The 576,716-nt window shown below is 35.7% G+C and overlaps 18 protein-coding genes and 5 long non-coding RNA genes across 44 annotated transcripts in view; 16 read left to right on the forward strand and 7 right to left on the reverse strand.

The window, feature by feature from the left end:
• Positions 1 to 6,098: 6,098 nt before the first annotated feature.
• LOC148625357 (mitochondrial fission 1 protein-like) lies at positions 6,099 to 18,769 on the reverse strand. The gene is made up of 5 exons (XM_088568832.1): positions 18,636 to 18,769; positions 16,037 to 16,169; positions 15,126 to 15,205; positions 12,991 to 13,096; positions 6,099 to 8,918 (listed from the first exon to the last, which is right to left on the reverse strand). Exons 1-5 carry the CDS (start codon positions 18,678 to 18,680, stop codon positions 8,827 to 8,829), a joined length of 456 nt encoding a protein of 151 aa, XP_088424958.1. The 5' UTR covers positions 18,681 to 18,769; the 3' UTR covers positions 6,099 to 8,826.
• Positions 18,770 to 18,789: 20 nt separating this feature from the next.
• On the forward strand, positions 18,790 to 24,269 carry LOC148625358 (SPRY domain-containing protein 7-like). The gene is made up of 5 exons (XM_088568839.1): positions 18,790 to 19,164; positions 19,902 to 20,018; positions 20,640 to 20,800; positions 21,117 to 21,219; positions 22,114 to 24,269. The coding sequence occupies exons 1-5, from the start codon at positions 19,059 to 19,061 to the stop codon at positions 22,209 to 22,211; spliced, it is 585 nt and encodes a 194-aa protein (XP_088424965.1). The 5' UTR covers positions 18,790 to 19,058; the 3' UTR covers positions 22,212 to 24,269.
• A 2,091-nt stretch (positions 24,270 to 26,360) lies between these two features.
• LOC148625359 (PCI domain-containing protein 2-like) lies at positions 26,361 to 39,567 on the reverse strand. Its single transcript, XM_088568838.1, has 15 exons — positions 39,431 to 39,567; positions 37,507 to 37,548; positions 36,476 to 36,597; positions 34,057 to 34,122; positions 33,650 to 33,746; positions 32,910 to 33,013; positions 32,348 to 32,423; positions 31,773 to 31,867; positions 30,907 to 30,953; positions 30,575 to 30,675; positions 29,384 to 29,457; positions 28,554 to 28,679; positions 27,735 to 27,801; positions 27,231 to 27,287; positions 26,361 to 26,735 (listed from the first exon to the last, which is right to left on the reverse strand). Exons 1-15 carry the CDS (start codon positions 39,464 to 39,466, stop codon positions 26,652 to 26,654), a joined length of 1,194 nt encoding a protein of 397 aa, XP_088424964.1. The 5' UTR covers positions 39,467 to 39,567; the 3' UTR covers positions 26,361 to 26,651.
• A 141-nt stretch (positions 39,568 to 39,708) lies between these two features.
• LOC148625360 (trafficking protein particle complex subunit 14-like) lies at positions 39,709 to 72,266 on the forward strand. Of its 4 annotated transcripts, none has more exons than XM_088568835.1 (13): positions 39,709 to 40,151; positions 40,893 to 41,118; positions 41,658 to 41,744; positions 42,925 to 43,036; positions 45,171 to 45,309; positions 45,708 to 45,778; positions 46,465 to 46,545; positions 47,890 to 47,981; positions 50,312 to 50,387; positions 51,839 to 51,908; positions 63,031 to 63,272; positions 66,733 to 66,863; positions 68,146 to 72,266. In XM_088568835.1, the coding sequence occupies exons 1-12, from the start codon at positions 39,816 to 39,818 to the stop codon at positions 66,824 to 66,826; spliced, it is 1,626 nt and encodes a 541-aa protein (XP_088424961.1). In that variant the 5' UTR covers positions 39,709 to 39,815; the 3' UTR covers positions 66,827 to 66,863; positions 68,146 to 72,266. The 4 variants fall into 4 exon arrangements, with proteins under 4 accessions (XP_088424961.1, XP_088424962.1, XP_088424960.1 ...); XM_088568836.1 differs by having other exon boundaries at positions 71,678 to 72,266; XM_088568834.1 differs by having other exon boundaries at positions 39,710 to 40,151; positions 67,514 to 72,266.
• A 3,214-nt stretch (positions 72,267 to 75,480) lies between these two features.
• On the forward strand, positions 75,481 to 80,161 carry LOC148625361 (toll-like receptor 6). Its single transcript, XM_088568833.1, has one exon. The coding sequence runs from the start codon at positions 75,581 to 75,583 to the stop codon at positions 77,651 to 77,653; it is 2,073 nt and encodes a 690-aa protein (XP_088424959.1). The 5' UTR covers positions 75,481 to 75,580; the 3' UTR covers positions 77,654 to 80,161.
• Positions 80,162 to 90,960: 10,799 nt separating this feature from the next.
• Positions 90,961 to 113,281, forward strand: LOC148625362 (fas apoptotic inhibitory molecule 1-like). 2 transcript variants are annotated; one of them, XM_088568841.1, is made up of 4 exons: positions 90,961 to 91,162; positions 102,433 to 102,611; positions 109,035 to 109,084; positions 111,059 to 113,281. In XM_088568841.1, the coding sequence occupies exons 1-4, from the start codon at positions 91,083 to 91,085 to the stop codon at positions 111,203 to 111,205; spliced, it is 456 nt and encodes a 151-aa protein (XP_088424967.1). In that variant the 5' UTR covers positions 90,961 to 91,082; the 3' UTR covers positions 111,206 to 113,281. The 2 variants fall into 2 exon arrangements, with proteins under 2 accessions (XP_088424967.1, XP_088424966.1); XM_088568840.1 differs by lacking the exon at positions 90,961 to 91,162 and adding an exon at positions 91,331 to 91,565.
• Positions 113,282 to 143,761: 30,480 nt separating this feature from the next.
• LOC148625363 (glutamate receptor ionotropic, kainate 2-like) lies at positions 143,762 to 199,239 on the forward strand. 2 transcript variants are annotated; one of them, XM_088568843.1, is made up of 14 exons: positions 143,763 to 144,128; positions 176,460 to 176,609; positions 182,135 to 182,467; positions 183,049 to 183,239; positions 183,729 to 183,911; positions 184,904 to 185,005; positions 188,060 to 188,077; positions 190,869 to 191,060; positions 191,897 to 191,991; positions 193,065 to 193,155; positions 193,947 to 194,274; positions 194,750 to 194,967; positions 195,242 to 195,507; positions 197,382 to 199,239. In XM_088568843.1, the coding sequence occupies exons 1-14, from the start codon at positions 144,035 to 144,037 to the stop codon at positions 197,680 to 197,682; spliced, it is 2,562 nt and encodes an 853-aa protein (XP_088424969.1). In that variant the 5' UTR covers positions 143,763 to 144,034; the 3' UTR covers positions 197,683 to 199,239. The 2 variants fall into 2 exon arrangements, with proteins under 2 accessions (XP_088424970.1, XP_088424969.1); XM_088568844.1 differs by lacking the exon at positions 188,060 to 188,077 and having other exon boundaries at positions 143,762 to 144,128.
• Positions 199,240 to 203,496: 4,257 nt separating this feature from the next.
• On the reverse strand, positions 203,497 to 218,489 carry LOC148625364 (sodium- and chloride-dependent glycine transporter 2-like). Of its 2 annotated transcripts, XM_088568845.1 has the most exons (14): positions 218,256 to 218,489; positions 216,438 to 216,622; positions 215,692 to 215,823; positions 211,955 to 212,216; positions 211,546 to 211,678; positions 210,985 to 211,119; positions 210,112 to 210,215; positions 209,405 to 209,529; positions 208,794 to 208,906; positions 208,046 to 208,177; positions 207,532 to 207,631; positions 206,875 to 206,975; positions 204,187 to 204,354; positions 203,497 to 203,672 (listed from the first exon to the last, which is right to left on the reverse strand). In XM_088568845.1, the coding sequence occupies exons 2-14, from the start codon at positions 216,559 to 216,561 to the stop codon at positions 203,586 to 203,588; spliced, it is 1,716 nt and encodes a 571-aa protein (XP_088424971.1). In that variant the 5' UTR covers positions 216,562 to 216,622; positions 218,256 to 218,489; the 3' UTR covers positions 203,497 to 203,585. The 2 variants fall into 2 exon arrangements, 1 of the variants encoding a protein (XP_088424971.1); XR_015919901.1 differs by lacking the exon at positions 203,497 to 203,672 and having other exon boundaries at positions 204,217 to 204,354; positions 206,709 to 206,975.
• A 5,448-nt stretch (positions 218,490 to 223,937) lies between these two features.
• Positions 223,938 to 239,952, forward strand: LOC148625365 (uncharacterized). The gene is made up of 4 exons (XR_015919902.1): positions 223,938 to 224,023; positions 225,707 to 225,748; positions 237,853 to 237,938; positions 239,818 to 239,952. It is a non-coding gene; the product is annotated as an uncharacterized LOC148625365 (long non-coding RNA).
• Positions 224,320 to 261,258, reverse strand: LOC148625366 (CD109 antigen-like). The gene is made up of 37 exons (XM_088568846.1): positions 261,186 to 261,258; positions 259,833 to 259,901; positions 259,207 to 259,376; positions 258,698 to 258,723; positions 257,942 to 258,101; positions 257,036 to 257,106; positions 256,607 to 256,732; positions 256,347 to 256,386; positions 255,617 to 255,701; positions 253,256 to 253,349; positions 252,164 to 252,373; positions 250,492 to 250,698; positions 249,832 to 249,936; positions 248,969 to 249,031; positions 247,818 to 248,009; positions 247,542 to 247,691; positions 246,721 to 246,831; positions 246,414 to 246,465; positions 244,521 to 244,731; positions 242,186 to 242,303; positions 241,876 to 241,989; positions 240,834 to 240,923; positions 239,792 to 239,929; positions 239,142 to 239,280; positions 238,579 to 238,755; positions 238,115 to 238,196; positions 237,630 to 237,783; positions 237,139 to 237,228; positions 236,671 to 236,857; positions 236,177 to 236,397; positions 233,337 to 233,489; positions 232,583 to 232,645; positions 227,363 to 227,472; positions 226,669 to 226,825; positions 226,335 to 226,437; positions 224,701 to 224,790; positions 224,320 to 224,416 (listed from the first exon to the last, which is right to left on the reverse strand). The coding sequence occupies exons 2-36, from the start codon at positions 259,898 to 259,900 to the stop codon at positions 224,705 to 224,707; spliced, it is 4,323 nt and encodes a 1,440-aa protein (XP_088424972.1). The 5' UTR covers position 259,901; positions 261,186 to 261,258; the 3' UTR covers positions 224,320 to 224,416; positions 224,701 to 224,704.
• Positions 261,259 to 268,041: 6,783 nt separating this feature from the next.
• On the forward strand, positions 268,042 to 275,370 carry LOC148625367 (uncharacterized). 8 transcript variants are annotated; one of them, XM_088568848.1, is made up of 4 exons: positions 268,042 to 268,100; positions 274,167 to 274,256; positions 274,564 to 274,654; positions 274,938 to 275,370. In XM_088568848.1, the coding sequence occupies exons 1-4, from the start codon at positions 268,057 to 268,059 to the stop codon at positions 275,010 to 275,012; spliced, it is 300 nt and encodes a 99-aa protein (XP_088424974.1). In that variant the 5' UTR covers positions 268,042 to 268,056; the 3' UTR covers positions 275,013 to 275,370. The 8 variants fall into 8 exon arrangements, with proteins under 8 accessions (XP_088424974.1, XP_088424978.1, XP_088424980.1 ...); XM_088568852.1 differs by lacking the exon at positions 268,042 to 268,100 and adding an exon at positions 268,117 to 268,223; XM_088568854.1 differs by lacking the exon at positions 268,042 to 268,100 and adding an exon at positions 268,379 to 268,495.
• A 4,176-nt stretch (positions 275,371 to 279,546) lies between these two features.
• Positions 279,547 to 285,528, forward strand: LOC148625368 (uncharacterized). 2 transcript variants are annotated; one of them, XR_015919904.1, is made up of 4 exons: positions 279,547 to 279,704; positions 284,419 to 284,508; positions 284,797 to 284,887; positions 285,169 to 285,528. It is a non-coding gene; the product is annotated as an uncharacterized LOC148625368 (long non-coding RNA). The 2 variants fall into 2 exon arrangements; XR_015919903.1 differs by lacking the exon at positions 279,547 to 279,704 and adding an exon at positions 279,811 to 279,931.
• Positions 285,529 to 291,008: 5,480 nt separating this feature from the next.
• LOC148625369 (uncharacterized) lies at positions 291,009 to 296,345 on the forward strand. Its single transcript, XR_015919905.1, has 3 exons — positions 291,009 to 291,227; positions 295,618 to 295,708; positions 295,989 to 296,345. It is a non-coding gene; the product is annotated as an uncharacterized LOC148625369 (long non-coding RNA).
• A 3,575-nt stretch (positions 296,346 to 299,920) lies between these two features.
• Positions 299,921 to 302,706, forward strand: LOC148625370 (uncharacterized). The gene is made up of 3 exons (XR_015919906.1): positions 299,921 to 300,103; positions 301,921 to 301,964; positions 302,275 to 302,706. It is a non-coding gene; the product is annotated as an uncharacterized LOC148625370 (long non-coding RNA).
• A 144-nt stretch (positions 302,707 to 302,850) lies between these two features.
• Positions 302,851 to 320,491, reverse strand: LOC148625371 (putative glutamate receptor). The gene is made up of 10 exons (XM_088571051.1): positions 320,277 to 320,491; positions 314,769 to 314,959; positions 313,758 to 313,940; positions 312,838 to 313,029; positions 312,249 to 312,343; positions 311,719 to 311,809; positions 309,845 to 310,172; positions 307,655 to 307,872; positions 303,802 to 304,067; positions 302,851 to 303,091 (listed from the first exon to the last, which is right to left on the reverse strand). The coding sequence occupies exons 1-10, from the start codon at positions 320,476 to 320,478 to the stop codon at positions 302,851 to 302,853; spliced, it is 2,007 nt and encodes a 668-aa protein (XP_088427177.1). The 5' UTR covers positions 320,479 to 320,491.
• Positions 320,492 to 379,245: 58,754 nt separating this feature from the next.
• On the reverse strand, positions 379,246 to 397,126 carry LOC148625372 (putative glutamate receptor). The gene is made up of 10 exons (XM_088571052.1): positions 396,925 to 397,126; positions 391,423 to 391,613; positions 390,413 to 390,595; positions 389,489 to 389,680; positions 388,901 to 388,995; positions 388,371 to 388,461; positions 386,498 to 386,825; positions 384,307 to 384,524; positions 380,474 to 380,739; positions 379,246 to 379,697 (listed from the first exon to the last, which is right to left on the reverse strand). Exons 1-10 carry the CDS (start codon positions 397,124 to 397,126, stop codon positions 379,457 to 379,459), a joined length of 2,007 nt encoding a protein of 668 aa, XP_088427178.1. The 3' UTR covers positions 379,246 to 379,456.
• Positions 397,127 to 448,745: 51,619 nt separating this feature from the next.
• Positions 448,746 to 464,851, reverse strand: LOC148625373 (putative glutamate receptor). 2 transcript variants are annotated; one of them, XM_088568856.1, is made up of 11 exons: positions 464,749 to 464,851; positions 462,857 to 463,156; positions 460,669 to 460,859; positions 458,725 to 458,907; positions 455,451 to 455,642; positions 454,542 to 454,636; positions 453,375 to 453,465; positions 452,364 to 452,691; positions 451,960 to 452,177; positions 451,511 to 451,782; positions 448,746 to 449,345 (listed from the first exon to the last, which is right to left on the reverse strand). In XM_088568856.1, exons 2-11 carry the CDS (start codon positions 463,011 to 463,013, stop codon positions 448,991 to 448,993), a joined length of 2,082 nt encoding a protein of 693 aa, XP_088424982.1. In that variant the 5' UTR covers positions 463,014 to 463,156; positions 464,749 to 464,851; the 3' UTR covers positions 448,746 to 448,990. The 2 variants fall into 2 exon arrangements, with proteins under 2 accessions (XP_088424982.1, XP_088424983.1); XM_088568857.1 differs by lacking the exon at positions 458,725 to 458,907.
• An 11,961-nt stretch (positions 464,852 to 476,812) lies between these two features.
• Positions 476,813 to 576,716, forward strand: part of LOC148625374 (uncharacterized) — a 342,046-nt gene continuing 242,142 nt past the window's right edge. For 2 of the 4 annotated variants that reach the window (XR_015919909.1, XR_015919908.1), the window contains exons 1-4: positions 478,614 to 478,734; positions 480,276 to 480,471; positions 482,745 to 482,835; positions 483,125 to 483,519. Coding sequence is in view for 2 of the 4 variants with exons in the window: in XM_088568878.1 (XP_088425004.1) it covers positions 480,302 to 480,471; positions 482,745 to 482,835; positions 483,125 to 483,202 (339 nt within the window). In the remaining 2 variants the exon portion in view is untranslated. Of the gene's footprint in view, positions 476,972 to 478,613; positions 478,735 to 480,275; positions 480,472 to 482,744; positions 482,836 to 483,124; positions 484,786 to 576,716 lie in introns of those variants that run through there. The other 2 variants (XM_088568878.1, XM_088568877.1) reach the window with 2 other exon arrangements.
• LOC148625375 (uncharacterized) lies at positions 484,816 to 497,989 on the forward strand. Of its 4 annotated transcripts, XM_088568873.1 has the most exons (6): positions 484,816 to 485,142; positions 486,323 to 486,413; positions 493,877 to 493,891; positions 494,784 to 495,049; positions 496,900 to 496,993; positions 497,839 to 497,989. In XM_088568873.1, exons 3-6 carry the CDS (start codon positions 493,883 to 493,885, stop codon positions 497,881 to 497,883), a joined length of 414 nt encoding a protein of 137 aa, XP_088424999.1. In that variant the 5' UTR covers positions 484,816 to 485,142; positions 486,323 to 486,413; positions 493,877 to 493,882; the 3' UTR covers positions 497,884 to 497,989. The 4 variants fall into 4 exon arrangements, with proteins under 4 accessions (XP_088424999.1, XP_088425000.1, XP_088425001.1 ...); XM_088568874.1 differs by lacking the exon at positions 486,323 to 486,413; XM_088568875.1 differs by lacking the exons at positions 484,816 to 485,142; positions 486,323 to 486,413 and adding an exon at positions 492,645 to 492,744.
• On the forward strand, positions 506,817 to 524,603 carry LOC148625376 (uncharacterized). The gene is made up of 4 exons (XM_088568858.1): positions 506,817 to 507,019; positions 515,528 to 515,667; positions 515,827 to 515,968; positions 521,261 to 524,603. Exons 1-4 carry the CDS (start codon positions 506,953 to 506,955, stop codon positions 521,845 to 521,847), a joined length of 936 nt encoding a protein of 311 aa, XP_088424984.1. The 5' UTR covers positions 506,817 to 506,952; the 3' UTR covers positions 521,848 to 524,603.
• Positions 535,693 to 536,818, forward strand: LOC148625377 (cyclic GMP-AMP synthase-like receptor 2). The gene is made up of 2 exons (XM_088571053.1): positions 535,693 to 535,825; positions 536,019 to 536,818. Exons 1-2 carry the CDS (start codon positions 535,693 to 535,695, stop codon positions 536,816 to 536,818), a joined length of 933 nt encoding a protein of 310 aa, XP_088427179.1.
• LOC148625378 (uncharacterized) lies at positions 546,080 to 548,049 on the forward strand. Its single transcript, XR_015920192.1, has 3 exons — positions 546,080 to 546,103; positions 547,301 to 547,445; positions 547,902 to 548,049. It is a non-coding gene; the product is annotated as an uncharacterized LOC148625378 (long non-coding RNA).
• On the forward strand, positions 551,007 to 574,763 carry LOC148625379 (uncharacterized). Its single transcript, XM_088568859.1, has 7 exons — positions 551,007 to 559,471; positions 561,815 to 562,115; positions 562,362 to 562,490; positions 570,778 to 570,984; positions 572,295 to 572,443; positions 572,774 to 572,918; positions 573,637 to 574,763. Exons 4-7 carry the CDS (start codon positions 570,924 to 570,926, stop codon positions 574,506 to 574,508), a joined length of 1,227 nt encoding a protein of 408 aa, XP_088424985.1. The 5' UTR covers positions 551,007 to 559,471; positions 561,815 to 562,115; positions 562,362 to 562,490; positions 570,778 to 570,923; the 3' UTR covers positions 574,509 to 574,763.

Consider the following 576,716-nt stretch of genomic DNA (forward strand, 5'->3'; position numbering starts at 1 on the left):
GCCAAATTTGGTTAGGCTAAAAATGATACATGTACTATACCCTTCCAGACTGACCCAAATACGATTCTATACAGGGTAAATGCTTAAAGTATTTACTGTTACTTAGCGTGATGTGTACTTACTTTTCTGTTGAAATTTGTGATGTAACCAGAATTAATATCCTGGTATGTCATTTTCTGACATGATTTCGCTCATTGTAAAAAGAAGTTAGAAATTGAGGAAAAAAATAGGCGGTTTGGCATAGAAATACGCTGTTCTCTACCTGTTCCTGAGAAAATAAATTTCTTATTTAAAAACCACTCTGTGTAAGAATCAGGCAACCGGTAGCGCATCATTTTTTCTCAATTCGATCTTTTGTGCTTCAAATGTATTCAGTACGTCTAAAATACGTCTAAAACAACCTAAAAGCCATTTAAATTCATTCTGAAGCATCCGTGAAGTAGATATTTTTGACTGCTTATATATAGAGGAAAAGTGCTGGAGAATTTCCCTGCTATTTTTTTTTTTTACAATTTTCAACTGAATTTGGCCTTGAAATATTTTAAAAGGCAAACTTTACAAACAGTTTGATGGTTATTTCTGGATGTTATCGGGTATAGATACTTAGATAATGCAATAAAATCTCTGCGTGTGCCACCATTTTTACACATCTTGTTTGATTCTTAGACAGAGTAGTACTCAAATATCAAGATTTTGAGCATCTTTTTATTAGGTCTCCGTTTGATTTAAAGCGACTAATATGGGAAAAACGCTTAAACTCCGGATATAACTTTTTTTCTGATTCGGCCAAGAAATAAATAAGGAAGATGGATCCGTGTAGGAAGAAAACACTTCATGGAAAATAACATTAAATTAATTTTCTGGAACAACGAGTAGACATTAAAAATATTTATTTCATTTTGTCGACTTTTAAGCTAAAACATGGGAAAGCAAACGCAAAATGAATTCATTCTACTAAAATATTTGTTGCATGCAAATTTAATGATATTTCTACTTGACCATTACTTTCATACTGAGATATATACATGTATAATTAATTTTAAGTCTGTAATTCCAGTAAACATATTCACTCAACTGAATTACTGACTTTTTGACGTTTTAAGAAGGCAACACTGGTAAAAAGATAAGCAGAGGATGTTAATAAGAAATAGAAATTCTTTTCAACACGAACGAGATACTTTTGCAAATGTGCATTTACTTTTTAAGTGTTTAGTTTGAGCACATACAGCATCTATGCATTCATACACTAATGCAATTAATATTGAAGTGATCAGAAGTGTAATGTTCATCTATAATTTCGAAGTCATTATTTGTTTCATCATAGCAGAAACATATAAAATTCATGTATGATAATGTAAAACCAAAACGACTTAGAAAAAACAATAATATGCACCGATAATTCATCTGTAACTATGCAAATCATATATTGAAAAAAGAGTTCGGTTCATATGTCTCGCTAGTTTTTAAGCATAACCATAACTTTTTTTTAATTGTTATTCATGTCGTAAATTGATAAAAAAAATGCTTTGATAAAATCATCGTTTATCTCTAAATTTTGATAATGTTTCGAATAAGATACAAATGAAAGTTATTTTTGTGTTTAAACTTGCCCGTTTACGATAAAAATTTAAAAAAAAAAAAACAATATTTGTAAAAAGTTCAGAAAATAAAAAGGAAAATTTGTTTATTTGAACAAGGAATTCTCTCAACCTACAAGAATTATTTCAATATTCGAATCATTTGCTAATGAGAAAACCTCTAAACGAGGGAGTGGTGTTAGGCTTACTTGATAACAATCACTACTTTTCCTAGGATTCATTTTTGTACACCAAGTGTCTTTTTTGTGAACTTGTTTATCAACCGCATTTGCGTTAAGGAACGGGCCTCACTTTCTATATCCTTATTTGTTGTATTTGTTGTATTTGTATATTTTTTTGTATTAAGTTCCCTTTCATCTCTTAAATGTGGCTGTTGTTCGCTTATCTATAATTCTCATTTACAATACAAGTTGGTTTTCGACTATCGCCATTTTTATCTCCGTCTTTTCTATCTAATATGATAAACGAGATCCTGAGATATCTTTCGTCGGCAAACAGCATGTAGAACTCGTTCTCTAAATTCCTTGAATCTGAAGATATACAGAAACGGATTGACAATATGATTAAACGCAGTAATGTTTCTGGTAACATTCAACAGCCCCTTCAGTTTTTCGTATGTGTAAGGATTTGTGGCTCTCAGCATAATGATTAAAGACATAGGAAGTGATAATATAATGAATGTGATGCACAGCGTTAAAAGGATAATCGTTGGTTTGTAATTCTTCAGAAAAAATGTTTTTGACTTTGAAAATCCGTTAATGTTTAACGATTTCATTATGCGATGACCATGTTGATAAAGAATGGATGTAGAGGATAAGACGCAAAACAGCACAATGAAATACAATATTACAGTAAATATATCCATAGCTGTATCAATGAAGGTCGATTTAATAGATATAAGGACTACCAAGAGCAGTGCTACACACAAATATGTTATCCATATAATCCGACTTATCCTTCTTGTTCTTTCTTCCGTAGCATGGTATAGGTAGAAATTAGGGCGAGCGACTGATACCATCCTGTCCACTGAAATAGTCATTGTGAAGAACTGTGACAATAAAGAAAATAGTTTTGCGAAGTTTGGAATCCATTTACTTTCGATATATCCGGACGTGAATGGTATAACTGTCAAGATAAACCCAATCTGAAGATCCGCTAACGATAGATTTAACACAAGAGTTTTTATTTGAGCAGCAAGAGTCTTTGATGTTATCAATAAGTATATTGATGCACAGTTTAACACAATTAACACGATCCCCATACTAAGTGTAAATATAATGCCTAAATTTCTGGTTCCATACGCAATATTCGATGTTTCGTTGCTGTTATTCATTTTTTAATCCCTCACAATAGTCAAGTGATTCTATTATCGGCAGAAATATGAAGGACCAGTCAGAGAAAGACCAACCACTTTTAAATAGAAGAGGCGTTGTGTCTGATGTCTCATTTCCAATTATTGTTGGACGTTTCTTATTTCCAGAAAGACTAATCTTCAGTCTCCCGCACCGGATTTTTAGAATTAAATAGTAATTACCTGGTGATGAACATCAACTCCCTGGTAAATACCCAGAGGTATTTTTCATTACAATGTATTTGAACAAGCCATAAAACTGCTGAACACCACGAAAAAAAGTTGACATTTTTATAAATGTAGAGAGCAGTGATTTTCAGGATATTTTTTGTTTATTATCCTGAAACACAAAGTGCTCAATTTCAAGATCTTATACAATGTGAGTTAAAAAAAAAACTATAGAAAATAAAATAAATGCAGAATGGGACAGGGTGTCGTCAGAAAAAAAACCTTGTTGAGAATTAAAAAAATAAAAAAAAGAAAAGAAAATAAATGCTGAATGAAACAGGGTATCGTTAGAGAAAAAAAAAACATTCAAAAACATTCTTTACTTATGACATTCACCATATCCATTCTCCTTATATAATAAGCTATTCAATCGGTTGTTCGGTCGAGTATTTTTATATTTCTCACATTATTAGCCGGTGATTAAAAATGCACGCGACTTCTTAACCACCGCGGGCGGTGATTAAATTTCTGCGTTAGTTTTCCCGCAATTTTACATATCCGAGTTTTCTATAGATTTCATGAAAGAAAAATATTTCCTACTTATGGCCTTGGGGATTACAAAATTTCTCCACTCTCGATAGTTAAATCTCTAAAATTTAACTATCGAGATTGCATGGAGAAATTTTGAAATACCCTCGATACTGAAGTAGAATCTATATTTACACTTACTACACGAATCCTTCTCTTCTCGATGGGTAAAATTTTGTAATCTAAATTCTAACATAGAGAATGGAAAAATTGTTAAAATTAAGAATAGGCCGGAGAATCGGTTTCTTACATGAAATCTGTAGAAACTTTGGAAATGTAAAATGGCAGGAAATTTCTCACAGGAAAGCACATGCTTTGTTATCACTGGCTTGTAATGGGAGAGAGAGACAGACTAAGACACAAAATCAGACTAGAATTAACATAGTGTGGAATTTAAAATAAAGTAAATAATCTACTTTATTCAATGATTAGGTACTACATGTACAAGATTTTTTTTTGCGGTAGGAAGCCTCATTTGTAAAGGGTTCAATAACTGCCTGCTTCAAAAGTACATTCTGGGGCGGGTCCAGACACTTAGAAAACCAGGGGTGCCAGCCTGGATCCCTCAGAAAAAGGGGATGCTAGGACATGTTACCAATTTTTGCCAATTATAGACATGAAAATGACAAATTTTCCAATAAAAAGGAAGGGTGCGAAGCCCCTGTACCCACCTGGATGCGCCACTGGTACATTGATAGAAAATTGAGTATTATTGGTCCACAATGGACACCAAGGGACGGTACTCTAGGATATGCACGATTCGTTAGAATCCTTGCATTCCTCTTTGTGTCCAATGTAGACCAAATCTATGTCTACCGATTGGTTGGTTGTATTGTCAGTCCGCATGGGACATCAAGTATAGGACTTAAAAGTGTTTTGAAAAGTATTATTATGAGTATCAAAATCGCAACAAAATGGGTGGTTTACTCTCTTTTTGCACTCTATAAATATCTGTATTTATCTCTGTATTTATTATTACTAATTTCTGTGTGGTTTAATTTAAATAATACTGATTAGCCTCATGTAACACATGTATGTGTGTGTCAGCAGGGGCGGATCCAGAAACTGAAAAGGAGGGGTGCCAGCCAGGGTACCTCAAAATAAGGGGGTGGTAGGACATTATTTCCCCTTTTTTTTGTCAATTTCACATATGAAAATAACAAAGTTTCCAATAAAAAGGGGTGTCAACCCATTGCCACCTCCTGGATCCCCAATGGCCTGAGCATTTATAATAAAATCAGAAGTTAGCCCATAGCTATATCAGTCTATATAATATAAGATAATATAAAACTGCTTGGTGATACCACTTTGAAACCAAGTGTGAACATAAAAGTAGACTGTCACTATTTCCTCCAGCTAATGATGCCTCTTGTGAAGGATGCTAATCGCGGGATTAATACAAATTGTCACAATTGTCACAAAAAAAGCCAGACAAAAAGAAATTTAATTGAAATATTTGCCAGATATGTTGCAGGGGGTAATCTTTTTGATATTCAACATAAATGTTATGGACACCAAACTCAGACACCCAAGGTTGTGTTAACAAGTGTCTCTTGTTGTGGCGGGTAACAAAGAAGGGTCTGAAAAAAAAAGGTAAAAAATATCTATGGATAAAGTTGAGCATAACTTAAATGGGAATCATAATATTAAAAAAATGCATTTATTTGGCACAAATGAAAACACAATGACATACTGAAGAAATAACATAATTCAACATGAACAGATTAGTTGACAAAACTTTAAGGAGGCAGACCTAGGGTAAGGGACATAACTCTTGAAATCTATATGTTTGTATCTTATTCAATTTCATCAAGGCCTATCAAGCTTTTGTTTGAAACAATGAAATGAATCCAAGTTACTTTGATGCTTACATGAGATTGATGTCAAATGCTGAATGCAAATGTTCAAATAATTTGTAAGAGTTGTGTCCCTTACCCTAGGTCTATCTCCGTAAATCTGGAGGGAGAATAGTTCCAAGAAATCAAATAAGTATAATTGATTCAATGTGTACCTGGTATAGTTATAAATCAACTAATTAAACAAAAACAAGAATGCTACACATAGCCATATGTTCCCCGCTGCTAATGAGATTTGATATTGTCTAAGTTCCATAACTCCTACAAAATTTATTGACTCAAATAATAGCATCCATCATTACAACAAAGCAGCTTCAGATGAAATGTATTCATAATGTTGAAAATAGTATACATAACACGAAATTTATTGAATCAAAATGGTGGATAAGTATGCATATATTGAAAGATATAGAAACCCTTTAGAATTTCTTTAAGACATTGTATATAAGTTGTCCATTTATTTCATGAATAGTACATAAGTCTTGCATAAACACACGTAATAACAAAATAATTCAATGAAAGTAACAAATCCATACATGAAAACAAAATATATTGATTTTAACCATTTCTCTATCAATGCAGTAACAACACAATATCTATTTATGAGTACATAAAAAATGCACCTGTAGTAACTAAATACTGTAAAAGAGTCATTTTGATGATGTTAAATTTTCCAAGGTCCATCACAAAATGCAGCTAAAAGTCTTTAACAGTCTTAGTTATACAATTTATAATAAAAATATAATAGTATCCTACTTCACTGACAATCATTATGGCTCTTTAACTCAATTTCTGGTCATGATACTGGGCCCTTTTCTAAAACCAAATACATATTTTTTGAAAAATGAATTTGATCAGTTTCATTAAGGCATTGATATGATATGTATATGAAAATTTCTTTGTGGCTGAACTGTTGTTATATTTTTACTCTCTTCACCTTCTTTCTTACACATGAAGCAGCTTAAGACAGATATGCTTCCAATGCAAATTAAGTTAAAAAATTGACTGTGTAACCACATCAATCTATCAGTTGAGTACAATATAAAAAATATTGCTATGTGTTAAGTATGGCATAAAATTTAACAGATTCCTGTTTTAACATAAGAAACTACTCAGGCCTTTCTCATTTATATAGAACATATCTTATATATATCTTATTTGCACAAGATGAAGGAATTCATCAGCAATTTTCTTTGGTCCCGTTTTACATTCAAATATTTTTTTTATCAGGACTGGTTCCCTTTTTGTTGAATTTCATTTTTTCTTTAATTTTTCCCTTGCACTAAAATCTTTTACACATTTAAGAGAAAAGTTCTACTAAATCTCAAGGATCAACCAATATGAGAATAACATTGCCTTTAATAGAAATGAGGACGGAGGTCTTGGGCGATACAGCGCACTCAAACAGACCACGACATCATGCATAAACAGCCAAAATGACTGCCTTTAATCACGAGGCTACTTCTTTAGTGTAGTAAAAATGCCAAAGAATTTGAGATTTACAGTTGTAGAAGGAATAGCTACATGTAGGTATAACTTCCTCTTGTTAACTTTCAAATTTCAAAGAAAAATGCATGCAATACAATCAAAATTTACCTAAAATCAAAACTTACCTAAATCACTATCGTCTGAATATAGCTGAAATATTGCTGCTCAGACGTTAAACCCCAACAAACAAACAAAAACTAAAACACTGCAAATCATTAAAGTTGGTTTTGTAAGCCTCTAATATCATATAAAGCAGTGATAATTCACATTTGAAAAAAACATGTCTACAATTATTCTGGTTGATGTGATATTTGATATCAGGCCAGAAGGTCTTCTTTGAAATATATTTTATATGGTACAAATAAATATTATAAAAATTATATCAATAAATGAAGTATACTTCCAGTTAAAAAAAAAACTTATTAGTTCAGCTTTGTTTTAAAGTCATGCACTGGATGTTAAATCAACTTCTTTTATGAAGTAAATACATCTACTATTAAAGGTTCATTTATGGTAGGAGAACCATGAAACTTAGTAGCAGTCTTTGTAAGAATCATGCAAATTCTGTAATATGTGATGCACCCCAAAAAAGGCTACAAATTTTTATTTTTGCTATTAAGTTGCTTTATAGGTCTATATGATGAAATGTATAACTATTCATTCCAATCTGTTTGCTCTCAGGAGATAATCCACAATGAAAATCCAAAAGTTTCTATTGTATTTTAGTGTCATTTACAGAGATATCTCCCTTAATTTTGAATTCTACAGTGCATTCTATACAATTTTTATCTCCTAAGACCAATGGTTATATGAGTAACCAAATGCTAATTTTTGTTTACTAAAGCATTTTAAACAAAATATCAAAAATAAAAATATGTAGGCATTCCAATCATGTATCACATTTTGCATGATTCTTAGCTGGAGCACTACTTAATGAAATGCATGTTAGGCCAAAGAAAAAAAACCTTGTATTTTTAAGGTTACCCTACCTAACGACTTTTTCTGCCTACACTAGCACATTTATTGGTATTTTTTTTTCATGAAATGCCAATAAACTATCAGTTTTAGTTGATCACTATTAAAGTCAAGAAATCCTCACTTAAGTGTCAATATAAAACGATTTTATCTAACTACTTACCCTTTTTTTTCATCCATTGTAACCTTAACAGAAATACACTTTTTTCTTGGCCTAATGTAATTTTCTATTGTTGAGAAAAATAAAACTGATGGGAAGTATTTTTCATTGTTTTCGTTTTTTTTATTAACCAATTTTATTCCTTTGTAACTTAAGATACAACTCCAATTGATATTTTTTTTAACGAAAATGTGATTTTCTGAAAGTTTTTCTGTTGTAAAGAAAGTTGACATTTTTTTTTCTTAATGGACTTATCACTGTTCTCTTTATCTGCATAGCTCTTAGATTAACTAGTACTTAAATATTTCAATAAAAAATTGGAGAAAATCAATATAAACAAACTCTTAAAAAAAAAAACAAACAAAGATAAACAATGGCAAACAATGAAAACAAAAGTAAGACTTAAAATGACAGTCCAAGGATTGATACTGAAGATCGTTTTATCATATGGAAATAATTTTATGCAGAAAATTTATGTAATTATTTCAATTTCCACTTTTCAGTATAAAAAATTCAAAGTTTCAGTAAATGTAGTACATGTATAACCTAGTCATATATTTGTCAATACACGTAGTATAAATAAAACATCCCAGTTTGAATGTACAGTACATATTTATAACAGTAACAATAACTAGTACAATTTTAATGTTTTTTTGTTAGAGCTACACCTAACCCTACAAGTCCTCCTAATGCCAGAGCTGCTCCACCTACTATTGCCATACCCATTAGTCCCTCTGAAAAGACATTAAAGACAAGCCAGTAATAAAATAGTGACTACCTTACTTGTCAGTATTTGTGTGAGTTTTAATTAAGTCAGTTGTTGTGCCCAGATTGAACTGGGCTAAGTTATCCTGTTTTGATCATCTGAACAATAAAAATTCTAGAGATTTCAAGCCGTACATTAGGTCATGTTACATACAGAATTTATTCAACATTATTAGATATACCTTTGACATATTAAAGTGGTTGATTTTTACAGACCTGTAGGGATCAAATTAATAATAACAATATGGTCTAGACTGCATCTAATGAACAACAATATAGTCTAGACTGCATCTAGTGAACAACAATATAGTCTAGACTGCATCTAATGAATAACTAAATAGTCTAGACTGCATCTAGTGAATAACAATATAGCCTAGACTGCATCTAGTGAATAACAATATAGCCTAGACTGCATCTAGTGAATAACTATATAGTCTAGACTGCATCTAATGAATAACAATATAGCCTAGACTGCATCAAATGAATAACAATATAGCCTAGACTGCATCTAATGAATAATTATATAGCCTAGACTGCATCTAATGAATAACTATATAGTCTAGACTTAATGATGGAAAGATTAATGATCATTTATTCACTCAGACATTTAAAAAAAAATAACTATGAACCTTCTTTGCAATATACAATAGAAGAAAATGAATTAAATGAGAAACTTCATATTGTTAAGCCTTACAGTCATAAAGCTTTTTCATCTATAAGTACACACATTTTCTCTGCATCATTTTAATAAAATATTTATATGTGAGAAATAAACTTAATGTATATGTTAGGCCATAAAAATGTTATGTCTGTTTCATGCTACCTAATTTATCCCATTTTTGAGCCTACTCTGAACATTATAGGGCAACTTTGGCTCAAATACCATAAATGTCTGGATATTTTCCTCATTAAATCAATGCAAAGTGTTCATGAAAAATAACATAATTTCCCTATCTACCCCTTTTTTCTTGCCCATAGCAGGAAACAAGACCACTGTGAAAGTACTATTGTTTGTTGGGTACTTATTTTTGTGGTTTTCATGGGTAAACCAAACCACGAAATTTTGTTCCCAACGAATAAGAGATTGTCATTGATGTGTATACATTAAACTTCAAGAACCCACAAACTTGTGTTTTTTTCCTGATCCACGAAAATTGGAATCCATGAATTGCCTCATAAGAGTGAAGGCTAATATCTAACTTGATATCATGCAAGTTTAACCATTTCTGACCTTTTTGTGACTCCATATTCTTACTTGGCTCAAATCACAACCCCAAATATACATTCAAGTCTTCCTCCTGCGGTACGGCACCTTGTAGTAAAATCAATATGGAATCCATTCACTTTAACTCAAGTTATTGTCTGGACATGAGGAAAATACTTGTTTCTTGCCCACTTTTGGCCCCTAATTCAAACAAGAGGTTCTAAAGAGCCAGAGTTGCAAATCTGGTTTGATAAGCAACATTCTATTTTTGTAAAAGTGTTTTTTCTTTGATAAAAATTCCTAACTCTCAAACCAAGAAAACATTCATATAAGTTTTCACTGAATTCTGTCCAGTAGTTTCTGAGGAAAAAATATATTTTTTTAATAGCATTAAAAATAGCAAAAAAGATCTTGAAGAAAAGAAAATAATTCCAACACAGCTTAACACAAAAATTTGACCACAGGTAGATCTAATAATAATAAATTTGGTTAAACCTAACAGTTTTGGAGATACATGTATATGCGAAAAACTGCAGACTGACCCCTATGTTCTATTTTTAGTAAAAGCCACCATGTTTTCTGACGATTCATTAATGCTCACATCAGTTCTATGTAGAATACCCTAAGAAACATTCAAACCATGCTTGGCTCTAATTGGGCAAGTTATATCAGAGAAAAAGATTTTTGAAAGAAATAACATTAAAAATAGTGAAAAAATGGCTTAACAGATTAACACAAAAATTTGACCACAGATAGATCTTATTATGCTGAAAATTTGTACATTGTCATAATTGAGTTTAACCTAAAAATTTTGGAGATATGTGTGAAAAACTTCTGTTTGACCTATATGTTCTATTTTAAGTAATGGCAGCCATGTTTTTCTTTAGATAAAAATCTAAGCAGAATACCCTAAGGAACATTCATACTAAGTTGATTCTGATTGGACAAGTAGTTTTAGAAGAGAAGATTGTTTTGAAAAAATTGTTAATGAAGACAATGGACGACAACGACAATGACAACAGATGTCAAGAAATAGTGATAGCTCACATGGAACAATATCATAGACATTCTTATTCTTTTACTGGAGTTACATAGTTAAATTCTATGAAATGCTTGTTTTTTGCCTCTTTTTGGACCCCAACTGCCAAAGTCAATACCAATCTTTATTTTGTGTATTAGGACCGTGTTATAAAATATCACAATGATCAACCAACTAAAAATTCAAGTTATCGCACCAAATCCTAGTGTCTTTGGACAATAACAACAGAATTATACCATTTTATGACGGCAAACTTTTTGCAGTCATATGAAAACCAACATGGATAAAAAATTAATTTTATAAAGTACAAACAAAATGCTTTGTAAAGTACAGCTTGATTTGACAGCAGAGGCCAAACCCCCAACATTTTGGGCAATTCATACTTGATATAGCCTTGAATTTTTAATTGGATTAGATATATGACACAGGATAAGAATTCGCCCAGAATCGAAGTGGTAACTTTTTGGCCCTATATTCCTAAATGGTTCCAGTTGAAACCTGTGACACCAATTCCAACCTTCCTTTGGGGGTATGGCACCTTGTAGTGCAATTTCAAAGTGATCCATCCCCTTTTACAGAAGTATTAACCAGAAATCAGGAAAAAATACTTGTTTCTGACCCCTATATAGCCCCTCATTCTTACATGGTTCAAGTCACAAACCATAAAATTAACCCCAGTCTTCCTTTTGTGATATGTCACCTTGTAATACAATTTCAAAGAGATCCTTTAACTTTTACTCAAGTTATTTGTCCAGACTTATGCACAACCTATGTTTTAGGCCCATTTTTGGCCCCTAGTTCTAGTTTTAACCTAAAAAATTAATAAATTAATCCCAGCCATTTTTTGATAGTAATAAACCTTGTATTACAATTTCAAAGAGACATATTCACTAATAGTCAAGATATTGTCTGGAAAAATGCTCATTTCTGTCCCCCTTAACCCCTTATTCCTAAAATGTTCAAGTCTTGATCACCAAAATCAGTATGCTTGACCATTGTGGTATAGAATATCCCGGAACAATATCACAGACATTCCTATGCTTTTACTGGAGTTATTTAGTTAAATTTTATAAAATGCTCCGTTATTCTTTTTTGGTCCCTAATACTATAACAGTTGGGGCTATAACCCCCAAAATCAATACCAACCTTTCTATTGTGGTTTGGAAACCTTGTCATAAAATTTTATAAAAATTGATTACTGGTAACTAGTATGTAAGTTATCCCACAAAAACCAAGTGTCTCTAGATAAAAACAGACAAACAGTACCATACATTATATCACTCCAAATTTTTTTGCAGTTGAATTAAAAGGCCAAAATGGGTACAATGCATTCATCAAACAAGTTCCTCACATTTGTATAAGTTTACCATTAATCTTTCACAGCAATAAACTGAGTAGTTAAGTAGAATTCTATAAACAACCAGGGAGGAGGGGATAGATGCATTCCAAAACAGTCAAAATTTATTTTAATTTCTTATTCAGAAACATAACCAGTCTTAGTTTGCAGTTCGAAAAAAAATTACATATATTGTTCGTGAAAAATGCACTTTGCAAGAGTTACTATCCATGATATTGATTATGAGGAAACTCAACGTATATGGACAGAAAAAAAGCATCATTTCTTCAGTAGGTTTTTCTGCACCGTGTATCACCTCAATCCTTGGCAATGTTTGAATTTTAAATGAATTGATACTTTTAAAAACACAGCATAAAAAAAAAAATATGCATACTTTGCCTAGATATAATCATAAAAAAAAATAAAATATTGACTTATAGTCCAATAAATATGGTATCTCACCTTTTTTCATTTTATCTTGTATATACTGTTTTAAGCTTTGTGCCTGCCTATTTTCAGGTTCAACTTTTAACAATGCATTAGCATACTTTAATGCGTCTTCATATTCCTGATAAGACAAAATGATAATTATTCATTAAATAAATGATAGCGATTTATCAACTTTTAACCTTCCCACATCAGCGGGGAGCCTCCAACAAAATCAATAAAAATAACTAGAATCCCCCACATAGAAATGAAAGATTTATGGGAGGTTTTTGCTTAAAATTTCTATATTTTCTGTGAAAAATACTAAATAGTTGAAGTTTGCTTTTATGTAAAAATCCTCAAAATGTGACAGTGACAATAATACACAAGTCATCCAACGGTTAAGTGTCAGTCTCTGTAAGAGTCAGGCAGTGGGTAAAACATGGTATAAAAAAGTAACCATTATGAAAGTTTAATTGGACTATTTTCACCATCATAATGAAGAGTCAAGATTTTCCATATCATTTTGGTAAACTGAGTAATAATTTCATTGAAATGCACTGAAAATGAATATTTCAAGGGCAGATAACCCTTAAAAAAACCTAATTTTTCTGACATTCTATTGAAATATTTTTGAGCAAATCCAGTGATGCATTGATTAAATAATGGTCTTGTCAAATACAGATAGCATCCTTGAGTGGAATTATATTGCCTATTAATTATATTGGAATCAGTGGGGTTTTGACATGCATGTTCTTGATTTTTCCCATTTTGCCTGATTCTTAAAAAAAATTACACTTTTAATAGGTATGACTTTTCCAAATGAAAAGAAGATGATATTACACTGGTTATAATACTTATTTTGAAGATGCTTGATTCCCAACCACCTATGATAATGTAAGGCATATAGGGAATGACTGCTACATTTCTCATATTTTTTGCATAGGTTATTCTCAAATGTACACCATGGGCATTGAGGTTATTTCAAAAAATTATAACAGTTATTCCTTATAATTTAACTTTAGTATCAGAATTTAAGGAATAAATCAGCAAAGAAAGTTGATGATGTCACAGTCACATTACAAAATTTGGTCTCTGAGATGATGGACAAAATTTTACATCCAATCAGAAAGTGTTACATCGGAAATTAAATTATTTTCAAATACAGAAAAAAATCAGGTTTCTTTTTAAAGCATATAAAATATGTTAAGTTAATATTCAGAATATCAATAATAAGAGATAAACAGTATCTAACATAAGATGACTTGTGATGACAGGACCTAAGGCATTGTGATTCAATGAGTGCTCACCTTGTACTGAATCCTCAGTGATTCACTACCCTGTTTGTTCACCTTGTACTGAACACTCAGTGATTCACTACTCTAAGTGCTCAGCTCGTACTGAACACTCAGTGAATCACTACCCTGAATGCACACCTTGTACTGAGCTCTCAGTGAATCACTACCCTGAGTGTACACCTTGTACTGAATAATCAGTGAATCACTACCCTGAGTGCTCACCTTGTACTGAACACTCAGTGAATCACTACCCTGCTACACTCAAAAGTAATATTTACATTGTACCACTTATCTATTAATAAATGTTCCATGGCTTTGAATCTAATCCACTTTCTGATAATGAAAGAATACAATGAGTGTAAATTATTTGTAATGGTGAAAAAAGGGGGATGGCAAAATGTTCAAAATAGCCTAACTTGAAAACTGCATTTTGGATTTTGCTGAAAATTGAACGTAACTTGAATTTTAAAGTACTAAACGAACATGAAAAAAATGTATTCATCGATCTGTTCTCAAAGTTATCATCTAGGAACAGTTAGTGGATGGATAGTTAGAAACCCAACTTTTCTGAGGGTATCATAAAATAACTCACCCCTTTGGGTTGCAGGGTATAAAAAAAAAAAAATAAATATTTCCCTAAGTCCTTTGCTATTTTATTTTGTTTATATACAGATAGTTGTATTCTTTACAAATTCAGAAAGAACTAATAATTCATGTAGTATGATGGTGTAAATAAAAAAGTACATTTTGTACTACGGAAATATTTACAACAAAATTTTACTTATCTTCAAACTACATTTTGTACTAACAATATCATTACCTGTAAATTGTACATTTGTACTTATATTTACCACACTATAGAATTTTACTTACCTTCAAACGTGTATAACCAATAGATAAGCAAAATAAATAATCTCTTTTTCCTTCATCTTCTTTTATTCTCCTAAATAAATCTGCAATAGATAATATAGAAGTAAACAACATGCCACAAAGAAGAAGATTGGAATAACAAGACAGATTAAAATAAGATGAGAAAGCATAAATTACTAGAATTCTTACTATACCAATGATTCCTAGTTCTAACCTGGAATAGTTGATTGATGAAATAGTATTTCTACCCAAGTATTGTTGTTGTCTTTTATGAGCTTGATTGGTAAATTTTTACTATAGCAACTAGTATGTGCAATTTAGTGGGGTGCAGAATGATGAAATCGAAGACTCTTTGTTCAAAAGTGATCTGTCACCAAGAGAATGTAAAATAACAGTAAGTGCCCCGAATAATAATTTCATAAACTAGAACGATTTCTTGAACCTCAAAACATTAAACTTAAATAGCAAATGAGGATTGGAAGTACGTACAATGTTTACATTATGAGAACGTCACATTGCAATACATGTATTAGTGGTCCTTTTTACTATCGTCCCAAACTCAGTTTCCAAAACAAACAATTAAATGTCAAAAATGTAAGTAAATGAACAAATGCATTTGTGGCTCCAAGCACAAATACATATTTATTTTTAAAAATATGAATAGTCAACGTTCTCTACACTATTTTGTACTTGTTTCTTAAAAAAAAATTGTAATCAGGTGCCTCTTTCATCAGATTCTTACAACATGTAATTTTGTACAAATAAATACATATCAAAATTTGTTGTTCTTACAGAAAACTCATGGAATATTTATAAAACTGGTACACAGCTATTCAAGCGTCTTCACATTAGAAAACAAAAATTCTTGGTAAGAAAGAATACATTTACATAAATTAGCAAACTGAGTGCTTTACCTTCTAACAGTGAGATCCCCCTCTTAGTGTCAATTGGGTATTTGCTTCTAACTAAACACCAGGCATACTCAAACTGAGCCTTTTCATCTACAACTCCTCTTATCACTTGTTCTTGGTATAATGTTTGAAATTTCTGAAAAGAAAATTGAGGACTGATTTTGCACCACTACTTTTTTATGTTGCTGTAACTTTTATAATTAAGATTAATTTATCACAGTTCTCAGCATTAATGCAGAGCATAATGTGATATAGACTTTGGTAAGACTTGACCTGGTCCAATACTCGTATTTTGCTCTAAACATTACATGTACTACAGAAAAAAATCATATTAATCTTGGTCTTACATATTGTGGTGATACTGCTTTTTCATAATTTAATACTAATACTGGCAGAAAATTTATAAAGGCGTTCCGCAGGGTTCTATCTTAAACCCTATTCTATACTTTTAAATGATATTTTTAACTTTGTTAAGGAAAGTACTCTGTATGATTATTTGGACAATAATACTTTGTCGCACTCAGGAAATGACAATGATGGATTGGTTAACACTTCGGGAAATGAAAGCTCAATTTTGATTAACTGGTTTTACTGAAAATAGAATAAAAGCTAATCTGTAATAATTCATGCTGTTGCCATTGGGAAGAAATAAAAAAGTGGGAATTTAAAATTAACTTTAGATGACATATGTTTTAAAGATGAGGTCAAACTTCTGGGCATGACAGATTATATATATTACTAACTTAAATTTAAAAGCCATATATCAATTATTTGTAAAAAAAAAATCGACAAGGCAGCTAAATGTAATGAAACATATAGGTAAACATTTATCAAAACTTGTGGAGTTAACCATCTATTAATCATTTATCATGTATAATTTTAATTATTGTCCTGCTGTTTGGCATCTTTGTGGGGAAAAGAACACCAAAATAAGAAAAATTCAAGAGGAAGCCCTACGTTTTATTCATGAAAATTACTCTGCATCATATGAAAATTTACTATCAATATCTGGTTTATCAACTCTTTAAATTCAAAGATTACAGACAATGGCAATTGAAGTTTTCAAAATTCTTCACAACAGTCTCTTGTATATTTAAATGAATTAATTAAATTTAAACAATCTAACTATTGTTTTAGAAAAGAAAATGTAACAGAAATTCCTCAAGTGAGACAACAAATTTTGGTTTGCACTCCCTTAGATGTGATTGGGCCACACACTGTAATGAGTTGCTAGACCCAATTTGTGCATGTGGCTCATGCAGAACTTAAGCTGCTTTTCAATATTAATACAGAGCGGTGCGAAGCGGTGTGAGCTCTATGGTTATTTCCCTCAAGGTTCCAAAATATACTGACGAAAAAAAGTGATGTCCCAGAAGTAACAAAAAGTGACTGTCCTTATGGAGAAAATTCATCATTTCCTTCTATCAAACAAATAAAAAAATATAGGTTAAGATTACATTTCATTAAAAATAAATTCATCTTATCTGATAGTTTTCAAGTCTTTTTCTAATTTGTTTTACTTATTTAAAGAAGTGAATGTTATGTATTTAAAAACTTCGGGAAACACGTGGATGTACATACATGTACCTACGCAGTTACACTGTTGCTGTTGTAAAGAACCTAACCCACCTTGGAAAAAAATATAACTCCGATTATATTATCAAAATCGAAGCATAGCTTTTCTAAGATAGGAAAGGCAATCATTTTCTTGTTTGGAATTTGCAGCTTTTGTCTGAATTTTGTTTATGTCACATGATATGTGTAAAATATTCCCACCATCCGTGGAGAACTGTAATATTTCCGGTATCTGTGCATGCCAAAACTGAAATGGATGTTGCTAGAGATGCCCTTAAAGGATAGAAAATGTAAAGTATTGCCAGGCGCTATAAATTTATTGATCATTTTGAGAGCAAGGGGAAAGGGGGTATGGGGTTGGAATTTTTTGGGGAAAAATTGTTTAAGTTATTCATTTATTGAAAAAAAAAACTCCCCCATTAATTAATAAGACAAATAGTAATATTAATTTTGCTTGCTGCTTAAATATAAAAGAAAATATTGCACTTGCGAAGCAAACATTTTCAACCAGGTCACCCCCTCTTTGTAATGTCCATTATTATTTTTTACGAGTCTCAGTACATGTATGGTAAAGCTCATGGTGCTCGCTGATTTAGGCAATGCCTATCCCATATTATTTTTACAGTTTCTTGCTTAATTGTGCTATTTTTTTTATTTTCATGTTTGCTTATGCTAAGTGTCTTTGTGCTTTTTTAATCCAAATGATAATAATTTTATTTTGATTTGCTTTGTGTCTGCAATGGCTGCATGCTTCACGCACATGTACTTTTAGTAGCTTTTATGTTTATCTTCCTTTTCTATCAATTCTATGTATGTATTGTATGTTTGTAATGTGTTATTGATATTTATGTCGGTTTAAAGCTCTACAGAGTTCATATTTATATACCAGACCTTAATTGGGTTAAAGTTTTTGTATGGAATGCCTATACTATAATATAGGTTATTGGGATTTGTCGCCAATTTTAAACGCCTGAAAAAGAAAATATACTGACTATCTTGTGTCTTCGAAATTGATTTTTACTCTTACTTTTAAATCATTATCATCACATATCTCATTTACAATTCTATCCATTTTCAGGCTAGTTTCTGTTTCATTCAATACTTTTACATCTTGTACACATAACTACCAGTTTCTCTACTTCAAGCGCTAAAGTGACCATGCCTACGTGGAATTAGAATTTAGACACGAGTTCGGAGAAGGCAAGAAGATGACATGAGCTTAGATAATCAATAGTTTTTTTGAATTTAGAAATGACTTCCGAACTTAGCATAGATATATCACGCCCATCTATTAATGTCGATATAATTATCCGCGTAAAATTGTGACTAATCTGAATTCTTTTCCACAAATCTTCAGAAATCACAAAATATCTGCTGCATGAATTCCGGATTCTCAGCATCAATACTGAACATTACAGTCAGAATATAAACCTTTCTACTTTTGCCAACGATGTCTATGGCTAAATTTATTTGCTGTTTTAGACTATGGGATTCAAATACTGGTCACATCCCATTAAAGGAGATTCCAACAGTTCAACTTGACACTAATCAAATGGGTAATGCATTAATATAGACCCAGCTAGATCGAGCTATATGTACATGTAGTTAGGATATAGACTTGCCTGACAAGTGCTCAATAATTTTTATTATATTTTTGCAAATTGTGATGCTATTAATCTTGCCAATAACCTTTTGTTTATAATTCCATCAATCTCAATGAAAAAAAAGTTTCTAAAAGGGTGTTGCATATGTGTTTTTTTTACAACCATTGAAAGTTTCAAAACTGTAGTGTGATGCACTTTACCACTTGCTTTATAATAAAAATAAACCTTGTGATGTTAAACTCTCAAGGCAGTTCAAACTCTTATGAAATTCAGGGTCATATTACCACTAATCCATCTACTTGCACCAATCAAAGACAGCTGACGTACATCACTACTGATAGTTTGGTTACTAATTGGTGTATAAAGTATTGCATTGTGCTATAACTTTCACAGTGAACAAATTTTGCTACTTTAGTAGTGAACATGTAAGCACATATCTTCACTTGACAGATTCTGCAACAATAATCAGTTGTGAAAATAAATCCCATTACAGTCATTAAAATCATGTGTTGTATATTTATTATTTAGCTAAGTGATAAATGAAAATGTGCACCTTTAATTTACTGACTATACTGTTGACATGGAATTTTAATATTTTGAATTTTTATTTGAATTATCAAGTTATGCTTTAGCCAGATTTTTAAAAGCATTTTTTCAGTATAATTGAATAACTTGCCAATGTATTTCAGGAAATGATGTTGTTATAGTCAAGAATGGAAAAAGAATATGTGGAACAGGAGCTGCCTTATCTAATGCACCAATTGCACAAGACAAAGCCTACTTTGAAATTAAATTACAGAGCACAGGTATTTACCTTTTGAGTTTTAGATTTTTAATGTGTTTAAGTTTTGAAAAAGAAAAGTTTTCCCCTTTTTATCATCTACTGTTTTCTTAAGGAAATACCATGCATATGTGGTCATCTGGTTGCAATCCACGTAGCTTGTAAGCCTAGTCCATTTTTACCATATTAAGATTCAACTTGCAAGCTAGTTTTCGCGAGATTTTTTTCCCTACCAAAATGCTTATAGAGGAAGATGATAAGAATTAAAGTCTGTCTGTTTTTAACACAAGTATGTTCTAGGATAACTTACAAAATAATAGATATTCAGAAAAATGCATTCATACCACAGGTAAGTAATCAGGGAAGATAATTTCCTTTTTTTTTGGGTGGGAAGGGTCAGGGAAAGCTAATTCTTTGGCACTGCAAGCTAATTACTATTTAGGAACTTCATTTTTTGGGCTACCATTTTTCATGTTTTTTTTTATGATTCAGACAAACTGTAAAATAAAATTCTCAAGAAAAAAAAACCAATTTCAATTAAAAAATCAGATCACCTTACAAAACCTACAACTTACACACTTTTCAAAAACTGTGAAACTTAATACCACAAATAAAAGTGTTTTCACAGAGAAGTTGATCATTATAGGTGTATGGGGAGTTGGTCTTGCCACAAAAAGATGTAGTGTCAACACAGTACCTCTGGGTCAAGATACTGAGTCATGGGTAATCAATAATGATGGTGTGATGACCCATAACAAAGAGCAGAAAGGAACACTGAGTCATACCATCAGTGAAGGTGATGTCTTGGTAAGATAAACATTCAAACCTCATAATTTTTTAAATTACTGAACTGAAAGTTGAATTTTCAAATTTTTTATTTACAAATTACATTTTTTTAAAGTGTCATACAAACCTCTTGCAAACAAAATGAGTTTTTTATCTATCTAAAATACAATTGAATTTACTGGAAGTTGAAGCCTTATGAATAATCCTTTTGCTATGAGAAAAAAATAAAACATCAAGAAGTTAGTCTTATAACTTGTAGATAACATAGTGTCTCTATGTTAAATTTTCTTATGGTATTCATGAAAAATGTAGTTCACAATTTGTCCATCATTTTCAGGGAATAACTTATGATCATGTTAACTTAAATTTCTATCTAAATGGTGAGCCTATGAACTGTCCATTTTCTGGAATGAAGGGAACAGTATTTCCTGTATTTTATGGTAAGTTATTTATTATAATGGGTTAATGCAAAATTTGTGGGTTACGTAGGAGCCACCCTGAATGTTGGTCCATTGTCCTTATGTCTTTTAAGTGCAACTCCACCTCAAGGGATATTGATAATATTTTATAGGGAGGTTGGACATCTTATGTAGACATAAAGGAAAGAATATGATTATTGTTAGTGGACTCCAATAGGATAACCTGATTAAACCTCACCCTTCTTAACCACTATAGGGATTTGATTATATAGGGAGGTTAGGCACTGTATGAAGATGTGCATGAAGGAATTTGGTTATTAATAGAGGACTCAGAATGCAGATAATCCTACTTCAGAGTTTTTTTCATTTTTGATCCTTATAAGGGCAATAGCTGAGAATTGCCTTCTTTTTGGTAAACAACTGATTGCTGGCATTTTATGTCAGTTTTATTTAAAAAAAAAAATAATGTTAAATATAGATGTTCCTTCAGTCTTAAGGGGATTACAAGATTTCTTCAGTCAAGAAAGTTAAACTTTAGATTTCAACCCACAAGCTTCAGATTGGAGAAATCTTGTAATCCCCAAGAGTATTAGAGGAGAATCTATGAGTATTTCTCCCATGAAATCTGTAGAAAACTTGGTCATGTAAAATGGTGGGAAAACTCCAGCTGAAATTTAATCACGACTGGTGGTTAAAAAGCCATGTGCATTATTAATCACCGGCTTAGAATGGGAGAAATATAGGTACATGTAAGAGTTTAAAATTGACAAAGAAAAAAATGGCTCTGAGTTTTCCTTCTTTTATGGTACTGGCAAATATTTGATTACTAGCATTTAATCTCTATATTTTTTTTTCTCTGACCACTTAACACCTTGAAAATTTTAAAAATAGATTTAAATCTTTCTTTAATTACAGTTGATGAAGGTGCAGTTATAGATGTTCAGTTTGACAAATTCTACCACCAACCACCTGATGGGTTTGACAGTATCATGATAGAACAGTCATTATTGTAAAAATACTCCCTCATGGTCGTCAATACAGGTTGACCATTGTTCAAAATAAGTTGTAATTTTTTTAATTTGAGTCAATACATTTAGTTTCATTGTCAGATTTTTATGTTCACAAAAAAGCTAACTTGAAAACCTTCATCTCAACTGAGAAACTACCATAGCTTAATTGAAGTTTGTGATGTTAATTTGTTTTCAAATTTTAATGAAAATTGTGTCATTTTTGCTTTTGTATGTAGGAAAACAACATGAGAAAATGATTAAGATATTTAACAGTACCATAGTTTTTCCTTAAAAAAAATTGTTATGGATCTCATTATAAGTCAAATTAGATCACATTTTTCACAAGATTTGCTTTAAATACCAATATCAAAACAAACGATGTATGCAACAATAATGTTATTGCCTCAGTATAATACAGTAATCTTTATGCTATGATATCAATATCTTTAAAAGTAAGTACAATGTTCTGTAAACTGTGAATTTTTGTGCAGCAGTTTCATTTTCTCTATTTAATGTGGAAAACAAAAAATAAAATTGCTGTTAATATTTTTGGAAGAACATTAAACTATAGTTCAGGGAAAGATTGTGAATGTGAAGCTGGGCCAAAGAAGATTGATCACAGAAACTACAAAAAAAGAGGGAAGTAAAATTTCCTGCTTTACAGTATAGGTAGTAGTAATAAAAATTGATATGAATTAAGTAGCACTCCAGCTAAGAATCATGAAAAATGTGATTCATGGTTGGAAAGCCTACATATTTTTATTTTGGATATTTTGTTTAAATTTAAAGGGTGATAACTCTGTAAATGACACTAAATAGCAACTGTTGGATTTTCAATGTGGATTATCTCCTAAGAGCAGACAGGTTCAGATGAATAATGATACTTGTGATCATATAGACATATAAAGCAATTAAATAACAAAAATAAAAATATGTTTAATCCTTTCTTGAGGTATATCACATTTTATGGAGTATGCATGATTCTTACAAAGACTGCTCCTTAAGTATAACTTTGATGTGTTCTCTTACACATAGCAGTTAACATATCATAAGAATATAGGATTAAGGTTGTATATGCTTTACCCAGAATGATATTAGCTTTTTTGTATTATCTTAATTAGTTAAACATTTTTGGCTGAAAAATAGCTGACCAAAGATAGTTTTTTATATAACTGATATGAGGATGATATATTTTAAGTATCAAGACAATATGATTTCACACGTAATATGATATTAAGACAAATAGTATTTTAGTATTGGATTATTTGTTACCAAATGAAGTTTAAGCAAATACACAACATTTATCTACTGGTACATGCACATTCAAAATGTCCAATATGGCTGATGATTATGAGAGTTCCATTAGTTTTTATTATTTTTTTTTAATTTATGAAGAATCTCTAACAGCAATTCAATTTTAAAGAGTTCTTATTTGTTTCTGGTGTTTATCATATATGAATATTCTTAATGTTTGACCAGAAATTTCTTCGGGACATTACCATAATCTCAATGAAGTTTCACTGGGGTCATTATGTGAATCAGACAACTTATTTAATACCAGTATATTATTTGTGAAGTTCGGGAGAGACAATTTGTGGACATTGGTTTTTGCTTTCTTTACCATCCATTTTAGGATGTTGTGATAAGAAATAGCAGTTTTTTTTTTGTAAAGCTTCATGCTATTGCTTTGCAAAAATTACTTTTAAATAAATCGTAACTAAGACTACAGCCATTTTATGATATTCATCAGTCAACTTGGGTATGATATTTTATACTCATTCGTCATGTTTTGCAAATTGTAGATGAATACTCTTCCAGAAAAAAAAACCAACTTTCCTTTGCTAAATTAGTAGGCAAAAAGGAGAATGCTCAGATAGAATTCTCCTATTTAGATAATTGTCCACTTGAAATTTATCTCATGTTCTAAGGTTGTATTTAAGAAATTTGTATTGCTTAAAAATGCTTATTTATATGACAGTTGATTGATCATATTTTGATGTAAAGAGATCATATGATGTTATATGTTAAAATTATGAATAAAACTAAGAAAGTATAGCTTGATTTTGCTAGTACTTATTGATATGCCTCAAATACTCAAGTGGGGTATATTGGAATTGTTTCGTCCATCTGTCATTTCTTCCCTTTATTTTTTATTCTCAATCATTTGAACTACAATTTATTGTCTTGTTTTCAAAGTTATAGGGACATTAGGCTTTGATTATAGCATAAAAATATCAACTCTTTTGTAATAACTTAAAAATTGTTCATAACATAGTTAAATATATGATTATTAAGGAAAATAATGTTTTGTGGCATTAGGTCATTGTAATGACATCATAATGGTACCTCAATTATATGCCATTTAAAAAAAAACTGCTGAGAATTGTAAATTTTGTTGTTTTTTATGACAAAACTATGTCCACACCCAAGAAACAACTTCATACGTTCACATATGATAAACTATGTAAAAATGAATGTTTTCACTTAATATAAGGATGTTCTTGGGTGTGGATTCCATTGCCTTGCCCAAAATATGACCAGATAATGACCAAAAAAAATACAAAATTGACAGAATATGTGAATATTGGTAAACTTCAAGCAATATTTCTGTCAATTTAATGCAAGAATTATCAGAAATCTTTATGTTTTCTCATTTATAATGGATTCATTTCTTCAAATTTACAATTAAGTCCTTCATTGCTTTATTATGAATTTTCAGTTGTATTTTAGGCCATTCTCCTGTCTTATCTTCAGAGTGAAATGGCATGTATTAAAAGCAATTTTAATTAATGTCTTAAAAAAAATTTAAAATTTCAGTGCATGTAAACATTTCTGTCACAAAAAATCCCAGCTCCCCATGATGGGAATACCGGTATTTGGTTTGCAGCTTATCTTAAACAATGCTGGTTGCTACTAAGATAGTGTGGACGTATCGTATAGTGGGTGGCTAATACTGGCATAACTCACCATACATTACATATAGCACACCTTTACAACTTGATGTTTATTTTGGATTTATGTGTGCCAAAATAATGATATTACGATAGCAGGGATGAGATAGGATAAACAATATGGAAGTGGAAATTGGTTAAATCAGAAGTAAATAATCAGTCAAATAAAAAATCATAACAGTAAAATACAGATATTTAAGGATGAATCTGCCAAAAATAATCATATCCCAGTGGTAGCATAAGTAGCCAACAGAAAGTGAGAAACATTGATAGATACATTACAATGTATTAAATAGTAATCTCTGCTTTCTTAATTTCTATATCAGTGCTTTTTGGTATGTAGATTTTTTTATCAAACACAAATATCGAAAATAACTTTGCAAGTCTTATATATAGAAAGCAACAAACTTTTGAGGACTTTGTTCAAGTATTTACTCCTGAATTTTTAATTGTAAATTCTGTGCTGTTTTTTTTTTTTCATTCTAAGTGACATTAACCTTTTGTAAAAGGATCAAATGTTTATTTTTAATTTGTTTTTCCCATCAACTTAGGTTCTTCGTTTTCCAAATTTGAAACTACCTGTATCCTAATTTGAACTGCACCCATTTAAAAGTATGAGGCCAAATCCAATCTGCCAACATTATGCAGGTCTCCAAAAAGCAGTAGGCAAATTTAAACAAGCCATCAATGGTAAATAAAAGAAATATATCCTCAATATACCCAATTCAATAAAGTTAAAAGGGTATGTAGTTTTAGATGTGTCTTTCAGTCCTCTTTTTGTCATCACAACTCCTCTTATACTATTGAATAGAATTTCATGTAGCTAGATATGTTGTTAAGACACAATATGTAGTTATGCATACTACTTCCTAAAACCCTTTGAACACAAGTTTCCAAATGAATATCTTGTCTTAACAATTTCTCTAAAGCTATTGCACAGATTTTCGTGAAACTTGGTATGTAGTGAAGGCATGCTCTGAACTAGAGGGAAAAAACATGGAAAACAGTAAATATATTCCGATGACTACAGATAGATACAAAATTGTGGCTTGATTTATAATGCGTGTAGAATCCAAATCCTAAATAGGAAACAATTCAGAATTGTCAAACCAGGGTCAGGAATCACCCTTGTTGGTATTAGTGTAATCTTTTAAAAGATATTTTTTTTTACAAAATAGGTATATTACTTAAAGACAAGAAATTCCATATCATTTCATTTATTACAAAAATATACATATTACATCTAAACCAGCTCTTGGTCTTCCTTTGAACCATTACTTTAATGCTTGCTATAAATACAGCAACTCAACACACCTTGCATCACAATAGGTGATCTTTTTTTTTATAGGATTGAACATCTTCTGACATACTATTCAAAAGTCTACATACTGGGAGATATCCTCATGTAAACAAGGCAAATTTATGACATGATCTCATATCAGCCCCAGCTGCCTTTAGATAAAGTTCAAGATGAAAACAAAATCCTACATCATCACGTTGACAATACAGGGAATGCATTCTGTTTACTGACAACTAACTTCTGATGTTGATGAGATATGTATCCTTTGATTTTGTTCTGAAAAAAAAAAGAAGAAAAAAAACATGAAGTAAAGTATGCTATTCATCCTTCATAATATGATGTCAAGAGCAGGTTTTAAGGAGGTAGACCTAGGGTAAGGGACACAACTCCTACAAATCATTGGAAAGCTTGTATTCAGGATTTGACATAAATCTCATGTTAGCATCAAAGTAACTTTGGTTGATTTCATTCTGTTTCAAATGAAAGCTTGATAGGCTTTGGTGAAATTGAATATAATACAAACATATCACTGATTCCAAGAGTTATGTCCCTTACCCTAGGTCTACCTCCTTAAATGTTCTGAAAAGTTTTATTATTTTAATTGTCATTTAGTTGTTTTGTGGGAAGTAAACTTGAGATTTTATTATTCTGAAAAGTATATTTTTTGCAAGTTCATATCTTTACATGCATCTTTTTATGAATTATATGAAAAATAATGCAATTTAAAATATTATAATAAACAGAAGTTTATTCCACTAGAAAAGTTACTACCTCATAAATCAAGTTAGCAATTATACAGGCTGTTTCATCATTGTCTATATCATCAACCTGAAATTAAGAACCAATGTTTAATATGTTACAATCTAAACAATATATTTTCAAAGATAAACAGAAAATTTTCATATTTAGTATCTGCATCTGCATTTTGTATCTGTGTAAAAAAAAAGCATAAATATATATGATTCGAAATTGTTTGTAGCCCCTAAAATTATTAAACAGCCTTATAAGTATTGAGATTCTTGAATTACATATCATTCTTTGCATTGCCAAAACCATGAACTCTGATTAGCAGAAGTGGCTTAAAGAAAATTAATTGCCAACAGGAGAAAAGTATGAATTTAGGGAGTATAATTTCCATGCCAGCCAATCAATTTGGAATATTTCCTATATGCATCGTCTGTAAATTTTGCATACATCTTCATTGCTCAATTTTCCGCTTATCACATGTAGTTCAATGAATTTATTTAATTTGCAGTCAGTTAGAAAACACCTTACCTGCATCATTCTTAGTGCTGCTGTAAATGATTCAATAGGTAACTGATGTGTCTTTAATATCAAATATCTGTAATAGATAAACAATTCATTCAGATACTTGAAGTTTCTTGAAATTCTATTCAGTAGGTAAGGATGAGTTGCAATGACAGGATGCTTCAGTCATGAACTTCCGGAAATTAAGTTAAAAGGGACACAACACAAACAAAATTTTGAGGGATAAAAATATTTCCTTGTACATATATGTGATATGCATAACTACACACTGGGTCCTTACTCTGTACGAAGTTTTGTGAAATGCTGTTCAGTAGTTGGAGAGAAGTTGCCATACAAAAAAGAAGACTCACGAATGGACACATCAAAAATTTGTTTTAACCCTCTGCAACTTACTCTCAATCAAAATGAAAGGCCTCATCAATAAAGCAAAAGACTAAATTAACAAGAATCATGTATTCACTACTTCAGAGCTTTTATAACTCAGGCAATTGCCAATTATGACCAAACCTTGTTGTGCAATCAGATTTATAATAACATTAGCTCTCAAAATATTCATAAAATATTAAAATTCTTAGAGTGAATTACTGTAATATGAAAGCAAGAAGTAAGAACCTCTTAATAAAACTATTTTGAGAGAGAAACTAATTTTTTACCTACCAAATAATTTCTGTCTGCTGTAATTTATAAAAAACAAGAATTCTATGTATCAAATATCATGCAAATATCATTTTTAAAATTTCTGATACACAAGATTGCATAATTTGATTATAGCCAAAGATTTCTCAGCAAGTTAATATAAACAGACAGTATTTGAAAAGTACTTACACTTTTTTGAAAAGATTTCTATATGTAATAATTTTAAGCTTTTCCAAGATAAGGTAGATGCCACACTTGATGAAAAAAGTTTCATTTCTTTGTAAAGCTTCATTTAGTCTCAACAAATTACCAGTACTGAAACATAAAATTACAATTTAAAAACATGAAACATCTTAACAATACTAGGGTTCAACACTAACAGTAGTCTGGTAGTCCTGTGCCTACCTAATTTGTAAGAGGACTACCTTGAAATATCAATGGGTAGTCCTTCGGGCTACCTCAATTAGTTCTTAAAATTTCATTAGTCCTTAGGACATGACCACAAAATAGTTTTGCGGACTACCTAATTATCTATCACATGGTCCTGTGGACTACCTATCACGAAATGTTAGTGTCAAACCCTGAATACTGCAAAGACACAGATAACTGTTAAAAATGCAAATGTTTTCAGATTTGCAACATCAAAATTGCTTATTAAAGAGAAATCAAGGCAACCAAGATTCGAATGGTAATCAAAAGAATATAATTAAAGGATAAAGACTAGACTGGAAAACTAGACACATACGACAAAGAACATCTAATAAAACAAAATAACGTGTGAAGATATGAAAGTAAAGAGAAACCCATACTCCACCAAAAACTGGGAGAAAGAAACAGGTGCACAAATAGGGTAAGCTAATAGAGAAAAAAGTACATGTATGTTAAGCAGCAATATGAAACATATCAAATCTAATAAAGAAGTAAAAACTTATTAAATTCTAATTAATAAAACCCTTTTGAAGTTTAGTAACCACTGGATTAAAAATGTTTAAAAAAATAACTTTTAGAACTTATAATACCTAACACTTCTAGCAACTTCAGCAAACTGTAGTAAGTCATATTTTTGCAACAGTTCAGGTTTTGGCATTTTCCCCTGAAAACATGGAAGGTAAAATAAGAAAAAGTAACTGCTATATTGCAATTCCATCACATTATCAATTATTCAACTATCTTGTATAAAGATGACATAGCAAAAAAATGTCTGAGATAACTAAATGATAAGACACCACAATAAATTTTACATTGAACATATCCACTGTTTTTATCTGTTAGCCTTTCAATTCTACTATATCTGCTTTCATTTTCTACCAGAGAGAGGCAAAACAGACCATAGTTCTAAGTTATGTCCTTCTATCTGATGTCCACACTTTTTTAAGTGGGTTGGAGTATTGACTTCTCATCATTACCTTTTGACAAATACAGGTTCGATTTCATCCCTAATCTCCATCTGACTACAGATAAACTGGTGTATCTTGAAAAATTTTATGGCATAGCATACCCTAGATATGAGAAATTTACATTAATTTAAAGATAAATAAAAAACTGGCCTTCCTTTTGCTGTGCTGTTTTTATCTATTCTGCTGAAGATGACAAAATAAACAAACACAGTTTCACTCCTTATGGTCCACACATTTACACAGTTTACATCACCATTTATGAATAGGTGACTATTGTCCTTCTATTGACAAGCATGCCAATTCAAATAGAATTCATCTTAAATACATGGGGAACATCTCAAAACACTTTTCATTTTGGCATATTTGACAGAATTGATAAAAACAGCGCAGCAAAATCAAGCAAAGACTTAAAATATCTAAAAACATATAAAAAATAAAATTTTAGGTAATTTAGAACCAGCCACTTTTGAAAATTATTCCCAAACACACAAGTCTGTCTGTATTCAGAGGGAAAGTTTATGTGAAATAAAGCACATGTCTACCAAAAGGTGATGATGAACCTTAAGATTGTAGATACATCTAGATGAGGACCAGATTAATTCAGAATTTCAGTTTGATTGGATAATTTTGGACATAGTTATAATTTTTTTTTAGCTTGGTATTAGGGGAAAATGAATTGTTTTTATGCAATATTAAATCTCAGAATTGTTTTTCACAGTCTTTAAGTGTAGGCCCTAAAAATTTCTTATCTAGTTTTTTTTTACATTTTTTACCTTTCTTTTAAGACTATTTCAAACCCCACTCAATTCTTACCAATAACATTTTAACAGGTAACAGATATATCAATATCATTCTCTTGTTCCTTTTACTGCTTCTATGACATCTTTCAAAGGCAAATGTGAGGTAATCTTCAGCTGAAATGGACATACCATATGTCATTTTACTAGACAGTTAACATAAACTTCAAATTCTAGATTTTGTAGTAGAAAAAACAAAAAAATATAATTGGATTTTTATTTGTAGCTTTATCTGCACACTTTCACCAGTTTTTATTTTGAGTATTGCCCTCATCTTTCCATATAATTGTAGGACAAAGCATTTTATACTTTATACTGTGATATTCGCTTAGACTAATATTTACATACCTGCTTTGTAATCACTATCAAACATGGCTTTTCTCCCTACATAGTACCTGAAAAAAGGGTAGTACTATTAAGACGTAGTTCATGCCCTGAAATTTAATTCATATATACGTATAGAAGTCTACCTACAGATATAACAAATTTAGTATCCAAACGAGCTAATTTGATGATTTTCTTGTAGTTTGTAAAATTCAGTCTACACATTAAGAAAAATAACTGCAGTATTTGAGGATTTCAGACCTGGATTTGATGACAATAAATCTTGTAAACATGTAAAATCGTTTCTTGATGACATGATTTATTTAGAAGATGAAAATGAAACAATAGTTACATTTTCAAACTGATAATGCTCAGTTAAGTACATGTAGCAGTCTTTGTAAGAATCATGAGAATTCTGTAACGTGATACACCCCAAAAAAGGTTACACATTTTCATTTTTGTTATTAAGTTGCTTTACAGGTCTATTTGATGAAATGTATAAATAATCATTCAAATGTGTCTGCTCTTTGGAGATAATCCACACTGAAAATTCAAAAGTTTCTATTGTATTTCAGTGTCATTTACAGATTTATCTCCCTTAATTTTGAATTCTACAGTCCATTATATATTTTTTTATCTCCTAAGAATAAGGGTTATATGAAAAGACACATGTAAATTCCTGTTTACTTCAACATTTTTAAGAAAATATGTAGGCTTTCCAACCATAAATCACATTTTATATGATTCTCATCTAGAGTACTACTTAAGATGTGAAAGGTTATACTAAGAGTGTAAAAATTATAGTTAACTTTAACTCAGTTCAGGTGGCAATATTTTTAGGGTTAACTTCTCAGATTCATTTTTCACTAATAGACTTCCATATAACTTACTTATGTGTAACTTGCTGCGACAAAGAGAATCTGTTTTTCATCGGTAAACTGTCTATGGCTCTGATCAGTGGTTTACATAGATGTAGCTTATTTATCTAAAATTGATATCCAATATAATCATTTCTAACTAGAATCATTAGAGAAATTTGACATGAAAAATAGATATCCAATATAATCATTTCTTATTAGAATCATTAGAGAAATTCAGATATCCAATATAATCATTTCTAATTAGAATCATCTACATTAATCTGAAAGAATACTTCTTCAAGAACACAATCTATTTGACAATCAATCCAATCTTGCTAATGTGAAAGTTTTCCTAAAATTCTGATGCATAAATGCAATAAAAAACATCATTTTAACTAGTTAATAACAAAATAAACCATAATTTCAATCTGAACAATATGGTGTCCATGACATGAAGAGCTGTATATTTAAGGCATTGAAAAATTGTTTAGGCCGGTTAATTGGAAAAATAAGTACTGAAATCTATTCATTTTTTAATTAACCATCTCATAAACTTTGATTATGAATTACAAATATAAATTTAAATATGAATAATTTAAAAATACCTTAAAATAAATCTTAAATAGTTGATTAACAAGATTTAACATTCCCCATTTCTTAGAGTCTTCTACTGAGGCACGACTGTAAAATAAGAAGATAATACATTTGTATAAAACCCTGTAACATGTACAATACTTAAGTATTTTTTTAGGGGATTTGACAGAGATTCTTAGTTCTTGTAAATGCATCATTTTATTTTTCTTATTCTATGGTAATTATGTGTAATTTTTTGTATATTTGAAGAATGACTGTTATATTTTTTCAGTCTATGAGGAAATAATCTTAATCACATGGAGCACACTAAATAACCTGTGTAACAAATTATCTTCAAGTGTGCACCACGGCCATTGTGATTATTTCAAATCTCCAGTTGCCTAACAGTATACCAGAATTAGCACAACTGACACTACTGTCTTCCCAATGTTTGAAATAGCACAGCACTGACAGGCATGACAAGATAAAATTTGTTTTTACTAAATAATCATAATGCAGTGCATTCTAATCTTATCAATGCACATAACATTGCTAAAAATATGAGGATTAAAACATCTATGAAAAAACACTAACTTATCACTAGCACAAACTCTAAAACATCCCATAATTAAATCAGCAGCCTTCTCCAGTCTATCTCCCATTTTCCCTTTTCCTTTATGTACAGCCTGAATATCTCCCTGAATATATAAACATAAAAAAATGTAACAAGTACAAGTTGCACAATATACATGTAATGCTAAATGATTAAATTAAACCAAACCATTACAAAACATGTACTTTGCTACTACTACACAGCAATTCCATTCCTTCATACTCCAACTCCTGATGGCACAAATTCAGAAAATATCTTGCTAGCCAGCCTCCTGCATTGATGGAGTAAATACTTATGTATTTGTACCAGATCTAATTAAAAATTGTATAGTACCATTGGATGTTTACGGATATCAAAGCTCCATTCATTAAATGAGTTTTAATTTATCCAAATATATCTCATTTAGTACTGAGAGATACCAAATTAGTAGTGATGAGTCAGATTACTAAAATATGATCATTCGTAAAAATAATACTGTACAACATTGATATTTACTCCTTCTTACTGACCTGTATATAGGGTAACTATCAGCAATGTAAAAGAAATGATATGACAGCAATTGGTCCAATTTATGCAATCTACCAATTAACAGTTACAATAAATGTTACAAATACATATGTAAATAGCAACTACCAAATCCAATAAGTTAAAAATTCATAATTCTTTCATGTACATGCACTTCCAAAGCATTACTCTTCTCATAAATTCTTAGGCAACTTACACTATTAGCAAACAGTCTGAGGTCAATAAATATGTTGAACATCATTGGCAGGGACCAGTTCTCATCTTTCTGGCTTTGAAATATTTTGGTGAAGGCTCTTCATCTTGTTAAGGTTCATAAACAAAGAGTGAGAAGCTAACTATTTACTGCCAATACATGTTTTAAAAAAAATGTAAGCTAGGTTTTCTACACAGTAATGTAATACAATTCTACCAATTAGAAGTTTTACTAAGGATTTGTGAAACTTTTGTACATTTGAACCTTAACATTACTTTGAATAACTGCTAGAATTATATGTAAGCAATCTGGCAGTATTTTGAATTTTAAAAGTAATCTAGAATATTAATAAAGCACGAAATTCCAAGGCATTCATCTAACTATGATTTCATATGACTAAGCAAGGATTCTGTGCAACAACTGACTGGCACCCATAGGCTTCAATAAAATCATGGTTGGAAACAGCCCAGCAGCATCTAAAATTATATGAATTTATAATTCTATCACATCTCATATACTTGACTGATAAAATCATAAGCATAACATACATGTAATATGAAGCTATTATGTGATCATACTTTTATATCTGTCAAGAGCACATTCAATAGTATATATATGGTAAGTCAGAGAATAAATCATAAAAACAAATTCAGCAATTGATTGATATACACTGTACACAAATTGACTTACAAAATAAAGAAGACATTTTGGTAGACTTCTTGACTGACTGATTGAATTTTTACACACTGAGGCAGATATTTCATACATTTCGGGACAAAAATGGTTAATCAACCAAACATACTCTGCTTTGTGCTAGTGTGACATGCAGAGCTGGATTTTTATAATGCTACATGTATCTCACAGAAGCTACAACCCACAAGTACAAATGTACACTGTAGGCCTGTCATTCCACTGGGACTTATTATTTCATTCTGTGTGTTGGTGATGAAGTAGTGACTACCAATTTTAAATTCTAAGGTATGCCTGGACCATAGATTGAACCAAAGACCAAGGATAGAGTTGCTGTAAGTGTTAACACTATAAATTGATTAACCTAACAAAAACTACCGGTATAAGAATCAAAACAATCCCTACATTCTAATAAAAAGAAAATAAAAAAAAAATAAAATTGTTTCACCTACTGTGACCCTTTTTGGACATATGTAATGGCAGATTATACCACACATGTTTACATAAGTGGCAAAACCTGGCATGAACAATTACACCAGATTTCAATTTGTTTAGAAGAAATTTTGTCATGAATCAACTACAATACAACATGTCTTCAATTCAACAAGAATAATACACTTAGTGATGTAACAACATGTTCTGCCAACTTACAGTACAGAAAGGACACAGTGACTGATCACCAACATAGTGGTACAACTTACAGTACAGAAAGGGCACTGTGACTGATCACCAACATAGTGGCCAACTTACAGTACAGAAAGGGCACTGTGACTGATCAACAACATAGTGGTAGCCAATAACATTATTACTTCTTAAGATTTCTTACAAATTCTTTTTGGAAGCTACCATGCAAAATATCAAAAAAAAATGAAATATCTTGGTGATTTTTTAGGGCTCGTCATTTTCATTGTTGACGAAGATTTTGCAGGATGACAAAAATAATCTAGTCTCATTTCTTCACCTGAAATCTTTAAAAGTACATAAAAAACAGTAAGAGCTGTAAGCCCAACATTAGTTCAATTGGTGAAAGTGATAATTTTTTTACTCCTAGCTAATTACAACTCTCAACAGGTGTCAACATTTTGTGTATACAATCACTTAATTTGCCAATTACACTTAGACATGTGGAGTAAATGACGGTATCTTGATCACTCAAGCGTGACTTAAATTCACACAGGTAAAGGTCTATAAAAATGCTGGTAAAAATTTTTGCTGGGAAAATTCCTTTACTCCTCTTTAACTTTGTATCAAAATGTCACAAAAAAATTATTTATCATTTATTTGTGTACGTCAAACTTGAATGTAAACCAAATGTGGGTATTTTGGTCACAACCCCGGTGTCACAATATTTTGTAGTTGCATGTCAGCAATATCAACGATCTTGAAAATATCATTTATGCTATCAATGAACTCCTCAGAGACCAATGCTAAATATAACTGTGAAATAATGACTAACTCGGTCTGGAGTTGAAATTGTGCTAAAAATAGAATCTCATGAGGCAACACAGGGGAAATACTTAATTGAAAATATTAATATCTATACTGTGCTAGATGTTTTTTGTGTTTCTACAAAGGGTGGCCATTCAGAAAACAGCACTTTTTTTAATATTAAAGACAATTAAAATTATGTCAGGGATGTATAGAATATATCGTTCCTGATTAAGTATAAGAGCTAGTGTTAAAGGAATTTTATTTTTGATGATTCTTAAAGGCTAGGGAGTTTCTTTTATAATTTAATCTCAAATACGCTTTCTGGATTGTCTAGAAAACATGCTTGCATGATAGTGGAAAAAAATAATGTGCTTTATTCATGTGCAATGTACATTTAAGTTTTATTTAATGTCTTTACACAGTGCTGTAAATAATAGACAATATTATACTGAAATATCTTCTTTATGTCAGATGAAAAAACTACTTTAAAAAAATATACCATTAAAATGGTCCTCATTTCCTCACACACAAATGACTAAAACTTTCAAAATCCTGGAAAAAAACCTGCTTTCTATCTGGATAAATAAAATTGTGGGTTACCACTAACAGAGTGGTATACCACCATGTCAGTGATCAGTCATGGTATGTCTCTTTCTGTACTGTATCACACGATGCTTTAAAGTACTTATTGATGTAACACACATGTACCTTAAATGTGCTGCCACCAATTCATCATAGGGTGAAGCAAATACCCTTTGTACCTGTGATTCTGGGCGTTCTATTTGTAACCTTGGATTCTGTATATGTGGGTGTTGGAAAGATATCAATTCCTTAAAATACATGTAGATTAATAAAAAAATTACAGAATTATAGTAAAAGTATAAAACAGTGTTAAAATGTTTTCCTGCATGCCAAATACATGTCTATCAAAAAATTCTTTAAATACTTAGTAATTGCACTAAAGTATAAAGGTCACAAAGCTAAATATTCCAAGTTAATGCAATAAAAATAGATAAATCAGGAGAAGAATTCAGAGGACTGAATGCTATCATTATTATGATTAATTCAGGTTTAGGTATACATTTTTAGCCACATCAACATAAAGGCTCTCAGGTATTAGAAGAATCAAAACAAACATATAAAATAACTGCAGATCTTAAAATATAGATGACAGTAGACAAAGCCCTCATAAAGTAATCTATAACAATTTACTCACAGACAATTGAATCACTGAGGGTCTGATTACAATCTGACAGGCATTATTACTATCCCCTGACCAGTCAATTTATCATGATAATGCTGTCTTTTGTGAAACTATTGTGCTTATTTCATTGAAGAATCTGAAGAAGGCAGTACCATGTGATATATAGCCCTCTTGACATTTTTTTCACATTTATTAATACCACATGACTGTGTTTTAACCAATAATAATAGCTTATTCTTCTCTGATATGAAATAAATAATAAAAAACAAATTAACTATTTTGTTATGGTAAAAGAAATACCAGTCTAGCTTATGACTTTACTCTCTTATAAGTTACTTATTCTATAATTGCTTATGTTGAGTGGGGTTATCATGATAAATTGACATTAACACATGATTACGCCCTCCAGACATTTTAACACACATTAATGAATACCACATGACCAATAAGATTAGCTTGTTCTCCTCTAATATGAAATAAATCTAAACAATGTTATTGTAAATGTAGAGGAACACAACAGGTCACTTTTACTTACTGCAGCCTTAAGTCCATCTCTTTCTTGTAGGGCATCATCTAACTATAAAACAATACAATATTTTAATCAATGGAATTCTTGTTGGTCATTGTAAAATTTAAAGTAGCAGACAATTTGGTACAGCATGATCTCTACCTATAGTTCAACATTTCCTATACATCAGAAGAGAATTCTACTCAGTACATGTATACTCCTTTTTACATACAGACTGTTCCTTGACCCCTTCTCTTCAGAATTATTTTCAAATAGTCAAATATGGCAAATTCTTCAATGGCATGGATAAGTACATTTGTATAATAGGTCAATTCCATGTGGATTCACAATGAGAAGCTTAAAATGTTGTATAAAGCTTCATATATACATGTAATAATAAAGCAAGCAAAGCTTAATTAATTAAAATGTATAGACGTATATCTAAAAATTCATCATACTGACCATTTGAGAAACTATCTTCAAAGCAAAACACTTAATACTACATGCATCTACTGAAGCTTTGAAATATTGTCAAACACATCGCCTAGACAAAATGTCAAAGACACACATGTATATATGTGTACAGTCAAACTTCACTTGCCCAAACTTGGATGGCTCAAACACCCAGGATTTCTGGAACACAATTTAAAGTACCAAAATTTTCTCATACATCATATAATCAGTATAAATAACTTTGTAAGAAGATAGCAATTTTCTAACAATAAAGTCAAACTAAGACCAGCAACAGAAAAAAAAAAAAAGAAATCTTCGAGAATCAATTTCTCAAACTCTCTATATTATAATTTGAAGATATTTGAATGGTTTCTTAAAGTCAGAGCTAGCGAGTTTCGACTAGATGTTATTCAGGGACTGCTCTAGCTTCTAAAATTATGTCACCAGAAAAATTATCAGCTGCCAATTTATGTCTGCAATTTTCACAAATTGGAGCCAACATGGGTGCCAAAAAAATTATCCCTTTTCTTTAAATATGACATTAAGTCTACTGATGAGACATGTCATATCCACTCCATACATGTATTTCTATGATCACTTGGACCGAAAAAGGACCTACTGCCACTTTTGATATCCCTAGTGCCATTGAAGCAAACCTGGTTTGTCTAGCGATGTCAAAGATTGCGGTAGTTTCACTTTTTGGTCCAAGCGCTTGTAGATACATGGAGTTTGGATGTACAAGTCCTTGTGTTTATTTGATTGGAAGTATTTGATGGTGATACTTGTGTTTATTTGTTAGATTCATCATTCTGAGCAGTAACTAGTAATATTCGATTTAATTTGAAAAACAATGAGTTGAAGCTGAAAATCTGGGATCACCCTTTTCGTGATAATATAACAGTTGGTCTGCATATTTGATAGTGGGAGCAAGCCTCTGTCTTTAAGTTTGTAACGTGAGAGCATGATTTGACTCCCAAAATTATACTCCGCCACCGAGGATTGAACCCTAGCCTGTTCGGTGACAAGCCAGTGACAAACTGATTCGGCTAAAGAATTAATCCTTTAGCCAAGTCAATTAACTGGCTATTTAAATCTCACTACCTACTACAACGCAGATAGGCTGTCCTGCCACATTTCCCCCACCTTAAGAGTCTTCGTACCACAAACGACTCTAATAGTAATACTAGCTCAATAGCTAACCAAACCCCGTGGGTTTTTAGTTGGGTGCCAAATGTAACGGGAGAGCATGATTTGACTCCCAAAATTATACTCCGCCACCTAGGATCAAACTCTAGCCTGCTCGGTGACAAGCCAGTGACAAACCGATTCGGCTAAAGAATTAATCCTGGCTTTAGCCAAGTCAATTAACTGGCTATTTAAATCTCACTACCTACTACAACGCAGGTAGGCCGTCCTGCCACAAGTAAGAGATGACCGAATGAAGTAAATTGTTGAAACAACTAGTTCTACGAATATGATGCTAAATCAAGTAACTTACAGTTTGGAAGTACTGATTTATTGACCAAGTTGCCATTTCATGGATCTGTGCAGAAAAGATTTTCAAAACGTGAAAATACACAACCGGAAGTTTATATTTATTGCACTAGAATTCTTCAAACCGTATCAACGATTATCCTTTGTCTCGTTGGATAAAACAATTTGAACAAAACAAAGGCTAAAAATTGTAAAGGTGCAATTTCTTTCACAGATTTAAATATTGAAATAATTAAAATGCTAAATAATGATTGAATATTTTTTCGTGTATGTGATTTATTTATCTATAAAATGTTCAAAAGAATTGCCTTGAATTTTTAAAGCTTCCGGTTCTATTGTAAAGTTCATCATAGCTGCTGAAGAGTACTATCATAGCAGACAGCTGGGCCATGGATGATGATGTTGACTTGTCTAACATAATTTTGCATATATTTGAGAAGCAGAGACAAAATGGATCAGATTCATGTGTATACACAGATAAGTTCAAATCTGTTAACATTGGAAAAACATATTTGATCAAAGTGTTAGTAAAATATCCTTCGTGTTTGAATGGCAATGTGAATGCATGGAAAGAAAGGATTGGAAATCTAAATGGACATGTTAATATCTGCACTAAAAAATCTTTAACTTGTGATGAACAGCATGAACTAGTTAATGACAGTGGTTATTTTCAATGCAACTTTTTTCATAGTGTAGCTGACAAAACACCAAGACTTTCTGCAGATGTGAGTTTTATCTTGGAAATCAATATTGAAAGGCACACAAAATATGTTATTCAGTAATAACTTAATTGAATGTAACAGCTGTGCATTTGTTTAATGTTAAGGTTAAGTGTTTCAACACTTGCAAATTGTTATAGATATGTTGACAAGATTATTATTTCCTGTTTCTAAAAATATTTTTGCCCAAATTTATAGTCATTAAAAATACAATATTCATATCTAGTGGGGTAGATACATGTTTATATATTATATTTATAGTTTATTTACAACAGATCAAATACTTGTGACATGGGACTTGAATACATCTGACATTTTGTGGTATTGTCTTTTTTTTTGTATGCACAGAGTGCATATTTTCTGCTAAGTACATTTTGTTAATTCTATTTGTGTACAGTGTACTAACAAAAAATGTTAATTTTACAATGTTTAAGGTTAGAGAAAACAGCTTTACAGTATTTTATAATTACTACTGGAGAACTTGTCTAATCAACATTTCCCTGTTTGCTTTAACAGTTAAAATTCTTTTTCATTTTGTCATTAAAGCATGATTTCTTTTATGGATATTTTTTGTTAAAAAATATAAGATAACAATGATATTATAATAATACTTTGTTTCCACAAAGGGCCTATAAGGGATTGACAGAAAATGCATGTTTAAAATAAAAAAAAACATGTACATGTATTGTGAGTTTGTAAGTTGTAGTGTACCAGTTTTAACCTTCAAATTTAAATCGTATTTTGTAGGACCAATTGCAGCAGCCTTACTTTGTAAACAACACAACCTTTGTTGTCCCTTTAGCTGCTACAGTGAATAATATAAGATCATTGGATAAGAAGGTCTATTTAACTGTCACAATTGTAAAATCAGTAAAGTGTCCAAAGAAAATGTTTGGCGAGTATGACTTTCTTTTGAATCAGGATGATGTAAAGCCAGTTCCTGAAAAGGAAAAATATCATACACAAAAGTCAGGTAATCTAAAATTTAAACAAGAATTTCATTTGGTGGTACTTACATCTAGCCTTAATTTATAAACTGAATTTTGATTTTTTCAAAGCAGAATTCTGTATGTTGTAATTCTGTTTTACGATTAAAATTCTTGATTATGCTGAATAATGAAAATAGGCATTGTGTATATGTCAACAACTCCATCGTGATGAAAATGTCAGTCCAATGTACATAATTACATTGACATATTGTACACTTATGCCAACAATTGCTTTTGCTACTGACAATCATGATTGTTTAATTTTTGTTTTAAATATTTCATGCATTTCAGGAAGAGAACAAATAATCAGTTGAACATAATCTTTGCTGAGTCAGATTTTTAATGTGCTGTAAAAAAAATGCAGTCGCAAGCAAATACCCACTGGCACATTTAGGCATGTTGGCCCATTTGCTCATATATGGAAAAATAATAATTTGGAGGTGATCAACAGTAATTAAGATAGATAGAAAAAAAATGTATTTTTTTCCTTTTTATTACTCTCACAAAATTTTTTTATTTTCAGTGTCAAGAACCTTGAGGGTTCACCAACCTCCTAAACTGAAGGTGAAATACAAAGATGTTTCTGGACAGTTTATGGTCTTCCTTGATTGTAAGCGATTTAATATGTGGTTGGGAGTAGAAATTTTGCTGGAATTAAATTTTTTAGTATAGGTGACATCAAAGTTGTGTAGTTAATTGTACTTATTTATTAAAAAAAATACACCCATCTCAAGCAGTAACTAATGATTGTTTCATCAAAAATTGAGTCATAGTGATACCAACGATGCAAAAATTTACATGGATCATCTGCACAAATGAAGCAAGTATAAAAGAGTAATCAAGGGAACCAAGATTCAAGCAGAAATCAAAAGAATATATACTAAGGATAAAGACAAGGCAGGGAATACAGACATGAAATAACCAAAGTAGCATGTACAAAGAAACAAAAGTAAATGAGCAAATCTGACTCCACTCAAAACTGTAGTATGGACCGGGTGCACCGATAGGGTAAGCCTCATCTCCTTTTCTATAAACATAATATAATTCACTATTTTAAAAAAAAATATTGCTAGCAGTACATATAATAAAACAGTTGTGCAAAAAAATTTATATGTCTGGTAAAGGTTACTGGACTATTAATAGCCAAAATCCTAGTTCATTTTATCAAGTAACAGTGTCGGTAAAGGCAAAATCTTCTGGACCTTAAACTTTGTAGGGTTGTTAGTCACCATATGTAGTTGATCATAATCAATGCAATGCAGTTAATTTTAGGGGATTTATGGGACTTCATATATTTTTATTCACATCCAAATGTGGTTAAATCACCATAAACAAAACAGATACCCTCTAAAATGCATTTCCACTATTTTGTCAGAAACAAGATCAGTACTGACATTTTATAATGAATAGTTTTTGTTGCTGTAAAATTATTACCACACCAACGATTTCATGGTAATTATTCAGGTATCTTGAATTGTTTTTCTTAAGGGAACTATTAGAAAGGTGAGCTTTGGTTTACTTGGATAAAAAGAACTTATTATTATGAGTTTTCACAAAAAAACATAATTTTTTTAATGTTAAATAATTTGAATGAATTATTTCCCCTTAAAGTTAAAAGGCAAGAATAATTGCTTAAAGAATAATGTCCTTCCTTTTTCTTGTCAGCTGTCTGGTTCAATTGATTTTATGTAGATTATAATGAAAGATGGAATGAAGGGATCAGAATGGTTAGCTTAGTATTTAAAAAAAAAATTAATTTATGTGGTAACTAACTTTTATTTCCTTTTTAGTGAGTAATTCTAGTATGCAGGATATAGTAATAACTGATGTTACACTGCTGAAAGGTAGTTGTCCTGCTTGTGATAAAGCTGCCAGTCAACACAGAGATGTCTATACTGATATGTAAGAAATAGGTTATTGTACAATGACAAAATGAGAAATGGTACTACTACTTTACACAAACCTTAAACTGGTACTATTGAAGTACTGAAAGTCAATAACTGGTACTATTGATATGCATTATTTTTTTATATCCCAGTTCAACGAGTAATCAGTTTTTTGGAATTACCTTTTCTCTCTTTCTATCCATTCGTCCATCCAAATTTTGTTCCAGATATGTGAACTCTAAATGGTTGAATTGATTTAATATTTGGTATGTTGCTTAATATATATTGGGTGTACATTGTAAGTGATTTTTGTGACTGTTCAATATCAACTTCCAGTCTTGTGGGACTTTCCTATTTTCATTATATTGAACTTTAGGTTTTACATAGATAGGACATACATTATAACAGATTTTGGTTATTTTATGTATCAATTTTCTGTATAAGTGGGACTTTCCTATTTTCCCTATGTGGAATGATAGAGAAAAATCTCAGTTCCCACTGGATGGATTGATTTCAAATGTGCTGTGTGGCTTTATAAAGATATATACATTGTAAGCGATTTTGGTTGCAGTAGTTTTAACTTTCTGTATGGGTGGAGGGTATAAATAGCACAACAAAGCATGCAACTTCATGTAAAAAGTGATAGCCTTTGACAGTCCTTACTTCTGAAGAATTGGTTGTATTTAGTTACAGATCTTATAAGTTGGTTACATAAGCATGTGCTGTCAAGTTTAAATCAAGCTTTCATTTTGTTTAATTAGGTATTAGAATATTTTATGAATAAGTCTTTTTCCGTCTTCTTAATTTATTTTTGGGTGAACAATTATAATATGAGAACAGTTCCTTTTAATGTCTTTATCAACATTAACATATGTAAATAAGTTTTTGATAAAACATTGTGTATGGATGCATGTTTTTTACTGTGTGTAATATTTTTTTATGTGAAGGATTTTTTCATGATTATCATTTGTAATATTTAGAAAGTTTGATATTTACTTTTCTTTTCTTTTCAGATTATACTTTAATTTCAAAGTAAATAGCAAATGCACATATTTAGAAAGTACTGAACACTGTATATCATTTGTTATTTGTATATGTCCATGTATATTTTCTTTATGTGTATCACCAACTCATACATTCTCTGATCACCATACTCTCTAAGCTCTGAACAGCATTGAAGTTCACTCTAGACCCTGCAGATGGCCCTCTAGAGGTGCAAAGATCTTGTGAAGTGGGAAAAAATGAATGATTTAATGTGACTTTATCAAATTATCAAACAAGTGTGATTTGAAAAATGTAAGAGAATTTCAAAAGGCCTGTCTGCAACAGTAAGTTTGAGATGGAACTAATGTTTGCCGCTGTGTGGAGCTTGCATAATCTCCTGATTCCTACTGCAAAAGTAGCCAGTACATGTATTCACACATTTGCCTGTAGTAATCATAGAAAAGTCGACAATCTCCTACTTTCAGTTTTATCAAATACTAGTTATACATACATACATACCTGCATACATACATACATAATAGCACAATTACAATAACAATACATTTTTCTTAACAAGATTTTTAAAATCATAACAAGAACAATACTTTAAATGTACATATTTATTAACACCATATTTCTTTTAATTAAATCATGAACAACTTAATTCAAAGTGTAGGATCAATTTAACACTGAGTCTTAGTTGCTTCAATACATTTATGCAAGATAACTCAACAAAATCATATTACATTCAGCTTTGAGCATATTGCTAGCATTTAACTTATTAGCCTTGTGTACATGTATCTATGAGAGGGGAGATTGTACAACTTGATAATGAACATTTTAGGCTATTTTCCAGCCTGTGATAACTTGAAATAAAAATCCTTTAAAGATTCATTGATAATTGTACTGGTATGTTTTGAAATATGAAATGAATGACATTTTAATTAAGTTCTAACTATGTTTTGGTGTGAAATAGATCCAAATAGCAAAGAGAATAAATTGTAAAAATATGAAATTGGTATTAATAACTATTCATTCAGTCTCCAACACTTTGTTTTAAAGAAAGGTGAATGCATACTAGCTGAAAAATGAAATAAGTAAAACAAGTAGCTGTTCACAATTTCTATAAAAGAACTAGAAAGAATAAGGTTGTTATTTTTTTTCAGAAGTGCTTGTAAAGGCTGTGATCATGCAATACAGATGATGTCGGGATCCAACTTCAAATTCCCAGTGATGTTGTACAGAGGAGAGTCATTGTCTTTGATATTTACTCTGTATAAACATAACATAGAAACAGACTTCTCTGTAAGTATTTTGGATTATTGTTTGTGTTTTTGTGTAAGAATGAGATGGCAGGAAGCAGAAATACTTCATTATTTGTACTTAGGTGATTTTATTCATGCCACATCAGAAAAGTTTGATTTATGTAGAACCATAGGCAGAGATCTAAAAGCAAGGTAATTGAAAGCTTTATATGTTAAACCTTGCAAAATAGCCAGAAAGCAGTACAGTTAAAAAATTAATCGAGCTAGTCTGTTTTTAAGCATTGTGATATCAACTCAACTGAACATAGTGCATATTTTAAACATATTTCTTGAAAAAATGGGCCTCGGGTAAGAGCCCCTCCTGTTTTGTAAATGTCTGGTAAAGTGATAAATCAGTCTTTCTGATTATTAATGAGATCTGATTTTGTATATTTTAAGGAGCTGGTATTAAATACCCATGTGAAGTGGGGAACAGAATTGAATGAACCCCAAGCTGTTACTGTATACAGGTATTTAGAAGATGCATGTACATGCAGTATTCATATGGTTCATGAACTTCCACTTAAACAAATCTACCTAGGATACAAATCTACCTAAGATATGAATACTTTACATGGTGTAGACTAGTCACTGTACAATGTCTTGTTAAAATGTATGTCATATTTTAATGTTTAGTCTTTCCAAGCATTTCTGAATTGTTTCAGGCATAGAGGGAGTATTTATAAATTGCATTTTATACTGGTAATTTAATGATCCTGTCTGAAATGTTTGGGAAAACAATATGTGAAATGAAGAAGAGAACATCAGATCCTGGGATATAACATTGGCAATGTCATTTGGCTATATCTACTGTTTTTTTTATTGTTACTTTACTATTATGATTACTGCCAATTTCCTATTCCATGTTGTCCTTGTTAAGCAATGTCTGATCTACTTATCATGGTACTCTTCTTAGAGTAGTTATGCATATATTTTTTTCCTTTATTTTCTTTAGACTTTGCGCTATCATTTAGTATTTCTTTTTGCATATTCAACATTTGTTTTAAAATAGATGATTCCAGATGACATAAATTGATGTATATAAATTCTTACATTTTTAAATAATTTTCATGAACATTTGATTTTTGGAAGTCAATATTGTTTTCTTGTGCCTGATTTGATTATACTGATCATCTATATCAAATACATGTTTCAGAATGCCAAAACTTAAGTTTAGAAAAGTGCCATTTGTCCTAGATGTAGACTGTGATAGGAAGAGTATAGCTATAGGTGAAAGGTCAGTAATGTTTGTAATTCCTGATTTTATTTTTTATTTTTTGCATTGTTGAAGTGTTTAAATCAAACCTTTGGGCCAAATAAAATCAATTAGTAGATTCTCATTCCCTCCCACCCCTAAAAAATTGACAAATACAAAAAATTAGGACAGGAATTTCAAAATCTGGATTGTTTTCATGTCAGTTTCTTGTATTGAGATACTACAGCACACAAATCTTTCATTACTTGGTGACTAAAACAATGTTTCTTCTCTGAAACTGATGTGGATATGGAATTAGAACATATCTATACTTTAAGTAGCTAAAATTAAGCTACCAAATATCTGGTTAGAAATGAAAATATAAAAATTAAGTTTTCCCACCTGCCCCATATTTTTGGTGAAGGTTGGATGAGAACCTACCTTTTATGTTTACTTGGCCTAACTGTGAATTCATGTATTTTTTTTTAAATTGTTGTAAAATTGTTACTTGATCAATATCGGGTTCATGCAATTTTAAGTATGTCTAAAATTGGACTTTCTGCTCTAAAGTTAGGCCAAGGTTAAATATAATTTTGTATGCCCTTCCATGATCTTCAGTTTGTTATTTGCCCAGTCTTTACTGACATATTTTGGTACAGTGATGTCTGTCCTTCTGTCCACCAACTGCTTTTTTTCAAACTTCACATAATGTACATGAAACTCAAAAATGCTACTAGTAGTTTTCTTACAAATTTGGGGAAGTGCGTTGTTTGCTTGATGAAAGCTTACTTTTGGTTTTTATAAATTTCCTTTTTTTTTTTCAACTTTTGGGACTTTATTTATAAAAGTAGGTGGAGAATTACCCAATTTTTTTTGGACATTTTTAGTAATTTTCCTGAAACTAACAAGCTTTTTTTCAGTTTTTATAAAATTCAGGAGTTAATGGACTTTGTTTTTTATCTTAAAGTTAATGGTCATTTAACACCAAAATGGATTGAGGAGTACATAATGTGCTCAGCTATTTATTTTACCTTGTAGGTAGGTCATTATAATATATAATTTCATTATATCTTAACCTTTTTTTGCTGATTTACTCCTTAAATTTTTATACTAAAGTTAAATTGTAAGGAATGACTGTTATATTTTTTTGGTCTATTTGAAATAACCTCAATGCCCATGGTGCATACTCGAAAATAACCTGTTATGCAGCTTATTGAGTGTGCATACATGATTGAGGTTAGTTCCTCATAGACCGAAAATATAAAAATATAATTGCATTCCTTAAATATAATTTTATATATATACATTATGCCTAGAAAGTGGTAGATTTTTATTGTTTTTTAGGTTTTCATACTTGCTTGAACTTACTCTCCTTTTATTTTCTAGTTTTAAAGTAACCTACACAGTGACCAATATATTACAAGATTTCCAGGAATGGAAGCTTTATTGGAATCCAATGGTGCCAAAAGATTGTAAAGGTATATTTTTTTTTCTAAGTACAGTGAAACCTTGTTAAAATCAAATATATTGCTAATTTAGCTATGCTGTATACATTTTTCAAAGAATCTCTCAATCAAATATATAGGAAAGTCTAAATCCAAAAATGAATAGTATACAAGTAGTATTCAAAACCAAAATTGTCAAAATAGAAAGCCAAATCCATCACTGAGAGGTTCTATCATGTGCTGCACTTGAGTAAAGTATATACTGTTTAGACCAAACCCCAACTACATGATATAATTTTGCACTTATTTTTTACCCCCACTCTGTAACTGGGGGGTATATTGGAATCATGTTGTCTGTCTGTCCCAAATCAGTCACAATTATCTTTGCAATGGATGGATTAATTCAAATTAAGTATGTGACTATATATAGATGGGGCATACATAGCCATTCTAGGTGCTGTCAATATCAACTTTCTTTTTTTTGTTGGACTTTGCCATTTTGCACTACAAGGAATGAAGAGAAAACTTTCCGCCACAAAAATCTTGGCTCCCAATGGATGGATTTGTTGCTATCGGTGCACCTGGTCCATGCTCCCAGTTTTTAGTGGAGTCCGAGTTGCTCATTTACTTTTGTTACTTTGTATGTATGATTTTAGTTACTTTATGTTCTTTGTTATGAATGTCTGTTTTCCATGTCTGGTCTTTGTCCCTGGATTACATTCTTTTGATTACCGCTATAACCTTGGTTCCCTTGATTACTCTTCCAATTTTTGTGTGTTGCTTTATATAGATGACACATATGTTGTTAACAATTTTTGGTGTTGTTCCATATCAATGTACCAGTGGGGAATATCTAGCACGACAACATGTGCAACTTGATGTTGAATCTCTTTTACCAAACACCTGCCTCAAGCAAGTAAATATTTCAACAGAATAGTCCCTATTTCAGTTTAATTAGTAAATTAGTCCACACAAAAATGTTATTTGATATTATGAATTCACTTAATGTATTATTAGCCTGATCTAATAAAAACAAGCAAATTATTTATATTCAATATAAAAAAATGAAAAATAGTTCAGTTAAATCAAGATTGTTTACAATTTCTCTGCAGAGTTGTCAAAATCCCTCTGACCAATCAGACCACAGGACAAATTGGCACTAGGTCCCATAGAAATTTCTACTCTGTCTGACCACATGTCCATTTGTTGTTTTCAGAGTAGTTTGGTCCGATATTAACCATACTGTTGCATGGAAAGAAGTTAAAAACATATATTTGTTTACCTAGACAGTGATTTTTACTATTATGCCTAATCTAAATATAGACTGAAAACCAGAAGTTAATATTGTGCATGTTGATGATATGCTACTTTATCAGAAAAGCATTTCATCCCATAAAATTTCAGTCATGAATTTTTGGGATAAAATAACAAATGTGGCAGTCATTAAGGATTGAAATATTGAAATAAAAGTGTATTTTGTATTATAATCGACAGAGTAACAATTATCTTATGATATAGTATATTGTAAAAATCATAGAAAAGAAGTGGGACCCATTGTCTGGCCAACATGAACAAAATTTTAACATATCTGTCTCTGTATTTTTCATATTATTCTTAAACATTTCAGTAATGTTTGATGACTGGAAATCAAATAGTCAAGCAAATCCAAACCAAGTTTTGCGACATTTTAATGTTTCTGCCTCTTTTTCATAATTTAAAAAAAATTTAATAATAAAATTAATATTCCAATCGGCGGGTGTTTCTAGAAAAGCAGAGGATGCTTACCCTACCGGTGCACCTGGTCCATGCTCCCAGTTTTTAGAGGGGTCCCAGTTGCTCATAAGCTTTGTTACTCTGTATGTATGATTTTAGTTACTTTATGTTCTTTGTTGTGTATGTCTGTTTTCCATGTCTGGTCTTTGTCCCTAAATTACATTCTTTTGATTACTGCTATAACCTTGGTTCCCTTGATTACTCTTTGATTACTGCTATAACCTTGGTTCCCTTGATTACTTTTGAAATTGTTTTGATTAGGAATGAGTGTACTTATTATTTCAATTGGAAATGATGGTTCTGTGCTACCTGATTTAATGGAACAGCACCTTATTTGCCATTAAATTCTTTGTCCTATTTGAATAAATTACTTCAAAATGATGAGTTAAGATCATACAAGTCATGAGAAAGAAATTTTGACTTTTTGTTAGTACATGTTTAAAACCATTAGGTATGTCTGGAGCAAACAATTACTTTTCTTCTTTTTTTTTTTTGAACTTGAAATTGCTATGTCAAACTAAGTGATTATGACTAAATTGACAAATTTCACATTCAAGTCAATTAAATTTATTAGTATTATTCTTTTGCAGAAAATGAAAAATTTAACAAAGAAATGGGAGTCCTTAGTTCAGGACTGTTGTGCCATCACCCAGTTATTCAGTTTGGGTAAGTGTGATTTCTAGCTACAAATTTTTGCATTTTTTGGGTAACTTTTTTTAAAAGTATCACAGTTAGCTTTAAGAGGTTTATTCTCCATCATAAAGAGGACAAGACCTTTAATCAGTCAGAAAATGGTGTTGTATGGAGTTTTGGCCCAGAAAAAGCAATTTTTAATGTTTTTGCTCTTTTCTTGATATTATTTCTAAAAAATCTTCTCCTCAGAAACTACCAGACCAATTGGAACCAAGCTTGGTATTATCCTTAGGGTATCTTGCATACAACTGTTGTGGAAATTTTATATCCTTTGACAAACATGGTCACTGTTACTAAAAATAGACTGTAGGGGTGGGAAGAAGTTTTTTTGCAAATACATGTATCTCTAAACCCATTAGGTTTGCACAAAAACTTACTCAATTACAGTTCTCGGGAAGATGAAATCTGTCCATAGTGAAACTTTCGTGAAACTCTGTTGACCTAGGTTGTAGTTAATGCCCTTTTTTAACATTTTTTTGCTATTTTTGAGTTACTGGTATTATTTCTGAAATCTACTTCTCTTAAACAATAAAACAGATTCTTACCAAACTTTGTAAACATGTTTCTTAGCATATTGTGCACATAACTGTTGTAATTTTTGCCATTTCTTGAAGTAGGCAGTAGGGGTCTAACAGCTTTTTTTGCAAATTTTTCAAAAAAAGGTTGGTTTAGACAAATTTTAATTTGAGTTAAAATATTCAGTATAATGTGATTTAACCATGGAGATACTTTTGGAAAAAATTATGGACCCTTGTTGGAGTAATTTTAGGCTTCCTTTTGCTTTTTTGATGTTTTCATTTTTCAAGATCAGCTTCTCTGAAACCTCAAGTGCCAACATTTTAAACTTTATAGGAAATTTGACCTCAATGCTCTTTAAAAATGATTCAGATTTTGTGTTCCTTTAATTGCTCAGTGGGTAGCAGGAATGATGAACTTTTTGTTCTGAATGATAGGACTACATGATTTCAATTCTCCAGGTGAATAATTCAAGCTCTTTAGGGCCTCTAGTTTTCTGTGATGAAAATTTTTCATATGTGTTTGTAATTCAGAATAAAATACAATTTAATATAAGGAACAATGCATTATCAATTGCAAAGTTAAGTTACTCATGTAGAAAATAAACCTTCTTAGCCACATATGTGTTACTTTCTCATCCTTTAGTCATGGATCAGTTTTAAAACTATAATCCAAGTGATACAGATTGAGAAAGTTATTTGTTTTTATATACATTCACATCAACATACATGAACCAGTACACAAGATCAACATTGATACAGTGAAACCTTTCTAAACCAGATGCTTTTATATCAATGTAAATGTATTTAGATCCATGCTAAATCAAACACCTGTTTAAACTGAACCAGTTTTAAAGTCCAAAAGGAATACAGTTTATACAGATTACACTTTATGTAATTTTATTGTAGAAAATTGTCTTTTGGAAGTACAGTTACAGCAAAAGTGGAATTTACCATTTTAAATCCTGGGCTTTATGAGGTATGCCAGCTTTTTTAAGATTTATTTTTGCTCATTCACATGGAAATTTGAATGGCTCAAAACGATTCTTTTGAAAATGATGTACATGATATGGTAGTGATTGTTTGAACTTTTAATGAAGAGCCGGTGTCCAAGGAAGTCCTGCATAACCTGTTGGTCAAGGCATGATGATGAACTGTAACTACAATTGTCCCCATGATGATGGTGCATCATCAACAATACTCAAATAACTCAATCCTTCATAGGTCAAGCCTTAAATCATGTTAACCTAACAAGTTGTTGAGTAAAGATAGTCAGTCTAGTGGAGAAATCCCTACACTTAAGCAAACAATGCTTCCACCTGTCCCAAGTCAGGAATTTCTGGCCTCTGTATGTCTTGTTTCATGTTCACTTTCAGTTTACTTTATGTTGCTGGAGTATAAGGTATAGAGCCAAGTATTTCACTGTACATGTGTACCTGTGTATAATGTTGTTTTGGAGCCAGCTGCAGCCTGCCTTGGGGTGTGAGAGTTTCCTTGTCATTCATTGAAGACCCATGGGTGGCCTTGAGCTAACATTTTTAAAATTTCATCCTGTTGGGGTTATTGTCTTTTTTGTAATATACACCATATCCATTCTTCTAATATTTAGAGTATGTACATTGTATGGATAGTATTTCATTATACTTGCAAACATCAACATTTCACATCATTCAAAAATCAAATATTTTTGGAAATAATTGTAGTGAAAAATAACTATGGTAATAGTTTTTATGCTCCTGTGAAAATTATGGAACTGGGTGATAGTTGAACTTCGTAATTTTTGTCAGAAAAATACCCCAAGCAACAAAGTTAGGGATTTGTTATTGGAGGTATTAACACTTTTTGCGTGTCCATCAGTCCATCAATCAGTCCTCTGTTTCTCATCCCAAGTATTTTTGCAGTGCTTAGCCTGACATACCAAATGTTTACTGCAGCAACCAACAGTACATAACCTTTCTGAATCTGCAAACCATGTCTTCATACAAAAATAAACATGTTCTTAATTATGGCAAATCTAGTGAGTGGGGGCATCATTAGTGTCTTACAGACACATTTGATTTACTAAAAAAAAAATCACTACTAACAAATGACATGGAGGCTCCTTCGACAAACAGGGCTTCTAGTTTTTAATTTGTCATGTACATGTATATTTTAGATTTATTTTTGAAACGAAAGTTAAAAATTCAGATAAATTATTTATCTATCACGGCACAATCCATGCTTCCATTACAAATTAATCCTTCTGCCTGGTTAAAACTAAAACGTGAAAATTGAGACCAGCGAATATTTTCACTTGACATAATCTGCGAAAATTAATACCTTTACAATATTTAATTTGGTTGTTATATTTTACTTTTACTTTGGAAAGTTTGCAGGAGTTTGAAATGATAATATTACTGATTTTACATTTGTTCCTTTGACATAACAATACAATTTCCTAATTTGCTCATAAGCAATATGCCTCTTGTATTCAGATTTGTTCAACAGAACAAAAGACTACTTGATTGCTCACATGCAATGGCCAAATTTGTCATTAATCAATAAATGTTTTATAGATCCATCATATAATTTAGAAATTATATGCTTTCTGCAAATGTCACAAGGACATTTGGTCAGAATTCATCTTATTTATCAAATACTTTAAATGCTGAGATTTCATTCCTTGTATTGCACATGGTAGAACCTCTCAGTGCTGGATTTAGCTTCCTATTGTAATAGTCTTATTTTTGAGTACTTCAATACTTTTAATATTATGATTTAAATTTATTCAAATGTTGCTTAGAAAGGTTACTCCATACTGAAATTTTCAGTATTAATATGATGGGTATTTTGGTATTTATCAGAAGGGGAAATTTTAGAAAAGTCCATCAAATTTCCATTAAACAAATTTAGATAATTATTTTTGCATTGTTACTCACCATTTGATTATATTACACTGCCTTTATTTGACTGTTAAATCACCTGAAATTTCATACTATAAAAACTTAATTTTTTGCTGTGGCAGTGAACTTTTGGTTCCAGAAGCTTTCAAGTTGAGATTTGCACTTGATGTGATATATTGATTTGCTATGTACCATTGTTTGAATGGTTTCAAATAGTGGTATTCTTGATCATCCATCCAACTGTTAGTCTTTGGATCATATCGGCTCGGTAGAATATTTTTATTGATGTGAGGATTATTAATGGACAATAAATTTTTCACTGTTTTGAAATAAAAACAATATACAAATGAGGCATAGAATCAGGGTAAAATGCAAGCCTTTGTTGATTGTTCTTATACCCTCCAATTTGAACGGAATATATTATAGTGATAAGGGTGTCTGTCTATCTATATTTACTTCCATTACTTAGAGGGGTAGCTATCTCTTATCTGTTAATCCTGGATCGATTTAAATGAAATGAGTATCAATTTAGTGAGCATCGTTCAGAGTTGTTTTAGTTCCTATTTGGGCCAATTGAGTACACTGTATCTTTTTTGTTTCTAGTCACTACACTGTTATTGTCTATATAATGCTGTCCTAATAATTTATTTATCAAGTTTAATTTGCTTTGACATGTTTATTTTTATTCTAACCTACCGGTGACCCCTGATACTGATGTTAAGTGAAACAGGTAGTTCATGCAAAGTTCGGAAATTAGGCGGAGCTTACATTTTTTATACTGTCATTCACTGCATACCATCGACATATATATACTGTCAATGCATTTTAGTTGTTCATCACTATACACATTGAAGTGCTCCCAAATAGTAAGAGTAGGGAAACAGTCTTGGACCCACATGGGGTCTGGGAGTTGACCAGAGCCTCAAGACAGCAGCCCAGAGGCTAGTAGGGACCTACTCTGATTAAGTTCTTCGGTCAGTTATCCTGAAGACTGGGCTCTGCCACCATAACCAGTTGATTCTACTAACCACTAACATTGACCATGAGAGGCCTGCATATATACATACATCATGTGTCACTATGATAAATACATTGTGTAAAATAATCAAGAAGGATACTATTACAATTTAAACTATAACTTCCACCTACATAAATGTACCTATAAGCTTTTAGAGTACTAAGTATATATCTGTACTCATTGAAGAAAAACAAAGAACCATATAATTAAACATTAATGATAATTGGATTGAAAATAAACAAAACTAATAAACGAATAGTTATCTTGTCATCAATTACTGTTTAAGTATAGCATTTGAAATATGAACCTTGCTCAAGTGCCTGTAGGTTAATTTATAGTTCAAATACATTTGTATAAACTAATTGATTTATCTTTTTAAAAATCTAAAATTGGAAAGTAATTTATTTTTCATAGAAGACTTTGTCCATAGATATTATCAAAAAATACATTGGTGATTATTCTTAAAAACAGTTGTGGTTCCATATAGGATGTGATATTTTATTGTGGGACAAATGATTTTAGTGGGTGTTATTGTCAGTCCTTCATGAAAATTTCAGTGATTAGTGTGCTGTGAAAAGGATATATTAACAGTACTTAATAGTGGTTCATAAAACACCACAAAAGCTTAAATTTTAGTCTGGATTATCTCCCTTTCCTTGGAAAGAATGAGCATGAAGTCTACTCCTTATACCTCTTTTATAATCAATACTGGGTATAAAAAATCTAACAAGCTCTTGTTCATTGCAATTAAGTTATAAATGTATTAATCATCATTTGCAATATCTGTCTTTATTTAGTATTCTGATATAATTTGTCAGCATACAAATTTGATGATATTTGCAAAGTTAATGTGTATTCATGATCATATAAGTAAGTGAAATATACCTATTACATGTAAGTGCTGTAGTCTTTAATATCAAAGATTTTCAGTCCCAGTGTTGGCAATTTTGTATGCTGATATGTTATAGGTACACACACTCTATATTTCCTACATAACAAGTTTCAGAAAATAAGCTGTTTCAACAATGTGGTTCAAGGAGGCAAACCTGGGGTAAGGGCCACAACTCTTATAATCATTAGAACATTTGTAAATGTATTCAGCATATTATCTCAATCTTATGTAAGCATCAAAGTAACTTGGGCTGATTTCATTCTGTTTCAATGAAAGCTTGATATGCTTTGGTGAAATTGAATATGATACAAGATTTTTAGCAAGATTTTATTGATACACTCAGACACAATTAAGGTAACATGAGGTCAATAATAAATATATAAATACACAATGACAGGAAGAATAAGTTGACAGAAAGTAATACAATAATCATAGAAAATATTTGTTAAGTTTGCTTACAAAAGTTGCAATATAAGATAACAATTTTACATGACAAAAAGTTAACATTCCTTTCATCTTATAAACACTGGGATTCACATAATAATACCTTGGTATGTATGTTTGCCTAAGCTGAACAATAGATTCATTATCACAGATAAATAGATAGTGGTACTCATCTCCTATACCATTCCTACACAGAGGACATATCCTCTCATGTCGAGGGGTCTTATTCCATCTACCCGTTTCAATTGGTAGTTTTAGATTACATGTTCTTAATTTCGTAATATATTTTCTTTTTGACTCCGGCAGCCGTAAGAGGTAATTCTCGATGCCAAAATCTGTTTTAAAAGTTTCATAAAAATCCCCTTTAGATGAATTCACTATATTCGAAAACCAACTCTGAATAAACTGATCCCTAAAGCAGTTATACAAAACAGGCTTTAGAGTATTCCATTCAATGTGTAGTTGATTTGCAGATATGTATCCAAGGCCAGTATTGTCAAATAAGGATCTGATGTGGGCAATCCATCTAAAGTTCATGCCTTCGTTAATGTTTAAACTAGCATCAACTTGTAAAGAATGCTACTAAGTTTTGTCTCATTCTTTAAAAGTCTACACCAGAACGAGACCATTCTCATATTTGCTCGAACATGTAATGGGTGACGTCCAAGTTCTCCATACACCATGAAGTTTGGGGTCGAAGGTCTGAGATTGAGTATCCTTTTACAAAACTGTAGGTGCACTCTTTCAATTATCTCAAGATTCTCGTAACCCCAGACGTTAGATCCATAGAGTAAAATAGGTTCAACCAAGGAGTCAAATAGCTTAAGTTGCACATCTACAGGTATACTATGGTTTCTAAATTTTTTGAAAATAGAAAACAAAGATTTTTGTGATTGCTCGACAAGTTTTTTTCTTGCATCGCTAAAATTGCCATTAAATTTAAAAACAATACCAAGGTATGTCAGCGAATCAACAATATCTAACTCTATACCATTTAGTTTAAATACAGGATTATTTCTGGATTTACGTTTGCTAAAAATAATAACTTTAGTTTTTGATACATTTACCGAAAGCTTCCATTTAGTACAAAATTCTTGAAAAATATCAAGTGCTTTCTGCATTCCTTCTTCAGATTCAGAAAAAATAACTGTATCATCAGCATATAACAATACAAAAATTTTAATTAAATGGTGAAGTGTGTTTTCAATTTTCTCTTTAAAGACTGTCAATGGTAGAACATTAAGATCTTCAAAGTACTTTTCTAAGTCATTTAGAAATATTGAAAAAAGAAAAGGTGAAAGGTTTTCACCTTGTCTAACACCATTCAGACACAGAAAAAAATCAAAGTCTGGTTGTTAAATGACACACAAGATTTAATATTATCATACATGTTATAGATTATTCGGAAACACTTTCCCTTGATACCATAATTTTGTAACTTTTTCCAAAGACCAACTCGCCATACAGTGTCGAAAGCTTTGCGAAAATCGACAAATGTGCAATATAATTTTTTACCATAAGTCAAATATAATGAAATCAGGGCATGCATAATAAAAATATTATCTGTGGTTGAGTAACCCTTCCTGAAGCCGGATTGACATTTAGAAATAATATCAAACTCACTAGAAAGAAAGTTTAATCTACTGTTGATAATTGATGAAAATAATTTACCTAAGCAGCTAATTAGTGTAATAGCTCGGTAATTATCTGGATCATTTGGATCACCTTTATTCTTGTATATCGGACGAATAATTCCATTTAACCAGGTATCTGGCACAATACCAGAATCAAACATAATATTAAAAAGTTTACAAAAAATAGAGACGAGATGCGGCGAGGAACATTTAAAATATTCATTTACAAATTCGTCGATACCTGAAGCTTTACCATTCTTTAACCCTTTAATTGCTTCATTTACTTCATCTTCAGTTATCTCCCCATTAATAATTACATCATAAAGATCATTGTCGCATATGTTATCAAGGAAAGTGTCCGAATCATCTTCATCAACAACATCTTCACTGGTATCATTTAATTTCTTAAAGTATTCATATAATTTATCAATATCAATATTAGCATCTTTCTTATTTGAAAAGTTCATATTATTAAGTATTTTCCACATTTCTTTGGGATCACATTTAGAGGTTTGTCTAAGTTTTGTTGCATTCTGCTCTTGAAAAAGTTCAAAACTTTTGTTCATAGCATTTCGAAACTCTTTTGCTTTTAGATTTAATTCATTTTTGACTTGATCTGATTTATCATGTTTATATTTATCTCTGAGTTTATTAAATTCTTTGCGTTTTTCATCAAAAGTTTTATTAAACCATGGTTTTGACTTATTATGATCATTTAATCTCTTTTTAGGAGTGTGTGTCCCAAATGTATTTTTTGCGTTATCAACAAAAATATTTTGAAGATCTAAAAACAAATCATCTATAACACCTTTGGTAATGGTTTCTATACAAACGGAGTTGACCTTTTCATCTAATTCTTTAATGCAATCATTTTCATCTGAATTAAGATTATTCTAAAACTCTTGACTCTTCACCTGATTCCATTTAATAATTTTTTCCCCTTCACTAACTTTAGCACGATTATCATGCTTGTCATTTTTGGACAAGATAGTAAAGTGTATTCTATTGTGTATGTCAGAGAACATGGGATTAAAATCACATATTTCAAACTCTATAATATATTGGATTAACAATGGGAACATAATTAGATAATCAACAGTGCTAATGTTTTTGCTAGTTGTTTTACCACAAAGTTTATCAGCATGTAATCTACCATTAACTATAAATAAAGAACACCGTTTACAAAGATCTAATAATTTGTGTCCATATGGATTAATTCTACCTTCATCCTTGTTAAATCTTTCAAGAGGAATACTTATATTTTCTAAAATTTTGTGAGTATACATGTTTTCAGTTAAATCATCATCTACAATATGGAGTATTTCTTCTAACAAATTTTCATCAGGTGTAACATAATCTGGAAGTCGGGCGGTTCTTGCATTAAAGTCGCCAACTAGTGACACATACTTCGATTTTTATGAAAAATTAATGATGTCATTTTCTAGTTCAATAAAAGAATTTTCAGACGAATAGACCAAAATTTCTGGTGGTATATAAACACAACCAAGATAAACTTTACTCTCAAGGTTTAGATTTAATTCTACCCATTGAACAACATCTGATTCTGAATCAATAAACTTAATAAAGTTAGATAAACACTTTTTGTAAATAATAATAATACCCCCAAATCTAGCTATGATGTTTCTTGGTTTGTCATCGTTTCGCTGACCCAATCTATGAACATTTTGGAATTGTATGCCTTCCACGTTTTCAATATGAAGTTGTCTTTCTAGAAACTCACGAATTACCACCTCAGTATTTTCATCTTCATTGGTTTGTCTAATTCCACCAAATATCAGGTTATACTTCATAGAGTGACTTTGAAGTTTCAAAAAGTCTTCTCTCAGGTTATAGTTTTCAGCCTCAAGATATTGGTTTTGTCGTTCCAGCTCTTGAGTTCTGTCTTCTATTTCATGATGATGCTTTTCCTGTCTTGTAGTAATTTCACCTTGATTTTTCTGAGCCTGCTTTATATTGTCAATCTCACCTCTCATGTTGATGATATTTTCTTCCAGTGCATCAAATCTCCTGGAGATTGAGTCTAGAACATCAAGCTTCTGTAATTTTTCATGTAGGATAGATTCAAGATGTTGCATCTTTTGTGAGATTATATGAATATCTTTAACAATGTTTACAGATTGCATATTATCTAAAGTTGGTGGTGCACATACAGAGTATGTTTTGTTTGGATTCAATGATGTCATTTGAGGGATCTGCATGTATTCTTTGTTCACAGTGTTTAGAGGAGGAGGTGGCACTGGCTGTTGAGTATAATTATACTGTGGTGGTTGTATAATGTTTTGATTTGGTACAAGTGTACTATGTTGAATATGTGGTTGGACTGGTGTAGATTGAAACACAAGTTGCTGTGGCTGGACAGGGGATCCTGTTATGTTCAAATTAGGAACTTTATATAAGGTCTCATGAGCTTGGGCTATAACATTTGAGGTCTCATTTTGTTGTTGTTGTTGTTGTATGGAGGCCGCCATATTTGACTTGAATGGTGGTGTCTCCCCTGAGTGGCTAAGATCGTTTTTCTTTCGCTTTTGGTTAGTTTTCGTACTCATTTAAATGTTCAGTTGATGTTCAAATGTTTAAAATACATCAATATCACTCTAAGCACTTATAACTCTTCATAAAACACACAAGAATAGTGTACAGCGTATACTTCTGTCAACTCACTCATCCGCCATTTTTTCCATCCCCAAATATACAAACATATCACTGATTTCAACAGTTAAGTTCTTTACCCTAGGTCTACTGTCTTAATTTTCTATTTTTATTTCATTTTTTGTGTTCAGTTCCAGTGCAACACCAAACACAAAACATTGATGTCATTGAAGGTACAAAGTCCATTAATGAATTATGCGATTTTCAAATTTATGCAATTTTTAGGAATGTTTTGTTTGTTTATTTTGGTTATTAAGAAATATAGCAAGCCACTTAGGTCACTTTTCTTAGAGGTCAAAATATCACATGTGGCAAGCATCAAGTTACTTGAAAAAATATGATGTTACATTGCTTTATGACATAATATGACTACAATGAGAATGGATATGGTGAATATGTGCAAGAGACAACAACCCCACTGGGATGAAAAATGTCAGCTCAAGGCCATCCATGGGTCTTCCATGATTGACATGGAAACCCTCACACCACAAGGCAGGCTGAAGCTGGCCCCAAAAACAACATTATATATAGGTACAGCAAAACGGTTGCCCCAAAACACCCCAGCAACATATAAGTAGACTGAAAGTGAAGACAAAACAATACACACAGAGGCCAGAAATTCCAGACTTGGGACAGGTGCAAAAAATGTGGAAGGGTTAGAGTACTTTGGGGTGATCACAACCCTCCCCCTTTTTTTTACTGTATGACACTCAACATTAAAGAGTTCAAAGTTATACACTGTCTTAACGTTCAAAGTTATACACTGTTAGTTGCAGAATTAATTACTGAACAACTGTGCAAATTGAAATGACAGATTTTTTGTAGTTTTCTAGGAAACTTAATTCCTCATTTTTGGATAAATTTTATTGACAAATTTTATTACAAGTATCTTTTAATCAATGGTCATTTAAGAACAGTTTTACTTTAATTTTATACATGTTTCAATTTCAATTTAAAACACTGTTACAGAACTTATTTCTTATTCATGACACGTAAATGTAACCAGCTTATGCCTAGTCACAAGGTGTCATATTATAAATCATTTTCATGATATATTGTTATTGATCTTTATTTATTTGAATGTGTCAAAAGCATACACATGTTTGTACTTTAACATTGTCCCCTTGCTGATGAAGTAGTGACAGCATTACACTGCTGTCTATCTTTCTATTTTTAAGTAGCAGTCTTTCTAAAAATCAGACAGAAGGTGATTCATACTTGTCAAAAACCAACCGAATTCAGTTTTATTTCTTGTTCAGAAACAGTAACTGATCACATAACCAGTTTTAGTTTTTCATTTGGTTGTTGCGCTTTTGAGATAAAAATTAGATAGATTGTACATAAAATTGGCAGTTTGCAAGAGTTATCCTTCTTGATATGGTTTCATTAAATTGATTTTAGTGGTAGATAAATGTATGATTTTCTAAAAAGTGCAGTTCTGAAAGCAGAAATGATTACTGTTATATGAAAGTATAGCATATGTAGACTGAAAAGTCATCGTTTGTTTGAGGGGTTTTTCTACACCATGAATCACTTTACCATTGACAGTGTCTGAATTTTACATGGACTGGTACTTAGAACATCTTTGTGAACACTCTAGAATAAAAATCCTTCAAGGATTTTAATCAGTCTTCATATATACCCCAATCTATATGTAGATTTATTGATTTTCAAGATTATTGTTCAAAGTTTGAGTTCCATGGTCAATTTTTAAACAAAATCTCTTCAAACTAGACCAAAAGCATAACAAAACAAAAATAAACAACAACAACAAAAAACAGGAAGTTAGATGGATCATAGTTTTATTATACCTTTGTTAAAGTTCTCACTTATAAGAACTTATTTAGAACACTGTTAAATGTCTTGTTTTCATTAGTTAAATGTTTTAAGATTTCACTAGTTAAATGTTTTAAGATTTCACTAGTTAAATGTCTTGTTTTCACTAGTTAAATGTTTTAAGATTATCCTCACTATATAGTAGAAAAAAAGTTTTTGTTGATGTGGTTATGGCATTGTCAAGTTATGAGATTTTTGATTTCCTTTGTTGCTTGAATAAATTTAGTTTGCCTCTGGTCTAGTTCAAAGAAATAACACCTAGTCACATGGGTCTAGTTTGAAAAGATTTTGTTTTGACTTTGTTCAAGTTAGAAGTGTATTTATTTTGCTTTTGGTCCAGTTTGATGAGATTTTATTTTGCCTTTGGTCCAGATTGAAGAGATTTTATTTGGCCCTTGGTCCATTTTGAAGAAACTTTCTTTTGCCTTTGGTCCAGTTGGAAGAGATTTATTTTACATTTGACCCTATTTGAAGATATTTTATTTTGCCTGTAATGGTCTAGTTTGAAGAGATGTGGTTGTCTCTAGATGATTACAAAAAAAACCATGATAATAGATTGGATATTGATTTTTTTATAGTTATCTTGAATCTAAAAAAGTAAATAAGTTTGAATCATTTGAAACGGGTATAATTTTTGATTAAAAATACACGAAGAGTAGTATAAGTATACACAAAGAGTAGTACATGTATACATATAAAAATCCTTTTCTTTATTTAAATTACAGCTTGGAAAACACATGAAACTGAACTTAACATATGATGTACCAGAATCTCCAGTAAAAGAGGTGAAAAAGCAGTTACTAGGTTCTCCTGAAGGACTGTGGCGAGATCGTATAAGTAGTGCTTCATCTTATGCTGGTGATAGAGAGCTAGAGGAGAAAAGGCTCTCATTTGGAAAATCTTACTCTTTTGGAGATTTGGGACCAGATGGAGGCTCACAAGAGTCAGACCATTATGAGAGTATCAAGTAAGATTGATTGAAACATGGCTGTTGGAATTGTTCATAGAATAAAACTATCTAATTGATTAATGAACTGTTAAGTGAATTGATACGAAATTTCATAGAATTTTAAACTGTATCTGGCCCAAGTGATTTTGAATTGAAATGCCTGGATGTGAATAGACTCTTTAACAAAAACTACCATTCTTTAGTTTGAAAAAAATATGTGTAAGCATATTTTGTAAAGAATTATTGTAGTCTGTCATTTATTCTATATTATTCTTCGATTTTCTTACCATAAGCACAATGAAACTTTAAGTCAGCGTGCTCCTCCTCGACAAACTATGGTCTTTTAAAAAAACTTCGATATTTGCAAATACATTTCAATTCAGTTAAACAAATTAAAGCATAGCCTTGAAATATAAATAAGAAATGAATTCATTTGCTTATGAAAAGAAACTTTCCAAATCAATACTGCTAAAGTTATTGTTTATTGATGTATTCAAATAATACTGAGTTTAAGTGTTACAGTAATAATTTATTGCTGAACAAGGTAATTATCATTTGGAAAATGATATGATCTTATCACTAACTTCAGTATCCTTGACTTGTGCAGAACAGTTAGAATTAAATACTGGTTAGAACTAAATACTGGATATACGTGTCAATTGTGATTATTAAATGTAACTTATATTTTGGTGATATCAACAATACTGGTTTATCTGCTTCATTTTTTTTTCATTCAATATTACGTATTTATTTCATGATCCTTTTGCATTACAATAAAAACAGCTTTAATCTTTTATGAATTTATGACAGAATATTCAGTTTTCATGCACTTTAAGAGATTATTCATGTAGAAACCAAACATATCCTATTTCTGTGGACAGCACAGAGTAACTTTTATCCCACCAATGTTTGTTCCACTGTAACATTAAGAATCAGGCAATGGGTGACACATCATAATTCAATACATCTAGAAAACATCTGAAAAGCTACTTAAATTTGTTCTGAAGCATCTGTGACATAGATATTTTTTGACTGCTTATAAAGTGCAGGAAAAATTTTGTGCCATTTTTTTCCAAAGTGCATTTCAGCTAAATTTGACCTGTTATTATCTTAAAAAGGCAAATTTTACAAACACTCTGATGGTTATTGCTGAAGGTTATCAGGTATGAATACTTGGTGAATGCAATAAAATCTGTGTTATTTTTCCCTTCATGTGCCACACACACATTTTGCCCGATTCATATAAGTAGAAGTATTTAAAAGCTTTATAAAGCTAAATACCATCAAAAATAATAATGTGTGACCTATTTTTTGAATGAATCATTCAGTTCTAATATTGCATGATGTGAAGCTTTTTTTTTTCATTATGCTTATTGAGAAAGAAAATATCAGGAAAAAATACTAAAGCATTTAAAATAGAGGGACAATTCAGAGGCATCAAAGTCAAAGCACATAAAACATGAAAACAGGAAACATAGATAATTTACATACAAAATGTAGCAAACAGAATTAAATACAATTACATTTAGTGGACTGAATATATGAAAAACAATACCATACACATTACAAAAGTAAAAAACAATACCGTACACATTACAAAAGTAAAACACAATACCGTACACATTACAAAAGTACAAAACAATACCGTACACATTACAAAAGTAAAACACAATACATGTACCATACACATTACAAAAGTAAAAAACAATACCGTACACATTACAAATGTAAAAAACAATACTGTACACATTACAAAAGTAAAACACTTGAAATATGAATTCCCAGAAAAAAAGCAGGAGTAAAAACTGTTTCTATGTGGCAACATCAAGTAAATTCTTGGGTTCATTATTTGCAAACAAATAGAAAAAGTAACAGAATGAATCTTGGAAATCAAAGAGAATTGATACTCCATTAATTGTTATAGTTTGCAGTTTTTTAACGTAATGGTTGCATTTCTCTCATCTTTAATTAATCAATATGGAAAACATAGTTTTGTCATTATGATTGGCAAGTTCTGTCAGATTTTTTCATATTTTCAAATCATTCATTTCAGAACATCAATGTATTTTTTTTTAAACTAAGGACCAAGTTCTTTTTTATCACAAAGAAACTCTTTTATTCCTATTTCCATTATTTACACTTTGTACCAGAATAATTTAATGAAAATTTTGTTTCAGTCACAAACCATGCTAACATGACGTCACTATTGTTCCATACATGTGCGGAAAAAAGTTGGTTTTTTTTTGTTTTTTTTTTTGGGGGGGGGGGGTTGATCCTGCAGGATCTTATGTTGCAGGTCCATCACTGGAACTTCTCTACTATTTCTGAACACTACACGAAAAATATAGTCCAAATGTAATTCCTTTTTTTATCATTCAGTACCTCTTTCATAACCAGTTAATACGTTTCTTGCATTTATTCAGCACAATAATATTGTTTTATTTCTGCAAATAAAATTAAGATTTAGTCTTCATATCAACTGAAGCTTTGAGGGGCTCCTTCTTGGCCGTGAAATATATTTAGTAATAAATTTGCATTTTAGGGAATTTAGTTCTTGCAGTATTAAATGTGTCAAGAAGTGTAAAATATATTAAACATGTTCCATTTAACACAATTATCAGTCAAATTCTTCATCCTATCCTTAATATTTTACCATTAATAAACAGGAAGTGAAGAGCAGTGATTTTAACCAAGTAAAATTAGCAGGAAAATTCAAATTGATGAAAGTGTCTAGTTTTTGAAAGTCTTCTGTTCCTCAAAAAAAAATTTTAAGCTTGAAATTCTTTTTATTTGAGTATAATTACAGTGTAGGATAAATACTCTTTTGATATAATTTTTGAATGTAAATGCACATTAACTTTTGGACAGGTTTAAACTTTGGTAAAAAAGGTGAATGGAACAAAATTTGTAAATGTGGTTTGATGTATGTATGCATTGACATTCCGTTTATACATATTAGGAAAAGAAAAACAATTCTTAATTATATGTAAAATGAAAATGTATTTACATAATGTAATCTTTGAACTTTAGTTTATGCTACAATTTTACAAGAATCAAAAACCCTCAGTACTGACGACACTGTGATTTTTTTTTACAAATTTGACTGCACAATTGACTGAACTTTTAAATGTACAATCTTGAACAGTTTACTAACAATGTAGTATTGTTCTCCGTCATGCTTATCGAGTTATTTCTTCTGTATTTTATTCTATATTAAGGAGGTAGACCTATGATAAGGCACATAACTCTTGAAATCACTGATATGCTTGTACATGTATCATATTCAATTTTACCAAAGCCTTTGAAGCTTTCCTTTGAAACAGAATAAAATCAGTCCAAGTTACTTTGATGCTTACATGAGATTGATGTAAAATGATGAATACAAACGTTTCTATGATTTTTAAGAGTTGTGTCCCTTACCCTAGGTCTACCTCCTTAAAGTGTATATTTTAACACATTGTCATTTTCATTTTTACAGGTTGAATACTGATGAAGTTGTCAAAAGAATGGTGGTGTCATCAGATTTTAAGAAAAATTCATTCCAAATTTATGTTCCAGTTCCAGATTATTGATGACCATACATGTCAAAATGTTCTATTTTGTTGACAGGTAAATTAACAACTCATAATCTAAAATTTCAATGTTACATGAAAATATGGACCATTTCCTGTAATCTGTGGAGTATTGAATGAGCATGCAAGGAGCATGCTCAATATACACTTCCATGCGAAAATTCTTTGGTTTTACACGACCCTTATCTCACAAAAGTATATATTACACATGCTTGTTGCAGGCGTGAAAGGGTATATTTACATGTAAATAATTATTTTATTGCAAAAACAAAAATCAAAAACTCAATTCCATTAGCTAAAGCTGATTCACCACAATGACCAGTTATTTTCAGTTAATTATCAATGATGATGTACATACTCAAAATGTTCTTAAAAATTAGCCTTGAATTGAAGTTCTTGTTACAAGCTAAATGACTCTAATTCAGTTGGATGGGTTCACTTAGCAATACTTGTATTTACTTTGGACTACTTCAGTTCAACATGGTTAGAAGTTTTATGAATGGTCATTCTATATGGCAGAAGGTTTAACTGGTTATTGTACATTATATTGGAAATTCTTATACCCCCACTGTGAAGGAGAAGCGGTATACTGTTTTACCCTTGTCCGTGTGTCCATAAAATTTTTCTGTCACATTTTTTTAGCAACTGCTTATCACAGTGGCTTTAATTCTTAATGAACTTCTGTAGGAATGCCATGTGGTGGGATCCATTTTTGGAAAAGTTTGACAACAATTACCTGTTTACCAAACACTGTTTATCTTCCTTATATTGCGTTTGAGACCAGGGGTATCACTAATGTACCATGGATCATAGATTTCTTGTTTTATCATCTATGTGATACTACCAGGTACCTTGTTTACAAGAAATTTGATAGAATGTCACCCTAGAAAGAAAAAAAAAGACATTACAAAATGCTAGAAATTCATTGCTCAGCATTAGAATAGATTTTTGATAAATATTACCTGGTACAAGTCGACTCTTTAAATCTACTTTGTGTTTGCCTGGTATTTCATTGTTAATTAAACCCCTGTAATGGAGCATGGATCTATGGTTGGACTAGAAGCACTGCATAATGGGAAACACCTTGTATGTCGAGTTAATTCAGTGGTGCAGTTTCCATTTAATTTATAAAGTATTATTATTAATAAGATATATATATTTTTTTATTTTTTCAAAAGAAATCCCAGGTGATCTGCAATGTCATTTTATCATGAAGTGTTTTATTCTAGTTTTATGGGTTGTTTTTGGTTTTTTAAACAATTGTTTTTTTGTTTGTTTTTTTTTACATGGTCTTCACCTTCATGCTGTTTAAACTTAAGGAGTATAAAACATTTAATGTACTTTTCAAAAAAACTATTGTGATGATGTTTGGTACAGCCTAAAAGAGCAGTATTTAATGACCCACATTTTTAGACTAAAACTGCACGACATTAACATATAACATACCAGATACAAACAGATGTACTTTTACTGTGCTTTTCTATATGTGATGGTATCATGCTGTCATTGTCCCTTGGTATTTGATATCTGGAGGATAGCTTGAGTAAACTTAATGGATCTCTTTTCTACAATTTTTACACTAGGTTATTTGTCATAAGAGGAAGGCTGGGGTAAACATTCATTTTGCTGATGCCCAAACAATGACTTTAGTAAAAGTGTATGAATCTCTTTAAAATTGTACCACAAGGTGCCATACAAAAACAGGAAACCTAGGAGCCAAAAACAAACACTTTTCTAGTTTCTTAGCATAACCTTAGTAAAAGTATGTTGATGAAATTGATATTATGTAATTTTACCACAAGAGGAAGGGTTTTGTATGGTCCTAGTTGTATAAGGTGCCAAAAAGTGATAATAAATTAACATTTTCTTCAACTTAATAAATTTTTTTGTCAAATTGCAATTTTAAAGCTCTAGGACTACTTTGAATTTTGTACAGTGTCAGACATTTCATAACAATCCAAGTTTAGAGTTATAACAAGTTTGAATGTTATGTCCACACTTGTCCCAGCTGTTCAGGGGTTTACTTTTGCAGTCATATCAAGATGTGCCATTTGAAACATTTTATATCTTAATTATTTACTTTAATGCATTACTTCTGTTTTGTTAATATTTTGTTTTAAGTTTAAATCAATATATTTTTTCTTTATTTAAATTTCTATTGTCTCAGTTTTTGTTAATACTTATTTTATGAATGCATAATTTTTGTGTCACTATACTGTGTATCTTACACGAATACAATTACAGGTTGTTTAACTTTCTATTGTACTCACCATGTACATTCAGAGCTGTTGTACTCACCATGTACATTCAGAGCTGTTGTACTCACCATGTACATTCAGAGGCTTGTTGTAATTAATTGTCAGTCCTTTTAAGAACCATGCTTTTCTTTCTACCATTTCTTTATGCCCCCGCAACAAACAGTTGGGGGCATATTAATTTACCCCTGTCCATCCATTCTTCCATCGTCTGTCTGTCCGTCCGTCCGGAATACACATGATCATGGCTTGTCCAGCTATCTCCTTGTACAATTTTTGAACTACATCTAAAACATCTTACAGGGTATTTCTACACGTGATGAAGGTGTGCATGGCCAAAGGATTTTGATTTTCATGAAATATTATGGAAATTGGTGATAGTTACACTTAGACATTTTACTCAGAAATATATAGATCATGGCTTGTCCGGCTATCTCCTTGTACAGTTTGACTTAGTCATTTTCATCAGAAATAGGGCTATATGGCTTTATTGTCTATCTGCTCCTGTAGTTTTTGAACTACATTTAAAATATTTTTGCAGGATGTTTCTACACATAACAGTGGTGTGCAAGGTCATAGGATCTTGATTTTTGTTGAATATTACGGAACTGGGTGATAGTTGGGCTTTATAATTTTTGTCAGAAATATACCCCAAACAACAAAGTTAGGAATTTGTTATTGGGGAGTATTAACATTTTTTATATTGTCCGTCAGTCTGTCCATCCATCAGTCCTCGTTTTCTCATCTCAAGTATTTTTGCAGTGCTTTTCCTAACATACCAAATATTTACTGCATCAACCAACAGTACATAACCTTTCTGAATCTACAAATCATGTTTTCATACAAAAATAAACATGTTCATAATTTGTCAAATCTAGTGAGCGGGGGCATCATTAGTGTCTTACAGACACATTTGATTTATTAAAAAATCACTACTAACAAATGACGCGGGGCTCTTGTGACAAACAGGGCTTCTAGTTTATTCAAGGAACTTTCATTGAGTATAATTATACTAGCTTCTTTGGGAAAATTCTCCCCATTTGGAAAACTTCAAAATCAATCAATAAATAAAAAAAAAATTGTAAAAAAAAGTTAAAGATTTCTACCAAAAAAACTCTGACTTCAGATGAGTGATTCCAGATGATGTCCAGTAAGAATCCATACATTGTCAAGATTGTTTATTGTGACTTTTGACCAAACAACTATAACATTACTTAATCCATTTGGTTGTTTGTAATGTATATATTTGTGTGTGTGTGGCCTGACAAATTTTTTTTTTTTATAATCTTACACTATTTAAAAAAAAGAACATGGAAATTGTTGATTTTCAAAATGGTACAATTTTGTCAATATCTGGTAAAACCTGTGAACTGCATTACTACTACTGTTAAAACAATGTTTTGGGAATATTGAATGCATTTAAGTTGACTAAGGCACAGATCATTTTTATACTTGGAGGGGTGGGGGACTGGGATTAAATAACAATCAAGTAATTAAATATTTGAACAAAAATACATTTTTTTTACTCTTTCATGGACAGAAAATAAAAATTATGATTCAATATTTTCCCCATTTGATACTTAACAATGTAGATTTTTAAATAAAAATTTTTAAATGCCAATGATGCTGAAAAAAATTAATTTTGTGCTTCCATGAACAAAATTTTGTAGCTCAACATAGAATTGCAGCCCCCCACCCCCCACTTGAAAAAGAAAGTGGTCACAGCCTAAAGGCTGATTTAAAAAAAGATAATATGATATTAGGCTTTCCCTATACAGAGCTTTCCTTACTCAAATTATATTAAGCTTTATTGATAATGCACAGTCATGTTCATATGCAGGTCTTTTAGCACATAAAAGGTTCAAACAATCACATCCTAACAGTATGCATCACTTCCTACACCAAGATTTAGAGTCATTCATGTTTAGATACAGGATCTACATATTTAGGACGTCAATGACACTGTTTAAATTACTGTTGATTTCAGGGTAAATTTTTTATGAGAAAGATTGTATTGTTTCTCAAACTTTATGTCTCTGCATAACTCTTAGATGTAATAGTACTTTAAAGAATGGCTAGTAATAGTAAGGAAACATAGAACTAGCTTGGTCTTTATTGAACATATTGCTTGGAATATTTACCTATTGGATGAATTCTTTTATAGAACAATGCTGAAAGTGTGCCAAAATGTCAAGCTATTTATTTATGAACCTCCATTAATTAAAGAAAATATATGTTTTTACCTGTTGTAGGTATATTCATGAGTACAATTGTGTTAAAGTGGAGTTAAAATATGTACTGTAACAAAAATTTAAAAATAATTATCACAATTTTGTTACTTTAATAAAAAAGAGCTATTTAATTTTTTTCAATTTTGAGGAAAAAAATCACACATCAGTACTGTTAAAAGTTACAATGCAAGTTTTAATTAATTTGAATTTTAATTAAGTCACTTTTTTAGCAAAAATGAAAAGTTAAAAAATTTCTAATTTTCAGTATACGGTTATAATTATATAAGAAATCAACATCTTTTAGAATTTCTAGAAATAAAGTTATGACTTGTTTTAAGCAGGACAACATCAAATTTATATTCCAGGTGGATACAGACACAGAAATACATAAATTCTAAATAAACCTTTAACAATATTTGTTTTAATAGTGATTCATTTTAAATATTTAGTTATAAAAAGTGCATTTTTTTCCTCATCCAATTAAGATATGCATACCAGTAAGTGTAATTAATTCTGACATTAATGTTATGAAAGTATTACATTCTTTTTAGATGACTAACAAGCTATATTTTGATTTTGTGCCGTTATGTTAAAGTATTATAAGCAAAAGAAAATCCAAGCCTCTTGTAAAGTGAACAATATAATGATGTCTGTAATGTAATGTTTTAAGTAGCTTGGTGATTCCGTGGTCAATGTAACACTACCATGCTATCTGAGGGGAAGCTTCCCGTCTTAGGCCGACGAGGCTATCGTGCTATCACAGCGCTAGCCTTCCCTGCCCGAGTAATATTCTGATATCCTTGACCTTTATATTACTATATTAAGGCGAATATTAACTGCTCAATAATTCTATTTTTAATGATGTTTATTAAAAACATTATGGTGCAATACTGTCAAACAAACAATGTTGTGTTTTTGTTTTTGTTTGTTTTAATAAAGTTTTTTTTCTTTAAAGTGTGTTTTACATTTATGAATCTGAAGAAAAGTAAAGTGAAAATATACATTTTTAGTCTCTTAAAAATATTTTGTAGGAAACATTTATATGAATATCTTTTTTTTGAAAGAAACCTATCATCGTTGTCGAGAGTTTATTTTATTCAATGTCAAAGGGATTTGTCATTTTATATCATAATACGCTTCCCGTGGAAATTGTACCAGCTACAAAAATATGAAGGATATCGTGTTGTTCATAAAGACACTCTTGAAAATGAAGCATTTACCGTCAATCTAGTTTTTCAAAGAAATATGACTTCCTACTTCCAGGGGTTGATTTCGTCTTGATAAATGCAATATCATATGCTGGCGCCATGTTTATATTCACATCAGTTCTGTTCTTAATTCGGTGTAGCGATTCATTTTTTAAGCTTACCGGACCAAAGGCCAAGTTAGCTATTGTCATCATTTGTCGTGGTGGTCGTGTTCGTGGTTGTCTGTTTTAAAACAATTCTTCAAAAATTTCTTACTCTTAAACTGCTAAGCAGAATTCAATGAAAATTAGTATGATTGTTCTTTGGGATATTCTGCACATTATGACTGATGGGAATTTTGATCCGTGATCCGTATCATGGTCGTCGTTACTAAAAATAGAGCATAGGGGTCGAGCAGATTTGCGAATATATCTTTGATTAAGCCAAATTCTGACAGAAGTAATAGTGTTCAACATGATGAGGTCCGTGTTAAAATTTTCGTGAACATCCATTAAATGATGTTGCGGTTTTTTCCCTTTTGTGGTATTTGTCTTCCTTTTTTTTTTTTTGCTATTTTTGGTTTCAAAAATCTTCACTGAAACTATCCGACAGAATTCAATGAAAGTTGGTATGATTGCTCCATAGGGTATATTGCAAAATATGACCCTTGATTCTTTTGTAATCCGTGACTGAAACATGGCTGTCGTTACTGAAATATTATATAGGGGTTGGACATCAGGTTTTCGCCAACATTTCAAAAACCGTAAAAGATAGAAAGAGTAATCAATGAAACCAAGATTCTAGCGGAAATCAAAATGAAATAAATGGACAAAAACCTGACATGGAAAATAGAAACACACAACAAAGAACATAACATAACAGAAAGACGTGTATCAGTTACTATGACAATGGTTTCTAACTCTTTAGTAACAAGGACTATCAACTTTTCATATTTAGTTTTATGTCCATAATTTAATCGTCTCCATATCTAATATACAACTCTAGGGATTTTAATATAAAATTTGCGCATACTTGGAGTGACTGCTTTTTGTAAATTAACAAAATGTAATTTTTTTATAAGCAAAAAGGGGCGCCGGTACATTTGCTCAACAATCTAGGTAAGTTTATAGATATCTCAATCGCACGACTGTTGTGCAGCATTTTGGGGGTACAGACATATTTGCAGGATTTTTTTATATAATGTGTGGTAAGTAATTGAATATCTACCACTCACGCAGTGAAAAGAAGAATATAAAACTTAGGGAACATTTATGTAATTAGCGTGGGTAGTGAAATTGGATTTTTTTGTTAAAAATATTCTAAAAATTCGCATTTTTTTTCACAGAAAAATATTCTCAATATTTCTCAAGTAACTTAACAAATTAGATTTTCAAAATAAATTGTAATTCCGGCTGCTGTTGAAAGTTACCATAAAAATTCCTAGTCCTCCAATGAAGAAGAAAATTGCCTGTGCCTCATTCTTTGCCGCTGGCGTGCTTTGCCGGATGAATATACAGTGAAATAAAAAAAACAAAAAACAAAAACAAAACAAAATAACACATACAACATAGAAATGACAAATCAACCAAACCGAAAAGGAATTTAAAAAAGAAACTGAGTTTCACAACCAAAAGGTTCAAAGGTTCGTGTAATTCGAGTTGGTATTCTTGCATTAGTAAACTGTAACCATTAAACATGTAGACTTTGGTGGAAAATATTTCGAGGTATTTATACTGGAAGACAAATAAAACAGAAAATTAGTCAAAAGTAATCATGGAATCACAATGGTCCTTGGAGGTACCATTTCAAACTACTAGACTAATTCCGTGTTTAGACAAATTGATTAGATGTACGTCGAACCAATTGGTAAATTTAATTTCAATTATTGAAAGTCAGCATTTGTGTCACGGATGGTATTTTTTTTGCAAGTGCAGTGTTCATATACAGAAGAGTATATTAACATGGGATTGCACAATGTGTATATGAATATGGGAATGCCCACGCAATATTTCCGATGTTCAAGTTTTAATTTGTTTAAACGTTTTTCTTGATCAAAAATATAGGTTACTAGCAATAGCATTGCCAATACTAAAATCTTATTTTCAACATAAAATCATATCAATACAAAATTACTAAGTGCTATCATGTAAAATACAACGGATTTTTTTTTTAAGAATGTGTTTGAATATAAAGATATGTATGATATAATATTACTTGACCTTTTAAAATGTTACCGCCATGGTGCATTACATAAGTACTATTTGACCATGCTTACTAAACCAAATAAATTTTAAAAATATAATTCCTAGCCCTCCAACGAAGAAGAAAATTGCCTGTACCTCATTCTTTGCCGCTGTCGTGCTTTGCCGGATGAATATACAGTGAAATAAAAAAAGAAGCAGAGATACTACATCCTATCAAATCACGCGTCTCCCAAAATGCTAGTGATTTCTTATGACTGAAACTCAATATTTGTCTCGAGATTCAGTGTTACGGTGTGGGCCTGTATACGTAAAAGTACAACGTCCAGTTTAAATATCATCTACGACATTTACGTCTTGAAATTGCCACACATTTGTTTTGCCATCTACTACAATATTACAGGGTTTCCATATTGGCCAAACGCAGTTTTTTGGGTGGAGGATAGCTGCATTAGGCTGAAACAATGGCGAGACCCCAATGCGGCCATCGAGGCCCAGTGGGATTATTTTAATAATAAATTTAATTGCAAGTTTTATTATCATAATTTGTAACAATATCAATTTATGCAAAGGTCCGGAAGTTCTTTCAGGAATATAGTTGAGAATTTTCCGTATATTCAGGACGGATTTCAATATCACTTAGATTTATTTTTGTAAAACTCATATTAGAACGAATTTCTTCCGTAAGAAATTGTTTAATCAAACAGTTGTGGAGTAATAATTTCCTCGACCAAAGGAAACTCTTAAATATACGATAAGATATGTAATATGTAGAATAGATACAACAATATTCACTGAGTATGGAAATCTTAATTTTAAAAAGTATAAGTACAATGTATGACATCCTTATATCATTTCATAAAATTAATGGTAGAGGAATATGTCACTTTTCGGGAGACAATACGCCTTTTTCGTAATTATTGCCGTTACAGGGAGATCGATTGGAGATTGCAAATTCTCCAAGGAACGTGCCATATGTTCTAATCTGCATTACATACCCAAGATTCCTGTTGATATCACATCACTGGAACTCAAAGATAACAATCTGAGTACTATAACCGCAGGAAGTTTTCAAAATATATCTTCAAATCCAGTGCAACAATTAATTCTAGAAAATAACAGCGTGAGAAAACTTTCCATTGATGCATTCAACATGCTTAAACATATTAAGGTCTTGGAAATAACGAACGAAATACACTTGATTGCAAATGTTATAAGAGATTCACTTCAAAGCCTTGATAGAACTAAAATTAAGAAAATGGTTTTAAGCAGGAACGATTGGAAGAGCATTCCAAAGGATATGTTCAAACACTTAACAGGAGCTCACTTAAAGACATTAGATTTGAGTAAAAACCTTATGTACAAGTTAAATGCGTTTCCATTTGGGGTGTTCGAAAACTTGGAGTTATTAGAATGTTTAAACTGCTCATTAGTATTCTTAGATCCCGATGGACTTAGAAAAGTGAAGAATTTGTCTTTGAGAATCAATAATCTCTTTGAAGTTCCTGGATTTTGTGGGCAGAACAACGAAAGTTTTGCCCCCAAACTAGAAGTTCTCGAGTTATCAGACAATGCAATTCGAAGCATTACAAGAAAATCTTTACTATGTTTACCGAAGCTGAGAACACTGAAATTAAACAGAAATCGAATTAGACAGATAGATAACAATGTCTTCGTGCATTTGAAGTATTTAAAAGAAATATGTCTTGGTGAAAATCAGGCACTCAGAATGGTTTCAAGGTTTGCGTTCAACAGCTGTACTCTCGAAACTTTGAATATTAATCGAAATGGCTTTATCTTGAGGTCGCTTCAATTTTACTTGCCAACTACTCTGATAAAACTTGACATGGAGCGAAACTACATTGAAAGTAATACACTGCTAAAAATGATTTTTAATCTCGAAAACCTCGAAATGCTTAACTTGTCTCATACGTCCTTAGAGATTATTCCAGAAAAACTACTAGACAGGTTGCCATCATTAAAATATTTATTCATGATGGGAAACAAAATAGTGAGCTGGAGTTCGAAGACATTCTCAAATCATAGCGCCTTGATAGGAATTTTTATGAAAGATAATCAAATTAATTCCATAAACAAAACATCTTTCCAATTTGCTAAATTAGGCTCTCTAAAAATGTTAAATCTGGCTAAAAACCCATTTTGGTGTGATTGTCAAAATAAATGGTTTGTGGACACAATTAGAAACTCGAACATAACGAAAAAAATTAAATTTGTAGGTTGGCCAAACCAGTATAAATGCTCTTATCCGGAGAATATGAAAAATACAACACTAAACAACTTTAGACCAACTGTGGCAGACTGTTCGACATGGAACCCATTCTTTGCTATAGTAATTATAATTGGCGCGTCTGTTTTTGTCATCATTATTTCTGTATCTGTTTTAATTAGGTGTCAAACAAACATAAGGAATGTCATATATTTATTGCGATGTTATAAGAAGATAAAATCTGGATACATTAGAATAGAGAACTCTGAAAATTTTGAATTTGATGCATTTGTTATTTATTGTGATGCAGATCGGCAGTGGGTACATCATCATCTTGTAAAACGCTTAGAAGACGAAGAATTACGAATATGCTTCCATCACCGTGATTTTGACGTAGGTGAACCAATTACTACAAATATTGAAAAGTTTTTCGAGAAATCTTGGAAGACAATTGTTATAATGTCCAATGACTTCACCAAAAGTGAATGGTGCCAATGGGAAATAAATCTAGCACAAGAGAAACGACGAAGTAAAGGACACCAGTCACTTGTCCTAATCATGTATCGCCAAATAGACTCCAATCACATGACAAGTGAAATACGAACGCTATTGCAGACCACACCATACCTGAAATTCCAGGTTGGATTTGGAGAAAAACTATTTTGGAGATCAGTGATACAAGATGTTAAAAGACCCTATTCGAATTATCCTGTCGCAATGCTGTAGATGAATATGTAACCGTATGCTACATTGAATCCCTATAATATCAAGCACACACATATAAACTTTGTGATGGTGTTTTAAAATATCTTTCCTGTTATGATATAAAGAAACGGGAACAAATATACACTGTGACATATACAATCAGTTTGCTTAAATTTTTGAATCCGGTCTACATTTTGAACCTGCCCCGATGGTGGATGGGAGATCAGCAATAATGCTTGTTTGAAAGATCAAAATCCTATTGAATAGTTTCAAAGGTATTCAAGAAAAGCCTATATGTAAGAAGTTTAAGTAGCTGTCTTTATAAGAGTCATGCAAAATCTGAAAAATGATTGATTGATTGATTGATTGTTGGGGTTTAACGTCCGAGCAGCAATATTTCAGCTATATTCAGACGATGAACATGAAACGGATGATAAAATGAACATGAAATGATGATGAAATGAAAAACGGGATGGGACACAAGGACAGTAGGGTCGACAAATTTTGATTGCCACTAGAAAAAGGGAGGGATGGGTAAGGTCGGGCAATTTAGCCTCCTGTGGCGGAGCGCAAAGGTTCCTACTCCTATCGAATACCACAGCAGGGTTCTTTAACGTGCGAGGAACGTGGCATCTTTCCCAACACGGTGCATCACTATGGTTTGCGGTCAGGTTTTCCGTATTATAGCCTGACAACCCCAGCATGTAACATGCAGGGGGTACCCCATTCCACCACCTGGGGCACACATCCCAGTTGCTCTGTGGGCAGAGCGCCTAGCCCCCGGCTAGGTTTCTGAGCACTATTTAGTCGCCTTTTACGACAAGCTTAGCGCTGCTGCAGGCCTATTCTTTTGACACCCGGACCTGCACGGGGCATCTGAAAAATGTGATACACCCCAAAAAAGGCTACATATTTTTATTTTTGTAATGAAATTGTTTTATGGGTCTAAACTATGAAATGGGTAATTATTCTTTCAAATCTGTCCGCTCTTAAGAGATAATCTACATTGAAAATCCAATAGATTCTATTGTATTTGAGTGTCATTTACAGAGTTATCTCCCTTAATTGTGAAATCTACAGTGCATTCTATATAATTTTTATCTCATAAGAACACTGGTTATATGAAAAAATGAATGTTAGTTTCTGTTTACTATGGCAATTCAAACAAAATATCAAAAATAAAGATATGTAGGCTTTTTACCCATGAATCACATTTTGCATGATTCTTAGCTGGAGTGCTACTTAACAAGGAAATAACAAGAATTTCCTTGTATAAGCAGATTGAATGTTGAAGAACGATACGATACGACATGGTGTTTATCCTATATTCATACGTGTCTTCACTTAATACCTCGAATTTAAATAAAAGAAAGTAAAGATACGAGACAGACTCTATAGGATTCTGGTGTATTCATTATCTAGAGTTCGAAAAAAACCCCCAAAAAACTGTGAGTTATTCTTTTGATGACAATATTCCATTGATAAAGCAGAATTAGAGATTATAAGACATTGTCAAGTGTCGTTCTGTCTTTCCAACGGTTACAATAAACTCGATATCATAAGAGTTCAGAAACTGATCAAGAATCAGAATACGAAAAGCAGTTTGTTCCCATAGGAATGCCGTCACACACGACATAAGATATTAAAAATATAAAATATATGGCGACAGTATTGGATTGTTTAGTGAAGAGGTATTTTCAATAAAGAGGAAATTAAACATTTCTTCAATTCGGATTAACACAAATGCCGCCCAAACTAAGATGCCAATTTCCCTAGAGTACAACAAAACAATACCATAGCTAGAAACCCCCCCCCCAAAAAAAAAAAAAAAAAAAAAAAAACAATTAAAACACTATCCACAAGCAAGATGGCGAGAATTTTTTAAATCGCATATGACATGCTTTGCTATCTAACTATGCAACTTTATTTATTCATAAAACTTGTTCATTTAACAATGGCGGTAAACTGTAAATGTTTTTATCATTAATTATTAATAAAAGATTCAATAAAATGTGAAATGTTGTGTTGGCAAAACGGCTGCAGAAAGCGGAAAGACGAGATCTGGCAAGCCGGTACAAACCGCCGAGAAGTAAATTGGCTAAGGTAGGCGTTTCGCTGGTAACAGCGATAATGGAAGTTCCTCCGTGCATTACTGAGTGAACAGGGAGCCCCATCCTTACATACGTTAGGCCACATGTAAATAAGTCACCCTGGTTACTGAAGACGAGAAATTCCGACTGGTACCAGTCGTGAACCGGCCGCTCAGGTAACAGATAAAGCCTTATTTAAACCCACCTTCACGTGGTACCACAGAAAGGTATAAAATAATATGATCCAACGCAGAATTATAGGATCCTCACCCCCTCTCATCTTGCCAGATTCCGCCCGCCCATCACTGCAACAATTTCATTTTATTCACTTACATAGCAATAAAAACAAGATACAAAATTGTCTTACTAAGTATAAACCGCATTCTGAATATGCGAACATATTCGAAAACAGATATGCTGCTTTTCAAATTCGGTCTTCTGAGAAAATGTTACTGGTCATATTGTATTTTATACATATCGTTAAGAACAAACATATACAGTTTTCCATTCAAAGGCCATGTCGGGTATTAAATGAACATCATAATGGCAAATACTACTGCAATAGTGGTTACACTGTAAGAGTCAAATCTGTACTATAATAAACAATAACGTTTGGCTTTATAAGTTAGTAACTTTGGCGTTCTGAATGACAAATCCAACCTCACCAAAAAAAACAAAAAAACAAAAAAAAACCGGAAAGTTGCACTTTGCGATTCTATGTATCAGGGTTTTAAAAGATAGAAACGATAATACGGCATCTTGCTAGTCTGTAAATATTGAATATCGTACCATGCATCATTAAGATAATATTCCACCTTGTAATTCTGAAAATATCGGCGTTTTGGTGACAAGTTCCTTCATCGTTCGCCATTCATGAATGCTGACAATGACGTAACAGGTTACTGACATAAGCATTATAAAGGCTTCTCGAAAACCGGACACAACTCCGGAATCAGCGTTACATTAATCGAAATTTCATTAAAACTCGCTTTATCGTTTACCCGATAACCAGTACTTAATTGTAATTTTATTGCAAAATTCAATTACTTGATACATCCATGTTAACAAATTGAAACAAAATCATTATAATTCGCATGAGATTACGCAGTTATATATTTATGAACTTTAGCACATTAAAAGACACGTGAACATTAGAAATATAAGGGGATGTGAATGTTTCATTGTTCTGACTTCCTTGACTAAAAGATCGGTAATGTCTCAACAGACCGAACGTGATAATTTAACTATATGAACGCACTTTCGTCAAATGAAACATGAAAATTATTATTTCTTAATAGAAGCATATGAAAAGTAATCAAGGAAACCAAGATTCGAGCAGAAATCAAATGAATATAATCCAAGAATAAAGACCAGGCAGGGAAAAGAGACACCAACAACAAATAAAATGAAATAACCGAAAATACGCGTACAAAGAATCTAAAGCAAATGAGCAACTCGGGCTCCACCAAAAACTTGGAGCATGCACCACGTGGACCTCTGCTTTTCTAGATACGACCGCCGGATTGTTTATAAAAAATTCAAGTCATGGATAGACGAAGGAAGAAAAGAAAAAAAAAAACTATGACAGAGTGAACAAATAAGTTCTCCTGGTCAGTTTGATACTACGTAACGATTTGTGAGTTCATGACGACAAATTCTGTAGTGATGACTTTAATCTTGTAAGAACATAACCATATTCCAGAGGCCTAATTGTAAGAAGTCGAGCACGGTACATAAAGTTGTACAAATGGCAAAAAATTTGTTTTTGAAAATGAACAACTTTAAAGTGGATATGACAGTGGCCTGGAAGGATCGTTACATGTTTGCATTTCATATTTTCTTTCATCTTTCGCCTATCCTAAACTTGACGTTTTACGAGCAACTCGGTGAAATGTCTGTACCAAGTCAGGACCATTGCAGTACTAGCTACTCCGGTGGTGTTATATCATTTTTGTGAGATTTAATTTGAACTTGACTTGATCATGAATCTGATTAGTTTTCGGTAAATAAATTCTTTTATTTACTATTGAAATATTACAGAACAGCGTCCCTCTCACATTGTCTTGACAAAACAAAAGACCTGAAACAGGCCTTCAAAACTTACGAGCTGTTGGGTCATGACATCATATACAATTATATATTCAGTTTGCAACTAATTCATTTGATAATGAATATACATGTGTATATGTATTTTTATTAGTTCTATGAATATTGCAACGACTTATATGCCATACAGGGGTGCCTTTAACTCCCAAAATATATACTAGTACATGTAGCGCTAATATTGAACATATTAATTCATCATTAATTCATATTAAGTTGTCATGATGCAAGATGGTTTTGTAGTATAAATATTAAAGATTTCGTGTCTTGACTTGGTATCGAAAGGAAGCATAAGATAACGTATGCTGGAAATGAGTGCTAAATATCTGTCAGTTTGTCTAAAAATGAAATCCGAAAATACAAAAAATAAAAACAAACCACAAGAAACTACATCCCTTTTCGACAATATCCAGCAGACACGAGCGCATTAGCTCAGTGTACACCATTGAAACCATTATCATTTGAACTGGAATCTTTGCTTGTGAAACTTGGGTTCCATTCTTTTGATTACCTCTATAACCTTGGTTCCATTAATTGATTTACTCTCCCAATACCTTACAATGTTTATTTGATATTTGTCAATATTCATATTTAGATTCTATAAACGAAATCCTGATGAACAATGACCGATAATGAAAACGAATTCTATTTGTAAACATAAAATTTTTATGGATACAACCAGCGCCGAGTAAACTGCTGACGGTTGAATGTTGCAATTTTTTAAAAATGTTTGCAACAATCAACCGTCAGCAGAAATTAAAATTACAAATGAATTATTTGAACTGTTGGTAAAATACAAATTGACGGTATTCCTTAAGGAATAAATTTCAGCAATTAACTATTATAGAAAATCTTCAAATGTTGGATTTTCTTATGTTTTACATTTGTCTGTGACAGTTAAGGAAATGAGAATCAACCCGTGAATTGTAACAAAAAAAGTAAATTTGAAAAAAATTCAGTTTGTTTTGGCTAATTTTGGGATCTACTTAACATATCTATTTACTTAACTATAGTGGCTATAAGTTGTTGCTGTAATAAACGATCAACAGCAACCGTAAGGACGACGGGATACAATGAACTAATGATTGAAAAAAAAGTAGTTCGAAAGTAATTATGATAGGTATTCCACCACTTCCAGTACTTGTGGATATTTTTTTTCAAAACCATGTCCCTAATATTCACAGAAATAGGTTAGACAAACCCTTAAGCCTACTTCTCAGTAGTGAGTCAAAAATAATTTTATGCCCTACTCATTCAGATGAAAAATTTGAAATCGTACTTACAAGAAACTAACGAACAAATTATGTTCGTAAAAAAGCTATTTCCTGTTACTATTTATACAAGAAAACAACATGCATTATATCGGTTCGACAATATCGATTGAAGAAATAAGGAAAACCGTCTCAAATGAGATGAAACTAATTGGCAATTAAACTCATTGGCTGGTTACTAGAACATAGTAAGTGGTTTAAAGGGCAAATCCCATTCTAGTCTGCAAACTATGGTCTAATTAATCGCTACGGAAAAGCTGTCAAAGAAGAAAAAACTTGAAAATGCCATTTAAAAGTGCTGAATGTAAGTTTTTAACATGTTAACCTGCAGTGCAGTTTGAATTTATTGAATCTTTCACTTTCCATTTCAAATACCAGTGAATAGTAAAAACGTTTGGTTATGATTGGAATACTTTTTGCTTGTATTCGGTACTGGCATGCTATCCTGCTGTCTCCATGGATGCATATTTTGATATATCTTTACACCTTTTTTTGTTCATCTTGAAATCGTTAAACAGTGACTAAGAAATGAAAAAACTTAAGAGCTTCTAGTCTTCCTATACGAATATTCCAGAACATTCTGCACTACAGGAAATGATTGCATCCCTGGTCGTGAATAGGTATTGAAATGGTCTATACAGTTTTTTTTTGTCACAGTACAGATCCCGAATTCTATTTAACGCAGAAAGATTACATTAATTGTAGAAACACTAGATTTCAAAATCATAACCTCATTAAAATAACCAAACTGGATATACTTTCGGTCTTTTTCCTAATGTTTTCCCTATTTCCAATGACAATGCATTTCTTTAATTTTGTGTACAAAACAAAGCTGACCTTTGTTTTTTCTCCAACTAGTGTAATTTTTAAAGTGTTCAATTGGTCCGGCAAACATGCAGCATATCAATTGGTTGATTGTTGGTTGGTTGATTGATTGTTGGGGTTTAACGCCCGAGCAGCAATATTTCAGCTATATTCAGGCGATGAACATGAAATGGATGATTAAATGAACATGAAATGATGATGATGAAATGAAAGAAGGAATGGAACACAAGGATAATAGGGTTGACAAATTTTGATTGCCACTAGAAAAAAGGGGGTATGGGTAGGGTCGGGTCTTTCCCGACACTGTGCACCACTATGGTTTGCGGTCAGGTTTTTCGTATTATAGCCTGACAACCCCAGCATTTAATACGCCAGGGGTACCCGATTCCACCACCTGGGGCACACACCCCAGTTACTCTTCGGGCAGAGCGCCTAGCCCCCGGCTATGTTTCTGAGCACTATTTAGTCGCCTTTTACGACAAGCTTAGCGCTGCTGCAGGCCTATTCTTTTGACACCCGGACCTGCACGGGGCAGGTTGATTGTTGGGGTTTAACCCCCGAGCTATATTCAGGCGATGAACATGAAATGGATGATAAAATTAACATGAAATGATGATGATATGAAAAAAAGGGGTGGGAAACAAGGACAATATGGTCGACAAATTTTGAAACTAGAAAAAGGGAGGGATGGGCAGTTGCTCTGTGGGCAGAATGCCCTAGCCCTCGGCTAGCGTTTTGGGCACTATTTAGTCGTCTTTTACGACAAGCTTAGCGCTGCTGCAGGCCTATCTTTTGACACCCGGACCTGCATGGGGCCTGCATATCGAGAGGAACGGAATGATCAAACATGCTGTTTGCTTCATGTCAATTACAATGTTACAAACTACATATTTTTCAAGGCATCGGGACCGATATTTCAAGAATGGGGAAACTGCGTTTATTGTAGAATCAAATCTGAAATATGTCCAGTCTAATAAGCATATGCTTTTTTCGTGCATTACGATTGGTTAACTTTTTGCAACCTCAGCGATGACAGTTTTTACAATAGTGTAAATTCCATGTCAATAACATGGCTACCAATGTTTTGACAAATGATAGAGCCGTTTAGAGGCTTAAATTAGTATTATCCGCTTTATTCCATTCATTTTCGGCATTATATATTCTAAACAACAGTTTTTGAAAGAATAAATTTATCAGTAGCCCGTACATTCTTTGAATATTGAAACAATCATGTAACGTTGTCGGTTGAAAGCCGGTATTTGCAATGTCAATTTCGGGTGTCAATTTCACTGAATGAGAACCTACGAGAAAAAAACTGTTATCATATTTCAGAAAGTAAGAAATTGGAGGACTTTTATTTGTTTTGTGAGTGAATAGTCCGGTTTTGCATATCGAAAAAAAATCTTGAAAAAAAACCAGTATTAATCCTATAATAAAGAAGAGGACGCAAAATTTACGATGAAGAATGAGTTATAAAGACGGAACACTTTTTTGAAATCTTCAAAGTTGGTTAAAACATTCAGAGCAAAAAAGAGTGAAAATATGATACTCAAATTAAACAAAAAATATAAATTGATATTAAAAAAAAATAACAACGGAAAAATCAAGATAAGAAATTAGTTAAATAAATATTGAATTGTTGCTTATTTTGGAAGATAGATGAGGCTGTTACCTTACCCCATTTAATTTATTGATATAGGTAAAACACACACAGAGTATTTCAATGTGGTTTGAAACATCTATTTAAACAAACAAAAACAAAAAGAAACAAAAAAAATAATAAGAAGAAAAAATAAATAAATAAATAAAATAAATAATAAAAAAAAAAACAAAAAAAAAAAAAAACCCCCCCCCCCAAAAAAAAAAAAAAAAAAAAAACCAAAACCAAACAAAACAAAACAAAAAACAATAAAAACAAACAAACCAACCAAACTATAGTTATAAAGTCGATACTTTTGGTACAAGTTTAAACGAGGTTACTGTTCTGTTAATTTCACTTTGATTAATCCATTATTTTACCTGTTTATTTACGGAACTTGGGAGGAAGCACGTCCACCATTCTCTCACTGAATTAATCGTTTACTGTTCAAAGTATACAACATTTTTATTTTTTATATCAATTCAATGACTGATTACTTGGCGTTCTAGTATAGTGAAGCAATCGTATATTGATTAAAGCATTCTTTTATTTTTTGGGTATAATATGTTTTCTTTTTTTACAAAGAAGCGGGATGTCGTCGATTCGACCGTCGGATAGAACACGTTAAAGTCATGTTGTCTTTGTCTCGAAAGGTTTGCCATTTTAAAAAATAATGTCAAGTTTTAATGATAAATCTTCCTTTAGACTGCTGCTGTCATGTTCCAGCACGCCAGAAATCATCGGTCTAGTAAGAGTAAATTCATTAACGAGATTGAACTAGAGCAACTTACGAATACTAAAATGACTTCAAATCTCCAAATAACATTTCGTATAGGTTACAGACCACCAATTCAACCAATGAGCATCTGGAACGTACGCAAAAAGTCCTACGCAGAAATTACCCCTGTTCCTCATAGTGCTGTGAAAAAAGGTCTCATCTGATTTAAAAAAAAATTAAACAGTTTCTGAAAGGAAAAAACTTTTTGTAGAATTTATAGGTGCATTTTGCTTCTTGTGATGTGAAGCCTTATCTCCATAATGATTTCTATATATACCCCTATCTTGTGAAAACACTGGGATTTCCCATGCTATTTATAGACCCTTCACTTCCGGTGACCAGTACTGCACTGCAAGTCTGCTAACCCCACATGCCATTCTGAGGATTGTGAGCTGACATATAGCTTGGGAAGTAAATTTCAAAGAAATAAATAAAATTTGATTAAAATGATTATTACTTGTGTTAGATGTTTGTGTTCTGCGCAATGGTTAATTAATTACATTATAAGAATTCAAAAGGTCTAAAAATACTACTATAATTATGTTCTACCTAAAGTTTTACCAGAACCAAAATTTCGCCACTGACTATCGTTACGTTCGTTGCTTGAGATATTTTTTTTCTCGTTTTCCTTAAAAAATATCAATATTGGGTTTTGTAAGTACATAGTTACTTTGGTATCTAATACACAGATTTCTGAATGATAAACATTTCAACACACTTCCTCATAAGAAAGTGCTGAAAATCTAATCTGCGTAGAATTGTTGAGTGCAAGTGCCAGTTTATATTGCCTTAAAATCGTCCCTCACCCGTAAACATAGGGATTTAGTAATTAATATGCCATCAGGTGAGAGATTACTATAAGAATAAAATTTCAAGCACAGTGTACGTCTACATCTTTAATATTCACAGATTGTTCATGCAGCTTATGATAACCTAAATCAAATATAAATTAAGAAAAAAAAAAAAAAAAAAAAACGATTTCTAGAAAACTGATTCATTCAAGTTCTAACCTCTGACTACCCTCGTTTCAGACACCCTTCATTCTATGGTGACATTAGTGGGTATAATAACGTAAAATAATCTTAACTTCGAAAATTTGTTGATATCTACCCAAAAGAACTTAAGCTGACCAAGTCCAACAATAACAGTACTCATACACATAACCTCTTGTGTAAGTTATATTTCACAACTGGCCCTTTTTGCTCGTATTTGAAATTAAGTGTCAGATTTTAATGAACGCAATAAATTCCTTACAGAAAAGCTTTTGCATCAGGGGTTTCAATATCACTTTTGTTTCAACTTCTAAATATTTAATAATTTTTTCACCGTTACAAAACTTTGATACAAAATAAGCTGATTTTAAGCCATGCTTATGATGGACGGGGCTCAATGTGTGCCCCCAAAACATTCGTTAAAACGCACGTGGACGACCGTTAAATCTTTGTTTATGGTGTATCGCCATGTTGCTATGGGCGAAGTATCATTCGGTGAGGCGAATGTGTTAGACTTTCTTCTGGGAAAGTTTAATACATTTCTACACAGCCAATTAATTGTAAATTGTCATTAAATAAATAAATAAATAATATAAAATAGCATCTATCGACGTATTAGATTGTAAAAGACTTAATTCCGTTAGGAATTGTTTTAGCTATTCATAATTCTGGTCTTACATTTTGTCTGTATATAAAGGACGTCGTAAACGCACCATCTATATAACAGCACTTTCAGGTATGGTATTTTTTTCACAGAAATATAGTCTATAAAGCACATTCTTTTAAACAAAATCCGACAGGTTTATTGACTGCCTTTAACAGATTTATTGGTAATGTTTTTCAAATAATTGTCTTTAATAATACACTTTGATCCTTGTTTTCACGAATAGAGATATTCAACCCTAATTACATTCCTACGTAAAACCTGAGCCATAGTTTAGTGTCGCTCTTTATGGAATCTTGCCTGTTTAGTGCTTGACGTTACTACTCGAAGCCCACTAGAATTAAAGTGACCGTACGTTGTTTGGTGTTATTGTTATACTTTATAATGTTCTGAACTAGCTTTCAGAGTGTTTTTAAAGTAGATATATCATTTGTCTATATGGTTTGCGTTGAGGTATTTCTAGGAGAAAATAAGATGAATTATTGAATGAATTTTATGGTGTGTTTGTTGTTTCAGTTCATTCTTAACCTTACATTAAAGGTGGGTAGTTAAGGCCTTATAAAACTAGTTGAGCCCACCGCAGATTTTATGCGCCTGTCCAGAGTCAGGGGATATTTGTCATTAATGTCTTTTTGTCGTTATATTACATTTTGATTTGATTTTGAAGAATTGTCATCGTTCAGTATCGTGGATTTTATTACTTGAAGGTGTGTTTACATTACTGAAGACATTTGATGATCTCTGCAAGTATGTACTAATTGGTTTTTAGGTTATACGCTGGCGCATGTGTTACGTATTACCATATCCGTTCTTTTTTCTTTTGTTTTTACTATTCAAGCACATACCTTCCTATGATTGTTTTTTTTTATCGAAACATTGCAATATTATAAGAAGCGGAATGTGTACAAGTCGTTCTCCCTTTGTTTATCAAACTGGTAAACGTATCTTAAACAAAGCAAGGAGTGAATATAAAATTCAATGTCACTGGAAATGAACGGAACATCAGCTGTTCAACTGTCAAAGTACTTTACCCTATTTTCATTGTTTACACACCCGAACACCATTACTGAATTCATAGATTTTAGATATGATTTGAATTAATTAGTATTTGCCGAAGGTTAATTGTTGTATTGTGTTCCCATTTGTTTGTCTTTCTGATCTAAACAATGATTGGCTATTTTCCCTATTACTCGGCGTATTCACAATTATATATTAAAAAAAACTTCCCTAAATTGTTTCCAATTTTTATAGTCTTTAAGTTTCCTACACAAAGCTAAATCAATCATACTTAATTGTGTTTTTAATCGAATAAAATCAGAATATTTCTAAGCTTTTGGTGATCATTTAACAACCATTTTAATTGCACATTTTTTGCTTTATATTGACGTCGTGTAGCTTTAATCTTTAAAAATATCAATGATTGTATATCAATAACAAACAATGTCACCAAACCGTAAATTTCGCCAGCCATATCAAATAATGTTGTCCGGTAGTAGATGTCAATATCCAAAGATTTCATTGGTATCAAACCAGTCACTTTCATTTTTCATAGCTATAAACGGAAACTGGTAACTAACGATAAGGAAAACAGTATAGTTACTGCTGTGACCAATATTACTTCCGGCTTAAGCTTTGGTTTTGAACAAGGTTAATACTAATGGAGGTCTGCCATAACTTTCCCGAAACATGATCACAGTGATTTTAGTGATGTCACGTAGATGAAAAACGGCGATGGAAAATACGGGTGTCCACGGTTGTCATATGCGAAATAACAACATATTAGAATTATTTATTAGTAACATAAAAACCGACATAGAAACTGGATTTTTTTGTAATATTGGTCAGTTATATCAAACACTTTCGTTGCTTTGACAAAAGCTGCCTTTTTGAACTCCGAGTACAGCTGTATGTGACCCGGTCTGTTTGTGTCAGTAGGCATATTTTATTAGATTCCAAACAATTTTGTTAAACCAAACTAGTTATCGTGGTACATTCTTTTTTTATGCGAGGAGGGCTTTGTAAACAAGTTTCAGGCAATCGAACTGAATGGAATTGGAGGGAAGCAGATACGCGAGGTCAGAAGGTTTTTAGTAATAAATCAATGACAAGTTTATCATGACATACTAGTACATAGCTTGGGTATGATAAAGGTGAAGCCTTGCGTTTTTCTTGCTTTTGTAAATTTCAACAAAGTCACCGATGATGCATGATGTTGTTACGCAAAAAGTGGGTGCGCTTACTAACTTTTAACCTTGGTAACTTCGGCATACATGAGTAAGTTAAACCATTAGATTATAATTATTGTTGTCTGGATTATAACCCCAATATTTCGTCAACTGGTAGACAGTTGTGTCTAGCAAAATTTCTTGCACTAAGCACAATTTATAGTGACATATGAATATTTCAATATAACCATTAACGACTCAGCAATCAGTCCTTTCAGCTTCAATAATTATAGAGTTGGCGGGTTATTAAGGTTCAGAAAACAGTCACGTGAATATGCAAGGTAATGCACCCGTTAGAAATACGATCAAAATCAATAATTCATGTTTTACCTTTTCTTGACTCTTAATTTATTGTTACCTTAGTTTTACCAAGATCCATAGACGGTCGATATTTTTTTTTAATTCAACACTGAGTTTATATTTTTCCATAGGATACTTAAATTATCAATAATAACAAAATTAGTTTCATTTGATTTTTTTTTCAAAATCTGATTACAGATAATTTTACACCTTTTAAAACCAGCTTTTCGAAAGAACACGATTTTTACACTCCTGAAAAATCAAACAATATTCCTAAAGGTTTTTCTCTTCGATCTGACATCGGTAAAAGAACTAGGTATTAATTTAAGTCTATGAAATATCATTTGTTTCATTCAAGTCACATGTTGAAGTCCTGTTCATACACCGGTATATCAAAACCAATGTAAAATTTTAACTCATTGTTCATAAAATTTACTTTAAGAGGAAAATCGATCCACCTGTAATGGCTGATTCTAGCGTTGCTTAGTGACACGTTTACCAGAGCAGGATAGATCTATATATCAGGAATTGCCTTCAAGTTAAACGACGTATTAAATTTCATCATGTCCGTCATCTTAACTGCATGTCGGAATGCTAAGCAGAGAAGTATAGAAAAAGCTTTGAAAGCAAGAGCGAAGAAACAGTAAGTTTTAACACATTAATATTTTATGAAATATCATAACGTTGGCTTATCGGGTTTTAGATGGTATTGTTTCAATTCCTCGAATCGAAATAAAAATTCAATTGATTTTCCTACAAGCCTTTTAAATTGTTGCGGTTTTAATGATGATTGCTGATTTTTTCCCATCTCGCTGCGGGATTCATCATTATCTTGATCACTTATTTCCAAACTGAGAATCAATAGCTTTGAAATATTAACTATTTCCCGTTCTACCTGGATTGTTTTCTACTTTGGCTTGCAATTTCGAAAATAAGGAATTTAGTGCAATAAAGATGTCTAGCCTATTAACAGCCTTCCGTATCTCTCAAATGAGAAAGGCAGAAATGCGAAAAAAGGAGGAAAATAAAAGGAAGAAACTAATACGGTAAGGCATTTCCTGTATTTAAAACAAAAACAAAAAACGGGTCGTCAGAAACTGCTTGACCATTTAAAGTCAGGATGTGCGATTATAAAAAACTCACCTTTATGTCAACTTCAAATATTTCAGTTTTCTAAAAATATAATTTACACGTCGATGGTACCGAGATCAAGCCTTTATTTACTTACTGTCCGATACCGCTATTGATTAGAAGCATTTTAATAACAGGACATTATGTCATGTATAATAACAAGGGAAAAGTCAATAAAGCAAATATATGAATTCACCATCTGATATTGTTTATCTAAGATACCACTATTCCAGGGCCCATTCAATTTACAATTTGTTACAACTTCGTTGATGTAAGAGGGACAAAAGGTCAACAGTTGAAGGGGAATATTTTTACCATTATGTTTCATAACTTCATGATTATAGTTTGTTTTTAAATCTAAGTTTCATGACCTTTCTTTACGTTAAAAGTCCTCCAGACACAAAATCTAACAAGCAAGCAAACAATTGAATTTAAAAAAAAAATATGATAAAAATAAAGAAATACAAAATAAGAAAAATGCCACGAAAAAGGTAGCGAGATAATGTTTTAAATTATCAAACAGCATGTCCAGATGTAATGCTAAAAAAGTGTAAATCGTAATGATGTGTACTAACTATCATTTTTATACCTAACATATTTTGTTTATTGTGTGAGCACAAAACAAATTTTTTGTTCCATACTTCTTAGAACAAAGATCCACTAGTTCATTAGAATATGATGTTTGTTAAAAATACACTTCAATTGTCTTTTCTTAAAACAACATTCCAGTACCTTGATAACGGTTTGGTAAATAAGAAAGTAAAGGACGATTTTGCTTATTTGATATTATCAAAGAAAATAAATGGTGTATATTATTGATTCCAACACCCCTGTTTTATGAATTAAAACAAAATAAAATAGATTCATATTTGTAATATTGCTGCCATAGTCTGATTTAAAAAAATGTACAAAACAATGCTTCTCAAGTGTAATCCTACAGCAGCAAATTAAGTCCTGGAATGTTCCTTTCAGAATAATAGTTATAAAAGGTTGCCTAATTCTTCCATGTCAAACCCCTTTCTTTATATATAATTCAGGTGAAACTGGTATAGCCACATGGAAATAATGTCTTTTAAAATTACTTACTTTATAATTATCACAAAAATAGTGTACAGAGGTTATATTTAAGAAACAGTCTTCATAAAATATCAGAGAGGAAGTGATTCATGTATATAACAAAAACCCACCACATTCACTTTTATTTCTTGCTCAGAAACGTCTATAGACCACATTACAAGCCTTAGTTTTTTATTTGCGCTTTCGAGATAAAAATTATATCATTTGTACATGAAATAAGTACTTTGCAAGAGTTATCGTTCTTGATTTGGTTTGATTTGGTTGATTTTAGTGGCAGGTTTAGCAGTATTTTTCTTAAAAGTACAGATTTCAATACAGAAAATACTGTTGTCTCATAAAATATAGCGTGTGTAGACCAAAACATCATTTGTTTGGTGTTTTTTTCTACCCCATGAATAACCCTACCATTAGTAGTGTCTGCATTTTATATGGACTGGAACTTTAAATGATAAACCCCTTATTATTTAATTTTATTATCCATATACTTCATTTTCTTCCTTTTCAAATAAAATGATAACGCTGTGCTCATATTAAGTATTAAAAACTAAATTAAAATTAAAAGAAAATAAACATTTTCTTCAGAGATAAGTTAAGTGTATACAAAAATAATCATTCGTAATCACAACAATGATTTTATTGTATAAAATCTGTTGATTGCAAGAAAATTCCATTTAAGTCCTCATGACTCCATTAAATTGAATTCATAAGATAATGAAATAATTGCTCTGAAAGAAATTACCAATAAATAAATGCAAAATGAATACAAATAATAATGCTTCCTTTCAGAAGCAATACTGCCTATATGAGTACATAATTATACAACAGATTTAAATGCATACTCTAGAAAACTATGTTGCAAACATGTATAATACAGATCAGATCAGTATAATTAACTATTGCTAATACATTATCTACGCAATTGACAATATCGGCATGGGAGAAAAAAAAGAATTTTCAGCAAATTTAACTAAATGTTTACTGCCGTGCATCACAAAGATACAAAGTTGAATTGAAATGAAGACTGGTTAGTATTAATAATATTTTGACTGTGTAACGCTTGTAAAAATAAACATTTCATCTACACCTCGATATAATAAAAGAGTAATCAAGGAAACCAAGGTTATAGCGGTAATCAAAAGAATGTAATCCAGGGACAAAGACCAGACACGGAAAACAGACATACGCAACAAAGAACATAAAGTAACAAAAATCATACTTACAAAGTAACAAAAGCAAATGAGCAACTCGGACCTCACTAAAAACTGGGAGCATGGACCAGGTGCACCGGTAGGGTATTAATTAATTTCTATCTAAAAACAGAGTAAAGAAACTGTTATAGTGAATGAATTTAGAAGTAGGTGTGTCTTACTAATATCATTTTTAAATTTTGCATTCAAACAAAAGGTTTTTGTTATTATTTTTTATTAGAACTACATAAAGTCTCTTACTATGTGACCGTTTTCCATGTTTTAAGCAATATTTATCATGCATACTACTTTATGTAAGACAGGGTATTTTGTTCAGTCTCTATCTCCTTTTTGGAATCTGTATAATTACAACGATTCCGTGTAGATATTGTGACAATGGGAAGTGTAATTTGAACCATTTAAAACACAATTTGAGAAAAAAAAGAATTAAAAAAAAATAAATAAAAACTACAGAAGGTTATTTCATTACGTTTTTTATTGTTGTGTTAAAGTAGATGTGAAAGACTAGGTATCAGCTTTGTAACAACTTGATATTACTCATAATGTGACATTGTTTTATTCCATATCGTATTACCTTTGCCGCCTCTCTGTCAACAGAATTTCATTATTACATCTATAAAAATAATAGTCTTTTTGAATTATCATAAAATGTTAATGAATCTTCCTGGAAATTCTATAGCATATATTAAAGTCATCACTAGAGAATATGCACTCTATATAAGAAAATTTTTATAACACTCAATTTAATCAATATTCGGGCAAATGACTCCCACTTCACAATGCATCGATCACAATGGCAGGATTATATTGAATTGAGACTGTGATAATCAGACTGCATGAAACAACTAAAATTATTGATTCCTTGCTTTCAATTCCTTTGGAATCTTTCAATAAAATTCTTCGAAATAGAAAAGAGTAAACACCGGCCTCAAAAGATGTTTACATTTACATTCAACTGTGACTGCAGTGAAGCTTTCTTCAAGTAATGATTTTAGGGATGTCAAATATTTTATTGTTACTAGTTGCAAAATAGATAAGAATATCTTATCAATATTTCCCTATGCAAAGCTTAAAAAACAAAAATGTTGAAACATTGTATCTATTAAGTTAAAAACACGAGATTTGCTGTCGTTGAAAAATCTATCAAGACGAAAGAGATGAACTGAATCATGTGTGTTTTATCCTACATTTTCTGTAATAATGATATTGTTTAGCGATGCGAAAATAATAAATTAATAATTTCAGTGCAATCCAGAAAATATTACTCTGATTTTAAAATCACGCCGTTTAGAAATATTTTGAGTTGTTTTATTTTTTCTTTGGGCTAAAAAGTCATATGACTTTAAACATTGCAAGATCTCTGAAATCATATTAACTCATGTTGTGTTCTGTCTATTGTTGGTTATATAAAATGGACACATCAATTGTTGTTTATTTCACTTCAGACATTATGTATATAATTGTCGATTTAATGGGCATAGGAAGAAAAATAATCTTTCAGTTAAAAATAAAACATTTAGCAAAATTTTGATATTCTTTATTTGCGGTGCAATGATTTACTATCCATTTACCAAACTTTTAAAGTTTTGATCAAACTATAGCACTGTTTTGTTACTTGAATATCAACTTATAGTGAAATGTTAGAATTTTTGAAAAAAAAAAATGCGACATATCAAAGCGTAAACTGCGACAACAACAACAACAACACAAAAAGAAAATGATTTACATTAAATACCAGTTGCAAAACGTGTAAATCCAAATTAATAAAAAACAATTGCCCTTGACAAAGGTATCTAAAATGATAAAATTTTGATATATAGTATTTTACTGATATTGCATATCAAGTGGAAAAAAATCCAAAACGTACTCTGAATTTAGGAAGCAAATTTCGAAACTATAATTATTACATACAGGCTTTGATGTGCATCTGCATAAAAGACAATTTAAACGACAATTTTCTAGGCCAGAAGTTAATGTCTTCCCGATCTCCGGTAAAGTTACATTATTTAAGCAAATCACGTAGCGATTTGTTATTTTATTGAACTTTGCATCAGATCGTGTTCTTAATTCCGGAAATATCTTTTCAGGACAGGCTATTCACCTTGGATAGCTATTTATCACTTGATACTTGATAAGAGAATGAAGCGACAATAAGTTCAATCATATTATGTTTTCTGCAAACCATAAACTAACATTACTCTTAACACAAAACTGAGCTTTGGGAATACAACGATATTACATACCGACAGAACAAAGTTTCGTTTAAACTCTTATACGAACACAAATGTACTGACTGACAGTCTGAAATTAAAGTTAATTAATGAACGCAGACAGCATCTTGTGGGAATACTCCAATATCGAATTAGATATTCAGTAAAACCAAAAAGGCAATTTCCTGATAACAAATACTTCTTAATATCACCATAGCTGAAAATGGTATATATTTACAAAAACAATCTAATTCATATTTCATAGGGAGAAGCCAACATCGAATTTAATTTAAGACCAAACTTTTATCATGTATATCTGAGGACGATATTAAGATAAACTTATGATCGTCTAAGAACACCTTTAATGGAGTTTTTCAAAGACGGCATGAAATTTTGTTGAAGCAATCAAAATAATTTGTAGCTACAACTACATGTGCATTAAAATAGTGTAACAACTGGTTAGTGGTATGACCAACTGTTCATTATCAAATATATTTCATTTCATAAATTTATTATTAAATACGGAAATATCTTGAAGTTTCAAGTTTCTTATACATGCCAGTATATAATCTTGATAAAATTTAGTTTGATTTGTAATAAGCCTCCTGATTTGTTGTTTCTTTGGTTAACATACTAACATATTTTGTATACCTATTTTGGAAAATGTGATGTCATTAACGTTGGTTAGTCCTGATTCAAACAAATAATAAAAAAAAAAAACTAAAAAAAAAAAAAAAAAACCAATCAACTTCCTTAACTGCTTCGCGCAAATTGCTCAAAAGTTGGTTATATCGTATAAGTTGGTAAAAAGTTAAAACAGTCGAATTTGCAACTTATCCTTACTTTGAAAAAAATATATCTTAAGTTAAGATCTTAGGACACGTCGTAGTCATAATCTTATCACTAGATCATACCTTATGTTTTTAGTATATAGATTTCCCTAGTTTTTTTCTCGAAGATGACCTTAAATGAAAATACATTATAATTTCAATTTATAAACATAGGTTACCAAACTTGATTTCGGAAAAAAATTAGCCTTAATTAAGGCATTCCTTTCAAATTTTATATCGATTATGTAGGAATTTTTCACTATTTCGCAAATTATTAACAAAAAAAACTTGAATATAAAATTTCTTACAAGTTGGTATAAATAAGCTATTCTCAAGACTCAATGTTCGAAATCGACTTTCTAAAAACACTACTATTGTAAATACTTTCTATAACTAAACTCATGGGTACCGTTCTGTCGATAAATGTCATGCAAACAATTGTTTGTTTTTGTTTGTTGGGGTTTCACGTCCGAGCAGCAATATTTCAGCTATATTCAGACAATGAACGTGAAATGAAAAAAAAAGGATGGGACACAAGCACAATAGGGTCGACAAACTTTGATTGCCACTAGAAAAAGGGGGGGTTGGCAAGGTCGGGCAATTTAGCCTCCTGTGGCGGAGCGCAAAGGTTCCTACTTCTATCGAATACCACAACAGGGTGCACCACTATGGTTTGCGGTCAGGTTTTCCGTATTATAGCCTGACACCTCCAGCATGTAACATGCCAGGGGTACCCAATTCCACCATCTGGGGCACACATCGCAGTTGCTCTGTGGGCAGAGCGCCTAGCTCCCGGCTAGGTTTCTGAGCACTATTTAGTTGCCTTTTTACGACAAGCTAAGCGCTGCCGCAGGCCTATTCTTTCAACATCCGGACCTGCACGGGGCTTTAGGTTGTGCACTTATTGTATGACTTACGATATACCGTGATTCAATCCCGCATGGGAAGAATTGGGATTCATTTTACATACGATGGGGCATAACTATTTGTAGGTTTAAACTGGTCTGGAGCTGGTATGTCAGTTAACTGCTACTAGTCCTTAGTTTAAACATTTGCGTAATTTATATTCAGTTTCTTTTATTTCCGTTGTAAAATTGGACTCAGACCTTTTTGAACTGATTTTTAGGTGTGTTTAATTATATATTGTTAAAGGGGGAGGGTTGTGATCACGTCCAAGTTCATTAACCCCATTGCAAGGAGTTTCTGGTCTCTGTATGTCTTGTTTCTTTTTCACCTTTAGTTTATTTTTTTGTTGCGTGAGTATATAGGGGAAATGTTTTGCTGTACCTGTGCATAATGATGTTGTGTAGCCAGCTGCAGCCTGCTCTATGGTATGAGGATTTCCTCCTTGTTCATTGTTTTTGTTTGTAATTATACCATTCAATTTTTCATGTCAAGTTAATAAAAAATTAAACGTTAGTTTTACATAATTTAAAACAATTGAAAATACATCTGTATGATTTTGAAATATGACAGAAATTCTTCTTGTATATGATCTACGCCATATTTACTAACGGAAGAACCACCTTTTTCAAGACACTATCTTAATCATGGTCACATAAAAAGTTACCAAGAAATAATATCATTAAAGTTTACGACCCCAAAAATTTAGGCTCATGTTAAAGATACTTTTATTCCCTAAAACATCTCATAATTGTTTTATCAAAAAAAAAAGTTCAAACCTACGTGAACAGAAAATTTCTCTCTTAAAAGTTGTCAAACTGAGAAAAAGGCAAAGTCAGCATGAAATAATAACATTTAGTAAATGGCTATTAATTAGTTTAGAAGATTAATTCAAATTATATTTCACGTTAACCGTAAAATGTGTAGGACAAAGAAAGTATATCAGATGTCCTACAAGCGTAAAAATAGAATTTGTTTCCAATAATCCGTATATCTTATCAGTAAATCCTCCCCCATACCCGCAAACTCATCAACTCCCTGAGAGGCCCTGCAATGAATATAAGTGAAAATTCTTAGTAGGGGTGTGATAAAGCGTAGTCATGTAAATTTCGATATGCTGTACACGTGTTTCAAGGAGTAACCTCTCGAATTAAGTTTATAATTGCATATCTTTACATAAAAGCCACCCATTGTAGCATATATATATTATTGATATATGTGTGTAAAATGTGGCAAAGACTCTAACGGTTAACCTGTAACGAGTGACCTGTGCCATCGAGTCATATTAAAACAATTATTGCTTTACAGATTACATGCATAATATAACAGCATCTGTTAAAATTTATAATTTGAAATCCATACAGTTCTATTGAGAATGATGATAGTTCAACGTTTGACATTTAAAAGATTGAGTGGGAGTAGTGATAGATGAATGCTTTACAGGAAACCTTTTCTAATCTAAACATGATTGTTTATGAAGTATTAAATGAAATGATGGAAATTCTCAATGATAAGAGAGCATTATTTTAAATGAAAGCCACACTCAATGAATAGATAATGCATTATTTTTTAATGAAAAAGGTACAATGTTTATCTGTGTAATTGTCCCAAAATCAGTACAAGTGTTAGATCAGCAGTAGAACAATTTTCATAATATTTTGAATCAATTTACTCTAAAAAGAACAAAAGTTTGTCCACTTATCTAATTCAGATATATGTGACACGAACGGACGAACGGTCAAAATAAAGCAATAACCAAAAACCTCACCAAACTGGGTAACAGAAAAAAAAATCGACTAATGTAGATTATTTAAATCTTTTTCATTTGATGCTGCATGTACATTATGATTAATTAAGTTAAAGCTTTTGTATGAATCAGGCAAAATGGGAATCATGTCAAAAACCCACCGATCTAACAATATAATTCCACTCAAGGATGCTTTCTCAATTTGTAAAGACCATTATTTGATCCTTTCATCACTGGATTTGATCAGACATTTTTCAATAGATTGATTCAAAAATGAGGTTTTGGACAGAGTTTTTTGCCCTTGAAATGTTCATTTTCAGTGCATTTTAAGGAAATTATAACTAAATTTACCAAAATGAAATGAACAATTTTTCCTTGAATCTGTTGACGAGAAGGGTTGCAAGCTTCAAATGAGTACCGCCAATCAAAACATTTAGCTTAATAAATGTTGTTTACAGAAAGTGGTTACAATAATTATGTTTATTGCCACATTCTTACCTATTCAAATAAATAACCAAGACACTCAGCTTTGTACAAAGGGTTTTATAATACCATTTCAACATCATGGCATCAGTTACAACATTTGCAGCAAGTCTGTTTTGTATATAGGAAATTCCGTATGACAGCGTTTTTTAATCACTTTATAAATGCCACAGTGATTGTAAAATTTATCCAATGTTTCTGCTTTACATCATTGTATAAGGACCCATCTTTGATTTAGAAACCACTGAATCGATGCCACCATGACCAACCATGTAGTCAGACTTGTCTGACCATGAATTGAAGATCATATATTATTAGATAAAATTTGCCGTAGCAGAAAATTCGAAAACCTCACAATACTGAGGCTTCATTCCTGGTTTTAAACATAAAGTTACAATAATGTGGCTTTTTTACCTATACCAATTGAACTTATCGGCGCTTGATGTGGGTTCCTATTTCAATATTTTTGGTCTAATGGCTTCCTAATCATAATTTGTTTTGATATTCAACTTCCTAATCATTTAGTTCTAATACTGCTGTTAAGAATTTACTTCGTGTAACACATTTAAAGCATACTGATATTTGCAATATTTTATTGATATGATAGACATTTTTGCACCTGGTTTCTTGCGTCTTACAAAACAGCTAAAGAGAATTAAGTATGGCTCTGTCCAAAAACCAGACAAGGAGTAATTCTGCATATCTCAAGATAATCTGTTCAAACACATTTGTTACATATTAAAACAACCCTAACTCTTTCTGTTTTCATTTCCTCGGATCTGTTGTATATCGTGAAATAATTCTTGATTTGTCATACTGTAAAAAAATTTTTGCGGGAAATTTTCCTTTACTTTTCTATAATAGAATTCGCCCCAGAACCTTAGCCGGGGGTTAGGGCGCTCTGCCCACAGAGCAACTGGGAAGTGTGCCCCAGTTGGTGAAATGGGGTACCCCTGGCGTGCTACATGCTGGGGTTGTCAGGCTATAATACGGAAAACCTGACCGCAAACCATAGTGGTGCACCGTGTTGGGACAGATGCCACGTTTCTCGCACGTTAAAGAATCCTACTGTGGTATTCTTCCGGAGTAGGAACCATAGGGCTCCGCCACAGGAGTCTAAATTGCCCGACCCTACCCACCACTCCCTATTTCCAGTGGCAATCAAAATTTGTCGACCCTATTGTCCTTGTGTCCCATCCCTTTTTCATTTCATCATCATTTCATGTTCATTTTATCATCAATTTCATGTTCATCGTCTGAATATAGCTGAAATATTGCTGCTCGGACGTTAAACCCCAACAAACAAACATATAATAGAATTCAACCATACTTGAAGTGATAATATCTCAAGTGACCAACTTCTATTTGCACTTTTATTGTCGAGACCAGTTTCTATGAGGCTTACTGAAGGATCACCAATCAAAAGATTTTTGGGATTAAGAAATGCCTGAATTAATAACCGTAAGCTTCTGCCTGATTTTAAGACAGTGCTATACTTAAAAGCTTACTGTCTATAAATGAATAGCTTCAATGTACAGTATTCAACTTTTCGTTCCAACACAAGAAAAAAAAATTATGATTGTCTTTTAAACTTGACAATTATTTTTTTTGTCATGCACGTTCACCTATTATCATATTTTTCATAATATTTTATGATTCATGTGTGACTGATTAAGATGTTTGTCTTTAAAGTATTTCAGTATATCACATGAAAGATCAATAGATTTCTTTAATTTTTTTTCTTCTTACATGTTTTCCTTACATGACTTTTTTTGCTGGAAATACCCAGACGAACACATACAACATGCATACAAAATTACCTTATACAATTAGTGGAAATGTGTCAGCATATTCTAAAGAATAATTAATAACTTTCATTGAATTCCCATATGTTGTTTTTCCTATAGTTTCATGTAACTTTCAAGAGAAATCATTAGACTTTAACAAGGTAGTAGTTTGTAATTCACTTTATTGTTCCCATCTAAGCTTCATGTTTTAAGTAATAGTCCAAGTTGCTCGTCTAGTTTTGCGTTGTGTGATGTTTTTGGTTATTTCATGTTCTTTGTTGTGTGTGTCCGATTTCATTGTAAAGTCGTTATCCTTGAATTATATTCGTTTGAGAATGTTCGAACCCTGGTTCCATTGTCCGTATATATAATTACCCAAATACAGGTAGTGTATTTAGTTATTGTCACTGCATACAAACCAAATGTATCATAAGTTAATTGAATACATAAATGTTTTGAAACTTTGTAATTTTGCACATTAAACTCAAATATCTAAGTCTGAACTGTTCTAATCTATATATCGATTTCTTTCTACAGACGACAAAGACGAGAGGAACAAGCGCGACAGAATGGGTTGACAGAAATTGAAGAAATGAATCCAATGGCAAATCCAGTTGATATTCCAGAAGCCCCTGGATACATGGAACCGGAATACGAGCCTGCAACAAAGATATGGACCTTCTTGCTGGACGAGGAACCATATAGCATTGTATTCTGTAAGGAAAAAGTCTTCAGAACATTTGAAATGGTTAACTTCAAATTAGAATCCCCCATACGAATAAAAATGATGTTTTTGATCAAAACAATCCCATAGCCTACTCTAATTGATGTTTTATTTACCAATTTTTTAAATACTATATATTTACTCAATCGAGTAAAACAGTTTACACTAACTCCCCTCCTCCAATAAAATGGTGGAGCTGACCCCTCGGTATTTTTTGCCGAAATTTTAAAAATGTTTGGTTATTTCCTATCCTCAGATTTAAAAAAAAACAGCTTAAAATAGTTAAGTTAGGACTGAAGAACTCACATTTAGCTCAATTGAAGGCGCCTCAGATTATATGAAGTTAAGATCGGTTTCGCTTAAATTCAGCCCTGAAAATGAATTCACATCAGTATGGATATTGCATAATATCTAGCATGATGTGTACAACTTTCCAAACAAGACATTTTTTTGCAATTCATCTACACAAAATATTGAAACATCTGTGCAAAAAATGGAGCCAAATGTGCGAGTTCTTCCGAATTTGGGGAAAACACTCGATTCATTCGTTTTTCTCTACACGAAATTTTGTCAATATACTTCGACAACTTAAGTACCAGTCCGTATAAAATTCACACACAGTCCATATTAAAGTGATTCATGGTGAAAAAAAAACCCACCGAACAAACAATGCTATATCATTACGTTACAATTATTTCTTTCCATATTCAGACCGGTACTTACGAGAAGATCATTCATTTAGCTCACACTAAAATCAACAAAATCGAACAAAATCAAGAACGATAACGCTTGCAAAGAGCTAATCTCATGTACAATCTATATAGATTTCATTTCAAAGGCGCAACACCAAAATCAAATACTATGACTGGTTATGAGTTCTGTCACTGATTCTGAACAAGAACCAAAAGTGAATTTGATGGGTTTTTAACATGCATGAATCACCTCCTGTCTGATTTTTTATATACAGTAGACTGTTACTTTAATATTCCAACCATAAATGCCTATTGTATTTTTTTATCAGGGTTAATTAATCATTTTATCAGTTCGTTATTATAATACCCTTCATTTAACACAAAATTATTTCAATATATCTTTAGTGTGGTTGCCAAAATTTTCTGCAAATAACATTGCCGGAATCCGGTCTAAACGAATATATCCCTCTAATAAAGTAAACAACAGTAGTGCAAGTATCAAGTATAGATGTTTTTTACATCGTTTTAATTTGATAAACATACAGACAGATACACAATTTTACAATCTTGTTGAACTGAGCCTTTTCGCCATATCAAGGATATCTTCTTAGAAACAAGAGGACATCATAATGAAAACCGAAAGCATGGAAGACGAAAGATTCGAGGTTCTAGGTTTAGAGAAAAAAAAACGTGTAATACACGTAATTAACAACAAGTGAGATTGATCACAAATGAACATTGACATCAAAACCCAAACTTTGTGACTTTAAGAACATATCCAACCTCTTTTCTTAAAACTTTGGAAAAATAGTAAGGGAACAAACAAGGTTATTCAAAATTCAATTTAATTGCAGGTTATATTTTCATCTAGACTTAATATTCTGTCTTTATAAAAGAAATCAATGACTAAAACCACATTTCTGAAAGGTAATCACTAATGTCCAATAAGCTAGAATTCCGATGTGATATTGAATTGATAAAAAACACGTTTCTTGTATTCATAGCATTATTGAACCATAGAAAACAGTATTGATATATTAATGGAACACGGTGAAAAAAAGCATTGATGTATTTCAGATAAATATTGCTGACGACATTACAAGTTTTAAAGAAAACAATAAAAGCAAAAGAAGCTATTTTCAGAAACAAATGAAACGGATTTTAGTTACAAATCATCTGATACGGATACCAAATAAAGTGATTTTCGTCTGAATTACTCTATTTTAGTGCAGTTTTCCTAATTAAAGCATTCATGATTATTTCGGTTTTTGCATGAAAGGATATCTAAATGGTTCATTCACACGATATATTTTACAGGTTTCCTTGTGCGTTCAAGTTTCATTCAATTAAATCTGTATGAGTGCGCTTAAGTAGTTGACATGCTGAGAATTTAACAAATTCGTTACTTCGTTATTGCATAGAAATAACTTAATCACACGCAGAAGTTTATGCTTCCGGATATTATACGGACATTACTAAAAAGCAGGGAACACATCATGTTTTGAACAGGTCAGCCGTTCGAAATTCACTCTAGACGCTGCAGCAAGACCTCTCAGAAATTGCAAGAATCTTGCAAAGTCGGGAAAAAGTCAATGATATTACACGACGTCATCCGATTGTCAAACGACGTTGATTTAAATAATGTCCGAGAATTTCAAGAGGCTTGATTTCACATTATTGTTTTGGTTGTCAATGTTGAAACTGGGTAGCCTGAAATGAATAATATTTCAAACCAATACAAAAATACCAATTACAAATATTGCAAATTTCGATATGCTATGCATTTATTTCACGGCAGAATTTTTCATCCTTAGTGAACATTTAAACTGAGTACATCTAATGCTTTTCCTTGTAAAATGTTTTTTGTATGTTTGTTTGTTGGGGTTTAACGTCTGAGCAGCAGTATTTCAGCTATATTAAGACGATGAACATGAAATTGGTGATAAAATGAACATGAAATGATGATGAAATGTAAAAGGGATGGGACACAAGGACAATGGGGTCGAGAATTTTGATTGCCACTGGAAATAGGGAGAGGTGGGTTTGTTTGTTTGTTTGTTTGTTGGGGTTTAACGTCCGAGCAGCAATATTTCAGCTCTATTCAGACGATGAACATGAAATTGATGATAAAATGAACATGAAATGATGATGAAATGAAAAAGGGATGGCACACAAGGACAATATGGTCGACAAATTTTGATTGCCACTGGAAATTGGGAGATACGGTTAGGGTCGGGCAATTTAGCCTCCTGTGGCGGAGCCCTATGGTTCCTACTCCGGGAGAATACCACAGTAGGGTTCTTTAACGTGCGAAGAACGTGGCATCTTTCCCAACACGGTGTACCACTATGGTTTGCGGTCAGGTTTTCCGTATTATTGCCTGACAACCCCAGCATGTAACACACCAGGGGTACCCCATTCCACCACCTGGGGCACACAACCCAGTTGCTCTGTGGGCAGAGCGCCCTAGCCCCCGGCTAAGGTTCTGAGCACTATTTAGTCGCCTTTTACGACAAGCTTAGCGCTGCTGCAGGCCTATTCTAGGTGAGACTTCAAGTACGGTGTGACAACAAAGTTCAATGCATCATGCGTGTTTAATTCTGTGGATTAATATTAATTTTTCTTTTCTATCTATTAGGGCTTTGTAAAAAATACTTTTAATTCCATCGGTTTAGTAGAATTCACGCTTACGAGATATTCAGGCATAGTATAATAATTTTCCTCCATACACACACATATATATATATATGATATTAATCCTACTTAATATATATATATATATATATATAATTTCCTTGAGCGTTTCAGAAGGAGATCTACATTTAAGATGTTTGGACAACATGGTGATTCTTGGGGGTATAAAACATAGCTCACCATAACAGTCTATATTGTGGTTATTGAGGCTAGCTGTACATAAAATCAGAAAAAGAACGAATATCTATTTAAATAAATAAATTGTAAACGAAGATCTATTTAATAACATAAATTGCAATCAGTAAAAAATAAATTTATATACGTGTTTACAGCAAAAAAAAAAAAAAAAAAAAAAACAATACCCAAAAACAAAAACAAAAACAAAACATAAAAAAGTTTTATATTATAGACTTCTTGGAAGATATGCACATTTTGATATAAGTAGTTTTTGGTTGCGCTGCTCATTAACTCTGGGTACAGAGTTAAAATATTTCTTGTTTAATATTTAAATTGATCAGGTCTTCAATAGGTAAACCTAATATGACGTCAAAACTATACATTTCGCTTATTCGGAATCTGTCAACTATTTGTGTTGTTTAAAAACGTGGCTAAAATATACAATTAAAGAGCTAAATCAAGGAATGTTTTTGTAGTTAAAAATGATCAATTTACAATACTAACCAATGAAAACAGGTGTTAGTAACAGAACGATATCTATTTCTGGTCTAGAAGAACACGTGTGTGATAATACATCAAGTCCACATTCATATGGTTACATATTACATTGTATAAAATCAATTTTCAAGAGCCTTTATCAACCAGGGCATAATTCCGATGTAGAATCAATGTAGAAACGAAACAAGTGAATACATTTAACCTTTAGAAATGCGTTTATTGTTTATAAGGCAAATTATGCAGTAGAACTTAACTATATACATTTATAAACCTACAGTTTGCTTTAGGTATACGTTTTCGTAAGAATCGCGTAATTGAAAAAAAAAAACAGGAGCATGCATATAAGTTGAACTGTCTCCAGATTATCACGTTCGGGTTTCTCTTACCCTTTGTTTACGGTAATACTCTACACAAAGCACGGAAAGCACGAAACTCAACCAATAAATTAACTAAACCTTTGAATAGGCTCATTCGTAAGGAATATAATTATGATTTTACTGTTAAATCGTTATGTTTGCTTGTTTGTTTGTTGGGGTTTAACGTCCGAGCAGCAATATTTTAGCTCTATTCAGACGATGAACATGAAATGGATGATAAAATGAACATGAAATGATAAATGGGATAGGACACAAGGATGATAGGGTCAACAAATTTTGATTGCCACAAGATAAAAGGAAAGGATGGGTAGGGTCGTGCAATTTAGCCTCTTGTGGTGGAGAGCAAAGGTTCCTACTCCTATCGAATACCACAGCAGGGTTCTTTAACGTGCGAAGAACGTGGCATCTTTCCCAACACGGTGCACCACTATGGTTTGCGGTCAGGTTTTCCGTATTATAGCCTCACAACCCCACATGTAGCACGCCAGGGGTACCCCATTCCATCACCTGGGGCACACAACCCAGTTGCTCTGTGGGCAGAGCGCCTTGCCCCCCGACTAGTGTTGTGAGCACTATTTAGTCGCCTTTTACGACAAGCTTAGCGCTGCTGCAGGCCCATTCTTTCGACTCCCGGACCTGAACGGGGCCAAATCGTTATGAATAGCAATTTTTGGTATTAAAAATGATTCGCTTACAGGGTCTTTACATAGAAATTAAAATACTATATTTAAAAGAAGTTTTTAGCATGACATGGGTTGAGTTCTTATTATATGACTTTTGATGCTCAGTGTTTCTCAACCCCGCAAGGGATGAATTCGAATTGATTTTCCATATGATGGGGAAATAACTTTTTGTAGGTTTAAACTTGTCTGGAGCTGGCATGTCAGTTAACTGCTAGTAGTCCTTTTTTTAACATTTGTGTAATTTTATATTCAGTTTATTTATTTCCGTTATAACAAGGGACTCCCTTTTTGAACGGATTTTTAGCCGTGCTTAAATATATTTTTTTCCTCACAATGGCCAGATTTTAAAGGGGGACAGTTGTAAACACGTCAAAGTACTATTTTTCACTCACTGCTTGATTCTTACAGAAACTGACATTTCACGTGCGATCGACATGCGTTAGGTCTCTTTCAGAAATGACAAACTTTATCAGTGCACAATAAAGATATGTACTAGTATCTGAGCTATCATCCTTTCTTAGATTTTCACAGCACAAGTGCCAACCACATTCCTTTGAATATTTTGTCATTGTAATGAATAAGTATTATTTTCAATATATTTTTAACATCAGAAAATCAGCTGTATTTCCTTCTCCGATGAAATCATTTTAGCATTGGAACCTAATTAGATTTTGTCAATGGTTACAAACTCTAATTGAAATGTTTTTTTTTAATTCCAAATCCTACATGTGGAAATTTTTATACATGTAATTAAGTCAACACAAATCCTTCTAAAAAGTAACTGTATCTTATAACATTATACATACCATTAAAGACATTCATGTTATTTATGTATTTTTTACAGAAGAGGTATGGTAATTCGTTAACTTAGGAGACTGTTCTGCTCCCATTCTTTCACCCCGACATTACACATTATTATTATTTTTATTATTATCATTATTATATATAGCAGTGATTTATTGAATGTTCCCTGTGTAATTAAAGTTTGATAATTCAAACCGAAATAAAACTTAGTAATTTCACTCTTGGACTACGTCACAACGCGAATACGCCGATCACAATTTTAAATTTATGTTGCAATAGCCATAAATTTAAGGGAAAATCTATAAGATGAGTAGGAATAAATAATTGGTTATCGTGAATGACCGAAATATAATAACTCGTGCCATTAACACCAGAACAAGCTCGTTAAATCTAGGTTTTCTTCGGCTTTCATAAAATAGCTTTAATTGATTACACTATTAATATCAAGTTTCATCCAATGCATAGTTTACATTTTTGCATTATCTTTCAGATAAAGACACATTTGATGTATTTATCAACGGAGAAGAAACTGACTGCATGGTATGTTCATAACTAAACTTGATGATATACGACTTGAAACTATTTTATCTGATAATCTTCCTTTAAGGCAGTTTCAGGGGTCTATTCATTTGATATCATCTCTTTACCAAATATGATACCATTTTTATTATACGCATAAATCTTACTTTGACAGGCAAATGTCTTTCCATGAATAAAAATAAATAATTAAATAAAAAATAACAACATCATCAACAGAAAAGGAAAATAATAATATTCTTTACAGTAAAAACAACCAAAAATATTCCATACACTTTATTTAAAAAAGCGAATACTCGTTATTGTAAAAAAATCTCCCCATTATTTTTTTTGTCTGAAAGTTGATGTAGTTTTCCATATATGCACCCGTACAATACTCCTTTTTTTACCAATGATATTAATTTTATACTTTGCATCTATTTAAAGTTTAAATTTATCGAAGCCAGAAGCCATCTTGAAAGGTTACATTGACTCAAAGTCATTTCATACTTGGGAATTTCCATGACGCCATGTATAGGTTTCATATTACACTAGACAAGAAGTATATATACAATAAATCTATCGATTCCGAATTAAAAGTGTATTTGAATTTTCCTGTTTTTGTTCTATACCTATGCATTAAAAGTTTTAACGATTTTTTCTTACTACCTTTAAAAATGCTTCTATTGACAAACTCTTTTAAATGAATATCGTCTGCATTACAAAAGTTCCACTGAATAGAACCTGTTACTAAGAAAAATCCATATGTCATGACTGAAAAAAAAATACAAGAGATGAGAAGTCTGAAACAATATCAAGGTTTTACTGGCGACATCATAAATAATTCATAACCTCATAAAGATTTACAACGGAGTCGTTATATATCGTAATACTTTTATTCAGAAGCAGGAAATCATAATATTCAGCACAACAGTTTTCTCCAAATGTTTATATGTATCATAGATTCTTAACGTTAATGCATTTAATTTTAATGGATAATTGTTTAGCTCTATTAATATGTTTTAATATGCTTTCTTAACATATGAATAACACGTCTTTCCTGTGTAGTAGGAAGTTTATACCAAATGGAGTCCTTCACCATACTTACACCTTAGCTGCATACCAAAGTTAAAATTCAACTTTGACGGAATATTTTGACAACACAAGCACACAAAAAATCAGATTGAAACATCATAATGAGTAATACATTATTCTTATAAAAAAATTAGATAAAAATATAAGAAAAACGAAAGAAAGCTTTCGTAAAGTAATCCTAACTTTTGATAAAATCAACCAAAAAGTTCTCGAGCTACAGGTATTATAAGTCTCTAGTTTCATTTTCCTTACCAGAATTTCCGAAGACCGACCTGCATTTTATTGTTTACTTCCGGGATCTCGAAATACTGCAATACAATGCAAATCTTCTATTTTATTCCTCACTTCACACGTTTATGTAGAAATAGATATTTGTATTTTTTTCGGTATTTTTCCACGAAAAAAAGTTTAATACTGAACTCACCGCACTGTACATGATTGGAAGAGTGGGTTCGTGAAACGTCGGGGTCACATGACAAAACTTACCCTATGTGGACGGACTGTCATTTTTTTTCATAGAACATCGAATATAGACGGGTAAATCAAATCTAAGAGCATATAAGTGTATAAAGTTAGTTTTTTTCGAAGGCGCATAGCGAAGCAAAAACACAACTGTCGAACATTAAGTAGAATATTTGCACAAGCTAATGAGTTTGATTTTCGTACCAAATTAAAGCAGTTCAATTTTATAAAAGATACCAAAAACCGCTCAAAAAGAAATATATTTTTCTTGGTTAAATTGGTTCCATCCAAAAGATTAAATATCAAATAGCTGAGGTATGTTTTAAATTTGAAAAGTACAATAGACAAACTGGGAAAAACATACCTTGTTTAAACCAAAGTATTAACTATTTTGTGTTTAGGTATACAATGATGCATTTTTTCCGTTCCTTTTCCTTTCAGAATAATTTTCCTGATGATGACACCAGCGATATCACTGTTGATTTCTGTGTAGGAGCACACAAAGCTAGGATATCCTTACAAAATGGCGGAAACACTGCTACAGTGAGCCAGTTGCTTACTATTGATGGGATTCCAGTTCCAGAGTAGAGAATACTGGGAGATAATGGCCAACTGTGATAGTTTATCAACAGAGACTTGTTAATATAACCCATTTTCATCATAAAATTGTAGATGGGAATTTATTTTTTTTTATTCAAAGCAATGTAAATATGGTATTTCTATTGCATAATTTAAAAGTGAGCTGAGATTCTCAACGTCTTTTAACCAAAGTCATACTTAAATAAGCAACATGACGTTGGCTGAATCAAAGGCGACCATCTATTTTTGCCCCTTAAAGTCATTAAATTGTTAAATGACATGGATTTAAGCAGTTTTTTTTGTTATATCTTTTGGAATCTCAGAGAATACTCAGGAAACATTGTATTGTTTTGAGACCTGTGTATTTAAGTGTAAGTGTTTTTATGAATCAGGCAAAATGGGAAAAATCAGAAACATGCATGTCAAATCCTCACTGATCTGACAATATAATATAACTCAAGGATACTTTCTAAATTTTAAAAGATAATTATTTGTTCTCTGCGTCACTGGCTTTGTGCAGAAACTTTTCGATATAATCTAAGAACATAGAGGTTTTTGATAAGAGTTATCTGCCCTTGAAATGTTCATTTTCAGTGCATTTCAATAAAATTATAAATCAAGGTCCAGCATGATATGGACAATCTTGTCTATTTTTCTTGATTTCTGATGGTGTAAATAGTCAAATTACACTATCAAAATGATAGGTTTTTCATACATTGTTTCACCGACTGCCTGATTCTTACAGAGACTGACACTTAATATTGTTTTATGTTTTAGATTCCGTCGTCATATACGCGAGATTATCATCAGAAAAAACAATTTGTGATCGTATTTTTAAGGCACTTGCAAAATTTTAGGCTTAACCAGACATTTACCATGTTATTCAATGAAAAAAATACGCAAAACCAATCTCGACTAACCAAAAACGAATAGAAAAGTATGTAAATTCATGTTTCGCCTTTATAATTAAATTGTTGTATTTAGTACTTGTTAAGTTGATATTTAATGTTAGAGAGATGCTACATGTAATTGTAAACTGTCGTTTGTCCTGTATTGTTGATTAGATGTAGGCTGATTAGCATATCTACTGTCTTTATCTGTGTAGCTCTCAATAATTTTTGTATGCCAAGAATTTTTATATCTCCCTTTCCGCGTTTAACATTGAGTTGTGAAGTTTTGATAGCCATTTTTGAATACGTTTAAGTGCTCTTTAATTTGTTTTTGTTTGATGTTGATTCTTTTTATTCGATTTAAACGTGTATGTGTATTTTAATATTTTCAATTAGTAGAGTAACGTTGTAATGTTCATTTGTATTGCATTTGTTTTCAGTGATATAATGTAAGGATAAGTTGCTATTATTTAATTGTTAATGCCAAGTATTACGAAAAATGTTATGTGAAATCACTAAATACAAAAATATCAAATCATATTTATTGCAAATTTCAATATGCTGTAAACTTGTTTCAAGGAGTAACTTCTCATAACTGATAACTTGGGAAGAGAATCTAGCAAAATGTATAAAAAGTGACGCATCAAAAACAATACTACATTAAAATTGTTTATGTTCAAATTATTAGTAAACGAAATGCTAGCAATTTAAATTTAAAGGTCATCACTTTTGCAACAAGTGACACCAATCAAAAAAGCATCACACAGAAAACACGATTCTATCGTGAGAACAACGAGTCTTTAGAATTTATAAAAGCAAGAACTTCAATTTATGTGTTTTCTGTTAATGTAATGTCAAATTATGTATAAAATGCATGCACAAGTTTGAACTAACTAATGGAACCAACTATTACAAAGACTTTGATTTTGTGGTTTACTACATGTAAACAAAGCATTTTAATTCATTATAAAATGTTTGGAAAGTTGAAATCTTGGGAATGAAATTTAGTCTGTTAATGGTTTTCTACGGTGTCTTTGTTGTTTATGACTAATTTAAGTACTACAATGAATTGTATTTTTATGTTTCGACAGACGAAGTAAATAAGGCTATGATACTGAATATAAATGTATTGTTAGTGACTTTATGTAACAAAAAGTATTTAATATTTAGAAAAATAAAATGCTCTTTGTTATAAGTGTTTTGTGTAAATATATATAAAAAACCAGATATATTTTAAGGCCCGATACAATCTTTCCCTTTTTCTCGATTGTTTGTTGGGGTTTAACGTCCGAGCAACAATATTTCAGCTATATTCAGACGATGAACATGAAATTGATGATAAAATGAACATGAAATGATGATGAAATGAAGAAGGGATGGGACACAAGGATAATAGGGTCGACAAATTTTGATTGCCACTGGGAATAGGGAGAGGTGGGTAGGGTCGGGCAATTTGGCCTCCTGTGGCGGAGCCCTATGGTTCCTACTCCGGGAGAATACCACAGTAGGGTTCTTTAACGTGCGAGGAACGTGGCATCTTTCCCAACACGGTGCACCACTATGGTTTGCAGTCAGGTTTTCCGTATTATAGCCTGACAACCCCAGCATTTAACACATCAGGGGTACCCCATTCCACCACCTGGGGCACACATCCCAGTTGCTCTGTAGGCAGAGTGCCTTAGCCCCCGGCTAGGGTTCTGAGCACTTTTTAGTCGCCTTTTACGACAAGCTTAGCGCTGCTGCAGGCCTATTCTTATATCACCCGGACCTGCACGGGTACCTTTTCTCGATTCTAAAGTCTCATACTCTAGGAATGTAAAATAAAAGTTAAACCAAAATAATAATAAAAAAAACAAATAAACACGATCGCGAACCCCCCCCCCCAAAAAAAAAAAAATAATAATAATAAAAACCAAAATAAAACAAAACAACAAAAAAAACAAACAAAAAAAAAAAACAAACAAACAAACAAATTAAAAAAAAAAAAACCAAAAAACAAAAAACAAACAAACAAACAAACCCTCCCCCCAAAAAAAACAAAGTTAGAAACAAAAACAACAAACGAAACTTCGCTTCACTTTAATGAAAACAGAAACAGTGTTAATGTGCGCAAGTTACCAAAATATATGAATGTACCGTGTTAAAGAGTTCACAACTCTCATCCCATTAATTTGTATCAGAACTTTAAATGATCGTTAAATATATATATATTTTGTGAAGTCGACAAAATAAACGGGAAGATATTGTTTAATAAAGCAGTTCGTGAAATTAGCAGTGGATCAATAAATAGTCATTGTCTATGTATACATCAACTTTCATCACAAAAATTTTACTTCATTCTGTAAATATGTTTCGGAAGTTTAGGAAGAGGTAACTTTTAAATTTCTGAAGTAAAGCGTAACACAATGATAGTGTTTGATTATACTCAACTGTTTTTGATGATGTTATGAATGTTTTAGGTCCTCGAAAATGATTATTATTTGTCAAAAGTCTGAAAATGCCTCTATTTGTTCTTTTCTATGCCAGAGCTAACCCTACCGGGGCACGTAGTCCATGCTCCCAGTTTTTAGTGGAGACCGAAATGCTCTTTCACGTTTGTTACTTTGTATGTATTAGTTTAGTTACTTTATGTTCTTTGTTGTGATTGTCTGTTTTCCGAATCTGGTCTTTGTCCCTGGATTACATTCTTTTGATTTCCGCTAGAATCTTGGTTTTTCTGATTACTCTTTTCTATCAACATTCTAAATAAAAAGTATCCGCGTGCACATTGCACAAGAAAACAAGAGGCTCCCAGGAGCCTGAATTGCTCGCCTGGTTGAATTTTGCCTTTCAAGGGCAAGAATTTAACAAGAAGTTGTCCAACTATTTAGACTCAAGAAGACTTTGGGAGGACTTATCATAAGGATCATTTCAGTAATTGAGTTTCCCTCTATCTATCATATTTTTCAAGTTTTTGGCTGAAAAATTGAAAAAAAAGAAAGTCATTTTTCCCCTTTCAAGGGCAATAATTCTTACAAGGAGTTGTCTGACAACTTTCATCCCTGACGACATTTGTAGCCCAATTTCATCTAGGATCATTTCATCTATTGAAAGAATTTGGCTAAACCTGATGGTTTTAGAGATATATGCGACAAACTACTGTCTGACCCCTACGTTCTATTTTTAGTAACAGCGGCCATGTTTTTCGACGGATCAAAAATCCCCACATTAGTTCTATGCAGGATACCCCAAGAAACATTCATACAAGATTTTTGAAAGAAATAATATTAAAAATAGCAGAAAATGTTGAAAAAGGGCAATAACTCCAACATGGCTTAAGGAGGTAGACCTATGGTAAGGGATATAACTCTTGAAATCAGTGATATATTTGATCATATTCAATTTCACAAAAGCTTAAGCAGAATAAAATCAATCCAAAGAAAACTAAATAGTGCTCAGGAACCTAGTCGGGGGCTAAGCGCTCTCCCCAGAGAGAAATTGGGATGTGTGCTCCAGGTGGTAAAATGGGGTACCCCTGGCGTGTTACATGATGGGGTTGTCAGAAAACGGAAAACCTGCCCGCAAACCATAGTGTTGCACAGTGTTGGGAAAGATGCCAAGTTCCTCGCACATTAAAGAACCCTGCTGTAATTTTCGTTAGGAATAGGAACCTTTGCGCTCCGCCACAGGAGGCTAAATTGCCCGAACCTACCCAACCCCCATTTTTCTAGTGGCAATAAAAATTTGTTGACTCTTTTATCCTTGTTTCATTTCATCATCATTCATGTTCATCGCCTGAATATAGCTGAAAGAATTGCTGTTCGGGTGTTAAACCCCAACAATCAATCAATCGGTCAGTCATCGATCCGTCAAACCGATCCATTTAACTGGTAATCGCATCACGTGACCCCAGAGTGGTCAGTGTATTTAACGAATTTTGTTGTTTTCTTTGTCAATTTTATACATATGTACATAATGTAATATATTTAAACATCAATTTGCACTTTTCTTTTATACATTTTTTATTAATTTAAAACAGATCTTACGTCATTTTACATAGCAAAACTGTGATCCGTATAACTCCAACATGGCTTAACGGACTAAAATGAAAATTTAACCGCTGATAGATCTAATCATGCTTGACACTTTTATCCCATGTCAGAATTCAGCTTATTTTAATAGTTTTGGAGATATATGCGAAAAACTACTGTCTCACCCCTATGTTCTATTTTTAGTAACGGCGGTCATGTTTTTCGACGGATCAAAAATCCCCACAGTTCAATGCAAGATACCCCAAGGAACATTCATATTAAATTTGGTTCCAATCGGTCAAGTAGTTTCAGAGGAGAAGAGCTTTGAAAAAAAATGTTAACGTTAACGACGACGGACGCCAAGTGATGGCAAAAGCTCACCTGGCCGAAGGGAGGGATGGGTAAGGTCGGATAATTTAGCCTCCTGTGGCAGAGCGCAAAGTTTCAAGCAATATTTCAGCTATATTCAGGAGATGAACATGAAGTGGATGATAAAACGAACATGAAATGATGATGAAATGAAAAATGAGATGGAACACAAGGATACGGTGGTCGAGAAATTTTGATTGCCACTGGAAATGGGGAGAGGTGGGTAGGGTCGGACAATTTAACCTCCTGTGGCGGAGCCCTATGGTTCCTACTCCGGGAAAATACTACAGGAGGGTTTTTTAACGTGCGAGGAGCGTGGCATTCTTCCCATCACGGTGGAACACTATAGTTTGCGGTCATGTTTTTCGTATTATAGCCTGACAACCCCAACACGACAGGGGTATCCGATTCCACTACCTGGGGCACACTACTCAGTTGCTCTGTGCACTATTTAGTCGCCTTTTACAAGCTTAGCGCTGCTACAGGCCTATTCTTTTGACTCCAGGACCTGCACGGGCTTATGATAAAACATATTTGAGTTTTGAAACTTGCCGTATGTTTAAAAAAATTGCCTGCATCTTCCATTTGGTAGATATAAGTTAAACGTATTAATAATCGTAGTCGTTTACTCGAACTTATTGGGAAAGAGTCGTAACTCAGATTGTCAAGTTAACCTCAGTTAATTCACTGACACATGGAATAAATGGAACTGCATTAAAGCTCTACAAAATTAAATTGAAAATGCCAAAACAAGAGTGAGATACCTCACAGGGAAGAAGAAGAAAAAAAAAAAGAAAACAAGCACAAAATCTCATGTTATTCCATATAAAAATATTTACTTTTGAAACATTCATGTCGGCATAAAGACTACTTACTAGCGTTCGTAAACCACCAATTGAAATTGAAATGATAAAGACTCTATGAAAGTATTATTTTAAACTGATTCAGTGTTGAAGGAGTAACTGATAATAGATCGATCCCCTCTGTGTAACGGAAGGAAGTACTCACGAACATACCTTTCACTATATCGACAATAATTAGGATACTTGCTGCAATAAGTATTTAATTGTTTTATATTTCAAATGTAAATCGTGCCTTCTTTAAATTACATAAAGGGTGAAAACTGCCCTTTGGTTATTTTTAAATGCCCATTCAGATGGCCAACTAAGGGGCCTTAGTTACATCGTCAACAATTATTTTCCGATCCCTGCGCTGGCCATTTCATCTCGGTTTTGGACACAAAAATGGTCGAACGTACTGTAGCGGTCAGGGTATGGCGCACTTGTTTCTAGTATCGGTAATATCGCCAGGCAACAGTTACAACTGTGATCACACAGTGAAAACAAGATTATTTACTAAAATAATCTAGAATGTGTTATTTATTTAGTTTTATATATATGGGTCATTACAGGCCAGTTTATCTCTTATAGAACGGTAATTCTAAATATTAACGGGAAATCATTTCTAAATATCGGGTCTGTGGATTTCTTGGTCTGGTTGACTGGTCAACAACCAATGGAGGATGAACTCTCCATTAAAAGGTAGAATTGGACCTCATACCAAGCCCAAGATGTAATTGGAAGGATGCCAACAGACCGTCTATTTCAACTGCACTGTCTAGCAATCTACTAGTCTCTTGTGTGGACTGCACAAGAGGGTCTAGAATCTAACGAGACAGCTATGGACTTGTGTAGTGTAATGTAGTGTAGTGTGATTTTAATAACTTTACAGAACTGCTAATGAGAAAAAACAGACAATGGTGTGGTGAGCAAATATTGAAACAATTTGGTTAGGCAAACAAAATCTTTATTTTAAAATCTCTGGGGTCCTGCACAGAAATAAAATAAAAGATCTAATAAGTAGAAAACTACTCAACAATTCAGACAAGTAAAGAAATAAAAAAAAAGTTCAATTTTGACAAGTAACCAGAGATCCATGGTTAAAATTGTCAGACATTATGCCAAAACCCCTAGAATTTAGCTACAAGCTACAAGCCTTGGAAAATCACAAGACTGTGTAGAAATAAATTCAAAATATGCACTATAAGTGCATTTCAAGAATAAAATTTCTTTAAATTATAATTACTTTAGGCAAACTCCAAAATCAGCTCTGGACAAATAAATCCATCTTGTTTACTCAAGAATCAAAACTAGCAACCTCGGGAAATCATCGGAAAAAGGTTTTTATGCCTCTAAGAACTATCGGGGTAACGTCTAACAACCATCGGGACGCTGGATTCACATTGGAAAATAATCCCCGATTAAAAAAATGATATACGACAGAATGTCTCATTTCAAAGAAAAAGAAGTGGTTGAACACCTATTTAATAATAAGACAGTTTAAGTGAGGATCACGGACACGTGCCAAAGCCACAAGAACGACTGCCATGCTATAAATTGCCCCCAAAAAACCGGCGAACACTCGCTGGCCCCCATAACAGTAAAATTTCAGGAGAAATGCAAATACATGTTAATCGGGCAACCTTTACAGTACTATTGATGATTCCCCTGAACAGTGATTCTCACTTAGGTTGTTCATTTGCACTTTGCGTAACCTTTGTATCATTAGAAAAAAAATATTAAAAACACAAAAATGGAAATGTCCCCTCATATTCCATATTGCATACATACTCAATGAAAAAGTAAGCTTTTTAAAAAATTGTTTAATTTTATAAATATGTACACAATCTCAAAAGACTGTAACGGGGAGTTCATTAGTGCCCAACTCTCCGAATTCAATTCAGTAGAGAGCTGATTGATTGATTGATTGTTGGGGTTTAACCCCGAGCAGCAATATTTCAGCTATATTCAGGCGATGAACATGAAATGATGAAATGAAAAAAGGGATGGGACACAAGGAAAATGGGTCGACAAATTTTGATTGCCACTGGAAATAGGGAGACGTTATATGGTCGGGCAATTTAGCCTCCTGTGGCGGAGCCCTATGGTTCCTACTCCGGGAGAATACCACAGTAGGGTTTTTTAACGTGCGAGGAACGTGGCATCTTTCCCAACACGGTGCACCACTGTGGTTTGCGCTCAGGTTTTCCGTATTAGGGCCTGACAACCCCAGCATGTAACACACCAGGGGTACACAACCCAATTGTTCTGTGGGCAGAGCGCCTAGCCCCCGGTTAGGTTTCTGAGCACTTTTAGTCGCCTTTTACAAGCTTAGCGCTGCTGCAGGCCTATTCTTTTGACACCCGGATCTGCACGGGGTACTAGAGAGAGAGATAACCTCCCTATCGACTTGATATTAGGTAACCAGAAACTAATACTAGGAAAATTAAAGATCTTGCAGAGGATTTGGCAACCTCAGCAGATGAGTTATCTATCCATGATCCAGATTTGTTTGTTTGTTGGGGTTTAACGTCCGAGCAGCAATATTTCAGCTATATTCAGACGATGAACATGAAATTGATGATAAAATGAACATGAAATAATTATGAGATGAAAAAGGAATGGGACACAAGGACAATGGGGTCGACAAATTTTGATTGCCACTGGAAAATAGGGAGAGGTGGGTAGGGTCGAGCAATTTAGCCTCCTGTGGCGGAGCGCAAAGGTTCCTACTCCTATCGAATACCACAGTAGGGTTCTTTAACGTGCGAGGAACGTGGCATCTTTCCCAACACGGTGCACCACTATGGTTTGCGGTCAGGTTTTCCGTATTATAGCCTGACAACCCCAGTATGTAACACGCCAGGGGTACCCCATTCCACCATCTGGGGTACACATCCCAGTTGCTCTGTGGGCAGAGCTCCATAGACCCCGGATAGGGTTCTGAGTTCTATTTAGTCGCCTTTTACGACAAGCTTAGCGCTGCTGCAGGCCTATTCTTTTAACACCCGAACCTGCACGGGGCCATGATCCAGAGGAAATACTGTTCGTTAGTGATGATGAAGCAATCGCTGCTGATGTCAGGAAAAGGGTTGAGGAACTTATTACTCCAATGAAAGATTAATAGTGTTGAGATGGAATCCGCATGCACTCCCAAGAAGGAGGAGGTCTGATGATCAATTCCCCAGTCAAGCTACCATCAACTCAGCTTGAAGATGAGTCATCATCAGCTCAACCAGAGCATTCACACTCAGCTCAGGCAGAAACCACACCAACAAGTTGTTTGGCCATGACAAATACAGAGAAAGAGAAACAACCAGACAGTCCCAGCATCCACCAACAAGAGTATACTGCAACTCCTTTAAGAAGGTTAAACACTATTAAAGAAAGCCAACAGTCACGTTTTATTTTGAATGTTGGAGGCACAAAATTTGAACCCCGTGCAGGTCCGGGTGTTAAAAGAATAGGCCTGCAGCAGCGCTAAGCTTGTCGTAAAAGGCGACTAAATAGTGCTCAGAAACCTAGCCGGGGGCTAGGCGCTCTGCCCACAGAGCAAATGGGATGTGTGCCCCGGTGGTGGAATGGGGTATCCCTGGCGTGTTACATGCTGGGTTTGTCAGGCTATAATACGGAAAACCTGACCGCAAACCATAGTGGTGCACCATGTTGGGAAAGATGCCACGTTCCTCGCACGTTAAAGAACCCTGCTGTGGTATTCGATAGGAGTAGGAACCTTTGCGCTCCACCACAGGAGGCTAAATTGCCCGACCTTGCCCATCCCCCTTTTTCCAGTGACAATCAAAATTTGTCGACCCTATTATCCTTGTGACCCATCCTTTTTTTTCATTTCATGTTCATTGTCTGAATATAGCTGAAATATTGCTGCTCGGACGTTAAACCCCCAACAAACAAACAAACAACACAAAATTTGAAACTTCCGCTAGAGTTATCAGTATATTGTGCCTAACTCAGTACTTGCAGAAATGATTGTTTGTTTGTTTGTTGGGGTTTAACATCCGAGCAGCAATATTTCAGCTATATTCAGACGATGAACATGAAATTGATGATAAAATGAACATGAAATGATAATGAAACGAAAAAAGGATGAGACACAAGGACAATGGGGTCGACAAACTTTGATTGACACTGGAAATAGGGAGAGGTGGGTAGGATCGGACAATTTAGCCTCCTGTGGCGGAGCCCTATGGTTCCTACTCCGGGAGAATACCACAGTAGGGTTTTTTAACGTGCAAGGAACGTGGCATCTGTCCCAACACGGTGCACCACTATGGTTTGCAATCAGGTTTTCCGTATTATAGCCTGACAACCCCAACATGTAACACGCCAGGGGTACCCCATTCAACCACCTGGGGCACACATCCCAGTTGCTCTGTGGGCAGAGCGGCCTAGCCCCCGGTTAGGGTTCTGAGCACTATTTAGTCGCCTTTTACGACAAGCTTAGCGCTGCTGCAGGCCTATTCTTTTGACACCCAGACCTTCACGGGGCCATTAAAGTCGGGTAAAAAAAAATAATTGAAAAACATATCAAATTTTAACATAGCAAGGCTTCTTTCCGTCGTACGAATCGGTTTTGTTTGTTTGTTTGTTGGGGTTTAACGTCCGAGCAGCAATATTTCAGCTATATTCAGACGATGAACATGAAATGGATGATAAAATGAACATGAAATGAAAAAAAAAAGATGGTACACTAGGACAATAGGGTCGACAAATTTTGATTGCCACTGGAAAAGGGGGGATGGGTAAGGTCGGGCAATTTAGCCTCCTGTGGCGGAGCGCAAAGGTTCCTACTCCTATCGAATACCACAGCAGGGTTCTTTAACGTGCGAGGAACGTGGCATCTTTCCCAACACGGTGCACCACTATGGTTTGCGGTCAGGTTTTCCGTATTATAGCCTGACAACCCCAGCATGTAACACGCCAGGGGTACCCCATTCAACCACCTGGGGCACACATCCCAGTTGCTCCGTGGGCAGAGCGCCTAGCCCCCGGCTAGGTTTCTGAGCACTGTTTAGTCGTCTTATACGACAAGCTTAGCGCTGCTGCAGGCCTATTCTTTTCGTACGAATCGGGATTCGGGTGCTACGCCTTTTTTCGGAATCACGTATATGTACCGTATGTAGTTCAGTCAGAGAAGTATTCTCGTACACTTTGAAAGAATATGACATTTTTAAAGAAATTTGACTGATGTATATATACGTTTTTGAAGAATTTTTACTGACATATATAAGTCGCAGTCACCCACATGGTAAGTTATATTACAAAAAGAGTAATCAAGGGAACCAAGGTTATAGCGGTAATCAAAAGAATGCAATCCAGGGACAAAGACGAGACATGGAAAACAGACATACACAACAAAGAGCATAAAGTAACTAAAATCATACATACAAAGTAACAAAAGCAAATGAGCAACTCTGACTCCACTATATCAAAATAGCGTTTAAGTCAATAATTTTAGACTCTCAAGGAAATCAAAAGTGCTCGCACTCATACATTTTTCAAGAATATCACATTTTTAAAGAATTTTGACTCAAATATGTCACAGTAGCCACCCACATGATAAGTTATATTGAAAAATTTAGCATTTTAGTCAATAACTTTAGACTCTCATGGAAATCAAAAGTGCTCGCAGACATACATTTTGCAAGAATATGACATTTTTCAAGAATTTAATTCAAATTAATACGTCACAGCCACTATATGATAGTTATATTGATAAATTTTAGACCCTCATGGAAATTTAAAGTGCTCGCACTCATACATTTTCCAAAAATATGACATTTTTTAAGAATTTTGACTCAAATTAATATGTCACAGCCACTATATGATAGTTATATTGAAGAATTTAGCATTTTAATCATTAATTTTAGACCTTCAAGCAAATTAAAAGTGTGCGCACTCATACATCTTGCAAGAATTTGGCATTTTTAAAGAAGTTTGACTCAAATAAATGTGTCACAGCAGCCACCTACATGATAAGTTGTATTGAAAAATTTAGCATTTTAGTCATTACTTTTAGACCCTCTTGGAAATTAAGTGCTCGCACTCATACATTTTGCAAGAATATGACGTTGAAGAATTTTGACTCAAATTAATATGACACAACAACTATATGATAGTTATAATGAAAAAATTGGCATTTTAGTCATTATTTTTAGACCCTCATGGAAATTTAAAGTGTGTGCAATCATACATTTTGTCAGACTATGACATTTTAAAGAATTTTGACTCAAGTTAATGTGTCAAATAAAGTATATGATAGCTATATTGAAAAAAAATAGCATTTTAGTCATTAATTTTAGACCCTCACAGAAATTGAAAGTGTGGGTACTCATACATTTTGCAAGAATATGACATCTTTGAACAATTTTGACAGAAATATTTGTCACAGTCACCCACATGATGGTTATATTGAAAAAAAAATAAGCATTTAAGTCAACAGTTTTAGACCATTATGAAAAATAAATTGCTTGCACGCATACATTTTGCAGAATTTTTAGAATTTTAACTTAAATACAGGTGTCACAGTCACTATAATCGACGTCACATACAGCACATTTTAAAATTAAAGCTCTAATTTTTAAACCGTCGGGACTTACCGCTAGAGTTGTCTCTCTTTTATTTAATCTGAAGATAGTTCGCATATATGCATGACGTGTTAGTACCAACGAGTCGCTTATTGGCTTAAATCGTGCGTAACAAATCCTTACCGGAAAATCCCATACTAATATCCGCCATGTTGGTTTCTACGGGAGGATTTGTTTACAAACGAAGTTCGTAAGTTCCCGTCGAACTCCGGTGACAATCGTATGCTTGATCAACTTCTCAGTATTGTACGGCCCCGTGCAGATCCGGGTGTTAAAAGAATAGGCCTGCAGCAGCACTAAGCTTGTCGTAAAAGGCGACTAAATAGTGTTCAGAAACCTAGCCGGGGGCTAGGCGCTCTGCCCACAGAGCAACTGGGATGTGTGCCCCAGGTGGTGGATTGGGGTACCCCTGGCGTGTTACATGCTGGGGTTGTCAGGCTATAATACGGAAAACCTGACCGCAAACCATAGTGGTGCACCGTGTTGGGAAAGATGCCACGTTCCTCGCACGTTAAAGAACCCTGCTGTGGTATTCAATAGGAGTAGGAACCTTTGCGCTCCGCCACAGGAGGCTAAATTGCCCTACCTTAACCATCCCCCTTTTTCCAGTGGCAATCAAAATTTGTCGACCCTATTATCCTTGTGACCCATCCTTTCTTTTTTTCATTTCATGTTCATTTTATTATTAAATATTGCTGCTCGGACGTTAAATCCCAACAAACAAACAAAGAAACAAACAAACAAACAACCAAAATATGGAGTTATAATTATATCCTGCTATCTCTGCATTTAACAATTTACGCTGTATATTGAATTGCATGATATTATGCCCTATTCCAACCAATGAATGGAACATTTCTGGCTGGTAATAATTCATAATTCATTGTAATTCAGCCCTTCAATGTTAGAATATTTAACGAGATCATTTTAAAAGCTTCACCATAGAAGGATCCAAAAGGGGGCTAGACCCAGACCCCTTATGAATTTGAAAATCAGTTTATTTGAGTGTGTTTATTAACACGTTTTAAGTGTTTGTAAAGCCTAAAGGATTTTTTGTGGGCCCCCTTAGGACCGGTCTCTACAGATTGGTACTTATGATTTGTACTCTTTCACAATGCCAATAAAAAAGCACAATAAATTGAATAATGCGTTGAAAATTAACCTATTGAGCAAGATTTTGGCAGTTGGGCCTTGAGCCGGGGTCTGGACTACACAGCAGTACACAAGGCTGGTAAGGTGAAAATGAGTTTACTATGTGTTTTAAGTGTTTGCATGCCTTTGAAAGCTGCATTCACTCCGTGTATATCTTTCAGCTTTGCAACTTGATCTTCAAAGATAGACTTTAAAGGCCCACACACAAGTATTTTGCCTTCCATGTTTGTATCTATACCAAGTTCCTTCATTTTACGCGCCAAAGGTAGCATAATTTGATATGTTAAACTCTTTCCATATCCCGTCGGTAGGACTGCCATGCAATCATTCTTCCTTAAAATAGTTCCTATGACTTCTTTCTGCTTCTCTTTTACCTCACTAACTTCAAACAGAGGCAGAGTTTCTAGAAGGGCTTTTTCGAAATCTTTTTTCCACTTTTTCTCAATACCTAAATATGTTTTGATACAACGATTCTCATTGGCTAATAAAAATAGTACATCTTTTCCGCATTACGTCATTCAAAGGTCGTGAAAGTGAAATGGGTTGGTGTCAGATCTTGACTTGGCACATGTCAGATCGTGTATTTTAATCAAATTGATTTTGGACGTAAAAGTCAAGACTGGAATCGGAAAGAAAGTCAAAACATTGGGATGTTTGCGTAACATTTGTTTCTAATTTGAATCCAATACAGTTTTGTCTTGATCTATGCGTATCTTTTTTTTTTAATAAATTACACATATTCTAAATTTCGGGTTGAAAAGAATACTGTATGTTCAAATAACATAAGGGTAATATATATGTATGTATATTTGATCTAATCAAAAGAAGAATATTGTAGACCTTGGGGCATGGTCAGTATAATAAAATCTCTTTTTAACGATAAGAACTGTTAAAGCCAACTGCTTGCTGGAAAAAAATCTTCTGTCTCGTGATTTATTCTTCAACGATCGTCTGTAGAATGGACTTACAGTTGGAATGTGCGATACTTTAAAAACAAGCAACTGCATTTCCAACTTAATCTGTAGAATTTTCGTTTAATGTCTTCATCTTTGTTGTAAAATCTGTTTTAGAATGATTGATATTTGCAATATTGGCATATTGACATTTAAGTAACTTCTGATTTGCCGTTTCTTCTCGTGATTTTCTATATAGTGTCTGAATGCCTTTTTAACCCTAAATTATAAATTATCAAACGTTTTTTTTTAAAACTACATTTAAAATACTGTAGCCTATTTTAATATTAAGTTAGGTTTTTTTTTTAGAAACGCCAATAAAAGGAGCACGAGCTTTTGTACTTGTCAGTAATGTTTTGATTTGCCTCATTAGAATACACTCACTTAGTCTGATTTGTATATGATTTCTATAATGCTGATGTCATTGCAAGAGTTTACCTAACAAAAGAACATTATCAGGAAACATTTTAAATTACAATATTAAATATTCGCTTCAGGTGTTTGGTTCAATATTTCATGAATCCTTTATGCACCCTGGTGGTTGTTAAAATATATGTATAGAATTTTAACTCAATGCATGCATTTACTATTGGAATAAAAGGGAGATATTTTAATCAAATTAACATGATTGATTGATTGATTGTTGGGGTTTAACGCCCGAGCAACAATATTTCAGCTATATTCAGGCGATGAACATGAAATTGATGATAAAATGAACATGAAATAAGGATGGGACACAGGCGTAACAGGGTCGACAAATTTTGATGGCCACTAGAATTAGGGAGGGATTGGTAGGGTCGGACAATTTAGCCTCCTGTGGCGGAGCACAATGGTTCCTACTCCTATCGAGCCCAGTGCAGGCCCCTGGCGTGTTACATGCTGGGGTTGTCGGACTTTAATACGGAAAACCTGATCGCAAACCATAGTGTGCATCGTGTTGGGAAAGTTGCCACGTTCTTGCACGTTAAAAAACCCTACCGGGGTATTCTCCCGGAGTAGGAACTATAGGGCTCCGCCACAGGAGGCTAAGATGCCCGACCCTACCCACCTTTCCCTATTTCCAGTGGCAATCAACATTTCTCGACCCCATTATCCTTGTGTCCCATCCCATTTATCATTTCATGTTCATTGCCTGAACTTCCTAGGATTCCAAGATATCGCAATGTCCTATTTTATGACCTATCCCCCTTTTCCGCTGATACGCCCCTCCTTTGAAAAAAAATTGTATGGCCTGCACATCTGTTTGTTAAGGTCCAACTTGGGAGAATCCCTCCATTAGTTTCCGAGAAAACGCCCGAACAAGTTCACCGTTAAAAAAAATAATTATAATACAGAAGAAACCCTGCAAAGGACTTAATAAAATAGTGACCTGTAAAATAAAGATTCCTTGAAGATTAATGGAAATGTCTAAGGCTTGTTGGAATATAATTACATTTTCAGAAGTACGTATGCATTAGAGAAAAGCCAAATTAGGTTGAATAATGTATTGAGAAAATTATTTCAAAAGATCTTTTTGTAGCTGAACAATAACGTTTTCAGAATAATGAGTCTAACCATACTCAGAGTAACCATTCCTCTTTTCCTACATCTGCTAATCAATATTTACAAAACACGTAATATTGAGTTGTACGTTATAGCTTAGGTGTGTCGTCGAAATTCTCCTCAGCGTCTTCTCGACGGCTTTGATCAAATAAGAACAAAGATAGATAAATTAATCAGAAAAAAAATTATCCGGAGGCTCTACGTAAATAAGATCAGATATCAAAGCCGCCATGAAATGATGAGATTTTAATAGTCATTATTTCAGATTACCGCATAAAAATTGGGCTGGAGGAATCATATCAATGATAACTGAACAATTTAGGTACATTAATGGTTCGTCTGTGTACTTCGTTAATGATACGTTTATGAAATATTTAGAAAATAAATGTGGCTTTCATTACAGTGGAGTTATCTTACATTTACGAATCTAGTCAGAGTAGATACAAGTCAAAATAATATTTGAATAAAATCTTCTTTTTTTTTTATCAATCGAAGTCGCAATAATAAACCTCGGGCGTCAAACCCTAACAGTTAATCAATCAATCAAGTCGAAAAATTGCCTTTCATCAGTTAAAACTATTTAAATTATATCTAAGAAAAAAAACCAAACAAAACCATAAATAAACATTGTGCGAATTATATTCAACGGTGCCGAAGTCGCATGATAAATACAGTATAGAAACTACTGTTTCTTTTCATTATTATCAATATTTGGAAGTCTTAAAAACTGATTTTTCAACATGTCATAGTTTTCTTTTCCTCTCCCGTCTACCATGATCACGACATTTTATGAGCAATTCGGTGGGTGTTTCTAGAAAAGCAGAGGACGCTTATCCTACCGATGCACCTGGTCCATGCTCCCAGTTTTTGAGTCCGAGTTGCTCATTTACTTTTGTTATTTTGTATGTATTATTTTGGTTGTTATATTTTTGTTGTATGTGTCTGTTTCCATGTCGGGTCTTTTTCCCTGGATTACATTCTTTTAATTTCCGCTAGAATCTTGGTTCCCTTGATGACTCTTTAACTTGTATCTAAGAAAGTGTTGACAGATTAAGTGCAATGTATTAAACATTGACTGAAGACTCTATCTAAGATAGTCTTCCTTTGATTAAAATGATTGATTCTGCACTCTTAAGTTGATGACGAAAAACTGTAATCATGTGAAGTACTGTAAACGCATTAATTTTCGCTGATTCTGTCAACTGAACATATCGGGTACCAATTTTTGCGGTTTCAAGAAAATGCATTCTGTAGTGTTAAAATCAGTTTCGCGGTTTTCTATCTACTGCATAAAAAAGCGAAAATTAGAACATTTACTGTATGTACAAATATTAGGGCTTCAACTAATTCAACAATATAAAAAGTTGTATGATGCTACTTGAAGGAGACAATGTCCTTTGAAAGTGAAACTTTTAAAAGACGATGAGAAACGGAGAAACAGTCCAGAGTTTTAGGGTCGCTCCCTCGAGCCTTTTGTTAAGAATTTTTTATCTGAATTTCACTTCTTTTTTTAGGAGTGTCGTCTGAAATAATGCGAATATTAAAATTTAGTGCAATAAAATATATTTTACTTGAAATGAATTTGTTACTTTACTGAGAAAATGGTGGTAATATAACAAAAACAAGTTAAATCTAACTTATTGCGGTAAGTTATCAAGCCATTTTTGAAAACTTGTGTTCTTTTATCATTGCCTTGTAATGAATATTATATGAAATTTTCCTACAGATTTTAGTTTTGAAATTATGTAACAAACATTATGTAATGTTCATCTTAGCATGTTGTTGTCATTAATGGTTTTACTAAAAGCATTTTCCGGCTTCGTATGTCATCCCATAATTATATTTATTTAAACTAGATTTAATGAACCACCTCTAATTTGTTCAAGACTGACTTGGTATTAAAATGTTAAGAGACAAGAAAAGTGAACACTGTGCGCTTGCAATTAAAGTTAAAAAAAACACTACCTTACTGCATACGTCATTCATGTTTCAGAGAATATACATATAAAAGAGACCCGTGTAGGTCCGGGTGTTAAAAGAATAGGCCTGCAGCAGCGCTAAGCTTGTCGTAAAAGGCGACTTAATAGTGCTCAGAACCCTAGCCCGGGGCTACGGCGCTCTGCCCACAGAGTAACTGGGATGTGTGCCCCATGACGTTGAATGGGGTACCCCTGGCGTGTTACATGCTGGGATTTTCAGGCTATAATACGGAAAACCTGACCGCAAACCATAGTGGTGCACCATGTTGGGAAAGATGCCACGTTCCGTGCACGTTAAAGAACCCTACTATGGTATTCTCCCGGAGTAGGAACCATAGGGCTCCGCCACAGGAGGCTAAATTGCCCGACTCTGCCCACCTCTCCCTATTTCCAGTGGCAATAAAAATTTGTCGACCCCATTGTCCTTGTGTCCCACCCCTTTTTCATTTTTTCATAATTTCATGTTCATTTTATCATCAGTTTCATGTTCATCGTCTGAATATAGCTGAAATATTGCTGCTCGGACGTTAAACCCCAACAAACAAAACAAACATATAAAAGACGTCGCTGATGCTCCGTCCCTTTAAATTTACATTAATACGTAAATGAAATACCTTTTTATTATCTAGCTCGTTCATAAAGAAATAGCTGTTGGATTTCAATACGTCTCCTGTCGGTAATAATGTTCACTAATCCAATAGGCGCTCTGTCCACAGAGCTACTGGTATGTGTGTGCCCCAGTTGGTGGAATGAGGGTACCCCTGCCGTGTTACATACGGGGGTTGTCAGGCTATAATAGGGAAAACCTGACCGCAAACCATAGTGATGCACCGTGTTGGGAAAGATGCTACGTTCCTCGCACGTTAAAGAATCCTACTGTGGTATTCGATAGTAGAAACCTTTGCACTCCGCCACAGGAGGCTAAATTGCCCGACCCTACCCTTCTCCTTTTTCCTAAAAAAAGTGGCAATCAAAGTTTGTTGGCCCTATTATCCTTGTGTCCCATCCCTTGTTTCATGTCATCATCATTCTATCATCCATTTCATGTTAATTGCCTGGATATAGCTGAAATATTGCTGCTCGGGCGTTTCCGTACTATAGCCTGACAACCCCAGCATGTAAGACGCCAGGGTAACTCCCATTCCACCACCTGGGGCACACAACCCAGTTGGTCTGTGGGCAGAGCGACTAGCCCCTGCCTAGGTTTCTGAGCGCTGCTGCAGGCCTATTCTTTTGACACCCGGACCTACACGGGACATCAAATTAACAAAAACAGAATTCCGTTGTTAATTTTTAACTATGACTTTGTTGCAACTAAAACGAATATCACGATTGTACATATAAAATTGTTTATTCGTATGTAGACTAGTTCTTGTAATTGACTGAAAGCCTATTTCAAGCCTCTTAAATAATGTTTGTTTGTTGGGGTTTAACGTCCGAGCAGCAATATTTCAGCTATATTCAGACAATGAACATGAAATGATGATAAAATGAAAAAAAAAAAAAAAAGAATGTGTCACAAGGACAATAGGGTCGACAAATCTTGACTGCCACTGGAAAAAGGGAGTATGGGTAAGGTAGGGCAATTTAGCCTCCTGTGGCGGAGCGCAAAGGTTCCTACTCCTATCGAATACCACAGCAGGGTTCTTTAACGTGCGAAGAACGTGGCATCTTTCCCAACACGGTGCACCACTATGGTTTGCGGTCAGGTTTCCCGTATTATAGCCTGGCAACCCCAGCATGTAACACGCCAGGGGTACCCCATTCCACCACCTGGGGAACAAAACCCAGTTGCTCTGTGGGCAGAGCTCCCTAGCCCCTGGCTAAGGTTCTGAGCACTATTTAATCGCCTTTTACGACAAGCTTAGAGCTGTTGCAGGCCTATTCTTTTTGATACCCGGACCTGGGGTCCGATGAAATAGAGCAAACAATATTTTTTGATAAATCAGGAATGATTTACCAACCAATTACCTCTATTAATGGTTTAGCAGTGCTCCGGAGATACTTTATGACACCCGGTTGCCACATATCTTTGAAGATTTTTTAAGCTGCAGTAAAATTAAGACTTTTACTTTAAGACTTCAAAACGTTATGTTTTCTATTGTCGTTAAATTCCAAGTACCTGTGCAGAATATCGAAATTAACAATATATATGGTTGGTATTTTTTTGTATTGCACCATACCCTTTCATGTTTCCCATCAACAACCATAAAACTAGCCCGATAAATTAAAAACAAAACAAAACAAAACAAAACAAAACTTTTCTAAAAAACGGTAACTAAGAATTGCGTCGCTTAGATTTTTTTAATATCAAAATGATTTGACAATTAAACAGACATGCTCTGTGAACGTGTACATAAAAATTGATTCAAGAATTGTTTGATTTGAAATGTAACTTACTTTTAGGAGGTAAGACGTAACGTTTTTAGTTAATTTTTTGCACTACCGAGATGGTATGTGAATTAGGAAACAAATAAAATAAATTTAAAAAAAAAGGAAAACAAGATAAGGTCCCCTGCCTCGCAACAGAAGTGAAAATCCTGGAACACAGTAATGAAAAGAAAAAATATACCCCGGAAACAAATTTCAGACGAAATGCAAAATTCTATACTCCCCCAATCACCTCTGAAGTTTTAAAGTGTAAGTTTAATGAAAGTCCATGTTTGTTTTGTTTGTTTGTTGGGGTTTAACGTCAGAGCAGCAATATTTCAGCTATATTCAGACAATGCACATGAAATGGATGATATAATGAATATGAAATGAAAAAAAAAGGATGGGTCACAAGGATAATAGGATCGACAAATTTTGATTGCCACTGGAAAAAGGGGGGATGGGTAAGATCGGGCAATTTAGCCTCCTGTGGTGGAACGCAAAGGTTCCTACTCCTATCGAATACCACAGCAGGTTTCTTTCACGTGGGAGGAACGTGGCATCTTTACCAACACGGTGCACCACTATGGTTTACGGTCAGGTTTTCCGTATTATAGTCTGATAACCCCAGTATGTAACACGCCAGGGGTACCCCATTCCACCACCTGGGGCACACAACACAGTTGCTCTGTGGGCAGAGCGCCTAGCCTCCGTCTAGGTTTCTGAGCACTATTTAGTCGCCTTATACGACAAGCTTAGCGCTGCTGCAGGTGTATTCTTTTATCACCCGGACCTGCACGGGGGTGAAAGTCTATGAAGGTGTTCAAAAGTTATTTACCGGAAACAAATTTTTGGCCCACAATTGTATTTCATTAAGTACTTATGACTTTGACCTCCTGACCAAAAAAAAAAATCAACTGTGTAAGATGAAAGTCCATGGGGGCGTTCTGAAGTTAAGCACTAGAAACCAGTTTCTGGCGGACGGACGAAAAGCATAATTCTATACTCCCCCAATTCCGCAAAAGGCGGGGGACAAAAATGAAAGCTGGCATTATAAGCATAAATTCTATGATTAAGAAAAATGAAGTTCTGAAACAAATCTTTCTATAGGCATAAAACATAACTTGAAAAATATTTAAAATAAAAGAATTCGTCATTTGCATTTCAGATCTTTTTCACAGCATTTTAATAGTGGTTTTAGGGGTGGGTGGGATATAACACATTTACCACATTTTGGCATTATACATAAACAGGCAATGGAAGTACGCAGGATATTATGTTTTGAAAGTTGAGCCCCGTGTAGGTCCGACTCAGTGCTAGGGCGCTCTGCCCACAGAGCAACTGGGATGTGTGCCCTAGGTGGTGGAATGGGGTACCCCTGGTGTGTTACATGCTGGGGTTGTCAGGCTATAATACGGAAAACCTGACCGCAAACCATAGTGGTGCACCGTGTTGGGAAAGATGCCACGTTCTTCGCACGTTAAAGAACCCTACTGTGGTATTCGATAGGAGTAGGAACCTTTGCGCTTCGCCACAGGAAGCTAAATTGCCCGATCTTACCCATCCCCCCTTTTTCCAGTGGCAATCAAAATTTGTCGACCGCATTGCCCTTGTGTCCCATCCCTTTTTCATTTCATCATCTCATGTTCATTTTATGATCAATTTCATGTTCATCGTCTGAATATAGCTGAAATATTACTGCTCGGACCTTGAACCCCAACAAACAAACAAACTGAATTACGTTCTTTCGATTTCTGCTAGAATTTTGGTTCCCTAGATGACACGCTCCCAAATACATGAAAGCGATTCGTAATCATTAATTATAGATTAATAGGTGTCGTCTAGTTGTCATTCAAACAGACCCGTGCAGGTCCGGGGGTCAAAAGTATAGGCCTACAGCAGCGCTAAGCTTGTCTTAAACGGCGACTAAATAGTGCTCAGAAACCTAGCCGGGGGGGGGGGCTAAGCGCTCTGCCCACAGAGCAACTGGGATGTGTGCCCTAGGTGGTGGAATAGGGTACCCCTGGCGTGTTACATGCTGGGGTTGTCAGACTACAATACGGAAAACCCGGCTGCAAACCATAGTGGTGCACCGTGTTGTGAAAGATGCCACGTTCCTCGCACGTTAAAAAACCCTACTGTGGTATTCTTCCGGAGTAGGAACCATAGGGCTCCGCCACAGGAGGCTAAATTGTCCGATCCTACCCAACTCTCCCTATTTCCAGAGGCAATCAAAATTAGTGGAGCCCATTGTCCTTGTGTCCCGTCCCATTTTTCATTTTATCATCATTTCATGTTAATCGCCTTAATATAGCTGAAATATTGGTGTTTGGGCGTTAAACCCCAACAAACAAAGTCATTGAAACATCATACTAGTTAATTGTCATTTTTAGTATGCGTTGACAAACAGCCTGAATAGATTTGTTTACAATTATACTCAACACATATTGTGATCAACAGTTTATCAATATGGATAAGTTAACATTAAAAACATTGTTGGCAATGAGTGAGGTGTTTTATAACAGAATAATACAATCAAATCCCCGAAGAATCTTTTTTTTGTATCTGATAGAAAAATGTTTAGCTCTTTACAAATAATATTCCGTATTCCCAATGCCTTCTTACACTTCTTATCTTTTTGTCGTATTCGTTTGAAATGGAATTATACAGGACAAGCTACAAAAAAATATTACTGAACCATACAATATTCTTGTTACAGTTAGATTGGAAACGTGTAATGCGGTGTACTTATAATTGATTTTTTTATATAAGATGTTTTGGTGGTGTTACTTAATTATTCATGTGAATTTTTCTTATTTATATGTTTGTTTGTTTGTTGGGGTTTAACGTCCGAGCAGCAATATTTCAGCTATATTCAGACAATGAACATGAAATGGATGATACGGGCAATTTAGCCAACTGTGGCGGAGCGCAAAGGTTCCTACTCCTATCGAATACCACAGCAGGGTTCTTTAACGTGCGAGGAACGTGGCATCTTTCCCAACACGGTGCACCACTATGATTTGCGGTCAGGTTTTCCGTATTATAGCCTGACAACCCCAGCATGTAACACGCCAGGGGTACCCCATTCCACCACCTGGGGCACACATCCCAGTTGCTCTGTGGGCAGAGGGCCTAGCCCCTGGCTAGGTTTCTGAGCACTATTTAGTCGCCTTTTACGACAAGCTTAGCGCAGCTGCAGGCCTATTCTTTTAACACCCGGACCTGCACAGGGTTCAAATTTTGTGCTACACTTCTTATTTCATGTTCATTTTATCATCCACTTCATGTACATCGCCTGAATATAGCTGAAATATTGCTGCTCGGGCGTTAACCCCCAACAAACAAACAAAAGACAATACTTCTGGAACAAGGTTATGTTGTTACAAGATCAAAGCCATCACTTATCACTACAAAAGTTTTTTGGTCGTTACTATAAACCTCAAGAACCGATTTGTTCACCATGTCATAATTTTCCTTTTCTCGTCCGTTTACCCCGTGACATTTTATGATCAACTTGGCTTGTGATTCTAGAGAAGCCGAGGGCAATTACCCTGCACATAGTTCATATTCCATGTTTCAGTGGAGTCTGGGTTTCATATAGATTTAAGTTCTACTTGATCAATTATATGTCTCTGTTGCTTACAGTATCGACAGAAATATTTTCCCATATAACAGTGTCGTGCAGGACCGGGTGTTAAACGAATAGGCCTGCAGAATCACTAAGCTTGTCGTAAAAGGCGAATAAATAGTGCTCAGAAACCTAGACGGGGGCTGGCGCTCCTCCCACAGAGTAACTGGGATGTGTGCCCCAGGTGGTGGAATGAGGTACCCCTGACGGGGGTTTTAACAATTGCTTAGTTATAAGTATCAACACAGGACAGATAACAATCTTTCATAAAAAATCAAACATATCAATAGTTCCAAAAACAGCGTCACCATTAAGTTCTTCAAACTATATATCTAATGTCTACTCTGTCTTGTTGGAACGTGTTATTATTGTTTTTTTATGTTCTTTGTTGTGTATGTCTATTTTATCTGCCTAGTCGTTATCCCTTCATTTTTGTTCTGTCGAATCCTTGTTCCTTTGATTTTCCTATATCAAATTTCTTACCAAACTAGTTTGATTGTCATTACCACGTTTTATTTGTAAAAAACTCAAACTTCAATGCATTACAGAATTATATAAGTGCACGAAACGTCGTTTAGTTTAAACATATTTTATTTCAAAGAATACATCATTATATATTACCTCGTTTGAGTATACATTATAATGTACCAACACACACAGATCATTTTCTAATGTGGGAATAAACTCGCGTGCTATATAACTGTGAAAAGAAGGGGAGGTCTGTAAAGATTGTTCAATTCATTTTCGAATAATGTTCAAACCACAAAAATACATACTAACATCAATTCGAATTTAATTTTGACTAAAGTACCTGAAATTGTTTCTTCTATTGGCTTTATCATTTACACTTTTAACATTGTAAATATGCCCATTAAAAATAGGCCTGCAGCAGCGCTAAGCTTGTATCAGGCGACTAAATAGTGCTCAGAACCCCAGCCGAGGGCAACTGGGTTGTGTACCCCTGGCGTTGTCAGGCTATAATTCGGAAAACCTGACCGCAAACCATAATAGTGCACCGTGTTGGGAAAGATGTCACGTTCCTCACACGATAAAGAACCCTACTGTGGTATTTTCCCGTGGCATATTTACATAGCTGAAAGAATAATCAAGGGAACCAGTGTTATAACGGTAATGAAAAGAATGTAATCCAGGGACAAAGACAAGACATGGAAAACAGACATACACAACAAAGAACATAAAGTAACTAAAATCATACATACAAAGTAACAAAAGCAACTCAATTTCATGTTCATTGTCTGAATATAGCTGAAATATTTCTGCTCGGACGTTAAATCCCAACAAACAAACAAAGTAACAAAGGCAAATGAGCAACTCGGACTCCACAAAAAACTGGGAGCATGGACCAGATCCACCGGTAGGGTAAGCGTCCTCTGCTTTTCTAGAAACACTCGCCGAGTTGCTCATAAAAAGTCAAGTCCGGGGAAGATAAACAAGGAAAGGAAAACTAGGACCCGTTGAATAAATCAGTTTTCATGGTGCTGATGAATACACCATAACAATCCACGGGTTCATGGTGACGATTATAAAACTTCTGTAGTGATGAGTTCAATCTTGTCGCAATATAACTCTGTTCCAGAAGCCTATTTGTTAGAGTTCTAGCGCGATACAAAAAGTCTGCGTAGTTTCGGCAAGACCTGGCATAACGTATGAGTTGTGATATGAACACTCCATACGCAGGTGCCGAAGGGATTTTGCCACAGATGAAATGTTTGTTTGTTGTTTGTTGGGGTTTAACGTCCGAGCAGCAATGTTTCAGCTATATTCAGACGATGAACATGAAATGGATGATAAAATGAACATGAAACGAAAAAAAAAAATGGGTCACAAGGATAATAGAGTCGACAAATTTTGATTGCCATTGGGAAAAAGGGGGGATGGGTAAGGTCGGACAATTTAGCCTCCTGTGGCGGATGTAACATGCCAGGGGTACCCCATTCCACCACCTGGGGCACACATCCCAGTTGCTCTGTGGGCAGAGCGCCTAGCCCCTGGCTAGGGTTCTGAGCACTATTTAGTCGCCTTTTACGACAAGCTTAGCGCTGCTGCAGGCCTATTCTTTTAACACCCGGACCTGCACGGGGCTCCACAGATGAAAGGAAAGTTGACAATTCTGAATGAAAAGTCATCACGTTTGTCGTAAAGTTTGGTCAATAGTTTTCCTTTACCATCGATTTTTAAGTGTAGGTCAAGATATGAGGCGGACTTCACAGTGTCTGTAGTATCCTTTATCTCAAGTTCTTTTGGGTAGATGCGACGTATCAAATCCCCGAAATTAGGATTGTTTAAAAAATATACGGCATCTATATAGCGGAAACTGAGATTGAAGGATCTAGCCAAACGATATTCTTTCTTTCTGATCAGATCAGCTATAAAGTCAGCATCATAAGAGTGAAGGAATAGGTCAGCAAGTAAAGGAGCACAATTTGTTCCCATTATTGGAATGCCGACCATTTGTTGAAAACACGTCCACCACACTGGACAAATATGTTGTCGATTAAAAATGCCAGCATTTTGTAAACATCTTCCTCTGTATTTTTGGAAGAGGATTGGGAATTATTTCTTACAAAGTATGAGGAATCTCTACCAAGAACTATACATTTGTATCTAGGTGTACCATCTTTTTTGGAAAAACAACGATGTATAATGTTTTTAAGTCGGGATTTTAACTGAGTATGAGGAATAGAAGTATAAAGTGTTGAAAAATCATACGTTTTAATGCCATTATATTCAGATAATAGTCTTGAACTGTCTCCAAGAGATCTTTCGAATTTTTCAGGATCCACATTGAATTGATACCACTACCGGAGTAACATGTGTTGTGGTAGGACTGCAGACCCTCTTTGACAGTTGTGTGTATAGAAATTAAAAGTTTTGAAAGAGGTTTGGTGGTACATTTTGCAGATCCAGGTATGAAACGTTGTTTGTATGGATTCTTGTGGAGTTTAGGAATCCAGTACATAGACCGTAAATCACAATCATCGTCATTGGTAGAGAGACCAAAAGAGAATAGAACAGATTTTTGGTTTTCCACAATCTCTTCTTTGTAGAGAGTGGTAGCAGTATAGGTCTTATCACTGCTATTTTTTTCTACGTCTACCTCTGATAATAAACATTGGATGTAAAACGTTTTGCAGACAAAACCAATGTGGTTCCTACTCCGGGAGAATACCCCAGTAGGGTTCTTTAACGTGCAGGTCCGGGTGTTAAAAGAATAGGCCTGCAGCAGCGCTAAGCTTTTCGTAAAAGGCGACTACATAGTGCTCAGAACCCTAGTCAGGGGCTAGGGCGCTTTGCCCACAGAGCAACTGGGATGTGTGCCCCAGGGGTACTTCTGGCGTGTTACATGCTGGGGTTGTCAGGCTATAATACAGAAACCTGACCGCAAACCATAGTGGTGCACCGTGTTGGGAAAGATGCCACGTTCCTCGCACGTTAAAGAAACCTACTGTGGTATTCTTCCGGAGTAGGAACCGTAGGGCTCCGCCACCGGAGACTAAATTGCCCGACCCTACCCACCTCTCTCTATTTCTAGTGGGAAATAGAAAAAAAATAGTCGACCCCATTTTCCTTGTGTCCCATCCCATTTTTCATTCCATCATCATTTCATGTTCATCGCCTGAATATAGCTGAAATATTGCTGCTCGGGCGTTAAACCCCAACAATCAATCACTCAATATTGAATCAGTCTTTTAATGTCTTCTTAAATGCACCTACATATATTTATTTTGGGGTATTCTTTCAAGTTTTTTGTTTAAACGTTATGCTCATTGTATACGATAATGATGAAAATTATATCTTCTCAAAAAATCACGATATTTAGATGCCTTTTACCGAAAGGCGAGAAAGAATATAATTTAACCCTTACCATGTTAGGTTGTTCAAGTGCTCAATATTGCAATGTTTTACGAAAAAAAAAGCGCGAGTCAGCTCCAAGTGATGAAATTTTCTTAAAAAATCAGTTATTTACTTAACATTAACAAGTATTTGTTTGATTTTGACAAAGAATGGAAAAAATGGTAAAACACAACGATCAAGAAAAAATAGAAGAATTTTAACAATAATTTGATGCCTATAACATATGAAGTAAGGATCAGCAAACATCTGTCTCTAATCGTGTAAAGCCCCGTGCAGGTCCGGGTGTTAAAAGAATAGATCTGCAGCAGCGCTAAGCTTGTCGTAAAAGGCGACTAAGTAGTGCTCAGAACCCTAGCCGGGGGCAACTGGGATGTGTGCCCCAGGTGGTCGAATGGGGTACCCCTGGCGTGTAACATGCTGGGGTTGTCAGGCTATAATACGGAAAACCTGAGCGCAAACCACAGCGGTGCACCGTGTTGGGAAAGATGCCACGTTCCTCGCACGTTAAAAAACCCTACTGTGGTATTCTCCCGGAGTAGGAACCATAGGGCTCCGCCACAAGAGGCTAAATTGCTCGACCCTACCCACCTCTCCCTATTTCCAGTTTACAATCACAATTTGTCGACCCCATTGTCCTTGTGTCCCATCCCTTTTTCATTTCATCATTTCATGTGCATTTTATCATCACTTTCATGTTCATCGTCTGAATATAGCTGAAATATTGATGCTCGGACGTTGAACCCCAAAAGTCCCGTGCAGGTCCGGGTGTTAAAAGAATAGGCCTGCAGCAGCGCTAAGCTTGTCGTATAAGGCGACTAAATAGTGCCCAGAAACCTAGCCGGGGGCTAGGCGCTCTGCCCACAGAGCAACTGGGATGTGTGCCCCAGGTGGTGGAATGGGGTACCCCTGGCGTGTTAAATGCTGGGGTTGTCAGGCTATAATACGGAAAACCTGACCGCAAACCATAGTGGTGCACCGTGTTGGGAAAGATGCCACGTTCTTCGCACGTTAAAGAACCCTGCTGTGGTATTCGATAGGAGTAGAAACCTTTGCGCTCCGCCACAGGAGGCTAAATAGCTTGGCCTTTTTCTATAGGTGACCATTTTATCCTTGTGTCCCATCCTTTTTTTCATTTCATCATCATTTCATGTTCATAGTGTGAATATAGCTGAAATATTGCTGCTCGGACGTTAAACCCCGACAAAAACAAAAAAATCTACTGAAGAATAAAGTTTCTATGAATGATTACCTTCCATAAAGTTCAAAATCAGATCGTATTTACAAAAAGCTTATAACAATTCCCCAAGTCCGGTTGTTGCAAAAAGCATAAAACATTTTATAAAAAAAACCCAAAAAATATATCTAATACAGGGTTCATACACATTTTTTACCACACAAAATTCAAGGACTTTTAAGGACAATTTTAAAGATTTTCAAGGACCCTGATTATCACATCGTCAAGGCTTGTAGGTGTATTGCTTGAGTTGGCCCTTTCAATCCAGTCACTGTATGCAGGCATTCCAAGCCATCTATTTGAGAACTAGCACCTGCCAGGCATGATGAAACATTTTCCTCGAAGTTTGAACTACTTTATTCTCAGACTGGCGAAAACAAATAATCAACATCGTCAATTTATTTTATTGATAAAACGAACAATGAATCAAAAGTGATATCGTTCCCTATAAGTAAAATGAAAATTTCACGATTGGATTGCTTTTATTTACGAAATTCTCATTCAAACCGCGAATTATTTCTCGAGAATGACCACATAACCAAAACCGCATCACGTTTATAAAAAAAATAGAACTAAGTTACTACGCGCCTGTTTCACGGAAACAGTACTATTTTTATAATAGGGAAAATACGCGGATTGCCGATATCATAATCTTTGTACGTAATCAACAAGTCCGATGGTCAGAACATGTTCCTTTCTGCAATTAAACAACACTTTCATATTCAATTGAAAGGATGTCAGATTCTCAAGGACTTTTAATGACTTCTTTTGAAATTAAAGTACTTTCAAGTCCTTAATTTTCGACTTTTTGTTTTCAATTACTTTCAAGGATTTTAAGCACCTGCGCGAACCCTGCTAATATGATGCACTCCAAAGACCCACCCCACCCATAAAAAAGCTTGTCTAGCGCATCATGATACGACTGCAAAATGCTTTTCACTTGTGTGGACACGATATCATTTTTGACACACTTAAAAATACACTTACAGTACACTGTGGACACAACAACTTGTTTCGACACAACATTACACAAACTTTGGAACTCAATTAATTTTAATATAAATTCTTCCTCAAGTTTGTTAATTAAATCTCTTTGCCATTTAAGCCTGCATCTAAATAAAAACTCAATTTAGTACCATAATATATATCATTTGTAATTAGAATACCTTGTTCCCATTTATTTCCAATTAGTCGAGAAAACTTTTTCAAAAAGTTTAAGGCCCTCTGAAAGTCCGACAATAATTCTTAAAAAGATAACTAACACCAAAATTATCGTAATCAAACACAAGTTAGAAGACGTCAACAGCATGATACCATTATACGGTTGGTAAAAAATGCGGTCGTATTTAAAAATTGTCCATTACTTGGTGAATTATTAAGATGCCTAACCGACAAGAACGACTGCGAATTGTTTGCATTATTTGATACAATTGATATTCAGTTGTAATAAATATATGAGCACAGCTTACTTGTTATTCGTAAGTAGATATTTGTCATATGACGCCCCAATATACTGAATAGTGTCAAAAAGAGTCAATCGGTCAGTCGAAAAAAAACAATATTAAAAAAATCACTGAAAAAAATGCAATAACGTTAAAACCTGCTCAAACTTATCTTATCGCGTTTTGTTAAGAAGTGAGAAAAGTTCAACGGCGTAAAAGGTGTCACTATGCTATTTTCATTTCGAAACGTAGACAATTCTTTAAAAACGAGTTTAATGTAATGTTTTTTACAGAAATACCCACAAATCATTCCATAATAACAGCGAAAAACAACCTACAGCTAATAAAATCTCTAAAAAAAGCAAGTAGGATCCATAGGGCTCCGCCACAGGAGGCTAAATTGCCCGACCCTACCCACATCTCCCTATGTCCAGTGGCAATCAAAATTTGTCGACCCCATTGTCCTTGTGTCCCATCCCATTTTTCATTTCATCATCATTTTATGTTTCATTTTATCATCCACTTCATGTTCATCGCCTGAATATAGCTGAAATATTGCAGCTCAGGCGTTAAACCCCAACAAACAAACAATACCATAGCTCTAAAAGGTAGTAACTGTATGCTTTGCCTTATTGTGATACAACTCGTGGCAGTATTCAGCGTTGGGTTTTGAACTAATTATTTAATCTTTAATTATGATGACTCGTCTATACTTTATACACACAATAAAATTACTTTTTAAAAAATCGATTGACGTTTTCCAATAAGCGTAACGTATCAGACCGTGGAATTCAATTCAATTTACTAATGAGAAAAATATCATAATTGTTGTGGTGATTGTTTAAACAACAAAAAAATAACTAATCTCTAGGGCATCATTTAGTTGAAATTAGAGGGTTATTTTTTTCCGACTCCGAAGGTTGGACATTTAGAAAATATTAATTTCTGAAAACAAGTTAATCAATACAAAATAAGTGAGAAATTGTGAAATCGCAAATTAAAGTCTTTATTTAATTTTGGAATTATAACTACAGCAAATCGCTTTTAACATCTTTTTTCAATTTGCATTACAAACTTTCTGTCTAAAATTTTGTCCATCAATAATTTACATACAGAACTGAAAAGAACTCATATCTTTGAATAATTATAGTTTCATTTTTACATTTTATGAAAGTGCATTCCAACGTCTTTCCTCGATTTCCAATGTACTTGCCACTTCATAATCATTTTTGATTGAAGGTAAAGACAATGACAAGACAGTTATTTTTCTCAGCAGTATTATAATTAAAAGAAAAATGATAAAAAAAGTTAAAAATAAAAAAAAGCAAAAAACAAAAAAAACTTTATACAGCTTTGCCTTTTTTGGAATAATTAAAGACCCATTTTAGGCTAAACAAAAAAATAAAGTAAAGAGAGTTTTGGCTTAATGATGTCCGTTTATAAGATTTCATCGTTCTTTTAACTCTCAAATTAATTTCTGTGATATAAAAAACTTTATTGACTTGTATTCCCTTAATAGACATAAAAAGCTGTATTTTATGCCTCTTGTGGATAAATTTGCATGCAGTTAATTATTGGACAAGTCGTTGCATTTGTTACAATTTTTAGAATTTAATTGCTTTTAAACATCGAAATATTGATCTTTTCTATAAGGTTTTACCTTTAAATGTCTCGTATGCTGTCGTCATTGCCATTGAAAAGTATAAAGATTTTTCATCAATAACCAATAATAGGACTTATGAGATAACTACTGGTATTAAGATATGGAATTGTGAGATTATATACTCAACAAAATAATTTTAACATGGATATCACCTTAACGGTTGAACACTGAGACATATTTGATTCTGATTAGAATTATATTTACTGCACTGCAGCAGATCCTTTTAGAATATGATGTGCCTAGCATTGCATCACTTTAAAGAAATTTCTTATAATTGCGTGAAATGACGGAATCAAAGGTCATGTTAACGTCAAGTGTTTTAGTGTTTATGATGGGATTACCAATTCTGTCACACCAACCAGTTGTTCTGAAAATTGGTGAGTGATATTAGACCAATAAGCAATGATTTTCAAAGTGAAAATTAATTTAAGCCTGCCGAAGTAATGCTTTTCTTTCATTTTTTAACAACACTTGAGAAATGCGTAGTTTGTCCAAATCAAGAAGAATCTTTGAAGGAAAGTGCCAAGAGACATAGTCGTAATACATAGTAGTTCATGTTTTTCAACTTTTGCTTGAAAATGAGTCGTCATAGTTAAAGTAATATGTGGCACTTTGCATGTTATTCCATTTTTCAAATAGATAACATGCAAAGTGTTTGGCTTTGAGATCTTTTATTCAAGTCATTTTTACATTTAGATCTTTCTATATATTTTTTCCTAATATTGCTGATAATTGGATACTCTTATAAATATGTCGACAGCATATGGAATTGTGCATTGTAAATGTGATTGGTATTTAAGCTTCTAATTTCTTCAACTGGTATCGTTAGAACTTTATAATTTTTTTAGAGATGTGTATGAGTTGGTAAGAATAATATATGAACAATTCTGTTCAAGTTAACTGTTTGTTTGTAACGTCCGAGCAGCAATATTTCAGCCATATTCAGACAACGAACATGAAACGGATGATATAATGAACATGAAATGAAAAAAAAAAGGATGGGCCACAAGAATAATAGGGTCGACAAATTTTGATTGCCACTAGAAAAAGGGAGGGATGGGTAAGATCGGGCAATTTAGCCTCCTGTGGCGGAGCGCAAAGGTTCCTACTCCTATCGAATACCACAGCAGGGTTCTTTAACGTGCGAGGAACGTGGCATCTTTCCAAACACGGTGCACCACTATGGTTTGCGGTCAGGTTTTCCGTATTATAGCCTGACAACCCCAGCATGTAACACGCCAGGGGTACCCCATTTCACCACCTGGGGCACACATCCCAGTTGCTCTGAGCACTATTTAGTCGCCTTATACGACAAGCTTAGCGCTGCTGTAGGCCTATTCTTTTACCACCCGGACCTGCACGGGGGGTTCAAGTTAACTCCTGTGTATGATAAATTGTGTCAGTAATGTAAAGCAGCGTATCAGCAAAGTCGTTTTTGCTAATAAAATCCAGTTAAATCATTGCATTTATGTAATGTGCTTAAATGCCGAATAATGTATACTTTTATTTAATTGAATGAACCAAAAAATAGTGAAGTATTAAGTAGCACTCCAGCTAAGGATCATGTAAAATGTGAATCATGGGTAAAAAAACCTACATATTTTTATTTTTTGATATTTTGTTTGAAATGTCATAGTAAACAGAAATTAACATGTGGTTTTTGATATAACCCGTGCTCTTAGGAGATAAAAATTATATAGAATGCACTGTAGATTTCAAAATTAAGGGAGATAACTCTGTAAATGACGCTCAAATACAATAGAAACTACTAGATTTTCAATGTTGATTATCTCCTAAGAGCAGACAGATTTGAATGAATAATTAAACATTTCACAATATAGACCCATAAAACAACTTAATTACAAAAATAAAAATATGTAGCCTTTTTTTTTTTTAGGGTGTATCACATTTTTCAGATTTTGCATGATTCTTACATAGACAGCTACTTAATAACTAAAATAAACAAAATCAATTGAATTCACTTGCATAAGTCGGTAGCTAAGAATATCGAAAACTTTGAAATTATGTTTAAAATGTACTGAAATTTATACCAAACGTCAGAAAAATCATTTTATAAGTTTCTATGTGATTATTTTTTAAAGTAAAATAAAGTAAGAACGAAAATAAACTTTATTGTTTCTTAAATGGGTTTATTATTGACAGAAGTGTCAAAACGGAAATTTACCTTATTTGTAAATGTAAATAGAACATAAAATCAATTTTGCAGCTAATTGCCAGATACTACATTATAAAATTCTATTTTACGTGTTAGGTAGATAAGATTGATTATGTTTCTAACTTTCAAACATTATTGTGTAGTCTGATCTACTGGTATGGCTTCACTAAAATATGCACAATTTTAAGATGTGCCTTTTCAAATAACCACGTTTTTTTCTGATGTAATGTACTGTCTTCCGTTTAGTGTAAATAAAACTTAATGAACATATCAAAAAGCAGGTACATGTATAGGGAAGTGACCATTCACTTGACAGAATCTTAAATACCAGTGTACATTGGTTATTATTGCTGTCTAACTTCTATGTGCTATGATTATAAGAATTCATATCGAGTATCGGTATTATGCAAATCTGTTTATAATGAATCTCTTTTCAGTGATTTTCTCTATGTCGTAAAATGGAAGATTTTAACTGCCTGTATATGAAATGAAATAACCTGATTACATTAGGATAAGTATATGATCGGGTTCAGTCGAAATTCCAATTTCAAGATTCGGTCATAATGCAAATGATTGATAAACTTACCTTTCTTGCTGAATGTAGTAATAGAATAAGACCAAAAATAGAAAATATTTGATTGTTACAAACGTTATCGATGCTAATTCGATGAATAATTATTATTGACATATGTTGTGTTACCACAAATAGGGAAATTTATAAGTAATGAAAATAACTCAGATGCAAGCTGTGTCTCCTAATAACCAAGGAATAGCATACAAATAATTTTTTAGCATCCTCAGTCTGTGTGTGAAAGGAAAATGCTATTAAATTTTAAAAGGTTGGGAAAAGTATTATCTTTTGATAAAGTATGTTTAGGATGACATTGTCCATAGCTGGTAATGTCATTCTTTAGAATAATTTTACTGCATCATTATATCTGTATCATTATATGTATCAGTATACACATGCCGTCTTATTCTAAATTACTACATATCAATTTTGGAGTCATGGCTTTTTCAAGAAAATTCATACCTTTGACATCGTGTTCCCGCAATATAAAAGATTGATTTCATAGAGGCGTTCCAAAAGCAAAAAAACAAAATGTGTTTCTTTTTAAAAGGGTTTTGTCATTATGTTTTATGTAGAAGCCATTGAGGACAAATAAATAAATAAATAAATAAAACCTAATTTCAGACGGACTAACGAGAAAGTATTCTAGGCCCGTAAAATTTCACATATGCATTGAGAAAAAACCCTACAATTATCAATATTCATTTTGAGTTAACTTGGATGAAATCTCGAAAAACGCCACTTTAGACCATTCGTTGTGTTCTAACTAAGTTAAAAGACGTCAGTATCTAGTAAAACACGAGTTTAACTCAATCAGTTCATTTTGAAGTAGATGTTTATTATCTTGTGTCGACAACTACATTGTACGTTATTGCTGTGTCTTAGTCCGGATTACGTACGGTACATGTAATTGGTTGATTGATTGATTGTTGGGGTTTATTGTCCGACGATGAACATGAAACGGATGATAAAATGAACATGAAATGATGAAATGAAAAACGGGATGGGACACAAGGACAGTAGGGTCGACAAATTTTGATTGCCTCTAGAAAAAGGGAGGGATGGGTAAGGTCGGGCAATTTAGCCTCCTGTGGCGGAGCGCAAAGGTTCCTACTCCTATCGAATACCACAGCAGGGTTCTTTAACGTGCGAGGAACTTGGCATCTTTCCCAACACGGTGCACCACTATGGTTTGCGGTCAGGTTTTCCGTATTATAGCCTGACAACCCCAGCATGTAACATGCCAGGGGTACCCCATTTCACCACCTGGGGCACACATCCCAGTTGCTCTGTGGGCAGAGCGCCTAGCTCCCGGCTAGGTTTCTGAGCACTGTTTAGTCGCCTTATACGACAAGCTTAGCGCTGCTGCAGGCCTATTCATTTGACACCCGGACCTGCACGGGGCACATGTAATTGGTGAAACGTTTCACGGATTTTACTAAAGTTTTACAAATATCATCAAAGAAGAAAATCCCTCTTGTTTATGTTGTAACATGTTGTTTCTGTCCCAGTTTATTTTTCTAATTTAGTAGCAGACATTAAAAAAGTTCCTTTTTTTACCTTTTTTTCTTAAGATTATAATATAGATAACGAAAGTTGATGTAGAAATTTAGTGCGAATATGACGTAAACAAGGTTGCATCCGTAATTGAGTCTAGACAACCAAAAAAAAAAACACAAGTATTGATTTTCAAAAAAAAAAAAAAAAAAAAATTTGAAATGAAGTAGAAAAAAATAATATTAAGTTCGGCCTAACCATAACAACACATGTGAAATATTGAGAAGTTTGAAATAGTAATAGCAATCTAATCAAACTTGCCTGATTCATACCCATCAACACAATTGGGTTTTGTATAAATGTTTGGAGGATTAATATCAAATTGTTTCATTTGCTTCACTAGTTGGTTCAATATTAAAAGAATACCATAGGATATTCATCTCTGATTGAATTACAGACACTATAAATCAATGAGTATGCACTCACTGTCAGTATTAACATCTATGTTATATAGAAATACAAATTAAGTATGTTCAAATATTAAAAAAAAATAATAATAAAATTACATTGACCGCATCAGTAAGCATTTTGTAAAAAGTTGTAAAATTACCATATGTTTTTTTGCGTTTTCTTGATAGTTTGAAATAAAAGAATCTGTTAATCATAGATTTTTATACCACGATGAAATAACAACGTGCATAACAGTTCTTATTTCTTCAGATTTTGTTCGAATGATAGTTTGTGTCATGCATATAATCAAATCACCCTGAAATGTATTTCGAGTAATGTTAAGGAGGTAGACCTAGGGTAAGGGACATAACTCTTATGTTTTAGCAATTTCATCGTTAATTTTATCTTGTATTTTTTTTGTATTTCTACCAGTTGTAGTCTGTAATGTTTAATGTTTACGTGTGAGATTGATTCTTCTTACCTGTTGAGAGGCCATAATGATTTAATTGATATGTTATAATAACGAAGAAATATTCATTCAGCAGAAAAGAAAATATAAGATGAAAATGACACCAATATCATTGTAACTTGCTTTTTTCTTAAATATTTTATATCATTTGCACAAGGAGGGTGCTTCAAGTAAATATTTTACTCTGCTAAAAACAGTCACGTAACTAATGATAATTTGCCACCTGGTAACAGCTAAATTTAGCCAGTTTGATAGAAGTGGAAAAATCAAGAAGTATTATAAAAATAAAATTAAAAGTAAACATGTACTCCCTATGTTTGTTTGTTTGTTTGTTGGGGTTTAACGTCCGAGCAGCGTGTGGTGGAATGGGGTACCTCTGGCATGTTACATGCTGGGGTTGTCAGGCTATAATACGGAAAACCTGACCGCAAACCATAGTGGTGCACCGTGTTGGGAAAGATGCCACGTTCCTCGCACGTTAAAGAACCCTGCTGTGGTATTCGATAGGAGTAAGAACCTTTGCGTTCCGCCACAGGAGGCTAAATTGCCCGACCTTACCCATCCCCCCTTTTCCCAGTGGCAATCAAAATTTGTCGACCCTATTATCCTTGTGACCCATCCTTTCTGTTTTTTCATTTCATGTTCATTTTATCATCCATTTCATGTTCATTGTCTGAATATAGCTGAAATATTGCTGCTTGGGCGTTAAACCCCAACAAACAAACAAAACAAGACAACAGAATTGATTTACAGTGTTTTTTTCACCTTGAATCTATAGGAAAGTTATGTTTCGAATCAGTTCCACCATCGCGACCCCTTATATTAACCACTGCCGGTTTTAGGCCATTCTGCAACATTGCCAAATAATCCTCTTTTTTTCACATGAATATTCATTCTGGGGACTCCTTAGTCCGAGATTGCTCTAGCGTCGAACGGCTGATTTACCAGACAAGCTGGGGCTGTTGGCCACAGCTTGTTTGTCAAGTTAGCCGTTGGACGTTAGACCAATCTCAGACTAGGCACTCCTGACCTTCCAGTTACGACTGTATTGAATATTCCTTGGCTAAAATGGTTTTTAAAGAGTGCATATTTTGGGATTTGGATCATGTCTTTTCCATGGTGCGCCCTACGTCTGGCGAAAATGTAAACAAAACTAAAAAAAAAAGACCATTTTTGGATGACAGACCCCATTTTCTGATCCAGGCAAGCCACTCTCCAACCACCGTGCCACCCCCGCCCTCGTAATTACCTTTCTTCAACCCTAACGGTGCACCTGGTCAATGCTCCTAGTTTTTAATGGAGTCTGAGTTGATCATTTCTTTTTGCATGTAATATTTTAGTTCTTTCATGTTCTTTGTTGTGTCTATCTGTTTTCATTGTAGTGTATTCATCTGCACCATGAAAACTGTTCATTGTGTCATAGTTATTCTTTTATCTTTCGTCTACCCCGTACTTGAGCAACTCGGTGGGTGTTTCTAGAAAAAGAAGAGAACGCTTACCTTACCGATGCATCTGGTCCATGCTCCCAGTTTTTAGTGGAGTTGTTCATTTGCTTTTGTTACATTTTGAGTCCGTTTATGTTCTTTGTTGTGTGTCTGTTTTCCGTGTTTGGTCTTCGTCCCTGGATTACTTTCTTTTGATTTCCGCTAGAACCTTGGTTCCATTGATTACTTTTTAATTTATATATAACAATCAGCATTAGTACCATGATGCAATTCATTTGCATATAGTTTGCAAATAATCCAAATCTAGACATTTTACCCAAACAATACAGTATGATTAGGGTTAATAATATAATCCTGATACGAGAGTAATGAGTAAGTTACAGTCCTGGCTCTGTCCTAAGGAAGAGTGCATTACCGGTTAACTAGTCAATTCATACTTTTGGTAATAGTCCATGTTATTTAATTACTCCAGCTTACTCTGTACGTTTTTATCAGTCATATTTTGCTATTTATTGTATCAATTTCTCTATATTTTTGTTTTCCATCATATCACTTCTTTTCATAACTCGTGGATCGTTATGGTGTATCCATCTGCACCATGAAAACTGATTTATTCAACGGGTCTAGTTTTTCTTTCCTCGTTTGTCTACCCAGGACTTGACTTTTTATGAGCAACTCGTTTGGTGTTTCTAGAAAAACAGAGGACGCTTACCCTCCCGGTGCACCTGGTCCATGCTCCCAGTTTTTAGTGGAGTCCGAGTTTCTCATTTGCTTTTGTTACTTTGTATGTATGATTTTAGTTACTTTATGTTTTTTGTTGTGTTTGTTTTCCATGTCTGATCTTTGTCCCTGGATTACATTCGTTTGATTATTCTCTCTTTTCTGAAACACATCATTAACATTTCAAAAAATAGTAATGAAATGTCATAAAAAAGTTTTTTGTTTGTTGTTTGTTGGGGTTTAACGTCCGAGCAGCAATATTTCAGCTATATTCAGACGATGAACATGAAATGGATGATACAATGAACATGAAATGCAAAAAAAAAAAGGATGGGACACAAGGACAATAGGGTCGACAAATTTTGATTGCCACTGGAAAAAGGGGGGGATGGGTAAGGTCGGGCAATTTAGCCTCCTGTGGCGGAGCGCAAAGGTTCCTACTCCTATCGAATACCACAGCAGGGTTCTTTAACGTGCGAGGAACGTGGCATCTTTCCCAACACGGTGCACCACTATGGTTTGCGGTCAGGTTTTCCGTATTATAGCCTGACAACCCCAGCATGTAACACGCCAGGGGTACCCCATTCCACCACCTGGGGCACACATCCCAGTTGCTCTGTGGGCAGAGCGCCTAGCCCCCGGCTAGGTTTCTGAGCACTATTTAGTCGCCTTATACGACAAGCTTAGCGCTGCTGCAGGCCTATTCTTTTAACACCCGGACCTGCACGGGGCTCATAAAAAAGACTTTGGCGAACATTATTTTGATGTGAACAATTTACATTTGCATACAGCGCTTTACCTTCAGGAAATAAATTATTTTGTACACATTTACACAAGGTGTCATTATTATGAATGATGTTCACTGAATTGTTTCAAGACCACAGAAATCCAAGCCGAGTTTTAATAAGTGCGCTTTTGTAAAATTTTATGTTATGTCACATGGTTGAAAACCATCTCATCTAGCCTGAATAAACGATCAATGTTAAGGAGGTAGACCTAGGGTAAGGGACATAACTCTTAAAAATCATTGGAATGTTTGTATTCAGCATTTTACATCAATCTTAAGTAAGCATCTAATTAACCTGGATTCATTTTATTTTCTTCAAACGTAAGCTTGAGAGGCTTTGGTGAAATTGAAGGTGATACAAACATATCACTGATTTCATGAGTTATGTCCCTTAAACTAGGTCTACCTCCTTAAGCTTGCACAGAAAATACGCTTTAACAACAAAACAAATGTAGGACAAAATCAATATTTCGAACATTAGCACTATAGTATTTTAAGGTATTTCAAACCATATTAAATAATACAAAGTGGAAAAGGGCATCAAAACCTCGTAATATAATATTGACTACAGTATAAATATTAAACAAATGATCTTTAATGATGGGTGCTTAACTTTCAAATGTTGCGTCAATATTCCAAAATGCGTTTGACAACAAATCCATATGTTTATATTTCACATTTCTAAAAAAATTAATTACAAATGCAAAAATATTAGTATCGAAATAAAAACTTGTTCTGTGTTAAATCATATACTTCATTGTTTTGACATAAGAATAGAAGGGCTTTTTTTCCAAAGCAAGAAGGAAACATTGTAAAGAATTTCGTTACTTGTTTATGCCAATGCAAATTATTCAACATTAACATTTCGAATTGAGTTTTTTTTCAATTCAAAGATAATTTCTTTTAATTAAAGAACTTTGGTGATTACGTTCATTATACCCTCAGCACCCATATATGAACCGTTTCAGAAAAGTGTAGCCCCTTTTCGTATATTTGCTTGTTTGTTGGGGTTTAACGTCCGAGCAGCAATATTTCAGCTATATTCAGACGATGAACATGAAATTGATGATGAAATGAAAAAGGGATGGGACACAAGGACAATTGGGTCGACAAATTTTGATTGCCACTGGAAATAGGGAGAGGTGGGTAGGGTCGAGCAATTTAGCCTCCTGTGGCGGAGCCATATGGTTCCTACTCCTATTGAATACCACAGTTGGGTTCTTTAAGGTGCGAGGAACGTGGCATCTTTCCCAACACGGTACACCACTATGGTTTGCGGTCAGGTTTTCCGTATTATAGCCTGACAACCCCAGCATGTAACACGCCAGGGTTACCCCCATTCCATCACCTGGGGCACACATCCCAGTTGCTCTGTGAGCAGAGAGCCTAGCCCCCGACTAGGTTTCTGAGCAGTATTTAGTCGCCTTTTACGACAAGTTACCGCTGCTGCAGGCCTATTCTTTTAACACCCGGACCTGCACGGGGCTCGTATATTTGCTCACCCTTCGCTAGTTTAATGACATATTCTTGTTTTACGGCACTTGCACAGTAATTTTATTGACGACACCGTTTTTATAGTTCGACCACGTATTTTCTAAGGAGTCAGTTTTAAGCCCGACGCAGTCGATGCAAGAGCTAAAATGAACATCGCGATTACAAGTCGCAATTACACATGACATCAACATACATTGTTTTAAAGGTCAAAAGGATTTACTCTGGGAATTCTTACTTTCTTAGATTATGGAACTATCGGCATTGTTATATGTTGTACTTTGGTACATGTAACTTTTCACGTATGGATATACCAGAAAAGACCAACTCTTTAACAGGTTTCTCTCTCAAACTGTAGGTGATTGATTAATTAGACGATAAACCTAACTAACTGTCAAAATAATTCCCACTTCAGCCTTTACTACCAAACTGCGTCATAAAATTGATATGCTATCGAGACAACAACATGCTTATGGCACATTGACGGGCGCATAGATGGACTGACAGGGTATAGGAAAATACAACTCATTTGGTTGGGATTTAAAAAAAATGTATATCTATGTATAAATATATCCGTATCAAAAGAAACTTTCAACATATTTGCTAACACTTCGCCTACAGATATTGTTTGATTAAATAGTAGATAAATATTTATTTAATTGTTTCAGTAATCAACGATCTATCGACAGAAATACAAACCGGAAACACATCGCATTTAAGTAGAGAATATAAAATAAAATAAAAATCGATCTTGTGTATTGATTAACACATTACTTTTTGAAGTAAACGACATTCATTTTTATTCGAAAACATTGATTTTCATTTGATGCAAACACAAATTTGAGAAAGAAAATAGACATTTTGGATGCAATGTTTTGCCCGATTACCTATTGAAAAAAAAAAACTGAAACACGGAAACTTTTCGTGAAAGGTGGGTGGACGACTCACAAGTCGTAAATGTTCAAATGGATTTTTTAACACATTTTTGTAATGTGAAATCAGTAAAATATGATAAAAGTAAATATTTCTTAACTTCATAGTGTAAAAGAAATTAATATATTGCAGAAAACTTTAAAAAAAACAAAAAAACAAAACAAAACAAAACAAACATATAAAAAAAAAATAAAAAAAAAATTGTCGTTTGAAGTTGTTACATGAAATGAGAAGGTATATAGCGATACCTCAATGAAACAATCAGGAATCACCTTAGTATTAGGCTTTGCCTTTATATGGTGACAGAGGAGGCGTGATTTTCTTTTGGTTGCAAGTACTATATCATCAAAAAACGGTATGGTTGAAACATATGAATAAGCATTGATTGATTGTAGTTGTACATCTTTTTGTCAGAAATTTCATGTATTTAAAGACGAGAATAGTTTATCAATCGAACAGACCTTGCTTCGTATTAATCGAACATGCTAAGCCCGATCTTTTATTGTGTTAACTGATTATTATTGTTTATTCATGCGTGCACTTATTATAACATCAATACAAATAATGAAGTGATATGAATACCGTAACCTTGTTTCACATTACGTTATTTTGTCTTATATTGAAGTAAATGTACCTCACGGCCATATCGAAGGACAGAAAACTCTTATATGTTATATCCTAAATGATATTCATAAATGGAAAATATTGATTTTTATTTTATGTTTTTTTATTAACAAAAACACTTAAAACCTAAAATCATCTTAAAGAATATCCCATAATCTTTTTTTAATGTCAAATGGTTACAGGGAGAATAGATTTTTGTATATATTTCTTAGATATCATGTTTGAATGTTGCAACATTTTCATTATTTGATTTCGATAAAGTTTATCTAATTTTTTTATCTGATTTTGTTATTGCTGTTTGGGGATATGTCATTAAATATTGCTCATTCACCAGTTCACTTCAATACAAACTCAGAATGTAATCTTTAATATTAATTCATTATGGGGTCATAAAAATCATAGAACATTAAGAAAAAAAAGAAGCAATTAAATTTCAATGTTTTGTTTATATCAGACCGCTGTTCGGTCAATTTTCTCTGTCGCCAGCGAAATTACTGTATTTAAAGGATTTGAAGCATAGATCACTTTATTTTATCAATACAAAACCAGACATAATGTTTCTCTTCTTTGTTAACAATGAAAAGTAAACAATCAAGTTATACCACTAGGTCATTTCGTTTAATTCCATACTAAGTACTAGTCTTTCTAAAAATCAGACTGGAGGGGATTCATGCATGTTGAAAACCCACCGAATTCAGTTTTATTTCTTGTTCAGAGACAGTTCGTGATCACATAACCAGTCTTAGTCTTTTATTAGCTTGTTGCGCTTTTGAGATAAATATAGATTGTACATGCTCCTTGGAAGAGTTATCGTTCTTTATTTGGCTTCATTTGGTTGATAATAATGTATGATTTTCTTATAAGCGCAAATCTGAATGCAGAAAAAGACTGTTGTTATGTGAAAGTAAATCATATGTAGACTGAAAAAGCATCGTTTGGTTAGTTTTTCTTCACCATGAACCACTTTACCATTTGTACTGTCTGAATTGTATGTGGACTGGTACTTAAGAAGAATAGGATACAAGTTCTAATCGTATATTATAATAAATTAATTTTCTAATCATAATTTTTTTCTTATGTTCTTCCTTGTGAAGAAACAGTATCTTTTTTGAAAATCTACCTCATTCATTAGATTTCAATCGAGTACTGTGTGCGTGTCTTGTTATATCTTTGTTTCGTACTGATTTATGGTGCTCTTTTAAGAAACTGTTGTAAAAGTACGTTTTACGACAAAAGTGGTAAAAATCGAACGCAAATAGTTTTGTAAAGTATATAGTTGACAACCCCCCCCCCCAAAAAAAAAAAAAAAAACAAACAAACAAAAACAAACCAAAACAAAACAGACACTACCAATCCGTGATTTAAAGTTTGTGTTTTCATTACCTTTTGTTAAAAAAATCTTTTAGATGTCAAGGTCAGATCAAAACCAAGTTCCATATGTTCATATATATATAATATATACATGTATTTAGTTCCTCTTTCATATAATGTGTTTGCACGTTCTCTATAGAAGTACATTACCAGGATATTTGATCCTTTTAAAAAAAAATGTATTGCAGAAATTGGATTGATTTTCACATTAGTATTGCTTGTCTGGTATATCCGGTAATAAAGGACAGTTTAAACTCAATTAACAATCCTAAAACGTGTGATTTAAATCAAGGTTTTGGAATCATAGATAGAATTATGTTTACATATTAATGTAACAAGTGAAAAATGCTATTAGTTTGTTTGTACAAATGAAGTGAAAATTAACGACACGCACTGTTCTGGAAAATAACAATACCTTAAAACAATCTCGTGGTACATTTACCATAAGTTGCCTCGCATGATCTTAGAATATTGATTGAAAATCCAAGTCGAGGGAATTACATAATTGAAGCTTAAAGAACATACTTGAAACATGTTTAAAATCTTACGATCAAATGTTCATTCTATTAACAGAAAGGAGAATTCTTGAAACAAAACTTTCTACCAACAATAAATTATATAAAAAAAAAATATTTGATATTGACCATATTAGTAAAAAAGGAAGAGGTCGGAAGGATCCATTGGACTTCTTCTCGGATTATTACCATTTCAAAAATTTTGGCTTTTATAATTTTAAACATACACAAAACTTCCACTTTTCCATAAATGAGCAGAGTTGCGATAACTGTTGCTGATGCTTTGGTGTTAATCTAAAGCATTACTAACCACACTATGTAAAGGAAGTCTGTTAAAGGCACTTTTTCTGCGCTTTTATTTATTTTTGTTTTTTGTTGTTTTTGTATGTTTGTTTTTTAAACCTTTATCACAATCAATGGATTAAAAAAAATCGGCCCAATGTAAGAAAGTCTTGTCCTCGAATACATGTACACAAATTGTGAGTCTGAATCGTTCACCTGTTCAGTATTGAAGGTATTGTCCTATTTAACTCTTAAAATCATCATGTATTTATTTGATTTTGTTATTTTAGAAGTCATACAGCTGGAATTGGTGAGCTAGTTACTATATTCTTCAAGAAAATAACAAAAACCTTAAAAAAATGGTTAAATCGACACTCCAAAACTAGTAATAAGACAAACTTCAAATATGAAGGTTGATAGATCTCGTCGAAACAAAGAGCCTAAGAAATCTTATATTTCATCTACTTATTACGGTTTTTAAGATTTAAACCCAAAACGTACGGCGAGACCTCTGATATGTTCAATAAGGACAACGTTGTTCGGCAAGGAACCATAACGGATATAATTTTAGAAGACATACTAAGGATGATTGGACGAAGTTTCATGAAATTCTACTTAGGGACTTCAGAGAGAGGAGAAGACATTTTAACATATTAAAAACGAAGTCCAACGACGACGACGACGATGGACGCCAAAATATTAACAAAAGCTCACCTCGAGGTGAGGTAAAAACTTCAAAATTTAAGTTTTTGCTTCAAAGGGCAAAAACTCTAACATGGAGTCGTCCTACAACTTTGGCGCAAAAGAGACTTTTGTAGCCCTTATTCATCAGTGAAATATCTCTTATAGTTTACAAGATATTGACCTAAAATTACAAGAAACGTCATCTTTTGCCTTTAATGGGTAATAACCCTTAACTAGGAGTCTTCCGACAATTTTTACCAAATAAAAACTTTTATTAGCCTTATCATAAGCTCATTTATCAATGAAAGTTTTTATTTTTGCATCTATTGTAGTAGTTACAATATTTGCTGAAAACGGCAAAAACGTCATTTTTCGCCTTTTGAGGCAAATACCTTTAACAAGGAGTCGCCCGTTTACTGTGACAAGTACAGGCTTTTGTAGACCTCTCCAACCTGACGAAAGAAAATAACATTTATTTACATAGATTTTATGTTTGATTTTTAAGAATCTAGAATTCGTGGAAATCAATGATGTTCAGTGCGTGTTATACTTTTAAATTCTTAAAATCGGTCCCGGCCTTGACTTTTCATGGCGGGTGTTTCTTGAAAAGCAGAGGAGGCTAACCCTACCGGTGCATTTGGTTCATGCTCCCAGTTTTTAGTCGAGTCTGAGTTTTGTTACTTAGTTTGTATTATTTTAGTTACTTTCTGTTCTTTGTTGTGTTTGTCTGTTTAACATGTGTGGTCTTTGTCGTCGGATTACATTCTTTTGAATTCCGCTAGAATTTTGGTTCCGTTGATAACTCTTTCAATAATAATTCTCTAATTTGTTGAATTTTATGTAATAGAGTTTCAATTACCTCACTTCGGAGTGAGTAAGCTTTTGTTTGTTTGTTGGGGTTTAGCGTCCGAGCAGCAATATTTCAGCTATATTCAGACGATGAACATGAAAGTGATGATCAAATGAAAAAGGGATGTGACACAAGGACAATTGGGTCGACAAACTTTGATTGCCACTGAAAAAAGGGAGAGGTGGGTAGGGTCGGGCAATTTAGCCTCCTGTGGCGGAGCCCTATGGTTCCTACCACAGTAGGGTTCTTTAACGTGCGAGGAACGTGGCATCTTTCCCAACACGGTGCACCACTATGGTTTGCGGTCAGGTTTTCCGTATTATAGCCTGACAACCCCAGCATGTAACACGCCAGGGGTACCGCAATCCACCACCTGGGGCACACATCCCAGTCATCCATTTCATGTTCATGGTCTCAATATAGCTGAAATATTGCTGCTCGGACGTTAAACCCCAACAAACAAACATTATTGTTTGTTTGCTTCTATTGAAGTTTGAAGGAAATCGTTTTAGAAATGGAGGCGATATCATAATTAAGGTTTGTCGCATGAGAAGCTCCTTCTTTTAACTTTGGTGAATGGTCAATAGCAACAAAAACTAAGATGAGATTGATTTTCAGAATTTCACAAATATTGGAGGATTTAGAAAAAAAATCAATGATTTAGGCTTGTACAACGATAAGTTTTTTTTCAGTTGTGTATGCTTTTTGCTGGCATGACATTTTCTCATTGAGAGGATTCAGGTACACTATTTTCTAATAGACTTTTTATTAAAGAATAATATAAAAGTATTGATTTCTTTAAACCAATAATTGATTTTTGTTTGTTTGTTTGTTTGGGGTTTAACGTCCGAGCAGCAATATCTCAGCTATATTCAGACGATGAACATGAAATTGATGATCAAATGAAAAAGGGATGGGACACAAGGACAATGGGGTCAACAAATTTTGATTGCCACTGGAAATAGGGAGAGGTGAGTAGGGTCAGGCAAATTAGCCTCCTCCTAGGGTTCTGAGCACTATAAAGCCGCCTTTTACGACCAACTTAGCGCTGCTGCAGGCCTATTCTTTTAACACCCGGACCTGCACGGGGCTCCTTATAAGGCCAGCACAGGTTTAGAATTGTGGATTGGTAAGGGGGCAAAGCAGTATAATCTAATAAATTAACTGAACCAATATCTAAAAGCGCATCTTTTTTTTATTAGTTTTTAAACAGAAAAGTAAGTACGCGAGTAAGGATTTTATTTTTTTGAAGAAGTTAAAGGGTTAAAAACTTTACATTTAGTTTAGTAACACGGAAAAAGTAACATATGTGATTTTGTATCTAAAATATTAAATAAAAACTCTTCCCAGTAACGTCAAAATACGCCAACTTTATTTTAAGATATCATTATACACGGGGGTAAAGCTGATAACTGAAACGGTTGTAACGGTCATCCAAAGATGGCGGGGAAATTTCGGGTACATATATACTTCTTCCACAAAGTCGTTTATTCTAGATATTGAACAGAATAAATACGATAATTATTTGGCAATACTTTTGCGCTTGGAATTTGAAGCAGTAAGCATACATTTTGTATGTGTACAATGTATGAATAATGAGAAATTCTAAAGTAAAAACATCGACGATATGACAATAACAATAAATGTGGGATGAATGTAACTGACCGAGTGACTTACGAACAGAACGTAACGCGTTTTTGAAATGTGAATATTTGATACAAAATACCAAATAATGTACTCATGTCTCATATTTGTAGGTCTAATCTGTGCTCTTAAATTTATGATTTTTGAAGAAAAAAAAAACACAAATCAATGATAGGAAATCCTTGGTCTGTCGTTGAAAGACAACATGCTAGTTTATTTTTTTACTCCATTAACACATTTTCAAACCGAATGCTAACCCTACGACGAACGGAATACACTATTGGAAAATTATATATCCATTTATATGGTGAAAAGAGCGCGTTATTCACACCTTCATTTCTAACGTAATAAATATGGTAGAATCAAGGGCAATTTACTAATTTGCATAGCTTCCATGTATTTGTTTTATCGAGCTCAATTCCAAAAGATTAAAAAAAATAAGAACATAAATACGTTCAATCCGGTAACATTATGTCTGCACATTATTCTCGTTTAGTTTTGCTTTGCCTTTTAAATAAAAAAATGAAGCTTGGAGTCCTATATTTAGCATTCTAATATGACGTGCTTCAAAGCTCTTTTTAACACAGCCATTGTAAAAATGTGATATTCAGATTACCAATATTTCGTGCAACACATAGTCTCCGTTTATTCAAAAATATGAAGAAACTTGTCATATTAGAATTGAAATAAATAACGGAAACTCCATTTTGCCGTTGTTATCGGCTATCGGGCTATCGCTCGGGGTTACACAATACGACATAAATGAAGTAATTAAAGATTGTTTGTTGGGGTTTAACGTCCGAGCAGCAATATTTCAGCTATATTCAGACAATGAACATTAAATGGATGATAAAATGAACATGAAATGAAAAAAAAAGGATGGGTCACAAGGATAATAGGGTCGACAAATTTTTATTGCCACTGGAAAAAGGGGGATGGGTAAGGTCGGGCAATTTAGCCTCCTGTGGCGGAGCGCAAAGGTTCCTACTCCTATCGAATACCATAGCAGGGTTCTTTAACGTGCGAGGAACGTGACATCTTTGCCAACACGGTGCACCACTGCGGTCAGGTTTTCCGTATTATAACCTGACAACCCCAGCATATAATACACCAGGGGTACCCCATTCCACCACCTGGGGCACACATCCCAGTTGCTCTGTGGGCAAAGCGCCTAGCCCCCGGCTAGGTTCCTGAGCACTATTTAGTCGCCTAAGTAACAATAAAATTTTAGTTAGGATTGATTTTCACAGATATCGGTTAAGAAGGAATACTTTTCTGAAAGGGGCTGAGTGAAAAAATCAATGACTTAGGCTGGTTGCCTGGAAAGTATCTTAATATTTTAATCGGTTTCATTCTAACTTTGGTGAATTGTTAGTAGCAATGAAATCTTGAATGAGATAGATTTTCACAAAGATCAGCGAATGGGAACCATTTTATGGGTGGTAGCCTTTGTAAAATTAATAATTTAAGCTTATCTCCAGGATAAAGCCTTTATTTATTTTATGGGATGCATTCAATTTTGGTGAATGGTTAGAAATTATAAATGCTTGGATGCGATTGATCTTCACAGAAATCTGTAAAGGGGAACAAATCACTTTTTATTCGGTTATAGGAGCTGAAGAGTGGAAATGTATGAACATGCTCACCAACTGTATTTAATTTGTATATCGTATAATTATCAAGTTGGAGATCATTAGTTCAGCAAGCAAAGTTTAATTTAGTGGAATGTTAATTTTGTCCACAAAATAGTTTTGAACTTGATTTCTGATCTCCGCTATGTCTTTTTTGAATGATATTCGACCATTTAAAAATTTTCATTAAGAATAATCTGAAATCGTCATGGTTTGAATTACAACCGGGATTTTGCAGTTGCATTGAATTGGGTAAACTTTGCAGGTCTATCAGAACATAGTGTGAACAAGGAACTACCATAATGAGTCTTCTTTTACAATTAATAATACTATAGTTAGGTTGAGGTTAGGTGGAGCTACAAAGAATTCCCATTAAACATAAAACGCTGCAAACCCTGGTAAGATTCACATTTTTGTAAACACCAATTATTTTCAAAATTTGTGCACATCACAAAATGAGGGATTTTTTAAAATCAGAAAATTATATTTGAATGGTCTCGGACGAGTGTAATGACTTAAGTGTTGTAGCATCCCAGTCCATTATGAATAGGGCATGTTACAGGGCCAACATAGAGCTTGGCATACTTTGATACCATAATTAAAGACGCCAAAGGATATTTGAGTGAGAATCGAAATCGAATGCATTCTGTACAAATAGGTTTGAAGTGCAGAGACTTAAAATAATACGAAACCAATTGGATCTAAACCTGTGAAAGGTTCAATGCAAACAAGTGGCCAGGGCGAAGTCTTGGTTTATCAAAAAAAAAAAAAAAGGGTTTAATGAAGGTGAATTTGCATTTCTGACATTTTTGAAGGATAAAAGCATCATACTATACAGCTTGTTGGCAATATATGGGTGGAATAGGGAACGAGCTTGAAGAAATGTCAATTGACATTGGTGAAAGCGACATTGATGATAGGGTAGACCTATTTAGTGCTTGTTTGTTTGTTTGTTGGGGTTTAACGTCCGAGCAGCAATATTTCAGCTATATTCAGACAATGATAATGAAATGGATGATAAAATGAACATGAAATGATGATGAAATGAAAAACATGATGGGACACAAGGACAGTAGGGTCGACAAATTTTGATTGCCACTAGCAAAAGGGAGGGATGGGTAAGGTCGGGCAATTTAGCCTCCTGTGGCGGAGCGCAAAGGTTCCTACTCCTATCGAATACCACAGCAGGGTTCTTTAACGTGCGAGGAACGTGGCATCTTTCCCAACACGGTGCACCACTTTGGTTTGCGGTCAGGTTTTCCGTATTATAGCCCGACAACCCCAGCATGTAACACGCCAGGGGTACCCCATTCCACCACCTGGGGCACACATCCCAGTTGCTCTGTGGGCAGAGCGCCTAGTCCCCGGCTAGGTTTCTGAGCACTATTTAGTCGCCTTTTACGACAAGCTTAGCGCTGCTGCAGGCCTATTCTTTTAACACCCGGACCTGCACGGGGCCTATTTAGTGCACTGGAAAGATAGTTAAAGACGTTAACCAGTAATGATTCTTTAATGGCATCAAGAGTCGAACATTTAGATATCAATGATCCAAATTTTTCAAACAACCGACAATGTCAGACTTTATTTTTTTTTGATTTACAGTGAACATATCTGTAAAAATACCAAAAGGTTGCCATAGGGATAGAGAAAGTTATTTCGTTTCTAGCAGACACCTTTAGAATATTTCTGTTGTAATTATGATTTCTCCATCACGTTTGGAAATATTTATAAAACAATAACAAATGATATTTATTTTTTAAATGTTTACTATTTACTGTTGATAGTAAAATGTATCCAGTAGTTTTGCGGTCGCCACCATTACCTGATATGGACTGTCCGTTTCCAATGTAAATTTAAAAAAAAAAGTTTATCTGTCCTAGATTTCCTCTTTCAATGGGTTCAACAAACAAGCAGCATTACAGAAATCTGAGGCTAACCCTGTTTTCCCGCTTTGTAGTCGTTCTGTTTTTTTTTCTATATGAACTTTACTTCTTAACATATCATATTCAGGAGAAAAAAAATCGTTACTGGGATATCTGGATATATATTGCCTGATTTTTTTCTCTTTGCCTTCCTTGAAGGTGAGTTGGCTCTGTTCTTTTTTTTATTTATTCTGTCTACTAAAAAAACGAATATGATTTCATGCATGTTACTGGTTCAAATCTAAAGCTTTTAATGTTAAGAAACGCCAATAAGACGCTAGATTTATACTGTAGCATTTATCAAAATAGTCCTATTGGATGTAAAATTGTCTCTAACACAGCTTACGCGAGGTCAAGATGGCGTTTAGTTGATTCAACCTGCTCTAAACCTTTGAGAAAATACAGATGACTACGGTATGTTTTTATAACCCTAAGCTTGACCACGGCAACAAAAAAATATGAAATAACTGTGCAGGCTGTGCTACACAACATATTAGGTTATATTAGACAAAATAATTATTCACGTCGTAATGGGAAGTTAAGGGCGATGTAAACCTGGATTTAACAAATCATTTCGTTTAAAATGCCTGTACCAAATCAGGCCATTGCGGTAGCAGCTACTCCGGCGGTATAATATCTGTTTTGCCAGATTTATTTTGGACTTGCCTTGATTATGAATCGGATAAGTAATTTTGTTGTTATTATAGACTGATGGATTGTTTTTCAAGAGATGTGAATGGTCATATCAGTCATTATTTTGTCTAGTAGTATATGTTGCACTACAAGCAACATCCGTCACATTGCGAAGGATTTAAAATCTGGTGTCTTGGTGCTTGGTCAAAACGGTATGACGTGAACATGTTTTATCTTTGAGATAGATATTTCATATCGGTCAACCAAATAGTGATGACGACCATACTATTGAGGTAGTGTGAATAAGAGAATACTGAACACTGGATTGTTTTCCACATCTTGTGATAAAGTATTGGTATACCTGCTGGATTTTTACAATAATCTAAATTAAAAGAACAATATTCTGTAATGACTAACCAATTCTGTTGGGGTTGCTATTTGCATGGTGAATGATTTCGATGAAACTATTTTAGACATGTAACTTATCAAACTAACAAAAATAATGAAAGCCTACCATTTTCTGCAACCTGGTCCATGCTCACATTTTTAGTGGAGTTCGAGTTGCTCATTTGCTTTTGTTACTTTGTATGTATGATTTTAGTTACTTTATGTCCTTTTTTGTGTATGTCTGTTTTCCATGTCTGGTCTTTGTCCCTGGACTACATTCTTTTGATTACCGCTATAACATTGGTAGCATCAGCTGTGGGATGAATCAATTACGTCAAATTCCCAAGACATTAACACACGAAACAAAGACGGTCTACATATTTATTTATCAATGCAATGATTGGGAAAGAAATTTTGAGAAGGAGCCATTTTCAGAATTTTTCAAAGATATTAACAATCAGGTCATTTGTTAAAAAAAATCATAGTTTTCATTTTGATTAAGCCAGAATGGCCAGTTGCTTTACCAACCAATGTAGCGTACTGAATAAAAAGGATTACATGAAAAAATCAGCAGATAACTGAAACAAGACGTTACACAATATTAACTAAACCATTAGTAAACTTAACTCCCACAAAAAAAAAAAAAAAAAAAAAAAATATGTGAGTGACACGGTGCTCTGGGAGGTTAAGCATGACCTGTTCAATAAGCGGCACCCGTCGTAGGTTAGTACAATCCGGTAATCATTTAGCAACTATAATGCAGCTTCCAACATGGAACAAACGTTTTTACACTGGGCTGAATTACTCATTTCAAAATACAAAATTGGTATTTTTGTATTTAACTGAATATCATGATGTAAACGTAAACTTATGTAAACTTAGTGTTGAATTGTGAAAAAAAAAAATATCCGAAATTGACAAAATTAGATAACTGTTTTTTTTTAGATTGTTTCGTCGACTTTGAATTTTTAGAAGATAAGAGATCGTTTATATCGACAAACACTCCTGCTTTTTTAATTACTGTATTCCAGTTATTTAAATGGACATGCTCATATACGTTCCATCAAACGTAAAGGTGAATGAAATTTGACTGGTACTTAGGTTACTACCACTTGCTGAAGTTACCAGATGGGAATTATTGATTGCTCGAAAATGACTAATTCGAATGGCCGTGTCTAATTTGCAAGTCTACATCGCTGTATTTCTGTGTTGATATCGGTCAAGTAATTTACAATAGACAATGAACTATCGTCTGCCTTTAATATTTTGTTGACTTGCCCTTTTTAATTGTAACCTTTTGACAATTTGGTATTGACAACAACTTTTACAGTCGATTGACTTTTGCTTTTGACCTTGTTGAACTAGAGTATCTCGAGGTGAATTGCCACATGAATTCATCTATTGAATTAGTTACAATGGAGCTTAAATTCTGTGGTAATTTAAGTAGCAGTCTTTACAAATATCGAACTGGATATAACTCATGCATGTCAAAAACCCACCGAAAAATAACTAGTGTTAGTTTTTTCTTTTGGGTGTTGCGCTTGTAAGTTAAAATTCATATAGATTGTTCATGAAATTAGCACTTTGCAAGAGTTATCGTTCTTGATTTACTTTTATTTGGTTGGTTTTAGTGGGAGGTGGATGCATGATTTTCTCAAAAGTACAGATATGAATACAAAAGGACTAATATTCTCTAATAATATAGCGTCTGAAGATCGAAAAAAAAACACGGTTTGTGCCGTGGGTATAATCACCTGTACCCGTGTTCAAATTTTATATAGACTGGTACTTAAAAAGGTACTTTCCTTCAAGCAGATAAACAGCTGAATGGAAAATTTTTATCTTCAGGGAAATGACTTTGTGGTTTTCAACTTCAAAGGAAAAAAAGTTTAGATCCTTATAACTTTGGGATGAAAGTGGACTTAATGGTGAATGATTAAAGCTGTATCTAGTGAACATGTCCATACTAAACCTATACAAAGACTTCAACTAAATTTCCATCAAATTGATTGATATTACAGTGACAAAACAGATTTTATGTATGTGCATTAGCTAATGTGAAAAAAAGACACTAAGCACTTCTGTTATTACACAAAAATAAAAATTACAAAATTTTCATCTGAATGGTCACATTATCCAGAGTGTGTCATGACTTTTTTCCTCGAAAAACTACATGTAACATAAACTTCCAGAGAACTACAACAAATAGAAAAACAGAATATTGTTATTTGAACACTGATTTCACCAGAACAAGATTTCTTTTTTTTTGACTCTACAACACTCCAGTGGTCACCTACTGAAACTCCTGATAGGTAAATTTTCCAATGGGAAATTAACTCCTACATCAATTTAACTGCATTAAATGAAGGTGTCTACTTAAATGATGACATGGTTAAGATTCTTTGTTACTGTTAGTTAGTCAATAGAGGATTTCATTTATAAAATACTGGCATTTACTTTGGGCTATTCCAGTTCATCAAGGTCAGAGGTTGTGCTCAACTCCCTGTAAGTTAGAGTATTGTTAGCACACACATGCATCAAATTGTCATTCTGTCTGTCAGGTCGAAATATTTATCTCAGCAATGGATTTTGAGAGATTAAATTTAGCCATTCTGTGTAAAGAAATCTCAAAAGTATGCATCTAAGTGGACATTATTAAAAGACAAGACTAACGAATCAAATCAATATTTTATCGACACATATATAGACAAAATATACATTTGATCAGGGTGTTCCACCAAAATTCGTCAAGCGAAACAGTACGTTGTTTCAGCAATTAAGGCTTGACATAAATGAGAGTCATTGAAATGTGAAGCAGCAACCATGACGAAAAATACTTAAATAAATTATGAGAACTTTCCATTGACGTCTATAATTACTTTTTATTTACGATTGATAATAGATAACTCTAAAATATACAATTGTGTACAGCGTGTTAAAATGATAATTAGTAGATTTTTTCCCGGGAGGAAAGAAGTCATGTGTATCGAATTCCATTGTGACTGATAAACCTTTGATTAGAGCCTTAGAAACAATAATAGTTTAAGAATGTAAGCGGGATTACAATTCAATCAGAGCAACTGGGATGTGTGCCCCAAGTGGTGGAATGGGGTACCCCTGGCGTGTTACATGCTGGGGTTGTCAGGCTTTAATACGGAAAACCTGACCGCAAACCATAGTGGTGTACCGTGTTGGGAAAGTTCTTCGCACGTTAAAGAACTCTACTGTGGTATTCTTCCGGTGTAGGAACCATAAGGCTCCGCCACAGGAGGCTAAATTGCCCGACCCTACCCACCTCTCCCTATTTCCAGTGGCAATCAAAATTTGTCGACCCCATTGTCCTTGTGTCCCATCCCTTTTTCATTCCATCATCATTTTATCATCAATTTCATGTTCATCGTCTGAATATAACTGAAATATTGCTGCTCGGACGTTAAACCCCAACAAACAAACCTTTTTATATCAATATGCCTACAACTTAAGCTATTAATTTTACAACTGATATTTGACAAAGTTTTCTGCCCTTGAAATGTTTATTTTTAGTGCATTTCAATGAAATTATAACTCAATTTACCAAATTGACATGGAAAATCTTGCTTTCTTTCCCTGATTCTGATGGTGCAAATAACCAATTTAAAATTTCGAAATGGTGGTTTTTTAACCATGTTTCACCCACTGCCTGATTCTTACAGCGACTGTCACTTAATGCTAGTCTTTTCTATTTCTTTATTTCTCATCTTTTGCGGGACCTGGTTGTTAAACTGAATTGGTCCGAAACAAAGTTTGTCATAGAATAGATACAAAAATAACGAATATGGTGAAACGCAACAAATGCACCAGCGCATAACCTAAATACAAAGTAGTAAATACCTTCAGAGATCGCCAAAATGTATTCAACAAGTGTAAACTCACCTTTCAGAAATCATTGAAAGGCCCCAAAAACAAAAGTTAAAAAGGCGAGTAACAATACCTAGAAATCGTAATAGTGGTCGAATGCTGAGCTCCCGTACCTTTAAAGAGCTTATAACTCTGATGGTCGAATGTATTTGGCCTCGCTACGGGTGTTGTTAGACTAAAAGAGGACAGCCTGACTGCGGACATTAGTGGACAAACGTGTGCACTCCATGCACGCAAAAGAACTCATATGTAAATTTCTTTCATTGTAAGCTCCTATGAGCCGATGCAGATGTCAACATTTTCCACATTTCCCAATTTGTTCCATTTATTAGTGGCAATCATACTTTTTTCTTGTAGTGATAGATAATTGTTTGGTGATTTTATTCAACGAATTAACAGTTGTAAGATATTAATATTTCATGAATGACGTACGTTTGTAAAGCTATTGATTTTTACAATTTAGTCATAGATTATCATTTGCATTATTACATACCATTACTACTGAAATTTTTCATTGTACCAGATAAAACGTTTCACCAAACAGGATAAGATATGACTGAAAACTTTAGAAAATAGTTAAATCAAATTTAGTGCAAAAAGGATAAGCATGTTGATTCTTTAAAGTTAAATAAAATAGAAACGAAAGCTAAGTTAAGCGACATTCTTATGCGACTATACTCCTTAAATGCGTCGCGCTTGATGTATTATGTTAAGCCCGACTCATAAAAAAAACCGCAAGTTCTAGATTGTTTGATTTGAATTTAAAATTTTATATACTCCCAAACGATTTCATTAGTTGTCATAGACGACGCTTGATATTTAAAACGTTTCAGAAATAAATCTTACACAGCGAACAGCGGGTCTTAAAAAAAAAAACAAAAACAAAAAACAAATACTAACGTCGTAACTCAGTATTGAAAGCGCTCAAATCATAACAGAAACGAACATTGCAGTATTGTTTTTTGAAAATATTACATTGTTTTTGCCAGAGTATTTATGCACTTGCAGTTTAATACGTTCCCGAAAGATCATGTAAATATACAGCAAATTAGGCTGTCATATCCCTGAGTGGATAAAATCCGTAAAATGTCTATTATTAACCCTTTGTTATTTTGTACGATTAACTCAATGGAAAACGAGTCATGAAGAAGTAAAATGATTTAAATCATTTTCAGTTATATATCAATGCTCCTCAATGACATTGCAATTGCAGTTTAATATTGACAGACTTTTCACTGATTTAGCTGAAAACAAAGCTCCTATTGTAAAAAGCTTTTTTGTATGTAAGATACTGCCGAATCATGACAATAATATACCTTAATTACCCATATTCGTACTTATTTAGTACTTACAACAGGCAACGAATGTGCATATAAATACTTTATCAATATTTACACTGATGTCCAACTACTAACAAGAGCTTGCAATAAAAGCGCTTTTCATGCAATCAGGGAATATAGAACAAAAACATGAAAAATGGGAAATGATCTCAAATCCATTACATTTTTGTTAGCATTTTTTGTTCTTTTTTTCGGATACTTTGTTAGCATCGGAGTTGTCCTTCGTTGTATGTTAGTGAAAAAACGAGTAATATAGATACCCTTGCATATTTCATGGAAAAATAAAAGAAAATAAAATGAAAAATTAATAACGCAACTCATTGCGTAAACTAATTGATCAACCGTGTTCGCAGACATAAAAAAACCTTTCTTACAAGAGTTTTCACGCATGAAGTCAACTGAACTGACAAAAATACATAATTTAATCAGTTCGTTTGTTGGGGTTTAACGCCCGAGCAGCAATATTTCAGCTATATTCAGGCGATTGCCACAAGATAAACGGGAGGGATTGGTAGGGTCGGGCAATTTTTTACGAGCGCAAAGGTTCCTACTCCTATCGAATACCACAGCAGGGTTCTTCTATGTGCAAGGAACGTGACATCTTTTCCAACACGGTGCATCACTATGGTTTGCGGTCAGGTTTTCCGTATTATAGCCTGACAACCCCAGCATGTTACATGCCAGGGGTACCCCATTCCACCACCTGGGGCACACATCCCAGTTGCTCTGTGGGCAGAGCGCCTAGCCTCCGGATAGGTTTCTGAGCACTATTTAGTCGCCTTTTACAAGCTTAGCGCTGCTGCTGGCCCATTCTTTTGACACCCGGACCTGCACGGGGCTAATTTAATCAGTTCCACAAAACTTTAAAAAAAAAACTTACCATAGGTCTGAGAATATTCTTATTTTCATGGTAAATTCAGTCAAAGTCATTAGATTTTATGAGGTCACAGCAAGTTTAGGACTTAAATAAATAAGTTTAAATGTTTCACCATTTGAGTCTTTTCAATTATATTCACCTGCTTTAATAGATACATAATTTTCATAATACTATACAGAAAAGTATTTTTCATGATTAGACTGGAGTAATAATACATGTAAATGCTGGGTTTTGTGTAAATGATCACCATTGGTGACTGGAAATGACTGTAGTCCCCTGAACTGCAATGTACATGATTTTTGGTAACTTTACTTGAGCGAGGGTTTTTTACATGTTAATAGTTCCATTCTAATAAGCTTATGATTGGCTGTTCACCCTTTCCGACCTCAGCTATGACAGTTTTTACAACAGTGTAAATTCCATGTAGATATCGTAAACAACGTGGCTACTATCGCTTCGACAAAAGATAGAGCCGTTTAGAGGCTTAAAACGGTATTATCTGCTCTATTCCATTCATTTTCCGCATTGTACATTAATAACAACATTTTATGAAAGAATAAAGTTATCAGTAGCCATTAAATACTTCGACTATTGAAATTGACAATCATGTGAAGTTGTCAGGTGAATACCGCAATTTGCAATGTCAATTTCAGGTGTCGTTTTCACTGAATGAGGGTATACAAGAAAACAAAATATTTATATATTTCAGATAGTTAGAGATTGGAATTATAAGGATTTAACACTGTTTTTTTTTAGACTTCATGGGTGTGTAAAATCGGACCATTCACTTACGAGTCTGGACTTTTTTTTGTTTTGAGAGTGAATGGTCCGATTTTACACATCTATGAAAAACACTGTTTAATACTATAGTAATTTGATAAAAAAAAAATGTTTCTGAAAAAACAGTTGCAGTATTTGTGTTTCATCTGAAATATATATACAATCATATTGGTGTGTCCTTCACGTGATGAAATATGTACGCTCTATTCAGTTCTTTCATAATGGAAAGGTTTGAGTAAACATGGGACTATTGAAGTTACCGATATAGTTAATTGAAACAGAAAATGAATGATAGGGATTTGTTCGTCCATTTTTTATTTTAATAGTGAGTAGATTCAAATTGTACTAGTCGTATCAGTTAATATAGAAGAAGACCGGTGTATTTATTTTGTTTGATGTTCATCCAAGAAAAAAATCAATAGGAAAGTAATTAAGGAAAAAATTATACAAGTGAAAGAGTAATCAAGGGAACCAAGGTTATAGCGGTAATCAAAGAGTAATCAAGGGAACCAAGATTATAGCGGTAATCAAAAGAATGTAATCCAGGGACAAAGACCAGACATGGAAAACAGACATACACAACAAAGAACATAAAGTTACTAAAATCATACAGAAATTTTCTAATGAGTTCTTAAAGATAAAGCTTAGTAAAACAAGAGGAAAAAGTTTTCACCTGCTCGTCAAATATAATTATTTTAAAAAAAAAAATATGTAACTAAAACATATAAATATAGGGGTTATTATACGAGCACTACCTGGGCTGGAAAGGTTTACCGTGAACCCCAGTAAAAAGCATTATGATGATTTAAGTACCTTTGTGCTCCAATTTTACAATTTTGTCGCCAATCTTTCAGTATAAGCCTACATTTGTTTCTAACTGGGTCAGAAAGCTTAATAAAATTTTGTGACTCAATTGTTCGAAAGTCTTTAATCCGTTCAAAGTTAAGATTTCTCATCCTTTTACACAGCATCCTGACATAATCTCATAAAACAAAATATCGCGTGTCTTATCAAATAGTCCATTGACAATGAGGATATGAATATATTTGTTCGAATTCTTTTAGATCAATACTAAAATTATATTTTCATTCCCTATTATCAACTATTCGGTTTAAGATTATGACGTCCCCCTGTCATCATCATATGGTATTTACATATCACAACTGGTTCGATTTGCTCGTAATTGTAACAATGTTTCGAATTTCAACTGAAAACATTTTTTTAAAATTTAATTTAATTTAATACATCAAGGTTTTCAATATCACAAGCTTGTCAAAGCATTCACAAATTTATTCAACCAATACAAAAACAGATGTACTTTTCATAGATTAATACGTGCGGGTATCGCTCACCATATATTTACGGTAATATTCTACATAAAGCACGAAAACCTCATAATAATAAGATAAGTTAACTAAACCGTTGAATAGGCTCATTCGTAATGAATATAGGTATGATTTTGTTGTCAAATCATTAAAAATAGCCTTTTTTGTATTAACTTATATTCGCTCAAAGTGTCTATACATAGATATAAATAAACTCTATATTTAAAAGCAATTTAGGTATGTTTAATTGTGTAATATTTTTTCCACAGTGCCAAGATTTTAATGGAAGGTTAAATACTTTAAGTACTTTAACCCCGCCGCGTTTTTTGTGCCTTCCCCAAAGTCAGGAATTTTGGCCTCTGCATGTCCTGTTTCGTTTGCACTTTCAGTTTACTTTTATGGTTTTGGAGTCTATAGGTTCAACTATTATGCTGATTCTGTGTATAATGTTGTTTTGGACAGCTGTAGCCTGCCCGGTGGTATGTGGGGTTCCTAGTCGTTGGTTCCGAGCTGACAATTTTGATCCCGTAGGGTCTGTACTCTTTTTGACGTACTCACTATATTCATTCTCTTTATATTAATCTCCCGGGGATATATTAAATAATAATAATAATAATAATAATAATAATAATCATAAAAAAAAACAAAAACAAAAATAATATAGGTGTCAGTATGTAGCCCAACGATTCAGTTTCTAATGGTTTGAACAAATTTGCTTGTCACAAGTTTAATTTAAAGTATGTATTATTAATCCAATCCATTGAAGAATTATACTGTACTAATTTTCACAATTTTTGCGTTGGATAGAAAACCACGAAAAATAGTACCCGCCATATTTATTTTAACACTATCTAACTTTTTTTGAAACCGCAAAAATTAATACACGCGAGTTTGTTTACTCTAGAAATCTGTTTATACGTTTACAGTAACATACAGTTTTAATTTATTGTAAAATATGTACCCCAAACCAATCGAAAAATCGCTTAAATCGACATATTTTCAATGTCGGGGCTTATTTTGTATTTTCTTTTAAGTAGTATCACGGTAATTTTAGTTTTCTTCTAATGACTTATGACAATTTTTCATAGCTTGAATTTATCAAGATTGCTAAAGGCGGGAATTTATTTTATTTTCCATAAAAATCACACGCATTCAACTATGCAAGTTATTGCATGATTGATTGATTGTTGGGGTTTAACGTCCGAGCAGCAAAATTTCAGCTATATTCAGACGATGGACATGAAATGGATGATAAAATTAACATGAATCACGTGAGAAAAGTTGATGGTAAACATGCAGTAATGCAATAATGACGTATTCAGTTATCTTATTGACTTGATTGATAGATCATCACTTATACGTGTACGGGTAAACAATGTACTTATAAAGTTGTATAGTAGAACTCTCGACTTGATAAAGAGGAGCACATAGATATAAAGCAAGAGTTACTTCTTCATTCAACAAAAATCCCATAGAAAATTGAAAGTTTGTTTAAAAAAAAATCACTGTTCAATTCTTAATGATTTTCCTCTGCATATATTATTGAAATATTATAGCAAATAAGTGAATATTTTCTGTTGCTGGTCAAACTATATTAAACTACAAATAGTTTTGATTATGCTGATATGTTGGCCGCCACCATTTTGGGATGACGTACAAAGTTTAACTTAACCAACATGTTAAGTAAATGCGACTTCCCGCCATCAACTCGGGGCTTCAAAAACTCATAAAAAAATCTCGAAGTATCAAATATGATAGACAAAATCCGATATATTTTGTGGTCAGACTACTGGGTTGGTGAATACCATCGGAGACCTATTGTCCATTAGCAGTGATGGTGTGGTTATAAGATACAAAATTAAAGAGGAAAACCTTCAACACATAAGAAATATACATGTACATATATCGACTTTGAAGTCTCAATTCTAAACAACTTCTTTATGGAGACATTTTCCTTGAGTGATAAATATCCTGTTGTTTTGTTTCTTTTGAAACGTTAAAAAATAATGGGAAATCTTAAACACCGACGAGGTCCACGAATTTTGTGAAAAGTGTATGACAACTTATTTTAAGAGTATTTGTAAGGGAGAAAAATAAATGTTGACGTTCTTGGTGTTTATCATTAATTCCATTTATTGACGGTCAGCGTAAATCTTAATTTGGGTCGATACAATACGCCATGAGACAAAGTTACCCAAAACAAATCATAGGACCAACATTAATATAAATTCATAGCAGCTCTATTGGTAAAATAACTAGAAAAGAAAATGAATAATCAATTAAATATTTTCAGAACAAAAGCTGTTGATGTAACATAATGTAGATAAATTGGACAATACAAACATCAGTTGTCTTAAAATATTTATACCATCATCACCATATGAAATCCCTTAGAGGAAATATTTAATATGAATTTTTAAACTGAATTTTCCAATGCTTATGTAAATTTCCCATTGTAGCTTTAAAGTCAGAGTCTGTTATATTTCATATCGCTACTCAAATCGATTTATTTTAGAATAGGCTTGATAATCGCTTAAATTGGTTTCCGAAACTGTGAAGGGGCTTTTATTTCATTTGTTGAGGTTATAATTCTTAAGAAAAGTCATTATTTCTTGCTGCATAAAAACAAGTTTGTAATATATCGAAAAAGACGTTAATTACTACTTTGAGAAGTAAACCATAATAAAGATGAATTGTAATTACGATTTCCAATACAATTTTCCAGTAATATTTACAGAAAAATGATTAAGTTTGTGAGGAAAGAAAATAAATAATTCTAGCTCTTGATCTGGTACCTTATGTTTTTGTCACACATATTAACTTTTTAATGGCTTATACCTTTGTAAAATATGTGGTTTTCTTTATGCCAATAATTCTACGAAAAGGACCGAATGTCCGGTTATAAGACCTGATTACTGACTGAATAAAGACATCTTAAAAAAGTTACATTGCTCAAAAGCCCCTACGTGGTCTATGTGACACTGGTTTAATAATATCAATAAACGATAAAGGAAATACATCGATAGAATTAAACTTTAATGAAACTGTTTTGTCAATGTATTGTTAAATTTGCCTCTAGAATATTGTTAATGTCACATTACATTACAAAATCGATTTATCATCTAAAGTTTACGACTGAGTGAGAAAAAGCTTTGGAATGGTTTTCATCAGTTAATTGAACGGTAGATTAAGATAAATTATGGATGAATTGAAATGAAAAAAGTTAAAAAGTTTCGAAATGGTTTACCTTTCATTTTTGAAAAAAAAAGACAAATCTAAATACATCAGTTTATCGAAACGAATCAACATGATTTTTACATGTGTATGAAACATACAGACCTAAACATTCAACTATAAGCAAATGCACTTACAAGACTTGAATAACTGATTTCTGTTTGTCATTTTAGGAGTAATATCCGGTCTTTGCAGAAGAGATAATACATCTGCGTCTAGGAATACTACACTTTCTTACCATAATAGAAGTCTTAATGATTTATCAGCAGAAATTTATTGGAGGTTTGTGAATATAAGTGAGGATTACCAGGTTTTTAGAGCAGGTAAGTTGACGACATTTTGTTTCAATTTACTATTAAACATTTTTTTCGATTATTGTTGTGTAAAAAAAACTTAATACACTGTAATGAACATTTTCAGTGACCATTTATCGTTTCAAAAGTGAAACTGCTTGTTTTTATGGACAATGTTAAAATTTAACTACAAACGCATTTTGTACACAAAATATTGTAATTTGTGATAACTTAAAGTAAAAAGTGGGTTCTTTTAATGAAAAGAGCGCTACTTTTAAACCTTATGAATAAAATGAAAATAAGTTAAACATTCTTCCAAAGGTCAAGTTTCGAAAAATGAAACATATATCTCCAGAATTATTTTGACGGCAAATGTAAGGTGGAAATTGCATTAAGGCTATTCTTGAGAAAATTTCGTTTAAGACAAATATTTAGAATTTTCCCTTCTTTCGTTCTTACAGTTTAAGTTTTATTAATTGGCGTCCAATATCAACTGCACGTATGATTGGGGGACAGCGCGTGAAATTTCACTTTGAACGTGTCTTTATATTTGTGTATAGAAAACATTACATTTAAAGCGACAAATTGAATATTACTATATGGTTGAATCTTAAGCATACATCTAAAGATTATCTTTAAGCGGTTTCACAAAAAGTAATTTATTGGGGATCATTAATACATCTTGTTTTTACCAGTAATAATTTATGCGTATTTTTAGCTACTTCACAATATTGTACATATCAAAATTATGCTTATAAGTAGCCATATATCAATGAGTTAAGGCAATTATCAGAAATAGTAAATGCATAGTTTCTTTGTTTTAATACATTTTATTGTAGATATACATATTTGTTATTTTTGTCCATGAGATAGTACGATTAAATAATGTTTAAGGTCTCAGTCTAAAGATTTTTTGAATAGGAAGAAAGAACGAACCAGAATTAATAATTCCAAACATTTAATTCTTTAACTATACATGTGTTTAGAATTTAAAACTCAGTTAGACGTTATTGAGCATTTTCGATTCCGTCTTTTATGAATTGCTACAAGTACTTTCTTTAAAAAATTAAAATAGAAATTTCCAGAACTGGTACAAATCGTTAAGTTTATTCTACAGAATTTTCAACGTTTTAAAGTTGCACTTTTTATATTTGAAGATATTTGAAAGTTGTACTTTTAATTTTCAATGCCTTGTTTGTTTGTTTGTTGGGGTTTAACGATAAACATGAAATTGATGATAAAAAGAACAAGAAATGATGATGAAATTGAAAAGGGATGTCGTTTATTCTCGCTAATGATATGAATGTCAGATGTTTGAACCTTCCGAAAAAAGGTGCTTCGTTCCTCTACGGTGTGTATGATTTAAGTATAAGAGACGAGGACATCGAAGGTTTCTCTGCATTTACTTTTAAGTCATGAAATTAAAAATGAATAATGTTATAAAATGTACGACAGATATGCCTTGCAAAGATCTAAAGGCATATTAAAAACTAAACCACGCAATGGCAGAGTTCTTAAAATATATTTGCATTGAAAATTTCCCTGTGCAGGTCCGGCTGTTAAAAGAATAGGCTTGCAGCAGCGCTAAGCTTGTCGCAAAACGCGACTAAATAGAGCTTAGAACCTTAGCCGCGGACTAGGGCGCTCTGCCCACAGAGCAACTGGGATGTGTGCCCCAGGTGGTGGAATGGGGTACCCATGGCGTGCTACATGTTGGGGTTGTCAGGCTATAATACGGAAAACCTGACCGCAAACCATAGTGGTGCACCGTTTAGGGAAAGATGCCACGTTCCTCGCACGTTAAAGAACCCTACTGTGGTATTCTCCCGGAGTAGAAACCATAGGGCTCCGTCACAGGAGGCTAAATTGCCCGACCCTACCCACCTCTCCCTATTTCCAATGGCAATCAAAATTTGTCGACCCCATTGTCCTTGTGTCCCATCCCTTTTTCATTTCATCATCATTTCATGTTCATTTTATCACCAATTTCATGTTCATCGTCTGAATATAGCTGAAATATTGCTGCTCGGACGTTAAACCCCAACAAACAAACACACAAATTTCCCCATTGTAACACAATGAATTAAATAAAACGTGATAAGTTTTGCCTGAATCTTACAGACAGCTTTCCTTACCAAAACATTATTACCCATTCTCTCATTGTAATACAAATCATTGCACAAATATAAAAGCAAAAGAACTGCATAACTGGAGAGAATGCTTAAGTACCATTCTGTGTAAGAATCACATCATATTTCTAAATTTGGTCTTTTTTGCCTGAAATAATTTTCAATACATCTAGAAGAAAACTGAAAAGCTATTTAAATTTATCCTGAAGCATCCATGAAGTAGATATTTTTTGACTGCTTATATAAGGAAAAAGTGCAATTTTTCCATTGTGCATTTCAACTAAATTTGACCTATCAATTTCTTCAAAAAGCAAATTTTACAAACACTTTGATGGTCATTTCTGGAGATTATAGGGTATAAATACTTGGTTTATGCAATAAAATCTCTGTGTTTTTTTTTCCTTCATGTGCCACACCTTATATACATTTTGCCTGATTCTTAGATGGAGAAGTACTTAAAACATTTATGAAGTGCACATATCATAATTCGATCTGAAAAAGATTTTTAGGGTATACTCTAATTAGTTCAGCATCTAGTTAATGGGCGTTTTCATCTGGGCTATACGAGAGTGTTGATTTGAGATCAATAACTACACAGGTGTTCTAATTAGTTTTTAGATCATAAACATCCGAAAAATGGCATCAATAAACATTTAGTTGTATAGGCAGTTCCAAAAGATCTTGAGTTCTAAGAGTTTCTAATTGCCTTACATTAGCTTTATCCTTTTAATGATTTGATGCCTTTTACATATTAATAAAAACTTACAGGGACATATAGAAAAAAAAGGACTAATCTCGGTGAGTTTCTGAAGAAACATTTTACTATGTAATTTTGAATTTGATCAAGATTTTTAAAAAGTGTCCTATGTTTTATGGTGGTTTCTGATTATCTTAATTTAATCTTTCTGTTTTAGATAATATATCACTATTTCCGTATTATTTGCTTTTTTACATGATTCTTTGTTAACTTATTGTGATCACCCAAATATGAATTGTTTTTGATGGAACCCTTTTGTGACTCGTGTCCAAGAGCTTCATAATTGATGTTAGACTATTACTGGATTACACTCAAATATGACGGATGTTACTAGCGGAGCACGATATTTTAAGCCCCTGTAGCATCAGATGTCACTCCCGGTTTTTGCAGGAATTCATATTGTTAGTGCTTTAGTTTTTGTGTTACGTCTTGTTTATCTTATTTTCAGTTTTGATATGCAATTTATTTTATTCGGTTCGCTACATTGTAAGTGTACACAGGCAAATGTTTCACACATGAAAATCTTAAATCGAATACCATATGATAATCATATGATTCGCTTTACATATGGTAATCGCATGATTATCATATGATAATCACGTTTTTCAAGCCAAAATTAACATATGAGAATAATATGATAATCATATGACTATCATATGTTAGATATTACATGATTTGCATATGATTATCATATGAATCGAGCACCATATGATTATCATATGTGGCACATTTGGCTGTGTAGATCACGTTCTGGCCATGTATTTAGATTTTAAGCTTCCTACTGTTAACGCTTCGGTGTTTTTTAAATATTTTGTAATGGTGTTAGACGAAAATATCGAAGTGCCGATAGAAAATTGGGGATATTAGGGAGGGGGTTATTACGAAAAATACATTTGCTAAATATGTGATCGTCTTACTTTATTGCAGCATAAGCTTTTCCACTCATATAATTTACCATATGTTAAAACATTTTTTGAACAAAGAACAAAGGATGTTCTACTTAATATAAATAATTAACTTAAGGAGGTAGACCTAGAGTAAGGGACATAACTCTTAAAAATCATTCAAACGTTTGTATTCAGCATTTTACAGCAATCCTATGTAAGCATCTAATTAACTTGGATTCATTTTATTCTGCTTCAAACAAAAGCTTTAGTGAATTTGTGTATGATACAAAATATCACTGATTTCATGAGTTATGTCCCTTATCCTAGGTCTACCTCCTTAAAATGAATAAACGAGGTTTATTTATATGGTTCATTGTGGAATCATTTGAAATAAATATGTACTTTGAAAAGAATCATAAAAAATACATTATTTTATGCAAGGACATGCTTTGGCTTAAATTGTTATATATATATATATATATATATATATATATATATATATTTTACCAGATCGTGTCTCGTGATTCAATCTCAAGAGTATTGCACTTTTGTATATGAGATGATATAGACAGATTCTTTGAAACCAAAACGAAACCGTATTTTGATAATGATTATTTCAAATATCATAAAACATGATATCCGGAGAGGAAATTAAGTCTTTTAGAAGTTTCAGAGGTCTCACGAAATAAATTCAACGTTTAATACAGCCTACATATTTTCCTTAATGTAATAGTTTTATCAATTATTGATTTATTTGTTTTTTTGTTGGGGTTTAACGTCCGAGCAGCAATATTTCAGCTATATTCAGACGATGAACATGAAATAATGAATGGAAAAAGGGGTGGGACACAAGGAGAATGGGGTCGACAAATTTTGATTGCCACTGGAAATAGGGAGAGGTGGGTAGGGTCGGACAATTTAGCCTCCTGTGGCGGAGCCCTATGGTTCCTACTCTGGGAGAATACCACAGTAGGGTTCTTTAACGTGCGAGGAACGTGGATCTTTCCCAAAACGGTGCACCACTATGGTTTGCGGTCAGGTTTTCCGTATTATAGCCTGACAATCCCAGCATATAACACGCCAGGGGTTCCCCATTCCACCACCTTGGGCACACATCCCAGTTGCTCTATGGGCAGAGCGCTCTAGCCCCCGGCTAGGGTTCTGAGCACTATTTAGTCGCCTTTTACGACAAGGTTAGCGCTGCGCTGCAGGCCTATTCTTTTAACACCCGGACCTGCACGGGGCATCAATTATTGAATAATATAAATCATTTATTAGGTTTACAGCAACAATATTAGCATTCGTATAAGATTCTTTATTGCACTTTCTTTCTTCTTTGTGTTGAAATCAAGAAATAAGGCCCTACACTGCTGTTAAAAACAAACGAAAAAAAATCAAGAATGAAACGTTATGTATGATATATTCATAAAACTAAGTTCACAAGGCTTTGCGTTTACTGTTGGGGTAGTATGTATCAACTGGCCCATTGCTTAAACGTCCTCGGCAAGGTAAGAAAACATTAGTTTTTAAATTGACTTCATTAGATATAATGTATATAAGGTACAGTGCTTAGTTGAAAATATTGATTATCAAGATTAATTATGTGTTATCATCAACGGAAAAGCAATACATAAATCTTGAAAAATATATGATCAGTCGACATACCGGCTTAGTAATTACCTAGAGTAATTTCAACCCGAGGTAATGAGAATTTAACAAAAGGAATTTTTTATAATACTTATTCTAATACGTTTAATTTTATTTACGCTTCATATTTTGCAGTTATAGAACTCAATGCACTGGATCTTGATTGCATTGTCATAGCAGCAGATATCAAAACAATCGATGCTGTAAGAAACATAGCTCGGCTTCCCGTCATTGACTGGGGTAAAGATAGGCCATCAAATCAAACTTCGAGAGTGACAACGCCAGATGGTTGTCAAATGACGTCCACAGTTGAACCAACGGTTGCTGGGAGATGCGTGAGACCTCCTGGTAACTTTGTTTACAAAGAACCCCTTTTTCAAAATGTTACCGGAGTGTCTTTGACTCTACTTGCTGTAATATCACAACTCAAGTGGTCATCTGTAAATATCGTGTATGACGACGACACAGGTAATTCATTGGATATTCATGTGTAAATATCATCTTGAAGGTCGTTGGATAGCATTATAAAAATCGAGCTGGTATTGCATTTTGCTTTCATTTTAGAAAGACTGTAAGAGTTTAACCCGGACAAGACCTTATCGGCTCCGTACAAAGCGAAGATAAGTCTTTTTCTTGAAACTAAAATAATGTGTAACATGAACATACACCGGTTGTAATACTTCAGTACTTATATACATTGAACAAATACTAGTCCCAGCCAGCTGCTTTTGAATGGGTTCCTTGCTGCATGAATGGTTATGAAATAATGATATTGAAAATACTTCTTATTAATTACCAGACAATACACGGAAAATACTGGTAAAGAGCATATTTCAAGCAATTCATTTAGCGTAAAGACAATTTTTTTTTAAAGTAAACGGTTTTGACGAACAATGTTATTTGTATTTGGAAAAATATTATTTCTAAAAGTATAAACATGCTTGAATCCTGTCTTTAAAATATGCTTTTGACATCCAATCAAAACGAATAGTTATATTTATCATTTTCATATATCTCAATATTATTACATATCATTATGCCTATTGCAGCGCACGAAGCAGCTAAACTACATCATCGACTCTCAGCTATTGGGATGTTTGCAGTTATGCACCATATGAAAAATATGACATCACAGAAGATTGACACTTTAATGCACCTTAAAAGCAAAGCACACGACGAGACAAGTCTCAATTCTACAATACTGTGCAAACTAGACACATGCATGCAATATTTAGAAAAGGTTTGTAAGTTTCTCTGCAAGAATTATTATTTGTCAAATCAGTTGCCTATATATTCGTCGTTGGAGAATAAACTAAACATTTTTATTTTTTCCGTACGGACTGTTTATGCTGCTGATACATCACAATCAGTTATAAGACGTTACATAAATTTGCAGTTGCCATTCCATCGACCATGAAGATTTTTTTTTAATCGAATCAAATCGATGACATCTGATTTTTATATTTCCATTTTTTTATAATATGTTTTAGATAAGGAGGCATATTTTAGAAATGTGTAATGTCTAAACTGTTTAAATGAATCACATGTCGGATCCATGTCGGATCCATTTAAAAGCGGTAAAAGTATCGGCAAAAAAGTCCCGAACGTCAAAAATAGTGTAAAAATGTACATTCTGTAAATATACAGAATAGTTGATGCGTGTATGTACACTTCAAATAAATTACAGATAATTTCTTGAAAAATGTAAAGCAATATTAATTATTTTCAGCCATTTGATTACCATCGTAAACATGTATTACGTTCATCACTTTTACACAATTCGAGATGGCTGCTTGGGATTTTTCATGATGGAGATATATCTATTTTGGAAAACAACAGTACAGAATTAGACAATGTAGCAATCATACAGTATCCAACATCATTGATAAAAGTACCATTTGAAAACGATGTGGTAAGATAAAATCCACCAATGATCGTGCACATATATTTTCCTTTACTTTTTATTATTAAGTCATCGATGTTATGAGAAGCCCAACATGGTCTAACTTTTACATGTACCTGATGAGTCGACAGGGATAAATAAATAATTTATATATATTTATGTCCAAGCAATTAAAATCTAAATAAGAATCTAAGAAACATATATGATGTTGGTTGTTGTGCACAGGAAGTTTACAATATCTTACTTCAATAATGGTGCTCTCTTATGACAATCTGTTCTCGCTAAATAGAATATTTCACAGGAGCTACAAGTACAAATACTTTGTACAATACTTGTTTGGAGAAAATTTCTATTACATTATATACAGAGGATGTAGATGTTGAATTTGGAAACAGGTTTAAACATATTTATTTTCATAAATTATGTTTAATTTAATTAAAAACTGCAGTCTAAATCTTTAATAAAATGCAAATTTTAGATGGTCAACTAATAAAAGGAGTTTTTTTTTATAGAGAATGGGGAAAACGTTTTTGGGAATAGGGACAATAGATGTATATGATGTTAATAGGAAGTTTATACCATTCACATTCAAGCATTTTACATTATTTCAGTTTAAAGTTATCATTACAATCATTTGATCAATACTGTTTTATGATTTACAGTTGCAGGTATAACCCGAAAACGATAACATTGCCTACTTTCATTAGCTCACGTTTTACAGGAAAAATGACTCCAGATAAATATCTAAATCAGAAAAGCCTGAAGATCTATTCCCTTTTGGTATAAAACTGTTTACTTGATAACAATCTTAAACATTTTTATTCCTTTAAGTTTATAGAATAAGAAAAACAGGATGATGGATTTTGAATTTATACCATACTAATAGATATAAATCAATAAGGAACTTTCAATATTACCTTGATTTAATTCACAACATCCAATTATACAGTTACTTGCTCCACGAAAACCGTAATAATCAATAACATTTTGTTTAATTTCAGAAATTAGAGGAAGCAGTGAAAACAATTTTTGCAGACATCGAAAACAATAATATTACAGACCGAGAATCTATAGCAAATGAGGTCACAGATCGGCTTTATGATGTAAGTTGTTCCAGGCATTTTATTTATAACGTTTATAGATTATTACGAGGTATTCAATATTAAATGAAAAATTTACATGTCAACTACGGAGTGCACTATTAGTTAGTTATGCATAGTTAACATGGAAATAATCATACACAAAATAAGGACATATGTTTGTTCAAATACTTAAGAAAGAGAATGAAAAGAAGTATTCGAAATGAAAATATATGGCGTAAAACTCGATCTCCCTGTTATAAACATATCAGTTCCCTAGATCACAAGCATCCCAAAAATCTAATCAAAAAATGACTTCTAAATAGTCATAAAAAAATAGGAGTGTTAATCTAATGTGGTCCATCCATGTAAATTACATCGACATTAAACATAATAAACGAAACTCATTGTGAACATGGTGTTCAGAAGACGATTCCTAGACTGACTGACGCACATATCATGCGTATTGATGTCAAGCGATCATACATCATATTAATTAATTTGTTTAACCAGTGCAATAGTAATCAAGGGAACCAAAATTTTAGCGTAAAAAGTAAATTTCCATGGTGCAGACGGATACACCGCACCGATCCACAAGTTCACGATGACGACAATAAACTTCTGTAGTGATGATTTCAATCTTGTAGCAACACAACCCTGTTCCAGAAGCCTATTTATAAGAAGTTTAGCGCGATACAAAAAATATGCGTAGTTACAGCAAGCTCTAGCATAACGTATGGTTTGTAATATGAAAACTTCATACGCAGATTTTGAAGGGATGTTGCCACTGACGAAACGAAGGTTGACAATACGGAAGGAAAAGTCATCGAGTTTGTCATAAAGTTTGGTCAATAGTTTTCCTTTGTCATCGATCTCTAAGTGTAGGTCAAGATATGAGACCGACGTCAGTGTCTGTATTATCCTTTATCTCAACTTCTTTTGGGTAGATGTGATATATCAAATTTCCGAAACTAGGATTGTTTACCGAAAATACGTCGTTTACGTCCACTACATTGGACAAATATGTCAATCAAAGATGCCAGCATTTTGAAACATCTTTTTGCAAAATGGTTTTATAATAGCTTATTTCTCTGTACAGTTTTCAAGTAGTATATTGTCGTCTTCACACATATTTTTCTGTGCAATTTTTTTTTTAAATTTTGGGCAGCAATCTTGGTTGAACCCGTTAATGTACTTTGTTTTTGGCAATAGTTTCAAATTGTTCAGAAGATCGACAATCCTAACATGGTATTTGTTATAGATCTGATGATGTTGAGGCTTAATGTTTCGCTCCGACCTTTACATTTTACAAGCTATCCTCTTGTTCTAACTATGGTGTCTTTTCTTTACTTTTGTGTAAATACATGTAGTTTAGCATGATTGAGTCTGCGTCCATGTAACCTCTGCAGTTTATAGAACAATTAAAAAAAACTATCAAAAACGCAACTGTGGATCAAGTGTTCACGCAAATGACTGGAAAATTAATAATACTAAATAGAAAGTTATTCGATTTGTCAGTTCTGTCACAAGATATTTCATTTTTGTTGCCTTTTAGAGTAGGTCAAAATGTAGGTGTCTTTGTCTCAAGTGTTTAAGATGCATGCGATGAAGTAAAATCAGTATAAAAAGTAGAAAGTTGAAACACCAATTATATGAACAAACTCAAATTCGGATTCGATTTGTGAATATAGGACAGTGTGGTATATTTGATTCAAGAGTGGATAGCACATTCACCATAATGCATCAGACCTTTGTCCATTAAATACGAAATATTTTTGATACATATTCTCTGAGGATTTGGAAAGCTAATTGATGTTTTTACTGGGGAAAAACTTTTTAAAAGAATATTTTATCTGAGGTCACATTGTATTTTTCACTGAAATAGAGTTTCTGCTATAACTATACACTCGTGTCTCTCTATTGGATAACGTAGGTATATAGTTTTTTTTATGTTATTCTTGTAGAAATATTACGTATACAATATATATACTTTGGCTTAACTGTTTCCCAGACGTATGATGTAAAAACTTAAACGCATTACTTATAACATTGTTTACGGCGATAAGTGCATGGCTTCTTTCTGAGTATCATTGCAAAGAGTAATCAGGGGAACCAAGGTTATAGCGGTAATCAAAAGAATGTAATCCAGGGACAAAGACCAGACATGGAAAACAGACATACACAACAAAGAACATAAAGTAACTAAAATCATACATACAAAGTAACAAAAGCAAATGAGCAACTCGGACTCCACTAAAAATTGGGATCATGGACCAGGTGCACCGGTTGGGTAAGCGTCCTCTGCTTTTCTAGAAACACCCACCGAGTTGCTCATAAGAAGTCAAGTCCGGGGTAGACGAACGAGGAAAAGAAAACTTTGACCCGTTGAATAAATCAGTTTTCATGGTGCAGATGGATACACCATAACGATCCACGAGTTCATGATGACGACCTCTGTAGTGATGACTGCAATCTTGTAGCAACATAACCCTGTTCCAGAAGCATATTTGTTAGAGTTCTAGCGCGATATAAAAAGTCCGCGTAGTTTCGGCAAGCTCTGGCATAACGTACGAGTTGTGATATGAACACTCCATACGCAGGTGCTGAAGGGATGTTGCCACAGATGAAAGGAAAGTTGACAATTTTGAATGAAAATTCATCACGATTGTCGTAAAGTTTTGTCAATAGTTTTCCTTTACCATCGATTTCTAAGTGTAGGACGAGGTATGAGGCTGACTTCACAGTGTCTGTAGTATCCTTTATCCAAGTCATCATTGAATTATCTTCTGTTCGTACATGTTTGTTTAAATATAGTACTTTGTGCAAATATTCTGAATCAATTTAATTTATATTCAATGTGTCAACGAACATTAAACACGTTTGAAGATAAACTTAAAAGCCATTTCTAAGACTCTCTTCTACCTTCTTTATCTTAAAAGTTGCGGTCTGGTATGCTTGCTTTTAATACGAGAAAGTCATACTGTATGAAGTTTTTTATTTGCTTATTAAATTTTGATCTAATTTAAGACTCTTTTAACTCTGATTTGCGTGTTCTATACTATAAAATTGTTATGTTAGACTTGGCAATCCAATTATGTAAGTAAAATTCTGGTTTGCTGTTTATGTGATTTTATGTTCTCGTATTACGTTTATCTCTCAGCTTTATTGTGTAGACAAACTTTTATTCTAAAAAACCGGAAGGCTTTTTCAATAAATGTATAGGAAGTTAAATATAACAGATTATTTTATTATGAATATTGTGACAGACTCTTCATTGTAATCGTAGTCAAGCATTCAATGTATATCATTATATAAATGGTTCTCCAATAAATAATTAGGATCTATAATGAAAAGAACCGGAAACACTTTTCGAAAGGACATTTGGTTACAGTTAGTACATTAGTTGATGTCATGTACACAGAACGATTTGTGTACTGAAAATAAAATGTTTCATTAAAAACAATAACAAAATTATGATTAAAATGACATATTTACTTTGAAGTCAATGGTGTCACGCGGCAGTGTTGCATGTTCTGGTCATTTGACCCAAATTCAATGTATATACTTGCTTGAATTTCTAACTTCCTTCTGTTGTGTATCCCTTTTAGTTTATATATTGCGTTAATAATCATACATTCTATTAATACATTGTACATTTCATTACTGTTAATTTAATGCTCTCTGGGTTTGGTGGTGTTTGAAGATTCTATTGTATTTAAGTGTCCTTTACAGAGTTCTCTCCCTTTATTTTTAAATTTACAGTGCACTCTATATAATTCTTATCTCTTATGAACACGGATTATATGAAAAACTGAATGTTAATTTCTGTTTACTATGGCAATTCAAACAAAATATCAAAAAATAAAAAATATGTAGGCTTTTTACCCATGAATCACATTTTGCATGATTCTTAGCTGGAGTGCTACTTAACACAACAAAACATTATATTTAACGTAATTAAAATTAGACAATTTTTTTTGGTCATATTCTTGTTCCAATTGATAAAGTCTACACTAGAGTAGTAGTTCGTCATTGTTTTTCTTCAGCAAAATAATTCCGTCTGAAACCACTCACCTAATTTAAATGCGTCTATGGGAATACCTACTTATTAAATCACAACAATTATATTTTCAAGACAAAGCAGGAAAGGCAGTCTGCCAAGTTATATTATTATATTTTCTTTTTATTAAAGCTGCATTAGCTGTCAAATTCGTATTTTTTTCTTCTGTTGAAATATACCTTAACTCTGAATTATTTCTACTAATTTGTACTTTTCCTGTATAATTTCATTTGATATCCACATATAAAATGCATTAAATACATGAAATAGGTGTCTATATATTTATGGTCTTCCAAGACAAAAAATCGACCTAGATAACTTCGTATGCATATGACTTCTGGTGACCTTAATCCGCGCATGTGCTGTAAGGGTCGCTTCTTTAGTAACAAATCTGATTGCAAAGCGAAAGTTGTTATTCAACGGCAAGGAAGACCGACGGACGCAAGCCTTATAAGAAAAAAGTTCGAAAATAACGCAAGGATCTTTTTGAAATTTACGTATTGTGATATAATGTGGCTCAAATATGGTCATTATTCATTTGAAAACTAATCAATAAATAGATGAAATGAAATGAAAACAAAACACGTGCTCACCTGTGTATCCGTTATTGTTATTGTGTTTACCAAGGTTAAAGTATTTTTAACCCACGTGTATGTCCTGTCGGCAATCTTCGTATGTAATGGCGAAAAATAATTAGATCAGAGCTATCGATATTCTCTGATTAAAGAAACGCTATTTTCACAATATTCTGTAGGTACTATCGACATTGATTGCTTCAATTGCAATCCTATAATCTTATTTCATTGAATCAGCAAAATTGAGTAGAATCAAAACTGAACAAACTTGACAGCTACTGCAGCTTTAAAAAAGCGTCCTATATATATTAGGATATTTCCCTGCATTTTCCTATATTTGACACACATGTAATTTGGGCATATCACAGAAAAGTGTTAATAAAAAACTAAATGTATCTAGAAGTGATCAGAAAGGTGTTGAAAGTAAAAAACGAACAAGCATTAAATAAGTTTCTTAAGTTACAGAGAAAAAATAGACTACCATGATAACGGTAGTATATAAGTTATAGGCACCAATTGACTGCTTAAATCTTGATAACCGTAGTATATTAGATAAAATTATACTGAACATTTATTGAAACACCCCTGTGACAAGAGTTTCAAAGTATCCTAAAGATTTAACTTGAAGATATTTCTTTTCCAAAGTAAACTCGACGAATTGTTCTTATGGGCTAATGTTTTTTTTTGTTGGTTTATGACAGGGCTTTCAATTAATATTTGTTATGGTGTTTTCCAAATTCGGACAAATATGAAAAATTCATTTTCTGACATATTTACATATTTATTAGACCTTTCTCGTTAAAGCCGTGTTGGCTAAAGCTTTTTTTTTACACGGTATCTTAAAACTTTTTTAGTGTTTCGAAGTGAGAGATTCGTGTTTCTTTTTTTTTCTAATTTTTATCCTTTTCAATTAATATTGTGGAAAGAATGTTATGAAATTATGCTTGATCGAGGATGTTTTGACCCAGGCGCAACACAAATAATCTGTTTAAAGATCTACTTGTCTACCAGGAGAAGACATAGGCCCATAGTACAGTTTTTTTGTTGTTGTTTCGATCGTGCGTTGGTTCTAAACATAAGTTTAATTTAATTTTAAAATTAATTTGAAGACTTGATTCGAACAAGATAAAATAATCTAATCCTATGTTTTTGTTTGGGAAGGTTTATCTTGATATATATGTAATGTTAAAATCCAAACAAATCAATCATGTATCTCTGATGCTACATGCCATCGACTTTATCTTTTTACCAGTTTGATACCGGCGAAATTGAAGAATGCACATGGATACCAATCAAGACATTAATGTGGATAAAAGGCAGAGCACGGGGTCTTAGCACCGTCGGTTATACTCAGCTAACCGGAAGTTTGTTGACACAGAACAGAATCTTTCCTAACGCTGTAATGGGTTTCAATAAACGCAAGTTTAAAGCCAGTACGTTACCGGTATGTTTTAAATTATTTATTTTTTCCTTATTTATTTTATTTCTCCTTTAATTTGTGGAATTGTTTTTTGGTAAGTTATAAACAAAATTAAACACAAAACACATGAAAAATTAAGTGTTTCAGTCAAACTACTTTGACTGGACATAAACACTGAATAAAAAAAATCATAATACAAAAATATTTGTACTAAATGAAAAAAATCTATTTGATAGTATACAGTTATTAAATGGGTTGGATGCAATAGACCAGAATATTTTTCCTGAGGTACTGAAAATGATCAAGTGTTCTATTGTAAATGGCCTACATCAAAGATTTACGAAATATGTATCTAGAGACGTAAACTATATACGGTCTTTGAATACCAATTTTAAAAAGGTCTTAAATTAATTCAAAGAAAACTCAAGAGAATAGTTTTAATTAAAGTGAAAATAAACATTTGAATTTAAGGTTCAACTCCCTTTCTTCTTTTATAACTTCTTATTATAAAATGATTGGCGCCCAAGGAAAGTGGGAGAATTGCGATTTTAGTTTTCATTGTTTCTATAAGACAACCAAATTGAGCTATCTTTTGTTTTTAAAATTTTTCTCTCGAATACTACTGTAAACTGCATTAGCTACACCAACAACCTTTTCCGAACCCCTTTAAAATGGATATCTCATAGGCTTATATGACATTGTTTCACCCATTTTAAGTAAAAGTGAGTGAAACGGAACACAAACAAGTCAAGGACAAATTTAATACAAATCTAAACAAATTCAATACATCAAAACAGGAGAAGCACCAAATTAAATGAATAAAATTAATGATTGCTTATTTTCCCTTTTATTACTACCAGTGGGAACCCTTTGTGGTTTTTGACAATAAGACGCAGAATTACACTGGATTTACTATCGACCTATTGTTAGAACTCGCACATGGACTTAACTTCACGTAAGTATTGATTGTTTGTTTGTTTGTTGGGGTTTAACGTCCGAGCAGCAATATTTCAGCTATATTCAGACGATGAACATGAAATGGATGATAAAATGAACATGAAATGATGAAATGAAAAAGGGATGGGACACAAGGGCAACAGGGTCGACAAATTTAGATTACCACCAGAAAAAGGGAGGGATGGGTAGGGTCGGGCAATTTAGCCTCCTGTGGCGGAGCGCAAAGGTTCCTACTCCTATCGAATACCACAAAAGGGTTCTTTAACGTGCGAGGAACGTGGCATCTTTCCCAACACAGTGCACCACCATGGTTTGCGGTCAGGTTTTCCGTATTATAGCCTGACAACCCCAGCATGTAACACGCCAGGGGTACCCCATTACACCACCTGGGGCACACATCCCAGTTGCTCTGTGGGCAGAGCGCCTAGCCCCTGGCTAGGTTTCTGAGCACTATTTAGTCGCTTTTTACGACAAGCTTAGCGCTGCTGCAGGCCTATTCTTTTGACACCCGGACCTGCACGGGGTCGTAAGTATTGAAATATCAATATTAGTACTAATACATTCGGACATCATATTTTTTAAATTACGACTGAATATAGCAGAAATTTTTACCATATCTTGATTTCTCACTAATCCATTCTTCTTTCTTGTAAATTGTATAAATCCTTTATTTATAATATAAATGGCTTACTTGACATCAGGAGATATTTTCTGTAATAAGTGGTTTTAAACACTCACCTGAGCTCGATACCTATCCAACAATAATTTTCTATGGCATTACTTATGTATTCCCAACCAGTGAAAATCAACTAGTTTGGCTAAACTTACATAAATTGTTATCGAATGCAACTGTATTAGATCTCAAATTGTTCACTCTTAAATGTGTGATATGACACCCATTTATAACAAAACAGATAAAAAGAAACAGAAATGGTCTACAGCAACCACAGTACAAGAACATTTTGCTGGACAGGAAAAACACATTACAAGACGTTAATTTGTTTCAAACCAGACGTGTGTCGTAGTTGATAAGTGAACTTAGTGTATTTGTATCTTTTCTTTTCATTTTAGGTACGAAATGTCACAGCCTGGTGATAACCAGTGGGGCATAGAGCAGGAAAATGATACATGGACAGGTTTAATTGGACAGTTACAAAGAAGAGTATGTAAAGTTTTTAGTATGTTTTCTATATCTAAAACATGTTTTTGTAAATAATACAGTATCACCATCTTAATTTGTTCAAATGTTTTAATACATAGAATACATAGCATAGTCATCAATAAATCTTAGTCTGAAAGTCTACAAAACTTAGATATTTATATACCCGCTGTCGGAATGGACATAATGATATATTTATTTAAAATTAAACTCTATTTAAAGCGGGGTATTTTCTTTGTGAGCTTGCTCGTAATATTTATATAGTTTCTATAGTAAAATGTTTAGTACGTGGGCTGAGATAACCTTCCACTTATTAAGACTATAATGATTTCAGGTACCCGTATACCTCTAAGTCACAAATCGTTTTGGTTTTTTTTTCCTTTTATTTTGCTACTTTTTTATATTTCACTGGGGCAATTATCTTTATTCTTCAAGCATCTACTTTCTAAAGAACAAAGTAAATTGAAATGCAAAGTTATTAAGGTAACTCAACATCTAAGCTTTCTAGTGGTATTAAGAATGTTGCGGTTGCTCTTACGGTTTTATTTTCTCAAGTTCGTATAATTTGAATAATAATGTTATTTTCATACCGTATGATTCAACAAAATGTGAGGTATTTTTTAATAAATGTTTGAATAAGAATTTTGTTTGAGATAAACACTAATGCTAGCCGACTTATCAGCAGGCGCATATTTCTGTTAACAATACAATATTTCAAATTTCATCTACATGCAAATTCGAATAGAGAAGGCTCTTGCAAATTTTATTTTTTTGTATTACTTTTAATATTCAAGGAGATCGATTTAGTAGCAGCTCCATTGACCATGCAGACAGACAGGGAAAGAGTTATGGACCTATCACATCCTTACTTTTACGAAGCAACTGTGATCCTCCTTAAAAAACCTGATCCGAATGATTCAAAATGGAGGACTTTGATCGATCCGTTCCATCCATATGTTTTGATATGCATCTTCATCTCTCTGCCAGTTTCATCATTCTTTTTGTTCTTCTTTGAGAAGAACAATCCTTATTACCGAAATGTCGAAGGGAGAAACAAAGTCCGTGGATTGCATCATTTCTCAGATTCGTTTTGGTACATGTATGGAGCTTTGCTAACTCAAGGTAAATTCTTCGGTTCAGGGCTTTCTTTTCCAAATATTTTACAGAAATATTTGTCTAAATCCCCATCGTACAACGTAGAGAATACATAACTTAAAGAGGAGATGTAGGGTAAAAGTCCACCCTTGTTAAAATTGATAAAATGGCATGATTTATCCTTTAAAGTGTGCATCGTAATTATTTTCTTGAATCATGGGTTCATCCTAATAAAATATTTTGTAAGTGGTTTTTAACCTAAGGCCCATTTACTTTGACAATTTCATTTTCATTTCACCACGCGAACAAACATATAATTATATTAGTGTGGAAATTCTTACGTGGGCGCATATATGCAAGCGTACAAAACTATTGCACATACTTGTAAATTTATTTTTAAAAGTTCTTCGAGTGTAAAAATATAGTTCTATTGATTTAGTGACTAGTTTGCATTCGACTGTAATATTTTTGTTCATAGTCTATACCCATTCAATTTGTCTAGGTGGGGAGCACATGGCGGATTCGTTATCAGGCAGAACATTACTCAGCTTCTGGTGGATATTTAGTATAATTATGATGGCAACATACAGTGGGAACTTGATTGCATTTCTAACAGTTGAAAAAGATAAACTGCCCATTAACAACCTGGCAGACTTAGTTTCCCAAGACAAATATCGATGGGGGACACAAGGAGGGACTGCTTTTGAAACCATTTTCAAGGTAAAAAAGTTGTAATTAAATTCATCTTGACATTTGTTTTTGTGAAAAAAAAATTAAAACGTTTCAGCTTATATAAAAATAGAAGCTCATTTACAACAGCTATACATCTGCACTTAACTTACTGATCAATTTATCTTCAATAAACCTTATATATAAAGTAGAATGTACAATCAGTAACTGCATTTTTATGTTGAATAAATAACCAAAATAATGATAAAACTACAGAGAACTATAGATTTACATTTTAATCAGATAAATTATCTTATATTTTTAGAAATCAGAATTACCAGAATACCGGATGTTTTGGTCTAAACTAGTTGAGTTTAACCAAACTGATCATACAGTTTTAAGTGGTGACGGAAACAAACAGATAGAAAAGGTCAAGAAAGGAGACTACGCCTATGTTGGTGACAGAACTTTTATGGAATTGAAAACTATGAATAATTGTGAATTAGGAATTGCAGCATCAGATATTCTTCCTCTGCAATACTCGATAGGACTACCAAATAATTCACCGTACACAAAACTGTTTTCAGATGAGTATGTATTAATACATTTTATCATGTGTTGCAAGCCATGATAGCTACAGTAACTGTCAATATAAAAAAAAATACATCATGTGTCATGCAGAAGCCGGCCATGGAAGATTCACACAGTGGGTGGTATATATCAAATGTTTTTGTCATAATATTTGTATCCATTTGTTATCTAACATTGACATATATATTTTTCCGACGCAGTCGGTGTAGTTTCGCTTTTTACCCTTCGACCTGAAAGACGCTCTTCCATGGAAACGCAAGTCACTTGATCAAAGTTCTGTTTCCCCGATTGGCCAAATACTGATAACTTAGTGGTGTTCGAAAAAAACTGTATCGGTATTTTGAAATCGCGTGCAGTGTGTTATCTCCTTTTTTAAAAGATAGTACGTTTTAGAATGTTGTTGAGCAGTTTACTGGAATTGTAAGAATGAAATAAATAACACAACAAAACTTAAAATATTGGTAATTAGCTTTTTGATCTTTTCATTATTTAGTTACTTTAAACATATAATCTGAGCCATTTAATTTTGATACAGAAAAATCTCTGTTTTTCCTGACATTACTATAAATTAAACATTATATTTGAACTATGAAATAAGTGGGATATAATTTACTTTGTGCCGCCTACATCATAGAATCTGCTTGGTTTCCATGTGGAGAGCCTCATAACTGTTAAAAAAGATGAATTACTAATTGTTGCTTATAATTAGAACTACTATGAATTGTGTTGGACACTAACACAGATGTTCACCAAATGTTCCATTACTACAGGAGCTTCCAAAATCAGTTTCTACTGTTCTATAATTTGTCTCGATTTTTTTTTGAATACTTTGAGTTTTCGACTGGCGGATCTTCGAATGACGTTCATATTTCATTCTTCAAGAAAGGCGACCGGTGGCCTATTTTTATATCCAATAATATCAAGACTATGATTTTTCCCTATTATTTTATAATTTGTTGCAGCAATTTTAAATGTCAACCATGTGTGAAAATTCAGATAGTGATTGCACATCTGTATTTTGTGCATAGTTTGGGTCCAATCCGTTCGGCCGTTTTGAAATGCGCGCACAAAAGTAAACGGGAAAGAATTGTATAAGGTTGAACAATAACTTTATGTCCCCCACTACGTTTGGGGAACATTATAACGCACATGTTCAGTACGGAAACGATAACACAAGATCCATTCAAAACTCTAAAAGGAAATGAGCAATCCGGTCGGGTTTCATTAAATAATCTGAAATCCAATTTTTCGTCAAAACCTTCATTTTTTCTTCAAATTTTCAAGTTCAAGTCATTTGAACTTGAGTTAAGATAAGATTTGAGTACAATCTCAATTTGAGATTCTTTTTGAATCCAGATCCCGATTTTTTTTTTACAATTTTAAGTACATGTATATATGATATTCTTTACCCATGACAGTGATATATGTTGACCAGAATAATAAATAATTGCAGTACTAGACACAGATTTCGTTACGCATCTTTAGGTAACTGTTCGAAAATCAATAAATTAAAAAAAATATGAGTCATATTTATAACAAATTTTGATATGCAGTACACGTGTTTCAATGAGTAACCACTCACCAGCAGCATTATTATCAAATATATAGAAGGTCTAAAGAAAACTTAAATTGTAAACAATCAAGAACAAGACTGTGAAAATATGAAGACAAGTTTTTACTATGTGCAACACAAGGAATGAAATATCATTGTTTTAGGTATTTTGAAATTTGAAATACTCACGTTCTTTACTTTTTACTATTTCTAAGTTATTACATTATCAATAACGTATCGAGTCCATGTAATTTTGTGGCAAACATATTTTTTGAATCGAATTAAAGTCTGAGGTAAAAACTTGTGCTTGCTTCTTTTACAGGATAATTGCCATACATGAAAGTGGACTTCTACAAATTTGGAAAATGAACCATTGGCCTAAACCTGGATTTTGTAAAGGATCACTGTTAAAAGAGGCAAAAGCAATAACACTGATTGATATACACAGTTCATTTTATATGATTGCCATAGGAATATTTATAGCTTTGGTGTCACTTTTTGGAGAGTTTATGAAACATAAATATTGTAAATGGCGCGAAGAACAAGGAAAAGCAAAACCGAGACGTGCATCAATTACGCATATAAGTACGAATCCTAGATTAGACGAGTTTATATCTTACTGAATTAACGCGTCATGAGGAACTAACATCAAATAGTGCCTTTAAAGATTATTCAGCAACCACTATACACGTTTTAGCGGAAGCTTGTTTTGGACTTTTACACGTGTATGATTTGATTACAAGATAATCGACCACTGTCTATTTATAGTCTCTATTTGACACGTAATGGATTTGTTTTATATATTCCATTTTAAATATACGGGTAGACCATGCTGAAAGTATTCTGTGTTAGAACATACGAGAGTCAGCTGGTATTATATTCAGTCATTTTGATTAAACCGTTTATGTCTGCCATTGTTTCGAATACCTTTATTTACCGGTGTGATTTGTTTTTGTTTATATATAATATGATTAATCAAATACATCCTTGTAAATGACATTCCGTGAAAAAGATCATTTTGTAAATACGTCATTAACGTTTGGTAAACTTGAACATAAATGAAGATGGGATGAAGTACAATGCACGGCTAAGAAATGTTTATCATTATTTTAATCATCACTTTTGTCATTAATATAAACAGTGTTACCAATATTATCATCACAATTAACACAACTACCAGTCATTATGTATTTATTAGTCTAACAAGTTTTCATGTACTTTTTTCTTGAAAAAAAAAGTATTAAAATTATTAAAGTAGTACTGATATATGTACATGTGATTGGCAACCCATTAAATCTGTCAATATTGAAAATTATTCATGTCAATGAAAGTTATATACTGCAACACAGTTTTAATGTCTTTATGCCAGTTTCTTTTCTTATTTATGCAGCAGTCTTCATACGTATTAGACAGATGGTGATTCATGCATGTCACAAATCCACATTTTTTTTCTAATTCAAAAAAAAAAAAAAAAAACATTTACAGTTCTTTAGAACTAAGTTTGACATTCTGTTGTTGCACTCTTGGGATACAAATGGTTGGCACATTGTTCAAGTTGTTGTTCTTAATTTTGTTGATTTAAGTTGGAGATAAGTTTTCTCCAGCATAGATATCTATATGCAGAAAGAACTACTAAAGTCACATAAAAAATGCAGTACGTAGATATAAAAAAAACATCGTTTGTTTGGTGGGGTTTCCTGTACCATTAATCGCTTCTATCAGTGTCTGAATTCCATCATAATTGGTACCTTAATATTCAGCATTGAAAATTGTGAAAGCCCGTTGTAATACTTTTCCATATTGAGACAAAAATCAAAGTAAAGCAGTTGCAGGGCATTTATTGCTATTGGGTTGGCTGAATGACAGGAATATTTCAGACAAATCTACGGTGTATATATATATAAATATAATGCACAGTGACAATCATTTAGTTAATAAGAACGAAAAGTGCCAATAATCAATTGAAAACTGTGGCTAGGAAACATTTAAGGTGTAACTTTGTTAATTTGTAAATTGTTTGGTAACAAATATTCATGTGATCTTTGAACTGAACATGGTGTGGTCCATAATGTCGATGTATTTGTCTCGGTCTGTATATGTTGTATACACTTGATTAATAAAATTAACAATTTCATTGTAACTTTTTATCTTGTTTTAATATTAAAATATTCCATAATTTGTGTTCATTTTCAGAATGCTACACCTTATATAATATTCCTAAGTATCCATATATTCACGATTAAAGACTACTCATTTAAAAACTAAATATAATAGCAGTGCAAATAATTGAACAAAATATTTAATTAAACTAAGACTTGTTTCTTACGTGCAAGACAGATGTCATATAAAATCGATTACAACAGCGTTATAATATTCAAAATTTTGGCAAATGCAGGACTCTCACTAAAACAAATATTCATAGTCCCATCACGAGAATTAACAAAAAAATAATAGGACTTGAAAGACAATTATGTTTTATTACATATACATGTATACACTCGTTTTGGTTCGTCGCGCGAAGTTGCAAATTAAAATTTCCTGCTTTATATGCTTTCAGATCGTAAACCATGGGCTGATAAAAACAAGACCTTTTCAACTGACACTATCTATTGCTTTGATACTGTTTGTTGCAACAATTTGTCTTACCAAATTCAGAAAAATGCATGTCAAAAATCCACAGATCTGACAAGATGATTTCATTTTATGATGATTTCTCTATTTGATCTCTGAATCGCCGGATTCGTTTCCTGATTTTAATTGACATGTACAAATGGTCAAATTTCAATTTCAAAATGCCTGATTTTTACAGAGACTGACACTCAAAAACTATAATCGAGTTTACTACTTCTTGAAATTAATTTTAACAGAAACAAATGGAAGACAAAAACGTGAATTTGTTGTTTTTTTTCAATTCCCCGTACACACTTCTAATTTAGAGTTTTTTGCTAGAGTAATATCTCTGTTGAATTAAACAAATGTAAACATCGAATATATTAACTTTATTCATATTAGCAGATAATTAATTTGTTTTTTTTTTAATATTATTTTGCTACTGAAACATTAAATATGATCGATCACTAACTCTTTCACATTAAACATCTAGATTTGCTTAAAATCAAGGATATTACACGGATTTATGCGGATACTTTTAGATATTAAAATTCTTATCCTTTGAGTCATAATATCAGAATGGTTTCAAATTCAGTTCACGATTTAAGGTTCTGCTTAAGGTTTCAGACGTCAAAACTTGTTTTTGACAGCTGTAGATTTATTCTAAAATATGTTGTTTACATTTTTGTTGTTATTGTTATATAGAAGTTATAAAACATGTGTTCCTAAGTTTGACTTGTGCTTGTGTGTCATATACATATGAAGATGCATTTAGCAATGTTTCAGTGTTTGATGTATTATTAAAACTATGAATGAAAACATTTCATTAAGGAATGTCCTAGATATTGACTTTAGCTGAACCTTAACATTTGGAAATAATTTGAAGAAACTAAGAAACTTACTTTTTCTTAGTTCAACAAATATGAGGAACCAGATCTTGTCTCGCCGAAAGTTCTAAATAATTCGTGCGTACCTGTAATTGGACAATTGTCTAAAAGGTGAAGTGTGTAGATATAGTGCAACCGTTTTAAAGTTATTTTTAAAAATCCATTGAGAGAAATATAGAGAAGATGGAATAGAAACATTGTAAATGCGACACTTAGAGTTGATCAGTCCCAGTCTAAATGTATGATTTACCCATATCCTTGGCTGATGTTCGTTTTTATTCATCACACATATACGTGTTGTCATTATTTATAACAATATCACACATACATTTACACATATAATTAAGGCTAAAAACCACTAATTCCACTTTCCATAGGCTTCTATGCTAATTTCACAATATTCAATGGCTTCTCTGGACTTTACCTTAACTTTAACCTGCAGAGGACTATATATCAGCATGATTCTACATATGTCAGCTCACAATCCTCAGAATGGCATGTGGGGTTAGCAGACTTGCAGTGCAGTACTGGTCACCGGAAGTGAAGGGTCTATAAATAGCATGGGAAATCCCAGTGTTTTCACAAGATAGGGGTATATTTAAAAATCATTATGGAGATTAGGCTTCACATCACAAGAAGCAAAATCACCTATAAAATGTACAGAAATGTTTTTCCTTTCAGAAACTGTTTAAATTTTTTAAATAAGATGAGAACTTTTTTCACAGCACTATGAGGAACAGGGGTAATTTCTGCGTAGGACTATTTTTGCGTGCGTTCCAAATGCTCATTGGTTGAATTGGTGGTCTGTAACCTATAATGTACATAAGCGATGTCTCTAAATTTGAAATGCATCTGACACATCAATTAACTTCGACATTCATGGCCGTAATCACCTTAAAGGCCTAGTAAATCATCACAGTTTAAAATCAAAGTACAGATGTACTGAGACAACGGAGGCCTTCATAGCTTGCTGTTTATATTTCAAATCATAAAAATGGATTGTATAATATTTAAATAGGGAAAGTAATTTTTAAACCTCTGTTTCGAAGGAGAGGGGGTATACAGTTTTACCCTTGTCCGTGTTTCATTTTTCCGTAACACTTTTTACGTCATAGTTTTCTAAGCAACTACTTATCAAAGCGCTTTGAAATTTAAAAAAAAAATCTTCCCGTAGTTATGCCATATATTGGGATCTATTTTTAGAAATTCATGTCTAATGAAGACTTTGCTTATTTTAACATTATTTTTGAAATTTTCGTCAAAACATCTTTGCAACCACTCATCACAGTAGCTTGAGGTTTTAGCACAATATATTCGTAATTACGTATGTCATATGGTAGCATATACTGCCATATATATATGACATATATCGGAAAAATCGACAACAACTTCCTTTTAATCGAGGACTTTATTTTTTTCTTTATATTTTGAAAGTTGACATTTTTGTTGCGCTTTTCTCTGCAACTACTCATCACAGTGCCTTGAAATGGTAACACATTTTTCCCGTAGTTATGCTTTATACTGGGATCCATTTTTGCCTGGTTCTTACGTAGACTATATCTTAATTGTTTAAAAGACGTCTTAGGTATTATAACTCTCTATCAATAACCTGATCATCTTAGATGTCTGGTCTTTGTCCCTGGATTCTTTTGATAACTGCTATAATCTTGGTTCCCTTGATTACTCTTAAATCAATAAATCACGTACGAATAAGCGTACTAAACTCCGATCTCATAAGCAAGGTAAACTTACGTGATTAAAACATAAGCGGTAAGAGGTTGTTTGCTTTTATTCTACAATAATTCCTTTTTATTATGATATTTAAATCTCGGACATTTTTTTTATAGCTAATTCAAAATGTCTCACAACAGTGCGTATGCCGGACCTAATGTGGACGGACCAGTGAGCACGTAAGTATTTCTAGTCGAAAATTGCAGTCCCAAAATAGTTACAATACTTGTATGGGATGAACTTTCCATTCTATAGGGATTTTTTAAAATGAAATATTGAATAATTCAAAGATATAAAGATTAATTTTATAATATAAAAAAATTGATAAAGAAAAATGCAAAAAGGATTGTAAGAGGGATGGGAATTTTTCCTCGCAACGTTTATTAAACCTGCTGTGGTATTCGACGGGAGTAGAAACCTTTGCGCTCCGCCACAAGAGGCTGAATTGCCCGACCCTAATATCCTTGTGTCCTATCTCATTTTTCATTTCATCATCATTTCATGTTCATCGCCCGGATGTAGCAGATTAAACGCCAACAATCAATCAATTAATTAATCACAACCTTTTATGAGCAAATCGGCGGGTGTTTCTAGAAAAGCAGAGGACGCTTACCCTACCGGTGCACCTGGTCCATGCTCCCAGTTTTTAGTGGAGTCCGAGTTGCTCATTTACTTTAGTTACTTTGTATGTATGATTTTAGTTACTTTATGTTCTTTGTTGTGTATGTCTGTTTTCCATGTCTGGTCTTTGTCCCTTGATTACATTCTTTTGATTACCGCTATAACCTTGGTACCCTTGATTACTCTATCAAAGTGTATGATTACAGATCAGGCACTGGTATATTTGGGAGGCCAGGCGAAACAGTTGAATACAATATTAACGTTCATGGAAACGCAGGAACAAACGTTTGTTGGGATGGATATTCTCCAGAAGAAAAAAAGTTTACACCAATTGGATGTGGAACTGATAACACAAGAGGAACAGTCGAATGGAGGAATAATCTGGCAGCACCTGCAGTAAGATGCAACGGGACTCCTTTTGGAGCAAACGCAGATTGGACCGCTCGCTGACTTTCACCGTAATCTGTTTAAGCCAAAAGTTATAAATACTGACTGATTTTATCTTAAATACGTTTTCGTACGATTTCATGCCTTTGAATAAATTAATGAGTTAAAAGAAATAATTTTATTTTTACGATACGAAGACAATAAAACGTAAAAATGTGTTTGTGACGTTAATTATTACACAATATTAGAATATTGTCTAAATACTGGAATACTGGAAACATTTATGGTTTTCATGTTATATTTAAACTATAAGCTTCATTTGTATTCGGAATGATTGATTTCCAAACGTAATTAGGTTGAATTGATCTTCTTAATCTCTGAAAAAGAAAGAAAACATTGATTATATGCAGTAGTCCAATATTAGATAACTCATAACATTTTTAAAGTTGTGCCTTGTTGCATGCAGAACGACTAAATAGCGTATCCTGAGCTGATACAGTGTTTTCACTCATCACTTGCAAAACTGGTTTTAGGCGACACATTTTTATTGTCACTTACACGAGTTTTTTGTTTTGTTTTGTTTTTTTTTGTTTTGATTATTCCCATGTGCGTTATCAGCAAAAACAATGAAATGCAAACTATCTACGACTAGATTTAAAAGTAACAATACACCCCCAGAGCAAGTGCCTAAATTTTATTTGCGCTACTATAGGTGTTGATGTGGCAAACGAAACAAAATAAATTACGTTTGTTCGTTAACGGAAAAATCCCTATACATTTCATGTGAAAGCGTCGAGTTGGTGCGCTTTAGAAAGATAAAGACAGTATTTGGAATTTTCGTATCAACTTATGATAAATCTACTTCATAAACATTTAACCTGAAATTATTACCTTAAGAAAACTTCCCCTCTCAGACATCAATGGGCGTACCATGCCAACAAAAACAAGCATTATCGGCAATATACCAATCATCCAACCACAAACAATAGACCAAGAGGGATATGGATCTGTTCCGTACTTTATTGGTGTATGCTGTATTATCATGAATATCCACATGAACTAGAAGGAGAATGAAGAATATATTTTTACAAAATAATTTGTTTTATGATAATTATAAGTGGTATTGTTTCTCATAAATCGAATAATGATTTAGAATATTTGTGTGAATCCTTTAATAAAGCTGTATTTTCAAATAGTTGGTATGACAAAATGGATCATCGGTGGGTGATACAAACAATTACAATGTATATCTATACTACTAAAGGAAGAGAGCGATTTCTTTGAGCCGCAACTGTTCTGAAACCATACAAGGTCGAATATATTTGTGATATGAGGTATAAATGTAGTGTTGTGTACTTCCTAACTTTGTCTTTGAAACAACTTTTTTTCTACAGAAAACGCGAAATTGTTTGGAAAATATCCAAATTCGAAGACCGTCATTGGTCCGTGTGTTATAATTCGCTTTCGCGCATGCTCAATCGACGTACTGTCTGGATCATGTGTGTTACAGGAGTATTGTCTGTTCATTATTATGCTTAATTAAACGACTTCCACCACTTTCTGGGTACAAAAGTGTTCAGACATGGAAAGGCGTAGAACGTGTCGAAATAAACCTTCCCTTCTATGTGTAAACATCTGCGCCCAAAGTCTGGACCCCTCCCCTTTTTTACGGGTAAACTGGCGTGTTAGGTAAACCCCCTACCCATTGTTTTGAGTAATTTAAGCATTTATTAGGCTCCTTATAAATGGGTGGACAGAACTTTCAGAAAATCAAAGGGTGTTCAACTCAGCCCCCCCCCAAAAAAAAAAAAAAAAAAACAAAACGACTGGATCATCAATCACCCTCCCATTAAAAATTACGCGCGAACAAGTCCCAGTTACTTGTATATACATATGAAAGGGTGGTTACGGAGTGAATGTGCGTCTGGAAAAAACTCACACGATACATTGAAAATAACCGATATCAAGGAACAGGGCGTAACTTAATGTCTCTTCTGCGTCTTAATGTTATATGAGGGTCTTCAACAATGAAAAATAACGTTAACATCCTCAAACCAGACCAAAAATGCCCCCTATAGGGTGCACATAAGCGGAATTTCTGATAACATGAATATTAAGGTTACTATCTTGCTGCCCACTGTCCATGGAGTGAAAACTTGGGCGAAGCCTCAGGATAACAAGCTAATAGCACCAGGGTTACAAGTAGGAACTGCTAATCTTATGTTTGTTTGTCGGAGTTTAACGTCCGAGCAGCAATATTTCAGCTATACTCAGACAATGAACATGAAATTGGTGATAAAATGAACATGAAATGATGATGAAATGAAAAAGGATGGGACACAAGGACAATGGGGTCGACAAATTTTGATTGCAACTGGAAATAGGAAGAGGTGGGTAGGGTCGGGCAATTTAGCCTCCTGTGGCGGAGCCCTATGATTCCTACTCCGGGAGAATACCACAGTAGGGTTCTATAACGTGCGAGGAACGTGGCATCTTTCCCAACACGGTGCACCACTATGGTTTGCGGTCAGGTTTTCCGTATTATAGCCTGACAACCCCAGCATGTAACACGCCAGGGGTACCCCATTCCGCCACCTGGGCCACACATCCCAGTTGCTCTGTGAGCAGAGCGCCCTAGCCCCCGGCTAGGGTTCTGAGCGCTATTTAGTCGTCTTTTACGACAAGCTTAGTGCTGCTGCAGGTCTATTCTTTTAACACCCGGATCTGCACGGGGCTGCTAATCTTAAATTAATCGATCGATGCAAAAGTACGTCATTGCTCCATCGCATGTTTGGAGATTGTTTATTGAAATCGTATTTTAATGGGGTTCGTTCATTCCACAATGGACCATATCAACTTTTAAAGTCTTCACTATGTGTTTTTCGGTGTCGCCATCGTCCTCTAAAAATATTAGCTCCTGAATTTTGTTCAGGGACGGGGGAGGCTTGTTTTTTCCTTTGGTTGTAAAAAAAAATATTTCGATCCTGACTCTGGAAAAAAGATAATTTGGTAAGGAATGGTTAAAAAATAAGTATTGTGAATAAATAAATAAAAAAAAAATTTCATTTACATGCGTTAGAAAAGTACATATTTTGCGCGCTTGTTCTATTAAGATGAACTTCACATGAAAAATATTTGCCTGTGTAGTACTGTGTCCATAGTTTGCTCAATCGACCGCGATTTCGCGGGCATCTTCTAGTATATTATACAAAAGAAAAAAATCTTTGTGGCTCCAATCCATCTTAATAAAGTATACCGGGAAAGCCTACACTATTGCAATGTAATGGGAGCTGCTGGCGGAGCAGGATATGCTTACCTTTAGGATTATTTTGTGAGCGTTCATAATATTAGTGCTTAAGTTTTTTGTGATGTCTTAATTTTTTACTCGTAACTGAATTCTAGTTTGTTCTTACCATTGTGTATGTCGATCGTCTCTTTATACATGTTTTCACGTTCCGGCCACCTTTTATATTTTGATGTATCCGAATTGTTCCATTATTGATGCTTGGTATTATTGCCAATAATGAGCGATTTTTGTTTATACAAAAGAAAAAAAACAAGACTAATTGGAGGACTTACTGTCAACAATGGGGGTGTCACAAACACCCATAGAAATTTGAATACTTTCGACGGTTTAAAGCCAAGCATCATTTCCACGTTCTCACTTATCCTAGAAACGCCTAAGATCAAAAATAAGAATTAACAAGAACAGTACAGTTTTCAACAAATTACAACGAGATAAATCCTTGTTAGCTTATTATTGTCAACAAATTATTTTGATAAGCAAAGGATTTTTATAAGGCGATTATGTGTCATGAAGTGCATAACTGAATTTAAAGTTATAGTTCAAGATCATAAACCAGAAATACTAATTCCTTCATGACGAAGTTAGCAAATTAGATGTGTGATTGATTGTTGATTGATTGTTGGGGTTTAACTTCCGAACATCAATATTTCAGCTATATTCAGGCGTTGAGCATGAAATGGATGATAAAATCAACATGAAATGATGAAATGAAAAAAAAGGTTTCTGAGCACTATTTAGTCGCCTTTTACGACAAGCTTAGCGCTGCCGCAGGCCTATTTTTTTAACACCCGGAGCTGCACGGGGCAATTAGATGTCTGTATATCGGATATCCGCAAGCGTTTACTAAACAGAAAATTGTTCAGCCGTAAATGGACTCATTTTTTCAGAAATACTACTGTTTCTAAAAAAAGGTCAGAGTAATGTCTCACCATAAATATAAAGTAGAACAATACTTTCAAGAACAACAGAAAACACACGCGGAATGTTAGCTAAATACCAGTCCATTAACTGAAGTACATACATCCCACCCTAAAATAATAACAATATTAAGTGTCAGTCTCTGTAAAAAATCAGGCAATAGATGAAACATGGTATGAAAAAAAAATCATTTTGATAGTATAATTTGACTATTTGCAGCATCAAAATCAAGGAAAACAGGCAAGATTTTCAACATCACGCTGGACCATTGAGTTACAATTTCATTGAAATGCACTGCAAATGAATATTTCAAGGGCAGATAACTCTGTCAAAAACCTCATTTTTCGAAGATTCTATTGAAAAATTTCTGAGCATATCCAATGATACAGAGATCAAATAATGGTTCTTTTCAAATAGAGAAAGCATACTTGAGTGATATTTTAGTCAGATCGGTGGGTTTTGACATGCCTGATTCTTTCATTGTTAACAAAGTGTTAAGAAAGCATACAATAATCAACGACTTACCCCGGTTGCAAAAATTAATGTGTGAAGAAAACCACAGAAGCATATAAAAGCAGTGACCAGAGTGCGCTTAGTTTTTTGTATGTGTGGGAAAGTGTCAAACACCGTTACACTGACAACTTGAACAGCGACTATCTACCAAAGAAATCAACGTAAATTATTTTTTCAACTAACTGTCTATACAAGAAGATAAATATAGCAGTACAAAGGCAAACCAATAAACCGAGAGAAAAATTGAAACAAAAGCTATTGTAACTTTTGAAATGAAAAAAGTTTACTCGTTGATTTTTTTACGTTCTATATCGTTCAGTTCGTTTTCTACATAATCAAAAGGCGTAACATATCGAAAAGTACTGTATATACTCAATACTCAATGTACATTGTAATACGTTGAAATTTGGTAACCGGAATTTCGTTTTCTAAGTACTCTTGCTTAAAGGTCCTTGCATGAAGACACTTCACTTGTTTTTCGGGGTTTTCCGCATATGCTGAGGTTTTTTATTATCAGATTTATATCAAACAGTGGTTCCAAGGACTAAAGTAATTGTTTTGAAAAGATATCAGTTTGCTACGAAAGAAGATCCTATCATTTTGAAAATGAAAAATCTTGATTTTAAGAGCTAAAATGTCGCCTAATGTGTTAAGCCGGTCTTGTTTATTTTACTTCACTTGCTATGTTTACGAACCACTGCTCATATTAGAATTTCCAAAGCACTTTGAAAAGTTATATTCAAAATTGATTGTACTTAACCATACTGTTGGCTCCAATGGTAAATAATAGGAAGAAAAACAATGCTGACCACAGTTGTGGTAGCGGAAGTGTTGCTAGGGCATCAGGGTAGACAATAAAAGCTATCCCAGGACCTGAAATTAGATACTGTTGGTCATCCTTATATTGCAATTTTTAGGTGCGTTTTTCTTAAAACAGAACTCAATTAGAATTTATACAGTGGAGTTCGTTTTTTTTTACACTTAAAAAAGTCATAAAGTGACAGTAAAGCGATTCTATACGAATCCTGTCGATATTTTAAAACAACGTATGAGAATTTGTGTCAGGGCATAAAACTATTCTTGATGATTCTGAGTTGTAATAATTCTCAACGATAGCATCCAAGAACAAGCTATGCCAATTTTTAGCTAGAACAGGTCTAATCACTGACGATTATCTCCTAAAATGTTTACTCCACCATTACAATGCATGTGAAAACTCCTGACAATTCTAGAACTGAAATGGATAAATATATACTAGCATCGCTATATTATACCAAAAGTCGCGAAATAAAGACATAAGTCTAGACGCATAATATCACAGTGCAAACTAATTGTAAATGGAGTCTGTTACATTATCAAGATTTGCATTACCTTGTTTTACTACCGATTCAATCTCAATATTAGAAATATGTGCTGTATAGCCAAGGGTAGAAAATATCACGCAACCCGCAAAGAGGCTGGTTAGGCCGTCAACAAATGGTAGAATTATTGCGTCACTAAACGAAAAGAATGTTAAAATGACAAAAAAACCTGTAAGTACATGTACCTGCAATGTATCCCTTAAGTGCGTGTTTTATATTTTTAAATTAAAAAAAAATTCTGTAAGTTTTGTCAATAAATCAAAGCCTGTTTAGGATTGGCAGATAGTAGGGCACCGCATTTTATAAAATTATACATTAACTATATTGATAGGGGTAATACACAAGCTCCACGCGGCGGCAGGTGTTCGTTTCCTCTACTACTAACCGCTGCAGACTGGCCTTTCGAAATTCTCGGGCGTACTTCAAATCATACGTCATTTGACAATCGTGTAACATTGCTTATAATCAATTCATTTTTCCCGACTTCGCAAGATTCTTGCATAATCTGGGAGGCTGGCTGCAGTGTCTAGATTGAATTTCGAACGTCAGACGCTGTTCGGGGCTTTGTTCATTATTTGCGTTTCACCATATTGTTCCTTTTTCTATAATTTACTGATTCCATCGGGTCATTACGAAGAACTCCTTTCAAAAATTTTGTTTTAAAATATATTGTATCCAAACCACTCCTAATTTTCCGATACTGTGGCTTATGTGTACCTTTGACAGTTGTTTTTAAATTTATTATGACTCGCCAAAGTTAGTAATTCGCCAATACCCAGACTTGCTGAAAAAAATACCTGCGTAGCTGCATCACTCCAAACCTAAAGGAACGAATAAACGAGTCAATAACAAACTACGAGCAAATATTTCTGTTAGTAACTTCCTGTTTGAAGCAGGAGTTTTTTAAATCCTTGTATGCTGTTTTAGTGTTTTGTGTCAATTTACTGAGGTAAATTCTTACATGTTAGCATGTCAAACATGGATATTGATAATTTAATGGAATAGACATGTATTCGCGAGCAGTTTAGATCCGAACATTGTGATTGCTACGAGCAGGCTTCCTTTTTTAAACCAGTCATTCATTATTTATGTCAGGCATTTTTAACATTTTTAAAGGGAGCAAACGCATCGATTATACATTTCTTCAACATTATCAAAAGGTATGGATATACAATAAGCATGCAAAATGAAAATACTAGCATGATCAAAAACGATTTGTAAAGAAATTATTGCGTATCACACCTACTTTGTAAATGACACAATTTCAGTGGCCGATTGATTGATAATGGTTTAACATCCTCAGTCAGATATTTCATGTATTCCAGGACGAGAACGATTGACCAATCAAACAGACCCTGCTTTGTCCTAGTCCAGAAAGCTTAGCCGGATTTTGATTGTGCTAGCTTTAAAAAATGAACTTTACGATGCCTGTTTACAGAACTGTTATATTCTATATTTTAAGATTGAACTGGGCACATTTTTTTGACAACTGACAACCGACAAAAAATATAAAATAACAACCATATATCGATCATGATTGAAAAAATCCAATTCTATACTTAGATGTTTGTATGCAAAGGTTTACCATACCGAAAATTTGAGTAAGTCATCCCATCTGGGTACAAAGAAATATTTAACGCCTTCAAAAGAGCCTGGTAAAAGTAAACCACGGACCAATAGTACTGTCAACATCACGTAGGGTAGTGTTGATGCAAGAAGCATAAACTGCAAAAAGATATATTTACGTGACTATATGAAAAACTAAACCTCTTGCATCGGAGTTAAGAAAAGTCATTGTAATTATAGCTTTATTATATACCGCTGTTTTATTAGTCCGCCCTATTTAAGAGCAACGAAATATCAAATTAAATCCACTAACATAGTTACGAAGTCATGCGTTCATGTAATAAACTGAACGCTTTAATTACTGTATTGAGTGACAAGACACGTAAGAGGAAATAATCGTTTTCCTGCTCTTGAATTTTTTTACACAATAAAAAATTCTATTCCTTTTATAATGGTAACTGCTGTCCTGTTTTCATTTGCTTTTAAATTTACTTTAAACATTTAAATGATTTCGCAAAAAAAAAAAAAAAAAAACAAAAAAAAACAAAACAAAACAAAAAAATGTTTTTCAAAAGATTTTATTACCTTCCCAGATGACTTTATTCCCTTAATAAGTACCAGCATAGCTACAGTCCATGTTGCGAAAGAACACAAAATAAGATGCCACTGGAGATTGCCAATGTCGTCTATACTACTTGTTAAACCTAGCACACGCTTCCTGTCAAAATTACAACAATGTTGTATTTTTTCATTGTGTTTTATAAATACAACGAGAATAGGTATGGTGTACATGTCAAAGAGACAACAACTTCACCGGGATGAAAATGCTAGCCCAAGCTGTCAATACATACTTATTTCTACCTCTATGATACGTATGTGAGCAGATAACTGAATATCACTTATTGAATAATGTTGATATGCGACCTACGTAGATAGCTATCCGTGTAAGATAAAATTATTTAATATTAATACTTGAAAAAAAAAAAGAACTTACTCCCAGAATTCTTCAGAACTAGTTTGTACTACTGTCTCATTAGTGAATAAAGATGCGTTTGATGTTGTGTTTCCGGTTATGTTCAGATTTTCTCCAAGGGAATCCCTTTTGTAGCATGCCTCAGTATTCCACCAGTTATTGCATGAAGTCCATGGCAACGGAGAAAAGAACGAATTTCCGAAATAAAATAATGTCCATGATACAATAGTAGAATAGTATGGACTTGTCACCATTGTGAGAAACACCATGCAGTATCCTAAACCTGACAAACACATATTCAGAGTTAGATATAGTTTGATTGTTTGGTTGATTATAATAGTTAATCGTTCAAAGGCAGGTACAATGTCGCTCATGCACTTCAGAAAAAAATACTAATCCCACAGGCCCTGACATTATGCTAGCTAACTGCCAACCCTGTATTGATTTCGTATGGAATCGAGAACCCCGATTATTTGAAGGAAGGCACCCCCCCCACACACAGACGAACATATACGACGGGCAGTCCGATATTGAAAAGAGATAGAAGCAAGTCTCTAGAACCATCTGTGTATCATATATAATGTAAAATACATCAAATAAACAGAGCTGTGCTAGAAAACAAGATATTTCCATCCCTTTTTTTCTGTGTGTAAAGTCAATATTCCTTCACGAAAAGAAGCACGATTCTTAATAAATGAAAAATGACGGTCGAAGAGTGGATTACCATTATCCGTATGAAAAACAATTCTAATACAAAATTTTAAGAATTATATTCAAAACATTTTAACATGAATTGGTCAGAAAGCGGTAAAAATGAAAATTCCACGATCTCCTTTTTTCACTCGGAAAGCTTTTAGCCCTCAAGTAGTTCATAAAAGTAATTAAAGTTTATTCTTTATCTTTATTTGTCTTCCGTGTTCATCTCCTATACTTGACTTCGGTTTCAGGACGCAGTTTTGAAGACGGAACACATACTTGTTTATACTGTGTACAATGTGTGCCTTAACACGCAAAGGTATCATTGGCGCTGTAATTTTCATTCTATACTCATTTCGATTTTTCGACATAAACTTTGAAACTCTAAATGTGTACAATATGCATAAAGATACCTTTTAAATTTATACAACCAGCAGTCTAAATAGTATTTTGCAGATTCGTTCATTTTTTTCTATACCTTTCTCAGTTTCAAGAATTGAAAGTAATGCCTTTGGAAGTAGACTTATAACTTTAATAAGGTTAATCTTCAACACTAGATTATAATTTTAATTATAATTGAAAGCCATTTTCCGAGAACGAATACAATTTGATTCAATACATAAGAGTTCTTTATCTCGCACACCCCATATTATCTAGAGAAAAATCGAGACAAGTCATTTTTCAATGGTCTTTGTACTGCCCAGTGAATTTTTTTTTATTTTTCAAATGATGTTATCGGCTAACGAAAGACGACGACTGAGCTATATTATTATGCGACCAAAGACTTTTTCCAGTCATCTGAAAACTGCTGTCTGATCCGTATGTCAAAAAGGGCAATATATTTAACATTAGTGAAGAGAATTGAACAAAATTACGACAGATAGATTTAAAGATGTAGACCTAGAGTAAGTGACATAACTCTTAAAATCAGTGATATCTCAAGCTTTCGTTTGAAGCAGAATAAAATAAACCTAAGTTAATTAGATGCTTACATAATATTGAAGTTAAATGCTACATACAAACGTTCTATAGATTTTTGAGAGTTGTGTCCCTTACCCTACGTCTACCTTCTTAATCTTGCTGTACACCATTATTCCTTGATTCCCTTTCATACTTTTTATTTTACTTCTGCAAAAGTGCTAATTGACTTTTATGGTCTATTTGTAGTGACAGGTTGTTTCGGAGAAGATTTTTCACTGTTGGAAAGTCGTGTTCTCTTGATGTTTATGCAGTTAATGCAATGATTTTTATGTTTTGTTGACAACAAAACAATAAAATGAAAATCAAGAGGACCTCGAGGAGCCTGACAAATCATACCATATTAGATAAGTAAGTAAAGGTATCATGCCTTGTTACCATGTTTGACAAAATAAATTGCTGAAGAAGAACATATATTGATGAATGCTGCTAAGTCAAAAGAGTACCTAAGGCACTGTAAAATGTTGGAAATGCCCCAAAGTGTTTTTAGAATCTCTGGAAAAAATTTGGGCAGGGGTCCCCCTATGCCCAGTTATTCTACTAGGTCTGAGAAGGCATTAGCCCAAAATATATTTGCTGAAATAAAATGATGTTAAACCATGGCTATCCACCATTCATATCAGGAGACCATGTTTACTATAAAAAAAACCAACTATCGTTGAAATCAAAGCAAGTATAAAAAAAATGGCGGGAAAACGATCTTTCGTCATCATCATTCAACTTAAAACATCTAGTTTCCTAAAATGGAAACTGAGCAAGTGGTAAAATTGCCGTAAAATGGCCACCTAAAAATAATTATTTCATAACTACCAGTCAACTCAGAATGCCATGTTTATCTTACGGGTAGCTTTCATTTTCATTATTCTTCTATAGTTAATGGAAAAAAAGCAAAATAAGCATTTTGACCCCAACGTTCTGTTATTAGTAACAACGGCCATGTTTTTGACTGATGAAAAATTTTAAACGATCAGTTTATGGAGGAAACCCTAAAAAGGTTAGATGCCAACTTTTATTAAATTTTATTAATTGGTTTTAGAGAGTTGTACACACTAAAACGACAAAAAAATGGGTTAACAGATTTTCACAAATATTTTACCACAGATAGATCTGATCATACAGAACATGATGTCAGAATATGATTGAACGTAACAGTTTCGGAGATATATGCAAAAATCTGTTGTATGATCCTTATGTTCTATTTTTAGTAATGGCGGCTATGTTTTTTCTTCGATCAAAAATCCAAACGGTCATTTTATTTAGGATACCCTAAAAAGTGATACCAACTTTCATTGAATTCTTAATAGTAGTTTCAGAGGAGAAGATTTTGAAAGTAATAACATCAAAAACAGTAAAAACATCCAAGAAGGGCAATAACTCCAACATGGGTCAACATATTTTCACCAAAATTACATCACAGATAGATCTAAACACGGTGAACACTTTTACTGAATGTCAGAATTTGATTAAACCAGATGGTTTTGGAGTTATATGAAAAAAAACTGCTGTCCGACTCCTATGTTCCAATTTTAGTAAGACGGTCATGCTTTTTTCACCGATCATGAATTCAAACGGTCATTTTTTCAGGATATCCTAAAAACAGTAATTTCAACTTCCACTGAATTCTGTAAAGTAGTTTCTGAGGAGAAGATATTTGAAAATAATAACATCAAAAAAGTAAAAACATCCAAGAAGGGCAATAACTCCGACATGGGTCAACAGATTTTCACCAAAATTACATCACAGATAGATCTCATCATGACGAACTCTTTCACCCTATGTCAGAATTTGCTCAAACCTAACGGTTGTGGAGATATATGCAAAATAACTACTGCCTGACCCCTATGCTCTATTCTTAATAACGGTGGCCATGTTTTTTCTTAAGTTTCGTCCAAATCTATTCAGTAGTTACAGAGGAGAATATGTTTGAAGAACTGTCAACAAACGCGAAGTAATGGCAATAGCTCACACGGCCTACGACCAGGGGAGCTAAAAATAGGACACAGGAGGCAATAACTCTGAATTTGGTCCAACGAACTTGGACTGGAATTTTGGTGAGATTAAACTAAAACTTCAAATAGCCGTACCTTTAAACAGAGGGCAACAATTCCATATTTTTGTTGGTCCTAAATTTGAAAATTGTGCCATAGCAAATTCCATGTACTGCAAAGGTACCGCCAATAAAACCATGAATAATAGGTACGGTATAAGGAAAGCACCTGTAAAACCATGATATACATCTTTCATTAATATTTCGGAATGAAATTAAGTATCTGAAATAAAAAAATAAATAAATTTAAGTAAAAAGTCTGAACCACTTATCATTATCGCCCATGACCAAGATCTGTAACAGTTGTAAAAATCCCTAGCAATATTTCGATGTATCTGCCATCTTCCGTGAGCTTTCATAGATGTGATGATTTAATGTTATTTATCTTCTTATGGCAGCTATTTCATTCATTTCAGGACAAGTACGTTTGACCAATCGAACAGACCCTTGTTAATATGTCCAAAACGATGAACCGAATCTATATTATGTTAGCTACAAAAGCGTTATTTCCATTTGAACACATTTTTCTGACTCAACCAACACGTCGACACTCTATTAAATAAACACCATGTGATTGGCAGGTGAACATTACCTACCAATTTTTAGAGTTTATTCTTGAGCCTTCGCCGTTGATCGAGTCCAAGACATCACGCACACTTTGCGATCACGCTACCCACAGTACAAAGCGGTTGGCTTTTAAAATGGATTTTGAATGTTATAATTGTTTTGATACTAAAAAAAACCAACATTTTTTTTAGAATCAGTTCCTAAGATCGCACTCACCTCCTCCATTTTTAAAACAAATGTATGGGAACCTCCAGACATTTCCCAATCCTACCATAGAACCAATACATGATAACGCAAACTCAAACCAGTTGGCCCACTGTGCACGACCAGCTTGGCTCATTTTTAAGCAACGTTAATAAAAAGGGAACCAAAGTAGCAGTTTAGGCATCACCCGTGTCACTCTAAAAATAGATCGAAAAAATCAATAAAATAGGCTTATTTTATGTGGAAACTAGTCGAAAGGAAGAACAGGTCATCACTAAACCGTTTGATATAGTTACTGTATTTTCTTTTTGAAACAACAAAAACTACAAAACATTGGTTCCGTCATATTCATCACAAAACACGGAAAGTTCAACAGTCACCCAATAAGTTAACTAAACCGTTGAATATGCTAATCCGTAAGGGATATAGTTATAATATTGTCAAATCGTTGTAGAGCGCATTTATTTGTAGAAAAAAATGATTTGCCCATAAGGTCTTTACATAGTAACTATATGTAGCTTACTATATTTAAAACAATTTTCGGTTTGACACAGTTTGTTTCCTTATTGTATGACTTATGATAGACCGTGGTTCTCAACCCCGTATGGGAAGTATTGGGATTGATATTACATATTTTTTTGTAGGTTTAAACTAATTGTGCAATATTGTTCCACAATGACACGATTTAAAAGGAGAGGGTTGTATTCACGCCACATATTAACATTAACCCCATGGCATTTTTTTGCACCTGTTGTAAGTCAAGGATTTCTGGCCTCTGTATTGTTTCCTTTTCACTTTCAGTTTACTTTAATGTTGCTGGAGTATATAGAGCAACTATTTTGCTGTACCTGTAAATGTAATGTTGTTTTAGGATTGACCAGCTGCACCCTGTCCTGCAATGTGAGGGTTTCTTATCGTTCATTGAAGACCCATGGGTGGTCTTGAGCTGACATTTGTCATATCGGTAGGGTTGTTGTCTCTTTGACATACTCACCATAACCATTCTCATAATATGCAATTATCATACTTTGCAGATAGTTGAATATATATTGGATTTTGAAGTAATTCAATAATTTACATGTAATAATACCTATTTAGGACGTTCGCGGCTCATGTTCAGCCATTTTTTGTCAATTTTCGGACTTCTCCTGCTTTATCCATTTCATAGCGCAAGTAATATTTTGCTTAGCGACTCCCGCTTTTCTTTTCATAATTTCATTAAACACATCTTAAAATGTTATATGGTAAGTGTTTATGAAATCCCTGTTATTTCTTCATTTTTAATAGATAACGTCTACCAAAGACAAAGGCTACGGAAGATCAACAGAAATCCTTTTCCAACAAAATTTCTAATGGGTATATCTCAAAAACGAGGACACTGATCCTTAATTTTTTCATGCATTGTTCATGACAGATCTGATTTTCACAACCTTTTGAAATCAGTGTCATTCTTTAACAGATTAGCATACATCTTTTTTTTAAATGGTTCACATGACGTTTCCCTCATGAACCCTTTCCATTACCTGGACTACGAGATAGTTTTCTATTGATATATCAATTCCGTTTTTTCTTATTTGAAGACTGATCACTGTTTATTTAATCCGAACATGCTTCCCCATTAAATAATAAGTTGGATGATAATATATCAAAAACAGTTAATAAGTATAGTTACACTAAACTCAAACGATAATTTTGATGATTTTTTTTAAATGTATGAATACTAAGGATAACAATATCAAATTAGAATGTTTATATGAACTGTGTAATTGACCAGCAATAGAGAAAAAAATCAACAATCAAGATATGATTTAAAAAAAACAGCGTACTCACAATAGTTAATTGATATTCCAATCTATGTTTTTCATTACATCATTCGTATTAGATTAAAACTTCTTACACAGAAGAAGTCATCTCTTAGTAATGATATACATAGCAGCCCATCAGATTCATGACAGGGCATATTAGTTATCAACTTTATTCGAGGGTTCATTCAGAAATTCTCCTCATAATGTGAACTATAACACTGAGGTTTATAATCAGGACATGATTTAGAAGTACGACTTAATACAGATACACTAAAGATCAAATGAATAAAAGTGGATGATCACGAGGAATGGGTAAGAGTAGTAAATGACTAGTCCTCTCTTGTGTAGCAGTTACGGTTTTTTCTCTAATATTGCCATTTGTTATACTGACTTTCCTTTAAGACTATTTCTTTTGACTACTGCCTTGATTGTGTGAGTTCGGTAATTTTGTTAATACCCTTCAGCACCTGCGTATAAAGTGTTCATACCACAACTCATACGTTATGCCAGAGCTTGCCGAGAGTACGCAAACTTTTTGTATCGTGCTAGAAGTCTAAAAAATAGGCTTCTGGAGCAGATTATGTTGCTACAAGATTGAATTCATCACTACAGAAGTTTTATGGCCGTCATCATGAAATCTTGGATCGTTACGGTGTATCCATCTGTGCCATGAAAACTGATTTGTTCAACGTGTCATAGTTTTTCTTTCCTCTATCGTCTACCACTGACTTGACTTTTTATGAGTAACTCGGCGGGTGTTTCTAGGAAAGCGCCCTACCGGTGCACCTGGTCCATGCTCATGAGTTGCTCATTTGCTTTTGTTACTTTGTATGTATGATTTTAGTTGCTCTGTGTTCTGTGTTGTGTGTGTCTGTTTTCCATGTCTGGTATTTGTCCCTGGATTACATTCTTTTAATAACTGCTATAACCTTGGTTCGCTTGATTACTCCTTCATCACATTAATGGGTTGAAAGAGTAATCAAGGGAACCAAGATTCTAGGAGAAAGAGAATGTAATCCAGGAACAAAGATCGGACATTGAAAACAGACAAACACGACATAAATACTATATAATGTAACTAAAATTATATTACAAAGAAACAAAAGTAAATGAGCAACTCTGACTTCATCAAAAACAGGGAGCATGGCCAGGTGCACCGGTATGGTAAGCAGGGTTATGGTCCATTATTTAAGTTTGAAAAAATGAGATGCAAATAAAACTATAGCAGTTTGCAAGTTTGTGACAATGATTTGTTTTACCGCGAATGTTTGACTATTTTCACGCGGTAGCACTTTCTGACGGAAGAAAATTCCCCGCACCTATTATGTTCCAAGTACCAGAAAACTTTGGACTGTTGTTGCTAGTTTAATATTAATCATATCTAAAAATAAGGCACCGTGTAAGCGGATTACATGTATCAACTTAATCATTCTACAGGTGCCATGCAACCGAGGTAGTCTTGTTAATTAGTTGGTCCTTGGAGTATTTGACTAATCAAAGCTTAATGAATAGTGTTTATGAAATGGTAGTGATCAGCTGATCATTGGGAGCTGATAGGCTATTTACATAAACGAACGCTAAGTACGGTTGTCTTAGCAGCATGATTCCTTCCTTAATATACAACAGATATTAAATATGAAAGAGATAATGAGTTTGTTGCCAAACTTTTTCTGCTTTAGCCATGTAAAATTCATATTTTATATAAAACAAAAGATAAAACATACGATCTACCATGCCAATGATGACCTTTTCTTTTATATTATATGATGTACAGGCACATTCCATAAGTTGGCGTTTAGAATGCACGCAAATTCGACAATTTGAAACTTGACAAGCTGATTAAATGCATAAAATACATATTAAATGGCGCATTACAATGCAAAAAATAATAATAGCTCAATTTTTCAAGAACAATTTAAAGGTCTTTCCCATCCATTTCTAATCTGATATGCTTTTAAGTACCTGACTAACTGACATTAATCAATTAACAAAAATGGCACCATCACCAGATAATCCCTGGAGCAAACAAGGAGACGAGATGACTTATTCCTTGCATATATTCCAAATGGTAAAGTTAATGAGAATTTTGTAATTCACAAAATAGTTCTTATACTTATATGAAACATAAATTTAGAACTAAGTTAAGTAATGAAATATTTGTATGTTGTCAATTTCACCAAAACAATCAATTAATTAAGATATCGAATGATGGTTTTCATTAATATTAAAAATCTAAGGAGGTAATTACAAAACAAAGGTCCCAATTATCACTTCAAGGTCAAACGGTCATCACTATATGTACTACTAAAACACACTGAACGCTATCCAAGTGTTCTTGATTCGTTTTGTTTATAACTAATAAGACATCGGCCAATAATATCAAAGTGCTAGTATGCATGCATTAATAAGCATCATTCACTGGAACATTTTTTCACAGTATCAACTAGTTTGAATATCAACCTTACACTATTCTAAAATATTTTTATTTTCTTTATGCACTATGTCGTGTCCATATGACAAAATTTGAAGTTGTGCGTGTTATGTGTACTTTTATTGTTCTTTCTACTTTACATTTATGCATTACAACTTTTCAAACATTTGCTTCTGTGGGAAACAAAAACACGTTTCCGTTATTTTTAATGTGAGAGTTATCTTCCTTGTCCACAAATTACAGTTTGTCCGAGTATTATATGTTAAAATATAGCCAGTCGTATGTAGGGGTAATCAAGAGAATCAAGATTCTAGCGGAAATCTAATGAATGTATTCCAGGGACAAAGACCAAACATGGAAGAGAAATCAAGGGAACCAAGACTATAGCGGAAATCAAAAGAATGCAATCCAGGGGCAGACAAAGACCAAACATGGAAGAGTAATCAAGGGAACCAAGACTATAGCGGAAATCAAAAGAATGCAATCCAGGGGCAAGGACCAGGCATGGAAAACAGAGAACAACACAACCAAGAACATAAAGTAAAACAAAAGTAAATGGCAATTCGGTCGATTCCACTAAAAACTGGGATCATGGACCAGGTGCACCGGTAGGGTGATCGTCCTCTGCTCTTCTAAAAACACCCGAGTATGCCATGAAAACCAGGACTATGACAATATGATCACCCACAAACTGTAATTGCTAGTACGATGTAATATTTTCTGGTTTTTGTGATACAGCAGTTAACAGTATATACATACATTAATTTGTTATTTTTCTTTTGTGTTTCTTTTTTATTATTTATACATATGATGAAGATATTGACAAAATGCAGGACCACAATGTTAACGGGATAGTAATATTTGCTACGTATGTACCCTCTTCAAATAAAGGGGATGCGTATGATAATAATGTATCATAAATTAATCTTAAATGTCAATAATGATGTAATTATTTTGTTCTATAAAAGAGTAATCAAGGGTTATAGCGTTAATCAAAAGAATGTAATCCAGGGACAATAATGCAGTATTTTGTGATTTTGTGATATTTTACGTTTTGATTTGGTATTTCTGTTTGACTCGACCACATTAGATATATATCCAAATATTTGTTTAATAATACAAGATGATGAAAAATTGAATGGAAGAGTACTTTTTCTACAGAAATTGTCTAAAATAGTTCTGGTAGTGTATGCAACATCATGTTTTATAAACTTTTAAAAGAGATATAGCATGCACCGAGTTGGTATAATTTCATAGATCTATTACAAGTTGAATGTCGTGCTTATGTTTAGACCTCAATATGTTATTCAACGGCGTCATTATCATTTCCACTGAAATTTAAATCACACACGTATGTCCTATTTTATATATAGTTTCACGTACTGTAGACTAATTTGTTTTGTAGAGGTTTCTGGTTCACTTGATTTTTATAATTACTCATCGGCATTCTCAATGTATTCGAGAATTGGCCCGTGCAGGTCCGGGTGTTAAAAGATTAGGCCTGCAGCAGCGCTAAGCTTGTCGTAAAAGGCGACTAAATAGTGCTCAGAACCCTAGACGGGGGCTAGGGCGCTCTTCCCGCAGAGCAACTGGGATGTGTGCCCCAGGTGGTGGAATGGGGTACCCCTGGCGTGTTACATGTTGGGTTGTCAGGCTATAATACGGAAAACCTGACCGCAAACCATAGAGGTGCACCGTGTTGGGAAAGATGCCACGTTCCTCGCACGTTAAAGAACCCTACTGTGGTATTCTCCCGGAGTAGGAACCATAGGGCTCCGCCACAGGAGGCTAAATTGCCCGACTCTACCCACCTCTCCCTATTTCCAGTGGCAATCAAAATTTGTCGACCCCATTGTCCTTGTGTCCCATCCCTTTTTCATTTCATGATCAGTTCATGTTCATTTTATCATCAATTTCATGTTCATCGTCTGAATGTAGCTGAAATATTGTGGTTCGGACGTTAAACCCCAAGAAATAAACAAAGTATTCGAGAATTATATTGAAGCCATAGTCAAATGTAATTCATGATTGATTGATTGATTGTTGGGGTTTAACGCCCGAGCAGCAACATTTCAGCTATAATCAGGCAATGTACAGGGGTGATAAAATGAACATGAAACGATTTTGGGCAATTTAGCCTCCTGTGGCGGAGCGCAAAGGTTCCTACTCCTATCGAATACCACAGCAGGGTTCTTTAAAGTGAGAGGAACGTGGCATCTTTCCCAACACGGTGCACCACTATGGTTTGCGCTCAGATTTTCCGTATTATAGCCTGACAACCCCAGCATGTAAAACGCCAGGAGTACCCCATTCCACCACCTGGGGCACACATCCCAGTTGCTCTGTGGGCAGAGCGCTTAGTCCCCGGCTAGGTTCCTGAGCACTATTTAGTCGCCTTTTACGACAAGCTTAGCGCTGCTGCTGGCCTATTCTTTTGACACCCGGACCTGCACGGGGCCCAATCCATTTAAAAATTTAAATTCAAATTAAAAAAAAAATTCATGTTAAATTTGGTCGTGGCACTACTCGAAGAGTTAGATTTCAGCTTTTAATGGCTTTATAGTTGCACTGGAAAGCTTGGACCGTATTGCCTAGTCTCTACAGTTAATTATATTGCATACAGTATATAGATATTACGAGATTCCAGTGAACTTCAGAATTACCAACACTGACTTATTTGTAGACCTAAGTTTCATTTTAAACTTTTTAAACGATTGACCAAACAACAATGAAGATCATAGCTTATTGTACCTAGTGTATTAAAGGGAAACCAAGGCTTGATACTGTACCAACATTACCAATTCCTGTTTTATAGCTCATGATATCCATATAGATCCTCTTCAGTCTTGAGGGGTTACAGGATTTCTCCACTCGAGATAATCAAATTTTAGATTTTAACCCACGAGCTTTAGCCCGAGAGAAATAAGAGAGAATCTGTTTCTGCCATGAATAAAACCATACAAAATTAATTAAACAAACCCTATATTCCCTAACATCACGTGCGTCATCAAGAATCTGTTCTCTAGTCATCAAGTCATTGCGTCATCGATATCACTACCATTATGGTTAGGTGATACACTATCAACTAATTTTTTTTTTAAATATGAATTATATTCGTAAATCAACAAGTATTTAATTGATCAACAATATGAATAACAACTGTAAACATGGTAAACATTGTATGCGTGGAAAGCGTGGGAGTTTTCATTCGACATTTTAATTTCCCGGTACGTAGCAGGAAATTGCAAATTTTTAATCACTCGCTCGTGCGGTGTAAATGAAGCCTATGAATGGAAGACATGTAGATTCATGCTCGAAAGCGTTTCTTTTTCTTTTATAGCCTTGTTAGGAATGTCGAAAAGGTAAAGTCTTTATCAACACATTTTGTACAAAAAAGGTTTTTTTTGCAAACTAAGCATTGTTTTATTTTTTGACTTATTGTATATTTGACATGGTTTTATAAAATTACGATTCGATGAATCACTGTGAACTATGAAAAACAAACAGTTTGTTCTTTGTATGTTTCCTGTTGGTGTTTTCGAAAGTGTCTTGTCTAAGAAATTCTCATAATTTTCATCGTCTGTGTTACTTTTTAAAAGTTTTTATCGTGTATCATTCCACAAAATCAAAATAAAACAATAGACAAACACGAATAATATGTATTGAAATTTATACTCATTTTTTATTCTCTAATAATAGGCTACTGGTTTGATCACAATCCCGTTAATGCTCTACTGGTTTCTATTTGTAATTGCCTGGAAAAGGAAATTGATACATCTACATGTATAAAACTCATCATATTTTCAAGTGTGTATATGTGTATATGTTTTCTTGTGCCGATTGATATTTTTTTTATTCAACAAGAGAGAGAGAGAGAGAGAGAAAAAAGATCAAGTAACTAGTTGAATGATGAAATCATATTCCCTTCAATTTTATCGTTGTTAAGTTTTCGTCTAAAACAATAATAAGAAATACTCATTTTATTATACTTAGAGACATTATTAAGATAGAGGATTCCAACAGTTTTGTCTTTACTTACTAAATTAACTGCACTGTCCTTTTTCACAAACATCTGCTAGAGATGCTCTTGCCAACATCCTTGATTGATACATTTTAATCACTTCATTACCTAGAAACGACTCGTCTATTAGTAACTAATAAATAGAGTAAAGTGTTGCCTTTATATAATGATTATTAAGTTTTCCTAATTTCGAGGATTTTATACATTGCATCTACCCACAAAGAACTTGAGATATAGGATACTACAGACACCGTGAAGTCAGCTTCATATCCTCACCTACACTTGGAGATCCCTTCAACACCTGCGTATGGAGTTTTCATATCACTACTCAAACGTTTTCCCAGAGCTTCCCGTTACTACAAGGAGTTTTTGTACCGCTCTAGACTTCTTACAGTTAGCTTCTGAAACAGGGTTATGTTGCTACAAGATTGAAGTCATCACTACAGACGTTTATGGTCGTCATCAAGAAATTGTGGATCGTTACGATGTATCCATCTGCACCATGAAAACCGATTTATTTAACTGTCATAGTTTTCCTTTCCTCTTTCGTCTACCCAGGATTTGACTTTTATGAATAACTCGGCGGGTGTTTTTGAAAAGCAGAGGACGCTTACCTTACTGGTGCACCTTTTCCATACTCCCAATTTTAAGTGGAGTCCGAGTTCCTCATTTAATTTTGTTACTGTGTACGTATTGATTTGGTCACTTTATGTATTTTGTTGTGTTTGTCTGTTTCCATATCTGGTATTTGTCCTTGGATTACATTCTTTTGATTTCCGCTAGAATCTTGTTCCCTTTGATTACTCTTTTTACAAGTATTGGAAAAACTTGCTGAAAAAAATGATTTGAACACTATCCGTCCCGGCTTTCCTTCTTTTTATACCATTACTATTTCCTTAAATGCATGTCTACGTGTGAAACCGAACGTTATTTTCACGGTTAATGAGGCATTGTGCTTATAATGTTCGTTGACCCTAGTTGCCTTTATACTGCGATTGTAAATTTCAAATTTCTCAATTTCAAGACACAGCTTGTGCAGATGTTGTACTATTTCCTTATGAAATACGTAAGTACCAATTATATATACTGTAAATGTTGATATCTCTACACAAGTTTCAAGGAGTAACTTTTCATCAATGACTCTTAATATCTAGACTCCCCCGGAAGGATAAACGTTTTTTTCCTTAATGATATCCTGAAACCTGTTCGACCTAAATAATACTTTGATTCCGCCGCAGAATAAAAAAAAATACATAACAAGCATTTGACTACAGTTCTGATATTTAAGAATTTAAATAGTCGCATTGTCTAATAATATCTTGATACGCGAACCGGCTAGACTTTCTCTTTTACCACCAAGCTTAATCATTTAAATTCCAGTAATTACTCACTTTGTTCATAATAATCTGATATGCGAACCGGTACACCATTCTGTTTAACCAATAAGCTTATTCTTTCAAATTCCTCTAATTACTCACTTTGTTCATAATATTTTGATAGGCGAACCGGTACAGCTTTTTGTTTTACCACTAAGCTTATTCTTTCCAATAACAGTAAATACTCACTTTGTTCATAATATACTGATAGGCAAACCGGTACAGCTTTCTGTTTTACCACTTAGCTAAATCGTTCCAATTCCAATAAATACTCACTTTGTTCATAGTATTCTGATAAGCGAACCGATGCAGCTTTCTGTTTTACCACTAAGCTTATTCTTTCAAAGTCCACCTCTACACACATAATCTTTTCAGTTATCTAAAAAGGACATGTTAATAAATGTTAACATCTACAATACAAATTTATGAAATTTATGCCATTTTGTTTTTGCATCTCAGTTTAAACAATGCATTTTTTTGGTTTTTTATATAGGTCAAAGTTGCATTTGTTTCACATTACATTTCTTCCTAGTAATCACTGGTACATGTAAACTCATCAATGAAGTTTGAGCAGTAAATACAGTTTAAGAAGAAGATTTCGTTGACTTACCGCGTCGAAGTACATATTTAGTTGATTTCCAGAATTTTCTTTCTTCTTGAATTGATCTCTAGATTCTGTGACGTTAACTGTTTCTTGGTTGATTTCCATTCCAGTTGGTTTTGTTACTTCGAGGTATCCCATGGTGCTCTGTTTTCCTCGTAACCATCTTAATAATAAAAAGTCAGCATATATGTGAACATAATGTTTAGAGTTTTGAAAGCATAACAAAAATAAATTTGAACTTGAAGTATGTGTTTCTTAATACATTTTTTTTTTAAATTTATGCATCGAACTTAAAATCAAAGGAATACATATACAACTCATACAGAGTAGGGATGAGTCCAACTGTATTTGGTTTCTTGTTCTAGCAACGTACATGATGTGGAGTTTTTAACCGATGTAGGATTATAGTCATATAAGTTTTTTTAAGAAATGGTATCGTTTATTAGTAATGGAAAGCTAGTTTTATCTACATTAATACATACATAAATAAAAATGTAGAAAAATGTATTTAAGAACAAAAACTGAAGTAGAATTAATTCGTTAATTAAACTGTATATTACTTGGTTTGCATATCGCATGCTCATACCCAGATAATGTTAGATTTGAAAGTGTATTTATGACAGAAATATATACCAACGGAAAAAAACAGTTTATTGTGAAGTTATAAATGTACCAACCACATCTAAGAGTAACCTTATACCTGAAACATATTCGAAGCCCGAATCCTAGTATAGAGTCATTCAGAATCGACAAAGACAAACTGAAAGACGGCTTTCTAAGTTCTTCGGAAACATGGAAAAAGACTGAAACCTATAAAAAATGTATTGTATAGGGCTTTTATTTTTGCAAGCAAAAGCAGACAATGAAAAAATAAAATTTGAAATTTACGATACATTAGAAGGATCATAGAAGCCAGAAACAAACGTTGATCAATCGATACTCATTACCCAGGAGAAGAAATAGACATACAAAGCAAGACAAAAAGTGCGAGAAAATTTTCCCGCCATTTTTCCATAGTGCATTTCAACTTAATTTGACCTACCAATATCTTAAAAAGGCAAATTTTACAAACACTTTGATGGCTATTTCTGGAGGTTATCGGGTATATATACTTGGTTAATGCAATAAAATCTCTGGATTTTTTTCCTTCATGTGCCATAATTTATGCACATTTTGCCTGATTCTTAGATGGAGAAGTACTTAATAAGCAACTCAGTATCCACTTAAAACTAGGAGCATAAACCAGATTCATCGATAGTCTAAGCGTCCACTGCTTTTCTAGAAACACCAACGAAGTTGCTTAAAATATCACCTACGTGGTAAACAAAAACGGGATGCATTGAAAATGGCGCAGATGGATACACATTAACTATGCATCCCAAAATTCATGCTGACGACCATAAAATTTTTGAAGTGATGCTAAGTTTGATCAGTATTATGGTAGATATTACCGTTATGAGGTGCATTTGCACAAATTGTGGACATCTTGGCCCAAGGACAAATCGGTCCAGGACAACTCGGACTACGAAATCAGATACATTTTCAAAAGGACAACTTGGCCCGTCTTTAAAAATCAAAATGACTGAGACCCATATAATGGAGTAAAAGAGGAATCAAGGGAACCAAGGTTATAGCGGTAATCAAAAGAATGTAATCCAGGGACAAAGACCAGACATGGAAAACAGACATACACAACAAAGAACATAAAGTAACTAAAATCATACATACAAGGTAACAAAAGTAAATGAGCAACGCGGACTCCACTAAAAATTGGGAGCATGGACCAGGTGCATCGGTAGGGAAAGCGTCCTCTGCTTTTCTAGAAACACCCGCCGAGTTGCTCATAAAAAGTCAAGTCCGGGGTAGACAAACGAGGAAAGGAAAACTAAGACCCGTTGAATAAATCAGTTTTCATGGTGCTGATTGATACACCATAACGATCCACGAGTTCATGATGACGACCATAAAACTTCTGTAGTGATGACTTCAATCCCCGTGCAGGTCCGGGTGTTAAAAGAATAGACCTGCAGCAGCGCTAAGCTTGTCGTAAAAGGCGACTAAATAGTGCTAAGAACACTAGCTGGGGGCTAGGGCGCTCTGCCCACAGAGCAACTGGGATGTGTGCCCCAGGTGTTGGAATGGGGTACCCCTGGTGTGTTACATGCTGGGGTTGGCAGGCTATAATACGGAAAACCTGACCGCAAACCATAGTGGTGCACTGTGTTGGGAAAGATGCCACGTTCCTCGCACGTTAAAGAACCCTACTGTGGTATTCTCCCGGAATAGGAACCATAGTCTCCGCCACAGGAGGCTAAATTGCCCGACACTACCCACCTCTCCCTATTTCCAGTGGCAGTCAAAATTTGTCGACCCCTTTGTCCATGTGTCCCATCCCTTTTTCATTTCATCATCATTTCATGTTCATTTTATCATCAATTTCATGTTCATTTTATCATCAATTTCATGTTCATCGTCTGAATATAGCTGAAATATTGCTGCTCGGACGTTAAACCCCAACAAACAAACAAACTTCAGTCTTGTAGCAACATAACCCTCTTCCAGAAGCCTATTTGTTACAGTTCTAGCGCGATACAAAAAGTCTGCGTAGTTTCGGCAAGCTCTGGCATAAAGTATGAGTTGTGATATGAACACCCCATACGCAGGAGCCGAAGGGATGTTGCCACAGATGAAAGAAAAGTTGACAATTCTGAATGAAAAGTCATCACGTTTGTCGTAAAGTTTGGTCAATAGTTTTCCTTTACCATCGATTTCTAAGTTTAGGTCAAGATATGAGGCTGACTTCACAGTGTCTGTAGTATCTTTTATTTCAAGTTCTTTTGGGTAGATGCGATGTATCAAATCCCCGAAATTAGGATTGTTTAAAGATAACACGTCATCTATATAGCGGAAACTGAGATTGAAGGATCTAGCCAAATAATATTCTTTCTTTCTGATCAGATCAGCTATAAAGTCAGCCTCATAAGAGTGAAGGAACAGATCAGCTAGTAAAGGAGCACAATTTGTTCCCATTGGAATGCCGACCGTTTGTTGAAAAACACGTCCACCACACTGGACAAATATGTTGTCGATTAGAAATTCCAGCATTTTGTAAACATCTTCCTCTGTATATTTGGAAGATGATTTGGAATTATTTCTTACAAAGTATGATGAATCTCTACCAAGAACTATATATTTGTATCTAGGTGTACCATCTTTTTTGGAAAAACAACGATGTATAATGTTTTTAAGTCGGGATTTTAACTGAGTATGGGGAATAGACGTATACAGTGTTGAAAAATCATAGGTTTTAATGCTATTATATTCAGATAATAGTCTTGAACTGATTGCCTCCAAAAGATCTTTTGAATTTTTCAGGATCCACATTGAATTAATACCACTACGGGAGTAACAAGTGTTGTGGTAGGACTGTAGACCCTCTTTGACAGTTGTGAGTATAGAAGTTAAAAGTTTTGAAAGAGGTTTGGTGGTACATTTTGCAGATCCAGCTATGAAACGTTGTTTGTATGGATTCTTGTGAAGTTTAGGAATCCAGTACATAGACGGTAAATCACAATCATCGTCCTTGTTAGAGAGACCAGAAGAGGATAATGGTTAAATCTCCCGTAACGACGTGACCAGAAGGACCATATTTGAATGGAGAGGTTTTGCAAGAATAGTCAGGTGGTTTAGCCTTGAAGTCCTCAATCTCGAGGTTCTGCAATTGCCTTTTATAATTGAAAATTTTGGATGCGATGGGTGGAGTATAGGAATATGAAATAATTGGTATGGATTTGTCTTTGAAATATGGGGTAATTTTGTTGGTAACGTTTTTGTGATGGATAATGTTAGCCAAATTAATTGGATCTATACCCTTGTTGACAAACGGTAGTGGAAGAAATGATCGTTTTTCTTGACTTTTAACACAAACTGGTTTAAAGAGTCTGTGGAAACCAATATCCAAAATGATGGCTACAAGTCTGTATAATGATGAAGTGGGGTCAGAAACAGGAGTGTCAAGACTTGTTTTGTAAAGGGAATGTAGTAGAGAGGGAGGTATAGAATTAAGTTTGGTTCTAATGTGATGAAGTCCAAGAGGTTTTTGTATGAAAGGAAGGAGACCATCTATGGAGACATCATGTAACTTAGGTGACGTATAGTGGCAATGGCCATGACTCCTTTCCCGTCTTGGTTTTTTGTCAAATTAATTCATCACATTTATGTTATTGTTATATTGGCTTGAAAGGTTTCCTATACTTTTGATGTTGTCATTGCATCTGTAAGGTATTGCAGTACCTAGTCTGCGTATCCAGTACTCCTCTCTTTCCCTACGGTAGTTTTTACTTAGAACGGGACTGTTCGTAGGATGGTAAATTTTTTTCTAAAATACGAACTTTCATGGAGAGGATTGAATGATCTTGTTAATTAAAGTGTTTATATAAATTGTCGGGAATTTGGTGGTGTTAATTCCCGAACGATGACCGCACATTCTTTTATTTAATTGTTCTTGCGTTTCTCCGAGAATTATGAATAAATAAATAATTGTTGTAACTTTTTAACTAGTTAGATTTAATCTAAATCAGTTTGAATTTTTATCAATAAAAATAATGCAACTGATAAATTATCTGATAAAAAATCTCTGATTTAGCCTTTTTTTTTATCAAAGCATTGATTTTTAATTTAAAAAAATGCAAAAGGTATTTATTGCTTTATTTATTGAAAGACAAATTCTTATTGTTTTTCCACAGTAGAGTAACTTCTCCGATGATGTTTAATTAAATACAATTACCAAACCATAGCGTAAGAAGCTTTTGATAACCATTTAACAACAAATTTGCGATCGTCTTATGTCAGCGACGTGCTTTCATAAAAATATAAAACTAAAATAAACAGAAGACCTGATAGAACTTAATATGTAACTTAATACTCTAATTAATATGATTTGAAGTAGTCTGTCGTAATATGTTGCTTAACGGTGCTATATATTTAAAAATATAATTTGTCTTTTTTCAATGGTCCAAGTGGTCATTTTTTTTTTAAATCCCCGAATTGGTTTTTTGGTCAAAATGTACGACCCGAGTTTAAAAAACCAGTAGAAAGATTGATAAATGAACATATATATTTATAGTCTATGCACCATTCTTTTGTTCACACAACCATTTGAAAATTATAAAAGGTAATATTTTGCATATTTATACCTTTTAATATAATTCTTTTGGCATAAGTGTGTTGCATATTATGATAAATGAAGTTAGTGCTTACAACCACAGATACAAGTAGTCAATCATCAACAAGTATCCTTTCACATCTTTTCCTCAAACGAATTGATTGTCATTTTGAAGTGAAACGTGGATAACATGTTCTTCTTAAAACGACTCTTTAACTTAAATAAACCAAACATTATAAAAAAACATAATTTGAGCAGTTTAATCTTGGTTCCCTTGATTACTCTTTAAACAGCCGTTGTGTTTACAATAGCAGGACGAAATATAAATCTTCTGTAGAGGCCCTTCATTTGGTTATTCCCGTCGAATTTGCTAAATTTGGCGTTTTAAGGAACATGTCTTCAAAATATCAAACATGATATTTTGACTCATTAAGCTGGATAAAAGATTGATGATTGTTGGGGTTTAACGTCCGAGCAGCAATATTTCAGCTATATTCAGGTTTCTGCGCACTATTTAGTCGCCTTTTACGACAAGGTTAGCGCTGCTGCAGGCCTATTCTTTTGACACCCGGACCTGCACGGGGCCTGAATAAAAGATGAATTATCTATAGAGTAAATCACATTCCATTTATTGTCCCTATCAAGTCCGATAAATATTAGTCGAGTGGGTTCCTTGGTATTAAGCAAGTCAAGATATGTACATGGAAAACGATAAACCTTTGAATCATTTTATGACCTTAATACAGATAAGTTTACCTCAGAAAAAAGGAACCCTGTACCAACACCGGTAAATGTAATTTCTTTCGTAGTTGGTGGGACCTGCGGAAAAGTAAAATACTGTTTTTTAAAACCTTTATCACATTGTGGTGAATATTAAAGTGATATCAAAAATTCATATTAAAGTAATAATTTAAAAGCGATGTAAAACCCTGAATTATACTTTTGGTTTTCATTTAGAGAACTCGTATTTTCTATGTTGTGTGGACTTACTATTTTTATTGGTATTTCTCTTGATTATATAGCAAAGTTTTACTGTGATGGATTATCTGCGATTATTATTTTTCCTAATGAATAAAACAAGTAAATAAATTGTTTATTTTGTCCTCTTTATGAAGCTACTTCTGATAATAATAGAATGGAAAAATAAAAGGAATAAATTACCAACGATTAATTTAGATATATCCATTAGAGTCCATATCAAATTACAATTGTAAATTTTTTTTATTTTTTATTTTTTATTATAATGGATTGTCTATTGCGTTTACCAATATAGATTAGCCCACAAATTGGCGTAAAACACATTTAAAACACTAATTTCGTAATTTGCTATGCATGTAAACTCTTGAGCTTTAATAATAAAATGGAGCAAAGGTTAATTCAGAATCTTTGTTTATGCTGCGATTCTCATGTAATAAATGTATAATTTAATTGAGCAAAGAGGGGTATAAATCATAAAATGATTACTCATTTTTATACTTGGCTTAAAAAATGATATACAAAACGAACTTACATCAACTGATTGGAGAACTAAAGCATTTTCATTATTTACATTAAACGTAGCACCTGTCCAATCCTTCCCATAGGTAGTCAGAAGCGCATCAAATTTAGGCGAGTAAATCCTTTCTGCCAGACCTGATATAGCCTGTATGGCGATAACAGTATCCTAGAAAACAGGTTAAATTAAATGCAATTATTAAACTAATATCATAAAAACACATTAATTTGACCCTGAGCTGAATGTTTAAGTTTTTTTTAACTTCGTTTTGAATAATTCTTTTATTGATGCAAGTTCTATTACTTAAATTTTCAAAATCTAAATATGGACGAATTAAATGAAGTATTGTTATAAGATTTTCCTTAAAAAATGTCAGAAAATTTTAAGCTATCAAAATCCGTCATTGTAAAAATCTGATGTCGTACCATAGCGACCCCTCTTTTGCAAATTTAGTAAGTAAGCTTGATTGATTGATTGATTGTTTAACGCCCAAGCAACAAATTTCAGCTATATCCGGCGATGATTATGATATGATGATAAAATGACCATGAAATGATGATAAAATGTTTGTTTGTTTGTTTGTTGGGGTTTAACGTCCGAGCAGCAATATTTCAGCTATATTCAGACAATGAACATGAAATGAAAAAAAGAAAGGATGGGTCACAAGGATAATAAGGTCGACAAATTTTGATTGCCACTGAAAAAAGGGGGGATGGGTAAGGTCGGGCAATTTAGCCTCCTGTGGCGGAGCGCAAATGTTCCTACTCCTATCGAATACCACAGCAGGGTTCTTTAACGTGCGAGGAACGTGGCATCTTTCCCAACACGGTGCACCACTATGGTTCGCGGTCAGGTTTTCCGTGTTATATCCTGACAACCCCAGCATGCAACACGCCAGGGGTACCCCATTCCAACACCTGGGGCACACATCCCAGTTGCTCTGTGGGCAGAGCGCCTAGCCCCCGGCTAGTGTTCTTAGCACTATTTAGTCGCCTTATACGACAAGCTTAGCGCTGCTGCAGGCCTATTCTTTTAACACCCGGACCTGCACGGGGCATGATGATAAAACGAAAAGTGGGATGGGACACAGGGACAGCAGGGTCTACGAGTTTCGATTGCCACTGGAAATTGGGAGAGGTAGGTAGGGTGGGGCAATTTAGTCTCCTGTGGCGAGCTTAGGCTCTTTCTCCTGTCGAATACCACAGCAGGATTTTTAACGTGCGCGTAACGTGGCGTATTTCCCAACACGTTGCATCACTATGATTTGCGATAAGATTTTCAGTCCTATGGCCTAACGACCCCAGCATGTAGCATTCTAGGGTTATCCCATTCTACTACATAGGACACAGAACCCAGTTGCTCTGTTGGAGGAGCGCCCTAGCCCCCAGTCAGGGTTCGAAGCACTATTTAGTCGCCTTATACGACAAGCTTAGCGCTGCTGCAGGCCTATTCTTTTAACACCCGGACCTGCACGGGGCATGATGATAAAACGAAAAGTGGGATGGGACACAGGGACAGCAGGGTCTACGAGTTTCGATTGCCACTGGAAATTGGGAGAGGTAGGTAGGGTGGGGCAATTTAGTCTCCTGTGGCGAGCTTAGGCTCTTTCTCCTGTCGAATACCACAGCAGGATTTTTAACGTGCGCGTAACGTGGCGTATTTCCCAACACGTTGCATCACTATGATTTGCGATAAGATTTTCAGTCCTATGGCCTAACGACCCCAGCATGTAGCATTCTAGGGTTATCCCATTCTACTACATAGGACACAGAACCCAGTTGCTCTGTTGGAGGAGCGCCCTAGCCCCCAGTCAGGGTTCGAAGCACTATTTAGTCGCCTTATACGACAAGCTTAGCGCTGCTGCAGGCCTATTCTTTTAACACCCGGACCTGCACGGGGCATGATGATAAAACGAAAAGTGGGATGGGACACAGGGACAGCAGGGTCTACGAGTTTCGATTGCCACTGGAAATTGGGAGAGGTAGGTAGGGTGGGGCAATTTAGTCTCCTGTGGCGAGCTTAGGCTCTTTCTCCTGTCGAATACCACAGCAGGATTTTTAACGTGCGCGTAACGTGGCGTATTTCCCAACACGTTGCATCACTATGATTTGCGATAAGATTTTCAGTCCTATGGCCTAACGACCCCAGCATGTAGCATTCTAGGGTTATCCCATTCCACTACATAGGACACACAACCCAGTTGCTCTGTTGGAGGAGCGCCCTAGCCCCCAGTCAGGGTTCGAAGCACTATTTAGTCCCTTTTGGTTTGTTTGTTGGGGTTTAACGCCCGAGCAGCAATATTTCAGGCGATGAACATGAAGTGGATGATAAAATGAACATAAAATGATGATGAAATGAAAAATGGGAGGGGACACAAGGATAATGGGGTCGACGAATTTTGATTGCCACTGGAAATAGGGAGCGGTGGGTAGGGTCGGGCAGTTTAGCCTCCTGTGGCGAAGACCTATGGTTCCTACTCCGAAAGAATTCCATAGTTGGGTTCGTGCGAGGAACGTGGCATCTTTCCCAAAACTTTGTACCACTATGGTTTGCGGTCAGGTTTCCCGTATTATAGCCCGACAACCTCATTCCACCATCTAGGGCACACATCCCAGTTGCTCTGTGGGCAGAGCACCCTACCCCCCCGGCTAGGGTTCTGAGCACTATTTAGTCGCCTTTTACGACAAGCTTACCGCTGCTGCAGGCCTATTCTTTTAACACCCGGACGGGGTTCCCTTTTGGTGAGTAAGATATATAATATGAGATATCAATTCAATGAGATATTCGGTGTTGTACCGTAGCGACTCCTCTATTGGTTTCAGTTTCAAGCAAGTTTCAGTATTAATCGATAATACCTGTGTTGACACAAATCCACCATATGGATTTCGTCGATCGTTTAACCATCGCATAACCTGAACACCTTTACTTATCTCGTTACGGATGTTGTATATCAATAACATGTACGCGGTAACCTCAATATCTAATGCTCTATACTGTTTACTTGGAGGGCGCCAGAAAGTATATGGTTGTAGCCTGTCTACCTCGTTGTCAGGAAGCACCCAAAACATTTGACCATCTTAAAATATATCAATGTACTGCTACTTTTAGAATGGAGAGAATTTCAGAATTTTAGATTTGAACCAAAATCACTGGTGATTTTAGGTTGTGATACATTCAATTTTGTTATTTATCGACATTGAAACTAGTCAGCTGTATTTGAACTCACATTCATTTAACAATGAATTTACAATTTTCAGAATTGAAATGCTATCAATAACTTTTTCAGTATTTGCATATTTATTTATTATAATTTATTCATGTTGAACATATAAACATACGACATACGAACCTGAATAATTTGCCATCTTTTCGATGTCCTTAACTAAAGTATTCGCCAACAAGGCCTTTTGTAATGTTAATGCATAAGTGCATATGACAAGCTCGTACATTTCTCGTGTTGTGTTTTTCTTTGCAACTAGAGAATTAGCTATGAAGTCAACACCACTTCGTATAGCACCCACCGTTCGAACGACCATCTGAAAAAAATGAAAGTTACACAATATCGAAAATTGTTTGTGTTCAAGAGTCCTTTCTGTCATACTTGCATCCATTTATTTGTAAATGTAATGAAGTAAAGTTCTCCAGAAAAAAAAAATATTTTGAGAAAAAATTATGATATAATTAAGCCATCTTTGACTGATTGATAACGATTTAACAATCTAGAAGGAAAATATAAATTCCACAAATTATGGCGTATTTTTTTTTCTTTACAAAACAGTTTTTTCTACAAATGAAAAATTATGGCTTTTAAAATTACATGTTTCGGAATCTGCTGATGACGAAGTGTTTCACTCAGTGCTATAACAGCATATGCTGTAAGACTAGCCACGCTTGCCGCTGATCCACCCTGAAATAAACAAATATTATGTACATGATCAACAAAAAGTTTTCAAAAGAAATTAAAAAGCCGAATCTGTATTTAAAAGTGAAGACAGTTAAACAAAAATTAATCCGGAATTATCATTGTGGTGATTTTTTTGCTAAAAGAATAAAGTAAATTAAATGATGGAAATCAGAATAATTCTAAAGGTTTTCATGCAATAGTCTAAGTAAGTAAAACAAATAGAAAAAATAGAAAGTATTCCAGCGGCATAATGCATTGCACATGCGAAATATCGTATCATTTTATTATACCTTTTCTTCAATAAAATATGCTTTTTAAGTTGTAGTAAAATACTACGATACTTCAATTTGTCAAAAGTTAGACAACGTTAATAACATTTCCAATGAAGATATAATTTATCATACCTGCATTGCCTTATGTAACACTCTTCCACTTTCTGTGAATTGTCCAGACCTTTGTTGATTAATGAGAAACTGTGTTGCTCTTTGCATAACATTGGGATCGATATAGGTGAACTTAGCTGCTTGTGCAAATGATTTAAGTACAAATGCAGTAAGCCTAAATAATATATAATATAAATACTAAATAAAATTTTTATCTTGTTAAGATAATTCATTTTATTCATAGGGAAGGAGGCTAGTGGACAAACTTGGATATAAGTTTTTGTCAGGCTAGTAGAATGTGTTGCATCAGAGCTGTCGTGTTTTTTCAAGGTTAATACTAATATTCTCGCCATACACTGAAAGTTGGCATGATCAATTAAAGGAAGTAGTATAACGGGTTTTACAAACCAGAATATCAATGATGTCGCATCTAAGTTTTTAGCTGATTATATACTTAGTAACTAAATTCATTAAGTACTATATAAAAATGTCAAAAAAGATAGTACCAAGTTGAACCTCGTCTATCACTTTTGCCGAATGCACTGTAGGAGCCATCGTATCGACTATAGCTTAACTGGCGTTGATAACCTTCAGGGAAGTATAGATAAAACCAAAACTATAGCTTGCCAATGATAAGACACAAACAATTTATAGAAAATTTGGATGAGAGCAACGACTTGACATTTTAGAGATCTTATCACTTTCAATTTTTTCACACAAAATATACACATATTATTAACTCAATATTAGAACACAAACTGCACATAATTCAAATGTTTTAAGGAAATATAAAAGTATACCCTATTGATTGATTGTTGGGGTTTAACGCCCAAGCAGCAATATTTGAGCTATATTCAGGCGATGAACATGAAATGGATATCCCCTATTTATTGTTATGTTTTAATTGAAGAAGAAATTATTTAGCTTAAACTGACAGACAAAGAATATTAACTGTCATAATAAAACTAACCGTCCGCCAGAATTTTCTTCACTTTCTTTTCAATTTCTTTATCAAATCTATTAGTTACATTCAGGTACTCTGACACAAAAACATTTGGCACAAAATTCAACATGTTTTGCTCTCCACAACCATACGACATCTTAAGCAAGTCTTCTATTCCATCCAAAGTCGACCCAAGCAAATCGCCTTAAAAGACAAACTAAGTCTATTTTAAAAACGTTTAGTGTTCAACAATATTCAACATCGATTTATTATATCTTTCTGTTTTCATCAACCAAACTTTTACGGCACCGCTAAAGAAATCTGGGAGGCTTCATGAATACTAACTTTGAATAGTTAGCTAACTCATGGATAGAATTGTCATTTTTGCATGTATATTTAGCATTTTATTTTAATGACTGTCACATTATTTCTTGTTCGTAATTTTATTCATTTTTTTAATCACGTAGCATATTTCATCTGATGTATTTCCTACCAACAAGTTATTTAGCCCCATATCTCCTTTTGTAACACGTGAGGCATATTTAAACACACCTCCTTTAGTTTGTTGTGTTCAATTCTAGGTTAAATACCTGTGGCCGAAACTTTTATGAACTCAGAGTCCGGGATTACATTTGACGGAAAAGTAATCTTAACTGATGTTGAAAAGCGTCTTTCCTCACGTAGATCAATGGCAACTGGTAAATTGTACTTCTGTGATATCCCCTCAGGCTGTAAATAATCAAAATTAATTTTCAGCCATACTTTAGACAAATTAATTTTACTAGATACTTATTTCTGCACTCACTGTATGAAAAGAACGACAATTCAATCTCGCTTACCATTTTTCCGAAAAAAAATTCCCTGTAATGGAAGCGCGAGTTTTCCGCGCTACAAAATCTGGTTTAACTCATCATTTCTTTCGGAAATATCTTAACATGTACTAAGTCAGGACCAAACAATTTAAGCATGCCAAATAACAAGTCACGATCTCACATGATGTTTATTTTATTTAAAAAAAATAAAACCAATGTTTCAAAAGGCAACCGGATGCTACAGAATGTAACATTGAAAAATAACGAAAATGATCCTAATGCGCGATATGGCGATAAACGTATCATGTATAATGTAGGGTATGGTGGCTGAAAACTTGACATTTATTATTTCATTTTTAGTTAAAATATTTTCCATATTTACTGTCCTTAAACATTAATTAAAGAATGCACTATCTGCAATCTATCACCTTAACTAACAAATTCCTTTTTACAGCATCTGCAACTTCAGTTGTTTGGGCAGTAACGTCAAGTGATGTCTTTCCAATTCTTGTCGGAATTATTGGAAAATAAACGGATCTAATAGAATCCTTTGGAACATTAACTAGCTGAAATAGATTTGTATCGGATAAAACAATCAACTTAATTATCCTATCGATATAAACTTGTTATTGTATGGGTAAGATATTCTAACATTTAATGAAAATATTTATGTATTTAAACTTGTTCAAAAATACATGTTCAGAGCAAATGCTTCTGTTGAACTGCATTTCAATACTCCTTTCATTCTTCCCGACATGATTACATATAAAATTATTATTTTTTTTAAATTTAATTTCTCTTCATTATCAATATCTATATTGCATTACATAGTAGTACATATACATGATGTTTCTTATTTCCTAAGCATGCTTGTTGTATGTTTAAATGTATAAATTGTCAGTATTGATAAAGTTTGTTTGTTTGTTTGTTTGATAAAGAGACGGATTAATAAAACTTAATGCATGTTTCCGAATCCTGTTTGTCAAAGTTTGATTGATCTATTTTGTACATATGTTTGATATCAATAAATAAAATATGTTTAAAGTAAAACAATCAACTGTTTTACAATGGCTTTGGAACCACAAACGGTAAAAACTCTTTACTAATCACATATGTTGAAAGCGAAAACATCTCGTGCATATATTAAAGTGATTCTGATGAATATTTCGTCATCCATAATATCATTCGGGGTGAAGTCGTCATGACATATTTTCTTACAAAAAGATAGAACAGACAAAATAATAAACTTTTGTAATCAAGGCCCTGCCAAAGAATATTTCCGATATATGTGTATCAAATTAAAGTCCACCTGCCTTGTTGAATTAAATGTTTCCGTATTTGTTTCGATCAATAATGAAGTGAAGCATCTCGCCTACTTGAATTCTGAGAAAATAAACACAATAGTTGTAAAGGTAACCAATTTATTCTTATAGTATACATTTTCATTTATATTCTGTGTAATTGTCATACCTTCAATCTAGAATCACCCTGCACAGGTATTGTATTGCCATTTTCATCCACAAATGTTAAGTTTTCGTTTTTCTTCATACTGACACGCACCTTCAAAAATAAAACCCTCAGCCTTCTTCAAAATAATAATCATAGTTGTCCTAATGCAAAAAGTAATATTTGCAAATCATAATCATATAAGAGCTCATTGAATATAATTATTTTTGTGGTTAAAATATACAGAATAATTAACCTTGTGTCTCAAGTTACTATGCAAATTTATGACTCATTACATTTTCCGGCACTGGTGGGAATAAAAAGAGAGAGGCGCGCAATTTGTGAAGATCAACATGACATGACACAAGGACAACTGAAAATAGCATGTGAAGCAAAGAATTACCATTTAACCATTAACATCGTTTTTTTTAAATATGCGAAAAAGCTCAAGTATCTTTATGTCACTAAATCCTCTCGTTTACCATTTCATTGTGTCAATGTCAAAGAGTAATATCAAGGTAGAACATCGGCAATCGCATGGATGGAACCCAAGAGGTAAGAATGGAAATATCATCTAATGCATGTGCAGGGAAATACCAATACCTAAGACATTCATATTCCCATTTCTTCTTTATTTCTACATTTTACTACAACCTTTTAGAATGAATTCAATCAAAAGCCAGTGGAGTCTAAGATTAGCATTTATACTTCTATTAACATAAATGAGCACATGATTTGTCAAATATATATCTTGGGGCAACATACAGCAATACAGGAGGTTCAAATTATGACATCAGGAGGAGACATGGTCACACAAGAATGGCTTTTTTAAGGTATTAAAATATGAAGCCGTAGACAATTAAACAACATGACCAACAAAAAAACTCTTCAAAGTCGATGTAATATCTATCCTGGTGTATGGCTGTGAGACATTTTTCATGACAAAAGGTGATGAAAAATTATTAGACACTTTTCAACACAAATCTACTGGAAGCATATAATCGCAAATGAAATTCTAAAGGAAAATTGAAAGTCATCTGTTTTCCTGACTAACAATTTAACTCACCATCTGATCAGTTTCCATATAATTAAAGACGGATATTTTCAGTATTAATGTTTCACCTCTTATTACTGAATATGGCAATTCTATTCGAATAAAAAATCTTTGGAAAGTAGTGATCTGGAAGTAAAAGAAGTAGATAATCAGTTTAAATAAATTTAGATTTTATAAAAAGATCAGATAAAAAAATTTACCATGAACGTTCGTTGATAGTTTAAAGAAAGTGAATTGAAAAGAGTGTAGGAAGAAAGACCATTACATCTTTAAAATTAAATTTTATTAATTCGTCGTTAAATAAAAAATCACAATTGCTTACGTTAGCTTTTTCTAAGGAAATTCCCAATCCAGTCAGTGGATTGATTGCATACGATGACGCTATCCATTGTGTAATTGTATCTGGAACTACAACACCTAGTTTCGATACGCCATTGGAACTATTTGAATAATAAAAACAACCTCAGTTATTTTCTTGCACTTATAATAAAACAATCAATAGAATAAAATAGAGGCTATAAAGAGCCTGAATCGTTCACCTGGCTCAATAAATAACATTCGATTTTGTACAAGCGGCCATGTTCTTACTGGGTTAAAATTACGCTCATACAATTTTTAAAAAAGTACTAAAATTAAAAATGGCGAAAAAAGTCGAAAAAGGGAAATAACTCCAACATGGCAGATTAGATTAACTCAAACAGTTGACCACATTTAGATCTCATCATGCTGCACATTTTATCCCAGTCAGAAGTTAGCTAAACTAAATGGTTTTGGAAATACATGCCAAAAACCCCTATGTTATTTTTCAGTAACGACCGCCATTTTTCTATGGATAAAAAAACCCACATCTGTTATAGGCAAAACGCCCTAAGAAACGTTCATAAAAAAAATAAATAAAATAAATAAGAAAAAAGTCTCGTTCTAATTGATCAAACAGTGTTAGAGGAAAAATAATAGAAAGCCTGGCAACGACGACGGACGCCAAGTGATGGCAAACTTAAAACGGGTTTATCCCAATCATCATTTTTTTTTTACAGATTTAAGATTTTCCTTTTAAAGATAAATTAGTTCCTGTTTAGTCCAAATGTGTTAGGAGAATTGTTAAGATCACACCCAACTTCACGATGGAATTACTTACGTCACATTTGTAATTCATATCAAATTGTTTATTTTGGCTCGGTTAACCCTCTTCTATAATTTATATCGATATTGTTTTAATCGGAGGGTATAATTTAAATCACCAACAAGAACATTCTTCTTTTTTATCTTTTGTGGTACTAGATTTCATTTAGAAGGAATCGATTTATGTGGGCCCATTGTGGTACAATTATGTATGTTAGCCAGGCACGTTCAGCTTATCAAACAAAACTAGTTGCAACCCTGTTTGTTTGTTTGTTTGTTGGGGTTTAACGTCCGAGCAGCAATATTTCAGCTATATTCAGACAATGAACATCAAATGGATGATATGATAAAATGAACATGAAATGAAAAAAGAAAAAGGATGGGTCACAAGGATAATAGGGTCGACAAATTTTGATTGCCACTGGAAATAGGGGGATGGGTAAGGTCGGGCAATTCAGCCTCCTGTGGCGGAGCGCAAAGGTTCCTACTCCTATCGAATAGCACAGCAGGGTTCTTTAACGTGCGAGGAACGTGGCATCTTTCCCAACACGGTGCACCACTATGGTTTGCGGTCAGGTTTTCCGTATTATAGCCTGACAACCCCAGCATGTAACACGCCAGGGGTACCCCATTCCACCACCTGGGGCACACATCCCAGTTGCTCTGTGGGCAGAGCGCCTAGCCCCCGGCTAGGTTTCTGAGCACTATTTAGTCGCCTTATACGACAAGCTTAGCGCTGCTGCAGGCCTATTCTTTTAACACCCGGACCTGCACGGGGCAGTTGCAACCCTGACATAAAACGTTAACGCAAAAATCATAAATTTGACCCGTAGGTCAAGCCCCGTGCAGGTCCGGGTGTTAAAAGAATAGGGCAGCAGCAGCGCTAGGCTTGTCGTAAAAATCGACTAAATATTGCTCAGAACCCTAGATGGGGCTAGGGCGCTCTGCCCACAGAGCAACTGGGATGTGTGCCCCAGGTGGTGGAATGGGGTACCCCTGGCGTGTTACATGCTGGGGTTGTCATATAATTTTGATTGCCACTGGAAAAAGGGGGATGGGTAAGGTCGGGCAATTTAGCCTCCTGTGGCGGAGCGCAAAGGTTCCTACTCCTATCAAATACCACAGCAGAGTTCTTTAACGTGCGAGGAACGTGGCATCTTTCCCAACACGGTGCACCACTATGGTTTGCGGTCAGGTTTTCCGTATTATAGCCTGACAACCCCAGCATGTAACACGCCAGGGGTACTCCATTCCACCACCTGGGGCACACATCCCATTTGCTCTGTGGGCAGAGCGCCCAGCCCCTGGCTAGGTTTCTGAGCACTATTTAGTCGCCTTATACGACAAGCTTAGCGCTGCTGCAGGCCTATTCTTTTAACACCCGGACCTGCAGAAAATGGGTAACTTTTGGGCGTGCGCCACCCTTCTCTGATGGCCTTTATAAAACATGTTGCATCGGCAATGCAATGATAGGTCGTTTTTATAAATTCCAACTGATATATACACTACGATTAAGATAATTAATAACTAAGTACCTTGCTGTTGTATTCATCCAAAGCCATGTTTCTTGGAAATTTGAACGTTTTCGTGAAGGTGTTACCAAATTTTCTTCTACTGGTGCGGTTGGACTTAGGCTTGATTGGAGGGCCTCTGTGGCTGCAACAGACGTACGTAACGTCGACAGTAATCCCGTGTGTGTCGTCCCTATTGTCCTAGCAGCACCAGGGTGTCCCCGAAATGGTTGTCCTGACGATATTAACAACAAAATTAATACATAGATTGCTCAAGGACAGTCATATGTTTAAAATGGAGTCCGAGTTGTTCATTTACTTTTGTTACAAAATATGTATCATTTTGGTGATTTTATGTTCATTTTTCGTATTTGACTGTTTTCCACGTCTGGGATTTGTCCTTGGATTACTACATTTTGATTTCCGCTACAATCTTGGTTCCCTTCATTACTCTTTCTTTACTTGACATAATCACAGATTATTGTTCTTTTATTTGTGACATTTTATATGCGATTTCGAATGAAGACTTTAATCCAATCTACTCTAAATACCTTAACTTGTAAAGAATAGATTTTGTTTGTTTTCGAATTATCAATCAATAAGAATACAGATAACTAAAGTAACTGTTTAATTTAAAGACTAAAGATATTAAATTAAACCACCCTAATTGTTTTGAAATCAACACATTATAATGTAAGATGTATACTAACAATTTTACTGTAATCATACCATGACCAATGATATTTCAGGAAGCCATTAAAAGCGCTTTTAACTACAAGAGAACGATCATAAGTTCACCCGTTAAAGTAATATATCTTTCATTATATCTTTCGAAAAAATGTACTGTTCAGTTATCATGTGATTTAAACTTACTGGTGCCCCGTGCAGGTCCGGGTGTCAAAAGAATAGGCCTGCAGCAGCGCTAAGCTTGTCGTATAAGGCGACTAAATAGTGCTCAGAAACCAAGCCGGCCCCGTGCAGGCCCGGGTTTTAAAAGAATAGGCCTGCAGCAGCGCTAAGCCTGTCGTATAAGGCGACTAAATAGTGCTCAGAAACCTAGCCGGGGGCTAGGCGCTCTGCCCACAAGGCAACTGGGATGTGTGCCCCAGGTGGTTGAATGGGATACCCCTGCCGTGTTGCATGCTGGGGTTGTCAGGCTATAATACGGAAAACCTGACCGCAAACCATAGTGGTTCACCGTGTTGGGAAAGATGCCACGTTCCTTGCACTTTAAAGAACCTTGCTGTGGTATTTGATAGGAGTAGGAACCTTTGCGCTCCGCCACAGGAGGCTAAATTGCCCGACCTTACCCATCCCCCTTTTTCCAGTGGCAATCAAAATTTGTCGACCCTATTATCCTTGTGTTCCATCCTTTTTTTTCATTTCATGTTCATTTTATCATCCATTTCATGTTCATCGTCTGAATATAGCTGAAATATTGCTGCTCGGACGTTTAACCCCAACAAACAACAAACAAACGAAACCTAGCCGGGGGCTAGGCGTTCTGCCCACAGAGCAACTGGGATGTGTGCCCCAGGTGGTGGAATGGGGTACCCCTGGCGTGTTACATGCTGGGGTTGTCAGGCTATAATACGGAAAACCTGACCGCAAACCATAGTGGTGCACCGTGTTGGGAAAGATGCCACGTTCCTCGCACGTTAAAGAACCCTGCTGTGGTATTCGATAGGAGTAGGAACCTTTGCGCTCCGCCACAGGAGGCTAAATTGCCCTACCTTACCCATCCCCCCATTTTCCAGTGGCAATCAAAATATGTCGACCCTATTATCCTTGTGACCCATCTTTTTTTTTCATTTCATTTTCATTTTGTCATCCATTTCATGTTCATTGTCTGAATATAGCTGAAATATTGCTGCTCGAACGTTAAACCCCAACAAACAAACAAAAAAATAAACTTACTGGTTATTTCTCCAACAAGTTCACAGTCTGTAATTACGTTTAGTTGACTATTCTGCAAGATCAATGGAAGTTAAAAAAATTTATCATTCTTGCATTTGTATGACATGTTTTGAAAATTAATTAAACAAAACGATGGATTGAAAAGGAATGTTCCTAACACACAAGAACACAAACAATATGAATCCAGTATTCTTAATTTTAGTTTTAAATCGGATGCCTATTTGTATGCTCATTTAAAGATTTTGTTTGTAATATTTATTAGTTTCAACTTACATTTTATGATACATTTAATTCCAAATATGCTTACTTGGAATACTGTATTTGCAGTACTTCCTGTCTCGGGAGTTGTCACCGTCCTTCCCCAAACTTTTGACAAGCGTTGGGTAAAAAAATCGCCTGAAGTCACCTCTGACAAAACCTGCCGTACAAGTAAGTGGAAATAGTTGCATATTTAAATACCTGACTACAACACTGAGCTGTGATGAATCAAAAAGCACTGCAAGCCTTTCAAAACAATCATAACTAAAATATCAGTCAAATTACTAGCTAAATCTGATTATTGTAACGACAATAACACCATGCAAGGTAACATCTAATTTTCGCCAAATACAACATCAAAAGCTTAAAAAATAAATAGATAAATCTTTTAAAAACCATCACGTACCTATAACACATCTTTACAGTTTCGTTCGACTACAAACATACAAAATATTTGCTGAACGAAACAAAAGGTTCTAGCATGAGTGAATGATAAAGTTCAGGTTTTCTTTCATGACTTTGATAAATCGAAGTATTTTTTCACGCGTTTAGTGTATCGGAACGAGTAAAAAGACCATGAATTTTTCTATCGAGTGAGAGATAGTCAGATCTTTTATCTGCAACAAGTATAAGTGCCTGTTTGAAAAGTATATATTTTGTTCGCTTCTTCTGGACAGAGCCGCCATTTCTGGAAGTACTAATAAGTATATGGTGAAGTAAAATTTTCTCATGCCTTTGTTTTGAAAATGTCTATGGCACTGCCATTTTTAAGACTCATTTGTTTAGAGTTTAGAGAACGAGTTAAGTCTTACGCGGGTCGTCATAACTCTCAAAGGACCATTTTCGGAAGAAATGGCTTCAATCGTTTACCTCATCTGCGTCAATATCATTTGCATCCTTTAGCAGCAAAATGCTCTTGTCAACTGCTGCAACATTCAGCAATGACCCTGGATCCGCTGTGAAACGAAGATTAACTCTTTGACCTGGTTCTGCTTTATCCTTATCAAAGGATATTGTAACCTATAATATTAATCATTTAGATTACTATTTTTTTTATACAGCTTTTATTTAATGATTTTTAAAGATAATAATATGACACCTCAGAAATAAATTTGTATACTCCAAAATTAATGTTTTTAAACAAACCTTATTTTCAAATATATCACTGACGGGGAATGTGATTGCATCTGCAACGATCTCGCCGTCATGTCTTATATAATAGACCAATATTCTAGCAGCCGGTATCATGTCCCTTGTAATATACACTTTTTGCTTTCTTGTCTTTCGTCTGTTCATTCTGAAAATACCTTCTTTGACCGTAACTCCACTTGAAAGTATCTGAAAGAAAATAGTTTCTAAAAAATGTACTTTTATTGAGATAGTGGACAATAATCATGGGGTTTTATTTTTCTTTTGTAGTGAGTTGATATGTTTATCGCATGTACTTTTCAATTATTTGACGTTTCTTAGATAAAAATCATAAAGCATCTGTTAACACATTTCACAGTATTGTTTATGATTTCAATCAAAATACCAAGGCGGCAACAGGATAATAAGAGAAAAAAGACACAACAAAAATCAATGGTGAGCAAGTTATTTTTTAGAAAGTTCAAATTTATTCAGTCTTAAATTGAAAACAAAATGGAGAAAGAGACTGAAAATAAATCAACACGATAAATACGAGTTTCCATTTGTTTTTCGTTGCCTCAAAACTATAAAATAAATCAGAGTATGAAATTGATACACATTAAATCTACTAGATGTATCACCTTAAATCAGTCAATTTCATGTACTTGTGTAACGTTTATAGCATAATAGTTAGTATACATGAAATGTTTGTTCAAAAGATGTAGTATTAAAGAACGAACGAGTTATACACAGACAATTCATTCCGCGAAAAACTTAAATGTTTGCAAGTAATCATAACGCCGGTTATTGTGGTTCAACCAAACCATGATTTAAAAAAAAATAAACCATGGTCCACGGTTCAATTTTTATGAATCTACAGAATTCAGGCAAAAGTGTAAAATTGAAACCTATATGTACAAGTAGTTGGACTCTGTTATCGAGGTAAGATGTTAAGTATATTAGTTTATTTCATTTTGTCATTTTGTAAAATGAATATACTGAGAAAATACTTTTATTCGTTGATGCCAATTTTCGTGAGTTAGGGAAGAATCACAAGTTCGTGGTTTTGAAGTTTTAAGTAAACACATCTATGGAAATCTCCTTTTCGTTGGTAACGATATTGTGTGGTTTGGCCTACCCACGAAAGCCAGTATATATGACTAATGTACCTTGTAGTTACACAATCGTATGTTCTCTGTGACAGATATAATAAGAGTCAGCAAATGGTCAACCTAAACACGTACATAAATATAGAGGAATGTCAAAATAATACGTATCGTGTCATCGTAAAGCAATCTTCTAAACAATCTCATAACATCAGTGCAATATTTTGATTATGGAAATCCATTGCTAATATGTTTGTTGGGGTTTAACGTCCGAGCAGCAATATTTCAGCTATATTCAGACAATGAACATGAAATGGATGATAAAATGAACATGAAATGATAAAAAAGGATGGGTCACAAGGACAACAGGGTCGACAAATTTTGATTACCACTAGAAAAAGGGGGATGGGTAAGGTCGGGCAATTTAGCCTCCTGTGGCGGAGCGCAAAGGTTCCTACTCCTATCGAATACCACAGTTTGGGTTCTTTAACGTGCAAGGAACGTGGCATCTTTCCCAACACGGTGCACCACTATGGTTTGCGGTCAGGTTTTCCGTATTATAGCCTGACAACCCCAGCATGTAACATGCCAGGGGTACCCCATTCCACCACCTGGGGCACACATCCCAGTTGCTCTGTGGGCAGAGCGCCTAGCCCCGGCTAGGTTTCTGAGCACTATTTAGTCGCCTTTTACGACAAGCTTAGTGCTGCTGCAGGCCTATTCTTTTACCACCCGGACCTGCACGGGGACATTGCTAATATGAATAAAAACATTAAAAATTTAAGCGATGACAGTATAGCGATAGGAACACAAAAAGTAAACATTTTTCTAGGACTGTCAAAATTGTATTATATTTTGAACAATGAATAAAAATACTACTAGTGTCAGTCTTACTCTTTACTACACTTGGTTGTATGTTTACTAACCTGCACAGTGTGAATTCCTTTTGTTCTTATTTGAATAAAATTTTCACTAGGCGACGTGGCCTTACCAATATATTTGTTTCCAATATTATCTTTTTCATAGATTACCTGAAATTAAACGTACATTTTAAAAGACCGACTAACCGAAAACTATTAAGTTTTCATTTTCGTATCCAAAAAAACTGATTAATAATTCAATCAACATAAACATTTTTTGAAAAATAAATATATTCTGAAATTAAAATTGTATAAAAATTAAAATGGAAAATAGGATTATTCTTCTTCAAATCGAATATGATACATACGCTTGTTAGAAGTTAAAAAAGGTTTATATTATATATTCTTGGTGTACCATTGTGCATCTCCAACAGGTTGCAACAATAGTGCCTCTTCTACGAATAGTTGCAGAAATTATTTCATAATTGTGCTTGCTTCATGGTTGACTAAATCAGTACAATTTAACTGTTGAGTATCAAAATATGACGATTACATATCTTTTTACATAATGTAAAAAGTATGAAAAAGTTATCTTTTTTTTTTTTTTGAATTTCCTATTTTGACGTCATATTTAATGCACACAAGTATTACTTTGAAGTAATAAATATTTTTGCAAATGACATGTTTACCTTTAGCTGCAACCATACAATAATATATCAAACTCACGTAGATTCTAGCACTAGTTGTGTTAGGAGGAAACAAAACTCCATAATCTACTTCACCCGTTGGACCAAGTTTTAAATTCTTCTGGACCAGAATGCCTTTTTTTCTTAATGTTGATCTTTTATAGGGAATCGTATAGTCATATCCTACAATAAGTTTAGCAATTCCCTTTGACTTAACTGGTTTTCCATTGATGTCTTCGATCCTAAACTGAGAATATTGTTTAAAATTAAGATCTAGAAAAGTACCAATGTCATTGTTGTTTTTCGCATTATTGTACAGTGAACTATAGAGAAATTTGTCCTACGTCTTGCATCATATGAGTTATATACATTCATATTCGAACATATTTTAAGAAGACCAAACCAGGCAGAGAACGCTTATAAAAACATCAGTTTACAACCAAAACTCCTTAAACTCCTGTTAAAAAAGGCGCAATATTGTAAAATGTGTTCTCATAAAACACAACTATTTATGTTTTCATTGAAAGTTTGCTAATCTAATAATTTAATAATAGAATAAGATTCATAATTTCAAACAAGCTGTATATTTTATAATTGCTATAGCAATTCAATTTATTAGTGAAGAAGAAAAAGTTTCTATGATTTCCCATTGGTCAAACATTTATTGTTCTTGAAATACAGTGTTAATTGTCTTCTGTCGAATGCAATTGATCTGACATTGAGTTGCAAGCTATGCTATGTTAGGTATACCCAACTCGTACAGGAACTATATATTGAAGTGCAGCTGAAATTGCGTACAAGATTTAATCACATTAAACTTAGAATGAATTCATTCACTAGGAGCCGAGATAATTGCGACAAAATTCGGACAGATAGAATGACGGACTGACGGAGGACAAGGTGATTCAAATATACCCCAATTCGTTGAGTATGGGTATATTTAGCTAATTTTGTTCCAGCTAATGCCAGCTATTGCTATATGTACTATATAACTTCGGTATAAAACTTAACAATGAATCAAGCCGACAATGAGGAAATTGCTGTTGTTCGAGTTCGATTTTATATGAATTTGATTCAAATTACATTATATTGACGGGTAGTTGCAGGAAAAAACTATGACAACAACAATGTTAATTGAGACATGAAACAGAAAGTCTAAAATCATATTTCACGATTCTGTACACCAAAAATAAAGCTTGCTAAAAGTACTTGTAGAGAAAACTGTTATGAAAATTTTACATTTTACCATCTGTATAAAACATGTATAGGCCGGGCAATAAACAGAAAGCTGTAAAACAATAGGTTAAACAGTACTCAAGGGGACCAAGATTCTAGCTGAAATGTAATACAGGGCCAAAGACAAGGCATGGAAAACAGACAGACACAACAAAGATAAAGTATAGTCGTCAAACAAGAAGTTGCTTGCGCTTAAACTAAAAATAAAATCTGAAGACATTGAAGACATAACTGTTGTGTAAAAATATCATTGGCTTGTGACTGCTACAAAAATGCGATTTGAAAACATAAAATCGAGTCGTCAAATAAGAAAGTTTTGGAGTTCAAGTAGACAATCGATTCCAATGATGTGCACAAAAAAGAAAAAAAAATTTTCTCAAAATAACAAGTTACTGTGACAAGCGGTTTTAGAAAAGGGTAAACAAATCGAAAAGGGTAAACAACACCTCTTTTTTCGACTGTATAATAATATTTACCAAAATATCATATTTCAGTCCTGGTTTCATCAAAGTCATTGTTGGGGAAAATGTTACTCGCCATTTAGAGCTTTTCAAGTCGAATGACATAAAGTCGGTGTCATTTTTGCCAGTAACAGTCTCATTAACAACAGCATTCACATCAAAATAAGTGCCATATACTGGGTAAAGGTCCCACGTCGAAATCTTTATATCAACCTTACCAAGAATCTACAAATAGTATAAGACGAATTAGACAGAGAGCATACTACTTCTACTTGCTGGTAGAATAAAGGTTCGCGTACATATAAGCTTTTGGGGGCCAAGGAAGCGATACTGTTTTAATAAACATACAAATAGTGACTTTTTTGTTATAGATCAAATGAGTTTCTGCACTTCTCCTATAGTTACTCGATATATTTTAATATTAAGTTTCTTTTTATCATGTAGAAACATTTCATTTATGTCCTAATTCCTTTGTTTTTAGTTAAATTCTAATTGTCTTCTTTTTTTCCACATACTGTAAATTGGGGATCAATGAGGCAGCCTTAATATTTATGAAAAATCTCTGAAAATTTGTGTTAGTAAAGTACGCTGCAAAATCAAAAGGGAGATAAATAATTATATCTCGAGTTAGAAATCAATGGAACTGCTAGTTAAGTAGCAGTCTTTGTAAGAATCAGGTAAAATCTGAAAAAATGTAATACACCCTAAAAAAGGCTACATATTTTTATTTTTGTAATTAAGTTGTTTTATGGGTCTGTACTATGAAATGTGTAATTATTCATTCAATATATACTCAACATTGAAAATCCAGTAGATTCTATTGTATTTGAGCATCATTTACAGAGTTATCTCCCTTAATTTTAAAATCTACAGTGCATTCTATACAATTTTTATCTCCTATGAGCACGGGTTATATGAAAAACCACATGTTAATTTCTGTTTACTATGACATTTCAAACAAAATATCAAAAATAGAAATATGTAGGCTTTTTACCAATGAATCACATTTTGCATGATCCATAGCTGGAGTGCTACTTAATAATTCAACAGATATTGACGCCCAGTAATTAAACGTTGTTCATAAATAGATATATTTATCAATGATACCTTGATAGTTTTGTGTACTAAAATATCAGTACTAGACCATCGTCGTGTGATCTTTATAGTTGCATATCCTTCCACTGGTTTTCCAAACGTATATCTAGTAAGAATAAACTGAAGCATATAAGTAAGTTCCAATTTTCTCTTAGTATAACATATCAGCAAATTAGAGGATGTCGCCTCAATATAGCTGTAATATTGCTGATCGGGCGTTAAACCCCAATAATCAATTAATGGCGGATTTAAGAGATACATTACTCCTTAGTTCGGTGTTAAACGATCAAAAAACAAAAAAATCAAAAAGTCAAAATCGACATTTTCATCACCTAGTAAGATACATACGTTGTTGACGTTACGTATTGTATTACTTGTAAGCACTATGCAAAAGACAAACGGAGGGTTAAATGATTTTTTGTGAATAGTGTGCACTACCATATATTCTTGCAATTAGTCAATCAAACGTCTTTTAGAGACAAATAAGTAAACATACAAAGAGCAATATTTAAACATGATAGGTGAAAACTCGTAGTGTAAAAAAAATATAATGAATAAATACTGTAAACAAATGGTCGTTGTATTAACCTTTCTCCGATGTCTAGATAGATTATCAATACATAATACTTTCGACCAAATCAAATATATGAAATTTTCATTTAATCCAAAGAATTTGCTGGCTATTCTAAACAGGTTTTAGAAAAAAACAAAATGATTGCATGTAGAGTATGGTTCAATTGACAATATACACGTTAACATTTAACATGATTTTAGAAGTGGCATTTAAAGACAATTTGCACAGAAGCTTCAAATGACTTTCAAAATTTATTGCAAGATTTTTTAACGTTAACGTAACGTTTACACACACAGGAACTGTTTCACTAAAAATGCAAAATAAATGGTGGTGAGTCTCTTTTTGAAACGAGTTTTCATTACATATGCACAACGGCTTGTATTGAACATATTGCAATAATACAAAATTAATATTAAATTATAATATGCAAAAGGCAAATAGTATATAATAGGATTAGTGCATTTAAGTGTTTACCTTGTTTGTTAATGTTTTATTAATGAAGAAATCATCACGTTCACAACAACTTTTCCATGATAACAAGAGAGGGTACTACGTGCAGGTGAATTGTTATTGAGAAAGGGAGAAAAGCAGTGAATCATTTTGCAGATTCTGATATTGTTTTTATACATTCCATTAAGACCATAGCATTATAAAATTTAATTCCGATTTAAGAGATAATTTTAAGTTTTTGTCAGAAAAATTAATATCAAAGTAACTCGTCGACATTGTTTTGCGAAGACAGAGAAAATCATGTTATTAGTGGAACTTGGAAATAAATATTGAAACTAATGAAAAGTTGAAAAAAGAAAAAAATTATAATGTTACTTTCATTTTGGCAAAGTAAACAAGACGGATATCATTTTCATTTAAAAAAATTGCCCAATTATTTCAAATTCGTGTAAAGACCATAAAAAATCAGCAATCACTTTTTTTGATTAAAAAATCAATGATAATGAAATGTTTGAAGAAATTTACACCTCCGTCACTCGATAGAAAAGAATGTAAAAAGATCGACAAAGGATGTCAAGTATTGACACTTCAACGTAAAGGAGAATGCTATATATCGTGAACGTAAATCATCTAAAAGAAAAATCAAGGATACCATAAAAATCATTTGCTTGCAAAGAATATTAGTAATGCGTCATTGATTTACAAAAGCCATTGGATAAGAAAATGAAATAGTCCACATTTCTCACATTTCATTTAATCAAGATAATAAGCGACATTTTTTGTCATAGTTGTGTTAAGAAAATTAAAATTTATCATCTTTTTTTATTAACAAACATTTACAATTAAATATAATTGAGATGGAATCATTCTCTGAGGTAAAAACACTGTACCTAGAGATCAATGTTCAAGGTCACCAACCATGGTATGCAAAATATCGACTTGAGGTGATCTATCCTCACGCCAAATATAAAAATTCTACACCAAAATGAGAAGAAGAAATACACAATTTGCCATGCTAAGATCATTGAATTGACCTTGAGATAAAAGTTCAAGGTCACAAGAAACAAACATTGGCACGCGACAAATTGACTTTAGCTGATCTACCCTCATGCAAAAATATCAAAGCCTACATTTGAAGACTACAAAGCTACAGCCAGGACACAATTTGTTAGGAATGGAGGGACTGATTATCACAGGGTGTCCGCCCTAACTACATGTGTTGAAGTTTCATTATTGACATAACATATACACTATATATACACTATGAAATGATGTGACATTTCTGTTCTGAAATAGTTACGAAAAACAATAAACTTATAAACATGTTTTAACAACAAAAGTATACTTACATAGCTGTTACTCTAATTTTAAAGAAGTCATCCATAATGTGTGGTATTCCAGCTAATACTACTTTTACTTCAAACTTGGGAAGCTCTGAAATTGAATTAATATAGTGTGTAATGTCAAAAACCCAAGTCGGCTACGTGCTTGATAAAGGAAACATCGTTAAAACTGTAGAATTTCAGACACTTCAGTATGTGTGTACATATATGTATGGTTTGATTGTTTTTTTTTACTTGTCAGATACCCTATGGCTTGATGACTCAAGATTATCTGTAATGGGGAATTCAAGATTTATTTCCATTGCTAAATTTGTGTTTCTAACCATTACCATTTTATTTTAAAATATGTGCAATTTCCAATGTCACCTTTTCGTCTAGTGTACTACAAGCAGCTGAATTTAATCAGTTTTGAACATCTTTACAGAATAACCCAATGTCGCTCGCTACAACCCTTTCCCTTAGTCTTAATTTTTCAAGTTTTAAAAATCTAAATTTCTTAAATGTGTTAAAAAGATAGAAAAAATATTATAAAAGTGATAGTAAATAAGAAGTAAAAAAAAATTGAAAAATATTGAAAATAAAAGAAAAAAGAAAAAAGGATAATTCAGTTTTACAGTTTGTGTAATTATTACTTTTCCGTATAACCATGAATTTTAAATAACAATTTTTGAAAGGTAGAAGGAAAAAAGAAAAGATTTTAATTTGATTATTGATACTTAACTAAACTATGCCATACCATATTCTGCTACTTCAAATGACACAGAATCTCTGTGACTCTAAAATATGTGAAACAGTTGTCGTTAGTGGCTTGAAATGTTCAAAAATATCACATTAAAAAGCATATGAAACAAACAACAAACAAACAAAAAAAAACATTGTTCTAAAACATCTCTGAAAAAAGCTCTGAATTGTTGTGATCAATTTGTATGCAGTTCAATCTGTTGGCTATATTTTTAATTTTTGGAAAAGCATTATAATATATACGAATATACGTACTGCTTGCCGAACATCTATTTTCCAGTTTCCGAGATTTGTTACCATTGATAATTGGAGTGAATCTCCAAACACACCAAACTTGTCCATCACATTTGTGTATTGTTTTACACGGTTACCAGATGAATCCTACATAAGACATTTATTAGCCAGACTTTTAACCATTTTTTTTAATTCCAATGCTTTACTTTCACAGTGAACTATTTGAGGAAATTATCCACCCTACCCTTTAACCGTAGCAAAGTCTAACGAAGTTACTGACTTAAAAACACATGTTTTGATGACTGATATTATAAAAATACAAAAAGAGAAAGAAATGAGGGTAAACCACCTCAAACATATGATTACTTTCTTCATAAAACAAATACATTGTAATTTTATCATGCGTACATGCATACCTCATCAATGCAAAATAAATGATGTAAAACTTACAAAAATTGTAATATTCAACGGGTTATCAAGGGGTTTCAAATCAGTGTCAATTCCAAATGTGCGGAACTGGACTGGAAAGAGAATAAAAACAATCAATCTTACAAACAATAGAATGTTTGGTTACACTTATCTGTGATTGGTTCTAAAGCTGATGAGAAGTTCCACCTTGAAAAACTTATGTAGTAACCAGAAATTTGCAATAACTTTAGAAGAAGTATGTTTGTATTTATCAAGATGTTCGAATTAAAGGCTTCATTTCTTACAGCCTTTGACCAAATGTTCCAGCCACAATTAAAAAAAAAGGAAGCACTTCCCCATAATCATCAGATCTTTCATATTGGTAATGTGATAAACAACTACAAATGTATTTTCATCAGATGAAAACAGGCTTTTTAAGGACAGATACAACCATTACATTTATAATCAAAGAAGTGGATCCTATTATTTACATGTATTTTCAATAAATAACAATGCATTTAAAACAATAAAACATTTTTTTTATTTAGAAGACTAAACATCATTTAAACCTGATTGTAATTATATACGTGTTAAGCACGTGGAACTGATATCTTACAAGTAGCAAAATCCAGGTCTGACAGCATAAAAGGAAGAGTAATCAAGGGAACCAAGGTTATAGCGGTAATCAAAAGAATGTAATCCAGGGACAAAGACCAGACATGGAAAACAGACATACACAACAAAGAACATAAAGTAACTAAAATCATACATACAAAGTAACAAAAGCAATTGAGCAACTCGGACTCCACTAAAAAATGGGAGCATGGACCAGGTGCAGCGGTAGGGTAAGCGTCCTCTGCTGCTTTTCTAGAAACACCCGCCGAGTTGCTCATAAAAAGTCAAGTCCGGGGTAGATAAAAGAGAAAAATATGCATTAAATTGTATTACCTAAATCCCCTGGTTTATATATTGGTCTATCTGTCTCAATCAATATGATGGATTTCTCTTTTTGAATTACTACATTATATGTAGTTTTGTGTAGAAAAATCCAACCAGACACTGATATTTCAACCTGGTAGCTACTTCCAGGTGGTGTGTCATCCGGTATCTAAAATTAGTATGAAACACAAAAAAAAAATATATATTCACTTATTATCTTTCTTAGAAATAACGTATTTAAAGAGTAATCACGGGAACCAAGATTCTAGTGGAAATCGGAAGAATATAATTCATTGTAAATGTGATTTTTGCATCTGTGTGTCTTGTCTGGTCTCAATGTGTCGGTTTTTCCTATCTGACAAAAAAATCACACTTCTAATGACATATAGTCATTAACAACTGACAACTGTTCACCTCGAAGAAAAAAAAAACTTGAGAAATGTCCTTCTCTGCTGTTCACAATGATTATCATAGCACTGATTGAGAAAGATTTTCTTAACATAAGAGAAAAGAAAAGGGTCGCACAAATCCTAGACACTTTATACTTCTTGAAATCGTCTCCCCGTATTTTATAATATTTAAAACATTGGTGAACTCACCAAGTCAGTTTTGTTATTTCTTTCAAAATTTAATGACTCAAGATGAAAACAATCGATTTATTATCTTTACACATTTTGAAACCTATTACCATTTACAGTTCAAATTGTGTTATCAAAATAACCAAATGACATACCTAATTTTTAAACCTGTCGTAACTTTACATACCTTTATTTTCAACGTTTCCGTTTTCCCTATCAACAGAATTATTATTTATTCCAGCAAATAAAATTGTAAAATTACATAATTCATTACAAATGACAGTATTCTGATAACTACAGTCGACGTTATTTTGTCAGCGAGCTAATTTTAAAAATGTATGAATAAAATATTATACGAACGACAACAACGGGAACTGAATTAAACTTGCAGACTTTTATGTCTGTTCAAAACAGAGATTTAATTGTCTTTTTTTCGACGTCAACTATTTTTAGTTCGAGGAAGTCTTAGAAACAGTAGTTTATATCATCTCTTTTTATATAGATGTTGTTTTAAAGTCAGCAAGTTAGCTTATGGACAACCATTGTAAAACAGGCATAAAAAATGAAATTAATAAATATGATTAAGAAATTTAAAACCAATTTTCACCACATGATGCTTAATAAAATAGATGTCACGAATAATAATCGAAATCTACAATTGTGTGTACTAGATTCATTCCACTGAATCGGACATACCAGATTTTCCCCGAACATTCCTCGAAGCCCCAGATATTCCTTTTGATGCGCTGTTTTTCAGAATGGCTAGCATTGTCATGCTTTGTGATCCTTTTTTCATTACGGTAATAGAAATATCCAATTCTGACCCAGCCGTTACTGATTTAGGCACAGTTATAAAGTGGTTACAACTACAATAAATAGTTTTTGTTAAAATTATATGTAACTTGTCATGTTATATTGTCATAAAATCATATTGAAAAAAAATTACAGGCTTCAGACAGTGGTATACGAACTTCAATCTCAAGAGTTTTATTGAAAGTTTGATTACGGAAAATAGTGTTGTTCTACTTGGCTGGAAAAGGTAATTGCAAAGTAATAGAAGGAAACTAATGCCAAAATACGATATTTTGATCTGTTGTATCATGCAAATATTACTTATTATAATCAAATCTTCAAACATTTTTTTTTTAAAACAGAAAAAAAAAAGAATTATATAAAAACTAGTATATGTATTGATATTTAAAAAAAAAAGATTAAAGTGAGAAATGCATGTTTATAATTTACATTAATAGTTCCTTTTTAGGTCCGGTTCGAGTTATGCGTGCTTTGTAATAGTTAAATTTAATTTCGTCGGATGTCAATACCTTGTAGCCATGCATTTTAGTATACAGGAAAGCACAAAAATCGATGTAATAATATACTTCACAGTCATCCTAAAAAGTAAGTATAAAAACCATGAATTACATTCAAATAAAAAAGTGTATATTGTACAATAATAAGCAGTGCTCATTAGATTGTAAGATAGTATAAGTTAAACAGGCCAAACAATCGAAGAAAAAACTTTTTATATGCTTCAGTTTCATAAAAACAAACAATTAGGTTAATTATGATTTCTAGAGGGTTTGCAAGTCATATCATATCACAAGAGGTAAATACAAACGCCACCAAAAAAAGAAAAAAAGTAGAAATGTGAATCAATTCAATCAACTATTAGTAGCACGTTCGACAGTATCTAGTCATACAGTTCATTTGGGAATGTGAAAATGACCTGATCTGGAATTTTGTGGGGTAAATGGATGTTTTTGATTCTGACTTTGGAACTGACAACAATTATTTGTAAAATGAATTAACAGAAATATCCAAACACACACACACACATTTTTATAAGGGTCTGAAAATTACCCAACGATGCTAGAACTGTCAAATTTGCAAAGCAAATTTTTGGTCGTTCCCTCAGCGGGACTCAAACTCGTATCGCTGTGACATCTATGGTAAAGTCCAGCGCTTTAGACCACTCGGCTAGCTAGGCTATATAAAAATATAGCTTTCGCTGGTCGGGTCATTCCCCTCGTAGGTTAAATCTAGGGTTGTAACTTCGTACACGATGTATGGTACTACGCGACAGCTCATCTAGGTGTCACAACATGTCACGTACTACCATACATCTTTAACAATGAAAAATGAAGACACTTACATAATAACATATTATCTACAGATTTATTTGAGTCATACAAAGTATTTTAGTCTGTATTATCAGTTTCACAGTCATAAAGACTAACATTGTTCTCATAATATGAAACAAAAAGATCACCATCATTCATTAAAAAAAAAAAAACATGAAATTAACAAACTGAAATATCCAGTTTTATTTTTTATCGATTTACGAAGCTATGTATACACGTACCAAAACACACCACAAAAAGGTAATCCGTCTATCACATCATTACCTCTCAACAAAAAGTGCATACATTCATTTGTACTGAGTAAACAAAATATTATTTATGTATTAAATTAAAATTTTAAATTCTTTCTGTGTTATGTTAGCTACAACACGCACCAAATTTGGCCAAAGGAACAAAAGCCTCTGTTGATAAGCAGATATCAATTCAATAATGAAAACATCAACATAACCAAAGCGACAGTCATAAGCAGACAAACAGACTGCATTTCCAATAACTTGAATTCAATTCAAAATTGAATAATAAGCACTAACCTACCTTTTTATACAATATCATCACACGATTTGTCATTCGACTTAAAATAGCAGCTAATATATAAACATTCTTAGAAATAAGCGGATAAAGCTTTAATGGTACAACATTAATATCCCTCCAATATAAATAGAAATATAACTCAGATAATACTCATAAACACGTACAGGGTCATGCCACAGTACAAAAAAGATTCAGAAGAAATGTGGAAAAAGCGGAAATAACCATAAATAATAATGGTATTCTTTTATTGGTGCAATCTGATTGTTATGTGATAAAAGTAGAATATTAAGTCGGATCGTCAACCAAAATACTTCAAATGTGATTGTCATCTTGATGACTAAATTGATTTTGAATTAAAAAAAACTGCGCAACTTAGTTAAATGACCTGCATAAGTGAACTAGAAAGCAATGTTACAACGCTATATTTAATTAGTTACACCACGTCTGATATTAAGTTCAAAATCCAGCAAATCCGGAAAGCGATATGTACGCAAGTGCAGTAATCATATCTATTTCAAATTAGGAAACTTTAATTGCACATTTATCTTTTCATTTTAGTAAAGTAATTCTATTAGATATCGAAGCCAACCGATTATGATAACAACAAAGCCCACACCAGTATTTCAAGTCGCTTTGAACCAGTTTTTAACGTGTCAAAACAAATAACACTAAATATTATAAATGGTTTAAAATTCGCTTTACCAATACTTTATATTTTTCTTTCAATATAAAGCAGAATTTTAAAATGATATACCTTTCAACTGCCTTTGTGTTAAAGCTGATATTTGTTTTCTGTTTGTTTGTTTGTTTGTTGGGGTTTAACGTCCGAGCAGCAATATTTCAGCTATATTCAGACGATGAACATGAAATTGATGACAAAATGAACATGAAATGATGATGAAATGAAAAAGTCTGTTGTTTGTTGGGGTTTAACGTCCGAGCAGCAATATTTCAGCTATATTCAGACAATGAACATGAAATGGATGATAAAATGAACATGAAATGAAAAAAAAGATGGGTCACAAGGATAATAGAGTCGACAAATTTTGATTGCCACTGGAATAAGAGGGGATGGGTAAGGTCGGGCAATTTAGCCTCCTGTGGCGGAGCACAAAGGTTCCTACCCCTATCGAATACCACAGCAGGGTTCTTTAACGTGCGAGGAACGTGGCATCTTTCCAAATACGGTGCAGCACTAAGGTTTGCGGTCAGGTTTTCCGTATTATAGCCTGACAACCCCAGCATGTAACACGCCAGGGGTACCCCATTCCACCATCTGGGGCACACATCCTAGTTGCTCTGTGGGCAGAGCGCCCTAGCCCCCGGCTAAGGTTCTGAGCACTATTTAGTCGCCTTGTACGACAAGCTTAGCGCTGCTGCTTTTAACACCCGGACCTGCACGGGGTATATTTGTTTTCTGAAAGAGTAATCAAGGGAACCAAGGTTCTAGCGGAAATCGGAAGAATGACAAGAATATCTGATGAAGTTCTGTATTCATTTTTAAGTTTGAGAAAGTTTGTTACTTGAGCAAATCTCTAGCTGTTTTCTTCATGGTGTTTTTGTTCTGTTGGCCATCTACACACTTGGGCTTGTTCTGGTGGATTAGAATTTGCCAAAGTATTTTTGGCTCTTTCAGCAACATTTGCAAGGTTGTTTTGTATAGATTTGATGTGTCTGCAGCTGGAGGGTCAGGTTGTTCATTTTCTCGACTGTTTTCGAGCAAATTCTCAATAGTTTCAGGTGATGGATTTAGCATTCCAGCTGCATTATAGTATTATTGGTGTCTTCATCAATTTTAGGTGAGTTACTGGGTGACCAAGTCAGATTAAAGTGTGACACTTCCATATCCCCTTCTAATTCTAGGCCTATTTCTGGTCTGATTCATCCATATTTATATTAGTACAATTTAGCAGACGAATTTTGTTACAACAATTGAAATGTGTCAAATTGCAACAAATCTCCAAGTATTGAAAGCAAATAAACAAATAACAACAAAATTTTAATATTCAATCATTTATTTAGTTCATTTTCAAAAAAAAATGTGTCTAAAATCTGAAAACAAGGATTGTGCTTGTTGACATAATTACCATGTTTACAAACAAGAGATCAAAGGTAACAAAAAAGTAGTCCGGCTTGTGACGTCGTGATGGTGGGCGGAGCTTAATTGCTCTATTCGCTACTATAAGTAAAGCAAAAATTTATTTGACACCCGTTACTTGCCCTTTAATGAACTCATTGCAGATAAAAAACATTAAAATGTCTAGTACGATGTATTATCAAACATCTGTTGGACCAAATACATAAGTCAATGCTGATATAAATAAAGGATAATGGCAACTAGAGGATTATGTACTGACAAGCAGTGATATTGATGCAATAAAAAGGAACTGTGGGGAATGAATAATAATGGTAGTAAATGCAGCATTTCATGACTTTTGAAGTGATTATTTTTTTCATTTTTTTTAACAAATACATAAAGGCGCAATATAAACAATCTTTATAGTCTTTGTTATTTACATAGTAATTTCTCTGTACTTTCTGAACAGGTTCTAATTTATGTTCATAAGTAAGCTTTTGCTGTACTCTGAGCGTTTTTTTTCTCTCCAATAATCACTGATAAGTAATTGGTGAATCTTTTCAATATTTATAACAATGCGCCTGACATTAGCCCGAACTCCTCTCAAACAGGTTACATACCTATATTTCATGTGTTGCTACATTGGCAATGATTTGGGCTCGGCAAATGACGTCGATTTGTTATTAACTTCAAGTTCAAAGTAAACACTTGTAGAAATAAATAAAATATGAATGTAAACCAGCTTTCATTTAGGTTTACTCACGTTCGTTCAAGAAAAAAACAATACGGAACAAGTATTTATCTTTTGAATTTTTTACGATGTGATTTGAAATATTTTAATTTCCGAGTTTACATCTGAGACTATACTAGTATAGATTTCGTCATCCAACACCTCGTTTCAAAACTAATGTATTTTTAAGATTACAAGACCGTCAAAATCAAATTAGATGGTAGAATACAGATGGTTCATTTTTGGTTATGAAATAACGCATAGATATTTTAATACTTGATACTTTTCAAAGGGACACACAGTTTCTTGCTCTTCCACTCAAAGACGATATAAAAGCAACGTTGACCGCAAATATCGATATGACGGCGATGAACGTAGTTCTGAAGGAATATATTGATAAAATAATTTACTGTTTCCAAAGGACGTGTAGTGTATATAAACCACTACCCATAAAATATCGAAAGACTTATTTAACTATGACTATTCTGTATATAAACTACACAAGTATAATGCTAATAAAACACCCGTTGAATATTCTTCTTTTTCTAACCACCAGACTATGCTTAAAGATGTATGTATGTTCCTTATGCAGCTTTCTTTACGAAACATTTTAATTAATCCAAACTGTGCAACTGGACTTTCTATGTAAAACAAAACTGTGTTTTTTTTTTTGTTGTCTAGTGCGTAATTTCGATTTTCATATTTGTATGTATCTGATTATTATTTGATATTTTTAAAAATTAATGCATAAAGATGGTTGGTACTTTTATTAAACAGTAATAGATTGACATCCAATTGCTTTTACCCTTTGACTTTAATATTTTTCATATGTTTTACAGCCTGTGATGCTCACATTAAAAGTCAACTTTAGCCCCGTGCAGGTCCGGGTGTTCAAAGAATAGGCCTGAAGCAGCGCTAAGCTTGTCGTATAAGGCGACTAAATGGTGCTCAGAAACCTACCCGGGGGCTAGGCGCTCTGCCCACAGAGCAACTGGGATGTGTGCCCCAGGTGGTTGAATGGGGTACCCCTGGCGTGTTGTCAGGCTATAATACGGAAAACCTGACCGCAAACCATAGTTTTTGGTGTTTAACGTCCGAGCAGCAATATTTCAGCTATATTCAGACAATGAACATGAAATGGATGATATAATGAACATGAAATGAAAAAAAAGGATGGGTCACAAGGATATTAGGGTCGACAAATTTTGATTGCCACTAGAAAAAGGGGGATGGGTAAGATCGGGCAATTTAGCCTCCTGTGGCGGAGCGCAAAGGTTCCTACTCCTATCGAATACCACAGCAGGGTTCTTTAACGTACGAGGAACGTGGCATCTTTCCCAACTCGGTGCACCACTATGGTTTGCGGTCAGGTTTTCCGTATTATAGCCTGACAAACCCAGCATGTAACACGCCAGGGGTACACATCCCAGTTGCTCTGTGGGCAGTTTGTTTGTTTGTTGGGGTTTAACGTCCGAGCAGCAATATTTCAGCTATATTCAGACAATGAACATGAAATAGGGATTGGACACAAGGATAATGGGGGGTCGACAAATTTTGATTGCCACTGGAAATAGGGAGAGATGGGTAGGGTCGGGCAATTTAGCCTCCCGTGGCGGAGCCCTATGGTTCCTACTCCGGAAGAATACAACAGTAGGGTTCTTTAACGTGCGAGGAACGTGGCATCTTTCCCAACACGGTGCACCACTATGGTTTGCGGTCAAGTTTTCCGTATTATAGCCTGACAACCCCAGCATGTAACACGCCAGGAGTACCTCATTCCACTGAAATATTGCTGCTCGGACGTTAAACCCCAACGTACAACCAAACAAACCACCTGGGGCACACAACCCAGTTGCTCTGTGGGCAGAGTGCCCTAGCCTCCGGTTAGGGTTCTGAGCACTATTTAGTAGGCTTTTACAAGCTTAGCGCTGCTGCAGGCCTATTCTTTTGACACCTGGACCTGCACGGGGCTACATGCTGGCTGTCAGGTTGTCAGACTATAACACGGAAAACCTGACCGCAAACCATAGTGGTAGACTGTGTTGGGAAAGATGCCACGTTCCTCGCACGTTAAAAAAACCATACTGCCCGACCTTACCCATCCCTCTGTTTCCCCGTGCAGGTCCGGGTGTTAAAAGAATAGGCCTGCAGCAGCAATAAAATGAATGTGAAACGATAATGAAATGAAAAAGGGATGGGACACAAGGACAATGGGGTCGACAAATTTTGATTGCCACTGGAAATGGGGAGAGGTGGGTAGGGTCGGGCAATTTAGCCTCCTGTGGCGGAGCCCTATGGTTGCTACTCCGGGAGAATACCACAGTAGGGTTCTTTAACGTGCGAGGAACGTGGCATATTTCCCAACACGGTGCACCACTATGGTTGGCGGTCCGGTTTTCCGTATTATAGCCTGACAACCCCAGCATGTAACACGCCAGGAGTACCTCATTCCACCACCTGGGGCACACAACCCAGTTGCTCTGTGGACAGAGCGCCCTAGCCTCCGGTTAGGGTTCTGAGCACTATTTAGTCGGCTTTTACAAGCTTAGCGCTGCTGCAGGCCTATTCTTTTAACACCCGGACCTGCACGGGGTAATAAATAAACAGAACTAAATACGATATACTTATTTGGTCGTAAAACCTGATGGGTGCAGTGATATAATTTTAATACACACGGACAAATCAATAATCCATTGTATTGTTTTAGGTAGGTCATTATTGTATCTTACGTAGTAGAAGGTTTTGCATTGTTTTATTTGGATTTTGTGTTTATCTGAATAATGACAAAAGCAATTAAAAATACTGTAAACACATAAACAATTCTTTAATCATGTATATTTTCATAAATGTCTCACTTAGAGATACAAACAAAACACTAAAAATACTTCGAATGATATCTACATAGAAATTCGGAACAACGGTACTGTAAATCAAAAATTGTCCTATAGTTCTCCGAATGAAACAAATGGAAGTGTATACCAGTAAATTATCTATAAACGCAACCATGTCAGAATGTAAAAAATCAACAACAGAAACAAAACATTAACACAAACAAACAAACAAAACCGTAGAGTTATATACTCTTGATCTAGTTCTTCAATTTGATTGCCTTTTAACATATCCTTATAATTTACATTTACAGAAAGCTGCTCAATGATTCATAGTGAAATAAATCACTGAGACTTCATTCCTGGTCTTGTGCATGGTTGAACCTCTAGGTGATAGATTCGGCTTCCTATTTAGAGATTTGGTTTTGAGTATTTCTTGTAGATAACTAAGTTTTGGATTATTATCTTCCTACATATTTGATTCTAATGCTGCTAATGAGAGCTTACTCATTGAAACACGTGTACAGTATATCGAAATTTACAATATCTTTTATATAATTGGTGTTTTATTTTTGTATTCTGGTAAATGATGATACTTCAGACATGGAACTCATTTTGCTTTTGTTAAGTGTTACAATACTTAACAATTTTGACTTGTAAACTGTTGTCTACATTATACTATGAAACAGTAAGAGTTTTAACTCATTTAAAAAAAAAGTAGCAATGTCTTACTTAAATTACTCATAGAATAAAAGTTAAAATTTCCGAAATATCTCCCCCTAAACATTTTGACATGTATGTCAAAACAAACGGCATATCGGTAGAGATAATACTTTATTTTTACTTTTAGAACATGAAGTGCAAGATATGAACAAGTTTATGGATAGTAAAGAATGAAATTTGATTGGGATATCCTATTAGCCGCCAGTAAAAATTCATGGGATTGTCATCCCGTCGTTTTAAATAGTTATCCGGTTGGTTGAGTAGTTAATAAATCAGTTAAATCATCGTTAAGTCGTTTTTAAATCTGAGATTGACATAAACAGATGTATTAACAAAGAGAGACTACCCACACGTATCCAATTATCTCGTAGACTAAAACATCAGATAGCAATCATGTTTAAAACATAAATTTGAATGTATGTCTGTATCGTTTCAATAGATCGCATTGAAAGTGTTCCTCATCAATTGAGGTAGAGAGTTTAGGTGGTTTTTTTTTAATATAATACAATATCTGCTATGATATGCAAATATGACTGGATTTATTACATAAATTGTATAGAGTAAGTATGATATTAACCATCCTGGTTTCATAATTTCCTCAATTGACTGAAGATATTACTTGTATGTTGCGACTCTATTCGCTTCAATGCTCCGTTAGATCAAATTGATACAGGGAAGATAATGTAAGTATAGGATAAGTAAAAATATTTTCATTGAACAGACTTTTTGGTAGATCTAAACAACTCGCACAAAAACAATTGGAACAAGGATATGTTGTCCAAAGACTGGAGTCATCGTTTCGAAAATTATTATGTTGTCACCATAACTTAGTTTATTGTTATAGCATGTCTTGTTTCAATAATGACCAGTGAAATACATTTGAAGTCAGTTTTCTTCCTCTTCACTGGACAAGAGTAATTTGGCAATACAGTACAGTGGGAATCTTGACACAATTGTATGTATAGGATATCCTGCTTTCATTATTATAATCCTGTTGTTGCTTTTGTTGTGTTTTATTTTTCTACTATCTATCTGGAGAATTGTTGTACTAACTGTAAGTTTGTTTGTTTGTTGGGGTTTAAGGTCCGAGCAGCAATATTTCAGCTATATTCAGACGATGAACATGAAGTGGATGATAAAATGAACATGAAATGATGATTGTTGTTTGTTTGTTTGTTTGTTGGGGTTTAACGTCCGAGCAGCAATATTTCAGCTATATTCAGACGATGATCATGAAATAAAAAAGGATGGGACACAAGGACAATAGGGTCGAGAAACTTCGATTGCCATTGGAAAAAGTGGGATGGGTAAGGTCGGGCAATTTAGCCTCCTGTGGCGGAGCGCAAAGGTTCCTACTCCTATCGAATACCACAGCAGGGTTCTTTAACGTGCGAGGAACGTGGCATCTTTCCAAACACGGTGCACCACTATGGTTTGCGGTCAGGTTTTCCGTATTATAGCCTGACAACCCCAGCATATAACATGCCAGGGGTACCCCATTCCACCATCTGGGGCACACATCCAAGTTGCTCTGTGGGCAGAGCGCCTAGCCCCCGGCTACGTTTCTGAGCACTATTTAGTCGCCTTATACGACAAGCTTAGCGCTGCTGCAGGCCTATTCTTTTAACACCCGGACCTGCACAGGGCTGAAAAAGGGATGGGACACAAGGGCAACAGGGTCGACAAATTTAGATTACCACCAGAAAATGGGAGGGAAGGGTAGGGTCGGGCAATTTAGCCTCATGTGGCGGAGCGCAAAGGTTCCTACTCATATCGAATACCACAGCAGGGTTCTTTAACGTGCGAGGAACGTGGCATCTTTCCCAACACGGTGCACCACTATGGTTTGCAGTCAGGTTTTCCGTATTATAGCCTGACAACCCCAGCATGTAACACGCCAGGGGTACCCCATTCCACCACCTGGGGCACACATCCCAGTTGCTCTGTGGGCCGAGCGCCTAGCCCCTGGCTAGGTTTCTGAGCACTATTTAGTCGCTTTTAGCCCTGCTGCAGGCCTATTCTTTTGACACCCGGACCTGCACGGGGCACTGTGAGGGAGGTCCTTCGTAAATATATGAATTATCACACTTCTCTTAAATACAATGGAACTGGTAAATATAACGAGAATAAATATGGTGAATATGCCAAGGAGACTACAACCCTACCGGAATGAAAATGTCAACCTTAGGGCTACCAATATGGGATTCAATGAACGAGAAAATCCTCTTACCACAAAGCAGGCTGCAGCTGGCCCAAAACATCATTTTACACATGTACATTTGTACAGCGAAAAAGTTGCTCCTATATACATTTGTACTCAAGTAACATAAAAAATTAACTATAGGTGAAAACGACACAAGACGTACAGAGGCCAGACATTCCGGACTTTGTACAGGCACAAAAACGGCGGCGCGTTAAAGTACTTTTGACGCGATCACAAACCTCCTTTAAAATCTGACCACTATGGAAAAACATATCACACCATTAAACACACCTTCAAATCAGTTTGAGTCCGAGTCATTCGTTGTAACAGACAAAAAACTGAAAATAAATTACACAAACGTACACTTAGGAAAACTAGCAGTTAACTGATATGCCAGCTACAGACAATTATAAACCTTCAAAAAATTATATCCCCATCGTATGTAAAAACAATCACATTTTTCCCCAAGCGGGGTTGACAATCACAGTATATCATAAATCGCACAATAAGGACACAATCCATATCATGCCAAACACTGCTTTAAAATACAGTGTTTAAATTTATGTGTAAAGACGCTATGAGCAAATCAATATTGATACAAAAAATGCTATCTAGAACGATTTGACAACGTATAACAAATGAGCCTGTTCAACGGTTTAGTTAACTTATTGGGTGAGTATCGAGCCTTCCGTGCTTTGTGTAGATTATTACCGTACATCTGAATTTGAGAATGAGTTCCTTGCATCGGTTGAAAAAAATTGTGAATGTTTTATGAGCTTGTGATATTGAACACTTTCATATAGAAATATCTCGATAATATAAATATTCCTTTAGTTAAAATCCAAAATATTGTTACAAATACGAGAAAATAAAACCAATTGTGTTATGTTAACACCTAAAAACGGATAGTTGACAATGTGGAATGAAAAATCATCCCTTCTGTCGTAAATTCGAAAACAACCCTAAATAATTCGGGACTTGTCCAAGTCAGACACTTTGAAAGGGCCCATATCAATTAAAAATTATTTTGAACCTTTGAAAACAGTTTTCCTCTTTCGTCTACCCCGGACTTTACTTTTGATGAGCAACTGTGCGGGTGTTTCTAGAAGAGCAGAGGACACTTACCTTACCAGTGCACCAAGTCCTTGCTCCCAAGTTTAATGGAGTCCGAGTTGCTCATTTACTTTTGTTACTTTGTATACATTACTTTATTCTTTGTTCTGTTTATCTGGTAATTTGTCCTTGGATTACATTCTGCAAGTTCCCCGTGCAGGTCCGGGTGTTAAAAGAATAGGCCTGCAGCAGCGCTAAGCTTGTCGTAAAAGGCGACTAAATAGTGCTCAGAAACCTACCCGGGGGCTAGGCGCTCTGCCCACAGAGCAACTTGGATGTGTGCCCAAGGTGCTTGAATGGGGTACCCCTGGCATGTTACATACTGGGGTTGTCAGGCTATAATACGGAAAACCTGACCGCAAACCATAGTAGTGCACTGTGTTGGGAAAGATGCCACGTTCCTCGCACGTTAAAAAACCCTGCTGTGGTATTCGATAGAAGTAGGAACCTTTGCGCTGCGCCACAGGACGCTAGATTGCTCGACCTTACCCATCCCCCTTTTTCTAGTGGCAATCAAAATTTGTCGACCATGTTGTCCTTGTGACCCATCCTTTTTTTTTATCATTTCATGTTCATTTTATCATCCATTTCATGTTCATTGTCTGAATATAGCTGAAATATTGCTGCTCGGACGTTAAACCTCAACAAACAAACATTCTGCAAGTCTGTTTGAGTGTTCAGATAGCACAAAAAGCCAGGTAACCGATCAAGTATAATATATGAAAACTAAATTGGATATGATGTTATTTGTCGGTAAAGACCCTTTAACGTTTCCTTAATAACTGTGTATATGTACCAGTAACGATTTCAATGAAAGCGCAGGAAAATACTAGCATTGAACAAGGAAATATGTTCTATCATTTTGTCTTTGTTTACAGAGTGGATATTGTTACCGTTTTTGTACTAGTTAGACATATCTTTTTAAAAATATAAATTATATAAGAATATTTTATCCGGTATAAAAAACATTGGTTCGATTTACGCAGAATAAACCACGAAGACATTAGTAACATTCCTTATAATTTAATTTTTTTTCGCAAAAACTGATGAATTCATATTTATTTATTCCAATACACACGCCTTTTTCAGACATGATTATTTCGTTTTCAAAAGAAGTCTGGTTTAAAGTTCATTACCTAAAGTTTGATTAGGTGATAGGAAAATTTCGTATCTAAAATAACAAAAAAAATGACGGCATATTTTCTAACAGTACAAATAGTCATTTATTTCCTTGTAACGTGTACTGATCAAAGCATATCATGCATTGCATTTCAATGATGCTTTTTTATATAGTCCAGCGCTATTTATTTACACAGTGTTTTAAATACTTTAGTGGTATTAACTAAGAACAAGGGACCCAATGGTGTTGTGAAGTAAACGCACACAGTCATTTAACGATTCGTAATTCTTTTTATTGTAATGTGTCAAAAATCCCCTATCGCTGCATTTGTTGTCTTGTCCTCATTTTGAGGTTTTAGACCTTGTTGTATTAAATATGAAATAAACGGGACAATAAATGATGTTCCGTTTTGATTTTGATCAAAATCAAATCGAATTATTTGAAATCTGTGTTTACATAGAACGACTGTATTTACGTATTTATGGTATTCATTGAATTGACATATACAAAGTTTCGAATTACAGAAGTGAGAGATTTACTACATCCCAACATTTGTTATTTTAGTAGGTAAGCTTTCTTCATGCCAAATTTCTTTAGAGAATATTATGATTTTGTATATTTTAATGAGGAATAATATTTCACGGTAAGATCCTGATTAATATTCTTATCAATCAGAACGTTTTTTTTATTCCAAACAAACACTCGTACGTGAAAGTTTGGTCGTTCAATTTTGTGGTAAGTGCAAAAAAGTTATATACTTACAATTGAATGTCCTGCTATCTCTTTGTGTATTTAAGGTTTCCGTTTCGTTTTTGTCGGTGTATATGTTCTCGCTCGTATGTATATAAAACACGCGGATTTCCCGTCATTTATATCCTCATTTTTATTGGCACCTCGGTGTTTTCTATTTAATTTTGTTCCTATTGTTGCAACAAAATATGGATGATATACATACATTTAAGGTAGTAGACTTTTCTCATAATTCAATTTATTTTTTTAATTTTTACACTATATCAAACTAAATGTAGTTCATCCTCTGACAATTCCTTTAACAAATATCACGATGCAGTTTTCGAACAGTAAGAACGAAAGTTGTCTTTAGAAATCTGAATCGTCGGCCAAATTGAAACATACTTTTGGGGAAATTTCCAGCTATTTGCCTATATGAAAATCACTATTTTGCAAAAAGCTCAAATTCATTTTCCATACAGAAATATTATTATATGGCTATATTGACCATTCATATACGAAACCATAAAAAGTTTTAAAAAGTTCACCGTGTGGTTGTGTTTAAATGTTGAAATAATCCTAACATACAGCATTAGAAAATTTTCTTTATCAGTCAAATTCATGACCTAAATCATGTAAAATAAGTATTCAACAAAAAGGTTACCTAATATATATTTATGATAACTTATATTTAAAAAAGAGCATGGAATTGCTGAGCACAGAATGATGCAATAAAATGTCACATAAATATTAATTTTCTTTCCTGCTGAACACATCTACAAAATGAAAGCAAACTCATAAGGAATTATGAAGTAGTTTCTTTTCTCAACTCTAAACGGTTACAGAGTTACAAAAATGGCAAGATTATTAGTAATGCATACTGTCGCATTCGCAATATGTTATATTTTATATTTCAATTTTTAAGGATATTTCAAGGAATCTTTGTTTGCAATAGATTGCGTTATTTCAAATATCTTCCCCAATAATGAAAGATGTATTCTTTGAAACATTTAATCAATAGTTAATAAATACTTAAATTTCTTAGTCAACAAAGAGCTAAGGCTGACATCTAAGTTCTTGAAGTTGAACCCTTGCTTGGAGTTATTTTCCTTTTACACCAGTAACACTTTGAAGCTTGAATATTAGGAGTCATTTAAACATTCTAGTGACTGAAAACATTTTTTTATTACCTTCCTTGCCCCAGATCTACTACCTTATTACATGTATAATGAAAAAAAACTAAATTGTATATTTAGGACTATATTTTTGATTTATAATGTATTTGAAACTGTAAGGAAAACATATATTAGAATTAACACACGTCACACACAAAAAGTAACTATTTATGAGATGTTTTTATTCATCACGTTTTTGTTTACCGAAAATAGAAGCTGACAGCAATTAAGTTCTCTTTTTAAGTTTTGCAATAAAAGCTAAACTTGTTATACTATTTTCATATAGAATGAACACTCAGCAACCCTACCCGCAGCAGCATGTCGCTATTGTTATTAATGAAGAACCAGAGTATGTAACAGTAAAGGAAGAAACAAGGCATGTATTCATGTCATAGTTTAGTACTGATTTTGAAAGTTCTAATACCTATGTTTATGATAAAAATATACCTAAAAATAAAAACAAAAATATAAAGCAATTAGTAGTACACATACATTCGGTACATAATATACTAAGGCTCCTATAATAATCCAGATCCATATAATTAAGTGCATTTTGTCATACAATGATTTATATACTGTTAAAGCTGCTTTAAAAGTGCACGATGATGATTAAAGGAAGATTAAACGCACCAAAACAAACAAAAAAGGCCGATTAATCACTTATAGCATTCGTATTTTTGAAGCATATGCCCTGATACAGATGATTGCCAATGGTGGACATGGGTACTTGTGATTATTTTTATTCCCTTGGTAATAATTTACTTTGCAGCATGGGTAAGTAGTTCTAAATTAAACCGAAAAAAATTTGTAAAGAACTTTCAATACTTTAATGCTTTGTTTGCTTATTTAATCTTCTTTTTTTTACGTATATAAAAAATATATTGGTAAATGCTCAAAATAGGTTTACGTATACATATGTGAGCAATCTCGAAAACAGATCGCCGATACGTCATATTAAACGTGATAATCTTATTGGAATTTGTGCTATATTAAAAATCTTCTCAGTGTTGTATTTGATTTATTTGTAATTTTCATTTCTTTTATCTATCTTTTACAGATTGCGTGTTTAGTACTTTTCGGAGTTGATATAGGATGTTTATTCGTTATTTGTGCTCCTGAAAATAAAGGATGAGAAAACACTTACGTCTCCAGACTATGGAGTCATATTAGTGTTTTTTATAACTGAATGTAAACATATTTATGCGTGTATATACCAAAAGGCTGATGATTTTCTTACTTCAAAATGTTTTTCAGTCGAAAATGTATGAGCACTTTTATAAAAAACGGGCATGCTATTTGCAAAATTAAAAGGTATGAAAAAGGCACATTGACAGGAGAATTGAAATACTAGAAAATAGCTTTTAAAACATGCATATATAATAAAATGGGGAACTGGCTACCCCTCGCCGCCTTGATTTCTCTAATACTTCAATATGTTACCTATCTAAACGTATACATTACAAAGGAATAAAAATACCTGCGCCATGACACACCGATTTTCATGTTTTTTCTTATAAAAAACCCACAGACATTGAAAGTAGTAACGAAATTTTCTTTAAAAAGTATATTTATCGTTAGACCATCATACCAAACAATTGTGTTAAGCATAGTCTGTGCTTATTGAATACAGGTTTCTCAAATTACGATTTAATATTGTAAACAGACACTCTAAGAAGGTCGTAAAATATTGCAGGCAAAATACTTTTTTGGAAATGTATTAAAGTAAATATGCTAGTGGCCAGTTTTTAAGAATCATGATCAAGTAAAAGAACTTTAACCCAGCCGCATTTTTTGCGATTGTTCTAAGTAAAGTATTTCTGGCCTCTGTTTGTGTTATTTCAATTTCTACTGTCAGTTTACTGTCATGTTTTTTTTAAATCAATAAGAGTAACCATTTCTCTGTACCTGTGTATAATGTTTTCGGAACAGCTGCAGCCTGTTCGTTGGTATGAGGGTTTTTAAGGCTTTCATTGAAGACCAATGAAAGGCCGTGAGCTGACAATTTTCATCGCGTTGGGGTTGTTGTCTGTTTTACATACTTACCATACCCATTTATATTTGTAAAAAAAACATTTACAGTAAAATCTATGGCAACACCGCCTGCACAAAGTCCAGCGCCCTAGACCATTCGGCCAGCCAGGCTATATAAAAATATAGTTTTCGCTGGCCGGGTAATTCCTCCTCGTAGGATTAATCCAGGGCTGTAACTTAGTGCACAATGTATGGTAGTACGGCACAGCTTATCTAGGTGTTACTATGTAAGATATATCCAACTAACGATACATGTCACAACAAATCAATATTATACAAACGTCTCAGAATGCGACGACTCGAAGATAATATACTTAAAGAAGAAAATTCCCAACGATGTTAGAACTGGCAAATTTGCTAATTCCCTCCGCGGGACTCGTACCGCTGTGACGTCTATGGCAACACCGCCTACACAAAGTCCATAGAACACTCGGCCAGCTAGGCTATATAAAAATATAGCTTTCGCTGACCGGATCATTTTATGAATTGGTGATTTGAACAATCCAAAAAAAAAAAAAAACATTGTTTCCATTGAAATACATTTGCGTTAATCCTTTTGCAGAAAGTGTGGAAAAAATATTCATTAATCAATTGTTATAAAAAAAAATACATGACGTTAGGTTACCACTTCCTCAAAATATAGAAATTGCCTGGAATGAATTCCAAAAAGAAACAAACATGAAACATCTGTAAACATTTTTTTGTACAGAGAATAGTTTGGAAGTCCTATTGAGTATTGTATGGAAAGCGTATGAGATGAGGCAATAGCAAATTATTTGCCCTTTTCAATTACAAAATTCAGTTCTTTCAACACCATATGCGTTGTTTCTTAGAACTGTTTGTTTGTTTGTTTGGTGGGGTTTAACGTCCGAGCAGCAATATTTCAGCTATATTCAGACGATGAACATGAAATTGATAAAATGAACATGAAATGATGATGAAATGAAAAAGGGATGGAACACAAGGACAATGGGGTCGACAAATTTTGATTGCCACTGGAAATAGGGAGAGGTGGATAGAGTCGGGCAAATTAGCCTCCTGTGGCGGAGCCCTATGGTTCCTACTCCGGGAGAATACCACAGTAGGGTTCTTTAACGTCCGAGGAACGTGGCATCTTTCCCAACACGGTGCACCACTATGGTTTGCGGTCAGGTTTTCCGTATTATAGCCTGACAACCCCAGCATGTAACACGCCAGGGGTACCCCATTCCACCACCTGGGGCACATATCCCAGTTGCTCTGTGGGCAATTGTCCTTGTGTCCCATCCCTTTTTTAATTTCATCATCATTTCATGTTGATTTTGTCATCCATTTCATGTTCATCGTCTGAATATAGCTGAAATATTGCTGCTCGTATGTTAAACCCCAACAAACAAAAAAACAAAACAATTGGAACAAGGATATGTTGTCCAAAGACTGGAGTTATCGTTTCGAAAATTATTATGTTGTCACCATAACTTAGTTTATTGTTATAGCATATCTTGTTTCAAGAATGACCAGTGAAATACATTTGAAGTCAGTTTTCTTCCTCTTCACTGGACAAGAGTAATTTGGAAGTCCAGTACAGTGGGAATCTTGACACAATTGTATGTATAGAATATCCTGCTTTCATTATTATAATCCTGTTGTTGCTTTTGTTGTGTTTTATTTTTCCACTATCTGTCTGGAGAATTGTTGTACTAACTGTGAGGGAGGTCCTTCGTAAATACACGAATTATCACATTTCTCTTAAATACAATGGAACTGGTAAATATAACGAGAATAAATATGGTGAATATGCCAAGGAGACTACAACCCCACCGGAATGAAAATGTCAACCTTAGGCTACCAATATGGGATTCAATGAACGACGAGAAAATCCTCCCTTTAAAATACAGTGTTTAAATGTATGTGTAAAGACGCTATGAGCGAATCAATATTGATACAAAAAATGCTATCTAGAACGCTTTGACAACGTATAACAAATGAGCCTGTTCAACGGTTTAGTTAACTTATTGGATGAGTATCGAGCCTTCCTTGCTTTGTGTAGATTATTACCGTACATCTGAATTTGAGAATGAGTTCCTTGCATCGGTTGAAAAAAATTGTGAATGTTTTATGAGCTTGTGATATTGAACACCTTTATGTAGAAATATCTCGATAATATAAATATTCCTTTCGTTAAAATTCAAAATATTGTTACAAATACGAGCAAATAAAACCAATTGTGTTATGTTAACACCTAAAAACGGATAGTTGACAATGTGGAATGAAAAATCATCCCTTTTGTCGTAAATTTGAAAACAACCCTAAATAATTCGGGACCTGTCCAAGTCAGACACTTTGAAAGGGCCCATATCAATTAAAAATTATTTTGAACCTTTGAAAACAGTTTTCCTCTTTCGTCTACCCCGGACTTTACTTTTGATGAGCAACTGTGCGGGTGTTTCTAGAAGAGCAGAGGACGCTTACCCTACCAGTGCACCAAGTCTTGCTCCCAAGTTTAATGGAGTCCGAGTTGCTGATTTACTTTTGTTACTTTGTATACATTACTTTATTAATTCTTTGTTGTGTTTGTCTGTTTTCCAATCTGGTAATTTGTCCTTGGATTACATTTTGCAAGTCTGTTTGAGTGTTGATAGCACAAAGAGCCAGGTAACCGATCAAGTATAATGTATGAAAACTAAATTGGATATGATGTTATTTGTCGGTAAAGACTCTGTAACGTTTCCTTAATAACTGTATATGTACCAGTAACGATTTCAATAAAAGCGTAGGAAAATACTAGCATTGAACAAGGAAATATGTTCTATCATTTTGTCTTTGTTTACAGAGTGGATATTGTTACTGATTTTTGTAGTAGTTAGACATATCTTTTTAAAAATATAAATTATATAAGAATATTTTATCCTGTATAAAAAAACATTGGTTCGATTTACGCAGAATAAACCACGAAGACATTAGTAACATTCCTTATAATTTAATTTTTTTGGCAAAAACTGATGAATTCATATTACTTTATTCCAATACACACGCCTTTTTCAGACATGATTATTTCGTTTTCAACAGAAGTCTGGTTTAAAGTTCATTAACTAAAGTTTGATTAGGTGATAGGAAAATTTCGTATCTAAAATAAAAAAAAAATGACGACATATTTTCTAACAGTACAAATAGTCATATATTTCCTTGTAACGTGTACTCATCAAGGCATATCATGCATTGCATTTCAATGATGCTTTTTTATATAGTCCAGCGCTATTTGTTTACACAGTGTTTTAAATACTTTAATGGTATTAACTAAGAACAAGGGACCCAATGGTGTTGTGAAGTAAACGCACACAGTCATTTAACGATTCGTAATTCTTTTTATTGTAATGTGTTAAAAAATCCCCTATAGCTTCATTTGTTGTCTTGTCCTCATTTTGAGGTTTTAGACCTTGTTGTATTAAATATGAAATAAACGGGACAATAAATAATGTTCCGTTTTGTTTTTGATCAAAATCGAATCGAATTATTTGAAATCTGTGTTTACATAGAACGACTGTATTTACGTATTTATGGTATTCATTGAATTGACATATCCAAAGTTTTGAATTACAGAAGTGAGAGATTTATTACATCCCAACATTTGTTATTTTAGTAGAAAAGCTTTCTTCATGCCAAATTTCTTTAGAGAATATTATGATTTTGTATATTTTAATGAGGAATAATATTTCACAGTAAGATCCTGATTAATATTCTTGTCAATCAGAACGTTTTTTTTTTTATTCAAAACAAACACTCGTACGTGAAAGGTTGGTCGTTCAATTTTGTGGTAAGTGCAAAAACGTTATATACTTACAATTGAATTTCCTGCAATCTCTTTGTGTATTTAAGGTTTCCGTTTCGTTTTTGTCGGTGTATATGTTCTCGCTCGTATGTATATAAAACGCGCGGATTTCCCGTCATTTATATCCTCATTTTTATTGGCACCTCGGTGTTTTCTATTTAATTTTGTTCCTATTGTTGCAACAAAATATGGATGATATGCATACATTTAAGGTAGTAGACTTTTCTCATAATTCATTTTTTTTAAAATTTTTTACACTATATCAAACTAAATGTAGTTCACCCTCTGACTGACAATTCCTTTAACAAATATCACGATGCAGTTTTTGAACAGTAAGAACGAAAGTTGTCTTTAGAAGTCTGAATCCTTGGCCAAATTGAAACATACTTTTGGGGAAATTTCCAGCTATTTGCCTATATGAAAACCACTATTTTGCAAAAAGCTCAAATTCATTTTCCATACAGAAATATTATTATATGTCTATATGGACCATTCATATACGAAACCATAAAAAAGTTTTAAAAAGTTCACCGTGTGGTTGTGTTTAAATGTTTAAATAATCCTAACGTACAGCATTGGAAAATTTTCTTTATCAGTCAAATTCATGACTTAAATCATGTAAAATAAGTATTCAACAAAAAAGTTACCTAATATATAATTATGATAACTTATATTTAAAAAAGAGCATGGAATTGCCAAGCACAAAATGATGCAATAAAATGTCACATAAATATTCATTTTCTTTCATGCTGAACACATCTACAAAATGAAAGCAAACTCATAAGGAATTATGAAGTAGTTTCTTTTCTCAACTCTAAACGGTTACAGAGTTTTTTTTTAATTTATCTATTTTATTGAAAACTGTACATTTGTTAGAAAACATTGAGTACCGGTACCTTATCCCGGTTCATTAACATTAGTAGCAATAATATCAAAATATACACAGATGTTAGTATTTGTTAGTACATACATGATTTTCAATAATAATATTTACACATATCACAACAGAATATCAAAGAAAAAAACCACAGATAGATAAGTCTAGAGCAATAAAAATGTAATTTATTAACAAACATACAGATTTGAAAGCAGTTTGTTTAATTAAAAAAAAATTAGATAATTAGGATTTGAGACAAAATTAAAAAACCACATGAAAAAAATTAATACTAAAAAAAAAAAAAACAAGATTTTTTTTGTTTCTCTGGTAAATTTCTTAATCTATCTGTTGGCCATTGTACATATGTTATTTATTGTTTCATCATTTAGAATGAAATCTAAGTATATATAAATTAGTTTTCATAATATAACAATGAAAATACTCCACAATTCACTAAATTGCTCTAGTTTGTTATTTCTGACAGCAATAGATTTTTCTATGTTATATAAATCTTTGACAATGTTTTTAAATGCTTGTAAAGATAACTGTTTTCTAAAATATTTACAATTGTATATGAATTGTTTAATTTTGAGAAAGAAAAGATTAAAAACTAGACTTCTTCTGCCTCTAGAAGTATCTCCCGACAAAAAAAACTTTTTTGTAAAGGGGATGTTGATATCATTCGATATAAGCCAAAAATCAATTTCCAGGATAAAATTCTGAACTTTTTCACAGTTCCAAAATAAATGTTCTATAGTCTCAACCTCTTCATCACAAAAAGTACAATTTGCAGTATCTGGAATTTGTATTCTAAAAAGATATTTATTTGTTGCAATTATGTAATGATTTATTCTAAATTGTAACCATTGGAGTTTAGTGTTTTTGTCACTAAAAATGGAAGTTTAAAAATATCCTTCCATTCTTGATCATTAATATCCAATATGTCCCCCCATTTTTGTTGTCCACAAGGCACACAATTATTTTTTATCAACACTGAATACATATCTTTTGTGCCTTTTTTACTCTTCATAAACAATTTAATATAATTCGGACAGAATGGACATACAACATTATTATCATTGTACACAAAAGATCTTTTGGTCTGTCTTAGTGCAGATATTAAACTATTATACTTCATAGTATCAATATTAATAGCAAATTTCTGCTGAAGTTCTAAATTAGACAAAAAGCATCCATCTTCTTTCAAAATATCATTTACAAAGATAATACCTTTTTGAAAAAAATCCTCATAAAATACAGGTTTATTACCAACAATAATATTTTTATTCCACCACAACGGACTAGTAACAAAAAATTTCCAGCTATCATCTTTATCTTGTTCAATAATACTGTTCCAAGCATTAAATACATCTTTCCAAAACACATTTTTACATTTACTGACACTGCATATCCATTCCCACATTTTAAAAGTTTTTCTCTATCAACAATAGAATATAATATATTAAGCCATTTACTCTCAGAATTGAAAACTTTTCTAACCCAGGGGGATTTTAAAGCATCCATAAAACATGCAATATTTATCATTTTCAGTCCACCTTCAGCATCATTTTTTATAAAATCTCCTTTTTTACCCTGCCTGTAAGTGAATTCCAAATATACGAGTAAATAAGGCCATTTATTTTATTTATGACCACACTTTTTGGACGTGGTAATGTTAATATAAGATGGTTAAGAATTGGTAATATCAGAGTTTTAACAACTGATATTTTACCCATGACAGTCAAATGTCTCAACCATGTGTTAATTAGACTTTTAATCTTAACCAACTTTTCATCATAGTTCATATCTATCATATTAACAAGATTAACATCAAAATATACACCTAGTAATTTGGAAGTTGTTGCTTCCCAAGACAAATGTCTTTCAGGGCAAAGCACATCTTCGCTATACTTTTTGCTGCCCATCCAAACAACCTGGGTTTTATTAAAATTAATTTTAAGCCCAGATATGTTTGCATACCAATCTAGCTCTTGCATAGCTGCATTTAAAGATTTCTCAGATCCGTCCAATATCAATGATGCGTCATCGGCATAATGAGACAGTCTATGATCTACTTCAAAAACCTGAATACCAGAAATATTTTTGTTACCCCGAATTCTGATAGCAAGTATTTCTGCACACAGAATGAAGAGGTAGGGAGACAAAGGATCCCCGTCTACATCCTCGACCGATTTGAACAAAAATCAGATAAGTTCCCACCCTGTATAACGACAGAGTTAATGTTTTGTTTTTGTAAAATACTTTGACCCATTGTATAATAGTCTCCAAAATTAAAGAAACTCAAAACATTAAATAGAAAGCTCCATGACACAGAGTCAAACGCTTTCTCAAAATCTATTAACAATAACAAACCAGGTATATCTTTTTCTTCGGTATATTGCAAAATATCATAAATCAGTCTGCTATTATCTCCTATAAACCGACCATTTATAAACCCAGTTTGATCTAAATCTATCAATTTGTCTAAAACTTTTCTAAATCTTCTAGCAAATAACCCCTGAACCAATTTTATATACTGTATTTAGTAAAGAAATAGGACGCCAGTTCTTTAAAAAGTGTCTTGGCTTATTGTCTTTAGGAAGACAAGTTTCTGTGTAACTGATAACTCTCCCATCATTGCCCCATAATTAGTGAATTTAAAACATAAACATGTAAGTCTCTCCAGAAAAAATTAAAGAATTCTGTAGAAAAACCATCAGAGCCAGGTGAAAATGGCAAGATTATTAGTAATGCATACTGTCGCATTCGCGATATGTTATATTTTATATTTCAATTTTTAAGAATATTTCAAGGAATCTTTGTTTGCAATAGATTGCGTTATTTCAAATATCTTCCTCAATAATGAAAGATGTATTCTTTGAAACATTTAATCAATAGTTAATAAATACTTAAATTTCTTAGTCAACAAAGAGCTAAGGCTGACATCTAAGTTCTTGAAGTTGAACCCTTGCTTGGAGTTATTTTCTTTTATGCCCCGTGCAGGTCCGGGTGTTAAAAGAATAGGCCTGCAGCAGCGCTAAGCTTGTCATATAAGGCGACTAAATAGTGCTCAGAAACCTAGCCGGGGGCTAGGCGCTCTGCTCACAGAGCAACTGGGGTGTGTACCCCAGGTGGTGGAATGGGGTACCCCTGGCATGTTACATGCTGGGTTTGTCAGGCTATAATACGGAAAACCTGACCGCAAACCATAGTGGTGCACCGTGTTGGGAAAGATGCCATGTTCCTCGCACGTTAAAGAACCCTGCTGTGGTATTCGATAGGCGTAGGAACCTCTGCGCTCCGCCGCAGGAGGCTAAATTGCCCGACCTTAAACACCCCCCTCTTTCCAGTGGCAATCAAAGTTTGTCGACCCTATTGTCCTTGTGTCCCATCGTTTTTTTTTTTCATTCGTCTGAATATAGCTGAAATATTGCTCCTCGGACGTTAAACCCCAACAAACAAAACAACAGTTTAACACCAGTAACACTTTAAGCTTGAATATTAGTCATTTAAACATTCTAGTGACTGAAAACATTTTTTTTTATTACCTTCCTTGCCCCAGATCTACTACATTCTTACATGTATAATGAAAAGAAACTAAATTGTATATTTAGAACTATATTTTTTTATTGATAATGTATTTGAAACTGTAAGGAAAAAATATATTAGAATTAAAACACATGTCACACACAAAAAGTAACTATTTATGAGATGTTTTTATTCATCATATTTTTGTTTACCGAAAATAGAAGCTGACAGCAATTAAGTTCTCTTTTTAAGTTTTGCAATAAAGGCTAAACTTGTTATACTATTTTCATATAGAATGAAAACTCAGCAACCCTACCCGCAGCAGCATGTCGCTATTGTTATTAATGAAGAACCAGAGTATGTAACAGTAAAGGAAGAAACAAGGCATGTATTCATGTCATAGTTTAGTACTGATTTTGAAAGTTCTAATACCTATGTTTATGATAAAAATATACCTAAAAATAAAGAAAAAAATATAAAGCAATTAGTAGCACACATACATTCGGTACATAATATACTAAGGCTCCTATAATAATCCAGATCCATATAATTAATTGCATTTTCTCATACTGTTAAAGCTGCTTTAAAACGATGATGATTAAAGGAAGATTAAAGGCACCAAAACAAACAAAAAAGGCCGATTAATCACTTATAGCATTCGTATTTTTGAAGCATATGCCCTGATACAGATGATTGCCAATGGTGGACATGGGTACTTGTGATTATTTTTATTCCCTTGGTAATAATTTACTTTGCAGCATGGGTAAGTAGTTCTAAATTAAACCGAATAAAATTTGTAAAGAACTTTCAATACTTTAATGCCTTGTTTGCTTATTTAATCTTTTTTTTACGTATATAAAAAAATATATTGCTAAATGCTCAAAATAGGTTGACGTATACATATGTGAGCAATCTCGAAAACAGATCGCCGATACGTCATATTAAACGTGATAATCTTATTGGAATTTGTGCTATATTAAAAATCTTCTCAGTGTTGTATTTGATTTATTTGTAATTTTCATTTCTTTTATCTATCTTTTACAGATTGCGTGTTTAGTACTTTTCGGAGTTGATATAGGATGTTTATTCGTCATTTGTGCTCCTGAAAATAAAGGATGAAAAAAAACACTTACGTCTCCAGACTATGGAGTCACATTACTGTTTTGTATAACTGAATGTAAACATATTTATGCGTGTATATACCCAAAGGCTGATGATTTTCTTACTTCAAAATGTTTTTCAGTCGAAAATGTATGAGCACTTTTATAAAAAACGGGCATGATATTTGCAAAATTAAAAGGTATAAAAAAGGCACATTGACAGGAAAATTGAAATACTAGAAAATAGCTTTTAAAACATGCATATATAATAAAATGGGGAACTGGCTACCCCTCGCTGCCTTGATTTCTCTAATACTTCAATATGTTACCTATCTAAACATATACATTACAAAGGAATAAAAAATACCTGCGCCATGACACACCGATTTTCATGTTTTTTCTTATAAAAAAAACCCACAGACATTGAAAGTAGTAACGAAATTTTCTTTAAAAAGTATATTTATCGTCAGACCATCATACCAAACAATTGGGTTAAGCATAGTCTGTGCTTATTGAATACAGGTTTCTCAAATTACGATTTAATATTGTAAACAGACACTCTAAGAAGGTCGTAAAAATATTACAGGCAAAATACTTTTTTGGAAATGTATTAAAGTAAATATGCTAGTGGCCAGTTTTTAAGAATCATGATCAAGTAAAAGAACTTTAACATAGCCGCATTTTTTGCGATTGTTCTAAGTAAAGTATTTCTGGCCTCTGTTTGTGTTGTTTCGTTTTGCACTTTCAGTTTACTGTTATGTTTTTTTTTTAAATCAATAGGAGTAACCATTTCTCTGTACCTGTGTATAATGTTTTCGGGACAGCTGCAGCCTGTTCGTTGGTATGAGGGTTTTCAAGGCTTTCATTGAAGACCAATGGAAGGCCTTGAGCTGACAATTTTCATCGCGTTGGGGTTGTTGTCTGTTTTACATACTTACCATACCCATTTATATTTGTAAAAAAACATTGACAGTAAAATCTATGGCAACACCGCCTGCACAAAGTCCAGCGCCCTAGACCACTCGGCCAGCCAGGCTATACAAAAATATAGTTTTCGCTGGCCGGGTAATTCCTCCTCGTAGGATTAATCCAGGGCTGTAACTTAGTGCACAATGTATGGTAGTACGGCACAGCTTATCTAGGTGTTACTATGTAAGATATATCCAACTAACGATACATGTCACAACAAATCAATATTATACAAACGTCTCAGAATGCGGCGACTCGAAGATAATATACGTATAGAGGAGTTTGAAAATTCCCAACGATGTTAGAACTGGCAAATTTGCAAATTCCTCTGCGGGACTCGAACTCGTACCGCTATGACATTTATGGCAACACCGCCTACACAAAGTCCATAGAACACGCGGCCAGCTAGGCTATATAAAAATATAGCTTTCGCTGACGGATCATTTTATGAATTGGTGATTTGAACAATCCAAAAAAAAAAACAAAAAACATTGTTTCCATTGAAATACATTTGCGTTCATCCTTTTGCAGAAAGTGTGGAAAAAATATTCATTAATCAATTGTTATAAAAAAATACATGACGTTAGGTTACCGCTTCCTCAAAATATAGAAATTGCCTGGAATGAATTCCAAAAAGAAACAAACATGAAACATCTGTAAACATTTTTTTGTACAGAGAATTGTTTGGAAGTCCTCTTGAGTATTGTATGGAAAGCGTATGAGATGAGGCAATAGCAAATTATTTGCCCTTTTCAATTACAAAATTCAGTTCTTTCAACACCATATGTGTTGTTTCTAAGAACTGTTTGTTTGTTTGTTTATTGGGGTTTAACGTCCGAGCAGCAATATTTCAGCTATATTCAGACGATGAACATGAAATTGATAAAATGAACATGAAATGATGATGAAATGAAAAAGGGATGGGACACAAGGACAATGGGGTCGACAAATTTTGATTGCCACTGGAAATAGGGAGATGTGGATAAGGTCGGACAATTTAGCCTCCTGTGGCGGAGCCCTATGGTTCCTACTCCGGGAGAATACCACAGTAGGGTTCTTTAACGTGCGAGGAACGTGGCATCTTTCCCAACACGGTGCATCACTATGGTTTGCGGTCAGGTTTTTCGTATTATAGCCTGACAACCCCAGCATGTAACACGCCAGGGTTACCCCATTCCACCACCTGGGGCACACATCCCAGTTGCTCTGTGGGCAATTGTCCTTGTGTCCCATCCTTTTTTTAATTTCATCAGCATTTCATGTTCATTTTGTCATCCATTTCATGTTCATCGTCTGAATATAGCTGAAATATTGCTGCTCGGACGTTAAACCCCAACAAACAAACAAACAAAAACAATTGGAACAAGGATATGTTGTCCAAAGACTGGAGTCATCGTGTCGAAAATTATTATGTTGTCACCATAACTTAGTTTATTGTTATAGCATATCTTGTTTCAAGAATGACCAGTGAAATACATTTGAAGTCAGTTTTCTTCCTCTTCACTGGACAAGAGTAATTTGGAAGTACAATACAGTGGGAATCTTGACACAATTGTATGTATAGAATATCCTGCTTTCATTATTATAATCCTGTTGTTGCTTTTGTTGTGTTTTATTTTTCCACTATCTGTCTGGAGAATTGTTGTACTAACTGTGAGGGAGGTCCTTCGTAAATACATGAATTATCACACTTCTCTTAAATACAATGGAACTGGTAAATATAACGAGAATAAATATGGTGAATATGCTAAGGAGACTACAACCCCACCGGAATGAAAATGTCAACCTTAGGCTACCAATATGGGATTCAATGAACGACGAGAAAATCCTCCCACCACAAAGCAGGCTGCAGCTGCCCCAAAACATCATTTTACACATGTACATTTGTACAGCGAAAAAGTTGCTCCTATATACATTTGTACTCAAGTAACATAAAAATTAACTATAGGTGAAAACGACACAAGACATACAGAGGCCAGACATTCCGGACTTTGTACAGGCACAAATACTGCGGCGGGTTAAGGTACTTGTGACGTGATAACAAACCTCCTTTAAAATCTGACCACTATGGAAAAACATATCATACAATTAAACACACCTTAAAATCAGTTAAAAAATTTCGGAGTAATTTGTTGTAACAGACAAAAATCTGAAAATAAGTTACACAAACGTACACTTAGGACTACTAGCAGTTAACGCCCCGTGCAGGTCCGGGTGTTAAAAGAATAGGCCTGCAGCAGCGCTAAGCTTGTCGTAAAAGGCGACTAAAATTGCTCAGAAACCTAGCCGGGGGTTAGGCGCTCTGCCTACAGAGCGACTGGGATGTGTGCCCCAGATGGTGGAATGGGGTACCCCTGGCGTGTTACATGCTGGGGTTGTCAGGCTATAATAGAGAAAACCTGACCGCAAACCATAGTGGTGCACCCTGTTGGGAAAGATGCCACGTTCCTCGCACGTTAAATAACCCTGCTGTGGTATTCGATAGGAGTAGGAACCTTTGTGCTCCGCCACAGGAGGCTAAATTGCCCGACCTTGCCCATCCCCCCTTTTTCCAGTGGTAATTAAAGTTTGTCGACCCTATTATCCTTGTGACCCATCCTTTTTTTTTCAATTCATGTTCATTTTATCATCAATTTCATGTTCATTGTCTGAATATAGCTGAAATATTGCTGCTCGGACGTTAAACCCCAAAAAACAAACAAACTAGCAGTTAACTGATATGCCAGCTACAGACCATTCTAAACCTACAAAAAATTATATCCCCATCGTATGTAAAAACAATCACATTTTTCCCCAAGCGGGGTTGACAATCACAGTATATCATAAATCGCACAATAAGGACACAATCCATATCATGCCAAACACTGCTTTAAAATACAGTGTTTAAATTTATGTGTGAAGACGCTATCAGCGAATCAATATTGATACAAAAAATGCTATCTAGAACAATTTGACAACGTATAACAAATGAACCTGGAGCCTGTTCAACGGTTTAGTTAACTTATTGGGTGAGTATCGAGCCTTCCTTGCTTTGTGTAGATTATTACCGTACATCTGAATTTGAGAATGAGTTCCTTGCATCGGTTGAAAAAATTTGTGAATGTTTTATGAGCTTGTGATATTGAACACCTTCATGTAGAAATATCTCGATAATATAAATATTCCTTTCGTTAAAATCCAAAATATTGTTACACATACGAGCAAATAAAACCAATTGTGTTATGTTAACACCTAAAAACGAATAGTTGACAATGTGGAATGAAAAATCATCCCTTTTGTCGTAAATTTGAAAACAACCCTAAATAATTCGGGACCTGTCCAAGTCAGACACTTTGAAAGGGCCCATATCAATTAAAAATTATTTTGAACCTTTGAAAACAGTTTTCCTCTTTCGTCTACCCCGGACTTTACTTTTGATGAGCAACTGTGCGGGTGTTTCTAGAAGAGCAGAGGACGCTTACCCTACCAGTGCACCAAGTCCTTGCTCCCAAGTTTAATGGAGTCCGAGTTGCTCATTTACTTTTGTTACTTTGTATACATTACTTTATTTATTCTTTGTTGTGTTTGTCTGTTTTCCAATCTGGTAATTTGTCCTTGGATTACATTCTGCAAGTCTGTTTGAGTGTTAAGATAGCACAAAGAGCCAGGTAACCGATCAAGTATAATATATGAAAACTAAATTGGATATGATGTTATTTGTCGGTAAAGACCCTGTAACGTTTCCTTAATAACTGTGTATATGTACCAGTAACGATTTCAATAAAAGCGTAGGAAAATACTAGCAGTGAACAAGGAAAGATGTTCTATCATTTTGTCTTTGTTTACAGAGTGGATATTGTTACCGATTTTTGTACTAGTTAGACATATCTTTTTAAAAATATAAATTATATAAGAATATTTTATCCTGTATAAAAAAAAAAACATTGGTTCGATTTACGCAGAATAAACCACGAAGACATTAGTAGCATTCCTTATAATTAAATTTTTTTGGCAAAAACTGATGAATTCATATTACTTTATTCCAATACACACGCCTTTTTCAGACATGATTATTTCGTTTTCAACAGAAGTCTGGTTTAAAGTTCATTACCTAAAGTTTGATTAGGTGATAGGAAAATTTCGTATCTAAAATAACAAAAAAAATGACGGCATATTTTCTAACAGTACAAATAGTCATATATTTCCTTGTAACGTGTACTCATCAAGGAATATCATGCATTGCATTTCAATGACGCTTTTTTATATAGTCCAGCGCTATTTATTTACACAGTGTTTTAAATACTTTAATGGTATTAACTAAGAACAAGGGACCCAATGATGTGAAGTAAACGCACACAGTCATTTAACGATTCGTAATTCTTTTTATTGTAATGTGTCAAAAATCCCCTATCGCTTCATTTGTTGTCTTGTCCTCATTTTGAGGTTTTAGACCTTGTTGTATTAAATATGAAATAAACGGGACAATAAATAATGTTCCGTTTTGATTTTGATCAAAATCGAATCGAATTATTTGAAATCGGTGTTTACATAGAACGACTGTATTTACGTATTTATGGTATTCATTGAATTGACATATACAAAGTTTTGAATTACAGAAGTGAGAGATTTATTACATCGCAACATTTGTTATTTTAGTAGGTAAGCTGTCTTCATGCCAAATTTCTTTAGAGAATATTATGATTTTGTATATTTTAATGAGGAATAATATTTCACAGTAAGATCCTGATTAATATTCTTATCAATCAGAACGTTTTTTTATATTCAAAACAAACACTCGTACGTGAAAGTTTGGTCGTTCAATTTTGTGGTAAGTGCAAAAACGTGATATACTTACAATTGAATGTCCTGCTATCTCTTTGTGTATTTAAGGTTTCCGTTTCGTTTTTGTCGGTGTATATGTTCTCGCTCGTAGGTATATAAAACGCGCGGATTTCCCGTCATTTATATCCTCATTTTTATTGGCACCTCGGTGTTTTCTATTTAATTTTGTTCCTATTGTTGCAACAAAATATGGATGATATGCATACATTTAAGGTAGTAGACTTTTCTCATAATTCAATTATTTTTTTTTAAATTTTTACACTATATCAAACTGAATGTAGTTCATCCTCTGACAATTCTTTTAACAAATATCACGATGCAGTTTTTGAACAGTAAGAACGAAAGTTGTCTTTAGAAATCTGAATCATTGGCCAAATTGAAACATACTTTTGGAGAAAGTTCCAGCTATTTGCCTACATGAAAACCACTATTTTGCAAAAAGCTCAAATTCATTTTCCATACAGAAATATTATTATATGTCTATATGGACCATTCATATACGAAACCATAAAAAGTTTTAAAAATTTCACCGTGTGGTTGTGTTTAAATGTTTAAATAATCCTAACGTACAGCATTGGAAAATTTTCTTTATCAGTCAAATTCATGACTTAAATCATGTAAAATAAGTATTCAACAAAAAGGTTACCTAATATATAATTATGATAACTTATATTTAAAAAAGAGCATGGAATTGCTAGCACAAAATGATGCAATAAAATGTCACATAAATATTCATTTTCTTTCATGCTGAACACATCTACAAAATGAAAGCAAACTCATAAGGAATTATGAAGTAGTTTCTTTTCTCAACTCTAAACGGTTACAGAGTTTTTTTTTAATTTATCTATTTTATTGAAAACTGTACATTTGTTAGAAAACATTGAGTACCGGTACCTTATCCCGGTTCATTAACATTAGTAGCAATAATATCAAAATATACACAGATGTTAGTATTTGTTAGTACATACATGATTTTCAATAATAATATTTACACATATCACAACAGAATATCAAAGAAAAAAACCACAAACAGATAAGTCTAGAGCAATAAAAATGTAATTTATTAACAAACATTCAGATTTGAAAGCAGTTTGTTTAATTGAAAAAAAAAATAGATAATTAGAATTTGTGACAAAATTAAAAAACCACATGAAAGAAAAAAAATAATAATACTAAAAAAAACCAAGATTTTTTTATTTCCCTGGTAAATTTCTTAATCTATCTGTAGGCCATTGTGCATATGTTATTTATTGTTTCATCATTTAGAATAAAATCTAAGTATAGATAAATTAGTTTTCATAATATAACAGTGAAAATATTCCACAATTCATTAAATTGCTCTAGTTTGTTATTTCTGACAGCAATAGATTTTTCTATGTTATATAAATCTTTGACAATGTTTTTAAATACTTGTAAAGATAACTGTTTTCTAAAATATTTACAATTGTATAGGAATTGTTTAATTTTGAGAAAGAAAAGATGAAAAACTAGACTTCTTCTGCCTCTAGAAGTATCTCCCAACAAAAAATTCTTTTTAGTAAAGGGGATGCTGATATCATTCGATATTAGCCAAAAATCCATTTCCAGGATAAAATTCTGAACGTTTTCACAGTTCCAAAATAAATGTTCTATAGTCTCAACCTCTTCATCACAAAAAGTACAATTTGCAGTATCTGGAATTTGTATTCTAAAAAGATATTTATTTGTTGCAATTATGTAATGATTTATTCTAAATTGTAACCATTGGAGTTTAGTGTTTTTTGTCACCATTTTTGTTGTCCACAAGGCACACAATTATTTTTTATCAACACTGAATACATATCTTTTGTGCCTTTTTTACTCTTCATAAACAATTTAATATAATTCGGACAGAATGGACATACAACAATATTATCATTGTACACAAAAGATCTTTTTGTCTGTCTTAGTGCAGATATTAAACTATTATACTTCATAGTATCAATATTAATAGCAAATTTCTGCTGAAGTTCTAAATTAGACAAAAAGCATCCATCTTCTTTCAAAATATCATTTACAAAGATAATACCTTTTTGAAAAAAATCCTCATAAAATACAGAAAAATATTTTTATTCCACCACAAGGAACTAGTAACAAAAAATTTCAAGCTATCATCTTTATCTTTTTCAATAATACTGTTCCAAGCATTAAATACATCTTTCCAAAACATATTTTTACATTTTACTGACACTGCATATCCATTCCCACATTTTAGAAGTTTTTCTCTATCAACAATAGAATATAATATATTAAGCCATTTACTCTCAGAATTGAAAACTTTTCTAACCCAAGTGGCTTTTAAAGCATCCATAAAACATGCAATATTTATCATTTTCAGTCCACCTTCAGCATGATATTTTTGTAAAATCTCCTTTTTTACCCTGCCTGTAGGTGAATTCCAAATATACGAATAAATAAGGCCATTTATTTTATTTATGACCACACTTTTTGGACGTGGTAATGTTAATATAAGATGGTTAAGAATTGGTTTGTTTGTTTGTTGGGGTTTAACGTCCGAGCAGCAATATTTCAGCTATATTCAGACAATGAACATGAAATGGATGATAAAATGAACATGAAATGAAGAAAAGAAAGGATGGGTCACAAAGATAATAGGGTCGACAAATTTTGATTGCCACTGGAAAAAGGGGGGATGGGTAAGGTCGGGCAATTTAGCCTCCTTTGGCGGAGCGCAAAGGTTCCTACTCCTATCGAATACCACAGCAGGGTTCTTTAACGTGCTAGGAACGTGGCATCTTTCCCAACACGGTGCGCCACTATGGTTTGCGGTCAGGTTTTCCGTATTATAGCCTGACAACCCCAGCATGTAACACGCCAGGGGTACCCCATTCTACCACCTAGGGCACACATCCCAGTTGCTCTGTGGGCAGAGCGCCTAGCCCCCGGCTAGGTTTCTGAGCACTATTTAGTCGCCTTATACGACAAGCTTAGCGCTGCTGCAGGCCTATTCTTTTAACACCCGGACCTGCACGGGGCTTAAGAATTGGTAATATCAGAGTTTTAACAACTGATATTTTACCAATGACAGTCAAATATCTCTTCGACCATGTGTAAATTTGTTTGTTTGTTGGGGTTTAACGTCCGAGCAGCAATATTTCAGCTATATTCAGACAATGAACATGAAATGGATGATAAAATGAACATGAAATGAAAAAAAAGGATTGGTCACAAGGACAATAGGGTCGACAAATTTCGATTGCCACTGGAACAAGGGGAAGTGGGTAAGGTCGGACAATTTAGCCTCCTGTGGCGGAGCGCAAAGGTTCCTACTCCTATCGAATACCACAGCAGGGTTCTTTAACGTGCGAGGAACGTGGCATCTTTCCCAACACGGTGCACCCTATGGTTTGCGGTCAGGTTTTCCGTATTATAGCCTGACAACCCCAGCATGCAACACGCCAGGGGTACCCCATTCCACCACCTGGGGCACACATCCCAGTTGCTCTGTGGGCAGAGCGCCCAGCCCCCGGCTAGGTTTCTGAGCACTATTTAGTCGCCTTATACGACAAGCTTAGCGCTGCTGCAGGCCTATTCTTTTAACACCCGGACCTGCACGGGGCTGTGATTATTAATTAGACTTTCAATCTTAACCAACTTTTCATCATAGTTCATATCTATCATATTAACAAGATTAACATCAAAATATACACCTAGTAATTTGGAAGTTGTTGCTCCCCAAGACAAATGCCTTTCAGGGCAAAGCACATCTTCGCTATACTTTTTACTGCTCATCCAAATAACCTGGGTTTTATTAAAATTAATTTTAAGCCCAGATATGTTTGCATACCAATCTAGCTCTTGCATAGCTGCATTTAAAGATTTCTCAGATCCGTCCAATATCAATGATGTGTCATCGGCATATTGAGACAGTTTATGATCTACTTCTATGATCTATCGTTGTGAGAAAAATGCCACGTTCCTCGCACGTTAAAGAACCCTACTGTGGTATTCTCCCGAAGTAGGAACCATAGGGCTCCGCCACAGGAGGCTAAATTGCCCGACCCTACCCACCTCTCCCCATTTCCAGTGGCAATCAAAATTCGTCGACCCCATTGTCCTTGTGTCCCATCCCTTTTTCATTTCATCATATTTTCATGTTCATTTTATCCTCAATTTCATGTTCATCGTCTGAATATAGCTGAAATATTGCTGCTCGGACGTTAAACCCCAACAAACAAACAAACCCTACCCGCAGCAGCATGTCGCTATTGTTATTAATGAAGAACCAGAGTATGTAACAGTAAAGGAAGAAACAAGGCATGTATTCATGTCATAGTTTAGTACTGATTTTGAAAGTTCTAATACCTATGGTAATGATAAAAATATACCTAAAAATAAATAAAAAAATATAAAGCAATTAGTAGCACACATACATTCGGTACATAATATACTAAGGCTCCTATAATAATCCAGATCCATATAATTAAGTGCATTTTGTCATACAATGATTTATATACTGTTAAAGCTGCTTTAAAAGTGCACGAGGATGCTTAAAGAAAGATTAAAGGCACCAAAACAAACAAAAAAGGCCGATTAATCACTTATAGCATTCGTATTTTTGAAGTATATGCCCTGATACAGATGATTGGCAATGGTGTACATGGGTACTTGTGATTATTTTTATTCCCTTAGTAATAATTTACTTTGCAGCATGGGTAAGTAGTTCTAAATTAAACCGAATAAAATTTGTAAAGAACTTTCATTGCTTTAATGCTTTGTTTGCTTATTGAATCATTTTTTTCGTAAAAAAAAAAATATATTGGTAAATGCTCAAAATAGGTTTACGTATACATATGTGAGCAATCTCGAAAACAGATCGCCGATACGTCATATTAAACGTGATAATCTTATTGGAATTTGTGCTATATTAAAAATCTTCTCAGTGTTGTATTTGATTTATTTGTAATTTTCATTTCTTTTATCTATCTTTTACAGATTGCGTGTTTAGTACTTTTCGGAGTTGATATAGGATGTTTATTCGTTATTTGTGCTCCAGAAAATAAAGGATGAGAAAACACTTACGTCTCCAGACTATGGAGTCATATTAGTGTTTTTATAACTGAAAGTAAACATATTTATGCGTGTATATACCAAAAGGCTGATGATTTTCTTACTTCAAAATGTTTTTCAGTCGAAAATGTATGAGCACTTTTATAAAAAACGGGCATGATATTTGCAAAATTAAAAGGTATGAAAAAGGCACATTGACAGGAAAATTGAAATACTAGAAAATAGCTTTTAAAACATGCATATATAATAAAATGGGGAACTGGCTACCCCTCGCCGCCTTGATTTCTCTAATACTTCGATATGTTACCTATCTAAACACATACATTACAAAGGAAGAAAAAAAACCTTATTGAATACAGGTTTCTCAAATTACGATTTAACATTGTAAACAGACACTCTTAGAAGGTCGTAAAAAATATTACAGGCAAAATACTTTTTTGGAAATGTGTTTAAGTAAATATGCTAGTGGTCAGTTTTTAAGAATCATGATCAAGTAAAAGAACTTTAACCCAGCCGCATTTTTTGTGATTGTTCTAAGTGAATTATTTCTGGCCTCAGTTTTGTTTCATTTTGCACCTCTCAGTTTACCGTTATGCTTTTTAAAATCAACAGGAGTAACCATTTCACTGTACCTGTGTATAATGTTGTTTTCGGGACAGCTGCAGCCTGTCCGTTGGTATGAGGGTTTTCAAGGGCTTTCATTGAAGACCAATGAAAGGCCTTGAGCTGACAATTTTCATCCCTTTGGGGTTGTTGTCTGTTTTACATACTTACCATATCCATTTATATGTGTAAAAAAACATTTACAGTCAAATCTATGACATCTATGGCAACACCGCCTGCACAAAGTCCAGCGCCCTAGACCACTCGGCCAGCCAGGCCGGGGAATTCCTCCTCGTAGGATTAATCCAGGGCTGTAACTTAGTGCACAATGCATGGTAGTACGGTACAGCTTATCTAGGTGTTACAATGTAAGATATATCCAACTAACGATATATGTCACAACAAATCAGTATTATACAAACGTCTCAGAATGCGACGACTCGAAGATAATATACGTATAGAAGAGTCGGAAAATTCCCAACGATGTTAGAACTGGCAAATTTGCAAATTCCCTCCGCGGGACTCGAACTCGTACCGCTGTGACATCTATGGCAACACTGCCTACACAAAGTCCATAGAACACTCGGCCAGCTAGGCTATATAAAAATATAGCTTTCTCTGACCGGATCATTCTATGAATTGGTGATTTGATCAATCAAAAAAAAAAAAAAAAAAAAAACTGAAAACATTGTTTCCATTTAAATGCATTTGCGTTCATCCTTTTGCTTGTTTGTTTGTTTGTTTGTTGGGGTTTAACGTGCGAGCAGCAATATTTCAGCTATATTCAAACAATGAACATGAAATTGATGATTAAATGAACATGAAATGACGATGAAAAAGGGATAGGACACAACGACAATGGGGTCGACAAATTTTGATTGCCACTGGAAATAGGGAGAAGTGGGTAGGGTCGGGTAATTTAGCTTCCTGTGGCGGAGCCCTATGGTTCCTACTCCGGGAGAATACCACAGTTGGGTTCTTTAACGTGCGAGGAACGTGGCATCTTTCCCAACACGGTGCACCACTACGGTTTGCCGTCAGGTTTTCCGTATTATAGCCTGACAACCCCAGCATGTAACACGCCAGGGGTACCCCATTCCACCACCTGGGGCACACATCCCAGTTGCTCTATGCGCAGAGGGCTCTAGCCCCCGGCTAGGGTTCTGAGCACTATTTAGTCGCCTTTTACGACAAGCTTAGCGCTGCTGAAGGCCTATTCATTTAACACCCGGGCCTGCACGGGGCTCATTCTTTTGCAAAAAGTGTGGAAAAAATATTCATTAATCAATTATTATAAAAATAAAAATACATTACGTTAGGTTACCGTTTCCTCAAAATATAGAAATTGCCTGGAATGAATTCCACAAAGAAACAAACATGAAACAAAGTCATCTGTAAACATTTTTTTGTACAGAGAATTGTTTGGAAGTCCTATTGAGTGTTGTATGGAAAGCGTATGAGATGAGGCAATAGCAAATTATTTGCCCTTTTCAATTACAAAATTCAGTTCTTTCAACACCATATGCGTTGTTTCTTAGAACTGTAGGGTCTGTTTTATTGAAATCAATCACTTTTAACAAAAACATCAGGCGTCGGTTTCACAAAAAGTCGTAAGTGTGAAATTGATCGTAAATCATGACGTCACAATGCTATTTTAGTTTATGACGTCATTCTGTCGTCATCATGAACTCGTGGATCGTTATGATGTATCCATCAGCACCATGAAAACTGATTTATTCAACGGGTCATAGTTTGCCTATTCTCGTTTGTCTACCCCGGACTTGACTTTTTATGAGCAACTCGGCGGATGTTTCTAGAAAAACAGAGGACGCTTACCCTACCGGTGCACCTGGTCCATGCTCCCAGTTTTTAGTGGAGTCCGAGTTGCTCATTTACTTTTTTACTTTGTATGTATGATTTTGGTTACTTTGTGTTCTTTGTTGTGTGTGTCTGTTTTCCATGTCTGGTCTTTGTCCCTGGATTACATTCTTTTGATTGCCGCTGTAACCTTGGTTCCCTTGATTACTCTTCCCATCAATTTTACACTTACGACTTTTTGTGAAACAGACACCCGGTATTCCGGTAATTCTGTTTTCTATAAGAGTAAAGAAAATTAATATAAATTTATATAAAACAACATTGGAAATATAAAACCTATCGTCATGTGTACGGAAAATTTCACAAATTTCTGATGTATGAAAAATATGCAATACTGAAGAGGAAACTTTGCAATTATCGGTTCATATACACCCTTAGTAAAAACATCAGATATCAGAAAAGATTCTGAGGTGGCAAACACATCAACATATATGTGCTTGGAATCTGTCAAGAAAAAAAATCTATCAAATGCCAGAAATATCAATTAATCATTACTGATTTTTTACATTAAAATCCGGAAACTCTTATCACATGTCGAGATAAATGGAAATTATCATGCATCGGTGATGGAGTTATTAGGGAAAGAACATTCGTTTCTTCTGAAGTCATCACTACAGAAGTTTTATGGTCGTCATCATGAACTCGCGGATCGTTACGGTTTACCCATCTGCGCCGTGAAAACTGATTTGTTCAATGTGTCATAGTTTTTATTTCCTCTTATGACTACTCCGGGTTGACCATTATGAGCAACTCGGTGGGTGGTTCTAGAAAGCAGAGTACGCTAACAATGCGCCTAGTCCATGCTCCCAGTTTTTAGTGGAGTCCGAGTTGCTCATTTGCTTTTGTTACTTTATATGCATGATTTCAGTTACTTTATATTCTTTGTTGTGTATGTCTGTTTTCCATGTCTGGTCTTTGTCCCTGGATTACATTCTTTTGATTACCGCTATAACCTTGGTTCCCATGATTACTCTTAAAAAGGCCCAATTAACAAACACTTAAATAATGCAATAACATTTCTGCGTACGTTTTTTTTTCTTCATGTGCCACACATTATTTTTATTTTGCCTGATTCTAAGACAGAAAAGTACTTAAATCATTTAGTTTTAAATGACATATTTACGTAGAACGACATACATTTATGCGATTGGTCTTAAATGATTGGTATGTTTTGTATTCATATCAAACATTAAATTTAATATACACAATACAAAATAATATTTAATAATAGTTTAAATTACATAGGTACATGATTATACCATCTTATCAGATGATTAAGTTCAATTGTTTAGTATGGAAAAGGAAGATTCCCGGAGCACTTGATGTTATCCCACTTTTTTTTGGCAGGAGTTCATATTGCTAGTGCTTTAGATTTTTGTGTGATGTCTTGTTTCCCTTATCTTCAGTTATCATTTGTAGTCTTTTTAATTCGGTTGGCTACATTGTGCATGTAGTACAAATCTGTTTTAAATGTTTACGTTTAGGCCGTTTTTGTATGGATTTTGACGTATCTAAATCACCCCACTGCTGACGCTTCAGTATTTAATTGCCAATATTTTGTAAGTATATTTTTTTCATAATTTTTGTAGAATATTAATATGATTTAATATTTTTATTATAGAGGAATCACTCTACATAAATGAAAAAAAATATGATATACAATTCCTTCAATAAACATGTAGTATTCATATAATTATCAATAAGAATTTTTCTTCTTATTGTCTTACCATACCAATACCTTGATGCTTTGCATATGCCTACAGGTAATATAATTAAAGAGTTAATGAAATACTTTTGTATTCATTTATAATGTATATAAAACTAGTTGTCACACACAAAATGTATATATAAGATATTGAGATAAGTTTTCTTTATATTTTAGTTTAACGAATAATACTAAAACATTCTAACAATTAAACCTACAATATTGCATCAAAATGATTCTGTGTCTTAAGTTTACTTTACATAAACTTATGTTTACTTAGACGTAAATCAAGGCAATTAAGATTTCTTTTTACGACATATACCGGATGTCTTACTGAAATACTTATTTGATAGCGCATTAAGTTTGGATCCATATCAAAATAATTTTATATGATTTGTAGATGAGGAGACAAATTTAAATGTTAACAAAACTAGTTAAGCAGTATGCTTTTATAAAAATCAAACAGAAGGTGATTCAGGAATGTAAAAAACCCACCAAAGTCGCTGATATTTCTTATTCAGAAACAGTTATAGACCACATAACCAGCCTTACTTTTTCATTTGGTTGATGCACTTTTGGAATAAAAGGTCTATAGATTTAACATGAAATTGAAACTTGGCTGATATCAGTAGGTTGATTATAGTGGTAGATAAATGTATGATTTTCTAAAAAGTGCAGATCCGAATGCAGAAATGATTATTGTTATGTGATACTTATACTGAAAGAGCATTATTTTGATTTGTGCCGTTTTCTACACCATGATTCAGTTTACCATTAGCAGTGTATGAATTTTTTATAAAGAGCATGTGTAATTTACCATTCAAAGAGTGGCAGTCGGTGTACAAGATTGTTTTATAAACATACATTTATCACTTTGAATAAATTATAGAATCAGCATTTTTTAACGGTAAAACATGACTAGCAAAGCAAAACTCTAATTTGTTTCTCTGAAAATTTATGTCAGGATTCTGCAACAATACGTGTATTTTCAGGGGACATATATGTCGAGATAAATCCCATTTCCTGTTATGTATGAATCCATACCCAAGTTGTTTTATTGTTGTGATATCATGTATGTCAACTAATGATACTTATGAGACCAAAAATCATTTTATGCGAAAATTTGGGTTTAGTTGTAAGACTTTCGGAAGGTAAACACAATAGATTTTTTTGTACGTGTTGCAGTAAGAAACAAGTTTACCTTTTTAATACCATATAAAAATAGTATGAACAACACTCAGCAACTCTACCCGTCGCAGCATGTCGCTGTAGTTATAAATTAGGAACCAGAATATGTTATAGTAAAGGAGGAAACAAGGTGTGTATTTATGTCATACATTTTGTGATTGAGTAGGTTTTTTAAAATACCCCTTTTTATGATTAACATATATAATCGCCCCATTATAATTCAATTAAGAAAACATTAAAATTGGTACATAATAAACTAAGACCACTATAATAATCCGGAAGTTTAATTGCTTTTTATAAAAACAATTATTTATATGATGTTAACAACGAATTGGCAGTGCACGATGATACAGGTCGTAACATGGAATTTTTTTTCCGATTTATTCATTAAACTGATTTATGAAATAAAGTGCAGACCATTACAAACTACAAAAACAAAAATGGCGAGTAATCATTTATTGTATTCGTATTTCTATTTTAAAGCATGTCCTAATACAGATGACTGGGTTTGGTGGACATGGGTGCAGGTGATTATTTTTATTCCCTTGGTAATAATTTACTTTGCGGCTTGGGTAAGTGGTTGTAAAATAAAAACTGAGTTTATGTAAAACTCACTATGTTTGTTGTTTTGATTTCTTATTTCATCTTTACTTGTATAAGGAAATGCTTTGATAAATGAAAAAATAACACATACACACATGTGAGCAATGACAAAGTTTTACATATGATCGATGATTCGTCAAATTCAAGCAATACGATAATCTTATTGGCATTAGAATGCCACATCTGAAACTTCTGTTGTTATCTTTTCTTACGTCTTTTTTTTTTAATTTACAGGTTGCATGTTGTGTACTTTTCGGGGTTGATATTGGATGTTTATGCATTATTTGTATTCCTGGAAAGACAGGATGAAAAGCATCTTTTGTCTCCACTACAGACATGTAAAAACTATGTTAGCGTGTAATATAATTATATTTTTATACTTGTATGTATCAAAATGGCATCTGACATTGTGTAACATTGCGTTTTTTCTTTATAACATTTGCACCTAAAGCAGGCAAATTTTATTCAAAACGTATGCAGAAAGTAAGAACATTGTTTAATTTGAAAAAGTGTATTGTTAAAGAGTTTTTGAGGTTGATGTAACACATTTACGCAAACGAACGGAGGGACAAACATTTGTAAACCTTAAAACGACCGTCACAACCGTGTTTTTTAATATCAATTTCATTATGAACAAATATTTTTTAAAAAATATTGATGAATACAAATTGACTTTTTATGTTGAATTTATTCATCGCTTAAATATGTTCATAATATGTCTGGATTAAGTTTTTCAATTGTTTATTCTGTAAGAGAAAAAAAACTCATTTTCTGAATGACAAGAAAGTGAACCTACACTTGTGGTTTTCGTCACGGTTTAGATATTTCTGTATTAGCTCGACACCTCCAATATTTATAATTCAACACTTCCCCGAAAAGTGACACAAACGCTACGAATATTCCTATGGCTATCATGTAAAATGAGCTTTGTATGTCAATCAGAGAGATTGCATTGGTGTCTTTAATCTGAGAAGATTTACAGGATGCTAGTTTTGGTAAGTAATTCAATTTCCATTTTTGTAGAAGTCCTCTGTCGTAGATAGCAATTATCCTGTGGGAAAATAAAGCTTGCATTTAACAAAATAAATGGGATTTGATAAGAATGAAAATTATTGTGATACTCATAGTTGTAGGTATCAGTTTTTGTGGCACCTTTATGTAAACCAAATAAATTTCGATAGACTTGATTTCATGGATTTGTGTAAAAAGCTGCTAATATCCCACAAATAATACTTCTTCCACATTTTTACACATTGCCCGGAACGAACTTTTGAATATTGAGAAAAGTTTGTTTGTTTGTTTGTTGGGGTTTAACGTCCGAGCAGCAATATTTCAGCTATATTCAGACGATGAACATGAAATGGATGATTAAATAATCATGAAATGAGAAAAAAGGATGGGTCAAAAGGATAATAGGATCGACAAATTTTGATTGCCACTGGAAAAAGGGGGGATGGGTAAGGTCGGGCAATTTAGCCTCCTGTGGCGGAGCGCAAAGGTTCCTACTCCTATCGAATACCACAGGAGGGTTCTTTAACGTGCGAGGAATGTGGCATCTTTCCCAACACGCCAGGGGTACCCCATTCCACCACCTGGGGCACACATCCCAGTTGCTCTGTAGGCAGAGCGCCTAGCCCCCGGCTAGGTTTCTGAGCACTATTTAGTCGCCTTTTACGACAAGCTTAGCGCTGCTGCAGGCCTATTCTTTTAACACTCGGACCTGCACGGGGCTTGAGAAAAGTTATAAGGGTGAAAACATACTTATCTGTAAACATCTTTGTGTACGGAGAATTGTTCGGAAGTCCAATGGAGAATTGTACGGGGAAAGTGTCCGATGCGGCGAAAGCAAAATCACAATTATTTGCTTTTTCAAAGTCAAATACGTTTCTTTCAACTAGATATGCGTAGTTTCCTTGCTTTACTTTATTGATGTGTTTTTTGCTGTCACCACTAAGAACTGTAGGGTCCGTTCTATTGAACTTGATCACTTTAGACCAAAACGTCTGGTATTCTGGTAATTCTGATTTCTATTAAAGTAATAAAATTTATATTATAATATTGCAATTATCAAAATCCGTCACCAAACTTAAGTCAGAATCTATCACAATCTCTCAATTTGAAACGTACGCCAAGGAGAGTCACCAATCAGAAGCCTAATTTTAAATATTAAATCATTTCCATTCCGGAAAATTAAGGCATCGCCATAATTTCATGGCTTTTTCTTTCAAATTTTGTTGACTTTTAAATCCAACAAGGAAATATTTTCACACATAGATAAGCAAAAGCAGTGGTTATTTATTCTATTTTCTCTATTTTCATTCTATTTTCATATCAAAAATTTAGAAAGTTATCACAAAGGAAGAGACACCCTTTTCGAGAAAGGTACCATGGATGAAATAATTTTTAGTTTCTCTGCATTTTAATAGACAAATTGATAAAAATTGATGTGTTTCTTAGAACACATGAGTAAGTTTATAATAAATACTTAATAAACAAAATCTTATCCCAAGTTTCAATGACGAAATTTGCATATGTGAACGAACGGTTATTTTCGCAAGTTTGTAATTAACACAATCTGAGGGGGGAGGGTAGGTTTTGATAATGTGAAAGTATTTTTGACAAATAAGCTGTAATTCCGCTAAGGATAATTCAAGTAACCTATCAACCAGATCTAATGATTGCATAAATATTTTGTTGTTATAAAAGCTGCGGACAGGTAATAAAAAAGTTCGTTTGCTTTCGAGTTTAATGGGCCTAGAGGGTGTATGGCTATATCATATGTCAATGTAGTTTTTGAAGATGGTAGTTATCAACCTGAAAAAAAACGGTATAGTGTTCTGCTATTTTGCATTACTTAAAGGAGAGGCCAAAAATCAATTGACCACAATACACTTTGATAAGTCAATTAAGTGAAACCGTTATTGTAAGTATCGGAAAACAAGCAACATGTAAAGATCACAAATATAGAATTTCAAAAACGTAAGCAGAATTTTTTCCAACAAAATTTGAATATTTAATCACTGAACAAAAATGCCCAAAGAAAAAAAAAATGGTTGCATTTTAATGCATTTTCAATTAAAAAGAGATAGTAAGACAGCGTAAAATATAACAATATATATCTAAATATTCTCTACAGAATAATAAATAAAATAAACACATTCTTCCTGATTCGATCTGCAACATGGGCTTTGCAAAATGAGTTTGAAGTTGCAAATGTTCACATGTAACATGCAAAATCAATTCCATGAGTTCTTATTTTTTTTACATGAAAATTATTTTAAGTGATTTTTAAACAGATAAATAATAGTTTGACATACTATTTTTCTTTTATTCAATAATTAAGGGATCAACAATAGGAAATTGGAAAGATTCTATAGTCAAGAGAAAGCACCAATAGTACAAAAATAATCATAAGAACACGTATAAATTTAAAGTATTAATTGTCAACCCAGGCTTGATAAACTAAAACTGGGATTCTGACCAGGTTCATTGGTAGAATATTTAATTTTAACGGTTTTCATACGTTTTTCTTAAGCGCGCGTCGATCTGTTCTTATATAAATGATGTCATTCTGTTCTTAAACGAAGGAGGGAAACTAGGACATTGCTTAAAAGTCATGTACTATGGTACGGTGAAAAAGAACGTAACAAAGATATTTTGTAAATGGAGTATTTCAAATAAAATTGGCCTTTACTATCTTATAGACCGAACATAGAGTTTCTTAGTTATGAGTGGCTTATTTCCGTTTCCTAGCATTTACAGCATCTTCGCTAGGCAAGGGTTACGATCCAGCCCCTCCCATTGCGTGAAGTTAGGGACAGGACCGTAATCCTTCGCAAGCGAAGATACTTTTACAGTTGTGATAAATCCCAGATTCAGTTTAATATTTGTTGGTATTTAGATAATAACAAATCAGAATTCGCGAAGTGAACCATAAAGTGGCGCACTTATTCATTCTTTACGTGGAGCAGAAAGACGTGATTGGCTGCCCGAAAATTAGAACTATGACATTACAAATTTTCAATATAACTTTACCACCTTGTCAAAATATGACAACAGAAGTAACGATACTTTCTTATACCAATCAATTCAATTTCACAAACCACTTACTACAACTGCTCTGTAAATGTGTGTATACACCGCAAAAATGTCAGTTAATAACAACTTATAGACATTAAATAGCAAATGAAAGATTGCACCCCTGTTTATAAAATTCTTAATCAGAACTCTTCTATATTTCTAATTTTCTTGATCCGCCCCTGTCCTGAACATTGATGTGGAAAACCAGACCGCAAACCATAGTGGTGCACCGTGTTGGGAAAGATGTCACGTTCCACGCACGTTAAAGAACCCTGCTGTGGTATTCGATAGGAGTAGGAACCTTCGCGCTCCCCCACAGGAGGCTGAATTGCCCAACCTTACCCATCCCCCCTTTTTCTAGTGTCAATCAAAATTGGTCGACCCTTTTATCCTTGTCTCCCATCCTTTTTTTCATTTAATCATCATTTCATGTTCATTTTATCATCATTTCATGTTCATTTTATCATCCATTTCATGTTCATCGTCTAAATATAGATGAAATATTGCTGCTCGGACGTTGAACCCCAACAAACAAACAAAAGAAAACAAACTTATTTTATAACAACTATGTTACCATTGTTTGTTGGGGTTTAACGTCCGAGCAGCAATATTTCAGATATATTCAGACGATGAACATGAAATGGATGATAAAATGATGATGAAATGAAAAAGGGGATGGAACACAAGGACAATAGGGTCGACAAATTTTGATTGCCACTGGAAATAGGGAGAGGTGGGTAGGGTCGGGCAATTTAGCCTCCTGTGGCGGAGTCCTATGGTTCCTACTCCGGGAGAATACCACAGTAGGGTTCTTTAACGTGCGAGGAACGTGGCATTTTTCCCAACACGATGCACAACTATGGTTTGCGGTCAGGTTTTCCGTATTATAGCCTGACAACCCCAGCATGTAACATGTTCATCGTCTGAATATAGCTGAAATATTGCTGCTCGGACGTTAAACCCAAACAAAAACCAAAACAATCCTCTTTCATTCACTCTGCACTTTATTTTGTATGAGAAGCTCGGCGGGTGCGTGCTTCTAGAAAAGCACAGGACACTTACCCTACCTGTAAACCTGGTCTATGCTCAAAATTTGTAGTGGCGTCAGTGTTGCCCATTCACTTTTGTTGCTTTGTACGTATTGTTTTTGTAATTGTATGTTTTTTGTTGTGTGTGTTTGCTTTCCATGTTTGGTCTTTGTCCCTGAATTACATGATTTCCTCTAGAATCTTGGTTCCATTAATTACATTTAAAACCAAAGTTCGGGAATTGGAATCCTAATTATATTCAAAACCCCTTATTTTATATATTTCTTCATGATTTATTACTTGTTTCTAGTTGGAAGTATAATGCTAAATAAGCATGCTTAACCCAACTTCAATCGGGACTAAAATTTAAAGTGGCAGGTGCTCAAAAGATTTCCCTTATAACTATATGTTCATAGTTTCATAAAAATTCATCCATGTTATGATTTTAAGAATACAAATGTACAATAGTATGAATATAAACAAACCGCAGGTAAACTGTGTTTTACCTTGAAAACTGTTTCGTGAGCGGTTCCGCCTGTTATCCCCCACTTATATTTGTCCTGGGTAATTAAGTCTGCAAAGTTATTGATAGGCAATCTATGTTTTTCAATTGTTAGAAAGGCAATCAAGTTGCCGCTGTATGTTGCCATCATTACAATGAAAAATATCCAACAAAAACAGAGCAAAGTTCTTCCAGACATCGATTCAGGCATGTGCACACCTCCTTAAAAATAACAATAAAGTGAAATTATTACCAAACTGATAGGCAACAGTAAAAAAAGTAAATACGAAATGTTAGAGACATAAGTCAAATCATTGCAGACGACATCTGGATGACAATTTGAAATTGCATCGTCTAAAGTATTCTTTTCCAAAACAATATTTTCATTAAGATCTGGTTATTGTAAATAAACTATTTTCAAGCAGAGATAACCTTGACATAAACACCTGACTACTAGCTGTAATATACATTAACATGTGAGAAATGCCGGGAAGCTTCTGCGCATGAAAGAAAAGTTTTAATTTTAAAATCAATAACGTCTCGTAAAATTATATAGTGACATATATTTTTGTACTGAGATGAATTCGAAGTAAATATCTAAAATGACATTGAAGATGCTGTCTCTTTTAATTTATAGATCTTTTGTGGATAAATGAACGGAAACCCTTCTCTTAATTTAGGATTCTTAAAGAGAAGAACATCGTCAATTTATCGATATATAAAATTAAAGATCTAGCTACTTGTCATTCACTAGATTTTGAAAAACTCAGGATCATATGTATAAATAAACAGATCGGCTCAGAATGTGGCACAACCGCCCTTTGAAATTCCGACAATTTGTTGAAAAAAGTGTCTCTTTTAAACTGGCAAATATGCTGTTGAGGAGAAAATCTAGCATGCTGGTCACATTTTCAAGGTAAAAAAAGCTATTGTCTTTGATCTAAACTGATAAAACATGCAAAGTGGTAACTTGAATCGACCAATTTGAAAGACTTGCACTTTTATTGACTTTTTTAATGTTTTATTGAGAACTTCTTTTAGAAAGGTTTTGAATTTATCGTGAGGTAAGGTAGCACGAAGATACTTAATGGTGATGATGTTTTTGCTGTCTTATTTTCACTGCTGACACAATCTGCGTCAGCTCTGCAGACAACTATTCTGTTGAACAAGTAGATGACCTGATGTATGCATTTTTGTATGTATTTTACGTCAAACCAGAAAAACTTTGAGCAATGCTGATTAATTTGACACCACCACTTCCCGATTTCATAAGATGGATTTTTGACCTCCATATTGATTTGCATCAAAATCTGAAATAGGAGTTGCACATTTCGAATATATAATGAAGATACATTTAATTCCATTCAGTGATATAGGATGCCCTACCCCTGTATAACGGAAGGAACGCTCCCATCACTATATCCACCCCACTTGCAGTGAGGGTATAACAACGTCGCTTGATTGATTGATTGTTGGGGTTTACCGCCTGGGCATCGATATTTCAGCCATATTCAGGCGATTAACATGAAAGGGGTGATAAAATGAACATGAAATGATGATGAAATGAAAAAAATGGATGGGACACAAGAATAATACAAGGATAATAGGGTCGACAAATTTTGATTTGTATTAAGCTTTACATCCAAATAAATATTGTTTGAAATTTGTCGACAGGAGCATATTATATTACATTTAATTTACATTATATGTGTATCATTTGTACGAAAAACAAAAATACGTACATATATTGCAAATATCTATATGCTGTACGCGTGTCAAATATGAAGGACGATATCAATCCAACAAAACTGTTTGTTTGCAAGAAGTACTTGGAAAAAAATTATCGAGATAGGAAACCAAATCCATCACCGAAGTGACAAGTCTAGAAATATCACACTTATTTGCAGCAGGTTGAACTGGTTGCATAAATTTATTGAACACATGAAAGGTTTTATTTCACTCTATTAATTAAGATTGTTACTGGGCATTATTAACGACTTAGAGAAATAATATTTAAGGAAACCACGACTCTACCGGAAATCAAAAGCATGTAATCAAGGAACAAAGGCCAGACATTGGAAACAGACAAACACAACAAAGAACATCAAGTTACTAAGATAATACATATAAAGAAACAAAGGTAAATGAGCAAGATAGCTTTTCACTATTATAAAATTAATAAAATCGTGTTTACCTTGCATTAGTAATGCACCATACATGTACCAGAATGACTCAGAGAAATGATGGAGTCCTCTGATTTTGTTTCTGTCCTCGACATTATGATAATATGGATTGCTTCTCTCAAATGCAAATAACAAGAACGATAAAACTGGCAAAGATACACAAATACATATCAAAACATATGGATGAAACGGATCGATCAGCGTCCTCCATTTCAAGTCTTCAGGGTCTGTTTTTTTAAAGACAATCACAGTTTCGTCATAATAATAAGGGTGTGTAAAATCAATCACTTGTGCCCTGTCAGACTGCATGATGATTGCAGCTCCCACCATGTCAACGTCCTAAAAAATACGATGCAATGAAATTAGTTATATGTAAAAAAAACATTTAAGTTTATATAAATAGAGAAAAAAGTTAAGTTACCAGATATATCAAGTCTTTTAAACTTTGAAAAGAAAAAGTCAAAAGCAATATATAGGCCTTCGATGTACAGGGGAATAAGTCTGTCTACGACTCGCCCCGAAACAGCAAATATACCGGTACAGCTAAATTGGGATTGTTTCTTTGTTTGTTTGTTGGGGTTTAACGTCCGAGCAGCAATATTTCAGCTATATTCAGACGATGAACATGAAATGGATGATAAAATGAACATGAAATGAAAAAAAAAAGAATGGGTCACAAGAATAATAGGGTCGACAAATTTTGATTGCCACTGGAAAAAGGAGGGAAGTGTAAGGTCGGGCAATTTAGCCTCCTGTGGCGGAGCGCAAAGGCTCCTACTCCTATCGAATACCACAGCAGGGTTCTTTAACGTGCGAGGAATGTGGCATCTTTCCCAATACGGTGCACCACTATGGTTTGCGGTCAGGTTTTCCGTATTATAGCCTGACAACCCCAGCATGTAACACGCCAGGGGTACCCCATTCCACCACCTGGGGCACACATCCCAGTTGCTCTGTGGGCAGAGCGCCCTAGCCCCCGGCTAGGGTTCTGAGCACTATTTAGTCGCCTTTTACGACAAATTTAGCGCTGCTGCAGCTCTATTCTCTGACACCCGGATCTACACGGGTCATTTTGTTTTGGTAACGGCGGTCATGTTTGTTGATAAAATTAAAGTCGCCTCATCAGTTCTAGACAGAATACCCTTAGGAACATCAATGTTAAGTATTGGTCCAATATGGTCAAGGGAGAAGAGTTTTGAAAAATATTGACGGACGCCAAGTAATGACAATAGCTCACATGGCCCCATGGGAAGGTTAGTTAAAATTAGGGTCTCAAACGACATGACTTGGCTTTACTTATAAATTTCATACCAAAGTAAACTCTTGTGGTTTCAACGACTTTTATTTTGTTTTAAAAGAGGCGTTAATACTTCTTCAAAATTTATCTTACATGGGCCTGTTAATAAATACTTGTCATCTCCAAAGTGCATCAATATAAGTGTTTATTTTTTTAAATTTTAATGGGAAAGGTTTTATAGCTCTGGAGATCAACATGTTAAGCCGCGTCTTTTCGTCTATAAAATTTCGTCTTTTAGTGGCTACTGTTGTGCTCACCACTCCAGGGAAAATGCCCTTGTTAACACGGATATATCAACTTAATGGCTTGTAAATGCTTCTAAACTAATGTGTAGGCATAACTATGTATGCTATCAAAATTATTGTTTGAATCATTCATAAGATTCACAAAAAATGGAGATCAATGAAAAATATTAAATTGAATTTCTTAGATAATGTATAAGTAGGTAAAGAATTATCAAATAGTTGCTGTCGAGGATGTGAGGAAATCAATAACTTACAATGTCTGAAGCAAAAAAAAAGCAATAAAATCAATATCTGAATATATGTTGTTTGATACTTATTTGCATTCGGGTAACAAAGTACATACCCTTCTTTGTAATTGTCCAACCAAACCCGTCCATGAATGATTATTCTGTTCCATTCCCCATTGTCTATCATCTGGTTGTGACAGTTCATAACTATAAAACACACTAAAAATATGATTTTATAATAATTTAAACTCTCCATTTTTATCTGTAGTCTAAAACTATGATCTTATTACAGATGTCCGTTTTTTCCTAGCTTAAAAATTAACTCATGTATTTGCTTCTGCTTTCATTATCTGTTTTCGTTAAATCTGTGAACTTTTCTTCTCTATTGATAGAAATTATATGTTTTGTTGTTTTTAATCAATAAAAGAATAGTAGGATATGTGAAATGTTATGCAATAATGGACTTAACTCAAAAAAGTATTATTTTACATATGAAAGTTTTAGTTAAATATATATCCTTGACTATGTCTCGGGTGTGATAATGAAGTATAATCTGTAACTATTATATAGAATTATTATAGTGTTTGTGTTTCTCCGTAAAGCAATTATATTGTACTTTGCAATTTTCTCTGTACTAAATACTTACGTAAAGTTAAGTCCACCAGCAAGTTCTGTTAAGAGGTCAATGGCTAATCCACTGTATGTCTGTGTTTTATTATCAAACATAGTGAAAGGTTGGTACTGTAATCAATATAATTGAGGTAAGTATAGTATCATTTATTCAAATCTTCTCAGCGTATTTGGGTACCCTTAACCGTAAAAAAAAATTATCTATTCCTTATCTCCCTTAACAACAATTAAAAGTATCATTGTTAAATGTTCCATATAGATCTTTTAAACCCAATGAAGCCGGTGTATCGCATTTTTTTACTTGGATTAAAAAAAAAAGACGTTTAAAATATCACGTTATTAGTATTCAAAACAATGCGTGATATTAGGTTTGTACTATACTTAATTCCGTGCTAAATATCCATTCCTGAACCTTTTTTCATATTAAAATCATTATTTTTGTGTCTAGACTTGCTTTTTGGTACCTTCTTTAGGGCGTTTTTGGAAGAAAATTAGTCTTTATTACCCTAACTAGTTAAAGTTAGTAAGGTAACTTTCTTTATGGCACAAACTTGCGTGATATATATATATTTTTTTAATTTTAAGCAGTTATCGTAAAAACATACCACTAACGTACTGACTAAAAACTTTCGTCTATTAAATCCCATTGCAGCATTAGGAAATATTTCTTTCTGTGTTAAAATACTCCCACTTAACTCTGTATACCCAACGGTGCTAAGACCCCGTGTTCTTCCTTTGACCCACATCAATGACTTAATTGGTATCCATGTACATTCTTCCGTTTCTCCGTTTTCAAACTGGATAAAAATTACAAACCAAACATGATAAAACACAATCAATCAACTATCAAGCATAACCTTAAAAAAAATATTTTAAATTCTAAGATATGTTTACAACCGGGTCCGAAATTTTGCATTTCGGGTAAAACTTCGAAATAATATGACTTACAAACACCTATTTAGAAGGTAATCGATTTAATGAATTCGATTTTAGCTTTGCTATGGCTCTTTCGTTTTTACACGGATATGACAACATATAAACTGACTTAAAAAAGTAGACCGCACACTCTAATTGTGAACCTGACCCATAAGCCAGTTTCGGTGGGATCTTGGTTACGAATTTATTATTTAATATATATATATATATGTATCTTCTTTCATTGTTCTGTATGATGTTAATCTGTTTTATTGGTCTTGGTTAGGGGAAAAGGGGGTGTATAATTTATTCAAACGATGTTGAAGCCACTTACGATGAAGTCACGCTTTCATTTTCCTTTTATACTCGGTTTTAATACTGTTCTGTTAAAAGGTGTACAAGTTTCAGTAGTTATGGGAGTAAACAGTATTGTTTAATCACTTTAAAATATCAATATATAATTATATTGACTGTGCATGTCGTTAAAATATCCTTATCTCATTGGATAATCGGTTTTACACGTAATGCTTCATGAGTCGATGAAAGACATGAAATACATCTGATAGTTTGCTTGAAACATATTTTTAAAAATATTAGTCAGATATATTACCTCGATATTGTCATTCGGTTTTCTGATAAACGACAAGGGATACTGAATGACTGCCACATTGTCTAATGCCGTACTGTTATTTTCTAAACTAGACAGATCACCATTATTGAAAATTCCTAGCAGCCATTTTGACTTGTGTAATAATGATGATCGTAAAACATGCTTACGATGGTAATCAAAAGGCTGAAAAAATTTAAGGCCTTCATGTATTCGTTTTTGTTTCTAAAATTCATATTTTTTTTCTTTAGAATAGTCATTACAAATGTACTTCAAGTCAGCATTGTTTATCCGCAGAATATATCTTGATTCAATTATAAAATATTCACATTTTTATTACCAATCAAATAAAGACATTTAGAATATATTTGTAATCGTACTGGCTTAAATACCGATTCCAAGCTAATAAACGATTTATCGAGCATCGGAATGTCAAGGAAAATATTTCACATCGACAACTTACATGTGTACTTTATAAAATGTGTTTAGACCTCGAATATTCTAAAATACATCGTTGCATTTCAAAAAATCAATTCTAGAAAGAGAGTGGCGTTATTTATCAATAAACTTCAACAAAATTGAAAATACAAAAGTTTTATGGTCGTCATCATGAACTCGTGGATCGTTATGGCGTATCCATCAGCACCATGAAAACTGTTGTATTCAACGGGTCATAGTTTTCCTTTCCTCGTTTGTCTACCCCGGACTTGACTTTTTATGAGCAACTCGGCGGGTATTTCTAGAAAAGCAGAGGACGCTTACCCTACCGGTGCACCTGGTCCATGCTCCCAGTTTTTAGTGGAGTCCGAGTTGCTCATTTACTTTTGTTACTTTGTATGTATGATTTTAGTTACTTTATGTTCTTTGTTGTGAATATCTGTTTTCCATGTCTGGTCTTTGTCCCTGGATTACATTCTTTTGATTACCCTATAACCTTGGTTCCCTTGATTACTCTTACAAATACTGTATATGTCTCTTAACTTAATAAGTAATCCATGAGTATGAATAACATACCTTATCTAAATATTGTTTGCATGTTTCTAAGCGGCACAAAATTGCTGTATTTAAGCTGCTTTCGTCAGAGTCTTTCATTTTCAGATTCACCAGGGTGTCGATCTTTTGTGAAGTCATATATTTTATATCGAGCATTACAACATACGTTCCGATGGCCGAGAGCTTGTATTGCAGTTCACTTGCTTCTTGTGCTGTAATATAGCAATAAAGAGGACAGATCTATCAAAATAGAAAGAATACAACAAACTTGTAGGGCTAGTAAGGTCCTCATAAGAAGTGGAGTTTTAAGTTTGTAATCAAAATCAAGATTGCGTCCAATTATTCATATAACAATTCATACTGCTAAAACAAATAAAAAATAAAATATATTATAAAATATTCAAAATCTGATATTTGCGGTGCATTTGAAAACAATTATTTTTCATAGAAGACTAATTCCTCATTTAAAATATCTTTACGAATAAAAAATCATGATCTTTGAATCACAGAGGGTCTGATTTTAGTCTGACAGGAAGTTAACTACTGTGCAAATAGAAAAGTTTAAAAGTAAGGGACAACTAGTCACGTAAACAAATCGGCGTAAACCAAATTAGGATGTGACATATATCTATCGATACAGCTTCATTTCTATCAAGTCGACTTCTTACACCTGTCTCATATTTAGTATCAAAAATATATTACAAAGTACAAACTATAATTTAAAGTGTTCAACTAATGAAATAAAACTTTAAAAAAATTTCAAAACATGAGAGTTCAACGGATAGATCTTACTGGTGCACATTGTACATGGTCACAGTTTTTTTTAGTGTAGTTCGGGTTGCTAATTTTCTTTTGTTTCTGTGTACAGGGTGTATACTTAGAAAATAAATTTCTTTTATTTCGGCTCGATCTTGCTTTCCTTGTTTTCTCTTTCACGTCTGTAATTTACCCTTACAATACCAGGCGTCGGTTTCACAAAAAGTCGTAAGTGTGAAATTGATCGTAAATCATAACGTCACAATGCTATTTTAGTTAATGACGTCATTACTTACGATCAACTTTACACTTATGACTTTTTGTGAAATCGAGACCAGGATGTTTGTACCATGTTAGATTTCTAAAGAATGAGATGTGTGATTTGCAATACAGGGGTTTTTGTCCTCCAGTTATAGTGCGACAAACACCGCCTGAAGGTAAGTATATTTTGTCATTTCAAAAAATACATGTCGGCATAAGGGAACTTCTATTAAAAACTTGCTGCGTCGTTAAGTTTTCCTGAAAGTTCCTTATTTTACAGCAAGCCAAATTACTATTATAACTGACACAGTAGACAATATTGTTTAAGGAAAATAATATACCTCTACCCAATCGATTTGTTTGGGTTTAACGTCGGAGCAGCTATATTCAGACAATGAACATCAAATTAATAATATTATTTGTTGGGGTTTAACGTCCGAGCAACAATATTTCAGCTATATTCAGACGATGAACATGAAATGGATGATAAAATAAACATGAAATGAAAAAAAAAAGAATGGGTCACAAGGATAATAGGGTCGACAAATTTTGATTGCCACTGGAAAAAGGGGGGATGGGTAAGGTCGGGCAATTTAGCCTCCTGTGGCGGAGCGCAAGGTTCCTACTCCTATTGAATACCACAGCAGGGTTCTTTAACGTGCGAGGAACGTGGCATTTTTCCCAACACGGTGCACTACTATGGTTTGCTGTCAGGTTTTCCGTATTATAGCCTGACAACCCCAGCATGTAACACGCCAGGGGTACCCATTCCACCACCTGGGGCACACATCCCAGTTGCTCTGTGGGCAGAGCGCCTAGCCCCCGGCTAGGTTTCTGAGCACTATTTAGTCGCCTTATACGACAAGCTTAGCGCTGCTGCAGGCCTATTCTTTTAACACCCGGACCTGCACGGGGCGAAATTAATAATAAAATGAACATGAAATGATGATGAAATGAAAAAGGGATGGGACACAAGGACAATGGGGTCGACAAATTTTGATTGCCACTAGAAATAGGGAGAGGTGGTTAGGGTCGGGCAATTTAGCCTCCTGTGGCGGAGCCTTATGGTTCCTACTCCGGGAGAATACCACAGTAGGGTTCTTTAACGTGCGAGGAACGTGGCATCTTTCCCAACACGGTGCACCACTATGGTTTGCGGTCAGGTTTTCCGTATTATAGCCTGCTTGTAACACGCCAGGGGTACTCCATTCCACCACCTGGGGCACACATCCCAGTTGCTCTGTGGGCAGAGCGCCATAGCCCCCGGCTAGGGTTCTGAACACTATTTAATCGCTGTTTACGACAAGATTAGCGCTGCTGCAGGCTTATTCTTTTAACACCTGGACCTGCACGGGGCACCCAATCGACCGATTGATTAATTGATTATTGGGGGTTTTCGCCCAAGCAGCAATATTACAGCTTTATCCAGGCGATGAACATAGAATGGGTGTAAAAATGAACATGAATTGATGATGAAATGAAAAATTGGGAGGGACACAAGGTTAATGAAGTAGACGAATTGTGGTTGTCACAGGAAATAGGGAGAGGTGTGTAGGGTCGTGCAGGTTAGCCTTTTGTGGCGGTGCCCAATGGTTCCCACTCCGAGAGAATACCATAGAAGGGTTCATTAACGTGCGAGGAACGTGACATCTTTCCAAACACGTTGCACCACTGGTTTGCGGTCAAAGTTAGTGCTGATGCGGACTATTCTTTTGACATTCGGACCCGCACGGGCCCTACCCAACTGCAAAAAATGCCTAAATTGACATATTTTTAAATGTGTCACAGAAAACACCTACATATTTAATCTTCTGTAAAAATGGCTAATAATCAATGAGAATGGGATTTCCGTAAAAATATTTCTCAACGAAAATGTCTCCAATTTGGTACCACTTTATAGATAATTCAATCTTCTACATAAATAAACTACGAAAACCTAATTTTCATTACTTTGTTTGTTTGTTTGTTAGGGTTTAACGTCCGAGCAGCAATATTTCAGCTATATTCAGACAATGAACATGACATGGATGATAAAATGAACATGAAATGAAAAAAAAAGGATGGGTCACAAGGATAATAGGGTCGACAAATTTTGATTGCCACTGGAAAAAGGGGGGTGGGTGTTTAACGTCGGGCAATTTAGCCTCCTGAGGCGGAGCACAAAGGTTCCTACTCCTATCGAATACCACAGCAGGGTTCTTTAACGTGCGTGGAACGTGGCATGTTTCCCAACACGGTGCACCACAATGGTTTGCGGTCAGGTTTTCCGTATTATAGCCTGACAAACCCAGCATGTAACACGCCAGGGGTACCCCATTCCACCACCTGGGGCACACATCCCAGTTGCTCTGTGGGCAGAGCGCCTAACCCCCGGCTAGGTTTCTGAGCAAGCTTAGCGCTGCTGCAGGCCTATTCTTTTAACACCCGGACCTCCACGGGGCATTTTCATTACTAAAAAAAAAAAAAAAAAAAAAAAAAAAAAAAAAAAAAAAAAAAAATATTTTATAACTTGGTCTCATTTGCTAAGATACTTCATTAATGCACTGTATCATACAAAAGGTTGCTTGAACAACTGTATTAAGAAAAAACTGTAACTATATCGGTTGATAAAGAATAAAATTTAAAATTCCGAAATGTCCCCATTTTACGGTGTTAAAATAAAGGAAAACCTTAGCGCCTGACTCGATCAGATATGTTTGATACATTATTTTCGTAATTATGAATGCCTGAAATATGAGCTTTACAGTGTCGATATGCTGTAAATAAGAATTTTACTGACACCAATTTTCTAAGGGTAGCGGTAGTATTGTAAACGTTTTAATAAAGTATTTTTACAAAATGGGTTTTCGTGGATAAATTAAGTAAAAACTAGTATTATCCATCAAATTATACAAATTTGAGTCAATCAATAACTCGAAGAATCGAATTTATGCGACTTTTTTTAAGAAAATCGAAAAATCTGAATTTTTTTGCAAATTTTTGATAAATTCTGACTAGAACCTCAGAAATTTTAATTGTGATTGTTATAAAAAGAACATACCAAATAAGCCATTAATTATAAAAGTATAAATATTCTAGTTGTTTTGACAGTGAAAAAAAAAAACAAAAACAACTCGATTTAAGCGATTTTTTTTGTTGGATAAGGGTATATTTTTTCCCTAAACTCCTTAGTGTCACCGCAACCTTTTTGGAACTATTAATACATTGATCTACATGATGGCACCTATATAAATTTCGTTTTTTTCACACGTGATGTCCAAGGAAGACTAAGACTAAAATATCTTGGCTTTTTTGTTAGTTTGATACAAATACTGAATATTCTTTGGGGTCAAATTGATTCGTTAAAGAAACCTGAAAACCATATTTTGAATAATGAATTGGGGAGGGTGCACGAATGACGCTACAACACCATGGACAATTATAAAAGAAAACAAATCGAAAAGTTTGAAGGAAAATGATCGAGTGGTACTGAAGTTACATTGCGACATAAAAACTACATAAAGTATGAAAAACTCCTGTATTTCTGACACTTAACATAGAAATTTAAAAAAAAAGCAGCCAAACCATAATACCATTATGACAAGCCCATGCAGGTAGTAGAATGGGAGTCCCCCTAAAATACTACACACTAGGGGAGACAGGCCATCATACGGAAAAACTAACTGCAAACCATAGATGTCCACCGTATTGGGAATAATGACACGTTCCACGCACGTTAAAGAACCCTCCAGTGGTATCCGACAGGAGTAGGAGCCTTGGCTTCGCTACATGAAGCTAAATTGCACGATCCTAATTCAAGTGCCAATCGAAACGTCGACTCTTTATCTTGTGGCAACCAAAATTTGTCGACCCCATTATCCTTGTGTCCCATCCTATTTTGCATTTCATCATCGTTTCATGTTCATTTTATCATCCATTTCATGTTCACCGCATGAAATATAGCTGAAATATTGTTGCTTGGGCGTTAAGCACCAATCCATTATGACAAAGGATTTTGTTAAGTCTGAAGGTCACTTTACAATGCCTCTAAAGTAAGCGTAAGAAATGTGAATAAAATCCCATAAAATATAAAAAAGTAATAACTAAAAAGAAAAATGGTGTTTCGTCATAATATATACAGATCTTCAAGCAACTGTGTATAATTTAAAGTAAATCCAAAATGTCTTTCACATTATATGATATGACATTTGCACTCTTGAGCCCTCTTTTTAAATTAAATCTTATAAATCACAAAAGAAAAAAAAATTCCAAAAGTGTACAAGCTTTTAGACAGTAATAACGAAATTGTATATAGTTTTAAGTTTATTGGATAAAGGGCTCCCAAGTTACTGTAAGACTTATTAACGGACATTTGTATACCACAATACGACCCGTCTTTGACGGCCATATAAAAACAACGAAATATGCATCCGATTAGAGCTTTGTTGTCATGATTAGTTATAAAGAAGTCGCTGTACCATTGATATTTGGAACGATAAAAAATTATACAAAAGTCTTTCTATCTTAAAATACCAGTCTCTTCTTCATAAACGATGTTGACTGATGACCATTTAAGGTGTGAGATTACAGCAAGCATGGACAAGGAGACTCCTGTTACATTTGGAAAGAGGGGCTTCTTATAAATAAAATCGCCCGGAGGTCTCTTGCAAAGCCCGGGTACCGTAGACATCAACTGGCACCATCTGGATCCCGTCAATGCTGGATGGTCTAGCATTGAGCTAGATAAGTATTTTGAACTTTTAACTGCAAATTTAATGTGAATAAATATCCATTAAGCGTTAAGAAAAAAGATCAGATACTGTTGCTAATCGTAAAACACATTACCTCCAAGAATATCTCTAAATACTTGTATTTGAATACATTTTAGTAACTGTATTTAGAATAATTTCTTAATTTATATTACAAGACAAAGTCACCGGTAATGCCATGAAAATGGCACCTTATGATTTGAAATGAGAAAATGTTACGATAAAAAAAACAACCTTAATAGACATTAAAATAAATCCAATACTGGCCTACCTGTAGCAGATAGTCAAAATCCTAATTGATCTTTTTTAGTTTTGTTTAAGGGGTCTTCCAAAGTACTTCCACAATCAAATCAGTTAGTATTCAATTTTCCATGAGACTTTCATGCAAAAATGATCTTCAAAAAAGTGTTGTATGTTTTTTTATTTGAGAGACCTATATGGTATAACCCATCCGGATGTCGTGTTCAGTAATGTTTTTAATGAACGTTACTAATTTATAGTTTCCTCTCGGGTAGTGTACACGTAGCAAGTCTTCTATGTATAGTACTATTGGGAAAGATTGATTGAACGAATTGTGACTTTGTTAAGATCAAACCAATTTATGCTGAATAATATTGTCATAATTAAGTCTATGTTTGTACATATTACTGCTTATAGATATTTTATAAATTATTTCGCTTGATTTCAAATGTATTTTTTTTAATATTTATCATGCCACATTGATATCAAAGGGCATACAACTTAAAAGACATTTAACTGGTATTTTTTTAATATTATAACAATCATACTGTCGTAATGAATTAATATGCAATCAATATGCAGCCAGTCATTTACATGTATTCCATTTGTCGTTTGTCCTATATTGATTCTCATGATTAGTTGATAAACTTTCATCATTGGTTGGCTCTGAGACTTGATATTTGTAGTTCACTCCTGTCACTATATATATATAACATATAATCTGTTTTTTTTTTTAATAATAATAGTGGGAAATGGAGGCATGGTCATTAAGACTAGTCAGTTCTTCAAGACCATAGACACCTACAACTGTACATTTAGCTCTGCTCTTAACAACGGCTTTTTATAGAGGTTGCAAATTTTGAAGCAAGATATTGAGGGTTTTAAAGTGTACAAACCTCTTTTTAAATAGCATGTACTTATTCATGAAGAAATTGATTGATTGGGGTTTAACGCCCGAGCAGCAATATTTCAGCTTTATTCAGGCGATGAACATAAAATGGATGATAAAATGAACATGAAAAGGAAATGGGAGATAGGACACAAGGATAATGGGGTCGATAAATTTTGATAGCCACCGAGAAGAGGGCCCCATGCAAGTCCGGATGTTAAAAGAATAGGCATGCAGCAGCGCTAAGCTTGTCGTAAAAGGCGACCAAATAGTGCTCAGAACCCTCGCCCAACAGAGCAACTGGGATGTGTGCCCCAGGTGGTTGAATGGGGTACCCTTGGCGTGTTACATGCTGGGGTTGTCAGGCTATAATACGGTTGATTGATTGATTGTTGGGGTTTAACGTCCGAGCAGCAATATTTCAGCTATATTCAGACGATGAACATGAAACGGATGATAAAATGAACATAAAATGATTAACGGGATGGGACACAAGGAGAGTACGGTCGACAAATTTTGATTGCCACTAGCAAAAGGGGGGGATGGATAAGGTCGGGCAATTTAGCCTCTTGTGGCGGAGCGCAAAGGATGGGAAAGATGCCACGTTCCTCGCACGTTAAAAAACCCTACTGTGGTATTATCCCGGAGTAGGAACCATAGGGCTCCGCCACAGGAGGCTAAATTTCCCGACCCTACCCACTTCTCCCTATTTCCAGTGGCAATCAAAATTTGTCGACCCCATTGTCCTTGTGTTCCATCCCTTTTCCATTTCATCACCATTTCATGTTCATTTTATCATCAATTTCATGTTCATTATCTGAATATGGCTACAATATTGCTCCTCGGACGTTAAACCCCAACAAACAAACAAACAAACGGTAAAGCTTGGATTTTTAAGCTTTTTTTAAAGACTTTTTATTTGTCTGGTTTATGATTCAATTCAATTAAAATTTAAGTGCTATCAGATTTCAATTACCCCTGGCTATTGGCTTCATCAGCTTTAGCTCGTCTCACATAATTATGCTCTAGATGTCCTATCATAGTTCCAGCGCACTGATAACTCTGTTTTAAAAAGACAACAACATTTAGTGCTTAATATAAGACATGTGAGCAAAGTTAACGTTTATTTATTCTTTTCGCTAAGACTTCATTTTTTTACTGATCATTCATTCTATTGTCGTTTCCATTTATTGAAGTCACACGGGATGCTATTTCAAGCCCATTCGCTTCACAATGCATTTTCATAACATCTGGAGTAGCATCTCCATGCTCCCAGTTTTTAGGGGAGTCCGAGTTCCTCATTTGTTTTTGTTACTTTTCATGTATGATTTTAGTTACTTTATGTTCTTTGTTGTGTATTTCAGTTTTCCATGTCTTGTCTTTGTGTCCCTGGATTACATTCTTTTGATTACCGCTAGAATCTTGGTTCCTTTGATTACTCTTCTACATATCAAATTGTTATGCTCCACGTTTTTCTCGTGTTATTTTAATCAATCAATATGTATTTTTTTTTATCATCTATTGAAAGCAAAAATTCTCGATTCATGGTGAAGAAAAACACATCTAACGAACGATGTTTTATTTTTGTCTACATATGATATATTTTTATGTGACAATATTAAGATCTGTACCTTGGAGAACATCACACTTAAACCTCCCACAAAGATCAACCAAATCAAGAACGGTAACTCTTACAAAGTGCTAATTCCATATACTATCTATATAAATATTATCTCAGAGGCTAAATTGCCCGACCCTACCCACCTCTTCCTATTTCCAGTGGCAATCAAAATTTGTCCACCCCATTTTCCTTGTGTCCCATCCCTTTTTTATTTCATCATCATTTTATGTTCATTTTATCATCAATTTCATGTTCATTGTCTGAATATAGCTGTTCGGACGTTAAACCCCAACAAACAAACGTCCGAGCGGCAATATTTCAGCTATATTCAGACGATGAACATGAAATTGATGATAAAATGAACATGAAATGATGATGAAATGAAAAAGGGATGGGACACAAGGACAATGGGGTCGACAAATTTTGATTGCAACTGAAAATCGGGAGAGGTGGGTAGGGTCGGGCAATTTAGCCTCCTGTGGCGGAGCCCTATGGTTCCTACTCCGGGAGAATACCACAGTAGGGTTCTTTAACTTGCGAGGAACGTGGCATCTTTCCCAACACGGTGCACCACTATGGTTTGCGTTCAGGTTTTCCGTATTATAGCCTGACAACTCCAGCATGTAACACGCCAGGGTACCCCATTCCACCACCTGGGGCACACATCCCAGTTGCTCTGTGGGCAAAGCGCCCTAGCCCCCGGCTAGGGTTCTGAGCACTATTTAGTTGCCTTTTACGACAAGCCTAGCGCTGCTGCAGGCCTATTCTTTTAACACCCGGACCGGGGACAAAATGATTGAGACCCTTAAATTTAAAAGTAGATAATACATATAAAGAATCAAGGGAACCAAGATTGTAGCGGAAATCAAAAGAATGAAATCCAGGGACAAAGACCAGACATGGAAAACAGACAAACACAACAAAGAACATAAAATAACCAAAATAAAACATACAAAGCAACAACCGTTACTATTTACCAGTTCGTGATGATAACCATAAAACTTCTGAAGAACTTTAATCTTGTAGCAACATACCCCTGTTCCAGAAGTTTAATTGTTAGATTGATTGATTGATTGTTGGGGTTTAACGTCCGAGCAGCAATATTTTAGCTATATTCAGACGATGAACATGAAACGGATGATACAATGAACATGAAATGATGATGAAATGAAAAACGGGATGGAACACAAGGACAGTAGGGTCGACAAATTTTGATTGCCACTAGCAAATTGGAGGGATGGGTAAGGTCGGGCAATTTAGCCTCCTGTGGCGGAGCACAAAGGTTCCTACTCCTATCGAATACCACAGCAGGGTTCTTTAACGTGCGAGGAACGTGACATTTTTCCCAACACGGTGCACCACTATGATTTGCGGTCAGGTTTTCCGTATTATAGTCTGACAACCCCAACATGTAACATGCCAGGGGTATCCCATTCCATCACCTGGGGCACACATCCCAGTTGCTTTGTGGGCAAAGCGCCCTAGCCCCCGGCTAGGGTTCTGAGCACTATTTAGTTGCCTTTTACGACAAGCCTAGCGCTGCTGCAGGCCTATTCTTTTAACACCCGGACCGGGGACAAAATGATTGAGACCCTTAAATTTAAAAGTAGATAATACATATAAAGAATCAAGGGAACCAAGATTGTAGCGGAAATCAAAAGAATGAAATCCAGGGACAAAGACCAGACATGGAAAACAGACAAACACAACAAAGAACATAAAATAACCAAAATAAAACATACAAAGCAACAACCGTTACTATTTACCAGTTCGTGATGATAACCATAAAACTTCTGAAGAACTTTAATCTTGTAGCAACATACCCCTGTTCCAGAAGTTTAATTGTTAGATTGATTGATTGATTGTTGGGGTTTAACGTCCGAGCAGCAATATTTTAGCTATATTCAGACGATGAACATGAAACGGATGATACAATGAACATGAAATGATGATGAAATGAAAAACGGGATGGAACACAAGGACAGTAGGGTCGACAAATTTTGATTGCCACTAGCAAATTGGAGGGATGGGTAAGGTCGGGCAATTTAGCCTCCTGTGGCGGAGCACAAAGGTTCCTACTCCTATCGAATACCACAGCAGGGTTCTTTAACGTGCGAGGAACGTGACATTTTTCCCAACACGGTGCACCACTATGATTTGCGGTCAGGTTTTCCGTATTATAGTCTGACAACCCCAACATGTAACATGCCAGGGGTATCCCATTCCATCACCTGGGGCACACATCCCAGTTGCTTTGTGGGCAAAGCGCCCTAGCCCCCGGCTAGGGTTCTGAGCACTATTTAGTTGCCTTTTACGACAAGCCTAGCGCTGCTGCAGGCCTATTCTTTTAACACCCGGACCGGGGACAAAATGATTGAGACCCTTAAATTTAAAAGTAGATAATACATATAAAGAATCAAGGGAACCAAGATTGTAGCGGAAATCAAAAGAATGAAATCCAGGGACAAAGACCAGACATGGAAAACAGACAAACACAACAAAGAACATAAAATAACCAAAATAAAACATACAAAGCAACAACCGTTACTATTTCCCAGTTCGTGATGATAACCATAAAACTTCTGAAGAACTTTAATCTTGTAGCAACATACCCCTGTTCCAGAAGTTTAATTGTTAGATTGATTGATTGATTGTTGGGGTTTAACGTCCGAGCAGCAATATTTTAGCTATATTCAGACGATGAACATAAAACAGATGATACAATGAACATGAAATGATGATGAAATGAAAAACGGGATGGAACATAAGGACAGTAGGGTCGACAAATTTTGATTGCCACTAGCAAATTGGAGGGATGGGTAAGGTCGGGCATTTTAGCCTCCTGTGGCGGAGCACAAAGGTTCCTACTCCTATCGAATACCACAGCAGGGTTCTTTAACGTGCGAGGAACGTGACATCTTTCCCAACACGGTGCACCACTATGATTTGCGGTCAGGTTTTCCGTATTATAGTCTGACAACCCCAACATGTAACATGCCAGGGGTATCCCATTCCATCACCTGGGGCACACATCCCAGTTGCTCTGTGGGCAAAGCGCCCTAGCCCCCGGCTAGGGTTCTGAGCACTATTTAGTTGCCTTTTACGACAAGCCTAGCGCTGCTGCAGGCCTATTCTTTTAACACCCGGACCGGGGACAAAATGATTGAGACCCTTAAATTTAAAAGTAGATAATACATATAAAGAATCAAGGGAACCAAGATTGTAGCGGAAATCAAAAGAATGAAATCCAGGGACAAAGACCAGACATGGAAAACAGACAAACACAACAAAGAACATAAAATAACCAAAATAAAACATACAAAGCAACAACCGTTACTATTTCCCAGTTCGTGATGATAACCATAAAACTTCTGAAGAACTTTAATCTTGTAGCAACATACCCCTGTTCCAGAAGTTTAATTGTTAGATTGATTGATTGATTGTTGGGGTTTAACGTCCGAGCAGCAATATTTTAGCTATATTCAGACGATGAACATAAAACAGATGATACAATGAACATGAAATGATGATGAAATGAAAAACGGGATGGAACATAAGGACAGTAGGGTCGACAAATTTTGATTGCCACTAGCAAATTGGAGGGATGGGTAAGGTCGGGCATTTTAGCCTCCTGTGGCGGAGCACAAAGGTTCCTACTCCTATCGAATACCACAGCAGGGTTCTTTAACGTGCGAGGAACGTGACATCTTTCCCAACACGGTGCACCACTATGATTTGCGGTCAGGTTTTCCGTATTATAGCCTGACAACTCCAGCATGTAACACGCCAGGGTACCCCATTCCACCACCTGGGGCACACATCCCAGTTGCTCTGTGGGCAAAGCGCCCTAGCCCCCGGCTAGGGTTCTGAGCACTATTTAGTTGCCTTTTACGACAAGCCTAGCGCTGCTGCAGGCCTATTCTTTTAACACCCGGACCGGGGACAAAATGATTGAGACCCTTAAATTTAAAAGTAGATAATACATATAAAGAATCAAGGGAACCAAGATTGTAGCGGAAATCAAAAGAATGAAATCCAGGGAGAAAGACCAGACATGGAAAACAGACAAACACAACAAAGAACATAAAATAACCAAAATAAAACATACAAAGCAACAACCGTTACTATTTCCCAGTTCGTGATGATAACCATAAAACTTCTGAAGAACTTTAATCTTGTAGCAACATACCCCTGTTCCAGAAGTTTAATTGTTAGATTGATTGATTGATTGTTGGGGTTTAACGTCCGAGCAGCAATATTTTAGCTATATTCAGACGATGAACATGAAACGGATGATACAATGAACATGAAATGATGATGAAATGAAAAACGGGATGGAACACAAGGACAGTAGGGTCGACAAATTTTGATTGCCACTAGCAAATTGGAGGGATGGGTAAGGTCGGGCAATTTAGCCTCCTGTGGCGGAGCACAAAGGTTCCTACTCCTATCGAATACCACAGCAGGGTTCTTTAACGTGCGAGGAACGTGACATTTTTCCCAACACGGTGCACCACTATGATTTGCGGTCAGGTTTTCCGTATTATAGTCTGACAACCCCAACATGTAACATGCCAGGGGTATCCCATTCCATCACCTGGGGCACACATCCCAGTTGCTCTGTGGGCAAAGCGCCCTACCCCCGGCTAGGGTTCTGAGCACTATTTAGTTGCCTTTTACGACAAGCCTAGCGCTGCTGCAGGCCTATTCTTTTAACACCCGGACCGGGGACAAAATGATTGAGACCCTTAAATTTAAAAGTAGATAATACATATAAAGAATCAAGGGAACCAAGATTGTAGCGGAAATCAAAAGAATGAAATCCAGGGACAAAGACCAGACATGGAAAACAGACAAACACAACAAAGAACATAAAATAACCAAAATAAAACATACAAAGCAACAACCGTTACTATTTACCAGTTCGTGATGATAACCATAAAACTTCTGAAGAACTTTAATCTTGTAGCAACATACCCCTGTTCCAGAAGTTTAATTGTTAGATTGATTGATTGATTGTTGGGGTTTAACGTCCGAGCAGCAATATTTTAGCTATATTCAGACGATGAACATGAAACGGATGATACAATGAACATGAAATGATGATGAAATGAAAAACGGGATGGAACACAAGGACAGTAGGGTCGACAAATTTTGATTGCCACTAGCAAATTGGAGGGATGGGTAAGGTCGGGCAATTTAGCCTCCTGTGGCGGAGCACAAAGGTTCCTACTCCTATCGAATACCACAGCAGGGTTCTTTAACGTGCGAGGAACGTGACATCTTTCCCAACACGGTGCACCACTATGATTTGCGGTCAGGTTTTCCGTATTATAGCCTGACAACTCCAGCATGTAACACGCCAGGGTACCCCATTCCACCACCTGGGGCACACATCCCAGTTGCTCTGTGGGCAAAGCGCCCTAGCCCCCGGCTAGGGTTCTGAGCACTATTTAGTTGCCTTTTACGACAAGCCTAGCGCTGCTGCAGGCCTATTCTTTTAACACCCGGACCGGGGACAAAATGATTGAGACCCTTAAATTTAAAAGTAGATAATACATATAAAGAATCAAGGGAACCAAGATTGTAGCGGAAATCAAAAGAATGAAATCCAGGGACAAAGACCAGACATGGAAAACAGACAAACACAACAAAGAACATAAAATAACCAAAATAAAACATACAAAGCAACAACCGTTACTATTTCCCAGTTCGTGATGATAACCATAAAACTTCTGAAGAACTTTAATCTTGTAGCAACATACCCCTGTTCCAGAAGTTTAATTGTTAGATTGATTGATTGATTGTTGGGGTTTAACGTCCGAGCAGCAATATTTTAGCTATATTCAGACGATGAACATGAAACGGATGATACAATGAACATGAAATGATGATGAAATGAAAAACGGGATGGAACACAAGGACAGTAGGGTCGACAAATTTTGATTGCCACTAGCAAATTGGAGGGATGGGTAAGGTCGGGCAATTTAGCCTCCTGTGGCGGAGCACAAAGGTTCCTACTCCTATCGAATACCACAGCAGGGTTCTTTAACGTGCGAGGAACGTGACATTTTTCCCAACACGGTGCACCACTATGATTTGCGGTCAGGTTTTCCGTATTATAGTCTGACAACCCCAACATGTAACATGCCAGGGGTATCCCATTCCATCACCTGGGGCACACATCCCAGTTGCTCTGTGGGCAAAGCGCCCTAGCCCCCGGCTAGGGTTCTGAGCACTATTTAGTTGCCTTTTACGACAAGCCTAGCGCTGCTGCAGGCCTATTCTTTTAACACCCGGACCGGGGACAAAATGATTGAGACCCTTAAATTTAAAAGTAGATAATACATATAAAGAATCAAGGGAACCAAGATTGTAGCGGAAATCAAAAGAATGAAATCCAGGGACAAAGACCAGACATGGAAAACAGACAAACACAACAAAGAACATAAAATAACCAAAATAAAACATACAAAGCAACAACCGTTACTATTTCCCAGTTCGTGATGATAACCATAAAACTTCTGAAGAACTTTAATCTTGTAGCAACATACCCCTGTTCCAGAAGTTTAATTGTTAGATTGATTGATTGATTGTTGGGGTTTAACGTCCGAGCAGCAATATTTTAGCTATATTCAGACGATGAACATAAAACAGATGATACAATGAACATGAAATGATGATGAAATGAAAAACGGGATGGAACATAAGGACAGTAGGGTCGACAAATTTTGATTGCCACTAGCAAATTGGAGGGATGGGTAAGGTCGGGCATTTTAGCCTCCTGTGGCGGAGCACAAAGGTTCCTACTCCTATCGAATACCACAGCAGGGTTCTTTAACGTGCGAGGAACGTGACATCTTTCCCAACACGGTGCACCACTATGATTTGCGGTCAGGTTTTCCGTATTATAGCCTGACAACTCCAGCATGTAACACGCCAGGGTACCCCATTCCACCACCTGGGGCACACATCCCAGTTGCTCTGTGGGCAAAGCGCCCTAGCCCCCGGCTAGGGTTCTGAGCACTATTTAGTTGCCTTTTACGACAAGCCTAGCGCTGCTGCAGGCCTATTCTTTTAACACCCGGACCGGGGACAAAATGATTGAGACCCTTAAATTTAAAAGTAGATAATACATATAAAGAATCAAGGGAACCAAGATTGTAGCGGAAATCAAAAGAATGAAATCCAGGGACAAAGACCAGACATGGAAAACAGACAAACACAACAAAGAACATAAAATAACCAAAATAAAACATACAAAGCAACAACCGTTACTATTTCCCAGTTCGTGATGATAACCATAAAACTTCTGAAGAACTTTAATCTTGTAGCAACATACCCCTGTTCCAGAAGTTTAATTGTTAGATTGATTGATTGATTGTTGGGGTTTAACGTCCGAGCAGCAATATTTTAGCTATATTCAGACGATGAACATGAAACGGATGATACAATGAACATGAAATGATGATGAAATGAAAAACGGGATGGAACACAAGGACAGTAGGGTCGACAAATTTTGATTGCCACTAGCAAATTGGAGGGATGGGTAAGGTCGGGCAATTTAGCCTCCTGTGGCGGAGCACAAAGGTTCCTACTCCTATCGAATACCACAGCAGGGTTCTTTAACGTGCGAGGAACGTGACATTTTTCCCAACACGGTGCACCACTATGATTTGCGGTCAGGTTTTCCGTATTATAGTCTGACAACCCCAACATGTAACATGCCAGGGGTATCCCATTCCATCACCTGGGGCACACATCCCAGTTGCTCTGTGGGCAAAGCGCCCTAGCCCCCGGCTAGGGTTCTGAGCACTATTTAGTTGCCTTTTACGACAAGCCTAGCGCTGCTGCAGGCCTATTCTTTTAACACCCGGACCGGGGACAAAATGATTGAGACCCTTAAATTTAAAAGTAGATAATACATATAAAGAATCAAGGGAACCAAGATTGTAGCGGAAATCAAAAGAATGAAATCCAGGGACAAAGACCAGACATGGAAAACAGACAAACACAACAAAGAACATAAAATAACCAAAATAAAACATACAAAGCAACAACCGTTACTATTTACCAGTTCGTGATGATAACCATAAAACTTCTGAAGAACTTTAATCTTGTAGCAACATACCCCTGTTCCAGAAGTTTAATTGTTAGATTGATTGATTGATTGTTGGGGTTTAACGTCCGAGCAGCAATATTTTAGCTATATTCAGACGATGAACATAAAACAGATGATACAATGAACATGAAATGATGATGAAATGAAAAACGGGATGGAACATAAGGACAGTAGGGTCGACAAATTTTGATTGCCACTAGCAAATTGGAGGGATGGGTAAGGTCGGGCATTTTAGCCTCCTGTGGCGGAGCACAAAGGTTCCTACTCCTATCGAATACCACAGCAGGGTTCTTTAACGTGCGAGGAACGTGACATCTTTCCCAACACGGTGCACCACTATGATTTGCGGTCAGGTTTTCCGTATTATAGCCTGACAACTCCAGCATGTAACACGCCAGGGTACCCCATTCCACCACCTGGGGCACACATCCCAGTTGCTCTGTGGGCAAAGCGCCCTAGCCCCCGGCTAGGGTTCTGAGCACTATTTAGTTGCCTTTTACGACAAGCCTAGCGCTGCTGCAGGCCTATTCTTTTAACACCCGGACCGGGGACAAAATGATTGAGACCCTTAAATTTAAAAGTAGATAATACATATAAAGAATCAAGGGAACCAAGATTGTAGCGGAAATCAAAAGAATGAAATCCAGGGACAAAGACCAGACATGGAAAACAGACAAACACAACAAAGAACATAAAATAACCAAAATAAAACATACAAAGCAACAACCGTTACTATTTCCCAGTTCGTGATGATAACCATAAAACTTCTGAAGAACTTTAATCTTGTAGCAACATACCCCTGTTCCAGAAGTTTAATTGTTAGATTGATTGATTGATTGTTGGGGTTTAACGTCCGAGCAGCAATATTTTAGCTATATTCAGACGATGAACATGAAACGGATGATACAATGAACATGAAATGATGATGAAATGAAAAACGGGATGGAACACAAGGACAGTAGGGTCGACAAATTTTGATTGCCACTAGCAAATTGGAGGGATGGGTAAGGTCGGGCAATTTAGCCTCCTGTGGCGGAGCACAAAGGTTCCTACTCCTATCGAATACCACAGCAGGGTTCTTTAACGTGCGAGGAACGTGACATTTTTCCCAACACGGTGCACCATGATTTGCGGTCAGGTTTTCCGTATTATAGTCTGACAACCCCAACATGTAACATGCCAGGGGTATCCCATTCCATCACCTGGGGCACACATCCCAGTTGCTCTGTGGGCAAAGCGCCCTAGCCCCCGGCTAGGGTTCTGAGCACTATTTAGTTGCCTTTTACGACAAGCCTAGCGCTGCTGCAGGCCTATTCTTTTAACACCCGGACCGGGGACAAAATGATTGAGACCCTTAAATTTAAAAGTAGATAATACATATAAAGAATCAAGGGAACCAAGATTGTAGCGGAAATCAAAAGAATGAAATCCAGGGACAAAGACCAGACATGGAAAACAGACAAACACAACAAAGAACATAAAATAACCAAAATAAAACATACAAAGCAACAACCGTTACTATTTACCAGTTCGTGATGATAACCATAAAACTTCTGAAGAACTTTAATCTTGTAGCAACATACCCCTGTTCCAGAAGTTTAATTGTTAGATTGATTGATTGATTGTTGGGGTTTAACGTCCGAGCAGCAATATTTTAGCTATATTCAGACGATGAACATGAAACAGATGATACAATGAACATGAAATGATGATGAAATGAAAAACGGGATGGAACATAAGGACAGTAGGGTCGACAAATTTTGATTGCCACTAGCAAATTGGAGGGATGGGTAAGGTCGGGCATTTTAGCCTCCTGTGGCGGAGCACAAAGGTTCCTACTCCTATCGAATACCACAGCAGGGTTCTTTAACGTGCGAGGAACGTGACATCTTTCCCAACACGGTGCACCACTATGATTTGCGGTCAGGTTTTCCGTATTATAGCCTGACAACTCCAGCATGTAACACGCCAGGGTACCCCATTCCACCACCTGGGGCACACATCCCAGTTGCTCTGTGGGCAAAGCGCCCTAGCCCCCGGCTAGGGTTCTGAGCACTATTTAGTTGCCTTTTACGACAATCCTAGCGCTGCTGCAGGCCTATTCTTTTAACACCCGGACCGGGGACAAAATGGTTGAGACCCTTAAATTTAAAAGTAGATAATACATATAAAGAATCAAGGGAACCAAGATTGTAGCGGAAATCAAAAGAATGAAATCCAGGGACAAAGACCAGACATGGAAAACAGACAAACACAACAAAGAACATAAAATAACCAAAATAAAACATACAAAGCAACAACCGTTACTATTTACCAGTTCGTGATGATAACCATAAAACTTCTGAAGAACTTTAATCTTGTAGCAACATACCCCTGTTCCAGAAGTTTAATTGTTAGATTGATTGATTGATTGTTGGGGTTTAACGTCCGAGCAGCAATATTTTAGCTATATTCAGACGATGAACATGAAACGGATGATACAATGAACATGAAATGATGATGAAATGAGAAACGGGATGGAACACAAGGACAGTAGGGTCGACAAATTTTGATTGCCACTAGCAAATTGGAGGGATGGGTAAGGTCGGGCAATTTAGCCTCCTGTGGCGGAGCACAAAGGTTCCTACTCCTATCGAATACCACAGCAGGGTTCTTTAACGTGCGAGGAACGTGACATTTTTCCCAACACGGTGCACCACTATGATTTGCGGTCAGGTTTTCCGTATTATAGTCTGACAACCCCAACATGTAACATGCCAGGGGTATCCCATTCCATCACCTGGGGCACACATCCCAGTTGCTCTGTGGGCAAAGCGCCCTAGCCCCCGGCTAGGGTTCTGAGCACTATTTAGTTGCCTTTTACGACAAGCCTAGCGCTGCTGCAGGCCTATTCTTTTAACACCCGGACCGGGACAAAATGATTGAGACCCTTAAATTTAAAAGTAGATAATACATATAAAGAATCAAGGGAACCAAGATTGTAGCGGAAATCAAACAAATGAAATCCAGGGACAAAGACCAGACATGGAAAACAGACAAACACAACAAAGAACATAAAATAACCAAAATAAAACATACAAAGCAACAACCGTTACTATTTACCAGTTCGTGATGATAACCATAAAACTTCTGAAGAACTTTAATCTTGTAGCAACATACCCCTGTTCCAGAAGTTTAATTGTTAGATTGATTGATTGATTGTTGGGGTTTAACGTCCGAGCAGCAATATTTTAGCTATATTCAGACGATGAACATAAAACAGATGATACAATGAACATGAAATGATGATGAAATGAAAAACGGGATGGAACATAAGGACAGTAGGGTCGACAAATTTTGATTGCCACTAGCAAATTGGAGGGATGGGTAAGGTCGGGCATTTTAGCCTCCTGTGGCGGAGCACAAAGGTTCCTACTCCTATCGAATACCACAGCAGGGTTCTTTAACGTGCGAGGAACGTGACATCTTTCCCAACACGGTGCACCACTATGATTTGCGGTCAGGTTTTCCGTATTATAGCCTGACAACTCCAGCATGTAACACGCCAGGGTACCCCATTCCACCACCTGGGGCACACATCCCAGTTGCTCTGTGGGCAAAGCGCCCTAGCCCCCGGCTAGGGTTCTGAGCACTATTTAGTTGCCTTTTACGACAAGCCTAGCGCTGCTGCAGGCCTATTCTTTTAACACCCGGACCGGGGACAAAATGATTGAGACCCTTAAATTTAAAAGTAGATAATACATATAAAGAATCAAGGGAACCAAGATTGTAGCGGAAATCAAAAGAATGAAATCCAGGGACAAAGACCAGACATGGAAAACAGACAAACACAACAAAGAACATAAAATAACCAAAATAAAACATACAAAGCAACAACCGTTACTATTTACCAGTTCGTGATGATAACCATAAAACTTCTGAAGAACTTTAATCTTGTAGCAACATACCCCTGTTCCAGAAGTTTAATTGTTAGATTGATTGATTGATTGTTGGGGTTTAACGTCCGAGCAGCAATATTTTAGCTATATTCAGACGATGAACATGAAACGGATGATACAATGAACATGAAATGATGATGAAATGAAAAACGGGATGGAACACAAGGACAGTAGGGTCGACAAATTTTGATTGCCACTAGCAAATTGGAGGGATGGGTAAGGTCGGGCAATTTAGCCTCCTGTGGCGGAGCACAAAGGTTCCTACTCCTATCGAATACCACAGCAGGGTTCTTTAACGTGCGAGGAACGTGACATTTTTCCCAACACGGTGCACCACTATGATTTGCGGTCAGGTTTTCCGTATTATAGTCTGACAACCCCAACATGTAACATGCCAGGGGTATCCCATTCCATCACCTGGGGCACACATCCCAGTTGCTCTGTGGGCAAAGCGCCCTAGCCCCCGGCTAGGGTTCTGAGCACTATTTAGTTGCCTTTTACGACAAGCCTAGCGCTGCTGCAGGCCTATTCTTTTAACACCCGGACCGGGGACAAAATGATTGAGACCCTTAAATTTAAAAGTAGATAATACATATAAAGAATCAAGGGAACCAAGATTGTAGCGGAAATCAAAAGAATGAAATCCAGGGACAAAGACCAGACATGGAAAACAGACAAACACAACAAAGAACATAAAATAACCAAAATAAAACATACAAAGCAACAACCGTTACTATTTACCAGTTCGTGATGATAACCATAAAACTTCTGAAGAACTTTAATCTTGTAGCAACATACCCCTGTTCCAGAAGTTTAATTGTTAGATTGATTGATTGATTGTTGGGGTTTAACGTCCGAGCAGCAATATTTTAGCTATATTCAGACGATGAACATGAAACGGATGATACAATGAACATGAAATGATGATGAAATGAAAAACGGGATGGAACATAAGGACAGTAGGGTCGACAAATTTTGATTGCCACTAGCAAATTGGAGGGATGGGTAAGGTCGGGCATTTTAGCCTCCTGTGGCGGAGCACAAAGGTTCCTACTCCTATCGAATACCACAGCAGGGTTCTTTAACGTGCGAGGAACGTGACATCTTTCCCAACACGGTGTACCACTATGATTTGCGGTCAGGTTTTCCGTATTATAGCCTGACAACTCCAGCATGTAACACGCAAGGGTACCCCATTCCACCACCTGGGGCACACATCCCAGTTGCTCTGTGGGCAAAGCGCCCTAGCCCCCGGCTAGGGTTCTGAGCACTATTTAGTTGCCTTTTACGACAAGCCTAGCGCTGCTGCAGGCCTATTCTTTTAACACCCGGACCGGGGACAAAATGATTGAGACCCTTAAATTTAAAAGTAGATAATACATATAAAGAATCAAGGGAACCAAGATTGTAGCGGAAATCAAAAGAATGAAATCCAGGGACAAAGACCAGACATGGAAAACAGACAAACACAACAAAGAACATAAAATAACCAAAATAAAACATACAAAGCAACAACCGTTACTATTTACCAGTTCGTGATGATAACCATAAAACTTCTGAAGAACTTTAATCTTGTAGCAACATACCCCTGTTCCAGAAGTTTAATTGTTAGATTGATTGATTGATTGTTGGGGTTTAACGTCCGAGCAGCAATATTTTAGCTATATTCAGACGATGAACATGAAACGGATGATACAATGAACATGAAATGATGATGAAATGAAAAACGGGATGGAACACAAGGACAGTAGGGTCGACAAATTTTGATTGCCACTAGCAAATTGGAGGGATGGGTAAGGTCGGGCAATTTAGCCTCCTGTGGCGGAGCACAAAGGTTCCTACTCCTATCGAATACCACAGCAGGGTTCTTTAACGTGCGAGGAACGTGACATTTTTCCCAACACGGTGCACCACTATGATTTGCGGTCAGGTTTTCCGTATTATAGTCTGACAACCCCAACATGTAACATGCCAGGGGTATCCCATTCCATCACCTGGGGCACACATCCCAGTTGCTCTGTGGGCAAAGCGCCCTAGCCCCCGGCTAGGGTTCTGAGCACTATTTAGTTGCCTTTTACGACAAGCCTAGCGCTGCTGCAGGCCTATTCTTTTAACACCCGGACCGGGGACAAAATGATTGAGACCCTTAAATTTAAAAGTAGATAATACATATAAAGAATCAAGGGAACCAAGATTGTAGCGGAAATCAAAAGAATGAAATCCAGGGACAAAGACCAGACATGGAAAACAGACAAACACAACAAAGAACATAAAATAACCAAAATAAAACATACAAAGCAACAACCGTTACTATTTACCAGTTCGTGATGATAACCATAAAACTTCTGAAGAACTTTAATCTTGTAGCAACATACCCCTGTTCCAGAAGTTTAATTGTTAGATTGATTGATTGATTGTTGGGGTTTAACGTCCGAGCAGCAATATTTTAGCTATATTCAGACGATGAACATGAAACAGATGATACAATGAACATGAAATGATGATGAAATGAAAAACGGGATGGAACATAAGGACAGTAGGGTCGACAAATTTTGATTGCCACTAGCAAATTGGAGGGATGGGTAAGGTCGGGCATTTTAGCCTCCTGTGGCGGAGCACAAAGGTTCCTACTCCTATCGAATACCACAGCAGGGTTCTTTAACGTGCGAGGAACGTGACATCTTTCCCAACACGGTGCACCACTATGATTTGCGGTCAGGTTTTCCGTATTATAGCCTGACAACTCCAGCATGTAACACGCCAGGGTACCCCATTCCACCACCTGGGGCACACATCCCAGTTGCTCTGTGGGCAAAGCGCCCTAGCCCCCGGCTAGGGTTCTGAGCACTATTTAGTTGCCTTTTACGACAATCCTAGCGCTGCTGCAGGCCTATTCTTTTAACACCCGGACCGGGGACAAAATGGTTGAGACCCTTAAATTTAAAAGTAGATAATACATATAAAGAATCAAGGGAACCAAGATTGTAGCGGAAATCAAAAGAATGAAATCCAGGGACAAAGACCAGACATGGAAAACAGACAAACACAACAAAGAACATAAAATAACCAAAATAAAACATACAAAGCAACAACCGTTACTATTTACCAGTTCGTGATGATAACCATAAAACTTCTGAAGAACTTTAATCTTGTAGCAACATACCCCTGTTCCAGAAGTTTAATTGTTAGATTGATTGATTGATTGTTGGGGTTTAACGTCCGAGCAGCAATATTTTAGCTATATTCAGACGATGAACATGAAACGGATGATACAATGAACATGAAATGATGATGAAATGAGAAACGGGATGGAACACAAGGACAGTAGGGTCGACAAATTTTGATTGCCACTAGCAAATTGGAGGGATGGGTAAGGTCGGGCAATTTAGCCTCCTGTGGCGGAGCACAAAGGTTCCTACTCCTATCGAATACCACAGCAGGGTTCTTTAACGTGCGAGGAACGTGACATTTTTCCCAACACGGTGCACCACTATGATTTGCGGTCAGGTTTTCCGTATTATAGTCTGACAACCCCAACATGTAACATGCCAGGGGTATCCCATTCCATCACCTGGGGCACACATCCCAGTTGCTCTGTGGGCAAAGCGCCCTAGCCCCCGGCTAGGGTTCTGAGCACTATTTAGTTGCCTTTTACGACAAGCCTAGCGCTGCTGCAGGCCTATTCTTTTAACACCCGGACCGGGACAAAATGATTGAGACCCTTAAATTTAAAAGTAGATAATACATATAAAGAATCAAGGGAACCAAGATTGTAGCGGAAATCAAACAAATGAAATCCAGGGACAAAGACCAGACATGGAAAACAGACAAACACAACAAAGAACATAAAATAACCAAAATAAAACATACAAAGCAACAACCGTTACTATTTACCAGTTCGTGATGATAACCATAAAACTTCTGAAGAACTTTAATCTTGTAGCAACATACCCCTGTTCCAGAAGTTTAATTGTTAGATTGATTGATTGATTGTTGGGGTTTAACGTCCGAGCAGCAATATTTTAGCTATATTCAGACGATGAACATAAAACAGATGATACAATGAACATGAAATGATGATGAAATGAAAAACGGGATGGAACATAAGGACAGTAGGGTCGACAAATTTTGATTGCCACTAGCAAATTGGAGGGATGGGTAAGGTCGGGCATTTTAGCCTCCTGTGGCGGAGCACAAAGGTTCCTACTCCTATCGAATACCACAGCAGGGTTCTTTAACGTGCGAGGAACGTGACATCTTTCCCAACACGGTGCACCACTATGATTTGCGGTCAGGTTTTCCGTATTATAGCCTGACAACTCCAGCATGTAACACGCCAGGGTACCCCATTCCACCACCTGGGGCACACATCCCAGTTGCTCTGTGGGCAAAGCGCCCTAGCCCCCGGCTAGGGTTCTGAGCACTATTTAGTTGCCTTTTACGACAAGCCTAGCGCTGCTGCAGGCCTATTCTTTTAACACCCGGACCGGGGACAAAATGATTGAGACCCTTAAATTTAAAAGTAGATAATACATATAAAGAATCAAGGGAACCAAGATTGTAGCGGAAATCAAAAGAATGAAATCCAGGGACAAAGACCAGACATGGAAAACAGACAAACACAACAAAGAACATAAAATAACCAAAATAAAACATACAAAGCAACAACCGTTACTATTTACCAGTTCGTGATGATAACCATAAAACTTCTGAAGAACTTTAATCTTGTAGCAACATACCCCTGTTCCAGAAGTTTAATTGTTAGATTGATTGATTGATTGTTGGGGTTTAACGTCCGAGCAGCAATATTTTAGCTATATTCAGACGATGAACATGAAACGGATGATACAATGAACATGAAATGATGATGAAATGAAAAACGGGATGGAACACAAGGACAGTAGGGTCGACAAATTTTGATTGCCACTAGCAAATTGGAGGGATGGGTAAGGTCGGGCAATTTAGCCTCCTGTGGCGGAGCACAAAGGTTCCTACTCCTATCGAATACCACAGCAGGGTTCTTTAACGTGCGAGGAACGTGACATTTTTCCCAACACGGTGCACCACTATGATTTGCGGTCAGGTTTTCCGTATTATAGTCTGACAACCCCAACATGTAACATGCCAGGGGTATCCCATTCCATCACCTGGGGCACACATCCCAGTTGCTCTGTGGGCAAAGCGCCCTAGCCCCCGGCTAGGGTTCTGAGCACTATTTAGTTGCCTTTTACGACAAGCCTAGCGCTGCTGCAGGCCTATTCTTTTAACACCCGGACCGGGGACAAAATGATTGAGACCCTTAAATTTAAAAGTAGATAATACATATAAAGAATCAAGGGAACCAAGATTGTAGCGGAAATCAAAAGAATGAAATCCAGGGACAAAGACCAGACATGGAAAACAGACAAACACAACAAAGAACATAAAATAACCAAAATAAAACATACAAAGCAACAACCGTTACTATTTACCAGTTCGTGATGATAACCATAAAACTTCTGAAGAACTTTAATCTTGTAGCAACATACCCCTGTTCCAGAAGTTTAATTGTTAGATTGATTGATTGATTGTTGGGGTTTAACGTCCGAGCAGCAATATTTTAGCTATATTCAGACGATGAACATGAAACGGATGATACAATGAACATGAAATGATGATGAAATGAAAAACGGGATGGAACATAAGGACAGTAGGGTCGACAAATTTTGATTGCCACTAGCAAATTGGAGGGATGGGTAAGGTCGGGCATTTTAGCCTCCTGTGGCGGAGCACAAAGGTTCCTACTCCTATCGAATACCACAGCAGGGTTCTTTAACGTGCGAGGAACGTGACATCTTTCCCAACACGGTGTACCACTATGATTTGCGGTCAGGTTTTCCGTATTATAGCCTGACAACTCCAGCATGTAACACGCCAGGGTACCCCATTCCACCACCTGGGGCACACATCCCAGTTGCTCTGTGGGCAAAGCGCCCTAGCCCCCGGCTAGGGTTCTGAGCACTATTTAGTTGCCTTTTACGACAAGCCTAGCGCTGCTGCAGGCCTATTCTTTTAACACCCGGACCGGGGACAAAATGATTGAGACCCTTAAATTTAAAAGTAGATAATACATATAAAGAATCAAGGGAACCAAGATTGTAGCGGAAATCAAAAGAATGAAATCCATGGACAAAGACCAGACATGGAAAACAGACAAACACAACAAAGAACATAAAATAACCAAAATAAAACATACAAAGCAACAACCGTTACTATTTACCAGTTCGTGATGATAACCATAAAACTTCTGAAGAACTTTAATCTTGTAGCAACATACCCCTGTTCCAGAAGTTTAATTGTTAGATTGATTGATTGTTGGGGTTTAACGTCCGAGCAGCAATATTTTAGCTATATTCAGACGATGAACATGAAACGGATGATACAATGAACATGAAATGATGATGAAATGAAAAACGGGATGGAACACAAGGACAGTAGGGTCGACAAATTTTGATTGCCACTAGCAAATTGGAGGGATGGGTAAGGTCGGGCAATTTAGCCTCCTGTGGCGGAGCACAAAGGTTCCTACTCCTATCGAATACCACAGCAGGGTTCTTTAACGTGCGAGGAACGTGACATCTTTCCCAACACGGTGCACCACTATGATTTGCGGTCAGGTTTTCCGTATTATAGCCTGACAACTCCAGCATGTAACACGCCAGGGTACCCCATTCCACCACCTGGGTCACACATCCCAGTTGCTCTGTGGGCAAAGCGCCCTAGCCCCCGGCTAGGGTTCTGAGCACTATTTAGTTGCCTTTTACGACAAGCCTAGCGCTGCTGCAGGCCTATTCTTTTAACACCCGGACCGGGGACAAAATGATTGAGACCCTTAAATTTAAAAGTAGATAATACATATAAAGAATCAAGGGAACCAAGATTGTAGCGGAAATCAAAAGAATGAAATCCAGGGACAAAGACCAGACATGGAAAACAGACAAACACAACAAAGAACATAAAATAACCAAAATAAAACATACAAAGCAACAACCGTTACTATTTACCAGTTCGTGATGATAACCATAAAACTTCTGAAGAACTTTAATCTTGTAGCAACATACCCCTGTTCCAGAAGTTTAATTGTTAGATTGATTGATTGATTGTTGGGGTTTAACGTCCGAGCAGCAATATTTTAGCTATATTCAGACGATGAACATGAAACGGATGATACAATGAACATGAAATGATGATGAAATGAAAAACGGGATGGAACACAAGGACAGTAGGGTCGACAAATTTTGATTGCCACTAGCAAATTGGAGGGATGGGTAAGGTCGGGCAATTTAGCCTCCTGTGGCGGAGCACAAAGGTTCCTACTCCTATCGAATACCACAGCAGGGTTCTTTAACGTGCGAGGAACGTGACATTTTTCCCAACACGGTGCACCACTATGATTTGCGGTCAGGTTTTCCGTATTATAGTCTGACAACCCCAACATGTAACATGCCAGGGGTATCCCATTCCATCACCTGGGGCACACATCCCAGTTGCTCTGTGGGCAAAGCGCCCTAGCCCCCGGCTAGGGTTCTGAGCACTATTTAGTTGCCTTTTACGACAAGCCTAGCGCTGCTGCAGGCCTATTCTTTTAACACCCGGACCGGGGACAAAATGATTGAGACCCTTAAATTTAAAAGTAGATAATACATATAAAGAATCAAGGGAACCAAGATTGTAGCGGAAATCAAAAGAATGAAATCCAGGGACAAAGACCAGACATGGAAAACAGACAAACACAACAAAGAACATAAAATAACCAAAATAAAACATACAAAGCAACAACCGTTACTATTTACCAGTTCGTGATGATAACCATAAAACTTCTGAAGAACTTTAATCTTGTAGCAACATACCCCTGTTCCAGAAGTTTAATTGTTAGATTGATTGATTGATTGTTGGGGTTTAACGTCCGAGCAGCAATATTTTAGCTATATTCAGACGATGAACATGAAACGGATGATACAATGAACATGAAATGATGATGAAATGAAAAACGGGATGGAACATAAGGACAGTAGGGTCGACAAATTTTGATTGCCACTAGCAAATTGGAGGGATGGGTAAGGTCGGGCATTTTAGCCTCCTGTGGCGGAGCACAAAGGTTCCTACTCCTATCGAATACCACAGCAGGGTTCTTTAACGTGCGAGGAACGTGACATCTTTCCCAACACGGTGCACCACTATGATTTGCGGTCAGGTTTTCCGTATTATAGCCTGACAACTCCAGCATGTAACACGCCAGGGTACCCCATTCCACCACCTGGGGCACACATCCCAGTTGCTCTGTGGGCAAAGCGCCCTAGCCCCCGGCTAGGGTTCTGAGCACTATTTAGTTGCCTTTTACGACAAGCCTAGCGCTGCTGCAGGCCTATTCTTTTAACACCCGGACCGGGGACAAAATGATTGAGACCCTTAAATTTAAAAGTAGATAATACATATAAAGAATCAAGGGAACCAAGATTGTAGCGGAAATCAAAAGAATGAAATCCAGGGACAAAGACCAGACATGGAAAACAGACAAACACAACAAAGAACATAAAATAACCAAAATAAAACATACAAAGCAACAACCGTTACTATTTACCAGTTCGTGATGATAACCATAAAACTTCTGAAGAACTTTAATCTTGTAGCAACATACCCCTGTTCCAGAAGTTTAATTGTTAGATTGATTGATTGATTGTTGGGGTTTAACGTCCGAGCAGCAATATTTTAGCTATATTCAGACGATGAACATGAAACGGATGATACAATGAACATGAAATGATGATGAAATGAAAAACGGGATGGAACACAAGGACAGTAGGGTCGACAAATTTTGATTGCCACTAGCAAATTGGAGGGATGGGTAAGGTCGGGCAATTTAGCCTCCTGTGGCGGAGCACAAAGGTTCCTACTCCTATCGAATACCACAGCAGGGTTCTTTAACGTGCGAGGAACGTGACATCTTTCCCAACACGGTGCACCACTATGATTTGCGGTCAGGTTTTCCGTATTATAGCCTGACAACTCCAGCATGTAACACGCCAGGGTACCCCATTCCACCACCTGGGTCACACATCCCAGTTGCTCTGTGGGCAAAGCGCCCTAGCCCCCGGCTAGGGTTCTGAGCACTATTTAGTTGCCTTTTACGACAAGCCTAGCGCTGCTGCAGGCCTATTCTTTTAACACCCGGACCGGGGACAAAATGATTGAGACCCTTAAATTTAAAAGTAGATAATACATATAAAGAATCAAGGGAACCAAGATTGTAGCGGAAATCAAAAGAATGAAATCCAGGGACAAAGACCAGACATGGAAAACAGACAAACACAACAAAGAACATAAAATAACCAAAATAAAACATACAAAGCAACAACCGTTACTATTTACCAGTTCGTGATGATAACCATAAAACTTCTGAAGAACTTTAATCTTGTAGCAACATACCCCTGTTCCAGAAGTTTAATTGTTAGATTGATTGATTGATTGTTGGGGTTTAACGTCCGAGCAGCAATATTTTAGCTATATTCAGACGATGAACATGAAACGGATGATACAATGAACATGAAATGATGATGAAATGAAAAACGGGATGGAACACAAGGACAGTAGGGTCGACAAATTTTGATTGCCACTAGCAAATTGGAGGGATGGGTAAGGTCGGGCAATTTAGCCTCCTGTGGCGGAGCACAAAGGTTCCTACTCCTATCGAATACCACAGCAGGGTTCTTTAACGTGCGAGGAACGTGACATTTTTCCCAACACGGTGCACCACTATGATTTGCGGTCAGGTTTTCCGTATTATAGTCTGACAACCCCAACATGTAACATGCCAGGGGTATCCCATTCCATCACCTGGGGCACACATCCCAGTTGCTCTGTGGGCAAAGCGCCCTAGCCCCCGGCTAGGGTTCTGAGCACTATTTAGTTGCCTTTTACGACAAGCCTAGCGCTGCTGCAGGCCTATTCTTTTAACACCCGGACCGGGGACAAAATGATTGAGACCCTTAAATTTAAAAGTAGATAATACATATAAAGAATCAAGGGAACCAAGATTGTAGCGGAAATCAAAAGAATGAAATCCAGGGACAAAGACCAGACATGGAAAACAGACAAACACAACAAAGAACATAAAATAACCAAAATAAAACATACAAAGCAACAACCGTTACTATTTACCAGTTCGTGATGATAACCATAAAACTTCTGAAGAACTTTAATCTTGTAGCAACATACCCCTGTTCCAGAAGTTTAATTGTTAGATTGATTGATTGATTGTTGGGGTTTAACGTCCGAGCAGCAATATTTTAGCTATATTCAGACGATGAACATGAAACGGATGATACAATGAACATGAAATGATGATGAAATGAAAAACGGGATGGAACATAAGGACAGTAGGGTCGACAAATTTTGATTGCCACTAGCAAATTGGAGGGATGGGTAAGGTCGGGCATTTTAGCCTCCTGTGGCGGAGCACAAAGGTTCCTACTCCTATCGAATACCACAGCAGGGTTCTTTAACGTGCGAGGAACGTGACATCTTTCCCAACACGGTGCACCACTATGATTTGCGGTCAGGTTTTCCGTATTATAGCCTGACAACTCCAGCATGTAACACGCCAGGGTACCCCATTCCACCACCTGGGGCACACATCCCAGTTGCTCTGTGGGCAAAGCGCCCTAGCCCCCGGCTAGGGTTCTGAGCACTATTTAGTTGCCTTTTACGACAAGCCTAGCGCTGCTGCAGGCCTATTCTTTTAACACCCGGACCGGGGACAAAATGATTGAGACCCTTAAATTTAAAAGTAGATAATACATATAAAGAATCAAGGGAACCAAGATTGTAGCGGAAATCAAAAGAATGAAATCCAGGGACAAAGACCAGACATGGAAAACAGACAAACACAACAAAGAACATAAAATAACCAAAATAAAACATACAAAGCAACAACCGTTACTATTTACCAGTTCGTGATGATAACCATAAAACTTCTGAAGAACTTTAATCTTGTAGCAACATACCCCTGTTCCAGAAGTTTAATTGTTAGATTGATTGATTGATTGTTGGGGTTTAACGTCCGAGCAGCAATATTTTAGCTATATTCAGACGATGAACATGAAACGGATGATACAATGAACATGAAATGATGATGAAATGAAAAACGGGATGGAACACAAGGACAGTAGGGTCGACAAATTTTGATTGCCACTAGCAAATTGGAGGGATGGGTAAGGTCGGGCAATTTAGCCTCCTGTGGCGGAGCACAAAGGTTCCTACTCCTATCGAATACCACAGCAGGGTTCTTTAACGTGCGAGGAACGTGACATCTTTCCCAACACGGTGCACCACTATGATTTGCGGTCAGGTTTTCCGTATTATAGCCTGACAACTCCAGCATGTAACACGCCAGGGTACCCCATTCCACCACCTGGGTCACACATCCCAGTTGCTCTGTGGGCAAAGCGCCCTAGCCCCCGGCTAGGGTTCTGAGCACTATTTAGTTGCCTTTTACGACAAGCCTAGCGCTGCTGCAGGCCTATTCTTTTAACACCCGGACCGGGGACAAAATGATTGAGACCCTTAAATTTAAAAGTAGATAATACATATAAAGAATCAAGGGAACCAAGATTGTAGCGGAAATCAAAAGAATGAAATCCAGGGACAAAGACCAGACATGGAAAACAGACAAACACAACAAAGAACATAAAATAACCAAAATAAAACATACAAAGCAACAACCGTTACTATTTACCAGTTCGTGATGATAACCATAAAACTTCTGAAGAACTTTAATCTTGTAGCAACATACCCCTGTTCCAGAAGTTTAATTGTTAGATTGATTGATTGATTGTTGGGGTTTAACGTCCGAGCAGCAATATTTTAGCTATATTCAGACGATGAACATGAAACGGATGATACAATGAACATGAAATGATGATGAAATGAAAAACGGGATGGAACACAAGGACAGTAGGGTCGACAAATTTTGATTGCCACTAGCAAATTGGAGGGATGGGTAAGGTCGGGCAATTTAGCCTCCTGTGGCGGAGCACAAAGGTTCCTACTCCTATCGAATACCACAGCAGGGTTCTTTAACGTGCGAGGAACGTGACATCTTTCCCAACACGGTGCACCACTATGATTTGCGGTCAGGTTTTCCGTATTATAGCCTGACAACTCCAGCATGTAACACGCCAGGGTACCCCATTCCACCACCTGGGGCACACATCCCAGTTGCTCTGTGGGCAAAGCGCCCTAGCCCCCGGCTAGGGTTCTGAGCACTATTTAGTTGCCTTTTACGACAAGCCTAGCGCTGCTGCAGGCCTATTCTTTTAACACCCGGACCGGGGACAAAATGATTGAGACCCTTAAATTTAAAAGTAGATAATACATATAAAGAATCAAGGGAACCAAGATTGTAGCGGAAATCAAAAGAATGAAATCCAGGGACAAAGACCAGACATGGAAAACAGACAAACACAACAAAGAACATAAAATAACCAAAATAAAACATACAAAGCAACAACCGTTACTATTTACCAGTTCGTGATGATAACCATAAAACTTCTGAAGAACTTTAATCTTGTAGCAACATACCCCTGTTCCAGAAGTTTAATTGTTAGATTGATTGATTGATTGTTGGGGTTTAACGTCCGAGCAGCAATATTTTAGCTATATTCAGACGATGAACATGAAACGGATGATACAATGAACATGAAATGATGATGAAATGAAAAACGGGATGGAACACAAGGACAGTAGGGTCGACAAATTTTGATTGCCACTAGCAAATTGGAGGGATGGGTAAGGTCGGGCAATTTAGCCTCCTGTGGCGGAGCACAAAGGTTCCTACTCCTATCGAATACCACAGCAGGGTTCTTTAACGTGCGAGGAACGTGACATCTTTCCCAACACGGTGCACCACTATGATTTGCGGTCAGGTTTTCCGTATTATAGCCTGACAACCCCAGCATGTAACACGCCAGGGTACCCCATTCCACCACCTGGGTCACACATCCCAGTTGCTCTGTGGGCAAAGCGCCCTAGCCCCCGGCTAGGGTTCTGAGCACTATTTAGTTGCCTTTTACGACAAGCCTAGCGCTGCTGCAGGCCTATTCTTTTAACACCCGGACCGGGGACAAAATGATTGAGACCCTTAAATTTAAAAGTAGATAATACATATAAAGAATCAAGGGAACCAAGATTGTAGCGGAAATCAAAAGAATGAAATCCAGGGACAAAGACCAGACATGGAAAACAGACAAACACAACAAAGAACATAAAATAACCAAAATAAAACATACAAAGCAACAACCGTTACTATTTACCAGTTCGTGATGATAACCATAAAACTTCTGAAGAACTTTAATCTTGTAGCAACATACCCCTGTTCCAGAAGTTTAATTGTTAGATTGATTGATTGATTGTTGGGGTTTAACGTCCGAGCAGCAATATTTTAGCTATATTCAGACGATGAACATGAAACGGATGATACAATGAACATGAAATGATGATGAAATGAAAAACGGGATGGAACACAAGGACAGTAGGGTCGACAAATTTTGATTGCCACTAGCAAATTGGAGGGATGGGTAAGGTCGGGCAATTTAGCCTCCTGTGGCGGAGCACAAAGGTTCCTACTCCTATCGAATACCACAGCAGGGTTCTTTAACGTGCGAGGAACGTGACATCTTTCCCAACACGGTGCACCACTATGATTTGCGGTCAGGTTTTCCGTATTATAGCCTGACAACTCCAGCATGTAACACGCCAGGGTACCCCATTCCACCACCTGGGTCACACATCCCAGTTGCTCTGTGGGCAAAGCGCCCTAGCCCCCGGCTAGGGTTCTGAGCACTATTTAGTTGCCTTTTACGACAAGCCTAGCGCTGCTGCAGGCCTATTCTTTTAACACCCGGACCGGGGACAAAATGATTGAGACCCTTAAATTTAAAAGTAGATAATACATATAAAGAATCAAGGGAACCAAGATTGTAGCGGAAATCAAAAGAATGAAATCCAGGGACAAAGACCAGACATGGAAAACAGACAAACACAACAAAGAACATAAAATAACCAAAATAAAACATACAAAGCAACAACCGTTACTATTTACCAGTTCGTGATGATAACCATAAAACTTCTGAAGAACTTTAATCTTGTAGCAACATACCCCTGTTCCAGAAGTTTAATTGTTAGATTGATTGATTGATTGTTGGGGTTTAACGTCCGAGCAGCAATATTTTAGCTATATTCAGACGATGAACATGAAACGGATGATACAATGAACATGAAATGATGATGAAATGAAAAACGGGATGGAACACAAGGACAGTAGGGTCGACAAATTTTGATTGCCACTAGCAAATTGGAGGGATGGGTAAGGTCGGGCAATTTAGCCTCCTGTGGCGGAGCACAAAGGTTCCTACTCCTATCGAATACCACAGCAGGGTTCTTTAACGTGCGAGGAACGTGACATTTTTCCCAACACGGTGCACCACTATGATTTGCGGTCAGGTTTTCCGTATTATAGTCTGACAACCCCAACATGTAACATGCCAGGGGTATCCCATTCCATCACCTGGGGCACACATCCCAGTTGCTCTGTTGGCAAAGCGCCCTAGCCCCCGGCTAGGGTTCTGAGCACTATTTAGTTGCCTTTTACGACAAGCCTAGCGCTGCTGCAGGCCTATTCTTTTAACACCCGGACCGGGGACAAAATGATTGAGACCCTTAAATTTAAAAGTAGATAATACATATAAAGAATCAAGGGAACCAAGATTGTAGCGGAAATCAAAAGAATGAAATCCAGGGACAAAGACCAGACATGGAAAACAGACAAACACAACAAAGAACATAAAATAACCAAAATAAAACATACAAAGCAACAACCGTTACTATTTACCAGTTCGTGATGATAACCATAAAACTTCTGAAGAACTTTAATCTTGTAGCAACATACCCCTGTTCCAGAAGTTTAATTGTTAGATTGATTGATTGATTGTTGGGGTTTAACGTCCGAGCAGCAATATTTTAGCTATATTCAGACGATGAACATGAAACGGATGATACAATGAACATGAAATGATGATGAAATGAAAAACGGGATGGAACATAAGGACAGTAGGGTCGACAAATTTTGATTGCCACTAGCAAATTGGAGGGATGGGTAAGGTCGGGCATTTTAGCCTCCTGTGGCGGAGCACAAAGGTTCCTACTCCTATCGAATACCACAGCAGGGTTCTTTAACGTGCGAGGAACGTGACATCTTTCCCAACACGGTGCACCACTATGATTTGCGGTCAGGTTTTCCGTATTATAGCCTGACAACTCCAGCATGTAACACGCCAGGGTACCCCATTCCACCACCTGGGGCACACATCCCAGTTGCTCTGTGGGCAAAGCGCCCTAGCCCCCGGCTAGGGTTCTGAGCACTATTTAGTTGCCTTTTACGACAAGCCTAGCGCTGCTGCAGGCCTATTCTTTTAACACCCGGACCGGGGACAAAATGATTGAGACCCTTAAATTTAAAAGTAGATAATACATATAAAGAATCAAGGGAACCAAGATTGTAGCGGAAATCAAAAGAATGAAATCCAGGGACAAAGACCAGACATGGAAAACAGACAAACACAACAAAGAACATAAAATAACCAAAATAAAACATACAAAGCAACAACCGTTACTATTTACCAGTTCGTGATGATAACCATAAAACTTCTGAAGAACTTTAATCTTGTAGCAACATACCCCTGTTCCAGAAGTTTAATTGTTAGATTGATTGATTGATTGTTGGGGTTTAACGTCCGAGCAGCAATATTTTAGCTATATTCAGACGATGAACATGAAACGGATGATACAATGAACATGAAATGATGATGAAATGAAAAACGGGATGGAACACAAGGACAGTAGGGTCGACAAATTTTGATTGCCACTAGCAAATTGGAGGGATGGGTAAGGTCGGGCAATTTAGCCTCCTGTGGCGGAGCACAAAGGTTCCTACTCCTATCGAATACCACAGCAGGGTTCTTTAACGTGCGAGGAACGTGACATCTTTCCCAACACGGTGCACCACTATGATTTGCGGTCAGGTTTTCCGTATTATAGCCTGACAACTCCAGCATGTAACACGCCAGGGTACCCCATTCCACCACCTGGGTCACACATCCCAGTTGCTCTGTGGGCAAAGCGCCCTAGCCCCCGGCTAGGGTTCTGAGCACTATTTAGTTGCCTTTTACGACAAGCCTAGCGCTGCTGCAGGCCTATTCTTTTAACACCCGGACCGGGGACAAAATGATTGAGACCCTTAAATTTAAAAGTAGATAATACATATAAAGAATCAAGGGAACCAAGATTGTAGCGGAAATCAAAAGAATGAAATCCAGGGACAAAGACCAGACATGGAAAACAGACAAACACAACAAAGAACATAAAATAACCAAAATAAAACATACAAAGCAACAACCGTTACTATTTACCAGTTCGTGATGATAACCATAAAACTTCTGAAGAACTTTAATCTTGTAGCAACATACCCCTGTTCCAGAAGTTTAATTGTTAGATTGATTGATTGATTGTTGGGGTTTAACGTCCGAGCAGCAATATTTTAGCTATATTCAGACGATGAACATGAAACGGATGATACAATGAACATGAAATGATGATGAAATGAAAAACGGGATGGCACACAAGGACAGTAGGGTCGACAAATTTTGATTGCCACTAGCAAATTGGAGGGATGGGTAAGGTCGGGCAATTTAGCCTCCTGTGGCGGAGCACAAAGGTTCCTACTCCTATCGAATACCACAGCAGGGTTCTTTAACGTGCGAGGAACGTGACATCTTTCCCAACACGGTGCACCACTATGATTTGCGGTCAGGTTTTCCGTATTATAGCCTGACAACTCCAGCATGTAACACGCCAGGGTACCCCATTCCACCACCTGGGGCACACATCCCAGTTGCTCTGTGGGCAAAGCGCCCTAGCCCCCGGCTAGGGTTCTGAGCACTATTTAGTTGCCTTTTACGACAAGCCTAGCGCTGCTGCAGGCCTATTCTTTTAACACCCGGACCGGGGACAAAATGATTGAGACCCTTAAATTTAAAAGTAGATAATACATATAAAGAATCAAGGGAACCAAGATTGTAGCGGAAATCAAAAGAATGAAATCCAGGGACAAAGACCAGACATGGAAAACAGACAAACACAACAAAGAACATAAAATAACCAAAATAAAACATACAAAGCAACAACCGTTACTATTTACCAGTTCGTGATGATAACCATAAAACTTCTGAAGAACTTTAATCTTGTAGCAACATACCCCTGTTCCAGAAGTTTAATTGTTAGATTGATTGATTGATTGTTGGGGTTTAACGTCCGAGCAGCAATATTTTAGCTATATTCAGACGATGAACATGAAACGGATGATACAATGAACATGAAATGATGATGAAATGAAAAACGGGATGGAACACAAGGACAGTAGGGTCGACAAATTTTGATTGCCACTAGCAAATTGGAGGGATGGGTAAGGTCGGGCAATTTAGCCTCCTGTGGCGGAGCACAAAGGTTCCTACTCCTATCGAATACCACAGCAGGGTTCTTTAACGTGCGAGGAACGTGACATTTTTCCCAACACGGTGCACCACTATGATTTGCGGTCAGGTTTTCCGTATTATAGTCTGACAACCCCAACATGTAACATACCAGGGGTATCCCATTCCATCACCTGGGGCACACATCCCAGTTGCTCTGTGGGCAAAGCGCCCTAGCCCCCGGCTAGGGTTCTGAGCACTATTTAGTTGCCTTTTACGACAAGCCTAGCGCTGCTGCAGGCCTATTCTTTTAACACCCGGACCGGGGACAAAATGATTGAGACCCTTAAATTTAAAAGTAGATAATACATATAAAGAATCAAGGGAACCAAGATTGTAGCGGAAATCAAAAGAATGAAATCCAGGGACAAAGACCAGACATGGAAAACAGACAAACACAACAAAGAACATAAAATAACCAAAATAAAACATACAAAGCAACAACCGTTACTATTTACCAGTTCGTGATGATAACCATAAAACTTCTGAAGAACTTTAATCTTGTAGCAACATACCCCTGTTCCAGAAGTTTAATTGTTAGATTGATTGATTGATTGTTGGGGTTTAACGTCCGAGCAGCAATATTTTAGCTATATTCAGACGATGAACATGAAACGGATGATACAATGAACATGAAATGATGATGAAATGAAAAACGGGATGGAACACAAGGACAGTAGGGTCGACAAATTTTGATTGCCACTAGCAAATTGGAGGGATGGGTAAGGTCGGGCAATTTAGCCTCCTGTGGCGGAGCACAAAGGTTCCTACTCCTATCGAATACCACAGCAGGGTTCTTTAACGTGCGAGGAACGTGACATCTTTCCCAACACGGTGCACCACTATGATTTGCGGTCAGGTTTTCCGTATTATAGCCTGACAACTCCAGCATGTAACACGCCAGGGTACCCCATTCCACCACCTGGGTCACACATCCCAGTTGCTCTGTGGGCAAAGCGCCCTAGCCCCCGGCTAGGGTTCTGAGCACTATTTAGTTGCCTTTTACGACAAGCCTAGCGCTGCTGCAGGCCTATTCTTTTAACACCCGGACCGGGGACAAAATGATTGAGACCCTTAAATTTAAAAGTAGATAATACATATAAAGAATCAAGGGAACCAAGATTGTAGCGGAAATCAAAAGAATGAAATCCAGGGACAAAGACCAGACATGGAAAACAGACAAACACAACAAAGAACATAAAATAACCAAAATAAAACATACAAAGCAACAACCGTTACTATTTACCAGTTCGTGATGATAACCATAAAACTTCTGAAGAACTTTAATCTTGTAGCAACATACCCCTGTTCCAGAAGTTTAATTGTTAGATTGATTGATTGATTGTTGGGGTTTAACGTCCGAGCAGCAATATTTTAGCTATATTTAGACGATGAACATGAAACAGATGATACAATGAACATGAAATGATGATGAAATGAAAAACGGGATGGAACATAAGGACAGTAGGGTCGACAAATTTTGATTGCCACTAGCAAATTGGAGGGATGGGTAAGGTCGGGCATTTTAGCCTCCTGTGGCGGAGCACAAAGGTTCCTACTCCTATCGAATACCACAGCAGGGTTCTTTAACGTGCGAGGAACGTGACATTTTTCCCAACACGGTGCACCACTATGATTTGCGGTCAGGTTTTCCGTATTATAGTCTGACAACCCCAACATGTAACATGCCAGGGGTATCCCATTCCATCACCTGGGGCACACATCCCAGTTGCTCTGTGGGCAAAGCGCCCTAGCCCCCGGCTAGGGTTCTGAGCACTATTTAGTTGCCTTTTACGACAAGCCTAGCGCTGCTGCAGGCCTATTCTTTTAACACCCGGACCGGGGACAAAATGATTGAGACCCTTAAATTTAAAAGTAGATAATACATATAAAGAATCAAGGGAACCAAGATTGTAGCGGAAATCAAAAGAATGAAATCCAGGGACAAAGACCAGACATGGAAAACAGACAAACACAACAAAGAACATAAAATAACCAAAATAAAACATACAAAGCAACAACCGTTACTATTTACCAGTTCGTGATGATAACCATAAAACTTCTGAAGAACTTTAATCTTGTAGCAACATACCCCTGTTCCAGAAGTTTAATTGTTAGATTGATTGATTGATTGTTGGGGTTTAACGTCCGAGCAGCAATATTTTAGCTATATTCAGACGATGAACATAAAACAGATGATACAATGAACATGAAATGATGATGAAATGAAAAACGGGATGGAACATAAGGACAGTAGGGTCGACAAATTTTGATTGCCACTAGCAAATTGGAGGGATGGGTAAGGTCGGGCATTTTAGCCTCCTGTGGCGGAGCACAAAGGTTCCTACTCCTATCGAATACCACAGCAGGGTTCTTTAACGTGCGAGGAACGTGACATCTTTCCCAACACGGTGCACCACTATGATTTGCGGTCAGGTTTTCCGTATTATAGCCTGACAACTCCAGCATGTAACACGCCAGGGTACCCCATTCCACCACCTGGGGCACACATCCCAGTTGCTCTGTGGGCAAAGCGCCCTAGCCCCCGGCTAGGGTTCTGAGCACTATTTAGTTGCCTTTTACGACAAGCCTAGCGCTGCTGCAGGCCTATTCTTTTAACACCCGGACCGGGGACAAAATGATTGAGACCCTTAAATTTAAAAGTAGATAATACATATAAAGAATCAAGGGAACCAAGATTGTAGCGGAAATCAAAAGAATGAAATCCAGGGACAAAGACCAGACATGGAAAACAGACAAACACAACAAAGAACATAAAATAACCAAAATAAAACATACAAAGCAACAACCGTTACTATTTACCAGTTCGTGATGATAACCATAAAACTTCTGAAGAACTTTAATCTTGTAGCAACATACCCCTGTTCCAGAAGTTTAATTGTTAGATTGATTGATTGATTGTTGGGGTTTAACGTCCGAGCAGCAATATTTTAGCTATATTCAGACGATGAACATGAAACGGATGATACAATGAACATGAAATGATGATGAAATGAAAAACGGGATGGAACACAAGGACAGTAGGGTCGACAAATTTTGATTGCCACTAGCAAATTGGAGGGATGGGTAAGGTCGGGCAATTTAGCCTCCTGTGGCGGAGCACAAAGGTTCCTACTCCTATCGAATACCACAGCAGGGTTCTTTAACGTGCGAGGAACGTGACATTTTTCCCAACACGGTGCACCACTATGATTTGCGGTCAGGTTTTCCGTATTATAGTCTGACAACCCCAACATGTAACATACCAGGGGTATCCCATTCCATCACCTGGGGCACACATCCCAGTTGCTCTGTGGGCAAAGCGCCCTAGCCCCCGGCTAGGGTTCTGAGCACTATTTAGTTGCCTTTTACGACAAGCCTAGCGCTGCTGCAGGCCTATTCTTTTAACACCCGGACCGGGGACAAAATGATTGAGACCCTTAAATTTAAAAGTAGATAATACATATAAAGAATCAAGGGAACCAAGATTGTAGCGGAAATCAAAAGAATGAAATCCAGGGACAAAGACCAGACATGGAAAACAGACAAACACAACAAAGAACATAAAATAACCAAAATAAAACATACAAAGCAACAACCGTTACTATTTACCAGTTCGTGATGATAACCATAAAACTTCTGAAGAACTTTAATCTTGTAGCAACATACCCCTGTTCCAGAAGTTTAATTGTTAGATTGATTGATTGATTGTTGGGGTTTAACGTCCGAGCAGCAATATTTTAGCTATATTCAGACGATGAACATGAAACGGATGATACAATGAACATGAAATGATGATGAAATGAAAAACGGGATGGAACACAAGGACAGTAGGGTCGACAAATTTTGATTGCCACTAGCAAATTGGAGGGATGGGTAAGGTCGGGCAATTTAGCCTCCTGTGGCGGAGCACAAAGGTTCCTACTCCTATCGAATACCACAGCAGGGTTCTTTAACGTGCGAGGAACGTGACATCTTTCCCAACACGGTGCACCACTATGATTTGCGGTCAGGTTTTCCGTATTATAGCCTGACAACTCCAGCATGTAACACGCCAGGGTACCCCATTCCACCACCTGGGTCACACATCCCAGTTGCTCTGTGGGCAAAGCGCCCTAGCCCCCGGCTAGGGTTCTGAGCACTATTTAGTTGCCTTTTACGACAAGCCTAGCGCTGCTGCAGGCCTATTCTTTTAACACCCGGACCGGGGACAAAATGATTGAGACCCTTAAATTTAAAAGTAGATAATACATATAAAGAATCAAGGGAACCAAGATTGTAGCGGAAATCAAAAGAATGAAATCCAGGGACAAAGACCAGACATGGAAAACAGACAAACACAACAAAGAACATAAAATAACCAAAATAAAACATACAAAGCAACAACCGTTACTATTTACCAGTTCGTGATGATAACCATAAAACTTCTGAAGAACTTTAATCTTGTAGCAACATACCCCTGTTCCAGAAGTTTAATTGTTAGATTGATTGATTGATTGTTGGGGTTTAACGTCCGAGCAGCAATATTTTAGCTATATTTAGACGATGAACATGAAACAGATGATACAATGAACATGAAATGATGATGAAATGAAAAACGGGATGGAACATAAGGACAGTAGGGTCGACAAATTTTGATTGCCACTAGCAAATTGGAGGGATGGGTAAGGTCGGGCATTTTAGCCTCCTGTGGCGGAGCACAAAGGTTCCTACTCCTATCGAATACCACAGCAGGGTTCTTTAACGTGCGAGGAACGTGACATCTTTCCCAACACGGTGCACCACTATGATTTGCGGTCAGGTTTTCCGTATTATAGCCTGACAACTCCAGCATGTAACACGCCAGGGTACCCCATTCCACCACCTGGGGCACACATCCCAGTTGCTCTGTGGGCAAAGCGCCCTAGCCCCCGGCTAGGGTTCTGAGCACTATTTAGTTGCCTTTTACGACAAGCCTAGCGCTGCTGCAGGCCTATTCTTTTAACACCCGGACCGGGGACAAAATGATTGAGACCCTTAAATTTAAAAGTAGATAATACATATAAAGAATCAAGGGAACCAAGATTGTAGCGGAAATCAAAAGAATGAAATCCAGGGACAAAGACCAGATATGGAAAACAGACAAACACAACAAAGAACATAAAATAACCAAAATAAAACATACAAAGCAACAACCGTTACTATTTACCAGTTCGTGATGATAACCATAAAACTTCTGAAGAACTTTAATCTTGTAGCAACATACCCCTGTTCCAGAAGTTTAATTGTTAGATTGATTGATTGATTGTTGGGGTTTAACGTCCGAGCAGCAATATTTTAGCTATATTCAGACGATGAACATGAAACGGATGATACAATGAACATGAAATGATGATGAAATGAAAAACGGGATGGAACACAAGGACAGTAGGGTCGACAAATTTTGATTGCCACTAGCAAATTGGAGGGATGGGTAAGGTCGGGCAATTTAGCCTCCTGTGGCGGAGCACAAAGGTTCCTACTCCTATCGAATACCACAGCAGGGTTCTTTAACGTGCGAGGAACGTGACATTTTTCCCAACACGGTGCACCACTATGATTTGCGGTCAGGTTTTCCGTATTATAGTCTGACAACCCCAACATGTAACATGCCAGGGGTATCCCATTCCATCACCTGGGGCACACATCCCAGTTGCTCTGTGGGCAAAGCGCCCTAGCCCCCGGCTAGGGTTCTGAGCACTATTTAGTTGCCTTTTACGACAAGCCTAGCGCTGCTGCAGGCCTATTCTTTTAACACCCGGACCGGGGACAAAATGATTGAGACCCTTAAATTTAAAAGTAGATAATACATATAAAGAATCAAGGGAACCAAGATTGTAGCGGAAATCAAAAGAATGAAATCCAGGGACAAAGACCAGACATGGAAAACAGACAAACACAACAAAGAACATAAAATAACCAAAATAAAACATACAAAGCAACAACCGTTACTATTTACCAGTTCGTGATGATAACCATAAAACTTCTGAAGAACTTTAATCTTGTAGCAACATACCCCTGTTCCAGAAGTTTAATTGTTAGATTGATTGATTGATTGTTGGGGTTTAACGTCCGAGCAGCAATATTTTAGCTATATTCAGACGATGAACATAAAACAGATGATACAATGAACATGAAATGATGATGAAATGAAAAACGGGATGGAACATAAGGACAGTAGGGTCGACAAATTTTGATTGCCACTAGCAAATTGGAGGGATGGGTAAGGTCGGGCATTTTAGCCTCCTGTGGCGGAGCACAAAGGTTCCTACTCCTATCGAATACCACAGCAGGGTTCTTTAACGTGCGAGGAACGTGACATCTTTCCCAACACGGTGCACCACTATGATTTGCGGTCAGGTTTTCCGTATTATAGTCTGACAACCCCAACATGTAACATGCCAGGGGTATCCCATTCCATCACCTGGGGCACACATCCCAGTTGCTCTGTGGGCAAAGCGCCCTAGCCCCCGGCTAGGGTTCTGAGCACTATTTAGTTGACTTTTACGACAAGCCTAGCGCTGCTGCAGGCCTATTCTTTTAACACCCGGACCGGGGACAAAATGATTGAGACCCTTAAATTTAAAAGTAGATAATACATATAAAGAATCAAGGGAACCAAGATTGTAGCGGAAATCAAAAGAATGAAATCCAGGGACAAAGACCAGACATGGAAAACAGACAAACACAACAAAGAACATAAAATAACCAAAATAAAACATACAAAGCAACAACCGTTACTATTTACCAGTTCGTGATGATAACCATAAAACTTCTGAAGAACTTTAATCTTGTAGCAACATACCCCTGTTCCAGAAGTTTAATTGTTAGATTGATTGATTGATTGTTGGGGTTTAACGTCCGAGCAGCAATATTTTAGCTATATTCAGACGATGAACATAAAACAGATGATACAATGAACATGAAATGATGATGAAATGAAAAACGGGATGGAACATAAGGACAGTAGGGTCGACAAATTTTGATTGCCACTAGCAAATTGGAGGGATGGGTAAGGTCGGGCATTTTAGCCTCCTGTGGCGGAGCACAAAGGTTCCTACTCCTATCGAATACCACAGCAGGGTTCTTTAACGTGCGAGGAACGTGACATCTTTCCCAACACGGTGCACCACTATGATTTGCGGTCAGGTTTTCCGTATTATAGTCTGACAACCCCAACATGTAACATGCCAGGGGTATCCCATTCCATCACCTGGGGCACACATCCCAGTTGCTCTGTGGGCAAAGCGCCCTAGCCCCCGGCTAGGGTTCTGAGCACTATTTAGTTGCCTTTTACGACAAGCCTAGCGCTGCTGCAGGCCTATTCTTTTAACACCCGGACCGGGGACAAAATGATTGAGACCCTTAAATTTAAAAGTAGATAATACATATAAAGAATCAAGGGAACCAAGATTGTAGCGGAAATCAAAAGAATGAAATCCAGGGACAAAGACCAGACATGGAAAACAGACAAACACAACAAAGAACATAAAATAACCAAAATAAAACATACAAAGCAACAACCGTTACTATTTACCAGTTCGTGATGATAACCATAAAACTTCTGAAGAACTTTAATCTTGTAGCAACATACCCCTGTTCCAGAAGTTTAATTGTTAGATTGATTGATTGATTGTTGGGGTTTAACGTCCGAGCAGCAATATTTTAGCTATATTCAGACGATGAACATAAAACAGATGATACAATGAACATGAAATGATGATGAAATGAAAAACGGGATGGAACATAAGGACAGTAGGGTCGACAAATTTTGATTGCCACTAGCAAATTGGAGGGATGGGTAAGGTCGGGCATTTTAGCCTCCTGTGGCGGAGCACAAAGGTTCCTACTCCTATCGAATACCACAGCAGGGTTCTTTAACGTGCGAGGAACGTGACATCTTTCCCAACACGGTGCACCACTATGATTTGCGGTCAGGTTTTCCGTATTATAGCCTGACAACTCCAGCATGTAACACGCCAGGGTACCCCATTCCACCACCTGGGGCACACATCCCAGTTGCTCTGTGGGCAAAGCGCCCTAGCCCCCGGCTAGGGTTCTGAGCACTATTTAGTTGCCTTTTACGACAAGCCTAGCGCTGCTGCAGGCCTATTCTTTTAACACCCGGACCGGGGACAAAATGATTGAGACCCTTAAATTTAAAAGTAGATAATACATATAAAGAATCAAGGGAACCAAGATTGTAGCGGAAATCAAAAGAATGAAATCCAGGGACAAAGACCAGACATGGAAAACAGACAAACACAACAAAGAACATAAAATAACCAAAATAAAACATACAAAGCAACAACCGTTACTATTTACCAGTTCGTGATGATAACCATAAAACTTCTGAAGAACTTTAATCTTGTAGCAACATACCCCTGTTCCAGAAGTTTAATTGTTAGATTGATTGATTGATTGTTGGGGTTTAACGTCCGAGCAGCAATATTTTAGCTATATTCAGACGATGAACATGAAACGGATGATACAATGAACATGAAATGATGATGAAATGAAAAACGGGATGGAACACAAGGACAGTAGGGTCGACAAATTTTGATTGCCACTAGCAAATTGGAGGGATGGGTAAGGTCGGGCAATTTAGCCTCCTGTGGCGGAGCACAAAGGTTCCTACTCCTATCGAATACCACAGCAGGGTTCTTTAACGTGCGAGGAACGTGATATTTTTCCCAACACGGTGCACCACTATGATTTGCGGTCAGGTTTTCCGTATTATAGTCTGACAACCCCAACATGTAACATGCCAGGGGTATCCCATTCCATCACCTGGGGCACACATCCCAGTTGCTCTGTGGGCAAAGCGCCCTAGCCCCCGGCTAGGGTTCTGAGCACTATTTAGTTGCCTTTTACGACAAGCCTAGCGCTGCTGCAGGCCTATTCTTTTAACACCCGGACCGGGGACAAAATGATTGAGACCCTTAAATTTAAAAGTAGATAATACATATAAAGAATCAAGGGAACCAAGATTGTAGCGGAAATCAAAAGAATGAAATCCAGGGACAAAGACCAGACGTGGAAAACAGACAAACACAACAAAGAACATAAAATAACCAAAATAAAACATACAAAGCAACAACCGTTACTATTTACCAGTTCGTGATGATAACCATAAAACTTCTGAAGAACTTTAATCTTGTAGCAACATACCCCTGTTCCAGAAGTTTAATTGTTAGATTGATTGATTGATTGTTGGGGTTTAACGTCCGAGCAGCAATATTTTAGCTATATTCAGACGATGAACATGAAACGGATGATACAATGAACATGAAATGATGATGAAATGAAAAACGGGATGGAACACAAGGACAGTAGGGTCGACAAATTTTGATTGCCACTAGCAAATTGGAGGGATGGGTAAGGTCGGGCAATTTAGCCTCCTGTGGCGGAGCACAAAGGTTCCTACTCCTATCGAATACCACAGCAGGGTTCTTTAACGTGCGAGGAACGTGATATTTTTCCCAACACGGTGCACCACTATGATTTGCGGTCAGGTTTTCCGTATTATAGTCTGACAACCCCAACATGTAACATGCCAGGGGTATCCCATTCCATCACCTGGGGCACACATCCCAGTTGCTCTGTGGGCAAAGCGCCCTAGCCCCCGGCTAGGGTTCTGAGCACTATTTAGTTGCCTTTTACGACAAGCCTAGCGCTGCTGCAGGCCTATTCTTTTAACACCCGGACCGGGGACAAAATGATTGAGACCCTTAAATTTAAAAGTAGATAATACATATAAAGAATCAAGGGAACCAAGATTGTAGCGGAAATCAAAAGAATGAAATCCAGGGACAAAGACCAGACATGGAAAACAGACAAACACAACAAAGAACATAAAATAACCAAAATAAAACATACAAAGCAACAACCGTTACTATTTACCAGTTCGTGATGATAACCATAAAACTTCTGAAGAACTTTAATCTTGTAGCAACATACCCCTGTTCCAGAAGTTTAATTGTTAGATTGATTGATTGATTGTTGGGGTTTAACGTCCGAGCAGCAATATTTTAGCTATATTCAGACGATGAACATAAAACAGATGATACAATGAACATGAAATGATGATGAAATGAAAAACGGGATGGAACATAAGGACAGTAGGGTCGACAAATTTTGATTGCCACTAGCAAATTGGAGGGATGGGTAAGGTCGGGCATTTTAGCCTCCTGTGGCGGAGCACAAAGGTTCCTACTCCTATCGAATACCACAGCAGGGTTCTTTAACGTGCGAGGAACGTGACATCTTTCCCAACACGGTGCACCACTATGATTTGCGGTCAGGTTTTCCGTATTATAGCCTGACAACTCCAGCATGTAACACGCCAGGGTACCCCATTCCACCACCTGGGGCACACATCCCAGTTGCTCTGTGGGCAAAGCGCCCTAGCCCCCGGCTAGGGTTCTGAGCACTATTTAGTTGCCTTTTACGACAAGCCTAGCGCTGCTGCAGGCCTATTCTTTTAACACCCGGACCGGGGACAAAATGATTGAGACCCTTAAATTTAAAAGTAGATAATACATATAAAGAATCAAGGGAACCAAGATTGTAGCGGAAATCAAAAGAATGAAATCCAGGGACAAAGACCAGACATGGAAAACAGACAAACACAACAAAGAACATAAAATAACCAAAATAAAACATACAAAGCAACAACCGTTACTATTTACCAGTTCGTGATGATAACCATAAAACTTCTGAAGAACTTTAATCTTGTAGCAACATACCCCTGTTCCAGAAGTTTAATTGTTAGATTGATTGATTGATTGTTGGGGTTTAACGTCCGAGCAGCAATATTTTAGCTATATTCAGACGATGAACATGAAACGGATGATACAATGAACATGAAATGATGATGAAATGAAAAACGGGATGGAACACAAGGACAGTAGGGTCGACAAATTTTGATTGCCACTAGCAAATTGGAGGGATGGGTAAGGTCGGGCAATTTAGCCTCCTGTGGCGGAGCACAAAGGTTCCTACTCCTATCGAATACCACAGCAGGGTTCTTTAACGTGCGAGGAACGTGATATTTTTCCCAACACGGTGCACCACTATGATTTGCGGTCAGGTTTTCCGTATTATAGTCTGACAACCCCAACATGTAACATGCCAGGGGTATCCCATTCCATCACCTGGGGCACACATCCCAGTTGCTCTGTGGGCAAAGCGCCCTAGCCCCCGGCTAGGGTTCTGAGCACTATTTAGTTGCCTTTTACGACAAGCCTAGCGCTGCTGCAGGCCTATTCTTTTAACACCCGGACCGGGGACAAAATGATTGAGACCCTTAAATTTAAAAGTAGATAATACATATAAAGAATCAAGGGAACCAAGATTGTAGCGGAAATCAAAAGAATGAAATCCAGGGACAAAGACCAGACGTGGAAAACAGACAAACACAACAAAGAACATAAAATAACCAAAATAAAACATACAAAGCAACAACCGTTACTATTTACCAGTTCGTGATGATAACCATAAAACTTCTGAAGAACTTTAATCTTGTAGCAACATACCCCTGTTCCAGAAGTTTAATTGTTAGATTGATTGATTGATTGTTGGGGTTTAACGTCCGAGCAGCAATATTTTAGCTATATTCAGACGATGAACATGAAACGGATGATACAATGAACATGAAATGATGATGAAATGAAAAACGGGATGGAACACAAGGACAGTAGGGTCGACAAATTTTGATTGCCACTAGCAAATTGGAGGGATGGGTAAGGTCGGGCAATTTAGCCTCCTGTGGCGGAGCACAAAGGTTCCTACTCCTATCGAATACCACAGCAGGGTTCTTTAACGTGCGAGGAACGTGATATTTTTCCCAACACGGTGCACCACTATGATTTGCGGTCAGGTTTTCCGTATTATAGTCTGACAACCCCAACATGTAACATGCCAGGGGTATCCCATTCCATCACCTGGGGCACACATCCCAGTTGCTCTGTGGGCAAAGCGCCCTAGCCCCCGGCTAGGGTTCTGAGCACTATTTAGTTGCCTTTTACGACAAGCCTAGCGCTGCTGCAGGCCTATTCTTTTAACACCCGGACCGGGGACAAAATGATTGAGACCCTTAAATTTAAAAGTAGATAATACATATAAAGAATCAAGGGAACCAAGATTGTAGCGGAAATCAAAAGAATGAAATCCAGGGACAAAGACCAGACATGGAAAACAGACAAACACAACAAAGAACATAAAATAACCAAAATAAAACATACAAAGCAACAACCGTTACTATTTACCAGTTCGTGATGATAACCATAAAACTTCTGAAGAACTTTAATCTTGTAGCAACATACCCCTGTTCCAGAAGTTTAATTGTTAGATTGATTGATTGATTGTTGGGGTTTAACGTCCGAGCAGCAATATTTTAGCTATATTCAGACGATGAACATAAAACAGATGATACAATGAACATGAAATGATGATGAAATGAAAAACGGGATGGAACATAAGGACAGTAGGGTCGACAAATTTTGATTGCCACTAGCAAATTGGAGGGATGGGTAAGGTCGGGCATTTTAGCCTCCTGTGGCGGAGCACAAAGGTTCCTACTCCTATCGAATACCACAGCAGGGTTCTTTAACGTGCGAGGAACGTGACATCTTTCCCAACACGGTGCACCACTATGATTTGCGGTCAGGTTTTCCGTATTATAGTCTGACAACCCCAACATGTAACATGCCAGGGGTATCCCATTCCATCACCTGGGGCACACATCCCAGTTGCTCTGTGGGCAAAGCGCCCTAGCCCCCGGCTAGGGTTCTGAGCACTATTTAGTTGCCTTTTACGACAAGCCTAGCGCTGCTGCAGGCCTATTCTTTTAACACCCGGACCGGGGACAAAATGATTGAGACCCTTAAATTTAAAAGTAGATAATACATATAAAGAATCAAGGGAACCAAGATTGTAGCGGAAATCAAAAGAATGAAATCCAGGGACAAAGACCAGACATGGAAAACAGACAAACACAACAAAGAACATAAAATAACCAAAATAAAACATACAAAGCAACAACCGTTACTATTTACCAGTTCGTGATGATAACCATAAAACTTCTGAAGAACTTTAATCTTGTAGCAACATACCCCTGTTCCAGAAGTTTAATTGTTAGATTGATTGATTGATTGTTGGGGTTTAACGTCCGAGCAGCAATATTTTAGCTATATTCAGACGATGAACATAAAACAGATGATACAATGAACATGAAATGATGATGAAATGAAAAACGGGATGGAACATAAGGACAGTAGGGTCGACAAATTTTGATTGCCACTAGCAAATTGGAGGGATGGGTAAGGTCGGGCATTTTAGCCTCCTGTGGCGGAGCACAAAGGTTCCTACTCCTATCGAATACCACAGCAGGGTTCTTTAACGTGCGAGGAACGTGACATCTTTCCCAACACGGTGCACCACTATGATTTGCGGTCAGGTTTTCCGTATTATAGCCTGACAACTCCAGCATGTAACACGCCAGGGTACCCCATTCCACCACCTGGGGCACACATCCCAGTTGCTCTGTGGGCAAAGCGCCCTAGCCCCCGGCTAGGGTTCTGAGCACTATTTAGTTGCCTTTTACGACAAGCCTAGCGCTGCTGCAGGCCTATTCTTTTAACACCCGGACCGGGGACAAAATGATTGAGACCCTTAAATTTAAAAGTAGATAATACATATAAAGAATCAAGGGAACCAAGATTGTAGCGGAAATCAAAAGAATGAAATCCAGGGACAAAGACCAGACATGGAAAACAGACAAACACAACAAAGAACATAAAATAACCAAAATAAAACATACAAAGCAACAACCGTTACTATTTACCAGTTCGTGATGATAACCATAAAACTTCTGAAGAACTTTAATCTTGTAGCAACATACCCCTGTTCCAGAAGTTTAATTGTTAGATTGATTGATTGATTGTTGGGGTTTAACGTCCGAGCAGCAATATTTTAGCTATATTCAGACGATGAACATGAAACGGATGATACAATGAACATGAAATGATGATGAAATGAAAAACGGGATGGAACACAAGGACAGTAGGGTCGACAAATTTTGATTGCCACTAGCAAATTGGAGGGATGGGTAAGGTCGGGCAATTTAGCCTCCTGTGGCGGAGCACAAAGGTTCCTACTCCTATCGAATACCACAGCAGGGTTCTTTAACGTGCGAGGAACGTGATATTTTTCCCAACACGGTGCACCACTATGATTTGCGGTCAGGTTTTCCGTATTATAGTCTGACAACCCCAACATGTAACATGCCAGGGGTATCCCATTCCATCACCTGGGGCACACATCCCAGTTGCTCTGTGGGCAAAGCGCCCTAGCCCCCGGCTAGGGTTCTGAGCACTATTTAGTTGCCTTTTACGACAAGCCTAGCGCTGCTGCAGGCCTATTCTTTTAACACCCGGACCGGGGACAAAATGATTGAGACCCTTAAATTTAAAAGTAGATAATACATATAAAGAATCAAGGGAACCAAGATTGTAGCGGAAATCAAAAGAATGAAATCCAGGGACAAAGACCAGACGTGGAAAACAGACAAACACAACAAAGAACATAAAATAACCAAAATAAAACATACAAAGCAACAACCGTTACTATTTACCAGTTCGTGATGATAACCATAAAACTTCTGAAGAACTTTAATCTTGTAGCAACATACCCCTGTTCCAGAAGTTTAATTGTTAGATTGATTGATTGATTGTTGGGGTTTAACGTCCGAGCAGCAATATTTTAGCTATATTCAGACGATGAACATGAAACGGATGATACAATGAACATGAAATGATGATGAAATGAAAAACGGGATGGAACACAAGGACAGTAGGGTCGACAAATTTTGATTGCCACTAGCAAATTGGAGGGATGGGTAAGGTCGGGCAATTTAGCCTCCTGTGGCGGAGCACAAAGGTTCCTACTCCTATCGAATACCACAGCAGGGTTCTTTAACGTGCGAGGAACGTGATATTTTTCCCAACACGGTGCACCACTATGATTTGCGGTCAGGTTTTCCGTATTATAGTCTGACAACCCCAACATGTAACATGCCAGGGGTATCCCATTCCATCACCTGGGGCACACATCCCAGTTGCTCTGTGGGCAAAGCGCCCTAGCCCCCGGCTAGGGTTCTGAGCACTATTTAGTTGCCTTTTACGACAAGCCTAGCGCTGCTGCAGGCCTATTCTTTTAACACCCGGACCGGGGACAAAATGATTGAGACCCTTAAATTTAAAAGTAGATAATACATATAAAGAATCAAGGGAACCAAGATTGTAGCGGAAATCAAAAGAATGAAATCCAGGGACAAAGACCAGACATGGAAAACAGACAAACACAACAAAGAACATAAAATAACCAAAATAAAACATACAAAGCAACAACCGTTACTATTTACCAGTTCGTGATGATAACCATAAAACTTCTGAAGAACTTTAATCTTGTAGCAACATACCCCTGTTCCAGAAGTTTAATTGTTAGATTGATTGATTGATTGTTGGGGTTTAACGTCCGAGCAGCAATATTTTAGCTATATTCAGACGATGAACATAAAACAGATGATACAATGAACATGAAATGATGATGAAATGAAAAACGGGATGGAACATAAGGACAGTAGGGTCGACAAATTTTGATTGCCACTAGCAAATTGGAGGGATGGGTAAGGTCGGGCATTTTAGCCTCCTGTGGCGGAGCACAAAGGTTCCTACTCCTATCGAATACCACAGCAGGGTTCTTTAACGTGCGAGGAACGTGACATCTTTCCCAACACGGTGCACCACTATGATTTGCGGTCAGGTTTTCCGTATTATAGTCTGACAACCCCAACATGTAACATGCCAGGGGTATCCCATTCCATCACCTGGGGCACACATCCCAGTTGCTCTGTGGGCAAAGCGCCCTAGCCCCCGGCTAGGGTTCTGAGCACTATTTAGTTGCCTTTTACGACAAGCCTAGCGCTGCTGCAGGCCTATTCTTTTAACACCCGGACCGGGGACAAAATGATTGAGACCCTTAAATTTAAAAGTAGATAATACATATAAAGAATCAAGGGAACCAAGATTGTAGCGGAAATCAAAAGAATGAAATCCAGGGACAAAGACCAGACATGGAAAACAGACAAACACAACAAAGAACATAAAATAACCAAAATAAAACATACAAAGCAACAACCGTTACTATTTACCAGTTCGTGATGATAACCATAAAACTTCTGAAGAACTTTAATCTTGTAGCAACATACCCCTGTTCCAGAAGTTTAATTGTTAGATTGATTGATTGATTGTTGGGGTTTAACGTCCGAGCAGCAATATTTTAGCTATATTCAGACGATGAACATAAAACAGATGATACAATGAACATGAAATGATGATGAAATGAAAAACGGGATGGAACATAAGGACAGTAGGGTCGACAAATTTTGATTGCCACTAGCAAATTGGAGGGATGGGTAAGGTCGGGCATTTTAGCCTCCTGTGGCGGAGCACAAAGGTTCCTACTCCTATCGAATACCACAGCAGGGTTCTTTAACGTGCGAGGAACGTGACATCTTTCCCAACACGGTGCACCACTATGATTTGCGGTCAGGTTTTCCGTATTATAGCCTGACAACTCCAGCATGTAACACGCCAGGGTACCCCATTCCACCACCTGGGGCACACATCCCAGTTGCTCTGTGGGCAAAGCGCCCTAGCCCCCGGCTAGGGTTCTGAGCACTATTTAGTTGCCTTTTACGACAAGCCTAGCGCTGCTGCAGGCCTATTCTTTTAACACCCGGACCGGGGACAAAATGATTGAGACCCTTAAATTTAAAAGTAGATAATACATATAAAGAATCAAGGGAACCAAGATTGTAGCGGAAATCAAAAGAATGAAATCCAGGGACAAAGACCAGACGTGGAAAACAGACAAACACAACAAAGAACATAAAATAACCAAAATAAAACATACAAAGCAACAACCGTTACTATTTACCAGTTCGTGATGATAACCATAAAACTTCTGAAGAACTTTAATCTTGTAGCAACATACCCCTGTTCCAGAAGTTTAATTGTTAGATTGATTGATTGATTGTTGGGGTTTAACGTCCGAGCAGCAATATTTTAGCTATATTCAGACGATGAACATGAAACGGATGATACAATGAACATGAAATGATGATGAAATGAAAAACGGGATGGAACACAAGGACAGTAGGGTCGACAAATTTTGATTGCCACTAGCAAATTGGAGGGATGGGTAAGGTCGGGCAATTTAGCCTCCTGTGGCGGAGCACAAAGGTTCCTACTCCTATCGAATACCACAGCAGGGTTCTTTAACGTGCGAGGAACGTGATATTTTTCCCAACACGGTGCACCACTATGATTTGCGGTCAGGTTTTCCGTATTATAGTCTGACAACCCCAACATGTAACATGCCAGGGGTATCCCATTCCATCACCTGGGGCACACATCCCAGTTGCTCTGTGGGCAAAGCGCCCTAGCCCCCGGCTAGGGTTCTGAGCACTATTTAGTTGCCTTTTACGACAAGCCTAGCGCTGCTGCAGGCCTATTCTTTTAACACCCGGACCGGGGACAAAATGATTGAGACCCTTAAATTTAAAAGTAGATAATACATATAAAGAATCAAGGGAACCAAGATTGTAGCGGAAATCAAAAGAATGAAATCCAGGGACAAAGACCAGACGTGGAAAACAGACAAACACAACAAAGAACATAAAATAACCAAAATAAAACATACAAAGCAACAACCGTTACTATTTACCAGTTCGTGATGATAACCATAAAACTTCTGAAGAACTTTAATCTTGTAGCAACATACCCCTGTTCCAGAAGTTTAATTGTTAGATTGATTGATTGATTGTTGGGGTTTAACGTCCGAGCAGCAATATTTTAGCTATATTCAGACGATGAACATGAAACGGATGATACAATGAACATGAAATGATGATGAAATGAAAAACGGGATGGAACACAAGGACAGTAGGGTCGACAAATTTTGATTGCCACTAGCAAATTGGAGGGATGGGTAAGGTCGGGCAATTTAGCCTCCTGTGGCGGAGCACAAAGGTTCCTACTCCTATCGAATACCACAGCAGGGTTCTTTAACGTGCGAGGAACGTGATATTTTTCCCAACACGGTGCACCACTATGATTTGCGGTCAGGTTTTCCGTATTATAGTCTGACAACCCCAACATGTAACATGCCAGGGGTATCCCATTCCATCACCTGGGGCACACATCCCAGTTGCTCTGTGGGCAAAGCGCCCTAGCCCCCGGCTAGGGTTCTGAGCACTATTTAGTTGCCTTTTACGACAAGCCTAGCGCTGCTGCAGGCCTATTCTTTTAACACCCGGACCGGGGACAAAATGATTGAGACCCTTAAATTTAAAAGTAGATAATACATATAAAGAATCAAGGGAACCAAGATTGTAGCGGAAATCAAAAGAATGAAATCCAGGGACAAAGACCAGACATGGAAAACAGACAAACACAACAAAGAACATAAAATAACCAAAATAAAACATACAAAGCAACAACCGTTACTATTTACCAGTTCGTGATGATAACCATAAAACTTCTGAAGAACTTTAATCTTGTAGCAACATACCCCTGTTCCAGAAGTTTAATTGTTAGATTGATTGATTGATTGTTGGGGTTTAACGTCCGAGCAGCAATATTTTAGCTATATTCAGACGATGAACATGAAACAGATGATACAATGAACATGAAATGATGATGAAATGAAAAACGGGATGGAACATAAGGACAGTAGGGTCGACAAATTTTGATTGCCACTAGCAAATTGGAGGGATGGGTAAGGTCGGGCATTTTAGCCTCCTGTGGCGGAGCACAAAGGTTCCTACTCCTATCGAATACCACAGCAGGGTTCTTTAACGTGCGAGGAACGTGACATCTTTCCCAACACGGTGCACCACTCTGATTTGCGGTCAGGTTTTCCGTATTATAGCCTGACAACTCCAGCATGTAACACGCCAGGGTACCCCATTCCACCACCTGGGTCACACATCCCAGTTGCTCTGTGGGCAAAGCGCCCTAGCCCCCGGCTAGGGTTCTGAGCACTATTTAGTTGCCTTTTACGACAAGCCTAGCGCTGCTGCAGGCCTATTCTTTTAACACCCGGACCGGGGACAAAATGATTGAGACCCTTAAATTTAAAAGTAGATAATACATATAAAGAATCAAGGGAACCAAGATTGTAGCGGAAATCAAAAGAATGAAATCCAGGGACAAAGACCAGACATGGAAAACAGACAAACACAACAAAGAACATAAAATAACCAAAATAAAACATACAAAGCAACAACCGTTACTATTTACCAGTTCGTGATGATAACCATAAAACTTCTGAAGAACTTTAATCTTGTAGCAACATACCCCTGTTCCAGAAGTTTAATTGTTAGATTGATTGATTGATTGTTGGGGTTTAACGTCCGAGCAGCAATATTTTAGCTATATTCAGACGATGAACATAAAACAGATGATACAATGAACATGAAATGATGATGAAATGAAAAACGGGATGGAACATAAGGACAGTAGGGTCGACAAATTTTGATTGCCACTAGCAAATTGGAGGGATGGGTAAGGTCGGGCATTTTAGCCTCCTGTGGCGGAGCACAAAGGTTCCTACTCCTATCGAATACCACAGCAGGGTTCTTTAACGTGCGAGGAACGTGACATCTTTCCCAACACGGTGCACCACTATGATTTGCGGTCAGGTTTTCCGTATTATAGCCTGACAACTCCAGCATGTAACACGCCAGGGTACCCCATTCCACCACCTGGGGCACACATCCCAGTTGCTCTGTGGGCAAAGCGCCCTAGCCCCCGGCTAGGGTTCTGAGCACTATTTAGTTGCCTTTTACGACAAGCCTAGCGCTGCTGCAGGCCTATTCTTTTAACACCCGGACCGGGGACAAAATGATTGAGACCCTTAAATTTAAAAGTAGATAATACATATAAAGAATCAAGGGAACCAAGATTGTAGCGGAAATCAAAAGAATGAAATCCAGGGACAAAGACCAGACATGGAAAACAGACAAACACAACAAAGAACATAAAATAACCAAAATAAAACATACAAAGCAACAACCGTTACTATTTACCAGTTCGTGATGATAACCATAAAACTTCTGAAGAACTTTAATCTTGTAGCAACATACCCCTGTTCCAGAAGTTTAATTGTTAGATTGATTGATTGATTGTTGGGGTTTAACGTCCGAGCAGCAATATTTTAGCTATATTCAGACGATGAACATGAAACGGATGATACAATGAACATGAAATGATGATGAAATGAAAAACGGGATGGAACACAAGGACAGTAGGGTCGACAAATTTTGATTGCCACTAGCAAATTGGAGGGATGGGCAAGGTCGGGCAATTTAGCCTCCTGTGGCGGAGCACAAAGGTTCCTACTCCTATCGAATACCACAGCAGGGTTCTTTAACGTGCGAGGAACGTGATATTTTTCCCAACACGGTGCACCACTATGATTTGCGGTCAGGTTTTCCGTATTATAGTCTGACAACCCCAACATGTAACATGCCAGGGGTATCCCATTCCATCACCTGGGGCACACATCCCAGTTGCTCTGTGGGCAAAGCGCCCTAGCCCCCGGCTAGGGTTCTGAGCACTATTTAGTTGCCTTTTACGACAAGCCTAGCGCTGCTGCAGGCCTATTCTTTTAACACCCGGACCGGGGACAAAATGATTGAGACCCTTAAATTTAAAAGTAGATAATACATATAAAGAATCAAGGGAACCAAGATTGTAGCGGAAATCAAAAGAATGAAATCCAGGGACAAAGACCAGACGTGGAAAACAGACAAACACAACAAAGAACATAAAATAACCAAAATAAAACATACAAAGCAACAACCGTTACTATTTACCAGTTCGTGATGATAACCATAAAACTTCTGAAGAACTTTAATCTTGTAGCAACATACCCCTGTTCCAGAAGTTTAATTGTTAGATTGATTGATTGATTGTTGGGGTTTAACGTCCGAGCAGCAATATTTTAGCTATATTCAGACGATGAACATGAAACGGATGATACAATGAACATGAAATGATGATGAAATGAAAAACGGGATGGAACACAAGGACAGTAGGGTCGACAAATTTTGATTGCCACTAGCAAATTGGAGGGATGGGTAAGGTCGGGCAATTTAGCCTCCTGTGGCGGAGCCCTATGGTTCCTACTCCGGGAGAATACCACAGTAGGGTTCTTTAACGTGCGAGGAACGTGGCATCTTTCCCAACACGGTGCACCACTACGGTTTGCCGTCAGGTTTTCCGTATTATAGCCTGACAACCCCAGCATGTAACACGCCAGGGGTACCCCATTCCACCACCTGGGGCACACATCCCAGTTGCTCTATGCGCAGAGGGCTCTAGCCCCCGGCTAGGGTTCTGAGCACTATTTAGTCGCCTTTTACGACAAGCTTAGCGCTGCTGCAGGCCTATTCATTTAACACCCGGGCCTGCACGGGGCTCATTCTTTTGCAAAAAGTGTGGAAAAAATATTCATTAATCAATTATTATAAAAATAAAAATACATTACGTTAGGTTACCGTTTCCTCAAAATATAGAAATTGCCTGGAATGAATTCCACAAAGAAACAAACATGAAACAAAGTCATCTGTAAACATTTTTTTGTACAGAGAATTGTTTGGAAGTCCTATTGAGTGTTGTATGGAAAGCGTATGAGATGAGGCAATAGCAAATTATTTGCCCTTTTCAATTACAAAATTCAGTTCTTTCAACACCATATGCGTTGTTTCTTAGAACTGTAGGGTCTGTTTTATTGAAATCAATCACTTTTAACAAAAACATCAGGCGTCGGTTTCACAAAAAGTCGTAAGTGTGAAATTGATCGTAAATCATGACGTCACAATGCTATTTTAGTTTATGACGTCATTCTGTCGTCATCATGAACTCGTGGATCGTTATGATGTATCCATCAGCACCATGAAAACTGATTTATTCAACGGGTCATAGTTTGCCTATTCTCGTTTGTCTACCCCGGACTTGACTTTTTATGAGCAACTCGGCGGATGTTTCTAGAAAAACAGAGGACGCTTACCCTACCGGTGCACCTGGTCCATGCTCCCAGTTTTTAGTGAAGTCCGAGTTGCTCATTTACTTTTTTACTTTGTATGTATGATTTTGGTTACTTTGTGTTCTTTGTTGTGTGTGTCTGTTTTCCATGTCTGGTCTTTGTCCCTGGATTATATTCTTTTGATTGCCGCTGTAACCTTGGTTCCCTTGATTACTCTTCCCATCAATTTTACACTTACGACTTTTTGTGAAACTGACACCCGGTATTCCGGTAATTCTGTTTTCTATAAGAGTAAAGAAAATTAATATAAATTTATATAAAACAACATTTGAAATATAAAACCTATCGTCATGTGTACGGAAAATTTCACAAATTTCTGATGTATGAAAAATATGCAATACTGAAGAGGAAACTTTGCAATTATCGGTTCATACACACCCTTAGTAAAAACATCAGATATCAGAAAAGATTCTGAGGTGGCAAACACATCAACATATATGTGCTTGGAATCTGTCAAGAAAAAAAATTTATCAAATGCCAGAAATATCAATTAATCATTACTGATTTTTTACATTAAAATCCGGAAACTCTTATCACATGTCGAGATAAATGGAAATTATCATGCATCGGTGATGGAGTTATTAGGGAAAGAACATTCGTTTCTTCTGAAGTCATCACTACAGAAGTTTTATGGTCGTCATCATGAACTCGCGGATCGTTACGGTTTACCCATCTGCGCCGTGAAAACTGATTTGTTCAATGTGTCATAGTTTTTATTTCCTCTTATGACTACTCCGGGTTGACCTTTATGAGCAACTCGGTGGGTGGTTCTAGAAAGCAGAGTACGCTAACAGTGCGCCTAGTCCATGCTCCCAGTTTTTAGTGGAGTCCGAGTTGCTCATTTGCTTTTGTTACTTTATATGCATGATTTCAGTTACTTTATATTCTTTGTTGTGTATGTCTGTTTTCCATGTCTGGTCTTTGTCCCTGGATTACATTCTTTTGATTACCGCTATAACCTTGGTTCCCATGATTACTCTTAAAAAGGCCCAATTAACAAACACTTAAATAATGCAATAACATTTCTGCGTACGTTTTTTTTTCTTCATGTGCCACACATTATTTTTATTTTGCCTGATTCTAAGACAGAAAAGTACTTAAATCATTTAGTTTTAAATGACATATTTACGTAGAACGACATACATTTATGCGATTGGTCTTAAATGATTGGTATGTTTTGTATTCATATCAAACATTAAATTTAATATACACAATACAAAATAATATTTAATAATAGTTTAAATTACATAGGTACATGATTATACCATCTTATCAGATGATTAAGTTCAATTGTTTAGTATGGAAAAGGAAGATTCCCGGAGCACTTGATGTTATCCCACTTTTTTTTGGCAGGAGGTCATATTGCTAGTGCTTTAGATTTTTGTGTGATGTCTTGTTTCCCTTATCTTCAGTTATTATTTGTAGTCTTTTTAATTCGGTTGGCTACATTGTGCATGTAGTACAAATCTGTTTTAAATGTTTACGTTTAGGCCGTTTTTGTATGGATTTTGACGTATCTAAATCACCCCACTGCTGACGCTTCAGTATTTAATTGCCAATATTTTGTAAGTATATTTTTTTCATAATTTTTGTAGAATATTAATATGATTTAATATTTTTATTATAGAGGAATCACTCTACATAAATGAAAAAAAATATGATATACAATTCCTTCAATAAACATGTAGTATTCATATAATTATCAATAAGAATTTTTCTTCTTATTGTCTTACCATACCAATACCTTGATGCTTTGCATATGCCTACAGGTAATATAATTAAAGAGTTATTGAAATACTTTTGTATTCATTTATAATGTATATAAAACTAGTTGTCACACACAAAATGTATATAAAAGATATTGAGATAAGTTTTCTTTATATTTTAGTTTACCGAATAATACTAAAACATTCTAACAATTAAACCTACAATATTGCATCAAAATGATTCTGTGTCTTAAGTTTACTTTACATAAACTTATGTTTACTTAGACGTAAATCAAGGCAATTAAGATTTCTTTTTACGACATATACCGGATGTCTTACTGAAATACTTATTTGATAGCGCATTAAGTTTGGATCCATATCAAAATAATTTTATATGGTTTGTAGATGAGGAGACAAATTTAAATGTTAACAAAACTAGTTAAGCAGTATGCTTTTATAAAAATCAAACAGAAGGTGATTCAGGAATGTAAAAAACCCACCAAAGTCGCTGATATTTCTTATTCAGAAACAGTTATAGACCACATAACCAGCCTTACTTTTTCATTTGGTTGATGCACTTTTGGAATAAAAAGTCTATAGATTTAACATGAAATTGAAACTTGGCTGATATCAGTAGGTTGATTATAGTGGTAGATAAATGTATGATTTTCTAAAAAGTGCAGATCTGAATGCAGAAATGATTATTGTTATGTGATACTTATACTGAAAGAGCATTATTTTGATTTGTGCCGTTTTCTACACCATGAATCAGTTTACCATTAGCAGTGTATGAATTTTTTATAAAGAGCATGTGTAATTTACCATTCAAAGAGTGGCAGTCGGTGTACAAGATTGTTTTATAAACATACATTTATCACTTTGAATAAATTATAGAATCAGCATTTTTTAACGGTAAAACATGACTAGCAAAGCAAAACTCTAATTTGTTTCTCTGAAAATTTATGTCAGGATTCTGCAACAATACGTGTATTTTCAGGGGACATATATGTCGAGATAAATCCCATTTCCTGTTATGTATGAATCCATACCCCAGTTTTTTTGTTGTTGTGATATCATGTATGTCAACTAATGATACTTATGAGACCAAAAATCATTTTATGCGAAAATTTGGGTTTAGTTGTAAGACTTTCGGAAGGTAAACACAATAGATTTTTTTTGTACGTGTTGCAGTAAGAAACAAGTTTACCTTTTTAATACCATATAAAAATAGTATGAACAACACTCAGCAACTCTACCCGTCGCAGCATGTCGCTGTAGTTATAAATTAGGAACCAGAATATGTTATAGTAAAGGAGGAAACAAGGTGTGTATTTATGTCATACATTTTGTGATTGAGTAGGTTTTTTTTATGTTAAAATACCCCTTTTTATGATTAACATATATAATCGCCCCATTATAATTCAATTAAGAAAACATTAAAATTGGTACATAATAAACTAAGACCACTATAATAATCCGGAAGTTTAATTGCTTTTTATAAAAACAATTATTTATATGATGTTAACAACGAATTGGCAGTGCACGATGATACAGGTCGTAACATGGAATTTTTTTTCCGATTTATTCATTAAACTGATTTATGAAATAAAGTGCAGACCATTACAAACTACAAAAACAAAAATGGCGAGTAATCATTTATTGTATTCGTATTTCTATTTTAAAGCATGTCCTAATACAGATGACTGGGTTTGGTGGACATGGGTGCAGGTGATTATTTTTATTCCCTTGGTAATAATTTACTTTGCGGCTTGGGAAAGTGGTTGTAAAATAAAAACTGAGTTTATGTAAAACTCACTATGTTTGTTGTTTTGATTTCTTATTTCATCTTTACTTGTATAAGGAAATGCTTTGATAAATGAAAAAATAAAACATACACACATGTGAGCAATGACAAAGTTTTACATATGATCGATGATTCGTCAAATTCAAGCAATACGATAATCTTATTGGCATTAGAATGCCACATCTGAAACTTCTGTTGTTATCTTTTCTTACGTCTTTTTTTTTTAATTTACAGGTTGCATGTTGTGTACTTTTCGGGGTTGATATTGGATGTTTATGCATTATTTGTATTCCTGGAAAGACAGGATGAAAAGCATCTTTTGTCTCCACTACAGACATGTAAAAACTATGTTAGCGTGTAATATAATTATATTTTTATACTTGAATGTATCAAAATGGCATCTGACATTGTGTAACATTGCGTTTTTTCTTGATAACATTTGCACCTAAAGCAGGCAAATTTTATTCAAAACGTATGCAGAAAGTAAGACCATTGTTTAATTTGAAAAAGTGTATTGTTAAAGAGTTTTTGAGGTTGATGTAACACATTTACGCAAACGAACGGAGGGACAAACATTTGTAAACCTTAAAACGACCGTCACAACCGTGTTTTTTAATATCAATTTCATTATGAACAAATATTTTTTAAAAAATATTGATGAATACAAATTGACTTTTTATGTTGAATTTATTCATCGCTTAAATATGTTCATAATATGTCTGGATTAAGTTTTTCAATTGTTTATTCTGTAAGAGAAAAAAACTCATTTTCTGAATGACAAGAAAGTGAACCTACACTTGTGGTTTTCGTCACGGTTTAGATATTTCTGTATTAGCTCGACACCTCCAATATTTATAATTCAACACTTCCCCGAAAAGTGACACAAACGCTACGAATATTCCTATGGCTATCATGTAAAATGAGCTTTGTATGTCAATCAGAGAGATTGGATTGGTGTCTTTAATCTGAGAAGATTTACAGGATGCTAGTTTTGGTAAGTAATTCAATTTCCATTTTTGTAGAAGTCCTCTGTCGTAGATAGCAATTATCCTGTGGGAAAATAAAGCTTGCATTTAACAAAATAAATGGGATTTGATAAGAATGAAAATTATTGTGATACTCATAGTTGTAGGTATCAGTTTTTGTGGCACCTTTATGTAAACCAAATAAATTTCGATAGACTTGATTTCATGGATTTGTGTGAAAAGCTGCTAATATCCCACAAATAATACTTCTTCCACATTTTTACACATTGCCCGGAACGAACTTTTGAATATTGAGAAAAGTTTGTTTGTTTGTTTGTTGGGGTTTAACGTCCGAGCAGCAATATTTCAGCTATATTCAGACGATGAACATGAAATGGATGATTAAATAATCATGAAATGAGAAAAAAGGATGGGTCAAAAGGATAATAGGATCGACAAATTTTGATTGCCACTGGAAAAAGGGGGAATGGGTAAGGTCGGGCAATTTAGCCTCCTGTGGCGGAGCGCAAAGGTTCCTACTCCTATCGAATACCACAGGAGGGTTCTTTAACGTGCGAGGAATGTGGCATCTTTCCCAACACGGTGCACCACTATGGTTTGCGGTCAGGTTTTCCGTATTATAGCCTGACAACCCCAGCATGTAACACGCCAGGGGTACCCCATTCCACCACCTGGGGCACACATCCCAGTTGCTCTGTGGGCAGAGCGCCTAGCCCCCGGCTAGGTTTCTGAGCACTATTTAGTCGCCTTTTACGACAAGCTTAGCGCTGCTGCAGGCCTATTCTTTTAACACTCGGACCTGCACGGGGCTTGAGAAAAGTTATAAGGGTGAAAACATACTTATCTGTAAACATCTTTGTGTACGGAGAATTGTTCGGAAGTCCAATGGAGAATTGTACGGGGAAAGTGTCCGATGCGGCGAAAGCAAAATCACAATTATTTGCTTTTTCAAAGTCAAATACGTTTCTTTCAACTACATATGCGTAGTTTCCTTGCTTTACTTTATTGATGTGTTTTTTGCTGTCACCACTAAGAACTGTAGGGTCCGTTCTATTGAACTTGATCACTTTAGACCAAAACGTCTGGTATTCTGGTAATTCTGATTTCTATTAAAGTAATAAAATTTATATTATAATATTGCAATTATCAAAATCCGTCACCAAACTTAAGTCAGAATCTATCACAATCTCTCAATTTGAAACGTACGCCAAGGAGAGTCACCAATCAGAAGCCTAATTTTAAATATTAAATCATTTCCATTCCGGAAAATTAAGGCATCGCCATAATTTCATGGCTTTTTCTTTCAAATTTTGTTGACTTTTAAATCCAACAAGGAAATATTTTCACACATAGATAAGCAAAAGCAGTGGTTATTTATTCTATTTTCTCTATTTTCATTCTATTTTCATATCAAAAATTTAGAAAGTTATCACAAAGGAAGAGACACCCTTTTCGAGAAAGGTACCATGGATGAAATAATTTTTAGTTTCTCTGCATTTTAATAGACAAATTTATAAAAATTGATGTGTTTCTTAGAACACATGAGTAAGTTTATAATAAATACTTAATAAACAAAATCTTATCCCAAGTTTCAATGACGAAATTTGCATATGTGAACGAACGGTTATTTTCGCAAGTTTGTAATTAACACAATCTGAGGGGGGAGGGTAGGTTTTGATAATGTGAAAGTATTTTTGACAAATAAGCTGTAATTCCGCTAAGGATAATTCAAGTAACCTATCAACCAGATCTAATGATTGCATAAATATTTTGTTGTTATAAAAGCTGCGGACAGGTAATAAAAAAGTTCGTTTGCTTTCGAGTTTAATGGGCCTAGAGGGTGTATGGCTATATCATATGTCAATGTAGTTTTTGAAGATGGTAGTTATCAACCTGAAAAAAAAAACGGTATAGTGTTCTGCTATTTTGCATTACTTAAAGGAGAGGCCAAAAATCAATTGACCACAATACACTTTGATAAGTCAATTAAGTGAAACCGTTATTGTAAGTATCGGAAAACAAGCAACATGTAAAGATCACAAATATAGAATTTCAAAAACGTAAGCAGAATTTTTTCCAACAAAATTTGAATATTTAATCACTGAACAAAAATGCCCAAAAAACAAAGAAAAAAAATGGTTGCATTTTAATGCATTTTCAATTAAAAAGAGATAGTAAGACAGCGTAAAATATAACAATATATATCTAAATATTCTCTACAGAATAATAAATAAAATAAACACATTCTTCCTGATTCGATCTGCAACATGGGCTTTGCAAAATGAGTTTGAAGTTGCAAATGTTCACATGTAACATGCAAAATCAATTCCATGAGTTCTTATTTTTTTTACATGAAAATTATTTTAAGTGATTTTTAAACAGATAAATAATAGTTTGACATACTATTTTTCTTTTATTCAATAATTAAGGGATCAACAATAGGAAATTGGAAAGATTCTATAGTCAAGAGAAAGCACCAATAGTACAAAAATAATCATAAGAACACGTATGAATTTAAAGTATTAATTGTCAACCCAGGCTTGATAAACTAAAACTGGGATTCTGACCAGGTTCATTGGTAGAATATTTAATTTTAACGGTTTTCATACGTTTTTCTTAAGCGCGCGTCGATCTGTTCTTATATAAATGATGTCATTCTGTTCTTAAACGAAGGAGGGAAACTAGGACATTGCTTAAAAGTCATGTACTATGGTACGGTGAAAAAGAACGTAACAAAGATATTTTGTAAATGGAGTATTTCAAATAAAATTGGCCTTTACTATCTTATAGACCGAACATAGAGTTTCTTAGTTATGAGTGGCTTATTTCCGTTTCCTAGCATTTACAGCATCTTCGCTAGGCAAGGGTTACGATCCAGCCCCTCCCATTGCGTGAAGTTAGGGACAGGACCGTAATCCTTCGCAAGCGAAGATACTTTTACAGTTGTGATAGATCCCAGATTCAGTTTAATATTTGTTGGTATTTAGATAATAACAAATCAGAATTCGCGAAGTGAACCATAAAGTGGCGCACTTATTCATTCTTTACGTGGAGCAGAAAGACGTGATTGGCTGCCCGAAAATTAGAACTATGACATTACAAATTTTCAATATAACTTTACCACCTTGTCAAAATATGACAACAGAAGTAACGATACTTTCTTATACCAATCAATTCAATTTCACAAACCACTTACTACAACTGCTCTGTAAATGTGTGTATACACCGCAAAAATGTCAGTTAATAACAACTTATAGACATTAAATAGCAAATGAAAGATTGCACCCCTGTTTATAAAATTCTTAATCAGAACTCTTCTATATTTCTAATTTTCTTGATCCGCCCCTGTCCGGAACATTGATGTGGAAAACCAGACCGCAAACCATAGTGGTGCACCGTGTTGGGAAAGATGTCACGTTCCACGCACGTTAAAGAACCCTGCTGTGGTATTCGATAGGAGTAGGAACCTTCGCGCTCCCCCACAGGAGGCTGAATTGCCCAACCTTACCCATCCCCCCTTTTTCTAGTGTCAATCAAAATTGGTCGACCCTTTTATCCTTGTCTCCCATCCTTTTTTTTCATTTAATCATCATTTCATGTTCATTTTATCATCCATTTCATGTTCATCGTCTAAATATGGATGAAATATTGCTGCTCGGACGTTGAACCCCAACAAACAAACAAAAGAAAACAAACTTATTTTATAACAACTATGTTACCATTGTTTGTTGGGGTTTAATGTCCGAGCAGCAATATTTCAGATATATTCAGACGATGAACATGAAATGGATGATAAAATGATGATGAAATGAAAAAGGGGATGGAACACAAGGACAATAGGGTCGACAAATTTTGATTGCCACTGGAAATAGGGAGAGGTGGGTAGGGTCGGGCAATTTAGCCTCCTGTGGCGGAGTCCTATGGTTCCTACTCCGGGAGAATACCACAGTAGGGTTCTTTAACGTGCGAGGAACGTGGCATTTTTCCCAACACGATGCACCACTATGGTTTGCGGTCAGGTTTTCCGTATTATAGCCTGACAACCCCAGCATGTAACATATTCATCGTCTGAATATAGCTGAAATATTGCTGCTCGGACGTTAAACCCAAACAAAAACCAAAACAATCCTCTTTCATTCACTCTGCACTTTATTTTGTATGAGAAGCTCGGCGGGTGCGTGCTTCTAGAAAAGCACAGGACACTTACCCTAGCTGTAAACCTGGTCTATGCTCAAAATTTGTAGTGGCGTCAGTGTTGCCCATTCACTTTTGTTGCTTTGTACGTATTGTTTTTGTAATTGTATGTTTTTTGTTGTGTGTGTTTGCTTTCCATGTTTGGTCTTTGTCCCTGAATTACATGATTTCCTCTAGAATCTTGGTTCCATTAATTACATTTAAAACCAAAGTTCGGGATTGCTAATTATATTCAAAACCCCTTATTTTATATATTTCTTCATGATTTATTACTTGTTTCTAGTTGGAAGTATAATGCTAAATAAGCATGCTTAACCCAACTTCAATCGGGACTAAAATTTAAAGTGGCAGGTGCTCAAAAGATTTCCCTTATAACTATATGTTCATAGTTTCATAAAAATTCATCCATGTTATGATTTTAAGAATACAAATGTACAATAGTATGAATATAAACAAACCGCAGGTAAACTGTGTTTTACCTTGAAAACTGTTTCGTGAGCGGTTCCGCCTGTTATCCCCCACTTATATTTGTCCTGGGTAATTAAGTCTGCAAAGTTATTGATAGGCAATCTATGTTTTTCAATTGTTAGAAAGGCAATCAAGTTGCCGCTGTATGTTGCCATCATTACAATGAAAAATATCCAACAAAAACAGAGCAAAGTTCTTCCAGACATCGATTCAGGCATGTGCACACCTCCTTAAAAATAACAATAAAGTGAAATTATTACCAAACTGATAGGCAACAGTAAAAAAAGTAAATACGAAATGTTAGCGACATAAGTCAAATCATTGCAGACGACATCTGGATGACAATTTGAAATTGCATCGTCTAAAGTATTCTTTTCCAAAACAATATTTTCATTAAGATCTGGTTATTGTAAATAAACTATTTTCAAGCAGAGATAACCTTGACATAAACACCTGACTACTAGCTGTAATATACATTAACATGTGAGAAATGCCGGGAAGCTTCTGCGCATGAAAGAAAAGTTTTAATTTTAAAATCAATAAAGTCTCGTAAAATTATATAGTGACATATATTTTTGTACTGAGATGAATTCGAAGTAAATATCTAAAATGACATTGAAGATGCTGTCTCTTTTAATTTATAGATCTTTTGTGGATAAATGAACGGAAACCCTTCTCTTAATTTAGGATTCTTAAAGAGAAGAACATCGTCAATTTATCGATATATAAAATTAAAGATCTAGCTACTTGTCATTCACTAGATTTTGAAAAACTCAGGATCATATGTATAAATAAACAGATCGGCTCAGAAAGTGGCACAACCGCCCTTTGAAATTCCGACAATTTGTTGAAAAAAGTGTCTCATTTAAACTGGCAAATATGCTGTTGAGGAGAAAATCTAGCATGCTGGTCACATTTTCAAGGTAAAAAAAGCTATTGTCTTTGATCTAAACTGATAAAACATGCAAAGTGGTAACTTGAATCGACCAATTTGAAAGACTTGCACTTTTATTGACTTTTTTAATGTTTTATTGAGAACTTCTTTTAGAAAGGTTTTGAATTTATCGTGAGGTAAGGTAGCACGAAGATACTTAATGGTGATGATGTTTTTGCTGTCTTATTTTCACTGCTGACACAATCTGCGTCAGCTCTGCAGACAACTATTCTGTTGAACAAGTAGATGACCTGATGTATGCATTTTTGTATGTATTTTACGTCAAACCAGAAAAACTTTGAGCAATGCTGATTAATTTGACACCACCACTTCCCGATTTCATAAGATGGATTTTTGACCTCCATATTGATTTGCATCAAAATCTGAAATAGGAGTTGCACATTTCGAATATATAATGAAGATACATTTAATTCCATTCAGTGATATAGGATGCCCTACCCCTGTATAACGGAAGGAACGCTCCCATCACTATATCCACCCCACTTGCAGTGAGGGTATAACAACGTCGCTTGATTGATTGATTGTTGGGGTTTACCGCCTGGGCATCGATATTTCAGCCATATTCAGGCGATTAACATGAAAGGGGTGATAAAATGAACATGAAATGATGATGAAATGAAAAAAAATGGATGGGACACAAGAATAATACAAGGATAATAGGGTCGACAATTTTTGATTTGTATTAAGCTTTACATCCAAAATAAATATTGTTTGAAATTTGTCGACAGGAGCATATTATATTACATTCAATTTACATTATATGTGTATCATTTGTACGAAAAACAAAAATACGTACATATATTGCAAATATCTATATGCTGTACGCGTGTCAAATATGAAGGACGATATCAATCCAACAAAACTGTTTTTTGCAAGAAGTACTTGGAAAAAAATTATCGAGATAGGAAACCAAATCCATCACCGAAGTGACAAGTCTAGAAATATCACACTTATTTGCAGCAGGTTGAACTGGTTGCATAAATTTATTGAACACATGAAAGGTTTTATTTCACTCTATTAATTAAGATTGTTACTGGGCATTATTAACGACTTAGAGAAATAATATTTAAGGAAACCACGACTCTACCGGAAATCAAAAGCATGTAATCAAGGAACAAAGGCCAGACATTGGAAACAGACAAACACAACAAAGAACATCAAGTTACTAAGATAATACATATAAAGAAACAAAGGTAAATGAGCAAGATAGCTTTTCACTATTAAAAAATTAATAAAATCGTGTTTACCTTGCATTAGTAATGCACCATACATGTACCAGAATGACTCAGAGAAATGATGGAGTCCTCTGATTTTGTTTCTGTCCTCGACATTATGATAATATGGATTGCTTCTCTCAAATGCAAATAACAAGAACGATAAAACTGGCAAAGATACACAAATACATATCAAAACATATGGATGAAACGGATCGATCAGCGTCCTCCATTTCAAGTCTTCAGGGTCTGTTTTTTTAAAGACAATCACAGTTTCGTCATAATAATAAGGGTGTGTAAAATCAATCACTTGTGCCCTGTCAGACTGCATGATGATTGCAGCTCCCACCATGTCAACGTCCTAAAAAATACGATGCAATGAAATTAGTTATATGTAAAAAAAACATTTAAGTTTATATAAATAGAGAAAAAAGTTAAGTTACCAGATATATCAAGTCTTTTAAACTTTGAAAAGAAAAAGTCAAAAGCAATATATAGGCCTTCGATGTACAGGGGAATAAGTCTGTCTACGACTCGCCCCGAAACAGCAAATATACCGGTACAGCTAAATTGGGATTGTTTGTTTGTTTGTTTGTTGGGGTTTAACGTCCGAGCAGCAATATTTCAGCTATATTCAGACGATGAACATGAAATGGATGATAAAATGAACATGAAATGAAAAAAAAAGAATGGGTCACAAGAATATTAGGGTCGACAAATTTTGATTGCCACTGGAAAAAGGAGGGAAGTGTAAGGTCGGGCAATTTAGCCTCCTGTGGCGGAGCGCAAAGGCTCCTACTCCTATCGAATACCACAGCAGGGTTCTTTAACGTGCGAGGAATGTGGCATCTTTCCCAATACGGTGCACCACTATGGTTTGCGGTCAGGTTTTCCGTATTATAGCCTGACAACCCCAGCATGTAACACGCCAGGGGTACCCCATTCCACCACCTGGGGCACACATCCCAGTTGCTCTGTGGGCAGAGCGCCCTAGCCCCCGGCTAGGGTTCTGAGCACTATTTAGTCGCCTTTTACGACAAATTTAGCGCTGCTGCAGCTCTATTCTCTGACACCCGGATCTACACGGGTCATTTTGTTTTGGTAACGGCGGTCATGTTTGTTGATAAAATTAAAGTCGCCTCATCAGTTCTAGACAGAATACCCTTAGGAACATCAATGTTAAGTATTGGTCCAATATGGTGAAGGGAGAAGAGTTTTGAAAAATATTGACGGACGCCAAGTAATGACAATAGCTCACATGGCCCCATGGGAAGGTTAGTTAAAATTAGGGTCTCAAACGGCATGACTTGGCTTTACTTATAAATTTCATACCAAAGTAAACTCTTGTGGTTTCAACGACTTTTATTTTGTTTTAAAAGAGGCGTTAATACTTCTTCAAAATTTATCTTACATTGGCCTGTTAATAAATACTTGTCATCTCCAAAGTGCATCAATATAAGTGTTTATTTTTTTTAATTTTAATGGGAAGGGTTTTATAGCTCTGGAGATCAACATGTTAAGCCGCGTCTTTTCGTCTATAAAATTTCGTCTTTTAGTGGCTACTGTTATGCTCACCACTCCAGGGAAAATGCCCTTGTTAACACGGATATATCAACTTAATGGCTTGTAAATGCTTCTAAACTAATGTGTAGGCATAACTATGTATGCTATCAAAATTATTGTTTGAATCATTCATAAGATTCACAAAAAATGGAGATCAATGAAAAATATTAAATTGAATTTCTTAGATAATGTATAAGTAGGTAAAGAATTATCAAATAGTTGCTGTCGAGGATGTGAGGAAATCAATAACTTACAATGTCTGAAGCAAAAAAAAAGCAATAAAATCAATATCTGAATATATGTTGTTTGATACTTATTTGCATTCGGGTAACAAAGTACATACCCTTCTTTGTAATTGTCCAACCAAACCCGTCCATGAATGATTATTCTGTTCCATTCCCCATTGTCTATCATCTGGTTGTGACAGTTCATAACTATAAAACACACTAAAAATATGATTTTATAATAATTTAAACTCTCCATTTTTATCTGTAGTCTAAAACTATGATCTTATTACAGATGTCCGTTTTTACCTAGCTTAAAAATTAACTCATGTATTTGATTCTGCTTTCATTATCTGTTTTCGTTAAATCTGTGAACTTTTCTTCTCTATTGATAGAAATTATATGTTTTGTTGTTTTTAATCAATAAAAGAATAGTAGGATATGTGAAATGTTATGCAATAATGGACTTAACTCAAAAAAGTATTATTTTACATATGAAAGTTTTAGTTAAATATATATCCTTGACTATGTCTCGGGTGTGATAATGAAGTATAATCTGTAACTATTATATAGAATTATTATAGTGTTTGTGTTTCTCCGTAAAGCAATTATATTGTACTTTGCAATTTTCTCTGTACTAAATACTTACGTAAAGTTAAGTCCACCAGCAAGTTCTGTTAAGAGGTCAATGGCTAATCCACTGTATGTCTGTGTTTTATTATCAAACATAGTGAAAGGTTGGTACTGTAATCAATATAATTGAGGTAAGTATAGTATCATTTATTCAAATCTTCTCAGCGTATTTGGGTACCCTTAACCGTAAAAAAAATTATCTATTCCTTATCTCCCTTAACAACAATTAAAAGTATCATTGTTAAATGTTCCATATAGATCTTTTAAACCCAATGAAGCCGGTGTATCGCATTTTTTTACTTGGATTAAAAAAAAAGACGTTTAAAATATCACGTTATTAGTATTCAAAACAATGCGTGATATTAGGTTTGTACTATACTTAATTCCGTGCTAAATATCCATTCCTGAACCTTTTTTCATATTAAAATCATTATTTTTGTGTCTAGACTTGCTTTTTGGTACCTTCTTTAGGGCGTTTTCGGAAGAAAATTAGTCTTTATTACCCTAACTAGTTAAAGTTAGTAAGGTAACTTTCTTTATGGCAACAAACTTGGGTGATATATATATTTTTTTTTAATTTTAAGCAGTTATCGTAAAAACATACCACTAACGTACTGACTAAAAACTTTCGTCTATTAAATCCCATTGCAGCATTAGGAAATATTTCTTTCTGTGTTAAAATACTCCCACTTAACTCTGTATACCCAACGGTGCTAAGACCCCGTGTTCTTCCTTTGACCCACATCAATGACTTAATTGGTATCCATGTACATTCTTCCGTTTCTCCGTTTTCAAACTGGATAAAAATTACAAACCAAACATGATAAAACACAATCAATCAACTATCAAGCATAACCTTAAAAAAAATATTTTAAATTCTAAGATATGTTTACAACCGGGTCCGAAATTTTGCATTTCGGGTAAAACTTCGAAATAATATGACTTACAAACACCTATTCAGAAGGTAATCGATTTAATGAATTCGATTTTAGCTTTGCTATGGCTCTTTCGTTTTTACACGGATATGACAACATATAAACTGACTTAAAAAAGTAGACCGCACACTCTAATTGTGAACCTGACCCATAAGCCAGTTTCGGTGGGATCTTGGTTACGAATTTATTATTTAATATATATATATATATATATGTATCTTCTTTCATTGTTCTGTATGATGTTAATCTGTTTTATTGGTCTTGGTTAGGGGAAAAGGGGGTGTATAATTTATTCAAACGATGTTGAAGCCACTTACGATGAAGTCACGCTTTCATTTTCCTTTTATACTCGGTTTTAATACTGTTCTGTTAAAAGGTGTACAAGTTTCAGTAGTTATGGGAGTAAACAGTATTGTTTAATCACTTTAAAATATCAATATATAATTATATTGACTGTGCATGTCGTTAAAATATCCTTATCTCATTGGATAATCGGTTTTACACGTAATGCTTCATGAGTCGATGAAAGACATGAAATACATCTGATAGTTTGCTTGAAACATATTTTTAAAAATATTAGTCAGATATATTACCTCGATATTGTCATTCGGTTTTCTGATAAACGACAAGGGATACTGAATGACTGCCACATTGTCTAATGCCGTACTGTTATTTTCTAAACTAGACAGATCACCATTATTGAAAATTCCTAGCAGCCATTTTGACTTGTGTAATAATGATGATCGTAAAACATGCTTACGATGGTAATCAAAAGGCTGAAAAAATTTAAGGCCTTCATGTATTCGTTTTTGTTTCTAAAATTCATATTTTTTTCTTTAGAATAGTCATTACAAATGTACTTCAAGTCAGCATTGTTTATCCGCAGAATATATCTTGATTCAATTATAAAATATTCACATTTTTATTACCAATCAAATAAAGACATTTAGAATATATTTGTAATCGTACTGGCTTAAATACCGATTCCAAGCTAATAAACGATTTATCGAGCATCGGAATGTCAAGGAAAATATTTCACATCGACAACTTACATGTGTACTTTATAAAATGTGTTTAGACCTCGTTTATTCTAAAATACATCGTTGCATTTCAAAAAATCAATTCTAGAAAGAGAGTGGCGTTATTTATCAATAAACTTCAACAAAATTGAAAATACAAAAGTTTTATGGTCGTCATCATGAACTCGTGGATCGTTATGGCGTATCCATCAGCACCATGAAAACTGTTGTATTCAACGGGTCATAGTTTTCCTTTCCTCGTTTGTCTACCCCGGACTTGACTTTTTATGAGCAACTCGGCGGGTATTTCTAGAAAAGCAGAGGACGCTTACCCTACCGGTGCACCTGGTCCATGCTCCCAGTTTTTAGTGGAGTCCGAGTTGCTCATTTACTTTTGTTACTTTGTATGTATGATTTTAGTTACTTTATGTTCTTTGTTGTGAATATCTGTTTTCCATGTCTGGTCTTTGTCCCTGGATTACATTCTTTTGATTACCCTATAACCTTGGTTCCCTTGATTACTCTTACAAATACTGTATATGTCTCTTAACTTAATAAGTAATCCATGAGTATGAATAACATACCTTATCTAAATATTGTTTGCATGTTTCTAAGCGGCACAAAATTGCTGTATTTAAGCTGCTTTCGTCAGAGTCTTTCATTTTCAGATTCACCAGGGTGTCGATCTTTTGTGAAGTCATATATTTTATATCGAGCATTACAACATACGTTCCGATGGCCGAGAGCTTGTATTGCAGTTCACTTGCTTCTTGTGCTGTAATATAGCAATAAAGAGGACAGATCTATCAAAATAGAAAGAATACAACAAACTTGTAGGGCTAGTAAGGTCCTCATAAGAAGTGGAGTTTTTAGTTTGTAATCAAAATCAAGATTGCGTCCAATTATTCATATAACAATTCATACTGCTAAAACAAATAAAAAATAAAATATATTATAAAATATTCAAAATCTGATATTTGCGGTGCATTTGAAAACAATTATTTTTCATAGAAGACTAATTCCTCATTTAAAATATCTTTACTAATAAAAAATCATGATCTTTGAATCACAGAGGGTCTGATTTTAGTCTGACAGGAAGTTAACTACTGTGCAAATAGAAGTTTAAAAGTAAGGGACAACTAGTCACGTAAACAAATCGGCGTAAACCAACTTAGGATGTGACATATATCTATCGATACAGCTTCATTTCTATCAAGTCGACTTCTTACACCTGTCTCATATTTAGTATCAAAAATATATTACAAAGTACAAACTATAATTTAAAGTGTTCAACTAATGAAATAAAACTTTAAAAAATTTCAAAACATGAGAGTTCAACGGATAGATCTTACTGGTGCACATTGTACATGGTCACAGTTTTTTTTAGTGTAGTTCGGGTTGCTAATTTTCTTTTGTTTCTGTGTACAGGGTGTATACTTAGAAAATAAATTTCTTTTATTTCGGCTCGATCTTGCTTTCCTTGTTTTCTCTTTCACGTCTGTAATTTACCCTTACAATACCAGGCGTCGGTTTCACAAAAAGTCGTAAATGTGAAATTGATCGTAAATCATAACGTCACAATGCTATTTTAGTTAATGACGTCATTACTTACGATCAACTTTACACTTATGACTTTTTGTGAAATCGAGACCAGGATGTTTGTACCAAGTTAGATTTCTAAAGAATGAGATGTGTGATTTGCAATACAGGGGTTTTTGTCCTCCAGTTATAGTGCGACAAACACCGCCTGAAGGTAAGTATATTTTGTCATTTCAATGGATAAAGTAATATTTCAAAAAATACATGTCGGCATAAGGGAACTTCTATTAAAAACTTGCTGCGTCGTTAAGTTTTCCTGAAAGTTCCTTATTTTACAGCAAGCCAAATTACTATTATAACTGACACAGTAGACAATATTGTTTAAGGAAAATAATATACCTCTACCCAATCGATTTGTTTGGGTTTAACGTCGGAGCAGCAATATTTCAGCTATATTCAGACGATGAACATGAAATTAATAATATTATTTGTTGGGGTTTAACGTCCGCGCAACAATATTTCAGCTATATTCAGACGATGAACATGAAATGGATGATAAAATAAACATGAAATGAAAAAAAAAGAATGGGTCACAAGGATAATAGGGTCGACAAATTTTGATTGCCACTGGAAAAAGGGGGGATGGGTAAGGTCGGGCAATTTAGCCTCCTGTGGCGGAGCGCAAGGTTCCTACTCCTATCGAATACCACAGCAGGGTTCTTTAACGTGCGAGGAACGTGGCATTTTTCCCAACACGGTGCACTACTATGGTTTGCTGTCAGGTTTTCCGTATTATAGCCTGACAACCCCAGCATGTAACACGCCAGGGGTACCCCATTCCACCACCTGGGGCACACATCCCAGTTGCTCTGGGCAGAGCGCCTAGCCCCCGGCTAGGTTTCTGAGCACTATTTAGTCGCCTTATACGACAAGCTTAGCGCTGCTGCAGGCCTATTCTTTTAACACCCGGACCTGCACGGGGCGAAATTAATAATAAAATGAACATGAAATGATGATGAAATGAAAAAGGGATGGGACACAAGGACAATGGGGTCGACAAATTTTGATTGCCACTAGAAATAGGGAGAGGTGGTTAGGGTCGGACAATTTAGCCTCCTGTGGCGGAGCCTTATGGTTCCTACTCCGGGAGAATACCACAGTAGGGATCTTTAACGTGCGATGAACGTGGCATCTTTCCCAACACGGTGCACCACTATGGTTTGCGGTCAGGTTTTCCGTATTATAGCCTGCTTGTAACACGCCAGGGGTACTCCATTCCACCACCTGGGGCACACATCCCAGTTGCTCTGTGGGCAGAGCGCCATAGCCCCCGGCTAGGGTTCTGAACACTATTTAATCGCTGTTTACGACAAGATTAGCGCTGCTGCAGGCTTATTCTTTTAACACCTGGACCTGCACGGGGCACCCAATCGACCGATTGATTAATTGATTATTGGGGGTTTTCGCCCAAGCAGCAATATTACAGCTTTATCCAGGCGATGAACATAGAATGGGTGTAAAAATGAACATGAATTGATGATGAAATGAAAAATTGGGAGGGACACAAGGTTAATGAGGTAGACGAATTGTGGTTGTCACAGGAAATAGGGAGAGGTGTGTAGGGTCGTGCAGGTTAGCCTTTTGTGGCGGTGCCCAATGGTTCCCACTCCGAGAGAATACCATAGAAGGGTTCTTTAACGTGCGAGGAACGTGACATCTTTCCAAACACGTTGCACCACTGGTTTGTGGTCAAAGTTAGTGCTGATGCGGACTATTCTTTTGACATTCGGACCCGCACGGGCCCTACCCAACTGCAAAAAATGCCTAAATTGACATATTTTTAAATGTGTCACAGAAAACACCTACATATTTAATCTTCTGTAAAAATGGCTAATAATCAATGAGAATGGGATTTCCGTAAAAATATTTCTCAACGAAAATGTCTCAAATTTGGTACCACTTTATAGATAATTCAATCTTCTACATAAATAAACTACGAAAACCTAATTTTCATTACTTTGTTTGTTTGTTTGTTAGGGTTTAACGTCCGAGCAGCAATATTTCAGCTATATTCAGACAATGAACATGACATGGATGATAAAATGAACATGAAATGAAAAAAAAAAGGATGGGTCACAAGGATAATAGGGTCGACAAATTTTGATTGCCACTGGAAAAAGGGGGTGGGTGGGTAACGTCGGGCAATTTAGCCGCCTGAGGCGGAGCACAAAGGTTCCTACTCCTATCGAATACCACAGCAGGGTTCTTTAACGTGCGTGGAACGTGGCATGTTTCCCAACACGGTGCACCACAATGGTTTGCGGTCAGGTTTTCCGTATTATAGCCTGACAACCCCAGCATGTAACACGCCAGGGGTACCCCATTCCACCACCTGGGGCACACATCCCAGTTGCTCTGTCGGCAGAGCGCCTAACCCCCGGCTAGGTTTCTGAGCACTATTTAGTCGCCTTTTACGACAAGCTTAGCGCTGCTGCAGGCCTATTCTTTTAACACCCGGACCTCCACGGGGCATTTTCATTACTAAAAAAAAAAAAAAAAAAAAATATTTTATAACTTGGTCTCATTTGCTAAGATACTTCATTAATGCACTGTATCATACAAAAGGTTGCTTGAACAACTGTATTAAGAAAAAACTGTAACTATATCGGTTGATAAAGAATAAAATTTAAAATTCCGAAATGTCCCCATTTTACGGTGTTAAAATAAAGGAAAACCTTAGCGCCTGACTCGATCAGATATGTTTGATACATTATTTTCGTAATTATGAATGCCTGAAATATGAGCTTTACAGTGTCGATATGCTGTAAATAAGAATTTTACTGACACCAATTTTCTAAGGGTAGCGGTAGTATTGTAAACGTTTTAATAAAGTATTTTTACAAAATGGGTTTTCGTGGATAAATTAAGTAAAAACTAGTATTATCCATCAAATTATACAAATTTGAGTCAATCAATAACTCGAAGAATCGAATTTATGCGACTTTTTTTAAGAAAATCGAAAAATCTGAATTTTTTTGCAAATTTTTGATAAATTCTGACTAGAACCTCAGAAATTTTAATTGTGATTGTTATAAAAAGAACATACCAAATAAGCCATTAATTATAAAAGTATAAATATTCTAGTTGTTTTGACAGTGAAAAAAAAACAAAAACAACTCGATTTAAGGGTATATTTTTTCCCTAAACTCCTTAGTGTCACCGCAACCTTTTTGGAACTATTAATATATTGATCTACATGATGGCACCTATATAAATTTCGTTTTTTTCACACGTGATGTCCAAGGAAGACTAAGACTAAAATATCTTGGCTTTTTTGTTAGTTTGATACAAATACTGAATATTCTTTGGGGTCAAATTGATTCGTTAAAGAAACCTGAAAACCATATTTTGAATAATGAATTGGGGAGGGTGCACGAATGACGCTACAACACCATGGACAATTATAAAAGAAAACAAATCGAAAAGTTTGAAGGAAAATGATCGAGTGGTACTGAAGTTACATTGCGACATAAAAACTACATAAAGTATGAAAAACTCCTGTATTTCTGACACTTAACATAGAAATTTAAAAAAAAAGCAGCCAAACCATAATACCATTATGACAAGCCCATGCAGGTAGTAGAATGGGAGTCCCCCTAAAATACTACACACTAGGGGAGACAGGCCATCATACGGAAAAACTAACTGCAAACCATAGATGTCCACCGTATTGGGAATAATGACACGTTCCACGCACGTTAAAGAACCCTCCAGTGGTATCCGACAGGAGTAGGAGCCTTGGCTTCGCTACATGAAGCTAAATTGCACGATCCTAATTCAAGTGCCAATCGAAACGTCGACTCTTTATCTTGTGGCAACCAAAATTTGTCGACCCCATTATCCTTGTGTCCCATCCTATTTTGCATTTCATCATCGTTTCATGTTCATTTTATCATCCATTTCATGTTCACCGCATGAAATATAGCTGAAATATTGTTGCTTGGGCGTTAAGCACCAATCCATTATGACAAAGGATTTTGTTAAGTCTGAAGGTCACTTTACAATGCCTCTAAAGTAAGCGTAAAATTGTGAATAAAATCCCATAAAAAAGTAATAACTAAAAAGAAAAATGGTGTTTCGTCATAATATATACAGATCTTCAAGCAACTGTGTATAATTTAAAGTAAATCCAAAATGTCTTTCACATTATATGATATGACATTTGCACTCTTGACCCCTCTTTTTAAATTAAATCTTATAAATCACAAAAGAAAAAAAAATTCCAAAAGTGTACAAGCTTTTAGACAGTAATAACGAAATTGTATATAGTTTTAAGTTTATTGGATAAAGGGCTCCCAAGTGACTGTAAGACTTATTAACGGACATTTGTATACCACAATACGACCCGTCTTTGACGGCCATATAAAAACAACGAAATATGCATCCGATTAGAGCTTTGTTGTCATGTTTGGTTATAAAGAAGTCGTTGTACCATTGATATTTGGAACGATAAAAAATTATACAAAAGTCTTTCTATCTTAAAATACCAGTCTCTTCTTCATAAACGATGTTGACTGATGACCATTTAAGGTGTGAGATTACAGCAAGCATGGACAAGGAGACTCCTGTTACATTTGGAAAGAGGGGCTTCTTATAAATAAAATCGCCCGGAGGTCTCTTGCAAAGCCCGGGTATAGTAGACATCAACTGGCACCATCTGGATCCCGTCAATGCTGGATGGTCTAGCATTGAGCCAGATAAGTATTTTGAACTTTTAACTGCAAATTTAATGTGAATAAATATCCATTAAGCGTTAAGAAAAAAGATCAGATACTGTTGCTAATCGTAAAACACATTACCTCCAAGAATATCTCTAAATACTTGTATTTGAATACATTTTAGTAACTGTATTTGAATACATTTTAGTAGCTGTATTTAGAATAATTTCTTAATTTATATTACAAGACAAAGTCACCGGTAATGCCATGAAAATGGCACCTTATGATTTGAAATGAGAAAATGTTACGATAAAAAAACAACCTTAATAGACATTAAAATAAATCCAATACTGGCCTACCTGTAGCAGATAGTCAAAATCCTAATTGATCTTTTTTAGTTTTGTTTAAGGGGTCTTCCAAAGTACTTCCACAATCAAATCAGTTAGTATTCAATTTTCCATGAGACTTTCATGCAAAAATGATCTACAAAAAAGTGTTGTATGTTTTTTTATTTGAGAGACCTATATGGTATAACCCATCCGGATGTCGTGTTCAGTAATGTTTTTAATGAACGTTACTAATTTATAGTTTCCTCTCGGGTAGTGTACACGTAGCAAGTCTTCTATGTATAGTACTATTGGGAAAGATTGATTGAACGAATTGTGACTTTGTTAAGATCAAACCAATTTATGCTGAATAATATTGTCATAATTAAGTCTATGTTTGTACATATTACTGCTTATAGATATTTTATAAATTATTTCGCTTGATTTCAAATGTATTTTTTTTAATATTTATCATGCCACATTGATATCAAAGGGCATACAACTTAAAAGACATTTAACTGGTATTTTTTTTAATATTATAACAATCATACTGTCGTAATGAATTAATATGCAATCAATATGCAGCCAGTCATTTACATGTATTCCATTTGTCGTTTGTCCTATATTGATTCTCATGATTAGTTGATAAACTTTCATCATTGGTTGGCTCTGAGACTTGATATTTGTAGTTCACTCCTGTCACTATATATATATATAACATATAATCTGTTTTTTTTAATAATAATAGTGGGAAATGGTTTGTTTGTTTTGTTTTTGTTTGTTGGGGTTTAACGTCCGAGCAGCAATATTTCAGCTATATTCAGACAATGAACATGAAATGGAAGATAAAATGAACATGAAATGAAAAAAAGAAAGGATGGGTCACAAGGATAATAGGGTCGACAAATTTTGATTACCACTGGAAAAAGGGGGAGATGGGTAAGGTCGGGCAATTTACCCTCCTGTGGCGGAGCGCAAAGGTTCCTACTCCTATCGAATACCACAGCAGGGTTCTTTAACGTGCGAGGAACGTGGCATCTTTCCCAACACGGTGCACCACTATGGTTTGCGGTCAGGTTTTCCGTATTATAGCCTGACAACCCCAGCATGTAACACGCCAGGGGTACCCCATTCCACCACCTGGGGCACACATCCCAGTTGCTCTGTGGGCAGAGCGCCTTGCCCCCGGCTAGGTTTCTGAGCACTATTTAGTCGCCTTATACGACAAGCTTAGCGCTGCTGCAGGCCTATTCTTTTAACACCCGGACCTGCACGGGGCGTGGGAAATGGAGGCATGGTCATTAAGACTAGTCAGTTCTTCAAGACCATAGACACCTACAACTGTACATTTAGCTCTGCTCTTAACAACGGCTTTTTATAGAGGTTGCAAATTTTGAAGCTAGATATTGAGGGTTTTAAAGTGTACAAACCTCTTTTTAAATAGCATGTACTTATTCATGAAGAAATTGATTGATTGGGGTTTAACGCCCGAGCAGCAATATTTCAGCTTTATTCAGGCGATGAACATAAAATGGATGATAAAATGAACATGAAAAGGAAATGGGAGATAGGACACAAGGATAATGGGGTCGATAAATTTTGATAGCCACCGAGAAGAGGGCCCCATGCAAGTCCGGATGTTAAAAGAATAGGCATGCAGCAGCGCTAAGCTTGTCGTAAAAGGCGACCAAATAGTGCTCAGAACCCTCGCCCAACAGAGCAACTGGGATGTGTGCCCCAGGTGGTTGAATGGGGTACCCTTGGCGTGTTACATGCTGGGGTTGTCAGGCTATAATACGGTTGATTGATTGATTGTTGGGGTTTAACGTCCGAGCAGCAATATTTCAGCTATATTCAGACGATGAACATGAAACGGATGATAAAATGAACATAAAATGAAAAACGGGATGGGACACAAGGAGAGTAGGGTCGACAAATTTTGATTGCCACTAGCAAAAGGGAGGGATGGTTAAGGTCGGGCAATTTAGCCTCTTGTGGCGGAGCGCAAAGGATGGGAAAGATGCCACGTTCCTCGCACGTTAAAAAACCCTACTGTGGTATTCTCCCGGAGTAGGAACCATAGGGCTCCGCCACAGGAGGCTAAATTTCCCGACCCTACTCACTTCTCCCTATTTCCAGTGGCAATCAAAATTTGTCGACCCCATTGTCCTTGTGTTCCATCCCTTTTCCATTTCATGTTCATTTTATCATCAATTTCATGTTCATTATCTGAATATGGCTACAATATTGCTCCTCGGACGTTAAACCCCAACAAACAAACAAACAAACAAACGGTAAAGCTTGGATTTTTAAGCTTTTTTTAAAGACTTTTTATTTGTCTGGTTTATGATTCAATTCAATTAAAATTTAAGTGCTATCAGATTTCAATTACCCCTGGCTATTGGCTTCATCAGCTTTAGCTCGTCTCACATAATTATGCTCTAGATGTCCTATCATAGTTCCAGCGCACTGATAACTCTGTTTTAAAAAGACAACAACATTTAGTGCTTAATATAAGACATGTGAGCAAAGTTAACGTTTATTTATTCTTTTCGCTAAGACTTCATTTTTTTACTGATCATTCATTCTATTGTCGTTTCCATTTATTGAAGTCACACGGGATGCTATTTCAAGCCCATTCGCTTCACAATGCATTTTCATAACATCTGGAGTAGCATCTCCATGCTCCCAGTTTTTAGGGGAGTCCGAGTTCCTCATTTGTTTTTGTTACTTTTCATGTATGATTTTAGTTACTTTATGTTCTTTGTTGTGTATTTCAGTTTTCCATGTCTTGTCTTTGTGTCCCTGGATTACATTCTTTTGATTACCGCTAGAATCTTGGTTCCTTTGATTACTCTTCTACATATCAAATTGTTATGCTCCACGTTTTTCTCGTGTTATTTTAATCAATCAATATGTATTTTTTTTTATCATCTATTGAAAGCAAAAATTCTCGATTCATGGTGAAGAAAAACACATCTAACGAACGATGTTTTATTTTTGTCTACATATGATATATTTTTATGTGACAATATTAAGATCTGTACCTTGGAGAACATCACACTTAAACCTCCCACAAAGATCAACCAAATCAAGAACGGTAACTCTTACAAAGTGCTAATTCCATATACTATCTATATAAATATTATCTCAGAGGCTAAATTGCCCGACCCTACCCACCTCTTCCTATTTCCAGTGGCAATCAAAATTTGTCCACCCCATTTTCCTTGTGTCCCATCCCTTTTTTATTTCATCATCATTTTATGTTCATTTTATCATCAATTTCATGTTCATTGTCTGAATATAGCTGTTCGGACGTTAAACCCCAACAAACAAACGTCCGAGCGGCAATATTTCAGCTATATTCAGACGATGAACATGAAATTGATGATAAAATGAACATGAAATGATGATGAAATGAAAAAGGGATGGGACACAAGGACAATGGGGTCGACAAATTTTGATTGCAACTGAAAATCGGGAGAGGTGGGTAGGGTCGGGCAATTTAGCCTCCTGTGGCGGAGCCCTATGGTTCCTACTCCGGGAGAATACCACAGTAGGGTTCTTTAACTTGCGAGGAACGTGGCATCTTTCCCAACACGGTGCACCACTATGGTTTGCGTTCAGGTTTTCCGTATTATAGCCTGACAACTCCAGCATGTAACACGCCAGGGTACCCCATTCCACCACCTGGGGCACACATCCCAGTTGCTCTGTGGGCAAAGCGCCCTAGCCCCCGGCTAGGGTTCTGAGCACTATTTAGTTGCCTTTTACGACAAGCCTAGCGCTGCTGCAGGCCTATTCTTTTAACACCCGGACCGGGGACAAAATGATTGAGACCCTTAAATTTAAAAGTAGATAATACATATAAAGAATCAAGGGAACCAAGATTGTAGCGGAAATCAAAAGAATGAAATCCAGGGACAAAGACCAGACATGGAAAACAGACAAACACAACAAAGAACATAAAATAACCAAAATAAAACATACAAAGCAACAACCGTTACTATTTACCAGTTCGTGATGATAACCATAAAACTTCTGAAGAACTTTAATCTTGTAGCAACATACCCCTGTTCCAGAAGTTTAATTGTTAGATTGATTGATTGATTGTTGGGGTTTAACGTCCGAGCAGCAATATTTTAGCTATATTCAGACGATGAACATGAAACGGATGATACAATGAACATGAAATGATGATGAAATGAAAAACGGGATGGAACACAAGGACAGTAGGGTCGACAAATTTTGATTGCCACTAGCAAATTGGAGGGATGGGTAAGGTCGGGCAATTTAGCCTCCTGTGGCGGAGCACAAAGGTTCCTACTCCTATCGAATACCACAGCAGGGTTCTTTAACGTGCGAGGAACGTGACATTTTTCCCAACACGGTGCACCACTATGATTTGCGGTCAGGTTTTCCGTATTATAGTCTGACAACCCCAACATGTAACATGCCAGGGGTATCCCATTCCATCACCTGGGGCACACATCCCAGTTGCTTTGTGGGCAAAGCGCCCTAGCCCCCGGCTAGGGTTCTGAGCACTATTTAGTTGCCTTTTACGACAAGCCTAGCGCTGCTGCAGGCCTATTCTTTTAACACCCGGACCGGGGACAAAATGATTGAGACCCTTAAATTTAAAAGTAGATAATACATATAAAGAATCAAGGGAACCAAGATTGTAGCGGAAATCAAAAGAATGAAATCCAGGGAGAAAGACCAGACATGGAAAACAGACAAACACAACAAAGAACATAAAATAACCAAAATAAAACATACAAAGCAACAACCGTTACTATTTACCAGTTCGTGATGATAACCATAAAACTTCTGAAGAACTTTAATCTTGTAGCAACATACCCCTGTTCCAGAAGTTTAATTGTTAGATTGATTGATTGATTGTTGGGGTTTAACGTCCGAGCAGCAATATTTTAGCTATATTCAGACGATGAACATGAAACGGATGATACAATGAACATGAAATGATGATGAAATGAAAAACGGGATGGAACACAAGGACAGTAGGGTCGACAAATTTTGATTGCCACTAGCAAATTGGAGGGATGGGTAAGGTCGGGCAATTTAGCCTCCTGTGGCGGAGCACAAAGGTTCCTACTCCTATCGAATACCACAGCAGGGTTCTTTAACGTGCGAGGAACGTGACATTTTTCCCAACACGGTGCACCACTATGATTTGCGGTCAGGTTTTCCGTATTATAGTCTGACAACCCCAACATGTAACATGCCAGGGGTATCCCATTCCATCACCTGGGGCACACATCCCAGTTGCTTTGTGGGCAAAGCGCCCTAGCCCCCGGCTAGGGTTCTGAGCACTATTTAGTTGCCTTTTACGACAAGCCTAGCGCTGCTGCAGGCCTATTCTTTTAACACCCGGACCGGGGACAAAATGATTGAGACCCTTAAATTTAAAAGTAGATAATACATATAAAGAATCAAGGGAACCAAGATTGTAGCGGAAATCAAAAGAATGAAATCCAGGGACAAAGACCAGACATGGAAAACAGACAAACACAACAAAGAACATAAAATAACCAAAATAAAACATACAAAGCAACAACCGTTACTATTTCCCAGTTCGTGATGATAACCATAAAACTTCTGAAGAACTTTAATCTTGTAGCAACATACCCCTGTTCCAGAAGTTTAATTGTTAGATTGATTGATTGATTGTTGGGGTTTAACGTCCGAGCAGCAATATTTTAGCTATATTCAGACGATGAACATAAAACAGATGATACAATGAACATGAAATGATGATGAAATGAAAAACGGGATGGAACATAAGGACAGTAGGGTCGACAAATTTTGATTGCCACTAGCAAATTGGAGGGATGGGTAAGGTCGGGCATTTTAGCCTCCTGTGGCGGAGCACAAAGGTTCCTACTCCTATCGAATACCACAGCAGGGTTCTTTAACGTGCGAGGAACGTGACATCTTTCCCAACACGGTGCACCACTATGATTTGCGGTCAGGTTTTCCGTATTATAGTCTGACAACCCCAACATGTAACATGCCAGGGGTATCCCATTCCATCACCTGGGGCACACATCCCAGTTGCTCTGTGGGCAAAGCGCCCTAGCCCCCGGCTAGGGTTCTGAGCACTATTTAGTTGCCTTTTACGACAAGCCTAGCGCTGCTGCAGGCCTATTCTTTTAACACCCGGACCGGGGACAAAATGATTGAGACCCTTAAATTTAAAAGTAGATAATACATATAAAGAATCAAGGGAACCAAGATTGTAGCGGAAATCAAAAGAATGAAATCCAGGGACAAAGACCAGACATGGAAAACAGACAAACACAACAAAGAACATAAAATAACCAAAATAAAACATACAAAGCAACAACCGTTACTATTTCCCAGTTCGTGATGATAACCATAAAACTTCTGAAGAACTTTAATCTTGTAGCAACATACCCCTGTTCCAGAAGTTTAATTGTTAGATTGATTGATTGATTGTTGGGGTTTAACGTCCGAGCAGCAATATTTTAGCTATATTCAGACGATGAACATGAAACGGATGATACAATGAACATGAAATGATGATGAAATGAAAAACGGGATGGAACACAAGGACAGTAGGGTCGACAAATTTTGATTGCCACTAGCAAATTGGAGGGATGGGTAAGGTCGGGCAATTTAGCCTCCTGTGGCGGAGCACAAAGGTTCCTACTCCTATCGAATACCACAGCAGGGTTCTTTAACGTGCGAGGAACGTGACATTTTTCCCAACACGGTGCACCACTATGATTTGCGGTCAGGTTTTCCGTATTATAGTCTGACAACCCCAACATGTAACATGCCAGGGGTATCCCATTCCATCACCTGGGGCACACATCCCAGTTGCTCTGTGGGCAAAGCGCCCTAGCCCCCGGCTAGGGTTCTGAGCACTATTTAGTTGCCTTTTACGACAAGCCTAGCGCTGCTGCAGGCCTATTCTTTTAACACCCGGACCGGGGACAAAATGATTGAGACCCTTAAATTTAAAAGTAGATAATACATATAAAGAATCAAGGGAACCAAGATTGTAGCGGAAATCAAAAGAATGAAATCCAGGGACAAAGACCAGACATGGAAAACAGACAAACACAACAAAGAACATAAAATAACCAAAATAAAACATACAAAGCAACAACCGTTACTATTTCCCAGTTCGTGATGATAACCATAAAACTTCTGAAGAACTTTAATCTTGTAGCAACATACCCCTGTTCCAGAAGTTTAATTGTTAGATTGATTGATTGATTGTTGGGGTTTAACGTCCGAGCAGCAATATTTTAGCTATATTCAGACGATGAACATAAAACAGATGATACAATGAACATGAAATGATGATGAAATGAAAAACGGGATGGAACATAAGGACAGTAGGGTCGACAAATTTTGATTGCCACTAGCAAATTGGAGGGATGGGTAAGGTCGGGCATTTTAGCCTCCTGTGGCGGAGCACAAAGGTTCCTACTCCTATCGAATACCACAGCAGGGTTCTTTAACGTGCGAGGAACGTGACATCTTTCCCAACACGGTGCACCACTATGATTTGCGGTCAGGTTTTCCGTATTATAGCCTGACAACTCCAGCATGTAACACGCCAGGGTACCCCATTCCACCACCTGGGGCACACATCCCAGTTGCTCTGTGGGCAAAGCGCCCTAGCCCCCGGCTAGGGTTCTGAGCACTATTTAGTTGCCTTTTACGACAAGCCTAGCGCTGCTGCAGGCCTATTCTTTTAACACCCGGACCGGGGACAAAATGATTGAGACCCTTAAATTTAAAAGTAGATAATACATATAAAGAATCAAGGGAACCAAGATTGTAGCGGAAATCAAAAGAATGAAATCCAGGGACAAAGACCAGACATGGAAAACAGACAAACACAACAAAGAACATAAAATAACCAAAATAAAACATACAAAGCAACAACCGTTACTATTTCCCAGTTCGTGATGATAACCATAAAACTTCTGAAGAACTTTAATCTTGTAGCAACATACCCCTGTTCCAGAAGTTTAATTGTTAGATTGATTGATTGATTGTTGGGGTTTAACGTCCGAGCAGCAATATTTTAGCTATATTCAGACGATGAACATGAAACGGATGATACAATGAACATGAAATGATGATGAAATGAAAAACGGGATGGAACACAAGGACAGTAGGGTCGACAAATTTTGATTGCCACTAGCAAATTGGAGGGATGGGTAAGGTCGGGCAATTTAGCCTCCTGTGGCGGAGCACAAAGGTTCCTACTCCTATCGAATACCACAGCAGGGTTCTTTAACGTGCGAGGAACGTGACATTTTTCCCAACACGGTGCACCACTATGATTTGCGGTCAGGTTTTCCGTATTATAGTCTGACAACCCCAACATGTAACATGCCAGGGGTATCCCATTCCATCACCTGGGGCACACATCCCAGTTGCTCTGTGGGCAAAGCGCCCTAGCCCCCGGCTAGGGTTCTGAGCACTATTTAGTTGCCTTTTACGACAAGCCTAGCGCTGCTGCAGGCCTATTCTTTTAACACCCGGACCGGGGACAAAATGATTGAGACCCTTAAATTTAAAAGTAGATAATACATATAAAGAATCAAGGGAACCAAGATTGTAGCGGAAATCAAAAGAATGAAATCCAGGGACAAAGACCAGACATGGAAAACAGACAAACACAACAAAGAACATAAAATAACCAAAATAAAACATACAAAGCAACAACCGTTACTATTTACCAGTTCGTGATGATAACCATAAAACTTCTGAAGAACTTTAATCTTGTAGCAACATACCCCTGTTCCAGAAGTTTAATTGTTAGATTGATTGATTGATTGTTGGGGTTTAACGTCCGAGCAGCAATATTTTAGCTATATTCAGACGATGAACATAAAACAGATGATACAATGAACATGAAATGATGATGAAATGAAAAACGGGATGGAACATAAGGACAGTAGGGTCGACAAATTTTGATTGCCACTAGCAAATTGGAGGGATGGGTAAGGTCGGGCATTTTAGCCTCCTGTGGCGGAGCACAAAGGTTCCTACTCCTATCGAATACCACAGCAGGGTTCTTTAACGTGCGAGGAACGTGACATCTTTCCCAACACGGTGCACCACTATGATTTGCGGTCAGGTTTTCCGTATTATAGCCTGACAACTCCAGCATGTAACACGCCAGGGTACCCCATTCCACCACCTGGGGCACACATCCCAGTTGCTCTGTGGGCAAAGCGCCCTAGCCCCCGGCTAGGGTTCTGAGCACTATTTAGTTGCCTTTTACGACAAGCCTAGCGCTGCTGCAGGCCTATTCTTTTAACACCCGGACCGGGGACAAAATGATTGAGACCCTTAAATTTAAAAGTAGATAATACATATAAAGAATCAAGGGAACCAAGATTGTAGCGGAAATCAAAAGAATGAAATCCAGGGACAAAGACCAGACATGGAAAACAGACAAACACAACAAAGAACATAAAATAACCAAAATAAAACATACAAAGCAACAACCGTTACTATTTCCCAGTTCGTGATGATAACCATAAAACTTCTGAAGAACTTTAATCTTGTAGCAACATACCCCTGTTCCAGAAGTTTAATTGTTAGATTGATTGATTGATTGTTGGGGTTTAACGTCCGAGCAGCAATATTTTAGCTATATTCAGACGATGAACATGAAACGGATGATACAATGAACATGAAATGATGATGAAATGAAAAACGGGATGGAACACAAGGACAGTAGGGTCGACAAATTTTGATTGCCACTAGCAAATTGGAGGGATGGGTAAGGTCGGGCAATTTAGCCTCCTGTGGCGGAGCACAAAGGTTCCTACTCCTATCGAATACCACAGCAGGGTTCTTTAACGTGCGAGGAACGTGACATTTTTCCCAACACGGTGCACCATGATTTGCGGTCAGGTTTTCCGTATTATAGTCTGACAACCCCAACATGTAACATGCCAGGGGTATCCCATTCCATCACCTGGGGCACACATCCCAGTTGCTCTGTGGGCAAAGCGCCCTAGCCCCCGGCTAGGGTTCTGAGCACTATTTAGTTGCCTTTTACGACAAGCCTAGCGCTGCTGCAGGCCTATTCTTTTAACACCCGGACCGGGGACAAAATGATTGAGACCCTTAAATTTAAAAGTAGATAATACATATAAAGAATCAAGGGAACCAAGATTGTAGCGGAAATCAAAAGAATGAAATCCAGGGACAAAGACCAGACATGGAAAACAGACAAACACAACAAAGAACATAAAATAACCAAAATAAAACATACAAAGCAACAACCGTTACTATTTACCAGTTCGTGATGATAACCATAAAACTTCTGAAGAACTTTAATCTTGTAGCAACATACCCCTGTTCCAGAAGTTTAATTGTTAGATTGATTGATTGATTGTTGGGGTTTAACGTCCGAGCAGCAATATTTTAGCTATATTCAGACGATGAACATGAAACAGATGATACAATGAACATGAAATGATGATGAAATGAAAAACGGGATGGAACATAAGGACAGTAGGGTCGACAAATTTTGATTGCCACTAGCAAATTGGAGGGATGGGTAAGGTCGGGCATTTTAGCCTCCTGTGGCGGAGCACAAAGGTTCCTACTCCTATCGAATACCACAGCAGGGTTCTTTAACGTGCGAGGAACGTGACATCTTTCCCAACACGGTGCACCACTATGATTTGCGGTCAGGTTTTCCGTATTATAGCCTGACAACTCCAGCATGTAACACGCCAGGGTACCCCATTCCACCACCTGGGGCACACATCCCAGTTGCTCTGTGGGCAAAGCGCCCTAGCCCCCGGCTAGGGTTCTGAGCACTATTTAGTTGCCTTTTACGACAATCCTAGCGCTGCTGCAGGCCTATTCTTTTAACACCCGGACCGGGGACAAAATGGTTGAGACCCTTAAATTTAAAAGTAGATAATACATATAAAGAATCAAGGGAACCAAGATTGTAGCGGAAATCAAAAGAATGAAATCCAGGGACAAAGACCAGACATGGAAAACAGACAAACACAACAAAGAACATAAAATAACCAAAATAAAACATACAAAGCAACAACCGTTACTATTTACCAGTTCGTGATGATAACCATAAAACTTCTGAAGAACTTTAATCTTGTAGCAACATACCCCTGTTCCAGAAGTTTAATTGTTAGATTGATTGATTGATTGTTGGGGTTTAACGTCCGAGCAGCAATATTTTAGCTATATTCAGACGATGAACATGAAACAGATGATACAATGAACATGAAATGATGATGAAATGAAAAACGGGATGGAACATAAGGACAGTAGGGTCGACAAATTTTGATTGCCACTAGCAAATTGGAGGGATGGGTAAGGTCGGGCATTTTAGCCTCCTGTGGCGGAGCACAAAGGTTCCTACTCCTATCGAATACCACAGCAGGGTTCTTTAACGTGCGAGGAACGTGACATCTTTCCCAACACGGTGCACCACTATGATTTGCGGTCAGGTTTTCCGTATTATAGCCTGACAACTCCAGCATGTAACACGCCAGGGTACCCCATTCCACCACCTGGGGCACACATCCCAGTTGCTCTGTGGGCAAAGCGCCCTAGCCCCCGGCTAGGGTTCTGAGCACTATTTAGTTGCCTTTTACGACAATCCTAGCGCTGCTGCAGGCCTATTCTTTTAACACCCGGACCGGGGACAAAATGGTTGAGACCCTTAAATTTAAAAGTAGATAATACATATAAAGAATCAAGGGAACCAAGATTGTAGCGGAAATCAAAAGAATGAAATCCAGGGACAAAGACCAGACATGGAAAACAGACAAACACAACAAAGAACATAAAATAACCAAAATAAAACATACAAAGCAACAACCGTTACTATTTACCAGTTCGTGATGATAACCATAAAACTTCTGAAGAACTTTAATCTTGTAGCAACATACCCCTGTTCCAGAAGTTTAATTGTTAGATTGATTGATTGATTGTTGGGGTTTAACGTCCGAGCAGCAATATTTTAGCTATATTCAGACGATGAACATGAAACGGATGATACAATGAACATGAAATGATGATGAAATGAGAAACGGGATGGAACACAAGGACAGTAGGGTCGACAAATTTTGATTGCCACTAGCAAATTGGAGGGATGGGTAAGGTCGGGCAATTTAGCCTCCTGTGGCGGAGCACAAAGGTTCCTACTCCTATCGAATACCACAGCAGGGTTCTTTAACGTGCGAGGAACGTGACATTTTTCCCAACACGGTGCACCACTATGATTTGCGGTCAGGTTTTCCGTATTATAGTCTGACAACCCCAACATGTAACATGCCAGGGGTATCCCATTCCATCACCTGGGGCACACATCCCAGTTGCTCTGTGGGCAAAGCGCCCTAGCCCCCGGCTAGGGTTCTGAGCACTATTTAGTTGCCTTTTACGACAAGCCTAGCGCTGCTGCAGGCCTATTCTTTTAACACCCGGACCGGGACAAAATGATTGAGACCCTTAAATTTAAAAGTAGATAATACATATAAAGAATCAAGGGAACCAAGATTGTAGCGGAAATCAAACAAATGAAATCCAGGGACAAAGACCAGACATGGAAAACAGACAAACACAACAAAGAACATAAAATAACCAAAATAAAACATACAAAGCAACAACCGTTACTATTTACCAGTTCGTGATGATAACCATAAAACTTCTGAAGAACTTTAATCTTGTAGCAACATACCCCTGTTCCAGAAGTTTAATTGTTAGATTGATTGATTGATTGTTGGGGTTTAACGTCCGAGCAGCAATATTTTAGCTATATTCAGACGATGAACATAAAACAGATGATACAATGAACATGAAATGATGATGAAATGAAAAACGGGATGGAACATAAGGACAGTAGGGTCGACAAATTTTGATTGCCACTAGCAAATTGGAGGGATGGGTAAGGTCGGGCATTTTAGCCTCCTGTGGCGGAGCACAAAGGTTCCTACTCCTATCGAATACCACAGCAGGGTTCTTTAACGTGCGAGGAACGTGACATCTTTCCCAACACGGTGCACCACTATGATTTGCGGTCAGGTTTTCCGTATTATAGCCTGACAACTCCAGCATGTAACACGCCAGGGTACCCCATTCCACCACCTGGGGCACACATCCCAGTTGCTCTGTGGGCAAAGCGCCCTAGCCCCCGGCTAGGGTTCTGAGCACTATTTAGTTGCCTTTTACGACAAGCCTAGCGCTGCTGCAGGCCTATTCTTTTAACACCCGGACCGGGGACAAAATGATTGAGACCCTTAAATTTAAAAGTAGATAATACATATAAAGAATCAAGGGAACCAAGATTGTAGCGGAAATCAAAAGAATGAAATCCAGGGACAAAGACCAGACATGGAAAACAGACAAACACAACAAAGAACATAAAATAACCAAAATAAAACATACAAAGCAACAACCGTTACTATTTACCAGTTCGTGATGATAACCATAAAACTTCTGAAGAACTTTAATCTTGTAGCAACATACCCCTGTTCCAGAAGTTTAATTGTTAGATTGATTGATTGATTGTTGGGGTTTAACGTCCGAGCAGCAATATTTTAGCTATATTCAGACGATGAACATGAAACGGATGATACAATGAACATGAAATGATGATGAAATGAAAAACGGGATGGAACACAAGGACAGTAGGGTCGACAAATTTTGATTGCCACTAGCAAATTGGAGGGATGGGTAAGGTCGGGCAATTTAGCCTCCTGTGGCGGAGCACAAAGGTTCCTACTCCTATCGAATACCACAGCAGGGTTCTTTAACGTGCGAGGAACGTGACATTTTTCCCAACACGGTGCACCACTATGATTTGCGGTCAGGTTTTCCGTATTATAGTCTGACAACCCCAACATGTAACATGCCAGGGGTATCCCATTCCATCACCTGGGGCACACATCCCAGTTGCTCTGTGGGCAAAGCGCCCTAGCCCCCGGCTAGGGTTCTGAGCACTATTTAGTTGCCTTTTACGACAAGCCTAGCGCTGCTGCAGGCCTATTCTTTTAACACCCGGACCGGGGACAAAATGATTGAGACCCTTAAATTTAAAAGTAGATAATACATATAAAGAATCAAGGGAACCAAGATTGTAGCGGAAATCAAAAGAATGAAATCCAGGGACAAAGACCAGACATGGAAAACAGACAAACACAACAAAGAACATAAAATAACCAAAATAAAACATACAAAGCAACAACCGTTACTATTTACCAGTTCGTGATGATAACCATAAAACTTCTGAAGAACTTTAATCTTGTAGCAACATACCCCTGTTCCAGAAGTTTAATTGTTAGATTGATTGATTGATTGTTGGGGTTTAACGTCCGAGCAGCAATATTTTAGCTATATTCAGACGATGAACATGAAACGGATGATACAATGAACATGAAATGATGATGAAATGAAAAACGGGATGGAACATAAGGACAGTAGGGTCGACAAATTTTGATTGCCACTAGCAAATTGGAGGGATGGGTAAGGTCGGGCATTTTAGCCTCCTGTGGCGGAGCACAAAGGTTCCTACTCCTATCGAATACCACAGCAGGGTTCTTTAACGTGCGAGGAACGTGACATCTTTCCCAACACGGTGTACCACTATGATTTGCGGTCAGGTTTTCCGTATTATAGCCTGACAACTCCAGCATGTAACACGCCAGGGTACCCCATTCCACCACCTGGGGCACACATCCCAGTTGCTCTGTGGGCAAAGCGCCCTAGCCCCCGGCTAGGGTTCTGAGCACTATTTAGTTGCCTTTTACGACAAGCCTAGCGCTGCTGCAGGCCTATTCTTTTAACACCCGGACCGGGGACAAAATGATTGAGACCCTTAAATTTAAAAGTAGATAATACATATAAAGAATCAAGGGAACCAAGATTGTAGCGGAAATCAAAAGAATGAAATCCAGGGACAAAGACCAGACATGGAAAACAGACAAACACAACAAAGAACATAAAATAACCAAAATAAAACATACAAAGCAACAACCGTTACTATTTACCAGTTCGTGATGATAACCATAAAACTTCTGAAGAACTTTAATCTTGTAGCAACATACCCCTGTTCCAGAAGTTTAATTGTTAGATTGATTGATTGTTGGGGTTTAACGTCCGAGCAGCAATATTTTAGCTATATTCAGACGATGAACATGAAACGGATGATACAATGAACATGAAATGATGATGAAATGAAAAACGGGATGGAACACAAGGACAGTAGGGTCGACAAATTTTGATTGCCACTAGCAAATTGGAGGGATGGGTAAGGTCGGGCAATTTAGCCTCCTGTGGCGGAGCACAAAGGTTCCTACTCCTATCGAATACCACAGCAGGGTTCTTTAACGTGCGAGGAACGTGACATCTTTCCCAACACGGTGCACCACTATGATTTGCGGTCAGGTTTTCCGTATTATAGCCTGACAACTCCAGCATGTAACACGCCAGGGTACCCCATTCCACCACCTGGGTCACACATCCCAGTTGCTCTGTGGGCAAAGCGCCCTAGCCCCCGGCTAGGGTTCTGAGCACTATTTAGTTGCCTTTTACGACAAGCCTAGCGCTGCTGCAGGCCTATTCTTTTAACACCCGGACCGGGGACAAAATGATTGAGACCCTTAAATTTAAAAGTAGATAATACATATAAAGAATCAAGGGAACCAAGATTGTAGCGGAAATCAAAAGAATGAAATCCAGGGACAAAGACCAGACATGGAAAACAGACAAACACAACAAAGAACATAAAATAACCAAAATAAAACATACAAAGCAACAACCGTTACTATTTACCAGTTCGTGATGATAACCATAAAACTTCTGAAGAACTTTAATCTTGTAGCAACATACCCCTGTTCCAGAAGTTTAATTGTTAGATTGATTGATTGATTGTTGGGGTTTAACGTCCGAGCAGCAATATTTTAGCTATATTCAGACGATGAACATGAAACGGATGATACAATGAACATGAAATGATGATGAAATGAAAAACGGGATGGAACACAAGGACAGTAGGGTCGACAAATTTTGATTGCCACTAGCAAATTGGAGGGATGGGTAAGGTCGGGCAATTTAGCCTCCTGTGGCGGAGCACAAAGGTTCCTACTCCTATCGAATACCACAGCAGGGTTCTTTAACGTGCGAGGAACGTGACATTTTTCCCAACACGGTGCACCACTATGATTTGCGGTCAGGTTTTCCGTATTATAGTCTGACAACCCCAACATGTAACATGCCAGGGGTATCCCATTCCATCACCTGGGGCACACATCCCAGTTGCTCTGTGGGCAAAGCGCCCTAGCCCCCGGCTAGGGTTCTGAGCACTATTTAGTTGCCTTTTACGACAAGCCTAGCGCTGCTGCAGGCCTATTCTTTTAACACCCGGACCGGGGACAAAATGATTGAGACCCTTAAATTTAAAAGTAGATAATACATATAAAGAATCAAGGGAACCAAGATTGTAGCGGAAATCAAAAGAATGAAATCCAGGGACAAAGACCAGACATGGAAAACAGACAAACACAACAAAGAACATAAAATAACCAAAATAAAACATACAAAGCAACAACCGTTACTATTTACCAGTTCGTGATGATAACCATAAAACTTCTGAAGAACTTTAATCTTGTAGCAACATACCCCTGTTCCAGAAGTTTAATTGTTAGATTGATTGATTGATTGTTGGGGTTTAACGTCCGAGCAGCAATATTTTAGCTATATTCAGACGATGAACATGAAACAGATGATACAATGAACATGAAATGATGATGAAATGAAAAACGGGATGGAACATAAGGACAGTAGGGTCGACAAATTTTGATTGCCACTAGCAAATTGGAGGGATGGGTAAGGTCGGGCAATTTAGCCTCCTGTGGCGGAGCACAAAGGTTCCTACTCCTATCGAATACCACAGCAGGGTTCTTTAACGTGCGAGGAACGTGACATTTTTCCCAACACGGTGCACCACTATGATTTGCGGTCAGGTTTTCCGTATTATAGTCTGACAACCCCAACATGTAACATGCCAGGGGTATCCCATTCCATCACCTGGGGCACACATCCCAGTTGCTCTGTGGGCAAAGCGCCCTAGCCCCCGGCTAGGGTTCTGAGCACTATTTAGTTGCCTTTTACGACAAGCCTAGCGCTGCTGCAGGCCTATTCTTTTAACACCCGGACCGGGACAAAATGATTGAGACCCTTAAATTTAAAAGTAGATAATACATATAAAGAATCAAGGGAACCAAGATTGTAGCGGAAATCAAACAAATGAAATCCAGGGACAAAGACCAGACATGGAAAACAGACAAACACAACAAAGAACATAAAATAACCAAAATAAAACATACAAAGCAACAACCGTTACTATTTACCAGTTCGTGATGATAACCATAAAACTTCTGAAGAACTTTAATCTTGTAGCAACATACCCCTGTTCCAGAAGTTTAATTGTTAGATTGATTGATTGATTGTTGGGGTTTAACGTCCGAGCAGCAATATTTTAGCTATATTCAGACGATGAACATAAAACAGATGATACAATGAACATGAAATGATGATGAAATGAAAAACGGGATGGAACATAAGGACAGTAGGGTCGACAAATTTTGATTGCCACTAGCAAATTGGAGGGATGGGTAAGGTCGGGCATTTTAGCCTCCTGTGGCGGAGCACAAAGGTTCCTACTCCTATCGAATACCACAGCAGGGTTCTTTAACGTGCGAGGAACGTGACATCTTTCCCAACACGGTGCACCACTATGATTTGCGGTCAGGTTTTCCGTATTATAGCCTGACAACTCCAGCATGTAACACGCCAGGGTACCCCATTCCACCACCTGGGGCACACATCCCAGTTGCTCTGTGGGCAAAGCGCCCTAGCCCCCGGCTAGGGTTCTGAGCACTATTTAGTTGCCTTTTACGACAAGCCTAGCGCTGCTGCAGGCCTATTCTTTTAACACCCGGACCGGGGACAAAATGATTGAGACCCTTAAATTTAAAAGTAGATAATACATATAAAGAATCAAGGGAACCAAGATTGTAGCGGAAATCAAAAGAATGAAATCCAGGGACAAAGACCAGACATGGAAAACAGACAAACACAACAAAGAACATAAAATAACCAAAATAAAACATACAAAGCAACAACCGTTACTATTTACCAGTTCGTGATGATAACCATAAAACTTCTGAAGAACTTTAATCTTGTAGCAACATACCCCTGTTCCAGAAGTTTAATTGTTAGATTGATTGATTGATTGTTGGGGTTTAACGTCCGAGCAGCAATATTTTAGCTATATTCAGACGATGAACATGAAACGGATGATACAATGAACATGAAATGATGATGAAATGAAAAACGGGATGGAACACAAGGACAGTAGGGTCGACAAATTTTGATTGCCACTAGCAAATTGGAGGGATGGGTAAGGTCGGGCAATTTAGCCTCCTGTGGCGGAGCACAAAGGTTCCTACTCCTATCGAATACCACAGCAGGGTTCTTTAACGTGCGAGGAACGTGACATTTTTCCCAACACGGTGCACCACTATGATTTGCGGTCAGGTTTTCCGTATTATAGTCTGACAACCCCAACATGTAACATGCCAGGGGTATCCCATTCCATCACCTGGGGCACACATCCCAGTTGCTCTGTGGGCAAAGCGCCCTAGCCCCCGGCTAGGGTTCTGAGCACTATTTAGTTGCCTTTTACGACAAGCCTAGCGCTGCTGCAGGCCTATTCTTTTAACACCCGGACCGGGGACAAAATGATTGAGACCCTTAAATTTAAAAGTAGATAATACATATAAAGAATCAAGGGAACCAAGATTGTAGCGGAAATCAAAAGAATGAAATCCAGGGACAAAGACCAGACATGGAAAACAGACAAACACAACAAAGAACATAAAATAACCAAAATAAAACATACAAAGCAACAACCGTTACTATTTACCAGTTCGTGATGATAACCATAAAACTTCTGAAGAACTTTAATCTTGTAGCAACATACCCCTGTTCCAGAAGTTTAATTGTTAGATTGATTGATTGATTGTTGGGGTTTAACGTCCGAGCAGCAATATTTTAGCTATATTCAGACGATGAACATGAAACGGATGATACAATGAACATGAAATGATGATGAAATGAAAAACGGGATGGAACATAAGGACAGTAGGGTCGACAAATTTTGATTGCCACTAGCAAATTGGAGGGATGGGTAAGGTCGGGCATTTTAGCCTCCTGTGGCGGAGCACAAAGGTTCCTACTCCTATCGAATACCACAGCAGGGTTCTTTAACGTGCGAGGAACGTGACATCTTTCCCAACACGGTGTACCACTATGATTTGCGGTCAGGTTTTCCGTATTATAGCCTGACAACTCCAGCATGTAACACGCCAGGGTACCCCATTCCACCACCTGGGGCACACATCCCAGTTGCTCTGTGGGCAAAGCGCCCTAGCCCCCGGCTAGGGTTCTGAGCACTATTTAGTTGCCTTTTACGACAAGCCTAGCGCTGCTGCAGGCCTATTCTTTTAACACCCGGACCGGGGACAAAATGATTGAGACCCTTAAATTTAAAAGTAGATAATACATATAAAGAATCAAGGGAACCAAGATTGTAGCGGAAATCAAAAGAATGAAATCCAGGGACAAAGACCAGACATGGAAAACAGACAAACACAACAAAGAACATAAAATAACCAAAATAAAACATACAAAGCAACAACCGTTACTATTTACCAGTTCGTGATGATAACCATAAAACTTCTGAAGAACTTTAATCTTGTAGCAACATACCCCTGTTCCAGAAGTTTAATTGTTAGATTGATTGATTGTTGGGGTTTAACGTCCGAGCAGCAATATTTTAGCTATATTCAGACGATGAACATGAAACGGATGATACAATGAACATGAAATGATGATGAAATGAAAAACGGGATGGAACACAAGGACAGTAGGGTCGACAAATTTTGATTGCCACTAGCAAATTGGAGGGATGGGTAAGGTCGGGCAATTTAGCCTCCTGTGGCGGAGCACAAAGGTTCCTACTCCTATCGAATACCACAGCAGGGTTCTTTAACGTGCGAGGAACGTGACATCTTTCCCAACACGGTGCACCACTATGATTTGCGGTCAGGTTTTCCGTATTATAGCCTGACAACTCCAGCATGTAACACGCCAGGGTACCCCATTCCACCACCTGGGTCACACATCCCAGTTGCTCTGTGGGCAAAGCGCCCTAGCCCCCGGCTAGGGTTCTGAGCACTATTTAGTTGCCTTTTACGACAAGCCTAGCGCTGCTGCAGGCCTATTCTTTTAACACCCGGACCGGGGACAAAATGATTGAGACCCTTAAATTTAAAAGTAGATAATACATATAAAGAATCAAGGGAACCAAGATTGTAGCGGAAATCAAAAGAATGAAATCCAGGGACAAAGACCAGACATGGAAAACAGACAAACACAACAAAGAACATAAAATAACCAAAATAAAACATACAAAGCAACAACCGTTACTATTTACCAGTTCGTGATGATAACCATAAAACTTCTGAAGAACTTTAATCTTGTAGCAACATACCCCTGTTCCAGAAGTTTAATTGTTAGATTGATTGATTGATTGTTGGGGTTTAACGTCCGAGCAGCAATATTTTAGCTATATTCAGACGATGAACATGAAACGGATGATACAATGAACATGAAATGATGATGAAATGAAAAACGGGATGGAACACAAGGACAGTAGGGTCGACAAATTTTGATTGCCACTAGCAAATTGGAGGGATGGGTAAGGTCGGGCAATTTAGCCTCCTGTGGCGGAGCACAAAGGTTCCTACTCCTATCGAATACCACAGCAGGGTTCTTTAACGTGCGAGGAACGTGACATTTTTCCCAACACGGTGCACCACTATGATTTGCGGTCAGGTTTTCCGTATTATAGTCTGACAACCCCAACATGTAACATGCCAGGGGTATCCCATTCCATCACCTGGGGCACACATCCCAGTTGCTCTGTGGGCAAAGCGCCCTAGCCCCCGGCTAGGGTTCTGAGCACTATTTAGTTGCCTTTTACGACAAGCCTAGCGCTGCTGCAGGCCTATTCTTTTAACACCCGGACCGGGGACAAAATGATTGAGACCCTTAAATTTAAAAGTAGATAATACATATAAAGAATCAAGGGAACCAAGATTGTAGCGGAAATCAAAAGAATGAAATCCAGGGACAAAGACCAGACATGGAAAACAGACAAACACAACAAAGAACATAAAATAACCAAAATAAAACATACAAAGCAACAACCGTTACTATTTACCAGTTCGTGATGATAACCATAAAACTTCTGAAGAACTTTAATCTTGTAGCAACATACCCCTGTTCCAGAAGTTTAATTGTTAGATTGATTGATTGATTGTTGGGGTTTAACGTCCGAGCAGCAATATTTTAGCTATATTCAGACGATGAACATGAAACGGATGATACAATGAACATGAAATGATGATGAAATGAAAAACGGGATGGAACATAAGGACAGTAGGGTCGACAAATTTTGATTGCCACTAGCAAATTGGAGGGATGGGTAAGGTCGGGCATTTTAGCCTCCTGTGGCGGAGCACAAAGGTTCCTACTCCTATCGAATACCACAGCAGGGTTCTTTAACGTGCGAGGAACGTGACATCTTTCCCAACACGGTGCACCACTATGATTTGCGGTCAGGTTTTCCGTATTATAGCCTGACAACTCCAGCATGTAACACGCCAGGGTACCCCATTCCACCACCTGGGGCACACATCCCAGTTGCTCTGTGGGCAAAGCGCCCTAGCCCCCGGCTAGGGTTCTGAGCACTATTTAGTTGCCTTTTACGACAAGCCTAGCGCTGCTGCAGGCCTATTCTTTTAACACCCGGACCGGGGACAAAATGATTGAGACCCTTAAATTTAAAAGTAGATAATACATATAAAGAATCAAGGGAACCAAGATTGTAGCGGAAATCAAAAGAATGAAATCCAGGGACAAAGACCAGACATGGAAAACAGACAAACACAACAAAGAACATAAAATAACCAAAATAAAACATACAAAGCAACAACCGTTACTATTTACCAGTTCGTGATGATAACCATAAAACTTCTGAAGAACTTTAATCTTGTAGCAACATACCCCTGTTCCAGAAGTTTAATTGTTAGATTGATTGATTGATTGTTGGGGTTTAACGTCCGAGCAGCAATATTTTAGCTATATTCAGACGATGAACATGAAACGGATGATACAATGAACATGAAATGATGATGAAATGAAAAACGGGATGGAACACAAGGACAGTAGGGTCGACAAATTTTGATTGCCACTAGCAAATTGGAGGGATGGGTAAGGTCGGGCAATTTAGCCTCCTGTGGCGGAGCACAAAGGTTCCTACTCCTATCGAATACCACAGCAGGGTTCTTTAACGTGCGAGGAACGTGACATCTTTCCCAACACGGTGCACCACTATGATTTGCGGTCAGGTTTTCCGTATTATAGCCTGACAACTCCAGCATGTAACACGCCAGGGTACCCCATTCCACCACCTGGGTCACACATCCCAGTTGCTCTGTGGGCAAAGCGCCCTAGCCCCCGGCTAGGGTTCTGAGCACTATTTAGTTGCCTTTTACGACAAGCCTAGCGCTGCTGCAGGCCTATTCTTTTAACACCCGGACCGGGGACAAAATGATTGAGACCCTTAAATTTAAAAGTAGATAATACATATAAAGAATCAAGGGAACCAAGATTGTAGCGGAAATCAAAAGAATGAAATCCAGGGACAAAGACCAGACATGGAAAACAGACAAACACAACAAAGAACATAAAATAACCAAAATAAAACATACAAAGCAACAACCGTTACTATTTACCAGTTCGTGATGATAACCATAAAACTTCTGAAGAACTTTAATCTTGTAGCAACATACCCCTGTTCCAGAAGTTTAATTGTTAGATTGATTGATTGATTGTTGGGGTTTAACGTCCGAGCAGCAATATTTTAGCTATATTCAGACGATGAACATGAAACGGATGATACAATGAACATGAAATGATGATGAAATGAAAAACGGGATGGAACACAAGGACAGTAGGGTCGACAAATTTTGATTGCCACTAGCAAATTGGAGGGATGGGTAAGGTCGGGCAATTTAGCCTCCTGTGGCGGAGCACAAAGGTTCCTACTCCTATCGAATACCACAGCAGGGTTCTTTAACGTGCGAGGAACGTGACATCTTTCCCAACACGGTGCACCACTATGATTTGCGGTCAGGTTTTCCGTATTATAGCCTGACAACTCCAGCATGTAACACGCCAGGGTACCCCATTCCACCACCTGGGGCACACATCCCAGTTGCTCTGTGGGCAAAGCGCCCTAGCCCCCGGCTAGGGTTCTGAGCACTATTTAGTTGCCTTTTACGACAAGCCTAGCGCTGCTGCAGGCCTATTCTTTTAACACCCGGACCGGGGACAAAATGATTGAGACCCTTAAATTTAAAAGTAGATAATACATATAAAGAATCAAGGGAACCAAGATTGTAGCGGAAATCAAAAGAATGAAATCCAGGGACAAAGACCAGACATGGAAAACAGACAAACACAACAAAGAACATAAAATAACCAAAATAAAACATACAAAGCAACAACCGTTACTATTTACCAGTTCGTGATGATAACCATAAAACTTCTGAAGAACTTTAATCTTGTAGCAACATACCCCTGTTCCAGAAGTTTAATTGTTAGATTGATTGATTGATTGTTGGGGTTTAACGTCCGAGCAGCAATATTTTAGCTATATTCAGACGATGAACATGAAACGGATGATACAATGAACATGAAATGATGATGAAATGAAAAACGGGATGGAACACAAGGACAGTAGGGTCGACAAATTTTGATTGCCACTAGCAAATTGGAGGGATGGGTAAGGTCGGGCAATTTAGCCTCCTGTGGCGGAGCACAAAGGTTCCTACTCCTATCGAATACCACAGCAGGGTTCTTTAACGTGCGAGGAACGTGACATCTTTCCCAACACGGTGCACCACTATGATTTGCGGTCAGGTTTTCCGTATTATAGCCTGACAACCCCAGCATGTAACACGCCAGGGTACCCCATTCCACCACCTGGGTCACACATCCCAGTTGCTCTGTGGGCAAAGCGCCCTAGCCCCCGGCTAGGGTTCTGAGCACTATTTAGTTGCCTTTTACGACAAGCCTAGCGCTGCTGCAGGCCTATTCTTTTAACACCCGGACCGGGGACAAAATGATTGAGACCCTTAAATTTAAAAGTAGATAATACATATAAAGAATCAAGGGAACCAAGATTGTAGCGGAAATCAAAAGAATGAAATCCAGGGACAAAGACCAGACATGGAAAACAGACAAACACAACAAAGAACATAAAATAACCAAAATAAAACATACAAAGCAACAACCGTTACTATTTACCAGTTCGTGATGATAACCATAAAACTTCTGAAGAACTTTAATCTTGTAGCAACATACCCCTGTTCCAGAAGTTTAATTGTTAGATTGATTGATTGATTGTTGGGGTTTAACGTCCGAGCAGCAATATTTTAGCTATATTCAGACGATGAACATGAAACGGATGATACAATGAACATGAAATGATGATGAAATGAAAAACGGGATGGAACACAAGGACAGTAGGGTCGACAAATTTTGATTGCCACTAGCAAATTGGAGGGATGGGTAAGGTCGGGCAATTTAGCCTCCTGTGGCGGAGCACAAAGGTTCCTACTCCTATCGAATACCACAGCAGGGTTCTTTAACGTGCGAGGAACGTGACATCTTTCCCAACACGGTGCACCACTATGATTTGCGGTCAGGTTTTCCGTATTATAGCCTGACAACTCCAGCATGTAACACGCCAGGGTACCCCATTCCACCACCTGGGTCACACATCCCAGTTGCTCTGTGGGCAAAGCGCCCTAGCCCCCGGCTAGGGTTCTGAGCACTATTTAGTTGCCTTTTACGACAAGCCTAGCGCTGCTGCAGGCCTATTCTTTTAACACCCGGACCGGGGACAAAATGATTGAGACCCTTAAATTTAAAAGTAGATAATACATATAAAGAATCAAGGGAACCAAGATTGTAGCGGAAATCAAAAGAATGAAATCCAGGGACAAAGACCAGACATGGAAAACAGACAAACACAACAAAGAACATAAAATAACCAAAATAAAACATACAAAGCAACAACCGTTACTATTTACCAGTTCGTGATGATAACCATAAAACTTCTGAAGAACTTTAATCTTGTAGCAACATACCCCTGTTCCAGAAGTTTAATTGTTAGATTGATTGATTGATTGTTGGGGTTTAACGTCCGAGCAGCAATATTTTAGCTATATTCAGACGATGAACATGAAACGGATGATACAATGAACATGAAATGATGATGAAATGAAAAACGGGATGGAACACAAGGACAGTAGGGTCGACAAATTTTGATTGCCACTAGCAAATTGGAGGGATGGGTAAGGTCGGGCAATTTAGCCTCCTGTGGCGGAGCACAAAGGTTCCTACTCCTATCGAATACCACAGCAGGGTTCTTTAACGTGCGAGGAACGTGACATTTTTCCCAACACGGTGCACCACTATGATTTGCGGTCAGGTTTTCCGTATTATAGTCTGACAACCCCAACATGTAACATGCCAGGGGTATCCCATTCCATCACCTGGGGCACACATCCCAGTTGCTCTGTTGGCAAAGCGCCCTAGCCCCCGGCTAGGGTTCTGAGCACTATTTAGTTGCCTTTTACGACAAGCCTAGCGCTGCTGCAGGCCTATTCTTTTAACACCCGGACCGGGGACAAAATGATTGAGACCCTTAAATTTAAAAGTAGATAATACATATAAAGAATCAAGGGAACCAAGATTGTAGCGGAAATCAAAAGAATGAAATCCAGGGACAAAGACCAGACATGGAAAACAGACAAACACAACAAAGAACATAAAATAACCAAAATAAAACATACAAAGCAACAACCGTTACTATTTACCAGTTCGTGATGATAACCATAAAACTTCTGAAGAACTTTAATCTTGTAGCAACATACCCCTGTTCCAGAAGTTTAATTGTTAGATTGATTGATTGATTGTTGGGGTTTAACGTCCGAGCAGCAATATTTTAGCTATATTCAGACGATGAACATGAAACGGATGATACAATGAACATGAAATGATGATGAAATGAAAAACGGGATGGAACATAAGGACAGTAGGGTCGACAAATTTTGATTGCCACTAGCAAATTGGAGGGATGGGTAAGGTCGGGCATTTTAGCCTCCTGTGGCGGAGCACAAAGGTTCCTACTCCTATCGAATACCACAGCAGGGTTCTTTAACGTGCGAGGAACGTGACATCTTTCCCAACACGGTGCACCACTATGATTTGCGGTCAGGTTTTCCGTATTATAGCCTGACAACTCCAGCATGTAACACGCCAGGGTACCCCATTCCACCACCTGGGGCACACATCCCAGTTGCTCTGTGGGCAAAGCGCCCTAGCCCCCGGCTAGGGTTCTGAGCACTATTTAGTTGCCTTTTACGACAAGCCTAGCGCTGCTGCAGGCCTATTCTTTTAACACCCGGACCGGGGACAAAATGATTGAGACCCTTAAATTTAAAAGTAGATAATACATATAAAGAATCAAGGGAACCAAGATTGTAGCGGAAATCAAAAGAATGAAATCCAGGGACAAAGACCAGACATGGAAAACAGACAAACACAACAAAGAACATAAAATAACCAAAATAAAACATACAAAGCAACAACCGTTACTATTTACCAGTTCGTGATGATAACCATAAAACTTCTGAAGAACTTTAATCTTGTAGCAACATACCCCTGTTCCAGAAGTTTAATTGTTAGATTGATTGATTGATTGTTGGGGTTTAACGTCCGAGCAGCAATATTTTAGCTATATTCAGACGATGAACATGAAACGGATGATACAATGAACATGAAATGATGATGAAATGAAAAACGGGATGGAACACAAGGACAGTAGGGTCGACAAATTTTGATTGCCACTAGCAAATTGGAGGGATGGGTAAGGTCGGGCAATTTAGCCTCCTGTGGCGGAGCACAAAGGTTCCTACTCCTATCGAATACCACAGCAGGGTTCTTTAACGTGCGAGGAACGTGACATCTTTCCCAACACGGTGCACCACTATGATTTGCGGTCAGGTTTTCCGTATTATAGCCTGACAACTCCAGCATGTAACACGCCAGGGTACCCCATTCCACCACCTGGGTCACACATCCCAGTTGCTCTGTGGGCAAAGCGCCCTAGCCCCCGGCTAGGGTTCTGAGCACTATTTAGTTGCCTTTTACGACAAGCCTAGCGCTGCTGCAGGCCTATTCTTTTAACACCCGGACCGGGGACAAAATGATTGAGACCCTTAAATTTAAAAGTAGATAATACATATAAAGAATCAAGGGAACCAAGATTGTAGCGGAAATCAAAAGAATGAAATCCAGGGACAAAGACCAGACATGGAAAACAGACAAACACAACAAAGAACATAAAATAACCAAAATAAAACATACAAAGCAACAACCGTTACTATTTACCAGTTCGTGATGATAACCATAAAACTTCTGAAGAACTTTAATCTTGTAGCAACATACCCCTGTTCCAGAAGTTTAATTGTTAGATTGATTGATTGATTGTTGGGGTTTAACGTCCGAGCAGCAATATTTTAGCTATATTCAGACGATGAACATGAAACGGATGATACAATGAACATGAAATGATGATGAAATGAAAAACGGGATGGCACACAAGGACAGTAGGGTCGACAAATTTTGATTGCCACTAGCAAATTGGAGGGATGGGTAAGGTCGGGCAATTTAGCCTCCTGTGGCGGAGCACAAAGGTTCCTACTCCTATCGAATACCACAGCAGGGTTCTTTAACGTGCGAGGAACGTGACATCTTTCCCAACACGGTGCACCACTATGATTTGCGGTCAGGTTTTCCGTATTATAGCCTGACAACTCCAGCATGTAACACGCCAGGGTACCCCATTCCACCACCTGGGGCACACATCCCAGTTGCTCTGTGGGCAAAGCGCCCTAGCCCCCGGCTAGGGTTCTGAGCACTATTTAGTTGCCTTTTACGACAAGCCTAGCGCTGCTGCAGGCCTATTCTTTTAACACCCGGACCGGGGACAAAATGATTGAGACCCTTAAATTTAAAAGTAGATAATACATATAAAGAATCAAGGGAACCAAGATTGTAGCGGAAATCAAAAGAATGAAATCCAGGGACAAAGACCAGACATGGAAAACAGACAAACACAACAAAGAACATAAAATAACCAAAATAAAACATACAAAGCAACAACCGTTACTATTTACCAGTTCGTGATGATAACCATAAAACTTCTGAAGAACTTTAATCTTGTAGCAACATACCCCTGTTCCAGAAGTTTAATTGTTAGATTGATTGATTGATTGTTGGGGTTTAACGTCCGAGCAGCAATATTTTAGCTATATTCAGACGATGAACATGAAACGGATGATACAATGAACATGAAATGATGATGAAATGAAAAACGGGATGGAACACAAGGACAGTAGGGTCGACAAATTTTGATTGCCACTAGCAAATTGGAGGGATGGGTAAGGTCGGGCAATTTAGCCTCCTGTGGCGGAGCACAAAGGTTCCTACTCCTATCGAATACCACAGCAGGGTTCTTTAACGTGCGAGGAACGTGACATTTTTCCCAACACGGTGCACCACTATGATTTGCGGTCAGGTTTTCCGTATTATAGTCTGACAACCCCAACATGTAACATACCAGGGGTATCCCATTCCATCACCTGGGGCACACATCCCAGTTGCTCTGTGGGCAAAGCGCCCTAGCCCCCGGCTAGGGTTCTGAGCACTATTTAGTTGCCTTTTACGACAAGCCTAGCGCTGCTGCAGGCCTATTCTTTTAACACCCGGACCGGGGACAAAATGATTGAGACCCTTAAATTTAAAAGTAGATAATACATATAAAGAATCAAGGGAACCAAGATTGTAGCGGAAATCAAAAGAATGAAATCCAGGGACAAAGACCAGACATGGAAAACAGACAAACACAACAAAGAACATAAAATAACCAAAATAAAACATACAAAGCAACAACCGTTACTATTTACCAGTTCGTGATGATAACCATAAAACTTCTGAAGAACTTTAATCTTGTAGCAACATACCCCTGTTCCAGAAGTTTAATTGTTAGATTGATTGATTGATTGTTGGGGTTTAACGTCCGAGCAGCAATATTTTAGCTATATTCAGACGATGAACATGAAACGGATGATACAATGAACATGAAATGATGATGAAATGAAAAACGGGATGGAACACAAGGACAGTAGGGTCGACAAATTTTGATTGCCACTAGCAAATTGGAGGGATGGGTAAGGTCGGGCAATTTAGCCTCCTGTGGCGGAGCACAAAGGTTCCTACTCCTATCGAATACCACAGCAGGGTTCTTTAACGTGCGAGGAACGTGACATCTTTCCCAACACGGTGCACCACTATGATTTGCGGTCAGGTTTTCCGTATTATAGCCTGACAACTCCAGCATGTAACACGCCAGGGTACCCCATTCCACCACCTGGGTCACACATCCCAGTTGCTCTGTGGGCAAAGCGCCCTAGCCCCCGGCTAGGGTTCTGAGCACTATTTAGTTGCCTTTTACGACAAGCCTAGCGCTGCTGCAGGCCTATTCTTTTAACACCCGGACCGGGGACAAAATGATTGAGACCCTTAAATTTAAAAGTAGATAATACATATAAAGAATCAAGGGAACCAAGATTGTAGCGGAAATCAAAAGAATGAAATCCAGGGACAAAGACCAGACATGGAAAACAGACAAACACAACAAAGAACATAAAATAACCAAAATAAAACATACAAAGCAACAACCGTTACTATTTACCAGTTCGTGATGATAACCATAAAACTTCTGAAGAACTTTAATCTTGTAGCAACATACCCCTGTTCCAGAAGTTTAATTGTTAGATTGATTGATTGATTGTTGGGGTTTAACGTCCGAGCAGCAATATTTTAGCTATATTCAGACGATGAACATGAAACGGATGATACAATGAACATGAAATGATGATGAAATGAAAAACGGGATGGAACACAAGGACAGTAGGGTCGACAAATTTTGATTGCCACTAGCAAATTGGAGGGATGGGTAAGGTCGGGCAATTTAGCCTCCTGTGGCGGAGCACAAAGGTTCCTACTCCTATCGAATACCACAGCAGGGTTCTTTAACGTGCGAGGAACGTGACATTTTTCCCAACACGGTGCACCACTATGATTTGCGGTCAGGTTTTCCGTATTATAGTCTGACAACCCCAACATGTAACATGCCAGGGGTATCCCATTCCATCACCTGGGGCACACATCCCAGTTGCTCTGTGGGCAAAGCGCCCTAGCCCCCGGCTAGGGTTCTGAGCACTATTTAGTTGCCTTTTACGACAAGCCTAGCGCTGCTGCAGGCCTATTCTTTTAACACCCGGACCGGGGACAAAATGATTGAGACCCTTAAATTTAAAAGTAGATAATACATATAAAGAATCAAGGGAACCAAGATTGTAGCGGAAATCAAAAGAATGAAATCCAGGGACAAAGACCAGACATGGAAAACAGACAAACACAACAAAGAACATAAAATAACCAAAATAAAACATACAAAGCAACAACCGTTACTATTTACCAGTTCGTGATGATAACCATAAAACTTCTGAAGAACTTTAATCTTGTAGCAACATACCCCTGTTCCAGAAGTTTAATTGTTAGATTGATTGATTGATTGTTGGGGTTTAACGTCCGAGCAGCAATATTTTAGCTATATTTAGACGATGAACATGAAACAGATGATACAATGAACATGAAATGATGATGAAATGAAAAACGGGATGGAACATAAGGACAGTAGGGTCGACAAATTTTGATTGCCACTAGCAAATTGGAGGGATGGGTAAGGTCGGGCATTTTAGCCTCCTGTGGCGGAGCACAAAGGTTCCTACTCCTATCGAATACCACAGCAGGGTTCTTTAACGTGCGAGGAACGTGACATCTTTCCCAACACGGTGCACCACTATGATTTGCGGTCAGGTTTTCCGTATTATAGCCTGACAACTCCAGCATGTAACACGCCAGGGTACCCCATTCCACCACCTGGGGCACACATCCCAGTTGCTCTGTGGGCAAAGCGCCCTAGCCCCCGGCTAGGGTTCTGAGCACTATTTAGTTGCCTTTTACGACAAGCCTAGCGCTGCTGCAGGCCTATTCTTTTAACACCCGGACCGGGGACAAAATGATTGAGACCCTTAAATTTAAAAGTAGATAATACATATAAAGAATCAAGGGAACCAAGATTGTAGCGGAAATCAAAAGAATGAAATCCAGGGACAAAGACCAGATATGGAAAACAGACAAACACAACAAAGAACATAAAATAACCAAAATAAAACATACAAAGCAACAACCGTTACTATTTACCAGTTCGTGATGATAACCATAAAACTTCTGAAGAACTTTAATCTTGTAGCAACATACCCCTGTTCCAGAAGTTTAATTGTTAGATTGATTGATTGATTGTTGGGGTTTAACGTCCGAGCAGCAATATTTTAGCTATATTCAGACGATGAACATGAAACGGATGATACAATGAACATGAAATGATGATGAAATGAAAAACGGGATGGAACACAAGGACAGTAGGGTCGACAAATTTTGATTGCCACTAGCAAATTGGAGGGATGGGTAAGGTCGGGCAATTTAGCCTCCTGTGGCGGAGCACAAAGGTTCCTACTCCTATCGAATACCACAGCAGGGTTCTTTAACGTGCGAGGAACGTGACATTTTTCCCAACACGGTGCACCACTATGATTTGCGGTCAGGTTTTCCGTATTATAGTCTGACAACCCCAACATGTAACATGCCAGGGGTATCCCATTCCATCACCTGGGGCACACATCCCAGTTGCTCTGTGGGCAAAGCGCCCTAGCCCCCGGCTAGGGTTCTGAGCACTATTTAGTTGCCTTTTACGACAAGCCTAGCGCTGCTGCAGGCCTATTCTTTTAACACCCGGACCGGGGACAAAATGATTGAGACCCTTAAATTTAAAAGTAGATAATACATATAAAGAATCAAGGGAACCAAGATTGTAGCGGAAATCAAAAGAATGAAATCCAGGGACAAAGACCAGACATGGAAAACAGACAAACACAACAAAGAACATAAAATAACCAAAATAAAACATACAAAGCAACAACCGTTACTATTTACCAGTTCGTGATGATAACCATAAAACTTCTGAAGAACTTTAATCTTGTAGCAACATACCCCTGTTCCAGAAGTTTAATTGTTAGATTGATTGATTGATTGTTGGGGTTTAACGTCCGAGCAGCAATATTTTAGCTATATTCAGACGATGAACATAAAACAGATGATACAATGAACATGAAATGATGATGAAATGAAAAACGGGATGGAACATAAGGACAGTAGGGTCGACAAATTTTGATTGCCACTAGCAAATTGGAGGGATGGGTAAGGTCGGGCATTTTAGCCTCCTGTGGCGGAGCACAAAGGTTCCTACTCCTATCGAATACCACAGCAGGGTTCTTTAACGTGCGAGGAACGTGACATCTTTCCCAACACGGTGCACCACTATGATTTGCGGTCAGGTTTTCCGTATTATAGTCTGACAACCCCAACATGTAACATGCCAGGGGTATCCCATTCCATCACCTGGGGCACACATCCCAGTTGCTCTGTGGGCAAAGCGCCCTAGCCCCCGGCTAGGGTTCTGAGCACTATTTAGTTGACTTTTACGACAAGCCTAGCGCTGCTGCAGGCCTATTCTTTTAACACCCGGACCGGGGACAAAATGATTGAGACCCTTAAATTTAAAAGTAGATAATACATATAAAGAATCAAGGGAACCAAGATTGTAGCGGAAATCAAAAGAATGAAATCCAGGGACAAAGACCAGACATGGAAAACAGACAAACACAACAAAGAACATAAAATAACCAAAATAAAACATACAAAGCAACAACCGTTACTATTTACCAGTTCGTGATGATAACCATAAAACTTCTGAAGAACTTTAATCTTGTAGCAACATACCCCTGTTCCAGAAGTTTAATTGTTAGATTGATTGATTGATTGTTGGGGTTTAACGTCCGAGCAGCAATATTTTAGCTATATTCAGACGATGAACATAAAACAGATGATACAATGAACATGAAATGATGATGAAATGAAAAACGGGATGGAACATAAGGACAGTAGGGTCGACAAATTTTGATTGCCACTAGCAAATTGGAGGGATGGGTAAGGTCGGGCATTTTAGCCTCCTGTGGCGGAGCACAAAGGTTCCTACTCCTATCGAATACCACAGCAGGGTTCTTTAACGTGCGAGGAACGTGACATCTTTCCCAACACGGTGCACCACTATGATTTGCGGTCAGGTTTTCCGTATTATAGTCTGACAACCCCAACATGTAACATGCCAGGGGTATCCCATTCCATCACCTGGGGCACACATCCCAGTTGCTCTGTGGGCAAAGCGCCCTAGCCCCCGGCTAGGGTTCTGAGCACTATTTAGTTGCCTTTTACGACAAGCCTAGCGCTGCTGCAGGCCTATTCTTTTAACACCCGGACCGGGGACAAAATGATTGAGACCCTTAAATTTAAAAGTAGATAATACATATAAAGAATCAAGGGAACCAAGATTGTAGCGGAAATCAAAAGAATGAAATCCAGGGACAAAGACCAGACATGGAAAACAGACAAACACAACAAAGAACATAAAATAACCAAAATAAAACATACAAAGCAACAACCGTTACTATTTACCAGTTCGTGATGATAACCATAAAACTTCTGAAGAACTTTAATCTTGTAGCAACATACCCCTGTTCCAGAAGTTTAATTGTTAGATTGATTGATTGATTGTTGGGGTTTAACGTCCGAGCAGCAATATTTTAGCTATATTCAGACGATGAACATAAAACAGATGATACAATGAACATGAAATGATGATGAAATGAAAAACGGGATGGAACATAAGGACAGTAGGGTCGACAAATTTTGATTGCCACTAGCAAATTGGAGGGATGGGTAAGGTCGGGCATTTTAGCCTCCTGTGGCGGAGCACAAAGGTTCCTACTCCTATCGAATACCACAGCAGGGTTCTTTAACGTGCGAGGAACGTGACATCTTTCCCAACACGGTGCACCACTATGATTTGCGGTCAGGTTTTCCGTATTATAGCCTGACAACTCCAGCATGTAACACGCCAGGGTACCCCATTCCACCACCTGGGGCACACATCCCAGTTGCTCTGTGGGCAAAGCGCCCTAGCCCCCGGCTAGGGTTCTGAGCACTATTTAGTTGCCTTTTACGACAAGCCTAGCGCTGCTGCAGGCCTATTCTTTTAACACCCGGACCGGGGACAAAATGATTGAGACCCTTAAATTTAAAAGTAGATAATACATATAAAGAATCAAGGGAACCAAGATTGTAGCGGAAATCAAAAGAATGAAATCCAGGGACAAAGACCAGACATGGAAAACAGACAAACACAACAAAGAACATAAAATAACCAAAATAAAACATACAAAGCAACAACCGTTACTATTTACCAGTTCGTGATGATAACCATAAAACTTCTGAAGAACTTTAATCTTGTAGCAACATACCCCTGTTCCAGAAGTTTAATTGTTAGATTGATTGATTGATTGTTGGGGTTTAACGTCCGAGCAGCAATATTTTAGCTATATTCAGACGATGAACATGAAACGGATGATACAATGAACATGAAATGATGATGAAATGAAAAACGGGATGGAACACAAGGACAGTAGGGTCGACAAATTTTGATTGCCACTAGCAAATTGGAGGGATGGGTAAGGTCGGGCAATTTAGCCTCCTGTGGCGGAGCACAAAGGTTCCTACTCCTATCGAATACCACAGCAGGGTTCTTTAACGTGCGAGGAACGTGATATTTTTCCCAACACGGTGCACCACTATGATTTGCGGTCAGGTTTTCCGTATTATAGTCTGACAACCCCAACATGTAACATGCCAGGGGTATCCCATTCCATCACCTGGGGCACACATCCCAGTTGCTCTGTGGGCAAAGCGCCCTAGCCCCCGGCTAGGGTTCTGAGCACTATTTAGTTGCCTTTTACGACAAGCCTAGCGCTGCTGCAGGCCTATTCTTTTAACACCCGGACCGGGGACAAAATGATTGAGACCCTTAAATTTAAAAGTAGATAATACATATAAAGAATCAAGGGAACCAAGATTGTAGCGGAAATCAAAAGAATGAAATCCAGGGACAAAGACCAGACGTGGAAAACAGACAAACACAACAAAGAACATAAAATAACCAAAATAAAACATACAAAGCAACAACCGTTACTATTTACCAGTTCGTGATGATAACCATAAAACTTCTGAAGAACTTTAATCTTGTAGCAACATACCCCTGTTCCAGAAGTTTAATTGTTAGATTGATTGATTGATTGTTGGGGTTTAACGTCCGAGCAGCAATATTTTAGCTATATTCAGACGATGAACATGAAACGGATGATACAATGAACATGAAATGATGATGAAATGAAAAACGGGATGGAACACAAGGACAGTAGGGTCGACAAATTTTGATTGCCACTAGCAAATTGGAGGGATGGGTAAGGTCGGGCAATTTAGCCTCCTGTGGCGGAGCACAAAGGTTCCTACTCCTATCGAATACCACAGCAGGGTTCTTTAACGTGCGAGGAACGTGATATTTTTCCCAACACGGTGCACCACTATGATTTGCGGTCAGGTTTTCCGTATTATAGTCTGACAACCCCAACATGTAACATGCCAGGGGTATCCCATTCCATCACCTGGGGCACACATCCCAGTTGCTCTGTGGGCAAAGCGCCCTAGCCCCCGGCTAGGGTTCTGAGCACTATTTAGTTGCCTTTTACGACAAGCCTAGCGCTGCTGCAGGCCTATTCTTTTAACACCCGGACCGGGGACAAAATGATTGAGACCCTTAAATTTAAAAGTAGATAATACATATAAAGAATCAAGGGAACCAAGATTGTAGCGGAAATCAAAAGAATGAAATCCAGGGACAAAGACCAGACATGGAAAACAGACAAACACAACAAAGAACATAAAATAACCAAAATAAAACATACAAAGCAACAACCGTTACTATTTACCAGTTCGTGATGATAACCATAAAACTTCTGAAGAACTTTAATCTTGTAGCAACATACCCCTGTTCCAGAAGTTTAATTGTTAGATTGATTGATTGATTGTTGGGGTTTAACGTCCGAGCAGCAATATTTTAGCTATATTCAGACGATGAACATAAAACAGATGATACAATGAACATGAAATGATGATGAAATGAAAAACGGGATGGAACATAAGGACAGTAGGGTCGACAAATTTTGATTGCCACTAGCAAATTGGAGGGATGGGTAAGGTCGGGCATTTTAGCCTCCTGTGGCGGAGCACAAAGGTTCCTACTCCTATCGAATACCACAGCAGGGTTCTTTAACGTGCGAGGAACGTGACATCTTTCCCAACACGGTGCACCACTATGATTTGCGGTCAGGTTTTCCGTATTATAGTCTGACAACCCCAACATGTAACATGCCAGGGGTATCCCATTCCATCACCTGGGGCACACATCCCAGTTGCTCTGTGGGCAAAGCGCCCTAGCCCCCGGCTAGGGTTCTGAGCACTATTTAGTTGCCTTTTACGACAAGCCTAGCGCTGCTGCAGGCCTATTCTTTTAACACCCGGACCGGGGACAAAATGATTGAGACCCTTAAATTTAAAAGTAGATAATACATATAAAGAATCAAGGGAACCAAGATTGTAGCGGAAATCAAAAGAATGAAATCCAGGGACAAAGACCAGACATGGAAAACAGACAAACACAACAAAGAACATAAAATAACCAAAATAAAACATACAAAGCAACAACCGTTACTATTTACCAGTTCGTGATGATAACCATAAAACTTCTGAAGAACTTTAATCTTGTAGCAACATACCCCTGTTCCAGAAGTTTAATTGTTAGATTGATTGATTGATTGTTGGGGTTTAACGTCCGAGCAGCAATATTTTAGCTATATTCAGACGATGAACATAAAACAGATGATACAATGAACATGAAATGATGATGAAATGAAAAACGGGATGGAACATAAGGACAGTAGGGTCGACAAATTTTGATTGCCACTAGCAAATTGGAGGGATGGGTAAGGTCGGGCATTTTAGCCTCCTGTGGCGGAGCACAAAGGTTCCTACTCCTATCGAATACCACAGCAGGGTTCTTTAACGTGCGAGGAACGTGACATCTTTCCCAACACGGTGCACCACTATGATTTGCGGTCAGGTTTTCCGTATTATAGCCTGACAACTCCAGCATGTAACACGCCAGGGTACCCCATTCCACCACCTGGGGCACACATCCCAGTTGCTCTGTGGGCAAAGCGCCCTAGCCCCCGGCTAGGGTTCTGAGCACTATTTAGTTGCCTTTTACGACAAGCCTAGCGCTGCTGCAGGCCTATTCTTTTAACACCCGGACCGGGGACAAAATGATTGAGACCCTTAAATTTAAAAGTAGATAATACATATAAAGAATCAAGGGAACCAAGATTGTAGCGGAAATCAAAAGAATGAAATCCAGGGACAAAGACCAGACATGGAAAACAGACAAACACAACAAAGAACATAAAATAACCAAAATAAAACATACAAAGCAACAACCGTTACTATTTACCAGTTCGTGATGATAACCATAAAACTTCTGAAGAACTTTAATCTTGTAGCAACATACCCCTGTTCCAGAAGTTTAATTGTTAGATTGATTGATTGATTGTTGGGGTTTAACGTCCGAGCAGCAATATTTTAGCTATATTCAGACGATGAACATGAAACGGATGATACAATGAACATGAAATGATGATGAAATGAAAAACGGGATGGAACACAAGGACAGTAGGGTCGACAAATTTTGATTGCCACTAGCAAATTGGAGGGATGGGTAAGGTCGGGCAATTTAGCCTCCTGTGGCGGAGCACAAAGGTTCCTACTCCTATCGAATACCACAGCAGGGTTCTTTAACGTGCGAGGAACGTGATATTTTTCCCAACACGGTGCACCACTATGATTTGCGGTCAGGTTTTCCGTATTATAGTCTGACAACCCCAACATGTAACATGCCAGGGGTATCCCATTCCATCACCTGGGGCACACATCCCAGTTGCTCTGTGGGCAAAGCGCCCTAGCCCCCGGCTAGGGTTCTGAGCACTATTTAGTTGCCTTTTACGACAAGCCTAGCGCTGCTGCAGGCCTATTCTTTTAACACCCGGACCGGGGACAAAATGATTGAGACCCTTAAATTTAAAAGTAGATAATACATATAAAGAATCAAGGGAACCAAGATTGTAGCGGAAATCAAAAGAATGAAATCCAGGGACAAAGACCAGACGTGGAAAACAGACAAACACAACAAAGAACATAAAATAACCAAAATAAAACATACAAAGCAACAACCGTTACTATTTACCAGTTCGTGATGATAACCATAAAACTTCTGAAGAACTTTAATCTTGTAGCAACATACCCCTGTTCCAGAAGTTTAATTGTTAGATTGATTGATTGATTGTTGGGGTTTAACGTCCGAGCAGCAATATTTTAGCTATATTCAGACGATGAACATGAAACGGATGATACAATGAACATGAAATGATGATGAAATGAAAAACGGGATGGAACACAAGGACAGTAGGGTCGACAAATTTTGATTGCCACTAGCAAATTGGAGGGATGGGTAAGGTCGGGCAATTTAGCCTCCTGTGGCGGAGCACAAAGGTTCCTACTCCTATCGAATACCACAGCAGGGTTCTTTAACGTGCGAGGAACGTGATATTTTTCCCAACACGGTGCACCACTATGATTTGCGGTCAGGTTTTCCGTATTATAGTCTGACAACCCCAACATGTAACATGCCAGGGGTATCCCATTCCATCACCTGGGGCACACATCCCAGTTGCTCTGTGGGCAAAGCGCCCTAGCCCCCGGCTAGGGTTCTGAGCACTATTTAGTTGCCTTTTACGACAAGCCTAGCGCTGCTGCAGGCCTATTCTTTTAACACCCGGACCGGGGACAAAATGATTGAGACCCTTAAATTTAAAAGTAGATAATACATATAAAGAATCAAGGGAACCAAGATTGTAGCGGAAATCAAAAGAATGAAATCCAGGGACAAAGACCAGACATGGAAAACAGACAAACACAACAAAGAACATAAAATAACCAAAATAAAACATACAAAGCAACAACCGTTACTATTTACCAGTTCGTGATGATAACCATAAAACTTCTGAAGAACTTTAATCTTGTAGCAACATACCCCTGTTCCAGAAGTTTAATTGTTAGATTGATTGATTGATTGTTGGGGTTTAACGTCCGAGCAGCAATATTTTAGCTATATTCAGACGATGAACATAAAACAGATGATACAATGAACATGAAATGATGATGAAATGAAAAACGGGATGGAACATAAGGACAGTAGGGTCGACAAATTTTGATTGCCACTAGCAAATTGGAGGGATGGGTAAGGTCGGGCATTTTAGCCTCCTGTGGCGGAGCACAAAGGTTCCTACTCCTATCGAATACCACAGCAGGGTTCTTTAACGTGCGAGGAACGTGACATCTTTCCCAACACGGTGCACCACTATGATTTGCGGTCAGGTTTTCCGTATTATAGTCTGACAACCCCAACATGTAACATGCCAGGGGTATCCCATTCCATCACCTGGGGCACACATCCCAGTTGCTCTGTGGGCAAAGCGCCCTAGCCCCCGGCTAGGGTTCTGAGCACTATTTAGTTGCCTTTTACGACAAGCCTAGCGCTGCTGCAGGCCTATTCTTTTAACACCCGGACCGGGGACAAAATGATTGAGACCCTTAAATTTAAAAGTAGATAATACATATAAAGAATCAAGGGAACCAAGATTGTAGCGGAAATCAAAAGAATGAAATCCAGGGACAAAGACCAGACATGGAAAACAGACAAACACAACAAAGAACATAAAATAACCAAAATAAAACATACAAAGCAACAACCGTTACTATTTACCAGTTCGTGATGATAACCATAAAACTTCTGAAGAACTTTAATCTTGTAGCAACATACCCCTGTTCCAGAAGTTTAATTGTTAGATTGATTGATTGATTGTTGGGGTTTAACGTCCGAGCAGCAATATTTTAGCTATATTCAGACGATGAACATAAAACAGATGATACAATGAACATGAAATGATGATGAAATGAAAAACGGGATGGAACATAAGGACAGTAGGGTCGACAAATTTTGATTGCCACTAGCAAATTGGAGGGATGGGTAAGGTCGGGCATTTTAGCCTCCTGTGGCGGAGCACAAAGGTTCCTACTCCTATCGAATACCACAGCAGGGTTCTTTAACGTGCGAGGAACGTGACATCTTTCCCAACACGGTGCACCACTATGATTTGCGGTCAGGTTTTCCGTATTATAGCCTGACAACTCCAGCATGTAACACGCCAGGGTACCCCATTCCACCACCTGGGGCACACATCCCAGTTGCTCTGTGGGCAAAGCGCCCTAGCCCCCGGCTAGGGTTCTGAGCACTATTTAGTTGCCTTTTACGACAAGCCTAGCGCTGCTGCAGGCCTATTCTTTTAACACCCGGACCGGGGACAAAATGATTGAGACCCTTAAATTTAAAAGTAGATAATACATATAAAGAATCAAGGGAACCAAGATTGTAGCGGAAATCAAAAGAATGAAATCCAGGGACAAAGACCAGACATGGAAAACAGACAAACACAACAAAGAACATAAAATAACCAAAATAAAACATACAAAGCAACAACCGTTACTATTTACCAGTTCGTGATGATAACCATAAAACTTCTGAAGAACTTTAATCTTGTAGCAACATACCCCTGTTCCAGAAGTTTAATTGTTAGATTGATTGATTGATTGTTGGGGTTTAACGTCCGAGCAGCAATATTTTAGCTATATTCAGACGATGAACATGAAACGGATGATACAATGAACATGAAATGATGATGAAATGAAAAACGGGATGGAACACAAGGACAGTAGGGTCGACAAATTTTGATTGCCACTAGCAAATTGGAGGGATGGGTAAGGTCGGGCAATTTAGCCTCCTGTGGCGGAGCACAAAGGTTCCTACTCCTATCGAATACCACAGCAGGGTTCTTTAACGTGCGAGGAACGTGATATTTTTCCCAACACGGTGCACCACTATGATTTGCGGTCAGGTTTTCCGTATTATAGTCTGACAACCCCAACATGTAACATGCCAGGGGTATCCCATTCCATCACCTGGGGCACACATCCCAGTTGCTCTGTGGGCAAAGCGCCCTAGCCCCCGGCTAGGGTTCTGAGCACTATTTAGTTGCCTTTTACGACAAGCCTAGCGCTGCTGCAGGCCTATTCTTTTAACACCCGGACCGGGGACAAAATGATTGAGACCCTTAAATTTAAAAGTAGATAATACATATAAAGAATCAAGGGAACCAAGATTGTAGCGGAAATCAAAAGAATGAAATCCAGGGACAAAGACCAGACGTGGAAAACAGACAAACACAACAAAGAACATAAAATAACCAAAATAAAACATACAAAGCAACAACCGTTACTATTTACCAGTTCGTGATGATAACCATAAAACTTCTGAAGAACTTTAATCTTGTAGCAACATACCCCTGTTCCAGAAGTTTAATTGTTAGATTGATTGATTGATTGTTGGGGTTTAACGTCCGAGCAGCAATATTTTAGCTATATTCAGACGATGAACATGAAACGGATGATACAATGAACATGAAATGATGATGAAATGAAAAACGGGATGGAACACAAGGACAGTAGGGTCGACAAATTTTGATTGCCACTAGCAAATTGGAGGGATGGGTAAGGTCGGGCAATTTAGCCTCCTGTGGCGGAGCACAAAGGTTCCTACTCCTATCGAATACCACAGCAGGGTTCTTTAACGTGCGAGGAACGTGATATTTTTCCCAACACGGTGCACCACTATGATTTGCGGTCAGGTTTTCCGTATTATAGTCTGACAACCCCAACATGTAACATGCCAGGGGTATCCCATTCCATCACCTGGGGCACACATCCCAGTTGCTCTGTGGGCAAAGCGCCCTAGCCCCCGGCTAGGGTTCTGAGCACTATTTAGTTGCCTTTTACGACAAGCCTAGCGCTGCTGCAGGCCTATTCTTTTAACACCCGGACCGGGGACAAAATGATTGAGACCCTTAAATTTAAAAGTAGATAATACATATAAAGAATCAAGGGAACCAAGATTGTAGCGGAAATCAAAAGAATGAAATCCAGGGACAAAGACCAGACATGGAAAACAGACAAACACAACAAAGAACATAAAATAACCAAAATAAAACATACAAAGCAACAACCGTTACTATTTACCAGTTCGTGATGATAACCATAAAACTTCTGAAGAACTTTAATCTTGTAGCAACATACCCCTGTTCCAGAAGTTTAATTGTTAGATTGATTGATTGATTGTTGGGGTTTAACGTCCGAGCAGCAATATTTTAGCTATATTCAGACGATGAACATGAAACAGATGATACAATGAACATGAAATGATGATGAAATGAAAAACGGGATGGAACATAAGGACAGTAGGGTCGACAAATTTTGATTGCCACTAGCAAATTGGAGGGATGGGTAAGGTCGGGCATTTTAGCCTCCTGTGGCGGAGCACAAAGGTTCCTACTCCTATCGAATACCACAGCAGGGTTCTTTAACGTGCGAGGAACGTGACATCTTTCCCAACACGGTGCACCACTCTGATTTGCGGTCAGGTTTTCCGTATTATAGCCTGACAACTCCAGCATGTAACACGCCAGGGTACCCCATTCCACCACCTGGGTCACACATCCCAGTTGCTCTGTGGGCAAAGCGCCCTAGCCCCCGGCTAGGGTTCTGAGCACTATTTAGTTGCCTTTTACGACAAGCCTAGCGCTGCTGCAGGCCTATTCTTTTAACACCCGGACCGGGGACAAAATGATTGAGACCCTTAAATTTAAAAGTAGATAATACATATAAAGAATCAAGGGAACCAAGATTGTAGCGGAAATCAAAAGAATGAAATCCAGGGACAAAGACCAGACATGGAAAACAGACAAACACAACAAAGAACATAAAATAACCAAAATAAAACATACAAAGCAACAACCGTTACTATTTACCAGTTCGTGATGATAACCATAAAACTTCTGAAGAACTTTAATCTTGTAGCAACATACCCCTGTTCCAGAAGTTTAATTGTTAGATTGATTGATTGATTGTTGGGGTTTAACGTCCGAGCAGCAATATTTTAGCTATATTCAGACGATGAACATAAAACAGATGATACAATGAACATGAAATGATGATGAAATGAAAAACGGGATGGAACATAAGGACAGTAGGGTCGACAAATTTTGATTGCCACTAGCAAATTGGAGGGATGGGTAAGGTCGGGCATTTTAGCCTCCTGTGGCGGAGCACAAAGGTTCCTACTCCTATCGAATACCACAGCAGGGTTCTTTAACGTGCGAGGAACGTGACATCTTTCCCAACACGGTGCACCACTATGATTTGCGGTCAGGTTTTCCGTATTATAGCCTGACAACTCCAGCATGTAACACGCCAGGGTACCCCATTCCACCACCTGGGGCACACATCCCAGTTGCTCTGTGGGCAAAGCGCCCTAGCCCCCGGCTAGGGTTCTGAGCACTATTTAGTTGCCTTTTACGACAAGCCTAGCGCTGCTGCAGGCCTATTCTTTTAACACCCGGACCGGGGACAAAATGATTGAGACCCTTAAATTTAAAAGTAGATAATACATATAAAGAATCAAGGGAACCAAGATTGTAGCGGAAATCAAAAGAATGAAATCCAGGGACAAAGACCAGACATGGAAAACAGACAAACACAACAAAGAACATAAAATAACCAAAATAAAACATACAAAGCAACAACCGTTACTATTTACCAGTTCGTGATGATAACCATAAAACTTCTGAAGAACTTTAATCTTGTAGCAACATACCCCTGTTCCAGAAGTTTAATTGTTAGATTGATTGATTGATTGTTGGGGTTTAACGTCCGAGCAGCAATATTTTAGCTATATTCAGACGATGAACATGAAACGGATGATACAATGAACATGAAATGATGATGAAATGAAAAACGGGATGGAACACAAGGACAGTAGGGTCGACAAATTTTGATTGCCACTAGCAAATTGGAGGGATGGGCAAGGTCGGGCAATTTAGCCTCCTGTGGCGGAGCACAAAGGTTCCTACTCCTATCGAATACCACAGCAGGGTTCTTTAACGTGCGAGGAACGTGATATTTTTCCCAACACGGTGCACCACTATGATTTGCGGTCAGGTTTTCCGTATTATAGTCTGACAACCCCAACATGTAACATGCCAGGGGTATCCCATTCCATCACCTGGGGCACACATCCCAGTTGCTCTGTGGGCAAAGCGCCCTAGCCCCCGGCTAGGGTTCTGAGCACTATTTAGTTGCCTTTTACGACAAGCCTAGCGCTGCTGCAGGCCTATTCTTTTAACACCCGGACCGGGGACAAAATGATTGAGACCCTTAAATTTAAAAGTAGATAATACATATAAAGAATCAAGGGAACCAAGATTGTAGCGGAAATCAAAAGAATGAAATCCAGGGACAAAGACCAGACGTGGAAAACAGACAAACACAACAAAGAACATAAAATAACCAAAATAAAACATACAAAGCAACAACCGTTACTATTTACCAGTTCGTGATGATAACCATAAAACTTCTGAAGAACTTTAATCTTGTAGCAACATACCCCTGTTCCAGAAGTTTAATTGTTAGATTGATTGATTGATTGTTGGGGTTTAACGTCCGAGCAGCAATATTTTAGCTATATTCAGACGATGAACATGAAACGGATGATACAATGAACATGAAATGATGATGAAATGAAAAACGGGATGGAACACAAGGACAGTAGGGTCGACAAATTTTGATTGCCACTAGCAAATTGGAGGGATGGGTAAGGTCGGGCAATTTAGCCTCCTGTGGCGGAGCACAAAGGTTCCTACTCCTATCGAATACCACAGCAGGGTTCTTTAACGTGCGAGGAACGTGATATTTTTCCCAACACGGTGCACCACTATGATTTGCGGTCAGGTTTTCCGTATTATAGTCTGACAACCCCAACATGTAACATGCCAGGGGTATCCCATTCCATCACCTGGGGCACACATCCCAGTTGCTCTGTGGGCAAAGCGCCCTAGCCCCCGGCTAGGGTTCTGAGCACTATTTAGTTGCCTTTTACGACAAGCCTAGCGCTGCTGCAGGCCTATTCTTTTAACACCCGGACCGGGGACAAAATGATTGAGACCCTTAAATTTAAAAGTAGATAATACATATAAAGAATCAAGGGAACCAAGATTGTAGCGGAAATCAAAAGAATGAAATCCAGGGACAAAGACCAGACATGGAAAACAGACAAACACAACAAAGAACATAAAATAACCAAAATAAAACATACAAAGCAACAACCGTTACTATTTACCAGTTCGTGATGATAACCATAAAACTTCTGAAGAACTTTAATCTTGTAGCAACATACCCCTGTTCCAGAAGTTTAATTGTTAGATTGATTGATTGATTGTTGGGGTTTAACGTCCGAGCAGCAATATTTTAGCTATATTCAGACGATGAACATGAAACAGATGATACAATGAACATGAAATGATGATGAAATGAAAAACGGGATGGAACATAAGGACAGTAGGGTCGACAAATTTTGATTGCCACTAGCAAATTGGAGGGATGGGTAAGGTCGGGCATTTTAGCCTCCTGTGGCGGAGCACAAAGGTTCCTACTCCTATCGAATACCACAGCAGGGTTCTTTAACGTGCGAGGAACGTGACATCTTTCCCAACACGGTGCACCACTCTGATTTGCGGTCAGGTTTTCCGTATTATAGTCTGACAACCCCAACATGTAACATGCCAGGGGTATCCCATTCCATCACCTGGGGCACACATCCCAGTTGCTCTGTGGGCAAAGCGCCCTAGCCCCCGGCTAGGGTTCTGAGCACTATTTAGTTGCCTTTTACGACAAGCCTAGCGCTGCTGCAGGCCTATTCTTTTAACACCCGGACCGGGGACAAAATGATTGAGACCCTTAAATTTAAAAGTAGATAATACATATAAAGAATCAAGGGAACCAAGATTGTAGCGGAAATCAAAAGAATGAAATCCAGGGACAAAGACCAGACATGGAAAACAGACAAACACAACAAAGAACATAAAATAACCAAAATAAAACATACAAAGCAACAACCGTTACTATTTACCAGTTCGTGATGATAACCATAAAACTTCTGAAGAACTTTAATCTTGTAGCAACATACCCCTGTTCCAGAAGTTTAATTGTTAGATTGATTGATTGATTGTTGGGGTTTAACGTCCGAGCAGCAATATTTTAGCTATATTCAGACGATGAACATGAAACAGATGATACAATGAACATGAAATGATGATGAAATGAAAAACGGGATGGAACATAAGGACAGTAGGGTCGACAAATTTTGATTGCCACTAGCAAATTGGAGGGATGGGTAAGGTCGGGCATTTTAGCCTCCTGTGGCGGAGCACAAAGGTTCCTACTCCTATCGAATACCACAGCAGGGTTCTTTAACGTGCGAGGAACGTGACATCTTTCCCAACACGGTGCACCACTCTGATTTGCGGTCAGGTTTTCCGTATTATAGCCTGACAACTCCAGCATGTAACACGCCAGGGTACCCCATTCCACCACCTGGGTCACACATCCCAGTTGCTCTGTGGGCAAAGCGCCCTAGCCCCCGGCTAGGGTTCTGAGCACTATTTAGTTGCCTTTTACGACAAGCCTAGCGCTGCTGCAGGCCTATTCTTTTAACACCCGGACCGGGGACAAAATGATTGAGACCCTTAAATTTAAAAGTAGATAATACATATAAAGAATCAAGGGAACCAAGATTGTAGCGGAAATCAAAAGAATGAAATCCAGGGACAAAGACCAGACATGGAAAACAGACAAACACAACAAAGAACATAAAATAACCAAAATAAAACATACAAAGCAACAACCGTTACTATTTACCAGTTCGTGATGATAACCATAAAACTTCTGAAGAACTTTAATCTTGTAGCAACATACCCCTGTTCCAGAAGTTTAATTGTTAGATTGATTGATTGATTGTTGGGGTTTAACGTCCGAGCAGCAATATTTTAGCTATATTCAGACGATGAACATGAAACGGATGATACAATGAACATGAAATGATGATGAAATGAAAAACGGGATGGAACACTAGGACAGTAGGGTCGACAAATTTTGATTGCCACTAGCAAATTGGAGGGATGGGTAAGGTCGGGCAATTTAGCCTCCTGTGGCGGAGCACAAAGGTTCCTACTCCTATCGAATACCACAGCAGGGTTCTTTAACGTGCGAGGAACGTGACATTTTTCCCAACACGGTGCACCACTATGATTTGCGGTCAGGTTTTCCGTATTATAGTCTGACAACCCCAACATGTAACATGCCAGGGGTATCCCATTCCATCACCTGGGGCACACATCCCAGTTGCTCTGTGGGCAAAGCGCCCTAGCCCCCGGCTAGGGTTCTGAGCACTATTTAGTTGCCTTTTACGACAAGCCTAGCGCTGCTGCAGGCCTATTCTTTTAACACCCGGACCGGGGACAAAATGATTGAGACCCTTAAATTTAAAAGTAGATAATACATATAAAGAATCAAGGGAACCAAGATTGTAGCGGAAATCAAAAGAATGAAATCCAGGGACAAAGACCAGACATGGAAAACAGACAAACACAACAAAGAACATAAAATAACCAAAATAAAACATACAAAGCAACAACCGTTACTATTTACCAGTTCGTGATGATAACCATAAAACTTCTGAAGAACTTTAATCTTGTAGCAACATACCCCTGTTCCAGAAGTTTAATTGTTAGATTGATTGATTGATTGTTGGGGTTTAACGTCCGAGCAGCAATATTTTAGCTATATTCAGACGATGAACATGAAACGGATGATACAATGAACATGAAATGATGATGAAATGAAAAACGGGATGGAACATAAGGACAGTAGGGTCGACAAATTTTGATTGCCACTAGCAAATTGGAGGGATGGGTAAGGTCGGGCATTTTAGCCTCCTGTGGCGGAGCACAAAGGTTCCTACTCCTATCGAATACCACAGCAGGATTCTTTAACGTGCGAGGAACGTGACATCTTTCCCAACACGGTGCACCACTATGATTTGCGGTCAGGTTTTCCGTATTATAGCCTAACAACCCCAGCATGTAACACGCCAGGGGTACCCCATTCCACCACCTGGGGCACACATCCCAGTTGCTCTGTGGGCAGAGCGCCTAGTCCCCGGCTAGGTTTCTGAGCACTATTTAGTCGCCTTTTACGACAAGCTTAGCGCTGCTGCAGGCCTATTCTTTTGACACCCGGACCGGGGACAAAATGATTGAGACCCTTAAATTTAAAAGTAGATAATACATATAAAGAATCAAGGGAACCAAGATTGTAGCGGAAATCAAAAGAATGAAATCCAGGGACAAAGACCAGACATGGAAAACAGACAAACACAACAAAGAACATAAAATAACCAAAATAAAACATACAAAGCAACAACCGTTACTATTTACCAGTTCGTGATGATAACCATAAAACTTCTGAAGAACTTTAATCTTGTAGCAACATACCCCTGTTCCAGAAGTTTAATTGTTAGATTGATTGATTGATTGTTGGGGTTTAACGTCCGAGCAGCAATATTTTAGCTATATTCAGACGATGAACATGAAACGGATGATACAATGAACATGAAATGATGATGAAATGAAAAACGGGATGGAACATAAGGACAGTAGGGTCGACAAATTTTGATTGCCACTAGCAAATTGGAGGGATGGGTAAGGTCGGGCATTTTAGCCTCCTGTGGCGGAGCACAAAGGTTCCTACTCCTATCGAATACCACAGCAGGATTCTTTAACGTGCGAGGAACGTGACATCTTTCCCAACACGGTGCACCACTATGATTTGCGGTCAGGTTTTCCGTATTATAGCCTAACAACCCCAGCATGTAACACGCCAGGGGTACCCCATTCCACCACCTGGGGCACACATCCCAGTTGCTCTGTGGGCAGAGCGCCTAGCCCCCGGCTAGGTTTCTGAGCACTATTTAGTCGCCTTTTACGACAAGCTTAGCGCTGCTGCAGGCCTATTCTTTTGACACCCGGACCTGCACGGGCCCTAATTTTTAGAAGTATAGCGTTACAAAACGTCTGCTAAGTTACGACAAGCTTTGGCATAACGTATCAGTTGTGATAAAAAAAACTCTATACGCGGGTGCTGAGGAAAATCAGAAGAATGTAATCCAGGGACAAAGACCAGACAAGGAAAACAGAAAACATGAAATAACCAAATAATAAAAACAAATTAATAAAAGTAAATAAGCAACTCGGACTACACTTTCGTAAAAGAAATAAATTGAAACAAACTTTTTTTTCAATACCACGATCGACGGGCTGTTTTGACTGGAAACCGGCAAGGAAACTTAAACTTATTATTTTTTTATTTTTGATTCCGGGGCATTTACTTTACAACCCTTGTTGTCTGTATCTATGTTAAAGAGTAATCAAGGGAACCAAGGTTATAGCGGTAATCAAAAGAATGTAATCCAGGGACAAAAACCAGATATGGAAAACAGACATACACAACAAAGAACATAAAGTAACTAAAATCATACATACAAAGTAACAAAAGTAAATGAGCAACTCGGACTCCACTAAAAACTGGGAGCATGGACCAGGTGCACCGGTAGGGTAAGCGTCCTCTGCTTTTCTAGAAACACCCGCCGAGTTGCTCATAAAAAGTCGTCCGGGGTAGACAAACGAGGAAAGGAAAACTATGACCCGTTGAATAAATCAGTTTCATGGTGCTGATGGATACACCATAACGATCCACGAGTTCATGTTAAGAAATGCAATCTGAGAAAATATAATCCATAGTAGAAAAAAGGAATTTAAACACTAGCACATAAAAAGGAACAATTTAAATAAAAAGTTCCATCAGTAATGAAAGCATACGGGAGTATTTCATATCTTACAACCCTTATGCTGTTCAAATACATTAAGGAACATCCAGATTTCAATTTTTTTTTCACACTGAAACAAATTTTACAAACAAAATTGTTAAATAATCATTAAATTGCGTCATATAATTCGCCACACACACAACATGGATATTCGTCTGATAAATCTTTAGAATCATTGGTTCTCATTTGAGATGAAGTTGGGTTTTTTTTCCTGACAATTGTTCCTTTTCTAAATATTTAAGATTATATTTTGCTTACCATTTAACATATTTTTCTTTATGTATCACGTTGTCACTTCGGAAGTGTCGCGTTTTGATTTTTGCTTTTTCGTTTTGGTGAGTAAGTTATAGTCTTCATAATTACCTAAGGCCCCGTGCAGGTCCGGGTGTCAAAAGAATATGCCTGAAGCTGCGCTAAGCTTGAAAAAGTGTCTCATAGTTTGTACATTTAGAAATAAGCAACGAATACAAATGTGTAGAAAGACTGGCGTTTTGACTGTCAGTTGTAATGACAGAATGAGATTGACCAGTATTTTATTTTTTGTAAATGTATAAAATATTTTGCCTCTTGTTTCATGGTCAATAATCCCAGGCATTTGTGTAAAAGAAGTTGCACTCAATAGTTTGTATCCCTTCAACTTTTATCGGAAAGTCCTTGAAAAAAAGATTTATTTGAAAACTGAAAACATGATTTAATAATTCATAATAACGGATTGTTTAACTTAGACTTTATTTTGGAAAGGGGTTCCCACTCTTCTAACCGCAATTATTAGAAAATTAGCTGGAAAATTTTATGTATACAACAAAAATGAATTATTTGAGAATAAACGGCCCTCAGTCCGTCTGATTTGAAAAAAAATAAATAAAAGTAAAAAACCGTTTTTCTTTATCACATGTCAGCCAAAACTAAATGACTTTATTAAATAAAATACATGTTTTAATACAAGACAGGCATATAAATGGAAATCATAAATTAAAACAATTTACTTTGCAAAAAACATGTAAATATTTTATAAAACTGTCTACAATATATATTCAACAAAAATACGATGAATATGTTGACCCGAACCGAAGGTTATGTGCACACAACATTTTTACAAATTAGAAATATTTGCACTTTTGCCTGAATAAAATGGCACGACGAACATCGTCTTTGAAGTGGTGTAACTGAAATTTTAAATTTCTACGGGATATTTTCCCAACGTGACAATTTCGTTTGAAGTATCTTTATTTGAAGATGTAAACTCGTCTTCCCTCGAGTTTGTACTTAGATGAGTAACCGCTGCTTGCATTAAGTAAACGTCTTTTTGTCTTTCCCGCCATTTACAATATTTCCGTTTCGTAAATTCTCCGAAAAGTGAAACAAAAGCTAAAAATATACCTATTGCAATCATATAAAAAGAACTGTGTATATCTATTAATGTTATTTGATTTGGTTTTCTAGGGAGTGTTCCTTTACAGAACCTGGGCTTAGGCCAATGATTTATTTTCCATATTTGAAGAAGTCCACTTTCGTGTATCGAAATTAACCTGAAATTAAAAACAAAAGAGAGTAATGTCAAATTTGATTTGAAATTTTGTTACATGTTATCAATTCAAATAGTCGTTTAGAAAAATTTGTTTGTTTGTTGGGGTTTAACGTCCGAGCAGGAATATTTCAGCTATATTCAGACAATGAACATGAAATGAAGAAAGAAGGATGGGTCACAAGGATAATAGGGTCGACAAATTTTGATTGCTACTGGAAATGGGGGGATGGGTAAGGTAGGGCAATTTAGCCTCCTGTGGCGGAGCCCTACGGTTCCTACTCCTATCGAATACCACAGCAGGTTTCCTCAACGTGCGAGGAACGTGGCATCTTTCCCAACACGGTGCACCACTATGGTTTGCGGTCAGGTTTTCCGTATTATAGCCTGACAACCCCAGCATGTAACACGCCAGGGGTACCCCATTCCACCACCTGGGGCACATATCCCAGTTGCTCTGTGGGCAGAGCGCCTAGACCCCGGCTAGGTTTCTGAGCACTATTTAATCGCCTTATACGACAAGCTTAGCGCTGCTGCAGGCCTATTCTTTTGACACCCGGGCCTGCACGGGGCCGTTTAGAAAAAAGGATGGATATCCGAACAAGGTGAATAAAAGAGTAACCAAGGAACCAAGATTTTGGTTGAAATATAAATAAATATATTCCTTGTAGATACAAGACAGGGAAAACAGACACAACAAAAAACATGAAAAACCAAAATGACAACTACAGAGGAATAGATGTTTGTTTGTTGGGATTTAACGTCCGAGCAGCAATATTTCAGCTATATTCAGACGATGAACATGAAATGATGATGAAATGAAAAAGGGATGGGACACAAGGACAATGGGGTCGACAAATTTTGATTGCCACTGGAAATAGGGAGAAGTGGGTAGGATCGGGCAATTTAGCCTCCTGTGGCGGAGCCCTACGGTTCCTACTCCGGAAGAATACCACAGTAGGGTTCTTTAACGTGCGAGGAACGTGTCATCTTTCCCAACACGGTGCGCCACTATGGTTTGCGTTTAGGTTTTCCGTATTATAGCCTGACAACCCCAGCATGTAACATGCCAGGGGTACCCCATTCCACCACCCCGGGCACACATCCCAGTTGCTCTGTGGGCAGAGCGCCCTAGTCCTCGGCTAGGGTTCTGAGCACTATTTAGTCGCCTTTTACGACAAGCTTAGCGCTGCTGCAGGCCTATTCTTTCAACACCCGGACCTGCACGGGACTAGGGGAATAGAAGATAACAAGAAATCATTCATCTTTGTTGATCCCGCCGTGGCAATGAAGCCACAAAACAGATATTTGACCTTGATGTCAAAGTTCAAGATCATATGCCCCTATCCATGGCACGCAATCCATCGTCTTCATGTAATATACACACATGCAGAGTGATCAATTTAGGGCAAATGACACATTTCGTAGCGGGACCCTATTAAGCAATTCGGACTTCACTAAAATCTGGGAGCATGGACCAGGTGTACCAGTGGGGTAAGCATCGTCTGCTTTTCTGGAAACACCCACAGAGTTACTTTGTACAATATTACGTCCGGTGTGGACGATATTGGAAAGTATACGGTAAAAATATCGCTCTCATGGTGCAGTTCGATACACCATAACGATCTATGTATTAGTGATGAGGACCATTTAACTTCAATAGTGATGACTTCAATCTTGTAGCGACAAAACCCTGTTCCAGAAGCCTACTGTAAGAATTCATGCACGGTACAAACAGTCCCCGTAGTTACTCCAAGCTCTGTCATCTATAACGTATGAGTGAAATGAAACTCAATACGCAAGTGCTGATGGCTGTTGCCACAGATGAAAGGAAAATTGATAATACGCAATCGCGTTTGAGGCAAAGTTGAAAGCACATTAATGGCAGTCGCTTTGCTAAAAGTTGACTCTATCAAGTATTCTGAAAGATTGGATAATTCGGATGATTGTTTTCATTGTACGAAGAAGCACAATTAAACAACCGGGAACGTGGCGTTTACTCTTCAATTACCTAGAATTATTCTAGTCGAATTCAGTAGCAAAGCCTTATAATGAATAGTCAAATGGTGAAGAACATAAAGTTTGTTTTTCATAGTAAAGTATTAACGAAAACGAATTGTTATGATACAAGCACAGATGTACATGTAGCGCACTTGTATGATTACATACTCATCTGTAAACATCTTGGTGTACGGTGAATTGTTCGGTAATCCAAATGAGTATTGTGTTGGTAGAATATCAGACGCAGCAACGTAAATCCCAGTTCTACATTTGTCTACCATTGCGAATTCCATTGTAGTTCTTTCAACGACATATGCGTAGTTTCCATTCATGACCTTTTTAAATTGTCTATCTTCATCACCACTCAGAACTGTTGGATCGGTTTGATTGAATTCAATTACTTTTGACCAAAATAGTTTGTACTCTGGTAGTTCAGACTCCTGTAAAATTAACAAAAAAAACTTCTTATTTAGCTTTTTCCACTTACAGCCCTTTTAAAGTGGTGTTATATTTTTGATTCCTTTAATTTTTGCTATTTTAAAAATTAAAGAAAGCCTAAAATTACAACGTCTGCAAAAGAGATATTTTTTAACAAAGAAGCCACTTATAAATCATACCTTAAAAATTGTTTCATAAGCTGTTTTCCCCTGTATACCCCATTTATATGTGTCCTGGGAAATCAAGTCGTCGATATTATTTATAGGTACTTTATCCTTTTCAACCGTCAGAAAAGCAATAAAATTTCCACTGTAGGCTGCCATCATAATAATACTAAATATCCAAAAGAAACTCAGCATAGTTCTCCCAGAAAATGATTCAGCTAAATGTTCCCCACCTAAACGAGACAATTAATTTATATATATAACAGAGGTAGACAAGAACCTTTAAACAAACATATTATAAGAACGGAAATTTTCTAGTGTGATATGACATTTGGTAAATGTTTTCTCAAATAGGTACACGTTTCATGTGAATCAAAAAAAAACTGATAAAAAGTCCATATTAAAATTCTTCTTTTAACCTTGTGTGAGTAAGGCTCCATACAGGTACCAGAAAGAATCAGAAAAATGATGCAACCCTCTGTTTATCATTCTTCCTTCTACATTACGGTAATATGGGTTATTTTTCTCAAAGAAAAACAAAAAGAATGATGAAATTGGCAATGAGATCAGGATGCATATCAAAACATATGGATGAAATGGATCTATCAACGTCTTCCATTTTAAGTCCCATGGGTCAGGCCTTTTAAGGAGAATCACAGTTGCGTCGTAGAAGTATGGATGTGGAAAATCCATCACTCTTTCTCGGTCAGTCTGTATAGTCAGAGGAGCAGCAACCAAATCAACCTCCTTTGAGAAATATAAATGATGTAGTCCGTTATATTGTAATTACAAGAATATTCTACACTTTATAAAACAAAATAAGAGATCAGTTCTTAAGTTGTATATCTGTAATCTGTATACAACTCACCAATAACAAAAATCAATTACCTCAAAGTATATCTTTATGACCATGGTTTGTTTAAATACTATATTATTGTGTTCTTATCAACAAATTAGGAATACCTTTAAGCCAAAATATAGTGTATACTAACGCTATCTACCATTGGACAGATATTTGCTTGTATACATTGTCTGGCAGTGTCATTTGTTTTGTTTTAAATCTTAGCAATTTGCAAAAAGAAAACAGTTCCGTTTGTCATTAAGCATTAATATATCAATTAGACATCAATCATGTTCAACAGAAAGGATTGCCGCAAGAATGTTTGTCCCAAATATGCAATTAAAAAAGACAAGTTATTGCACGAATCAAATCTAAAACTAGAGTCAATTGTGTCATTTAAAAAGAATTGAAGTTTCATTTTAAATCAGTTTTCAAATTGAGGAATCATCAACTATTCTTTTTTAAATACATGTCGGAAAAAAACACAATTTTACGAATAGATAAACTTTATCAGAATATTATGACATTGAGGAGACAAAATCTAGAAAAAAGCTCCCAATTTCTTTTGAAAAGAAATTTTACTACGCACTCTTCTTTGCAACTGTCCAACTAAACCCGTCCATGTGCCATCACCCACTTCAATACCCCATTGTTTATCATCGGGTCTTGTTATTTCATAACTGTAATGAAATTATATAAAGGAAGATAAATCAATACCTTTGTTAAATATTTAGACGTTATCACTTCCTAAGTTTGACATTAATTATGAACTTGACATTGTATCTATTTCCACTGTTGGAACAGACCCATTTTGAATTTTGTTAGCTGAGTGGAGTATAATTGAAAGAGTAATCAAGTGAACCAAGGTTATTGCGGTAATCAAAAGAATGTAAGCCAGGGAAAATGACCAGACATGGAAAACAGGCATACATAACAAAGAACATAAAGTAACTAAAATCATACATACAAAGTAACAAAACCAAATGAGCAACTCGTACGTTACTAAAAACTGGGAGCATGGACCAGGTTTATTTGTTTGTTGGGGTTTAACGTCCGAGCAGCAATATTTCAGCTATATTCAGACAAAGAACATGAAATTGATCATAAAATGAACATGAAATGATGATGAAATGAAAAGGATAGGACACAAGGACAATGGGGTCGACAAATTTTGATTGCAGGGAGAGGTGAGTAGGATCGGGCAATTTAGCCTTCTGTGGCGGAGCCCTACATTTCCTACTCCGGGAGAATACCACAGTAGGGTTCTTTAACGTGCGAGGAACGTGGCATCTTTCCCAACACGCTGCACCACTATGGTTTGCGGTCAGGTTTTCCGTATTATAGCCTGACAACCCCAGCATGTAACACACCAGGGGTACCCCATTCCAGTTGCTCTGTGGGCAGAGCGCCCTAGCCCCCGGCTAGGGTTCTTAGCACTATTTAACGACAAGCTTAGCGCTGCTGCAGGCCTATTCTTTAGACACCCGGACTTGCACGGGGCCAGGGGCCAGGTGCATCGGTAGGATAAGCGTCCTCTGCTTTTCTAGAAACACCCGCCGAGTTGCTCATAAAAAGTCTAGACCGGGGTAGTTGAAAGTGGAAAGGAAAACTATGACACGTTGCACAAATCAGTTTTCTTTTACTTCTTTACTTCTTTGCAAAATATCACAAATTCCAAGCGTACCCCAAAATATATTTGTGTTCCTTTTACGACAAAATATCTAACAAGGTTTAAAATTAGACAAAATATACCTACGTAAAATTGAGTCTATGGGCAAGTTCACAGAGAACGTCAATAGTATAACCACTGTAATTTTGTGTTTCATTGTAAAACCGAACAAAAGGTTTCCACTGAAATAAAATATCTTGTATGGGTATCTGAAATCTGAGTAAAAACAACAGACATTTCATATTTATTGAAAGTCTTTCTTATTGATATGTTCGACGTTTAAAAGTTTTTTTTTCCAGATTAGAACATTTGAACATGACTGTCTGTTGATCATTTTCTTTATCCTTTACAGGGTTAAAGGTATTAACAATGAACATATTGATGGCACACACTAGAGAAGTTATTTTTCGTAAAACGAATTTTAGACGAGTACATGTTATTGTTTGTTTTATGATTTAAAAAAAAGGAAATAAATCGGTTTTTTTTATTGGTTGTTTTTTGTCTGGTAAAACTTCAAAGTGGCTTCAACGACTTGGTATAACAATTTTGACATTAAATTACATGTAATGTTTGTGTAATTGTTTATAATGCTGCTTGCCGCATATTGTGACAGGTTTCCAGATTTTGGAGTTTCATTAAAAATATAAGAAAGTTTTTAGATAAACTGATGCATCAATAAAACAGTCATTTGATAAATTAGATATTGTTCTAGAAAAAATAATCCTCAAAACGAGATACGATACTGTAAATAAAGTATGCTGGCAATGCCCATATGATAACTCAATGTTTGTCTTAATGTTGACTAATAGTCAACTAACGAGAAAACGCAAATAAACCGCTTCTTGTAAGTGGAAACCATTAGAGGTTTAGCAAGTTGTTAATTTTCTTAATTAAAGAGAATCTAATTTATAATTTATACAAAAAGCTCGAAACCAAACTGTTATACAAATCAGTTTTGACTTTTTGAGTGAATACATTTAAATGCAGTTGACGTACCGGCAACGTACTGACTGTCAACTGTCGTCCATTAAAACCCATCGCAGCGTTTGGAAATATGTTTTTCTGTGTCAACAAGCGTCCATTTAAGTGAGTGTAACCAACGGTGCTAAAACTCCTTGTTCTTCCTTTCGTCCACATCAGTGTCTCGATTGGTATCCAAGCACATTCTTGGTTATCGTCGATGTTTAGCTGAAAACAAGATTTATCTGATTACTGAAATCAAAAGGAACACACTTTTATATCTAAATCTTATGCCGTTTGTTCTTTCATGAATCAGCTCATTCATATGTGACTCACGCGGGTTTAGGTGTCACAGGAATTGGCCAAAATCAGCGCTAAGCTTGCATAAAAGACGACTAAAATGCGTTCAGAAGGCTGGACAGAATCAGGGCACAGTGCAACTGGGTTGTGAGCCCCAGTGGTTGAATGTGGTACCCCTGGCATCCTACATGCTGAGGTCGTCATGCCCAAATTCGGATAACCTGACCAGTGGTGCTTTAAGTCGGGAAAAATGCCACGTTTCTCTCGCACGGTAAGGAATGATGCTATAGTATTTGATAGAAGAACTTCGGCTACGCGAGAGGAGTCCAATTGCCAGACACTACACATCTCCCCTATTTCCAGTGCCAATGTACATCCCAATTATCATTTCATGTTCATTTTATGATATAGACGTTATCGTGCTGCTTGGGCGTAAAGCACTAATAAATCAAATAATCATTGCTAGATTGCCCGACCCTACCCACTTCTCCCCATTTCCAGTGGCAATCAAAATTTGTCGACCCCATTGGCCTTGTGTCCCACCCCTTTTTCATTTCATCATTTTATGTTCATTTTATCATCAATTTTATGTTCATCGTCTGAATATAGCTGAAATATTGCAGCTCGGACGTTAAACCCCAACAAACAAACAAAAATTTTCTGCGAAGCTGCTGTTTCAAGATTTGTTCTCTATCAGTTTCCAATCGACTTAAATAATATAAACGGAGTTCCAGACTTTATCTTGCGTCTCTTGACATTTGCGTTTTTTAACATGTCATACTTTATGCATTTCATTACTGTTCATGACAAAGAAATCAAAAACTTAAACACAAACCCGAGCTCTCGTTAGGTCGTTTGTATCAGATCAAACAAGCAATTTGTGGAGGTTATGGTTGGTAAAGTACACAAACATCATTTCAGTTAGTGACTTCGTGTTTACAGCACATGTTCAAAAGGAAATTAAAAAGATCGTAGCAAGTAACAACCACAACTCTGTTAATTGAAAATAAGTATGGGCAAAATATTAGCTTTGACACACGAAAGCATAACATATGGATTTACAGTTCATTATGGACATTACAACTACTTCGGACACAATATAGCAAAATTATTGAAATTTAATTCAAGGTGAAAAAAGTTCTGCCTGAAGTGTGTTAAACAATTTGTTTGCTGATTTGTTTGTTGGGGTGTAACGCCTGAGCAGCAATATTTCAGCTATATTCAGGCAATGAACATGAAGTGGATAATAAAAAGAAAAATGGGATGGGACACAAGGATAATGGGGTCGAGAAATTTTGATTTTCAATGGAAACAGGGAGAGGTGGGTAGGGTCGGGCAATTTAGCCTCCTGTGGCGGAGCCCTATGGTTCCTACTCCGGGAGAATACCACAGTAGGGTTCTTTAACGTGCAAGAAACGTGGCATCTCCCCAACACGGTGCACCACTATGGTTAGCGGTCAGGTTTTCCGTATTATAGCCTGACAACACGGGTCTGTGTTAAACAAACACATTTGCCTTGGATCCCTGTAACTAAAAAATAAACTACTCTTAGAGATGGACAGTACTTTTCATTACGATTCCAGTAAATAAATTCAAAATCGGCCTTTCATACCGGCAAACCGTAGGAGATATCTAATCTTATTAAAATTTTCAAACAGATATCAATAAATCAAATAATAATAGGACCAAAAAGATAAGTATTTTGTTTTAGGTGCGGTACTTTTTAATTTGGAAAACTTAAGAGATACCTGAAATCTGATTGAAAAAATCCAATAAAAACAGATTTCAAAATCAACCAAAAGATAAAATTTAATGTTTTAGAGCTTTGTCAAATTTCTTATATAATTGCCCCCATTATATTCCTAAACAGTTTAAGATAAGTCTACTCTGTAATTACTTGTAATGTAGAATTGCATAAGGAACTCATTGACATCTGAGTCAAATAATCTGATTTTTTCCCTATCAAAATGTAGCACCAACTTTCCCCTTTAAGTTCCATATCTTAAAAGGGGCGGACTAAAACATCTGTAGCTCTCCACCATGTCCAAAGAAACAACATTTCAAAAAGATAAGACATGTGTTACTCAAGTTATCGTAAATAAATGAAATTTTAACGGATGCTATATCCGCCGCGCCCCATGCAGGTCCGGGTGTTAAAAGAATAGGCCTGCAGCAGAGCAACTGGGATGTGTGCCCCAGGTGATGGAATGGGATACCCCTGGCATGTTACATGTTGGGGTTGTCAGACTATAATACGGAAAACCTCACCGCAAACCATAATGGTGCACCGTAATGGGAAAGATGTCACGTTCCTCGCACGTTAAAGAACCCTGCTGTAGTACTCGATAGGAGTAGGAACCTTTGCGCTCCGCCACAGGAGGCTAAATTGCCCGACCTTACCTATCCCTCCTTTTTTCTAGTGACCCGGGTGTTAAAAGAATAAGCCTGCAGCACCGCTAAGCTTGTCGTAAAAGGCGACTAAATAGTGCTCAGAACTCTAGCCGGGGGCTAGGGCGCTCTGCCCACAGAGCAACTGGGATGTGTGCCCCAGGTGGTTGAATGGGGTACCCCTGGCGTGTTATATGCTGGGGTTGTCAGGCTATAATACGGAAAACTTGACCGCAAACCATGGTGGTGCACTGTGTTCGGAAAAAAGCCACGTTCCTCGCACGTTAAAGAATCCTACTGTGGTATTCTCCCGGAGTAGGACCCATAGGGCTCCGCCACAGGAGGCTAAATTGCCCGACCCTACCCACCTCTCCCTATTTCCAGTGGCAATCAAAATTTGTCGACCCCATTGTCCTTGAGTCCCATCCCTTTTTCATTTCATCATCTTTTCATGTTCATTTTATCAATTTCATGTTCATCGTCTGAATATAGCTGAAATATTGCTGCTCGGACGTTAAACCCCAACAAACAAACAAACAAACAAACATATCCGCCGCCGACGACGACAGGGTGAGTTTTTCTGCTGTCGTATAAAAGTAATATTAACATTTACGTTACTTACATTTCTGTTTTCATTTGACACACTAAGTAACGACACAGGATACTTTATGACCGCTACATTATCCAATGCCGTACTATTAGTTTCTAAGTTCGATATGTTTCCGTCGTGAAAAATACCCAACAACCATCTTGAATTATGTAATAATGAAGACCGTAAGACATGTTTTCGATTATAATTAAATGGCTGAAAGTAAACATAATAACTGTGTTTAAAATATAGAAGACAAGATACCTACGCGTAGTTATATTAACAAATAATGTGTGGTTAAAATTTTAGATGTTAAATTGTCAACACTATGTTTTTATCATAACTTCAACAAAACAAAATGCCAGTGCAGTATGCAATCTACTCGACATAAATAGACACAATTTAACACCAAATGATTTCATCATGCAGATACAGAGGAGTTGCGTCTGTACTAGTTTTGTCCCATAACTAAAACAAAATTAACAGAGTGGCAGGGTATGCACATCTACACGTCACAACAATACAACATACTATCTATTAAGTTGCCGCCCCGTGCAGGTTGGGTTTTAAAAGAATAGGCTTGCAGCAGCGCTAAGCTTGTCGTAAAAGTCGACAAAATAGTGCTCTGCCCACAGAGCAACCGGGATGTGTGCCCCAGGTGTTGGAATGGGGTACCCCTGGCGTGTTACATGCTGGGGTTGTCAGGCTATAATACGGAAAACCTGACCGCAAACCATAGTGGTGCACCGTGTTGGGAAAGATGCCACGTTCCTCCCACGTTAAAGAACACTGCTGTGGTCTTCGATAGGAGTAGGAACATTTGCTCTCCGCCAAAGGAGGCTAAATTGCCCGACCTTACCCATCCCCCCTTTTTCCAGTGGCAATCAAAATTTGTCGATCCTATTATCCTTGTGTCCCATCCATTATTTTTCATTTCATGTTCATCGTTTGAATATAGCTGAAATATTGCTGCTCGGAGGTTAAACCCCAACAATCATTCAATCAATCTATTAAGTTGCCACACATTTGGCAGAATGAAATCGATATTTTGAATGCTTATCTACACCTCATTAAACACACCATACCAAATACTCCCATACTAGAGTTTTAGCTTTGTAGCGTCCAAACTATCTTCTATTGTTCTTAAGTCCTATACCACCATTGAAACATGCAAAATAAAAATTGCAGTGAAATATGCTTAAATACACTTTATAAAAATGCGCTTGTCGCTTCGTGTTTGCGCTCCGTGCAGGTCCGGGTGTTAAAAGAATAGACCTGCAGCAGCGCTAAGCTTGTAAAAGGCGACTACATAGGGCTCAGAACCCAAGCCGGGGGCTAGGACGCTCTGCCCACAGAGGAAGTGGGATGTGTGCCCCAGGTGGTTGAATGGGATACCCCTGGTGTCTGACATGCTGGGGTTGTCAGTCTATAATACGGAAAACCTGACCGCAAATCATAGTGGTGCACCGGGAAAGATTTCACGTTCCTCGCACGTTAAAGAACCCTACTGTGGTATTCTCCCGGAGTAGGAACCATAGGGCTCCGCCCGACCCTACCCACCTCTCCCTATTTCCTGTGGCAATCAAAATTTATCGACCCAATTGTCCTTGTGTCCCATCCCTTTTTCATTTCATCATCATTTTATGTTCATTTTATCATCAATTTCATGTTCATCGTCTGAATATAGCTGAAATATTGCTGCTCGGACGTTAAACCCAAACAAACAAACAAAAACAAACTTCGTGTTTGCTTTTATATCAATCAAATAAATTATTTTTTTCCTGACATTATGTAATATAAATACATTGCAACCTTACTCTTACATTATTCCCCAAAAAATAATTGACAAATAAACTTTCCTGATTAAAAAATAAAAATGATTTTTTTTTGTGAATTTGCAAATTCATTGCTTAAATTATACTTGTGTTGTAATGTTAAGGAAAATGCGAAAACAAAGCTAATGATCACTTCAATAACCTTTTCTAAATAATGGCGGCATGTATCTAATCTGCACAATATTGTTGAGTTGAGACTGGTCTCGTCGTTTGCTTGTCTTTTCAGATCCATTAAAGTGTCTATCTTCTGAGATGTTAAACTTCTCATATGAAGCATAACAACAAATGTTCCAATAACTGAGAGATCATCGTGTAATTTCTCTGCCTCCAGAGCTGAAATTTACGGTACCAAACATAAACTTGATATTCAAAACAAAACTTCATATAGTCTTATTAATGTCCAAAATGTTTTATAGTATATTCATAAACTTATGCTTACAATCTAAATTTAGAAAGATGGTGGTTTGGCTTTGAACAATGACACGTCATTGTACACATAATATTATTTTTTTTATAATTTCGGGTGTAAAAAGAATAGGCCTGCAGCAGCGCTAAGCTTGTCGTATAAGGCGACTAAATAGTGCTCAAAAACCTAGGCGGGGGCTAGGCGCTCTGCCCACAGAGCAACTGCGATGTGTGTCCCAGGTGGTGGAATGGGGTACCCCAGGCGTGTTACATGCTGGGATTGTCAGGCTATAATACGGAAAACCTGACCGCAAACCATAGTGGTGCACCGTGTTGGGAAAGATGCCACGTTCCTTGCACGTTAAAGAACCCTGCTGTGGTATTCGATAGGAGTAGGAACCTTTGCGCTCCGCCACAGGAGGCTAAATTGCCCGACCTTACCCATCTCCCCTTTTTCCAGTGGCAATCAAAATTTGTGGACCCTATTGTCCTTGTGTCCCATCCTTTTTGTTCATTTCATGTTCATTTTATCCAATTTATGTTCATCGTCTGAATATAGCTGAAATATTGCTGCTTGGACGTTAAACCCCACCAAACAAACTCAAATAGTTTTCATTACCATGACAGTATGCACTGTTGGTTAAAGTAAAGGAGAATTATTTTAACGCTTTAATTTGTCAGTCTCCTCGTTGCAGAGGTTAACTTGCCTCAAGCATAATTCTTACTTTAATTTACTAACACGCCATGATTTTTATTTGAACATTGCAATGGACATGTAAATCTAAGCTGAAAAACTGCGTTCTTCAATCAAAAAGTTTTCAAATGATTATCGGAATCCAATGCTCGGCATTACTTTTATGGCCCCGTGCAGGTCCGGGTGTCAAACGAATAGGCCTGCAGCAGCGCTAAGCTTGTAAAAGGCGACTAAATGCTGCTCAGAAATCTAGCCAGGGGCTAGGCGCTCTGCCCACAGAGCAACTGGGATGTGTGCCCCAGGTGGTGGAATGGGGTACCCCTGGCATGTTACATGCTGGGGTTGTCAGGCTATAATTTGTTTGTTGGGGTTTAACGTCCGAGCAGCAATATTCACACAATGAACATGAAATGGATGACAAAATGAACATGAAAAAAAAAAGGATGGGTCACAAGGATAAAAGGGTCGAAAAAGTTTGATTGCCACTGGAAAAAGGGGAGATGGGTAAGGTCGGGCAATTTAGCCTCCTGTGGCGATGCGCAAAGGTTCCTACTCCTATCGAATACCACAGCAGGGTTCTTTAACGTGCGAGGAACGTGGCATCTTTCCCAACACGGTGCACCACTATGGTTTGCGGTCAGGTTTTCCGTATTATAGCATGACAACCCCAGCATGTAACACGCCAGGGGTACCCCATTCAACCACCTGGGGCAGAGCGCCAAGCCCCCGGCTAGGTTTCTGGGCACCATTTAGTCGCCTTATACGACAAGCTTAGCGCTGCTGCAGGCCTATTGTTTTAACATCCGGACCTGCACGGGGCGTCAGGCTATAATACGGAAAACCTGACCGCAAACCATAGTGGTGCACCGTGTTGGGAAAGATGCCACGGTTACTCGCACGTTAAAGAACCCTGCTGTGGTATTCAATAGGAGTAGGAATCTTTGCGCTCCGCCACAGGAGGCTAAATTGCCCGACCTTACCCATCCCTCCCTTTTGCTAGTGGCAATCAAAATTTGTCGACCCTACTGTCCTTGTGTCCCATCCCGTTTTTCATTTCATCATGATTTCATGTTCATTTTATCATCTGTTTCATGTTCATCGTCTGAATATAGCTGAAATATAGCTGCTCGGACGTTAAACCCCAACAATCAATCAATCAATCATTACTTTTATGCTATGCATTATTACATCTTATCAAGACTTCTTTTAAACATTGATGTAAATATATAACCTGTGAAGTCATCATAAATAACGTTGACTGATGACCACTTCAGATGCGAGATTACAGCAAGTAAGGTCAATGATACCGATGTAACATTTTGAAAAATAGGTTCTTTGAGAATAAAACTGTCATTTGGTCGTATGCATCCACCAGTCGTTTCGAACATTTATGGATTATAATTAAAGCAGTTGACATAGAAGATTAACTTCGTTCCAGCTGATAACATATATCGATGATTTGTCGTCGTAACAACATGGGCATATTCCGTTGTTATACTGGAAATAAGATTGCAGGCATAGAACTTCGAAGCTGTAATGTATAAAGTATAAACATATTAAAGAATATTGCGAGCCTGGAGTCGTTATCGAAAGAATATTCTAGAAACAAAATTTTCCTCTCCGCTTTTGATTCGTAAACTAAGAGCCAAAAAACTGCAAAACGGATATTTTAGCCTTGCCTTTCTAATTCGATCGAATGCAAGGGACACTTATGTAATCCTAAACTCAAAGACCTATTGAAACTGTCTCTATTTTTCTACCCGTGCAGGTCCGGGTGTCAAAAGAATAGGCATGCAGCTGCGCTAAGCTTGTCGTAAAAGGCGACTAAATAGTGCTCAGAACCTTAGCCGGGGGCTAGGGCGCTCTGCCCACAGAGCAACTGGGTTGTGTGCCCCAGGTGGTGGAATGGGATACCCCTGGTATGTTACATGCTGGGGTTGTCAGGCTATAATACGGAAAACCTGACCGCTAACCATAGTGGTGCACCGTGTTAGGAAATATTCCACGTTCCTCGCACCCTCCTGTGGGATTCTCATGGAGTAGGAACTATTGAGCTCCGACACAGGAGGCTAAATTTCCCGATGCAATCAAAATTAAATTCTGATTAAAAAAAAATCCTATGGTTTTACTTCGTAAATGTAAATGAAAGAGTAATCAAGGGAACCAAGTTTATAGCGGTAATCAAAAGAATGTAATCCAGGGACAAAGACCAGTTTGTTTGGTTGTTTGTTGGGTTTAACGTCCGAGCAGCAATATTTCAGCTATATTCAGACGATGAACATGAATAGGATGACAAAATGAACATGAAATGATAATGAAATGAAAAAAAGGATGGGACACAAGGATAATGGGGTCGACAAATTTTGATTGCCACTGGAAATAGGGAGAGGTGGGTTGGGTCGGGCAATTTAGCCTCCTGTGGCGGAGCCCTTTGGTTCCTACTCCGGGAGAATACCACAGTAGGGTTCCTTCACGTGCGAGGAACGTGGCATCTTTCCCAACACGGTGCACCACTATGGTTTGCGGTCAGGTTTTCCGTATTATAGCCTGACAACCCCAGCATGTAACACGCCAGGGATACCCCATTCCACCGCCTGGGGCACACATCCCAGTTGCTCTGTGGGCAGAGGGCTCTGAGCACTATTTAGTCGCCTTTTACGACAAGCTTAGCGCTGCTGCAGGCCTATTCCTTTCACACCCGGACCTGCACGGGGCGGGACAAAGACCAGACATGGAAAACAGACATACACAACAAAGACCTTAAAGTAACTAAAATCATACATACAAAGTAACAAAAGTAAATAAGTAACTCAACTTACGTACTCACATTAACTCCGATAGACTGACTTCTGTTTTTTTTTCAGGTTTTTCCCACCTTACAACCGTTACATGTATTTCAGTTTACCTAAAGGGGTAGTGGGTAATCAGTATTCTACCATTTTCAGTTTAATATTAAATCTAATGCACTATTCGCCTTAAAATTGTGAACATCAAAGTTAACATAACGTGACCGTCTTCATATAATGTACCATGTCGATGAGCTCTCGCCGAGATTTTAATGACAAATCTATTGTCTCTTACGATATATCTTCTCGTAACATTCCAAATACTTAATTTACTTACCTGCATTTAAAAATTGAGTTAATCCTTTTTCAATATTTTAGTATAGCTTTTGCTGTTGTATACGTAATTAGTAAATGATTTTGAAAACGAAAATGCACCAGTTATCGATGGGGAGAGGAAATACGAATTAACGTTTTTTTTTTATTTGATTCGTTTCGTCCCAAGCCGGAAATCACTTTAAACAGACAATTGAAATGATCATTATTAATTCATAACTTGAAAATTTGTTCAACATACGTCTTCAGGTGTAACTTTTGTGACATAATGTTAGCATAATATAACAATTAAATAATTGCTATTGGTATCAAACTAATAAAAATAATTCAACATAGAAGATTTTCATTTAGATCAAAACAGGTTTGTTTATGCTAAAACACGTAAAAATAAAATAATTATCGATTGCAAAAAGTAACTATCAAAGTATCTGTTGCTTTCATCTAAATTATTTATACTGTTTCATGTGAAATAAATAATATTTGATTGAAGTTATATGAAGATACCACAATCCATACCGTCATTGGTTTTTTTTTATCAGATGGAACTATTTAGCAGCAACTACAGGAAGCTAAGCTTAGAGTTCTAAGACCTTTCATTTGATATTATATTTTGGTGTAAACCCCACAAAACAAATATCTATCATGTAACAAATCCGAGGAGGTGATAGAGCTCTAATACAACACATACTTGTGCCTAGTAAATATCAGTTCCCTCTTTTTATAATTGCTAACGAAACCAGTTTGATTATTGATCTTAGAAGAACTGCATCGTAGAAACCTATAATATGAACAGAAATCGGCGTAAGTAATTGATAACAAATACACATTTCTTCTGCTCCAGACTTTTTCTTTTCACATTTAGGCTCTTTACTATAATAAAAATGCACTGACAAAACCATATATGGTACAGTTAAAGAAAAATATTTGTTTTTCTTTTTACAATGTTGTATATATTTTTCTTTTTTTCATTTAAAACTTTATACTACCTATCATGACTGGTATTGATCAGTTGTTAAATTTTAGCCATAAATATGTACATGAAAATGGAATAACTTATAGGGAAACTTGTCCGGGGTGGAGCGGGTGTTTTTCTATACATTGTTTTCAGTTGATCACTACAACAGCCTTTTCTTAAGCCCCGTGCAGGTCCGGGTGTTAAAAGAATAGGCCTGCAGCAGCGCTAAGCTTGTCGTAAAAGGCGACTAAATATTGCTCAGAAACTTAGCCGGGGGCTAGGCGCTCTGCCCACAGAGCAACTGGGATGTGTGCCCCAGGTGGTGGAATGGGGTACCCCTGGCGTGTTACATGCTGGGGTTGTCAGGCTATAATACGGAAAACCTGACCGCAAACCATAGTGGTGCACCGTGTTGGGAAAGATGCCACGTTCCTCGCACGGTAAAGAAGCCTCCTGTGGTATTCGATAGGAGTAGGAACCTTTGCGCTCCGCCACAGGAGGCTAAATTGCCCGACCTTACCCATCCCCCCTTTTTCCAGTGGCAATCAACATTTGTCGATCCTATTATCCTTGTGTCCCATCCTTTTTTTTTCATTTCATGTTCATCGTCTGAATATAGCTGAAATATTGCTGCCCGGACGTTAAACCCCAACAAACAAACAAGCCTTTTCTTAATTTTTAATCTGCACAATATTATAAAGTTGATTTGTTTGTTTGCGGTCAGGTGTTTCGTATTATAGCCTGACAACTCCAGCATGTAACACGCCAGGGGTACCCCATTCCACCACCTGGGGCACACATCCCAGTTGCTAAGTATTATAGAAACTGGACAACGTAAAAGTATCTTGAATCTCAATTAAAAAATGGGAAATGCATTTCAATATATAATTAATGTGTATATGTAGACAAACTAATTGCTGACTTAACACAAAATAGTAACAGCAAGTGATCTTATATACATGCACATGTATAAAAAAAAAAAAAAAGGCTATTTCTGCAACATCAAAAACATGATATAATAGCAAAAGTAAGATAAATCAATATAAATGAAGCACGAAAAACTAGTCATAACTATAACTATAGTAGATACTAAGACACAAAACTTTTGATTTTCATGGGATTGGGAATTTGAGAGAAAAATTTCTTTCCCTGCTCTGATTAAAATAAGGAATTGCCAAATAGAGACCAATAATCTGACATACATTATGGCATACCTCCCACCCCAGGAAATCAAATGCTTCATGCATGATAAGCTAGCTATCTAAAAAGGCATCAAACAAAGCAGGTTTTGTTTCCAGTGGGACTTGAACCCACATACACAGGCGTATTTTCCTTTAAATGGAAACTATATATTTTGTTAAAGCAAAAAAAAAAAAAAAAGCCGAAAGCAAAACTTATTCACCACCAATATTTATCAAATATTTCCAACATGTCCATTTATATTAATCAACTGGTTTAAATGATACACCAATCAACACATTCCTCCCAGTGTTAATCGTAACATTTGTAACATGTTCCCTGATAGCAACAATTATCCACCCATCTTAAAATCCTCCAAGACTTATTACATGCTTTGATGTAAAAATGTCTTACTGCAGGTTATACTGCTTGTGTCCCATCCCTTGAACTAGATCAAATTTAAAGAAAACAAAAGCATGCGGAAATTATTAAAGACAAAAAAAAATAAGTTGAATTATTAATTTATAAATCATGTACCTAGTTATCAGTATGGTATCTAATTGCTAGAGTTGAATAGACTCTTTGAATTGCTGACATTTCTACTGTGCATTATCATTGCATATATAGTGGCAATTGATGCTTTATTTTAGATTCTAAAGAAATTGTGTTTCCAAATGAAACGTTTAATACCTCAAAAAGTAGAGGACATGTTTTTTTTTTTTCATTTCTTGCAACACTTCTAAAAATAGATTATGTTTGCTTAGATACAGTGCATTTATCTTGCTTAACACTGTGTTCTGTGCAGTTATCATTAACATTTGTGAACTTATTTGTTCTGTTAGTACATGTGTTAAGTGAGGATGTAATGAAAATCACTTGCAGTATAATACTGCTTTCAGGTGTTGAACTGACTGGGGATGAAGCTGTGTTTTTCCTACAATATGAATGCTCTACAGATGGAACATATGTTGATGGGAAGAGCTCTCTACAAGTGCCAGTGGATGGCATGCAAGATTCATTTTCCTGTTGAATTTTTTTTTAGAACACTCACTGGTCCTGCATTCAACATTCGCTTTGACCGATTAATTTTCAATATGTTATACATAGCATTTGACCTAAATGTTTTTACTCTCCTCAGAATAGAAATGCAGTTTTTACATATGTAAACATGATTTGAACTTTAACTAGTTGACGAGAATGTGTCATTACCAACAAAGGATTTCCCTAATAATATTTGAGTAGTTTTCTTTTATAGACTTGTTACTGTTTAGAACATTAAATAATCTTTTGGTTTCGGAACAGCAAAAAAAACCATAATTTTAAATTAAGGACGGACTTTGTTGGTGGTACATGCCCCGTGCAGGTCCAGGTGTTAAAAGAACAGGCCTGAAGCAGCGCTAAGCTTGTCGTAAAAGGCGACTAAATAGTGCTTAGAAACCTAGCCGGAAGCTCTGCCCACAGTGCAAGTGAGATGTGTGCCCCAGCTAGTGGAATGGGGAAACCCATGGCGTGTTACATGCTGGGGTTGTCATGCTATAATACGGAAAACCTGACCGCAAACCATAGTGGTGCACCGTGTTGGGAAAGATGTCACGTTCCTCGCACGTGAAAGACCCGTGGTGTGGTATACAATAGGAGTAGGAACCTTTGCGCTCCGCCACAGGAGTCTAAATTGGCCGACCTTACCCATCCCTCCTTTTTTCTAGTGGCAAACAAAGTTTGTCGTCCCTATTAGATTCAATCCCTTTTTTCATTTCATCATCATTTCATGTTCATTTTATCATCTATTTCATGTTCATCGTCTGAATATAGCTGAAATATTGCTGCTCGGACATTAAATCCTTACAATCAATCATTTCTGGTGTTACGTCAGTCGCCATCTTGTATCCATAGTAAACAAGAAAGTGGTCCATATTACCTACTCGGAACGCTTCAGATTCAAAATCCGAATTCGTTATACATTCGATGTTAATCCCGAGATTGGCCGAGAAGTTGCGATTGGGTTTATCTTGTGTCATGGTAAGTGTTCTAAAACAAAAGCGCTGGTCATATAAAGGATCTGAATTTATGTTTTTTTGTTTGTTTGTTGGGGTTTAACGTCCGAGCAGCAATATTTCAGCTATATTCAGACAATGAACATGAAATGGATGATAAAATGAACATGAAATGAAAAAAAAGGATGGGTCACAAGGATAATAGGGTCGACAAATTTTGATTGCCACTGGAAAAAGGGGGATGGGTAAGGTCGGGCAATTTAGCCTCCTGTGGCGGAGCGCAAAGGTTCCTACTCCTATCGAATACCACAGCAGGGTTCTTTAACGTGCGAGGAACGTGGCATCTTTCCCAACACGGTGCACCACTATGGTTTGCGGTCAGGTTTTCCGTATTATAGCCTGACAACCCCAGCATGTAACACGCCAGGGGTACTCCATTCCACCACCTGGGGCAGACATCCCAGTTGCTCTGTGGGCAGAGCGCCTAACCCCCGGCTAGGTTTCTGAGCACTATTTAGTCGCCTTATACGACAAGCTTAGCGCTGCTGTAGGCGTATTCTTTTAATACCCGGACCTGCACGGGGCGAAATGGATGATTAAATGAACATGAAATGAAAAAAAGGATGGGACACAAGAATAATAGGGTCGACAAATTTCGATTGCCACTGGAAAAGGGGGGGTGGGTAAGGTCGGGCAATCTAGCCTCCTGTGTCGGAGCGCAAAGGTTCCTACTCCTATCGAATACCACAGCAGGGTTCTTTAACGTGCGTGGAACGTGGCACCTTTCCCAACACGGTGCACCACTATGGTTTGCGGTCAGGTTTTCCGTATTATAGCATGACAACCCCAGCGGTACCCATTCCACCACCTGGGGCACACATCCCAGTTGCTCTGTGGGCAGAGCGCCTAACCCCCGGCTAGGTTTCTGAGCACTATTTAGTCGCCTTTTACGACAAGCTTAGCGCTGCTGCAGGCCTATTCTTTTAACACCCGGACTTGCACGGGGCAAAATGAATTTGAAATGTTAGCCTTGTGTCCTGTTTGTAAGTTTTACTCATCCGTACCTTGGTGCTAGTCAAGAATGAACAGTGATGGTGAAATATCTTTGATAGAGAATGTCAATTTTTAGGAAGAAGTGAAATCAAACCAGGAACAGAATTTCCCGTCTTAAGAATGGTAGATGGGCAGTCGAGGCGCCATAGAGTTCACATATACTATGACCAGGTAAAAGGCCACATGTTTGTGACAAATACGAAAAACATGTTTCTTAGTAGGTAATAGGTTTCTTGATTTACATGTTAAATCAATATCATATGATGAATAATATTGCAATCGTGCTCTTGTACATAAACAAGATTGTTTGTTCTCTATGTATTGATTGCCATTCATTGCTTCTGATTTAATATAGTATAAATATATAAATAAATAAACTGTACTCCTTCCAACTGATTAAATAGTCACATTTCACTTATAACACCCCGTGCAGGTCCAGGTGTTTAAAGAATAGGCCTGCAGCAGCGCTAAGCTTGTCGTATAAGGCGACTAAATAGTGCTCAGAACCCTAGCCGGGGGCTAGGGCGCTCTGCCCACAGAGCAACTGGGATGTGTGCCCCAGGTGGTGGAATGGGGTACCCCTGGCGTGTTACATGCTCGGGTTGTCAGGCTATAATACGGAAAACCTTACCGCAAACCATAGTGGTGCACCGTGTTGGGAAAGATGCCACGTTCCTCGAACATTAAAGAACCCTACTGTGGTATTCTCGCGGAGTAGGAACCATAAGGCTCCGTCACGGGAGGCTAGATTGCCCGACCCTACCCTGCCCACCTCTCCTTGTTTTCAGTGGCAATCAAAGTTTGTCGACCCCGTTGTCCTTGTGTCCCATCCCTTTTATTGTTTCATCATCATTTCATGTTCATTTTATCATCAATTTCATGTTCATCGTCTGAATATAGCTGAAATATTGCTGCTCGGACGTTAAACCCCAACAAACAAGCAAAACATTTCACTAATGACAAAATTTGTTTTAGTTTTACTTTGTACAAAAATGAAATGAACAATCATATAAACATTTATTATGTTTGCTTTAAGATACAATTTTCGAACATAATTTAAATCTGAATATAATAACACATATTGTATTTATGTCTTTTCGTTACTAGTATGTTATTGACACTTAAAAGAAGTTTTTAAACCAGCAAAATGCTTTTGCAATGTCGTTGTCTGTAGACACTTAGTTGTCGTGTTATGACATAAATGTATATTAGCTGATCTTTATAAAGGTTTCTATCCACTACAGAAAGATTGGTATTAATTTTCATGGTTGCGGTACCAACTTTTTTAGAATAAGGGGTACAAAAAGTTTAATGTCAAATTTTTGTCCTCTGGCAAATGTCTAATCACAAAGTTCAAAGCTGTCTCAAACTTGAGGTGTTCATACTCGCTGCAACTGTTCAGGATTACAACCCTGTGATCGATTTAAGCTGCTACATGTAACTGCAAAGTATTTTATAACTCAACTGAAATGTCAACATAAATAATTTTAAAAAACTGCAATTGAGTATAAAAATTGAATATAGTCATTTTAATCTGCACGAAATAATTTCAATTTCAGTAGTGTCCTCTGAATGTTTTAATCAGGTAATGAGTTTTCCATTGGTTCAGAGATTCGTGTCATGTAAGAGTCAGGCCAACTTGTCGATAAGGCATTTTCTAAAATTAGCCAAAGGGAAGCAAACAATAATCCTGGAACTTAATTGAACCATACTCTGAAATTTGTTTTTGTTTTGTTATTTTGTAACTTTTGCTAGTCTAAAAATGCTCTCAATGTGTATTCTTTTAAAAAAAAAAAAAACTCGTCCGTCTTTGACAGATGTGAGCGGCCACTGAACATAAATGGTATATGAACATCTCTTGATGCAAAAATACTTTTGATCATTTTGCCATGGTCTGTCATTTTACTATCCCCTGCTTTAAAGATTTTTTTTTGGTTTCACCAAATCTAATATCTTCATAAACATCTGAAATGTGGAAGACTGACTTTTTTTGTGTGCACCTTACAAAAGGCTTAAAAATTTTCCTTTGTTGATAATATGACCATGTAGCCCTTGTGGCTTAACGTGACATGGTTTCAGAATTGAAAACTGTGGCTTCTAAAATCACTCTTGTTGAAAGACATTTATTCCCCAAAATTAGGTGGTTGTAATTCGTAAATCACCTCTCTCGATGGTCAAAGATCCAACTCTTTCAACTTGGATAGCAGCCTTTGATTTTATTTCATGTTTTGATACCTTGAATATTTTATTGTGTGTGTTGTTCGGTCTAAGAAAGGCAATATATAGCAATGAACATGAACAAACACATGTAACTGAAATAATTTTTTTTAAATCAAGAAAAATGGTTAAATAATAATACATCAGAAACAAGAAACAATACTATTGCAGGTTTGCAAAGTCTTCTATAGACCCTTTTGTGGTAAGTTGGTGAGCATGCTCAATGTACACTTCCGCGAGGTAGAGCTTGGGTAGAACAAAAGAATTTTCCTCGCGGAAGTGTATATTGAGTATGCTCTACGCATGCTTATCGACTACCCCAACGTTAGCACAAAAGGGTCTATACTGACAACCAAATGAAGAAATGAAATAGACATGTAAATCAAATTTAGCTGAAAATCGACACATTAAAGATATTTCATATTTTGTTTTCTTTGTAAGCGAAAGTCTGCGTGGGGCCACAAGGCTATCTGCTCTGTTTTGGCACCGGCCTTTATTTTAATGTAAATCTGAATGGTGGATTGAATCGAAAATAACACATTTTTCATACATACTTGTGTATTGTCACAAACGATGTGGATATTTGACGATGATAACGTAACCAATTTGTAAAGGAAATACATAAATATTACAAAAGAACTAATACAAATGTATATTAATTTGAAGACACTTGAGCTGAATAAATATTGTTATTCTGTACAACGTTCACCTATCGCCCAGGGGTTTTAAAACACTGATAGAGTAATCCCCCAAATAATTATGAAGTCATGGTTATTAAAATGTGTTTAGGACATTGACAGGAAGGCAGGGGGCTAGAGCTGGGTTGTGTGCCCCAGGTGGTGGAATGGGGTAACCCTGGCATGTCACATGCTGGGGTCGTCAGGCCATAATACGGAAAAACTGACCGCAAGCCAAATTGGTGCAACGTGTTGGGAAAGATGTCACGTTCCTCGCACGTTAAAAAACCATTCTGTGGTATTCTCCCGGAGTAGGAATCGTAGGGCTCCGCCACAGGAGGCTAAATTGTTCGACTCTACCTACCTTCCCCATAATCCTTGTGTCCCATCCCATTTTATCATTATTTCATGTCCTGAATTAATGTGGCTGAAATATTGCTGCTCGGACGTTCAACCCTAACAACCAATCAATCAATATTTTGTTTTAAATAAACAGCCTCCACCCTAGTGTGATGCTCTAAAAGTGTCATAAATAGGTATACGAAACACAAAAGAACTATTTACGTATGTGCAAATCAGTTTAAAATGACAAATTTAACCTTACAATTGAAATTTGGGATTTACAAGGTTGGGGCACATTGTAAAGTTCACAATGGAGACAGCATGGTGCAGCGCCATGCTAGATTGCTCCAGAGAAAGTTACTCTTACTGGGAATATGGGCCCATATCCTGTGTAAAGATTCCAAGTAACATATAATCAGGCCCCGTGCAGGTCCGGGTGTTAAAAGAATAGGCCTGCAGCAGCGCTAAGCTTGTCGTAAAAGGCGACTAAATAGTGCTCAGAAACCTAGCCGGGGGCTAGGCGCTCTGCCCACAGAGCAACTGGGATGTGTGCCCCACGTAGTGGAATGGGGTACCCCTGGCATGTTACATGCTGGGGTTGTCAGGCTATAATACGGAAAACCTGACCGCAAACCATAGTGGTGCACCGTGTTGGGAAAGATGCCACGTTCCTCGCACGTTAAAGAACCCTGCTGTGGTATTCGATAGGAGTAGGGACCTTTGCGCTCCGCCACAGGAAGCTAAATTGCCCGACCTTAACCCATCCCTCCGTTTTTCTTGTGGCAATCAAAATTTGTCGACCCTATTGTCCATGTGTCCCATCCCATTTTTCATTTCATCATCATTTCATGTTCATTGTCTGAACATAGCTGAAATATTGCTGATCGGACGTTAAACCCCAACAATCAATCAATCTCAATGTGAAGGCCAATATAGCGCTTACGGTGGTTCTTTGAAAAACAAAGCTGATTATTAGGTATTTCGGGTAAATTTGAATACTGTTCATGCCCTGGTTTGACTATGCAAAAGAAATAAACACTAACGTGTCCATCAGTAATATTTATATAATAAAACATAACTAAAATCACTAATAAAAAAGTGCACCTTATTGTTCCGGACTTTTCATGTTTCAATTAGTAAGTCTGCTTCGAGCGGGAATTTATGAGATAAAACCTTTTAATTGGAAATTTTTAGTCTAATGTATATAAACTCGAACTAATTTCCAAGTCCCAGTAAAACTCCCCTTACTCCAATACAATTTTCCCTCGGATCATCGGATGACTTGCACTCGGATGAATCGAAATCTCGGATAACTCGAACATTTTTGCTTGGTCCCTTCAACTTAACGAGGTTCAACTGTATACATATGTAACAGTAACCAAGCTTTGCATGGAAGACACCCAGATAAAGTGTTTAACCAGAATTAATTATCATTAAAGACCATATGGTGACCTGTAGAAGTTAAACTGTTCGTTCCTTGGCTTTTGGTGGATGACTGTCTCATTGGCTATTATACCACATATCACTTCAGCACCAGCGTATCACAACTCATACGTTATGCCAGAGATTGCCGAAACTACGCAGACTTTTTGTATCGCGCTAGAGCCCCGTGCAGGTCCGGGTGTTAAAAGAATAGGCCTGCAGCAGCGCTAAGCTTGTCGTAAAAGGCGACTAAATAGTGCTCAGAAACCTAGCCGGGGGCTAGGCGCTCTGCCCACAGAGCAACTGGGATGTGTGCCCCAGGTGGTGGAATGGGGTACCCCTGGCGTGTTACATGCTGGGGTTGTCAGGCTATAATACGGAAAACCTGACCGCAAACCATAGTGGTGCACCGTGTTGGGAACGATGCCACGTTCCTCGCACGTTAAATAACCCTGCTGTGGTATTCGATAGGAGTAGGAACCTTTGCGCTCCGCCACAGGAGGCTAAATTGCCCGACCTTACCCATGCCCCTTTTTCCAGTGGCAATCAAAATTTGTCGACCCTATTATCCTTGTGACCCATCCTTTTTTTTTCATTTCATGTTTATTTTGTCATCCATTTCATGTTCATTGTCTGAATATAGCTGAAATATTGCTGCTCGGACGTTAAACCCCAACAAACAAACAAACAAATGTATCGCGCTAGAACTCTTACAAATAGGCTTCTGGACCAGGGTTATGTTGCTACATGATTGCAGTCATCACTACAGGAGTTTTATGGTCGTCTTAATGAACTCGTGGATCGTTATGGTGTATCCATCTGCACCATGAAAATTGATTTATTCAACGGGTCATGGTTTTCCTTTCCTCGTTTGTCTACCCCGGACTTGACTTTTTAAGAGCAACTCGGCGGGGACCCCTGCAGGTCCGGGTGGCAAAGGAATAGGCCGGCAGTAGCGCTAAGCTTGTCGTAAAAGGCGACTAAATAGTGCTCAGAACCTTAGCCGGGGTCTAGGGCGCTCTGCCCACAGAGCAACGGGGTTGTGTGCCCCAGGTGGTGGAATGGGGTACCCCTGGTGTGTTACATGCTGGGGTTGTCAGGCTATAATACGGAAAACCTGACCGCAAACCATAGTGGTTAGAGGCTAAATTGCCCGACCCTACCCACCTCTCCCTATTTCCAGTGGCAATAAAAATTTCTCAACCCCATTATCTTTGTGTCCCATCCTATTTTTCATTTCATCATCCATTTCACTACACAGGACAAATATATCCTGCAGGCTCAGTGTTTCATCTGTCAGAAAACGGTATGAAAATGTTTCTGATTTTCTTTTGGCCCTGTGCAGGTCCGGGTGTTAAAAGAATAGGCCTGCAGTAGCGCTAAGCTTGTCGTATAAGGCGACTAAATAGTGCTCAGAAACCTAGCCGGGGGCACAAAGCAACTGGGATGTGTGCCCCAGGTGGTGGAATGGGGTACCCCTGGCGTGTGACATGCTGGGGTTGTCAGGCTATAATACGGAAAACTGACCGCAAACCATAGTGGTGCACCGTGTTGGGAAAGATGCCACGTTCCTCGAACATTAAAGAACCCTACTGTGGTATTCTCGCGGAGTAGGAACCATAAGGCTCCGCCACGGGAGGCTAACTTGCCTGACCCTACCTACCTCCCCCTACTTCCAGTGGCAATCAAAATTTGTCGACCCCATTGTCCTTGTGTCCCATCCCTTTTTCATTTCATCATTATTTCATGTTCATTTTATCATCAATTTCATGTTCATATGATCATCAATTTCATGTTGATCGTTTGAATATAGCTGAAATATTGCTGCTCGGACGTTAAACCCAACAAACAAACAAAACTAACTAGAGAGTTTTAACAAATTTCTTAAGTTAGCCACACTTAGGTTTCATAACGATAGTGCTACGATGGCTACAATAAACATACAAAATCCATTGTACGTGAATATGTGATCAATTATAGATCTACAGTCTTTGATTTAAAAACATTGAACTCAAGTACCTTTCATGACTATAAATCTACGGTTGCAAGAGCTATAACATAGATAAAACGCTTCCTTAAAACTATTTTTAACATAGATAATCGATTTGACTATCGTTTTTATGGGTTGTAAATACCTTGTTCACGTTTGTGTTTGGTGACTTGATTATATGTAATAATTTAAAAAAATTGCAGTGTTTTATTTTTATTTAGCTAACATCTTGAGTTTAAAATACCTTGCTATCATATTAGGCAGATTAACCTAATCCAAAATCAGTACTCTTGTTTCAGTGAAACACTAGTTTTTTTTATTCCGGAAGTAAAAGTATACTAATATTCAAAAAATTAACTCGGATAGATATCTGATTACAGAAAAAAAATTAAACAACCGTAAGTAAAAGACATTAAATTGCTAAATATTTTGGCAAATAAAAAAAAAACTATTTTCGTACTAAAGATTGATAACATACATTGTCTCTTGTTCAGTGTTTTACCGTAGGCACAAAATTTTAGGTATGTTTTTGTACGTTTTGTCACGCTTTATCTGTATGTTGTTCATTTTTCCCTTTTAAAATGTTGCTTCTTTTTGTCACTTATTATACCCCACGCAACGAAGTTGCGAAGGTTTGTTTGTTTGTTTGTTTGTTTGTTGGGGTTTAACGTTCGAGCAGCAATATTTCAGCTATATTCAGACGATGAACATGAAATGAAGAAAAAAAAGGATGGGTCACAAGGATCATAGGGTCGACAAATTTCGATTGAAAAAGGTTGGGCAATTTAGCCTCCTGTGGCGGAGCGCAAAGGTTCCTACTCCTATCGAATACCACAGCAGGGTTCTTTAACGTGGCATCTTTCCCAAGTTGCGAAGGGTATAATGTTTTTGACCCGTCCGTCAGTCCATCTTCAGTTTTCCGGACTTTTTTTCTAAGTACTAGTCTACCAGATATTGGCATGATTTTGGATATACAAGTTCACCATGATAAGTTACAGGTTAAGTTTAGCTTTCGTTTCGCTCCGATCATTTTTACCGAAATTAGGGGCCTTGAACTTAACAAAATTCACAGACATAACAGTTTTCCGGATATTTTTTCTTAACGCTTGCAAATATTGACATGATTTTTTATATACAAGTATACCATGATATTAAGTTATAGGTCAAGTTCACGTTTCGTTCTGCTCCGATGATTTTTAATGAAATTACGGGCATTGAACTTAACAAAATTCAGACATAACAGTTTTCCGGATTTTTTTCTAAACGTTTGCAGATATTGACATAATTTTTAGTATTTAACTTCACAGTGATAAGTTACAGGACGAGGCTGTAGTTGGTTCTGCCATAATGATTTTTACCAAAATTACGGGCCTTGAACGTAGCTAAATTCATAGAAATAACCGCTTTTCTGACTTTTTTTGTCTAAACGCTTGCAGATTACGGAATGATTTTTGGTATATTAATTCGCCATGATAAGTTATAGGTCAAGTGTACGTTTTATTTTGCTACAACGATATTTACTTTGGATTAACAAAGAAATCACAGTCTGGAGTTTTAAACTACAATTCTGAGTAACAGAAGTTAGTTAGAAGATAAAGGTCTAACGCCTAAACAACACTCTTATTCCTTTTTATCGGGGTCCTTCTACATGTATTTCTCTTACAAAAACAAATTACTTTAGTATCCAACATGGGGATGCGTGGGGTATGTGAGCGCGCTCAGTAAGGTTTATTATGTATGCAATATTTGTACAATATCCTTTTTCAAGCATGCTTCTTGTACACTTGTTGTCGCTCTTTTAAATGTTATTGAATTGCTACTTTGGGTTATAGAATTGACTGCAAAGGAAATACAGTACAAAACATTTCTGTATTTTTTGTGACTGTTGAAATGTTTCTTCTAAACTTTTACGAATATTACTTTACACTATACATTTTGCAGATATTACGTATTACATTTTTAAGTTACTGTGACATTTAATTTGATTAATAAGTTTGTCAATAATCGATTAACAGGCCTTTAAAAATCAATAGTTGATCACATGTCTCATACTTAAACGTAACACTGTCATGGGAATAACCACCAAATAGTAAAGTAAATGCTAGGATGAAAGAGAAGGGACCATAAGTGGACTCAATGGCATAAAAAAAACAACTGAAAGATAAGCATATAGTGTTTAAAGATTTAGTTTTGAATATGTAGACTTAAATCCATGAATTTTTTTTTATAATAACTTTTGCATTAAAAGGACAAAAGAATTGCTTGAAGTATACCAAATTTCTGATGTTCTTTCAATTTTGCACTCTATGGTTACTTTCCGGTCAAATATTTGTAAAGGAAATGGTGTCCACACCCAAGAAACAACTTAATATTTAGTGCCTCGTGTGGGCCCGGGTGTCAAAAGAATATGACCGTAGCAGCGTTAAGCTTGTTGTATAAGGCGCCTAAATAGTGCTCAGAACATTGGCCGGGGATCAAGGGCGCTCTGCCAACAGAGAACTGGGTTGTGTACCCCAGTAGGGTAAAGGGGTACCCCTGGTATGTGACATGCTGGAGTTGTCAGGCCATAATACGTAAAACCTGACCGCAAACCATAGTGGAGCAACGTGTTAGGAAAGATGCCACGTTCCTCGCACGTTAAAAAACCCTTCTGTGGTATTCTCTCGGAGTAGGAACCATTGAGCTCCGCCACAGCAGGCTAAATTGCCCGACTCTATACACCTCTCCCTATTTCCAGTGGTAATCCAAATTTGTCGACTCCATTATCCTTGGGTCCCATCCCATTTTTCATTTCATCATCATTTCATGTTCATCGCCTGAATATAGCTGAAGTATTGCTGCCTGGGCGTTAAACCCCTACAATAAATCAACTTCATATTGAGTGAATATATTTTTTTTCTTGTGTGTCAAGACATAGTTTTCTGGATGTAAGTAAAAAATAAAGATTAAGTTAGAACTTTCAAGCATATTTGTTTTTGCGGCAAAATTGTGGCATCATTATGTCTTATTAATTAGCTTATGCGATAAAGCATTCTTTTTTCTACTTTTAATGTGATTTACTATATTATTAACCATTGTCCATGTAATTAGAACATGTTTGTGTATATTTGACGAAATGCATTCTCTTTAATAATTGACAACAGTGCTTAGTATTATGAATGTTTTACGCTCGCGTTTAATAGTTCGTTCTCGAGATACTCGATGAGAGTTTCTAGATGAAATTTCTCATTTCGTTGAACGTTACTGGTTGGCTCGGGGTCGGAATGTATATTAGTGTGAGACTGTGAGCTAACACAGTAAAGATCTGGTAAGTGTGTTGGTTGGTCTAGTGCAAAGCAGAGTCTGTTCGATAATCGATTCATCAACAAAAATATGATAAATCTAACTCGCAAAAAAATGTAGCTTGATACATTGCAAAAATAACTATACAGTGTCAATACTGAAAAAGTAGAATTTCCTTGTTAACCTTAGTTCAACAAAAACAGACTTACAGTGGATGTTCTAATTTGTATTAGCCCATATCACTGCTCGTTTTATTTCATTATTGTGACGACCGTTGTATTATCTACATGTATATTTATCATACTAGAATCGCATGTAAGACAACATAGATATGGGATTCCAACACTAGGCGTGTTATTGTAGTCACTTTATTTTATATTTGTTTTTAATTATCATTATTATGGATATTCGTGTTATTACAGCAGAAAAAAACGTATGAACTAAGAATGAACACGAACCAGATACCATCGCAACACGTTGCTATTGATATTGAGAAGCCACCGGAATATACCCAACATGTTGCTGGTGGAAATGAACGACCACCGCAGTATGCTCAACATGTCGCTGTTGAAATGGGCCAACCACCGGAATACGTAACAGTTAAAGAAGAAAAAGGGTATGTGAAAAGAATACATTTTAAAAGAAAACAATCCTTTATCTTTTGTTTTTAAATTAGGCACATTATGAATTGCAGGTTTCAAAAAAGTTATGTCAACTATATGTAAAAGAGGCTCGGACAACTGACCACACTGAGGTGAAATTATGACCTATTGTGAATGTGTTTTCACGTATTGAGTTTTAAAATTTAATACATGTTTCATAATGAGTGGAAGTTGAATATCGCAAAATATCAACTGGGGTTATCTCAACATCATAACAAACTCGCAAAGACTCGTTTATTATGATGTTGAAATTAAATAGAGAGAATTGATATATGTTGCAATATTCAACTTTCACGAGTTATTAAACCTTATTCTCTTTGACGTAACCAAGATATCGAAAGAAACGTCATAACTTCGCTTTTGACCGAAAATAAATTAAACACAACCACACAACAGTAAATTTTACATATATCACTATTTCATATCACATCGTTTATGGTTTGATATTGCAAATATCTAGCCGTAGGTAAAACGACCTTAGAGAAAGTAAAATATATACAAATTTTGCTACATGTAGTTTATGCGGGATAAATATGGACAACCAGTTGCAAAACGAAGCAATAATATACATATATTAAAATTTAAACACACACACACACAAACTTGAATGTTTGACTGTGTACATTAATAACTTCATCCATTAAAACCATCTTTTTCTCCCTTTTTTCTCTAACAGATCATGCAATAAAAGTTATAAGACTTGGACTGGATCCAACTAGGCCCCCTTCGTCAATATGTAACTAGTATTCAAAGAGATATCTTCTTTGCTTACCCTCGTTTGTCTAATAATAAGTTAAAAGAGGCTGCTAACATGTTCGTACATATATATGTTGTATATAGTGAACACTACCAACACTTCTAGAATTTATAACAACTATTTGTGGTACTCGCGGACGGACGAGGAGAAATGGGGAGATTCACATAACAGGGATCAATGTCCGGTTTTTATGCAGTCATATTTTATTACTACCTGTATTTACTAGAAACCAGTATTCACGAGATTATATTGGCATTACAATAAGCTATGCATACATGTGTATCTAACGCTTACACTAACTCAAAAGGTTCAAAGTTATCAAAATAGCTTACCTAACCCATTCTCCAGACTCTTAAGTCTAAACTTTTCTATAGAGTAATCCTCACTCATGCACACATGCATGTACCTATACACTGTTATTAACTAACCCTTAGATCTGCCCGCACGAGAACCCCAAAATCTACATTGTTTGTATTTTGACTTTTAATTAGTGTTCTTGATATATTATGTATTTTTATTTTTTTTATTGGTGTCTAAATAATGATTTTTTGTCCCATCAAAGTTTGTGAGCTTTTGCCGTGGATCAGTTGTAGGTATCTGTTGCAGTATTTTTTATCTACAATGTATCGCGTTTCCTCGTATTTTATTTTGTGCATTCACAATAATGTTCAGGATTAATGTTATTGTCTTGTTACTTTACATCTAACATTGAGAATAATTTTGTTGTCCCCAGAGTATCAGTGCAGGTTCGGGTGTCAAAAGAATAGGCCTGCAGCAGCGCTAAGCTTGTCGTAAAAGGCGACTAAATAGGGCTCAGAACCCAAGCTGGGGCTAGGGCGCTCTGCCCACAGAGCAACTGGGATGTGTGCCCCAGTTGGTGAAATGGGGTACCCCTGGCGTGTTACATGCTGGGGTTGTCAGGCTATAATACGGAAAACCTGACTGCCAACCATAGTGGTGCACCGTGTTGGGAAAGATGCCACGTTCCTCGCACATTAAAGAACTCTACTGTGGTATTCTCCCGGAGTAGGAACCATAGGGTTCCGCCACAGGAGGCTAAATTGCCCGACCCTACCCACCTCTCCCTATTTCCAGTGGCAATCAAAATTTGTCGACCCCATTATCCTTGTGTCCCATCCCTTTTTCATTTCATCATCAATTTCATGTTCATCGTCTGAATATAGCTGAAATATTGCTGCTCGGACGTTTAAACCCAACAAACAAACACACTTTTTTTCATTTCATCATCATTACATGTTTATTTAATCATCCATTTTATGTTCATCGCCTGAATATAGCTATAATATTGCTGCCTGGGCGTTAAAGCCGAATAATTAACCAATGAATCATTTTCTTATGATAGATATATTCCGACAAGTTCATTTCGAACTGTTCTGTATTTTTTATGTTCTTTTATAACTTGCGCATTCTTATTTAACCGCATGAAATATTATGTTTTCATGTTCACAGCATTCGTCCCGATATAGACAGTTGGACGTGCTCGAAATGGGCATGTGTGATTATATTTATACCATTCGTGATACTTTACTTTGCGGCGTGGGTAAGTAGTCCTTCAGTTTATACAGTCTCCTTTTTTCATGGCTATTTCGCGTTAACTTTACAAACTACTTGTATGAAAACAATGAAAAGGAATTTTTATGTCAGTAGGAAAGGAATAATATATGTATCTTTTTTAAGATTGGAGAAGTGAATATAGATATTTCGGTATACAGTCGAAAGAAACTACAAACGTCTGCCATTGTTTGACGACATTCATATTTGAAACTTAGTTTTCTTTTTTTTTAATTATCTATTACAACATGTATACATTTGTTTGTTTATGTTTACAGATTATATGTTTAATATGTGTCGGAGTGGATATTGGATGCTTATTCGTCGTCTGTACAAAATCAAACCAGGATAACTGATGGAAATGCAGATGTATAGAGATAAATGACAAGATTTTGTTCTATTTACACAACTTCTTTCCAGTTTAATATATGTTCATTTCATACACAATCTAGCCTATCTGTAAAATGTACTTTGGGGAAGGTAACAGTTATCTTTCATAGATAGGTCGTTTCAAAATTTTCAAACATTTAGTCATTTAATTATCAAATATATGCAGTATTAAAGGAATATATGTATTTCCATTCTTAAACAAGCAGTATGCGTAATGATAAAGCTGAACGACTACGATACGAAATTTGAAATGCTAATACTGTAAGGTTTTTCTTACTAGAATGTTTGACCGATATAGTGTCAATTTCAAAATGACCTTCACCCATCAGGTACGGCTCAATATTCTAGGACACCTAAGTTAACACTAGGCTTTCGGTGTGGTTTGTGATGCTTCTTTTTCTAAATGTGCATTCAATAACTTTGCTGATCAATGGTCCTGTGATTTATTTGAATCAACTACGTTGCTAGTATGTTCTTTGTTGTTGCCGTAATTGTTAAATTTTGAATAAAGATGTTATTTTGCCAAATTTAAGTTTTCATTACCAATAGTACGATCTCCAAAGTATTGTGAAGCAGATAGTTTTTGATTGTGAAGCTTGGATGGCAAAAAAAAAAGGACAACTCAAAGAATAAGTTACTTAAAACTTTTGACCAGAGTCCCACATTAAATGTACCATTATTACCTTCAATATTAAAGACGATTGGGTTGATGTTAATGGTTTCCGGGTTTTTGGTTATTATTTTTACAGACAAATCGTGTCCCTACATAACAACACCGATATTTCTATCATCTTCCTCATAATCTATCAAAACTCTATCCTTCTAAAACGCGAACAGTTATTACAAGAGGTAACCTGTCAATTATTTTGTATATGGAACGAACGACGAACACGGTTTATAAAATTAAATAACTTTATCTTTAAAAAAAAAATGACAATTCCAGTGTTGATTTTTTAAAGATTAAAAAATAATAAGTAATGAACAATGCTATTTTGAGTAGGGATGTTTCTCTCGTTAATGAAGAAAGTAGGTAGGATGTAACGCTTATATCATACGAGAGCTTCGACAATGTCACATATTGTGAAACTAGTTAATACTTGAATTTTGCAAAACCAATAAAATGCATTTTCGATGTTATAATTTAAGTGTTTATGAAAGCTATCAACTGATTAACTTTTCTTTTATCAATTTTTCAACTTTCATAGAAATATTAATCACTTTCTTAGAATAGAAAATTTAGTAGTTGATCTTAATACCAGACCGTAAGATGACTGCCATTTCTAACTAACAATTTAACTTGAACCTTTGAGCTCTTTAATTGTAATGCCTATCACAGTGTTCCTCTGCATACGCTATTCAACGTTATGTAAAGTAATGTCGGCTGAATTACATTTAACAATTGATACGTATTATAATTGTTCATTAAAAGACCAATTGCGGAAGTATGACCGATATTTCGCTTAGAGAAGTTTTGAGTTAAGGGAGCTTTATTAGAATGAAATGAAATTCATACTATTATGAGCAGACATACATTGTTACAATAAACAAGTAAGTACCTTTACAAAATACATTGTAAAGAAAAGCAAATCTTGTTTTTGATTTTTATTTGAATGCAATAATTTTTTTTTTTTCAAATGAACAAACGTTGTCTTCAAAAGACACGATTAAATCATTACAACTTTTTTACGTTTAAATATTTGCTTCTTCCAATGTCTAGGTTTCTTGAAAAAAATGTTTGAACATCAATATTGTGTAACTTGTACTCAGGAATAAAAAAAATGCAAGGTCAAACTCAAGGGAACCCATTAGAGCAGCCCGGAATTCAGCCACCACAGGAATCACAGCCAAAACAAAGAGGACAAAACCAGCCACAATTACAACCACAACAGCCAGCAGAAGACACAGGGTATGCATTGTTTAAGATTTTTTTCTTTTCTTATACAAACACATTTATTGCTGTCTGTGAATCACATTTGTTTTAAAGACACACCAGATGACTTTATCATTATTATATGCCAGGTATAGTATTGGTAACAATTAAATCATCGTAAATCACCGCGATAGACATAAAAAAGGAAACGGGATTGACTATTTTTATGGGCCCAACCATTAGCATACCTTTTATACTAGAAATACACAAGGTGCTTTTGATTACCCAAACTGATTTGTTATTTATTTTTAACTATATATTTATACTAATAGCGATAACTCATCGAACTATCCATATACAAATTAATGAAATATGCTCATTACACTGAACCTCTTGCATAAAGGTTGTGTTTATTAATGTCTTGTATTCTTTTTTTTCAATCAACGGTAAAAAAATATATGTTATATGTATTGCACTGTAAGAAATTAATATTTTTTTATACTGCAATCGTTCCATTTAAGCAACCAATTGCATACGATCAATATTACACTTTGGCTTAAACTACTTTACTCCCCTTGAATGAACTACCTGTTTTTCGTATCGTCACTATCTGAGGCACTAGTGAAGAAATGTAATATAACTCAAATTTGATTAAAAAATGATTAGGACTGCAGTATAAAGACAGTAACAAGATATTGACTAGAAATAAAAACGATCCACGAATTGGAAAAAAACGCGTTTTATTCCGATTCTAAGCCTCATCCGTATATTGCGATCTATTTGTTTTATTTTCACTGCGACTAATGATTGTTTAGTTGACACTTTAATGCATTTCATTTCAAGAATATCTCCTGACCTGTTTACGCTATCAGTTACGCTTATATGTGTAAGTTATGTGTGCATATGTCGTTATTAAGTTATTAAATGTCCATTGTTGTTGATATAATTAATGAATTGTTGATTATAGTTCATTGAAACGTCCCTTATGAAGACAAATTTTAAGTCATTGTAAAAACCAGATCCCCAGACATTTACAAACTCTTAAGTGCAATGATTTGTAATGCACATTTTTTTTCTGTTTTCTTGTTGGCCTTTGGCATTATACGTACAAGCTAAAAGTTAGCAAATTCGAACTACTGTCACGATTTAATAAGGGTCAATCAGATACCTATAATAAAAATAGGTACATTGAAAGCAACTAAGCTTTAAATTTCAGGTGTTGTCCAAATGTATCTCAGTGGTCCTCTAAGAGAAAGGCGTGTGCAATTTTGTTTTGTCCTTTTGCACTTGTTTACTGTGCGATGTGGGTAAGTACCGTCAAACATAGATCAGAATACACTAAAGATTAAACGTCACTACCAAACGCGATGTCTTTTTTTTTCGTATTGTCAATTTTTCTTTCATCTGTAGCAACATCCATCACAACTAATACGTTATGTCAGAGCTTGCTGTAACTATGTATACTATTTGTACTGCTCTAGGCTATTTACTATTAGGCTTCTGGAATAGGTTTGTGTTGCTACAACTTAAAGTCATCACTACAGGAGTCGTTACCATGAACTCGTGGATCGGTACGGTGCATCCATCTGCAACATGACAACGGATTTGTTCAACGTGTTATAGTTTTCCTTTCCTCTTCGTTTACCTCGGACTTGACATTTTATGAGCAACTCGGTGGTTGTCTCTAGAAAAGCAGAGGACGCTTATCTTACCAGTGCACCTGGTGCATGCTCCCTGTTTTAGTGGAGTCTAACACTCTTATGAGGCTGACTCTATAGCTGATCTGATCAGAAAGAAAGAATATTGTTTGGCTAGATCCTTCAATCTCAGTTTCCGCTATATAGATGACGTGCTATCTTTAAACAATCCTAATTTCGGGAATTTGATACATCGCATCTATCCAAAAGAACTTGAGATAAAAGATACAACAGACACTGTGAAGTCAGCCTCATATCTTCACCTACACTTAGAAATCGATGGTAAAGGAAAACTATTGACCAAACTTTACGACAAACGTGATAATTTTTCAATCAGAATTGTCAGCTTTCCTTTCATCTGTGGCAACATCCCTTCGGCTCCTGCGTATGGAGTGTTCATATCACAACTCATACGTTATGCCAGAGCTTGCCGAAACTACGCAGACTTTTTGTATCGCGCTAGAACTCTAACAAATAGGCTTCTGGAACAGGGTTATGTTGCTACAAGATTGGAGTCATCACTACAGAAGTTTTATGGTCGTCATCATGAACTCGTGGATCGTTATGGTATATCCATCAGCACCATGAAAACTGATTTATCCAACGGGTCATAGTTTTCCTTTCCTCGTTTGTCTACCCTGGACTTGACTTTATATGAGCAACTCGGCGGGTGTTTCTAGAAAAGCAGAGGACGCTTACCCTACCGGTGGACCTGGTCCATGCTCCCAGTTTTTAGTGGAGTCCGAGTTGCTCATTTACTTTTGTTACTTTATGTTCTTTATTGTGTATGTCTGTTTTCCATGTCTGGTCTTTGTCCCTGGATTACATTCTTTCAATTACCGCTATAACCTTGGTTCCCTTGATTACTCTTAGATTATATTCTGCGTATTCAAAATTGTACACACCATGAAAAGTGTTTACCTGTTAGTCGAACATGGTATAATTCTAGCTACAATAATATAGCTTCACCTGTGACAAAGTAAAGGTCACGGGGTCATGATATACTTTGCCGTGCAGGTCCGGGTGTCAAAAAAATAGACCTGCGGCAGCGCTAAGCTTGTCGTAAAAGACGACTTAATAGTGCTCAGAACCCTACCCTGGCGTGTTACATGCTGGGGTGGTCAGGCTATAATACGGAAAACCTGAGCGCAAACCATAGTGGTGCACCGTGTTGGGAAAGATGCCACATTCCTCGCACGTTAAAGAACCCTACTGTGGTATTCTCCCGGAGCAGGAACCATAGGTCTCCGCCACAGAAGACTCAATTGCCCGACCCTACCCACCTCTCCCTATTTCCAGTGGCAATCAAAATTTTTCGACCCCATTGTCCTTGTGTCCCATCCCTTTTTCATTTCATCATTTCAAGTTCATTTTATCATCAATTTCATGTTTATGGTCTGAATATAGCTGAAATATTGCTGCTCGGAAGTTAAACCCCAACAAACACTTCTTGACCAATTGGAACAACACTTGGCGGTATTTTGCATAGAACTGGTGTTGGGATTTTTGTTCCGTCGAAAAACATGGCCGCCGTTACTTAAAATAGAACATAGCGGTCAGACAATAATTTTTTTATATATATCTCCAAAACCGTTAGGTTTAGCCAAATTCTGGTAGGGTAAAAGTGCTCAGCATGATTAGATCTATCAGTGGTCAAATTTACGTTTTAATCCATTAAACCATGTTGGAGTTACTGTCCTTTTTTAACGTTTTTTTTTGCTCTTTTTAATGTTATTTCTTTCAACGCTCTTATCTGACAGTACTTGACCAATTGGAACCAAACTTTTTATGAATGTTCCTTGATGTATCTTTCATAGAACTGATGTGAGGATTTTTGATCCATCGAAAAACATGGCCGTTGTTACTAAAAATAGAAAATAGGGGTCAGACAATAGTTTTTCGCATATATCTCCAAAACCGTAAGGTTTAGCCAAATTATTTTAATGACTGAAATAATCTTTATTATAAGGCCTACAAAAGTCACCAGGGGAGAAAAAGTTGTCAGACGACTCCTTGTAAGAGTTATTGCACTTGAAAGAAAAAAAATGTTTTTTTAACAGTTTTCAACCACTATCTTGAAAACTATGCTAGATAGAAACTTTCAGTTAGTGAAATGATCCTTATGATAAGTCCTACCAAAGCCGTCTTGAGTCAAAACTGTTGGACAAATACTTGTTAAATTTATCTCATGCTTGTTTTCGGGATATATTTTAAATTATATCTTCAATCATGTACGTAGAAATTTGAGCGTTCTTTCCTTTTTGGAGTACTCTGTGCATGGCTGACTTGATATCTTTTATATTTATAGGTAACACTTGACGCGATGTTTGATATTGATATAGGAGATTCGTTTGAATTTTGCATAGAGGTAATTATTGACTAAGTATTATTACATGTACACTATGAAGACTATTTTTAAGAACAGACGACGAACTGTGGATTCATCTCTTACCTTTCAGAAATTGACAAATTTCATATTGGACCTTACTTTGGTAACTACGATATGAGTTTTGTGGTACATGTAGATACTCGAATAATGATGAATCCTATAAAATGATGTGTCACCGTTATGTAGAGGCTTAATATGCTTTGTCAACAACTTTACTGATACTTTCTATAATAGATGTACATATATAATGCATAGTTAACTGTACTAGACAAGACTTTTTTCTGTAAATACTGCACTTAAACCTTGATGATTTAAAATATATACTTCAGCAGCACTAAATAATATACACACAAAATCGAAACAATTCAGTATTATTAAGAGTTAGTCAAATGACGTATTAAGCTTTTTTTTTAATGTATTATATGTATTTTTGTTGTAGAGACCGTGCGATAGATTATGCGGAACTGACTGAACATCTGAAAATATTGGCAACATCAAACGTATATTTTAGTATTTATATGTTAAGAAGTGAAACAAACCAGTAAAATTTTTCAATGTAAAAGATAATAAACTTTGAAAACTTTGAGTTTTTTTTTCTGAAGTTTATATGTTGAGTCTGAAATATTAGGATTGTTATTGATGCGTCTATGTCATGATAACACTCGTGAACTCAAACGTTTTTAATTTTACCAAGTTATGCTCGCATAACCATTTTTGGACCAGTTTAAGCTGGAGTGTAAACGGCCCCAAAATTGATTTTTGGCGTAACTTGGTCAAAAATTAAAAATAATCCTTAAGAAAAAAAAAGTTAATTTTAAATTTCTTTCCCTCTACCCGTGCAGGTCCGGGTGTTAAAAGAATAGGCACGCAGCAGCGTTAAGATTGTCGTAAAAGGCGACTAAATAGTGCTCAGAAACCTAGCCGGGGGCTAGGCGCTCTGCCCACAGAGCAACTGGGATGTGTGCCCCATGTGGTGGAATGGGGTAGCCCTGGCGTGTTACATGCTGGGGTTGTCAGGTTATAATACGGAAAACCTGACTGCAAACCATAGTGGTGCACCGTGTTGGGAAAGATGCCACGTTCCTCGCACGTTAAAGAGACCTGATTTGGTATTCGATAGGAGTAGGAACCTTTGCGCTCCGCCACAAAAGGCTAAATTGCCATACCCTACTCATCCCTACCTTTTTTTCTAGTGGCACGGTGCACCACTATCGACCCCATTATCCCTCTGTCCCATCCCTTTTTTTCATTTCATCATCATTTCATGTTCATTTTATCATCCATTTCATGTTCATCGCCTGAATATAGCTAAAATATTGCTGCTCGCGCTTTAAACCCCAACAATCAATCAATTATTGTTCAGGTTAACAGGTACACTGTCTGCTGCGAAGAAGGGATAAACATACTACCTTGAAACGGTTTACTCGCTAAGTAGTTTTAATCATAAGAGGATTTTCAAAAATCATAAGATCTGATAGACAATTCTAAATCTTGCTTCTTCAATAAAAGTCATTGAATTAGAATGTTTCAACTTATATGCTACCTTACCCAACGATAAATTGAAAACTCTTCTTACAGATATCATTCACAAAGCATACAACTGCAAGAATTCATACATATTCAATTCAGGTTCTACATATTTTATCACAACAGAACAAAAAACGATAGCGAACAAAATAGAACAATGAACGAATATGGTGAAACGCAACAAATACACCAGCGTATATCCTTAATTCAAAATAGTATACAAAGTGTTACTCCTAGACAACATATTTATCATTGTATAATAAACATTTTAGTTAGAAAAATACAAGAAACCTTTTATTTCACATCTCGATGTATCAATAAAGTTCGTTATTTCTATATTTCCCATTTAAATCCTAGGGATACCGACACCTGCCTTCCGGTGGTAGTCTCGTAATGGGACCAAATATTCTTTCTTCCATTGTCATTTATAATTAGTTCTCGTTGTTCCGGAGCTTGTAAATTGAAAACTGAATGTTAAAATTTGTTAAATGTTGTTGTCATCTCTCCGCCCGTAGAACAGTTTAACGAATCGAAGATGTTCAGTATCTCAAATGTCGGTTTATAACTGTGTAATTGGTCTTTCATTGAGTGTAGGTATTCAATGTTGTTTTTTGGTCAGTCCAACTAACCTCTCCTGTCATTCTCCAAACTATGGCACTGTGCGGTTGGGAATGAATCGCCACTGTAGCTGAGTTGAGTTTTCTTTAATTTTTGCGTAATAACGTGATTTCGAAAATTCGGTTGATGCATGATTGAATGTCAATGCGTTATCGGACCTCATTTCATGTGGTGATCTTCGGTAGAATTGCATGAAGCTCTTTACATTTCTGTGAGATTTAATACTTACTTTTATATACTGCAAATGTAACTGCTTTTGAAAAAAGACAATTATATATTTGATTCTTCGTATTTGTCCTCCTGTATAGTCCACTCTTGTAATTTTGAACGGTCGTGTCCGTGACGTGTTCCTTATATAATGATGGTATCACTGGTGTTGAGTAAGGCTTTCCAATTACCCTAAGGAATGTGAAACATTTGCTTAGCATAAATTTTCATTTCCAAATAGGTTTCTTTTAATAAATGTAATAATGGTATTGAAACCTGAATATTGAGTTTATTCATGAGCGTATTAGATTATCAGCTTTGACAAACGATCCCTTACTTAAAAGAAAAAAAAGGATTGTATATGAAGCTGTTGCATGTTCTAGACGTCTTACATTTTATTCTCATCAAAATAGATTTTCATCTGATATATTAAAGTTGCACATTTTGTCTTGTGTTTAATGAAGTCTAATTCATTGCTGCATATTTTGTGGTGCATGTCTTCTATCAGATCGCGTGTTGCGTTATGTAAATCGTCTGTCTTTCCTTCTATCCTACCGTTATGAATATATCGTAGGGAGCCCGCTATGACTTGAAGCAGTATTCGGTAGTTGTTAAACTCTTGATATATATGATATATCGAATATCACTGTGAACTATACTTGTGTTACTGGTACATTCCATCGCTAGCGTTTCATCTTTGGTATAATAGTCTTCAGTACCCGTTGAATATTCTGAGTTCCTTTATTTTTGTTCCATGTAAACCATTGTTGCTAGTGTATTAACCAAGAAAGTCCATTGAGTTTCAGTATACGTACTAAGGTTGCACATTTTGTCTTATATTTAATGTAGTATGTCCAATTGCATTATATTTTGTCTTGTGTGAGTGTGTGTGTTACTTTTCTTCTTTCCTCAGTCTTAAGGTATCTATTATGGCGTTCTGACGTAGAATCATGAATGACGTAGGCATACGTCAGACGGGACAGTACGTAGAGTTAAAATATCATAACAACAAGTGTATGTGATGGTCAAAACCTATTTGTTTTGATATAACCGTGGTTACCATGCTTTGTACAATGAGATTTAAATGATATAAATAAGTCTATTGTATAGATTTGCAATCTAGTCGATTTAAATTAACAAATTTAAGAGCGCGAAAGAATTAAAGTGTGTAACCAGTACTCTATACGGGAAATGATTTAGGTATACAATACAATTACGAATAGGTTAAAATTTACCCACATAAAGGTAAGATGAGTATTTTCTAATTTCTGTTGTTTTTTCTCTATCTGTTGTTGAATATTTCGATGTAAAAAAGTTGAAATATTTGAGATTGAAACAATGCTAATATGACCAATCATTTAAAATGTATGTTGCAGAAAGAAAACATTACATGATTGATTGATTGTTGGGGTAAAACGTTCGAGCAGTAATATTTCAGCTATATTCAGACGATGAACATGAAATGATGATAAAATGAAAAAAGGGATGGGACACAAGGATAATCGGGTCGGGCAATTTAGCCTCCTGTGGCGGAGCCCTATGCTTCCTACTCTGGGAGAATACCACAGTAGGGTTTTTTAACGTGCGAGGAACGTGACATCTGCCCCAACACGGTGCACCACTATGGTTTTCGGTCAGGTTTTCCGTATTATAGCCTGACAACTCCAGCATGTAACATACCAGGGGTACCCCATTCCACCACCTGAGACACACAACCCAGTTGCTCTGTGGGTAGAGCGCCCTAGCCCCCGGCTAGGGTTCTGAGGACTATTTAGTCGCTTTTACGACAAGCTTAGCACTGCTGCAGGCCTATTGTGACACTCGAAAAAACATTACAAACACTCAATTACAAGTAATTCAATTCAAACCTAAAATATCAGATAACTCAATTTAACAATGAATATGTATGCAGTGAAAAATCACGGCATAAAAGTTTAGATTTACGCTAGATTTTCTTCAGCAAGAATAAATAAATTGTGTTGTCCGTAATGCTATATGAATTTAGTAACCAATTTAATTTAAAATGCTGGTTAGTTTATAACCTTAAACTTAACTAATTAAGCGTGCAGGAGGAATTAGCATTGCGGCGTTAATTTATCAAATGTCCCATTTTAACAACATCTGTGAATGTTCATACATGAAGGGTACTTATGAAATCACCGAACTGACAAATTGATAACAAATGGCAATATAAACGTGAAAAACCAGAAAATGAACCATGTATGAGCGACAAAATATTACAATATCATTTTACAAATTTTAACTCCGTCTTTAACCATTTCTCACATGCTTTTACTTGTTTCTATATCTGGATAAAACCTTTCATTTTCAGCTTTAAATGCAACAGGTAAGTGAAAAAATACCTCATATACCCCCTTAATTTCGTTTTTGTTCGACCTTCGTATGTGTGCCACTGTGTATTTTAAAGTACACAGTTATTGAACTAATGTCATTTAAATAGAAATAAATGGAGTGTGTCAATGAACCCAACGACTGTTTTAATAAGAATAAGAATGACATTACTTTTGTTACTTTTTCGAATTTAGTTGGCCTTGACTTATTCCATTAGGTCAATTAAGCTTTTGTCATGTATATAACTGGACATGTTGGACATTAAAAGAACAGTTAAATTTTTTAAGAAGCTTTGATATAGCAGCTTCATATGCAAAAGATACTTGATTTTCAAGCATTCGAGATACTGAAAATTTAATCGCGGTTACTATTAATATCTACAATGGTGTCATTAGAAATTCGTCAAAATAAAATAAGTAGATAAATAATTGTAGTAACAGTTGTGTCATTCATTGCAGACAAAATACTTTACTTCAAACGTTAGCCTAATGATGTCATAATTAAACATCGTACCTTACAAGGTAATTCATGATCGCTATTTCAGTGATTTGGATCAAATGAAATGAGAAATACATAACTGTTTTTGAAGAAATTGTTGATTGATTGTGCATTTATACAAACTCAAAATTTATTATGAAGCCAAACAATAAGATAGTTTTACATGTAACATTTAAACAAACTATTTTGATTCATAGTGTTTTTCTAAATAACCATTTCAATACCATCGATATGAAATATAAGCAAAATTAACAGTATAGCTAACATTGTTGCACTTGAATAACATACAGAAAATTATCAAATTACCGCGACACAAATGTAAGTTTATATTATAATGTTGCCTATATAGGATCATTTGAACAAGATATTTTCATGTTATATATTTATAGTATCCTCCGCCACCGGGAGGTCAGTATCCCCCACCAGCGGGAGGTGCAGCATATCCACCACCTGGGGGTGCAGTTTATCCACCTCCTCCTGGTGGCCCTCCACACCCACCATTTGGAAATTATGGTCCTCCTCCATCTCACCCACAGTTTAATCAGCCACCGCCTCCTCATCATCAACCTCCTATAGTAGCTCCTCCACCCAAACAACAACAGACGGTGGTAGTGGAGCAGAAATCAGAAGTTGTAACAGTGAAAGGAGATGGCGGGTAACTATGATAATGCACATAAATAATTTGTTGGCAGAAATTTTGAAGACACGATAATACTCTGTGAAAAATCGAGTAAAACGAATTTCTTGCGAGAAAATTAAAGAGTTTCAAAATATGATTCTTGCATCATTATTCAGGCAAGACATAACAAAAACATCAAAATAACCATTGAGAATGACATGACTTCACATAAATTTTGTGTCTTTGATAACGAGTTAACACGAAGTTTTATTATAGATGTACGAGATTTGCATCAATCAGTTCTTTTCAGAAACAAAGCAATAAAGCATTCATAACATATTCTTGAAATAACTAAAATGAAAGAATGAAAAACGCCAGGGGAATCATATATAAAGAAAAACCACACAAAGATTGCTATGATGTAAAGACATTTCAATAAATGATACAATAGTATAACTTCAATAGTACACATGTTTGTTTTGTGTTTATTTTACAATCTTATTTCTTTTTATGAAAACTCCATATCTAGACAGTGTCTTTTCCAATACTTAACTCATTAGTCTTTTCTAAGAAGCAATATTTTTTTTATAAACTTTGTTCAGAAATTATTTCATTGCATTGGACATTCTAGATTTACACATGGCCATTTGCTTGTTGGTGATCCTCCACCTGAGTGTATCCCATGTGATTGCCCTTTCTCTATCAAACATGTTCTTCTAGATTGTGTGGATTTTGCCAACACCAGGCAAAATTATTTTGACTGCGCCAATATGTTTGATTTGTTCAAGACCGTTTCATCTAAAAACATTATCGATTTCTTGCGGGACATCGGTTTATTTAATAAAATCTAAATTAGATACCTTCCTTGATTTTTCAATATTTTAAATGTTTTATCGAAGTTATGTTTCTATATGTATTTTATGTCTTAGGTTCACCTTTTATGTACCTTTTTATATGTAAATAGCTGCTTGTTTTAATTTCATTATTTTATGAAGAGACTTTGATCTTGCTTTTAATATTTCCATTTCATTCAATGTTCTTGCCGTGATATGGCCCTAGTCGCCGAAACGGCATTAAAAGATAACAATCAATCAATCAATCAATCATTTCAAATAAACAATGCGTGTCTCTGTGATCAGGATCTAATAATTGTTTCTTTGCAAAAACAGTTCATTCCACACTGTGTCGGCATGTTTTTTTTTTAAATAATATGTCTTTCAACATATATGTGGTCCCATCAGTGTTGGTGGAACCAAAAACATTGAAAAGAGATGCTAAAATCTAGAAAGCAGTGTGAATTAATTTATATTTGTAATTTTACTTCTGCGGAAAAAAACATGTCTAAATCGTTTAGCTCGGTCTCCTATCCACGTTTTTTTTTCTTAGAATTTTCTTGAAAAGGTTTTACTAGAGTGCGTCTTATTTTTAATTTGATTTCCAATTTAGGCGTAAGAAGTTTAACCGTTTCTGAGATTTTACGACAGGCTGTACAACCATTTCTTATTTTTGGTGTTTAATAATTGTTTCGAACTTTTACGAGATAACGGGGCAGCGATACATACGATAACAAACCTTCCCGATATGGAATATAAGAATGACATTTTTACACTCTAAATTGTAGACCATACCCAAACAAGCTTCAAAAATTCTTTGTCAATTGAAAATGTTGCATATTTATGTCCTTTAAAGTTACGAAGATAAATCTTGAAATGATTCTTCACGCGTTTTTTTATATAAAATGGTCTGGTTTTTATTTCTTGTAGATTTTGAAATGGTACAATTTGATATTTGAGCACGTCAAGTTGTTTAGATTAGTGTATGCACAAAATATTAGTTGCCTCTACTTTAATGTGAAACCTTAACATGGATAAAATTTCTATTTTAAGATGCATGCCCGATACGTCAGATTGGACATGGTATAATTGGTTTGCGGTAGTCTTCATCGTCATCATTTTTGCACCAATAATTCTATTTTGCTGCGTAAGTATTTCTCAACTATTACACAAATATTATAATTTTTTTAGGATATCTACTTTTAAGAGGCAGGTCAAATTAGTTTTATTTTACATATATCTTAATCGTTCATATTCGCTACATTTATACCGGATGTCGGGCAGTTTTTCTCAACAACTCTTAATTACAGACGCTAATTATTTTATTCATTTCGTGGGATGCAATTTCGGATCTGTCGCATTTCTACTTACCAACTTCGTATATTTTACAACTTTATTGCATGACCGCAATATCTGTCTTTGCTCCATTTTATTTGTTTTTTTTATGTGATCTATTCATTTCATTGTACAATGCTGTAAAATCTTGTAAATAAATATTTTCCTTTTTATGGTATTGATTTTAGTAATATGTTTACTAATATTTGTTTTAGTGTTTTAATAACTTTATTTAACCGGCAACTGTTTAATGATCATTTTTACCTCACTAATGTGGGAAGTAAAGTTTAAATGTTAATAATTTGTAAATCCAAACATTGAAGAAAACGCATTCTTTCTACGACGGGAAAACTTTTTGAATTGGAGAAAGTGTTTCAAATTAGTATTTACATGTGTATCAAAGTATTTACATATGTATCAAAGTATTTACATATGTATCAAAAGATCTTTTTAGTAAAGACGAATGAGTTAATCTTAAATTAGCTGTGGTATTAGACATAGTTTTAAAACTATGATAAATACTCAGCTGTGCTCTTTGGTCAGATCTGAAAAAATGGAAGGTTTTGATTTTTTAAAAGAAGACCTGCACTGAGTATTTGTAGTAACCGATAAATGTGTTTTATGTTTTATAATTATACATTTTCTCTTGTATTACAGTTATTTATGCTGGTTTTAGGAAATCCTAAAAATGAACATCATTAGTTGTGTCCATTTTTGACAGGAATGTTACTGAGATTCATGTAAAAGATCTTACTTATCAATTGTATACCGTAACATTGTTTTAAAAAGGTGAAATTACAATAAAAACTGTGATTATTAAGATATGTGTAACAATTACTGTTAACATCAAAGCAATTGGTGAGTGAATTATGCAAGCTCACAGAGTTTTTTTAGGAAAATGTAATGATTTTAAAACATATAAATGTTAATTATCCGTGAGCGAAAATGAAAGGCTCAAATTTCTTATGATACAAAATAATTGTATGTTCGTAGAATATCATGCTGGTCGTGATATACTGATAGACAATTACTTAAAGAAAAATGCAATATGTTCATGTTGATTGTTTAATAAAATTTAATATTGTTCTGCTGACATATAATTGCCTTTTTATAATAGTAACTTTAGTGTTAACTGCGGGGTAGTCGATGTACATGTATGACATGCTTCGACGAAGCGTGCTTGGGATAGAACAACAGTATACGAAGCAAACCAATCGACTATGTCATTGCAAGAACGAAAGGATCTTGTTTGAACAATATTACAAGATGAAAAGTTAATTTGCATTTCACATTTCATTTAACAAGATCAGACAAACTATCAATGAAGTCTAATATAACAAGATCAAAATACTTCACGACAACAAGCATGGACAAAAAATATGTAACCGTGTCCTACGTTTAAGTAATTAAAGCCGAACCTTATAATTATAAGCATGAAAATAAAACGATGTCCTATAATTTTGTTATGCATTTGAGTTTTAATACAAAACAACTTATGAGTAATCTCTGATGTTGAACTTGAAAGAATGATGACATGCAAAATGGGGTGGCCCACAGGGATAACAGGGTCGACAAGTTTCGATTGCCACTGGAAATAAGGATATGTGGGTAAGATAAGGCAATTTAGCCTCCTGTAGCGAAGCCGAGGCTCCTTGTCTTGTTTAAGACCACAGCAGGGCATAATTCTTTAACATGGAATTTTAACCAGAAAGTGCACTACAATGGTTTGCGGTCAGGTTTTCCGTATTATGGCCTGGTAGTCTAGCATGAACATGCCAGGGGTAGCCCATTCTACCACCTGGGACACACAAGGAATATATATTAAGGAAATGTCAAAAATAATTTTCAGGTCTATTTAAGAAAAAAGGCACTTTGATACACTAGAACAGGTCGAACTATAAAAGACTTCTTCTACTTTCACTTTTATTTTGAATTCATAATATATACGCCTATTCTGAAGCATTATTTTTCATGAAAATACTGTTTTTTCAACAAAAAACAAGTTTTTTGTGTCATTGCTTTCTATTTACCCTGTACTTTTTATGAAAAAAAATTAATTATTTTCGAAAAAACAAAAGCAGAAAAGGCAAAAAGAATGCGCACTATATTTCATTGCCTCAATGTTTTGACCCGCTCAGGAACATGTAGTACAATACTGATACCATTTCCAAGTTATTTACTACGCTCGAAATAAGATACTAAGTTAAATTGGATGATTACGCCCTAATGTCAATAGTATTTGACACGTGTTGCGGAGATGCACTATTAGTGCTAGATAATTACCAGATTAAACTCTCTTGCAATATGGCGTATGCTGCTGGCGGAGCAGAACATGCTCACTCCTCTGGAGCACAGTGTCACTCCCGGCTTTTTGTAGGAATTCATAATGCTAGAACTTCGATGTGAGTTATTTTTCGCTATATTGTGTATGTAGATCGTCTCTGTTTCATGCGTTCACGTTTATACCATGCGTTTAGATTTCAACGTATTTTAATCATTCCACTGCTGATGCTTCCTAATTTTTTTTGCCAATATTGTTTACGATAAGCTGACCATTTTTTTCAAATATATGATTCAGTAAATACTCATTGGAATGCAAAGTTTTATGGCTTCTGACTGAATAACTAATATCCAGTTTTGTGGTCACTCCCTAGAACTGTTATTCAGTCTCTCATACGGAACTCTTGTCCGTCCGTGTCGTAACTTAATTTGTCTTTAGGCAAAGGACTTGTGTATTTGGTATGTGGATAAATCATGATAAGACATTGATTGCATTTGACCTTTAAAGGTAAACATTTACATTTTTACCTGCAACAACAACGGTAAAAGCATATATAGAATCGTCCGCCGCGCACAGGGAAATTTAATTTGTATTAACTTTAAGTAGAAAAGTATTAAAGCAAAATTGTTCGATTGTTGCATAGCAATTATATACATAGTGAAGGTGAATATGGAAATTTGATTATTTTTTTATAAATTTTGTGCAGTATATGCTAAACATTTTGATTTACCCCTTGGAAATTTGTAACAACCACTGTGATTTTTAAACTTGCTTGGTGTTTATATACGTACGTTCTGACTAATGTATTACAGGGTCGAAAGTCCAGACATGGTTTGTCTTGTTACAGGCATTTTATCCTGATCCATAACATTTCATTCGACTGAAGACGTTAATGTAAACCATGATCAGATTTTATTATGGCAAAAATATTTGCTGACATTTGACCTTGACCTTTTATCTTAAAATAAAAATAGACTTTTTAATGTATTTTATGTCTGGACCATGACTTGTTTTTTTTTTTACCCAAGACTTTGATTTTCGGTGTGTTGGTAAACCATGATAATACATTGTGACGGATACTATTTGTCCTACATTTTATATTGCATTTGTTTGTATTTGGGTAGTTCATGGTTGAACGGTGTGGAATGTTTTTTTTTTATTACCTTTGGACTTGACAATGTATGTAAATAATATTAGACATTTATTTTGTCCATCAAAATGGATTGGGTTGAATTTCACGAAATTTGGTATGTCTGAGTGCATCCTGCCCCGTGCAGGTCCGGGTGTTAAAAGAATAGGCCTGCAGCAGCGCTAAGCTTGTCGTAAAAGGCGACTAAATAGTGCTCAGAAACCTAGCCGGGGGCTAGGCGCTCTGCCCACAGAGCAACTGGGATGTGTGCCCCAGGTGGTGGAATGGGGTACCCCTGGCATGTTACATGCTGGGGTTGTCAGGCTATAATACGGAAAACCTGACCGCAAACCATAGTGGTGCACCGTGTTGGGAAAGATGCCACGTTCCTCGCACGTTAAAGAACCCTGCTGTGGTATTCGATAGGAGTAGGAACCTTTGCGCTCAGCCACAGGAGGCTAAATTGCCCTACCTTACCCATCCCCCTTGTTCTAGTGGCAATCAAAATTTGTCGACCCTATTATCCTTGTGACCCATCCTTTTTTTTTTCTTCATTTCATGTTCATTTTATCATCCATTTCATGTTCATTGTCTGAATATAGCTGAAATATTGCTGCTCGGACGTTAAACCCCAACAAACAAACAAACAAACTGAGTGCATCCTTAGTAGAACGTGTTTACGAAAGAAAACGTGACCAGTTTAGGAGGTTGCAGTGTCAGGTTGTTTTGATGTATTCATCCTAATAAAAATGCTCATTATCGTAAGTTACAGTTTAAGTGTTTGAATGGCAAATATTGCGATAAAGTGAGGATCGATAAAACGGAGGTGGACATATTAAGTTATATATTATCAAGTAACCCTCTTGGACTTCATCACAATATAACCAAGCTATATTCTATAACTCTCACTCTACTACACTCACTTCACAAAACAAGTCTTGACACTCCTGTTTCTGACCCTACCTCATCATTATACAGAATTGTTGCTATCATTTTAGATATTGGTTTCCACAGACTCTTTAAACCAGTTTGTGTGAAAAGTCAATTTGAAGAAAAACGATATTTCCTTCCACTACCATTTGTCAACAAAGGTATAAATGCAATTAATTTGGCTAACATCCTCCATCACAAACACGTTACCAACAAAATTCCCCCTTATTTCAAAAACAAAATAATACTGATTATTTCATATTTTCTCTCTGACACCAAGCCTGGAGCAACTGGAATGGGGCACCTCTGGCTTGTTGCATGCTGGGGTTGTCAGGCTATAATACGGAAAACCTGACCGCAAACCATAGTGGTGCACCGTGTTGGGAAAGAACCCCGCTGTAGTATTCGATAGGAATCAATCTCGTGGCAATCAAAATTTGTCGATCCTATTGTCATTCATTTCATCATTCCTTAATGTGCATCACCTGAATATAGCTGAAATATTGCTGCTCGGGCGTTAAACCCTTTGTTTGTTTGTTTTGTTTGTTTGTTGGGGTTTAACGTCCGAGCAGCAATATTTCAGCTATATTCAGACGATGAACATGAAATGCATGATAAAATGAACATAAAATGAAAAAAAAAAGGATGGGACACAAGGACAGGGGTACCCCATTCCACCACCTGGGGCACACATCCCAGTTGCTCTGTGGGCAGAGCGCCTAGCCCCCGGCTAGGTTTCTGAGCACTATTTAGTCGCCTTATACGACAAGCTTAGCGCTGCTGCAGGCCTATTCTTTTAACACCCGGACCTGCACGGGGCGCGTTAAACCCCAACAATCAATTAATCAATCTGATCCGAAAGAAAGAATATCGTTTAGCTAGATCCTTTTATCTCAGTTTCCGCTATATAGATGACGTATTATCTTTAAACAATCCTAATGTTTGGGATTTGATACATCGCATCTATCCCAAAAGAATTTGAGATAGAGGATAATACTGACACTGTGAAGTCAGCCTCATATCTGGACCTACACTTAGAAATCGATGGTAAAGGAAAACTATTGACCAAACTTTACGACAAACGTGATGATATTTCATGCAGAATTGTCAACTTTCCTTTCATATGTTGCAACATCTCTTCAGCACCTGCGTATGGAGTATTCATATCACAGCTCATACGTTATGCCAGGGCTTGCCGAAACTACGCAGACTTTTTATATCGCACTAGAATTCTAACAAATATGCTTCTGAAACAGGGTTAAGTTGCAACAAGATTGAAGTCATCACTGCAGAAGTTTTAGGATCGTACAGTATATCCATCTGCGCCATAAAAACAGATTTGTTCAATATGTCATAGTTTCCCTTTCCTCTTTCGTCTACCACGGACTTGACTTTTTATGAGCAACTCGGCGGGTGTTTCTAGAAAAGCAGAGGACGCTTACCCTACCGGTGCACCTGGTTCATGCTTCCAGTTTTTAGTGGAGTCCGAGTTGCTCATTTATTTTTGTTACTTTGTATGTATGATTTTAGTAACACAAGTGACAAATTAAAACGGTACACCTATTACAACTATTTTAATATTTTTTTCGTAGATAGTTGACATTTGTTTTTTAAAAAGTTTCTAAATTCAAAAGAAGTCAATGAATAAAAAAATAACGCACCCAAGCAGAAACAAAATATTCAGTATTATGTATAACACTCGGCGGGTGTTTCTAGAAAAGCAGAGGACGCTTACCCTACCGGTGCACCTGGTCCATACCCCCAGTTTTTAGTGGAGTCTGAGTTGCTCATTTGCTATTGTTACTTTGTATGTATGATATTAGTTCATTTATGTTCTTTGTCGTGTATGTCTGTTTTCCATGTCTGGTTTTTGTCCCTGGATTACATTCTTTTGATTACCGCTATAACCTTGGTTCCCTTGATTACTCTTTGATTTCTGCTATGACCTTGGTTCCCTTGATTACTCTTATTAAAGACGTTTGTTTCTTATTTTATTAGCATTTAATCATCATTTGGCGTCCGTATCGTCAATCCTTTACAACTTTTAAATAATATTCTCTCCAAAAGTGCTATGCTGATGAAAGTTAGTATTACTGTTCACTTAGATATCTTAGACAAAAATTTTTATGTCCATCAAAAATGGCAACTTTGGCTTTGGTTCAAAGTGATTTTATTAGGTTGGTATGTTTTATATGTAATAGTTTATTTTGATATATAACTTTGCCAAAGCCAATGCTTTTTCAGGTTGGTGTTCGTTAGATTACACATTTTAGAACCAGTCAACATAAAGCAAGGTATTATCAAGAGAAAACTAATCATGAGCTTTACAAGAACGACAGCAAAGCAAAATCAATAGAGATTTCCGCCGTCAGAAGTATTGTTTTATGGCTTTTGCCTTAACTGACATGATAAATCTATTCCCTAACGTCATAAAAAAATATAGCGCTTTGTCTTTGTACTATGCAATTGAAAAGTGCAGTTATGTTAACATATTTTACAAATAAAAGTGTAATAAAAAATTAACCAACTAAAATCAATTATAGGAATTTCTGCTTTGGAGAAAATGAACAACTTAAGTGAACGTTTTGCAAAAGCATTTGTAGTGTAAGACTTAAGTTACATTTTCACTCGAAACATAATATGAATGTATGTGTTTGCTTATGGCTGTGTGGGGTATTTTTTTTTTATCTCTGCATGGTTGGCTGACACTTTGAAACATTTTCATCATCCAATATTGATAGATTTTTAAATTCTTTTTCCTCATTGTTCTTCTGAAACGACTTCAGCTTGGATAATGCCATGATAAACGAATTTTATTTATTCGATAATATCTGGTTCAATTCGATCCTGCTCTGACTGATTCTTCCTTAAGTTATGTGTGCTGTTTGTTTTGTTATAGATTTCAAAGTGATTGTGATTATTATAGATAAATATAAATTTTTTGGTGTTTACATAAATTGGATTTTTTTTAAAGCTTTCAATCTCCTTTGAGCCAAATATGCAAATTGATAAAAATGACTTTTATTGATAGGTGGATCTTTGGTTTGAAGTGTAAAAAGAACAGAGTCTCGGCAACGTCCCGTGTGAATTGCTCAAAATCGTTCAGTCGGAGGTGAAGTATTTGGAAATACAAAAATACTAATTACATACTCATGATCATACATGTTTTGTTAAAATGGAATACTTTAACTTTTCTGTCAATTTATGTCTATTTCTTTCATCAAAAATTAAAAAAAAACCCTTAATTGTTACCAATTGGTATTGTTTCATATCAATTAAACGATTGTTTTTAAAGGACGGGTATGCACATAGCTACAACTGTATGTCCTAAAGTGTTCATTATCTGCTGTTCGATTGATTGATTGATTATTAGGGTTTAACGACCGAGTAGCAATATTTCAGCTATATTCAGGCGATGAACATGAAATGGGATGATAAAATGAACATGATTGATTGATTGATTGTTGGGGTTTAACGTCCGAGCAGCAATATTTCAGCTATATTCAGACGATGAACATGAAACGGATGATAAAATGAACATGAAATGATGAAATGAAAAACGGGATGGGACACAAGGACAGTAGGGTCGACGAATTTTGATTGCCACTAGCAAAAGGGAGGGATGGGTAAGGTCGGGCAATTTAGCCTCCTGTGGCGGAGCGCAAAGGTTCCTACTCCTATCGAATACCACAGCAGGGTTCTTTAACGTGCGAGGAACGTGGCATCTTTCCCAACACGGTGCACCACTATGGTTTGCGGTCAGGTTTTCCGTATTATAGCCTGACAACCCCAGCATGTAACACGCCAGGGGTACCCCATTCCACCACCTGGGGCACACATCCCAGTTGCTCTGTGGGCAGAGCGCCTAGCCCCCGGCTAGGTTTCTGAGCACTATTTAGTCGCCTTTTACGACAAGCTTAGCGCTGCTGCAGGCCTATTCTTTTAACACCCGGACCTGCACGGGGCTAAAATGAACATGAAATGATGATGATGAAAAGAAAAAAAAAGTAATGGGACACAAAGATAATAGTGTCGACAAATTTTGATTGCCACAAGATGCTGAAAACCCCAGCATTTAACACGTCAGGGGGTACCCCATTCCACCACTTGGGGCACACAATCCAGTTGCTCTGTAGGCAGAGCGCCTACCCCAATGCTAGGTTCCCGAGCACTATTTAGTCGCCTTTTACGCTTTTAAGTTTAGCGCTGCTGCAGGCCTATTCTTTTGACACCCGGGCATGTTCGATGTTATCCGGCTGATTAATTTTTCAAAGCAAGATGCCACCAAAAGTTCCATTGCACATTGGTCGGTAAATAGTATGTTCGCGCCGCGGTGGTTTCACCCAGTATGAAATTTCACTCAACCTCAATATGCGCCGATGAACAGGGTCAAAAGTCCTCCGACGCCATGCTCAGAAAAGAACAGTGAAAGAAAAAGCGTCACCTGGGAGGCCACGAAAGACACTGTCCGTGATGCATTTTGTACCGTATTTGTAGAAATAACCGGATACAATTGGCATCAGTCCTACGAATTCAATGGCAAACGGGATAAACGCCCTATTTTGAATAAATAGTGTTCTATCTTCAAACTTGTTCAGAAAAAATATGTTTCATATTTATGATCAAGAGTACATGTATATACTGTAACGACGAATGCAGTTGGAAGTGTTTGTTTGAATTTAAACGCAGACGCACTGTGTTTGCAAAAGGAAGTCTGGCATATTTCTGTTTGTCCAGACAGCAGAAATATGACAACGTAACGGTACATGATTCTTTTTGAGTACGAATGGCTGTGTCCCTCGGTCAAAGGCAAAACCTGAAATCACAATGTTGATGTTATAAATACACTCAGCCCAAACGAACAAAACATTTGATTACAATATTGAAATAATATTATTCGATTCGACTTCAAATGATATTGATAGTACGAACATTTGCATGAGATGTATGTTTTCGCTTATTTCTTCATTATTCAAGTCAATAATGAATGATTTTTATCATGGATTTTCTCCGAAACACATAAACTAAAATGTAGCTCCTGTTCATATTTTAACAAGTTTTTGCTCAATTCTTGTCAGGTCAATCTGAAATGATTATGATGCATATTTTATATTACACTGTTCTGAATTTGATATCAAGAACAATACAGTTAACCTCTTCATCGATTATTCAAAAGAGTTGGTACTTCATATGGTTTATATTCATCTTGTCTACTTACATGATTTAAAAGAGCCGATGTACCAGGTAACCAGATTTAAACTATTTTAACTTTTATGATGTATTGTTTGGAACAACTGCAGCGACAACAGGTGAAAAATAATGAGATTAATATTGAAACTGTTAAACATTATATTCCACTGCTGAACGTCAATACGAAACGCACTTACTTAGAACGATTTCCTGGGTGTACAACCACGTTAAACAAAAAAAAATGTGTTCGTATTTGTTTTGTTCATTTTTGGTAGCGGTGGATATGCAGTGTTTAACCTATGTGCATGGTAAGATTATAGTATTTTATTTGGTTGAATAGATTTAGTCTGTGTCAGAAATCTTCGAATTCGCCGTCTGTATGGGTATAATTCTCCCTTATTAAATGAAAAATCCGTTCAGTACTTGAACCGATTGGTGTAAGCAGTTGTTGGATCTGAAATCTTATGCGGTTGGCAAACGATCTGTCATTGGCCAAAATATACAGTGAAATCATTTACCTATTATCTGCAGCAATAATTGACTCCTGATTAACTTGTTCGTGTACGGCATCTTTTCATGGTTTTTCAAGATTTTTTTAAAAACAAATAAGATCAAATATATCTATAACGTTTTTATAACAATAATTAACTTCCTGATTAACTAGTTCGTGTGCGGCATCTTTTTGTGGTTTTTAAAATATTTTTTACAAAATATAAAAACAAATATATCTATAACGTTTTTAGATTAATTAATTAGTTCATGGGGTCTAACACCCAAGCAGCAATATTTCAGCAATATCCAGGCAATGAACATGAAATGGATGAAAAAAAGAACATGATATGAATATGAAATGAAAAATGTGATAGGACACAAGGACAATAAGGTCAACGGGTTTCTATTGCCATAGGAAATAGTGAGAGCTGGGTAGGATCGGGCAATTGTGGCGGATAGCAAAGGTTCTTACTCCTACCGAATACGGCATCAGGATTCTTTGACGTGCAAGCTAAGCATCTTTTGAAACACGTTACACCACTATCGTTTGCAATCAGGTTTTTTGTATTATAGCCTACGACCCCAGCATAAAGTATCCTACGGTTATCCTATTCTACTACGTTTTACACAGTGTTTTGAGGGCTATTTAGTCGCCTTTTAGGTAGTACAATACAGCTAGGTCATTTCTGAAACTTTGGTCCTATTTTGTTGAAATAAAGTTGTTTTGAGGCAGTCCGCACAGAAGTTTCTAGTGTTTTTGTCATAACAAAAAGTGTATATTTTTGAAATCCTTGGTGTTTGGAGGTTCAAGTCATTTATAAATAATTTAGTGATTATTGTTATAAAATCCAGTAGCCATGGTAACATTCTGTAAAAAATGTTACTGAGTTTTAGTTTAAATCAGGAGTGCCTTTCCAAAACTAACAGCCAAATACTATGTTTTATAAAATATCAGGCACTTAGACACTACCACAGGATGAAAGCATGCACGGAGTAGGTGGGACAAGGGTTAAAATAATAAAACCCTTTTCGATTCATTCTCTCACAATTTTAGTTCCATAAGTTCATGTGAAAGAAGGTATTTTGACAATCAGCCATCTGATGCTGAGGAGAGAATCTAATACGGCAGGGGACTGAAACGTTCCGGATACCATTCTTTATTTAAATTATACCTGTTTACCATTACATATATTACATCTGTCTATGTATAAATGCTGAACAACATTTAAACAATATATCCACCAAATTTTAACTTTTAATTTTAAGTTTTACAACATTTGAATGGGGAAACTTGGTGTGCGAAACAGTTCACCCATAAGATGATTAGTACTGCTACAGGCCTATTCGTTTGACACCCGGACCTTCGAGGGGCGGTTCAAAAGAAGGAACATCGGTTAGCTGGAAACGTTAATCTCAGTTTCGCTATACAGATGATGTATTATCATTAAACAATCCTAGTTTCGGGGATTTGGGGTAGATGATCCCAGGTTTTAGTGCGGTCCGAGTTGCTCATTTGCTTTTGTTACTGTGTATGTATTGTTTTAGTTACTGTATGATCTTGTTGTTTGTTGCTCAGGCTTTAAACCCCAATAGTAACGATAAATCTTTTTTGTGTATGCCTGTTTTCAATATCTGGTCTTTGTCCCTAGATTGTATTCTTTTGAGAACCGCTAGAACCTTGGTTCCATTGATAACTCTTTTGAGCAAATGTGGGAACGTTAATAGAATAATCACAAAAATACGAGAATTGTTATAACCTGTTTGATCGATCACTTAATATAAAGGCCATTTAAATGACTTGCAGAATAATACTGTTTTGGAAGAAAATTGACCGCGACTTATAGAGATGATTAATGAGGATCAAGAGGTCTCTGCTATGGCCATCGGGTGCTATCAAAATGTTATTTCGGTTGTTTTTAATGTCTGTAATGTCATTTGGGCTGCCCAGGGTCAAGTCAAAAAACTTATCTAACATTATCTTAAACTTTCGAATAGACTATAAATGTATATGCAAGATTATTTAATTAAATATCAATTAGTACCTAATTTCAAAGAGGTACACGATGTTGACATTATTAATTTTATTTTTTTGCAAACTGAAATACTAATCAAAGTTATTGGGTTTGTTTTCATTGAGAAACTGCATTCAAAAAAATTCATAAATACGATAAAATCTGTAAAGTTAGATTAGTGCCATCAGTACTAATACAGTTGGACGATTAATAGGCAAATATATATCATATACAGAAGCGAAAAACATAAAAAAAGATAACCTAATGAGAACCATGTTAACTTTTCTTTCCTTACACTTAAGAATGTAGTTCATGGAACTGCTTTTTTTCCGCACTTTTTTTAGGATTTTTTTACTCGCCACTTTGATGAACCTATCAATAAAGTAAAAGAGCACGCATATCTATTTCTGAGATAATTAAACAATAAAAAGAAAGGCCTCATCTTCCCTCTCTCCATTTCCTGTGAGCAAAACAATATGTTTGCCAAACTTAGATCAAAAGAAATGTAGTAAAATATTTTCAAAGTAAATTTGAGGAACATGCTTTAAACTAATATTCATTTTGATCCATAAAACGCAGAACGCTTAAAGAAGCTATAGACACGAATGTAACCAGAGGGGTAGCACCAAGATCGCGATTGCTACGTCGCGTAAATTTAACTTGTTAACAATTTTTTTTCCATTCTTGACTAGAACTTTAGGTACAGGAACAAAAAACATTCGCACGGCCCTGGTTACATCACATTTCGTATCATAATGATCCACATAATTGAGGAGAGGAACTCATTAAATTTCAATAATTTTAGGCATATTTTGTGAAATACACTTCACAAGAATAAAAAAGCATTATATATCGATGCTTGTTGTTTTAAAAATTGCTTTAAGATCACGCAATAATGCCAACTCAAACATTTTGATAAATTACATAATAATGGAACAAGGAATGTTGTCTCTTATCTATTAAAATGTACATATCTGATAGTTAAATCACCGTTCAAAAGACAAACAAAAAGCAATATTTAGTTTAGGGAGTTTTTGAGGAAGTACAATAAGATTACATAGTAGTATAAAGAAATCACTATTCTTCCATTAATAGCCGTTTTCGAGTTTTAAGATGAGGTCACGCACTCACATTTTTTTTATTGTTGAATCCAATCCAATCCAAAGCATTGTTGTTGTCATAAACAATTTGATGTTCAGCAACTTCACGTCACAATCAAAGTGGTTTGAATGATGGAGAAATTCACACTTAACATAGGCAAGTTTGATTTTAAAGTGTTCTCGGGAAGAATATAGGTGCTTCAACTTGTCCTTAATGAATCTGAGATGTTTAACACTCGAGAGGGAAGTTCATAGATACGCTTCACTTGTGCAAGGGACATAATTTTTTAACACTCATGCAAGAAATTATGTCTTCAATAGGAACTCTTATAAGAATCTATCAATTTTAATGTACGCAAAATTTCAAAACAAGTTTTAAAGAAGCTCGTTTAATACGTAATTTTTAGTTTTAATGAAAGAAAATGCTACAATAAGCCATACCAATCATATACTTTAATCCATGGAAATAATGTCATTATTATTTGGCTTGTCAACATTGATAATATCATCATACACTCGTGGTAAGCGCGAGGATGAAAATGGACGCAGTTTTTGACATTAAAATATACGTCTTCGACAGCAGTTTTTTTTCTGCTTTTTTCTGCTCACGACGTTTATTTTAAGTATTTTGCAACGTATGCAAACATATCATAAAGCCACTATAACCAAAAATAAATAAAAATATAACTAAACAAAGAATGATCGAAATCACAAACTAAATGGCTGGTGTATAGTTTTTGCGATTTTGATGCAAAAATGTATATGAAAAAGTCTGGCAGGCGGATACTAAGTGATGAACTAAGTACGAAACCTGCTAAAACACTGCAAAATACACTGTCTGCTAGACGATTAGCTATACAAAAAATGATTTATAAATTTCATAATTTAACAGCAATAAATATATTTTCTTATTCGCTTTGTTTCAGTGTTGCAGTTTAACATGAAAATAGTTGTTCTTCCTTTGTAAACTTATTTTATTGAGACGGCGGAATGGCCAAGTATATTCGGAGAGTTTTAATAAAAGTGTAATAGGGCACATTAATTATACGATACCAACAATAAACTTTCAAAATATCCCGTATTACATGTATGATTCTGCATGTCAGTATTAAAGACCCATCTCTTCCCGTGTTACTCAGGGAAGTCAATGATAATATCTACAGATCGTAGATTAGGTAATTAAAAAGTACTTCGGCATAATATCATCGCACTCCTAGAAAAGCCGTCAAAAAAGTGTTTTATAGACATCCTAAAATTGCAGTTTTTCATTGTTTCTTGAATTTTTAGTTCTTACAAAATGGGTTTTTAATGTATTGTTTGAGCCCCGGTGGTTATTATTGTGATTAAAGCTTTGCCTAGTAAGGATTTAGATTTAAGAGAATACTTTAGATTTTCTTGAACAAAGACAAAATGTAAAGGCCCGGTTCCTTCCTTAACAGCAAAATCCTACACTAAAGCAACTTATTTATGCTTGATGTAATAAAAGTAACGATTGTTAAATGATGGGTTTTTTTTTCTAATGGAACTTAAGTACCGTTCTGTATAAAAATCATGCAATTGACGGCACAAAGTTTTTTTTTTTCTAAATTTGATCTTCCTTACCACAAATGTATTCAATACATCTATAAAACAACCGACATAAAAACGAAGCATCTGTGATATACATATGTTTTGAATGATTTTATAGGGAAAAAGTGTGGGAGAATTTTCCCAACATTTTTCTATAGTGCAAATCAACTGACCTTTCAATATCCTAAGAAGACAAATTTTACTTGTTATTATTATTATTATTATTATTATTAAACAATATTTGTATACCGCGTAATCTAATTATACAATTAAGCGCTTTACATGTTAAAAACATATGAAATACATTCACAATATATCAATGTATAAAAATGAATAACATGTATAACAATTTTGAGCTCAACCGCAAAAAATTATTAAGAGGATACACATTAAAAATAATCAAATGAAAAACCACAATAAATAAAATCAATATTTGAGTCCAAAAACAAATGAAGTAGAATATTTTAAAATGAATAAAATATAAAAAACATGTCATGTTGAGCACTACATTAACTTTAAATGCAGAGAAATTTTAATAAAATTTTGAAACACTAAAAACAGTGAAATTAGATTTAGATGGTTTATTCTGGATGTTATAAGGTAAGGATATTTGGAAAATGCAACAAAATTGTCTATGTGTTTTTCTGCGTGTGCCACAACTTAATTTTGCCTGATTCTTTAATATAGAAGTACTTAAGATGACGCATTTAGGTACTGGGTATATACTGTTTTATCTTTAAATGTATGTCGTACATGAAACTTGCCGAGGCAGTAAATTAAACAAAAAATTTCAAACGAACACAAAAAAAAATTAAAAAAAATAATAACGCAGGGAATTTTAGCAGAGCTGTATAGGAGTTTCTGAGATGCAGTGCATGAAAGGTTCAACGCACATTTTCATTAAAATGATTTATTGTAGCATTCTGCTATTTAAATTGATGATGGATTTTTGTTCATTTGTACATGGTAAGATTATCTTTATTTTGTATACTAAATAAGGATAATTTTTTTCTGTCGTGAATAAAGTTATTTTTTTGTTTTTGATTGGTTTATTTTGTTTGTTTGTTTTGTTTGTTTTTTTAGGGGTTTTTTTTTTGGCAATCCAATTTGATTGAATTCAAACTAAATGAAAAAAATCATAAATAATCTTTGAACAATCCTAATTTCGGGGACTTGATTATCGCATCTATCCCAAAGACCTTGAGATAAAGGATAATACTGACACTGTGAAGTCAGCCTCATATCTGGACCTACACTTAGAAATTGATGGTAAAGGAAAACTATTGACCAAACTTTACGACAAACGTGATGACTTTTCATTCAGAATTGTCAACTTTCCTTTCATCTGCAGCAACACCCCTTCAGTGCCTGCGTATGAAGTGTTCATATCACAACTTATACGTTATACCAGAGCTTGCCGAAACTACGCAGACTTTTTTTATCGCACTAGAACTCTAACAAATATGCTTCTGAAACAGGGTTAAGTTGCAACAAGATTGAAGTCATCACTACAGAAGTTTTATGGTCGTCATCATGAACTCGTGGATCGTTATGATGTACCCATCTGCACTCATGAAAACTGATTTATTCAACGGGTTATACATGTTTTGTCGTTTGTCTACCCCGGACTTGACTTTTTATAAACAACTCGACGGGTGTTTCTAGAAAAGCAGAGGACGCTTACCCTACCGGTGCACCTGGTGGAGTCCATTTGTTACTTTGTATGTATGATTTTAGTTACTTTATGTTCTTTGTTGTGTATGTCTGTTTTCTTTGTCTACTCTGTCCCTGGATTACATTCTTTTGATTACTGCTATAACCTTGGTTCCCTTGATTACTCTGTCAATTTGCAAGTCTTCACGATGGTGAACTAACAAACATAGAAATCACAACAAACCATAGTGGTGCACCATGTTGGGAAAGATGCCACGTTCCTCGCACGTTAAAGTACCCTGCTGTGGTATTCGATAGGAGTAGGAACCTTTGCGCTCCACAACAGGAGGCTAAATTGCCCGACCTTACCCATCCCCCCTTTTTCCAGTGGCAATCAAAATTTGTCGACCTTATCATCCTTGTGACCAATCCTTTTTTTTCATTTCATGTTCATTGTCTGAATATAGCTGAAATATTGCTGCTCGGACGTTAAACCCCAACAAACAAACAAACAAAAACAACAAAATTATATCTCATAATCAGTTTAGTTCTGTCAATATAAAATAGAAGTTATACTAAGAAACACCATTTGATTTATTTTGAAAAATTTTAAATTTATTATTTAAAATGAACATTCACGTTCACCAAGAAAATTGACCTCTAATAAAAATTCAATTTCAACATAATAGTTGTTTTCACGAAAACTTTATATTGAAATAGAAGATAACTGTATTGTATAAGTAGACTTCGAGGAGGAAATTTTCCAAAAGCTATTTCTGGTGAGGTTATACAAAGTTTTAACATGCATAGGTCCTTCTTTGTCCGGATTATCTCCAACTAAAATCCATTGCAAATAATTAATATTCTTCGTGCACAAATAATTCGAAGTCCAACCTTCCTAAAAATAACCCTCAAGTCCCTTCAGAGGTTTAGTAGGAGTTGCACTTTCAAGAACCGAATGAAGTCACATAAGCTTCTGTAGTATTTATTTAAAGTTTGTTTGTTTGTTGGGGTTTAACGTCCGAGCAGCAATATTTCAGCTATATTCAGACAATGAACATGAAATGAAAAAAAAAGGATGGGTCACAAGGATTATAGGGTCGACAAATTTTGATTGCGACTGGAAAAAGGGGGGATGGGTAAGGTCGGGCAATTTAGCCTCCTGTGGTGGAGCGCAAAGGTTCCTACTCCTATCGAATTCCACAGCAAGGTACTTTAACGTGCGAGGAACGTGGCATCTTTCCCAACACGGTGCACCACTATGGTTTGCGGTCAGGTTTTCCGTATTATAGCCTGACAACCCAGCATGTAACACGCCAGGGGTACCCCATTCCACCACCTGGGGCACACATCCCAGTTGCTCTGTGGGCAGAGCGCCTAGCCCCCGGCTAGGTTTCTGAGCACTATTTAGTCGCCTTTTACGACAAGCTTAGCGCTGCTGTAGGCCTATTCTTTTAACACCCGGACCTGCAAGGGGCAGTATTTAAAGTGTTTGCATCTTTGAATATTGCTTTCGTCCCATCTAATGTGGACTGCTGAACGGACAGGCGATCGACTAACAGACATGATGATTTCTATTATACACATTTCATGTTGTCACATCCTTTTTTTGCAATAATCCATTACGCAATCTTTAATTGCACGGGGAATAATCAAGATGGTTCACGCTCTGTGTAGCAAATCATTTATGAACCTGTTCTCTATGCATATTCAAAACATATTTTAAAACGATATGTAAATATTTGATTGAAATAATTGGTTTGACTACACAAAATAGAAAACAGACATTCCTTTTTCAAGCCTTTTCAATCCTTTTTTCTTTCGATTTTTATCGATTTCAATCGACATTCATGTAAGATGCATAGAATGTGGACAACAAAGCATTTCATTAGTGCTACAGTGTACCAATTACATGTTTTAGTATTTTTGTGGATTACGTACTCACACTAGTTATTGTTCGTGTTTTCAGCTAATATAACTTTTTTTGCAGGGTATTCGTTCTACACGTGTATTTCTGAAAGAACAGGGTTTCAAATTCAAGATAACTGGGGCGACCAAACCACTCTGGGATGTATTAATAAATGTATTACAATGGATCCCAGGAATAAATTCAGTGGAACGTTACGTTTGGTGAGGCTTTATTTATTTTTTTATCCTTAGTTTTGTATAGATGCTACAAAGTAGATCTTTGTATTTTAATTTTGAACATATTTTGTGATATAACTTATAAATATTCATAAGAAAAAAAAACAAATTCAGATGAAACGCATTTTCTAAAATATTTTGTAGGATAATGGTCAGTGGACCTGCCATTGCGCTCAACAGATTATAACGGTTCTAAAATCGTCAAGTGGATGTGGAAGTGATGTATGCCCGCAAAGGCCCTCAGATTTATGCGGCAATACTAATATAATGGCAGTGTACTCGATTGGTAAGTAAGGAAAATCATCTTATCAGATATGTTATACATGTAAAGGTAAAACTTGTCAAAATCTGAGCAAATAAATCTAAAATTCCTGCTTGGACCAGCGACTAACATACATTCTCTATTTTTTACGTAACTCTTTGACGGCTAGATATTTTGCTATTTGAAGCATGAAAAATAGCAAATTCGCGTTGAGATTGGTTGTTGTATAATTTGATACAACTACAAAGCTACAGCTATGACGTCTAAAAATTACTTTCTTCATTCTCTGCAGGAGCAACTGGTGACGTCATAGTTATACAAGCGATATAATTTACGTAAAGGCCGATACAAAGTGTAAAGTGGTCAAAATTTTCAATAGGATTTAATAGAGTAATTTAGTGGTTATTCGTAAAAACTCGTGAATCTTGAACACCGCAAAATCTCAACTTTCTTAATTTAAATCCAATACCATAACAAAATCGGCGAGGTTCGTTTATTACCACACTTTCTCAATAAGGAAGTCAAATGCATGTTCCTTAAAGGATGAACATACTTAATATTTCTAGTAGACATTTTTTTCTAGTTTTCCTGAAAGACCACATTGAAGGAATTTTTTTACCATCACCCTAAAAAAAGCATGATTGTTGACAGAGCAAAGCATGTTACAATGACTGCATTAAAATAGGATTTATTAGTTTTTTCCGCCATTTTCTTGCAGGAATAGGCCGCAACCGTCATGTGGAGACAACAGTCATTTCTAGATGTTATCAATACTTTTTTTATAATACTATAAAATGTGTACATGAGTTTCATATATTGCTACAGAAATGCTGTAATTGATTATTGAAGACTGAAAATTACCATTTATACACACTTATTTCTCCATCTTGAACTCTCTAGACTCTAAAAATGAATCTAATTAGCACATATTTCTGAAATTTCTAATTGATAATCTTGTGTACAATAATAACCACCAAAGCACACTTCTGAGGCATTACAAAAGCACTCGTCACAAAACAATAAGACTGGTTTGTACAGTGTATATCCGCCGTGCAGGTCTGGGTGTTACAAGAATAGGCCTGCAGCAGCGCTAAGCTTGCCGTAAAAAGCGACTAAATAGTGCTCAGAAACCCTAGCCGGGGGCTCTTCCCACAGAGCAACTGGGATGTGTGCCCCAGGTGGTGGAATGGGGTACCCCTGGCGTGTTACATGCTGGGGTTGTCAAGTTATAATACGGAAACCCTGACCGCAAACCATAGTGGTGCACCGTGTTGGGAAAGATGCCACGTTCCTCGCACGTTAAAGTACCCTGCTGTGGTATTCGATAGGAGTAGGAACCTTTGCACTCCGCCACAGGAGGCTAAATTGCCCGACCTTACCCATCCCCCTTTTTCTAGTGGCAATCAAAATTTGTCGACCCTGTTGTCCTTGTGACCCATCCTTTTTTTTATCATTTCATATTCATTTTATCATCCATTTCATGTTCATTGTCTAAATATAGCTGAAATATCGCTGCTCGGACGTTAAACCCCAACAAACAAACAAACAGTAACTCCCATAGAGGTGTTAATTCAATGTGGATCCTGAAATATATTCGAAAAATCTCCTGGAAACCATCAATTCAAAATTATCAAAATACTATAGTATTAAAACCTATGATTTTTCAACGCTTTATACTTCTATTACCTATACTCAGTTAAAATCCCGACTCAAAAACATTATACGACGTTGTTACTCCAAAAATGGAGTTTTTTTACCGTGCAGGTCCGGGTGTTAAAAGAATAGGCCTGCAGCAGCGCTACGCTTGTCGTAAAAGGCGACTAAATAGTGCTCAGAACCCTAGCCCCTAGGGCGCTCTGCCAACAGAGTAACTGGGATGTGTGCCCCAGGTGGTTGAATGGGGTACCCCTGGCGTGTTACATGCTGGGGTTGTCAGGCTATAATACGGAAAACCTGACCGCAAACCATAGTGGTGCACCGTATTGGGAAAGATGCCACGTTCCTCGCACGTTAAAGAACCCTGCTGTGGTATTCGATAGGAGTAGGAACCTTTGCGCTCCGCCACAGGAGGCTAAATTGCCCGACCATACCCATCCCCCCTTTTTCCAGTGGTAATCAAAATTTGTTGACCCTTTTATCCTTGTGTTCCATCCTTTTTTTCATTTCATGTTCATTTTATCATCCATTTCATGTTCATCGTCTGAATATAGCTGAAATATTGCTGCTCGGACGTTAAACCCCAGTTGCTCTGTGGGCAGAGCGCTTAGCCCCCCGGCTAGGTTTCTGAGCACTATTTAGTCGCCTTTTACGACAAGCTTAGCGCTGCTGCAGGCCTATTCTTTTGACACCCGGACCTGCACGGGGCTCATAACCAGTTAAATGATTAATCACTAATGATTATCGTGGTTAACTACAGACAGACAGATCCCTGAGCAATGTGTTAAAATTTTCCATGTACAATGGCTGAAAAATAATAAGCGCGTACATGCACAAATCATTGTTGATAAACTTATCAATACTGTTAATTAAATCACCAATCTATATAATATTTTCTAAGTTTTAAAATACAAAAACGAGAAAAATGAAAATGAAACATTTTTTATTAGAATTTTTGATTACGAATAATAGTAAATTAATTTGGGAAAGTTTGAAGTAAATGCATATATATAGGTAGTAAACCTCCCGCTATCGACTGGAGCCTCTCAACATTTCATCATACATTCCGTAATTTTCAACGGTCTTGTCAGTCTCCCGCTGGAAGCTTTAATCCTGCGCTTTCGAAATTTTCGCTATTCATCAGTCAAAATATTAGGGATGAAACTGGGAAGTTAAGAAGCTGAGGAGTGACACACTTCAATTTGGATAAGAATAATAGGGGGTCTCCTTTTGTAGGGTTTCTGAAGATTAAGATCAGTGCAAACCGTATCTCCGCTAAAATGCAGGAAATCTTGGTACATCTTAAATTAGGGTTAAAAAAAACTAATTTCAATAAATGTCACGTGGATATTCATACCACTAAACCTCAGATGGTTCACGGTCAGACCATGCTTATTTAACCTGTCAACCTACATGTATAAGGCATTGTCGCACCCCATTAAATCCACCATCCGCGTGTTTTTTTTGTTTTTTTTTTGCTTTTTTCAAATATTTTCAAGAGGCGGATAACAACATTTTGGAGACATGGATTAAATACAAACGTAACATAGGATGCAAAATAAAAGACAACTTCGTTCACATAAAATATAGACGCTAAAATTTGCATTTAATATTCGAAAAACCGACAAAAAGCGGAATTGCAGACAACAATTAGCACGACAGGACTGCTTGGCACAAATATTATATAAGACCTGTTATAACAAATACTAAAACTACATGTAGGCTATTAAGCACAGATATTTACATATAGACGTGAATTAATTACATGTACATCCGTGCTCCTCCTGAGCGGAGCATCAAAGTTCTTCCTCAGGTAACAGCTTTGATACAAAAACGGGTATTTTAAGTGTCTACATGCTTTGGCGTATGTGTCAGCGTACAGTAAATACGAATGAAATGTTGGAATATTTACTTTATATACAAGAAACTTAAGCAACAGGATTTTATACACAGAAAGTTGCGTAAAATTGACCAGCATTTTGCATATATTAAATTTGCAATATCGAATACATGTAAGGACATGTTTAATATGTACGCATTGTAAATGTATATGTATTGAAGATTTTTCCCGAATGAAGAAAACAGTGTTGAAGGAACTTTGTATATAGAACTGTACTTAATCATTGCAATAAATAAATACCCAGACCTGGATTTTTTTACTTGCAAATAAAGCAAACGGCTTTTAATTTTTTTTTACTTTCAAAATAAATACAGAAGCGAGTAAAAAACTTTATTCGCGCTTGATATAATAACAGTGTTTCCTACTTTGCCCGATCGTATGAGGAAATAAAATGCGTTGTAGCATTTATTACAAAGAAAATTATCTTTAGACAGCGTGCTGCAGGTTTCTATACACTAATGCTTATACAAGCTTATTTAAATCTCTCATGTTTGTACTACGTTCCATGCAAAAGTAAATCATAATGTAGAGCTATCTTTTATCGAGGAGATTTATACTGATATTAAAGCAAAAAATATTGAAATCTATTGGATTCCAATAATAAATCCATAGAAAAAATTCCCCGTAAAGGACAGTAACGCGGTTCAAAGTATACAAGTACATTCACGTACATGCATGCATGTTTATAGCAGTGGCTGTCTGATCAAAGATTATTTCAGACTTTATTTCATTTTTTGGCATAAAGGTGAGAAAAAAGCTCTTTAATTAATATATCTACTCCACTTGAACAGTGTAATTAGGATTTCAGTGTACATTACACCGATGGCCAGGTACTTAATCATGTGACAGTTAGCTAGGTCACATGATACATGTACAGGTATTTTGAAGGGATTTTAAGCATGATTTTAAAAGGTTTTTTTGTTAAATGCACATAGAGATCCAGCGTTAACCAAAAAATCCCTTTTCCTGTAGAAAGATTTTATAAATGCACACTTTCAGTATCATCATTCTTTTTTTTTTTTTTGGTTATCGCTGGATCTCACTATAAAACGTGACAGAAGAGTGAAAAAATGCTTTTTTATTGACAAAATAGCCTTCCAGGCGGTTTTTGTGCGTTCGTTTCTGTATTGTTACTCTTTAAATCACAAACTGAATGCATAAAATTGAAAATTTACAATATGTATTACATTATTGTTTAGTTTTCTTCCGAATTGATAATTTTTTTACCAATTATTTCAGTAGGCAGAACAAGGCCTTATGGGCCCTCATCCTTTGTGATATACTTTCGGTGAAGTATAACTCGGTAAATGAAAGCCTAATTACCTAGCTAGGAGAATGGTCTAGCGTGACTTACTGCAGGCGGTGTTGTGTTAGATGTCAGAGGAGAAAAGGGGTTCGAATCCAGTCGTTTGGAGCGACCGGTTCTAATAAATGGGGTGTATGGTAGCTTAGACTTGAATAAACATGTGAATATTTACTTTTAGGGGGTTATTTTTCAAACTGATAGTTTGAATCAGAACGCCGTGCTTTTGGATTTTTTTTTGTATTTAAAGACGTCATACAACATCGCCAGTATCATTTAGCTTAGAATAGTAGTAAAACCTCTATCCTTGTTCACTTTCAAAATTGAGAACCCAACATCTATTTTTTGTCAAAACAAAAATGCACCAGTGTTACTTAATACAATGTACTTTACAAAGTTATTTAGTCGTTTTGACAGTGAATGCCTAATTATATATATAAATTTTTTTTTAATTTAGAGGGTGACACTTTCCCCGTCACTATAGTTGATCCTTCAAATATAACTACAACTAGTTCGCCTATATTGACCACTACTCATCCAACTACGTTGACTACTGCTAATTCAGAAATGCTAACTACAACTGATTTATCACTGTATATAGCTCCGACATCAATGGAGGCAACTGCCCGCAACACAACAGATGTATCAATCCGTTCGTCAAGCAAAGAAACCGCTTCAAAAGAACTTGTGGAGCTAACGACGACGGAGTCGCTTTCATCTTTATCTTCAACAACAGTCACTTCAACTATCAATAATAATTGTAATTGTCCGTGCCCATCTGTAAGCACAAAGTGGGACTTTATTGCAAATCTTTCATTGTCTAGAGAAGAACTAAAGTTATATTTAAAAGATCATCTGGATGAGTTGCAAAAAGAAATTGCTGTTGATATACAGTTGATATCCTCATATATAAATAAGAAGATATCAGCGAGAGACGAGAGATTTTCTGCAATGGCGACCGGATGCTTTGGCATTGTAATTATCAGTACTCTTATTGTTTTGATAATCTGTAGCGACGTCGTTAGCTGTTTGATGCGGAAATAAAAAAATCGGTAGACATGTATAGTGTGTCTAGTAGACCGTGCTCGTACTTGATGAATAAAGCATGTATGCTATTAAACTTAATAAAAGAAACAGATGTCGATGAACAGTTATATTCTAGTGTCCTGAAATGTTCCGACAGTGCTAGGTCACATTCATTTACATGGATTTATATGTTACTTATCATTATTAACGTGAAAAAGCATTTTCTCTTAAGCACCAAAATACCGTTTGTTGGGTTGGATTAAAACAAACAAGACTTTGTAAAAATTAAATCAATCAGAAAGCGAATAGAAGCAGAAATCAAATCGGACCAGCACGAAATTAAACTTGTCCTTATGTTTTCATCTATCGTTTTAATATTATCGGACCAGCACGAAATAAAACTTCTTATGTTTTCATCTATCGTTTTAATATTTGTTAGCAAAAACTTTTTATTCAAAATATTTAAATAGATGGTCCCGTATAGTGCTTGTCAAAAAGAAAATATTGTCTGTTTAAATAAGCTCGAAAAATAGAATAACATTAAACTAGACATTGACCTTAACGGGACTGATACAATTGCAGCTAGTTGAACCATGAGGACCAATGCGGACACACAATTCAAATTGGACACACTTTCAGAATATAACTGCAAATTTATACATCCCAAAATGGTAATTTAACACTCCTTTAAGTTTTATAACAATCCTCCCTGTAAATGAGGAGGATTTGTGAACCACGGATCAGCCCAAATTTTGCTGAAAAATGCCTAAAGTTGAACAGCTGTCATTTCTACAATTTTACCCAAACAGAAATTATCGACAGTATGCACATCCCAATATGGTATTCTATCACTCCATTGAATGTCATTTCAATCCTGTAAGTGGGGAGTTGCGATAACAACATATCAGACCAAGTTTTGCTAATATATGCCTAATTTCTACAATTTTTGTCATAATTGGAACAGAAATTCCTGATAATATACACATCTCCATGTGGTCATATTACATCGATCCCACAAAGTTTCATAACAATGCTGCAAGCTTCTCAGAGACAGACTGACAGAATGAAACCTTTATCCCCCGAACTTCGTTTACGGGTGGGATATAAAATGTTTGACAATGTATGATAGTGTTTTTAGCTTCAGTTCAGATGTATATTATATTGTCTTTAATAACCCATGAATTGATGTATCATGCCTGATATACGTAAACCTTCTTGTATTACATTATAAGTAAGTTACGTTACGTGCGTTAATATGATTATCTAAGCTTAATACTGCTGTTCTGCGGGTAGATAATATTAGACTATTTAATATTGAATATTTTTTTCAACGAGAGGGAGTTTCTCGTGCTTATCTCGCCGAGCGGCTTTGCGTGCCACGAGACGAGATGAGCATGAGAAACTCCCGCGAGTTTAAAAAATATTTAATAATCTGTTTATCGCTGTTTTGCTGAATTGTAAGATATTCTTGACCTAAATATGTAAGTTTTATAAGCGCTGCAAAATTTCCTATCGATACTGTTTTTCAGCGACGTGCTACGTGACGTCACGTGTGTTGTGCAGCTGTGATTCACATTTAAAAAAAAAATCGGTTAACTATGACAGTCGCGTTTAAAATTTATATTTATAATAATTTTATGATTTATTCATTCTAATCGGGTAAGTTACTGTATTTAATCATTTTTCATTGAAGACTAGAAAATATTGCCACAAATTAGCCATTATTTCACAGTCTGTATTTGAGTACTTATAACTTCATCTCTTTTACATCCAGCTTAAAATCATTTGTATGTCAGACATTTTTATTCACCCTCTTATACTTACAATTGAAGTTCAAATTCTGCGAACACTTGTGTCATAAGAAAAAAAACTTTTTGTTTTATGTTTGTTAAAAAATGGAGTTCATACCAATCATCTGTCAGGAATGAAAAACTTAAGAATTACTGAAAATTAAGATCATCAGTATTAACACAACGGCTCTAGTGATGCATAAAACTCGTTAAAATAAGAATGTGTTATTTTAAACTTCATTAGTTACCTGATAATTTTATTTTTTTTTTTTTCATTTTCATATTTGTATAGATAAAGGTTGAACATGTATTGGTCTATGAAAAGTACAGGGAAGTGTGACTTATGATATATTAATTGTATATTATATATTTAAGCAGGTGACCTGATTGGTTAGAACTTGTATAATTATGATTGATGTCATAAAAAGTTATAGGTGTCACGTGATAGTTTCAAAAAGTGCCGTTGGTTGTATGAGTCATGAGTTTCACATAAATGAAAGTGATGTATATTGGTCTAGATGTTATGTTTCTAAAAAATACATGTAACAGAAAGTTGACTAAAAAGAGCAGAAATACGAAAATGAAAACGTATCCACCATCAGTCAGATCTTAAAATATGTAACCATAAATGTTTCGACTACCATTATTTTACCAATTTTGAGTGAAGGTAACTCATCTTCTCAATTAAGTCTTATCTACACATATTTGCTTTGATTGCTTTGCATTGTATCCTTTATTTGTAAATTTATTCGTTTTTTTTCCAAAAACGAAATTTTCTTTTCTTCATCTATATTCTGTAATTCGAAAACTTCAATTGGTGTGACCATATAATTTCAGGTGACCACTAAATGAAGGATATAATTTGGTGTGGTATAAATCTTGTAACAAGAAAAGTGAAAAATTTTAGAATTTGACGTAAGCACTTACAGCAGTGTGACAAAAAAGTAACTTTGTTGTCAGATTTATTTTCTTCTGAAGCCTTACACAGCCTTATTGTCTTTAATAAAAGTTTTTGAATTTTATTCCAACGTTTGTTTTTGATGTTTATAAAAAATACATTTATTCAAAGCTAACTACCACCGATTATAAGAAAAAGTTTGCTGCAAAATAACAAACCATATCTAGATTATGATAATGTTGGAATGTCGGCACTAAATTGTGCACTTATGCCTTGTGCCATGTTTTCTTTTATCATGACGTGTACGGTAAAACCACCATATAAATACGAAGACCGACTGTAGAAGGCGCGTATCCGGGTCGCATACTACGGACGATAGACATTAGATAAGTTAGAATCTTGCATCCTACTTCAATCAGCGTTTGTCCAGGGGTTTCCTGTTATAGTAATTAACAAATTAAAATTTTTAGTTTTTTTTAACCATAAAGTTTATAATGATAATTGACAAGCAAAAATTTAGAAAGAGGTTACTCCAAATTTCTGTCTCTTTCATTCTTGATACGACCCTAATTTTATCAAAGACAAGATTTATCATTTAAACTACACAAAACAGTATATTGAAACTTTGAACATACATATTTTTTCCACAATGTCGTTGTTGAAAATATGTGCAAACTGACAGCATGATGTTTTGTTTTCTATTTCGACTCTTTGTATTACTTATATATATTAGATAGAAAACAAGCAAAAGACAATTTTAAAAGTATTCTGTAAAGGTTAAAGAGGGAGATCATTTTTAGAACAAGAGACATGTCATTCATAAATCATGGACAAAGACAAGACTTAAAAACAGGCAAAAACTCTAGGAATACATGGAATAAATATTTCAACTCAAATAACTGTCGTCGTTCGTCATTTTATCTTCTCTATCGGACGGTTAAATATCTGTGATATCACTTATGCAACTTATACGTCGTTGTTTTTCCAAAAAGATGGTACTCCTAGATACAAATATATAGTTCTTGGTAGAGATTTCTCATTCTTTGTAAGAAATAATTCCAATCATCTTCCAAATATACAGAGGAAGATGTTTACAAAATGCTGGAATTTTTAATCGACAACGTATTTGTCCAGTGTGGTAAACGTGTTTTTCAACAAACGGTCGGGATTCCAATGGGAACAAATTGTGCTCCTTTACTAGCTGACCTATTCCTTCACTCTTATGAGGCTGACTTTATAGCTGATCTGATCAGAAAGAAAGAATATTGTTTGGATAGATCCTTCAATCTCAGTTTCCGCTATATAGATGACGTGTTATCTTTAAACAATCATAATTTCGGGGATTTGATACATCGCATCTACCCAAAAGAACTTGAGATAAAAGATACTACAGACACTGTGAAGTCAGCCTCATATCTTCACCTACACTTAGAAATCGATGGTAAAGGAAAACTATTGACCAAACTTTACGACAAACGTGATGACTTTTCATTCAGAATTGTCAACTTTCCTTTCATCTGTGGCAACATCCCTTCGGCTCCTGCGTATGGAGTGTTCATATCACAACTAATACGTTATGCCAGAGCTTGCTGAAACTACGCAGACTAGAGTTCAGAGCACTATTTAGTCGCCTTTTACGACAAGCTTAGCGCTGCTGCAGGCCTATTCTTTTAACACCCGGACCTGCACGGGTGGTTTTTGGCATCAGTGTCAATGCAGATTTATATTTTACTTCCTTTTCTCTTGGTACTTGCATCTTCAAATGTATGTAAATTTATTGACGATAATTAAGTACCAATACATACTACGTACAGACACAACCCGTGCAGATCCGGGTGTCAAAAGAATAGAGCTGCAGCAGCGCTAAGTTTGTCGTAAAAGGCGACTAAATAGTGCTCAGAACCCTAGCCGGGAGCTCGGGCGCTCTGCCTACAGAACAACTGGGATGTGTGCCCCAGGTGGTGGAATGGGGTACCCCTGGCGTGTTACATGCTGGGGTTGTCAGGCTATAATACGGAAAACCTGACCGCAAACCATAGTGGTGCACCGTGTTGGGAAAGATACCACGTTCCTCGCACGTTAACGAACCCTACTGTGGTATTCTCCCGGAGTAGGAACCATAGGGCTCCGCCACAGGAGGCTAAATTGCCCGACCCTACCCACCTCTCCCTATTTCCAGTGGCAACCAAATTTTGTCGACCCCATTGTCCTTGTGTCCCATCCCTTTTTCATTTCAGCATCATTTCATGTTCATTTAATCATCAATTTCATATTCATCGTCTGAATATAGCTGAATTATTGCTGCTCGGACGTTAAACCCCAACCAACAAACAAACGTACAGACACAAACAATGGTAAGGGTGATTCATAGTGTAGAAATCCCAAGGTCAAACGATGCTTTTGAGGACTACACACACCAGTTATGTACGTAAACTTTTGTTTTGTAAAGAGGTATTTATTTTGGAGATAATCACACCACATGTAAATCGACCAAATCAAGAACAGCTAATCATGCAAAACCGAAACTTCACTTCTACGTACGTGTGTAACATTCGGTATGACAACGGAATGAAAAACTACGACTGGTTTCTGTGTTATATGTGGCTGTTCAAAGATAAGAACCAAAAGTAAATGAGAAGAGTTTTTGACATGCACGAATAACCTAGCGGCTGTCTTTCATAAAAGCCGTTACAAAGTGTACGGCCCCGTGCAGGTCCGGGTGTTAAAAGAATAGGCCTGCAGCAGCGCTAAGCTTGTCGTATAAGGCGACTAAATAGTGCTCAGAAACCTAGCCGGGGGCTAGGCGCTCTGCCCACAGAGCAACTGGGATGTGTGCCCCAGGTGGTGGAATGGGGTACCCCTGGTGTATTACATGCTGGGGTTGTCAGGCTATAATACGGAAAACCTGACCGCAAACCATAGTGGTGCACCGTGTTGGGAAAGAAGCCACGTTCCTCGCACGTTAAAGAACCCTGCTGTGGTATTCGATAGGAGTAGGAACCTTTGCGCTCCGCCACAGGAGGCTAAATTGCCCGACCTTACCCATCTCCCCCTTTTTCCAGTGGTAATCAAAATTTGTCGACCCTATTATCCTTGTGACCCATCCTTTCTTTTTTTCATTTCATGTTCATTTTATCATCCATTTCATGTTGATTGTCTGAATATAGCTGAAATATTGCTGCTCGGACGTTAAACCCCAACAAACAAATACAAAGTGTACATGTCGAAATGACGCCACACTATAATATCTAACAAAAGCAGGGAATTTACGTATATTTTGTGGTCCGGACATATTGGCCACTTGATTTGACTAACTTAATATTTCGTCAAAATTTGTCATGATGCAATTTTGTTAATTGTTGAAATATTCAAAATGCTGACCCATGTTGCAAAATTCTTCTGCATAAACAAATTATTTGGTAAAGTTTACACATTTTGGCATACTTCCGACAAAATACGCTGTATGTCTGCATTGAAAGTACAATCACCTCCTTAATGCATTTGTCATTTCCGGAATATGTCACTTCCGAGATAAAAGTTTTGAGCCATTCATCATTCAGTCTGAGAGTATCAACATAATATATAGAGCGTCGCTAACGCTCCGTCCATAATAATGTGTTTTGAAAAGTATATTAATTGGAAAACAAATCATTATTGAACACGTTTTACCTAGTTGTACTATATTTTTTGTAGAATTTGTCTATTTTTTTAACTGTTTTTTTTTTTGTCAAGTATTTAATCCTAGTGATTATTTTTCCGAAACAAAATTATACGTACTATTACTTTAACTGTGTTTAAAAGAGTAATTAAGGGAACCAAGGTTATAGCGGGAATCAAAAGAAAGCATTGATATTTAAGCAGTAGTTCTGATGAAAATATGGTGATTAAAAATAAACTTTATTCCACAGAATTTACCGTATGTGACCAATTAAAATAGATTTGCTGGATGCATTAAGTTTTAGGTACATGTATTGACATTTTGAAAATTGTCAGTGAACCGGCTACCTTAGAATATTTTCTAAAGGTAAGATCGTGTTTTAATTTTGCTCATTTGCTTTTGTTACTTTGTATGTATGATTTTAGTTACTTTATGTTCTTTGTTATGTATGTCTGCTTTCCATGTCTGGTCTTTGTCCCTGGATTACATTCTTTTGATTACCGCTATAACCTTGGTTCAATTGATTACACTTTCTATCCTTAAAAAAAAAACCAAACGACTACTGGTGGTTGTACTATTAAACACCTAAAGTTTTGGTTTAAAATACTACTAATTTCTGAAATCCATGGACATACACCTAAAGAATAATTGGTGATTATAGGTATATATTGTACTCAGCTTCCGCGTGATATTGGTTATCCCATATTTCGATGAAACAGATAATTCCAATGACTTCTAACTTGAATTGTTCATTGTCTGTAGTCTGTGACTTTCTTAAATTGTATCAAAATTTAAAACTATTACAAAAGACAGTTTTTACTGACATGTTTGATAATGAAGAACACTTGTTATTAAACTAAATGAAAAGGTTGCATAGTATGTTGATATTAACTAATCATTATTATTCTTAAGTTACATGTAGAACACAATTTGCTTTACATTACTGTAGTTTTTATATTATGATTTTATTCCTCACCCAGTTTTGTTAAGGAGATAAGCATGGGTATTGATAAGAGGCACCTAAATCCAGTACATTCGAGTATTATAAGACTGAAAACTGAACCTTCGTCAAATGAGCCTTACAATTTTCTAACAACAGAACAGGAGCAAGACAATTCTGTGGAAAGATTCATTTTCACTAGCCAAGATAAGACCTAAATATATTCCGTTTTTTTTAAATTGACTTATTATTCTTATTCGATTGATGATCACATTAGTTTGCATATTAGTTTAGATGCATGAAAAAAAGGTCAAAGAATATGAATATGTAAATAAACCAAACAAAAGTGCCGTAAAACACAAGGCATTACTATATTTTGTTTTCTTTATTTCAGATTTTCATCAATCCATTCAGCTTTTTAATTTTCTTTCCTCTGAATTGGTTGGTTTTAATGAACTTGTGCAGATAAAGCGGCACTTATTTGCTTTGTCAGATGTATTAAACAGATCAACATTCACGCGAATAACCGGTGGATGTGTAGGAGAAGGTTTGGAAATTACAGGAAGCGATCTTGATTTCATGTTTTACAACGTGTCTCACAGGGTAGAAGAATTTTCAAATCAAACTAATTATATAATAAAAATGAACACAAATGATTCAAAAACAGGATATACAAGACTCATTGTTTATGATGCTGATCTACATAACCTGTTTGTTAAGAATGGCGATAGTTTTTATCTGTTAAGCAACCTTTATCAAGAACATTTCAAATCATATATCCATATACCTTGTTTGTCTGACATTAATTTAGAGTCGCAGATAGATGTTCGGGCAACTATTTGTTTACATTGTGCCAAGTGGGTAACAATCGGCAAAAACCGGATAACTAGATCACGCAGATGGCCTGATTGTGATCTTAAGTCTTCAGTTGTTGAGCAAGGTGTTTTAGTCATTCCGTCTGAGGCAATTGATTATAGATATAAAGAAATAGAATGAAAAATTTGTTTTATAAATGCTGAAAGATTACTTATTCTATCGTTTACGCACACTCAACTTCTAGTTTATGCACTAATGAAAATTCTCTTCATTGATGTTATTTGTCAAAACAAACGACTGAAGGACTTAATTAGCTCTTATTGCATTAAAACTGTTTTGTTCTGGGTATCAGAGAATTTTCCACAGTCTACATGGATTCCATACAAAATGATATTCCTGTTTTTGCAATGTTTTAAACGTTTAATATATTTTGTGGACAATCATTTTTTGCCCCATTATTTCGTTCCAGAAGTAAATTTAATAGAATAAAATATTTTGCAGCTTGAAAGGACCTCTCTCCTTAAACAATTATCCGCATGGTATGAACAAGGATGGACCATTCTTTTTGAATCACCACAGCTAGCGAAATTTGATTTTAGTTTTCCTGAGCAATTACCATTTGACTTCGGTCAAGGTCGTTGCAAAGCATTGGGTTTTTGATGGTCGAACTTTAATATCGAACCTTCATATACGGAGATTTTGTCAAAGCAAATCGTCTTATATGAAGCAATTGTGTTTGTTATCTAGCAGTTTTTCGACAAATAAACGCGAAGACAAACAAATATTGTTATCGAAGTTATAAGGAGCTTGTGCCAGATCTCATGTTCAATCTCTTGCACGATGCAACATCTGGATGGCTACACATTGCAGTATTTTTTTGCCAGATGAAGCAGTATAAAAACATTTTAAGAGTAGCTCAACACGTTTGTTTAATGTGTAAAACAGAGAAAGTGGTAATCGGAAAGAGAGACTTGGAAGACCATTTTAAAAAGACCAATACCGTCTTCTCCACGAATACAATGCGCCAGTGGTTCAAACTTTATTTTGCCGGTAATATCTGGGTTAATAATCATGATGTCGACAATGAAGACATCCTTAACCTCTATTCGCATTCAAATATTGCTTTTCCACCCGTAATAATTGCTAGCTATTTATCGGCTCTTGGGTGTTTTAAAGGTGGATTTCGCCAGTTTTGTAAAGGCATCATTTAATCTCTTAGTGGGCTTATTGACTGCAAAGCATGCATACCAGATGACATCAAATACAGAGTAATGTCTATCAATGCCTTAGATTTACTGCAATCAATATGTAGCAAACACTCATTGAGGAGATTAACAAGAAAAAAGAAGCTTTGATGACCGAGCTACATTGAACATGAAATTAAAATTAAAATTTTTACTCTTTGTAATTATGTAAACAAAAGACAGTTAGCTCTGGGAGTAGTATTGTAAAAAATAAGGCATGTATTAAACTCAATATTTTTCTGGAAGAAGTTGATTGTTTGTAGATATTTCTTAATGTCAAGTAGATTTAACATATTTTTCCTGAGAAAGGGATTAAACCTGTATGTCATTTTAAGATATTTTCAGTCAATTCCTTGCTTTTTATTTATTTTAATACGCACACAGATAAAAACTAATCCTTTTCATCGACCAAATTGGTACCTCACTGAGTAAACTTACAAAAATACTTTTTGAATTTAAAATGCGCCTATTCTTTAATACCTTGTAAGTGGTCTTTTTTAATTACTTTTGCAGATTGTATTATTGAAAAACTGTTTAGATTGACATGTAGTATAAATCTTGTCCTAATTTGATAAAACTGTTATTATCAACGCAGTTTGAACCTCCACAATTTAATGTCTTTGTTAAAAGCAAGGAGGATATAACATGAAAAAAACTTGCTTTGCATATTAGTTTATTTCAATTTGATGGCCCTGTGCATATCTGGTTGCCAAAGGAATAGGCCCACAACAAAACTAAGCTTGTCATTAAAGGCGACAAAATAGTGCTTAGAATCTTGGCCGGGGTGTAGGTCGCTCTGCCCACAGTGTGACTGGGTTACCCAAGGTAGTGAAATTTGGTACCCCTGGCATGCTACATGCTGGAGTCGTCAGGCCATAATACGAAAAACCTGACTGTAAACCATAGTGGTGCATCGTGTTAAGAAAAATGCCACTTTCCAAGCACGTTAAAACCATGCAGTGGCATTCGATAGGCGAAGGAATCATGGCGCTCCGCCACAAGAGGCTAAATTGTCCGATCCTACCCCCTCTCGCAATTTCCAGTGGCAATCAAAATTAGTCGACCCTATTATATTTGTGTCTCATCCCATTTCATGTACATTTTAGTATCCAGTTCATGTTCATCGCCTGGATATAGCTGAAATACTGCTGCTTGGGGCTCAAACACCAAAAATCAATCAATCAATTTGATAGATATAGTGTGAGACATTGTAAAGCTGTTCTTTTATTTGGTTTGGTAAAACATCAAACACCTACAATTTAGATATTTGTTATACAAGAAGTCCTAAGTCCAATCCAATTACTTTTATTACATCTTAAATTTGCCGACTCATAGTACATCTGTCTTTCAAGGATTAGGTACGAATCCATATAAAATTAATAATCTTCCAATGGTAAAATGATTCATGGTGTAGAAAACCCACCGAGCAAACGATGTTTTTTCTGGGTCAAATTGTTCTTTATTTTCACATAACAGTAATCATTTCTGTATTTAGATCTGCACTTTAGACAAGAATAACTCTTGCAAAGTGCAAATTTCATGTACAATCTATATAATATTTTAACAATCAAATGAAAAACGAAGACTTGTTATGTGATCAGTTACTGTTTCTGAACAAGAAGTTATGTTGAATTCGATGTGTTTTTAACATGCATGAGTAACCTTCTGTCTCATTTTAAAGCCTGCTTCTTCATTATTACACAATACTTTTGAAAATTATAAAAAAAATGATTTGTTTCATGTCGGAGAAAAATGTGCTAATTTACAGGTAATTGACTGTAGGGTTAAACTATGCTTTGGGTTGCTTTTTTTAAAAAGAAAATATTGAATCCTCCTCTCGAAAATTAAAAAAAAATATACATCGTAACGAAGACTAAATCAGGACACACACACATCATTATTTAACCAAATAAGAAATACATCATAGATGAATATTAATCATTCAATTTTGGTCGACAATGCTTAATTTCAACTTAAGGCAGGAACCAGAAAAGCTCTGTCTAAGATGTTCAACATAGTACCAACTAATTCTACATTAAATTTAGCGAGCTCATATTAATGGATGGGACATTGAAACTCATTATCACAAGAGTGAACTAAAACATTTAAATGAGGAAAGAGTTCAACGCTTGTGAATGGTAGATGTGTAATTGATTTTTTATAAGAATGTGACGTATCGACAAACTTTGGCTACATATTTAGTACAATCGTCATTTATATAGTACCAAGACCCATTTAATCTTTTATGCAACATTAGAGGATAGTGCTGTGCAGGCTTCTCCTCTAAAATCCCAATTAAAATATACAAATATATAAACTCTTTTAGGACCTCCCTGTTCTGGCTTAAATAAAACTGATAATTCTGCCATAAAAGAGGTGTTATAAGCTACGTTTTTAGGCTTTTTTTTTTAAATATTCGTGTTTCTATACATATTTGCAAAATCATTATATAATTTATTACATTAGCATGTACCCATGGATAAAATATTATCGATTGTTTTTGTAAATATAAAATTACTGCTTTGGCTTTGTGTAAAATAAAAGATATAGGAGTTTTGGGCATTCATGACTCAAATCGTTTGTATCTAATATCGACAAAATAAAGATGCAATTCAGACGGTGTTCAAGTTGTCTCCTTTTTTCTTTTCCCTTTTCAACATTCGAATACAAAATTGGAAATTATCCTAGTGAACATCTCAAAACTGTTGTTCACAAATATGCATGAAGATATATTTTTAAGTTCTAACAAACCATTTAACATCTTTTGAGGAACGATTATGAGCGGGGGTTCGGGAGTGACCAAGGGCATTTCAACATTCATTGCCGTATTCGCCATTTTAGATCGCACCGAGTCAGAAATGGTGGCAACTGACTCTGGAGGGGTCAGAAATCTCATTTCAACATTCCTTTCCATATTTGCCGTTTTAGGTCGTTCAGAATATGGAATGGTCGCAATTGACTCGAGAGGGATCAGAGATATCATATCAACATTCGTTTCCTTTTTAAACTTTCATTCCTTATTCGCCATTTCAGGTCGTACAGAGTTGGGAATGGTCGCAGTCGACTCACTCGGGAGCGGTCAGAGATTTCATTTCAACATTCATTTTCTTATTCGCCATTTTAGGTAGTTTTTGAAAATATTGTTTTTATTTAAGAAAGTATTTTTTAATATTAGAAATTCCTTTTGTGATATAACAAATCCCTGATTTGGTAATATTACACATTGAATTTGTAATATTAGAAAATGAATTTGTCATATTAAAAATTAATTTGTAATATTAGAAAATGGATTTCTAATATTAAAAAATCACTCTGCAATATTGCAAAGTCAGTCGCATTTTATAATTGACCAAACTTCACGACAAACGTGATGACTTTTCATTTAGAATTGTCAGCTTTCCTTTCATTTGTGACAACATCCCTTCAGCACCTGCGTATGAAGTGTTCATACCACAGCTCATACGTTATGCCAGAGCTTGCCGAATTTACGCAGACTTTTTTTTATCGCGCTAGACTTCTTACAATTAGGCTTTTGGAACAGAGTTATGTTGCTACAAGATTGAAGTCACTACTATAGAAGTTTTATGGTCGGTATCGTTCTGGTGTATCCATCTGCATCATGAAAACTGATTTATTCAACGGGTCTTGTTTCCAGGTTTTAGTGGAGTCTTAGTTGATCATTTGCTTTTGTTACTTTGTATGTATGATTTCAGTTACTGTATGTTTTTGTTTTGTACGTCTGTTTGTTCATTCTGGTCTTTGTCCCTGAATTACATTTTTGTTTATTACCGTTATAAACTTGATTCCCTTGATAAATATGCCACAAGATAACTATACCATTAGTTGAATTTTGTTTTGTCTGATTTATTATACATCCAGTTGAAAAGTGGGTGGTATATAGTGATTGAGGTGTCCATCCGTCCTTCCGTTCCACTGGTGGAAATCTTTTTCCATTTCTCCTCCTATACCACTGAATGAAATTGACAGAACACTTTCTTGGAATCCTTATTACATGCCCCTTTGTGCGCCTGTTATTTTAGATTTTGATTCGAATCAATTTTGGGTTTTTACATTACAAAAAAATTGACTTGTTATTTCACTGTAACTAATTATTTAAATAATCGAGGAAAAGTCGATTTAAACTACTGTTCATATTGAAAAACAATAAACCTCCCTGTTTGAATCATTTAATACAACTATGATAATACAACATAAGCAAGGCCTAAATTCATAATAAATTATATTCATACGAAATGTAGCGTCTCAAAGGAGCTTTTTGTATGATTCATCATATGACACTTTTGTTACGACACAGAAAACAAAAATCAAACAAGAAATGTCTTTAGGTGAACTTGGAGGATATTCAACCGACATGGTTCATGTATTAACATTTTTGCGTACATTTGAGTATTGACAACTACATTTTTATAGGAAATTTTCACTCAATCCAGCTTTACAATTTTCTTTGTACTAACCTTGTTGGTTCTGGCGAAGTTGTCCGAATAAAGCGCCATAGCATGGCGATGGCAGACGTTTTGGCAAAATCAGATGTTATCCGGGTATTTAGCGGGAGTATTGGGGAAGGCTTCGAACTTCCTGGCAGTGATATTGTCGTCATGTGTATCAGAATGACTCACAAAGTAGAAGAATGTAATTTAACATTGAATAAACCCTCGAAAACGATAATTATGGATACAGAGGGCACAAAAGCTGGATATACCAAACTTTATGTTAATGGCATAAATCTTCACGAATTATGCAATAAAATTGCCGATAAATTCTATTTATCAAGTCAGTTCTTTAAAAAGCATTATAATGATCAAGCACCAATCTTTTTCAAAAGACTCGTTGTTGAAAAGTATTCATGGGCCATGCTTATCAGACGTCACAGGGGAAAGGATAGATATAGCATTCTGCTTGCATTGTCGGAAGTGGGTAACTTGTGCTAAAAGATGGATAGCACGGCATCGAAATCATTGGCCTTCTAATGAACTAATATCCAGAATAGTTGCTCATGGTGTTTTAGTCATACAAATTGGTATCAAAGGTTCGAAGTATGAGGAAATCGAATGGAGAATATCTTTCTCTATTGCTGAAAATTTTTTTTCTCTCAATCACACCCAACTTCTAGTGTATGCCTTAATGAAGATTCTTCTTAAAGATATCATTTGCCAAAATAAAAATTTAAGCGACCTGCTGCGCTCTTATTTTTTAAAGACTGTATTATTTTGGGTCTCAGAAGAGCTACCACAATCAGAATGGATTCCGTCAAAAATGATATCACTATTCATGCAATGCTTTAAACGTTTGATATATTTTATCAAAATTTTGTATTTGCCTCATTACTTCATACCAGAAAACAATTTGATAGAATCTAAGATATTGGAAAGAGACAGGGAGTATTTACTTGATGAATTGAACCATTTATACGACCAAGGATGGACGTGTTTATTTCAATCACCTAAATTGGCAAAATTTAAGATAGCGGTACCAGTACAACTCTCCAATGACAACGGAATAACAAACTTGAATCATTTTCTTAATTCTAATTTATTAGATGTGGTGTTTGACGGAAGAACTTTTTTAAGCACGTGTATTTTATGCAGTTGTGCAAAATTTGATCTCGATATTTTAAAAATTTAAGCGTATTTTGTAGTAGTCTCCCTTTCAGGGATTCGCTGCTTAACGCCAAAACAAACAAAACATGCTACTATATTTACAAAGAGCTTGTACCTGATCTACTGCTTAATATTTACCATGACGCAACTTCCTGTTGGTTACATATTGCACTACTTTTCTACCAAATGAAACAGTATGGTAAAGCATTGAGAATAGTCCAATACGTTTCACAGAAATGTACAAAAGAGAAAAAAGTTTTATGCGGGGAAAACTTCGAAAATCACTTCAACGACATTGGTATGTGTTTTACTAGATATACCATCCGTCAGTGGTTCAGGCTTTATTATTCATGCAATATTACAGTGAATGAGCATGACATATTAAATGAATATATATTACAGCTCTTTTCAAAAGCAAATTTGCATTATCCATCACTCGTTTTTGCAGTTTACATGGCTTGTCTTTGTGCTTACAGGTGTGGCTTTTCAGAATTGTGCAGAGAATACATTAAAGCCTTGCACAGCATGATTGAATGCAAGGCGTACATAACAGATCGACTTCCTTATATTCTTATATCTTACTGTGCGTTTATGACAGTGTGCATGATATTTGAAGAATGGGAATTATTCCAAGAGTTTCAGGGCAATTTTGACATTTTAAAACATAGGCTATTCAACAGTCTAGACTCTAATACGCAAATGCATTTAAATAATGAAATAAACAATATGAAAACACAATTGCTCAGATAGAAAGTAAATTTGTTACATAATAAAAATAACCTGGGTCGTATCTTTTTTCAAGAACAACTCTCGACCCTCGATTGTTTTAAATATGCAAAGCTAGTTAAGTCTTAATAACGTAATTAAAATATTAAACATTAAATAGTACAGTTATTCGGGTTTTTTAATTGTTTGGTCAGTAATTCGAGAGGGAATAAGCAGTCGAATGCTTACCATGCGCAGTATATTTGCATGCGATTTGGCAATTCATTATTTAAAGTTTTTAGATTTGTCAATCGGTAGAAATACCTGGATTGCATATCATGTTTCGTAATAAATCTCAGGATAGTGTCCTCGCACAACAAAAATATAACCAAGTATATTTAGAAAAGGTAAGGAAGTAAGGAGAGACCAAATTATCAGTTTTCTTTGATTGTATTCTCTTCCATTCGAAGCTTATATATTTTTAAGGCATCATTTGTTCTGCCCGCAAGTAATATTGAAAATTCTAAGCACAGGGATTCTATTTTCTTATAGGTCAGCAGTGTAGTCAAATATTTAGCCATTGATTTTAAGAGGTACATCTTTATCTCGTATGAAGCTAAACATGTAACTATGCCGCTATGGCGGTAAACACGGTACAGACATGCAGCATAACGTGGAGTAGTAAATTATATAATTATGCAAATATAGAGTACTGAAATTACAAGTGGAAGAAATCGTTAACAATATCAGCTAATTAAAAACCACAAAGTAATATTACGAAATTCAACCTATTGACGAGAAGCGACAAAACCAGTTAACATGGACCGAGTTTTCGCGACGTCCTACACATGGGTAGATTCTCTGTTCAAACATGAATGGCTCAGCATCTTTCCGTCAGAGGTGATATTTTGGTGTTATGGCTATACAATGATACATGGTTAACTTGACCTTGTGTGATGTATTATGCATACATGAGGAGATTGGACAATACAATATATTAAGATTTTGACAATATTATGTAAGATACAACAGTAAAAAATATCAAAGACGTTGAAAAAACACAGGGACTAGTAACAATTGAATGTATAGATTATATACATTATCAGGGCCCCGATATCTATATATAGCCATTGCCAGTTATTTAATCTGGTTCTTGGTAAATGGTTGTTTTGATTAAAACATTCGGGTCATCACGGTTACCAAAGAGTAGTCATATCAAGGGAACCAAACTTCTAGCGCAAGGCACCCGATTTTAGAGCATATCACATTTGTGCCGTTTCGGATGTTGAAAGTAAGCCAAGATCAGTAACAGAGAATATTTGACGATCAGCGACTTTGAAATCAGTCTTTAATATACAGTATGCTGATGGTAAGGCAGTTCTGATGTCGGGGTAATAGGTATCAATGGCTAAGGTTAACCAAAGTTTTTAACGATCTGGAGGTAAACATCGCCTTCGCGACCTGCTTCGAACGCATTGTACACTCAATACAACGCAGTAGGACTATCCTCTGGCTATTGAAAATAAAGGTATTTTTTTATTTTTTCATTAGTTTTGAGATATAACTTGAAATTAAGAGATTTATCCTTCATTAATTAGTTATAGACATGGCGACCATTTTGGTTTGGTAACGATAATTTTGATGCAACTATAAAACTACAAACTCAAAAGATGATTATGACAAAAATCATGATCAGGTTTAAGAGAAGACGAATTTAAAAAAAGAATTCAGAGCGATGAATGATAGAGCAGGGCGAGCTTAAAATGTCGGCAAAAGTTCAAGTGAACTTAATATGGATTTAGGGTATTTAATACAATCTTACTCATCAAAACAATAAAACAATGAAGAATATTTTATATTACATATAATAGACATATAACATTTTATTTTGCCTTATTCCATAAAGCAAAAAGTTCAATTGTGATCAAAAGTATTTATATATAATAAATTAATAATTAATCGATAAACAAATTGCTATATCGGGGTAGTAATTGAACTAAAGTTTACCATAATTTTGCAGGGACTCGAATGGTTATGTCAGTCGAAATATCAAATATCCTAATAGTTTCATCCATATCAGAAATGGTTGCTGACTGTCAATGGCATTGGGGTATGTAAACAAACAAACAAAAAACACTAATCATATAAAGATTGCCACTTATGATATGCTGTACACGTGTTTCAAGAAGTAACCTCTCATTAACGGCATCAGAATCATACAGAGTGGCGATCACTTCTATCCTCTCTTCGATTTTGTCGGGGTTTGCTGTCATAGAATAGTTCTAAACTACCAGAAAGTGTCCTCAACCGCGAGACTCTAGTTCAGGATCTGTCAGGACAAACACTGTCTTAAACTGTCATGAGTTATGACACCCCCCTGACAGAAACTGTTCTACGTAGAATCTGTTCAGTATGACGTTATTCTGAAACATTACCTACTAGTAGCTTATCGATAGATATAAAATGAAATATAACATAAATTGGTGGTTATCTCATCGACTCAAAATTACACTGTGTCTCATGTTTTACTATATATGAGTTCCATAAACGGTCTAATTATATATATTTGCATTAATCTCGTGTGAATAGTATTTTACACAAACCGATTATTATAAACAAGATAATAAAGCGTTAGAAAAACAGCAACTCAAATAAGAAGCGAAATAAGCAAACTAAAAAATATGCAACAATACAACAGATAAGGGTGTAGGGGTCTGGTTGTGCAAAATACAGGATGATAATAAAATACAGGAACACAGCAGCTCAGTTAAAACTGACTGGTTACATCATAATACCTGAAGTAAAATAGGATTTATAACTCCTGTGTTCAGTACTAAAAATATAGTTACATGACAATCTGAACACAAAATGATACCAAACTCTAGGTTTTATGTAACGTCAAAAATACCACTGATCCAAGTTATTTTATACTGTTATTTATGCGTTTATTTAATGCAGAAATCACATTCACTCCATACACTATATATGTGTCTTTTATTCTGTTTATTACAATTATTTAATGTTTATCAAATTTTATAGATTTTAATAGTGTTTAATGTAGTTTTAATTGATTTACAACTTTCATAAAGATCTGACCCATTCTAGTCTCATTCCTGCATTCAATCAATCAATTATACCAATACTATAAAATTTATATACATTCAAAACTATACATATAAAAACTGTCAATATTCACTCTATCACATACTCCCTCCAGACGAAAAATGACGTCTCGGCATTTCAAGTTAAAGCATGTGGTGAAGACTTCAGTATATCCATCATGGTCCTCCCTGCTTCTGTCTGTAGATCTTGGAAAATAGGAGAATTCTGTACAAGTGATGTCAAACAGTGTATTCTTTTCTCCCAATCAGCTTGTACTCCTACAGCAGTCTTGGACATTTCGAACTATCCAGTAGTAAAGCGGAGTGGTGGTCTCCGGTCTCTGGTTGAGCGAGGAACTGGAACCGGTGTTGAATGGTATGTTTCTGTAGACTGGTACTCATCAGGGAGAGTATCATCCTGATCAGTCTCTTGTTGTGAAGCGCTTCGTTGATCTTGATCAGAGCTGTCTTCTTGAATACGTTCGGTATATATTGAAGTTTGGGCGTCCCATCAGCATCTGTTTCCTCAATCACATCAGTATCTTGAACAGTCGGAGTCTCAATGATGGTTGAATCACTGTGGTCCTGTTCTGTCAGTCTGATGAATTGGTGTACCCATTCCGACCCTTCGTCTGATAGTTCATCGTGTGTGTCGTTGGTGTGAGTTATCTTCAGCTCCTCTTTTCTTGGTGTTTCTCTTGCTGGGGTCTGTCTCTTTCTGTGTTTCATTGGAGCAGGTGTTGGTGTGTCGCTGAGGTATCCCACAGGTAGCAGATGGTTGAGGTGCAAGGTTATCATGCGTGCTTCTACATTCTCCTTCCTGACTTTAAATACCGGAATGTCGCTGTTGGATTGGCTGATTACCACATACGGATCATGTTCCCACCTGTCAGCGAGCTTATACTTCACCTCAAACGCACGGACTTTCACCAATACTCTGTCCCCGGGTTGTACTGTTCCTCCTCGGACCTTTGTGTCGTAAACGTTCTTCTGCTTGGCTCTAGCTTTCTCTGCTGCTTTTGTTGCTAGCTCATGTGCCTGCTTCATCCTGTCTCTCAACTCCTCGATGTACTTGCTGCTCAGTTCCATCTCGTTGCCTCGTAAACCAAAAACTGCATCTACTGGTAGCTTCGGTGTTCTGCCAAACATCAAGGTGTAAAGTGCTTTTTCGGTGCTTTTATGACGGGTGCAGTTATAGGCATGAACAAGAGGTCCAACATGCGCTTTCCAGTTGATCTTCTTACTGGGTTCTAGTGTTCCGAACATTCTAAGAAGAGTCCGGTTGAACCTTTCACACATACCATTCCCCATTGCGTGATTGCTGGTAGTCCTGGATTTAGTCATGCCTGTGATGTTGCAGAGTTCCCTGATGACGTTTCCGTCGAAGTTGGCTCCCTGGTCTGTGTGTATTCTATCCAGAGTACCGTAGTGGACTATGAATTTGTCGTAAAATGCTTCAGCTATGGTCTTAACTAGCTGTTTTCTAGTTGCAATGGCCATGGCGAACTTCGTAAAATGGTCAGTGATCACCAGGACTTCGTAAAATGGTCAGTGATCACCAGGATATGTTGAAATCCTCCCTTCGACTGTTCCAAGGACAGGAAGTCCGTGCATACCAATCCCAATGGGTAGCTGGAGGTGATGTTGACTAAAGGAGCTAGTTGGTTGGTATCAAACTTCCTTCATTTACATCTACCGCATTCGTCGACCCAGGTCTCTATATCTTGGTGCATTCCTGGCCAGTCAAAACGATCTTTAATCAGGGACAGTACCCGTGCAGGTCCGGGTGTCAAAAGAATAGGCCTGCAGCAGCGCTAAGCTTGTCGTAAAAGGCGACTAAATAGTGCTCAGGAACCTAGCCGCGGGCCAGGCGCTCTGCCCACAGAGCAACTGGAATGGGGTACCCCTGGCGTGTTACATGCTGGGGTTGTCAGGCTATAATACGGAAAACCTGACCGCAAACCATAGTGGTGCACCGTGTTGGGAAAGATGCCACGTTCCTCGCAAGTTAAAAAAATCTACTGTGGTATTCCCTCGGAGTAGGAACCATAGGGCTCCGCCACGGGAGGCTAAATTGCCCGACCCTACCCACCTCTCCCTATTTTCAGTGGCAATCAAAATTTGTCGACCCAATTGTCCTTGTGTCCCATCCCTTTTTCCTTTCATCATCATTTCATGTTCATTTTATCATCAATTTCATGTTCATCGTCTGAATATAGCCGAAATAATGCTGCTCGGACATCAAATAAACAAACAAACAAGTTGACATAACATCCAATGTATACTCAGTCCAAATGAAAACATAAATAAATATGATTTTAATATATAATCTTCATTAACATAATTCCAAATTTATAAAATTAATATACATTCAAAACTGTACATATAAAAATTGTCAATATTCACTCTATCACATTTGCATGAAATTTATGAGCAATTGAGTCATGAGAGCCGAGTGTTTGAAATTAACAACGAGTGATTGTGGGGTGTTTTAACATTTAATCTTGAGCGATGAGCACTATATCGTGAATTTAAATTTAAAAGTTTCATTGCACATTTTAAAATGGTCTAAATCACACAAAAGACTTAATTACAGTAAGCAGTATAGATGTTGCAAACGATTATTATTTTTTCGTGGGGATTAAGGGAAAAGCCCCACTTCCGGTCACCCAAAGTCCACTAACGGTCACTTGCCTACTCCCGGTCACTTCCGGTCCACGGCAACGCATGTGACGTCATATACATGCACATTAGGGCCAATCCCCTTAAGACAAACGTGATGAATTTTCATTCAGAATTGTCGACTCTCCTTTCATCTGTGACAACATCCCTTCAGTATCTGCGTATGGAGTTTTCTTTTCACAACTCATATGTTATGCCAGAGCTTGCCGTAACTATGCAGACTATTTGTATTGCGCTAAGACTCTTACAGTTAGGCTCCTGGAGCAAAGTTATGTTGCTACAAGATTGAAGTCATCACTACAGAAGTTTTATGGTCGCCAGGTCATGAACTCGTGGATCGTTATGGTGTATCCGTCTGCACCATGATGTTCATCGTGTCATAGGTTTCCTTTCCTCTTTCGTCTTCCCCAGACTTTTTATGAGCAACTAAACAGACGACGCTTATCCTACCGGTGCACCTGGTCCATGCTCCCAGTTTTTATTCGAGTCCGAGTTGCTCACTTGCTTTTGTTACTTTGCACTTATTATTTAAAAAAATGTAGTTACTTAATATTCTTACTTCTGTGTGTCTGTTTTCCACGTTTGGTCTTTGTCCCTGGATAACATTCTTTTGCCCTTGATTACTCTTAACACCCCCACCCCCTAAAAATACTAATAGTTTGCAACATGTATATTACTACAGTAATTATATAGAACATTTCTAACCTCTCTTCAGTTGTGTCAGAATCTGCCAGGAAAAATGTTCTATGACAGCAGATAGAACAAAAAAATCCTGACAGAGACTGTTCTGGATCAGGACATACTTTACCCTATTCATTGACAGTAACTGTCCTGATTTATGACAAAGAAATACGAGAAATTATTCTAAACTGGCATACATGTGTACCCCTGAACAGTTTCTGACACTACTTTAGTTTATTTACGTGACGTCATTTAGAACAAGAAGTCCGATTAATAATGGAAACTGTTCTATATAGTTACTGTAGTAGTATACATAATTTGTGAAAAGAAAATAAGGAACATTTCAAAAGAATACCGTTTTCTGACAGATGAAACACTGAGCCTGCAGGATATATTTGTCCTGTGTAGTGAAATTAATTTTTATGAATTTCTGTTCACGATTGTGATAGTAGAGTGTATGACGAATGTGCATGGTAGGATTGTATTTTCTGTATTAATATGTACTAAAATAGTTTTAATGCATTTTATCTTTCATCTTAAAATGATTTAATTTCTGATGTACATGTAATACGTGATCTAATTGGATGAAAAATTTTATCTGTCATCTTATAGACCAAATATTGAGATGTGACTGTGACGTCATCAACCTATTATGCTGATGTACTCCTTAAATTTTACTGCTAAAATTAATCTATAAGGAATGACTGTTATATTGTTTTCGATCTTTTTGAAATCCCTTCAATGTCCGTGGTGCATATGTGGTAGCGCTAATTTTTGAGGTGATCTTCCAAACACGCTGTTAGGGTTCAATCAACTTATTAAGATCCAGAATAAAAAGGCACTGTAACAGAAATGAACATTTCAATATATAAACATCTAGCATGTAACGGGTATAACATTAAGCGTAATACTCAGTTAAGTTAATCTTAGTTAAAAATTGCAAAAATACAAAAGAAACGAAATATGCGTTCATTTCAAAAGAGCAAATAAAATAAATTCCTACTTTAATGATTCGTCATGCAAAACTAACCATGGAAAAATATAATGTAAATACCAGATTTCTATTTGAATAAAACATACAGATGCGTGAAGCTATATTTGCTTGCATTTTCCGTAAAGAGTAAATTACACAACAGAACTATACCAAGAAAATTAAATAGCAGTTACCTCACATAATCGTGCAAGTGCCCCTACATCATAATTATCATTAGTTGAATAATGGAGTCACCTGACCATGAAATACCTGTCAGTAAGAATTGACCCATGATATAGTAATTTCTATACCTTTTTAGGAGAGTAAAAGAACCGGCTTGAATTGCCGTGAAAATGAACCAGTTATAAACTTTACATTTAATCATTATTGATAAAATAAAGCGCTTCGCTTAACACTCTAAATATTTACGTGCATGCAAATCTCACGGAACTGGTTTGCTATTTTAATAGAAAGTCTATTGCAACCAAATTTAAACAATAATGAAAATGAACTATGAATGAAAAGTGAAGCAATTAATTAAACAAACCAGTTCATCATTTACGCATGCATTCATACCAGACTTCCATAACGAATTAAATAGTATAGTGCGGCAAATACGAACAAAACTATGCAAGATATGTACATGCAAGTAAGTAACGAACCTGACTCGAAATTATCTAAAAAATGGTGATGTCCAAAATAATGCAATTAAAGGTTTCGACAACATAAGAAAAAGTACCCAAAATTATATTGCATGAGGAAAATAAACCGCCAAAAAATAACAGCCAATCAGAAAGGCTAGACAGTGCGACCAACTCAACCATGAGACGGAAAAACCCGAAGTACTCGGAAAAAGTCGAAATCAAAACTGGAAATCCAACAGCGTCGTACGTCGTCGTCACCTATATTGTCCATGTCCAAAAGTCTGTGGTTAACTACCATGTGTTACTAACGATATAAGCCGCTAAATTATAATACATAATGAAAACATTACAATTATTACATAAATATATATAGCAAACTAATAATACACAATAACAAAATAAAACACACTATCACACACACTTGAAAATAACCTGTTACGCTGGTCATTAATCGTGCACCACATGATTGAGATTTATTTCCTCATAGACCGAATTTTTTTTTTCTCACCATATGACATAAAAAGGTTAGCTACACTTAAATGTTTAGTTGTGAATAATATTAATCAATTAGGTTATGTAATGTCGGCAAAACAAAAGAACGGATCGATGACCGTTGAATGATTGATCGCTGACAGATCGATGACCGGTGACTGATCTGATCGCATTTTTGTTATGCAAAATGACGTAAGATCGGTTTTTAATTAAAAAAAAATGTAAAATAAAAGTATAAATTGATGTTTAAATCTATTACATTATGTAAATATGTGTACAATTAACAAGGAAAACAACAAAAAAGCGTAAACTACATTGACCGCTCTGTGGTCACGTGATGAGATCACCGATTAACTTGATCGGTTTGTCGGATCATGACTGACCGGAAACTGATCGGTGATTGATGACCGATCGCAATTTTTGTTGCACGGATCGGTTCAGGTACTGTAGCTGCATTACTACATAATTGGTTCTTTTTCAGCAGAACGTTAGAAAATTGAGGTTTTTAAGAGCGTTTCGTGACCTTGAAATGTTCATTTGAAGTGCATTTTATTGACATTTCAATTCATTTTAACCAGACAAAATAAAATAAAAAAAATGGCGTATCTCTTTCATTCTGATGGTACAAATTATCAAATTACAGTGTCTAAATGATGAATTCTTGCATAAAAAATTGCAAGCCCTCTCCTGTCTTCACACGCCCGACTACTATACAAACCCTTTTCGTAAATAGAACTACACGTCAAAAAGAGTACATGTACTTTATTTTTAAGGACCACATATGTATAAATGATTTTGTTTTCAGAATAAGAAAAGAATGGAGACAAACCTTTAGCTTTTTCATTGGAAAACAACATTATGATAAAAATGCCGATATGAAACTCGAAAAAAAGTCGAGTTGACGACCTGACTTTTGGGTTAGGCCGTGTCATAGGAACCCCGTATCATCAACTATTCACATATCTGAATATGCCACTTAATGTCTATAAATTACAACTGAACGCGTCATCGCTCTGAGCCAAAAGCTATCTTTCATCGTATCATACAGTTGCATCTGCAAAAATCATTAAAAAAAAACTCTTAAAGCGTGAAAATGTGAACGGACGTGTGAATAGTGGTTTACCTTTAAATATTCTTCAAAAGATGCACATAACAAAACCATCTTCCAGTTAATAAAATTAACGGTATAAACATGTTTTAATTTATTTTTATTTTTTTTACATTTTCAGCCTCTGTTTACATGTTATTGTTCGTTTGTAATGCTTCTACTGGATACAAGTATATTGTCAATAACAGATTGGGGAAGTGATCCGTGTCCACAAGTTACCTCAGATACATCTGGTGACATTGATAAAATGGCAGTGTACTTAATTGGTAAGTGAAAATAAACATTTTTTTGATCGGATGACATGTTATTAATTTGTTATACTACTTCATAAATGGAAATGGTTTCGTTGAACATGAAGCGGAACAAGTGTTCTGTCTGGTTAACATTTTGGTTGTCTTACAGTTAAGATTTGGTACTGTGACGTCACTGTTGTCGATTGTTGCACAGTCTGTGATACGAATAATATCTGAACGCCTTGAATATGAAAAAAAATGGATAATAAAAAGTAGAACTCGCCCACAAAATCTGGGTAATGTTTCTATCTTTTCTATACATGTTACATGGACTCACTTACTTTTTTGGCACTACTTCGAACAAGTTATTTCATACAAAATATAATAGAAAAGTTATTTAAATGAATGAAGAATGAAGTTGTTTTACTTTATATTATGTTATTGTAAATTGTTTAGTATTCATGTTGTAATGTCATATAAAATCTGTAGGCTGTAGTGTATTACGATGGAAACAGTACGTATCTTCCTTAAGCACTTAAAAAGATACGTAAGTAAAGTTAAAGATAGTTTAATAAAACAGTGGTTTTGATCTCTTTGATGTCTTTTAAACTTAAGATGGTGATGTACCACCGGTCTATTGTAACGGAAAATTTGCCATTTAAGGAAACGAGTTTCGAGGAATTGTCCAAAGATTCCAGTCTTAAAAATGCTTTCACCATAGACATGTCAAACTTCTAAAGTTCTTCAACAAACTGTGAGTGCCCTTGTCCAATCGTAAAATACAAATGGGACTTCCTCCGAAATCTGTCCATGACTAAGGACAAGCTCAAACTTGTCTTAAAGGACTATCTAAATGATATTCTAGAATGGAATAGATATTGATAAGAAGCATACGTCATTCTACATTTACACTGAAATATCAATGCGGGATGAACGAGTTTCAGCGATGGCGACCGGGTGTTTTGGTATTGCTGTCGTCAGTATTCCAATTGTTCTTATAGTCTGTAGTGATATTCTAAGGTGTTTGGTCTGGAAATCAAGAAAAAATCTAATCTAGGTTGAGCAATTAATATCTTCAATACATTTGTTTATTGACAAAATATAAAATATGATATAAAAAATAAAATAAAAAAAAATAGTAAATCAGCTCTTTCAAGTTTCAACAATATTTGTAAAAAATAATTAAACTAGGCCAACAAGTAGCCAAATAGACCAATTGTCAATTGTTGATCAGTTTAAATGCAGTACCCTAACACTATTACTACCCTGCTATTCATTATTGTGTTAGGGTTCTACATGTAAACTGATAAACAATTGAAAAATGTTTAATGATTTAAAAAATGGAAAAGTAAATTGGTTCATTGTTTTGACTAACTATGAGCAACTCGGTGGGTGTTTCTAGAAAAGCAGACGACGCTAACCCCATCGGTGCACCTGGTCCATGCTCCCAGTTTTGAGTGAAGTCCGAGTTGCTGATTTACGTGTCTTAATTTGTATGTATTTTTGGTTATTTTATGTTCTTTATTGTGTGAGTCTTTGTCCCTGGATTACATTATTTTGATGTTCGATAGATTCTTTGTTTCCTTGGTTACTCCTTCAGCTTACTGTTATACTATCTAGGAATTAACGGAAATCTGATACAGAGGTAAAACTATCAATAGTGAAATTGTATGGTGTGTAATTAAATTTTGTGAATTGTTTTTGTTTGTTGTATAAAAATAATAGCTGAAAAATGACGGATATAACATAGCAATTCGATTTACGAAAAGCAAAGGAAAACCTGGTGGTCCACCATGTATTTCAACATGTAGAACGAATCAAATGGAAGTTAGTTTTTTTTCTTTTCATTTACAGAGACATCTTCTAATAACACGGGAGATAATTATAGGGATTTTCATAGGAATTGTTGCATTTTTATGGTTTCAGGAAATAATATAAAAACTATAAAAAGTAATTTTTTTATCTTTTACGGGCAATTTTTATCAAAAGTTGTCAGCCAAAAATGGAGATCTGCCTTCCTTTTGTTCTTTTTTTAGATATAACTTGATTTCAGGGGTTAATATCCTGTCTTTAAGTATCAGTCTTTATGAAAATCAGACAAATGGTGACCCATGCATGTCACAATCCACCAACTTCACTTTTTATTATTTCTGTAACGGTAACAGTCAACTTAACCGATCGTACTTTGTCATCTTGACCTTTTGAGATAAATATTATTATATAGATTATTTGTGAAATTGGCACTTTGCAAGAGTTACTGCTCTTAGTTCGGTGTAAGTTTGATTCCTTTTAGTGGGAGATGAATGTATGACCTTCTACATAACACAGATTTTAATACTGCAAGGACTATCGTTGTGTAAAATTATAGCATAGCTGACCGAAAAACAGTCTTCGTTCGATTTTTGTTTCACCATGAATCACTACGGGGCGCCGAATGGGACTTGATCTTTTTGTAATCAAAATAAATTTTGTGTCACAAAATTCAATTTTGCGGGACAAAAGTCAATTCTGTGTCACAAAAGTCGATTCTGTGTCCAAAATTCAATTTTGTGAGACAAAATTCAATTCTGTGTCTCAAAAGTCATTTCTGTGTCACAAAATTCAATTCTGTGAGACAAAATTCAATTTTGTATCACAAAAGTCAATTTTGTATGCAAATTAGTTTACAGAATCCTTTGGATATGCAAATGAATTCAAAATGTGCAGCATTATGTACACGTGTATTACAAACTTAAAGCATTCACTGCAATACAGTGGATGAGGTAAGAATGTGCACGGTTATAATAAGGCACAATAAGTGAAAGAAATATCGGATACCCACTGTGTCACTTAATCTTGAATCTAAAGATACATCATTTGAGCGTTTGTATACAAAAGGGAAACGAAAGTTAGACACGTACTATGTCGGTTTTTCATCTCGCCCGACCTGTTCCACTCAACCGAATTTCTTGTGTCATACATCAATAGAATCGGAATGAAATAAGGAATCTAATGGGCTATCTGTATCTGGCAAAACATCGTAAGGGATAGTGGAACAAAAAACGTTTCGCCTACTTTGGCAGATTAACAACACCGCACAACACATTTCTAATATGATTTTCTTGGCTAGTCTGCCATTTCATTTCTTTTTTCAGGAAAATTGGGACAAATACATTAATACAAATTATCTTGACAAATTTTAACAAATTTGGTTGCGATTAACAGGTCGGGCAAAAGCATTTTATAGTTGAATTGAAAGATGTCAGGAAATGATCACCAGAAGAAATCCTAATAAAACGAAAGTAGAAAAATTGCGTATTTTAAAACCTGTTTTATCAAACAAATCTCATAGAAAACGTATATTAGCGATTTTAGTTATTTCAAAACATTTTAAATGTAGAATGCAACTTAAAAAAGATTTTTTTAAATTTCACTTAATACGGCTTTTACAGTCCTGCCTTGCTCGAAGTAATCGGAAACCTGCGGTTACTATATTCAATGAGAAATCTTACAAAATCGTGATGAAAGAATTCATTTGCATATTCAAAGAATTCTGTAAACTAATTTGCATACAAAATTGACTATTGTGACAAAATTGAATTTTGTCTCACATAATTGACTTTTGTGACACAAAATTGAAAATTTGTAGTATGTTATAAATTTTGTTAATCTGAACTCAATTTGTTGAACAAAATTCACTTTTGTCTGTACAAAATTGAATTTTGAGTACAAAACCACAAGAGTCACAATCGACGCCCCGTAATCACTTTAGCACGGCAGTGTCTGAATTTCAAATGGTCTGTTACTTGATTAGGCATAGCTGACATGTGAGGTTCCTGACCGTAAAATCAACACAACTTATGTAGAGTGAATTATCGATAAATTGTCTTCCTTTGGGAGTGATATTGCTTTCAAAATTGAACCTGCGGCTGAAGATATTATCAACGTTCCAGGCAATATTACTGTCCCTTTGGCAGTCAGTTTACCATGCTATTGGTCTCTATATAAACAACTATTGTGTAATAAGTTCATATGGACTTTTGATTTAGATGATCAAAAGATGAACGCATATTTATATTAAGAAGAGTAACCTATTCTTGCCAATGCTAACAATGTTGCTACTGAAATTGATTCAGAAGTTTGTTCTTTCGGAACATTTAATCACATTTGAAAGTACTGTAGTATCTCCTATTTGAATTAACCTTACATTTTTTGTTTTGATTTGATTTGATTATTAAATTAAATTATTAAATATTATTTCATATCGGTGAAAAATCCGATTTTTTAATTGGATAAAAGGTGGTCATGTGTCATTCTAAATTCCACGGTAGAATCTCCATCAGTCAATACTATGAAGAAAAACGGAAAATAAACTCGTCATTAACAGAACATTTCACAATAATGACCAACTGGGTATTTAGAGTTACGCCCCTTTGATAAAACGCAGTTGCAATTCAGACGTGCATGTGACGAAGTCTCACTTCTTTCAGTTTAATTATATGTACAACAACAACAAAAATCAAGGATATGGTTCCTCAATGAAATAAACATAATAGTTGTTGATAAACGGGCAAATATCGTGATATATATATATAGAGACTGCCCGTAGTACAGTGGTATTAACTGCGACAAAGATTATGACCCCCCCCCCCCTGCTGCTCGGTCATTACCACTGTCTTAGTAAATACCACTGTCATATGGGCATTCTAAATATCACGATATTGACCAATTTATCCACAGGGGCTTGGTGAGTATTTTTAGTGACATATGTGTCCGCTAGGCAATGGCAACCTCGAAAGAAACCTCTCCCATAGACATAATGTAAAAAATATAGGAAACAACAAAACAAATGAACAATAATCCCACCCTGTTATGTTGACGTAATCAGAGCCACATATGGTTTTTGTTTGGTCTTACGAAATGATATGCATGGTTGCTTGCTTCATATATCTTTTATTCTGGTTGACTTAATAGTAAGAGTAAACATCTTTGCCATAGAATGCGCAGATGAATAGTTCGTACACAAATACTTTTAAATCAAGCATTAAAATATGTTTGAAAGGGGTTTTTTTTAGATTTTCTATTCCCCCACTTTATTCTAGGTACTCTATACCCCCAAATAGTTGGGTCTTTTATTTAGATTCCTTACTACCACCCACCAGCCTTTGGGGCTTTGGTCTTTTACTGAGATTCTCTTCCCCCCCCCCCAACACACACACACACTTACTTTGGTCTTTATTTCAGTTCATATTTTATTTGACATGTTTCAGTATGTTGTTTAAATTCATTGAGATCATGAGGGTTGGAAATCAAATCATCACTGCCTCACACAATTTCAGTTTAAGGTGGGTGAGAATCTAAAAATTACTTCCAAGTGGTCTTAACACTGTTAAGTTTCTTACATTGCCTCTTGTTATTATAATACTGTTTTGATTTCAAACTTTGGAATTAAAAAAAAAAAGAAAACAATTAGAAATAGCCCTCCTCATAGTTAATGGTTTTAATTGCCCAAATAATCTTGTTTTTTTTTATTTGGAATGATTAGGAGAATATATGAGTGTGACTACAATCTGATTTTACCATGATACTTCATAGATGGCCTTTATTAGGTCTTATTCTTCTTGGCGTTGCACAGTTTTTAAGTTGACAACATAAAAATTGTCTAATAAACTGGAGGCTATGAAAAAATTGCCATCATCTTCATACTCTTTGTTTGGGACTGGTGGTAACTGCCTCAAGTCTCTAGCTAAAATTATCTGGATTCCACCAAATGGTTTATTAACTTTTCTTATGTTCCTGAAGAGAAACTCCAGTTGATCGAAGGTCTTGCAACTGATCATGGATATTTCATCAATGATTGCAGTGTTTACATTAATAATATTTGATCTTTGTCTTTCAAATTGTTCACTTTCAGTCATCAATTTTAAAATTTCTTCATTTTGATACCGCCCATCTAAAATCCCTGAAAACCTGTGAATAGTTGTCACTGTACTGTTATCGCACAGTTTTTTTTCTCAAAGAACACTGGCCAGGCGCGTAGCTGAGGCCAAATTGAAGTGTAGGCAAAATTACGGCGGAGCCCTGGTAGGGGTCCAGGGGGCGAAGCCCCCCCCTCCTCGAAGCTCCGCGGAGATAGCGTTTTAGAGCATCATTTATGCCTCTCCTGGATGTATTTTATCTAAAAAAAAACAAAAAACAAAAAAAAAACAAAAAACAAAACAAAAATGGCAAAACCAAGTGCAGGCAAAAGCATTGTTGCCTAACGGCAGCTACGCGCCTGCTGACAGTTTTCTCCGTGGAAGCTGTAATAGCAGTTAACCTTTTTTTCATCAGTTAACAGAACATCTACAATTTTCCCAAGTGTGTAAGTCTTCCCAGTCCCGGCTGCACCGGTCAGAAACAAGTTGTGGCCTTTTTTCTGCCAAGATTAAGGCTTGGGTCTGTTCTTCGTTCATTTCCTGTACTTTTATAGGTGCACGTTGGTATTTATCGATATCTTAATGAAACCTCCCGAAAACACACGAAGGAAATTATTTACTGCAGAGCGCCATTACTTTCACTTCCGGTCATAGTAGTCGTCCGTCATCTGGAATCTGGTGGAAAAACTGGGTAAATCGATGTTTAAAGAGAAGTTTAGGGTGTAGGATTGGTTTATTACAGAATTACAATATATCAACTCGATTTTGGCGACCATAAATTAGTAAAATAGGGATTTCTGGCGAGAAAAAAACTCAATTTGAAAAAAGGCGGTAGGCAACTTGTAAATTCCCTTTAGGTTTTTTTCCGAGGTTGCCATTGCCTAGCGGGCATATATGTTACTACAAATACTCACCAAGCCCTTGTGGTTGGGGTAATATTTTAAAAATATTTTGAAAATTCTTTCTTGCAAATCAGCTTTCCGTCGTTTATCATGTAGAAAATAAGATTATCTATCGAATGATGCCAAATTTGAGTCATTTTAGTTGAGCTTTAACTTTAAATGTCGAAATTATGCGACTTTTTACGGGAAAATCAAAAATCCAATTGTTTGCATTTTGGTGAATTTTAACAGAACGCATAACGCACTTGAAAACGGCGTAGATAGCAAATAATTAACTAAACTTGACTAAAATAAAAAGCTGAATAAGCAATCATCATAAATTACAAATATTAATAATTGACTACCAGTTTGCTACCAACGAAACTATATTTTTAAGAATTTGCTGTTTCATCGGCGTGTAAAAAAGTTGACCGTAGTTTATTTCCATAAAGCTCTAGCTTCATGACCAAGATTTGTGACTGGGCCGGTCGACTTTACACATTTTTTTTTTGTAATTACATTTGACGTTATCTCTAAATTTATTTCTTTTCCATTTTGAAGAAATATATAGAAATTAGGCCATGTGCAATTATCAATAAAAATAAACTACAGTAAGAGTGCGCATGGCCTCTATAAATAGAAGACGTTTTTCGTTGACTCAGAAAACATTACGTGTAAAGCCGATTACCCAACCGTTAAAATGTATTCATTTAATGATAAAAATACCAATATCAATATGTATTATGGATGGCACAATTGACTGGGAACACAGATGACTGCTTGGAAAATAAGTAAATTCAACTTAAGTAAACTTAACTAAATACGTGTACATGTGGTTGAATTGAACGCAAATATCTGCGGCAGTTATCGGAGATGCTCTAGAGAGCATGAATCGCTCAATGGTGAAAAAAAGTCTTTATAGCTTACTAAAGCTGGACTCTTGACCTTATCGTACTATACAAAAATTCAGAAAATCCAAGTCAGAACCCATAACCCATTCATTCGACAACAGGTCAATCTCTTCATGCTGAACAATTTTACTCCCTACCAAATCTTAGCTAAAACAAACTGTTTTTGAATTATTTGTATAATTCTGCAATTTGACCCCTACGGTCTATTTATAGTAAGAGCGGCCATGTTTTTCGCCAGATCAAAAATCCCCATACAAGGATTGTTAAAAATACCCTAAGCAACATTCATGCAAAATTTTGGTTACAATCTGTTAAGTAATTTCAGAGGAGAAGATGTTTGAAAAAGTTAACGGACGAAGAGGGACAACGGACACACAGTGATGGAAATAGCTCACCATGGCCTTTCGGCCAGGTGAGCAAAAGATGATGAAAAATAGAAATTCGTCAACGCAAACAATTTAACATCTTGGAAGATTTCCGCCTTCAAATTCATGACATAGTTTTCATAAAGCAAGTTTAGCTTTGTCTGGATCTGTCAACACCCTTTATAGCAATGTTCACATGTCTGGATCTGTCAACACCCCTTATAGCAATGTACACATGTCTGGATCTGTCAACACCCCTTATAGCAATGTTCACATGTCTAGATCTGTCAACACCCCTTATAGCAATGTTCACATATCTGGATCTGTCAACATCCCTTATAGCAATGTTCACATATCTAAAACTCATGTTAGTGTGGTAGGTGAACTTGAATGCGAAAAAATAAATGAAACGACAGCAGAAACTTTCTGAATACAAGGTGAGAGATCTAGAGTGTGATTTTTTAGATCGTCTTCATTTCTTTTTTCCTCTGCTATCTAGTACTTCTAACTGGAAAGAGAAAACGAAAGTATAACCAAGTTGCGGTACAATCATACTGCAAAGAGAAGCACTGAGATAACAGAAGTTGGGCAGATATCTCTAATTAATCGTAGCAACAGCCAACCTCCTTCATCACGGATTTAAGAAATATCAAGTTTCACGTAGCATATATCTTAAAATATGTGTTCTTAACTTCTGAAGATTTGTCTTGTGAATCAACCAAAATGTTGTGAACATGTAAGATAATATCAACCCCCGAAATGGGGTTGACACATAGGACTTTTTGGGGTGGGGGAGCTAAATTCTTCTTCAATGAACATTTTAACACAGGTTAATATGGTTACTATTTGAATTGCAAATTAGTACATTACAATTAATGTTACTGGGGAAAGCAAGTCTTAGCCCAAAGCCTGGCACTTTCTGTCGTAAAGTGATCAAATTTGTGCATGTGTACCGTGCTCAACTCTAATATATACGTCGTATTCAAATGACTTTGTTTTTTCCAGGAACTTGTAAATTTCTGGTTTAAACGCCTACAGTAAACAATACTAACCCGGAAAGGTACAATATGTATAAATATATAGATTACTGTATTTATTGCTTTATACGAATGATAAGATGGAGAAGTACTATATCGTTTTGTGCATTTTCCTTTTGTTTCACGATCTAAATGATAAACGTTGATTATATATATAACTATTAGTTAATTGATAATATTATATTTAAAAGAAAGTGTTTCGTATTGGCTTGAGTATCTGAAATAGAAAGTTAAAAAATATTTCTAAATATGTTTAAATTAGTAGGTGAAATGAATATAAATATGCTTTACGATAATGTTTTTTTTTAAATTTAATTTTAATTTATCTCGACACACAGCTTTATGTACGGGAATGTTTTTTTTTTAATGTCACCTCTAATTTATCTCGATACACAGCTTTATATACAGGAATGTTTTTTTTTATGAATGTCACCTCTAATTTTTCTTGATATATACGTATGTTTTCGATTTTTTTTCATGCGACTTATAATCGATTTGTTCGCTTATACTCAAATACAGACATCATTCCATCGAAGAGCTCTGTTATAAAACTAGTTTAGTGGATAAAAACAATAAATCTTGTTGGAAAAGCATACTCAGTAGGTTACATATAGAGAGGCATTTAACGATTATATGGTTCTCCCTCCTTCAGTATAATTTTCTTTACGTCTCACTTCGAGCTTTAAATACAACAAGCTACAGGCTAAAAACCACTAATTCCACTTCCCATAGGCTTCTATGCTAATTTCACAATATTCAATGGCTTCTCTGGACTTTACCTTAACTTTAACCTGCAGAGGACTATATATCTGCATGATTCTACATATGTCAGCTCAGAATGGCATGTGGCCCCGTGCAGGTCCGGGTGTTAAAAGAATAGGCCTGCAGCAGCGCTAAGCTTGTCGTATAAGGCGACTAAATAGTGCTCAGAAACCTAGCCGGGGCTAGGCGCTCTGCCCACAGAGCAACTGGGATGTGTGCCCCAGGTGGTGGAATGGGGTACCCCTGGCGTATTACATGCTGGGGTTGTCAGGCTATAATACGGAAAACCTGACCGCAAACCATAGTGGTGCACCGTGTTGGGAAAGATGCCACGTTCCTCGCACGTTAAAGAACCATGCTGTGGTATTCGATAGGAGTAGGAACCTTTGCGCTCCGCCACAGGAGGCTAAATTGCCCGACCTTACCCATCCCCCCTTTTTCCAGTGGCAATCAAAATTTGTCGACCCTATTATCCTTGTGACCCATCCTTTCTCTTTTTCATTTCATGTTCATTTTATCATCCATTTCATGTTCATTGTCTGAATATAGCTGAGATATTGCTGCTCGGACGTTAAACCCCAACAAATAAACAAACAGAATGGCATGTGGGGTTAACAGAATTGCAGTGCAGTACTGGTCACCGGAAGTGAAGTGTTTATAAATAGCATGGGAAATCCCAGTGTTTTCACAAGAAAGGGGTATATTTAGAAATTATTATGGAGATTAGGCTTCACATCACAAGAAGAAAAATCACCTATAAAATGTACAGAAATGTTTTCCTTTCAGAAACTGTTAAAATTTTTAAAATAAAATGAGAACTTTTTTCACAGCACTATGAGGAACAGGGGTAATTTCTGCGTAGGACTATTTTTGCCTACGTTCCAAATGCTCATTGGTTGAATTGGTGGTCTGTAACCTACAGTAATTTTAATGGTAACATACAAAATAATGGCATATATTCTCGAGGTAGGTAAACAAAGATTTTTTCTTGACCTGTTGAAAAACGGAAAAAAGAATGTACAGTTTTGTTTTGAAAAGCAAACATTTAATTTTCACTTGTATATTTGTATAGAACTTTGTTAAAAAAAACGTGTACACTTTCATATATTAAACAGAAAATTGTTCTCTCTTGCTTTTTAAACGATCATCCATTATGGTATACCGCTTTACGCCCACCTGTCCTAAACCCATTTTAAACGATAAAAACCTTTTCAGAATGTCCCCTTCCGTTTAAAAGTGTTTTGTGTCCCTCCTTTCTGAGTTATGGAACATCAAACACAAAAAACTAAAATTGAGCTAGCTTATATCGTATGCTATAGCTCAATTACTTTTTTTTGCCAAGGACCTATATACAGACTTAGCAACTTTTATCCACACATTCAACAAGGAGATGTAGTTGACGTCACAAATCTGAACGTGATGATGTTTGAGGAGCTTAAAACGTCGCCAAGGTTTTGTTCGCTTTTCTACTCGGCGTTTCCTTTTGATCAAATGTTAAAATTTCATTTATTTCTCTTTTTGTACAATCTACTAAATTTAAATCAACTCGCTTTACATGTATTTCGTATGGTATAGAAAAAAAACAAAAATACATGTATAAAAACAACATAACTCATCATAAAGCAAAAAAGAAAAAAAAATGATACCTTAAACTTTATCTGACGAAAATAAAATAAAAAAAAAACAAAGATTAGATTATTTGAATTGACTTTATAGTTATGCATTTATATCGAAAGATAATATAAGTAATTTGAAAAAAAAATATTTAAACGTATTTTTCTTTGAATTTGAATATAAGAACATGTAAAAGTAAATAGAATAACGTCATATTCGCTCAGCCAATCAAAAGACAAAAGACGTCACAAGTGACCCGGGGTTATATTTGAGAAATGCATGTGGAACGAAAATATTACCCGGGCTTCCAGGTTACCCGGCCTTTTGTGTGACGTCGGGTTATTGTCAACGTCATAAGCGGGACAGTTGAAATTTTCCTTGGCAAAATAGGGGAAATAATTGTTAAAGCTATATTCATTTGTGATGCAATAATCATTTTAGATTTATGGCCAGTTTACCTCCCTTTACGGTGCCACGCTGCTACTACCACCAACACATGTTTTGCCACCAAATAAATGTGGAAAGAATCCATGTCCACAAAGTTCGTCAGATAAATGCGGTGGTGATGATGTAATGGCACTGTACTACATTGGTTAGTAATTGAATCAAGATTTAGTTTGCACATTCATTCAGGAGCTTAAAAATAGCATCATGGGAAATCAATCGTCGTATACAGATTATCTTTACTATGCAAAAAGCCTATAAAACAAGCTTTTCATACTCTTGTATTTTGCCAAGAGCCCCTTAAATAATATATATAGGCTAAGTAACTGTTGTCTACACATTCAAGTCGATTGTTCTGCAATAATGTCATTGACGTCACAAGTCTGAATGTGATGATGGGTGGTTGTTTCACAGGGTACATATAAACAACGCCAAAATAATTCCATGTAAGTTTTGTTCTTATTTCTACTCGTCGTATGTATTGATGAAATATTCACATTTTATTTACTTCTCTTCCTTACTTTTAAATTGACTACTTAAATCAATGAACTCACTCTTCATATATTTCGTACGGTGGAAAAATCAAAAAAGCTTACAAAAAAGTAAAACAGAAAAAAATTAAAAAAAAAAACCTTTAAGCTATTATTATATTTATGGATAAAATCGCTAACATTTCACAATGAGTTCATTGAAAGTTGACACCAATTGCCCGGAATATTTGGTCAGCTGAAAATATGATTATGAAAATTAATTTCGTCACATGTACAAGCGCCAAGTATTCCGTAATTATGAAAAAAAGAACATTGACATGATGCAATTTATTGATTTCTAAAGGTTTTATAATTGTTTTTAGGACTGCCTTTAATGTCTTAAATAGTGAAGCTACATTCAAGTTCAAGTTCAAAAATGATATTGCTAAGTTAAATTAGCAAGGTTCCCCCTCTAGCAAATCATAAACTTTTCTGCTAACAGAAAAAAAAATAACCCGAAATAAACTTTACTATTCTCCGAGCTTTTAAACGCAGAAGGTGTCATTTCATATGATACATAAAAGTAATGAGTAAACCCTCTCAGGATTTGTCATAAAAATACATGTAAACATGTATACGTCAAAATGTCAATCATACTTTCAAATAATTAGGTTGTTTATATTTTAAGAATGAACCCTTTTATTTCTGTTTGTTTTTGTTTAACTCTACTTATTTAAGGGGAATGTATATGAAATTCAACTAATCTCTCCCTAGATTGTAAGTGTAAATATAACGGTTAGTGAAATCTTTTCACTTAATTTGGTAAATAAGATTTATTTAAAAACACTTCCTGTAAAATGTCTATTTTTATTTTTTTTTATAATTTGTTTTAACTTTTTCTTTCCTACATGTATTTTGTGCATGTAGGTACGTCAATTCGTATATGTACTAAGTGTCTTGACAAATTCAATCGTTAAACAATCAAGTGATGAATATATTATTTCCAATTATATCTGCGTTCAGACACCCCGCGATTGTGCCCTTCCTAGTGACGTTAGATTATGTTAGATTATTATTGACGTCATAACCAGGACAGCTGAAGTTGAATCCTCAAATTATTCTTTGGCAAAAAAGAGGAAAATCTTGGAAAGTCAAAGGATTGATTTATTGATTTTCTTTTATTCCTCCAAACTAGTCTCGGTAAACATTCTCTAGCTCCAATGATAAAATATTTAAAGCGAATCTTACATTTTAAGATATGGATGGCAAAACCACTTATCTGTATAATGGCGCCAAAAAGATTCTTAGTCTAATCAATTATTCATTACGAATATCGGATAATGCGGATCTAAGGTTTATAAGGACAAATTTGCGTATGCATTCTTGAAAAAAAAAATAATAAGAGCGGTTTTGATCGAATTAATACTTTAGATCAACTCATTAGGGGGGAAGCGTGTGTCCTATTGCATTTTGCACCGGTAACAACCCAAAAGAAATATTGACCGGTCATTTGGAAACTAGATGATGTGTTATCAGCTCTCCCTCTCATGTGTCTCATTGACGTCATTTCTGTGCAACTGTTCGAAACTGAAATTAATACATTATTGAAGAACAAAATGTGTAATAAATATATTAATGCATGAATTTTCAAATATTGCCCTTGTTATCAGCCCTCGATTGATAACGGGCCCCTTGGGCCGACATCCAGATCTCGGGTTAATGAAAATGGCAGTACCAAAAAGACATGCATTAATCGATAATTATACTGAAAATCTAACACCGCTGAGGGTACAAGTCGGAAAAATTTAGAACGCAAAAGGATGTCTTAACCTTCTTCGTTTTACATTTCTGTCGGTGTTCGATATAAACACATACTTTTCAAATTAACCGTGACCAATTAGAACGCCCTGAATCAATATTTGCCAAAAAGCACCAGAAAAACTATATACAATGTATTAAACAAAGTTATTTGGTCGTATTGAAATTGAACACCTAATTAAAAATCCCTTTTTTATTTAAAGGGTGACACTTTCCCCGTCAAAATAGATGATTCTTCAAATATGATTACAAATAGTTCACCTATATTGACCACTACTCATCCAACTACGTTGACTACTGCTAATTCGGAAATGCGGACTACAACTGATTCATCACTGAACATAACTCCGACATCAATAGAGGCGACTGTCCGCAATACAACAGATGTATCAATCCGTTCGTCAAATAAAGAAACCGATTCAAAGGAACTTAAAGAGAAAACGACGGCTGAGTCGGTTTCATCTTTAGCTTCAACAACAGTCACTGCAACTATCAATAATAATTGTAAGTACCCGAGCCCATCTGTAATCAAAAAGTGGGACTTTATTGCAAATCTTTCATTGTCTAAGGAAGAACTTAAGTTATATTTAAAAGACCATCTGGATGAGTTGTAAAAAGAAATTGCTCTTGATACACATATGATATCCTCGTATATAAATAAGAAGATATCAGCCAGAGACGATATTTTTTCTGCAATGGCGACCGGATGCTTTGGTATTGTAATTGTTTGTACTCTTGTTGTTTTGATAGCGACGTCGTTAGCTGTTTGATGCGGAAGTAAAAGACATGTATTGCGTGTCTAGTAGACAGTGCTCGTACTTGATGAGTAAAGCAGACATGATATTAAATCTAATACAAGAAACAGTTATCGATAATCAGGTATATCCTAAGGTCGTGAAATATCTCAAAAATGCTAGGTCACATTCATTTACATGGATTTATATGTTACTTATCATTGTCCACGTAAAATGGCATTTTCTCTTGATCACCAAAATATCGTTTATTTGATTAAAACAAACAATGATTGTAAAAAAAAGAAAGCGAAAAGAAAGATATCAAATATGACCAGCACGAAATAATTTTTTTTATCATTTATTGATTTAATAGTTGTTAGCAAAAGCTTGTATTCAAAATGTTTAAAAGGGATTGTCCCGTATTGTGCTGGTCATAAAGAAAATCTTGCCTATTTAGTATGGCACGAAAAATAGAATAATATTAAACTAGACATTGACCCTAACGTGCATGATACATACACAGCCTGTAGAACCCTGTAATTTGAGGACCAATGTGGACGCACAATTCACACTGGACACAATTTCAGAATACAACTAGAAATTCATACATCCCAAATTTAACGCCCCTTTAAGTTTCATAACAATCCTGCCTGTATTTGAGGTGGATTCGCGAGACATTACCCGTAACAACATGGTATATTATCCATAGTCTTTATTTGAGTATTTATAGCTTCATCCCTTTTAGATCCAGCTTTAAATCATTTTGATGTCAGACATTTTTATTTTTATTCCCCCTCTTATACTCACATGTACAACAAGATTTGTTTCTTCTATATTTTATTAAAATTCATATTAACTGTTACATTCGTCAGGAAGTCTTCTTGCTGTACGAGTATCGTTGGCATCAAGTGTATTTTCCACTAAGTGATCTCAATTTTACCTTCACTCCCTTTTTCCCCGGTAACATGACTTCTGGTCTTTGGACTTGGTTTTCATTGTATATCCCATATAGCTCATGCTATTTCGGATTGAATATCCTCTCATTATATAAGGTTGGACCGTAGATCAATTTTGTAACTTTCTTGATTTATTAAGGTCGCTGTTTCTTATGCAAGGACTTCTGCACGGTGTTTTACTCTGGTTTATATTGTATTTAATATCCTGACGCTGTGTCACTTTTTTACGTTCTTAATACATCTGCTCGATCTTTGTTCTGGATTCCTTTTTAAACTGTTCCATTTATAGGCGTCACATATTCTGGACCAACAACACGATACTTATATATTTATAATGAGAATATTTTGTAAAGAGATGCGAGATAAATATCCTTACTTACTTCATCCATTTTGTGGGCTATCACGCTGGCAAATGGGTGGACCCACGACATGAAGTGGTCGTCCAAGTATCCCCTGGGTACGTCTAAAGCAAGGGGATCGTCTGTCGGATGTATGAAAAAGTTTTCGTCAGCTTGGATCTTGGGTAAGTTTTCTTGAGTTTCATCCTGGATCGATTGGCGTATCCCTTTCATCGGAATATAATGTTCTTGGCATAGTCCTTCATTAAAGTATCTTGTTTTTTTTTCTTTCCTAAACGCATATTGGTATAGTTCCGTCATCAAAGTATCGTAGTCCGATAAACAAGTTTGCATTGGTTCTGTCTTCCTAAGGTTATCTTTTTCTGGACAGGATGTATACGTGGACTATATTGGTCTGCTTGCATGGTTCTCGTAGCCTGATAGACGGCTCTGCAGTGATCCTTGTGATGGTCTAGAATAAGGAGTACACCTGGTTTCTTTCCGATGGGGTAGATCAACTGAAGTTTGGTATCCATGACTTTTTTTCTAAAATGACGTTTCATATATATCTTCTTGCTAAGATCATCTTGCATTCTGGACAGGTCGCGGACATGTTGTAACCAAAAATGATAACAATTCTATTTGGCTTTTACTTTTAAGACTATTTTTTTTAAAGTCTTCTCGCTGATATTCCTTCCATACTCTTACCCCTCCCTTTTGGGCTATGTTTCAGTCTACTCCCCCTTTCTTTCTTTTGACCCTTAATATTGACACTTGACTCTTACTCTTTACACCAACTCTTGACTCTTACTCCCGATTCTTGACTCTTCTCACGACTCTTTACTCCAAACCTGGACTCTTTACTTCAAATCTTGACTTTTTCTTCCAACTCTTTACTCTTTACTCCCACTTTTGACTCTTACTCCTGATTCTTGACTCGTACTCCATTATTTCTGACCGAGAACATATAAAAGGGCCATTATTAAAACACCCATTTCCTAATACATTTATTAACCAACTAGACAGAGAAAACATTATATATTATTCTATTGTCTTCATTGTTGTTTCATTAGTATGAAAAGTGTTTTAATGTTAATGTGAGTGTTTTGTTACAATAACTTATTTACAGCTGTTGCATAAAATTTAGGTGTCTCCGCATACTGCACCATATCATCATTATTCTACAAAATAATCAAGACAAAGCTGCCATCATCATGTATATTGTTAACTTATGAATATAACATTAACGCATATGTGAATACAAAAAAAATTAAGTAGCTGTCTTTGTAAGAATCATGCAAAATCTGAAAAAAAGTGATACACCCCCAAAAAGGCTACATATTTTTATTTTTGTAATAAAGTTGTTTTATGGGTCTATATCATGAAATGTGTAATTATTCATTCAAGTCTGCCTGCTCTTAGGAGATAATCAACATTGAAAATCCAATAGATTCTATTGTATTTTACCGTCATTTACAGAGTTATCTCCCCTAATTTTGAAATCTACAGTGCATTCTATATATTTTTTTATCTCCTAAGAGCACAGGTGGTTATATGAAAAACCACATGTTAATTTCTGTTTACTATGACATTTCAATCAAAATATCAATAAAAAAAACATTGTAGGCTTTTTACCCATGAATCACATTTTGCATGATCCTTAGCTGGAGTGCTACGTAATTGTCAACTGGAGAAGATATTTGTTCAATATTTGATTTATTCCTGGGAGCGAGCTGTCATTGTCATATTTTCTTTTATCTGAATAAAAGGCTGTATGGATTTGTTTCTCTTCTGTTTCCTTATGCGATCATGTTTAAATTACATGCCTTTGTAATTGATTGTGAACCTGATGGGTAGCTTTCATTTTTTTAAAGCAACATCAACATTCTGATTATCAATGACTGACAAGGAGTTATCAGTTTCAAGTACAGCATTTGTTTTTTTGTCCTTTATAACGTTTGAAAATTCAGAAGATTGTTGGATATCAGTGGCATTATCATTTCAAGTAAAATTTCATTATTTTCAGGAATGACTATATTCGAAAGTAGTTTAGATGTTTCATGGAGGGTACATTATAATGTGTTAATGTTGAAACACTTTTCCATCACCCAAGTTTAACAACTTCTGTATTGGGTCAGATTGCAATAATGTAGATGCAAATGTCTTTCTTGTAGAATGTTATACCTTTATTCCCGTTATCCCCGTGTGTGATGCCATACTCTTCATCATGTTTCCTAGTTTATTTTTGCAAACAGGTTGATGACTATATAAAATTGAACAGCTCTTTTCGGTCGTTTATGCATGTATGGGCGGATCTCGGAGCTCCTAAACTCGATGAACGGCCGAAGGCCGTTCATGTAATGTTTGGGAGTGGAGACATGCATGAACGATCGAAAATAGCCGTTCAATCCTTATTATTCTATCCGACAGTCAAAGTTACCCAGTTAAGGCCTCAGTCGGTTATATTGATACCCTGTGTTTATGTTTACGCTTCAATACACACACATTCCTTTGTACACGTATGGGAGCGCGGACAAGTATTTACACTTAATCGGCTGCACAATAACAGTGAAGGCGGTATGGACGAATTGATAGTTGGCATTGAAAATACGAGATGAAACAGGAATAAAATTATTAAGGAATTACAACAAGGAAGAAGGAAAATTACAATAAGGTGTTTTCAAGGGTTCAGTCAAGACTCAGTTAAAAGTTCTTTCCCCGAGCTGAAAATTACTCTGTAAACAAACTAGACCGGTATAATCAGTGTGCATGTAATAAACTATTCTTACGGCTATATTATGCTGTTCAGTTCGTTGCCACACTCTTTTGAACTACGCGGCCGCCATATTGGTTTCAAGTTGACTGACGTTCATGCATGTATGAACGATCTGGCGAAGTTCATGCATGTATGTTATCAATTTCTGATTCAAATAGTGTTATATGAAAATTTGATGAGACCTGTACTGAAAAAGATAGTGACCTTTTTAAAACAAACTAAACAATGTAAAAAATATAACTTATCTAATATTTTTAATTAAAAAAAACTAAGATAAGTTTGAAAGATTGATACCATTGAATTCAATATTTTCCAATCCAAGAAAACTTACCCAAGGACCCAGCTGACGAAAACTTTTTCATACATCCGACAGACGATCCCCTTGCTTTCGACGTACCCAAGGGATACTTTGACGATCATTTCATATCGTGGGCCCATCCTTTTACCAGCGTCATAACAGGACCCTCCGGAAGTGGAAAAACGATGTTTTGTACGCCGCTTCGTACAAAACATGAAACACATGATGATGTCTAGATCCAATCGAATATGACGTGTACCAGACGATTTGTGGAATAATGGAGGGTGTCGACTTTGTACAAGGAATCCTCGAACTTGACAAGTGTCATGTTGATCAGAATCTTTTCAGCAAAAACAAGTATCACTGGACCATCAGTCTGAATGCTCCCTACTTTATTCTGTTAAAAAATCCCAAAGACGTATCACAGGCCTTGACCATAGCCCATCAAATGTTCCACAAAAAGACAAACTACTTTTTGAAATCGTACGAGTTTGCCACCGCCTAATCCTACGGATATTTACTGATTGACATGAAACAGGGTACTCCTGACAAATTGAGATTGAGAAGCAACATTTTCCCATGGGGAATTCAGGATGTGCTCTTGGATGAGGAAATGTATAAATAAAGATAGAAAAGGAGGTCATTTCTTGACCGACTCGCAAAGGAGATGGACGCAGTCGGACAGTAAATTGACAAGATAGTCCCCTGTCGTGGGTTTCATTTAGAAGAGGTCATCAGTCGTGATGCCATACACGTGCAATTGACGAGAGAATGTGCACAATGCAAACCAAAGAATGAACTGACAAAAGAATATAAGGCCCCCAACAGACCTCGTGATAAATCAGCTGGAAGAAAGGAAAAAAAACGACCAGAAAACAGATGTGACGCCTATAAATGGAACAGCTTAAAGAGAATTCCAGACCAAAAATCCATCAGATGTATTAAGAACTTAAACATGTGACACAACGTCAGGATATTAAATACAAGTGGAAACCAGAGCAAAGCACCGTGCAGAAGTCCTGGCATAAGAAACAGCGACCTTAATAATTCAAGAAAGTTACAAAATTCGACTAGATGAATTATATTGATCTACGGTCCAACCTTATATAATGAGAGGATATATAATCCGAAATAGCATGAGCTATATGGGATATACAATGAAAACCAAGTCCATAGACCAGAAGTCGTGTTACCGGGGAAAAAAAGGAAGTGAAGATCAAATTGAGATCACTTAGTGGAAAATACAGCCTTGGTGCAAACAATACTCAGACAGCAAGAAGTTTCATATGAAGACCAAAAAATGTTCGCGGAAACATAAGAAGATCGGATCGTGAAAAGTGTTACTAAATGGGAAACTAAGACCGGTAATGAAGAACGGGTTATGGAACCGACCCTGACGCAGAACCCGGATTTAATTATAAAAAAAAAACAGACGAGTTCCCAACGAATGAAACAATTAATATGAATTGCAAATTAAATATAGAAGAAAAAAATCTTGTTGTGTAATAAAACTATACTAAAGAAAGACCTTACAAAAAAGGGGTAGCTCAAAACCGATAACACATATTAAAACCGTTAAGAACCGTTAGCGATAGCATATGAAACATAAAAAACTTTCACAAGCGTTTACTTAATAGAGCCTCATAACACGTTCAAATTAAGTTTGAGTGTAATTGACTTACAAACGTCGAGAATACTACAGTAGTAAAATGACAAAAATTCTTATAACAAACAAGCGATTATACAAGGCTGGCTCAAATTTAAAGAGAAAAAATGGGGAGCGTAGGAAACAAAGTTTAACCACGAATAAAAATATGGGGAGAAAAACAATATCCGTAAGTCAATGGTTTGCCCAATAGACCCCCATAACACAGGTTAAATCAAGTACACTGAAAGTATAATTGAAAAAAAGACATCGGTTTACCCGATAGAGCCCCCATATAAAATGAAAAGTTATAGTGCGTCTGTAAACATTTCATAGGTGATGAAATAGTCAACTATTTAAATTTTATTTGAATAAAAGTAAAAGGCAATACACCATTCAAAGGCTCTTAATGTTCCGACGGTAAACATCAATATTGCATGAAAAGAGTTTAAAACTACAATTGTCAGTATAACCTTTAGACGTAATTGAGGATAAAGACCCAAATAACAACATTAATCAAATAATTCAATTATTCAATTATTCAATTACTTAATTATTCAAACTGAATTATAGAAAAGATATTAAATATAATTAAAAAAAAAATTAAAACAACGATAAAAATTAATTAATTAACTATGAACAAATTGGTTTCATGATGCCAATGGATACTTCATAACGATCCATGAGTTCATGATGACGACCGTAAATGCCTACTTCCTACTAACGCAATGTTTTGAAAACTAATGATCAATGACTGTCTTCAGAACTTAACATGTCTGGTCTTTGTCCCTGGCACAACATGTTATAATTTCCTTACAACTGTAATGTATCCATAAAGCACAATTAAAAGCGGTTAAAAGTTTTAAACATCTGTCTAATCCGTGAGACATCTACTTTAGTTTTTAAATTGTATTACACAATCAATTTAAGGTTATCACACAAAGAAAATTAAATAAAACAAAAATAATTAAACAACACCAAAAAAAATTGATAAAAAATCAAACATTCGAGTTGCGTTTATAACATAAATGTATTTATAAAGTACAATACATTAAAAAAAACCCGAAAGATGGACATCTGCTGTACACCGTGAAAACATCTATTCAAAGTGAATTACCCAATCAATTTGACATTATTACATAATGACAATGAAATTACAAATTGATAATTTATGAAAATAATTAAAAACAATTACAGATAATGAAATATATAAATATAAAAAGCAATACAAAGAAAGAAAGATAACTCTAGTCATAATACACCCCTTCTTTTATACTTATCTGTTTATAGAACGCCATACTATTAAATAACACTAATTCGGACACTTAATAGGGGTACCTACGGGGATCGTTACCGTCCTCCTGACCTTCAAGATCCCCTTCCTAGATCAAAGGGTCTTCATGATCCCCTTTCTTGATCATGGGTCCTCCATCTTAGCCCACTTCCGGTCACTCAAGATCCACTTCCAGTCCCGTCCCCTCCCGGTCCATTCTGGTCCACGGCCACCGGATCTGACGTCATTCGCATGCATACTGGGGCTAATCCCCTTAATCCCCCGAAAACTACTAATCATTTGCAACATCTATACTACTACAGTAACTATATAGAAAAGTTTCCATTTATATAATACCATTTCTATTTGTTATTCGCTCAAATGATATTAAGTAGTAGTCTTTGTAAGAGACATGCAAAATTCTGTCGTGATACACACCAAAAAATGCCAGACATGTTCATGTTTGTTATTAAATTGCTTTATAGGTCTGTATGATGAAATGTAGAATTATATACTTAGGAGATAATCCATATTGAAAATCCAATATTTCTATTGTATTTTATTGTCATACACGGAGTTAGCTCCGTTAATTTCAGTACATTCTATATAATTTCCATCTCCTAAGAAAAAGGGTTTTATGAAATCTTGATAATAAATAATGCTCCGAGTATAAATTAAAGGGATCTACACTCTCTTATAGCGCAATCAACGGAAGTAACAAGGACAATTAAACTGATCCTAATTTTAAAAAAATAATTTGGATAAGGTTATATGTTCCTTGTTTTGCTTAATATTCTAAACTGTCGTATGACCTCATTTTGACATTTGTTTTAGCTGTCAAAGAAATTCATATTCATTGATTTTATTCTGACAGCTTCTGTTAGGATTAAGGAATAAAACAAAAACATTGTAGCTTTAACGAAAATTTCAATTATAAGAAACTTTGTATTCATGATTGATCTTTCTTGACACTTAGATCAATAGAATGTAATTGAATAGGCTACGGATTAAGGGTGTAAGTAATTCGGAAATGCATCTATCTTTCCTCTGATGCATCCCGAAGCCGAGTAAAAAATATTTTAATCTTTTTAATTGTGAAGATAGGTTATATGTAGGTATGTTTTATCTTTTGAATTCTCGTTGTAGCAAAACACTTCTGGAATTGAATAGGTGATATTGGCAGTTTTGTGAAAACAGCTAAGAACTCTTTCCACTAAAAATTTCTGAAGGAATACCATTTTCTGACAGAGGAAACACTGAGCCTGCAGAATACATTTTTCCTGTGTAGTGACATGAATTTTTATGGATTTCTGTTCTCGATTCTGATAGTGGAGTGTATGATGAATGTGCATGGTAGGACAGTATTTTCCGTATTAATATATGCTAAAATAGTTTCAATGCATTTTATCTTTCATATGGAGTTTTTACGTAAGACATTAACTATAAATGATAAAAAAAATATATATTTTATCTTTGTCTTTTTATAAAATATGGAAATGGAATTAAATAATTTTGTATCATACCGGTATTTGTATATTGATGCCTGATGTATCATACCGGTATTAGTATATTGATGCCTGATGTATCATACCGGTATTAGTATATTGATGCATGAAAGGTTTAAAGTTTGATTTTTATTAATGACTAATTTTGAATAAAAAAAATGAACCATTAAAAATAAAATATGAAAACAAAACAGTTTTGAAATACACAGTTTTTTGGCAAGGAAGCCTGTTTCTAAATTAACTTATTGCATGTTTTTTTAAAAGGGGGAACCAAAGGTGACAATACTGGGTCTTTTTTTTTTGTTTGTTTTTTAACAACTAATGGAATATTATCACACGCTGCAATGAAAATATCCATTTTAAGACAAAATAACTATAATTGACATATGCATGAAACCATGGCTACTAAGATGTAGTATGTTTTTTGTTTTTGTTTTTTGTTCTTGTTATGTATGATTTCAAGTATTCTAACACATCAACAGATTTTGTGACTCTTTTCCCAGCAAATATTTTGACCTTATTTCCTGTGACTTTTCTTATGACTTTTCTTTCCGATGACTTTTTTTCCAGTGACTTTTTTCCCTACCGAATTGTGACTTTTCTTGTGACTTTTTTTCCTGATTCGCCAGCGACACCCGTCGCGTTGCAAGTGAATAAAATGCAATAAGCATAAAGTTCAGTGGGTTGTCAATCTTAGATGTGAAATCTTACGGAAGATACAAATGCTTCTTGCCACAATTGTAAGATGGAAACTTCATATCGGCCAATCAAATTGTAATGACAACTTCAAAACTTCAATAGTGATGAAATCAACTACAGCTGATCATATCCTTGTCTAAGATTCTATCGTCCTCGCTCTAATAAAAAAATTACTGTACATATCATGTACACCATAAGTTTTAGATGTTGGTAAAATTGGAAAGTGAAATTAAGTTTTGATTTCATTTTTGTAACTGATTAAGGTCTAAGTATCAAGCAGTCAGTACCGGTCGGTCCTTTAATTTCAATTTCATTTAGGTATTACAAATGCAAGTAATCCTTGAAATGGGGATAATCCAGAGATACTAAATACATTGTATATGAAATAAAGCCGTGTGTTTGCGACCCGATTTATGAAAATATATCTTTGGTCAATTTATTTATTTATTCCTTTAACAGGGTACTCTTTCTACAACTGCTACGCCACTGTCACCAGAACAGGATTTCAGCAATTTACCGGACCCTCTAGCTCAATTGAATGCATAAACAAATGCCTCGAAGTTAACACAATGTATGTATACAGCGGGACGGTGATAACAGGAAATCCTGTAAGTTCCTAAAAGGTTTTGCGTACTTATCCTTTGGTGTTATTTTATTCGGTTATGAATATGCCACTTTTTCCAGCATAAAAAAATAAATCATCTGTAAATTACACTGAACATGTCATCGCTCTAAATCAAAAGCTATCCTCCATCGTATTATACAGTTGCATCTGCAAAAATCATTAAAAAACTCTTAAAGTGTTTCAATCAAATATGAACGGACGTGTGGATAGTGGTTTGTCATTAAATGGTCATCAAAAGATGCACATAACAAAAACCATCTTCCAGTAAATAATATTAACAGAATGAACATAATATATTTTTTCACATTTTCAGCCACTTTTTACATGCCATTGTTCGTTTGTAATGGATCTACCGGACGAAAGTATATTGCCAATAACAGATTGTGGGAGTAATCCATGTCCTCAAGTTACCTCAGATATATGTGGTGACATTGATAAAATGGCAGTATACTTAATTGGTAAGTGGAAATAAACATTTTTTGATCGCAAGACTTGTTATTAATTTGCTGTACTAGTTCATAAATGGAAATGGTTTCGTTGAACTTGAAGCGGAACAAGTGTTCTGTCTGGTTAATTGGTTGTCTTACAGTTAAGATAAATCATGTTATGTATAATCTGATTTGGTACTGTGGCGTCATTGTCGATTGTTGCACAGTCTAGGATACGAATAATATCGAACGACGCCTTGGCTATGAAAAAAATTTTCATCAATTCGGACTAGAACTCACTGAAAACAATATGGGTAATTTTTCTATCTTTTTATTTACATGTTAGATGGACTCGCTTGCTTTTTTGGCACTGTTTCGATCAAGTTATTTCACACACAAAATAAGAGAAAAACAAAAAACAATTAATAAAGAATGCAATTGTATTACTTTTAATTAAGTAATTACCGTAAATTGGTTAGTATTCATACTGTTGTAATATGTTTAATTATAATCAGTAGGTTGTAGTGGAAACAGTTCGTATCTTCTTGATAATAATGTATATTTATAAATTAACATACAATTTCGTAAGCACTTAAAAAAATAAAAGTATAGTTAAAGTTGTTCCACTGATCATATAGGACTGAATTTATGTCGAAAGTTTGTTTAATAAAACCGTTGTTTTGATCTCTTCAAATCTATGTTCATTAATTTTAATATGGTGATGTACCACCGGTCTCCATCCGTACAGCTACTTCACAAAGTATGACAACACCTGCAGTGCCACAGATAACTACAAATAGTTCACAAAGCACGACTACAGCTGTTGTGCAACAGATAACTACAACTGGTTCACAAAGCATGACTGCAGCTATTGTGCCACAGATAACTACAACTGGTTCACAAAGCATGACTGCAGCTATTGTGCCACAGATAACTACAACTGGTTCACAAAGCATGACTGCAGCTGTTGTGCCACAGATAACTACAACTGGTTCACAAACCTCAACCTCAGATGATTCGGTTACTATGACCATAACTGATTCAAGTGTGACCACAACAAGCTCATCAAATGTACCTTACGCTGATATGGCTCTGACTGATTCGTCGATAATTAACGAGATTTATACATCTTCTGAATTCATTAGTGATTCTCGAAATCTTTCACTGACTTCACTAGTAAAATCTATTGTAACGGAAAATTTGCCATTTATTGAAACAACATCAGAGGAATTATCGACCACAGATTCCAGTCTTAAAAATGATTATGCTTTCACTACTGATATGTTAAACTTCGTAAGTTCTTCAACAAACTGTGAGTGCCCTTGTTCAATCGTAAAACATAAATGGGACTTCCTCCGAAATCTGTCCTTAACTAAGGACAAGCTCAGACTTTTCTTAAAGGACTATCTTAATGAATTACAGAATGGAATAGCAATTAATAAGAAGCAAACATCATTCTACATTTACACTAAAATATCAATGCGGGATGATCGAGTATCTGCGATGGCGACCGGGTGTTTTGGTATTGTTGTCGTCAGTATTCCAGTTGTTCTTATAGTTTGTAGTGATATTCTAAAGTGTTTGATGTGGAAATCAAGAAAAAAATCTAATCTAGGTTGAGCAATTAATATCTTTTAACATATATGTTTATTGACAAAATATTAAATATGATATAAAAAAATAAAATTGATAAAAAAATAGCAAACCAGTTCTTTCAAGTTTCAACAATATTTGTAAAAATAATTAAACTAGGCCAAAAAGTAGTCAGAAAGACCAATAATGTAACTACCACTACCATGCTATTCATCATTGAGTTAGAGTTCCTCATTTAAACTGATAGACAATTGACAAATGTATGATGATTAAAAAAATGGAAAAGTACATGTGTTCATTGTTTTGACTAATTATGAGCAACTCGGTGGGTATTTATAGAAAAGCAGAGGATGCTAACCCTACCGGTGCATCTGGTCCATGCTAGACCCCAGTTTTTAGTGGAGTTCGAGTTGCCTATTTATTTTTGTTACTTTGTATGTATTTTTTTTCTTTTTGTTATTTTATGTTCTTTGTTGTGTTTGTCTGTTTTCCATGTCTGGTCTTTGTCCCTGGATTACATTCCTTTGATTTCCGATAGATCTCAAGTAACCTCATACTTCTAACTGAGTTACAATACTCCATTATTATGGTAGGAAATGGTTGGGTGTAGATAATATGAAACCGGTATCCGGAAATGGTAGCGATCGTCAAATATAGGAAGAAGTCATTCAAGTGAGGATGTCCGTTTAATGTAACAGTTTTATTTACACTTCGATCATAATGAGGCCCGTATTGAAGTATCAAAGTAGATTACTTGTTCCAAAGGTGGGTATTGAGACACAGTTCCTTTCACGTGGGCTTGCTTCCAATATGCAGCCCGACTAGCATATAAACACAAAAAGATGATTCCAGATTTGGGGATGCCTCGCTTCAACTCATTGTTTTCAAATAAAATCGAATATATTACTATTTACTGCTCAGCAATCACTTGACAAATGATGATTGTATCTAATAAATAAACACAAGTATCACCATTATATAACACTTCTAATCAAATAAATACAAAGATTTGTACATCCAAACTCTATATTTCTACAACCGCCTGGTTAGAAAGTGAAACAACTGTAACATTTGACATGACTAGACAAACCAGGTGTTTGCATAAATACGCATAGACATGTGTATGATATGTTTAAAAAAAGGTATGTTGTAGCGATCTTTGGATCGCTTATGATATTGACCAGGGAATCAGTTTAGGATTTAGATTAAGCAATTCGATTATTTAACACCGAGCGACATTTTTGAGAATTTATGAGAATATAAATGCCAAACCCATGTTAAAATGTGTACTCGGAAAAGTACTTGACTCGGAAAAGTACTTGATTCGGAAAAGTTCAAGTATTTATTACTTGGGGTCATTACTGGTAATTTCAATAGCCCATGTATTGATTTTTAACCGTTTTTTTTTATTGTGCTTTATGAATACATTACAGGTGTAAGGACGTGTTGTGCAATGTTTATCTCTCAGACTTTAATTTTTATCATTGTTTTAATTATTTTTCTTTAATTATTTTTAATATTTTTTTGTATTTAGTTAATACAACGTTAATAACTTTTGAATTGTGTATTGCCCTTCATTTCAGATTTTTATTGTCGACCATTTCATCACCTATTACGGACACACTCAACCTTTTCATTGATTATATCCGTGTTGTGGAGCTCTATCGAGCAAACCGATTTCTTTTTCATATTTTCAATGTTTACATGTCGCGTGTACTTGATTTGACCCGTTATGGGGTTGTATTTGGTAAACCATTGATTTGTTGATTTTTTTTCTCTCCATATTTTCATTCGTAGTTTGTATCCTACGCCTTTTTTTTGTTTAAGTTTGAGACTTGTGCGCTCGTTTAATGTTTTTCTTTTGTTATTATAAGGAAATTGAACTTTTTACTGCTATAATATTTTCGATATTTGCATGTCGCGTACGCCCTTTGAACGTGTTATGAGGCTCTATCGGGTAAACCGATTTCTTTTTCATACTTTCAATGTTTACATATCGCGTGTACTAGATTTGACCCGTTATTGGGGTAAACCATTGACCTACGGATTTCTATTTTTCTCTCCATATTATGGCATATTTTCATTCGTGGTTTGTTTCCTTCGCCTATTTTTTGTTTAAGTATTGTATGATAGGTTTTTATAAGAAGATTGAACTTTTTACTGCTGTAGTATGTTTTCAAGTTACTTACATGCAAACTTTGACCCGTGATATGAGGCTCTGATAGTAAATAAGTG

The sequence above is a fragment of the Perna viridis genome, chromosome 2 (assembly GCF_037379345.1).
Source record: "Perna viridis isolate PV_CMFRI_1.1 ecotype Kerala chromosome 2, ASM3737934v1, whole genome shotgun sequence".
In the NCBI taxonomy this organism is placed as follows: domain Eukaryota; kingdom Metazoa; phylum Mollusca; class Bivalvia; order Mytilida; family Mytilidae; genus Perna; species Perna viridis.

What these genes read in the sequence shown, in the direction of transcription:
- LOC148625357 (XM_088568832.1), bottom strand. Translation starts at nt 18,680, where the DNA reads ATGGATAGAATTGTAAATGAGATATGTGATGATAATGATTTAAAA. An exon ending in GGGGATCTCACTGTTAGAAG is followed by an intron (nt 15,206 to 16,036) that starts GTAAAGCACTCA and finishes TATCTATTGCAG; the next exon opens with ATTTATTTAGGAGAATAAAA. An exon ending in ACAAGATAAAATGAAAAAAG is followed by an intron (nt 8,919 to 12,990) that starts GTGAGATACCAT and finishes ATGTCTTTTCAG; the next exon opens with AGGGACTAATGGGTATGGCA.
- LOC148625358 (XM_088568839.1), top strand. Translation starts at nt 19,059, where the DNA reads ATGTCTATGGCTAAATTTATTTGCTGTTTTAGACTATGGGATTCAAAT. An exon ending in TCAGTGAAGGTGATGTCTTG is followed by an intron (nt 20,801 to 21,116) that starts GTAAGATAAACA and finishes CATCATTTTCAG; the next exon opens with GGAATAACTTATGATCATGT. An exon ending in AGTATTTCCTGTATTTTATG is followed by an intron (nt 21,220 to 22,113) that starts GTAAGTTATTTA and finishes CTTTAATTACAG; the next exon opens with TTGATGAAGGTGCAGTTATA.
- LOC148625359 (XM_088568838.1), bottom strand. Translation starts at nt 39,466, where the DNA reads ATGGCAACTTGGTCAATAAATCAGTACTTCCAAACT. An exon ending in TGATAGTGATTACAAAGCAG is followed by an intron (nt 30,676 to 30,906) that starts GTATGTAAATAT and finishes TGTCCATTTCAG; the next exon opens with CTGAAGATTACCTCACATTT. An exon ending in TACCTGTTAAAATGTTATTG is followed by an intron (nt 29,458 to 30,574) that starts GTAAGAATTGAG and finishes CCATGTTTTCAG; the next exon opens with GGGAAAATGCCAAAACCTGA.
- LOC148625360 (XM_088568835.1), top strand. Translation starts at nt 39,816, where the DNA reads ATGGATGATGATGTTGACTTGTCTAACATAATTTTGCATATATTTGAG. An exon ending in GTTTATGGTCTTCCTTGATT is followed by an intron (nt 41,745 to 42,924) that starts GTAAGCGATTTA and finishes TTTCCTTTTTAG; the next exon opens with TGAGTAATTCTAGTATGCAG. An exon ending in ACATAGAAACAGACTTCTCT is followed by an intron (nt 45,310 to 45,707) that starts GTAAGTATTTTG and finishes GTATATTTTAAG; the next exon opens with GAGCTGGTATTAAATACCCA.
- LOC148625361 (XM_088568833.1), top strand. Translation starts at nt 75,581, where the DNA reads ATGTCACTTTTCGGGAGACAATACGCCTTTTTCGTAATTATTGCCGTT.
- LOC148625362 (XM_088568840.1), top strand. Translation starts at nt 91,474, where the DNA reads ATGTCTAGCCTATTAACAGCCTTCCGTATCTCTCAAATGAGAAAGGCA. An exon ending in AAAAGGAAGAAACTAATACG is followed by an intron (nt 91,566 to 102,432) that starts GTAAGGCATTTC and finishes TTCTTTCTACAG; the next exon opens with ACGACAAAGACGAGAGGAAC. An exon ending in GAGAAGAAACTGACTGCATG is followed by an intron (nt 109,085 to 111,058) that starts GTATGTTCATAA and finishes TTTTCCTTTCAG; the next exon opens with AATAATTTTCCTGATGATGA.
- LOC148625363 (XM_088568843.1), top strand. Translation starts at nt 144,035, where the DNA reads ATGACGGAATCAAAGGTCATGTTAACGTCAAGTGTTTTAGTGTTTATG. An exon ending in GCATGCAATATTTAGAAAAG is followed by an intron (nt 183,240 to 183,728) that starts GTTTGTAAGTTT and finishes AATTATTTTCAG; the next exon opens with CCATTTGATTACCATCGTAA. An exon ending in CTTTTGAAACCATTTTCAAG is followed by an intron (nt 194,968 to 195,241) that starts GTAAAAAAGTTG and finishes TTATATTTTTAG; the next exon opens with AAATCAGAATTACCAGAATA.
- LOC148625364 (XM_088568845.1), bottom strand. Translation starts at nt 216,561, where the DNA reads ATGAGCCAAGCTGGTCGTGCACAGTGGGCCAACTGGTTTGAGTTTGCG. An exon ending in AGTTCTGAAGAATTCTGGGA is followed by an intron (nt 211,679 to 211,954) that starts GTAAGTTCTTTT and finishes TAATTTTGACAG; the next exon opens with GAAGCGTGTGCTAGGTTTAA. An exon ending in TGACACCCCCATTGTTGACA is followed by an intron (nt 204,355 to 206,874) that starts GTAAGTCCTCCA and finishes TTCTCCTTCTAG; the next exon opens with TTCATGTGGATATTCATGAT.
- LOC148625366 (XM_088568846.1), bottom strand. Translation starts at nt 259,900, where the DNA reads ATGACTGTGAAGTATATTATTACATCGATTTTTGTGCTTTCCTGTATA. An exon ending in AAATAGATGTTCGGCAAGCA is followed by an intron (nt 256,387 to 256,606) that starts GTACGTATATTC and finishes CACATATTTTAG; the next exon opens with AGTCACAGAGATTCTGTGTC. An exon ending in CAACTAGTGCTAGAATCTAC is followed by an intron (nt 249,937 to 250,491) that starts GTGAGTTTGATA and finishes GTTTAATTTCAG; the next exon opens with GTAATCTATGAAAAAGATAA.
- LOC148625367 (XM_088568847.1), top strand. Translation starts at nt 272,458, where the DNA reads ATGGTATTCATTGAATTGACATATACAAAGTTTCGAATTACAGAAGTG. An exon ending in ACAGTAAAGGAAGAAACAAG is followed by an intron (nt 274,257 to 274,563) that starts GCATGTATTCAT and finishes GTATTTTTGAAG; the next exon opens with CATATGCCCTGATACAGATG. An exon ending in TAATTTACTTTGCAGCATGG is followed by an intron (nt 274,655 to 274,937) that starts GTAAGTAGTTCT and finishes TATCTTTTACAG; the next exon opens with ATTGCGTGTTTAGTACTTTT.
- LOC148625371 (XM_088571051.1), bottom strand. Translation starts at nt 320,478, where the DNA reads ATGCTAGACCATCCAGCATTGACGGGATCCAGATGGTGCCAGTTGATG. An exon ending in CGTTTATGAAGAAGAGACTG is followed by an intron (nt 314,960 to 320,276) that starts GTATTTTAAGAT and finishes GCTATATTACAG; the next exon opens with CACAAGAAGCAAGTGAACTG. An exon ending in GCAAACAATATTTAGATAAG is followed by an intron (nt 313,941 to 314,768) that starts GTATGTTATTCA and finishes AAATTTTTTCAG; the next exon opens with CCTTTTGATTACCATCGTAA.
- LOC148625372 (XM_088571052.1), bottom strand. Translation starts at nt 397,126, where the DNA reads ATGCTAGACCATCCAGCATTGACGGGATCCAGATGGTGCCAGTTGATG. An exon ending in TGGTGCATTACTAATGCAAG is followed by an intron (nt 384,525 to 386,497) that starts GTAAACACGATT and finishes GTTATTTTTAAG; the next exon opens with GAGGTGTGCACATGCCTGAA. An exon ending in ACAAAGATGTTTACAGATAA is followed by an intron (nt 379,698 to 380,473) that starts GTATGTTTTCAC and finishes ATTTTCCCACAG; the next exon opens with GATAATTGCTATCTACGACA.
- LOC148625373 (XM_088568856.1), bottom strand. Translation starts at nt 463,013, where the DNA reads ATGTTCGAAACGACTGGTGGATGCATACGACCAAATGACAGTTTTATT. An exon ending in GCCGCCATTATTTAGAAAAG is followed by an intron (nt 458,908 to 460,668) that starts GTTATTGAAGTG and finishes GTTTACTTTCAG; the next exon opens with CCATTTAATTATAATCGAAA. An exon ending in TGGAGCCTTACTCACACAAG is followed by an intron (nt 452,178 to 452,363) that starts GTTAAAAGAAGA and finishes TGTCTCGTTTAG; the next exon opens with GTGGGGAACATTTAGCTGAA.
- LOC148625375 (XM_088568873.1), top strand. An exon ending in ACAGTGAAAGGAGATGGCGG is followed by an intron (nt 495,050 to 496,899) that starts GTAACTATGATA and finishes TTCTATTTTAAG; the next exon opens with ATGCATGCCCGATACGTCAG. An exon ending in CAATAATTCTATTTTGCTGC is followed by an intron (nt 496,994 to 497,838) that starts GTAAGTATTTCT and finishes CTTGTATTACAG; the next exon opens with TTATTTATGCTGGTTTTAGG.
- LOC148625376 (XM_088568858.1), top strand. Translation starts at nt 506,953, where the DNA reads ATGTGTTCGTATTTGTTTTGTTCATTTTTGGTAGCGGTGGATATGCAG. An exon ending in TCAGTGGAACGTTACGTTTG is followed by an intron (nt 515,668 to 515,826) that starts GTGAGGCTTTAT and finishes AATATTTTGTAG; the next exon opens with GATAATGGTCAGTGGACCTG. An exon ending in AATGGCAGTGTACTCGATTG is followed by an intron (nt 515,969 to 521,260) that starts GTAAGTAAGGAA and finishes TTTTTAATTTAG; the next exon opens with AGGGTGACACTTTCCCCGTC.
- LOC148625377 (XM_088571053.1), top strand. Translation starts at nt 535,693, where the DNA reads ATGGCGATGGCAGACGTTTTGGCAAAATCAGATGTTATCCGGGTATTT. An exon ending in GACTCACAAAGTAGAAGAAT is followed by an intron (nt 535,826 to 536,018) that starts GTAATTTAACAT and finishes CTTTTTCAAAAG; the next exon opens with ACTCGTTGTTGAAAAGTATT.
- LOC148625379 (XM_088568859.1), top strand. Translation starts at nt 570,924, where the DNA reads ATGAATTTTTATGGATTTCTGTTCTCGATTCTGATAGTGGAGTGTATG. An exon ending in CGGTGATAACAGGAAATCCT is followed by an intron (nt 572,444 to 572,773) that starts GTAAGTTCCTAA and finishes TCACATTTTCAG; the next exon opens with CCACTTTTTACATGCCATTG. An exon ending in AATGGCAGTATACTTAATTG is followed by an intron (nt 572,919 to 573,636) that starts GTAAGTGGAAAT and finishes CCATCCGTACAG; the next exon opens with CTACTTCACAAAGTATGACA.